At 42.7% G+C, this 566,170-nt stretch overlaps 4 protein-coding genes across 14 annotated transcripts; 1 reads left to right on the forward strand and 3 right to left on the reverse strand.

The window, feature by feature from the left end:
* Positions 1–104,779: 104,779 nt before the first annotated feature.
* On the forward strand, positions 104,780–149,834 carry STMN2 (stathmin 2). Of its 3 annotated transcripts, none has more exons than XM_081070278.1 (5): positions 104,780–105,085; positions 125,576–125,671; positions 128,080–128,252; positions 139,662–139,853; positions 148,472–149,834. In XM_081070278.1, exons 1-5 carry the CDS (start codon positions 105,067–105,069, stop codon positions 148,529–148,531), a joined length of 540 nt encoding a protein of 179 aa, XP_080926404.1. In that variant the 5' UTR covers positions 104,780–105,066; the 3' UTR covers positions 148,532–149,834. The 3 variants fall into 3 exon arrangements, with proteins under 3 accessions (XP_080926404.1, XP_080926406.1, XP_080926405.1); XM_081070280.1 differs by having other exon boundaries at positions 105,050–105,194; XM_081070279.1 differs by lacking the exon at positions 104,780–105,085 and adding an exon at positions 105,158–105,216.
* A 39,715-nt stretch (positions 149,835–189,549) lies between these two features.
* On the reverse strand, positions 189,550–193,731 carry HEY1 (hes related family bHLH transcription factor with YRPW motif 1). Its single transcript, XM_081070281.1, has 5 exons — positions 193,289–193,731; positions 192,967–193,042; positions 192,746–192,829; positions 192,386–192,467; positions 189,550–191,476 (listed from the first exon to the last, which is right to left on the reverse strand). The coding sequence occupies exons 1-5, from the start codon at positions 193,375–193,377 to the stop codon at positions 190,890–190,892; spliced, it is 918 nt and encodes a 305-aa protein (XP_080926407.1). The 5' UTR covers positions 193,378–193,731; the 3' UTR covers positions 189,550–190,889.
* Positions 193,732–194,476: 745 nt separating this feature from the next.
* MRPS28 (mitochondrial ribosomal protein S28) lies at positions 194,477–352,353 on the reverse strand. Of its 3 annotated transcripts, XM_081070282.1 has the most exons (4): positions 349,109–352,353; positions 336,164–336,345; positions 292,173–292,341; positions 273,669–274,084 (listed from the first exon to the last, which is right to left on the reverse strand). In XM_081070282.1, the coding sequence occupies exons 1-4, from the start codon at positions 349,730–349,732 to the stop codon at positions 274,037–274,039; spliced, it is 1,023 nt and encodes a 340-aa protein (XP_080926408.1). In that variant the 5' UTR covers positions 349,733–352,353; the 3' UTR covers positions 273,669–274,036. The 3 variants fall into 3 exon arrangements, with proteins under 3 accessions (XP_080926410.1, XP_080926408.1, XP_080926409.1); XM_081070284.1 differs by lacking the exons at positions 273,669–274,084; positions 292,173–292,341 and adding an exon at positions 194,477–194,633; XM_081070283.1 differs by lacking the exon at positions 292,173–292,341.
* Positions 352,353–438,629, reverse strand: TPD52 (tumor protein D52; the record flags this gene model as incomplete). Of its 7 annotated transcripts, none has more annotated exons than XM_081070289.1 (8): positions 352,353–355,024; positions 356,126–356,174; positions 357,680–357,721; positions 363,576–363,602; positions 364,709–364,810; positions 366,243–366,391; positions 376,971–377,086; positions 438,480–438,629. In XM_081070289.1, 8 exons carry the CDS (start codon positions 438,496–438,498, stop codon positions 354,905–354,907), a joined length of 624 nt encoding a protein of 207 aa, XP_080926415.1. In that variant the 3' UTR covers positions 352,353–354,904. The 7 variants fall into 7 exon arrangements, with proteins under 7 accessions (XP_080926415.1, XP_080926412.1, XP_080926411.1 ...); XM_081070286.1 differs by lacking the exon at positions 438,480–438,629 and adding an exon at positions 386,870–386,993; XM_081070285.1 differs by lacking the exon at positions 438,480–438,629 and adding an exon at positions 386,870–386,993 and having other exon boundaries at positions 356,114–356,174.
* Positions 438,630–566,170: the final 127,541 nt, after the last annotated feature.

Below are 566,170 nucleotides of genomic sequence, written 5' to 3' on the forward strand. Positions count from 1 at the left end.
CCATGAGAGACGGGGAGGGGAGAAAGCAGCTCGAGGAGAAAAGTCTATGGACTGAGGTGCTGGGAACATTCGCGAGCAGATGGAATCCAGAACACACAAGGCTGGCCTCGTCCAGCCGTGGGGACGAGGGGGAAGCGATGGGGAAGGACCAGGGGAAGAGGGGCGGGGAAGTAGGCAGCCAATAGGTGGGGTCCCGAAAGTTGAGAGTGTTCATACCAAATGGACTCTACTACTGCCTTGGAAGCATGGCATCCACTGAGTGATGGAGGAAAGAGCAGGGTTGAGGAGTTGTGGAGAGAGCTGCCAGGCTGACAAAGCAAACATGCACCCAGTATTTTACTCACCCTTCTGTGCCATAACCTTAAGTTTGTGTCCAAAAAAAGTAAATTCCTTTTTCTTCAAGGAAATCCAAACTAGTCTAAGATAACCCTTTACAATAAAGTAAACGAGAAGGAAAAAAATGTATTTAACATTAAATTTTAAAATAAGTGCAAATGTATAGAAGCATAATAATGATATTAAAATACTAAAAACTAACACAAGTATATTGCACTATGTGTCAGGCTCTGTTCTAAGACACACACACACTCATGTACTACTCATAAAACCGTGTGAGTCCTACCTCCCCAACTGACATAAATTAAGACTGAGGCATTAGAACAGTTAGGTAATTTAGCAAAATTCACACTGGTAGGGGATGAAAGGAAAGATTCAAACCCAGGCAGTCATGCTCGGTAACCACTACACCGCACTGGACAAATTGCAAGATTTGTTCAGGTAGCACCAGCTGTTCTTTGTGGCCGAAATGAGTATCAGCTTTGTAGTGAGCAGTGTCAGAAGATGAGCTGGAATGGTAGGCTGGAATCCACCTGTCAGGACACTCGGAGACAGAGACCAGCTGCTCCCTGCATTTACTTACGTGGGGCTGCAAAGATCACGGGACGCTAGTCATTTACTAGAAAGGTAATGATATAGAGAAAAGCATATTCACTAGGATTCCTCTCAGAAAAAAATTCTGAATGTGTTACCAAAGAAAACTGATTAAGTACTTGGATGGGACAAGGGCTAATACCCCAGAGACACAGGCTTAAGCAACAACAGATGGCTCACAACTACCTTTTTTACCAAAATAACATGAATATGAAATAAAGTGCACTCATCTTGTGTGTTCAGTTGGATAGATTGTGACCACTGTATATGCCTGGGAAGTCACCTCTCGACAAAACAAGATATGACTATCTCTATCTTCCAGAAAGTTCCATATGCCCCTTCTAGTTCGTTCTCTCTCCCGCACACTATGTTCTTTCACCGTAGATTAGTTCTGCCTGCATTTGGGTTTCATGTACAAGAATGTATAAAGCAAGGGATTTTCTGAGTCTATTTCCTTTCATTTAACATACCGTTTTTGAGACTCATCCATGCTACTGTGTGTAATAGTTCTTTTTTTTATTACTGAGTAGTATTCCATTGTGTGGATATAGGACAGTTTCTTTATTCACTTTCCTGTGGAAAGGCATTAGGGCTTTTTTTCCACTTTGGGGCAATTATAAATAAGAGAGTTATAAACATTTTTGTACAATTCTTTTTGTAGACGCGTGTTTTCATTTTCTTGGGCAAACACGTAGAAGTAAAATTGGTACTCATAAGGTGGAAATAGTCTAATTCAACCTTAGGAAAGCTTGGTCCAGTTATTAACATTTGGACTTCCATTTGGCAGAATAAAGTAGTGTGCGAGTTCGGGACCAGAGCCAAATTGTGTGTGATAATTGGAGGAAGACTGAGTGCTTCCTTCGCACCCTTTTCTCACAGACGCTCAGCCTCACGCGTAAGTAACTGGTAAACAAATATTGAAAGACTGTTGGTTGAGGAAATGATAAATTGGTAACTGACTAGAGGCAGCAAAATTTCTTAGTCTGGCTTAAGTATATCATAGTTATGAGTGTAGACTTTGTTTGGAAGATTTTAAGTGACATGATTAAATCCATGTGTAATGACAATAACGTTTGTACATTATGGTAGGTGGACTAGGAAATAATTTAAAAGCTATTGCAAAAGTCCAGGTGAAAAATAATAAGTCCAGCATCTTTGGGAATTGTTAGAAGGGGACCGAATTCAAGAGATATGCACACGTTGCTTATAAATGTACGTGTGTGTGCATGTGTATGAAATGTGTGTCGTAGCAGAAAATCACTTTGTAATGATAGCCTCTTTGTTTCTCATTCATTGGATTTATTGCACCCACGTGACAGATTCTGTATGACAGATCCAGCCTAATCAAAATACTCAGAGCAGCCAGTAAGCCGAGGTATCCCCTACCTGCAAGCCTCAGGCCTGGCACACACCTGGTGCAGAACTGCTATGACCCATAACTCGCTCACTACATCATGGCTTTTGAGTCTGTTTCTGTCCAGAATGTTTCTAAACCTCTTGGCCTTTCCCTCATAGCAGCTTGGTGTCAGAGCTCCAGTAACAGGTCTGAAAATTACGGAAAACAAAACATCCAACTGAAATAACATAAGAAAAGGATGTAAATATCAAACTCTGACCTAGGCCTTACGGATGTCTCTTTTACTGTGCTTCTTGGCCATTTTTAAATGAAACAGGCAAAGACTGGTTACAAACGAACTTTTTTTGGTATCTTATTCAGAGAAAGATCAGTAATCTGTATTTTTCAGCCCAAAAAGTCCTGGAAGAACTCATCCTTATCCTCTCCTTGCTGTGACAGGTTTTATCATTCTGCTAGCTGGCATGTCAAACCATGATTCCTGCCCCTGGCTAAAATGAAACTGGTTGGTCATGGTTTAGGTCACATTAATACAATGCACAGTCTCACTGTTTATTCAGTGGGATTGACCCACAACTCTAGAAGACATGAAAAGACTAAAAGAACAATTGAATTAGAACAATTTCTCATGTTTGTACTGTCTTGTGACAAGTATATTCACAGAAACTCTCCTTTTTCCAGGTTTCTCCCACAAGTAACTTCATAAATTCACTGTGAGTGGTTGGCCTATAATTCATATTGTCTCCCGACTTTTCCTTAAGGAATCCCTTATTTGAGTATTTTTCCAAATTGAAAACAGATCCTACATCAATCTTCCATTATATAAAAATCAGAGACGTTAAGCCCTGGCTAGCTCCAGCAGAACCGCAGCCCCTGACGAACTATTAAGATTACACGTTGAAGGCTACACTGATTGGTGGCTTTCATAAACAGGGTTAGATGATTTTTTTGTGTGTCATTAGCTAGTTGGTATTATTGGCTTCTGGGATATCTGGAACAAGAGGCACAGCTGTGTTTGCTGGAACGGTGACTTTATTTGGAAGGTACCAAGCCTCAAGAGTCACTAGCCATGCTTGTTCCCTCAGCCCTGTAAGGCGTCCATTGATTTTACAAATCATTTATGTAGCACCCGTGAAGGCTAAGGAGCACCCGGATGGCAAGCCCAGCCAGCTCGGACGTGCAGCTCACAGACACAGAGAAGCAATACATGAGCGTTCTAGTTTACAAAACAAAAGTCTCCCTCTGCAATACAAAACTTGATACAGAATTCTTCAGCATGGCACATCTTTCATCAAATTAAAACCCCAGGTTTGAAACAGAAAGTGCTGACGGTCTGGCTCTACTCGACAGGGAAAAGACACAAAATGATTGTAAAGTCAGAGCTGTCCATCTAATTAAGTGGGGGAAGGGATACGAGTCTTTATCGGGAAAAGAAATAAAAGCCTCCAGTGGCCTATGTTTTTTCTTGCAACTAGGTCAATTTACTTGAATTTGAGTATCCAAGAACTGAAGTGCCATCTTCAGAATAACACCTTCTTTGTGCTAAATAGGATGTTTAATAAGACCCAACGCCCACACATTACTTCAATAAGGACTGAATAAGGTCAACTTTTGTAAAACAAACTCAAATGTTGAAAGTCAATTCACAGTGATGGTAATCTGTCAGCTAATTGCTAATAGAGAGAGCGTGTTTTATAGTTCCCATTAAATTGTCTTCACAAAAAATAATGAATAATGGTTTGCTTTGAAGATATTTTATCTTTCAGACATCTAAATATAAGACATCCTATTTGTCTTTCTAACGAAAGATAACATTAGTAATCAGAGGCCAGAAAACTTGGAGGTAAGTCTTCCCATTTTAATAATTCTTTGTGATAGTGTTTCTCTGAGTCTGGGAGTTTGTCAACTCTTCTGCCATACTAGACTCTGAGTGCCCCAAATCTTCCCATCTTTCAGTTCCCTGAGACCTGCCAAAATGCCACCAAAACGGGGGGGGGGGGGGGGGGGGGGATGGCGTGGGGGGGGGTCGTCTAAGAGCTAATTTTTAAAGATGAAACCTACTCATTCTATAGAAAATACAAAAAGTTTAAAAACCCCCATGGTTTGGTTTTATCTGCACAGTTAGCATAAACTGTATATCAGTTTTCTATTCTACGTTCATAGAAATGGAGAGATGGAGCAGTGAGGTTGATGGTGTCTTTCCCCACACCCGGTATCAGTAATGAGTATTGTTAACCTCTTGTCAGACTTTGGAGTGTACTAATTTCCTTCTTAATCGCACAAAAGCATGTTATTAGTTGTAGATGACTCTCTGGTCCTTTTAAGTAGAATTCGGAGAGGACAGCAGGAATCAGTGAGTGCTCGCATTGCCATCTTATATACAATTCACCTCCATTTAAAAAATCTGTAATATTAAACCCAAATACGGAAGCACATACATTTGTTGGCTGGCAAGATAACAAAACTTTTTTTTTTTTAATCTTTTGCAAAATGTGTCTTTTGGGATTGAGGGAACACAAAGCAATATTAGACTTCAGAAGTCGTCGTTTCCATTGTAAAGAATGAATAAAGAGGGAGGCTTTGAGGCCTGTGATGGTACTGATTTCCCCAGAAAGCAATATTCACTACGTGAGACAGGTAAGATGCTTCCCGCAGATTTCCTTCCAACATTTTTCTATTCTGTTGCCTGACTTCCACAGGCCCCCACATATTGAATCAATTCAAGACACTGAAACCTTGTGTATCTGATGATGGAAGGGACAATGCCACCAGACTGCAAGGCGGTAAGCCAGATATGTGAGTCATAAAGCCCTCAAGAGAGCGGAGGGTTATATGTGCCCCCAGAGAAAAAAACACCTCCTACGCTGGGAATGAGCACCCTTTGGTAATCACGCCAATTTGACATTCCACACGTCTAAAGTCGCTTTTTATCAGCAGGCCAAACCTTCACGGGACCACCCCATTGTGTGTGGCGGGAGCAGTCAGTTATTCACAGGATGTCAGCAGCACCCCTGGTCTCTACTACTACAAGCCAGTGGAGCCCTCCAAGCAGAGACAACTGCATCATGTTTCCAGATGTTGCCACACTCCCCAGTGGAGAACCACTTCTCCAGAGCACAAGTAGAAGTGTGCCAGGCTTCAGGAGCTCTGTGCGTGGAACTGGCACCTATCACTTCTATTTCATTCTACTGGCCAAACTAGTTACGGGGAGAACGAGTCAAGGAGAAGGGCAGGCCACCTTGCTCAAGTCAGCCGTGGGATGGGGGTGAGAAGACCTGGGCTATGATAACAGCGAGGAGTTCAGGAACTTCACTCTGGTATAGACTTGCTTCCAACGCTGTAATAACGTTTTTACTGTCGTCACCTTATTAGAACAAGCTTCCAGGACTTAGACTCTAGACTATGACTACTTCCCTTTGGATCTTATTATCTGCAGTATCTCCTAGACATAACAGGTATCACATAAACAAAACAGCAGCACCTTTACGTATATACTAGGTTTTTCCAAGATAACACAATCTAAACCCAATCTAAAAATTCTTTACACTGTCAAGTTCTATAAACAATAATAGTTATTTCTCACCTAGAAAGACATATTCACACAAAACCAGATACACATGTAGACAGCGACACAGAATAGCTGCTTGATGTTAAAATAAACAAATGGGACACGTATGCACTCTGAATGACGATTTACGCATGTGGGGATCCATTAAACAACACAACTTAAGATCTAATTGTTTTCAATACAGGAAAAAGAGAAAATGGGTTGCTGGTGTTGGTCAATACTTTTTTAAAAGAGAAACAATTATGATTCAGGGGGCAAAGCACATGGAAAGTAACTGTCTTTTACATTTCAGTGACCTTGAGCAAAGCACTTAATCTGAGATGTGGTTTTTTCCAGCAAGTGGATGAGGCTGGATTACATGAAACTGCCAATATTCAACTGTCTGTTTGTTTTGTTCTTTCCACTTGAAACATAGCAATTTCATGTGATTTCAATACAACAGATAATGTCAGCCCCGCAATGGTTTTCAAAGAGTTAAAAGAGGAAGTGAGTTGATTCTGAATCAAACTAAGACATATGCGATGGTAAATATTCAGAGAAATATAGAAATCCATGATACTAATACAGAACAATCTCCAAAGCATTTTCCAGGAAGCATCTGCTCCTTTTCAGTAGCTTTGATTGAATTCCAAATTACAAACTGAGACACAAAAATTAGAGAGTTGATGAAAACAGTTCTTGAAGGTGGCAAGGAGAGAGAAAAAGAATAAAAGACAGAAAAGAAAATTTTCTTTAGAAATAGATCAAAGAATAGCACAAAAGAGATTAAAAAGAAAATAAGGATCTGATATTCTGAAATATTCTGGGGAGTGCGGGGGAGGGAATGAATTTTGTTTTTTGATTCTCTTTAGCAATCAAACCTTATATCCTGGAAATGAAACACAAAGACTAAAATGTTTTCTTTTGAAACTGGATAAAGGATGAGTCATGCTTGGAGGCAAGCTTCCTAAAAAGAGAATTTTAAAAGAATGAGGTGATAAAAGAGATAGTATGAGCACAAGTTTTTATGAAATTCCTTCTTAATTATCAGAGAAGAATGGCTCAATTGTGAGTCACTTGGCCACGGTGTGATATGTTGTTATACTCATTTTTAAAAGAGAACAAAATAAACAGTATCTTTCTTTTCAAAAGCAGTAAAAAAGTAAACACTGTAATACTTAGATTAGTGGTTCCAAAAGCCAATTAATCATCAGAATTACTTGGGATACCTTCTTAAAATGTAAAATGAAGTACAGAGTCCCCCCACCTCAGTTGACAAAAATAGAATCTCTGGGTTTGAGGTTCAAAAATTTGATTTTTTTCAGAAGATATACAATTCATTTTAATCATTTAAGTCCAAAAGAACTCAGTTAAAACTCACGTCCTATTGTTGTTTTTCATTTATTTTCACTGATCTTATTTCCGTACTCCAGAGGCCAAGTCTTTTTTCAGATTCTTTGGCCTGTTCTCGCTTTGGTGTTCAATAAGGCAAACTAGGACTCCTCTGTGCTCTGTGGCTCCATCTGACATTAGGTTAGTAACTACTGTTCTTCTCCGGCTGCCATAACAAAGGACAGTACGACACAGTGAGTAGCTGAAACAAAGGAAACGTAGCTCTCCACAGCTCTGGAGGCTGGAAGTCTGAGATGAGGGTGACCGCATAGTTGGTCCCAGTGAGGACTGTCTTCCTGGCTTGTAAACAGCCAGCTTCTCCCCATGTCCTCACATGGCCTTTTCAGTGTGTGTGTGTTTGGGGGGGGGGGGAGACAGAGAAAGGGGAGAGAGGGCGCGCTCTTGGGTGCCTCTTCTTATAAGAACACCAATCCCACTGGAGTCTCACCTTTGTGATCGCATTTAGCCTTACTTACCTCCTGAGAGGACCCATCTCAAACACAGCCATACTGAGAATTAGGATGTCAACATAGGGATTTGGGGCGGGGGGGCATGGAGGCGGACACATTCAAGCCATAACAATAACCAGTTACTTCACTCAAAAGAATCAAATTAGTTGGTTTCAAGATATGTTTAAGAGTACCACTTAGGATGGAGAAAAATACCTGAAACCCAAACGAACTGTGTTTGCACTGTTTGTCTAAGACGTACAGGTACCCAGAATATTGTACAATGCCTAAAACACAATTAGTGGTTGAGTAAGTAAATAAGTTTATTCCCTTTCGAGAACCAAGGAGAATACTTCTGATGTCCCTCCCTGAAACCCTGGCCTGGTTCTCTGCCCTTATCTGCTTCAGAACCCTAAACATCCGACATAGGCAGGAGGTGGGAGTTGCTGTGTTCTGGAGAAAGGGCATGTGGAGATGTATACACATTTGGAGAAGTCGCCATTTATGAAGACAAGTTTTTTACAATTTACAAAAACAAGTTATTGACTTTTTTTTTTTAAGGAAAGCTACAGTAACAAGGTCTGTTGTACTTAAGCCGTTCATACTACCTCCCTGATTAATCCCAGATCAGATTAGATAGGAAAGATTGGGTCTTGGATCAAAAAAAAAAAAAATCCCAATGTTAGTCACAGCAATTTCTAGGACTTTATTTGAAGAAAATAATCAGACATGAGATCAAAGATACAGGTTAAGGGTATTTGTCAAAGAATAATCTCCATTATTTTATTTCCCTTTCTCAGCAGTTCTCTGACTATTGGCTATTCTCAGAGTTCGGTTCTTGGCTTGCCCTCTCGTCTTGGCTTGTGGGCTTTAAAAACGGAAAAACAAAACGTACGCTGAAAAATCTGTGCACAATTCTCTAGCTACGTTATGCTTCCCTCAAATGTTGACTTTCAGAAACATGATAGCAAAGGCATAGTCAAAAGACATACACAAAACCATCCCCCAGGAAGCTTACGCGACACGGCACACTTTGGAAGAAAGGAATCAGGCGGAATCTAAGCCCGATGAGGAAGTCCAGGGTACATGCTCCAGCTGGCAGGACGTCCAGCAGAACCTCCAGCATCAATTACCACCCTGGAAAAGAGTTCTTTCCCAGGTCCAGCCCAGCTGAGCTTTCGGCTGAAACCTACTGCCACAGCCTTAGAACCAAGGGAGGACCACCTCAGCAGGTCTTTCCACACGTCCCAATGTCCAACATCGTGAGCAAAATCAAGACTGTTTTTAAGAAATTAAGTTTTGCAGTAATGACTTACATAATTATCGTAGCCAAGAAAGGAAAGCATCCAAGTTCTTATTAATGGGAGTCCCATAAAGAGAGGAGAGTAAACAGGAGAGAAAATTATTTTTTAACTAAGGACAATGATATGATACAATTCCCCAGTTTTAAAGGGAAACAATAGTTGAAAGGGCCCACTGAGTGCTAAGCATGTTAAGTGAAAACGGAAGGGAAATGTGTGTGTGTGTGTGTGTGCGTGTGTGCGTGTGTGTGTACACACATATATATAATATTTGGATCAATCAGCTAAGCCAGGGACCAGAGGGCAAATTCAGGCAGGCACCTCTACACCCCTCTACCAAGGATAAACCACTTAATTGTTTAAATATTCTATGACTATTATACACTAGTTAAAAGTAAGATTTAGCCCTGTAGTTCCTGACATAAGAAATGGCTACAAAATATTATTGAGAGAAAAAAGCAGATTACAGAAGAGCCTGTGAAAAAGTTGTTGGCGAGTCTGCCAAAGAAAAATCAAAATGTGCTAAAAAAGGCGATGAAATAAAGAACAAATCAGCTTACAGGTGAAAGAAGACAGTGGTGATTAGGTATGCAACAATTTCTAGACTAGAATTGACCAGATAGCACAGTGATAAGGGAATTGGACCAGATGGGTAAATCAAGCCATTCCCCTAAAACTGCTTGTTAGAAACATTAATTGGCTTAATTCTTCCTTCTATTCAGCCACACATTTAAAATCCGAAATTCATTTTTTTGTTTCATGCAAATGCAAATTATTTTCATAGCTTTTTGCTACCTTGAGTCAGACATTAAATTGCTAATGATGCAAAAAGTTTTCTATTCTCTCATTTATGCCATTGAGTCTTCCTCTTGATAGTTAAGTTTCTAGAACTCACCATAATTTAAACAAAACAAATGAAATAGAACAGAAATTAAAGGTTAAAAAAGCAATTACAGATCAGGTGTTGTAATTTAAAATGCAGTATGCTGTTTAAAGTTTATGAACTGTATCAAAGTATGAACATTGACCTCCAAAACTTATCTTCTTAATCAATTACTGACGAAGCAGACCTTGTTACAGCAGACCTAACCAGCCACCATTTAATTAATCTGTCTTATTAACAAAGCTTTCCATTTCTTACATAAAACCTAAATAGACACATGCTCACGGCCCACTAAACACTCTCCAATCCTAAACTACCCTGTTGTATGTCTGAATGCTTCCTCTTGAGTTGAACTGTATGCCTATTAACAGTTTATTATGTTCAGTTCCAAACCATTTTATGTCTCTTATATTTGTATTATGACATTATTCACGGAAATATTACATATGTAGATGAAATATGAGCACAAAAATAAGGGGGAAATCTAGAAGGATCCTTCTCTGCGAATGTGCTCACTTTTCAGAGAACTAATAACTGGATACTAGATTATGAGTTATGGAGTCGATTTATTTTAAAAAGATGGCACCGTCCTGTAAGCACTGAATCATACTCAGAAAATGCCTAACAAAACACAGGCGAATACATTTACCTTTGAATGCTTTAAGTTTAAACCAGAGGTTTAATTTGTGGGCTCATCAGTCACATGTCTAGGTTTCAAGGGAGTAGCAATCTCCAAATTTCAGTCTTTTCAAACAGAAACAATTTATCACACACTCTACAGGAGACTACTCCCTCTTGCAACACCAACAGAAGCCGTTTTAAAACTTTTGATGCAAGGCAAACTTATCTTACATAAGAAAAAGTCCCAAAGTAAAGCCTCAGTTAAATCACCATTTTTATATCAAGACTGCTCTGTTTTGACAACAGGGAGTTCACCTCTCAGGATGACTACAGTACCTCCAGCCATTGGACCCCACATAACAAAGTCCAAATGCAAAAAAAAAAAAGAAAAGAAAAGAAAAAAGACACGTGAGGTTCTAAGTATCTTTGTAGGAGTGAAGATAACCTTCTTAAGAAACTCTCCTCACCTGTCATTGATCAGAATTTCATGACATACCAAACCTAGCACGGACAAAGAAAATACATACTGGCTGCAAGTATCTATTTCACTCCGTACAATATATGGATCCCCCCAATATCTGAGTGAAATTAGAGTGCTGAGAACAAGAAAGACGAGTGTGAGCATCTTTGGGGAGAGCTGTACCATCAGTGACTGGCAGACTCAGTAAGTGGCTATGTAGTCAGGATTATTGCAGCAGCTCCTTGGTGGGGCTATACGAATTCCGCATTTGTTATAAAAGATATATGCATTTTCAAAACTCTGGGGGAACATGCTGGGATGAAACAGCTTTTGAAAATTCTATATTTATTCAAAATTATTTTTAGTGGGATATAATGATTTTAAGTAGCTTTTTTCCACACTCCAAAGATAGATCAGTGTGTATATTATTTGTATATCCTCCTGATGTCTAATATTAATTGGATTTGTGTGATGTTTTAAAATATAAACATGCATTAACCTGAAGTAGGTGAAAATGCAATCAATAAAAATTCACTTTTAGAATATTCTTTTGTGCAATGAATGCATCTATCAGGCCAAAGTTCATAGGACAAATACGAAGAAGGTCAAGAGAATCTGATGAGTATGTTTTGGAGAAAACTACAAAAGTTTCCCAAGAGAAAACCATAGAAAGTTCCCCATGAGAAAACTTGAAGAATAAGACAAGATTTGTCAGACAAATTTTTACAACACAAATAAATTCCAAAAGTGTAAGGGCTTAAAATTACTACCAACAATAATGGATGTACTATCAAATCTGGGACTATGTCCAGTTTCAACACAAGTCCTAGATTAGAAACTAGCAAACCTGTAATCTAGCCCCATCTGCAACAACAGCTAAAGGGAAGAATTACGGCTACCAAGTCTCCACGCTACAGGTGGGCAGAGCCAGGGCAGCTGGTATCTCACCAAGTGCTGGAGACAAGGGCCACTCCTTGTCTCCAGCACATCTTTTTCATTTCCGCTATGGACAAATAACTTGGGAGATCCAGAAACCATCAGGTGACAAAAGGACCTACAAAGACCAATGTCAACACCTCTTCTTGCACTGACAGGTTTGAAAATCTGAACGAGTTCTCCTGAGTCCGTCTCCCAAAGAAATAAACACTGAGGCAAGGGCTGGAGAACTGCAGGACGCAGTCCGTTTCTTGTTTTGACACCACTGACCCAAATGAGTGGTTTCTCCTCTTTTGTAGTCTTTTACTTCTTAAAATATAAACCGCTGTCTTCATCCCAAAAGCAAAGTTGTTGATTTGGAACGAATCATAGCTGGGTAGCTTCTGTGATTCCACACTTCTCTTCCCACTGCCTTGTTCATGCTGTCTGATGGACTGCCTATCTTAGCAGACCACTGTGACTGGCATGGCAGATTGGGTCGCAGGTAGAGCTGGGTGGGCAACACACAGTGACAACTTCAGGTGGCTTTCAAGAATGCAAAAGGATGCTTGTCTCAACAGCAAGTTTCTATCATTAGCAAGCATTCCACAGAGAGGACAATACCCAAATATCTCCAGTTTAACTCCAGGTCGACCTTGAACATGAGTGTGATGAGGTGTTTCATCGGTTCCTTTGCCCAAATAAACATGTGATTCCTGGGTTTGGCACAGGAGACACTGCCTTTTTAGACTTATTGCTACTTACCCCCTTCCTTTGAAAAGGAGCTTAAAAGAACCATAATATTTCCAAATTTTAAGAAGTTTGCACCCAGGTCTATTGAATTAGTACATCCTTCAAAGGTGTAAGTACTTTAATTTGCTTTGCAATCATCATACAACACTCTGAAATCCCCGTGAGGACAGAAACCAGCAGTTCTTGGCTGATTAGAGCTTGAAACCATCTGCCTTGCTGGCTCTCCCATGTGGCTATATCCTCAAGACACGTTCTAGTTTCCTGGTCAGAGGAGACCAATTTTTCTTTATACTCCAATATTCCTCCCACACAGCCCACATGTTTTCAAAATGCCTTCAGTCAAATGCAGACATTATTGAAATGACTTATCAAGTGGGGTGGGAAAGGGATGCTGGTACTCCAACTCTGGTGCCTGGCTAAGGCGGGGTGTGGATGTCAATTCCACCCCCAGCTTCAATGACAGATGTCACGATGCCCCTCCCCTCAGGCTGAACATCAGATTGTCCATGCTGAGCTCACCAATTCAGAAGAGAAGTCCACTTATCTTTCGTCCACTCATCCTCCCTCCTCTTCAAACATCTTCCCTCCCTTGTATATATGTGCTCCTGGCAATATGTGCTCAAATTATTGCTTGACTCTCATTCATTTTTAAAACGACATGCCATATAGTATACTGCATGGATACGTACTGCTACACAATAAACACTTAAATTGTAAGTTCTCTACAGGACTACATGTCAGTCCGTACAATAAAACATTTAACTCGTAACTTGTTTGGGAATTCAGTGTTGAGTTGACGTTCGTTCTCCAGAGGTCCTTATCCCCATTGGCCACAGATTATTACAAATGACCATCAATAGAACTTTCAGTGAAATACTCATCAAACCAGCTCTGCTCCCACTATTTAAAAAATGTGAATGAATGAATGCAAATCAGTGTCTCTCTTCTGAGAGATTATAGAGAATGGAGTATTTCAGTTGCACACATCTTCAGCATTAAATTTATCCCAATAAAAAGCATGATGCCAGAAATACATCCACACTCTAGCAATAAAGTTCTGACGACTCGGAAGAACTGCAACATTACAATTTTCCACATTTATTCCATGAAGAAAGCTAAAGTAGGTGGGAACCCACCATTCACTTCCGCATTTGATAATTTCTATAATGTTGTGTAAGATGTTTTTTGTTACTGTTTGTATCAAAACATAGGAAACTGCTCCTCCTCCTGAAGACAATATACACTGGAGGCCCCACTGAGAGTCCTGAACATTGTTTTGCATATATTACATATTTTGTACATATATTTTACTCACAGTAATTTTATGTAATGTTTATAAGAAGCCTGAGAGGTAGGCAGTGTGCACACTTGATGACTAGGAAGGCAAGCTTAAGGTCACAAGTGACCTCCTCAAGATCACACAACCAGGAATGGTAGAACCATGCTTTCCAACTCTAGAATCACTTGTCCAAAGCCCACGTGCTTTGAGCTCCATCATGGAAGAAGACAGGATCCCTGGTGAGCTTTCTCTAGTGAAGATCAGCCATTCCACGAGACTGCTGGCCAAAGCCAGAGCAGAGTCAGACTCTGGTGGTGATCAAGAGTGTAGCTCTCTGCTAAGTACAGCTGAGCTAGAAACAAACAAGCAAGCAGAGGAGGACAACCCCTCCAGCACAGGGAGCCAATTAGCATCTGACAGCTCTAAGACTGGGTTAACATGACTACACATCAAGCTTTACCATACATTTACAAAAAGAAGGAGTCTGAAACTCCAAATAAAGGGAGAACACTGCCATTACTAGGTGCACTTGGTATAATCCAAGATGTTGCTTTTTCCTTGCGAAAGAGAAACTAAGTAACCCCTGCACTAGCCTGGGTGTTCATCTCCAATATGTTGGGGGAAGTGGGAGTTTAACTAAATGTAAAGATCTATACATCATCTTCCCCAAAGGACAAGCAGGAAAGCCAACTTTATTTTTCTGCTGACATGGAATGACCATCAACAACAAATGTCAAGTAGTACAAAAACACTCCAAAAGTTATTGTACACCATCAGTACTACAAAAACCGTAAGAAAGGCAACCACAATCAATGCACACAGATAATGAAAGCATTCTTCTGTATCATCTTTGATGACAACAAACATAGCCCAGCCAAATTAGTAAATCACGCACTGCTGACCAACTAATGGAACCCACTGGCAGCCTCAATAAATATTCCATTTCTGAGAGCCTTTGTAGAAAGAAAGCGACTTTAGAGGAGAGGAAGGGGAGAAACGCTTAATCAATTTCCTTTAAAGACCCTTGCTGCTTATAAAATTAGAAATCAGCCTTTTATGTGTTGCTGAAGAGCCTAAGACAATGGAAGTAAATGCAAGAAAACATTTTCTCGAACATACTCTTCTATTGTTGACTTAAAACAACGGATCATTAAAGCAATCTGAACCAGTGCAATTTTCCACAAACACGTGAAAACATCACAGCTAACCAGCTGTCATATTGTCAAGCTCAATCCAACACAAACCTATTCTCACTACTTTAGTCATTTTCTTCCCCTTCTTTTATTTCAAACATTTATTTTGATGTTAAAAAAGGGATAAATTCATTTTGAAGGGTGCTGAATATAAGGGCCTTTTAACAAAAGGCCATTTGCAAAAGGAGGAAAAAGTGTGTGGCGTGATGAAGGTGAAGTAACCGACTCACAATCTCTTACCAAGTTAGAAATTTTAGAAAAATGAAAGTTTTAAAGTCACAGAAACATAATTCAGATTAGAAGAGCCGCCATCGTATTTCAAGTTCATTTGTCTTCTGAATCATCCAAGAAGATTTAAATCTAGCATAAATTCATCTTATGTATGGTCTTCTTATGGAAAAGACAAAATAAAGCATGCCAGTTAATTTTAAAAATATGAAATCTCAGTATGAAGTATAAATAAGAACTAACAGCAGGCAGTATATGGCAAAAACAAAAAGCTTCAAAGACAAAAAGTCAACAGAAGGCTGGGAATTCATCTTCTCACAGGGTCAGATATTAATCAGTTTTACTGATTTCAGTGACTTTCTGGAACTATCTAAGCTCTAGGTTGAAACAGACCTGTGTTATTCACCCATCAAATGACATGTACTTTTTCTTTTTGGCTTCCGCTGATTCTGATTTACACAGACTTGGTGAATGAAAGGTGTTGCAAAAGGATTTTTTTCTAATATATAAAGTTTTCTGAAATGCCAATATCTAGCAAGCTAAATATCTCAGAAATCTGCTTTGATATTTAGCAAACATAGAAACATATGGTCTACGAGTTTCTTCCACACATTTTGGAACAAAAGCTTTAAAAGAAGGCAGCTTAAATAAATTCTCTAAAATCATTTTCTTTAAGTGAATCAGAAATTTGTGAAAAACAACCCAAATGTAGCTGGCTTCAGATCTCCGAATTAATTTTCCATTAAAGAGTTTGATCAGACATGGAGTAATCTCTCATTAAATTCTTTTAATCCCAGTGAAAGCTGGACAAACTTACAGACGTGACACCAAAAATTTATATTCAGTTTCAAACAGGCTTCAAATACTGTTAGATTTAAAATTCATAGTAAAGCATGAATGTCACGGCCTGCGCAACCAGGAGGGCTCTGCCTGAGGGGGAAGGGTGAGAAGTTTGAGAAAAGACACAGAGACAGGAAAGCTGGGATCGGGAGGTCCACCGCCCACGATGGCAGAGCAGTGGCGCAGTCTTTATTTCACACACAGTTTTTATACAGTCTTAGAATAGTTATCTATACAAACAAGTATTAGCAGAACAAGCAGGATTCCCATAGGGATGACCTTGCAGTTGCAAGGCCCTTATCAGCTTACAGCCTGCTCCCCACATCAAAGATTGCTGAGGCGAGGCTTCCCATGGGAATGACCTTGCAGGTGCAAGGCCCTTGTCAGCTCACAGCCCGCTCCCCACACTTGAATAGTAGACGTATTCGTGTTCTGTTGCTGTGTAACGAATCACCACATATTCAGCAGCTTCTAACATCTGTTTAGGATCTCAGAGTTTCAGAAGATTGTGAATGGCTGTAATTGGGTTCTGTTCAGTCTCCCTAGATGGAAATCCAGGTGTACATGAAGCTGCAGTCTCATCTACAGCTCAGGATCCACTTGCAAACTCATTCAAGGTTTGCCAACATCAGTTCCTTGCGGCTGTAGGACTGAGGTTTCTTTTTCTTTGCTGGATAACAACTGGGGGCTATTAATTTCTGGAGGCTGCCTGCTCCCCCCTAACACACAGCCCTCTGTACAACATGGCCATTGGCTCCTTCAAGACTAGTCTACGAATCTTCCTCATTTTTAATCTCTTCACCTCTTTTAAGGGTTCACCTGGTTACATCAGATCCCAGAGGTCAGGGGTGGGAGACTGTAAGTTTCGATCCATTAATCCATTAATCACACTTGGTTCTACGGGCATCCAGCCCCCATCCTTAGGAACTTTCCAAAATATTACTCATTAACAAATGATGCCTTTACCATGCTCACCACTTAGGAAAAGCTAAGGGTTTGGGGAGCTGTGAGCCAGGAACTGCAGACTAATATATATGAAAAATATAGTTTGATCATCTGAATGACCACATATATATTTTTCCTTATAAATCACAGTATCGCAGTCCCCAAGGGTGCAAATTTGACTCTGGTTGAGACTACAGAAAGGAGCTGAAACACGAAAGTGGAAGATGAACCGCATTTATGTCAGCAGGCATTAGCCGGGAGGTCAGGGTTAAGGTTAATGGGTGGGGGGTAGATTCTGTAATCCCCTTCCATATGCACCAGCTGTACCCCAAAAGCTGGCTCCATGCAGGGGAGTTTATCCAAGTGCTTGTTATGTTGGATACTGCTCATTGTGTGTTGTTCTTTTCCACGTCTCAGTTATCTATTTGCCTGGGCTATTTCTTTTCTCCTTAATGAAGTTGCTAAATTCTAGGTGAGTGGCGCTAGGCAGGTTGGCTTGTTGCAGGCTGGGTTAGTCTGAAGCCTATCAGCTCAATGGGAAAAGGGCCTTTTTCTTATAGCACTCGGCTAGAGCCCACTAATGCTTATGGTTGGGGTAGGGATGAGGGTGCATATACATGTTCGTGGTCATCTACTCTGGAGAAAAGCCTATGGTGAGAGGTGTGAATGAACTATAATTACAGACTGTAAGTGTACAGGGAAGCTTTTCAGATGGAATCAGTACACCCAAAATTGGTGACATTGGAGGGAAGATTTTCTATCTGCCACTACAGAGGACGCAGATTTAGAGCAGGATCAAAAGGAGAGGCCAGAAACTATCACACAGACTGGAATTCAAAGAGGGCTGATGGCTAACCCAAGATACAGGGTGCATATACAAGGCCCGGGCTTTAATTTCACTTTTTCTGGTTATTTGTTCAGACAGATAGGTAGATAGATGATAGATATGTAGAGACAAAGATAAAATCTGCAAGTGCACCTGACTCACAGCAACAAAAAATGATCTGAGATTTAAGTCATTTACTCCTGAAATTCTGACGTCACGAATGTCTAGAATCATTGGAGCTGGATGACACACATCTGGGGCTTATTGTACTCTCCTGTAAACTTTCCTGTTACTTCAAAATTTTCTGTAATACCAGAATGTCATTTAAGAAATGCAATTAATACTTTCTATAAAATTAGGTACTTTATTTTGGTAGCACCTAGTATTTACACCGTTTAAGCAAAAGAAGGATGTATTGGTCGTAAACTCTGATTCCCAGTGGGACCTTTTAAAAGCAATGAGAAGTTTCTATAATGTAACTACCTAGTTACTCAAACTATATTTTTATCACAGTAGTTATAAAGTTTCTGAAGAAATTTTACTTCTCTTGCATGTAATACATTAGAGACTTGAACCCTTTCGTTTTATTAAAATGCAAAATAACTATGTCACCTTGCTCTTTTGGAAAATTCAATTACATTGAAAATCAACTACAGAATATTACCCGCCTTGAGGTAATTTGAAGCTCTGAATGTATGCAGATTTTTATGGAAGAAAATAAACACGGTAATAACGGCGGCTGCCATTTGTTCATCACTTTCGTGTTTACAGATCACTTTCATGAACATCGTAATCTTATTTTTTCCATCCAATGTTCTGTATCTGCCCCCACCCCTGACCCCCAACCTCCTAAATAAGAGGACTTCACCAGTCTATTACTAGAATCATGAAAACCTATTTAAATGTTTATTGGGAAGGCATGTTTACCATGAAAATTTAAAAAAACAGATCCAGTTCACCTTGAGAAAAGACCCTGACTAACAAGTTAACATAGTTGCTTAGAAAACATCAATTGCTTACAAAAGGGGATTGACGGTATGAAGGAACCAGACTCAAACAACGGGCTGATCTCATGTTTTCATTGTTCGGGCAGGATAAAAAATCAATGAGGGTCTGCCAATTGAATCTGCAACACCCTAGCAATGCCGCACATAATTATACAATATGTGTAACAGCTGTGGCTTCCCACTAGAGCAAGGCAACAAAGCACCAAATACATTCCAAAAAATGGACTGGCTTAAATGTACACAAAATGCATGCTAAAATCATCTGGAAAATAAGGCCCCACACCCAGTACATACACAAAATGAAGGTAAGTCTAAAGGAAACAGAAGTTTGCCTAATGAAATTCTAGAAGCTTACAGAAACCGATTTTTATTTTTCTAATTTTACCTTCCTGTATTATGTTGTGGGATATTTGAGATTCTCATTTAGGAATGTCATTTAAGGGTGTAATTTAGATGGGAAAAGAGAGGCTAATGCTTTCTTCAAGTTCTAGCTCCTTTAAAACAACAAGCAATAAAAATTCTGACTTGTAGGATCACACTGGCCCATAGACCGTCAAATACAGCTTCTCCACGCAGGCCCTTAGAGAGAAGCCCTACGTGGGAATTCTCTTGCTCACTAACCCTCTCTTCAGCAGCCCCATCTCCTCCTTCCCACAGTAACACTTCGACCTTCTCTTCCCGTGGGAGGCTTGCCTTTCCCCAGAACCCCCCTCCACCTCTACACTTCCGGGAAATTTCTGTCTCAACCCCATGAGAAGTCTATTTTATGTCTTTATCTCTTTGCATATTACAAACAGCCACCTCAAACTTCAGCAAAATGTTACTGGAAGTTTTCTTCTGCCCAGGCTACTGCTGGTTCTGAGGGGAAGCTACTGCAGCCATGAGTAGAAAAAGCCAGAGGTGGCTCTTAACCAGTAATGGCTGCAGCCATGTTCCTCTAGAATCACCTAAGGAAAGGCAGTATAATCTCATAAGAGCAAAGCACATGCTGCCTGTCACAGGGTTTCCCTCCTACTCTGTGAGCAGTAAGGCCAAGATCTGCTGCTTCCTTCCTGCCCTGATTTCATCGCAAAGCTGTCTCCCCTCACATAGGGCACAGCGCTCTGCCTGAGCCCTCAGACCAGACAGCGCAGTCACCACGTGTATTGTCCCAGATGCCACATGCTTCCCCAGTGGAGGGGACCCAGTGCTGGTTAATGCTGCGTGCACACAGATTCTCTTTTCTGGAGCCAAAGATTGTGTCTTCGGATTGCTAAAGCACATCCACAGTTATGTGAATCCACGGTTATTTTTATCAACTGGATTTTTGTCTGACCATCATGAATGAGTTACTAGTAAACCTGTTAGGCAATTTGGTCATAAAAATAATAGGACAGCAGGTGACCAAAAAAAAACACCAAATACTTATTATAGTCCCATTACTGACAATAACTGTAATGTAATCAATCACTTCACAATGTGTTTTTTGTTTTTCCAGACAGCACAAATATATTTCTCACAGTTCTAAGGCTGGAAGTCCAAGATCAAGGTGCCTACAGAGATACGCGTCCTGAGGGCTCTCGCCTTGGCTGGCCTCCCTCGCCTATGTGCTCTTTCCTCCATGAACGCTCTGTTTTCTTGGTGAGTCCAAATCTCCTCTTTTTATAAAGACACCAGTCAGATTGGATGTGGCCCCACCCTAAGAGCCTCCTTTTAACTCACTCCAAATACAGTCACATTCTGGGTTACTGGACCCCCAAATATTGATGCATTCATTGAACAGACATTAATGGACACTAATGACACTTTCAGGGAAAACTGAGTAGCAGGGGCGAAAAGCAAACAGACAGGATGAGCAGCCTGTCCAGGGCCGATGAGGCTTCTCTTCTGTCCCCACACCACCCACGCTCCCTCCTGCCTGTCTACAGTATTGCTCCCTGAGGGGAGAAACCCATGCCCGAGCCTGAGTCAGCACAGCGCAGGAAGTGCTGAGCCGGCTTCTTCACAGACACAGCTGGTGGTGCAGAGGCGGGTCACACACACCCCTCTCCTCCTTCCAGCAGCCTGCCCGCTCCACATGGTTCTAAGTGGTGCTGTGGTTTGGGTGTCCACACAAGCATTGGCCTTGGACACAAACACACTGAGGGAGATGACCCCTGTGCCCCTCAGTGGTGTGGGAGGCTGCCCCGGGTTTTCACCATGAGGATGGTTCCACCCACGACCTTGTACCCCGTTCCATTCACTGGGACGCGATGACCAGTCTCCACAGTGACCTCACAGTGACCTCACACGGGGAGAACACGGGCCGCCCCCCGAGGACTTGCCGCCACAGTGAAAGGAACAGGACCTGGGAGCAGGAAAAGGGCCATCCCTGGACGTCCGCAGTTCTCACTGTCCTCACATCTACTGGTCTGAGTACAGACAGGGGACCATTTGCTGCTGTCTGGTGACCTCTGACAAGGTGGCCAAGAGCAACGCTTCCATGCGACAGCAGCCACCTCAACAAAGGGAAAAAGCTTTCAAATGGTGATTCACTCTCAGCTCCACAGACAATTAGGCATCCTTCCAAGTGCCCGCATGTCCACACTAAAACATCTCCATGACGCATATATTTGACTCAGCACAATCATATGAAAAAGTATATTCTTCCCGGCAGGGAAATGCCTGGTAAACAAACGGGCATACATTTTCAACAAGACATCAGTGCCACACTTCCACCTACTACTCCCTTCTCTCCAGCGGAGCTCTGAAATCATTTTTCATCTTTGCCTACATTTTCTCCATCCTTTCGTCTCTATACACGATTGGCATCTGCTCACTAAGCCTTAAAGATTGTGCGTCTTTATCTGCAGAAGAACTTGGGCCTCAGAAAAACAGTGTGTTTGGGAGCTGATAGAACCTCTGACCCCTGCAGACTTCTGTGAGATACGAGTGTGATCTGAGGATGACGGGGTCTTCAGACTCATTTCCAGATGTGGTTTTGTCTGCTTTGTCTCTGATTCCACTGGCAAGCAGTGGAGAAAAGAGACATTGATTAATAAATTTAGAGAAGACGGCAGTATCCTGGAGGAACAAAAATGGTTCCATCATAGATATAACCCAACGCTGTCGGGTAGAAGAAATGAGAAGAGGGAGGACAACCCCTTCTCGCCTAAGGATGCCTCACCTTCAGTTCCACAAATATTGAGAAAAGTTACTGTGATGAGCACAAATTTTAGGCGAAAATTCAATCGTGAAGAGACGTAACTTTATGCTTCTTGAACTCCGTTTATACTTTGGGTCTTCATTCTACTGAGTGATGAAAACTAAATGTTCATCCCTTTAGGCCCCTCCCTATTCTGAGGTTATACACACACTCTGGAGGATTTACACAGTGCCACGCTGGGATGTATGGCCTGGGAGACCAGGCATCTGGCATCAGACGAGAGTCGATTCTCACCGGATTGAGGCCATCGGTCCACCAGGCAGGTGCCATGCAGGCTTCCTGAGGCAGGCACCCTTTGGTCCTTTGGTCCCCTCGTCCTCAGCTGTCTCTGCTTCTCGGAATAATACTGCACTGTACCTATTCTCCATATTTTCTTTTTCCATCCATCTGTCAATGAGCACGTGGGTTGTTTCCATGTCTTGGCTATTGTGCATAACACAGCAAGAAATGTGAGAATGCAGACAATCCTTCAAGATCCTGATTTCAATTATTTTGGATAAATACCCAGAAGTACGACTGCCGGATCATATGGCAGTTCTATTTTTAATTTGTCGAGGGAATTCCATACTATTTTCCATAGCTGCTGTACTGTTTTTCTTGGATATGACACTAAAAGTACAGGTAACAAAAGCAAAAATAAACAAGTGGGACTACATCAAACTAAAACACGTCTGCACAGAAAACAATCAACAGAATGAAAAAAAAATCAACCTAGAGAATGGGAGAAAATATTTGGAAACCATATATCGGATAAGGGATTAATTTCCAAAATATAATAAGGAACTCCAACAACTCAATAACAACAACAAAAAATAATCAGATCAAATACTCCATAATTTTTTAAAAGACTAAGATCATTACTATACTGTAAGTGAGCTCTTTTTGTCCTTTCATTTTTCATTTTTATTATTGAATGTCCTGAGTAAAGCGAAAAATCAGGGAAGAGATCACAGAAAAAACAGGAAAGGTTATATGCAAAAGAAATTCCATTACCTTTCAGATTTTTACATTTGCATTCAATATTTGGAGGGGCTGATTCTCTCACATATCTTAGATTTTCTGTTCCTTCAGAACCTACAAGTTTTCTACTCTGGAATGAAAGAAAAAATCTTGAGAGTGGATCCTTTCAAAAAGTGCCTTACTCTGCATATTTTTCCAGAGAGATATAAGATTGAGCCCAAGGGAGAAAGGTGTCTCCTGGCAAGCGCCAAAGTGACAGCCCATTCTGATTGCAAAGCTCTAACTATGTTGTGGCTTTCTTACTCCTGCCACTTCAGGGAGAACTGAGCTCATTCTAAGAGCCTCCCTAAAACTCATTACCAACTGACTCACCTTTCTTAATTCCTCCTACCATGTCTCTCCTTATTTTTTCTCCCTATATATAGAAAACTGTTTGTTTTACACATGTTAAAGACACTAAAGAACAAAATATATTCTAGAATAAATTGTTCCCAAAACAGTACACCTAGAAGTCACACTATGTCATCTTGCTCTGTACTAAAACATCTGCAAATGAAAGAGGACCGAAATAGCTCTTAGGAAGAGGCAATGAGTCACTTTTCCAGCTTCCACCGCTTCCTTCAGCATAAAGATACCTTTCTTCTGTGAGAGCTGCTACTCCCCAGTCATCTGAGCAGAGCTGTGGAAGGGAAACACATGGAGACCTTCCTGCTAAATCCACCTCATGTCACTTCACTGTCCCCACCTTTCCCTTTGGCTTAAACAATTTCAAGTCTCAGGAATCCAAGTGTGCCTCAGTTTAAACTCTGGGAAACTGTCACCTTGAAATTTTGAGATTTGAATGGTCTGAAGAGTCCAAGAGGGCCTCAGGGTCATCAGAACCTATTCAATCATAAATATTTTAATACAAAAACCATTTTAATAATCACTTATGAGAATCAAATCAAATGTTTACTTCCCACTTAATCCCTAACTTCCAGTAACAGAACCTTCTCGGTCCACTCTCAGACCCTTTTGTTTATACAAGTTAAACATCCTGGAGGTACTAGTTTCCTTTGCTTTTCAAGGAGTTTATTATTCATATCCATCCTTTTCTTCCTATCAACTCATTTATCTGTGTGAAGAATGTGTTGACGTAAAATATTTTATTACAGAAAGAAAAATCTTTCATGATTCATTATTCTCTGGCAGCTACGAAAGGTAAGTGTTCTATTGTTATATTACATTCCTCTGCTTTTTACTCATCGCCTAGGAAACCCCCAAATTATATTTCTTAATTCTGAAGTATCAGAGCCTCTGTTCCCATGAAAAATTCATAAACGCAGACTGAGTTATGGCATTAATATAAGAGACTTGAGGAAATTAATAAATTAGGGAGGCATGAGTTGCCCTAAAAAAAAAAACACTGAAAGCTGCCACTCCCTTTTCTTTTCAACTGGTTTTGGCAGCTACTTCATTCATTCCCTCTCCTCTGTACAGACTTCTTCCAACCATGGCCAGCATTCTGGACTGCTACGGGCTGAACTGCCACCTTTCCCAACAGGAGAAACCCCCATTGGCACTTGTTGTCTGTCATTGGCCCCCACGTGACCCCAAAACACTGTTCATCACTAAATAGGCTCCATCCTGCTTTCCCTATATTCTTGGCCCCTGAAGACCGTGTCTAAAAAATGCCATGTCTCACGCATCCAGAATCAGAAAACATGACTATGCGGCAGCCCTCCAAGGAAGTTTAGGTCCACCCTTCTATTCGTGACGTTAGGTCCGATTCTAGAAGGGGAGAATGTAGTACACTAATGAGCGCATGGATGGTGCACCAAGAGGGGTACAGGTTCAAATCCAGCCTGTGCCTGGTTGTGTGACCTTGTTAGCTACCTTTCTGCTCTCATTTGGGTAATGAGGGTGATTAATGAGGGAGAAACCCAGCACGTACCAGATACATAAGCCACCTTCCAGTGTTCTGATGCCTTCATGATGTACTTTAGAAGAATGTTTAAACAATATTTACTCCTTTTTTTCCTCTTTAGCCTCAACCCTCCTTTCCTCAGTTAACCATTTTCCTGAAGGCCCTCCCTTTACTGTGCAAGCCCAGGTTTAAATCCTCAGGCATCCTTTTTAGCCCAGGTTCTAAATTCAACTTCTGGCAAGGATATGCATCCAAAATACAAGAAGAAGTATAATAAAATCACTGAGACAGCGAAGCAGACATGTGTCTCATTTGTACTCTTGGGATCTTAATTTATGGATGTGACTGAGCGCCAACAGAGAGAGGCCAGTGCAATGGAAAGAATGTATTACCTACATCTCTCATGAGACGGGGGCCATGCAGGACCCCATGGGAAGACCAGGGTAAGTGTCCTGGGAGTCAGGGGAGCAGGGGCAGAAGCCAGGGGAAAGCCCAGGCCAGAGCCTTTATTGGCGGGGGGGCGTTTCCGCAGGGAAACAATTTAGGGTTGGCTAGTGTGAACATTCTGGCAGGTTCTGAGCTATGCAAGCAGTCTCTAGCTGCCTGGGACCTGACGCTGGTATGGCTCGCGATGGGGAAGTACTGGCTTGATGTGTAACTTAATAAAGGGGGTACAGAGGGTATAAATTCAGGACTGGCTGTTTGCATAGGAAAGGCAAGCTCTTCCCCCTCCCTACATCCCCAACCCTCTGCTATCTCTAAGAACTGTCCAGGCCTGGGAGGGCAGTCTCTCCCCAGCCAGCACTATTTTTAATATGTCATAAGATAATGAAAATAAAAACATGATTAATACACTAGGGGGATAAAAGAGGAAATCAGTTCCATGACGTTAAAAGGGAAACATTTCGAAAATGGGGAAGGAAGAAGCTACTTTTAATAGAGAAATACATTTCAGCCATGAGGCTCATTTTTTAGCATTGTGAAAATGCTAAGTACTTTTACTGAATCTTTCTCATTAATGGCTCCAAACAACTTTATCCATACCAAATCCTATTCTGCAAATACTTTACATAGAGGGATGAAACAAGTACCCCTCACTTTTCTTGATCACACTTAATTCAGTGAAACGACAGGGGGCAGGGGCAGAATTCAGTTTCATAAGTCAGGACTGAGTCTGGCTAAGAAGTGAACCTTCCCTTTTCTCCCACACCTACCATGTTTCCCCGAAAATGAGACCTAGCTGGACCATCAGCTCTTATGTGTCTTTTGGAGCAAAAATTAATATAAGACCTGGTCTTATTTTACTATAAGATCGGATGTAATATAACATAACATAACATAATATAACATAACATAATTAATATAATATAATATAAGACTGGGTCTTATATTAATTTTTGTTCCAAAAGACACATTAGAGCTGATGGTCCGGCTAGGTCTTATTTTCGGGGAAACGCGGTACGTGTACATCTCTTCCAAACATAAGGTCAGGACTCAAATCAGCACTCTCTGCTTCACCTAAGTCATGGTCATTCTTTGAGGGCTTAACTTCTGATAGAAACGCCACCGTGCCCCAGAGCTTTAAACATCAGTAAAATCAGGCCATCCATCTAGGACCTCAATGACACGGAAACCAATGAATACGAGACAGTGGGATAAGTAGATCGGTCAAGTTCAGTTGAGTAGACAGTATATTAGCAAAAGTAGATTAGTAGTAAGGAGATAAGTGAGTTTATCAAGTGGGTGCTGGCCAATAGAGTAGCCAGCAGCGGGCACATGACATTAGAGCATCTGAAATACTCCCAGTCCGAACTGAGATGCACTGAGCACACACACACTGCATGCCAGACTCGATAAGGGGAAAAAAAAAAAGGATGAAAATCTCTCAAGAATTGTTATGTTGATTACATGTTGAAATGATAATGGTTTTGATATTTGAGTTACAAATTATTTCAATTAAATTTACACGCTTCTTTCTTTTTTCAATTCAGCCATTAAAAATTTTTAATTCCATATACGGTTTGTATTTATGACTTTAATTATATTTCTATCGAACAGTGATGATCTAACATCCTACAAGGGCCCATTTAGACACCAAACATCAAAAAAAGAAAAGAAAAACATAAAAACAAAAAAACCACATGAGGACGCCAGTCATTCTGCAAAGTCTCCAATGCTTTCTCATCTTTCTATTTTCACAACCATTTTCCTAGAGAAAGTTTCTGTTACGTCCAGCATGAATGAGACAGCAGATCCCAAATGAGTTCCTCCTCTCTCCACATATTTCATGCCACCCACCCTCCATTGCTCCCTGAGTTCTGACCACACAAACGTAAGACCACACCCCCTGTGTAAGAACACTCGCTTGGCCACACGATGATGTCCAAAATGTCCAAATGCCCTACTTCTCGACACAAACCCTAATATAAATACCCAGTGTCCTTCTGCAGCCCCTCCAAATCCAGCCAGTTCAGATGAGTCATCACCTTTCAGAAACCTCTCTCCTACTGTTGTGCTTTTACCCTCTATTTTTCTGCTTTGGAAAGCCCTGCCCACAAAATTTACTTGTGACCATCCTATTCAGACTATAATATGTTACTCCAGTTCTACCATTTCCTCTGTGATCTCCAGGTGAGATTTAATCTCTGTCACCTCTTTGTTGTCACCTCTTTGATGGCATTTACCACAGGATGCCTTGTGGTACAGCTGACTGTGTGTATTTTCTGTCCTTTCCCAAAACTGTAAGCACTTTGAAGACAGGATTCATTTACACAGCCCTTGGGACAAAAATCTTCCACTCAGGCAATGTTTGAAAGCAGAATGTAATTTGAAATGTGAAGAGGGAGGGTCAGATCTGTGATACCCCCAGTTGGACTCACAGCAACATACAATAAGCCATGAGACTCCAGGCAACTCCCGAGGCCCAAGGCTCCTCTCCAGAGCAAGGCCAGCACCACAGACTCTGACGTCAGGTCCAGCCCAGTGGTCCCCAGCGCCTGGCGACTCCCACGGAGCCAGGATGCAGTCTTGCCACACGGACCATTTGGATTTCAGGCAAAAGTTCCACCTAACAAGTCACTGTTATGCTCACTTTCTGTGCCAAATATTTCTCCCAGAGATGTCAGGGGGGTCCCTGAGACTGGACTCATATTTTAGGCTCCCCCAGTCATCAGAGCACCATAATAGCATTGTAATCTCATCTCAATTCTAGTCTTATTTGAACAAACTGATGTTGAGTTGTTCAAAAGGACAGTTGTTAGCTGAAGCTTTTACCTGAAATTCGAGAGAGACTGGAGCTCTGGCAAACGGGGCTGGGTCCCAGGGAGCAGACACTCTTCCTAAACCATTTAGGTTTCGGGTCCGGGATGCCACTTCCTAGGTAGAATTCAAACAATTTCCTGAAATATGACTATTAAATCAGTACATCTCCTTCTTGAAAAGGAACGAGGAAAAGAATGAGCAAATTGATAGATTTCTTCACTCAAGAACCTACAGAAGTTATTTAAGATTTTATGTTAAAAGGAAAGGAAAATAATTGCTGGAGAAGAACTGAATCTGCACTATCGATGGAACCATCTTCACTTACTCTCTGTTCATCAGCAGCGACAAGGATCCATTCACCACTAAATCGAAGCCTCGGCGATCTGGTCCCTCTCCTCTCTCCTGTTCTGCCTGAGTCACTGCTTTGCTCTGCTCTCCAGTCCTATCCTGATCCATGTCCCAAGCTGACCCTTGCTGGTCCGCTTAATTGAATCAGAGCTGTTGTGCTTATTGCAAACGATTTCTGTTTCTTCCTCTCTAACTGCTCCACATGCAACCGTTAAGTTGTCGCGTCTCGGTCTTCACCGCTCTAGGGCTGTTCGTTATGGCCTGTGCAACTGAAGTGGCAGAGGCACACGTGTACCACTGCACGTCCCCCTCTGGTGACGTCTGCCACAAAATTCCACGTGTACTGCTGGAAGGGAGAGTGGGACATGGCGATGAGTCCCTAGGAGCAGGGAAAGGAAAATTACGTTGGATGCTACTTAGAAAACATTCCAACACCTTTGGAAGCAAGTCCCTCCTTTCACCTGACCCCACTGCCTAGGCAGAGGCAAGGGGAGAAAAATACCACAATAACTGGCACCCATTTTTCATTCGGGACCCTCGTACTTCTGCGCATTCCTTAGGTTGTTAAAGTGACTCTACCTTTTCTTGTTTCCACCCCAGAAAGTCTGGAGAAATATGTGGGGTACTGTAACTATGCACAGCCTCTGTTGATTTTGGCCCTGGTGGTTGGCTTCTGGGTGAGTTACCAGCAAGGATACTATTAGTGACACTGAGGGAAAATAATGAGATTCTGAATCTAACAAGGACAGAGGTCAAATGAAAGACAAAACGCACACATACAAGCCAGAGGTGAATGACAACTATGGCCTTAACTGGAGTTTCAGAAAAGATTTTGCGTGACTCCTGACTCAGACAGACAGTCAAGGAAAAAATTAACATTTCATGTCTGAGACAGAACAATCCATTCTGTAGAAATATTTGGGTCAGTAATATTCGCTGCGCATAAAGTCATAAGAACGTGAGAGGGAACATAAATAAACAAGATAAACAGAAAGATTCTAAGAACAGAACTTTGTATTCCTTTTTCTTCCAATTTATATATAAATGTCCTGTCACTATCGAACTGGCCGATGGTGTGTGGTTTACAAATTTCATCTGGATTAGAAAACAATTGGTTCTCTGCATTTTTACAATATGATGAATTTGACTTTCAAACATTTATAACTGTTAGCAGGAACCAAAACCAGGGTGTCTTAAGGAATATACGGAGAAAAGATAAAGTGGGCATATACAAGTAGGAAGAAAAAGAACAGATTGAAATATTTCATTTTTCAACAAAATGACTAAGAACATGGGTGTCGAGCAATTTTCTATTTAAACTTATCTTTAAAAAAACACTTCATAGATCTTTGGGCTCAAAAAGAATGGTTGTTCTATATACAAAGATTTAGCGATAAAAAAATTAAAAGCATACATGTGTAAATATTTAAGGCTGAAGCTGTTGCTGGCAGAGACGTCTCTGGTTACCATAAATCTTAGACTCAAATTCTTCCAAGTCACCTTCTTCTGAAAAGGATGTCACACTTCAGGTTATTGGACACTCACAGCATGGCCAACAGAGATTTTTGCCCAGGCCCAGAACTAGGCTTCATTGTCTAGGTAACGCCTCACTGCATCCGAAAGCCTCCCCTCTGCAGAAAAACGCTGGGCTGCCTTGCTCTGGCTGCTGTGGACATGCTCAGCGGTCCTCACTCCGCAGCTGGGCGGTTGCTAGGCAGCCAGCAGCGCTTCCCTGAACAGAGACCGGCTATGTTACAAGAGCTTCTTGCTCTGGGATTTCTGTTTAATGATAAAGAGATCTGACACTGGTCAAGCTTTTATTTTAAATATTCCCAATGTCCTTGACAGAGCGGCCATTTTAGTAACAACACTTTAATGATGCTAATAGCTAGCTAGCTGGGGTCGTCACATGTGTTAGATTTCCAGTGTTTCTTTAATGATCATCCAGTCCAACACCCCCAATTCACAGATAAACTGAGGCTCAGAGAACTGAAGGGAAATGTCTAATTTCTGGAAAGATAAATTTCTTATATTCCTCAGAACCCAGACTCCAAGTACTAACCCTACTGTCAGAAAAATCGTTAAGGAGAGTGAGTCACTGAGAGCAAGTGGCCACTGGATAAAGGGCCCTCTCGGGCCCTAAAAAGCCATTCCTTTTTTTACTCTGGTCTCAGTTCAAGGAATGGATGAATGTCAGGAATCCAGAAAAATGCACATAACACACATGCATTTACATTCAGAGTTCACAGGTTCATTGGAGTTCATCTATAAATACTCTAGGTTAAGAATCCCTGTTCTAAATGGTTTGGTGTCAAAATAATTTCATTATATCTTGAACTAATCATTGCTTAGTTCTTAAGGATATTCACTGAATACTTACTATGTTCCAGGTGCTATGCTAGAAGCTTTACATGTATTTGGATATTCAATCCTCTTAAAAATCCTATAGTAATTACTCATAAACATCCTTACACAGATGAGGAAAATGAAAACTAGAGATATTAAGTATCTTGACCATCCAGTGGCAAGTGTCAAGGTCAAGACTCTAATCTGGCTGGTCTGGCTCAGCAGCTGGGGCGTGCTTTTAGCCACTAGGTAACACGGGTTATCACGCATCCATAACATGCCAATCACTTTTGCTATCTGGACCACTTCTTTTGGAATACTGCTGAGTCTTTATTTCAGTGCCCTTCAAGGAACCTACTTATTCCTGTCTGCTGTCCACACAGCATTAGGTGTCAGCCCCAGGGTCAGACTCATCCTAGGAAACCTGACGTACGGTGCTCTGGTCAGACGGGGGGGGGGGGGGCCATCGCCTTCACCAGTCGCCCAGGTCCTCCACCTTCCATCCCAACTCTTGTCCACAATCAGCTTCTGCTCCTTCAGCACAACTGCCACGCCCTGTCACCACTCTCTAGACTCTGAGACTCTCCCTACCCTGGATCGATTCATCTGGTCACACTGCCACCACCCAGTGTTGCACTCCTCACTGAGTGAGTTCACGGATCACTACACCCTCTGCCCAGAACAAGTCTTGGCAACCGAAGTGGCTGTTAAACACCAATTATGAATTACAGAATAATTAACAAATCAGAACATTTATATTTCTGTATGCCCTTGATATTGTATTTTAGAGCTGACGCACATTGGTGGAGAAAGGATTTAAAGAAAAGACCACAGAAATTTAATTAAAATATCAAGAAAAACAACAATTTATCAACAGTGCAGGGCATTTTCCACTAGGCAGTACAGGCCACAACAAGAGCAACCTTCACTGATATGATATACGTGTACCTATCTAATCTTTAGAATACGATATACTCCCTCTGAGCCTCACAAAGCCCTTTGAGGTAGGAAGGCAGGTGTTTTCACAATATACATTTCATTAATGAGGAAACCAGGGTTGAGAGGGCCCACATTACTCCCCCAAATGCACATAACAGACAGGTGGCAATTGCGTGGTTTGAACACAGGACTTCTGATTCTAAAAAAGCTTGTGCTTCATGCAAACTATGATGCCAGTCTCATCTCGCCAACAATTCCCTTGGTCCCCGACATCCCACCATTATCCAATACGCATCCTATTACCTCCTATCTCAGTTGACTCCATTGCTTGTACCTAGTGTCTCCTACCCCACCATTTCTCTGCCAAGGAAACACCTCAATCTTCCCAGACCAAACCCAGGTCATTTCCTTGGTAAACCCTCACCTGATGATGCCCTAACACAGATTGGTATCCTCTCTTTCCTGCTCAAACAGCCCTTTTATGACTCATATTGTTTTATATATTTCTCTCCAGGAGATTATTTGTATTACAAATAAGCTTTTATTATATGACAGGTATATGTATGCATAGTAGAAAGCTGAAGATACAGATAAGATTAAATAACTATATTCCTACAATCCAGGGATAACCACTAATACCTTATTGTAAATTCTTCCACACATTTATGTTCACAAATATGCATTTTTACTGAAACAAGATCAAACTGTAATGTTATTTTTTCTCATAGACTGTTAACTCTTTAAGAGCAGAGACCAACTTTTACAATTCTCTATCACAGGGCTGTCTGGCTAGGGATCTGACCCACAATAAGGCCTGATAACTATTTTTACATACATGCACGCAGGACCAAATGAAAAATTAAAAAGTGAGTTTGGTTTCTTGACATTCATGGAGAAAGACTTGCATCTCGAGGGCCGTCTGTGAGGTTCATGGCCCATGGGTCCATCTTGACTAAAGAATCAATGGTTCCCATGGAGACCTGTATGAAGATAATGTGATTGAGCTCAAGGCAAAAAGAGAGATGGGTAATAGCTAAAAGAGATGGACCAGGAGTCAGAGTAGCCATAAGTGTGCACTTGAATCCCTTCCTATAGGGAAGATGGCAACACCAAGAGAGCCCACAGGCGTGGGTGCTATGGCCTAACTGACCTAGACGCCAACACAAAGACTCAGCATATGCCAGAATTCAAAATCTCTTTCGTTTCATGAAGAATATGCATTTTTCTGAATGCAAACCTTTTACCTCTTTGGTTCAATTTATTCCTAGGTATTTTATTTTTTCTGATGCAATTGTAAATGAGATTGTTTTCTTCATTTTTCTTTCTGATAATCCGTTATTGGTATATACAAATGCAACCAATTTCTGAATATTAATTTGTATCCTGCTACTTTATTGAATTCATTTATCAATTCTAATAGGTTTTTGGTGGAATCTTTCTGAAATAAGTCAAAGACAAATACCATATGATCTCATTTATATGTGGAATCTAAAGAACTAAATAAAGGAACAAATAAAACAGAAACAGACTCATAGATACAGAAAACAAACTGATGGTTGCTGGATGGGTTTTGGGGAGATGGGTGAAAAAGGTAAAGGGATTAAGAATTACAAGCTGGTAGTTACAAAACAGTCACGGGGATGTAAAGTACAGCATAGGGAATATAGTCAATAATATTGTAATAACTGTATTCATGCCAAGTGGGTACTAGACTAGTCATGGAGATAACTGCACAAATTATATAAACGTCTAACCACTATGCTGTTCACCTGAAACTAATATAAAATAATCCTGAATATCAACTGTAATTGAGAATTTAAAATAGAACACACATTTGTGTCTCTTTCCATAAATCTAAAGATCAGTAGCACGTTCTCACTTTGCTAATGCTCAGTGGTCCTCACCCTTTCTGCAGAGACATCAGTGCCTAGAAATGTCTTCACAAGAAGAATCTGTTCTCTACGGAAAGGTGAAAGTGCAGGAAAGTTTTAGATTCTACCCATTATTGATCCCAGTACCACAGAAGGAGGATTCATGTTTTGTGGCCTTAGGCAAGCCACTTAAGGACTCTTTGGCTTGGTTTCTTTAACTACTATTAATTGTAGTAACAATACCCACCCTTGGGCCATTGTAAAGTTAAGAGAGTATATTACTTAACTTCTCTATGCCTCAGTTCCCTTACCTAAAATACAGGAATAATAAAAGCACCTACCTCATAGAATTGTAGTAAAAATTACTGAGTATATAAAATACTGGAATACTTTTCATATGCAAAGATTTTTCTCCAAAGGAAATGTACAAATGGCCATCAAGCATATGCAAATGTGCTCAACATCACTAATCATCAGCGAAATGCAAATCAAAGCCATTGTACAATGAGATAGCACCTCATACCAGACAGGATGGCTTTTATCAAAAAGAAATAAACAATGTTAGTGAGAATGTGGAGAAAAGGGAACACTGTGCACTGTTGATGGGAATGTAAAATGGTGTAGCTATGGAAAATAGCATGGAGGTCCCTCAAAAAATTAAAAATACAATTACTATATGATCCATCAATCTCACTTTGGGATATAAACAAAAGAATTGAAAACAGAATCTCAAAGAGATATTTGTACACCTATAATCATTATCCACAATAGCTGTCTTTTTAGCAGCATTGTTCACAATAGGCAAGTGGTAGAAGAGGCTAAACAGTCATCCATGGATGAGTAAAGAAAATACTGCAGAGACATACAATGGGATATTATTCAGCCTTAAAAAAGAAGGAAATCCTGTCATATGCTGTAACATAAATGAACCTGGAGGACATTATGCTAAGTGAGATAAGCTAGTCACAAAAAAACAAATACTGCATGATTCTACTCATATGCGGCATCTAAGATAGTCCAGCTCATAGAAATGGTAACTAGAATGGCGACCAGGGGCTGGGAGAAGGAACAGGCCGGCAGTTGTTTGTTTGGTAGGGGCAGAGTTTCAGTCATGCAAGATGGCCCGGTGTGTGGAAGAGGTTTTCTAGGGATCTGTTGCAAAACAATGTGCATATGGTTAACAATATTGTACTGTACTCTTGGAAATTGTCAGGAGGATGAATTTTATGTTATGTGGGTTTGGTTTGGTTTGGTTTTGCTACACTAAAAAAAAAAAAAATGGGGGAGAAACCAACTCTGTGACAGATTGACACCTGATTATATCTAAATCCCCAGAGCCTAGCCTGAGATTTGGCAAAGAGCAAAGGTTTGAAAAAAGGTTTCTTGAAGGACGAAAGCCTAAATGATTGCAAGAATAAACTTGAGAGTAAAATTTTAAGTGTATTCAGCTATTCCATATTTGCTGAGGAACCTCACCTCCTTCCTCGACTTCCCTGCCCATGGTGGTGATTGCAGGATCAGTGGAAATCAGGGAATATCCTTGTGATGGTCAAAAAGATTTTAAAACTGTCCTTTTTTCAGATAAGGAGCTATGTGGGAAAGGTAGAAAGTTCCAGAGTCACTGAATCCCTGCTCCTTTAAATATTCCTACTCCAACCAACTTTGTCTAAATTGTCCTACTTTCTGAACTGTTGTCGTCAGCAGTTCTCGCTTCTTCAATTCTTCATTTTTATTACCTTTGATTTCTGAAAACTGATGTTTCCCTATACGGAGACCAGCTCCTCTCGTATTACACAGTTGGGCACAATTCTTGAATTATAAAGTGGTTCTGAATGTAGGCCATTCTCTCATGTAGCTACATACTGCAGAAGCTGGAAGGTCCTGAAGCAAAACCATCAAAGGCTGAGTCATGCAAAGCTCCCTCCTGGATGCAGGACGATCTCCCCAACAAGTCTACCCAGTGTTCCAGGGCCAATTCAGGGGGCCACTCTCTTCTAAGTCCAGTCTAAGGAGGTAGCGACCGGAAAAACATATTCATTCTTGCCAAAGAAACTAAGCACTGCCTTAGCGTCAGGCACGCAGGCACAAGGGCAGGATTCCAGCCCTGCCGCTATCTACAGTCCATCCGAGAGACAGACAGGACATCGGTGACGAATATCAGCAAGAACAGGAGTGTGGCTACGGGCTGTGGCAAAACAGAAGCGCTGCCACTGTCTTAGCTAAGTATGGCTGAGCATAGCTCAGTAAAGGCTCTCAATAAAAGACCTAATCTACAAAAGATGAGCAGGAGTTAGCCAGGCTGAAGGGGCAGGGTGTGGGTGGGGGCCAGGCAAGGAGACAAAGACATTAATGGGGGACGCTGCAGCTTGCTGGTCTCATTGGTGCCCCAGGATTGCTCTGGATGGAGAAAGGAAGCAAGGTGAAGATGCTGCAGGCCAAGGATTAAAGCAAAAATAAGGCCAAGAAAGTGTGCTTTCTGATAAATTTGAACTTGATCTTCAAGATTATTGGAAGTGGCATGCCGTGAGGCACTTGGCTCTTTAGCGACAGTGTGCAAAGTGGTTCAGCGAGGATGAGATAAAAATGGGGGAACTCGTTACATGGCTGTTGTTACTCTCCAGGAGAGACGTTACCACAGTCTGAGCTAGGGGAAAGGTGGGGAGAATGAAGAAGACAGGCGAGACTCAGAAGGCCTTCGTTAAGGAGATGGTAGAAGACAGCAGTTAGCATTGTACAGTCAGACTCCCTGGATTTACCAGCAATGTGTTTGTGGGAACATAACTTAATCACTCTTTTTGGGGATTGTATTTGATCTTGTAATTATTATCCAAAGCATCACGGGAAAAAATATCTATCTGTAATCCCACCACCTCCCCCCAAAATAAGCCATTACGAACATCTCACTGCATAGTCCATGTACTTTATATGCAGGTTTTATAAAATCAAGCTCATTCTCTCTACATTTGTTCTGCAACCTACTTACCCAAAGCTAATTATATTTCTTTTATTTTAAGAAATTTTTAAACTACAACTAACTGAATGAAAAATTTTACAAGTGACAATTTTGTTATATGGGTTCAAGTTTTATCTTTTTCCATAGCACAAAACAGATCCATTCAAAGCCCTAGTCATTCCATGATTGTAAGTATATCAAGTGGTAGAAGAGGCTAAACAGTCATCCATGGATGAGTAAAGAAAATATTGCAAAGACATACAATGGGATATTATTCAGCTTAAAAAAGAAGGAAACCCTGTCATATGCTGTAACATAAATGTTATATGGGTTCAAGTGGGTTCGCAGAGAGCGGTAGCTTCGCAGAGAGCTACCACAAATTTGGTCCACATTTCCACGTTCCATACAGCTTGAGACACGTACCTGCTCTGAGTGATATACCACAACGCTGTGAGCGCATCTCCAGTTGCACAAAAGGCGTCACTCAGTGTGCACTCTGAGTGGGCAGCAGAGCCAAATGGCTAAAGCCTGGATTCCAGAGTCAAACTGCCCGGGGTTAAAATCGCACATGTCTGATTTACTAGCGGGTGTAACCCTGGGCAAGCACATCTCCTTCTACTACTACTCACGTACATCAGAAACACGCACACAACGCAGTCCACCTGATGTGGAACACACACAAACAAAAACAGATGCATGCGAAACAGAATGGCTGCCGAGGAGAGGAGAGGAGGGGAGGGGATGAGAACAGACGTGGAGGTGCAGAGACCAGCGATGACCAAGTTCCCTCTCAGGGACCAACCGAGGAGCATAACCCTGCTCCGGGGTCCAAAGGAAGGAAGAATTCTGTAACTGCAAGAAAATTAAAGGCATCTGAAGCTCATATGAGGGAGCAACTGCCCGATGGAGACAGAGAAGCCAGCCCCGGAACATGACCTTTGATGGGGTGAGACGGGCAGGAAAAGGTGTCCAGGCCAGGCTGGGAGAGGATTAAGTGAAGCTCTGAGGGGCATTCTCATCCTGGGTTTGCGTATAAGACGACATTTCTATTTAAGGAATGCCTTCCCTAACTTTGTCCTGTTAGGAAGGAAACCTTCTTTTAAATCTAGAAATGACTGCACTGAATATTACGTCCATCCCTCTGTCCTTCAAAGATCTCTTGCCAAAATCTACAGCTATGCGTCCAGCTAAGCAGACCCTCTGGGGATGACGGCCACATGCCATGGAGAATTTCGGGCCTGTCTGTCACTTCTCTGATTTCTGTTCTAATTCACTTACTCACTCAGGAACAGGTTGAGGCTGGGATTGGGTGAAGGTTAGGAGTAGGGACAGGTACAGGGCTAGGTCACGATATTAACTTTTAAGAGAAGTGATAGGCTGCAGAGACGTGGATTCTGTTTAAGGACGGGGTAAGTTTCAGTGTTGGGAGAAACTCAGATGTGTGTCCCTGGGAGTGTCTGCCTGTGGCAATACACTGCTTGGTAAAATAGAAAGATGAAAGGTGTTTGGTTAATTTAGATCAAGCAAAAAGATGGGGCTGCCCAAATATCCTGAATATCAAATTATCATCCCAGTTAAATTGACAGATACCCCCTATGAGGCAGAAGGGGGAGGCAACACCAATACCTAAATGCTGAGTGACACAGAACAACTGGCCTTACTTAGGGAAGTATATCACATCCGGAGGAAAGAACAAAGGCACAGGAGGAGGACAGCGGATGGATTGCCAAGTCTCCGATATCCTGCAGATCTGTGTCTTGACGGTGAAGGCAGCAAGGGCTACTAGGAGGGTTTCTCCATCTTCCAACTCTAAGAGTCTGTGGCCCCTTGGAAACCAAAATGGATAATGGAGGCAGGTGACCTCAGATCCTCCAGGGAGCTGAAGAGACGTGGCATCATCACAGAGACCCTGTGGCACCCAGCCTTGTTCTCAGCCCCCCAGCTGCCAGCAGGAGCCACCTCCTGACTGACAGGAGACGGGTGCCTGCTCACGCTGCCATGTGACCTCCTGTAACACTACCCGCAGAGGCAGCTCCTTTCCAGACACTGGTACCCAGGGAATCTCCCTCCAGAAGCTTCTGCTCAAAAACTACCACAAATGCAATTCCCATATTCGTGCCATAGAGAAATTCCAAGGAGAAGACAATCACGCGAAGTCCTGTAACGGAAGCAACCTTCTTTGCGCTGCCTTTCAAGGTTTCATTTAATGGAATCGACTCTAGTTAGGCAAACATTCTAAGAGAACCGGAATCTGCCTGAATTGGGCAGTTACATGGAACGGAGTGGAAAGAACCAGGCCTGCAATAGGAATGTGAGGGCAGAGGAGAGCTGTGTCATTACCAAAGCACTACCTCCTTGGAGGGTAGAGAGGCAACGTCTTGTGGAGCAACTGCAGCTGTGTTGAGCCAAGGAGGCAGGGGGAACAAATACCTGGTAGGGGGTGTGAAGTGACATGAAGGGTGACCATCAGGTATTCTGTACACTGTCAGCTCCATTCATTCAACGAGTATTTATAGACAATATACTAAGTGCCAGGAGTTGTGCTAGATCTGGAGAAATATCAGTAAACAAAACCCCTGTTCTCACAGGTTATCTTAGCAGCAGTGGCAGGTACTTTGAGGGGTTACCTAGAGAGAGAACTAGCTCTTCACCTACTAAGATGTTCAAAGCTGGCACTTTTGCAACAAAAGAAATCACCTGAAAATTTTTCATGGATGGTGTTCTCTGTGAGCCAGTGACTGAGTGTTGTGCACCCTCCATTTCCCTGCCAGGTCCACTCCCCTCCTTCTCTACCCTGTCCTCTGTGAGAGTTTAACCTGTGTGAATTCCATCAATGGGTACCTGTACCCGCTGGCTTCCAGTTGGCTTCAGCCATTGGGACATCAGGTTGGAGAGAAGGAAGACAGTGGGGTCAGGGTATTTATTCCCCTGGCTCCTTCCTTCCAATGTTGCCTCAAGCTTGTGGTGTTCTTTAAAAAAGGATGCACTCTCTTCCTCTCAAGGAGACTTCTCTCCAGGACTCTTTCCTGTTGGCTCCCAGGAACCACCCCTCCACTTGTCCCTTCCGTCCTAAAGGTGGCAGCAGAGTCTCTGCTCCTGAGCAGTGGTTTCTGCGCTGCCCCCATGTGGTTCTCCTACTAGAGCTTGCCTATATTGTAAATAGCTCCTTTGTATAATTGGCTGAAAATGGCCAAAGATATCCCTAGAACCAGTAAATGTTACAGTGGTACCTCGGTTTTCAAACATCTCCATTGACAAACATTTCTGTTTATGAATGCCGTAAACCCGGAAGTAAATGCTTTGGTTTTCACACACAACTCAGAAGTTGAACATGTCACACAGCTTCCGCTGAGTGCAAGCTCCTGAGGCCTAGCTGTCGGCTGTCTTTGAATGTTTCAGAACCCGTGGATTATGTCCGAAAACCAAGGGACCACTGTACTTTATAAGGAAAAAGTGCCCGCAGATGTGATGAAGTTAAGGATCTTGACGATTAGTCTGAATTATCCAGGTGGGCCTTAAGTGTAATCAAAGTGTCCTTGTAACAGACAGAATAGGCAGCGTGACCATGGAGACTAGGCTGGAGTTACGTAGCCACCAGGCAAGGAATGCCAGCAGCCACCAACGCTGGAAGGTACAGATTCTCCCCTAGAGCCTCCAGAGGGAGTGCGGTCCTGCCAACGTGTTGATATCAGTCTAATGACACTCATTTGGACAACTGGCTCCTAGAGCTATGAGAATAAATTTCTCTTTTTTTGAGCCACCAAGTTTGTGGTAATTTGTTACATCAGTCACTGGAACCTAATACACTTTGTTAATAAAAATATTAACAGAATACTATCTCATCAGGATAATCAAGAAAATTTAGGAGAATGCATTAACACGTGTCCTCCTAAAACGTTCATTATCAAGTTCATGTCAGAAAAAGAGACCGGCCTCCCGTGGTCTTCAATGCCTCAGCTCAGAGCCCAGCCTGTTCATGCCTCTGCCTTGCTTTATTGAACACCACTTGTCACAAAGAGCCTGACAAACTCAACATGTCATAAACAACTAGAGCTCTTCTTATTCCAGCAGCAACAGACTCAATTATTAGTCATCTCAGAGATCAAAAATCGACTTTCTCATTCTACGGTTACAAACCTGAGTCCAGATTTCACAGACATCTTAAAGCCTGCTGTCAATCAATTTTTTTCTTATAGTCTATAAACCTACTAATAAATAAATACTAACACTCAAACATCCACTTTGCATTTGCTTTACTTATTGCACATTTAGGCACATCTTTTGGTTTTCAAGTGACCTGAATATGCTCAAACAAGTAGACATCAAGCAGGTTGCCATGGGAACTGAAAGCAGTGGCACACTGAGATTTACAGGTAGGTAATTTAAGAAACCATGTAGCAAAGGATGAGTGCTCAATGGTGTTCTGGACCACCACCCCACCCCAGGGCACAGCAAAATGAAATAAAGCACTAAGTCTTGCGTTAAGAGGTGGTCATTACACAGAGTAGCTGAAAGAATAAGGCATTTTCCCTAAGTCTCTGGTTTTCAGAATATGCATTATGATGTAAATTTGACTGATGGAAACATCAGGTCTGCATTCTGTCTGCATTTACTCGGTCAAAAAACTAATAGTTTGAAAATCATCAAGTATATGCTTTATTGACAATATTAGTTGTCCTCAAAAATGGATTAATAATGAAGATAGAGAGAGAACCTCAGACGTATAATTAAAAGAATCCATAAAAGCCACTCACCAGTTAGGGGCCAGTGACCCCTGATTCCAGGAAGAGCTCAAGGAACTTCCAGGAAGTACCATTAAGAGCCCCAGTTTGAAAGCTACTGATGTTGTCACTTCCTAAATACGTCCTAGTCAAGTCATGAAAAAGTGGTTTTCTGACCTATTTATAAACACACCCAGTGAAGCTCTCAGCCTCAAAGAATAATAGTAAGGGATTAAATATTGGGAGGTTTGGTCTTCATTTGATCTCTCTACTGCAGATCAACAAAAGTGAAGAAAAGGTGAATTGTATCTCTTTTTTACCTTCCTACCTACTTACCAGCAGGGCTATTTTCATAATATTAGGTTAAAACACCCCCATTGTCAAAATCAAAATTCTTTATAATGGCATAGCTCTTCATACTGTATAAAATGTTTCCCATAAATTATCTGATTTTTAGACAAAATACTGTTAATTTCAACCCTGATTCTATGAATAATTTAATACCTTGATGTAAGTAAATCCATAATTACATAGAATCCTGGAGAGAACACAGATTTATAACTCATCCTGAGTCTCGATTTTGCTATATACCAACTATGTGATATTGAACAAGACATTTAATTTCTCTAAATCTAAGTTTCTTTCTTTGTAAAGTGGTGATGCCAATTACGCTTCTCTCCCAGCATCGGTGGTTAGATTTCAAATGATAATGCATGTAAGAGCATTTTAAAATCATAAAATAGTAGACAATTATAACGTCCGATATCCTGACACTGAAAATTATCACTTGTTCTCACTATTTCTTCACTAACAATGGATAGTGCACATACATAACATGATAGTAACCTGGGATTCTAAAAATAAGGACCCTAATTCAGTGATGAAGGGAGGATGTACGGTTAACACAGCTCAAATAATGACTAGAATGCCTGTCAAATGCCAAGAAATCTCCATCACATCAGGTAATCCCACCAACAATACGATGAGGTAGATCTTAGCTCCATTTTAGAGGTATTAGAGCTAGGCATTTATTAAATCATCTTTATTCTTTGAATTTCAGCTCCTTTGGATTTCTCTTGCCACTGACAGTTACACCAGCAACAACGAGAACAACAACAAGTAGAGTATGCTGTGTTCATGCAGCAGCATCAAGTCCTTGAGGGAACCACTTGTCTCCATTCCATGCGCCCCAGTGAAGTGTTCCATCACAGCTTCCTGACTCCCCTGGCCGTAGCCGTGGAAAGGCGCAAAACTGGACCAATACGTCCTGTCTTTGTGGATTACTATAGAAAAGCTCCCTATCTGAGTCGCTAAGAGAAGAAGATTAGAATCTGAAGCTATTGGTGGTCATCTCGCCAACTGTGTGCCAAGAACCTCCACACAGAATGGCGTAGAGCAGAGCTGAGCAATGTGGAGTGAGATGGAAGCCCAGCAGCCTCATGTGAACCTGACCTAATCGAACCCAAGCTTTGATGGACCTGCCTCTCAGGCCCAAGTTACAAGAGCAATGCATTTCGTCTTGATTAAGCTTATTTGAATTACTAGGAAAAGGTCCAGGAAGGGAAAAGCCTTTCCTGTGACACTGTAACAGCTGCTCATGCCTGAAGTTCATGAAATAGCTGCTCATCTCTGCTATCTCATACTTTACAGGCCTTTGTGACGTGCTATCAGTCGGACTTCACGTCTGAGGTGACACCGTGCAGCTAATTGCCACAGTGGGTCAGTCTGCTGACAACACTTGATACAAGCAACACGCATCCCCTTCAATTCCTTTGGAGAGTGAAATGAAGGACTACTAAGTCGCCAAGTAATTTGGCATCTTTGGGGGGGGGGGGGGAAATGTATATGCAATAAGGGCAGAAGAAACCTTAAAAGAGGAGACTGAACATCAGATAAAAATAGTAAATGTAATTAGAGAAAGCTCAAACTAAAGCCTGTGGCTGTGAAAATGCATTTGCGTGTAAAATTACTGATGTGGAACTTAACAGTAAAAGGACGCCTACTCTGAGCTGAAAATTCCAACATAAACTGTGGGCAGCTCTAAGAGTTGGTGTCTTCAGAGAAATGAGGCTCAATTAGAGTCATTCATGTAATGTATACAGTGAATGTTTATTGAGCACTTATTCTATGCTAGGTACTCTTCCAGGCAAATCGCAGCCTTCACAAAGCTTATATTCTGTTGGGGAAGTCAGAACATAAATAACAGAAAGGTGTAGATTATATACAGAGGGTGCCAAAACAATGTATACACATTTGAAGAAAGGAAAAAACTGTATTAAAATTGTCATACTCGATATACACCGATAACAAAGGATGAATACAAGTCCTGTGCACACATTGTTCTGGCATCCCCGGTAGTATGTTAGATGTTGAAACATGCTAAGGGAAAAGTTAAAGCAGAAGAAGAGTTGGGAAAAAACGTTGTAATTTTAGAAACAATGACGGAGGAAGGCCTCACTAGGATGGTGACATTTTATTAAGTTGGTGCAAAAGTAATTGTGGTTTTTGCAGTTTTAACCTTTTAAACCACAATTACTTTTACACCAACCTAATAGAAAAGTATAGGTGGGAGTAAATCATGTGAATATTAGAGAGAAAAACACTTCAAGCAAAGGAACAGCGAGTGCAAATATTCAGAGATGGGGAAAGACCCCTTCAGACAAGCTCTAGAAATGTCTCATGACTACAAGTTAGTATATCCCCAAAATAGCAAATTTCCTCAATTACACACACACACACACACACACACACACACACACACACAATTCTATATGCAAATTATTTGGGGAGGCTAAATAGTATTCATACCGCCACATACCCATACAGGTACTCACACACATCTGGAAATTGTAGAAATGTATTCGATTTTCATCCAGTAGACAATGAAGAGCTCTCTACATATAAAATTCATAGATAAAGTGAGGACAAACGGTAGCATAAGACTTGTGCTTCCATCCTCATTGCTAGGGCACTTTGCAATCAAAGCAGTATTAACTAATATACATCTTCTGAGGCTTTGTGAGTCTTCATTCAAACCTGTACAGACATCCCTATGGGAATTCCACTTCCAGCCGTACCCCCTGGATGCACCGTGTAACCAAAGTACAGAACACCAGAACATGCTGAGCAAGATGTTTTTTAAAAATCTTTGAATCACAGTTGAGCTAGCAGTCAAAAGAACAATTTGAGTCCAGAATGAGAAAGCAATTCTACATGTATAAGCTAGCTCTGGAGACAGCATTTGCACATTATCTATACACTTTTATGTAATATATATATATATATATATATATACACACACACATATATATATGACATAGGACTATATGTATAACATTAGACATTTAAAAAAAACCATGCACATAGAACTAATGGAAACACTGTACCGAAAAGCATTAAGTGACTTTCTGAAAGCTGCAAATAAGTAAGTATATAACATCGTCTAAAATCCAAATCACTAATTTTCCTGTCTCTGCAAAAATCAGCTTCATCCTAAAAGGATTACTCTTATCACATTAGACCTACATAAAATGGGGTCATTTTCTCACAAGTTTTGCTGCCAAAATGTCAGGACCAAGAATCTAATGATTTTAAATGACTCTAAATTATTTCTCAAATTTGGGATAGGGTGTATTTCATGAATTTTCCAAGCAATTCTGACAACAGGCCAAACTTTGTCCTTAGAAAGAATAGAAATAGAAAGCCCACTGGAAAACCAGATTATGCAAACGTAGGCATCTTCAAGAATTCTAGAAAAGACTTCCTTCAAAAAGAAAAATTGGGAGATGTTTGAAGAGCATTAGAACTAAGACTAATCTGAGTGACTGAGGGCAGAGTCCATGAATAAACTTCAGAGCATAAGTAGGAATTTGGGGGCAGGCAAGAGAAGGGATGGGGGTAGAGAAGGTAATAATTATTAACATGTACGAGGATGTTCTAGTTTCAAAAATTTTTTGATCCTCAAGTCTCTGAAAAATCAGGATATTTCGCCTTATTTTACAGAAAAGAAAGTTTGTATTAAAATGTACTGAAATATTTTTAACAGTATTCAAGAAAATGTTTATCCTTCAATGTTTATCAGCACTAACATGGATAAGAATCCCTGAACTACAAAAGGCTGTGTTTCTAGCATCAAATATTTAGTATCCTATTTTTATGCACACATTTTTTGTCCTAATTTCTATGTATAGTTGAGAAATTTATCTTCATTATCTCTATTCTCCTGTCTGGTATTCTCAGCCTCATGCTACTCTGCGGTGCGAAACTGATGAGAAGAAAACTGATAAAACGTGTAGGAGCAGAGACTGAAAGCAAAATCAAGACGTTGAACTACTTTTGCAAATAAAACAATATAAATTTTTAGAGAAATTGGGTTTATTTCAGGATTTTTTAAAAATGAATTTCTGTTCAGGTTGGAAGCAAAACATGGAATCATACCAAGACAACAGTCGAAGGTGAACCGACGAGTGTTACCATTGTATGGAAGTCAATAAATGTCTTCTTTTTTATTAAATTTATTGAGGTAATATTGTTTAATAAAAATAAAATTAAATGACTAAATAAGACATCTTGCTGCCCCTTTGTGGTAAACCACGGCAGACTGTGCCTAGAACAGCCTGGAAAATGTGCTCTTTTATACAAATTCGAAACAAAATCTAAACTACCTAACCCAAAAATAAGCATCATCTTTACACCAAGTTCCTGGTTTCTCTTGGGCAGAATTTTTTCAGTTTTTGTTTAAGTCCAGACCCTAGGAAATGCTGAAACAAAGGCTAGGTTCTACCAGAGGCACACACTAAAAAGCTCGCTTAGAAGAGGACGGTTAACATGGATATATTCCGGGGTCCTCCAGAGTCCGCCTCAGTAAGTACTTCCACATATGTGCTCGGCAGGATCCATTTTCTCAAACATGAACATCTTCGCAAGTGCATTCCCCCACTTGACCTTCAGACTCTCCCACACTCCACACAGTGCCAAGCCTTAGCCTGTGTCTGCATGACTGCCTTAGTCTGTCCAGGCCACTAGAAATCCACAGACTGGGTGGCTCATGAATGACAATCTACAGCTCTGGAGGCTGGGTTTCAACACATGAATTCTGGGAGGACACAAACATTCAGCCCATTGCAATGACTGTCTCAGAAGGCAAGTATATCAAGGCACAAGAATGAGTCTTCAGACTTCTTGGCTTTGACGTCCAAAAGGAAAGAGGGAGAAATGGGACTCAGGGCAAACTTTTGAAAAAAGGTAAAGGTTAGAGAAAACGAGACTTACTTCTCAGTCCCCACAATGTTTGTCCAGGCTGGGAAGGGAACTGAAGGAATCAAAGAGAAGAGAAGTGATGGAAATGAATTGGATTGGAGGATGGAGGGATTGCTAAAGGAAAGGGCTACTCAGAAAGCGTCTTCAAGCAACCGCACAGTGATCTGTGGGGACAGCGGTGGGAAACACTATTAGATACTTCTCTTCCCAGACCTTTTCCTGGTCCCGGGTACCCTATTTTAGAGACATTCCTCCAGTTTAGGCAGTCTCCAGGAGCCCCTTGGTCCAATGAGACCATATATTACCCCGTTCATTCCACCCAGGCTTCCTTAACCGAGATTTTTGTGGGATGGGACTACTGCTTAAGAAAGTGAAATGAAAGAACGGGCAAAGTGCTTAGTATGGAATCGAGGCCCAATAAATATTCAGGGACTTTTTGACCCCATCACATAATCCCTTTGCTTTGACAAAAAAATAAATAAATAGCATAGCCATGATGCCATGGATAATATAATTTCTTATAACTTCATTGGTAAAATAAAATCGCAGAAAAAAAATTTTAAATCTCAACAAATCTGAGTCTTTCTGGAAATAATGAGCACCTGAAATCAGTATCCTGAAGGCAAACAATGAACTGTCATCAGTAGTAAAACAGTCAATTTTCACTAAAACTACCAAATGGATCAGGTCCCCTAGCTCTATGGCGTATAAGCTTAAAGAATAACACGCCCTGAGGACACGTAAAATCTAGATTAATAATGAGTCAACAGCAGAGGATAAACAGGGCTTTCTGCTGTGCTCTCACCGAAAACACACACAATAAGCTGAGAAGGGAACGTGAACCAAACCACTAAACACATGCAATGGTTACTCAGTACCAGCAGGGCTTTTAAAACGTCCAAAGAAAAGTACACTTTAATAACAACAACACACAAAAACTGTGCTGAATAATAATTGGAGCACACTGTGTACAAATATACCCCCCATGCAGAGAAAGTTGAGATTAACTTCAGGCAGTAAACTTCGGGTGACACTAGTGACCATTTCTCTACCTCTTTCAAATACGATTAGAGGTCTTGGGAGGACACCTGATGCATAATGGGGATCAAAAATTTTAACTCACAAAATTTGGGTATACAGAGAAAACGGTTTTGGTTTTGGTTTTTGGTTTCTGGTTGCTGTTTATAGTTTTCCATTTGAGCCCCCACCCTCTGGTTAGAAGGAAAATTTTTCAATGAATCTCCAACCTACTTAAACCTCGTTTGAGCTGATACTTTAAGAGTCTCTCCAGGCAATCGTCTCCCCAGGCAGGGGAAGGGAAGTTCAGTGTCTCAGATTTCCGCTGCCTCCGCCTACTGGTCTCTGAAAGAAGGCAGCTGGGTGTCCGGGTGGGGAGAAGAGTGTGAAATGGGGAGACAGTGACCCTGAGTGTGGTGGTCTGCTCTCCATGATGCTGTCTTCTCCATCTGCCTGCTTCCTGTCCTCGTGCTCATGATTGGAGTCCGGAACTGGTCTCACCGGGTCAATCTGGTCACAGCTCAGCTGACTTCTGGCCGATTTGGTCTCACTCTGGCACCTGCTGGCTCTGAAAGGCTCAGGTTCCCAAGGCCAACTCTGAGGCGCAGCATCCAATTCCTTCGGGAACGGAGGTTGGCTCGGAAAGCCAACCCTCAGGGCGTCTGACTCCCTGAGCACACGGTACAACCAAAGGGATGAAGTGCTTGGTGCAGGAAGAGTCAGAGGTCCCTCTAGCCGACCACTGCCTCCCTTCGCTTGCCTCACCACTGCATCCTGGCTCCACCTCCACGGTCCCCGAAGGGAAGTGGAGGCACATGTCTAAGAGACGTCGGATGGAGGAAGAGGAAGAGGGAAGTCCACCTTCCTCCCAGCCCTGGAGCAGGAGGATGGGAAGGGGCCAGAGATGAAGAGAAGGTGTGCACCCTCCATCCTACGTCTTCACAGACAGGCTGCCTTCCCTGCTGTGGGATCCCCCCAGGTTGGACGCCTGCTGTGCTGGCGGGGGGAAACTCGTCTTTCAGAATCCTAGTCTGCTTTCTAATGGTTTTAGTTTGCTTTATTCCCTATTCTTCATGTCAGAAGTTATATGTTATTCTGGTTTTCTCTTCATGACTTTAATAATAAATTCTCTTCCCCGTCAGGCAGATGGCTGTCTCAGGTTGGGGCAAAGGTCATGGAGTCTAAATGGTAAAGACCCAGTAATTTCCAAAATCCTACCACTCTCCCCCACATTCATGTATATACAGTCGGCTGTTCCCACACATAAACATTACATGTTTTAAGTCAATGTGGATGGGTGTGCAAAGCTATCATTTCACACAAACATCGTATCATGTAGCATTTGTTAAAACACGTTTCTGTTTGTGATTGTTTGTTTCTAACTTATGACATCTACCGGAGAGCAGCAGATGATGGCCATTATTTCTGTGGCACTGCCATAAAGCCACGTTCCTAACTTTATGGCAAATGTGATAAACCTGTGTGCTAACAAACATGCGTTCCACAGTTGATTGGAATAAATGGAAATATTTCTCCTGATAAAGGAAATGGTAGGGGTGAGAACAGTGTGTATGAGAGAACAACATAGCTGCCTTCAAATGTATAAGTGGTTTAGAAGTGAAAACCAAGCTTGTGCCACACGACTCCAGGGGGCAAAACTGACATTAAGCAAAAACCATGTGGGAAATATAGCTAGTCTGGTTTAGCTTTCTCTAATAACAATCAAAGCTAGCTAAGTATGCAGTGGGTTAATGTCTTGAGATTCCATTATTACACCATAACTGGGATTATTCAAACTGGGCTGGATGACCACGTAGCATGGAGCATCTGAGAGTGTTCACACCTGAGGACCCCAGAAGCTAAAGTACCTAATAAAAGATAAAGGGCCATGGGAGTGTGAATGGTACTGGGAGGAAAGGGGACCACGGCCATTCTTTGATGGTAATCACTGAGACACTAAATAGGAAAAAGTCCAAATTACCTCTGTATGAGAGAAGCAGAGTTTAAATTACGGCTTATGACAAAATGGTGAAAGTAAGGTACTGAAAGGAAAGCCAGAAATTTTGGCAAAGGATACTTCAAAGAATTGGGAGCAAACGAAGACCACTGATTTCCTGGTTGGGTGACACAACAGAGAAATGCATCATTAACAGAGATTCTATAACGGAAAGAAGAGACATAAGGCATAAAGCTAAAATGGTATTGTTGTTAAACTTAAATAATGCCTTTTGTTTTCTTGGGTTTTTATCTTTTTATTTTTCAATTACTTTTGACATGCTATATAAAACTATGCCATTTTTGAAGGTTTAAATTATTTTAGAGAGTCCCAAGCAACCTCAGAATTACATCTCTGATTGTATCTTTGATTCTTTCCTTTCCTTCTTTAGCATTCTGCCAAGAGCGATAACAGCAGACAGGATAGCTGGGTAACTGGTAACCGTTAACAGGTAGATAACTCAAAACAGGTAGACAGGTGCTAGAAAGAAGTGTGGACGGAGAGGACACTTTGAAGGGTGTGCACAGGAGGCTGGTCATCCTCGTCCTAATGTCATGACCACAAGCCCGTATTCATCAGGAAGAGGGCAGGGACAGGGGAGAGCTGGCCTGAAGTGGGTCTCCAGCTCCTGGAAGGTCAGCAGGATTGGCCAGTGCAGGATGAGGCAGACACGTCTCGGGCGTGGCACTCAGGAGACAGGAAGTACGTAGGCATTATGCGTGTGCTAGGTGCCAGCCACTGCAACAAGCACTTTGTGTACTGTCAACTCAATCATTCTTCACGTCTACCCTACAGGTATTCTCTTTTCATATTTGACGTAAATGAAACTGAGACTCACAGAGATTACATACCCCAGGTCACTCAGCCAGTCACCGGTTGTAGGGGTTTTAAATCCCAAAGCTTATGGTCTTTCCACGACAGCACACCAACAAAATGTGCGCAGGCACAAGCAATGTGTATAAAGCTAAGAGATAAATGATGCCAGAGAGAGGAACCCGGCGGCAAAACTGAATCAAGCAGGAACGGATAAAAACAATGAGGCCGGTGGGGGTGGGGTTTGGTGAGTCCATGGGGAGGGTTGGGGGTGTCTGAGAGTCACAGCCAGATGGTCCATTTGAACTAAGCCAGAAAACCTGGAGCCAGAAAGCTATCAAACATGGCGGTGATTTCACAAGTCCAAGAACAGGAGGACAGAGGCTTTCTAGAAACCGCTTCTAAATGAGCACAGAAAAATTTTCATCTCATGGCCACCCTCCCAGACTTCCAGACTCAACTTGAAGAGCACACAGTCTACACAAGAGGAAACCTTATTACAAAAAAAAAAAAAAAAAACCTGAAGAATCTTAAAGGAACAGCCCCCTTAAGCTGACAGGGGCCCAGCACCTTCTCGGGGGAACCCAATTTGCCCAGAATTGGGGATATTACTCAGGGACAGGAATCACAGCTTCTTCATATCCGGTAGTGTGCCAAACCTCATGGGAGCACATTCCTTCACATTCTCCATTGTCCTTTCTCTGTCTGCCTCGCAGTTTAATTCAACCAGCAGCTGTGGGGCACCTACTGTGCCCATGTCTCTGTGCTTGGCATTATGAGAACATTCCAGATCAATAAAATCTAGTCTCTGGCTTCAAAAAGTCGTTTGTCTAATAAGAGAGACAATCTGTAAAGAACCGTTCTAATCCGGTCTAGCGAGGGAGAGAGAGGTATTTTCTAACTAGTTATAGCACAACAGGAGCAGGTTAGTGGCTTGGAAAAGACGACAGACTAAACGGACACCAGCATACTGGCTCCATCACCGCTCAATCCCTGATGTGTGATTTGGGGAAAATCACTAATATCTCCCAATTGTTTGTTTTTCTCTAAAATGGGAATGATCATGCCCACTTTCCGCTTCCCAGTGTTTGAGATCAAATGAAATGTATTGACAGAGCCTGTGGAGATTGAGCCGGTCTAATGGCTAATAAGAACGAACGTTAAGTAGTGTGTGCCCAGCACTGTTGTAGGTAGTTTAAATGTTTTTGTTTTTATTCCTCATAAGAGGATGAGGGAACACACATGCCTGGGGTCACAGACTGGCCCCTAACCACGGTCACGTGGTCAATTCTCTGCCACTCACAAGCTCAGTGACTTTGGACACGTCCAAACCCCTTTTATCCTCCATTTTTTCATCAGTAAAATAAAAAAGGCCTCAATGAAATTGTCTGGTTTTTAATTGTGGTAGCACATCACGTAAGATCTACCCAGCTAACAAAGTTTTAAGTGCACAATCCAGCATGATTAACTGCAGGCTACGCTGTGTAGCAGATCTCTAAATGAAGGTATTCATCTTTCCGGATACCATACGCCCCATACCCCACCCATGGCCCTGGTAACGACCATTCTACTTCCTGTTCCTATGATTTGGGCTATTTTAAAGACCTCACAGAAGTGGAATCATGCAATATTTGTCCTTCTGGGGCTTCTTATATCACTTAGCATAATGTCCTCCAGCTTCCTCCATGTTGTCCATCTGGCAAGATTGCCTTCTTTAAGGCTGAATAATATTCCATTGTGTGTGTATATAGTATACGTTCAATGAAATTTCTTAGATGAAACAATACTAAAAGCTACAATAGAAGTACCAACTATTTCAGGAGAACAAAAGAGGTCATTAATCCCTGTAATCAGGAGTTTACTGATGTGGCATAAAATCCAATTCATTACCCAACTTTTGGTGGGTCTGCTTTGTTCGCTCATCTTTTTGTGGTTTTATTAACATTCTTAGTCCTACTGGCAACGGAGTCGCATTCACTTTTATCATCTTCCTGAGACGTTTATAAACATGTGTGGAAGTGACTGGACGGATGAGTAGACATATGGATCCTGTCCGATAACTAGGCCAATGTTGATCTTCATTATCCTCTTTTGCTGCTCACTTCTTTACCTTCCCAAACCTCTGGACCAGGTCAAGTCCCTCACTACATGTACCCGTAACTTCCTGTGCTTGCCCATGGACATCCGCCTTCCCACCAGACTTTAAGTTTACTGAGATGAATACCATCTGTCTTGTTCACCGTTCTGGCTCCAATGCCTAGCCCCCAGCACGTGCTCATTAAATATTTAAAAAACAATGAATGACTGAATGAAATGTCTAAAACCTAGGTTTTTCAATGACCTAGTTTTTGGCCATCCAAAAATAAATTTTGCTCCTGGTATCACTGCTCTATTTAAGATGAAACACTCAGTGTACTTGACTCAATATTTGAAAATATCAAGAATGCATGTGTTACCTTGTTATGATATATTTTCATAAGACAACAGACATACATATGTGCACAAGTGAGCAGGTGTGTGTGCGCGCACACACACACAGTTAATAAAATGATAGTTTCTAAAAACTGGCTCACCACTATGTCCTAAAGATGAATCATATTTAGTCCAATCATCTACAGATTCTATTTCAATACCCAGGTCCTAGATACCCTGAGAAACACTACAAGAATCTAAAGCACCAAAGAAAGTAAACAAAATTCAGTCTTGCTTATTAATGCAGGAGACGAGAAAGAGACATTTTGGAAAGATTTTTGAATATTTTAGCGTTTTCTGGTTACTCAAGTTAAGCAGAATGAATTTGAACATACTTCAGTATTGCTCAAACTCCATGCTTTTACTGGAGAAAACCAAACAGCATTAACTACTTGAATCATGTACCCAACTTCCCTTTATCTCATTCCCTGCCTACTATATAATTCAAGGTCCAACCAGGAAAACAGAAGGCAGTATAAGGTATTTCAAACACAAGGAATTTAATTCAGGCAATTGGTTGCACGGGTAATGGGGTTGGAAGAGGGAGTAGTATTGGAGTTTAGTGGCCCAGGGCATGTGATGGAAATTTGGAAGCAGGCAGGAGACTCAGCCACCACCAAAAGAGGCCACCTACGGCCAGGAGATATGACAGACATGCCCTCCTGTCATCTATCTGAGGGGCAAAAATTGTGGGAGTCAGCTTCTCTATGACACAGAAGAAGGGAGGCCAACCTACCACTCACCTGCCCCCCCAGGCAGTCTCGGGGTCACTGAAGCAAACTCTTGACTGTTTGGACTGGTGATTTCTCATTGGAAATTAATAAATTGACATTTTGATATAAAATATTTTATTGTTGCTAAGAAACCTCTTCTAACGCTGTCACTCCTAAGTTTTATTATTTTAAATTCACTTCACATTCAAATTTTCTGTTTCAATGTACAGGATAACACAAACCTGTACGTTATTATGTAAAACACATGTTATTAAAAAAAATCTATTCGGTGTTAAAGATTATTCACAACAGGTAAGAGCCGAAGAATTTGGTATTGCTTGTCATTTTGTTTCTCCCAAGTGGGAAGTGTGGGTAAAGCTAAGATCTAAGTGAGTAAAAGATAAAGGAGATACAGAATAAAATTCAAAGGGCTAGAATGCTGAAAAATTTTCTGACAATTTCTGACACCAAGTCATAATCCTTTTGGAAAACAAAAATCTTTTTTGAAGTGTGCCTGAAGTCACTGTCATCAAAATGTCCTCACAGGAATTTAAATCACTTGATTATTCAGAAGAATTATCTTGGAATACAGAACACGCACAAGACCTGCCCAGCTCACATGAAATACCCATTTGGATTGACTAGCTCAGTCACGCCACACAAAGCCCTGACATGCTCATGGCCATACGTCGTGAGTCCAGGATCCTATCGGATCCTACAAGCCAAAACACAAAACAACAACAAAAGCCTGCCAGGTGTAGCCACCACTGTTGGGATGGGGTCTTTTCTACCTGTGGTAAACCCTGGTACGGGGGATTGATTCTAAAGTGCGCAGGAAGCAACCAGATATGGTTCAAGTGCTTTATCCTCCCGCATCCCCACCCCCCACATCTGATCCTTCCCATCTCCGGAGCCATTTTCTTTTCAAAACAGCAGAGAGAGTATGTTATGAAAACCACCAGGAAGCCCGCTTAGACACGCTTAGTCCTGACTCTCTGCCTTGTGAGACGTGAAATTCCGTGTTCTAAACCAGTGCCCATTAAGGATCCTCTGGCAATTTTCCTACGATTAGGAACGGCCAGATGACCACTGGGGAAACTACATTCTTACTCCCTTCAGCCCCCTGCAGTTTTAAGTGCATTAGATCTGTTCTGCTCTTCCTGCTTTACAAAGGTGAATTAAGCAGAGCAGTTGTGCACTGCTAACCAGCTGCTGTACTGCTCCCCAGGAGGAGTGGGGTCGAGGGGAAAGAGTCTCCCCAATTCAGCACAATCCAGAGACACACCTGTCCAAACTCAACAAAACCAAGGACATTCTGAGCTGTCAGCCCAATTACATGTATCTTTTCTCCGTAGGGAAGAGGCTGCAGGCTCAACACCCAAAAGCGTCATCGTCAGTCCAACTGCTACTTACAGAAAGGATTCCCTGACAAGAGCAGTAGCAGAACTTAATGAAACAACAGTCCCTTCTGCAGAGGCAGAAGGACAGCAGCAGCCACAGCATGTCCCAGTATGGCCGCTGACCTGGAAGAGCAGCAGCTCTCGATGACCCCAGGAACACCTGAAATGGCTTCTGTGTCCTTGAGCTTGGCGTGGCTACAACCACCACCTGCAGAAGGCCAGCGAAGCCAGAACAATTCCACCAACACCCTTTTGATACAGGGTCCTCTCTCAAACGGGCCAACCTAGAATCGTGGTATCCGGCCATCACTTCACTTCGGAATGGTTTAAACAGAACTTGCAAACGTCCAAAATGTCTTCTAAGACCAATTCAAGTCAATTCCTAGACATTTTGGGGAGCGGCACAAATTTGCCACAGCTAACGCTCAAATTAATAAATTAACTATTCTAGACGAAAGCCCACAAAAGAAAACTCAGTGAAGAGGTGTCCTAAAAGTTCTCCCCTTCCTAAAATTCAGAATAACTTTTTGAAAACTGCTCTTAAAAGTGGACTCTCTCCCTTTGGAGCAGAAACGTAATGAGATTTGGCTTTTCCCCCTTATTGGTCCTTATGAAACCAAAACATCATGATAGGGAATAAACTAATTAGTTATGCAACTATTTACGTACTGGCACAAAACTACTAGATTGTTCCCCAATATCCAGAATTCTGTTATTCTAGGTCAGCAAAAATATTTTAAGTGATAAAATGTCATTTCTTAAGCAATGTCAAGATACTGTAGATATAGTCACATAGCAGTATAACTACTTGGGAAAATGCTCTGGGTTTTAGAGCATCTTCCTGCAGGACGTACCACACTCTGGGGCTTGCTTTCCTAATCAGCCTGTTTGTCTCTTCTCCGCTGCTTTCCAATGTGCTCACCTGCATTGCTGAAATACCACGTTTGAAACAGTCTGTTGGATACAGGAGCTCATTTTGAAAATTTAGCAATTTGTCCTAATTTGGGTTTAAATAAAAATGATTTAAACATTGAAATGGTTTTCTTCCTACTATTTGAGGATCCAATTATATTAGATTACAAAATGATCAATGAACAAAACGCGAAAGGAAGCACACATTTTCTACAAGGTAGAAAGACAAAGAGATTCAATTATAGGCACGCATAGGATCCAGGAAGGATGACAAGGGATGGGTGATGAATTTGAATTCTTATTCCAGCTTTGCAAACAAATAACTGTAACAGGAAAGGTTTTTGATTAGAAATGTGAGTTATATCCATCTAAGAAGACATTAAACATGATATCTGTATTATACTAAAAAATAGAAAAGAGAATATAGAAAAATATTAAATGGAAATGATCTGACAGAGTCAGAGATCAAGAAATGGTGCTTTTGCAATTCCAGAATATGTGAATTCTTCTCCTTCTTCTTGAAAATGTGTCAGTGATAACAAAGTCCATCTGAGCTCTTCACACTAAGATAATTAATGGAGTATTATATTGAGACTAAAAACTCAAATAATACCCTTTAAACAGTTTTTTTAAAAATAAAATTATGTTTTTAAAATAATAATTCTAACATCTTTAACAATTTCGGAACCAATGTATCTAAGAATTATCACTTAGTAGCTTTTTAATACAAACATGGAAGTAAACATGATTTCTAATAACAAAATGCTAAGAATCTAACTGAAAAAGCAGAGACTAGACTACGAATAAACATATAAATCTCAGAATGTCCACCTGTAAAATGTAGAAACCGGCCAAACACCTCTTTGGCAGGCTGGCCATCTTCCTAAGCAATGACCTATGCCTTCTACTTCTTGGAAAAATAATTAAACAGTAAGTCCAACCGTTTCTTCCAGCTCCTCTAAGAATTGAAAACGCCAAGAACGCGGAAGTTCATTATCAAAAAAGGTTTAGCCTGGCGCCCTCAGTAGCTGTGCTGTTCTGACCAGAAGCAGTGCAGAGATGTGGGCGTGGCCCAGGGGTCGCTCAGTGAGCCAGGGCCCCCTTCAGGTATTCTGGTTGTCACAAAGCCACCCCAGTGGGAAACCAAGCAGACAGCCACATCCAGTCTCTCAATCCCTCCTCTCCTGCAAAGGGACTCAGATGGAGGGGAGACCTGCATGGACCAGTCCTGACTTTGTGAGGCCCAATTTCCTCTATGAAAACAAAACGTGTGCAAACCACTGGAACTGAAGAAGTCAAAGGAGCAAATTCATCTGCTTTTGCTCAGATTATCGTCATCGATAAGACAAAATACACCTACAAAGTTCCAGCTCATGAGTAAGAAAAAGGGAAAGAAGAAAGGCAGGCCACCAATCTATGGAATCCAATCAGGTTTTTAATGGATAAAGTGGGTAAAGGATCCAATCTATGCTATGCACTAATATATTAGGGGGTCGCTCCATTAATACAGAATGTGAAAAAGAATTAAACCTGTTAAGAGGATCTATTCTACACTATCATTTAATTACCTGCGTGTCTCCATCTTCAATTATAGTACTATCATTTCAATGGGCACATGCAGTGAGATTTTCTAATTAAAGCCCTCAGGTAATTGACGTTTAGCAGATTTGATTAGCATTTTTATCGTCCTTTTCCTCAATGAAAGTAAAACAACACGTCTTTGTATTTATGTCAAAAACTCGCAGCCTCTTCCGAGGTCTCCTTTGGACACACTACTCACCAGTTTCCGGTGGGTGGCCTGGGGAAGGGTGGCCTGGTGGGCGGGGGGGAATCTCACCCTGCACACAGTTCTATTACAGGACGCTCTAGCTTTGTGTGGAACAGAACGCTGAGTCTCCCCACACCCATGTGGTTTAAGAATTAAGAGGCTTTGGAGTCAGATTAGCCTGCTTTCAAACTCCAGCTCCACAACCAGCTACCTCCACCTCTGGCGAATTACTTGACTCCTGCGACAGTTTTGCCCTTGTAAAATGGGGATTGTTACTAGAAACGAATGTGACACAATGTGTAAAGTGTTTAGCACAGTAAGTGGTAATTTTTATTGTGACTTTTGTCACTTTTGTTGTTACCAAGATGTGGAAAAGGGAAATATTCAGAGATTTCAGTTAAGGTAGCCGGTCCCAGCAACGTGGTGACGGAAGACCTGTATATACTGGCACCCATTTAAGATTTGGGTTTGAGCAAATGTCCTGTTCTGTTTCTCCTCTCATGGCACTGCCAATGTGCTCTCCCCTTCCTGATTCTGTTTTAGGGCCCGAGGGACTGACCTATCTAGACTCCATCACCTGAGCCCCCTATCCTCTGGCTTCTGCTTGGACCCAGGCACTGAGAGGTACCAACAGGAAATCGGAGGAAGGGAATCTATCTCGAAGAAAAGTGGCAAAATATGAAAAGATATATGCCTATGGCTATTTATTGCATGATTTAAAATGGCAAAAAATCAGAAACAACCTAAACGTCTATCAACATAACAAGAATTGACTTAACTCTGAGATATTTGCAATGGAATACTACAGAGCTGTTAAAAAAAAAGAATGAGTACTTTCTCAGACGTGATCTCCAGGGTATGTTGTTAAATGAAAACAGTCAATTATAGAAGCAATATGCATATACACACTGTATTACTATTTATTCTAAGAAAGAAAGGGTGTGTGTGTGCGTGTGCATACACACAGTGAAAGATTAAGCTTAATTAAATAAAATGACCACTTACATGTGATAAAAGGGAACATGTAGAGGAGACATACATAAAAGTCAGGATTAGGAAATTTATAAGACGAATCTGAATATTCTGCCAGTGTCAAGGAAGTTATCAAAAATTATTGGAATAGTGTCAAAAGGACTCATGAACCATCTTGAAGTAGATTCCACTGTTCAAAGATGAGTCATTTGAAGCACCAATAAGAATCACATCAGTGGATTGAAATGAATCAATCAAAGATGTTAAAAATCCAGGAATTCACAACGATCATTAACAAAAAATTTTTAAAAAATGATCGCCAGTGGAGGATGGTAAGAAACCAATTCATTATTCTCAAAACTGGTAAATAAAGGGAAAGAATCATAAAGATAACTTGTTTTTTCAGTAAAAACTAACCTTGGGGTATTCAAAAAGGTGATGCGAAAGAATTTATCTCTCTGGAAGTGTTCCAGACAGCATACAAAAATGTCATGAAATAATTAGAATATTACCAATCTGCGAATCCCTAAGTGAACTCTGGGTCTGGGAAACAATCCTCAATGGCCACTGACATCACAGCAGGCAACAAGTGGACCTTGTTTCTCCTGACGAAAGCTGAGCACACCAGTTATGACGTAGCCTTGCCAACAATATAACCTAAATATGATCAAGCCTTCTGATCTAACCACCAGTTAGAGAAATACACAGGGAATGGAGGAACATGTTTGCTTTTAAGAGAAACAGAGAGAGCAAGAGAGAGAATGCAATCAGCAATATGAAGACAGTAGAAAAAATCACAAGTCAAGTTACTCCCGTTTCTTCAACAAATCAATTTCAAGTAGAAATTAACAAATAAAATCAAAGGAAATGCAACCTATGAAAATTTTAAAAATCTATTAAGAGACCGACCAACAGAACACAATGTGTGCAGCCTGTTGCCATCCCAATTTCCACATACAATCGATAAAATCGTGTGGGAATATCCTGGGTGGATATACAATGACATGAAGTCGTTTCATGTACAAACATAGCATTGTACTAAATTCTTCAGCAGTTCTTTGCTGTTAGAGACACACACTCAAATATTTGTGGATGAAATGACAGTGAAGGAGGTGTAAATGAGTACCAGTGTGGCTGTGAGCTGCTGGACACTGCACTGAATAATGGACGCGTACAGGAACACTGCACCTCTCTGCACAACATGTGTTTAAAATGACCCATCCTATGCTGCTGTCACTCCGAGAAACGGGATGGAGGCTCCTCGAACAATTAATAATAGAATCACCGTATGGTCCAGCAATCCCACTTCTAGATGTTTATCCCAAAGAACTGAAATCAGGGCCTTGAAGAGATACCTGCAGGCCCACGTTCATGCAGCCTTCTTCACAACAGCCAAGATGTGGAAACAACGGGAGTGTCCACCGATGGATGAATGGATAAAGAAAATGTGGTACATACATACAACAGACATATATTATTCAACCTTAAAAAAAGAAGGAAATCCTGCCCTGTGTGACAACATGGATGAACCTGGAAGGCAGTATGTTAAGTGAAATAAGCCAGTCACAGAAGGACAAATACTGCTAATTCCACTACACAGAGAATCTAACACAGACCAAGTCATAGAAACACAGAGTAGAATGGTGATTACCAGGGGCAGGGCAGAGGACTGGGGAGTAACTGCTCTCAGTTACACAAATCAACGAATGCGTTATGGAGATCTATTGGGCCTCTCGTTAACGATACTGTTTTGTGCACTTCATGTGAGATTCACCTTGTTAAAATTTTAAGTGTTCAAACCACAATTTTTTTTTTACAAAAGGCAAATTATTCATAATAAAACAAATTTTAAAGTACATACAAATCCTGGATCCACCATTTGTTGTTTGTTTAATGCTAAGCAAATAAGTCACTTCCACATTTTGAGCCCCCATTTTTCATATGTAAAAGGCATCTAACAATAACAGTTTTGTAGATTAGCTTGCCATCTCTACTTTTGGACCTTGATAATGGTTAACTGAAAAGAGAAAGGTGTTTTGAAATCAGAGGAGACCCCCTTTAAAAATCTGTCATTATTTTATGACACTAGGCAAGTCCTTAACTTTTCTGAGCCTTATTTCCTTCCATGTAAAATGGGGATCATACCAGCATCACGCCGTTGTCATGACAACTGCCAAGTTGGCACTGTATAAACAGTGCTTTCTCTCCTTCGTGAAGACATTTTGATTCCCAGCTGGAAATAATTATTCACTGTCCTGACCTATTTACTTTGATTATTTTTGCACCAATAATCTTCCTCGAATTATTATTTAACATGTATTTATGACAAGTCTCTGGGCCCCTTGAAAACAGAGACCGTTCCTATCCTCCACCTCCTGGAAGGCATATTGCTCACAGAGGAAGATCAATACATCCTGATGAATTGGAAAATCCCTTAAACAGATTAGATGTTACCTCCACAAACTGTTTAATCTCCTGAAACCTCTGACACTGAATGTTGATGCCATATATTACTTACATTATTTTAAAAATGCATATAGGATTTCTGGGAAAATTTCACAGTTTCCTGGACAAATCATAAATGTGTTAGATAAAAAGCAGAGCAAGATTTGCAGTGCAGTGACTTGGGTGATTTATTGACATGCAACAAGCTGTAGGATAACTGTTAGCTCCAGGTTCGTCAGTTCCTACATGCAATACAAATATGTCCCAGATTCTTCAGGAAAAAAGTGTTTCTAGCAGAAAGTTTCAGCTTCATTCTCAAAATTATGTAGCTGTGAAGAACCATCCAGCACGTGTCCACGCTCCAATGATGAGCGATGACAGTGGAGTGATGGGGTGTTATACAGGTGCCATTCATGTTAAATCAAGGAAAAATGAATGCAGTCCCCAACAGACAATGACTCCAGAAGACCCAATTTGAGGTGACAAACCCACCTTACATGTAGTGAGATGTTCTCCTTTGAGAGTAAAACTCAATTCCAGCACTCTAACAACATGGTGACAGCATAGTTTTTACTTCTGAGAATTGTAAAGGCTTTTTCTCATAAAACCTGAAGAAAGTCAAAAGAAGTTCAATTAAAGTGTCTGAATGTGCTCATCTGGTATCACAGCTCAGTGGGACAGCCAGCTGTGGACTGTGAAGTTGAGCTGTGCACTCTTCCCAGAATATTCGCTGAACTTTCGGGGAAGCTGGGGGTTACACAGGTCTCTGCGGTAAAACTCACTCCCCAGTGGTCTTCCCTATGTCAATAAGCAAACACTAGAGTGCAGTGCAGAGTAAAGGGAGGGTTTCCCTCTCATTAAAAAAAAGCTCATGGTCTTTAATTTCAAAGTCCATCAAATAGTCTTCTAAAAATATATGCGCTATGCAGGCACTTATAGGATCTGTATCCCACCCCACCCCCCAAAAAGGAGATTAAATCAAGCTCAGTTTATACCTCCCAAAGTAAGAAACCTGAAAGGAGGTCATCGCAGTATCATTAGTTCACCATCAAGTGAGCGTTCATATTTTACAAGACCAGGACGGCACCAAAATCCTTCAACTCTCTACCCAGTTGGGTAGGTCAAAACATTTGACGCCAAAACTCACAGTTCTACTGACATTCTAGGTTTCCATCAAATATTTTATGTATTGTGCTATGGGGGTTTTAATGCACTTCCGAGAAAATTTTATGCTTAAAAGGGGATATGGAGCAATTTTAATAGAGTCCATAGAGTTTTCTTCAATTTACACAATTACATTCTGAAGTAAGTTAAAATAGGCTGAGGCTTTGCGTCACTGAAACTTCATTTCTATTATTTCCATGGCTTGAGATGGGGAGGGAAGTAGAGAATAAACCTGTGAGAGGACAAGGGATAAGTCCATTGAGGTGACAATGCGGCCATAATCAGAAAAACTGTGATGTGAGAGAGAATCTGAACACATGGAGGAAAACGTTTAAAAGAGGCTGCATGGACTACAAGTAGTTAATTTCTCCTTAAAAAAAACATCTGTTAAAAGTCAAGAGGAAGTTCTTTATCCATGAAACTGAAATCACAATTCCTACCATTCTCACCACAGAAAATTTCTGTGACATTAAAAAAACGAACTAACATATGGAGGAGGGGAGAGACTTCGTCAAAAGCGAAGGAACATGAAACTGTAAGAGACAACCATAATGGTCCCTCCATACAGCCACAGGCCAATGTGGGGATTCTTCCAGGGGCCAAGTATTTATAATCCCATCAGAATCCAGAAACGAGTGCAATCACAGCAAGCGGGCCTATGAGCTAACCGGGCGTGCTGCGTGCGAGTCATAACTGGTTGGCTGCCCCGACCCCTGACCCCAGCCACACTGGTGTTTGGAGTCACCGGCAATTCAGAAGCAGTGTTTGGTGCTGCCCAAAGGTCTGCGTATTTTTCCCTCTCACACAGTCATTCAAGCAAATTTATTCAGTCTTGAAGATAGATTCACAGTTTATACCTATGGCAATGCTGCAGGGTTCTTCCTCAAGAGAACATTCCCTACAGTCAAGAAGCTCTGGGTCTGTGAACAGGTTTAGGTCTAGAAACCTATGAAAGCACACGACCCTCCTTAAGCATTTCATTACCAGTCCTAGAGGATTTCCCGTTGTACTTCAGACATTGTTTGTATAGACTTCCCATCTACTTCATTCCTAGGGACACCACGATTGATTCCCTTGATTTTTTCAGCCACGAAATTTCTCTTGTTAAGAGAGTCGCTTTGCCACTTTTAGAAATTCATATAATTAGAATCATACAACATAACTATGATATGAGGAGAAAATATATTTGTGTTTCTGTACAGTTGAAACTTTCTGAACAAATTTTGCTGAAACTTGGTACCTGGGATAAGAGTATGTCATTTAGTAGTCAGTAATATTGTAACAACTATGTATGGTATAGCTGGGTATTACACTTATCAGGGGAATCACTTGGTGAGCTATACAAATCTAACCACTATGCTACACACTTGAAACTAATATAATATGAAATGCCAACTATAATTGAAAAAAATAAAATTTCAATTTAAACAAGTTAAGTCCTTTAGTAAGACTAAGAGTTACTCACTATAGTAATTTGTACCTGTATAGCTAGAAATATTGGCCCTACTCCTAAGCTATGTGTCTACATTTCAAAAGGGATGAAACGCAGATCTATGGAGTCTCTGGGTTCTGTTATTTTTCTTCAAAAGAATAACGGTCGGTTGGCTCATTGGTTGGTTGGTTGGTTGATCTGTTTTAGAAGACAGCTTAGCTGGACTAAAGCCCCGCAAGTCGGTCTTCCCTTTATGGGTGGAAGCTCAAATCTTAGCTGCGTCGCTTGGCGTCCACCCAGACATCCGTAGTTCAGAGGTAAGCCAGAGACTTGAGATGAGTTTATAGGCAAAATGGTAGTCCTCAGCTCCCTGGCTCTCCTTTTTCTGAGACTGAAATCCCCTTTACTTCCTGTCTGCTGTGGTCAATCCAAACCCTATCTTCTGGCTGTGCAAACCAGTAAGACTGCACATTTCTACCCGAGTTTCAGCCATCCTGCACAACGTTCACAGGCGTCTGCACTGAAACGCTCCACTAGCGACATTTCCTTCTTCAAACAGTTGTTTTACACAGTCGGACAATTAAGTTCATGAACTCATCCTAGAGAAAGCTACCTACGTCATAGCTGAATATCACTATGGTCACCTTCCAAGCACTCCCCTTGGGAAGCCATGCACCGACGCCAGCGCCCAGTCTACCCTTCAAAGCAATTTTGGAACTCTTTTTCTGGAATGGCCATCAGAGCTGTCGTCGCATTACCCTTGATGTCCTGAATGTCATCAAAATGTCTTCCTTTCAATATTTCCTTTATCTTTGGGTAAAGAAAGAAGTCATGGGGGGCAAGGTCAGGTGAGTAGGGAGGGTGCTCCAATACAGTTATTTGTTTCCTGGCTAAAAACTCCCTCACAGGCAGTGCTGTGTGAGCTCGTGCTTTGTCGTGATGCAAGAGCCATAATTGTCAGACCTTGTATACTTGTAAGTGTTTATAACTATTATTTGTAGGACGATGGGCCCAGTAGGAACTGCTCTGCTATTCCTGGATACGAAACTTTCTTCTCCAAGCTGAGTTTTTACAAGGCTCAGGAAAAAAACAGCATATGTCAAACTATTTTTCATTATCACTTATGTGGCAGATTGCATTTTCCTAAATGACTGCAACAATATCTCCCCCATCCAGCTTGTTTTTTCCAAAGTGACTTTAGTACTCCTTCCACTGAGAACTGTCATCTGTGTCCCCCATGCCCTTGAATCTGAGTGGGGGCTTGTGCCCACTCTGACCAATAGAGTCCAGTGCAAGTGATGCTATGTAACTTCAAGGCTAGGTCTTTACAAGGATACGCATCACGTGTCTTCCTCCTCTTGGGATGTTAGTTCTGTGGGAGTGAGCCAGCCAAGAACCAGCACCCATCACCAAACAAGTGAATGATGGGCCTTTGGATGATACCAGATACCAGCCTGAAGTCTGCAGCTGACCCCAGACATCACACACCAGAGACGAGCTGCTCTCATTGTGCCCTCTCCAAATTACTGACCCATAGAATTCATGGTGGATTTGACCACTAGGCTGTGAGATGACTTTTTACACAGAAATAAATGACCACAACAACCGAGATGTTAGGATTACCCAGCTAGGACACCAATGGTTCCCAGTTCTACCTGGATTGGGATGGAAGCTTAAAAGGATGCCCCCTTTCTCTCTTAAAATTCTGTCCTAAAGTTGTAAGTTAAGAAAATTAAGTTTCCCAGATAGAAGAGGACTGTTCTTGAGTGAAATGTGTGCTTTCATTAGGACGGATCTCCTAACCCTCAGAAAATTTAAGAGACTACTCAGTGATTTGAGTCTGAATTCTTTGTCTCCAAGAATCATTAATGTAACTTTTGGTGTCTTTAGGAGTTAATTATATAGCTTCCTGGAACCTCCTACATGCAAGGTCAACCTGTCTCTATACAAGCCAGCAGTACTTGAATTTTCAATAGGAAACTAATGTTCTTAACACAAATCCAATAAAGAAAGAGTTTAGCAAATCCTATCCACCTGTCAACTAATAAAGTGTGTATTAGGTAAATCACTGCAAATAATAATAATAAAGGATAATTGCATAGCTCCATCCCCAGGGGGATAAAAAAATCTAAGTTACAGTGATAAATTTGTTTTATGGAGGAAACAATTTGAGAATGGATTCAACATCAAGGGGAATTATGTAGAATCTATTATATAATGTAGCTTGATGTTTTGAAAAACTTTCATGCTACATTGTTCGTGAGTTGTCTGTATTTTGTTCAAAAATCATTGATATACATGAGCTTTTCAAAGACAAACACGGTTTAACAATCTATCATATATAATTACAAAAGAAAACGAGAGCTGTAGTAAAGATAATGGGATGTTAGCACCACTATGGTTATGGTCAAATGCATTCATCACTAATGACACCACAAATTGGGACAATCCTTTTGGAGAGCCATTTGGCAATGCCTATCAAGAGGAATAAAAGTGCTCAGATCTGATGACTCACTGATTCCACTGCTGGGAATATTTCCTACAAAACTGCATTAAAAGCATTAAAAAAGCTATAAGTATAAAGGTTTTTATTTCATAAATACTTTAGACTCACATAAAAAATGGCAACAATCTAAATGATGAACAATTAGGGAATGGATTTTAAAATCCAATGGACTTTGATACAGTTATTAAAAATAATAACTTTAAAGGCCATGTAGCGCCACGGAAAATATGCTCATTTTGTGATGTAACATTGTGAAAAAAGAATAATGCAAATAGAAAATGCTACTGTACATAGTCAACACACACACACACACACACACACACACACACACACACACAAGTACTGGAAGGGAAAACATAAAAATGTGTTGATTTTTAGGAGTTGTGAGCATCTCCAGTTAATTTTACCTTTTTAAATTTTTGATGTCCTTTAATTTGGAAATAATACTAAGTGTACAATAAGCGATAATAGACCCATACTCCTTAAAATATCATTGCTATTTATTTAGAGCTCTGTTATCTCTGAGAACACCGATAAAAATTATGCTAGCCATTCTGACAGGTGAGGGGTGGTATCTCACTGAGGTTTTGATTGGCATTTCCCTGATGGTAAGTGATGCTGAGCCCCTTTTCGTGTCCCTGTTGTATACCTATCTGTATGTCTTCTTTGGAAAAAATGTCTATTCATTTCCTCTGCCCACTTTTTTAATCAGATTGTTTGTTTTGTTAATGATTTGTATGCATTCTTTATATATTTTGGATATTAACCCTTTATTAGTTAAGGGATTTGCAAATATTTTATCCCTTTTCATAAACTGCCTGTTCATTTTGTTGATTGTTTCTTTTGCTGTGCAGAAGATTTTTAGTGTGATGTAGTACATGTTCGAATGGCTATTATCAAAAAGACAAGAGGTAAGTGTTGGCGAGGAGGTGGAGAAAAGGGAACCCTTGTGCACTGTTGGTGGGAATGTAAATTGGTACAGCCATTATGGAAATCAGTATAAGGTTCCTCAAGAAATTAAAAATAGATCTACCTAATGACCCAGCCACCCCTTCTGAATATATATCCAAAGGAAATGAAAACAGGATATTGAAAAGATACCTGCACTCCCGTGTTTTTCCACATTATTCACAATAACCAAGGTATGGAAACAACCTAAGTGTCTGTCAGTGGATGAATGGATAAAGAAGGTGTGGTACAGACATACAGTGGGATGCTATCCAGCCATGAGAAAGAAGGACAACCTGCCATTTACGACACCAATAGGATATTAGGCTGAACGAAGCAAGTCAGACAGAGAAGGACAAGTAGGGCATCAGGTCACATATATGTGGAAACTGAAGAGCCAACCTCATAAATACAGAGAGCAGAATGGTGGTGACCAGGGCCTGGGGGTGAGGGAACTGGGGAGATGGTGGCCAAAGGGTACCAACTTCCAGTTAGAAGAGGAGTAAGTTCTGGGGATCCGAGGTACAATGTAGTGATTCTAATTAACAGCATTGTACTATATACCTGGAAACTGCCAAGACAGTAGATCTTAAAGGTTCTCACCACAAGAAAGAAACGGCAATTATATGGCGTGGTGGAGGTGTTAGCTGCGGGGGCAAGCATATCGCCACATATAAGTGGATCAAATCAACACACTGTGTATCTTAAACTCACACAATGTTATGTATCAATTAGAACTCAATAAACTTCAAAAACATTAAAAATTACGCTGGAACTCACTCACAGCTGCTTAGGGAGTTAACTGTTTAGTGATCAAGACACGACCTGAAGCTCAGTGTTTTCAGGAAAGTCTCCTGAAACCTTCTATTCCCACTCAATAGATAATGCACATATGTACTCTGCCCTCAGTTAAGCCCGAGGATGTGGGCAGACTATCCTGGTGAATGGAAGATACTGTACGACAGACTTCACTCTGCGGCAGATTTCCCAAGTTTTCTACCTGTTTCAGATTCTGTGTTTTGGCTGAACACAGCACTGACTCTTGGTGTCCTTTGTTGAGAACAGATTTATAAGGAGAGGTAAACACAGATGAGGCTTGGAGTTAAGAGTATGGGACCTACTAAGTTAAGCAAACATTTAACAAGACGATGGCTAAGTTTCACCTGCTTGATAATTTTGTTTGCAATGGGCCTACTGATGGTCCCTGTAGGACACGGTGGTTAAACTGCAGTACACTGAAGAATAGCTTCAGGTCTGGGGTTTTTCAATAAACATGTACACCCAGGCCACACGCCCAAGGACAACGCTTGAATTTGTCTAGCTTATGGGCCCAGGAATCTACACTGTCACAAGGTTCCAAAGTGATTCTGATGCTGGTGGTCCCAAGACCACAGCTGGGAAATTCTGGTACAGAATTTAACTGGATGTGTCTGCTTCCTCTTCCTGATAGTCCTCATCGGACCAAGAAAGCATGATATTCCTTTCTGTTTAATTTCATACCTGTGCATCAAATGGAGGAGAACACAGAAAAACAAACCCCATTTTAAGAGAGAAGGATGTGCAATGGCACGTCATGAATTGCAAAATGTTCTATGTAACGACCTCCTTCAGCACACTCCAAAATTATCTAGAGAATACAGCGGGAATTTCCCTGGCAAACTTGTGGAGTGATTTTGCTGCTGTCCAGAACTTCTCACCGCCCTTGGTTCTCAGGATTCCCAGCTAGACTCAGCAGCATCTCCGCAGCTCTTACCTCCCTCTCAACTCCTCTGATCATGCATTTCCTTTCAAGAGTGATTGGCATGCTGATAACTCAGACTTTATGTGTATCAAAAATAGGGTTTCCAGCTGAAGAAAAACTGGGGCTAACAGTTTTGATTAAGGAAAAAAATCTGAGTTAAAGAAATCTATTTTTAAAATTCCATAATTACCAAGCAAAACGAACCAAACTAATGAGTGGAAGCCTTGCACATTTATGTCTTTCCTGCTTCCTCATCCTCCATGGGTCTTTCATGTTGGGAATTCTGAACCATCTCACTCCTATAGAAAACTTAGAAAGACTCAAAACACATGATGGATTTAGCATTTCCACATTTTGGCCTTTCTGTACCTGGAGCCATTGGAAGCTTAGCACATGCAGAGTTTCTAAAAGAGAAAACCAAGAAAAATACTCAAGAAATCTGAATGACTGGAGGCAAAAGAACTGCTGAGGACGTGATGTGTCCCAGATTAAAGAGAGAAGCCTACAGATGTGAGGTTGTGTGGGCACCAAAACCACAGGGGGAAACATCAAGAAGAGTTAAGAGGAGAACTAACGCTGGAAAGGAAAGGGGAGAGAATAAAGAACAGCAGAGATGGAAAGGGAAGGATTGGGAACAATGAGGTCTGCGGCCAATATAAAAAGCAATATGGCAAAATAAAACAGGCGTGTTTTAAAAGAGAGAAAACTACCTCCTAAACATGACAGTCTGGGAACATGCAGGGAAGAGCAAGTGGCGTGAACTCACCTCAACAGCCTGTGAGGGCTGGTCTGTTCAATGCGCAGTAAGGAACACTACGTAAGAAACCTAGCACTAGTCCCAGGCCTGGAGAACGCTGTGTTAAACGGCTATTCTAAGATTTCTGTAGAGAAAGCCCAGAAGAAACACAAAAAGGTTGGCGTCACCCCATCGAACGATGGAGATCTACATGCACCTTGAAAAAACTTAAGACAGGAAAACTTAGATCAGTAGCAAATTGATTCAAACACTTTGCATGACACTGAGCGTCATACAAGAGACATGGTGACATGTTTTACAGATTCTTAGTCAAATAGTTCATCGGCCTGGCCGTATCAAGAAGTTAAACTACCTCAGAGCATTCTTTGTTTGATCTTAGTAGAAGTTCACCAACGTGCTAAATACATGCTATTGCTGATATTTACAATGATGGTGAACTGTAGCGCACATCTGGAGTAAAACCAAACAATTCTGACATTTAAATTATAACCGTCTATTATACTTCCCTACAGTGTCACTGTGAGAATCAAAGAAATGGATCTAGGATCAGGAAGTATATAGAATTCAAGAGAAGCCCCCTTTAAAGAATAATTATTTTTGCTGACTCTCAGAAACTTATTTCCAGGGACTAATCTGTGCCTTGGATTTTGTTTTCAAAATACTTGGAAAGGTAAGAAACAGCATGAAAATGGAGTCACTGGCAAATCACTTCCCATCCATAATTCCTCGCAAATATATAGAGAGAATTCAAATATGTATAGAAAATTCGTGTGACTTTCTAACATGCCACTGGAGCAGATCATGGATTCTAGTCAAGAAAAAGACTTGAAAAGGTAAATGAACTTTTAACATCATGTTTTTATCAAGTTGCCTCATTTGTGTTTAATTGCCAGAGGCTGAGTGCCATGCAGGTGTCTGTAAGAAGCAAAATGCTAAAACATTCTAAAAGCCAACAGTGGGTTGAGTTATCGGTTATTAACTGGGTGACTTTGTACAAGTGATCTTTCAGAGCCTTCATTATGTCAAATGTAAAATGAAAATAATACAGAAATTACAGGGTCAGTTTGAAATTTTGAAGAATTTTAACACATTATACAAGGGTAAAATATTATCCAAGCAGAATCATCTTTTTTCCTCCCACTTAAAAAGTGACTTAACTTGGCAGCTCCAAAGATTTGAACAACTTGGTCTATAGTGTCCACAGATGGCTCCTTAAATTAATTAAATTAAATTAAAATTTTAGTTCTTCAGCACATGGCTAGGGGCTGCCATCTTGGATTTGAGAAGAGCTCGTTCACCGCAAAGAGCTCTATTGCACAGTGCTGGTTTAGAGCACGCCTGACACTCAGCAAATCAACCAACTGTCTAGAAGTTCGTGGGAGTTATTTGGGTTTCAGTTTAGCAAATTAACAGGGTCCTTCTAGTGAGAGTCTCAGATAACTTTTTTCCCCACTTCACTTCCTGATTATACTAAAAGATCATCCTCTCACTTAACATAGTTCAAATACATTACGTGCTAATTGAACATGACGGGTAAGCTGTTGAACATGATGGGTAAGACGTAAGACGACTGCTTACGTCTAAAATAGCTACTCACCTACACAGTGCTTCACGTCAATGTGCTATCCCTCATCCTTCATTAGGAAAAAGTGCATTGTTAAGTTCATGTCATTTTAGGTGAGCCCAGAGGATTTACACCACCGCTAGTTCTCTTAATGCTCAAAAGCATACCAACTGATGGTGGCCAGAGCAGAGGGCGTGGGGATGAAAAGATGAAGGGGAACAAGCAGGACAAACTTCCACTTACAAAATAAGTAAGCCACGGAGATCAGCACAGTGAATAGTCACTAAAATTGTAATAACTTTTCATGGTGACAGATGGTTACTAGACTTAGACTTTATCGTGACGATCATAGTGTATATATTATATGTGTGTGTGTGTGTGCATATATAGATGGTGCCAAAAAAATGTATATACATTTTAAGAAAGGAAAAAACTGTATTAAAATTACACTGATGGTAACCACTTTGAGCACCTCTTGAAATTGCAGAACTCACATGTGACTTGTATTCATCTTTTGTTATCGGTATACACCGAGTATTAGAATTTTAATAGTTTTTTTCCTTTCTTAAAATGTGTATACAATTTTTTTGGCACCCTCTGTATATATTTTTTTCCTAATGAAGAATGAGGATATATATGTATACATATATAGATATATGTATATATGTGTGTATATATGTATATATAGAGAAATATATATACATGCATATGTATACACACATATATATATCTCAAATCGCTATGCTGTACACCTAAAACTAACATATTATATGCCAACTATACTTTAATAAACAAATCTTAAGCATACCAAATATAAACCCCAAACCAACTGCAGCTGAAGGTGACTCTTACGGCCCCCCAGTTTTCCAGAGAACGATGAGCACATCCCACTATGGTAAACTTGGAATCAGAAGTAAGCACTTCTATGTCTATTGCATTTCTTCATTCATTCAGTATATTTTAAAGTTCCTAATACCACCTACTAGTCTTGTGTTGCTGGGCAGTTTGCTTTTCTCTGGGCTTCAGAGTCCTCGTCTCCTAAACTGGGGGGTAGTGTGAGAATATGGCGGCCTAATCACAAGTTTATGTCCCCTTTTCCCTCCCAGTTAAAGAAACTCGACTTAAAAAACTACTAGAAACCAGACCTTACTTGTCCTCACCACAAAAAGAAGTGGTAATTATGTGATGTGATGGAGGAGTTAGCTAACATTACAGTGGTAATCACATTGCAACATATAAATGGATCAAAACAACACATCCACCTTCAACTTAAGTGTTAGACGGCATCCCTGGCACAAAGGCTGAGTGGGCCTGTAATCAGTGCCCCGTACCCTGTCCTCAGTTGGAGTGTGCCCTCCCTGCTGGGGGACCTGCAGAAGACCCACGCTTGCCTGCGAGCCCAGGGCAGAGGAGACACCCTACAAGGCGTTCTAAAAGGTGAGAAGCAGCCTCGAGGCACTGTCTTGATAAGAGCCAGGAACAGCAAATCTGTGACCGTATTTCACATCCCAAAGCAGCCTTGCAGAGGGCACGCTTAGTATCTCCAGGGTGATAGTGGGGCCACAGCTGTCCAGGGAGAGGATGCTTCATTAAGAGGCACCAATGTTTGAGAGCAGCTTCACCCACATCAACGAGAGCTGACCAGTGTGCACAGTCAACTGGGAACAGTGACAAGTGTGGCATGCACTTGTCCCCGACCCCAACTCGAAGGTCATGCTGCTGGCCCCCCAGCTGCAAATTCGGGAAAGGGTATGTATGCCCAAGTGGCAGGGCCACCCAGGGAAAAGTGTCCAAGCCTAGGAAGACCTCAGAGCAAACCAGGCTACGTCTCAGAAGTTGGTAAAGGTATCTATTCATGACCATGAAAAACAGCTCCGCTGGATGCCGCCCATGGCTGCTCTTTTACCCTCACCTGTGGGTCCCTTCAGATGCAATAATTCTTTTACCGGAGAAAAAACAATGTATTTACCTCCTAAGACGAGCAGTGGAGGTGTACACCAGTACCCAGGCCATACCATCCGGGGATACAATGGACAAACCTGTGTTTCAGGCAGAGAGGCCCCCAGCTGTTACCTCAAAAACCGGAGAGAAGCCAATCTATTAGTTCAGGGTCCTCCAGAGTCCAAGAACTGCCCTGTGCTGAAAAACCTAAAGCTTATGGGACTACTGTGGCCCCAGTTTCTGAAAAGAAGAGACCCGGCAGGAGTGGTTCTTTACTGAAGAACCTCAGGGCGGCCAGATGGCTCCAGTGGTTAGAGCACAAGCTCTGAACAACAGGGTTGCAGGTTCGATTCCCACATGGGTCAGTGAGCTGCGCCCTCCACAACTAGATTGAAGACAACAAGCTGCTGCTGAGCTTCTGGAGGGGAGGCCGGATGGCTCAGTCGGTTAGAGCTTGGACTCTCAACAAGGTTGCCAATTCAATTCCCGCATGGCACGGCTATGCCCCCTGCAACTAAACATTGAAAATGGCGTCTAAGACCGTAGGGGACAGCAGCACCGAGGCCACAGGAGGCCAGCAGAGTGTGGCAAAGGGCGCAGATCGCTGGTACCACGATCTCTGAGACCAAGGAGACGGTAACTTTCGAAGCTCACCACAGGTAGCCAGGGCATGGGGGCCATGCTATTTTCAGCTTAGCTTCCTTCGTTTCCAGTAAGTAAAACCACACAGTCTCAGAATGAAATGTTATCCTTTCCCTTGAAATGCTACCTTCTTTTAAGTGCATATTCCATAGCACAGTGGTGACCTCACAGTGGATTCTGTGACATCAGCAGTGCTGCGGCATGACACCCAATGCCCAGTAGAGCAGAGCCCCGCCTCACACCGTGCTCCACAGAGCCAGTGGAGTGCTCCACCTGGAGGAACCAGGTGAGGGCTGGGGAGCACCACCACCTCCCCTTCCTCTTCCTCTTCTTCTCTCTGAAGGTCCCTGGTCACACATGTTAAATCCAGGCCACTGATTCAGCAGGAACAGGATTCATGACCCCTCTGGATATTCCAGGAAGGGAGGAAGGGCCCAGCAGTGAGAATAGGAAAGGCTGCCATCTAGACTCAGCAATTCCACTTTCAGGTACATACCTAAAAGTGGAGGAACTCTGACACGTATGTGGGAGGCAACTATGAGAATGTTTGTAGCAAAATAATCTCTAAGAGGAAACCACTAGAAATAGCCCCAGTTGTCCACCAACTGGAAAATGGATTAAAGTATACAACGGAATAGCATTCAACAATGGCAGCTCTACACATGAACACTAACGAATCTCACTGTTGAGTATTTAAAGCAAATCACATAAGAATATATGTGCTATAGTTCCATTTAGAAAGCAGTTCAAAGACAAAGCCAAATTATTTAGGGTACATACTTGGCAAAATGAGAGGAACATAATTATCTCTAGGATAGAAAGGCGAGAGATATCATCAGAATTGAATAGACAGAGTTTCAATAGTGTTGTGATTGTTCTGCCTCATTAACAAAGGGGTGGTACTCAAGTATTTTTGAATATTTTCACATTTTGACTTTTCGGAAATCATGAGGCTCTTAAACAATACAGTTGTCACTGTCATAGATCTTAACCAGTTTCTTCTAGTAACATATTTCACTTTTTCTATATTCACAGTGTGTCAAAAAATCAAAGTCTGAAAAATATTTTTAGTAAGTACAAAATGAAAATTCAAAGTGACAAGAAAATATGTGCCCATGGGTCATGGTCTTAGATTTCCATTTCCACTGAAATATCTACACTGATTCTACGGAACATGACACATCTCACATCAAAGGGGCCACCAAGTCCTTTGTAGCCTGGGAGACAGGCTTAAAGGTAATGTTCTAAGACATTTTTGAGTATTCTTTTGGCGTAAGTAGATAAGTATGTGAAATATTGCTCATAGTACTGTCAGACTTACTAAAAATCTACATTTACTAAAAAAATCTGAGCCTAGTGTGCAAGTTATTTATGAGAAAAATGAAAACCCAGGGACATCCCACTGAAGGTCACTTTTTCAGAGCTACACACACTGCCTGCCAGGGGTGGTTGGATATGTGCCTCTGAGAACCTCTGTTCTCTTGGCCACTATGCCCGTATTACAATAGAGTCCTACTACAAACGTGAATAAAACAACTTCATCCCACAATCGTTCTGCGCACCAGAGTCAAGGAAAAAGAAAGAGCAGGAGGTTTTGTATTTTTTTTTTTAGCTGCAAGTCAGTGTGTTGCTGAATGTAAATCAGATAAGCTAAAGTCTCTTTCATTTACTATCAATTCGAGTATAAAGACTCACTCCCCCGTGTTTTTAGGTCTTCTTTTCATTTCTGGGGAAGATCCCTGGAGTAGGAGAAAGCAATTCTTCGTACACTGTCAGGAAAGATGAAGAGGGGGTGGAATTGGTGAACAGGACACAATTGCTAAAGTACATATGGGAGAAAAGATAGCTAAAGATTTTCTTTGTTCACAGATGCATAAGAAAACAAAATGTAGCAAAAGCAAAACAGATTGCTATTTCACTAAGAAACAGTGAGGTGAACTGCTGAAATAAACTAAAGACTTATTTTTTATTTTTGTAAAAGAATTTTTGATTTTCATTCAGGACATAAACCTGGTACCTTCACTCACGTGACCCACATCCCTACCCTCCCTAGCAAGTAAAGATAAATGCGAGCTAGCTGCTAAATTTCCCAACCAATCAGTTTCAGAGTGCTAGGCCTTGTTTATAAGAAGCGGTATCGTCACCTGCAGGGAGAAGGGACATCACATGGAAATAAAGTGGACAGAAATGCCAGCCACAGGACTGGCCTCACGCCGGCCAGGAAAAGTCTGACCACCGGACTATACAGAAAGAACCAGAACCCAGTGTACGAAGTGGACAGCCCCTCAGAATTCAACAGAGCCTCAGCAATAGTGTATCGCACCTTCCCTAAGATCTTTTTTCTCGTGTCCTGCCCTTTACAACACTCAACGGCTCTCTGCACCTCTGACCCTTCTGCCCCTTCGTGTGCACACTTCTGTCCACTCCTGTCAGCTGGCTTCTACTCCCTCACAGTTTCTTTTTTTTTTTAATTAATTTTATTGGGGTGACAATTGTTAGTAAATTTACATAGATTTCAGGTGTACAATTCTGTATTACATCGTCTATAAATCCCATTGTGTGATCACCACCCAGAGTCAGTTCTCCTTCCATCACCATATATTTGATCCCCTTTACCCTCATCACCCACCCCCCACCCCCTTACCCACCCTCACAGTTTCTACTTGCACTCCTCACCTGATCTTCATACTGCCTTCTTTGCAGACATAAGTCTCCACCACAAAACTGCAATCAAATCACCATTGTCTTTTGGCATAAATATCAAGCTTCCATTGGCCAAAGATGTGCCCCAGGACATCTTCCAGGGTTTTAGCCAGGCTATCGGCAGCTCCCCTCACATCAAATGGTCTGCCTGGGTGGGTTCAGCTGTGTGGGGCAATGTTGCATGACAGAGGCCGTCAGCCCTATGTAGGAAACCTTTCAGAAGAGACTGGGTTTGACCTTTAGCAGCCCAGCTTGCTGTTGCATGAGGCCAGGACTGTGAGGTGGAGTAATACCACCTACACGGCATCCTCCATCACACCACTTCACACCCTGGTATTTCCTGGGACTCATAACACGAAAACTTCCGTTAGCTTTTAAGCCTTAATTCTAGATTCGATTTTTCTTCTTTTAATATTGAAACCCAGATCTACTGAGCTTCTATGTTAAATAAAATAGCGTACTAGGTATTGGGTATGAGGGATGGGAAATAAAACACTCTAGCATAAGATATTGCAACAACAACCAAAAAAAGAGAAGGGAAAAAAAAAAAAACTTGAAAGAAACAGACAGGGAGGAGAAAGTGCACAGTGTGGAAGGGACAGTGTAGGGTGACCGAGAAGAGATCACGTTAGTCAGGCAGACTGTGGTGGAAATTCCAGCTGTGACTTTTCCCAGCTGTGGGTTTTGGACAGGTTGCTTAATGTCTCGTAATTGCAGTATCTTTTCTAAAAATAAATATAATATTAGATCTACTGCAGGAATCCCCAGCAGCTGTTGTTTTAAAAAAGCACCTGCTTAGATGAACACACAGGCTTGACGCTTGCCATTATCCTGGACATCACATTCATCCAAAATTCTTCAATTATACTTTGTAATAAGGAAAAAATCCCATAGTTCTGGACTAAGTCCAAAGCGATAATAGGGAAATGTCTCAGCAAAACACCAAAATCCTTCTTTTCTTTGGACAATGTTCACTTTTTTGCTGTCTACAAGGTGTGATCAAACAATACGGTGAATGTTTATATTAAAAAAAACCTTATGACAGTAAAAGACACATTACCATTAATCCCCCTCAACATACTCCCCCTTGCTTCGAACACACTTATCCCATCGTTCCTGCCACTTTCTGAAGCAGTTCTGGAAGTCCTCTTTCGTGTCTTTAGTTGCCCTGTTGCACTGTTGTGGCTGCCTCGATGTCCTGAATCATTTTGACTTTGGGAAAGAGCCAGAAGTCACAGGATGCCAGATCCAGTGAATAAGGTGGAAGAGGACACACTGTAATGTTTCTATTTTACAGAAATTGCCGTATACCAGAAGCGATATGTGACATGGAGTGTTGTCATGATGGAGGATGATTTATGGCACACTTTAAAACACACCTTCTCTCAACCGTAGTCACACCTAACTGACTGCACCAACAAGTTGAAACTTGTCACACACTGTCACTAAGGTTCAATGTACTGCTTCCCGTATTGAAGATCCCTGCCTTTCCATTGAATGGCACTCGGTAGCAGCATTCACCATATTTTGTGATCACCACGGAAAGGCTCCATGTCACACATCGTTTCTGGTACAACAATTTCTGTCCAATAAAAATATTACAGGGGTGGCCGCGTGATTCAGTTGGTTAGAGCGCGAGCTCTGAACAACAGGATTGCCGGTTCAATTCCCACATGGGCCAGTGAGCTGTGCCCTCCACAACTAGACTGAAGACAGCAAGCTGCTGCTGAGCTGCCAGAGGGGCAGCCGGATGGCTCGGTTGGTTAGAGCACGAGCTCTCAACAGCAAGGTTGCCGGTTCAATTCCTGCATGGGATGGTGGGCTGCGCCCCCTGCAACTAAAGATTGAAAACGGCAACTGGACTTGGAGCTGAGCTGTGCCCTCCACAATTAGATTGAAGGACAACAACTTGGAGCTGGTGGGCCCTGGAGAAATACACTGTTCCCCAATATTCCCCCAATAAAATTTTTAAAAATTAATAAAAAATAAAAAATAATAATAATAAAAAAACATTACGGTGTGTCCTCTTCCACCTTATCCACCGGATCTGACTCCATGCGACTTCTGGCTCTTTCCCAAAGTCAAAATGATTCAGGATATCAAGGCAGCCACGACAGCACAGCTAAGGACACTCATGAAAGAGGACTTCCAGAACTGCTTCCGAAAGCGGAAAGAATGATGGGATAAGTGTGCTCAAAGCAAGGGGGAGTATTTTGAGGGGAATAATGGCAATGTGTCTTTCACTGTAATAATTTTTTTTATTTAAACATTCACCATATTGTTTGATCATACCTCATATATCCTAGGCCCACTGAGGTCCACTCAGTGAGTGTCATAGCCAGTCCCAGCCCTCTGTGCCACATGAAGTCCATCCAGGGCTGACTCCACCCAGCTCTGTTTGCTCACCAACCATTGCAGGATCATTCAGAACACACGCTTGAGAGCTAGAGTCATAAATATTCAGAAGCTATTCGGAGTGTGTGGCAGAAAAGGCAATTCTAAATATTCCATTTTCTCCTCTGCATCCTCTGGCCCTTTTATAGTTGGGTTAATACATGTTCTTGTTCTAGAGAATCAAATGTGAAGAGAAGTGACATGCATCACTTCTGGGCTGAGGTAGTAAAGAGTTCATGTGCATTCCTCTCCTGGGTGACTGGCAATAATCCAGTAGGAATAAATCTGTGTTGGGCTAAACCATAGCAACTTCAGGCTTAATTTGTGACTGAAGAATAGTGTGGCTTCTCCTGACAAATACAGAGTGGCTCTCGGTACTGTAGGAAGTTATTAAACTGATCCAAATAAAGATGCTCTTTGAATTCCAGGAGGCAGAGATTGTAAATCTTTTTGTCAGCTCACTTTGGAGCACTGGCCTCAGCTCCCGTGATAGCTGCTGCAGTTCCAAGGGCTACAGAGGCTCAACCACAGGTGACACTGCAGCCATGCCAGGAGGAGGACAGAAGACAGAGTGTCACAGCTTCCACACATCATCAAGTTTAATAACACACAGAATACTCTTTGTTACGCCAAGTTCAATTTTAGCCAAAATAACTGCCCACTACTTAGGTTACTTTTGTGTTCAGCAGTCTCCTAACAGCTAGTAAGTATAGAGTACTCACAGTTCTTCCAAGCACTTTCCATATAATAACTCATTTAAAGTTCATAATAACCCTGTCAGGTTGACATACTATTGTCCCCATTTTCAAGATCAAGAAACTGAGGCCCAGGGATCCCTCATTGTTGGGAGGACAGAAATTGTTTCCTGGTGAAATCAGAAGCTAATTATTTAGCATCTGGTCCACAAACAGTCATCCACTTCCTAACGTGGTTGAGATGATGAAATGGCATCACATATGAGTGTCGATTATTTGGTAAAGAACTTTATCCACAGTACACACCCACCCACGTTTGCTACAATCATGCTTATGTTGGTGACGGTGGGTGAGCATGAGGCCAGTCATTCTGGAGTTCCCAGAGAGAAATTTGTGTTATGTTGCCTCTTGGGCTCTACAGTCTGTGCTCAACTGAGATGAACACATAGAATTTCAAAGGCAAGAAGGAAACCTACAGTGGAGCTAAAAGAAAAGGCACCCCAGTAAGACTCAATGTGCCCATGAGTTCCGTGCTATGTGCCATTGAGGCAGTTGTTGGTTAATGCCCTTCTCATGTTCCTGTCAGTTACATAACTAATTTGTGCTGATAATTACTATAACGACATCGTCTTTATCTAAAATGACAGATAACCATATGGATCCAAGAAGTATTTTCTGTGTGCGACTGCCTGGTGTCCCGAGCAATGCAGGCTTTGACATCCATTCAAAAGTGATGACACATAAAGTTAGGTTTCAATTACCGTGTTTCCCCAAAAATAAGACCTAGCCGGACAATGAACTCTAACATGTCCGTTGGAGCAAAAATTAATATAAGACCTGGTCTTATATTATATTAAATAAGACCCGGTCTTATAGCAAAATAAGACCAGGTCTTATATTAATTTTTGCTCCAAAAGATACATTAGAGCTGATTGTCCTGCTAGGTCTTATTTTCGGGGAAACGGTATTTCCCTCAGGAACTAGAACATGTAATGTGTCGATCTTAGAGAACATAAATCCCCATCAATAAACAAAATTGAAGAGATTGCTAGGCAATACACAGGCTAATTAGTGTGATTTTAATAACTTAGATGTATGTCCCACACAGTATTAAAAACAGCATCAAATAAATCTGCAAATCCAGTTCTCAATGTGGGAATAATTTAAGGGCTCAGGGTTTGCTATTCACAGATGGTCTGTGATATGTTAGAAGTATTTCCTAGACAATGATTTCTGACAGCGTCCACTGACACAGGTGGTGTGTTTTTGGCCCCAAGTGCCAACACCAGAAACTAGTCAAAGAGCCGGGAGAGTAACCAATGAGGCTTGTGCATTGTCTGTCTGACCTTTCAGCTATAATTTCTAAAGAGTCCGACTGACTTTAATATAAGGTTTTCCCAGGCTTCGTATTATGTCTCATGCCATCTTAAGTAAAAAGGGAGATGTTTACAAGTTTTCAAACATAAAGATAGAGCCTTAGTTTTACATATCAACTGGGAAAGGGAGTAAAGGCAGGTCACTGTGGCATGTATTTTAATGCACTGTATTTTTCAATTGTGTCTTAAGCGTTCTTTCACCTTAGTTTACATCTCTTCATTTCTTCACTGTTATTATTCAAGGATCCTTAAGAACTGGTGAGTTAGACCGAGTTGACCAAATGGCCTAATTGTTCTATAAAAATGTCCACCAACAGATACATAGGTACACTAAGAATTATGCTAATAATAATTCTTAATAATTCTTAAATTCTTAAAGTGAATACACACTTTACCAAAGAAGATATAAGATGACAAATCAGCGTATGAAAGTATGCATAACGTTATTTATCATTAGGGAAATACAGATTTAACCATAATGAGATGCCGCTAAATGAGCTATTAGAAGAGCTAAAATAAATTTTAAAACGACCATATCAAGTGCTATCATTTCTACTCAAGCATAACTTCTTTATGAAAAGATAATTTAGTAGGTCGTACCTTGGGTCTTCCCATTTAATTTACATGATGGATTTTACTGGTGAGAACACAGAGCAACTGGAACTCTCACAGAGTTCTGGAGGGAATGCAGAATGGCACTGCTGCTTTGGAAAACAGTTTGGCGTTTTTTAAACATACAGGGAGGAACTGTTACAGCTTTCTCTCCTGGCTTCTGCTAGATTCTTTGCTTGTGGCCACATAACTTCAGTGCTTACATGGTGTTCTGTGTGTGTGTGTGTCTATGTTGAAACTGTCCCTGTTTCTAAGAACAGTGATATTGGATTAGGGGCCCATCCTACTCCAGTGTGACCGACCCCATCTACACTAATTCCATCTGTAGCAATCCTACTTCCAAATAAATTCACATTCTGAGGTACTGGGGGTTAGGACTTCAGGGGAAACAATTCAATCCATAACAGCACCTATTAGAATGGCCACAATTCTTTGTTGTCCTGGAGATCTGTTTATTTTTCAATTAAAGGAGTAAAAGGTCTTTTCTCACATTTTTCCTTGGGGGACTGAATTTAAAGGTATGCCATTTACGTTTGATACATTTAATTAAATGTTTGGAATGAGCTTCTAAGGAACTTCTATATATTTTAGTCAGTTCAGATTGCAGTAGATCATTAAAAAATCCATTAGAGATGATTGTTGACATAATCATTTTTAAAAAAGTGTATCTAACAGGATAAAGCCTGTTACCAAATGGTCAATCCTTCTTCGACATATTTATTTGGTGACTATTTTAACCCCATCATCTCTTAGTGGTTTCCTGATTTTATAGTTTCTGATTCAAATAATGCTATTTAATCAGTGGGTTAGACTTATAAACTCAAGCTCATTCTCACCACAACATAAGAAAACAAAACAAAACAAAAAAAGAATGGCCAAAAAGAAAAAAAAGACTGACCATACCAAGTGCTGGAGAACACGTGGCAAAACAACTAAAACTCTCAAACTCCCATTAATCACAGGTAGGAATGTAAATGGTACAACCACTTTCGAAAACCATTTGGAAGTTTCTTAAAATGTTATATATATTCCTGCTCTATGACCCAGCTATTCCACCATTAGGTATTTACTCAAAAGAAAGTACAACCTATACTCTTGTAAAGATTATACAAAAACATTCATAGTAGCTTCAGTCATCCTTTCCCAAAACTGGAAGCAACTCATGTGTTCATCCATAGGTGAGTGGATAAACAGACTGTGGAAAATGCATACTGCTGGGCAAATGGAAGACTGCTGGGCAACAGGAGAATGTACTACTGCTACAGGCCTCTGCTCTCTCCTCCTTTGCCTACTTTGCATAGCATGGTTCCGTAGAAAGAGTATGATGCCTGTTCCTGAAGAAGGTAAGAGCAAGATTTAGCAGAAATGTCAGGTGCCAGATAAAAATGAGTTAGCGATCTATGAAATGGAGCTGGGTCGCTAATAGCCAAGCCCAGGATATGAGAATGGATTAGGAGTGGAGGTCGCAGGCAGCCTGGAAGACACTGAGGAACTTGATTCAGCAGCTCATACTCAGTAGGGATACTGGAGCTGCTGATTATTTAGTGGGAGAACATGAAGAGAGTAGTGAGCAGGACCATGGCACAAGGGCACGTGAAGCAAAGACAGGAAATCACGGGAACGCAAAAGATGCTGAAATATAGACAGCAGCCTGAACCTTTCTGAGCTCACAAACATCACAAAAGATGGCAACAGTCTGCTTGTCTGTCTGTCTGTCTATCCATCCATCCATGCATGCATGCGTATCTATATATCTATAGTGTTATTTGAAGAAGCCATGTTTCCATTGAAGGAGGAAAGAAAGTCTGAAAATGTAGGCAAGTTTCCCGCAGTGAACTAAAGGAGTTACACAAGAAACCACGGGGCAGATTAGTTAAGGGGAGCCCATGAATAGAATTAATGGATAAGCTGAACTGGACTCGGTTTTGAGGTGGGGAGGAAGCAGGAAAGAGAAGGACAAACCGAAAGACAGAAATGGATGATGTCAGAGCTTGGGAAGTACAGAGGAAGAAAGCGGTATTTGTGTAGTAGTTTAATTCCAAAGTAAGTCGACCAACACAAGAGTAGAGTTAGGCAGAGACTCCCATAAAATTTCACAGAAGGTGTGTTTTCTGACCTTACTGAGCTCTCTGTGGTCATGTACTTTGTATTGTACAGCAACATCAAGGATTTTCTCCGCCTGTTTTGTTTTAAATAATATCTCGAATTAGAAGCAAGGTATGCGCTTACCAGAAACATGGGTACATCAAGCTCTAGTCCATGAATTTTTTATAGGCAGAGAAGAATTAAAGGATCAGATTAAATTCAGAGCAATAACTGAAACCCTGCTCAGAATTAATGTGCCTCATTACTTGAGTGAAGGTTTCAAGAGTAAACACTGCTCATTTCACAGTCAGAGCACTGAGCTGGTGACATGTTTCTAGCTTACTCAGGCAATCCATATTTTGATATTATGTTTCATAATTATGATAAAATATTCTAAGATGGAAATTATGTTTGGGCATTTATGCAAACTTTCATTTTGTGCACATTAATACAATTCATGACCTGGTGTGCCTTAGGGCTTAAATATTTAAATGATGTTTAATATAATCTTTCCCAGTGGATAAAACCATCCTGGAAAAAAGCAAGATTTGGCTATAGCAACATGTGATATTTGAAAACTATTTACTTAAATTTGTATTTGCTTGATGCTTAGAATAAATACTTCAGTTCATTTGATAATCTCCTCTGTTCCTCTGTGCTACTTTTTATTCATAGGATAACTGTCATCTGAAATTCTCCATGTTTTAAATAAACACGTATCAATTTTTACTACCTGTGGTAGGTTGTTTGCAAACAGGAACTAAATAATCTCACTTATTCCTATATACATGAACCCTTGCAATTGACTTTTGCTTCTCCTCCCATCAAGAGGTTAGTGAGGTTCTTTTCTCCATGCTTTCAATCTGGGCGTGGCTATTTGATTTGCACTGGCCAACAGGGTATTAGCAGGCATGAGATGAGCAAAGACTTAAAAAGTACTTGCACACTTGCTCTTTTTAGACTCCAATTGCAACCTTCAGACAGCGACTGTGAATAAGGCTGAACTAGCCTACTGGCCAGACCATTTGGGATGGAGCAGAGTGCTCCAGCTTGACAGCCTTCTAAACACCCCACTTGTGCGTGAGACCATCTTAGGCAATCCAGTCCCAGGTAAGCCACCAGAAGGTGACAGCCAAGTGAGTGGCCTAGGAAAGCCCATCAGAAGAACTGCCCAGCTGAGCTCAAGAACTGCCCAAATTGATGACTCACAGAATCACAAGCAAATAAAATTGTTGTTTTAAGCCAGTATTTTTTCTTCCCAAGTCAAGTTGTTGTCCTTTCAATCTTAGTTGTGGAGGGTGTAGCTCAGCTCCAGGTCCAGTTGCCGTTGCTAGTTGCAGGGGGCGCAGCCCACCATCCCTTGCGGGACCAGAGGAATCGAACTGGCAACCTTGTGGTTGAGAGCCCACTGGTTGAGAGCCCACTGGCCCATGTGGGAATCGAACCGGCAGCCTTTGGAGTTAGGAGCACGGAGCTCTAACCGCCTGAGCCACCGGGCCGGCCCCCACCAATATTTTTTTTTATAACTTGTTACATAGCATTAGATAACTGATACACCAATACACTATTACTCTCTGAAATAAATAGCATTCATTCATTTAAAGGGGAGTGATACAAAAGAGTAGTAAACAAAGCAATGCTTTAATTGGGGTAAACAAAGGAAATAAAAACATAGTATTATATTGTCAATCTCATCCAATTGCAATTTATAGCACCCTGACCCTGTCTAGCAAATCCTTAAGTCTCCTAAATTAGCTCAGTGTTCTAATACTGTAGAAACATGTAACTTGCAAATGCTTTCAATTCCAGCTATCCTACTGCCCTAGAAAGCCATATAGTAAATCCCGTTTCCTAACTTGTTAATAGTGGGAGGCTGGGAAGCAGCCTCGTGCTGGATGTGTTTGATGCTGCAGGCCTGAGTGATCACAAGATCTCTTCCACTGTCGCTCAATTTACATCATGGACAGGAAAGGCTGCTGGGGGACCTGCTTCCACCATGAGTCAGACTAAGGTTAAGCCAAAGTCACCACTAAGCCCTGTGCCAGAAGTAGAGGCAAAAATTACTTACTGGCCAGGGTCGGTGTTAACGCTTTTGAACCATGGATGGATATAACAATCACCAGTGGACTTTTTAAAACTACCAATGTTTACCTCGTCTAATGGGTGGGGTGGCAGCATCTGCCTTGTTCCAACATCAAAGGTAACTGCCCTGTGCACGACTAAATAAGAACAACCATTAACAGCAAAGGATTTCACACCGTGATATGATTTCAGAGTAAACAAGAGGACCTTTCAATAACACAGTCTCCCGCTGGCCTACGATAGTGCCTGAAATGACATTGTCTCCTTTGGCTGATGGTATAGAATCCATGGCCAGGGCAGTCCCTGCATTGGGGAAAGGTCTAGAATAGAAAGACCTGGGTTACCTCCTAATCGCTTACCTAACTTGGTGAAGTCATTGAACCTCTCAGTTTCTTCCTCTCCAATATATGGAAAGAAATATCTGCTTGCTAGTTTACGGTAAATGACAAATGATGCATCAAAAAGGGCTTTGCAAACTCCAAACTCCCATCTAAAATGAGGAATGAGTAGCCTGCTGTGGGGAAAAGCCATTAACTTCTCAAAACAAACTTATGTACTTGAATTGCTAGTCTATTCCCTACTAAAATGATGAGGAAATGAGAGCAGGCACAGGTAACCTTGAACTGGGAGGGAAGAAACCTCTGAAGTGGGAGCATATCTAGGGATGAGGGACCAAGTGTTCCACCTTAGTGAGGGCTCCTCCCCAAATGGCATGTGGACAGTACAGAAAAAGGGGCTCATGAAGGATGCCAGATAGTCGACCTCCCAGGTCAGCCTTGATCAGCTCAACAAATGGCCCCAAATCAAAGGAGAAAAAGAATAAGATATGCCTCAGAATAGTAGACTTGATTATAGATATATCTGATTTTTGTAGGCAGCTCTTCTTTCTCTCATTTTCCATTTGGAAATCAGGTGATTTCCATTTTTCATATTTGGAAGGATAGAGCTATAACAGCAGAGGCAGAGGAAGAATTTTTGCAGATACAGTAAAAGTGAATTGCTCTCCTAATTGCCTTGCAGACTTAGCTCATATGAATAATCATTCACAATCTTTTTTGGTTCTGTAGTATAATGGGGTTTTATTTTTCTTTTCATGGCAACGAAACAGGTTCATTTATTGAGGTTATAATCGAAATGAAAACTTGAAAATGATGGGCACATGCACTAGAGGAAAAAGAGTTTGAATATTTAAAATACTAAACAGTGAAAGTGTTTGTCACCTCAAGCTTTCAAAACTGTTATGTGAAGGCAAATCCTGTAGACTTTATTTTTTTATTTTAGCTAACATGATATATCCAAACTATTATTTCAATATGCAATCAATATAAAAAGCAGTAATCAGATATTTTACATTCTTTTCATACTAAGCCTTTGAAATCAGTGTGCACCACACTTTCAGTGTACCTCAAAATGGATAGCCCCATTTCAGGGCCCAGGAGTCACGATTCTCCTACGCTTCAGAGTGAAGGAGGGGTGGGGTATGGGAAATAAGTGGGCTCTAAGGAGACAAGGTACTACGCTGCCCAGTTGAATAGAAAAATCAATGGTAGAAGAACAGGAGGAAGAACTGAAGAAGTACTAGGGGTCTATGGGTCCTTTTCACAGGATTTAAGGAGTAACTAACGGTCTTGTTATTTTAAAATATTACATTTGTCTGGACTTCGTTCGACATTGGTGACCTGAGCGAGGAGAGAGATGGCAATGAACATGCAGAATATGAACACAAAAAAAAGGCAAGTGAACTGAAGATTAAAGTATGGGAGATGGAAATAGCAGTGTCAGGAAGAAATACAGCTGTAACGAGAAGAAATCCAGTTCAAGATAATGGGATTTTACCAAAGAAAGTTTTGCATTGGAAAGATTTGAAATAGAAAAAAGAAAGCTAATTTGTACATCAATAGAGTGAGAGATCTGTGTGAAGCAGACTTCTAAAGATTCAGAGATGAGGGGAAAAAATGACAACTGGGGGAAAGATGTCCTTTATCTGAAGACTTTTAATTTTTTTTATAAAGTGGAAATTTTCTCCAGGCCTTCATAGCTCTAAACATGATGGTTTTATTTCAAAACCAAGTTAGGTATATTTCAATATTCATTAAATAAATGGGCTTTTGATCTAACTCTATACATGACATTAAGCACTAGGTACATTTTTATTTTTCCTAAATAATAACTACTTATCAAGTACCTCCCCTATGCTAGGTACTGAGCTTCCTAAACCTTGCCTCAACTATCCTGACAGTCCTGAAAAGTAATTGCTAACATCCATATTTCAGAGGTAAGGAAACGGAGATGCTACATGGCATGGGTACCTCCCAGAACTGTGCCGCCTGGTCACGTATGGGAACTTGCCCAAGTCTACCCATCTAACTAGAAGAAGCCCTGGGGCTCTGGCCAGGAGGCCTTCCCACTCTTTGTATTGCACCAAAAAGTAAATTTCCATGGCTTCAGAATTTCCGCAAATTTTCCATTTCTGATTTGAACTGCAGTTGCATGAAGCTATTGGGTATTTATTGAGCCCTCACTATGGGCCAAGCACAGTATTTGGTGTTCCACATGTTGTTATTTCATCTTCACAGCTTTCCGATGTCAATATGATCCAATCTCCCCTTTCACATACAAGGAAACGGAGATGATGGGTAAATAAACCTGCCCGTGATACTCACGCAGGAATTGGTGGATTCCAGATCGAACCCAGGCATCCCCGACTGATTGTGTAAAGCTAATCTGAGGAATTATGGGGAAATACCGCACGCTCCTGGGGCTGGCTTCCTCACAAGAATCCATCTGAAAGTATCCTCACATTTATCTCTTTCCAATTTAAACTGTCATGCTACTTTGCAATGATTTATCATCACACACCAGATTCTATAGTCACCACCACACAAATCTGTGGTTGATTAATCAACTAAAATTGGAAGACATGTTGACGATGAAAAATGCTAAGCCTTCCTATGAATAATAATTAGTGTGCTACTCCAACTAAATTATACATCAGCACTGGAGATCAATCAGCAGACAGAAGGTCAGAGCTCAGACGACCAAAACCAGGTAAGATGGATTCATCAGGGCAACAAAGGTAACTAGAGCAGATATTCGCAGAAAAAACAACACAGCTTATTGAACACCTACTATGTGCCAGCGACCACTCAGGACCCTGGAGACACGTGCTGAACAAGACAGAAATGGCGCCTGCCCTTGTGGGTCTTCCAGTCCGAGACAGAGCAGACAGCAGAGCTGGGCTCCGAGGAAGCCCTGCAGTCGACAAGCAGACAGGTAGAAAGCAGGGCAAGGCCATGGTGGCAGTGATTTTGGAGCCTGCACGCGGTCCCTGAGAAGGCTGAGATGGGGCAAGGCCGCACTGCAGTATTAGACGAGAAGCAACACCGACGGGGCTATGCCAGGGATTCAGGTCCACCTGGTTGGGTGCTGTCTTGGATGGGAGGACCACCATGACCTACTCAGTTCTCTGACTCTCATTCTTCTGGGCCAGAGAGTCAATTCCTTCAAGAGTCCTGTTTCTTTCCCTTCTAATTTTATGACTGTCCCCTTTTATGCCGCAGAAGGCCATGGCCTCTCTTGTCTTACACTCGTTAGTTTCTCAGGTGTCATCTAAGGGGTGTTGTTATCTGCCTTCAGATGCTACCTACACCTTTGTCTGCAAGCTACAATCCCAGATGGTGAAAGACACAAATTGCATTTACCTGTATTTGATCAAAAATATGAAAACAACTCTCTTTTGCAGAAAGATGCAATATTTCTCCAAAGGATAAGATTTTAAAACAGGATGTTTTGGGTGTCATTTACCCCATTTTCTTTAAAGACATTTCTTCTCAAGAGAGTAATTGCAAACTAAATTAATTTGCAATTAAGCTTGGATCTACGCATTGTTAGAACTGTCAAATATTGTACAATAAGTATTTGTAAATATTTCCACTTAAGACATTCTTCAAAAAGTTAAGTGACTGTTCCGTGAGCATATGGCAACTAATCAAGAGTCAAACAGCCTATACAACTCCTGACAACTTAACCAGTAACTTACAAAGTTTTCTCACATATTTAAAGTTATTTTATCCTTGAAACAGAGCAGAGTTATGACGCCCTCCTGATAGTGACAGGTTCACGTTTACCACACGTGGACTCTAAGGTCCAGAACTCCAAGCCTGACTCCTTTCTGAAGTATACCATGCTCACAGGCGGTTTGCCTGTTTTCTGCTTGTTAATCAAGTTTTCAACTTGTTTCTAACTTGTTTCCTATAAGGAAACTATGTTATTTTCTGAATCTTTAAAAATCTTTTTCTATAGAACGGTGGATTTAAAAAAAAAAAAAGAGCTGACTTCTAAGTGGCAGCTCAGTTATCACTTTTAATGACATGTTTACCGCAAAGACACAGCTTAGAGTATGTTCGGGCTGCTGTAACAGATCACCACGGCTGGGTAGGTTATAAACAACAGAAATGTATTTCTCACTGTCCCAGGGGCTAGGAAGTCCAAGATCAAGGCCAGCGTGGTCATGCGCTGGTGAGAGCTCTCCTCTGCTTCACACACGGAGACTTCGCACTGTGTCCTCACGTGGTGGAGGGGGAGAGGACTCCCTCTGGAGTGTCGTTTATAAGAGCATTGATTCGTACAAAGGCCCTGAGTCCTGACACAGTCACTTCCCAAAGACCCCACCTCCTAATCCCGTCACCTCTCGGGATCAGGATTCCACATATGAATTTGGGGGGACACATTCAGTCTATAGCACAGTCCTTGCTAAGCTTCTGCACATTTTCAAATGTGGGCCTCCTTATTGAAATGGAAACAGATCACGCCAGTGAGATAAATTACTGGTATCCTTAGAGTGGCTGAGAGAGCGGAAGTTATCTCTGGACAAAACTGGTCCTGAAAATACTGGGTTCTTTTTAAAGAATGCTCAGTTGGTCACCTCTTTCCTTCAGCTGGAAATTGTCATATCAAAATAGATACCCTTAGGGTCACCTAAAGGTAGGCGGAAACTCTGGGTTGTTTTCCCTCACCCACGTAGTCTTCCTGAGGTCATTCCAATTGGGGAGACCCATGAACAAGAGCTCCTTCCTACAGAAGTCGACCAGAAGGATTCGAAGCTGTCCAGACATCCTCAGACAGAGGACGTGGTGAAGAATCAGAGGGGGGAGGGGAATGTCCTGGGAGAGACAGCCAGCCGTTTCACTCCTCCCTATTTCGTACTGTGAGGATACAGAAGGCAAGTTATCTGTTGCACGATAACCATAGCTGAGTACCTACTGAGTAATTACGACATGCCAGGTACGACTGCCCCTGTCATTCTACTCTGAATGATCCCATTTCACCCTCACAGCATCCCGTGAGGTAGGTGCTACTATCCCCGTTCTATGGAGGAGTAAACTGGACACAAAGTAATTAAGAAAGCTGCTCAAAATCATGTAGTTAGTAAGTGACGGTGCCTGGATTTGAACCAGGACAGGAGAGCTCCAGAGCCTCTCAGCCATCCTGCTCAGTGTACACACACACACACACACACACACACACACACACACTCACACACAAAATTCAGTTTGCATTTTTATTCCAATTGCCAATCTTCATACCTTGATCACTGATCAAATGCCTCTCCCACCACCTCTTCTGCTTTCATTCTATTCCCTTCTTTATTCACGTCACGCCAGCATGGGGCCTTACAACCATGAAAATCAAGTAAGTTATCAACTTTAATATGTTTCAACTGAAATATGTAAAAATTTTCTTTTTAAGAGATGCCAATATGACATACTCACCATACAAACAAAAAATAGACAATGAGAAATACTACTGTGTGAGATCTACTTCTACCGTTTCCCCGAAAATCAGACCTAGCTGGACAATCAGCTCTGATGCGTCTTTTAGAGCAAAAATTAATATAACACCTGGTCTTATTTTACTATAAGAGCGGGTATCATATCATGCCATATCATGTCATATCATATCATACAATACTGGGTCTTATATTAATATTTGCTCCAAAAGACACATTAGAGCTGATTGTCCAGCTCTGTCTTATTTTCGGAGAAACAGGGTATGTGCTGGGTGGGCCCTCTCTTATAAGAAACATGAGATCTAACCCTACATGTAACATACATATTTCTGCATTTTAACTTGAGGAAGCCACAACTCAAAGAAGTTAAAAATCCAGAAGGACTTTTATTACTGGGAGAAGGTTAGTTCTAATTTTCCACTAAGAAGGTCAATTCAAGATCAATTTTATTCTTTCCTGCTTGGTTTCTGAGCAATTGGAAGAATTCTTCATCTGTCAGATGCTGAGGAAACTAACATGGAGGATAGATTCCCAGAAAATAGGCATCTGAGCTGTTTCCTGGCCCCAGCAGCTGTTTAGGAAGAGCCGCAGGTAATGTATTTGTCCTTCAGAACAAAAGTCAGGACCACACTAGCACTGTACATTGAAATGCCGCCCTGGGGACAAGGGCCAAAGAAAGAAATGTTGAAGAGATGTCTTGGCTAATGGCCAGAGGTAACAAATAGCATACGTGGAGTTTCTCAATCAGTTTCCTTTCCAGCTCCTAGAAGGAAATGATGTACAAAGTGCGGTCATCTGACAATTCACACTTCATTCTGATCCTCATCTGCTGCTGAGGTTTGGTCAGGTGGGTTTAGAAATTTAATTTTTTTTAAAAGAGCACATTCAGCTGCTCCTTTGGACTCTGGAGTGTTCACATGACCTCCCAGGTTGAGAGAGTATTTGTGTTTGTGGAATTTCTATGTTTGCTTCCTTAAAGCCTCGGAGAGAAGAATAGTTATGGGGCAAGATAAAACCGTAAGAATTAGAGATGGAAAGGAAAAACAGGACTGTGTACTTTCACTTTCCAATATAGTCGCACCAGAAGAGGACACAGAAGTCTACTACCTCGTGAGTGCTACTGGAAAAATACTACAGAAAACAGCACATAATGAAATGGGAAAATCCCAATTTTTTCCAAAAACATCGTAAGGTTTTTCCACTGAGTATAAAATATGCTCTAAACAAACGCACTGGTGTACTTTTGTCTTTTCCAGAGATTATTAATAAATTGATTATAAATTTCCTCAGTTTAAGGGGAGCTCCTATTTTGATTGGCTTATAAAGACTAGGGAAACAGAAACTCCATGAAAGGGAAGTGAAAATGCTGTTACTATACAGCCCTTTAAGAACCTGAAAGAGCTGAAATTCATAAGGAAAGAAAGAGAGAAAAAGTTTAATTTTGAATCATATCAACGGATTTGGTTGCTAAGCTACAAGATAAAAAGCAAATGCCACTTTAGACCAGGCCAGCAAATAGCCTTTTTTTTTTTAAGTAGAACTATAGTTCTTCTAATTAAAATTTGAAGAGCTTTTAATATTAGACACATAAACAAAAAAATAATTTCATAAGTTTGGATTATATTTCTAAACGAAGTGAATCCTGATAAAGGGCTGGTGTAGGATCGTTTTCGGTTGCCGTCATGTAACTGTGAATGATTAAATGTTGCTTTTTTTTTTTTTCCCTTAAGTTGAAGCTGCTAGAAATGGTATGGTACTTGCAAAGAGCTACCGTCACGTCAAATGGTGGATGCGTTTCATCTGTGTACTAAGGAAATCGATGCAATCTTATTGGCATGGGAAATTCAGCAAGGATGTCAACGAACCTTGACATGCTGATGAGGCTAATGTTTTTACAATGTTTAACACCGAAGTCATTTTATGTGTATGCTTAAGTGCATACACATAAAGTTATTTTAATGAGTAAATACAGAAAGTTTATAAATCATAGTTCATAATAAGGTTGACCTCTACGCATGATTTTTGTGCTTTTGTTATGCTATTAAATCATTTTTTAATTTTCATTTCAATTGTGGTAAAATAGATATAATTTAAATCATTTTTAATGAAGGCACCTTCTTTCTTGCTATTGTGTTTATTTTAAATATTTTGCCTCTTCTAAACCAAGTAATAGTGTCATAACTTTAGGCATTTGGACATATGCTAACATACTAATGTAATGACCAGTTTCCCCTGACAAATCTTTTTGATAACCGTCTTTCCCAAGTATGTACAGGCCCCAGATTCAGGATAATAAAACTCTTAAGATACCCTTTTCATGCAAATAATCTTCGGTGCTTCTCAATGGACCACTGGGTTTACTTACCGATAAAGAATGGATGCTGGATAGCAGTAAAATATGATACTCTTAATGTATTAATTATCTCAACCACCATGAAAGCTAACAAAAATTAATGACCCAGAGACCCTCTCTTGGGATCTAGAATCCTAAAAGTCCTTTTCCTTTCTTAAGCAGACATTACAACTCCTGAATTCAGGCACCCCCAACTATATAAAACCCTTCTCGTTATAGAAAAAGGAAAAGGCTGTGCTTTATGGGCCTTATGTCCCAAACTGGGATCTTGTTATAAGCACGTTGCTTTCCTTGGCACTGTCCCTGCTGCTGTCTACATGAGGGAGTGGCTTCATTAGTTGGAGGCTCAACCGAAAGGTTCTGGCTTCACCTCTGGTACTAGGACTCCCTAACAGAACATGGGTCTGTTTACTGCAAAACAAGACCCCCCCATTTCTCAGCTACTTTTACTACCGCCTATAAAATTCTCCATTGTCTGATTCCCATATAATGGTCAAATGCTGCCCCACTCTAAATCTGGCTACTTTACTTCCCCTTCCTGGGAAAGATGAATTTCATGACTATTTAACAGTTGTCCAATACCATATTTCTTACTTGCAAGTTGCTGAAAGAATAGACCTTAAATATTCTCACCACAAAAAACAAATGGTGATTATGTGGCATGATAAAGGTATCAGGTAACCCTATGGTGGTAATTTTTGCAATATACGAATGTCTCAGCGCTGTATACCTTCAACTTGCACAATGTTATACGTCAATTATATCTCAATAAAGCTAGAAAAAACACATTACAATTAACAGTTGTCCATAATGCCCTACCCTGAGTTGACAAACGTTCTCCTAGAAACCCCAACAGATGATTTGGTAATGACACAGATCTTAAAAGTAATCAATGCATATTTTGTGCTGGGCATTCTCTTTACAGAAGCTGCCTTATTTCAAGTTTTCAGTTAACGTCACTGCTGATGATAGATGTGCCTTAGAAGTTGTTTATGACTGCAGCTTCACTGTTTCCCCAGAAGCGGCATCTAAGGCCGAGCCTAGTTTGTGTGGCGCATTTCTTAGGGAGTACACTGGGGTTCAATGCTCTGAAAAGGCAGGGGAAGGAAGTAGGATTGGGTAGAGGCCACGGCTGGGCTCTGACGCAGTCTCAACCAAGACCTAAGGCGACACTGTGGACGCTCTGAGGCTGGGGTGGCCTTTCGGAATTATTCTCCATTACAGCAAGAATCCTGGGCATTTGTACTCTGAATCAGTGAGTTCCTGGGTGTAGGTGGCCCCTCAGAAGAGAGCATGACCTTGGATGAAACAGCTGGAGAGGACAACTTCCAGGAAGAGCTGACAGCTGAGGGACTTTAGTCCTGAAGGGGGACCGAGGCATGATGTCACAGTTTCCGCGACAGGCAAGGTATGAAAAATAAAAAGGTTTTCTAACTTCCTGAGAACCCAACATGAAAAAGAAACAAATGAGCTTTTTGATGCTGTCTAACATACAAAGGAAACCTTAGTCCTGAATTAAAGCCCACACTTCTGAACTGAAGGGGTTACTCTATCCACACACCATCAAGCACAAAACCACCCTTTATTGATTTTTGTCATTCTTGGTGTTTAAAGAAAATTTCCCCTCTGATCACGTATCCATAGTTGAATAAGTATTTGCTCAATCTAACAATCTGTGCCCACAGAAAGGAGAAGATAGCTCGGTCCTGTCTTGTACACAGTAACGGGTTTGGCCATTCCCAAGACATTTACTCCATGCCACCAAGCCAGTGTCCGGCACTTCAGCCACATGCTACATAAAGCACCCAGGATGGCAAAGGCCGATGGGTCCCAACTCAGGACGTGTCCCCTGAGAGACTGAGGGGACTGTCATTATCATAACCCAGGAAAAACTATAAATAAGAAGCCATGGGTTCTCATCCATTCCTGCTGTATTTGTGTTGGCGGTTAGACTGTCCCAGATTTGGCCATCGAGATTCCTTCTAGCTGGCTCCTGTGTCCTTTTTACGATGTCCATTATTTTTTAGAACTTCCCTACTTTTTGGCGCAATAAGAAGTTTCAGACTGATCTTGAATTTTCTCTGTCCAGAGTCAACCACGTCTCTAAGCTATTTGGAAACTATGGCAAGGTTTAAATCTACCTAGAGTGCTCGTTCTCTACACTTACGTCAATAAATGCATGCCCCATCAATATGCACTTTAGAACCTTTTTCCCATGTAATCAGAGGTCCTCCCATGCTGACTACACAAAAACGTGACCTATACTTTGACAAGAACATCCTGCCCTAGTTCCTTTCAATGGAAAATGGTATTTCAAAATCAAACTCTGGCTGCGAGCTGTGCTCACTGTACCAGGGTATAATTGATTCTATTCAGTGGACAGAACCAAGAAATATAGACTTTTATTATAAATGTGGCATATTTTACATCATGAGTTGGGAATGGATATGTTTATTTTATGTTATACTATGAATTCTTATATCTCTAACTCTAATCTAATAGCACTATGTTCTTTCCTGCCTTCTCCCATTCCATATCTGAAACTCTCTTCTCCCACAGAGACAAGCCTGCCTCCCAACAAAAGATTAATTTACCCAGTTTCTCAATCCTATTGTATATATAAAATGGTTCCAGAATTTCCACACCCTTGCTATACCAACAAGAAACAATTACAAAGTGTTCAAGATTTTGTTTGGGGGTGGGGGGGAGTGAGGGAGGTTGCATTATTTTGTTTTTAGTTTTGTTGTCTTTAAACTGAGGGTATACAATCAAAGCACTGTGTTTGAAAGTTACATACTAATAGTATTTAAAACCAGAATAGTTAATATTTACAGAAGAACTCAATTCTCGTGATCCTAAATTTCTACTGTAGCCTTAATTATGATGCCATTTATATCATAAAACCTGAATAAACCCTCACTTTTTTGCTCATCAGCCTTACCCTTATTACATTCTGATCTTGTCAGGTGTTTTCAAAGCCTCATATCATATATGGTCATACTCAACAGGTAAAAATTTCATTTCCTAAAGAGATACCAGTGAACACACCCCGATATAATACATAATCAGTAGTCTGATTATATAGGGAAAGACACCAATGAAGGTCAGTCTTAGAACTGCACTGAAAAAGACCATTTTCAGTGTTTCTAATCACTAATGCTGATCTTAAACTCCAGAACACACAATCCATGGATTTTTACTCCCCAATGCAAATGTACTAAGGATCTTACAATCTGCACATCCATTCTCATTGAACAGCCAATCCTAGGCTCCCTAAAAGGTCTCTAGAAGCAAGAAATTTACAGAAATAAGCAAACAAATGCCACAGACAACTGCCAACATTGCCAACTGTGGAATTCCTTACCTGGCCCAGACCCTTCTAAAAAGTATTAACCCAAATACATCTAAGGCACATGCCTCAACTGAACTCTAGACCTCCCACAATTACAGTTACATTTCCAGAGTTTCAAATCATCCATGGGATACCAAGGATAGAAAAGAATAGGTAACTAATAATGCACGTTATGATTCAACCATTTTGTCATAAATCAATTCAGAACCATTACATGATTTGTTAAATCTACTGAGAATGTTTGTTCTTCTCAATTAAGGCCAATTACAGGCAGGCGGCAACTGGTACCAACTGATTATCTGTACGTCCTGTCAACAGACACCCAAGGGACAATTTTTCCTTTATAATTAGATGGGCTAATGACATCAAAATATGACCTACACTTTAGCAAGATCATACTGCCTTTCTAAGGATTTAAAACAAATACCTCTGCATCTTCTGTTTTTGGTGGAGAGCCTGACGTGGTAACTTATCAGAAAAGATCCGAGACTCCAGACATCACAAGGATTTCTTCCTCAGACTGAAATGTGTGATCCACAATTTAGAATTGACTGTAACCAAATGACAAATAAAAGAACTTAAGCTTTATAAGTCCACCCAGGCCACAAAAATTTGTTGCCTGCAATAGCCCCAGCTAATAAAATTGTCCCTGACTATTTACAGGCAACCAAGTACTGAGCCAGTACTATGACTAATGCTTGGGTAAAACTTCAGGAAAAGCGGACTCGTTATTTTGAAGAAAAAGAAAAGGCACATAGTTTTTAGGGTTGGCCCAATTGATCAATGGGTCAGGCAAACTTATATTCCCGTGGTTCTAGGCCAATTTAAAAAACAGATGCAGAGTGGGGGTTCCAAATATTTCTTTTGATATTTATGATTGTCCTCAGACATCTCGCCTTTTCCACTGAATGACATGCAGGTGCTTATAAATTCCTACAATGCCACGTGGCAGGCTGACAGATAACTCAGGCTATTGCATCAAAAAGACTGGCTCACTCAGCTGACTTTGACCTAAAGGAGAGCAAAGTCATTACAATAGAGAAATGGTGTAGTCGTAGCTTGTCGAAGGAGGTGAGTTCAGCAGCTGTCCAGCCAAGAGTTCAGCAACAGCCATACGCAGAAATAAAACACATCACTTTCGGGGACAGGATTTCTCAGAAAACTCATAAATAACTAAAGTTGCCTTCCCCGATGATGGCCAGTCCCTGATAAATGCCAGTTTCCTTCGAGAAAAATGTTCATCCTGGTAAGTTTTAACTAATAGCTTGCCCACAGACCCCCCCCCCCGCCCAAAAAAAAGAGTATTTCACTGTTCCTCCGACTGCTGTGGCTTTTGCTTTTATGAATCCTTCCTTGCCTTGGTTTCACAATTGATTTGCATCAGCTGTGCTTTTAATTAAACTGAATATATATGTGTGTTATTTTTTGAGATGATCCTGAATCTAATCAAGAAAGTTCATTTCCATGTACAGGAAACACAGAAATAAGTGACCACATGGAAGCAAACAGTCACCTCAGAATGTAAGAAAGTTCATAGGACAATTGACCTAGTTTTTGCAATAACTCAATGACAGGAATTATAAAATAAGAAGCGAGGTTTGTTCCAGGTTAAAAGAAATTTGAGGAACATAAAACTGAATACTATATATGGACCATATGTGGGTCCCATGCAAACAGAGAAACTGTAAAAAGGCATTTTTGAGACAATTATGAATATGTAATTATGGACCAGGTATTAGATGATACTAATGAATTATTAAAACTAAGTGTAATAAAAGAATTGTACTTATGTAGGAAAAGGTTTATATTTTTTAGAGATACCTACTTAAGTATATAAGAGGATTTAAATGATGTCTGAGATTTTCTTTTAAAGATTTCAGCAAAGATAGAAAAAAGAAAAACCAATAAAAAATCAATGCAAAGAAATCTCGATAATTTTTAACTTGATTGGTACAAGTTCAGTATTTGCTTTTCCTGTGTCCGTCTGAAATAGTGTATCACACAAAAATTAAGTGTAATATTCTTATATTTTGCTGTGAATATTTAATATGATATGTATACACTAGTTTTGGAATCTTCTTTGCAGAAGAGGACATTTCCTAAACATTCTAAATAAACACAAACAGCACATCTATGGGCAATTTCTTTTCTGCCACAACAGGCAGCATTTGCCACATCTGCACATTGCTCCTTTGAGGCTTAACTGAATTCTTGAAAAGGTAGGTGCAATTACTCAGCCTAGGATTCAGGAAGCAATTATTTAAAAAAAAAAAAAAAAGAATCCATCAAGATAAGAAAAAGTAGAAGGAGCGTCTATTGTCTATAGTTGAACTCAAGGCTAATGTTACGGTCAAATTGAATTTTTGATGAAATCACTCTTTTAAAATACAACCTACATCTATTAATTCATTTCCATTTGATAATAAAGCAGGATAGGTGGGGGGAAGTTCAGAGGGTCAGAGAATGAGTTAATAAATGATTAATGGGAAAAGAACCTGGGAAGGCAGTATAATAAAAATGCTTTTGTTTTTCTCCTCCCTAATTCCCCCTCCTCCTTCCAGCTGTGGTTTAAAATAAACTAAGTTCTTAGACAACTAATGGTCACTGCATGTATAGTGTGATGCTCACAGAAGGGCTTCTGTTTAAAAACTAGAATAAAACAGGGACTGTGGGATAAATAGAGTGAGTCATACTTCTAGATTTCTGTTCCACACACTTCACTATTGTCTCACTCCAGTGTTGTGAGATAAAATGCTGAGTGAAATCCCAAGGGGAATCAACTTCCCAGAGTCACTGGTGTCCAATTAATGTTCTCCTAGGACCCAAGCTGTAAATCAACTCACGGAGAGAAGGAAAGAGTTACAGTGGTTGCTGCCAAGACAGAAAACAGTTTTTCAACATTACCAATTTAATGTAAAGATGCAAAATATTAAATTGGTATCAAATCCTTCTTATGATTAGAGCAAGTTCATTTCCAGAAAAGTTCCATTATGAAACCATTAATAGGACTTGCTCATTTCAATAAGTCATTTTGCTTCCGGGTAAATCATACTAATTACGACTATGTTAAAGCCCCATTCGGAAATAAAGAAAACCCTAGCTACAAAAAAAAAAACAAAAACAGGACCTAATAATTAACTAATCATCCTTCATTTTAAATAACAGATCTAAGAGGAAAACAATAAGATATTAATATCTTCATTCACCATTACAGAAACAACTCTAACGCACTGGGAAATTCCTGAACAATACAGATTTCATCGTTAAGAGGCAACACTAACTCTCCCTCTTTGGAATGGAATGACTTTTCTTTTAAATAAACCATATGGGATGGTTCTATTAAAATACATCCAATCCTTTTTATTTTTCATTAATCTATAAGGGCTTAGACAGGCAAAATTATCAAAATGTCAGTCATTTAACTATTTTTTCAGGTGTTGTTATTTAGATGTATCTCTCAATATCCTCAGCTATAACTGCATTCCTAACCACCTAAAAAAATTCTACTTTTTTTTTTCCACAAACTTCCTTTGTCATCCACTGAGGTCAGATCAAAATAATTAATTCAACTCAAACAGCAGTTTTCATATCTCACTAACTTTTAGTAATTATTTTAGGATCTGTTTCCAGACACTTGATTCTTATTAGCAGAAAATCACATGACTCCATTAGATGACACTGACTAATCCTCCGAAGCGACTGCTCCTCTCCAATTTGGAAAGAAACCAACACCTCAGGCCTCTCGCAGAGATAATACACAATACACTGCAACCCACAGTAATTAAAATCTGTGAGCAAGTCTCTGATTCCCACAACCTCTTCTTACTGCTGTGAAAGATAGGGGAAAAAAATTAACAAGGGTCTTCTACTGACATGAGCTACACCCACCCATGTGCTTTTGTGAATGGGGCAGGATATAAAGAAAGAAACAGCCTAGTACCCACACCCAACATGAGCAAAGCAGAGAAGGGTGGATGGGGCATTGCTGGGGCAGCACTGGGTTCAATCATCTTCGTTATTTTCAACTGTGTTTTCTTAGGGTTGTTATTTCCCAAGCATTTACTGACCATCTACCATATGAATCATCAAGCCAAGCACTAAAAAGGACGTAAATATATACAGTACTCAGTCCCTACCCTACGAAGTTTAAATGGCTTAGAAGCCATGAAAGTAATACTACAATGTATTAAATATCCATGGTGATTTAGGCAGGTTATATATGATAACCCTTCAATCTACCTAAACCCCCAAGAGAGGTATCATTGCCCTTATTTTACATGGTACAGATCTAGTACCTTATCTACTTGTCCGCATGCAAATCAGTACTTCACGGAAAGCTCCCAGCTCCAGACCTCTGCGGCCCACTCCACATTTTCAGTTAAAGGAGGCAGTTTGGGTTTATTTGTTTGTTTGTTCTATTCTTTGCAACCCAAAGGGCTCTCATACACAGGATAATATTCATCCTCCAAAAGTAATAACAACATTTTCTTAAAGAGGTGGGGCTTACATTTTTGATGTTGTATTTTGTTAGACATCAAGGAGAAGTTTAGTTGACTTCTTAACATAACAGTCTGAAATTTCATTAAAAAAACCTTTGTTGGATGAATGAATTAGCTGAACAAATGGGTGAATAATGAATAAATGACTGAATGTGAGGTACTTTCTCTCTTCCTATTTTGCCCTTACTCACTCTGGCTCAGATGCATGACTGACAATGAAAAGAAGAGAAAAAACAATAACTGATCATAACTCAGCTCTCTGAGCTTGGCTTTTTCATCGCTGGTTGATTTCAGCCGGCTAGCTCTACATTCTATAGTAAGGCACACTAACCTACCACCCTGCTTGACGGTATCGGAAAATCATGCATAACTGAGTTCCGGTTGAGTTTTCCGGGCCTAGCCTCCAGAAAGTCAGTAACAGAAGAGTCACACATCTGACACTGTGTATTCACTTCCCTCTCACATTCCTATCCAGCAGTAAGTCGTGTCCACCAGAGAATGAGAGGTTAGAGAGTAGAGTGTGTGTTTCGTTTTGTTTTACTTAAGACCAAAATGGCAATAGATCTTGTTCAACTGCCAATGATAGTTGTTGAAGACATTCATGCTATGAGTTAGGGACCTTTTTCTTCAAGGAAACTAAGGAATGTGTAGAGATGACACCCAGCCTGTGGAGAAAGGGTGTGGTGGGGGGAAAGACTAGGTACCTTAAAGCTGTTACAGAGACAAGCTGAAGATTCCTCATCTCATGACTGGTAACTACTCCTCTGAGAGGGAGTCAGCTCTCACATTTAAAGTGGGGAATTACTATAGAGACGGAGAAAACGGTAATTTATTTCCAGACCCTGCGAACTTCCATACTATTCTCGTGCTGTGTCATAGTCATGCTCCTATAGAATGACAGGAAAAACAATTTCTAATCTTCCTGTTCACGAAATAATTCTATTGCTCTCCTCTTTATCCTTTATTTTTCCTATGACTCAGCAGGTCAGAATTGATTCAGTTCCAGCAGCTTTCTATCATTCAGCAAGATGTCCATGGGATTAAAACATCTTACAAATTAACAGGAGGTGAAGACATTTATTTCAGCACCAAGGAGAGAGCCCTGTTATTTTCAAACGGTTTTGTGTGGTCAAAACTGCCTATCGTTCATGAGGCTAAAAAGAACTTTTGAAATGTGACTTGATAGAAAACTGCTAAGAACTTATTTCATCCGTGAGAAAAATTCTAATCATTTCTATTAAATAAGAACTTGCCAGGGTTTCGTACATGTTCATGATGTCAAGAATAGGCTATTCTTTTAGCTCAAATGCAATGGAATTAGCGAATCTTTGCCTATGTCTTTAATGTCAAAACCACAGTTGCTAAGTAGATCTAGCCTGCAGGAAGGTTCAGTGAAGTCGCAGAAGGGTGGCACTGACAGTGATTAAAAGCTCCATGAGAACAAGCCCAGTAGCCTTTCTCACTGCTGTATCCTCAGAGCTCAGCACATGGTAAGCGCTCAGAGAACATTTATGAGTCAAGTGAGAACCAACGAATTAATGAATGACATTAATTAAGAATGAACTAACAAGAACGTCCTTCGTCATGAAAAGTCATTTTTGCGACTGGTCTCAGAGACCCTCACATGCCCCATTGCTCAGCTGGAAACTTGAACACGTCGTTCCTTGGCCTATATCAATGGAGTCTGTGGATCGCAGAAAACTCATGTCCCAGATCATGTCTCTCACGTTCACTAAGCTGTCAGTGTAAAGGGTTCTCCTTGGAGACCCGGGAAGGTCACTCGGGTTTCAGCCCATGGAATCCTGCTTTTCCAGGGCAGCATGGATTCACCCACCTGTGGCTCCTCCAATGCTCAGGGCGACCCGTCCGCCTGGCGCTGCCCTGTTAGCAGATGGACAGGACACAGGACCAGGCGGCTAACTCTCATCCTCTTCCATGAGGTCCCCACGTGGCCCAGAACTACGGGTCCCTAGTGCCAAGCAGCCCAGGCAACCCCTTCCTTCTGCGCCACGAGTTTCCTTAGAAAACATCAGGCCTGGCTCTGCTGAGGCATCAACAGGGCTGCGACATCTGAGCCCGGCCGTGCGGGGAGACAAGGAGGCAGTGCTGCTCGGAGCTGCCACCATAGATGCCATGGGGTCACCCTGGGAGACCAGACTCTACCAATGACAGGGCCAAAGGCGAAAGAGAAGAGAAGGCCAAGTAAAAACAGTGTTTAGACAGATGTGTCCAACAGTCTGCATGTTGTGAAGAGTGCGCAGGCCCCCGAGGTCCCTTTCCCGTTTCTGTGACTACCCGTGCGCAGGCCCCCGAGGTCCCTTTCCCGTTTCTGTGACTACCCGTGCGCAGGCCCCCGCGGTCCCTTTCCCGTTTCTGTGACTACCCGTGCGCAGGCCCCCGAGGTCCCTTTCCCGTTTCTGTGACTACCCGTGCGCAGGCCCCCGCGGTCCCTTTCCCGTTTCTGTGACTACCCGTGCGCAGGCCCCCGAGGTCCCTTTCCCGTTTCTGTGACTACCCGTGCGCAGGCCCCCGAGGTCCCTTTCCCGTTTCTGTGACTACCCGTGCGCAGGCCCCCGAGGTCCCTTTCCCGTTTCTGTGACTACCCGTGTGCAGGCCCCCGCGGTCCCTTTCCCGTTTCTGTGACTACCCGTGTGCAGGCCCCCGCGGTCCCTTTCCCGTTTCTGTGACTACCCGTGCGCAGGCCCCCGCGGTCCCTTTCCCGTTTCTGTGACTACCCGTGTGCAGGCCCCCGCGGTCCCTTTCCCGTTTCTGTGACTACCCGTGCGCAGGCCCCCGCGGTCCCTTTCCCGTTTCTGTGACTACCCGTGCAGGGCACCGTGTGGAGAAGCCCAGGCGCCCGGGCCCAGGCGGGCAGCGCCGGGCTCTCGGCTCCCAAGAGGCGGCGCCCGGGCTGAGCCTCCCCGCTGCCCGGACCGTACTACCCGGGCCCGGACGGGGGAGCTGCCGGGGAGGACGGAGTTCCATTTCAAACCGCATGCGGTACGCGGCCCTGCAGCCCCACCGGCCAATCAGTGTTTAACGCTCGGAGGTTCTGAGCGCGCGGGGTCCTGTCAGGGGACCCTGGGAGCCAATCTGCTCGCGCCTCGGAGCGGTAATTATTCACGGGCTCCCGCCTCCCGCTCTTCCTCGCGCACAGCCCCCTCCGCAGCCCCAGTGCCTTAGTCAGTCTCCTGTCGCCGCCGAGCCGGGCCCTTCGCACCTCCGCGCCTCTCCGCACCCGCGCGTCCCCACGATGGCTAAGACGGCAATGGGTAAGGCGGCGCGCCCCGCTGCCCCTGGGCTTCACCTGGAGCCCATGCGCACCTGCTCTTAGAGCCGGGAAGGCATCGGAGATATTTCGCAGAGAAAACGACGCTGACGGTAACGGGGATCAGGAAACACGGTGCAGCCTTAGGGGCCCGGGGGGCGCAGGGAAGGGGAGCCCTTGGAAATCTAAAGCTGAGAATTTCTTTTTAAAAGTGGAAGCAGGGAAGCTGCCTTCCCGAGGGTAGGGAATTTATGATGTTTCCGTATTTAAAATTAAGGCTCAATCGCAGAGGGAGGGGGCTACCTTTGCCGTTTGCCTTAAATGGGGTTAAGGGAAATTTTGGAAAGTGCTTTGTAATTTTTTTTTCTTCTCCAGTTTAAAAAAAAAGAACAAAAGAAAATGGAGAAGTGGGGTAGGAGAAATGGGGAGAAATGCAAAGTCAAAGCGGTCCCATCTAGGCTTGAAAGATGGGTGGAGACCAGGGGCGGGTGGGGAACAGGGCGCATTTTACGGTATTGTCTCCCGGAGACACCGCTAGTCCTGGGGCGGGGGCGGAGGGGTTAAGGGCGGGGTGGGGGCTACGCTCCTTTGTTTTACGGGCGGGGAGGGGAAGGGGGCGCGCGGAGCTCGGCTGGGCAGCTGCAGGGGCGGGGACCAGCGCCTGGGGGGACGATGGAGGGACAGCACTGGCGCCGCGCTGGGGTGGGGTTTCTTTGTGTGAGGACGCAGGTCCTGGGGGAGGCACCTGCCGCTGGGGGCTCGGTGCAGACAGCCCCACCCTGTGCGGAGCCGGCGCCCCGCCCCCCCGGGGACTGCAGCCTCTTCCAGCTGCAAGGGGGCTGGGTGGGGAGCCCCTGCACGACCCCCAGGAGCCCCGCCAGAAGGGCGGGGGAGCCCAGCGCCACGCCCGCACTTGGCACTTGGCACCTAGCACTTAGCCATCCACTCCCCGCCCCGGCTTCGGGGTGTGACCTGCCCATTGCCGCACCCCGTCCCCCCTCATTGTTCCGCTTTACTGGAGTGAGGGGGGCGGAAAAGTGAGCTAGCATTTTTCTTGTCAAAACTGTATTGCATAGGGTGATTAGACATAAGCGCGGATAAAAGCTTGCTTGAACTCATTGGATGGGTTTGAGGAAAAGCTTCTGGAACCCAGATACGTGTGTCTATAACAATACAGACCCAAAAGAGGTCAAGGTCTTAAACTGAGCCACGTGAAATATCCATTTTGTAGGTCAGACGTGGCCAAATATCGGCGGTTTTCATAGGCTCAGCCTAGAGCACAGATCTCGGCAGACGGTGCAGACGCAGCCTGAACTAGATTCCGCGCCCAGGGCCTGCGTCTCCAACCTGCCTCGTGCCACAAGTGCCCCTGCCCCGGCGCTTGGTGGCCCAGGGCTGCACAGGCAGGGAGGGGCCCGAGGTCCGGCAGGGGCTGGAAGCAGCCCTCTCCCAGCCCCGGGGAGGGTGAGGAGAAGGGAGAAAGCCCCGGTTTGCTCTGGACAGCTCCACCCTGGCCCCACCCGCCATGCGCGCGGCGCTGGGAAGATCTTGGGCCCCGAGACTTGGTGGGGACAGGGGTTGACTGCAGTCCCAGAGCCCCCTTTCCAGCCCTGCAGTCCGGAACCTCCCGGGCCCCCCTCGATGTGCGCGGCCACCCTGTGTGACTCCACATCCCAGCCAGCTCAGTGGGTGGCTCTGCAGAAAGGCTGGCAGGAGCCCCGCCTGGCCACACAAAGGCGCAGCCCCACCCCAGCCGGCTGGAGACCACAGAGGTGACCTGTGCCCGGGAGTGCGGGGAGGGTTTTGTTCTCCTCACGCCCCAACAGCCCTTGGAGCTCGAACCTACATTCCCGCAGCCCCACCCACGGCCCACCCTCAGTTCTCGGGATGGAGACCCTTTGGGCGGTCTCCCCAGGAGGCACCCTCGCTCTGCTAGCGGGATGTTGCCCAGCCCCACCCTTCCCAACCGGTCCCGACCACCACACACCGGTTGGCTGGGGGCGCACGTGGCGAGCGGGCCGTGGAGCGCCGCCAACCCTGCAGAGCCCACGCCTCGCGGGAGCTGGGCGCCCGCCCCCGCGGGTGCAGCCCAGGAGACAGGTTTCTGCGCAGTGTCCTAAGCTACCCGCCGCTTCCCACAATTCACGGTTCACCCGCAATTCCAGAAATGTTCTGAGAATGGGGGATGGGGGAGATCTGGCCCTGCGCTCTGCTCCCGCACCGGGAGGTTTCTGCTGCAGCCGGGCGGCTACAAACTCACAACCATCATCATGATCACCGTGATTGATATTTCAAATCACTATCATCATTATTATTCCATGACTACAGTGACCTTATTTGTTCAAAAGGTTTGAATGATTGCATTGGTTAAGGATTAACCCTTGTTTCCCTCTTCTTTCTCCTACTCCTTCCTCTTCCCCCCCTCCCCCCCCCCGCAAAGAATTCTGTCTCCGTTGCTCATTTTATTTTATAAAGCAAATATATTTTCGGTTTTGTCCAGATTATGCATGTTCACATGGGTTGAATATATGTGCAGGTGCCTGATAGGGCAGGGCTTGTGTGCTCAGGATTGCTGGAAAATTCTCCGCAGAGAATATGTGGGTACAATGGTTGAAAATGTACACATATAATTGAGATATGATCTTCAGCGTGTATTTCGTAAGGTTATATCCATAAATACATAAAAATAGGTTATTTACAATATTTTAACTTCCCCCCCCCCCGAAACCTGTGCTTCCAACTGGTGATTCGTGATATGGTCTCAATTCTACACAGAAACACAGCTCGTTAAATGGTAGCCACCCAAAATCCCACCCCAACTACGACAAATGCAAGGGTCCTTTCTGCCATAAATAAGGTGCATTTGCAAATCATGAAAAGAAGCACAACCTCAGCATAGCAAAGTAATGGATTTTGAAATCATTCCAGTTGCAGAGCATAATCAATTAATGACCAGGGCGGGTACTTTTTCCTGATTCATTGAACAATTACTGCATTCAGCATGGTTGCACTAGGTGCATGGAATATTTCCCATTACCTTCTCTAAGGAAGTGGGCACCTTCTAAATGGATAAACAAAAGTGAGAAGATCAGGATTTGGTCAGGATTTCAGGATAAAACTGACACAGCTGTAGCTTACCAATTAACCACATATGTATGTATTTTTTTCACGCCAAGTGAGTAAGCTGAACCTGTACTAAGCATTATGTGACCCAGTGTAGCCCCAAGTAGATGGCTAGTGTGATGGTATAAATTAATACACTGGTGGTTCTTGATGATGCGTGTTAAAATAAATAAGACTGGATGGTTTGTAATACTAAAATCTACAATTTTGTTTAGTCAGAATTCACAGTGGTTTTGTGATGTGATTTACAGATACGTAGTGGATTATTCTAGTGTAAAGGGGACAGGGATATTTTTATTGTTAGAACAAGTGCTTCGTCCCTTAAGTCAGTAACATTTTTAGCAAGGTTTTATCTGTTGCATTAAAACCAATTTCACTTAATTTGGAGTTGTTGGTTTTTTTAATTACTAATGGATAGGCTGGGAATAAGCATTTGATCATTTGGCGCAATATGTCTCCCATCAAATAGCTTGTCCTTGGTGATGAAATTGCTGCAGGAGGCTACATTTCACTCAGATTCAAGAAATGCCCATAAATTCGGGTCACACAATAAAACAGTTTTCCTCCCTAGGAGGAAAACAGTTCCTTAAATCTGTGCACATCTAGTAGTTGCTATCAATAAGAGTTTTAAGTTAAATCTGTATTAAAAATTAAATGGAAGATGAATCGATTCCATATTTAATGGATGGAATTATTTCTCATTGATGAACCCAAACCATATTTTTTAAAATTCCTGATTCATCAATCACCATTGTTTCTCACTCCAACTGAATAGGATTACTCCATCCTAGTAGCTCCTTGCCTACACAAGGCAGGACACAGCTGGGCTCTGAGCAGGTGGCTACCTGCTTTGGGCGTGGCCACCCCAGCCCCACCCCCAACCCCAAGCTGTTGATAGCTAACTGCAGCTCACACCAATTTCCTCTTTGGTCTTGGGAAAACATGTTATGCTATGGTCACGGATCTGTGACCTTATAAGAAAAATGCAAGAAATCTGCGAGATAATGGGAAAATAACAAATTAGCCGATGACCCAGATGTTTCCAGAATGGAGGCTGGTTCCCTCCCTTTCCTGGTTATCTCTGTTGGAAACCTTGGAGTCTGTATTAACTTTTTCCCCCACTAGAGGGCAATCAAATTCTCTAAAGAGGTAGATGATCAATTTAAACCCAGTTTCAAATACTATCTTTTTTAATGAATTTTTTTTAAATCTGCTTATTCAGTTGCTTATTTGATAAGTTAATGCCATGCTTTACCCTAGTGGACAAAAAGGGTTGTGCATCTAGTTAATTATATATTCTCTTACAATTTTACTTTCTAGTTGCATTACATTGTTATTGTAATATCATTTATGCAGTTGTTTTTTCTTTTTTAGTGGATGAATAGTAGAAAATAGTCTGTAGTAATAGCACAATTACTTAGGAACAGAATATTTTAATGTTTAAATAAAGGACTAAATGAAACAGAAACATTGTTTACTTATTTGTTTACAACATGTTTGATGTTGAACACACCTGAATGTCAGTGTCCACGTTCAGGGAGCTTGTGGCCGAGTAGGTAAGACAGGTAGAGACAACGTGATACTGAGTAAGGGGTACCAGAAACAGTATTAAACTAATTTTTAGGATCATCAAAAGTGGATTCTTTTCATGTTTGGATTGGTAGGGAATTCTTTTTCTCTTATATTTCATGTAACTGTGATATATCTGTAAAATATTTAATAGTTTCATATAACTGTGTTCCACAAACTTTAACGTACATATGCATTACCTGTGATTTTCATTAAAATGTAAATTCTGATAGGTAGGTCGAGTTGAGGCCAGACATTCTGCACTCCTAACAGCCTCCCGGATGATGCTGATTCCAAACACCAAACATGTCAGTCAGTTTTAGAAATATAAAATTGTGATATACATGTTCCTCCCATCACGAGCTCTGGTATTATGTGTTATCATTTTCAAATCCATGGCAAACTTTACAAAATATTTCCCTTCCACTAGCATACACTGAGGGATTCTATTCCTTTGGAGTTATGTGTTTTGTGCCATCCCTCTTTCCCAGTTGGATTTTTTAAAACAGATTCCTATTGCAGGACATAGGACACAGCAAAAGACCTTAAAGAGAAATGCTGAAAATGAGAATTTGGCTGTGTTTGCGTGCAAGCGCACGTGTGTGTCCAAGAGAAAAGGAATGTGGCTTGTGGCACAATTGAGGATTGACAAATCGTATTGCTAACTTACTGTAATTTACAAAACAATGCGCAGAACAAAGTGTTAGACTTAGAACTTTTCAGTTGTGGGATAACATGCAAGTCTGTAATCTCAGTTACCACACAGCTAATTCACTGCAAATACTCCACATACTGAAGAAATTAAAACAGAGGACTGAACAGCACTAAAGTTGCCTTTTAATATATCCCAGACTCATTACTTACCAAATTTTTGTGAGGGAATTTCCTCCTAGATACCACATGGAGAAATTAATAGTAATTTATTGAGTACAACTACATACCTGAAAACAGATTGTGTGTGTGAGTTTTCTGCTTACTTAAGCCAGTAAAGGAATTCCATTTTTTGATACTTTCTAAGGAAGTCAACTCAAAAGGAAAAAATGGGTCTTGGAGGGATATCTGCCAACATATCTTATGTTAGTCCTCCCATGCTGTGGGTGGGTGACCATGCACACATTACCACATTTCTGTAAATGCTAGCCTGCAAAAATGATGCTACATATGAAATACCTCAAATTAGAAATACACCATTTCGCAAATCAGGCACTAAAATCATACCATTTCCCCGAAAATAAGACCTAGCCAGACCATCAGCTCCAATGAGTCTTTTGGAGCAAAAATTAATATAAGACCCAGTTTTATTTTAAGACCGGGTATAATATATAAAACCGGGTCTTATATTGATTTTTGCTCCAAAAGACACATTAGAGCTGATGCTCTGGCTAGGTCTTATTTTCGGGAAACATGCTAGTCCCAGATAATACTGGCCACAGAGTTGGGAGGATATGCTGTTATTCAACATGAAGTTGGATTACGCCTCAATATCCATTCCTCGGTTGTTGCTGTTGACTTCATTTCAGGGCCTCTTAAAACTAGGAGAGGTACCATTCTGTAACTCCTGGTACCTTTTTAAAAAAGACGATGACATGCTAAGACAGCATTACAAAAGTAACATGTTTTAGACGTTTAATGCTAGCAGTCTGTTGTGGTTCTATGTGTACCTGGTTTGGAGATAACAAAAATCCAATCATGAGGACCTTGGAGACTGAGCCAAAAAAATTTCTTGACTGGTCCTTTAATCAACAATCTTCCTGTGACACTGCTTTCTTTCAAGAATACTTTTTCTGGCATAGGCGAAAATTTCAGAATGTTTGTACAAAGGGACGTTCATTGACTGACTTCAGGGCATACATTCATTACATAACATTCTAGGCACTAAGCACTTTACACACGTATTAGCTATGTTAATCATCCAATAAGCCTAAAACGTAGGTACTATTACAAATGAGGAAACTGGCACAGAGGTCAAGTGACTTGCCCAAGGTCACACAGTCAGATCCAGATTTTGAGCCCAGGCCATCGGGCTCCAGAATCTGCATCTTTAACCAGTTCCAGATACTCTTATATCTGTCCGTTACAGGTGCAGATGTTCCCACAGTGGAGATCAAACGTGTGATGCAGCCATTGTGTTTAACAGACCTAAGATGGTCTTATCCTTTCTGAGCATAGAGTCACCTTGCAGAGGAAATACCTTCAAATTGGTGACTAGTTTTAATAGCTAACCTGGGACTTATTAAAAGAATTCTCATGATTTAGGCTTTGGGGAAAGAGGGCTACAAGACCTTGGGGGTTATAATGTATGGAGCACATGGCTCTCCAAAGGCTCAGCTGAGAGAGTAGCAGGGGTTTCCAACGTGGACAAACTATGATGACCAGTTCCAGGGAAAAAGAAAAATATATATATATATACATACACACACACTCTCTCTCACACACACACACACACACAAAACCTGGGGTGCCAAAAAAAATGTATACACATTGTAAGAGATGTTAACACTTTGGTCCAAGTTGCTCAAGCAGTAGTTTGCCGTAATCAGAAGTGTCTGGACGCTGATGGTAATCACTCTGAGCACCTCTTGTAATTGCAGAAGTCAAAGGTGACTTGTAGTCATCTTTTGTTATCAGTATATAATACAGTTTTTTCCTTTGTTAAAATGCATATACATTTTTTGGCACCGTGTGTGTGTGTGTGTGTGTGTGTGTGTGTGTGTGTGTGTGTATAGACTTACTCTAATTAGTTTCATCACGGTTAACGCATTTCAGAATGGATCCTTAACTCCTTCCAAAGACCCCAGATATTTCATTTTAATATTTTGTTTCATGAAATATGTCTAGAACTAAAAGAAATACACGGCTCAGGCATCCACATTTCATATAATCGTTAGATACTACTTCAAGACTTCATCTTACTGCCTCAAAAGCAGGCAGGCAGGAGAGATCTGTGGGAAGGCTCTGACTCCCTTGTGAAACATTTTTAATTATCTTTTAATAAAGGAATCATGGCCTGTAATTTGTCAAAGAGACATTCGCAGTAGTAAAACCTGTGTTTATATAACCCATTTTTATTAGCCATGATTAAAGATAACGTTTTGTGTACATTCATTCTCACAAAACAGTTTTATGTGAATGTAAAGGTTAATTAATACATTTCAGCCATCACTCTGCTAGTCATCTGGAAATACAGCTCTCTAGGAATTGTACTTAAGAAGCCACACATTATACTCTGAAACCATAACAAAAATTTTTAGATTGCTCTCATTTATAATGTTGTTGATTGCCAGATTAAAATATTTAATTCTGTGAAAAATTACAAGATCCCCAAAATTTGTTTTTGTGGTCAGAATAATTACAGTTCTATCATAGTACGAAAAACATACATATATTTTCTGGAACTGACTTTTTTTAACCAAAATCATTGCAACAGCAATACTTGTAAGAGTGCTTATTTAGCAGTTAATCTTCTGAACAACTGCACTTTTAGATGTCAGAGTTTGTGCACTATTCATTAGTACAAGTATTTAATATAACAACAGATTATTAGTAATTGCATCTGTCAATCTTAGTGGTATGCCTTTATATCAGCATTAAAAGAAATAGATGAAATTCATCTAAACCTAGTCCCACAAATACTTACACAAGAGAGCACTTAAAAGTTTAAATTTTAGTTAGCCTTCTCCTCCCTCTTTTGGAAGATTTTTTTTCCCTATGAACTGCAGCTATAAAGTGTAATTTCCATTCAGCAAAACTGCTCACAGTAAACCTAACGACTAATCGTTCAACTTGGGCTTCCTAGTGGATAGAAACCTATAATAACTCCCATGATAAAGCTCAACTTATACTGGCTGTTGCAAAACTGAGACCAGAGAATCTCAGGACTCGGGGGGGAGGGGGGCACCAACCATCTCAGGCAGTGGAACAGAGGCTGGAGTTACTGCAGCCTCTCTTGGAACCATGCTTCAGAATATAATTGTCTTTACTATTGCATAGTGCTGTTGTTATTCCCAACACTAATATCTGTTCTTGTTATTTAAGTCTGATAGCTTTGTCTGAGAAGTGCCAGTTTGTCTCATTATCATTATTCAAACACACAAAACATTGCCAGGGTCTAGTCTTTTGATGCACAGATTACATGATCCAAGACTCCTGTCACTTTAAAAATCATCTTTACACTTTACTGCACACCTAATTTTTCTCTTATAATTAAAAAAAAAGAATAGACAAACATTCAACAGGAAAACATTCAAAAGAAAGATTAGCATGATCTATCTATATTGGACCTTGTAGTCCTTAGAAAATATTCACCTGTCCCATCCTTTCTAATCTTCATATAATCCCTGTGAGATGGGCATATATGTGTTATTCCATTTTAAAATGAAACAATGCGAAAGTCATTTGCATCTGTTAAGCACTATAAATACAAAGGGTTGCATTTTTAATTGTCCTTAGAGTGACTGAATATTTTACTCATGAAAACACCACGGCACATGCATTTACTTAGAATGAGTAACAAACCGGGATTAGAATGAGTAACAAACCGGGAGCAAGGAGCACAGTCAGAAACTGAGTTATTTGCTTTTTGAAAAATACTTCCTAAACAATAAAAACTGAAATAAAAGTTGAATAAAATTGGTCAGACAACAAACAGCGTCTGATACTTTAAAGGGCTTGTGCTTAGGTCCAACTTAAGGTTCTTCTTTCAAATTCTTTGCATGAAATGAACATTGGCTGAGAAGCAACAACTAACTCACCCAACGTTTTGTTATAGGTAGTCCCCACCACCGTTTCCCCAACCTAGCCTTTCAGGGAAGGTGGTGTGTGGTGGCCCAAGATGACAGCCACCAGGCTGAGAGAATTGCTGGGCAAAGGAGGGTGCCTCAGCCGAGAGACACAGGAAATGTGAGCAGGTAGACAAGCCAGAGGTAAAACTCAGCACAAATTTTTCTTCTGGTTCCATGGGTGCCCTGGCCAGTACCTCCTTGACATTCTCTGCCCTCTGAGCCTGCCGCCGAGCAGCTGTACTAGGCCTACCGTAGGCAAAGCAACCCAGGACCACATGGTCAAGTGTGCTGAAACCATGGTACAAAGCTGCCTCCAAATTCAACAAAAAGGAAAGCCTCTGTGTAATAAGAAAAAACAACTTGTTGTGGAGCTCGAAGAATGCAAAATCCTATGAAAATTAAAAGCAGTACTATAAGTTTCTCACAAAATGCTCAGGTTGGGAAACGTTAGTTACGGGTAAGAGAGAGCTACCCTGCTTCCGTTTACCATCTGATAATCCCTGAGCAAATTATCATTTCTATACCACAATTTTCTCAGTTATGAAAAGAGAGAAAATACCACCTAAACCACAGTTGCTAAGAGGATTAAGTAATCAACTGAATGTTAAGCACTTCATAATCAAAAATATTAATCCCCTTTCCAGACACCTTAGATGAATGATGAAAACACTAAATAAAATATCAATTTAAAGCAAACATCTGAATCATTTTTATTAAGATATAACTGACATATGTTAGTCTCAGCCATGCAACACCCTGATTTGATATTTGTATATGTTGTAATAAATTCTTATAGTTTGTGAATTTCTACATGTTAACAATAAATCTCCTAGAAATGACTTGATATTGGGAAATGATCACTACTCAGTGATTCTTTGTGGTAGAAGGAGAACTGATAATAATTTACACACAACTGCCAAGACAGTGTATCTGCAAGACAAATTCTGGGTAATGCAAGAATTAAAAGTACATTTCTCTTGCATTTATTTCCCATCTTTTGTTTCTCTGTCATATTCCATATCTCACTCTACTTAAAATACATATATAACTTCAATAAAACTAACCTTTCTTGCCTACTCAGTAAGGCTCATCAATAAGGCATGTCACATTCAGTAGAAATAAAAGTGATTCCAGAAGCATTTGAAAGTAGAGGTCTAAGATGAGGTCTCTTGAAGAGCAGGACAAGGGGAATTGTATCACATATGCTCCCCACACACACACGCACACAGCCTCTCGTTCTAATAATACAATCATTAAACCATCAGCTTCACCCAAAGCCCACACCACCTGGCTATTACACAGCCTCTCCCCCATCTCCTTCCTCCCTTCCTGACACTCGCCTGCTCACCTTCTTCCATTTTCAACACCCTTCCTTCGGCTAGATCTTTTCTTTCATGGTATAACTCCGGGTGCTCAGTTTAGCCTTCCTCCCCTCCACTCATTAGAGGATAAGCACCAGGAAAGTACTGGAGTCCGATAGTCCCAACAGAATGCTCCTTGGGTGATTGGTATATAGTGGGAAAAGGTGTGGGCACTTAGAATCTAGTATTATTGCCCCCGTCGTTCTTGAAAGTGACACCTTTTCAATCAATAGTGTCCCTGGTACCAATCAAAAATATCTATAAGATGCTAGCAGAATCTAATTGGAATAATCTTATTGGAATAAGAAAGATATACTGAGAAATCAAATAAGCATTCTTCATTCATCTGGCACCTGACTTTACAAAGACTTAAGGGAGGAGACTTGACTACCAGTATAAAAGAGTATTTTAACTCTTGCTTTGTCTCCAAAATATCAATTCATATACATGTCTGGTACATAAACTAGAAATTATACTTATGACATAACTGCAGACACGTTAATAGAAGTATGTGCTTACATTTATAAGTCGAGTCCTTTTTCAAATTAGACGTTGCTAACAACCTACATATAAAAATACTCTGGAATTTTTCACATTTATCGGCTATAAAATACAGATGATAAAATATACTACTTTCTCAAATGTGGAATAATGACAAGAGGAGCTTTATCTGAAAGCATTAATACAGTTTAAATCTTCATGAGGTCACAATGTATTTGCACTGCGTAGGAGAATTCAGCTTTAAAGAAAATGTAGACATTTCCTCAGTTAAAAAAAAGTCTAACAAGGTTCAGAAAAGCCTAGCACAAAGGCAGAGAGAAAAGAAATGCATCTCTTCTACAACCAAAAACCTGGCTAAAAAAAAAAAAAGTTTAGTAGTACAGCAAATAAAAGAAAATGAAATTCAGTCTTTAGGATGAATATTTTTTTCTCAGTTCAGGACTAACACGGAAGAAATATTGAATTAAGCAGCTTTGAAAGAACTGGGTTCTGTTTGTTGACATTTTTCTTAAAAGGAAATTTAAAAAACAATGCAGTTGCAGTCTGTATTGGTCGTGCATTGCGGCAAGCTATATTACAATCTACCAAAGAGATGAAAAACAGGAAAATGTAACTTGGAAGAGAACACTGGACTTTCGTCCTACTTGCTTGGCTGAAAAGAATAAAAGCCCCAACTAACCGGGAGGAAAGACATTGTTTTCTACAGTAACAAATAGCCAAAATTTACCAGTAAGGTAAACATACTTATATTGATGAACTTAAAGTAACTCTTTTTGAGAAACAGTGCTCACCAGTCCAAGTCAACCAGGTTTCATAAAAGTAGAATAATAATGCAATAATCAAAACAAACTAAAAATCCTTTCTATTTCCTCGAAGTATAAAATTAACATTCTCCTGATCTCTCAGATATTATTTGTATCTTATAGGTTCAGTGTATTGTGAAACCAATAGAGAACAGTTACTTTTTAAATCTTTCTGAGGTTTCTGTGGTATGTAATTACTTACTTCAAGTAAATCAAAACACTGTTTTCAATCTGTTTATCTTCTCTGTTTGCTTTATTACAAGACAAGAGGCAAAATGATATTTTGGCATGGAAAAAATAAAACTACCTTTGTCGTAGCATGAGCATGCAACACTTTCATGCTACCAAACATTACTATTTCTTAGAGCTTTGACTTCCAAATATCCAGAAGAAACAAAGTATGTGAAAGAAAGGAAATTTAGAAAACTTATCCTGGACTAAATTGTCTTTGATATTTTAATCCTGTTTGTAACAGTGATGACAGAAAATTGACTGGAATTCAGAGGCTTCAGACACATGACTCACACGCTCTGTCTACTGCTTTTCGTTCCTTGCAGAAAATTACACTAATTAAAAGATTCTAGGATCTGATCGGATGAATCCGATTTCAGAAAATGAGTCTTTACATAGCAAAGCTTGAGGAAGTAGCATTTGTGTTCCAAAACCAAAAAAGCAATTGTCACAGCATATCGAGTTAACCTGAAGGATCTCTTTCGCTCCATTTAGCTGCCTCCAAAATGGATGCTGAGGAAGATCACAGTGGAAGCTTTAACATGAGATGACACTCATGTCAAAGTCTCCGTTACTTTCAATGCTCCCAGGGGTACTCAGAAATAATAGCATTGCAATCATTTTGTTTTTTTTTTTTAATATCGAGTGGTTCTAAACCTTGACAATATGTTTATATTTTATTCTTTAAAATAGATACCTGTCCGTTCTATTCTCCCTGACCCAAAGTGGCTGTACTTCCCCTTGACTGGCCAAGTCCCCAGATTTGTTTTTATTCAAGGGAAAAAAATTTACCTGACTGTTCGGTTTTTGTTCCCCACACCAGTCACATGAGCATTTACCACACAGTTTTTGAATGGATGGCTAAAATAGAACTCTCATGAATGTGATCTGAAAATCCAACTTTCAGAGTGCTGTTGAATAAATGTTACACACTGCATTTTACAAAGTTTCATCAAATGAGACTAGAATCCGCCTTAGGTTTTTGGAAACAAGCAAAATGCTGGCTCCTACACAAGGCTTTTGTGGCCTTTGTGTGACACAGTTACCATCTATTCATTATTTACATATCATTTATTTCCCAAGAAAGCATTTGGGCAACTGCTGTAAGTCTCAATTGAGAGACCTACTCAGATAAGGATTCTATTCAATAGAATGGAATGGAACCTTAATGAGTATTATTGGGCATAAACACCAAATGAAAATACTTGTTTTATTCGTTTGATGCTAGTAACTATTATAAGTCATATGGATTTTGAAAGACACTCTCAGAACTAATATGGAGCTCTTCAAATGTATAGAAACTTTATGCCATTCCAAGAAATAGAAGTTTATATATAAACTCTTCAAGAAATATGCTTTGAACTTTTAGTAAATTTTCAGATTGGCAGAGGGATTAGGATATAACTGATAGGTCAAAACTTACCACACAAATTATTTTAGAGTTCCCTCTTAACCCCAATGTTTTTTCTCAATACTCTGTATAAATCAGCATATTCCATTATGTGAAGACAGGCAACCCCATCTCACTATGAAACACAGGATTCCCTTTGAATTCACTGCCAGTATCCTCAATGTCTAAACCACTGGTCGATTCAAGGGAAAAGTCAACAGGCCCATTAACTGAGCTAAAGTCATCTGAATCTTATGTTACAGTTCTTTCTTTTGCACTTGTAACAAATGTCTTGCATTTTCCTTCCTGAAGGCTCCTGCTTTCACTGAGAACATAATAGGTAAATTCACTATACATGTAGTCTTACACCGCCTTATCGCATACAAAGACGTGAATCAGTCAGACTTAACTGTAAAATTCATGTGAAGTAGAAGCTGGAGGTTATTTTCGCAGAAAGGTCACACATTACAATGAAGTGAACAAGGAAACCAACATCCTATCACTAATGACCAACACACTTCTGATTCTAGAAAGTGACCCCACAAATGCAATAATTAGGCTGCAGAGGAAGTATGCATTTTGCTAAATTAAGGATGGATGCAAAGTGTTTTTCTATTCTTCAGCCAAAAAATTAAAAAGTCATATGGAGAGATTTAAATCACTTGGGTCCCACATTCAGCCATTTTGAAGACACAACTCAGAGAATGTCATGACAGCCTCAAATGGCCATTACATCCAACTCAGGAGACAGCAGGGACAGAAGAGAAGGGTCTGAAAACCACTCAGCAGGGGCACAGACTCTGCTTTTTCACCCTAGCTTTGTCTCATTTAAATCCCAAGTTAGCTATCATCGTTGGCTCATTACTACTACCTGGTAGTACTGGGGACTTAAGAAGAAATGATCACTTAGTAACCAGAATTAGGCTTGGTGATAAAATCTTGAAACCTAGACGGAATAAAGTGCTTCCGTGACTCCTGCAAACCACAGTGCAGTTTGGAGTCTGTGGAGGACTACTAAGAATTTCTTTCATCGGGGGAAAGAAAAAAGGACAAGACCCTGCATGATGTAGTGGAATTCTCGTTAGACTCAGCAGGAGCTTTAACTGGAATCAAGAGTAAGCTAAGGTCCCAGGTTGGTACAATTTACTGTTCTTATTACAATTTTCATCACAAGGACTGACTGATTTCATTCGATTTATTTTCCTTGCCACACTGCTTTGCCAAGAATCAATCTCATTGAAATTTAGGAGACTCCTGTGCTTCTGTAAAACCCAATGACGTGTTGTCCCGCTCTGACCTTCTTAAAGGTCCCTCTATTTGATGTGATATCTATTCCTACAGAAAAAGTATTCATCTGATCGAATACTAATCTTTCAAAACCTGTCTGGTCATTATAGCTTAGGAGACCATAATTCTTGGTAGAGAGAGGTAAGGAGAATGAATGCAAACTGAATCTATGTTTATACTAAACTAATTAGCATGACATCAGCATAGCAGAAATATCTAGCACATTACCTCACACCAGTGGACTGCTGGGATGTTAAAACTTCTTTCAAAAGCTGAGATTTGCATCCAATGTTGAGTCCTCAATTACATATTCACCAACCAAAGCTTTTGTCAGGCCCCAATGGAAGCCGATATAGTATGCAAGTGCTTTAAATAAAATCATTTGAGTGTATTTCATCTTTCAAGAAGAAAAATCACAGTGATGAAGCTCCCAAAAATACTTCAAAACAGTATGACACGTTTGACTTTTAGAAAATAATGTAACCTCAGACTCTAGGACCCCTAAGCATCAAACTACCAAACATGCTACACACACACACACACACACACACCCCATAACACAGTATGGTCAAAATCAAGTTAAAATGAGGATCAAGAGCTTAATTTATGACATGTAAAAAGAGGCTAAGAGGTCGCTGATTCCCATCTATGTTAAGACTCAGATAATGGGAGGAAAAGAGAGGGGAGGATACAATTAGGAGATAAAATGTGGTGGTAAAACATGGGTTCAGTGTTTAATAATCGGGGTGTAAGCCTCAGGTCTTTAGAACCAATCAGCAGAGTATCCTGTTTCTCCCACTGTGCTGTTTTTTTAAGTCCTGGCACCAGCAATGAAGACCCCCAACCATGTCCATGGCTATCACCCACAATCTGCCAGGTCCTAAAGACACCTCTACCTGGAAATGACAGATCTTTTTTACTTAAGAGGTGCCTTTAGTCACGTTTATATAAATTAGTATGCTTCAAATCAAGGAAAGTTTTCAATGAAATCGTTCAGAAACCAATGCAACTCTAATTGCTGTAAAGCCAAGCGTAATGCATCAAAATGCTGCATTCTACATATCATCTGATTTTATCCTGTACTATCTGCCTAGACTTTCAAAAGAAGAAAATTAGGTTGAACCCAAATTGAGTATTGAAGCCAAGAAAACCTCCCTGCTAGGCCAATATGATCACAGGGAAAACACGACACAGGAAAGGAGAAAAGGGAACGTGCTAACAGACTCAGGGCGCTCTTTGGCGGAGCCACCAGAACCCAAGTCCACGGTCAGCTGTCCAGTCCTCTGAGTGGCCGTGGCTTTATGGTCATACATGGATGAGTAGTCCATACAGAGATTATGAAACGTTTTCTCCCAGAATAGCATACTCATGACATTTTTAGAGCATTCCTTACTGTCTTTCACATGTTAACAGGAAGTCTAATACATATTACCACTTTACACACAGCATTAGCCAAAACTGAGTCAAAGTATTTCCCAGAATGCATAAACGGAAGGTATTTTAGGATACTACTGATTCCAAATCAGGTAACAACAAAATGGTAAGTGTGAGAACTCATTTGGTCATTCTCACACAAGCCAAATGAAGTAGAAAACTGAAAACTTTTAAACCGCTTATTTTTATTTGGCCTTTAGAAAATAATGGGGTATACTCTCATGCACAATATACATTATTTTCTTGTCAAAACACAGTATGTATAAATTTAAGGCACACTTGAAAGTTTGACAAAGGGCCTAGAGTTTATGATACATATATATGCGTGTCTGTTTCATATTTTACCAAGTAAACAAAATCTCTGCTGTTTTCATCTAGCCTAAGATCTAATCTGATTATTAAATCTCTAGTACGGATTATATTGTTCTCTTTAAGCACTCTTTGTTCCTCAAAAAAAAAAAAGGAAAAATTCAGGTAATTGTCTGACAAAATATATCATTCTTAAAATATCCAAATAAAGGATACAAAGTTTCCTTTTCCTAAAATACCTAGATAATTATCTATTTATCTCACTAGCTGCAATATAAATGTGTAAGGATCTATTTACTCATAGAATAAGAACATATATACTCAGAATTCCTTTTGAGAAACTCCTTCTGAGTTTTCTAGCCATCTGCACCAAGTAAAAGCCATAAGTAAAAAAAAAAAAAGTTCCTTTCTATAAACCTCTGTATTTACCCATAGCCATGTAGTCAATAACTAACATGCACATTCATTAGCAACAAATGTCAAAGAAAAATGGAAAAAGTCTTGGACTCTATTTTAAAAATCAGTAATAATATACATTATTTTCTCGTTAGAAATAATGAGTAGACAGTGAAGGTGTGACTAACACATCTGAGCAAATTGTTGGAGGTGGTCAACTGCATTAAGAGGCACGAAGAGTCAGGTGGACCTATGTTCAAACTAAACTGCACACTTTATAACCTATTGCACGTTGGGCAAGTTACTACACTTATGTGAGTCTTGATTTCATCTGTAAATCTGGATTAATTATAGTACCTTGTTGAGGTTATTAAATGAGATAATGCATGCAAGTAGCTGAGTACCATGCCTGAGACATCGTGCTCAACGAACAGCAGCTGTTACCATTATTCATAGTTCACTGTAGGTAGCCATTGGAAGAGGGGAAAAGCTATTAGTGTTCATACACCATTAGGCTAAGTGGATATTGCTATAGAATTATTATACATCATGTGGGTTGAATTTTAAATGAATTCACTGGAGAAACACACTTGCAGATAGTCATAGTTTAATAGCAAATGCAACCAACTATGAAAAAGATTATATGGAATTACCTGTCACCTCCCACATCCTTACAAACATGCATACGACTCTGTATGGTGTTGGGGCATTGTGAAAAGATTAATATATGCTGATTTCAAAAAACAATAAAGAAAATGATTGTCAACTCAATGCATGAAATGTCAATAGTGAAATATTATTAGCATGTTTTTAATAGGTTTTGCATTTGCTTGGGATTTTTTTTTTTACTGTTAATAAAAAATTTTATCCAAATTATATATATTTCAGTACCTCAACCCATACCCTGTTTTCTGCAAGGCCAATTCATCCTATTGGACTCAGTTTTAGCCACACTTTCTCTGGAAAGCTTCCCTTGACCACCCACCCACAAGGATCTCTCTCCTTTCCCTCTGCCCTGGGCCCCACATTCAGTTGTTAATTCCTAGTAATGCTTCTTTCATAAAGTCTCTTGCATTTCACTTTCTTTTTCCTTTATACTACCATCTTCCAAAGCCGTACCACATTACCAGCTGAACTTGACTCAGCTGTCTCTTCAGTGTGTCTCCTAGTTACAGGTCTTCCTGCATAAATTGGCTAAATAAATCTAAGAACAGGCTTTTATCAAGTAACCTCGCCCACCTTTCAGAATGTTCAGTGGCTCCCTATTGCTGGGATGACTGTAATGGCCAAACTTCTGACAGCGCAAGGGAATGTTATTAATATGCTTAACCAGAACTGTGTGGACAAACGGAGACTTACAGCTAACCAGCCCACTGCCATCTTTGACCTCAAACTCTCACAGAAATAGTCCTAAGGGTTGACTCAAAACTAAACTCTCTTTTTTTTTAAGTTTACATGTTTAAAATTCATGATATTCTGACATTCTTGAATGATATATATCCATGTTTGTTTTCATATAAATATTGTAAGTCACAACTCTTGTACGTGAGCAAAATTTCCAAACATCTTACCCAAAATCGTGGAGCAGAATGGACCCCCAGGAAGACATACTCCAGGACACAACTCCGGAAAACCCCACGGTAGTATGGTCTGTGTCAGGGCCGTCCCCTGGAGCACAGACAATGCCATTCATAAAGACCAGGAAGTAAATAACAAGCCCTGGAGTTATTGATCTTTAAGTGAACTCAGTACCCTACCCAGAGAAGTCTTCCGTGTGGTCTCTTTAGAACCCATTTCCATGTCTTTGCTTTCCTCAACACTTCTCAGTCTTTACGACCCAGGTCCACTTGCTCCGGTTGCCATATAAAGTACAAGTTCAATTTAACCCAGTTAAATTGAATTTGAGGAAAGCAAAGAATGTTTTTCCTATGTCCCGTGAAATATAAAACTTCACTAGGTGTCTTGTATTTTTATGTGCTAAACTTGGCAATTAGGATTATAAAGCCATGCCTGACCACCCTCCCCACCCTTATCTAACCAGGCATGTCCAGCCCTCTGGACACAGTGACCCTCATCCTGAAAGTAGAACTAGAAGAAGGCCTGTTGGCGGCCTTGATTTGCTGCAGTTTAGCCAGAAGCCCCAGCTTTGTCACTGGCCACATACGAGTATGATTTTGCCCTTTGTGGGCCAGTTTCATTTGCAAAATTGGTGGACGTTTGGCTAAATGATCTCTTAGGACCTTCCCAATCTAACATTCTGTAGCTGTAAAGCATCTGAATATTCGATCTGTTTCTTGCCAGCCAAACAGAAGATGCACCTATCAATAACGCCCAAACTAACCTGAGAGTTTCCATCTTCCTAAGGTATTCACTTTCCCTTGGACTACGGTAATAATCAGAAGACCCTACCAATAAACAAATGTTACCTGTGTGGTTCAGTGTTATTCCATCACCATTTGTTTATACTTTATCATTGTTTTTCTTCCATTTTTCTTAATTTATAAATCTCACTAATTAAAGAATCTATAAAGTGAGAGAATCGCATCTTCTTATCTCCATTTGGTCATCACTTGTCCTGGTGACAACCAACAGTAGTAAAATGCCCTCCAAGGTCACCTAGACAGGACACCTCTTGAAGGAAAAAGGGGGAAATGAAATGGGAAGGGGATGAAGAGAGAAGGAGGTCCCTATCCGAGCTCCTGCAGGTCCTTGGCAAGGAGGGCACCCAAACTGGGTTATGCAGACAGGACAGTTATCAGATCTCAGATCCAAGTTTTTGGTGTGTGTGGAAAGAAGGTGATAGAAGAAAGTGAACTTGGGAAAGCAGCGTTATCGGTCCCTGGAGGATGTCCACTTAACTATCCTGATGAATTCTCTGCCTATCCCCAAATGAATGTGTGGCCATTCAGGCTGAACCAGCAAAGGACTCCTCCTGAATCTCACTTATATCCAACACACCTGCTGGACATGCACTAGAATGGACCTATGTCTCCTCATTTTCGCTTCTACTTCCTCCAGCTCTCCTGTCCTGCTGGATCTCAATTCCTTCTACCTTCCTTTCTTCTTCTAACTCCCTTTCTCCCACTTCTTACCTTACCTGCTCTAATGTGTGATTTATGTCCTCTGTAATAAGGAACATGTGCGTGGGAGCTGTTTCCATCTTCCATCCATTTATATTTTGAGGAAGAGTGGCGTGATATCCCTGGCCACACTCATTCTGCAGGAGGCTAGGATTCCCATTCCAATTAAAAGAAGCACTAAGAGGAAACTCAGAAAATGCAAGATTCTAATCTCGAGCCTTTGTTCCAGCCTACAAGGAAAAAATGAAGGAGCTGTCCATGCTGTCACTGATCTGCTCCTGCTTCTACCCGGAACCTCGCAACATCAACACCTACACTTACGATGGTGAGTCTGACAACAGAACGCCCCTGCCAGCTAGATCCTTTGGGAAAGCGTGGGTCCTTCAGTTTCTCTCTCCCAGCTGCGAAGATAATTAAATCAGTATTTGGTAGATCTCACTATTGACTTGCTGTGTCTACCCATTAGGTCTTATTGCTAGCCTACTGCTCCAAGCAGTGTGAGTTTGGTGCTAGTAACAGCACATTACGATCTCGTAAGAAACACGGTTGAATTATTAGTGCAGCCACGTCTAAAAAACATGTCAACATCCAGAATGTGGCCAGGTCTTTTCTTTACTACATGATACGATAAGATCTAATCAGAGCAGATCGTAATTTGCAAGAAAATGCTTTATACTGAGAAAACCCAGGAGAGAAAATCGATAGCATCACAGTTTTTGCATTAGCGTAGTCTTTATAAAGTTCCCATATTTGGTGTATGCATGTCAACAACCTAACAAGTTCCAATAATAAAACTGACTTACAACTGAGGCTCCAGATCAAGACGATTTAGAAAGAACAGCCTAGAGAACTAGCCTGGCTGTGAACTTCTTTGCATTGTAACCCTTTCGGTTTGATTTCTCCTGACTCATTCTACTTAGTTTGTTTCCTTCCTGGCTCTGCCACTATCCACATGACCCCTGGCAAGTCACTTAGATTCTCTGAGCCTTATTTAACTCTAGTGCTCTCCTCCCAGGGGTGCTGTGGGGCATAAGTGGTTTAATGCAAATCGAACACTTCCTTGTAAGCACCCCAAAATGGCAGTTATCATTATCAACAATACCGTCCTCACTTAATTCAGTCAATACAATCAAAACGGTTGACACAGTAATGTGTGGAGCAGATATAGCTGAAGCACATTTTTCTGTTTGGCTCATCATTATTTTTCTTCTTCACATGTGTAAAGAAATACATTAAAGAGAAGGTAAAGGGATCTATGGCTGTTAACGCCTTCTGTGCTTTTAAAGCCCATTCCAGGACTGAAAGGCGTTGTCCTGCCAAAATGATTCTGTCATGGCACAAGCATCATACATGCCAATTACCTTTCAAAAGGAAATGGCCTTCGTGCAAAGGGTTTCTGTTTCCAACAACAATTCTCATTAGAATGCAGGCCCAGTGCCTACTTTGTACAAATTCATTCAGCCAACAAATAAACTAGATCCTTAATGTGCTAGATGCAGCTCTGCCTAAATCCAGCTGTTTCTTCTGAGATTCCAAAATGTCACTCTGTGTTGTCACTAAGGCTCCAAAGACGGACACAGCATGTCCCCCCCCTCAAGGAACTCAGGGCCTAGAAGAGCACCCCACCATACAAGTCAGTAAGGAGGTCACAACGTGGTTACCTGTCGAGACAGAGGGTACACAGGTGCCCTGGAGGGACAGGGGACAGAGTGCCGGTTTCTGCCCGCTGAGGGACTGAGGGGGGAAGAAGAAAGTCAGAAGTTCTGTATAAGCTCATTGTTAGAAGTTGAACAGACAATTCAGCATCGCTTATGCACTGCTGAGGGTCTGATAACCTGCTTACCTTTCTCACATAAGCTGCTGGTGAGAAAAACATGGCTAACCATTTTCCACTTCTTAACCATTTCTTAGACAGACACAGTGTACAGCTTAGAGAAGTGAATGTCACCCTCCCCTCCTCTACGGTCTCTTTCCCGGCTCCTCTCTGCGTCCTAAGGAGGACGTCTAAGGAGCCGCAAAGTCGGATTAAAGATATCACAGTGGGATCTTGTCTTGCTGTCCCCATTAGACATAAGCACCCTGAAAGCAGGATCCCATCACATGTCCTCCCCAGAGTGGACACTACACACGCTTGACGACTCAGGCCAACACACACACAGAAGAGCAGACCGTAATCCGGCGGGATGCCGTGCACACCCGCACTGCCGGAGCCGAGTCTTTCCAGCCGCTCAGGGAGCTATGCTGGTTCTAACAACAGCGCCTGCGATTTCCCACCACAGGATTATACATGAGAACTGGACGACTTTGTTATTTTCCTCATCATTTGGCCTGAAAATGCCTCCAGCCATGGTGATTTCCACCAAAAAAAAAAAAAAAAAAAAAATCTAAATCTGTGCTACTTGATTTTTATGTGAAGCTCATATTTATTCAAAAGGAAAACAAAGTTTAGTTTAAATCAATTCAGGCTGTTTTTTCCTAAGTATACCTACCATTATTCCACTCCCTACAGACATTTTTGAATTGAGCAATGTTACAAATATATCCATACTAAGTTAAAATATATCCATAATTATCCTAAAGAATGAGAAATCACAGTAGAGCAAATGATCATAGGTGGCATTTTATTCCTCTTTGAACAGCAATGTTATTTTCAAGTGCCGGAATTCAGATTGTTAAAATACAACCATGCCTCATGCTCTGTATGCTTAACATTTGCAAATATTCATTTCTCAGATATGGAAGTGAAGCAAATCAACAAACGTGCCTCTGGCCAGGCTTTTGAGCTGATCTTAAAGCCACCATCTCCCATCTCAGAAGCCCCACGAACTTTAGCTTCTCCAAAGAAGAAAGACCTATCCTTGGAGGAGATCCAGAAAAAGCTGGAGGCCGCAGAGGAAAGAAGAAAGGTACATTTTCCAATGCTTGTTTCCAATTTTTAATTATAGTTGAATATATTACAAGAGTTTCAGGTGTATAGGATAGTGATTAGACATTTATATCCCTTACGATGTGATCACCACAGTAAGTCTAGTACCCATCTGTCCCCGTACATGGTTTTTAAATCTTCTCCCTCCGTCCTTTCCCTTCCCTTCTCTCTCTCTCTGTCTCTCTCTCTCTCACAAACACTCACACACACTCTCTCACACTCACAGTCTCTCACACACACTCACACTCACACACACTCTCTCACACTCATACTCACACTTTTAGCAGAGGTTCCCGAGGACAGCAACACCTAAATACGTGTGGGTCTTCCACAGACACAGGTGCCGCCTGTGAACACTGCTGAAGCCCGACAGCTCAGACAGAAAGAGCGTCAGTGCCCTGGCGCCCTCCCCTAGCTGGGATCCCTCAGTGTATAATAGTCTCTCTGCCCTAGTCCTTCATCATAAAGGAGAAAGCACAGCCTTAGGTAACTTCACTCCAGGGTGGGGGTGGGAAGGCTGCAAGATGGTGACGCTGCCCTCTCGGGGTCTGCATCCCACTCCCTGTGTGCTGCGTGGTTTTCCTCGGAACTAGAAACTTCCAGGTCCTCCCTCTGAGGTGCTTCCTGCCCAGATGCTTTGCACACCAGGGTAAGGGCCAGGAGCTTACACCTGTCCTCCTCAAGGCCTCGCTACCTGCCTTGAAGTTGCGCTTCCCAAGATCAGGACCCTTTTTGGGATCTGATCCCACTTTTTGGGATCCCACTTTTTGGGATCAGTACCCACTTCCAAGCCTCGATGGTATATTTCTCTCTGTTTTCCATTGGTCTCTGTTTGTATTAGAGAGCTTTTCTTTGGCCATATCTTTAATTTCTACAGTCAGATGATTAAGAAAAGCCAAGGGTATTAAAAATGGAGGGCGCTCAAAAATCCCAAAGATACCATATCTAGCGACAGAAGTTATGTCTGAACACATCTGTACCAACTATGTGATTATGGGAGCCCATCCCATCAAGATACTCTTGATCCACCCAAATGAAATTTAGGTAATTCACTTCTGCATTGCATTTTGCAATGACTTTATCATGATCTAGTTTCAGAATCATGTAGTCACTAATATGCTGCATGCACGATCTTATGATTTGAATGGAAACTCTGCATTTATAATAGTTTATTTTATTAAGATGTTGCTTATAAAAAGTTAGCCAACATATTAAACACTTCTACGCTGGATAGTTAGAAAGAAAATGAAGATAGTCCTTCGCCTAAAGACTGAATTATCTGACAGGGTGTACAGGACAAACCCAAATGTGTGTGTGTCTGTGTGCATGTATAATACATACATACATACATACATACATAGTATCAGATAACAAGGTTCAAAGATCACATGTCCTCAGATAAAGTCTTCTGAACCAGAATATACTTTTTGTTGTAATCGTTGTGGTTGAAAAATCGTACTGTCATGTAACATACTGGCTCACAATCTCAGTTTTCACTAGAGTGAGGTTCTCCAAGTGTCTGTGTATTTCTCTACATATATATTTATTGTATTTGATCAATCACTGTTGTTATAGATAAGAACTTTAAAAGAAGGAAAGTGAGCTATTAATCCAAGTATGTGTACAGGAAGTTGCTTTAAAAATATTTATTCACTTTTTTTGTTGTGTACAGCTTTCTTCTCGTAGTAAAGCTAAGTGAACTTTTCAGAGTCACAGTCCATCGAGACTTAGCTGCCAGCAGATACACATGACTCCCAACAATAGGACACAGCATGTCGCACTCGAGGCAGTTTAAGTCCTCACCCAAGCAGTGGCACTTGTCATGGGTTGCCAGATAAAGATGCTGTGGCTTGATAAACTCAGTGACTGAGCTAAAATTGAAACTCAGAGATAAAAATTCAACATGGTTCAGGATATTGCTGGTGTTCTAGGTAATGGATTTAATTCGTAGGAAACTGTTGAAAGACAACGAAGAACAAAACAGAGATGATCAAAATGAACTGGGTGTCCTCATAAAACTCCCTGAGTTGCCTACTTACTGATTCTGGTGAAATCCCTGCCCCGACAGCAAGAATTCTCAACTATTACACATTTACACAGTTGAACTAGAAACTGGCCACATGACTAAAAGACATCTACAAATGTAATCATCCAGCATTATGACTTCCAGGAAACGGGTTTTTTTGGACCCCTGTAAAATCACATTTCTGGCATTATTTGTTAAAATTTTCAAGGCTAAAATCGTTATATAGATGGTGTCCTGGTAGTGGGGTTTTCATTATAATAAAATGTAACTAATGAACAGAAAGTGCCAAGTTAAAAAATCATTAATTGATGTTATTGTATCGGGCTGTACTGACTTAATTAGCTCTCATTTGAAGAAATGTTAATTCTCTTAAAGAGCCTTCAGCAAGTGCGTATATCCCAGTAATTATCTTAGTGAGGACAAGCATGGTACCAAACGCCAACTCAACCAGCTAAAACAAAAGAGGGCAGAGACCCAAACCCTGGGACTGGCTGCAGATTCAAAAACAGCTGGATTCAGGAGATCAAGCAGCATCGTCAGAAAACTTTCTTTTTGTATCTGTTATCTCTTCCTGCATCTCATGGGTTTTGATACTAAGAAAATTCAGTTTTAGTCATCCCAAATTATTTTCCTCACAAATCAGCAACTCCAGCAGAAAGACAGCTTCTCTTTCCTACTAACTCTAAAAAGCCCTGGAATTGAGTCTCAATGACCGGGCCTGGGTCACATGCCCAACCCAGAGCCGATCACTGCAGCCGAGGGAAGGCAGCACTGTGATTGGCTAGCCTGGATCACATGCACACCACTGCCCTGCAGAGGACCTAAGATATCTGGGGTAAGGAGCCTAGCGGAGTAATGCCCCCAAAGAAAATTACGGTATTCTTACCTGACGAAACATCCACAGTTTTTATCTGTAAATGTTTAGTGTTACTATAACCATTAGAATAATTATTTAGCTCATACAACTATGAATTTGTAATTCTCTCCTTTATCCCTAACGACATCCTTTGAAATTCATATAAGTAGAATGAAAAAAGCCATCTATGCAGCAGTACAGACTAGGACTGTCCAATAGAAATATAATGTGAGCCGCAAATGTATTTTAAATTTCTCTAGCAGTCACATTTTTAAAAAGAAACGTGAAAATAGCCATATACGGCTACTAAACTGGATGGCACAAATACAGATAATGAAACCAGAAAACTTCTAGTGAACAATGGGGGAACTTTAGGCCTAACTTTCTCAAATTGGTACCAGATAATTATTCAGATTCAACTTTATTTTTACTTTTTTTTGCATATTCTCTAAGAATTATATTGATATAGAAATTCAGAAAGTTAAAAAGAAACTTCCATGCTATGATTTCAATCTTTACATCATCATAATGAACCCAGGTGAAAACTAGGACCTACTGTAAAGTTATAACCTGTTTCCCCAAAAATAAGACCTAGCTGGACGGTTAGCTCTAATGTGTCTTTTGAAGCAAAAATTAATATAAGAATAAGACCCGATCTTATACTAATTTTTGCTCCAAAAGACACATTAGAGCTGACTGTCCAGCTAGGTCTTTTTTTTCGGGAAACAGGGTAGGATCTTCTAAATCCCAGTTTCTTCCTTGCCTACCAAAGGTCTCCATTTACACATCAGTTTCTCAGTGTGGGGAGGGGGCTTCTCCAAGCCCAGTCTTTGTTATTCTCTCTCAAGGTACTCAGATCTATTTTTCCTCTGTAGCCCTTAGCACAACTGCTAAGCATATGTTTATTTGTGTATTTATTTAACCCTAAGTCCCCCCATTAGATTACAATCTCCACGACGGTAGGGATTGTATTTTTCTTTAATTGTGCCTGGCAACAGTTAGTATTACAAATATTTTTAAGTGACTACATAAATGATAAAGAGATAAATGTTAAAGAGACAATATGTAACTTGTTTTGACTTTTAATTTCATCCTCTCATCCTAAAATAAAATAACAGTAAATAAATTTCCCAATTTCAACATCTTCTGAAATTGCACTAAGTAAAGGCTACAATCCAAAGAATTCTTAGTCTGGGGAAAATCAATCAACAGATATTTATTGAGCACCTACTATTTGACAGGCACTGTGCTAAGCACTACAGATTCCCTCACCAACTTTACATTTCAATGGAGGAGAAACAGCTAATAAATGTGTCCGATGATACTGAATATAAGCAGGACAAAGGGAATTAGCAGTGCTATAGTGAATGGTGCTATTCAGATGGGGTGGTCACAAAAGGCCTCTTGAATATGAGAACATCTGAAAAAGAAGCATGAAGGCAAGGAGTGAGTCATGTGACTTTTCTCTGGGGTTAGAACATGTGAAGAGAACAGCAAGTGCAAAGGCCCTGCGGTAGGAGTATGCTAGGGTTGCTTGAGCATTCACAAAGAGGACAGTGTGGCGGAAGTAGTAGAAGGGGAGACTGGTAGAAATCGTGTTCAGAAGGGATTGCTTTAAGGATGTCGACTTCAAGTGAAATAGGAGGTCATTAAGGACAATAAAACCATTTCACTACTTGATGTGAAGTGTGGCATATTTTCAGAGAAACAACTGTTTCAAAAAGCTGGGTGACTGGAAAAATAAATAGTGTCAGATAAACAGAGAAGACATGGAAGTGTTCCGGCCTAAGAGAGCAGTCCCAGAACTAAGAATGCCCAGAGTGAGAATGCAGCGAGTGTGTTTCACAGTAGTGGGCAGACCAGTAGTTTGAACTAGTGGATCTGGGTGGGGAGAGGACAAGTAGTGAGATGAGACGGTAGAGCGCCTCGAACGCCAGGTTAGAGGCTCAAATTCCATTATGTGAATAACAAGGAGTCACTAAAGGCTTTCAAAAATACGCAAAAGTATAACCTAGCCCAGTGGTCAGCCACATTTTCACTGCCCTGGATCCATTTCTTTTCCCAGACAAGTTTTTAAAGGTTCTGCTTACTAAACATACTACATGTACGTAAGTATTAATAAATTCTTCATCGTTATAATCAAAGGAATCTGTAACTCAATCAGGACTTCTGATTATCATAAAATAATAGCATTTTCTCACTAGATTGGCATAATTCTAACTCAAACTAAATATAAAGATAGATGTCAACACAGAGGTGAAATATGATTTCTGATAGGGCTTTTAAAACATAAAAAAGTGTATGAAACCCCATCCCCCTTGAATGGCCTGCTCCTGGAAATGCAGAGGCCACATCTGGGAACCAATGACCTCGGCTGTGTTAGGGCCTTCTGGATTTACAGCTGGAAGGCTGCCATGGAGGCGCTTCCATGTGGACCTGAATTCACTGCTAAGTGTTCTGGCAGTTTCCTATATCCCTCGCTCCATGTGACCATCTGGTTCCCAAGTGGGATAATCCTCCTTCAGGCTCCTCTGAACCAGAATTAATGCACCACTGATTAGCTAGTGGAACTTTTTTAGTTTAAAAAATAAGACCTTTCCCTGCTTTTTCTCCCCTCTTTGATAATCTCTGGGAATCAGTGTTCATCTCCATGAGACCAGATTCTCTCATGATGTTCGCTTGAAGTTCCTATCTTGAAATCAAAGTTTCTATATTGCAACTGACCCACATGGGTGAAATGATGTGAGCACTTTAGTCATCCATGCATCCATTTATTCACTCAACGAACATTTATTTAGAGAGAGGCAGAAGTGTTAAGCTAAGCACACACCCCAGTTAGCCCAGGACAACTTCAGCTTACTCCTGCTGTTTTAATACTATTATTATTATTATTATTATTATTATTATTATTATTATTATTTCAATCTCATTAGTGTCTCAGTTTGGACGACAAATTATGTGGGCATCCTAAACTGAGTAGTGTTTAAGAGTGTTTTTTAAAACAGTGGTTAAGAACATGTGGTTAAGAGAATGTCTATTTATTAAAGTCTAATTCTAACACTTAATGCTGTGTGACCTTGAGTAAGTCACTAACCTCTCTATGCCTTATTTTACCCATCTGTAAAATGAGACTGAAAGCAGCATCGACATCATGGCGTTACTGTGAGAATTAGAACAGTTACTAACTCTACATAAAGATAATTAAGCACTATGAAAGCACTGTTAGCTGTCTCTGCATAAAAACACATCCAGCTCCTGACCTCAGAGATATGGTGAGCTAGCACACTCATAATTTTATAGAGAAGTTTCTCATTAATGCCAATACTAAAATGTTCTAATACAATGTTTCATAAATATTTTAAATATTAGGAATACTATTTATCAAAGTACAAAGAAATGTCATTTGATAGGTAACAGATAAATAAATAGGTCAACCCAACTAAAAGTGGCTTGAAAAAAATTAGTATTATGAAAAAACGATGAAAATTTACGCATTTAAATGACAGTGATAAAAATCACACTAAAACAGATTAAATTAAAAAGAATTCTACATGAAGTAGTCCCGTGAGATATAATTGGTATTGTGACAACATTGGCACAATCAACTCCAAAGTCACTGAACCTCTGAAAGATGTGTTGCTCATTTTTAATAAAATAGCATAAAACTGATCATTAGTCACCAAACGTGACAGACTTACCTTTTCCATTTGTCGGCCTCTCACACTGTAGATAGCAATTCAAGTCGAATCCCAGAAAAGAGGGGGAGTTTGTATAGCAATGGATTCTGAACTGGATTATTAAGTGCTGGATGATGCAACACTCAGGAAGCATTCTACTCCTTAGAGAATGTGACACAGGGGCCACAGACTTCTCACGTGTGTCAGCCCTGGTTCTATTTTGAGTGAATCGCAGTAAACGCAGTATAGGCTTTAGCAGAAGGGCTCATTCTAAAGGTCTCTGAAGTTTAGTCATTTTAAACTTCTCATTCTGCAACTGATCCTTCAACAAAAATCAATATTGTACCCTTTGGTTTTACACAAGTATATTCAGTTGTCATATTTTAATAAGACATTATTTGTGACTAATTGGGTTAATGTTTTTTCATTGTGAACATTAAAGCCAATAATTAGAGACATCATCTAACCTACTTCCATAAAAGCATGTAGGTGCTAGGAGATCTAGTATCTGATAAATGGTTCTGGATGGCAAGTAATATATCCAAGTGATCAGAATGGACAAGAAAATAAAGGGATAGAAAAATGTGTTTGCTTCAGAAACAAATGGAAAACCAGCACTGTCTAAAATGTAGTCTTAAATCTCATATGCGTCCCTAACGTAAAATGAGTTTTATAAACCACTTAGCTCAAATTTATCTTCCATTTCATTTGTACGGTAATTAAACTCTTAGTAATATAAGAAATGGTAATGAACCTCTTCGAAAACGTTCAAGTGCTCCTAAACGTATAATAACTCTTCTCCCCATCTCATTATTTTTCCCTTCGAGTGCCGCCCGTACTTATTTCAGTGCGAGGAGGTTTACGTCTAGAAAAGGTGTTCAGCAGTAACGTGCTTCTGTTATTACAACAGCAAGATGGAGAAGGTTCCTTCCTCTCTCAGAACATCATGATGGACGCTTGGGCTCTATAAATACTTTGCCTTGACATGTGCATTATTACATCAGCTGATCATTAGCGTGCCCTCCTTTTCTATTTCGGTTTCTCAGTGACCTTCTAGGTAGGTACATGCTATTCCGCAATGTTCCTCCATGGCCAGATCCTCTTCCCTTGAACAATTTATCTTTAACCCCTTTCAGCAAATCGCACCTCTCCAACCTCCCTGTGAGTCCATGCAATCAAGATTGCTTTCTGCTAGCCTACCCAAGTAAGGAATAAAGTAAGAGTATCTATTCGATCATGAATTGTACGACCACTAAAAGGAAGGCAAATGCTTCCCCTTTGCCACATTTCACATTTTTATTCTGCATCCTCATACTCAATTCATGTCATCTTTTTGTAGTTTTCTGGACTAAATGCTTCTTTGCTCATTGATAGAAATATTGGAACCAGAACCAGTTTTCCTCCTATGACTGCGAGCGTAAGCTAGATTCGCGAGAGAATCAATTTCTCCCAGGAATAAAGTTAGAGAAGTTATAGTCAGCGGTATCTGGACGCTAGGCTGTCAAAGAGGGAAGAAGTCTGACTGCAGCAATGGAGTGACAGTGGCCTTAGGAACCGAGGGAAGGACCTCATGACCCAGAGCTCTGCAGAAGAATTTGTGTAAGAGTTGAGCACAGATGAGGAAGGACCAAAAGAGGGAGCCATAAATACTCTCTTGGTGAGGAATACATTTCCTAATCGACTTCTCATCATCTAGTTTTTTCATGGACTTGAGCTTTAAACACGTGAAACGCAGATAGTTATTAGGCCCTACCAATGCAGGAATTATGACAATGGTGGCTGCCAACAGTCCCTTCCAAGTGTGTAAGCAAAGGCACCACAGAAGTGAGGAGCCCTGAGTGTGGCAGGTCTTGGGCATATAGTAGTGGCTTCACGCAAGAACACTCTATACTGCCTTCTGTTTCCGTTTCACCGCGTTAACTGTGCTAACAAAATACCAGTGGCTGCAAAAGCAAACACAGCTCAAGTAAATCCAACAGGCCTCTCTCCATGACTGACAGCGGGGCCTGTGGGAGTTTGTTCACACAGACAAGGCGTGTCCCATCAAGGCAAGGAGTTGGAACAGGTATGCGATGCTGTATTAGCCTTCCTTCCCTCCTCAGGCCTGTTCCCCTGCTGTCTTTGGCTCTCACATAAGAAAATTAAGCATGCAAATATAAACGTTAAGTTGCAACACAATTTAACGAAGTGCCAAAGTTAATTCAAGCATCTGAAAATTAAAAATTATGCATCTGGAAATTAAAAATTATGCAGTTGCCTCTTAATAACTATCCATGGTAATTCTCCACAAGAAATAGCCATAGAAAATCCAGGTAGCTTCTATCTAGGGCCACACTGGACGCACTGAGGAGAAAGGAAGGGAAGGCCCTGCTACCACACTGAGCAAAGTTTCACGTGTCTACCTGCCTTTAGCAGCTCTGGCTGATGGACACATACTGTACAGAGGAAACCCACCGGAAAGCACTGCTATAGAGAATTTTGAAAAGTTAAGTTTTGTTTTGCTTTATTTTGATCTGTTTGGTTCTGTTTCCTGAAGTTCCCCCACGGTTTCCTGTCCATGAAGAGAGAAACCTAGGTTCCAATCTTTAGTTCTTTGACACATGGCACCCGCATTTTGGGACAACCCAGACTTCTCTCCCTCTAAAAAGTTCTCTGGAGTGGTGGTTATGTAGATTGAATTGAATTTTCTGAGATGAAGGCTCAGTTGTTTCCTGCTCTTTCTTTGAGGTGCTCACTTCCCTGTGAAATTTCCTATCAGTACAGCCCACTCAGTGGACCAGTGTAGGTACAGGGGAGGGAGCTAAGAAAGGAAGGAAACATGAGGACCGCTGAATCCACTTACCGTTGATAATGAAAGGAGTCTGAACAAATATCCTGCACACAGGAGGTAGGCAGAATTTTACACTTGAGTTTAGCTGTACCAGCAGGCTCGATGGCCATCATGTCCCAGTCACAAGGGTTTTGAGTTTTCTTGCAATAATAATGGCTACCATTTTCTCAGTACTTACCCTTCATTAGTCACTGTGCTGAATACCTTGCAAACATTATTTCATTTCATGCTTACAAGCAATCCGACGAGATACGTAATGTTTTTACCCATGTGCCAAAAATATAACCATCATCATAATTCCACAACGACTTTTTTCAGAGAGAGACTTGAAATCCACATGCACAACTTTTCAGTCAGTCTGCCTCTCTGAAATAATTCAATAGTCCTGGTCGCAGAACATAAACAAAACTAACGTCGGACGCTTTACCAGTAATCCCACCTAGAGGGAGGAGGATCAACCAGCTGAAAAATATTTGTCCATGTTTCTTCCAGAAGGGCTCCATTTGATTCTGAACTTATTTTGTGTTAACATTTCCTCATTTTTCATATTGGTTTCATGGCTGGCTACAACAAAGCAAGAACGTGCTGGGTCCACTAAAGATGTCCGCGAAACCATGTTGGGGTTAAAATTAGAAGTGGGGCTGGTTCCCAGAATCTTCTGTCTAATCTCCAGTGAGTCACTAAACACCTTCCTTATAAACTCTGGAACTGTGTTGAACACATCAACACAGACCCTTAAGGCTGTCTGATTTTACCATTCCAGTGGAATTTTCTCTGAAGAGACTTTTCTTCCCATCAGACTGCATATTGTTTATACAGCAAGATTTCTCCAGTAAGACCCCACAACCACGACCACCAGCTGAAATGTTTTCCTATTAGTGATTTTAATGGTAATCAGTACTTCACAGGCCGTGCTTAGGTACCCATATTTGCTCCTGTGAAGGCTCATCTCAGTGGACCAGCCGGTCCCAAGGAATTACTCAGAAACAATGAAAAGAGTGGGCAGTAATTTAGTCTTAAAGCTGGATAGCTCAGGACTGGCTAAGACTTGTCTTAGCTGTGCTATTGTGGGGGAGAAAACGAACATGGAAAGAAGTTAATACTTCCTGAGTCACTAACACAGCTAAGACTTCGACACAGGCCTGCCACCAAAGCCCATGCCAATGCATTTTTCAAGACGTAGACTGGGAATTGCCTGAATTATGAGCACTAGGGAAGCTTATCAAAAGCAGAGATTCCTGGTTCCCAGCCAAGAGCCACAGAGCCAGAATCTCCGGAAGTAGATAGCAGGCCTCCACATGGCTCTCAAGTGTGCGGTGATGATGAACACTCACTAGGAAACCACACGGCCTCCTGCTGGGCAGAGACTGACAGTGCACAGAGTGTGGGGTTATGCGGGGCTCAGATGTTTCCGTCCTAACCACTGGGCAGCCACAGGGCTTCAAAGCTGACCCAGGTAACCTCAGAATAGTAAAGAAAGGCCAGAACAAGGACTTTCCAGTTGTCTGTGGTCACGTGGACATTAAGTCTCCAAAGGGAATGTGGCACATGGCAAAAGGGGAGACGGGGATGAGCATGGAATGAAACAAGAAAGTGAGTTTGGCAATAAGATTGGTGAAAGCTGAAAAGTCCATTGCAGGCTCCATATTACAGCTGATCAGAAAACACTGAGGCAGGGAAAAGACTGGAATCTGCCCCAGTCCTCACCTGTTTTCCTCAGGCTTCACTAGACGCTGCTGTCCTGTGATTCACTACAGCATAAATGCTTGACAGCAACATATTAAAAACAAACCAAAAACTCCTCAATGAGGGTTAAATGTTTCTTCTAAAACAGCCTGTCCAGAAAATGCACAGCTGAAAACCCAGCTCACCACATTCTACAGTACCGAAGAGACAGCAGGGCTCAAGGCTAGACGTACTGTTCATTTGCAAAGAACGCTTTCTGGAGTCGGGGCCATTATTCCACCAGATTATAAAACAGACGTGTTTTTCTTACCCAGTCTCAGGAGGCCCAGGTGCTGAAACAGTTGGCGGAGAAGAGGGAGCACGAGCGAGAAGTCCTGCAGAAGGCTTTGGAGGAAAACAACAACTTCAGCAAAATGGCGGAGGAAAAGCTGATCCTGAAAATGGAACAAATTAAGGAAAACCGTGAGGCGAATCTAGCTGCTATTATCGAACGTCTGCAGGAAAAGGTAAGGACAGAGCCCCGAGCAGAGGTTGCTTTCACACACAACACAGCTGGGTGGACTCCCAAATCCGGGCACCAGCGACTTAGTCCAAAACCTGTACACACCGTGGAGAGCTCACAGGTGGGCAGGGTCTCCCAGGGCCGCACTGACTGTGGGAGAGCAACAGTTAGGACCCAACATGAAGGCTGGAATTTTGTCCGACTTTCCAGGGAGGCTGCTCTGTGCTTTCCAAATGTATAAGACTGCTGATCAAACCTTCAGAACCAATCGATGGGGAACACTCAACTAGAAACATTAAATACTTTATACATATATAAGATATAATCATGTTTCAGTTCACTTTAACCTTTAATTAATACATATGAAATATATCGATATTAAGTTGGGAAAATGTATTTGTCAGGAAAGGACAGAATGTTTATGAATGGTGGGAAGCCCATTCTCTCCGTGGAGGCACTCGGCTGTAATAACAGCACATGGTACCAAAGGGAAGGGGAGCGAATAGGGGACATTCATTGCCTCACGTTCTGGTTTCCTGGTGCCCTTCTCCTCACCGCTCTGAATGTAAAGCACTGACATCAGTCAGGATGAGCAGCGCTGGAGATCCTCCAGAAAACGTTCTTTCTTGCCTTTTTGTGGGTCCGATGCTATTTATCCACCGCCATCACCACCACCCCTCAAAAATCTTTCCTTTAAAATAGGACATAGAGCTGTGAGCAGTCTAGCTCTGTCCATTTCCGGACATCAGATTAGGCACTGAGAAAGATTTTTGAAAAAGAATTATCTCCATCCTTTTCTGAGCAGTTACCCTCCTCTCCAGTACTGGCCGCTATTACGTGTTAGGCCCCAGAGATACAGGGAGTTATGGGACTGTCCCTGTTAGCAGAGCACTGAGAGTCTAAAAAGAACAGCCTCCTGTTTCTGTATATTTCTTAGGAAGCTTTATGTCACCTGTTAGAATTGGCCCATCTCATCTAAGGATCAGGCAGCCTTATCTTGATATTCTGGTGATTCTTTGTTTTGACTCCCATTCTCTAACTACAAATATCAGGCCAGAACCTAATATTTCAGAAGATCTATATGTATCTATACATTTCATTTCCTGGAGATTGTCATCCAAGGATGGGCACCTGCCCTCTTAAGGAACTTCTGAAAGCTTTAATGGGTATGGGCATGTGCTCTCTGACGTGGCAGCAGATAGAGAGGTTCTCGGAGGCGAGTGGAGAAGTACTGGTGACCTGGGCAGAACAGCCACTGAATGGCTCGGTCAAAGCTTCACAGTTGAGACTCAGTTTACTTATATAAGCTAGTGCTTCCACACTCAGAACTGTGTCACTGTGGGTCGGGCCAGCATTGGAGGAGGCACCAGAATTCAGCTCTGCAGGTTACATATGGTGGTACCACAGCAAGTGCTGGGCTGATGCAGGAGAGCACAGTTCCATTGACTGAAATGTATACCCATGACCTTGAACCAGTCTTCCTCCGTTTGCCCCAGGTGGCACTTTTCCACACAGCTGAGGAGATGCCTGCTGAGGGGTGCTGGTACCATGTACAGCAGAGAACCACTGAGCATTCTATACAGGATAATTGTGGCTTGACCTTTATCTCAGCCATAAAAAAACAAAAAAAAAAAAATCATGTGGCATTGCTAGGAATGGGGCACAGTGATATCAATGCAGGATTCTCAGACCTTTAGGGTCCAGTGTATGATCTTTATCACTGGCAATTCAGGAGCGTTAATATTTTTGAAATTACACACACACACACACACACAATTGCTTTCAATTATAAAATAGTTCGTAAAATTTGCATATTTTAACTAGTATTTCCAGTGTTAGATTTCAACAGGCCACTTATTTTTCTCTGTGTATTTATCTTCACCTACCTGCTGCCCAGCTCCGTTTTGTGCTCTTCCACAATCTCACGAAGACTTAGTCTCCACCCCCAACACATACATACAATTTGTCCTGGAAATAATCCACCTATGGCATGTTCGATATTCCTGAAATCAAGCTGCAGAGTCTCCAGGGGTGGAACCCAGGCATCCATATTTTTCTTAAACTCTCCAGATGTTCCAGTATTCAGCCAGGTTTGAGAACTAGTGGTTTATAGCTTTTTCTGACCTAAGTCCTCAGATGATAGTATTCTATCACACGCTAAACACACAGCCCAGATCATTTTAGGACCATAGTTTCCCTGGTATTCCATAGCTAAAGAGATGCCTTTCAAATCTAGTAGGATCTTTGACCAGAGTCCGCCAAGATCTATTATTTTCTTAGTAAAGGGGAGGTACTCCTCAGGGAATTCCAAATTTTCTTCCAGTTGATGTATTTTAAATACGTTGTAGATTTGGTACAATTTTTTGTTTACATATTGGTGTATGAGTGTGTACTAAGACTACTTACTTTGCTTTTCTCTAAAATAAGACAAAGTTTTTTTATTATGACCAATATCTAGCCTTTTATTTGAATGAAGTTACTGCAATGAAATTAGAAATGAAAAAGAGGATCAATAGTAATAGCATGGCTGAAAATGCATGAAACTACCAAGATAACAGAAGCTATTCTGAAATCTGCCATAGCAAAAGACGATTACTACTGAAATCACACCTATTAATGAATTAACCATTTAATGAATATTTATTCAGTCCCATAATGTACTTAGAAACACAGAAAAGGGGTGCAATATCAAAAAGTATTTGGGATGGCCGGTTAGCCCAGTTGGTTAGAGCATGGTGCTCTTAACAACAAGGTTGCCGGTTCGATCCCCACATGGGCCACTGTGAATTACCCTCCACAACTAGATTGAAGCAACTACTTGACTTGGAATTGATGGGTCCTGGAAAAACACACTCAAATGAATAAACATTTTTTTAAAATTAGCAATATTAAAAATAAAAATTATTTAACAACTGTCTCTCTCTCCATGCAGACAACATAAAATCCAGCAATAAATAACCTAGCACCAAACACCAGAGAATAAGACAGCATGTGATGTGGCCCATACACACAGCGAATGCTGTAACAATAAATCCACATCAGGCTAACACACTCTGTGCCCACCACTGGGACAGCCCTCGCAGCCCTGTCAGTCAGCCGAGAGAAGTCATAAAATTCCACGTGAGCTTCTGCAACAATCTGCCTGCCATCCAGCCCTCAGTCCATGGCCTCAACTCACAACTGAGCATTAGAGCAGAGCATATCCTCACACAGAACTCATGATGGTGTTCTCCATGTCATTCACTGATCAATTCCAGAAAGCTCTCGGACTCCTAGCCATTTTAGCTCGAAGCCTTGAGCTAAAACTGCAAGCCTAAACCAAAAGCAATCCCATTTGCACTTAATCTACTGGAGAGCTCTTTACAATGAGAGATTCTGAGTTAATTGTCTGTTGTGGGACCCAATGATCAGCATTACTTTTAAAGTTTACCAGTAGGTGCTAATAATAAGCCAGAGTTGAGAACACTGAGCTAAAGGCTTTTTAAATATGCTGTGTTATGTTGTCATAAATTACATTTAAATACTTTTTATCTTTGTTCCATGAAAGTGCTCTTTCTTCTTTCAAAGAATGTTACTCTTTTTTTTCTATTTTAATTCCTGTTTCCATAGTACCGTATCTCAATATTCCAGCTTATCATATAGAAAATAATCAAGTATGGAGAGTGCGTAGGAGAAGGCATGCCTGTGCCACAAAGACCTGCATTAGGCTGATCTAGTTTTGTCACTCACATTGAGTGTCACTCACATTGAGTGACAAGAATCGTTATACCCAGGACTCAAAATTGTAGTCTGTCAATTATGACTGATACACTGGTGAAGTTAAAAATGCTCTTATTCTCGGAATAGTACAAGAAACAGAAATAAGAGAGACGCGGTGGGAAGGATTAAAGACACTTTCTTCCTCCCCTGAAGCACCAGATAGTAAGTATCCTGCAGAAAATTCACCACCTGACCCATCAGGAACCCTGAGTAGTAGCAGCTATCTTACCAGACCCAACCAACCAGGAACTGTAATGAGTAGTTAATTTTGAAAAATCAGTTAAAGCAGGTATAATCATCTTAACAATAACACATACATTCATTACAGATAAACTTTTAACAGTAAACATTTAAGCAGACATTCAATTCCAATCTTTTGATGTAGGCCAGGACGCTTTTGAGAAGTGAATCAATAAATTGGGGTTCTGTGTCTTTTTTTTTCTTGCATGATCCACACCTCTATCACATTAGCTATGATTTACAGTTTCAATTTCTTTAAAATGGAGTGAGGACTAAAGACATCTGCAAAATAATTTGATGTAGAATTTTTACAACTTTCTCCTAACTTTTATAGTTGATCGACCTAATAGCTAATAATACTTCACTTTCTCAAGTGTTTCCAAAGCATTCTCTCTGTCCTCAGTTTTTCATACTGTAATATTGTTCAATGAAATAAGCTGAACAGGCCTGGAAATCTCATTGGCTGTGATCAAGTATATGGTTCAACCAGAGAAGGGACAAATACCAGGGGTACCAAAAAAATGTATCCAAGTGGACACTTTGGTCAACGTTGCTCAAGCAGTAGTTCGCCATAATCAGAAGTGTCTGGACGCTGATGTAACCACTTTGAGCACCTCTTGTCATTGCAGGGGTCAAACGTGACTTGTAGTCATCTTTTGTTATCAGTATATATTACTACAATTTTAATGGTCATATCCTTTCTTAAAATGTGTATACATTTTTTGGCATCCTCTGTATATGGAAACACTCGAGAACAGACTGCTAGCCTCAAGCAAGTCAACATTTAGGAGCTCAGACAGAAAGGTGGATGGAGGGAATGGGAATGTTAATTAACCTAGCAGGTCATTTAAGAGGACTTCTACTGAAGCTGGCTGAATTGTTCATTTCCTCCTGATTGAGTCACATCTTGCTTTTATAACTCTCCTGCATCACCCACTCGCCAACGCCAAGACTGCCCAGCTCATAATATTATAACAAATAGCAGAGGCACTTTCAGAGGAAGAAAAGCAGAAAACAGACGGTCTTCACAACTCCTTTACCCCTTCCGCCCACGAAGTACTGTACTTAGGAAATGAGAGAATGTTTCCGTGAAATTGATCATGTCACCTCTAACAATGTAGGAAAGGTCAGGTGAAAACCTTAGAGCCATTATTTTAAAGATAATAGTATCACATAATAGGTACCTTCAAATGATAAAAAAATATTTTTTTTTCTTAAGGGAATAAGATTCTGTGATTCTTTTCTTAAAAGATGACTTTGATGATACATAACTCTTTAGACATAGATTTCAATCATTATCAGTTTCCATCTATTGTAGCCTTTCATTTTTTTCTCATCTGACTTTTGTTTTCTTGTCATTCTGATTCACAAATGCCATTTGTGTAACTATTTACTATTGAACTTGTCTGATCAGTGAATAATGAACAGAAAAGGGCATTACACCCAGCCTGGACTGATAGCTCATTACAGGCCAGCCACTTGGCACGTACCATCGCATTTACCCAGAGAACAACCCTGAAAGGAGATGATGTCATTCTCCCCATTTCACATCTAATGAGCCTGTTTAAATGCAAGATGAGGCCAACATCGTGGATGGGCATGATACCCTAAGTCATCTATTAATAGTTCACACCCTTGCTTACATTGGATACCTAGGCTAAGGGTCAAGAAAACAAAAGACCGCCTATTTCTTGGCATCCTGTACAGAAATCTCCCTAATCACATTTTTTTTAGAGAATCAGAATTTTTCCTAAAACCACCTTTTATGCATTTGTGCATGCCAAAGGAATAGTGGCATGAATGCTAAAACAATATTTATTAGACTTCCATTCTGCTGATGGGAGGAAAAGGGTCAACTGCAGAGAGCATTGCAAATTTAGATCTGTGGGGGTCTGTCTAGTCCAGAAGGCTGACAGTGCCTGGCAAATATTAGAAACTCAATAATGAAATGAATATTATCAGAAAAGAGCCTTACCTTTTTGATGAACTTAGAGTATTGCAGCTGCTTCAGTAAATCTCTGGACTCAGGGTCTTCTGATAATTGTAGACGGTTTGCTGATAAGAAAAACAGACTATGTTGAAAATCACAAGCCTCCTGCATGTCTGCCTTCGATTCTCACATATTTTTATATAAAGTGACGTTACAATTTCATGAGTATATATTTGATGAATTGAATGTAAAGTTTTCAAATAGATTGACTAAAATACCTGAAAACAAACACTTTTCCTAGAAACTCAGAATTTATTTAAATGTCCTTTTTTTTCATGTTATCTCAAGGTCACAGATTATATTTGTTCTTTCCTATGGCAAAATCCATTTGTTCACAGCTAATTTTGAGTTTAATACGAAGAATACTCCAAGTAGCCTAATAACACTAATGATGTTTCCTATTATATTATAAAATTGAGTTTACATGAATCTTTAGACTTGAGGCTCTGGCTTTTTCTAGCATAGTGAAGGTCTGGGCTTTTTCTCAATTTTTGTCAGAGCTCAGCTCTCACTAATTTTCTTTCTGCATAAGAAGATTTTGCTACATCTTTTTCCTCATAATAGCAGAATAAAAGGAAGGGAGAGTGACCTGCATCCATGTCAACCTCCCTGTGACAGTTCCAAACAGGACGTGATCCCTATACATGCCTATTTCCCCTTCTCTTCATGGCTTTTGAATATACACAAAAAGCTCATTGAAACCAATTATGTAAAACTGCTTTTAAACTCCTTCTCTCCTCAACTTCCTGCTTACTCTAATCTGTATCTTTGAAGGAAGTTCAGTGTGGCATATGCCTTTTTCTCCCAGAACCTATATTTGAAGAGACACATTTTTTTTCACACAACGGTAAAACTGCCTCCTCACTCTAATGTTGAGGTTGTGTCATTGTGGCTCAGAGCATGGGCTGTTGAGCCAGGCTCCCTGGGTCTGAATCCCAGCTCTGCCACTTGTTAGTTAGGTGCTCCTGGGCTGATTCCTTAACTTTTCTGTGCCTCAGTTTCTTCATCTGTAAAATGGGAACAATACTAGAGCTGCTACTTAAGATTGTGAGAATCAATTACAGGTAAATATTAATTAATTAACACTTTAATACAGGTAAAGTCCATATTCATGCAGACCTGGTATACACAGTAAGTGCTTAATAAATAAATGCTCAGTGTTATAAAGAACCCTGTAAGCAGAGACACCTTGAGAGTAATAGAATTTATCAAGATTTACTTTATAGCTGATCAAGGTCATTGCCCCTGAACAAAAGGAATCTGTAGAGCCACAAAAAATTTCTGGAGCTACTGGGGGTAAAAATAACAATATGAACAATATTCTACGTAGAAAAATAAAGACTAATAATGATTAGCATTTTAAAGTTTTAATTTAACAAGCATTTATTTAGTACCTGTGATATGCAAGGCACATAATGTGCTTATAATCATCCAGTGCAAAGTGGGCTATGAAAAAATACTGGATCTTCAGAAAGTTCAGTTCCCAAACCTGCTTTAGAGCTCAGCTCCCACGTATATAAGTACCCCCTGTCACATGCCATTTGCAAAACACTCTGGGGTGCCCTCTACGTGGAACAACGAGAAAATAGTCCTGGCCCGAGGTAAGCTCAAATATAAGCATCTGCTAACCTAGCAGACAAGACAGAGCAGAAATGGCCACACTACAAATTAGAACAAAATCACTCCCACACAAAAGGAAAGAGCTCCTCAGGTGAGCAAATGGACAGTGAGATTCCTTTTAGCTTGCAATCTTATGAAAATCATCGTGGAGAAAGGGACCACTGGCACCGGGGCCTAAAGAGTGAGTCTGCAATCCTGACCAAATGGAGGCAGAAGATTAAGAATTTCAAGCATTGAAAACTACAGGAAAAGACAGTTCCACTAAACTGAAGCATCAAGTATGTATAGCAGAAGGTGAAAACTGGAAAGGTCATTTGGACTCAAGTTTTGAAAGGCTTGAATTAACAGGTGAAGAGTTTGGAAAGCATACAGTGGGTACTAGGCTTTTCAGGGGCACCACTTGGTAAGGTATATATATATAAATGTCTAACCACTGCTGTACACCTGAATCTAACATAATATTGAATGTCAACTGTAATGGAAAAACAAAATTAAAAATTACATAATTTTTAAGTAAAATATATAAAGAAAAATAAATTAAAAAAAAATTTTTTAATTAAAAAGTTTAGGAAGCATACAAAAAGTCTTCATCCTGCCTCTAATGCTCCCAGAGTGTCCACTGACAGTTATAAAACCCTTAAAATTTTAAGGGAAAGGACAACCACCATTAAAAATGAGAGAGAAAACAAGATGACTTTTTGTTGTTATCCTCTGGATTTATACAGTGGTCGTAATAATTCAAAATTCTCTTATTCATATGACCTTTTGGTCACAGTTTCAGTCAAACACAGTGTTTGTTTCTTAAAGATTTTGTAAGATGTTCTGTAATGTGACATGTACTGGGCCCCATGTTTTCCTTTCTTGGGAAATGAGAGAATTTCCTAAACGTAGGTATCAAACTGGGTTACTTCCAATCAAGCACACAGAGCGCAGAGGTGTGGGCAGGCCCTCCTGGTTCCTTGTGGACCCATCGGCAAGGATCTGACATCTCTTGGTCCCTTGGTGTTTTTCAGGAGAGGCATGCTGCGGAGGTACGCAGGAACAAGGAACTCCAGGTGGAACTGTCTGGCTAAAGTGATGACGGGTACAGCGCGCCCCACCTCTAGTAAATCCCCCTGCCTATATGATCATGGATCACGCGGTATCAGTATGGGAAATGTATGACATGGTTTAAAAAGAACTCACTATAAACACACACACACACTCACACACACACACACAAAACAGAAACAAAAATAAAAATAAAAATAAATCAATGCGGTCTCTTTGCAGAATGTTTTGCTTGATGTTTAAAAAATACCTTGGATCTTATTTTGTAAATACTTACATTTTTGTTAAAAAATACAAGTATTGCATTATGCAAGTTATTTCATAATCTTACATGTCCTGTAACAGGCTTTTGATGTTGTGTCTTTCCACTCAAATGAATTGGCTAGGTCTGCTCTTTTCGAAGCTCCCCACGTCTGATGACCTTCCCTGCCGTTTTCATTCCAACAGTAAAACGAGGTCCGTAGACAGTCTATGGTGCTAGAAATCCACCATCGCCTAATGACCTAGACAGCTGTCATCTCTGAACTTGACCAAGACCATCCCTAGATCACAGGCGTTAGGACTCCACACCAACCTCCACATTTGTTTGCTCATAATCTACTTACTACCTAGAAACGACAAAACCGGGCTAAGAAAATCCACCAATCATAGCACTGCCTTCTGCTCCCACTGGATTATGTGCCACAAATGTGCTTTGGCTTTAGAAAGGGACGAGTGACAGGACAGACCTGAGAGCAATCTGGGTAGAAGCAAAAAACCGAACGTTTTAAACAGTTCAAGCAGCCGTGAAATCACTCTTCATGAAGTGGGCTTAATTCTCTAGTTTAAGTTCTTTTGATGGAATGAATTAATGTGTCAGGTGGCTTATTTGTGGATGCCATGATTGATGATGTTCATTTTAAGCTCTTACCTATAGTACAAGTACATGATGCTACCGAATACTTTCTCACTTGGAAACTGTGAGCTGGTTGTTGCATTAAAACACACACACACACACACACACACAATCAAAAACACTGCAGACTTTCCCTCAAGCTGGTCTTTCTTCCCCAGTGTGAGGCAATCCTGCCTTTTGAAAATAAAAAAAATCACTCCATCTGTGAGGGCTGACACAGTTAAGGGGGGTAGGCAGGGCATTTGTACCAACTAAGAATCACGAGATACCCACCGTAAGTACCAATCACAGTTTTGAAGTTGTTTCTCCCCCATCTCCCAACTCCTGAAGGTTGCTGCCTGCATATTTACTCTTCATTAGTGCTAATTTCCTGTATGTCATTGTGAGCAAGCTGTGATTAATAAAGAATTGGAGTTCTGTGAACTAACAAAGGTTTGGTCTGTTCTCTCGCCCCTTCATGTGTCTGGCCCCGGAGTTCAGGTTTTGAAATGGCCAGAGGATTCCCAATCTCAGAAGCGAAGAGGCACTAGAACATTTGAGATCTTGCTTCCCAGCATATGCTGTCAGTTTGGCTCAAATAAACCCTTATTTAAAAAAAACAAAAAACACAAATTCTCATAAATACAGTTAAATTTTTTGAAAAAATAAGCAGACACAATAATTAGCCTTTGAAGGAAACCAGGTCACTGCTGATTCACTTCCCTTCTGGAACAGCAGGGAGCCTCTTCCTTTTCTCTCCCCTTCTGTCAGGCCAACACAGAAGGAGTCCTCAATCTGTTCCCCTCAAAAGCATTCAGGACTAAAGGAGATACCACAGGTTCAGACTGAGCATCCTGAGGAAGAAGAGAGCCCCTTTCACAGCACTGGGGAGGTTCTGGCCCCACCTCACACTCTCCCCTCCCCAGCCTGTTGAAATGTGCACACACACACCCCCTCCCCCGTCATCCTCCTGCATTTGGCACTGCCAGCAGAACCTGCACACATGGACACAGCAAGGTCGCACCATGACCCAGATGGGTCCTCCAGGGCCAAAGGAAGCACGTCCAGTCTTAGCAGAGACTCACAGATAACTGAAACCACACTGACTTGCGAATAAATACACTGGGCTACTGGCCAGAGGAGCTGCCAAGTCAAGCCCAGGGCTGAGGCCACCTGGTCTCTATCGTGAATACCCTTTGTTTGTGGGAATCCAACACTTGCTGTAACAGTAGATAACGCGCTTAAAAACACGAGCTCCTGATCTTTCTCTGCAAAGTCCATCAGAGCTTCTGGCACAAAGTAAGCTGTATTTTCACGCTGCTTTTTACGTGACTTAGCTTGGAAAACATTACTTGAAGAGCTCCCACGGAGCCAGACCCTGCTGGTGAAGACCTGGAAACATGACAATGAATGCTCATGAGCAGCTCACAGTCGAGTTGCTTATTTTGGCCCAGAACTAGAAAACTGGGTGTTCTGGCCAGTCCTTGCAGCCTATTGGGGGAAACCTGCCATCTCCATGCAGCTTTCTGAAATGTTAGAAATAGCTGACAACTGCTTCTCACGACATCGTGGGTCCCTACCTTGGCACTGCGGCCAGTCCGACCACCTACTGCCAAAGGCCCAGAGGGGCGTGAGTGACTTTGCTCCAGGTCACAGCACCCCCTTCTCATGATTTCTCTCCTCGTTAGCAGCTCATCAGCAGACCATCCCCAAATCTCAGCACCCTGACAGGGATGGGTTACGTCCAGTGGTCCTCAAATTTTAGCATGCTTCAGTCATCTAGAGGACTTGTTAAAAACAGACTGAGGAACACCGCCCCCCACCAGACTTTCTGATCCCTGCGGTCTCTGTGGAAGCCTGAACATGTACATTTCTTGTCTGCAGCCTCACACAACAAGCCCCACTTCCAACTGAAATCATCCAGGTGTATGGATTCCTGGTGACGGCCACACTGAGGGTCTCTGTCGCAATCAGGGCATGCTGCATTGGTGGCAGGCGTGAAAAGAAACTCATTCCATCTTATTCAAAACAGTGGGAGTAGAACACAAAGGAATCCACGAAGACAAAAATGAAGAAGTACACCTTGCAGGAAAATAAGACAGTCAAAAGAAAGCACCTAGAAAATTGCGAGCTTTCAGGTAGTTACATATTTTCAATAAATTTGAGCTCTAAATGCCAAAGAAACCAAGGAAAGCCATGATATTGGGAGGGACGCCAGATCTAACCAACTGAATTATTTATCTCAGATACTACAAGGCAAAAAGAATTTCTTCATCGACTTACTTTGATGGTAACTGTAGTCACAGGCATATTTTTTGAAGGGCAAGATAGCAAAAAACTAAACAAAAAGCTTCTCGGGCATGCTTTTGTCAACAACTTCTAGAAGTTTACATCTAAATCCAACAAGGCCATTCTACTACCCTTCAGGTTAGCATGAAGCACTCAGGTCTTGGAAGGAAAAAAAATGCTATCCTTTGTTATATTCCAATCCGATTGTCCTATTTTTTTCCCATCTATTTCAGTCAAGCTTCTAGAAGTTGCTTCTCTTCCTTCACCTCCTATGCACCCATTAACCTACCACTACCTGCTTCCTGCTCTCCCCTCTCTGGTGGAACTACTCCCACCAGCACCAACGGCCGCTTTGCTGCTAAACCAAACAGAAGCTCTTAGTCCGGTCAATACTGCTGAGGTGCTCCCTTCACCAAGAGACTCCCTGAACTCTTCCCACCCCCTGTGGCTGGTAAGCCACCTCTCACATGTGCTCTCAGAGCAGCCTGGATAAAACAGTGTAGTGGCCAAGGGCCTGGGCTCTGCTGGGTAGAGTTCTCAGCTCTCAGAACCTGGGCATGTAGCTTCTCTTCCTTAAATGTCCTCCCCTGCAAGTTGGGGGTGACATAATAGTAAACATCTAAGGTTTATTGAATCCGTGTTCTCACCTGTTCACTCTCCCCCTGCATCCTTACCCTTTGCCATGTGACTCTGCAGTACCTCCCAGGAGAGGCGGCAGAGTGTATTTCCCTGCCCCACTGAGGCTGGACCTGGCCATGCGTCATACTTGAACCAATGGAATGACAATGGACATGACATGAGTGAAGGCTTTAAATGTGCAGAGACTCGCCAGCCTTCACTCCTACACTCTGCCATGAGAACGTGTCACAAAGAAGCTGCTGTAACAAGGGAAAAATGGAGATACATGAGCTGACCTGACCCCAGTGAAAAGCCTGCAGCCGAGCCCCACTGCCTGACAGCCTGGAACAGAACAGAAGACATGCAAGAAAAGGGAACATGTGCTGTCGTGAGCCAACCGAGGCATGAAATGGTTTGCAACACAACGTTGTTATGAGATGATTAATAGAACACCTGAGAAGATTAAATGAGCTTATATAAAAGATCCTCACACAGCACCTGGTGCGTAGCAAAGATTCAATAATTATTAACATACATCACACTGTATTATCATTTCTGTCGGCTTAGCTGTTTCACTTAACCGTAAGTCCCTCTAAGGTAGCCTCTCACTTATTGTTGAATCCCCAGGATTCAGGAAGTGTTCAACACATACACACACACAAACACGTCCCAGCCAATCACACCATCTGGGCTGCTAATTCCGCTTGCAAGCCTGCCTCCCACTGTGCCACATGACTGGAGTCTAGCTGAACTACACCATCTTCAGAAAGGAGCAAGTATGGCACCAGCAGTTCTTTGGGTTGGTAACAAAGAAATTGGCATTTCCCTCCTGAACACAGTGTGTGCAATGTCCCCTTAAATTCCCTCTGTGTCTTTCCCAATGGGAACCCCTCTCTCTCCAGTGGACATTGCTTGCCCTGCAAGCTTCTCAAGGAGATGTGCTAAGTAGCTACCTTGCTCTTGTTGGTCACTTCCAAATCAGCCTACGTCTTCCCTGAAACACTCATTCTTGGGTGTCATTCAACCTCTTCTCTCCATTGTTGGTGTTCACTGCTAGCCCTGAGGTCAATGGTCACTGTTACTCTCATCAGCTCTATTTCTGCCCTAATGATTGGCCATTTTAACATCCACACAGATGACGCTTCCACATTCGTGATCTTATCGAGTCCCCTGACCTTACCTTCTCTGGTGATCTTGCTCCTCCACTTTCTCTCCATCACTCATTCTCATGGTTATTCCCCAGATGTCACCATTACCCATAATCACAACCCCTCCACTATCTCCATGCCATGCATCCCACTCGAGGACCACCAGCTCCTGTCCTTCCAGCCGAATCCCTTTCCTACCTGGACTCCTATTCTTCAACCACATTGCAACTCCAGGGAATCTCTGGACAGTGCCTTTTCACGTCCTGTCCCTCCTGAATCCTCACTTCCCCCCTTACCAGCTTATTGTCCGTGGGCAATACTACAAGTTCTCTCTTACGTATCCCTGCAACTCCCTCCTTTAATGGGTTGCTCTCAGTTGGCCAAACCAATAACCTCAGCTAAACAAACACCACATCTAGTCCATGTCTGTACCCATGCAGATGAACATAGCTGTAGAAATCACACAGCTATTCTGAGGGATCTTCCTTTAAATTCATGAATATGAACGTCAAGTGAGCCCTTACTATTTCCCGACAATCACACCTTATTTCTCTAGTTTCAGTCTCACACTCTTAAACCTCCTCAAACGTCTAACATCCCCTCCCCTATCCTCACACTCAGCTGATGACTCTCCTTCCTCCTTCACTAAGCAATGAAGGCATTAGAATCTAATATCCACAGACTCCCACCAGCACATACATCCACCTACCACACTGACGCATACGTTCTCCCTTCCTGTCTATTGCTACAGAGGAGTTATCCAAAGCTGGTCCTTCCATTTCTGCACTAGATGCCATCTTCCTCACCAACTCATATATTGCTCCAGGAATTCTCTCCTCTCCCTCCTACTTCAACATTTTTCCTACAATGTCATCATAAAAACATGCTATTATTTCTTCTATCTTAAAAACCATTCTAGCTACTGACATATTTCTCCACTCCACTTCGCAGCAAAGCTCCTAAAGCATTGTCTCCACTGACTATCATAACTCTCCTCTTCTTTCATTAACCCTCTGCAGTAAGGCTTTTACCCCCATTCTCCTGGGCCTACACGAGTCTTGCCAGGTTACCAGTGATCTCCACGGTGCCAGATCCACTGGTTAAGTCTCAGGCCTCATTTTATTTGACCCATTATTTGACATAACTGATGACTTTCCCCTCCGTGATATCTTTCTTCACTTGGCTTCTACTGCCCCAAACTTAAACATCATCCATATGCTGACAGTTCCCAAACTTTTCTCTCTAGATTTGTCACCTAAACTTCAATCTCATACAGCCAACTGACTACTCACATCTCCATTTGTATATTTGTATAATAGGCACCTCAGCTTACCATGCCCACAACAAAATTCCCAGTATTCTCTCCCAATCCTGCTCCCTATCCCCTTGTATTTTCATCCTTCAAACTGCTCAGCCAAAAACCATAGTCAACTTTAGTTCCCCTCTTTCTCTATAGACAAACATTAGAAAATGTTATTGACTCTGTTCTCAAAATCAATCTATCTACCTGCATGTATACCTTTTAATGCCCTGAAGAAACCCACATACATATGGCCAATTAATTTACAACAAAGGAACCAAGACTATACAATGGGGAAAGCATAGCGTCTTCAAAATTGTGTTGGGAAAACTGAACGGCACATGCAAAAGAATTACACCATAATACACAAAAGTAACCCCAATAAAGACTTCAACTTAAGACCTGAAACCAAAAAACTCCTAGAAGAAAACATAGGGGTAAGCTCCTTGACATCGGTCTTGGCAATGTTTATTTGAGATCTTTCTTTTTTCTTAATGTAGACCCTTCTCCCTGTAAACTCCCCTCTAATATATATTCGTGCTACATTCCATACGTTTTGTTATGTTGTTTCCACTTGCATTTGTTTCAAGATTTTTTTTTCTTGTTTTGTTTCTATGTCCTTAAGGATGACACTCACTGCTTTAGTCTCAATACAATAGCTGCTTGCTGCCTAATGCTTACCAAAACCTAGAAAGGGGAAAGGAGTCAACTGGCCTACATGCCCTGTTAGATAGAGCAAAGGGATAGATAAGATAAAGGTGTCCAAAAATTCCTGTTTCAAGTGGTAGCAAATGCCTAGCACATAGTAGGTGCTCAATAAATGTTTTCTGGACCATCAAACTGGACGAGTAAGCCCATTATGGAATTCTAACAGTGTATGTGGCAGATGTGATGGTAAAAATAACATTGTGGAGTACAAAAGACAGGAGGGAAAGAAGTTGTGTGCATGTATGGAAAAATAAAGGAAGGGGAGGGGAGAGGGGAGAAGAGTGAGATGAGGAAAAGAGAGGAGGGGAGGGAGGAGAGAGAGGAAAGAGAAAGAAGGGAAGAGGGGAGGAGGGGGAGAAAAGGAGGGGAAGAAGGAGAGGGGAGAGGAGAGCAATGGAGTGGAGAGGGGAAAGGAGAGGGGAAAGGGAAGGGGAGAAGAGAGGAGAGAGGGAAGCGGAGAGAGGGGAGAGAAAGGAGAGGTGAGGGAGGTGAGGGAGGAAAGGGAGTCAGGGGAGAGAGGGGAGCGAGGGGAGGGAGAGAGGAAAGAGAGACTGTGAGATTACTCCGAACCACCAGAGGGCAGTGTGTGGTCACATGTGAAGACTACTCTTGACCAAGGCAATCCTTCGGCCCAGGAGGCACCCGTCTGCTACAGCTGTTAAAAAACATAGAACCTGGACATCAAATGCTATTCACTCCTTTTACATTACTAATAAAATATACAATCCTTGATGATGACAAATACTGTAACTGGATTAAAATGTGTTAAAACGGTAGAAAGTGTTTCATATTCATAACTCTATAATTGTCTTTTTCTAACGGAACAAATCTTCACTTCCTAATCATTTATAATTTTCATCACTCGGCTATAGGTCACAGCAGGTACTAATATCAGGTGAGAAGGAGTCTTCCGGCTTCTACTCAGCATTTATGCTGTTCAAGCACTTCCAACCGCTGCTTCCTTCATACAGAATAGTCTTGTTTCACCTCATCATAACTCATTGAGACAGATGAGAGGCAATTATCATTTTTTGCTTGGCAGATAAGGAAACACGGAGGAGCTTTCTGTTGGTTGGGGAAGAATTGAAAATGGCCACCCAAGTTTGACAGGCTGCCCAGAATTCACTCAACTCTGCCAGCCAAATGAACAGGGCTTGGAGCACTGCCATTTCCTGGCAAAAGTCAATGACCAGGTGCTTTCACGAGTATGTTATCTGAGACACCTAGAGTTGTTATTCCTGGCAGAGCACATCAGGACCTGTATAAAGAGCTTAGAGCCTGTGCTTGGCCCAAAAGAGGTGGGTCCCAGAAGCCTCAGCAACGTCTTCACTAGGAACCATTAATGGGAGAGCACAGATACTGTTCTACGAATAAAAAGTCATAAAAGTTGGAAGGAAATAACCTAGGCTTTGCTACTTGGTTGTTCAGTCACTGGGCTTTCATTAAACGGCACTGCAGGAGTCATTGTAGGGAGAGCAGTGTATAAAATACTGTCCTTACCCTAAAGGAACTTAAATCTAATTATGAGAGCATGGCGCACATTCATAAAACATTTGTTAATAATAATATAAAACACACTCTCCTTCTGTGTGGCAGAGTTCAACAGAGAGTGTCAATAAATATTCGTCAAACACTTGCTAAGTTCTAAATATGAATGAGATGCAAGAGGGGCTGTAAAAGCCACTGCGCTTGCCCTTGTAGACTTTACACTCTAGTTGTAGAGAGTACAATTTATATTCTGTTAATTTATTCAGTGAAGATTAATGGACTACCTATAACATACCGGTGGAATATCATGCTAAACAAAAATGATACTGAATAACCCACAATCCCACTCAGGAGGAACTCAGTCTGGTAGGGGATGCAGACCTGTAAAAAAAATCACTTACGTTCAATGTATTTTGAGATTATTATATATATAATCTCAAAAAAATGTACACGCATTCTAAGAAAGGAATAAACTATATTAAAATTACACTGAAGGGAACCACTTTAAGCACCTCCTATAATTGCAGAACTCAAACATGACTTTTATTCATCTTTTGTTATTGGTATATATTGAGTATTACAATTTTAATAGTTTTTGTCTTTCTTAAAATGTGTATACACATTTTTGGCACTGTATGTGTGTGTGTATGTGTGTGTGTATTTACTTTGAAGATTAAACGATAGATACAGAGAAAGAGGGAGATAATGCTCAAGATGAGCACGAGAACTGAAATATCACCAAAAGGTGACATTTGAGGAGAGTCTTAAAGGTGTTTTCCAAGGTAGAAGGGTCTTCTAGGTAGAAGGAACTGAGTGTGCAAAAGCACAGAGTCAGGAAATGGCATGGTGGTTCATTAATGGCTAAAGCTCAAAGTAAAACTTGAGCGATGATAGGAGTTGAGAATAGCAGCAGAGCAGAGACTAGATGGCAAAGGGAAGGGGCAGCTTTACACAATAAAAAGCCTTTAAAATATCAAGAGAAGACTAAGACAATTTCATTTGTGTATTGGTAAGATTATTGTAATTGCTGTACGGAGGATGGTTTGGAGTAGAACAAGATTAGAGGCAAGTAATCAAGACAAAAGCTAATGAGAGAGATGGAATAAGGAATTATTTAGGATATAGAATCAAGACAACATGGTAGCCAACTGATATTGGAGATAGGGACGAGAAGTGTCAATGATTACGTATTTCTATTGAGTATTCTTAATTGCTATTGGGTCATGTCTTCAACTCATCCCTAGCCACAGCAATAGCAGAGGAACTACAAGAAAATGAGTGGGAGTGGAGGATAAAGAGCTCAAGTCTAAATATATTGAGTTCAAGGTACATGTGAAACATTTAATGGAGATGACCTATAAATAGTTGAAAGCCAAGGTAGCCATAGCATACTTTCTGAAAACATTTGCATTAATCTAGGTCTAGAAGAATGGAGTGGAGGTGGAGGAAAGGGAAAGAGTTGGGAATGGGGGACATTCCAAGTAAGGGAACATTCTTAATGAAGACAAAGAGAAAGGAAAGGGATAGATGAGACCAACCTGAACAAAGCAGAGGAAAGAAAAAAGATGACATTCTACAGACAGAATAAATCCAAGGTTGTGGTGAAAGTGGGCTCTGACGAAGAATATTCTGGTGATAAGATGCAATATATGGTTTAGAGACTAGAAAATCTAGATCGGAGTGGCAAATGGGAGGTTAGTAAATTTTCAAGGCATAAAAAAATAAGATGATGCCATTTATTTCCCTTAACAAAGTAAAAGGCAGAACCTCCAAAATTTAGTACTGAAAAGTAGAGTTTTCTGGCGAAAAGGAAAGGTTGATACAATATTTATTATAAGGTAGGTACTGTTTTAGGCAGTTTACATATATTAATATATTTAATTTTCCTAGCATGTTGAATGGATATCATTATTATTGGTATTTTATGGAGACACCGAGACACAGAAGTGTCCAGTAACTTGATAAAGATTATATGGCTAGTAAGTGGTGCAATAGGAAGGAGTCTCCCTATGCAGACACATCTTCAGTCCCTTCACTACCTTGCCTCCCAAGCTCCGTAGCTGCTCTGACTGGGTACCTTCCCTTTGAGCCCATCCACCACCACCAACACCACCAACACCACCACCATGCTGATTCCAGGGGAGGTCTGCTCTGTCTTCTTGCAGCACTGACACAAGCCAAAACTTGTAAAAGTCTTTACTAAGTCATAAAGGAGAATAAAGTGGAAACACAGGAAGAGTGCTCAGAAACCTAATCTGACTAATAAAACACAAGTCTCTGATATTTTTATAGTTGGCTTGCACTGTTCTTTATGACTTCCTCTGAACCCAACACTCACCCCAACAGCTGATATCCCTACACTCCTGAAACCCTCACCTTCTAGCCTGTTCCATGTGGTAAAACCATCTTTAACACAGGTGATATGGTGCAACTGCCTGCACACCTACCTTAAAGAACATTTCTGTAAGCGGACCGCCTTCCTCATTCGCACAGCTTTCCGTGAGGGCCCACCTGTTCTCCACCAGGTGATTCACATCACACGTGACTTCAATCTGCCAGTGAGATTTCCTGTTCGGGACCCGCATGCCCACAACCTTCACCTACAACCTTCACTCTGCCAAGCACGAGAACGTTCCCTAATACACTGGGCCAAATACCGGGTCCACAGAGGAGGAATCACACACCTGTAAAATGGAAGTATTTCCTCATCAAATTACAGGCGTTAGACCAGGGAGGAAGCATCGGCATAGAAAGGAAAGGACTGGACTTGACTAAAGGTGAATAAGTGCCTTGATATAAGAATTGAAGGTGAGCTTAAAATTTCAAGTCCAGGGAGGTCCAAGATGGCGGTCATGTAGGAGGACGATGAACTCATCCCCTCCCGTGAGCAAAATCAAAACTACCCGTGAGCAGGTAGCAATGACTCCTGCGAGACAACTCAGCACTGAATGAACAGCACCTGACAGGAGAAAGACGGAACAGAGAAGGCCGGGAGCCGAGGGAGTCCTCGGGGAGCCGGGGGAACTCGCCCGGCCGGAGGAGCTGGTGGAGCCATTATTGAGGCTCCTGTCCACGTTGACAGGGCGGCGGGAACGCTAATGGTGGCTTGGGCCTACCTGCGAGCTCCCCACAGCGCCTCTCAGCCACCTCGCCGGAAGCCCTCTGCCCGGGGGAGCTAACCGGAACAGGAAGCTGGAACAGGAAGCCGGAACAGGAAGCTGCCAGCACCGCCACGGGCCTCCCACTGAGAGCGGCTGCTCCCGGCAGGCAGTGCGCCAGGCGCCTTGAGCGCATGCTCAGCCCCAAGCGGCGTCCCCCAGCTGTGGGCACTTAGAGCCTGCACGGGGGTCTCTCATACACAGGGCCACGTTGGGTACAACAAACCAGAGAGAGGACAGAGGAGGCTGGGAGCTGTCCTCCGGGGACTGCGGGAGTTCTCCAGAGTCAGAGGCGCTGGTGAGCATCACTGCTTCCGTCCCCCAACACTTCCAGAGGGCCAGGGAGGGCGCTATCCAGGTGCTCTGGCCTGCCTGCAAGGTTGCTGCAGTGTGTTCCCTGACGCGTCACCCAAGCCCGTTTCCGCACAGACGGAGGGAGCAGGCAGGATCAACAGGGCGTTACTACATGCACCTGGCCTCCCCACCTGGAGCTGCTCCAGCTCACTGGGCCAGTGGCCCGGATGCCACTTGGCTCCGATTGGCCTGCCAAAACCACCTGCACACACAGCCTACACAGGGGCCACATCTACATAAGGCCACTTCTCCAAGACTGGGAGAAATAGCTGTTTTGTCTAATTCATATAAACGAACTTAGAAAGTCAAACAAAATGAAGAGACAGAAAAATAACTCAAATGAAGGAACAAGAAAAATCCTCAGAAAAAGAACCCTAAGGAAAAGGAAATAAGTAATTTGCCTGATAAAGAATTCAAAGAAACGGTCATAAGGATGCTTACACCAAACTTAAGAGTGGCATAGAGGAACTTAGGAAACTTCAACAGAGTTATGAAGTATAAGAAAGAACCAAGCAGACCTAAAGAATACAATAACTGAAACGAGAAACACATTAACAAGGAATCAACCAGATCACCTAACACAGAAGAGCGGATCACAGACCTGGGAGAGAAACTAACGGAAATCAACCCATCAGAACAGCAGAAAGAAAAAAAGAATTTAAAAAAGTAAGGATAGTTTAAGGGATCTCTGGGATAACATCAAGCACTCAAGCATTCACATTATAGGAATCTCAAAAGGAGAAAGAAGAGAGAAAGGAAGAAAGTGTATTTAAAGAAATCGCTTAAAACTTTTCTAACCTGAGAAAGGAAACAGACATCCAGGTCCAGGAAGCCCAGAAAGTTCCAAACAAGATGCACCCAAAGAGACCCATACCGAGACATATTGTAGTTAAAATGGCAAAACTTAAAAACTTAAACAGACCATCTTGAAGGAAGCAAGAGAAAGGAGTTGCATACAAAGGAAACCCTATAAGGCTAACAGTTGATTTTTCATCAGCAACTTTACAGGCCAGAGGGAGTGCAGGATATCTCTAAAGTGCTGAAAGAAAGGACCCTACAATCTAGAATAGTTTACCCAGCAAGGTGATCATTCTGAATTGAAGGAAAAATAAGCAAAAACTAAAGGACTTCATCACCATTAAACCAGCTTTATAAGAAAAATGATTAGGAGTCCTAATGGCAAAAGGAAAGAGATCCCAGTGTGTGTTTGGCAGCTGGTAAATTGTCTCCAAAACAATTGTCACCAGTGGTCTTCTCAAAGGATTCCTTGTTTTGGATGACTTGGCAGCTCTCTGCTTCCACTTCCGTTCCCTCTGTGTTAATTAATTCCTGTTAGTATCAACTCTATCTCTTTAGCCATTTAGGAATCTCATAAGTTTGTTCAATCATTTTACAGAAATTTTAGTTCAACTATCTATGAAAGTGTAGGAACAAATACCACCTTAGGTTCATTTCTCTTTATCTCCACAAGCGAATACCACAATATTTCTAACCATAAATCAATCCCCAGTTCCATCTGTGTAGATACCTCATGAGCTCATTATGAGAACTAACTTAAGCATAAATATAAAGTGACTAGAGTGGTGCCCAGTGCATTAAAAGACTTCTATCAACATTAGCTATTATTAACCATTATTATTCATGCACATTTCTCTTTTCATTCCACTCACGTGAGCCTCTTTTGAGGATGGGGTGCTGAATCTGAAGACTGGACATAGCATTCTAACTGCACTGGCACCTACCTACAAGATTCTTTTTTTTTTTTTTTTAGATTGTGTTTTTGCTTGCAGTAAATGTGACTTTATCTTATTTTACTTTTTTCTGTGTAAATTCTTTTTTATTTCTTTTTTTCTTTTTTTTTTTTTTTTGTTAGTCGTCTCTAGTGGTTAGGATTCGGTGCTCTCTCTCCCTACAAGATTCTTAGAGAAGGACGAGGCCTCCCTCCTCCATGAGGCATTCCATCCAAAGTAGCCCTGCTCTGTCCCACCGGGAGGTCACGTGGCACACATGGGCCTCACTGGCTTCCCATGATCACCATGACTACTTTGACATTCCTGTCCTTGTCATTGCTCCTAGAGTTTAACATATACTTTGAATTATTCTTCTTCAAATTTAAAACAAAAATCTTCACAGTTTTTTTTTAATTGGTTCAAGTCCTTCACTACTATTTACTATTCCTACAATTTAAAATTACCTACAAGTTGTGATGCACTGATTATGCTTATTTTCTTAAGTTAAACAGGTGCTGATTGGGAGTAAATACACAGGAAGACATATGCAGAAATATTTAGTTAAGACAGTTGATTGTACACTGAGTGCAGAGCACTGTTTTTGGAAAACATGACTGATACTTAAATATTGATTGATTCCTACCATGTGCAATTACTATGGCAGGTTTCTGTGGGGAAAAAAAGTGTCCTTTATGGGAAAAGGTGGTTTTTAACTAAAATCTAAATATGCATAAAATGTCTAAGACGGTAACAGATACCTGCTCTAAGGAGTCACCTGAGGTAGCTCACCAGGAATCACTTGCAAAGGCCAATGACCTGGCATCCCCATCCTGAGCTCACGGCAGAGATCCGTGATTGATGTGGGTCAGCCAAGATGCATCCTGGGATCCTCAACACAGCTCCTCAGGCAATGGACATCAATCTAGAATTCATCTAGTCATTCATTTATTCAACAGTATTTATTGAACACCTACTATGCGCCAGGCATTGTAATCCGTGTTGGGCGACAGCAGCACACAGTGCAGAATACAGTCCCTGCCCTCCTGCAGGGTTAATGCAATGAGAGGTTGGCACTTAGTGCAGAAGGTATTTCCATCCCTGACTTAGGCTATCCACGTGCTATTGCATCTTCTCCCTTAGAAAACATAAGATGAGAAAAGGGAAGCAGATACAAGTATTCTTACCATCTGTTAATTCAGGGTCTCCAGGACTTGAACTTCTGAGTAAACAGACTGGTAAAAGGAGAATATTCTAGATTATGCACTAGAAAAGAGGCCTATTAATCAAGATCTCTTTGGCTGTAAGTTAACAAAATCTAATATTTTAAATGGTAAAGAAGTTTACTTCCTCACTGTGTCAGAGACTGAATTGTCCCTCTATATCCCATAGTCATATAACCCCCATTATCACCTGATGGCATCTACTGTCCCAGGCTCCCTCACACAAAGTTTTAGCCAAGAACTTGTGGGATACAGGTTTTAGTGTATCCGACACCTTCTAAGATTCTTCCTCAAGAGACAGACGGCACATACACTTGGCCTTCTTCTGGTACATACACCATTCCTCCTTCTAGCTGCCTGACAAACAGATGTCATTACCTTGGACCTTCAGGATAAGGCCACATCCTAGAGAAAGTGGAATGATAATCTTGAAGAAACTTGGGTCTCTGAGGACTTCACAGAATGTGGTCACCACACCAGCCCTGACCTGCATTCTTACAGATTTTTACATGAAAAAGAATTGAGCATTTAATACTTTTAATTCCATGTAAGTCATTGTTACTTTAGGGTCTGTCATGACTCACAGCAAAAGGTGACCGTACTGATATATCCACACGACAGGAAGTCCTGCAGTAGGGTGGGCTTCAGGGGCAGTGTGACCTGGTGGCTCTGGCTACACCCCTCTGTGACACTCTTGGCTTCTGCTGTTCTCCGTGAGAGAGACTCATTTCGGACTGGTAATTATATATCTGTAGTGCTTCTGCACATTACAAAAATCTAAAGGGAGAGGGGAAAAGTCACTTCCTGAAATTTTCTCAGAATAACATACCGGCTAAAAAGAACAGTAGATAGTACAGGAAATATTGTAGATAGATAGGAAATATTGTTGATTTAAAAAAGCAAGTGATCGAGCAAAACATATCGTATGATCTTCCTTTTTGTAAAGCAAACACACAAAGATACACACAGAGCAATGTCCCATCATCCCTACATGTGAATATGTATGTAAACATGTAGGAAATGTTCTAGATGGATCCTCAATGCACTGATCATAACAGTGACCTCTAAGAATCAATTAAGCTTAGGAAGAGTGGTCAAGGGAAACTCAGACTCATCCTATCATTCCATTTTTACAAGGAGAATGTATTCAGGTATTACCATGTAATTAAAAATTAATTTTGAAATCAGATCACAGATCTGTCTTTGTAGAAAAACTAGTCCCACTTTCCAATCTTGCTCTCAAGGTGACATTGACCAAACACCCGATCTGTCTCCACTCAACCAAATCAGAGATGGAGACCAGACAGGACTAAGCCAAGGCCTTCTGCCTCCCAATAAACCAGGGTGACTGAAGCTACTAATCTGATTCAACATGTGACATGGAGGATCCTTCAGAAGTACCTTTCAGTCCACACAGGGTTGTCTTTGTAACTAACTACTCAGATTCAGCCGTTGCTGGGCAACCCGGCAGGAAGGATTTTCATTGCAGCAAAAGCTTTATGGCTTTGAGAAAAGGAGTGTGTGACCACTCCACCAAAGTAATAAAGAACAGAAAGCCCAAGTGTGCTTTTCTTTCCTCATATGTTTTAAGTTCTCACTCTAGTATCATGGAACTTGGAAGTGTATTCTGCTAGGAATTGTTCATGACGAAGTAGGTCTTCCATTGGGATTCGCACCAAGGGATATAGCAGCAAAAATAGCAAGGTAACACTTAATTTTCTGTGCACAACCACCATTAACTCATGCAATTCTTTTTACAAATGCCCGTAACCAACCCAAGAAAACTTGTTGAAGTCACACACAAGAAACTGCCTAGAAGCCAAAACTTCTTGTTAAATTGAATTAAGTGTTTTATGTGTCACTTTTTGAAAAGTAAACTGCATGACACATTTACCAGACCAGAAACTGCAGAAATACTTAAGGCTTTATCCTTCCACAATTAAGACTAGTATACGTCTTGATTCCATAGCTGTAGGTTTTCCACCAAGGGAGGAATTACAGAATGGAATACTTAAGGCAACTCTGGGTTATTATAAAATGGGTCAACTCCTGCTACCTGGGCACATTCTCTGGATAACCAAGGCAGCATGGTTATTATATCCAATAAGCTGGTTATTTTGCAAATTCAGTTCTCTGTGGTGACTCAGCATGTCATTCATTGCTCTTAGAATTGCTAGCATTGTCATTTCTTCTTCTTTCTCCTCTGCACATTACTTAGAACAGAACAGTATAAAATAAACTTTTAAACAAAAAGGCATTTTGTGTTTTCCCTTTCAAGTGCCCTTAGTCCATCATCAGTATGGGTTTTATAAATAAATATCAATCTTCCCAATACCCATGAAATACAATACAATACATGCAAACACATTTTACCAGGTGGTACATAGGAATCGTAGAAGGCAACAATGGAAATACAAATATTTAGGGTTTGGGTTCAGAGGCTCTGAAGTTCAAAACATCTGGAGAAGGTTAGTGGGAATCCCTTTTGGTTTATCAATGCCCAATCACAACACGAGATGCTACCATGATCCCTTAGATGCTGTGGCTATTTAACAAATAATATATAGAGGTAGCCAATCAGAAAAATATTTACTAGGCTTCTTCTACATCCAACACACATTGGGGAATACAGAAAAGAATGAATCCAGAACCCATTACTATCCAAGCAGAGTAAAATGGGTTGGGTAATTCTCACAGATGTTTTCAACATCTTGGCTGTTGTGGTCGCCACTTATGGTTCTGCCTCAATCTTCTTCCAACAGGTTTCTAACACATAGGTTACCATGCTTTTTACCAGGTGATCCCACTTAACCACAGCTCTGAGAATCGGTCGCCTGGTGGTAGAGCTCGGCCCAGAAGAGGCACATTTACAGAATGAGGTCTGGCCAGCCCAGTGAGTTATTCTACATTGGGAATCTTAACATGACCCACATACAAAGGGCATATGCAGACCGAAAAGGGGTAGAATTCTAGGAGGAAAAGCAAGGATGTAAAATTTGTTGACTGATGTAGAAGAAATTGTTCATACACCTTTTTCTTAAATGGGTTTTTGGATTAGACTCCATTAGATTCATTAACATGAGTGATACACAAGTTTTACTTTTGTGTCAATATTTATAAAATACTAGTAACAAAATCCTTGACAACTACTTAAAATTATGATTAAAAATATTAGACATCTAATTTTAAATCTTCAAAATTCAGTTAGGGGATATGTAAGCAAACTCTTAAAGACCGGTGCTCCAACTGTAAAATTATGATTCAAAAGCCACGAAGGGAACTTGCCGTACTATAGAGAAACTGATCAGCAGAACGTCTATCAACAGTACACCACCAATAGAAATCAAAGTGACCTTTATTCAGTGCAGGAAGGTCACATTTAGCAAAGTTTTGAGAGGTGAGGAAGGGCAGAAAGGCAACACGGAACCTTCCAATACATGACAGTTTCGGTCACTGCAGGATTTCCAGGCACCCATCAGCTTTCATCCTTCACCCATATTTCTCCATTAATGATTGTCCACACGAAAGGATTCCCTTTCGTGATTAGCCTATCACCTTAATAAGTTTTTCCCTGTGTGCTGCCACCAGGATGATGATTTACTTATTACTGTCTCAAAAAGTCAACTCATTTTTAAAAGTTTAGATTTACACTAAGGAATTATATCCCTAAAATAACAGATTTGATGTGTTCACTATATTTTTTCCTGATATGTAATAAAATAATAAAACTTTAAAAATAAAAAGTCCCCCATGTGTGCCAATTAAACACATTTTGTGTGCCCACTGGTGACACTACCAAGAAGCACCATTTTGACTGAAACTGCCAGTGGGCTAAGCCTTTGATCTTCCCAAAACTGGTGGTCATAACTATCTCATTATTACTCAGGAAGGTGTTGGGGCTATTTCATCAACCTGAAGGAGTGAAGTCTGTCTCAGGCTCAGAGAATGTGTTTGCTTAAAGGAAGTGCCCAACAGTGACCAAGATGGTCACTTTTGTCTCTCTCGACAAAGAGAGAAAACTGTACGGATCACCAGCTTCACATAATGGGCTTCATTTGCTGCTTGGCCTGGGTAAATGTTCTGTTATGAGCAGCCAGACCTCTTCTAACCCAAGTCAGCTGAACATCAATGGCACCAGCATAAAGAACGGAAATAGCTCCCAAATGTTTCTTTAGCAATATTTGAGTCAATCAATTCAAAAAATAATAATTTGCATGTAGCCAAACATCTGGCAGTCACCTCAAAAAGGGGAGCGGAAAAGTGGGGGATATGCAAGTAAAGAAATAGGAAAGAAGTAAAGAAGTAAAGAAATGGGAAAAGGGGCATACGCTAGATTGTACGACTCTGGAGAACCAATAGCAAGTATTGGGTCTAGATAGTTATTTACATAGGTATTTCCTTCCCATTTACCATTACATCCCCTAAATATCTTTCAAAAAAATCTTTAGACAGTTTAATATACATATAATATATATAGGCATATATCATATATACAAGTACAAATAAGTAAATATATCTTGGAAAAGGGGACATACGGATAGTGAAACAAAAGAAAGAAAATTTAATTCAATCCACTTCACACATCACCTCAGGCTCTGCACACTCACTAGAAATGGGCTATGAATCTGGTTTTGGCCACCCAGCAGCCAATACAAAAGAAACCTGATCCCAGCAGCCTTATCAACGCCACAAAGCACGCTGCAATTAGAGACACCTGCATTTGAATGCCAGCTGTCAACAGTTCTGTGGCCTTGAGAACAAATCACTGAATCTTTAAGCCTCAGTTTCCTCCTCTATAAAATGGGAATGATGATACCTGCCTTTTAGAGATATGACCTACACGAGCCAAGTATCTAGTAGGACACTTGGTATTCAGCAAACATCTAATAGAAGTCATCAGTTAAACAGCTCTTACGATCCATGAATAAAAAATAAAACCACTTACTCAGGACCAGCCAGCAAGTACCTAAACCTCCAATACCAGAAGGACGTCCATGGAACTCAAATAAAGAGAGGCTAAAGGTCCAACCCCATTTCTTTAGCGACATTTGAGTTTTGAATCAATCATTGTAAAAAGTAAAATACTTTAAACATGGCCAGAACTTTGGCGGTGGTTTCAGGCTTCAAGATAAATCCGCTGGGTTTGGTTGCATGTGTGTGTGTGCACGCACGTGTGTGCATGTGTGTGTGTTATGCTCTTGCTTTAATTTACTAGTCCCTTGGCTAAAAGTAATCCATCCCTTCACAGATGTGCACAGGTGGCTTCCACACTACTAACCTTCCTTTTTCTATTTCTTCGGGAATGAACTGGACTTCCTGGCTCTGCTTTCGTCTTCCGGCATCACTGGAGACTGTGAGCTTTCTGTGGCTGAGAAGGCAGGTGAGTCTGGTGGAACAGATTAACATCGTTTTAATGGACCAACCAGTGACGAGTGCCTCACTAAGTAGGTGGCAGACTGCCCCACCCAGTCTCCCGGGACGACTCCGCACCTCTTTCAGCACCAGACCTTCTGGGATTCAGTCAGCAGGTCCTTGTATCTCGTTCCACCTCTGAAATCCCCCACTGCTGAGCTGTGATGATTTTTCCACACCTCACCCATGTGTGTCAGCACACAAAGTATTTCAGATCTTTCGAGCTCACGAAAACAGCTGTGCATCTGGGATCTGCTGACTCTGCTTTCCAGCCTCTACTATCCTGGCTCCCCACACCCCGCTGTCCCCCAAAACCCACAACCCCAGTAGTTCCCATTAATGAAGATGTGCCTGGCTGTCCCTGGTTGTCTGGAAACAATAAGGTCACATGTAATTCCCACTTGTGCCTGGTTTTATCTTCAGTGGAGGAATAACCCAGGCTGCCTCCCACGTTAGTGTCCCTCTGCGGCCATAAAAGACATGACTCAAAGCCAAAGTCACACTTTCCCACAGGGGCCAAAATTGCCATATTTCTCAGAAAGCTGGATATCTTTATCCAGCACTTGAAATGCTCCAAAAAAGAGAAATTTTAAAGTATGATCAGAAAAGTAGAAATAAAAACACTCCGTGTCCTTTACTTGGTAACTTAGTACTTCTTCGGAAGGACATTTGGTGGTGAAAATATCTCTGGGCCTCAGGAAACAGCAGCATGAAAGGAATACATTTTTATTATCAGAGATTTTAGAAACAATGGGTGACAACGGGGAAATGCACCAGGACCGCCAAGCCCTGCCCCTGACTACACAGCAAAACAGCATCAAGGCTAGAGAGCCGGAGTTTGGGAATCAAGTCGATTTGGGGATCATGTTCTTAGTACGGGTTGTTAACCTGGCTCCCCGACATACTAACTGCATGACTTGGGGTGAATAACTTAATTACACCTCAGTTTCTCCCTTGCTATATGGGGCTAATTCTCTCTCTTCCAGAGGGCTGCAGTGAATTCAAAGGACAGCTTCATATTGTCTGGAGAACAGGCTACGGTGGTACACGTGTACAAGTGCCTATTATGGGAGGGGATGGACGGTTGTATAAGAAATGGGGACCCCCTCGATGTGCACGCAGCTTAGTGGAGAGAAATGCAAACATCTCATTATAATAAAACGCAGTATGCACCCTAACTGAAGTGGGATGGACTGTCTGGCAGTACAGAGCAAGGGCCATCTCGGGGTGGAGGAGGGATGCAGACGTGGGACCTGAGCCAGGGCCGCCGCTCTCCGTCATACAGCCTGCAGGCGGCGATCCTTGAGCAAGGACATGACATGATGATCAGATGGGCTCCCAACTCTGCATAGGATGTGACAAGATTCCAAATACAATTGGTCAGTCGCCGCCACCCATTGGGCCTACTGAAACCTGTGAGATCTGTGTCCTCTTCACAATTTGGAAGTCTGTCATGAAATAGATCCTTCTTCAAAGGACTTTGGTCACTTCATTTTATCTTCCTGAGGACGTTTGAGTCCACCCTACATCATCTCGTTGTTCAACAGGACAGAGTCTTCCATCAGGATCTTCCCATGAGGATGGAAATGCCCAAATCGATTTCCTGGAGAAGAAACAAAAATGGCTTTTTTTTTTCCCCCCTAAACTTGCCTCGCTAACACAATTTCTGAGAGTAGAAACAAGTCCTGAGAGCTCAGATGGAAGGCTCATTTAAAGGGTTGTTTTCATCTGCACCAGGGAAAGCCTGGAGAAGAAACTCCACTGGGCCTGGGAGGACAGATTTTATATACCGGAATTCTTCCTCATTTCTAACAGCTACAGTTCTTTTGCAAAGTGCTGGTTGTATCTCAAGTCTAGTGGGTTGGCAAGGTGCTTTACACAGAAAACTGAGCAAGCTGGCATCTCAGACAGAGGCTGTCACGACATCGGCAGACGGCTCGGCGATGGGTGAGGTATGGCTAGGTGCCAAAGCCACTTGGAGAGGTCCAGAGCCCTGTTAAGCTGTCTGGAGCTTCAATCTAAGAAGAATCCTAAAATTTGACTGGAACACATCTGAAAATACGGCTTATTGTAACTCAGATCACCACCCCCCAAGGTCTCCGTAGAGAACAGGTCGAATGTAAACTGGTTCCTTTGCCACAAAAAGAGACAAGGTTCTGTAGAGAATTAAAAACAGGTTCCCCAACCCCCACTAAAGTGTTGAACAGAAGTCAGACTGTCTGCTTGAAGGGAGGCCAAATTTCTATCCTGCCCCTGGTCCTCACCTCCACCCCAGCCAGCTGACCCCGAAAGTACAGATAACTATCCCCGAGCCGCAGGTTAGAGAGGCTGAGGGCACCATCAGTCTGATAACCAGCAGTGATCACGACAGTGGGTGGGGCCTAGGGATGGGAAACCAGGGTCCAGGGCAGCCTGAGCCTGGCAGCCGGCAGGCTGCACATGGGAGGCTGGTCAGGGCTCGAGCTTAGGGACCAGGTAAGGCTGGTCTCAGTCAGAAGGGGTGATGGCAGTGGCAGCTCCAGAATTTCCATTTAGGGAGGGCTTAGAGGCAGCAATTTGTTTGGAAGAGGACCAAAAAAGCTGAATGTGTGATGCGCCCTACATAGAACTGAGAGAATGTCAGGTATCCCTCTCAAAAACTGTAAATGCTATGGAGATTTGGGAGGGTAGCTAAAGTCTCTGCAAAACACGCTGCCAGCCCCCCACCTCAGACACTGCAGAATCAGGAAGTTTCCTGCATTCCAAATTCTCTAAGATCACTGATCTAAGGTCCCAGCAGAATGGCGGGTTTAGAAACCAGGACCCACAGAGGGGACAGGCTCAGGCTTCAAGCCAGCCACCAATGTCCTGTCCCAGCAGACAGGAGGCAGAGGACAGGGAGGGCTTGCTGCAATCCCCATACCAGGAGGCCGCCCCATGGTCAACAGAGGGACGCGCATCCTTGGTTAAAAAGGTGAGGACAGACGTCTGGACGTGAAGGTCTGACCCATGGGGAGGGAGCCCTGGGGTCTGCTTAATTGTTTCCTGCCTCAGCCCAGATTGGTCTGGAAGGAGGCAGGGCTGAGTTGCAGGTGAGAGATCTGTGTGGCCAGCTGTGACAGAGCTGAGAGGCTGAGTTCAGGGGAAATGTGATGGGAGGTGGGGTGGGGGTGGGGAGGCTTTGCCAAAACAAATTCTCCAATGTTCTAGGGAAGGAGACGGGTCACTCAACGTGGGGAAGGAACTTCCTCCCCTCTTTCTTTCTTCTCCTTCCTCTCTCTTCCCTCAGAGGCAACAGCTAAGGGCAGGATGAGCTGTCTCAAGGAAGAAGAAACAAAAACAGCTTTTAAATTACTGGAGGTCATGTCCTGTTTGAAACAACAACAAGAAAATAGAGCAGAGTGCTACCTCCCCTGCAGAGACCAAACAGCCATGACCTCTAGCCAAAGGGATTATGTAAGCACGTTACTAGAGTATGTGAGCACGTTAGTAGATGACATGAGCGTGTTCATATGGTCTTTGCAGCCTGGGGCGGAGGCGTGAACCCACAAATCTCCGTTCCTCACTCTTTTAAAGAAACTGTTAACCACTGCCATGTCAGCCTTTAGGGGGCTGACACGTTTCTTTTACTGCAGAGGTTTCCTGCCCCTGAGAGCCAAGCACAGATGCAATAATCCCGGAGGCGGTGTCTGGGGTTCTTTTGTCCTCGGCCCATGTTCCTACACGTTGGCCTGGAGCACAAAGAGGGGAACCCCATGGACAATAAAATGGAGTGAGTGATGGTATCTCAGCTCTCCTTCTCCAACCCAAATCATTTATGATTGCCTACTAACCTAAGACATAGTCACCGCTTTTTCACTTTCTGATGAGACATAGTCTTCAGAGTGTAAATCTTCTAAAGCTGGCCCTTCCATCCAGTCTTCAGTCCGGTGGCAAATATTTGTTAAACCTCCCTGGTCTCCAGAGGGAGGCAGAGCATGCTGGTGACATACTTAAATGCAGCAACAAGCCCCCCGGAGAAACTTAAACACACAGAGGTGAGATTGACTTCCAGAGACAAAAGATAAAGTCGGTACCTAGAAAATAGGCCTAGTCATCTTACAGAGTCAGAATAGCTCTCTAAACATGTCAGTCATTTCCAATGTTGGGTGGGGAAGCAGCAGGCTGGCCAACCAGCTCAGGACTGTGGCAAGGCTCGACTGGCTCCTGTGTCCCCATGGCATGTGGACCCCCATAGGGGACTCGGTGCATTGGACAGACTGGAGCCCAAGGCATGAAACACGCAGTGGCTCTAATTCACCAGGCCCCCTTGATGCTGCCCAGGATACTCCTGGAGGCCTGCGCAGGAAGAGTGCGCCAGCTGGGGGTCCAGAGTGCCGGCTAGTCCCCTAGGCAGTTCTCGTTCTTATAAACCGACTTGGCTACTTCATTCACAAATCATCTTGGTTCCTACAAGTCTGCCCCTGAAAGGCTGGGTCTGCTGACAAACGCAGTGCCTGTGGTAAACTCAGTCAACACGAACTGAGTGAACAAATGACTAACATTGGGCTTCTGCACCTGCAAGAAGGAAGGTTTGACCTGGAGCCATGGGAAATCCCTGTGGACAAGGGCTCTCGGTGAGCGGCGGGAGAGTTAGCCTGCCCGTCTTTCCCATCATCCACCCATCATCGTGGCTCCCAGGTCAAACACACAACTCACGTATTTCTAACTCAGACCGACACCAGTAAAGCCAGCTCTTCGACCAGGGGGAGACATGCGTGCTTCAGAGAATAATACAAAGCAACGAATAACTGCTCAATTGCACGGTTCATGGGCAGGACTGAAGGAATGGCTGAGAAGGGCCTCGTGGAAGAGATGAGCTTGAGCTGGCGTTGTAAAGATTGACACGGATGGAGAATCAGCCCATGGCACCTGGATAGGGACGCAAATGTGTGGGACCCAGAAGGAAGTGGGAACGCTTAGAACAGAAGGTTTCGGTTTGAAAGTGCTAGATGCAAAGTTGGGGAAGAAAGGACTAACCAGACCTTGCAGTGTCTTAAACACCAGGCTGCTGCGGGTTCATGAAGCAGAAACAGGCCTAAGAATACTGACCCAGTGACAGTGCAGAGGCCCAAAGGTGAGAGAACAATTACTATGTCAGTACAGGCGCATGCTGAGAAGGGCTGCTGAGTCTGTTTTCAGTACATTGTTCCTCCCTTCAACTCTCCTTGTTCTCTCCTGTGCGCTACTCGGTCATCTCTGCCCACTCTTTTTGACTGGCTTCTGCTCTACACATATGATCTCACTGAACTGTCCTAGCAAATGTGAGGTGCACGCTCTTGTCCCCAATTGTTAGGTGAAGAACAAAGCGGCCACGTGCGAGTTAAGTGAGTTGCCCAAGGTCATGCAGCTGATTAGAGGCTCGCCCTGAATTCAAACTCAGGCCTGACTGAGCCGAAGCTCAACAATCCTGTGCGTGTGTGTGTGTGTGTGTGTGTAAACAGTTTTCCTGTTATATGGGGAAATTAGGAAATACGGTTTCTTAGCAGAACCTTTAAAAGTCAAGTTCTATTTTTAGCACCTAGGGTTTTTTGTGTGTTTTTTTTTTTAATGCTTTTATATCAACCTCACATTTAGTCCAGGAAGAATTTACTCTCAGCCAGCATTAATTACGTGTTAGGTAAGTAAAATTCTCGAATATAGTCAATGCTCAATCATATGAACAGGGTCAGTGTTAATTAACAGAGCAAATCAAATGGGATTAGTGGCTTAAAACCATATAAAAGTCTATTGTTCCCTTGCAGGAATGCAGTCCAGGAAAAAGCAGGGTACAGTGGTGAAGGTGGCATCACAGGATCAAGACCCCACACTTCTATCTTTCACCTCCACCGTTCTAAGCACAGGAACTTCCATCTTCAAGGTCGCCTCAAGGTCCAATATGGTGCTGAAGCTCTAGCCACCAAGTCCAGGACCCACGCAGGCATCTAAGGAAGTGAGGATGGACAAGGAAAAATGCCCTGTCATGAGGTGCATTTTCCAGAGGTCCCTCCCCACAAATTCCATTTGGAACTAACTGGCCATTCTCAGCCACAAGGGGAGCTGAGGCTGCGGGTTATTCTAGGCAGCAATGAGCTATGCTAAAAATCTGTCATGTGGGAAGAAAGCGAGAAGAGATACTGAGTAGGCAACTAACAGTATATGCCACTCAGATAACCTGAATCGGCAAGGAATCCAACAATTAATTTAAATGCAGACAGTATGCTAGGATCCATTTGCATGTGAATAATGGAAATTGGAGCCTCTTACAGCACTTTTCTGCAAGCCACAGAAGGAAAAGAGTTGAAAACCTACTTGAAGGGCTTCAGGAGTTTGTTTTTAAATTCTTTCTTTTTTTAATGATCCTTTGGTATTTAAATGAAAGAATTTGCTCCTGTCCAGTAAGCTTAATTTCCTGATACCTGTCAACATTTTCTCTTATTCTATTTCCAATGTAAGTGCTTAGACTAATGAGGATGGGATATGAAGTGTGAGAAATACAGCTGGAGGGGTTGGGAAGGTTGATGCTGGGTCTAGGGTGTTAAACAGTGAAAAGACACCACTATGACTCAAACACTCCCCAACCTGAAGCTCTGCCCTGAGACCTCAGCCTAAACACAGAACTAAGTTTTATCTTGAGATTTTCAAGGTGAAAATCATATAATATTTTTAAAGCCAACCCCAAAGAGGATTATCTTGCTTCCTTAGCGCCACCAGAAATGGCCTCTTCTTGGTCAAGTGGCCTCCTCTGTACCCTTGGTTTTATTCCTCAATGGCCCACTGTGGTTTAGGATTAAGGCAGCCTAGGAAACTCTTCAAGAAGATCAGAGTTCAGCCATCCTCCAAGCAATTCTGATTTAGAGAACTCATGAGAAAAGAATAGGACCAGCTACCTCCACGATTTCCCAGACTTGGCCAATGTCAATTTAAAGTAAATACGTGAAAACAGCTTCTCAACCGTGATGCCAAATGTTCTGATTATGCCAGAAGGAAAACACTGCAGAATTTCAAAGGCCTACCATTTTTGATACTTCCATAGTAACGTAAGACCATTTTCCAACTTACACTAACTCCAGACAACCATTGTCAGGCAGTACTGAGTTTAGGTAAACAGTTCCAGCTCACTTCTAAGTAAAATAGTGGCCTATTTTTAGAGCCCAGGGGTTTCAGTGTTTCACCATTATGGGAACAAACATCATTATCATTCCTTCTATTTCAATGAGCACAGCTGTCCTGGTGGGGATGTAAACATCCCCCAGAGTGTTGTGAATCTAAATACAACAATGTCAGACTGCTGTGTGAGAACCAGGAAACCGAGCTGAGGACATATTGCCGCAGAACTGATCTAACCTCATGATCTAATCTAAATGGAGTAAAACCTACAAGGTATGCTATACGCTTGGCCTCTTAGAAATTAGCCCTGATGTCAATCCTGCTTCTCATAGAAATGCAAAACTCCTGATGGAAGTCTATCAACCTTATTTTTTATTCTCTATAATTTTATGATGTTTTGACATCTTGGGGGTAGGGGGGTTGGCTGGCCAGGGCTAGCTAACTCCTAAGATAATAACTTACTTGTGGACACACCTTTCATATTCAAACCAACCAATCCTTAGTCCATATCCCTCAACCATCTCCTTTCTCTAACTTTCACACATCAAGTCAGTATTTTCCCTGCTTAAGCCAACCCAGGGCCATGTACCAGACAAATAGGGACAGCCCCTATGCCCCAAAGCCCACAAGGATCATTCAATCCAGCCAATTCTAAGCTGTTTCCCTGTCCTGCCTTGTGTTTCCTGCAGAAAACACAATAAAGGCTCTGGCCTATGTTTTCCTGTCACTCCTTTCTTTCTCCTGACCAACACTGGTGCTTCCCCAGGTGGCCCTGCCTGGCACAGTGTGCCCCCTTATCTTAGGAAATCTAAGGAATGAAAATCTTCTTTCAATGGCATTAGCCTCCCTGAGTTGTCACTCAGTCGCCTCTATAAAAAAAAAACCTACAGGTACCATCATTGCTTCAGAAATGGTACTAAATGTAGATGGGCAAAGTCCCAGTTCTCTCTACGTCCATTGCCTAATCTTCTGGCCCCGTCTGTGTGCAGTTGAGTACATATGACATCTGCCAAGAGAAAAACATTTTCTCAGCTGTGTAAGAATGCCAGAAAAACTCATCTCACAAGGATCCAATACAGTTGTGCCCTGACTTTTCTCCTCTGCTAAGAACAGAGGGGGGAATCCTAAGCAGGATAAAGGGTGCAGACTCAGAGCTCCTTCACCTTCTGCCTGGACCACTGTGGCCTGCCAGTAACCATCTGTGGCGGGAGGGCCAAGTCTGGTCAACACATGCGTCTTATTTGGCCATCACATTATGTTTAACTACGTTTAAGCCAACATTTTAAAATCATAAAATTTCACACAAAACTCCAGATTTCCAGCTTCTTTTAAAACTTGAAAACTTCGGTGGTGCCAGCCTGTTTTCCCACCAACTAGAGCTAAGGAGGAGGGTGCTCCTTAGCTGGGCGTGTCCTCTCCAGCCTGCCACAGGTTCCCCCGTTTGGTTCAGGACACTGAGGCCAAGTGGCCTGTCGCTCAGTTGGCTGTCTTACACTAGAGGTGTTTTCTGCACACACACACACACACACACACACACACCCATGATGAAGAGCCAGGGGCTCTGGAACCAGACACATCCTGGGTCCACACCCTGGGCCTCACACTTTTGTCACAGGTTTGACCTCCAGCAGTTGTGCTCCTCAACCTGCATCTTGACAGCCTCATCATTAAAAAGAGGGATGATAATGGTACCCTACCTTGTGGGGTGGTTGTGAGGGTCAAAGATTTAAAAGCACTTAGAATCGTGTCTAAGCGGCAGAAAGTAAGAGTTCAATTAATGCTAGCTTTAAAAAGCCCCACATTTATTCTAAATTGAGTTGGAGGAGGATTGAGAGGACCACGTGTTCAACAAAGAACTGAGAAAATGTTTCTTTGTAGAAGGAAGAAAACTCACTCCCACCAGCCAGGTTCGTTCGTTCACTGCCTGTGTGGGCACCAGTGGCCGTGCCGTATAACGGAGCCCAGCTCCAGGCTTACTCGTCCCTGGTCCCACATGAGAACTCTCCCCAGAGTAATCTTCCTAGAGCAAATCTCTACTCATTTCCCTCAAAAGCTTAAACAGGGCCCGCCTCCCTAACCTGACATCAAGGTCCACTACGATATTTTTTTAAATCATAAAAAAGTAAATATAATTACTACCTTTTAAAGTTTTATAAAATACAATATACAATGACATGAGATATCATATTGCCCATTAAAATAACGGGCTAGACCTTTTAACCATCAATTATACTTATAACTAACATTTATTCAACACCATGTGCTGAATAATATGCTAAGTGATTTATCATCACCTCAATTTGTCCCCATGTCTTTCCATTTATATTTGAGAAACTGAGTCCAGCAAAATTAAGTTACTTGTTTCAAGCCCCTCAGATAAGAATTGATAGCGGTCAGGCCCATCCAGACCCCTCAGATTCCATAGCTTCAACTGGGATTAGCAGGTATGTGGTCTCCTCACCACCCTCCCGCAGAGGGCGCTCGGAGAAACCGACACATGTTGCCCATGGAAGAGTAAAGGGCACAATCTTGCTAAAAAGCAATTGTGCAATGTATATCAAGGGCTTTAAAAATGGTCACATTCTTTCCAAGGACTATCTCTACGAAGATATACTGAGGCAGTAAGTTAAGACTTATCCCAAAATTTATGAACAGGATGTTCACAGCATCATTACATTTTATAGAGAGAAGGTGGAAACAGCTACGCATCAAAGAAGGGAAATGGTTACATAAATTATAGTGTTTCGGTTTAAAACAGTTTTCAGTGACTTCTATAACACAGCAAAATATTAATTTAAAAAAGCATAATACGAAAATACGTTTCATAATTAAGTGAAAGTATATTTTACATAATTCTGTTGTGCAAATGTAAAAAAAAAATCATTGACATACAAATGCATAGAGAAAGGTCTGGGAGGAAAATCACACAGTTGTTACTTATGGTGAGATTATAAGTCTTTTAAAAAATGTTTCTGCTTTCCATATTTATTAGGATGAATATATTACTTTCATAGTCACAAAAATAAATTTTCTTACACGAGATTCATTCTTCAAGAGCCTGGTTTCTACTCAACTTTCTGGAATGCACCTACTGCCTCAAAAACACCTTTATTGAAAAGGAATATTCTCATATTTTTAGAATATATAGAATATATAAGTCCATGTTAAGCAATATTAATGTAAATAATGTAATACAGTAAATTTAACTCACATGGAGCCCCCCCAAAATTAAAATGTGATCATTATTAGAACTAAAACTGGAAATTGTTGTATTTGCAGCAAACGTCTGTTTATCTTGAGTCCAACCTACTGGAAAACTAAGATAAACATAATTATTCCGTGCTGTACAATCGAAGGGTAATTACTGCTCATAATGATGACTCTCAGGCATTGCAAGACCCTGAAATGCCTTCCAAGCCACCAAAGAAAGATTGCATTACATTCAGAATAGTTTCGTTGTTAAGACTGCTTGATTGTGCTGAATTCTGAAAATTGGCTAACCTACATTTGGCAGGTACAGTTACTTTCAGTAAGCTAAAACTGTCTATTAATCAGAATCCCTATTCCCTGATGCTTTGGGATAAACTAGAGAGCACGAAAAACTCATCGGAATTTGTTGAGAAAGTGGCAGTATGAAATGCCTCTGGGCTTTTTACTCTAATTTACCCTCTTGACGTGGGGGGCTGGGAGTTACAAAAACAGAGAATTTACGGGACTGGTAAAAAGAGCAAGAAATCCTGCAGGCGGCTGGAGAGAACCCGGGAATGGAGCTGTTTAAAGATAATGTGATGTGGGGACTGTCAAGTTCTATTAGCAAAGGCATGTGAACGGACGCTTCAGCACAACTGCTAAAAAGAGGTCAGAAGGCAGAAGAATTTTGGCAAGCGTGGAGCTGTTTCCGGCTGTGGGAACCACATGGTGCTCTGGGCAGGAGATCATGGGGGCAGGAACTATTCTTTTCAGTGTTCCCTGGGGGAAATGCCATGCGCTCCATCCTGAGAAATGACAACAGGGCCACAGGGCTTCGGGATTGGGGTCAGCTCCCTGAGCATGCTGTCCTTCTGAGAAGCTTCTCTAGGTATCCTGAAATCACATGGTTGCTGCTAAGGATCAGACGGGGAGTAAAGGACACAGAGAAGCTGCAGGTCGGTGAGCAGCGCTGGGCAGAGGTGGTTACCACGGCCGAGGGTCCATGAGCCACAGAGAGAATGGCAGGATAGCCAGCACCGCAGCTGCCTTGTGGATTTCTAGATCTACCCATGGGCACACCTGGAGTGGTTTGGGCAGTACTTGTTGCCAGAAATAATTACTGTTGTCCCAGGAAATCCCTAAATGCAATGGGTCCGTCTAGAGCTGGACTGTCCAATAGGGCAGCCACCAGCTACATGTGGCTATTTAAAGTAATTAAAATAAGGTACAATGAAGTTCAGTTCCTCGGTCACCCTAGCCACATTTCAAGTGCTCAAGAGCCACCTGTGGCCAATGGCTACTGTACCAGACTGTGCAAATAATAGAACATTTCCATCAGCGCAGAAGGTTCTGTTGGACTTATACTGAAGCCAGCACTATTACATATACATGGAGCAGAGTACACATGTCTTATAGATTTGTAAGACAAGATACAAGAACTCAAAGCATGTGTGTGCCTGCACCTGGCTGCTTTGAGCCGAGCCCCTGGACCTCCAGGCGTACCTATGAGTCCTCCTCTGGCTGGGAGCGCTTCCCCAGGAGAGTCTGAGAAGCACGGGCAGTGGTCAGCATCTAGAACATTGCATCAGGTATCCCTTACACACTGCACAGTGGTTTCATGAACCAGACGAGACGTGAGATTTGGAGGTAAGACTGTTCTCTTGGGGCCCTTCCTGCTGCCAAGCATCTCCTTGCCCATAGGTAATAATTAGCACTTCCCAGAGGTGGAAAAGTCAGTTTGACATTTTTTTTCCACCCTAGGTCTTCAAGATGAGGTTATCCCCCTCCCCCCTCAACCCCCATCATTTGGCTGAGCAAAGCCCCTGGTGGAGAATCTCAGGCAGCAGACCCAGTCCATTCTGCTTAAGGGCAGGTCAGCTCTGCTCAGAAAGGGGCAAATGTTTGTGACTCAAGATTTCTTTCCCAAGTAATTTTAGCATTTATTAGTCATTGTGCATTTTAGAATACCCAGTGTCTCTAAGGACCTCCTGTTTCCTGTGGCCATCATTCACCCCCCACCCCACCTTGGTGAGGTTCATGCAGCTAGAGAAGAATGCTCTCTAACCTAACAATTGACTATATCTGAAGCACAATAAGTCAATCTTTAAAAAAAAAAAAATGGGGCTGAAAGTCAAACCTTGTAAAATAATTCAGACGTTTTAGTGTTGTTCTGATTACATACAATTCCCACAAGAAGGGAAGTACCTTTAAAATAAGGACTATTCAATACTAGTACAGGATTTCCTCTTGTTGTTGATAATTTCCTCCTCACAGAAGACACAACGCGATCTGAACCAGATTCAAAGGAGGTGTCCAGAGACAACGCGGCATCTACGTTCTGCGGGGAGCATTGTTCAATCTAATTGATGTTTTCCTTGCAAGGCAATAGAATGAGTGGAACTATTTTTATCCAGAACAGAATAAGCTCCCCTCAACTTAGGACTCCCTTACCCCGCTACGAGTTTTATATATAGTCAGAATCACAACACGTACCTTCCCAAAGTCCACATTTCCACAGCAGAAGTTTATCAACAATAGGCAAACGTAAATGCCAAACTATGTTCTCACTCGGCAGGCAAACCTTAACCAGCCATACAGTTTTGAATTGTGGACATTCTGGTCCCACCATTACATTTTCCACGACTCTTTCTTCTTAGCAGGTGTGGTGTCTAGAAAAGGGTCCTCAACCTTCACGGAATTAAAGGTCTTCCTCTTTGCTATGACAACAACACATATCTACTAGTCACTTTAAGTTACCTGTGGAGGCTGATGCCTTCCTTCCATGACATATAGCGGAGTTTCTACGCCGACCGTAAACCTTGTGCATACAATGGCAGCAAATCAGTAAGCACATTTTGGCAGAACATTTTTCCAATTTCCTCCCTTCAGTCAGAGAGGCACAATTCAACCTTCACAATTTGGCCTGACTTTCTTCTAGAAATAAACTAAGGTTAGCCTTTTGTCCAATGACGTAAATGCACCTAATGAAGGTGGTTGCAACTTTAGATTGAATTAGATAAGAGCTACGATCACAAAAAACAACACTGCGTAGGAGAGGGGAAAAGTAATGAAATAGTGATGGGGAACCTACAAGAGCTCATCATTACATGGTTATTTTTAGAATTTTAACGTGAGAACTTCATAAAGTCAGGTTGTCCTTGGTTTTCCTCAGTTCCTTCTTCCCTTGAGTTCTTCTAGGAAGTCACCTGAGTAATTCCCACCACAGCTACCTTCCCCCAGAACAGCACAGACCTGACTGCAGCCTTGGGCAGAGCCAGCCAATGGACCCCCACCACACCCTGCAGCAGAAGTGAAGAACAATTCTTCAAGCCTTAAATTATTTGGCCAAAATATCATAAAATACTACATGATAATTACTAAACTAGCCCAGACCTTCCCAGACTGTGGAGGGTTGTAGCAAGTGGAAGATTCCATCCATCAACATCACTACACTTTTCCAGGAGATGGCGACCCAAACTCACCAGGGCTCCCCAAGTTACAGCTCTCCCATCTTCTCATTCCCCCCAACATGCTGTTGTGCAGGGTAGCTGTGTCAGGGCACCCCGCCCCCCTCCCCTCTCCCTCTGCATATGTCATCATTCGTGCACCCTGAGAGCTCCAGGGGTTTCTTTTCAGTAAGACAGGACTTCTCATGGAAAGCCCACTCAGGGAAAAACCAGGTTTTGTAGGGCCTGGAGCTTATACAATTTGGGGGCCACTTACTGTGCACAAAAATAATTTATTTTTACAGAAACACATGACCAGGTTGACACATTGCCACCGCCTTTCTAAGCTTGGGAAGGAGCTGGCACAAGTGCAGGGGGGGGGGTGCTCCTGAGCCTCCAGGCACATCCACCTGCCTTTCCCTGTGGTTCTTGCTGCCTCCTGCGTGTGTTGCAGACGCACGGCCACTGCAGTGCAAACACAAACAGAACAGCAGCCGCGTAAGGACCGCGAGAAAAGTGCCCCTTGCTGACCACGCTCACACCCAAAGGTAAATTTCTGCATCGTTTTCCCTTGATTTGGCCCAGTGTTCCTAGGTCTTTGGTAGTCTGGGGCTTTTGTGTTTGTTTGTTTGCGAGTTATGAATTCTGTTTCTCTGCTGTCCCATGTGCCGAGAAAGTCTTTTTTATCTTGTGGCACTGGACACCCCTGGCAGTCCCTTCTCCCCCACCTCAAGGGGAGGAACGGAGTATTGTTTGGCTTGGTTTGGTTCCTAAATGCTACAAATAATAGAAGAAATGATATTGTTTGTCGTGGGTGCACCTGCTTCCCTCAGCCAGGGCGAGGTGTTTTGTTTCTTTATTCCTCTCCACCCCCACTCTCCTTTTATCTTGGCTGTGCGGGCTTTGTTGTTTGGTGGGAATTTAAGTGGCTCCTGCTTTCTTAGGGAACTTCCTCTCCCAGGGAATTCAGATTCTCCCCAGGGGCCCCCAGAGACTGTATTGTTTTATTGCCCCCACCCCTCCCCACCCCCGTTCCACGTAAACCACATAAACACGCACCCAAACACACAAGATGTTTTTGAAGGAGCAAAAGAAATGCAACCCTGAGAGGGATTCCAGCAGATATGGGTACTAGTGTGTGTGTGTGTGTGTGTGTGTGTGTGTGTGTGTGTGTTACATGTACGTGTGCACGTTACAAAGAGAGAAAGTGGAAGTCTGCATGATTTTCTATGTGCATTCTCTTTAGTCTTGAATACAATAAAAGTAAATACAATAATTTTTTCTCTAGCTTCCTTTCTCTTTCTCCAACTTATAAGAAGCCCCAGGTGATCAGCAACTTGACGCCGCCCCCCCCCCCCCCGCCAACACACACACACACACACACACACACACACACAAACACACACACACTGTCCCATGCCCTTCTTTCCCCAGGGTTAGCTTCAGCCCTTGGAGTCACTGGACAGCACCCACCACAAAGCCCACCCAAGATGGCTGGGTGCACAGTGCTGGGAGGGAGGGAGCCCCATCTATTCCACTGTGCAAGCCTCTGGGTCGCCAGACACGCCAGGCTGCGTCTTTGTGCCACAGCTCCTGGCAAAGGGCGTCCCACATAGGACACGCCCAGTACATGTCTGTGGCATGAGGGTTGAATGAAGTGACCTGGGGCCAGTCATTTCACTGCTCTGCCTCTGAGTCTCTTCCTGATAAATAAGACCATGGATTCCTTGTTTTTCTAACGCCATTGTGATGCTCTTTGTCTAAAATGGATTGGATTTGCCTCAGAAAAAGCTGCACTCAGAATCCTGCCACAGACCTGTTGCTGCTTGATGGCCAGACTCAAGGTCAAGAAGGGAGCTCTCCATCCCAACCCCACATTGTCTCTGCCCTACGTCAGAATGTAGGTCTGAGAACCTGGCCTCCACTGTCAGAAGACCCTCTCTTTACATATTCAGAACAACAATTTACCTGTTAGTCACTATCAGCCTCCCACTTACCCCGGACTGTGATATCGTAGTTCCTTTAACCTTGGCACGTTTAGTCTAAACATTTTATCTGTGCTGTCCCCCTGGGAGCCCAGGGCAGGTGTAGTCTGTTCCCATAATAGAACTTCTGTTCTCTCCATCCCTACAAATGTAGATGCTGTGCTCCCCCACCCCCACCCCAAAAGACGGGACTAAATTATGACAAGATCAAAACCACTGAGACCCATTAACCAAAGAGAAGGTGAAGATGAATTAAGAATTGAATGTTGGGAGAAGATATTTGCCAATGATACATCCAATAAGGGGTTAATATCCAAAATAGGTAAGGAACAAACACAACTTAACGAATGGCCCTCATCAATAAATCAACAAATAAGGATGTAGAGAATAGTGAACCCTCAGTGCAATGTTGGTGGGAATGTAAATTAGTGCAGCCACAATGGAAAACAGTATGGAGGTGACTCAGAAATTAAAAATAGAACTTCCCTGTGATCCAGCAATTCCACTTCTGGGTGTTTATCTGAAGAAATCCAAAACACTAATATGAAAAGACATATGCACCCCTATGTTCACTGCAGCACTATTCACGGCGGCCAAGACATGGAAACAACCTGGGCATGCACATCAATAGACGAATGGATAAAAAAGATCCATATATACAATAGAATATTATTCAGCCATAAAAAATAATGAAATATTGCCATCTGCAACAACATGGATGGACCTAGAGGTTATTATGCTGAGAGAAATAAGTCAGACGGAGAAAGACAAATACCATATGATTTCACCTACATGTGGAATCTAAAAACTGAATGTCTTCAGGGAGAGGAGGGTCTTTAGTGGGGAATATAAAACAGGTGACCAGTGTCCCTCCATCCCCAACACTCACAAAAGCACTCACAAAAAAGGAAATCGACTTGAAGAATCATGTTTGAGTTAGGTTGTTCTTTTTTTTAAGCTCGATTGTATAATAGTGACGAGAAAATACTTAAGTAAAACATGAAATTAACTTCCCAGGTAGTTTCTAAAATAAAAGATTGGGGGCGGGGTAGGGGGATAGAGACAGACCAGTATGAATGTGTTTTGCTCTGCTGCTTCGCCGTGGTAACGGTTGGATTGGATTCACGAATTCATTCAAGAAGCGTTTACCGGGTGCCTCCTACCCGTCAGGCACTGTTTACATGACAGAAATATAGAAGTGAATGAACCAGGCAAAACAGACAGTAAACAGATCATCAATGAAGTATATATTCTGTCAGGTAATGCTAAGTATTACAGAGAAAAACAAAAGGGGGAAGGGAGGTCGGGAGGGGCAGGAGGCCTGTTGGGGTGGGAGTAGTTGAGTGTTTTAAATAAGGTTGTAAGGGAAGACCACAGGGGGAGCTTTAAGCAGAGCCCCAAGTAGGTCACAGATTACAGTAGATTAGCAATTAGCTGGGGGAAGAACATTCCAGGCAGGCGGGGAAACCCCATTGCAAGGCCTGACAGTGAGAACGCACTTGGCAAGCTCTGGCAACAGAGAGAGTACGTGCGGGTGATGGAGGGGCGAGTGGCAGGAAATGAGGTCGAAGAGGGTGCTTAAAGGTTCAGACATGTCATTCTTTACCTTTATGATTCAATTCCGCATTTATGGAACATTCCTATACCCCAGAAACAAAACTATGCCCCAAGGGAGATATTAAAAAAAAAAATTAGGAATAATTACAGAAAATTGTCAGTAATCAACTCTTTCAGGGGGAACAGCCAGTCTCTTTCTGCCTAATATGATGTTTTCAAGACTCTTCTGCTACATCAAGCGACAGGCCAACTGCCCAGGAATCAGTTAGGTTTTTGAATGTGGACATGGCCTTGAGTACATGTCAAAACCCAACACAAAGCACGTAATGACACCTACTAACACAAGAGTAAATACGGAGGGGAAATTGTACCCCACAACTGAAGAAGCATGGCATCACAGCCTATCAACACAAAACCTAGAGCCTGCCCATAGGCTCCAGCCCCAGCTCTCCAGACAAGACAGCGTTTACCTCCTTTCTCTGGGACTCGAGGGCCTGGGGAAACAGCTGCCAAGGCTTGTCAGGACCTACCACCCGCGCCAAGAGGAAGGCCCAGGGTCGTTTCCTTCCTTCTTTCTCCCCGCTCCCTGCCCCCACCCCACAGCAGAACACTGAGGCGGCACTGAGAAGCCAGCCCCGCAGCCTGTCCAGATCAAGGCCAGCGTTATATTTCAAGTTGAGGTTCAAACAGCTTGTTCTTGGCTGGGACTTCTTACTTCCTGAAATCAGACGGCGCCGTTTGGGACGTCAGGGTGCTGAGTCACCAGCTAGCTGCACACTTGCTCTTTCAATGAAGACCACCAGGCTGAGCCCCCAACTTCCTCCAGGGTGAAGGGCACACTAGGACCATGCCGAGAGCCCCTTCGGAGGAGGTTCCTGTGACATGTCCAGGCTTAGAACAAAAAGAATGATTTCAGTGTCTCTCTCCTTGAGGTGATTTGGCAGCTTAGAAGTAATTACAAAAAGCCCTGCCCGTTGTCTTTACAGGGTACTCTGCTCCGTACCACCTCCAGCTGCCTAATTACTGCGTTGTTTATTTTAAGTTAGATGAGTGTTTATCCATTGAGCATATTCACAGGCCATGCACGACAAGGATATTAGAAACTTCTAGCCCTCGGGGAGCCTTTGGGATTGCAGCCCTAGGAGCTGAGACATGGCTGCTGCCCAAGGCCCAGGCTTACTGGCAGTCAGGTTTTGGCAAAGTAGTTACCAACCTAAACAAATGGGACAGTCTTGCATACACATCTAAAATTGGAGATGCTCTTGAGAACTTGAAAGATCTAGCAACACTGGACCAAAATTCCTACGTAGAAACAACTGGCCTTCAGACAGACGGTGCTGGAACGCGTGCTCCCTGGGTGGGCACCCCCTGGCCCGACCCATCCCAGTGCATTCCTCCCCGTTGGTGCCTGCTCCCATGAGGATGCAGGCCCCCATGTAGTCCAACCCGCTTTCCATGAGGAAAGTGGGTCTAGAGAATTATCAATGACTCGCCCAAGGTCACTCAATTAGGTAAAAGCTGAGCAGGAACCAGAATTCGGGTCCTCTTCTCAATACAGCCCCGTTCCCCTCGGAGCTCCAGTGGTGAAAGAAATGAGGCCACATTTGAAGCAGTGTCTCAGATGACGTTGGCTCTGAAGTCCTTTTAATTATAAGTCATCACCGGCAACTAATGAAAGGCATCAAAGCTGTGATACTGGTATAGCCCAGAAGGGCTAGGGAAAAGAACTCGGAGATACATTTCCTGAGGGGTTTTAAATATAAGTCATCTATATTTAAAACGTCATGATTTTAGTGAGTAGCAGAATGGGGCAAAGCAAGCCTGAATCAAAATCGCACCCTAATTTCACTATACTGAATAAATTAGACGTGGTATTTCTTGGATTTTACTTTTAGAGGTGTTTTTAAATGCAATAATTCTGCCCATCTACCTTTAAGTCACGGTAACACATATAATGAAAATGAGTGGCTAATTATTGAGGCCTTCAGTTACTTATGACCAGTGATGCATACGGTAAATTTATAAATTTATCTTCAAAACGTTGGTAGAAGTATTACAAACATAGGTATAATTTTAAAGCATGCCAGCACTGATGACGCCGACAATTTTTTTCTTACCGGATCATCACGTCATAATAGAAATGAGAGTTTTCTTACATTTTTTTTTCCCTATATGCCACTGGCTTATCGTCATAACGCCATCCTGTTTTCCCGGGAGGTCCAACCCCACCTGCACCATCTCCACAAACCTGTCACCTCAAAAGGCGTTAAAAAGAAACCAAGTACTTCTTGGTAAAACTACTACGTAATCTTGAAAATGACCCTGCACACACCCTCCCCCCAAAAACCCCAAAAAACAAAAACGTACTGACTAGATCAGGATATAGACATCATTGATGTGACAAGTGAAACATGCCACATGCTTCACTCCTTCCTCACCACTTGAGCAGCCATCGAAACCTGGGTACCAGGCAGAGAATCTAAGAGCGTAAGACAATGCGGCTCGTAGCGCTGTAATGGCATCTAAAATCGCAGTGACTAAAATTAAACTGGCATTTGGCAGAAATTGTCATAACACTTTGCATCACAGCACTATGACAGACAGAAAGCATGTGCGTGGCATAGGATGTGCTCAGAACAGAGCTGTGCCTTACAAGAGGGACCCATATCTGAGGCCACACAGAAAACGGTTGAGTGGGAGTATCCGAAACCCACAGTCACAAAAAACGCTGCAGTCTCCGTTCCCTTCAAAGGGACCCAGAAGTCACCGCTCCAGGTCCATGCTCAAACTTCTCTTCACCTTCCTGTCTTCGTTTTCTAATCAGAGGGGAAAGGAGGAGCTCAGTGGTTGGGCAAAGAAAAGTAAGGCTCTACTTTGTTACCTGCCAGAGTGGGTTTCCTCCCTCTCTTCCCTGCCACCCTCAGGATCAAGGCAAACTCCTTCTGAGCGAGGACAGGACACTCCTTAATTGCAGGATGACTTTTAAGGCAACAGGAAGGCACGCCTCTCCCTGGGGCCCAGATGACTGCCTCTGTTCTGGCAGCGTTTTGTCCCGAAACATACCTCGGCCTCCTCACTACATAGCTCAGGAGTCAAATGCCATTAAAGGGTTAAACAAATGCCTTGGGAACAAGACAAGGCTCCTGGAGCTGTGCAGGTGGGGAATTACAGTCTGCCACTGCTCATCATGCCACAGATTCCGAGGTCTCAGAGAGAGCAACTCTTGGCTCTTCTTGTTTTGCCATTAAAAAAGAAAGACATTTTCTGTTCTCTCAGCACAGAACTGAGTACACAGAAGATACTCTCAGCAAACATTTGTCGAACGGGTCAACAGTTCTGTGAGATTTCATCAGAGTTCTTTTGCACCTTGTCACTCCAGCCTGATGTTGAGATGTTTAGGGCCAGATCATCTGACATAACAGCTAAAGGGCTATGTCCCCACAGGCCGAAGCTCTGCCCTGTGATGAAGACCCTTTATTCAATAGCACAGATTGGCACAGTTTAGAATTCCACCAATAATGAAATTGTTACACAGAAGAAAACTGATGATCGGGCAAAATGAAAATGAGAGAAAATCGATCTTTTCTTAGCCAAGAGAGGAAAAGGCCAACGTATGTAAGACGTAAGCAGAATAGTCGGTTCCTTCTTTTTTATTTAGTCACAACACATCGGTACAAGAGAGGTCAAACCCAGTTCAGCGGAGGTCGTTTAAGCTACACCTGCTAAAGGAATAAACCTGTAAAGTGATGCTTTCATAGGCCGAATCAAATGGAATAAACGAAAAAGAAGGCGGCAAAGCCCTTGGATAATATCTCAATAGTCACATTTCCACGCACCGAAAAGGGAAACGCAACACAAAAATTTCCAGTGAAAAGAAAAATATGGCAGAGGGAAGAATTAGGTTGTATTTTTAAGAGGTTCTACTGGACCAGCCAACTGACCACTCGCCCCCCCCTTATCCGTGTTAACATTTGTGAACTTGAGATCTGTGAGAGTAAAGATGCGCTGCATTGCGTGGGGCTGGTAAGTGCAGGCATTCTACAATCTCTTCAGTCTCCTCCCAGCCACCTGGGGACCTAAGGTACAAGTAAGTGCTCTCTCCTAAGTCAGCCAGAACTGGGAGTCCTGGCAGATGACAGCAGTTGGCCACAGGAACGCAGGCCCCTGACAATTTGTCCATTCACCCCACTGCTGTAGGAGGCAGACACTTAACTAGTCTTCTTTCTTGGATAAAGCTAATCGTCTGATTTGTCAACGCTTTGTTCAGGAATATAAAATTCAATAGAGCCCCCCCCCCCCAAAATATTATTTGTACAACACCTTAATTGTCAAAATATTAACAAATAGCATCATGTTAACATTGAACATAGTGTTTTGGAAAATTAATTCTAAAAACAGACTGTCACTATACAAGGAGAAAAACAGCTCCCAAATACTAAATGTTAGAATTCCCAAAACTGAAGGCAAAACTGGTATCATTCTCGGACAGATAGGTTTGTTTACACAGTAAATTAGGCACAGTACAAACCTATCACCAAATGTTGTTTTATACTATTTCAGTTTAATGTTTGGAACAAAATTTAACAACTAGTTATTAAAACCTGCTAATACATGACATTAAAAAAATTAAAAAAAAGAAAAAGTAAACCAACAAACCTTTAGTCTTTCGACAAAATGTATCTAAAATTGTACCTTTTTCCTTTTTATATTACTGACGACTTTAAGGTGATGTTGGCAACAGCCCAGCTCAGCTGGGATTTTAAGCTTTCCCCTCCCCTCATTCTACAGCATCGGTTCTTTAAAAAGCTCCAATCTCTGTCCCCCACGGTCTATAGGGCTTGCCAAGGTTTGCGGCCTGCGTGGGTGCCGAAGGGCTCAGTGCATTGGGAGAGAGTAAGTGGAAGGAGCCGAAAGAGAAGGGGAAGGCCGACAAGGAGGCCACCGAGGAGAGCAGCGGCGGCGACAGTTTGGAAGCGGAGGTGACCACGGGGAGCACCGGTCCAAGGCCGCCGCTAGGGGGCGCTCGCAGGGCGGGAGCCTCGGGATGTGCGCTGGCCAACCTGCCCTGGTGGTGCGGGTCCGTGGGCGAGGCCGCCGAGCTAGCGTTCCCGTGGGCGTTCTGGGGCAGCAGCAGCGGGTGCGCCACGTGCGGGTGATGTCCGAAGGCGCTCCCCCAGGGAATGTGTCCGAGGCCCGCGGCGTGCGCGCCGCTCGCCGCTTCCCGCTGGGAGGCGTAGTTGTTAAGATGGGACACCAGGCGAACTCGCAGGGGGTCGGAGGCGGCTAGTCCCTCAATGATGCTCAGGTAACGGGCCACTTCCGCCAGGCATTCCCGGAACCCCAGACTCCGATAGTCCATGGCCAGAGCGTGCGCGTCAAAGTAGCCTGAGGCGGAGAACAAAAGAAAAACCTCTGACCTCTGCTCACGGCCCACATGTCTTCAACCCCAAAGGCAGCCCTTCCTGGCAAATACCTGCATCCTTAAAAAACGGCATTCACGGGCTCTCCTGAGAGTCCAGCTATTTGGGGAGTTGACCAAAATCTTTGCATTAATCAACAGAAGTATGTGTTCCCTAATGCAAGTTCAAAGCCCAATTAGAAGCCGCGGAGCAGAAAGTGGAATTATACCCTCGCAACAGATGAAACTATGTTCGTTCTTTTAATGTTTTCCCTCAACAACAACAAAAAAATACATCAAGGGCAGAGAAACCACAGAGCAGTGAAATTCATTAGACACACAGATGTAAGTTATCGTCATGCAGTTTTTAGGCATTTGGTCCCGAGGACAGCATTTTCCGGCTGGAGACAGACACACAGACCTTGGCCCCCCACTTGTTGGGTTTTCTCTGCTTAACCACAACAGGTTTCTTTTCTCAAGTCATGTGGCAGCTCTTTTTTATTTTTATAATCCTGTATATGAAATTAAGACCATATACTTTAAAAAAAAAAAAGCTTTATTCTCAAAATGGCAATACACAAATGTGGTGAGAGCTACCTGATCTTAATCAGGGCTGTCACAACTCTAGGGCACCTCACACAGGGCAGGTATTTTCCAAAAGAAGGTGCATTAGCTCAGTTTGCAGAGGGTTGGGGGGATGAAGTCACCGGAGAAAAACCTCTGTGCACTTGAAAATGCACTGACAGGCCGAGGCACACACCGCCGACACAGGTCTCTCCCCACCCCCACAGCACACAGTAAAAACAAGACAGCGACTGCACCCATCCTGGCCTGCGGAGGCTCGCTGCGCCCCAACACTCAGGGCGCCACACAGGGGACCAGAGAGATGTATGTACCTTTCCCTCCCGCAGTATGCAGCATTTTCAGGTGGTCCACCGTCATCTGCAGGATCTCGGCTTTTTCTAGCTTAGCAGATCCCTGCAGAAGGGAACGGCAAAAGATTCATTTGGCACCAACTGCCTGGCCTTGGGGAACGAGTGAAACTCTAGATGCACGTTTCTACGTCGTGCATCGTAACAGTACAGACTAAAACAAAACGAGGTTTCTTCGCAAAACGTGTGGACATCTGTGTAGGAATTCATCTCCGCACAAGCGACACAGTTATTTTCCAAGACACGGATGGGGTGCAGATGAATGAGGGCAAGGATGCCGGTGTGGACAGCTACCCTGGGACTTCTACCTACTTTCTCCATTACCTGCTTCTCAAAAGCACTGGGTACCAGCCTCCTCAGCTCAGACAAACTGTTATTGATCCGGTCTCGCCGACGCTTCTCAATGATCTGCAGGAAGCAGGCAAAACAAAGGAGAAAATTTCCATGACGCCTCTAGATCCCAAAGTGAAGAAAGGTGGTTCTTTCCGTTAATTTTAAAAAAGAAAAAAAAAAAAAAAACAAAAACCTAGTATAAAAAAACTCACGCCTCTCCGTCTTTTCCTGGCCAGGATCTGGGAAGACGTAGTTGGGGACATGGAACCTAGGGCCGAACTCAAGTTTCTGAATGATGGGGGGGGAAACAAAACAAAACAGACATCGCCGTAAGGGGGGGTGGGGGGAGGTGGCATGGGGTCACCCCCACGCTCTGGCCGCACTCAGATTGTTTTGGCAACTCGGGCTTCAAAGCGCCTCGGGGGGTCCGTCACCCCGGCGCGGCCGGCCCGCAGAGGTCAGCGCGGGGCACCGGCGCCCGGGCCCCGGCCGCTGTCACCGAGGACCGCCCGCCCGCGCCCGCCGCCCACTCACCCATTCTCGTCCGCACTCTCCTTCTCCACCTCGATGGTCTCGTCCAGCTCGCTGTCCGAGGAGCTGTACTCGGGGTGGGCTCGCTTCATGCTGGCTGCGCGAGGGCTCCGGGGAGGGCGGACGCGGCGGGCAGGGAGGAGTTAAGCGCGGCGGCGGCGACGCTCCGCGCGGCTGCTCGCGTTCCGCACACACTGATCCGGCTCCCGCTCTGCCTCCGGTTAAAACTCAACCATCCCTTTCCCACGCTGCGCCCCTTCCCAGGGCCCTGGGGAGGGCGGGGGAGCGGGCGGAGGGGCGGGGCGCCGGCTCCCGGGCAACGGCCTCCCCTCGGCCAATCCGGCTGCTCGCGCCGCTGATTGGCAGCCGCTCAGGGGCGGGCGCGGGCGAGGCGGAGGGCCCAGGCGAGCCCCGCGCCTGCCCCTGCCCCTGCCCCGCGGCGGTGCGGCGGCTCCGCAGAGGCTCAGCCGGCCGCCACCGAGGGGAAGGAGGCGGCGCGGGCGGCGGCGGGCCGGCGGGGAGGCCAGGCGGGGACACCAGGCGGGGACAGCAGGCGGGGACAGCAGCGCGCCGGCGGCCGCGGCCCCGCCCCGCCCCGCGCACCCCGATTGGCCTGGCCGCGCGCCAGGGCCGCGCCTGCAGCGCCGCCGCTGAGCCGCACGCGCCGCGGGCCGTGGGAAAGTGCCGGCGCCGCGGCCGCCAGCCAATCGGGCGGCTGGCGGCGGCGACGGCGGCCGCGCTGGCGGCTGGCGGCGGCGCTGGGCGTCCGCATGAATGGAAAAGAATGGGCGGCCGCTGCCGGGCCCCCCGTGTGAACCTGTAATCGGAGCCCGGGCGCCGGGCGGCCCCGGAAGCCGCCGCCCTGCGCCGCGGTGAAGCCCGGAGGCCGGAGGCGCGCGGGCTGGCGGGGCCGGGCCCGACGTGCAGGACGCCCCCCGTGGCCGCCTGCGCTGGGGCCGGGGCGCAGCGGGGCCGGGGCGCAGCCACGGGGAATGCTCTTTTCGGTTTCCGGGGCCACGTCCCCACTGGCTGCCCGTCTGGCTTCCCAGCCTCCAGGATGGAGTGAACTGCCCCGGGCATCTGATTTCCCGGGAAGTGGAGCGCTTGCTTTCTCGGCTGACTGGGGGGGAAGAAGGCCCCAGGGGATATGCATGATGTTGTTTTGTTTGTTTTAGTTTTTCAGGCGTCGGCGGCCAGATCCTCGGCGGGCGACAGGCTGGCGGGGCCGGGCGTTGCGTGCGAGGCCTCCCTCGCTGCGGGAATGCACGCCTCTGACCCGGAGATAACACGCGTCTCCCAGCTCTGGCCTCGTGCTGCTGTGACGTGTATTGGGTGCTAGGTGACGTCCCTAAGAAGACAGGTTAAAAAGAAAAACAGTTGTCGATGTCAGCCCGAGTCCTGATCCGAGGGTTTGTAGCAGCAGCCGGAAAGGTGGTTTTAAGCTGGAAAACGCAAGCTGCTCCATCCTCACGGAGGAGCAGAGCGATTCGCGGTCCTCTGAGGGCCCCTGTTGTGGCTGCCGACCTTGCAGTCTGTCAGGGAGGGAACGCTGGATACATATTCTTGAGGATGACACGAATTTTCTCATGCAAATAGCTTCTCCGTGTCTGTCCCTCAATTGTGGATCTCAGTGCCATCTTCACACGTTTTGGAAGCTGCACACTGAGTGGCCGGCCTGAGCCCACTATGTATGTTTGATTCCGAGCCCCTCTGCACACGTCATGACAGGTCCTGGCTCCCAAAGAAGGTCTTCGCACTTCACATTCACCTCCAGCCCCTCAGCCCTCGCTCTGGCCTCCTCTGCTCCCCCGCGTCAGCTGAGTGGGGGAGTTATAATGACAAAACTAGAAGTCAGCCTCCCATGCTCCTTTCCAACACTCCTCAGTCAATACATCACTGTCACCTGCCTCTTCCCTCCCAGAACCTGATGGTCCAGGCATAGGAAACCACCACCCACTCCTCTCTACCTTCCAGAAGTGCCTCTGACAGTCAGTTTCCTCTTCCACGTGACAGGCCACCTGCCCCAGAAATCAGTATGTCCACTACCCCTCTGTGATTTGGTAAATTTTCCCAGATTCTCTACGATGAGTCAGCCTTTTCTGCTCTGGCCCATTTCTGCTTCCCTGCAGAAGCACAGACAAGCACAGATAGGTGGATAAGAGGAAGGACAAAGTAGGGCTGAGGATTCCTGGCTCCACACTGACACCTAAACAAAATGTTTCTCCCACAGTCAATACTGTTCTGTCAAAGACTAGGTCTGCATTAAACTTTTACACTTTTCAACTCTGACTCTTATCCATCCATCCAACAAGTCATTTTCAAATGTCACAGATTAAATAAGATCGACTACTAAATCATTTTACACAGTACTTGGCTATTAGAAACACTTAATATACAGCAGCTGTCATTATTAACTATTAATGTACCTGATTGACCAATGAGTGAGTAAACAGCAGTAGGCTACCGCTCGGTTTTCTTCGGATACCCTGTCACACATCCAATGAGGCTCAAAGGAGGGTTACATAATTATCTATTATCATAATTGGACATATTCACAACAGTGTCTCTAGAAAGTAATACCCCTTTAAGATGATGAAAAAGGACCGGTGCTTCTTAAAAGCACTAAATAATTCTGAGAGCTAAAACATAAGCATCTGCTATTCATTATTAATGAAGGTTGTGCTTTTTGAGTCTTTTATGTAGGAAACCCCCAGAGCAGGCTGTGCTGTAAATATGTGTCTAAATAAGTAACGTGCTTTCGGAGTTGAGAGAGGGCACTTTCATGGGAACATACCAAGTCAGTGAGGTAGAGTCGCCCAAAACTGGCACACCAGAATTCTGACTAAGTGCCAGTTTCCCTCTGGTCTTCATGCTTGCTGCTTTCCCTACATACTATCCCTGACACCAGATTGCCTCGTGGCCTGTCATGCCATGCCATGCCAAAGTGCATTTCCCCTCCATGCTCCTCACTGAGGTCAGATGTAAGACGCCTGGGTTCATCCTGAAGGGTTGTTTAATTGGAAACCCAGTGGGCGCAGTATGGTATAGCGGGAGAAGATTCCAAGTCCCCTGCTTGGGTTTGTCACCCTTTCCTAGCTGTGTCACCTGGAGCCTCGGACCTCTCTTTCCTGAGCCTCAGCTTCTTCATCTGTAAAACAAGAACCCTTCAGCATTTGTGTTGTATTTGAAAGGCAGCTGAGACGAAACATTTTGTGAAATACTGTACAAATGTTATACCTGATGCTTATGAGTTACGATGATGATGATGATGATGGCAGTAACACAGGCGGCTTCATCCTGAGCTCAGCCAGGCCACCTAAGAGGACGCTTCTGTAGGTTTTGTTGATCCTTTCATTGAATTTCTTCACGATGGACCAAAAGATACGTAAAATGCCAAAGTGCATTTCACAGAACAATAATCTCTCAAGATTCTCTCTAGACAAAAGCATCTGTTTCCAAATACACTTGGGAAATGGAGAGCTCAGGGCGCAGGAGACATGACCGGCTCTGAGAAGTAGCATGCATGCAGAGGTGGGTCTTTCTGCAGCCCCCACCCCACCCATGCATGCATACTGACCACCAAAGGTGCCCTGAGGGTACAGGGAAAGGCACCAGGGGGTGGTGGGGGGTGGGGCAAGGAGCCATCTTGAGGAGGGCCAGGCAGTGATGACCTTGGCCCAGAACGTAAGTGAGACACTGTCTAGGAGTGGCTGAGAACCTGGAGAGGGGCCATGGTCCCCCAGGCAGGAAGGGCTCAGAGTCTGTAATTTGAGTATGAATGTGACCCTGTTTGTACTTAGGCTAGGGGCGCCAGGCAGCATTCCAGGTACAAGAGGAAGAAAGAAGTGAACGGTGTTTGGATATCATTCCTGCTATGGACTGAATTGTGTTCCCTCAAAATTCATCTGTTGAAGCCCCAACCTCCAGTGTGATGGTATTTGGGGATGGGGCCTTCAGGTTTAGATAAGGGTGGGGCTCTCATGAGGAGATTGGGGCCCTTACAAGAAGAGACACCAGAAAGTAGTCTGTCTCTCTGCTGAGTGAGGCAGCCAGAAAGAGAGCTCTCACCAGAACCTGACCCTGCTGGCACCCACCTCAGACTTCGGCCTCCAGAACTGTGAGAAAATTCATGCGTGTTGTTTAAGTCACCCAGTCTGTGGTATTTTGTTATGGCAGCCTGAGCTGACTAAGACAATTCCTATTTCAAAACTTATAGAATGTTAGTAAATCTTTGTAAGAAGGCATTTCTGTTATAGATGTGTTCTATTTCATAGCTTTTAAAATACATTTTACTTGTCAGGAATTGAAAGAGCTAAACTAAAGATTTTTACAAACTTTTCCCACTTAAAAGGTGCCATTTATACAACCGCAAAGATATGTTTTTATTTTTCAATAACTTTTCTTGTTCAAATCCCTTATCAATTATACATTAATGAAACAGGGCAAGCTTCTTTCCAAATGAATGGCAAAGGGCTTGGTATTTCTGGTTAGCACGACCGTTTACCAGGAACGTGGGGTTTCAGTCTGGAGTCTTCCTTTCTGCCCCCTCTCCTTTCTGAGCTACTCATCAAATGACAATGAAATGAAGAGACGGTTGGTCTCTGCTACAGATTTTCACCGTAGAGAACTGGCACATGACACAGACAAAACCAGGATCCCTCTTTTTAGGCCTCTACTGTGTGTACCCATGACACCCAATACCCAGAATTCAGCTTTCCTCGCGCCAGCCTTGTAACTGTGAAGAACCTCCCAAGTGCCGGCAGATCGCCCATCCTCCCTGAAGGTACACTTGGGAACACAACGCCCGTGCTCAGATCTTAACAGAATGCACTTAAAAAGAGCAGTTTATTAACAAGTCTTCGGATTTAGTCATAAGATCCCCTCAAAACGCGCACGCACGCACACATACAGACTTTGCTTCACAGTTAAGCATTAAGAGTTTTCGACACAAGGCACCCTATTATGGACTATAAATATTCTTCCTTCTTGATTTGGACACTCTTAGGCCCACAGCACTGAACTGTGGGGATGCACTAAAAAGCTTAGAGAAGACTAAACAAGAGTATGTCACCATGTCACCTTTGTCCGCATTTTTTCTCTGATTTTCCTTTGTAATAAGACCAACAGATAAGGAATCCACAAGACCATCTATGCTGTTCTCTAGGAGGAATTCTCATATTGCTCCTTCCATGTGCTTATTCAGGGAACCTGGTCCCTAGGACCCACATTTTTTAAGTGTAAGCCAGAGAGTAAGAGTATGATGACAGATGGTGAGTGAAGAAAGAATTGCACCGGATCAGACACTTCAATGCATTGTGTCACAAGCAACTCGCTGCCTTTATTCGTTCTACCTGTATTTGTGGCATTCATGGAGTTGGGAGAGGGAACAGGAGAGTGTGTGGTGGGTGAGCCATGGCGGGGAGAAGAGGGCCTCGAGGATAAGGAAACGGTGGGAGAGGGATGAGCCAGTGAAAAAGGATTACGTGCCATGAGGAAAAAGCAAGTGGAACAGGGTTAGACAACCTCGTTGGCTTCAGCACAGAAGGGGAAGACTGCAACTGCTCATTACACATAGTTGAGGGGATACAAAAACAATGGACACTAGGAGAAAAGTCCTAGAGTTCGCTGGGAATCTGCTACGAATGAACGTGGATTATGGCTACAGCTTCAGGGAGGGAAAGAAAAAGGGAAAGAACACTGAGCAACGCTTGTCATGCCATTAGATGGAGAAAATACTGTCTGGCCAGGTAGTGGGTTCTCGGATTGCTTGCTCTAGAACCATGGTTCTCAGCTTTTAGCATGCCTCAGAGTAACCTCAGGACAAGGTGATGCTTCTGCTATTCCAAGGATCACACTATGAGGAGCTCTGCTCTAGAAGGCCACATGTCTTTGCCAGTAGAGAACCTTGGCTCTAACAGAGAACAGTTCAGGAGAAAACGGCGTTTGGCTTCAAGTGTGTCAGAAGACCATGAGGTTATACACAATACTCAGTTACGTACCTTTGACGTCAGCCAGAATCCTTCAATGATAAGGACTTCGCACTTTTGTAATTAATTCAGGATATATGTCAAATTCTGTAACGGAGCTATGTGAATTTGGGGATGGTTTTGTTGGTGGTGGTAATGGTTTGATGTTTGTTTTAAGAAAGTCACTGCCTGCTTGAAAAGCATGGACTCACAAAATAAGTTTCCCATGGGAAGGGCTCCACAGAGAAGAAAGGAAGCCATTGTTTCCTCCAAATGAAATGTTCAGGCCTCTGAAACCCAAATAAATTGAGCAAATAAAAGATAAAAGCATAAAGGGGACCATCCTTTCAATCTACAAAGACAAAATAATTAAAAACTAGGTGAACATTACATTGGTCATAACAGAACTTAATAATACATATTAATTACATAAGCCGAGAAACAGTTCCTCCAGGGTCTACTCCATGGTTTTGTATTGAACTAGAAGTCACCTTCTATGTATTCAAACTTCAGACCCTAGAACTATGCTGTTTAGACCAGTGGCACTCGAATTTTCACGGGCATCAGAATGACATGCAGGCTTAAGAAAACACAGGTTCTTGGGCTCCCCCGCCCCGGCCCCACCCACCCCACAGTGTCTGATCAGTGAATCTAGAGTGGGCTCAAGAATTTGCATTTCACGTAGATTCCCAGGAAATGCTGGTATCTGTTCAGGACCAAACTTTAGCAATTGCTGGTTTAGATCTATAGTTCACAACTTGACCACACATTAGAAAAATCTGAGGCGCTTTCTCTTAAAAATCCCAATTCTTAGACCACACCTCAAAACAATTACAGGCAGAATCTCTGGGAATGGAACTCAGGAATCGGGCTATTTTGGAAGTTCTCAGCGAGTCCAACGTGTAGCCAAAGTGAAGAACTTCTAGTTAGATCAGGGCTGTCAAATGTGAGCCGACATCAGGATCTCCCAGAGGACTTGTTAAAACACAGTGCTGGCCCCTCTATGGATTCAGGAAATCTGGGCTGGGCCCAAGCACATTTCAATCAAGTTTCCTGGTGACAGATGCTGCTGGCTCTGCAACCACACTTTGAGAACCATGGGCTAGACCAACCTGAACCCTGGCTGAACTTGGAATCTATTGGGGGACCAGCATAAGACACTGAAGTTAGCCTCTGCCCCCGCCCCAACTACCAACAAAAACTGGGCATTGGGATCTAAATCATTGGGGGAGGTGTGTGGTGTTAAGTATGCTTTTCGAACTCCCCAGGCGACTGTAAGTGCAGCCAGGACTGAGCAAAGGTGGGGATGCAGTGAATACATCTCAGGTTTGCTGCTCACCTGGTTGAACATGAGTTCCTCCAACTACAACATATTCCTGCTTTAATCATTATATGCAATGCATATCTTTGCTTAAGAAAAATACCACATTGAAATAAACGGAAGGTTATGGCAGTCATTTCTGAATTTGAGAAATAACTAGTTAAACCAGGAGGGGATTCTCCCCCCTTTCGTTGCTATAAATACAACTTACTGTCTGAATTTTTTTTTAATGTAACATGGTAACCCACCCCTTTGGTGATCTGCAGCTAGTCGTGTAAACAGAAACATTATAACTATTATTATAAAAGCAGTTTCCTATAAATGAGAATTTATGCTTATATCTAAATAAACTTGAAACCTGATCAAACACCCTGGCTCCAGGAAAATAACTTTGGGTTTGGACAACAGAAACCAGGGTAACGTTTTACTGCCAGTTAAAGTTTTTGAATATACAGGGTCATTTTTAATCACATAGTATGAGAATAACTTGTCTGCTACAGACAGTGGAAGCTGAGATTTGGGGATGGGGTGGGGTGGGCCTGGGGGAAAGTAGCAGACGGAGTCAGCTCTTAACTGGAGCTTTCTTGGCCAGCTGCATGATATCAGCCAGATACGTGTTTGTCGATAATTACTTTCTACCATAGTTTTCTCTGGAAACAGTGACACTATTGTGTTTTAGCAGCTAATTTTGTGAGCTTCCATTCATGACCCTTCTGGAATATAATATGCAAAGTCCAGTTCGTACACCCAGAAAGCCTTTAGAAATTTATCCCTGGAAAAGCTGAGATCCCACTTCACACTCACTACAGTGGCCATGACAAAGACAAACCATAGCAAGTATCAGCGAGGATCTGCAGAAAGGTAGACCCCCGTGCACTGCTGGTTGGGAACTTACTGCCCATTTCGAAGCGGTTTGTCAGTTTCCTTCAAAATTGAGCATAAACTGACCACACAAACGGGCGATTCTGCTCCTAGGTATTTCCCCAAGAGAAATGAAAACATGTTCACACAAAATCTTGCATGTGAATGTTGATAGCAGCATTATATATAATGCCAAAAAGTGGAAATGTCCATCAAATGTCCATCAACTGATGAAGAAACAAAATGTGTTACCAGACAATGCAATGGGATATTATTTAGCAATCAAAGGAGACTACTGATATGTTATGGATGAACCTTGAAAACATGCTCATTGAAAGACAGCAGTCACAAAAGATGACAGTATATGGTTCCACTTAGGTGAAATGTTTAGAATAAGCAAGTTTATAAGAGGAAAACGTTCTTCAATTGACTCTGGTGATGATGGCATTTATCTGCGCATACACTAAAAACTATGGAACATCCGCTTTAAATGGGGAGTTGCATGGTACGTGAATTACAGCTCAGTAAATCTATTATACATGGAATGAATGCAGCAGACTGGGAAATGTCAGAAGCACATTTCCATCCGCCTAATTCTGACATCACCTTGGACCAGACTCGGAGCGCATGCGCAGGGAGCTCCCACAGCTGGAGAGCGCGCGCGGGGCCAGGTCCTCGCCGTGTCTCCCGAGCTGTATGTGCCCGTGGCTGTCCCTGCAGCAGCCCCTTGCAGCCCCAGGCGGAAAGCTGGGCGACGACGAGTCCCGCCTAGCACACCACCGAGCGCGGTCCCGGGGCGCCCGGGCCTCACCGCAAAGGTCCCCGTGGCGGACGGGGCCTGTGCTCCCGCGGGGGCGGGTCCTTAAGCTGCCCCCTGGAGGATATCTGATGACTGTCTTTCTTCCCTCTCTTCCCCCACAAAGGGTAACCGACCTGCTTGCTGCGTGACCTGGCAAGAGCTGAGGTTCCCTGAGCACGTTTCCCCCCATTGTGTGCGGCCGCTCACACAAGGCAGAGTGTCGCCGGACTCAGGAGCAGGCCCGGGACAGGAGGCCGGGGCGCCCCGGACCGCTGGCCCCTCCCTGGCGGGCGGGCGGGGTGCGGTGGGGGAGGGGAGCTGTAACGCGCCGCGGCCCCGGTTCCCACGCTCCCGTTGTTGGCCGCTTAGTTTCCAATTCCCATCACGTGTGCTAATTAGTTAGCGATGCTGGCTGACGGGGAGGCGTGTGGCCAGCCCAGCAGCAGAAAGATCACTTCCTGGAGGGAGCCCGGCAGGCTGAATGCTCCTGGGGCTTCTTTCTTTCTCCTCCCCCAGGGCCTCCTCTGCCTCCTCGGAGGGTGGGAGTGGGAAGGGAAGGGGAAGAGATGCTGACTGTGGAGTAAATGCCACCCAATTGCAATAGCAACCAAAAAGCTGGGGTGGGGCGGGGGAAGTGGAAGGGGATGAGTCAGAGCAGGAAGAGGGGAAGACACAGGATTAAAGGAGAAATTTCCGTTAGACGTCTAATGTAAGACATGCTTTACAAAATTCCTTTCACAATTTCGTTCAGGGAGTCTTTTCCAGGAAAGGCATTATAGTGTGTTCATAAAATAAAATAAAAAAAAATGTTTTCACTCAGAATAAAACAAGCACGTGCAACAACAAGAAAGAAGTCAAATGTAGTAAGTGGTGACTTTTGAGTTAGTGACTCGTTGGGGGACGGGAGCTTCTGAGTTTTATGCACTTTGGTGCTAAGCTGTAAGGAGAGGGGTGCCGGGAGGTGTGAGACCACTGACAGAGGACAGTAGGGGGCTTGACAAGACACACAGCCCAATGGCCCAATGCAAAGCAAACGTGCTTTCTATGTTTCTTGCCTTTTCGCTGGGTTACAGACTTAGTAATGCTTCACTTCTCACAATGGAAGTCCCCACTTGGAAGATACAATATTATCCATACTCCACTATAAATAAGAAGGAAGCTGGCTTTTTGAAAGGACTTGCTGAATAACCTTGTATGCTCTAGCAACAGAGAAGTATCTGCGCTTTCCTTGATAAGTGACAGAGCAGTGGAGAAAGAAGATCCAGGGTCCCTGCCTCCAACGAGGATGTCCTGAGCCTCTCCTACGTGCCAGGCATTTGCCCAGGGCCGGCGATGGGGAGATGAGATGACCAGAACCTGTCTTTAACAGCTTACAACTCCAGTTGAGAAGACAGGTAAATGTGTAAACCAGTAATTAAGGATGACTCAATAGCGGGGCTCTGTTCTGGGGACTGAGGACCAGATGAGGGGCATCAGATCCAGGCAGAGGGATTTGGGAAGGCTTCCTGGACAAGGAATGATTGTCTGACACTTGAGTGACAAGTAACAAATGGCCAAGAGAAAAAGGGAGAAAGGACCTCTGTAAAGAGGTACCAGGCGGTGCAAGTGGCCCATGGGCCTGGACAGCATGTGGGGTGGGCACAGTTACAGCACAGGGATAGAGGGTGGGGGTCATGGAAAGTCTTGTTGAGGACTTTGGACTTTAACCTAAACACCATGAAAGATTGTAAGCAAAGGACTAAGCTCATCAGATTTGTCCTTTAGAAAGATAACTTGGGCTCTGACGGATGGAAGGGACACAAGCCAGAGGCAGGGAGAGGAGGTTGGGGACGAACCCCACGAGAGACTGAAACGAGGAGTGGGATAGAGACGATGGGCCAGGTTCAAGAGGTATTTAGCAGGTGGAACTGACAGAACGTGGGGACCCACCTTACTTTGCAACAAGCAATGAGGAGGAGTCTGGGACAATTTCGGGTTCCTGTCTTGTATACCTGGACGAATGATGTTGGGATTCACTGGGGCAGGCAACTCGGATGACAAAGAACAGGCTTGAATGGAGTGAGACGATGAGTTGAGTTTGGGCCACGTTGTATCAGAATGACAGTGGGGCATCAAAGCAGATGGATGTATGAATGTGGGACATAAATGGGACAGGATAGGTGAGACAGGGCTGGGAGAGGACGCAGAGACAGAAAGGCAGTGTGCTTTGCCTCTGACCCACAGGGGTCACTCACTCTGTGTGGCGTCCCTCTGCAAGCAGTTCCTCCTGAGTCCAAAAGGGACTCAGGAGAGAGGGCTGTACGATCCCACTTATGTGACGTATCAAAAGTAGTCACATTCATAGAAACAGAAAGTGGATGATGGTTGCCAGGGATCAAGGGGAGGGAAAAAAGGGAAGTTGTGTTCTAATGGGTACAGTTTCAGAATTGCAAGATGAATTTCTCTAGAGACCCGTTTCACAGCAATGTGAATATACTTACCACGACTGAACACTTAAAAATGGCTAAGATGGCAAATTTCATTATTATTTATTATTATTATTCATTATTATTTTTTCATTATTTTTTAAATCAAATTAATAAAAGGCTGAGGGTGCGGGGGGAACTTGGGAGGGAAGGAGATAACTCTACCAGCTTCCTCTGGCCTGAACTGGGATGAGTACTTTGCCTTCTGCTAATGCATTTTTGCCCAACCTTGGGGGGAAGGTTAAGCTGGAACTGATGGATTAGACAGCATGGATCAGGAGCCTTAAAAAATGTTTCTGCCCTTGGATCTACACATTCCACTGCCTAAAACCAATCCTAAATAAGAAACCAAAAACACTGGGGGAAAAGATGATTGAAAATATTAGATATAATTTTTACGTTGTGTTCAGTAATAGAAAAACAAATACTTAAACGTAGTCAAATACCATACAACTGTTATACATTTTTACAAAGAATTTACAGCAACATGGGAAATACTTATAAAGTTAAGCGAAACAAAATCCAGGACACAAAATTGTATTTATATTTTGACCACAACTATGTCAAACACAATCTCTACAGAGAATAAAAGCCTGGAGGAAAATACACTAAAATGTTTATAGTAGATATTTCTGGTTGGGGCCATAGGTGATTCTTTTCCCATTTACTTTTCTGTATTTTCCAAATTCCACATTAAGCATATATTATTTTATAATGGGAAAAATAACCTATACAAATTCTTTCTCCTCAATTTTTCTACAAAATTTTCCACCACTCCTTTGACTTCAGAAGAGGTGACTGGCATTCAGCTCAAAGCTGCAGCAGATTATTACATAAGAGATTTATAAGTGTGTCAAAAGCCAAAGGGAAGGAGAAGCTCTCTTTTAGTAAACGCTTAGAAAGCCTTTGAAAATTCCTCTAATATTCAAACATATCTGTTTCTCTTTGCTGCCCTTGTGTGGGAAAGATGAAGCAGGAAATCTTAGCATCAGGAAGTGATGGCGAACATTTTAGCTGATTATAAGTGCTACAAAGGCAAATTAAGACCTTCCCTTTAATTGGATGTAATCAGTTAAATGCGATAGTGGGCCACCTGTGGCCGGGAGGGAGTTGGGGAGCTCCGCCAAACCACGGCCCCACCTCCCCCACACCTACTAGCCCACACCCCCTGTCCTCTCTCCCCCCCACCCCCGCCCCCAGACCACAGCTTTGGTGTAGAGCATTCTCAGGTCAGCTGGGATGGGCTTTTTGATTCCATATCAAGTTACACAGGCTGTGTCACAAAGACATATTCAATTGAAAGCTGAGTGTATGGTTTGGTTTCCAATGTCTTGATAAAGGGAACAAAGTATAGAATTTTTAAAATAATTTCAAAATCATCAACAACTAAGCCAGTAAAGAGCACTTCCTATGTGCCAGGGCCCTTGCTAAGCATTTCACATATAATGAACTTGCTAACAGGCCTGCGAAGGAGAGTCTATTAGTATCATCATAATCATCCCCACTTTGCAGATGAGGAAACTGAGGCACAGAGTGAGACTGACTCAAGGTCGCACAGCTTCTAGTGGTAGGGCTGGGACCTGAACGCTGACAGTTTGACTCCATCTCTCGCTCAGGTTATGCTTTATCAGTTAATTGGGAATTCCAAACAATCATAGGCCAGAGCTTGCGTGGGGCAAATGTCTGTAGTACACTCCGCCCTCTGCATGGTAGCGTAACCATTGCAGAGGCCGCCTTTGGGAGGTGAAAGGCCCATCAGTGATTGAATCAGCAAACCTAAAATTACCAAGAGATGACAAACGTCACACTTCACTCACACACCATGGCCTTTGAGCATAATGCTGAGGTGATTTTATAAGGAACATGCACAAGTCCCTACTTTGGAAGCAGAAAAATGTCCTCACGTGGTCCTGCCACCATGTGGCAGGACCGTCTTTCCCACAGCTAGGAGAGCACATGGGCTAGCAGCGGAAGTGCCTCCTTAAAGAGTGGGCAGCTTCTTGGGTCCATACCCTTTGTAGCTAAGGATGTCAACAACAATTCGTACGTTTTAAATTGCGCGGGGTTCTCAGTAGCATGATGACATCTCACACCATCCCGCTCTGTCCCACCAGAAACGCATCCTCGTCCAGTGTCTTCACGCTGTAGACGCTACCCCCTGGTCATCAGTCAGTGAGTGTCCGACTTGGTTATCAGATCGACTGTCCGGGTATCCCACTGCAGGTGTTCCAGCACCCTCCTTTTACTTCATAATGCCACATTCACACGGCTTTTATTGCAGCATACTGTTATAACCGTTCTATTTTATTATTCGTCACTGCTGTCAATCTCTTACTGTGCCCATTTTATAAATTTAACTTTATCATAGGTATGTACATAGGAAAAAACGTAGTATATATGTAAGGTTTGGTACCATCTGTGGTTTCAGGCGTCCACTGGGGTCTTGGAATGTGTCCCCACAGATAAGGGGGGCTGCTATATATATATATATATCCTAGCCAATCTCCTACATATGTTGCAAACATCATGTCTTCACCAACAGAAAGAGCTAAACATGATAATAAGGTTCCGAATAGTCTTAATGTTCTAAAAGCCTAGCCAGCATTTTAGGGGAAAAAACAAAAACAAAAACAAAACTAAACTTCAGGAATGGAAATGCTATAGAGGAAATTCCACGAGTTGTTATAACCTTGAGACGATAGGTGAATGGCTGCCTAAAGACACCCATGGCTGACTGGAAGTAAAAATCAGCCAAATAACTGCACAACTGAGAGCAGATGCCTTTGGGATTTCTCCAAAGCCTCATCTTTCTCATAACCTAGATGTCACTGTACCCCTCTATCCAAGGTCACCTCTGCTCAGCCCTGTGCTGTCAGAGAGCTGAGTCTTGCTCCAGTCTGTCATCTCTGCCTATCTTTGGAGTTCTCCAGGGGACCCCACGCCAGAATCCACACCAGGGCCCGTTTCCCTGCCACCACTCCCGTCAGGCACCACGGCTGCCACATGGCATGGCAGTACATGCCCAAAGCTCGTCACCAAGGAGCTATTGCCATCTCTGAGGACAATCAGTAGAGGAGTGCAGAGTGGTCTGTCTGGCTCTTGTCAACTGCCCTTGAACCATATAAAGGAAAACCTTCAAGGCAAAGGCCGCTCAGGAAAGGGTCCACTCCAACACGTGCCTTATCATTTGTTTGTCCCTCATTGCTTTTCTAAGTACTCACAACATGCCAGGCCCCGGCTGGCACTCGATACACATCAGTGAATGAAAAGATCTCATGCCCGCCTGGGTCCCAGGGCCACAGTGAGATGGGTCTTTGCACTCAAGTTCAAGCTTCCTCATTAGCGAGGGACCCAGACCTCGTGTTTCCTCACTCTGGACCTCAGGGCATCTCTTGTGTAACAACAGTCCCCGTCACACTAGAAGTGCTCATGTGTCTTGGCACTGACTGTCTAGTGACACACTGACCACAGATTTCCCTTTAGCCGGACTCCAGTCCTGCGAGCCCCAGGCCAAGCTCTAAACAAGCGAGAAAACAGCTAACGCCTTTTGATTCCGATTATGTGTCTGACGAAAGGAGCTACGCGTATGGGGGGAGGGCTTCATTTTCCCCACGCCCCAGCTCTATTAGTGTTTTGGAGGACAACGGGAAGATACTGACGTTTTCTGGGAAGGACTTGAAAACATCACTGGACTAAATTCACATTTCTCAGGCAAACACGGGTAACAACCCGTAACTAAGTGATAACAAAGACCGTTCTGTCAGAGTCAGAATCAATGAGCTTTTGCCGCATTTCTGTTTTGAGGGTAGCGATGCCAGTGGCTCGCTGAGGGTGAGGGACTGGCAGTGGTGACTTCTCACTCAGTGTCCCGACCCCTCACTCAGCGTGGCCGGGGGCCCGGGGTTCACAGGTCAGGCTGCCTGGAGCAGCACTCAAGACACCAACACCCTCCGCAGACTCCAAGCCCTGAGGTGCCGGCATCACAGGGTGCAGCTGTGACCCCACTTTCACCTGGAACTCACTCGTCAACAGCCACCTGGGGCAGCGCTTTCAAAACTGATGGTCACAGCCCACTCACTTCCACGGGTTACGACCCACATTTTTTAAAAAGAAAGAAAAGAACAGAGTTCAGTAGAAGATAGCAGAGGACACTGGACACAGTGGGTCAGCACTGTTTTCTGAACCTTTAGTTTGGGTAGGAAGGTAAATCGGAGACGCATTGTTATTGTGGGCTGCGTCCTAGCGTCAGGACGTTTTTACCGAGGAGCTTGGTCAGTGCAGACCAAGAGAGGCCAAGGGCTGTTCTCAGTCGTTCTTAGGCCTCCCTTTCTCCACTGTGCTATTTTTCAACTCTGCTTTTCAGTGCTGACGAATAAACGGTTGCTTCAAGTCTTTCTCTTGCATTCTTATTCCCCAAAGCTACCCACACCCAGCTGGGGTCTTATCTGCCTAAAAGAGGTGATCTTAGGATATGCACTGCTTCTGAAGATGGGAGAGCCGGGGGGAACAAGGATCATTCAGAAATTTCCAAAGATGTTACAGAACTTAAACTGGTGACACACACACACACACACACACACACACACACACACACACACCACCCTTTTTGTGGTCAAGGTAGCCAAAAGTAGAATGTTTTCAGGACTGGCCTCAGACTCATCAGAGTCCCATGCACCACGGCTCCCTCCAGTTCTAAGCTTCTAAAGCCCTGCCTGTTTGCAAAGGCCCTCGGTGGCCGGCGAGCCAGACCGATCACACGATCCCGCAGCGTGTGCGGTGGCTGAAACAGACCCACTCCGGTGACTCGGCTGCGGCCCGTGGAGTAATCCTCCCTGAGCTGACGCCTGACACGGTGAGAAGCAGCACTTCCCCGCCCAGCTGCTTCAGCATTTCACGAGCCTGACAAGGAGCATTACGTCTGACCTAAACCTCACCTGTTGCAATGTGACTCCACTCATTCACTCGCTCTGTCAGACGGTCAACAGATCTTTTCCGAGCCGCTGCAATGGGCTCCGCATTGCACGAGGCTGCAGAGTCTGGGGTACAGGCACTCACAGCCCAGACACAGGGACCGCACACTCCTAAATCTCAAAGCCAGGCCACTAGAACACAACAGGCTCCAGTGCACAGGGAGGGGACAAAACGGGTGGCCTCAGGGAGGGGGCTGTGCTGGTGAGGGCTGAAGCTGTGGACGTGGAGATGGACAACGGCTGGTATCTTCCTCCTAAGAGTGTTTGGCCCTGAACTCCTCCTCTGTGAAGTCTCAGTTCAATGTTCTCCATTAGTTTTTCTCTCTATACCCAACTTGTAACCCTTTCATCAATTGAAGTCGATGCCTTCTCTCTCTCTCTCTAATGCCGTAAGCGCTAGGAAAGTAGACTTTGTTTTGGTCCCTGCTCTATCTTCAGCGTCGGGTACAGTGCCTGGCGGTAAATACTTGTTCAATAAATATATGTACCCATTTTGCCTGCGCTTCATTAGGCTGACGTGGGGGCTGGGCTCATGTGTTAAATGAGCTCCTGTTACGAACAACGAAACGGACGTCGCACTCCGGCCCACTGCAGTGCCTCCAGCCCCGCCAGGTCTCTCGTGCTGATTTCTGAGAGTTCCCGAGACGCCCTCACTGGGCTCAGGAACAAGATGCCGAGATGTGGAGGCTACACCAGAGGCCTCCCCAAGCGGAAGAGGCTCTGTGCTCTTGGCCGCCCTCTCCGCACCAGAGCTGTGGCTGGGAGCCATGCCGAAGGGAAAAGAACAGCACTTCCTCCACAGTGTAACCTCTTTCACACAGGCACTGAAGCAACATGGCCCTGTGCTTTCTATCTGGAGGATCTGCGAGGAAAATACTGCTTCCCGTATTTCCTTACAGTATCTTGTTTCCCCTGCACCCAGACGTGAGTCCGTGAGGAGCTCCTTGGGAGATACGGGCAGTATTCAGACTCTCTTCTCTCTGTGGATGATTGAGACATTGGTACTGCACTTGTTGGCCCAGCTCTCCCTTAGGGGGAGAGATGCCCATGAGGCTATTCAGTGTCCCCTGCAAAAGGGACTTCTCTGGTAGCCCATGGTCGTTACCAAGCACATCTGGATTCCAGCCGTGACCACGGTCAAGCCTGAGAGCCACCACTAAATCCCTTCTTTCCCATGGAAACTTGGGCTGGCACTGAAATTTCTCATGAGCTGAGCAGGCCTGTGTATATGTCATTCATATCTTACATAACATTCTAGAGCTTGTGGATGGCCAGGTCCAGACAGCATGGCCAGTGGGGGAACGCTGGCCATGCTAAGTGGGAGGACACTTAGCTTCTCTCTAACCCACGGACGTGCTGCTGTTTGAGTTGTGACAAAGGCAAATGGGAGAGAGAGTGTGGACCTCACAGAAGATACCATCAGTCCTGTCAATACACCTGCAGGGAACAGACCCACTATTATTCCTCAGATCAGAAGGACAGCTCACTCAGCAGTGTCTGGATGGAATGCCAGCAAGCTGCACGGGACACTCATAATTACACTGTGCTTATCTGGTGCTTTGTGAGTGTTCTGTGCGTACTGGAAACCCACTGATAACAGGGAGGCAAATTTTGCTTGCTCAACAGTCAACACATAGTTATTGAATGCCTACTATGTGCTAGGCACCCTTCTAAGCACAGTCATACACAAAAGACATCGGGTCACTGTTTTTGTGTAGCTTACCATACATAAGGATATCCCATAAGTACATCAACAGATAAACACCAAGGCTAGTTCAGATAATCATACATCCTATGAAAAAAATTAAACAAGGCAATAGGACTCGGAGATGATGGGGATTGGCTGTCCCAGATTGCTCCCTTCCTTTTGCATTTGCTAATATAAATGATGAAAAAATGAAATGTTTGTGTCCCCAACATCCCTTTCTACTAGGGGGAGCAGTAGGACACATATCCATGATCCAGGAAGAATACCCCGCCCAATACAATGCGGAGTCAAAGGACAGATGCTGATCCTTTGAACATGCCCTTTTTCTTGTTTGGGACACAGACATAACGCCCAGAGGTGCAGCGATCTTGAAGTGATAACCACAGGAAGAAAGTCCAGATGTTAAGGGTGGCAGAGCCAACGGTGAGAGTGTCTGAGTCCCCGGTGGCACCACTGACAGAGCCCTGCTCAGCCCTGACTAACTACCCTGGCTGTTGTAACATGTGACACCAATAAAGATCTATCGGTCTAGGCCTGTCTTAGGTTTATTCTTACTCTCAGCCAAATACTTTCCTAACTAATGGAGGAATATAGAATTGTGTCTGGGAAGCTCCTTTCACCAAGGTGTTCAGGGAAATCTTCTCTGAGATGACATTTTAACTGAGACCTGAGTGATAAGAAGGAGCCAGCCATGTGAAGATCTGGGAGAAATAATTCCAGGCAGAAGAAATAGCAAGTGCAAAGGCCCTGAGACAGAGAATCGGGGAGACCAGTGTGCCTGAATCACACTGTGGTGTGCTGTGGCCATACTGGAGGTCCTAGAGGCAGGCAGGGCCCAGGCCATGGGGAGCCTTGGAAGCAAGGTCAACAACACCGGATTTTATTTTAATCCCAAGGGGAGATTTGAGATAGATGAATTTGAGATACGTTTTGGAGGTAAAGCCTTCAATAGGACTTATCGATGGACTGCGTGAAAGATAAGGAAAGAGAAGGAATTAAGGACAACTCTTAGATTTTTATTCTGATCAGCTGAGGGAGCCATTCCGTGAATGGGGAAGAATGTAAAAGATCTGGGTGGAGAATGAGAAGGGCACGCAGGATCAAGAACTGTGTTTTAAGTCAAGTGAGAGATGTCTGTTAGAACTGCAAGTGGCAATGCCTGCCACACGGGAAGCTGGATCTGGGAGTCTGAAACTCCAGGGAGAAGCCAGGGCTACACACAGACATCTGGAACCATGCATACACAGAAGGCATTTCAGTCGTGGCTCTGGACAAGACTTCTGGCCCGAGGAACTAGACCAAGAAGCTTAGGCCTGAGGTAACTCCAAGATTTCGACGGAGGATGGAGGAGTGTCCAGGGAAGTGAGACAAAAACTAGGAAGCTTTGAGAAAAAGTCTTTTAAGAAGGAGAGTCATGAGCTCTGTTGAATGATGCTTAGTGGTCGCTGGATTTCGCTCACCCAGTGTGTTTACCGCGCTAAGTGCAGTTCCAGAAGAGAGGAGGGCAGCAGCCAGATTTGAGTGGGTTCCAGACAAAATGGGCGATGAGGAAACGGAGCAGAGACATCTCTTGAGCCCTGAGTAGCTCGCCTATGAAGAGAAGCAGGAAAATGGAGCAGTGGCTGTGGGGTGTTTGGGCGAACGGAGGGTTTGGGAGAGTTTTTAGTTAGAAGAGATCTTATAGCCCCTGTCTGCACAGTAACTAACGAGTGAGGCGATGGATTTGTTACTTACTGAGCTCCTACTACACATGAGGCATGTTACAAATTCCCATAAAGTACTGGTTGGTACTTAGGGTTTGAAGCCAAAAGACTCTGAGCCTTGGACTTGTTGGCTTATGTGGCTTGAAGTCTTAGTTTCCTCATCTGAAAAATGAATGAATTAAAATTCATTTTAAAGCCAATTTACTTGACTAATGTAGCTAACTAAACATGGTACGTACCTCGAATGGTGACAATGAAAATGAAGTAATACACGTGAACACGTACACAAAGCCTCACACATCGTACGTGCTCAATAAATATGTGTTCTTTCCAGAGATGAGACAAGAGAGCCCAAGAGGTTAAGGATCTCTGGTTATTGAACAAATACCGTGTTTCCCCGAAAATAAGACCTAGCCGGACAGTCAGCTCTAATGTGTCTTTTGGAGCAAAAATTAATATAAGACTTTATATTATGTTATATTATATTATATTATATTATATTATATTATATTATAGACTGGGTCTTATATTAATTTTTGCTCCAAAAGACACATTAGAGCTGACTGTCCGGCTAGGTCTTATTTTCGGGGAAACACAGTATATGGAGTTTCTACTTTTTGCTAAGCACCACGTGATGCCAGGGAGTACAGCAGTAGACAAGATCAGAAGTCTCCCTGTCCTCACAGAGCTTAGCGTTGGTTGGTGGTGATGGTGGTGGTGGTGATGATGATGGTGGTGAAACCAACCATCGCTAACATGTATTTACAACAAACCAGGCCCCGAGGCTTCACAGTAGTGAGTAACCAAAGCGGACTCTGTCTTGTTCCATTTTGTCTTTCTATTATGTCACCCTTCCCAGGGGTATCATTTTACAAGAAGAATGAAACCCAATTCCATTGAAATAATCCTGCTGTGTGAGGACATGTTATTGAAAAAAAGACAGTACAGGCGATGACTAACCTTCCTTGCTTTCTCCTTGATTTCCCAAAGATCCTATCAGAACCGGGTTTGAAGTATTGTTTTCTCCCGCATCCTGCCTTCTTTCCCCTTCCTTGGTTTCTCCCAACGTTGTGTGATTAATGAATGACACAAATGTGAGAGGCACCCTGTTAAAGATCCTGTGGAGTATCAAAGATAAGTGTCACGGGCTGAACTACGGCCCCTCAAAAGTCATGTGGAAGTCCTAACCCCCAGGACCTCAGAATGGGACTGTCTTCAGAGGTGGGAACTTGAAAGAAGTGATTACATGGAAATGAGGTCATATGGGTGGGGCTTAGTCCACTCTGACGGGTGTCCTTGTAAGAAGAGATTAGCACACAGACGCGTACAAAAGGGTGACTGTGTGAGGAGAGAGGCCTCAGAAGAAACCAGCACTGCCAGTACCTTGATCTCAGACTGCTGGTCCCCCAACTGTGAGCAAACAGAGTCCTGTTGCCTAAGTCCCCCCATCTGCGGCACTTTGTATGGCACCCGAGCTGACTAAGACAGTAAGTACAACACCCTGTGGCCTGCAGGACCTGGCAGTGTCATGAGGAACTGGACATCTCCTACCTAACGCCGAGCAAGGAAGGCCACGCCTGCACCGTGTGAGAAGCTGGGAGGAGAAAGTCCCAGCACCCAGGACAAATTAGTCATTTCCATCCTCGGAGTGAACAGTCAGGCAAAGAGCTAAGGAGCAAATACATGGTGAACTGGAATTAGGGTGACCCCCGGGGACGTACTGGGTATCAGATGGTTGACAGGGCACTCTAGTGAGATGGCCTGGCATGAATCATTTTTCTTCTACTAGGAGGTCACTCTCTTTGTCCCCTGATATATTATTCTTACCAGGCTCTGTAATCGAATGATCATTCTAGCATTACCACACTATTATGTTCATTAAGGAGCAAAGGTATTATTGTTCCCATTTCACAGGTGGGGAAGTTGAGGCACAGGAAGGTGACGTGACTTTTCCAAGGTCACACTTACTAGTAAATAGTGGAGCCAGGTGCATACCCAGCCGTCTCCTGCTTCACTAGTCATATAACTGAGACCAAGCTTGGCCAAGAGGTGGGACAGGGGTGGATGGAGACCATGTGGAGTGAAGGGTGTTCGGGGGAGTGGGAATTCCTCTCTTGAGACACATGGGTTGGAATCTGATCCTCTCTCGAGACACATGGGTTGGAATCTGAAGAAGGAGGCTAGGCAGTAGCTTGAGAAGGAAGGAGAGGTGATGGAAGTTGTTTTTATTTTTGAGGACAGGGAAGATTAGAAACTGTGGGTAACAGGGAGGAGGGAAGAAATACTGAAGAAAGGAAAGGAGGTCATTGGCAAAGAAAGTTCCAGAAGGAGAACAGAAGCCTAGCGAACGTGCATGTGCAGGTGGGGGAGTTTGGGGGTGGTGAGGACAGAAATTGGAAAGAAATCGGGGCACAGTTTCCTCTGAGGTGAACACGCAGAAGAGCTACAAAGAAGAGATTAGGAGACGGGGTGCAAGAGGATGGATGCCCGTGGCCCTGGTCTGGTCTTTTCTTTCTCTTTTCCTTCCTGCTTTCCTTTCTTCTTTCTTCTTTTTCTCTCTCTCTCCCTCTTTTCCCTCCCTCCCTTCCTTCTTCCTTCATTTTTCTTTTTCCCTTTCTTTCTTTCTATTCATTTTATTACGTATTTTAATTTTCCTGTGAAGTACAATGCAAGGGGAGAAAGTGGGGAGGAAAACCGAAGGGGAGCCATGAAATGTGGGGACAGATGCCATAGGGAATTGGAGAGACACTGAGGACAAGAAAAAGGGCAGCCAGCAGTCCCCCACTGCCGGGGCGTAACTCTGGCCAGGAGGTGCAGCGGTGAAGAAGGCGGTGGTGGGAGGGATCAGAGTGGGGTGGGTGTGGGGCAAAGTCCCGGGGATCCGAGAACTGACATAAGGAGACAAGAGCCCCTGAGGCCACACGCCATGATAGCATTACCTACATCCGAAGTGATGTAAGCGTGCTGGGTCTTATAATGTCCTCTACATCCCTTCTCACCTCTTTTGTTTGACCACTTCAAGCGAAGTGAAAGCCTCTTGAAGGCAGGAACTATGTCCTATACCCCAGTTTGCTTCCCACAGCATCTGTTCCCCGCTCCTCATGTGCTTTCAGCTTCCCACCAGCTTCCACATATGCAAGTCCAAGTTCAGCTCAAACAGCACTTTCTGTGACCTGGCCTCTTCTCTAGACAGAAGTATTCCTGTTCCTTGGGAAAATCATAACTTTATCTCTTTTTGGTTTTCCGCATCATAGTACAGTCATTTGTTCGTGTCATCTCTCTCTCATCATGGAAGATGGAGGTAATTGTCCTCAACCACTCTTTAAAAAAAAAAAAAAACCAGGAAGAAACTATTAGCATGCCTCAGGGTATGCATGCATAATTAGTTTATTTTCCCTCCATACTTATCACTCTGATTTTTGGTAATCTGACTATTTACGTAGGAAGTCACTCTCACATTTCAGAGACGCAGTATTTCTCCTGGGCATGCTGGGGGTCCCGTAAGGTCTGCGTGCCGGAGACAATTGTTTCAATTTGTGTGGTCTAATAAGTGGTCTCAGAAGATTAGACGCGAAGTAACGGGAATCTGCAGGAAATCGAGCCATAAGGAAACCAGGGCGACATGAAGTCACATGGGTGAGGAAGAAAAGAGCCTCACCCCGGGGTAAGGACCAGTAGCAGAAGGCTAATTGTTACCATGGCTGGTGTGAGCCCACTGTGTCACTGCCTGAGCTAATGGGAACCTGATGTGTCCGCTTCCTGAAACCCCAGCCTGGACTTCAAACACAGCAGCCGTCCTGCAAGGCCAGGCTGGCTGGAATGGAGGTTTATTTCCTCTCCCACAAAGCAGTACCTCCCCACCCCACTCTCACTCCATCCGCTAGGATCCTGGCAGGGCTCTGGGAGCACTCCCCCCCCACTTTTCCCCATGTAACACTTCATTCTGACCCACCCAGCCCCACTTTGAAAGTCTCTGACTTATCTCAGTGGCTCCCAAGCCCCTCTGACTCTAGACCGAAGTGAGAGAAAGCTCACAGGGCATTTATCAGCAAAACCCACCAGGCCAGCTGGGAGCGCACCCAGGTCTACACATGCATGTAGTGACATCAGGCCCTGAGAATTCGTGGTTGGTGGGTATGGGAGTGCCAGGAAGGAGAGCCGACGGTGGGGCAAACCCTTCCGGCCAGGTTCTCTTGTCCTACCTGCATCTTAACACTTCTGTTTTGCCTCCACTCCTGACAAGAGAATGACAAAGTGGCCTTGTTTGTGTGACAGGAAAAGTGCTTACAGTCCCTGGGGGTTGGGGCCAGTCCAAAGCCCAAGGCAGGCCAGCTAACCCTGCCTCCTCTCTGAGGAGGTGGGTGTTCTGGAAAGTAAAGCTTCCTGGGCTCTTTTTTCTGACTTCAATTCCCACTGGCAGCCTTAGCGTTTTTTCCTTTGCTGAGATTTCTAAAGTTTCTTTTTTTTTTTTTTTACCTCCCTATCGACATGTAAGCGCCACACGAGGGTGAAAAGGTAGGTGTTTAAGATAGACGACAACAGCTGGGATAAATGGCGTCTTAAAAGGCTGTCTTAATGAAATGCATCTCTTTATATTGGGGGCGTTTGTAAGCAGAATGGGAATGAAACTCGAGAAGATTCTGTGATAACGAGACTATATCCTGTCAAGAGAGAAGACTGTTTCTCTAATGACACAAAGATGAGCTTCTAGATAGCCCAGCAGATAACCGTCTTCCGCTCGGCGTCTCCCATCATAAATCTTCGTTCTTACTCAGGTTTTCTGTAGATTTCTGCGGATAGAGCTCATTTCCCTAGAGGGACAGGCCTAAGGAAAGATCTGGAATTCCTCCAGTTAAAAAAAGCCACCATTCCGTTTAGGGAACATGTGCTCCATGCAAATCAATATCCTGCAGAGGGTGGTCCGCATCTTCCAAAGTCTGTTTGCAGGTGGCAGAGCAAAGATAAGGCTTCTGACAAAGATTTGCTGGAAAGGAAAATATTCCTCAGACGAGCAAAAAGCCACCTAAACTCTCCTTTTCCAAGTAAGATTCCTTTGGTGAGATATTCTGCCGAGTTTTGCACTCTCGGCATTTTAGTCACCTGACCGACAACTCCTCTTTTGTCAGAGTTGTCTGTGATTTCTCACTGAAAGGGCCTCGCCATTTGCTAGGCCTCTAAGTTATTTGTCCTCTTTGAATCTTAATTTCTTTATCTTTGGTAACAGTTCCCTACCCTGCAGGTTGTAAATGAGATTGTGTGTGTGAAACTGCCCAGCCCACGGTGGACACTCCATCGTACATAAACTCCCTGCTTTATTTGATTTATTTATTTATACACAGACTGTATTGGGGGGGGGAGGGGTTCAGAATCTGAACTGGGTTCAAGTTCTGGCTACTTTGTTTTGCACGAGGGGTCTCCTCACACACACCCTAGTCTGGTGTCTTCCCTGAACTTCAGACTCTTCATCTGTACAAATGAGGAGACTGAAGTTCTCCTCTCTTCAGAAAGGACTGATGAGAACCAAATGAGCAAATAGCAATCTTGTAATGGACATTTGTAGATGTGTAAACGGTAAAGCACATACATTTGGGTTATCGTCATCAATAGTCTTTGCCATTGAATAAAATACACCAGACACTCCCAAAACCACAGAAATCAAAGAAAAATATTTCTTTCTTATGAAACAATTATTTTGCTCTCACTTTGGCTGGTTTTCTTAAGATCTGACTCTGAGGAAGGCTTTTGCAGAGACGCGGTACCAGAAGAGAGCACCAAAACCCACGCCCTGTGCTGCAAGGTAGAAACCCAGAAAATTAACGACGGTCTCTTGAAGTTCAGAACTATGGATACCCAAATGATTGATGAAACTCCACTTGCGTGGAAGATTGTTGGTGTCCCTGGCACGCCTCTCCCTGTCTGGCCTCCCTTTCTTCTTTCAAGGATACTGGCGCTCAGGGAGCCTGTGTAGGTGGAACAGCTGGAGGTCCCCAGAGCCCCCTGGTGTCACAGCTTATCAGTGTTGACAGACAGAGTACATGAGGCCTCGCCTCATGACCAAACAGAAAACACACTTCTCTCTTTCTACCTAAGGAAAGAGCAACTTTATTTATGACACTGAAATACATAGGAAGCCACTGGTGCATTGATGCCGCCGGGCAAACTCCATGCCTGGACCTCACTACAATCTCATCCATGATCGACCCAATTCCTAGGGGTTCCAAAGCCTAACACAGGCAACTTGTGTTCGTCCTCCAAAGAAATAGCATAGATGTTATGAAAATGATAGGTACCGGGGACCCTCTTTTTGATGCATTTTAACTGGAAGAGGTGTAGGAAGTTCGCACAATTTGTGAATTGAAGGACACACACATTACATAAAGCAAAGACAGCTGATGCAGTGAATACCTCCCCCAATTCCCACAATCCACTGATTCATAATTTTGGACAAAGTTAATCTCTCTACATTTTGACTTGAATATTTCAGATTTCCATATATATCATATATATATGATATATGTATGGCAAGGTCTTAGCGGAATGCACTGCTTTTATTAAGTTAATTTACACCTCAAATGAGAAAATAAACATCACCCCAAAGAAGTCCAGATTCACTTCCTCATGCTTAATAGGAATAGGTGAAAATCAACGAGTGCATTCATTATTCATTCCACAAATATTTCGTGAGTCCTTACTGTGGACCGAGTACTGCGCTTGGTACTGAGTATTGAAGACTAAAAGAGATATATGGTCCTTACTTCAGCCCTGGCATTCCGATATTAAAACCACATGTGCAGCTTCCTTTGGCATAAGGAAAGAGAAACTGATACAAGAAAACCACCTGCACACTCACGGTAGCTTCCACTATAAAACGGGGTGGCGAGTAGGAAAGAGTCCCTTGTCACCTGTCAAGGGGAACCTGGGGCCATCATCTGAGCCCAACCTAGTCACTCAGGGAACAGGCTCGGGAGTCTAACTGTCTGGGCTGAATGCTGGCTTCTCCACTCTCTAGCTGTGTGCTTTGGGTCAAGATACTCGATCTCCCTGTGAATCTGTAAAACAGGACTTATGTTAATACCCACCTCATAAGGGCTCTTGTGATGATTAACTAGGTCAACACATGTGAAGCCGTTAGCACAGTGCCTGGAAAACAGCAGGTGCTCAATAAATGCTGGCAATGGTTATTCACGTCTGGGCTCTCCCTTCGGGGCTCCCCACACAGCCTGGGGCCCGGGCAGGACTGCTCCCCTTCTCAGCATATGACAGAAACATCGGACACAGTTTCCCTTGCTGGTCCTCTCCCCCCAGCCCCTCTGTGCTCTCCTTACCACACCACGTCCCATCAGCCTGGGTGGCCTTATCATGTCCTTTGTTCCCAGCTGACTTCTCTTGCGTCCTTCAAGGCTCAGCTCCAGCTCACTCCCCTGGGAAAATCTCCTCACCCCTGAAGGCACTCTGTTCAGCTAACAGCAACACGTGACGCTAAGGCACACTGGACTCCAATAGCCTACTGTGTGTTCCGTCCCGCCAGAGGGGTGCTGCTCTGAAGCCACAGGACAGGTTCCATTCATGTTTGTTAAATGATTAGTAAGCAAACTGACAGAGGGAGGGAAGGAGGAGAGAAGGAAGGAGGGAAGAAGGAAGGGAGGGTAGGAGGGAGTCCCGGAAGCACCTAGTTGAGACGCTTCATTGTAACACCTGGACCAGGCAGTGAGATAAGCTCCTTGAGGAGCTCTGAGCCCTACCACCATTGTTACCTCTTCCGGACTCCACAGGGCTCTGCTATTGGCCTAAAGACATAAGGGCAACAGCCAAACCCCGGGAACAGCTAGCTTTATATGCACTCCCCACCCCTGAACTCTGAGCACACCGGAGACCTGCACACAGCCTCAGCACAGCACATGCGCCTGCCCTGTGTGTGTAAGCACAGGGAACCCCCATTCTCAGGAGGGGTGGCTGTCCCTGCCTTGAGTACATCAAGTCTGCAAGCGCACAGCTCTCCACGGAGCACGTTTCTGGGAGCCTCCCCACAGAAACTCTCCACCTTTCTTAGCCCATGACTGTTGTCCTCAAATTGGGTTCATTCTCTCCATCTCTGGTTCACCAACAGCACTGCATTCTGATTAAGGATGGGTGCCCCCAACCCAACAACGAAAGGTTAACTTCCCCAAACCAAAGGCCCCGGCCGGGCACACCAACATTTTTCCAAACCCTTGCTTGCTGAGAGCAGGGAGAGGGGAGATTCTGTGTCTGAATATCACAGCCCAGAGTGCTGCAGTGAAAAACAGTCACAGGAGGTGGGTCTCCTTCCCTGAGATCTCTGAAAAGGGCAGGTATTGAGTTCATCCGAGGAGACGTTCAACTACCAAGAGCTTTTCATTCCCCCAGTCTGCACAGAAACAATTCAACGTTAGCATAACAAAGTGTAGTTTTTCAAGTTTCAAAACTGAGCTCTCCATACCCCCTTATTTTCTCTCTCCCCTTTCTTAGCTTTCTGCGTATGAACTCGCTTTGGGCGCACCGCGAGTGGTACCCATATCTTGATGTCTGGTGCCCAAGGCGATCGGCTACCCTTTTCAGGAAGAAGGCTTTCTGATTGCTGTCCTCAGAACAGGTTCACTGTCGCACGTGCTCCTTCGTTGGGCAGTCATGACCTAGGGCACATACTCCACCCACCAGGCACAGGAGGTGAAGTAGTGAGCTCAGCCTGCCCATTGCCCTCTCCCTGGGAAATTTGGCCCAGTTTCTTCCTGGTGGGTGAGAAGGTGCATGTGTGTACCTAACTTGAACTGGGAAATGTATTTTTAAAATATGCCACAGGAATTGAATTTTTTAACATCAAATTTAATTTTTGACACAAGACACTCTGTCCTCTGGCATAGTATCTGGGCTACCGTAGGTGCTCAGTAAACATCCATTTCTTTTTCTCCTACCTTTGAGAATCAAGTCTTGTTTCAGATGAATTTGGGGTCTTGATTTTTCAGGCAAAGCATCAGATCCCACTGCACGAAGAAGCTATCGAGCAGGGAAGACCATGGTCCTTGGACCTAGCCTCATCTGGCTTCCAACCCTGGTTCTCCCAGCCACTCGTTGGAGCAGCAACACCAAAGGAAGTCACAGACGCTTCCAAAGCCTTAAGCTCCTCATCTGCAAAATGGGGAGAATGGGACCTGTCTCACCAAATTGTAAGATTACTTGAGATAAAGTATGTAAAGCTTTGCTCATATGAATCAGGCATCAGTAGTAGCTACTATTTAATGCAAATAATCACATTCCCAATGGATCTGTGTTGGGAGACCAGCTAATTTACAGAAATTGGATTTTCTTAAGGAAAAACAAGCCTATAATTTGCAATCAAACATCGACCCTGGAACAGAGGTCTGTGGGAGTCTGGCACATCTGTCATTTTTTAAGACGTGTTATGACAACCACCTCCTCCCCCAGAGTCCTTCTCCCCCCAGCAGGAAGGAGACCAGCACATACACTCTTTCCATAGGATGAACCCAAATCTCACTCTCCACCTGTCTAACCTCCTTATCCGAGAGCTGTAGCGAGTCTGAACCAGGCTGCCCACTCTTTAAGGTTCTCTTTTATGTTTTCTCTCTTTCTCACAAAATCCTCCCAAACACTGCCTCGGGACTACAACTTCTGGAACCGAGGTATCAGCTGCCACACACATCCCAGGAGAGCCTACTCCACCGTCAGGGTGCAGACAGCTGTGGGTGTGCTCTGCCTGCTATTGTGTTTATTGCTGCAGGAATGGAGGGGGCTTCCCTATCAGGAGGCAGTGCGCTGGACTTTGCAGAGCCTGCGGTCAAGGAAAGCCAAGATGACCTTCGGAAAATCTTTAATAGAAAACAGTAGTTCTTGAATCTGGGGGACTCTTGGACTCTAGAAAGTCTGTTGACTCCATAAGAGCTCTCTTTGTGGGACTGGGGGAAATATGCAACTTGTTTACACGGAGATTTTTAACCCAATTTCAGATGACTCACAGCCCCCCTGCCGTCTGCAACTTTTGAGTACGTGTCTAATCTGGGAGAGTCCCGAACAGCACCCCAGTTCTTGCCAGCATTGTAACTGTCTCTTTCTGTGACTGACGACGAGGAACCCAGCACAATGGTGAGCACCTAAGAATCCGAGCATTGGGCCAGAGCCTGCACAGCCGACTGGCTCCGCTCTGGGTGTCTCTGTCTGTAACAGAAGGGTGATAATTCATCCTACTGGGGACATCCTGGCCAGTTTCCTCAGGCGCAGACATTGTGCAAACTCCAGAAGCTCCTCAGTCCAAGAAAAGAAGCATTATGCAGAAAGTACACTGCATGGTAATAAACCTGGGACCTTTCAAGAGCAGTTGTTTGAGGTCATTTTCTCATCAACAGCACTGGGCTCAAAATGGATGTGCAAACCAGAAGGTTAGGGAGTGCTGGCAGCCTGGGGGGCTGTTTTCTGCCTGGTTCAGGGGAAGCTGCTGTAGGAATTTTTGCCTCCAGCCTCTTGTTGAGTGACAGGGAAAGAAAAAAAGAATCATTTGAAGCTCCCCGATTCAAACGGCTTTGGCGCGTCCAGAATGCCAGGCCCTCGCTGCCCTGGAGAAAGCCACTCTGGTGCCAGCTTAGGAACAAATGTGTTCCCACTCTCCCCTGGAAAGGCTCTCCCCACCCCTGCTGAGGGGGTGGATTTCAAAACAGCTGACTTCTTGCCCTTTTTAATAGGACTGCAAGTGTTCCTGTTTCAATTCTAAAACTCCCCCGCCCCACACACCCCATCTTGCAAGCCTCCAAAGCCTCCCCGGGAAAGGCTGGTATTCTGGGTCCCTGAAATGGCGTCAGGCTATTAAGCACAGAAAGGAGATTAGAGGAAGGGTTCGGCGCAGCACACGGCTATGGCACTGAAAGCTCATGTTGCATGTTAATGAAATGCTATAAAACATCAAACCCGAAAGGTACCACTCAAAGCCACCAAAAGCCTTTGTGCAGCCTGCCTTCTGCAGCTGCGGGTCTATGAGTCCCATGCCTTCCCCATACTTCCGTCATCATGCTCTTCCTCCTTTAAAGACACACAGACGCCCTCCCAGAGCAGGGGGTTTTCGGTGCTGACTGCCCCATCTCTCCCTGACACCGTGGAGCCTTTCAGTCTAAACCCCCGAGCCGGGGGAGTCTGGCCTGAGTGCAGAGGAGAGGCACTGCGGGTGCAGTAATTAAGTTAGCTGGGAGCTGCTGCGAGCTGACTTGGGGATTTCATCGCAGCAGCTGCCTGCCTCCGTCTCCCCAGCCGCCCTCCCACATCTTCTAGAGACCGGCTGTGTGTGTGTGTGTGAAGGAGGTGCTGTTTCCCACAGCTCTGATCTAATTCGGCTGAAATTCAATCTCCGTGTGACCAACGTCAGCCAGCGTTCCCCCACCCGCCACCAGGCTCCCCTCTCCAGGCTGTGTGCGCTGCCCATTTACACTGTGTCTCACCGCCTCCCTCCACGGGCCCCTGGGTATAGACTTACGGTGTCAGTGGGCCAGCCCTGGGGGCCTGCCTGCTGCCCGGACGCTCACCCCGCATCCCCAGTGCTCAGAAGACAGACACCCTATACCTGCCACTCAGCGGCTTGAATGGGGCTCGTGAGTTATCGCTGGAGAAAAGGCAGCTGAGCCAGATGAGGCTGTGAACTCAAAACAGATGTAAAAGACATCAGGCTGAGTTTTCAGTGGGTCTTCAATGCCCAGAAAGATTTATGACCCCTTTTAACCCTCTTTTAACGTAGGTTGAACTGGGCTTGTTTTATAACAAGGAAACAAGCCTGGCAGTCATACAGAAAATCATCAGGCGACATGGCCTGCCCCGGGGTCTGGGGACCCTGGCTTCCTTTCTTTGTCCTCTCTCCCTTAAGCTGAAGCCCTTAGCCTCTGTATTCGGTGGGAACACTCCATCACAACCTCTTTAAAACTCTGGATCCCCACATAGCCCAAAGCCACCAGTGGCTTTCACCCGAAAGCTGGCCGCGCAGCTTTATACTGAACAAGGAGATACGTATCTTTTAAAAAGGTGGAGACGGCAAGAGGCCACACCAGCCAGTGATGCAGTGAGTGGCCCTGGGTGTTTTGTGTTTTTTCCTAATTGTCACATAATCACGTTATCCGGGCTCAGGCATACTTTCTTTTGAGGGAGAACGCTTTGAACTTTGCTTTGCACTTCCTGCAAGAAGAGGATTTCTACCTCAGGGCAGGGAGGTACAGGAAAGCAGAGGTTTGCGAGCCTTTTCCAAGCCCTGGGAAGGGAAAGGGAAGGGGTTCACAAAGCCATGGTAATTAGGGATGATGTGTCCAGGCAAGCAGGTGCCTCCTGAATCTGACCCTGCTCGCCTTCTCAGGGGCTGCCTCAGGAGCTCCACAGTGGGCACCCAAGCCCTTCTCAGAGGCCAGAAAGCACGGCGACCTGTCCTTCCTTCCTTTATTTTATTGCACAGTGGAAAAGTGGAGAGCGAGGTCACACGTTTAGTTTTACTGTTATCATCTGAAGAGCAATACAGCTTGCATGAAAAGATGCCTTTTGGCTCACAACCACCTAGCTTGCTTATCTTGATACAGAGATAAGAACAGGCAGGTGGAGCTGGAAAGTGTTTCCCTCACCTTCTGCAGACTCCCTGGTCTGGGTCTTACCACAGGGAGTGGAACTGCAAATCCTGCCGGCTGGGGGGAAGAGGAACGCTTCGTTTCAATTCAGCCTCACACAGAGAGTTTAGAGATCACAATTATGACCAGACGGAAGAAGTCCTGAGCACTTTTAAAAAAATGGTTTTTAACCTACTGTGGTCACAGTAGGCTGGGTCCTGGCGGGAGGTATCGTGAAATAAGGAACACGATTTTGGGGGGAGGAGAGTTTCCTCTGGTCCTGAGAAAGTGCCCCCAATGTTAACACATCAATCTTAAGGAAACAGGCCTGGATTTTACCAACTTAATTTCATATAATTATTTCAGAGTTTGAGACTTTACAAGAAAGAGGGAGTGGAGGAAACAATGAGAAAATTGAAGAGGAGGAACAGGAAAGGAATGAAATTGTCTTTGTTTTCAGATCCACATTTCTGCCCCGTGCCTGGGGCTTCGTCTATGTTTTCATCCTTTAGGAGCAAACACACAGCACATGGAGCCACTCGGAGGGACTGGTTCCAGCTCTGGCCTACTTTCCAGGGACACTTTAATAGAGCGTTCTTTTGTGTCTTGAGTACTAGGACACTAAATGTGTAGTGAAATGAAGCTGCAAGACCTACATGCCAGTCTGGCCCCTGGCTACTGAGTCCCAGTGTCTTTTGCCCAAGTCATTAAGCCATAGGGTCCCCAATTCCATCTGTACAATGGAGGTAGGACTACCTCCCCTGCCAGCCTCAGGGGGTTAGACAAAGGAAAACATTTCAGAGGTTAAAAATGCTGCTATACAGATGAAAGGCATTACTTGTACAATAATAAAGCCTGACTATGTGAGTATTTAAAGAAACTTAACTCTTTCTTGTATTCAACTAAGAGTCAAATGCATAGACTTCGCTAAGCCAACCAAAAAACTCAGCAATCATCTAGTTGATTTAAAATGCAAATTACAGAGCCCCCTCCTCCAGAAGTTTCCATTCAGTAGGTGCAGAGTCCAGCCTAGGAATCTGTATTTGAAACAGACACCTTGGGAGAGCAGACAGATCAGCAAGCCAACTGGGAGAAGCACTGTTTTGCCAAATGAAGACATTTGTCCTTCTCCCCGTCCCTGGCCCTGCCCACGTTCCCATCGAGGCTGGATGTGAGATGAGAGGACATTACTTTCACAACCCTTCATTAATATTTCAGTATCTACAACATGAAGGATGTCAAAGAAACAAAGCAGAAGGGGGGATTATGTAGATGGGTTTGGTTTCCCTTTAATGATGAGAAAAATGCATGTCTGCTCTGAGTGGATGATAAATTGATCCAGAAAATGTTGCACAAGTGTTCTTTGCTAAGCTGCAGGGTCAGAGTCAACAATATAAAAGAAAATATACCTCCGTTCAGTTGAAAAGGACTTACGTTCGAGGCATTGCATAATGGAGCTGGTATGGGTTACACTCTGTCAAATAGCCCATTCGGTTATTCAGCTTTCCACAGAACTTTGCCAAAAAGGACAATAAGGGACAGAGAGATTTAGCTCCTGTTGTTGAGTTTGTTTTTGCACCTGTGTTTTTTTTTTGTTGTTTTTTTTCCTTTAATGACAATAGTTTGAGAACATCATGATAATGTTTTTAAAGATAGCCCGTGAAACAGTTTGGATGTGAAGTTGGGATAAGAAAATGAAGAACCTCTTATAAAAGGAATCCCTTTCCACTAACCATTGCCTAGACTTAAGTGAAAACAAAGAATGAAACTGAGGAAGGAGTTTCTAGAAAGATAAATGACTCCTAGAAACAGGGGAGTAACTTTTCACCAAAGTTAAACTCACTTGTCTTGCAACTTTCTAGTTGCTAAAACTTTCATTCGCTAACATGAGCGAAAACATTAACAAAAATGGCCTCTGGGAAATCAAAATAGAGAAGTCACAACCTACTCAACCGACTCACAGAAAACCTGAGTTTTTTACACAGTTCTAATACGTACGCGTGTGCACATGTGCTCCGCGTGTTTTAGTCTTCTATGCCCAAAGCAAAGAATGAAAATTATAAAATGAGGGTAGAAGAATTTCTGAAGATGGGTACATTGATAACCAGAGGTGACTGGTAATGGCCTGATAGAAGGCAGGGAGACGGGGAGTCTATTTACACGTTTACGAAATAAGTTCAGAATCATAGAAATCTAGGGCCCTTTCTACCCCAAAGACCCTCAGGACCCCACTGCACTGCAGCAAATACAAAACCGTTGTTCACGAGAAGGTTCCCACGACATCAAGAAAAAGTTAAATTAAGTTCTATTTTCTCTGTTCAAGAAGGGACTAAATAATATATTTGGGAAAGATTTCCATTAAAGTGTTTAAAATTAAAGAAGTTTCCATACTGAAGATGGCAAATCCTTATCTTTCCAGAACTCTCACTTATTCAAAAAGACTTTTCTTCCCAAAGTTTCTGGATAAGCAAGGTCTTAAGAGGAAGAATTGGAGGCGGGGAGGGGGGAAACAGCTGTTTTGAGTTAAACAAGAAGCATGTTAATGACAGCACAGGAGTCAGAAAGATACTCGGGCTTAGCCAGCCTGCTGGTCAGAGAAGTAATGTACTAAATAGTTGAATGCAAATAATGATTCAAGGTCTGTGATAATGGACATGAGGAGGGAGATTCAGGAGACACTGAGGAATGAGGTACCCTGGCATAAAAACCATCCTCCCCCAGGCCTTCAGCCCACAGCTGGAACAGGAAGTTGGCAGGGGGGAGGGGGAGGTGAGGGGGCACCACATGCCCCACCAGGTGAAAGGGGTGCTGAAACTGGCCTAGGCTACCTCTACCTCGCCAATGTTTGGGCTTTACAGAGAGCATTTTCTGAGCAAGGTGATAAGCTGTTCTGCAGATGGGCGTGGCAGGTGTGAGAGGGGAGAAAAGGGATGGTGTCAACTGAATATGAATGAATGATAAACACAAAGTGTCATGATTACTAGGAAAGTTACAGGCATCAGAGACACAAAGAAAAGAAGCCAGTAGGTCCCTTTATCTTCACAGTGGTTCCGACGAGGGGGTCAGCAGGTCAGGGCAGAGACTGCCAGTTAATTACTTCCGTGTGTCTCTACGACAGCAGAATGCCTCGCTCAGAGAGCTCAGCCTCTTTGCAAGGAGACCCTGAGCTTCCTGGTGTGCACTGGGAAAGGCTCGGACCAGGGTCCCCAGCTGGAACCTCCCTGAGAAGACGATGGATGGCACCAGGTCCCGGACCTGTGCTTGCCTTTCACCCCTACACTGACATCACAAGCCCCTGAAAACTCCCCCCAACCTCCTACTGACTAGGGAACTCTGTCTCTGTTGAAATGACTGAGAATGAACTGTCCCTATTTTGGAAGAGAAGAGTAGCAGGAACACAGTCAGAATCAGGATATGAACACTATGTCCGGCCCTAACCCTCTCCCAAGACACTTGACAAGACGTAGCCACACTTAGAAGACTTTTAAACACAGAAATCCTTCAGAATTTTTTTCTAGTTCTGTGTCACATCTTCTAATTTATGCTACAGATTATTGGAAACACAAATACACAATTATTACATTTTTTTTTTTTTTTAGTACGAGGTCATGGTTATCAAACTACCCCGCTGTATATAACTAACTCCGGAATCCAGCTTTCTCCTCAGCCCTGGACCCAGAGTTCCAATTGCTGGACATCTCCTCCTGGATATCCGTAACTTCTCAAGTCTTTGTACTTGAATTTGCTTTTCTCCCAATGCAGGTCTGTTGTCACCTTCTCTTCCTGGTAAGTTCTTGAGATGAAGTAAGACTGTAGGCTAGGTGATGAGAAACACACGTCCCACCACAGCACTGAGACACAGTGGCCCTGGCCGAACCTCAGGACATTCACAGGACTTAGAACTCAGGTGGCAGTGCAGACCACGGGCCCACACATCAGCACGTGAGATAAAGGGGAAGAAGATTGGTACCCAGGCAGAAAGCTGCTCACCTGGATTCCCATTCCCAAAGGGCTCCCACCCAGTCTTTCCTCATAGACTCACAGAAAGTGGAGCCTGAAAAGGACCTTGAAGACCTTCGAGTTCGGCTCCTTTGCATGCAGATGGGGTCATGGAAATTCAGAGGTGCTGCGCCCTGGGTCCCAGAAACCCTGTGGCAGGGCTGTCACTAGAGCCAAGATCATGTCTTTCTGCTTTCACAAGGACACACACACACACACACACACACACACACTGATGAGGAAAACTTCACACCCTTTGCAAGGATCTTTACACTTTAGCAGGGTTCAAAGAACCCACTAACCCAGTTCTGAGGGCAAAGCACCAGGGTTCAGCCACAAAGCAGAGCAGGGCTTTATAGGCTAGCTGTCCACAAGGCTTCAGATTCTAGAATGCATCTCATTCAACATCACAGAGGTCTAACGTGTATACAAAGCCTCACTATCCCTGCAACTCTACTCAGTATCAACGCCTTCGCAGCCAGACAGGGAAACTTCTTGACATGATTCCAGATTCTGGAGTGGCGCATGGTTCTACATAGGATTCTTGATGTGATTCTAGATTCTGGAGTGGTTTATGATTCTAGATAGGATTCTCGACACATGGAGTTTTCCTCCAATCCCAAAAAGGAACCTACAGGATTTATTTCACAAAGGATCCATCCACCAGCATGAAATTCAAGTTCTGTTTCCAATCTTTCAAAATCATGACTTTTCCAGTCAACTCTATCATATATTCATGTTTGTTTTAATATAAAATCCTCCTACAACTTCTAATACAACGGACGCTTGAAGAAGATTCACCACGTTTATTCCATGACTCTCAGTCACCCCCATAAGACCACTGCATAACCAACATGAGAAATCTAACTTGACCATCCAGGGAACAACAGGGAAAGCCATGCTCTTTCAAGGTCTGAATTACAATTTTATTTTAAGCCTTTCCCCTGCCCCCCTCCAAAGAAAACCCTCTAGAATCTGACATATGTTTTGATTGAGTAAGTTTTGGGGTGCTATCCGGTCAATGTGCCATTTTTTCTAAATTATTTTTATCCACAGCCCTGTTAAAGGAATAGACCAGCCTTCCTTGTTAATTCTATTTGCCAGCTGACTGGACCTGACCCACGTAGATCCAGTCAGACACTCGCCTGAGAATTTAAAATGGGGACCCCACAATTACCTGGTGCTGGGCCCTAGAGATGAGAGGTCACACAGAGTCAGGGCTGGGGCATTCTTTTCATGCCGTAAACAGTCTGAATTAGAGCAAGCCAGTCCAGAGAGCAAATGACTTTTAAACAAAGCCATTTAAAAAAAAGAGAGACTACAGCAATGAATACGTGAATATCTTTCTGATCCAAACAGAATTAAACTAGAACTCAGTAACAAAAAGCTATATAAAAACCACCAAATATTTAGACATTAAGCAGTGTACTTCTAGATAAATCCCAGGTCAAAGAAAACAATCTAAAAGCAACTGGGTGAAGGAAACACACCTGTTGGTGTTGATGACCCTCTGAAATACTTGTAACTATGCAGAAGGATTAGGAAGCTGATATCGGTGCTGAGATGAAAGTCTCCCTGCTCAGCTGCGAGCCTCTGCACTGAATTCAAGGTTAAAGAAATCTTGTGTGGGTTTTTATGGAAATCAAAAGTACACGCAATTCTTCTGAAGGCTTGCTGATTGCTCTCAGTGCATTGTGTTTTAATTTTCTTCTCTGGAAAATATCAGGAACAAGGAAAGCACTTCCCACCCCCACCCGCCAACCCCCGGCTCCATAGGACAAACAGCACTGAAATAATACCAACATCTTGGATCGACCTTCTTGAGAAAGAAGCTCGCCTCGCCCTCCCAACAGGCCCGAAGTCTGCACAGTTTGTGCGCCAAGAGTGGGACTTGGCAGGACTCCTTGTAAACTCCAACCGCAGGAGGCCAGCGAGTGAATTAAGATTGTTTCCTCTGGTCAGATTTTGTTGGTGGGACAGCCCCACCAGGAGGTGAATTCATCATGTTCCCCTTGGGTGGGGAGAGACGGGGCAGGGGGTAAGGACACGTGAGAGTAACCCGACACTACCCAGATAGAACCCTCAAAGATTATATTGATCTATCCTCAATATCTTTTAAACTGGGTGTAATTTAATCGACACATAAGGAAATTGGAAAAATGGAAATGGCGAGATGCAAAGGCAAACTTGGCAGTGAATTTCCCAGAAGTCATTACCCAGCGTCCTTTGAGGGCACAGGCATCCCTTGTAACCTCTGAAGAGCCAGCAGTATTCAAAGGGGTGAGGACCATGTCCTCTGGCTTCAGGGGACAAGGGAGCAGGGAAGGGACGCAGGCCTGGGCTGTGGGAAGAGTCCACCTTGACTTGGTGGGCCAATACCGCTGTTTCTTCAAAGGAAACCCTACCATCTAAGCCAGGACACTCTCTATACTTTTTGGTTGTGGCAAAAAACACATAAATTTACCATCCTAACAACTTATGTTTCAGTGTCCAGTTAAGGCGTGCTCCGTACATTCCCACTGTTGGGCAACAGATCTCCAGAACTTTCCATATGACAGCACTGAGATGCTGCACCCACACTACGCACTAATTCTTCCTTCCTCTCCGCCAGCCCTTGGCAACCACCTTTCTACTTTCTGTTGCTACGATTCTGACTACTTTCGACATGTCGTATGAGTAGAAGCATATAGTGTTTGTCCTTTTGTGACAGGTTTATTTCACTTTGCATAATGTCCTTGACGTCCATCCATGTTGCAGCACGGGATAGGATTTCCATGTTTTTTAAGGCTACACAATGTTCCATTGCATGGACACACCACCTTTTTCTTTATCCATTCACATGAGTATGTTGGTGGACATTTGGGATGTTTTCACCTCTTGCCTTGTGACTAATGCTGTGATGAACACAGGTGTGCAAATGTCTCTTTGAGATCCTGTTCTGGGTTCCTTTCGATACATACCCAGAGGTGGGATTGTTAGATCATAAGGTAATTCTATTTTTAATTTTTTGAGGAACCCCCATACTGTTTCCCATACTGGTTCCACCGTTTTATATTCCTACCAACAGTGTGTAAGAGCTCCAACTTCTCCACATCCTGACTAACACGGGCTATCTTCTGCTCTTTGGATGGTGGCCATCTTAAGGGGTATTGAGAAGATAGTTCACTGTGGTTTTGATGAGGACACTATTTTACCTGAGGAAACGGAAGCCCTCCCTGTGGGAGATGGGGGAATTTTCTTTTCGGTCCCTAGGTTGAGAACTTGAACTTCTACACTGGAAAGCGTGCCAGCCTAAGCATGCCAGCCTAAGCAGACGCTCATTGGCTCTGAGCAGCATGCCAGCGAGTCACTGAAGCCACAGGCTAAATGTGATGTTATCTTCCAGTTCACCAGTTCTAGTCAATGGTAAGTAACTTAAAGCATTGTTTTTATATTAGAAGAAACACAAACATAGTATGAAATATACTAAATACTGACATGCGTTTTTTTTTTAAGAGAAAGCACAGGGTCCGGGCACTTTCGCCCCCAGCAGTGGGAGGCCCAAAGCCCTCCCCATGACAACCCTGGGAGGTGCCCGTGCTGTCTTTTCTGCCACTAGAAAATTGGTGGCACAATTTGAAAAGCACTCCCGTGGTCTGCAGAGTACCAAGAGCATGTGTCTTCTTTCTTATTTAGTCACAGAATTTGGGGGTGGAAAAAAACATCAGAGACCATCTTAACCCCGAACGTCATTTTATAAATGAGGACTCAGAGGCCGGAGAGGCGAAGGACCGGTCTCCCACCCCAGAGCAGCGCTTCTGGTCCCCCAACCCCAGTAGCTGTGCCCATCATGGCTTAGAGGACGTAAGTTGCTGAGCGGAAGCAGTCATCACAAATGTCCTCAAGCTGCAACCCAGCTGTGCAGAGAAAAGTCGGTTATATTTGTCCTGCATGTAATTAGATTTGGCCTCGTCGGCTAGGAAGTGAGAAATGACCACTAAGTCTGTCTTAAACTTGAATCCAGTGCGAACACAAACCGTGGGTTAGGTGAGCTCAGCCTCTGCCCTTCTGCTTCCCCTCTCGGCCCCTCCTGCAGGCGGCTCCGTGTCGTGCGCGCCCACTGACCTCCTGGAGCCAGGGTGACATGGCCAGATGCACAGTGGCTCTCGGGGCGTCACTGGGGACTGGTTGGCTGGCGAGACTCCTAAGCTTCCAGCTGGTGTCTGTTGCTAGCACCCCACAGGTGACCAACTCGCAGGCTATGCTTTGTCAGCCCAGTCAGAGGACGGGGCCCCTCCCTGCAGACTTGGCCTCCCCTTGACTTTCTCTGGCAGTTGACCCCGCTGAGTGTCTGCCCATCCTCCATCTGCTCTGCTAGCCTTGCCGTCCTGGGCCTCCCTCTGTCTTGGCTGCAAGGCCACCTTACTCTCCCACAACAGGGACATGGGGACTTGCTGACTCCCAAAGCCCATGTCACCTGTGAGCCCAGGTTCACAGCAGACACTCCCTCCATCTAACGCCCGGCCCCACACACTATGCTGAACAAGAGGGCTGGGCCCCAGCCAAGTGCCATGCTCCCAAGTCCAGAGAGGAGCAGGGAAAGGGATTCCAGGCCAACATGCTCCGCAACTTTATCTAACTTACCCATCCCTCTCGGGGCCGAAACCTAGAGAGGGCAGATAGGAGCACCCCTCTTAACTCTTCTCCTTCCTCTCTCCCTCCCTCTCTCCTTGTCCTCTCCAAATCCACTGTCACAAAAGAGGCAACACTTCTCTGAATTTTACACTTTGGTCTTTTGGACAGGAGTTTATAGTTTGGGGCAAACTTTACGATCCGATGGGCCAAGCTACCTCTTGGGGGACTAAGGAGGAACCAAAGGAACTGTGATGGTTAATTTTATGTGTCAACATGGCTAGGCCGCGGGGCCCCAGGATAGTTGGTCAAACATTATTCTGGGTGTTTCTGTGAAGGAGTTTGTAGATGAGACTAACACTTAAATTGGTGGTAAAGCAGTTTGCCTCCCTAAGGTGGGTGGGCCTCATCTAATCTGTTGAAGGCCTGACTAGAACAAAGAGAGCAACACTCTCCTGAGGAGGAGAGATTTCCTGACTGGGATATCAACCTTTTTCCTGACTTTGAACTTGAACTAAAACACTGGCTTTTCCTGGGTCTTGAGCCTGCAGACCTTCAGATTGGAACAGCATCTGCTCTCCCAGTTCTCAGTCCTTCAGACTCGAACTAGAACTAAACCATTGGCTCTCCTGGGTCTCCAGGTTGCCAACTCACCCTCCAGATCCTGGGACTTGCCAAGCTCCATAATGGTGTAAGTCAGTTCCTTAGAATTAATCTCTCTATACATTATATATAAAATATTTATATATTTTGTACAATTTATATTTTACTGTATATAATATATACATTATATGCATGTATAGATAATATGTAATATATACACATGTATATATGACATGATATATGATTTGATGTGACAGGACATGATACAAGTATGTATTTATATAATATTATATAATATACATGTTATGCATGTATATAATATGTGCCTCTCTATATAATATGTATCCATACATCCTATTGGTTCTGTTTCTCTGGAGAACCCTGACTAATACAGGTACCGATAACCACCCTCCTTTCTTCTTGGTTGTAAAGCCTGTTGTTGAGGACTTGCCCTCTTCTGCCCTCCTGGCTTGGTTTTTTAGGGGTGGGGAGCAACCAGATATTGGGAAATGCAAAGAGAGGAATTAAAATGCATCAATTTAATATCTGTAAAAATATTATCCCTGTACACAGATGGATTTACGGAGTTGAATGACTAAACTGTAAATGATCTACCTACGTCTCAACAGGAACAGTTTCTGCTTCAGAATGCTTCCCAAGTATCACAATGATTCGCAATTTCTGGAGGCCAGGTCTTTCCTGCACCTCTCTGGGGAGGACCATATCATCTGAATCAAAGACTGGAGTATCTTCTCTCTCAAAGAACTGTTTGCAGTGTATGAATGAAAGTGAATTTCTCCTTCCTGTTTACTGGAAGAAGAGCCCTAGAGTTGTCACAGTGCCTGATCACAGAAGAGGAGAGTGTGGGTAGTGGAGATGTCCCCCAATATCACCCCATCATTTGAAATTTAGAAGAGAAGTCGTCCAATGAGTAGCTTGATGGACCCTGGGCCCACCTCACACAGCGCCCCCTGGAGGTGGCAGGACCTCTGACCAAGTCGAGGAACCCAGCACTGCGGTGGGCACTTTGGGGGCGGTGGTGAATGTCTGAGACTGTCACTTGGCCCCACACTAGAGGAATCACTTTCCTTTGAGAAGATGAAGGGACTTCAATAATGAACTTCTCTTCAGCAAACATGTTGAGCTGAAGACCAGAAGCCTCTCCCCATTTCTCCCAGGAACCTTGGATGATTTCAAGGGGGAGGAACTGAGAACCCTACAACAATAACTAAAACTGGAGGTACTAGATTGTTAAGGGCTAAACTTCATTTACTTTGACGTATAAAAATAAATGTGACATTTCTTGAGTCCCAGGGTTATGGAGCCATTTTGTACCCATTATATTTATAGGAAAAGTCTTACAATAGCATCAATACAAATCATAGTTATATGCTCGATGCTTGAATCACATCTGTGATGGATCTTTCTGAGCCAGCCTTAAGTTCTATGTCTAATGGCAACACAAGGGCCATGAAGACACTCAGTTTCTGTGACAACTGGTCTATACATTATTGCAACATGCCATCCTTCTTGAGCAGGTAAGTTCTACCTTTTGAGTCATTTTGTCTTCTCCCTCCATTTTCCCCTCCCTCCCCCCTTTTGTTTTTCATTTACCAAACATTGACTGATAGCCTTCTATGTACTAGATGTTGAAGATAAAAATAAAATTGGAGCTTCCCGCTCTTAAGTACCTTACAGACCAGAGGCACAGAGGACAAAGAACTTGGAACGTGGTAACTGCTCGCATAGATTTGTCCACGGCACAGAAGAGCAGCCCGTAGCCCAGCCTTATATCTCCATTTTGCAAAATGGGGGGGAATAATATTTTCCAGCCAACCAAATCATGAAGGAAATGTGAGTGTTCTAAAAGCAGAAATTAGATTAGCAAATCACATCACCACACGACAGTATCCTCCTTAATATGACACTGCTCCTTACTAGAAATATGGAAGAATAATTTGGTGGTGAATCTTAAAAAATAAATATTGATGTCATTTTACATTTCAGTTCCCAGGAACGTGAGATTTCACAGAAGTTCAGCAGGACACTGTACACAGTGACTTTGGTCACAAACCCTTCACTGTGGAACTGAGAATCCTTTAACATTGTCCCAGGGACAGTTTAAAAGGAGTCACCCTTTGGTCCTCCCACCCCAGCCCCATGCACAGGATAGGAGGGAGGGCTGCTGCTTCCTAACTCCAACTCCGCTGCCCCACCTCCAGCTTTCTCCAGACAAAGGAGGGAAAGGTAAGGCCCCATGGTTACAGGAGGAATGCGCAAGTGGAGCTCAGACTTGTATTTTTCACCCCAGTAGTTAATGTTTCCAAGAGCCTTTGGAGATCTGGTACCCGAAACTTGTCACCCAAGGGGTATGGACCTGTTGTGGTACAACATCCCATGTCATTTTCTTTCTTTCTTTTTTTTTTTCCCCATGTCATTTTCGACATTCCTGATCCACGCTTGTTTGTCCTCTCTTACTTAATTTTGAACTGAGTAGGAACTGGAATCAAAGCTGATTTCAACTATACACCTAAACTCTAAGATCTACAGAAATTTTAGAAACAAAATAGAGTAAGAGAGATAGAGAGAAAATTCAGCCTGAATGTTCGTTTTCTAAGAGAAAAAGAAAACCAATAAAGGGAAATTAAGTAAGAGGTTAAGAAAATATTTTCATGTATACACATTTCAATTTTTTATAGTGTGGCAATAGTTTTTACATCACTGTAGCTGTCTTCTTTTAATGCCTTTTATAGTTAAATGCATCTTGCAAAAACGAAAATTTTTCTGAAATGTTTATATCAGTGGCAAATGGATTTTTGGCACATTATCTAATATGAATTCTTGCTTTTGAATGATCGGTAATACTGTTAAAACAATGTTGGATTATTTGTTTGAATTAACCTGCATAATAAAAAACCACAGGCAGAAGAAATAAGATAAGGCAGTTTTCCAGCATTCAAATGCTTATTCTTGCTCAAAATTTCAGCTGGCTGAACCACAGTAGGTAATTGAGAACAAAACATCTTTATGTAGATTTTATTATTGCTAAAAAAACAAACAGCGACAAAAACACTTGGGGGCCGATTTTCGAAGTGCAATTCCCAAATGCACCCCATGTTGACCGAGGCCCAGACTGTCGTTACACTTTGGAAGTGACAATAAAATACAGGTGGCAGCAGCACAGGTCCCATCATGAATTATAAGTGGGGACCTCAACTGAGCCAAAACAGTACAAAGCACAACCCTAACAATTAAATATTTTTAAATTTAAAAAATTGCACAAATGATATGTCCAAATGTTGCCGTTAGACGGTAATAACACCGTGCCATCTTTGTCTATCTTTTCCCTCCTGAGTTGAGACCCATCAACCAATTGGACATGCATTTTCCTGCATCTGGGCTCTCACTTGGACAGCAGGGTGTTGGGAGAAAGCGGTAGTCAGTGCGGAAACAGAACTGGGAGGGAGTGAGGACCAGGGCAGGCAGCGAAGGGCCTGTCTGCCAGAGCCTGTCAATAACGTGGGGCTGTCGGCGTGATGGCTGAGCGCCGCCCCTCTGCCCTGCTGCAGGCTCCTTTCCCAGTGGACAGTCGGGCCAGCTGTCTGGGCAGCAGGAATGGTCCTCCTTTCCCAAGCCCGGGCCTGTGGGAAAATCTTCATTGGCCAGTAATTGATTCCACCCTGCCAGCTCCATTACTTCAGGCTCCAGTCAAACTGGCAGGGAGCTGGGGAAAGGGACCGCTGGAGGGGTGAGGGGGTGAGAGCAAAGGCCATCAGGGCCCCCTGCAATTAACACTAATCTGAAAATTGGCCTCTGACAGCAAAGCCCAGCACCTGACAGCTAATTACTTATGTCAGACTGATGTGCACTTCATAGAGAAAGGTTATTTATCAGAGACCAGGGTTTTCTGCCCACCCCCTTCCTCACCCCCGTTTTTTTTTTTTTTCTGTTGGTCTTAGTTGAAAACAGTGGGGAATTGTTCCTGGTTGCTTAGATCCCAGAAACCCCGAAAGTTCTCCTACCTCATTTAACTGAAAGGCTCCCAAATTTCCTTTCTAACACCTGGTGCACGTGTGCTGTGCAGCTCACCTGTACTGGAGACCAGAGAAAGAAGTGGACATCCCAGCAAGTAAGCTCACTTCCTTTTATAAATGGAGCCGAAGTGATGGAGACATGGGAAATCCAAAACAATCAATGTAGGTGTAATAAGGGATTCAGGAAGGGCAAACCACCTTCATTCACCTCCTTTTCAGAAAGCGAGTCCACACTGGGGAAGATCAGTCAATGGCTTATTTTGCAAATAAAATCAAAAGCCTTCTGTCTTAAATGATTTCAACACCTTTTCTCTAGCTTCATCTATCTGTGTAGTGAGTGTCCAGGTGACCCACACAGGTACATTGTCTTTCAGCTGGTGATGTAATCTGCCTTTCCTATAATGAAAGAGGTTATCAATGGAGAAGAGGGGTGTACAGGGGGCTTCCCTTTTCTACTTTATACTTTCTGTCAACAAATATGTTTTGAGCACTATTTTATGTTAGGCACAGTGCTGGGCATGTGAAATAGAGTCCATTCTTGCTCTTAGGAAGTTTAAGGTTTGGTGAGTGAAACAGTAAGTAAGGAAATTATACTGTGGCATGATACACATTACGAAAATGTTCGGAAGCACCTAAAACAAGAGCTAAGATAAATGTGTGGCACCTCCGAGCGGAGATCTGAATAAATAGAAGAGTTGGGCAGGTAAAGGAGGGGGCACAAAAAAGATAAAGGACATGTGACCTACACAAAATCCAATGCATGACAGAATTTAGTAGGGTTGAAGCCCAGTGTAGACATGACCCAGAGGAGGCTGGTAAGTAAGGCTCGCGGTTAATTTGTGCCAAGGTTTTCCAAGTAGAAATCATAAGGCTTCCAGGTTAGTGGACTTTTCACTATCTACCCTGGGTATCCCCTTTCATCTAACCTGACCTCAGGCAGGTAGCCATGCACTAGATGAAGCCACGCCAGGGAAATTGCAGTCCGATCGACAAGCAATAAGGCAACTGGGTGAATATTAGAGCCGGAATCAGAGCCAGGGAGAGTGGGCAACTACAAGTTTTTGCTCACCAACCACCTGTCTTTCCAGTAGGGATCCCTCTCCCCCGCATGTCATGTGAGTCTGGGCTTCCGTAAGGATTAAATTATCCAACAAATGTTGAGTGTGTCCGCTGTGCCAGGTGATGGAAGTCACCAAGGATACTGAAATGGTCCCTTGGGACCATCCCAAGACAGATGCGAAACAAACAGTTATATAAAAAATAAAATAATGACACATGTGGTAAGGGATAAAAAGTTAAGAAGTACATTATCAAAACTCATCATCTGTATGAAACTGTTTTGAAAACTGCATATAATAATGAAAATGAAAGATACTGTCCTAAAGGTATCTAATGTGAAGTCATGGAAAAATGAGTAAAGAAGAACACAACTTGAGTTCTCACCGTGTGTCCGTCTGGTACTGGGCCAGTGCTTTGTATTCCCTATGTCACTGGTTTCTCTTAACCAACCTACGAGGGAGTCCTATTTCCCAAGAAGTTCCTGAGATGCAAAAGAGTTAGGTAACTTGCTCAAGGCCATCAGCCAGTAAAAGGGGATTGGTTAGGCCTGGGCCAAGCTGGTCAGCCTCCCTGCATCCCTCCCTGCCAAGAATGCAACCCCGTCAGCACCTCAGCGGACTTCCTTCTTCAGCACCTGGGACTAGACCACACCCAGGCACATCACCACATCGGCGGCCAGAGCAAACCTAACTAGAATATTCCATGCTCCCACAGAACACCTTTCCATTTAGTAAGAGTTATCGCCTACCATCATCTTGGGAAAAATACTTATCCTTTCATAGGCATGAGACCCTTTTCATAAGACCTGGTACGTAGACATTGCGACACACATCTAATTTCTATCCCATTTTTTTCTACCGCATTGACCACCAGCCCCTCTAAGAAGTGTGATACTGAAAATAGAAAAACTCATCAAACTTACGGTTTTTGAAAGGCAGAGAAGTTACTATCAAAGCAGAAAAGTGGGACTATTCATTGTTTCTGAAAACAGGAAATCAGAGCAATAGACCAAAAAGAAAAACCTTGCAAACAGATGTACCATCATACAAATGTTAGTCTTAGCGCACGCAGTTGATTTCCAACGGGCCCTCAATGGCAGAATTAGGAAGGGACAGTCATTATGCCCGGTCATCACTTAGGGAGCATGGCGGTTTCCACAGTCACGACCACGTCTCTGGGCACCGGCACAAAATAACTCTCCTCTAAACAAGCAACGAACAGAGGAGCACCAGTGCAGCTCAGACACAAACACCTAGACAAAGCGAGCCAGTTCACAGCCGCTGTGTGCCCAGCGGCCCCGGGTTCTGAAGTTGTCTCAGGATACAAAGCCCACAGCTCCAACTGAGTGACCCCTGAGCTGGGGCTCCTGTCAAGACAATGTCAGCAGCAGCTTCTGGAAACCGCAGACACTGTGATCTCCATCCATAACAGATCGTTATGTTTGGGCTTGTTAATCGCCCGTTTGGAGGACAGAAAGAGAACAGTAACCAAAGTGACCAGGCTGTGGCCTGCACTTGGCCCCCGGCTCCCGCCTGGAAGCCACCTCCCCACACAGGCTTTTTATAGGCACCCAGTGGAAACAGACAGATAGTCTCTCAGCCCCATGCAAGGTTCCCATGTCACAGCTCCTGCTATCTGTTTGCCAGAAACCCAAGGGTGTGACAACACTCGCATCTACTTGTGTTGCCTAAATACTTCTTCAGTCAGTGTTGAAAATGCTTCAATCTTATCAAAGTCCTATTTTTCTTTCACCTGTCTATGTTTCAAAACATGGTTTTCTTTTTGAATAAAACCAAACAAAAAATAAAATACCTCTGGTATCAAGAGTGAACGTGATTGGGGGGGGGGGTTGTTTCTACGAACTGATCTTAGGCCAATTTGCTTATAAATGAATGGTGACATGGTCTGATTTCTGATTAAAGAGTATATATCATCTGTTTTATATAAAGGATTCGTGTTTTGGTCTTCTCAGAAGTACTGATTTTTCTGAAGAAATAGTACCTAACAGCTTCACTCCAAGCGTGGTGTTTCTTGCGAGCCAGCCCATGGAACAGTCAAGGACAAGAACAGCAATGTACCCACCTGGCTCGCAACACCACCAGCACCACCTCCCACGCTCTTCCGCTTACCGCTTACCACATATCACGAGACCATATGTATGCCCAGGACCCCAAATATTTCTGCATGAGGGGTTCCCCATACAGCCCTCTGGATTGCTGGAACTCAGCCATCGTTCTCAAAGCTTCCCAAGTCCCTGGCCACCATCAAGTGCCCCTCTCAGCCGAGTGACACCTGCTCTCTGCCTGTCTGGATGGGTGGAAGCCTGCTGTGAGATCACTGGCACAATGGCAGACCCCCGGAGAACTCCCTTCACCAAATGCTAGGCAGGTGGGCACCACGGCCACCACTCCGGGGCTGACTCAGAGCACATACTCAAAATCATCATCATCTAGAAAAATAAGATATTTTGGCAGCCCAAAATATAAACTCTCATCAAGTGTAATTGAGAATTATTATGGAGACAGGCTTGACTTCAATTGTCCCTTGACCATACATATTCCAATCTCTTTGGGACCTGTTTGACACCTATTGACAACGTCCATATTGTGTGATCTGGAATTACCTTTCCTAACCTGAATTAATTGCACCAAGCTAACTTACAGATCAACGTTTTCTTAAGCATGAAGATGGTTTTTTAAAAAATAATAACGATGACTTTGGCTCATCCGATTCCAACAAAGAGAAATGCACATGGCTCGCAGTCATTATCTGGCACTAACTGATATGCAAATCCACCTCCCACCGCCCGGTGCAGTGTTGTGGCACAGCTGTGAGTCACCAGACAGTAATGTGGATTTAATTTGAACTGGTGCTGGAGGTCATGGGCACAACTCAAATTAGACATGTGGTGGGCGTTTAACCACAATATTACCAATTCCCATTCTGACATCTGACAGCCCTTAATAATTAACTGCATGTAAATGGTCAAACCTTCCCTCCCGGTTGGACCAGGCTCCAGCTCTACCAGTCCCTGCATTGTAATTGTCAGTTGCACTTGAGACAAATCATAAGCAGAAGATCAGACAGCTTCAGGGGTCCTACGCTCTCTGATCTAGCTGCCTTTTAATTGGGCTGGAAGGCCTGCCCAGCAGTTCCCATATGCTGCCTCCTAGAAAGATCTAATATTCTCTCGGATAAGAGGGAAGGAAATTGATTGTGCTTTGAGGCTTAACTGGAGGCTTTGGGAGCAGGATTTGTGGCGGGATTGCAGGGTTCCCCCAGAATACGCTGAGGGGGCCCCAACCCAAACGTCACTTCTCCTCTTCCGAATCTTCGTCCTTTTCTGACTTTTCTTCCTTCTCCTTCTAAAATCTCTTATTCAGATTAAGCCCCCGAGTGATAGAGTGAATTTCTTTTGGGTCCTCCATCGAACAGAGATGGGAGCTCTCTGAAAATCTACGGGAAATGCTGCAGAGGTAATCAAACCCAGAACTGTAAACCCGTCATCTCTTGAAAAAAGTAATACCTATTCAAACTTGGAAGCCCATGAACAAAACATTCTACTGCTTCTACTGAGCTAAGCAAAGGTCCTAGAGCTACGTCTGTCTTTGTTGGACAACACGAACATTCAACTGATTGTTCAGGCAGCTCTGATCGTCCCCAAAAAGATGATTTTACCTGTCAGTAAAGGAAACCATGATTGATAATGTGTACAGCACACATATAGGGACCAATGACACAAGTACATTTATGATCAAATTATAGATAATTTGGGGGTGGCCGGATGGCTCAGTTGATTAGAGTGCAAGCTCTGAACAACAGGGTTGCTGGTTCGATTCCCACATGATCCAGTGGACTGCGCCCTCCACAACTAGATTGAAGATAACAAGCTGCCACTGAGCTTCCAGAGGGGCGGCCGGATGGCTCAGTTGGTTAGAGCGCAAGCTCTCAACAACAAGGTGGCCAGTTCAATTCCCGCATGGGATGGTGGGCTGCACCCCCTGCAACTAAAGATTGAAAATGGTGACTGGACTTGGAGCTGAGCTGCGCCCTCCACAATTAGATTGAAGGACAATAACTTGGAGCTGATGGGCCCTGGAGAAACACACTGTCTCCAATATTCCCCAATAAAAATTTTTAAAAAAGAGAAATTATGGATAATTTGGATAGAAACAGAAATTAGTTTGCTTTTGTATTATGGACGAAAAAGAATTTACTAAGCCAACGAATGATCTAAAACGGATTGCAGAATTTGTAAAACAAGTAAAAGCATGCCCTTTGCAATGTTGTGAACTTCTGTGACGCACCATTTAAGTACAACTGAAGGCTGATTACGTTTGTTCTCTTTTTAGTAAAACAGAACCCCTAAGTACCCCCCTAAATGATATTTTATGACTCTAGTTGGATTCTCACCAAAGCATTAACTTTGCCCCCCCCCCTTTTTTTAAGATTCTACAATTGAGACTGGATTTGTCCAAGTTAGGCAGTAGCAGCAAGGTTTCTAAAGGAGCTGGAGGAGCGATCACGGCAGCTATTAGAAAGTGTAGTGACAAGCCTGCTGTTATGTGCTAAGTAGTAAATAAGTCAACAGTTAAGGTGGCTCTCAGCCTCCTCTGCCCCTAAGCCCGTCTTCACCTCTCAGGTTAAGCACACTTGAAGTATCAGCTCAATTATAACCTAAACTACCACAGAAGAGGAGGAGTAAGAAACAAAAAATGCATGAGAGAGAGAGAGAAAAGTAAGAAGTGTTCTTTAAACATTATCATGTGTATTTGCACACAGAAGGCATGAAGCAAACGCTAGATGCGAGGGCCCTTGGAACTTCAGCTATGGCTGCATCCTGCTCATGTTTCTGTGTCACAGAAAAAGAATCAGCCACCTTTAAAGCCAGGTCTGAAGGAAGGGCTAAGATCAAACAGCCTCAGAATAACCAGGAGATTAAAGCTGTTCAACTTCCTGCCTTGGAACTAACTAACTAATCTACTTAGAGTTGGAAGAAGAAGAGGGGCACCATTGTACCAGAAAAGCTTTCCAGATCAGAAGCGGCAGCAGGGCACGCTGGCAGGAGCCTGGGAGCAGGAGTAAGAAAACTTGTGCTGTGCCCACCCAGGTCTGCTCCCATGACTTCAGACAAGTCCATACATGCCCCTTCTCTGGGGGTGAACCCACTGATCATCTCCCAATGTGGCTCCCCTGCTCAGACACTTTAGAAGTATGGGAAAGACTTCCCGGCAGGGGAAGAAATCAGCTCCTGTCATCCCATGCTGTTCTCCTGACCCTTGCATGGCCAGGGCACCTCTCAGCCTTCACTGTGCCTCAGGGTCCGTCTTTCACTGCTGGTTTCTCAGCACTCCCAGGTCCTGCCAACTCCCGGGTCTGGCTCTCCTTTGTTCCATTCCCAGCCTCGCCTTGGCAGTCCTGGGTCCTGGCCTCAGATATCTGCCATAATTCAGGGGCCTGGCATGTATTTAACTAGAAACCTAAAAGTATTTTGGAAAATGACTGTGAACTGATATGAAAGGGTAGAGCTACTTCCACAAACCAGTAATGCTGACCAACTTCCACAAACAGCAACGCTGACGGACAGACAGGCATACTGTTTTGTGATGAAACTTAGGAGAAACTTTGCAGAAAGTTTTAGTATGTCTCCTACCTCCCTTTCTCCCAAAATGTCACGTATGTTTCTCCATCAGGCTTACACTCATGTACACAGTTGACCAGCTTATGAAACTGAGAATATTAATATTTAAACTAAAAAAATGAAGTATCTGTATATACCTTACAGTATCCTCAAATACTCACCATATCACAAAAAAGAAATTATTATAATGTACTAAAAGCTACCCCAAAGGCACTGTAACAATCTTCCTAATGAAAAAAAAAAAAATTGATGCATTACAAACGTAAATATAGTATCCAAAACTATGGGAGCGTATTCTAAGGTAACTTAATGTTGAAATAGAACCCTAAGAATAATTATATTTTGCTTTCTAGATATATTAAACAGTTAAAACATCCGGACTGATCAGCCTTTCCTCCATCATCCAACTTCTTCCATTCAACGAGATAATGTTATTTGTACGTGTGGTCTCTCTAAGAATAGAAAAAAACAACTTGGACAATAATACAGAGATTACAAACATTCATCAGGCAGCATTTATTTGAGCTCAGGCCTGTTCATTAAATGCCTGTTGAATTATGAATGGAAGAATGAATGAATGAATGAATGAATGCATGCATGCATGAAAAGCCAAATGTTCAGACTGCTGCTGAAAAAATTCTAAGCCAGTATCTAATCTATTGTTTTTTTCAAATCTGGGAGCTCAGAGGACTTTCCTCAGTCTACAGTGGCATTCAAGCGACAGTCCAGAAATATTTTCACAGTAAAAAGAAACATGATTTGGGTACCTTTCAAAAGTCCAACCAGTTTGACCAGGCTGGTTTTTCTCCTTCTGCGCACTTGGCCCCCGCCTCCTTGGCTGTGGGAACTGATGACGGGGTGTGAGCGAGTCCATCCAAACTGCTGTTTTTTTCACTGCGACGAACCCCTTGATAGTGACTCCAAGTAGAGATGATTATGACCCCCACCTCAATAGAGTCATTTAGGAACCCACAAAGGTCGGGGGGAGCGGGGTGCCCTGACTCAGGCTCCTGAACCCCGGAAGCACAGATGGCAAGCCTGGCGGAGTGGGCTGAGCAGGACACGCACAGAAAGCATTCCAACGACCCACCACCACCAGCTGAGTGACAAATGCGGACGGTCCCCACGTCCTCAGTCCTCATGGGCCGCTCAGTTCAGTCCTTGCTACGGAATGAACAATTAGATTGCACATCGAATAGTGTTGCCCACTAAACAAAATGTCCTACCAATGTCCAGATGGGCCCAACAGCAGTAAATGCAGGTTTTTACCTAAAACAATACACTTTCTAAAGTGCCTACGAGGAGCACAATTCAGCAAAACGTAGATTACAATACCACACTGTATCCCTACTAGAGGGCGATGACAGAAACTCTTAAGACCCTCAGAGCTGGTGTGGAATCCAGCTCCAGGACTTACCAGCTGTGATATTAGGTAGTTAGACTGCCCTGTGCCTCAGTTTCTTTATCAAAAAATGGAGGTAATATCTATATGTAATGATTCATAAGGATGAAATGAAAAAATGTATAGGAGGAACGGAGAGCAATACTAGCACCTAACAGGTATTTAGTACCTATTAACACTGCTATTACTACTAAGTACTATTTATACTCAACCTAAAGGCTTTGGAAAGTATCAAGGCTTAGACAAATGTAAGACAGTGCTAAGGACCACATGCTTGGGTTTGGGGGTAGGCAGGGTGAGGGGTTCTGAATTTAAAATCAAACACACAAGTAATAGCATAGGGATAGGAAAAGAGATTAATGAAACAGAATAGAGAGTCTAGAAATAATCCACATACATATGGCCAACTGACTTCCAAATTAAGGTGCTAAATTAATCCAATGGGGAAAGGAAAGTGTACTTAATAAATGTTGTTGGAACAGCTGAATATCCATGTGAAAACAAAACAAAACAACAAAAAACCCTTTGATCGCAATTTCATTCCATACACAAAAATTAATTTGAGATGGATCACAGACCTAAACATAAAACCCAGGACCACGAAGCATCTAAAAGAAAACATAGAATATCTTTACAACATTGAGGAAGGCAAAGATTTCTTAGACTGCATATAAAAAGCATTAACCATAAAAGAAACGATATATCAGACCACATTGATATTAAAATTTTCTGCACCATTAAGACAATTAACAGACAAGCCACAGAATAGCAAAAGTAATTGCATACATACATCTGATAAAAGACCTATCTAGAGCATATACCGTGTTTCCCCGAAAAATAAGACCTAACTGGAAAATAGGCCCTAGCGTGATTTTTCAAGTGACATCCCCTGAACATAAGCCCTAATGTGTCTTTTGGAGCAAAAATTAATATAAGACCCAGTCTGATTTTCAGGGAAACATGGTAATGAACTCCTACAAATTATCGATTAGAGGGCTTTAAACTACTTTAAAAAGGGGCAAAAGAGTTGAAAGACACTTTGCAAAGTCAGAAGTATAATTGTCCAATAAGCATATGTAAAAAAGATAAAATGCACGACTGAGATAGTCATCAGGGAAACCCGCGAGTGTGCTAACACAAAAAAGACTAGTAATAATACGTGCTGAGGATGTAGGATACTTGAAACTCTCATGCACTGCTCAAGTGGGGATGTTAAAATGTCACAAACACCTTGGAGAACTGTTTGGGAGTTTCTTAGGAGGTTAAACTTACGTCTACGCTAGGAACTAGTAATTTCACTCTTAGGTTTTACCCAAGAGAAATGAAAACATATGTCCACAAAAAGAACCTCATTCATAATAGGTGTGTCAATCAACCCAAATGTCCATCAAGAGGAGAATGGATAAATGGTGATGTACTCATACAATGGAATACTACTCACAAAAGAACTGCTAATTCATACTCACTGTGCATGACTCTCAAAAACGTCATGTCAGGGGAAAGAAGCCAGACACAAAAGGCTACATACCATCTGACTCCATTTCCATGAAATCCAAGAAGAGACAAAACTAATCTATGGTGACAGAAGTCAGAAAGTGGTTGCTTTATTGGGGAGGGGGGACTCTGGGAAAAGGCTGAAAAGGGGCACAAGGGAACTTTCTGGAAAAATGCAAATGTTATAGATCTTGTTTTGGGTGGTGGTCACAAGAGCGTACACAACTGGCAAAGCTCAACAAAATGAGCCCTGAAGATCTGTATGTTAATATATGGTAATTATACCTCAATTAAACATATGCACACAAGGCCAGGTGACCCAGGTCCTGCCTTCGCCAAGTTTGCAGCCCGGGTGAGGACAAAGGGATGGCCCCATTTAGATTATTAGAGAAATTACCGTACATTTATAAAGCATTTGTGGAGCCGAGTTCATTCCAGCAGCATGCTGCATGGCACACAAAATGTCCCCCATGAAGCCCGTAACCTGTGTGAGCTGGACAAAGCCTTGAAGGCATAAAGAAGCTCTTTGGCCCCTGCCCCACTGGCTAGTGATTGACTTAAAAGGAGTTGGCAGGTGGCTATGAAGGGGCCATTCTCCTTTGGCAGAAGAGCCCTAGGTTATTAAATTCTTCCTGTCTGGCCTGTTCACCTCCACTGTGTATTGTTTTGTCTTGTTTATGTGCGTCTGGCAGCCCGAGGCAGGCCCTGTCCTCCGTGTTCTCCCCACAGGGAGCAGGCCTCACTGAACACGCAGTCCTGTTTTCATTGCTGATCCTCGTGGTCACGACAGGACTGATAACACAGCAACCCTCTCCCCGCCTCACACTCGTCATCCTGGGACCTGAAAGTCCAACTGCAAACCATTTGGCCCCTCTCCCTGTTCTTAGGTTGGCTTTCTGTATTTGTGTCCTAGGGCAATCCTGCTTTTGAATTTGTGATGTTCTAATTGATAGTGCCTTTGGCCGAAACCTCAAAACCACTCGACAGAAGCCATTCCTGGTTCCCTGGGTCAGTGGATGAAGGGAAGTGTCCTGACACAGTTCAGAAAGAGTCTGTGAGGTGCAGGGGGGGAGAAGCCAAGAGCAAGTCCTTTATTTGGGGTATTGTTGCTGTTTCTAAACCATTCTATCTGTGTCCCCTTTTCGTTCACAAATGGAATATTGTTCCCTTTCTCTCCGCGAACAGGCACAAAGGGGAGAGGGGAGGGACAGCTTAAGAAATGGAGCAGGAAAAGGGTATACAAAATGGTTCACTTTATGAGTAAGACACATAGACGAGAGAAAGGGGGGAAGGCCTGTGAGGGGCCATTGTCCCTCTCTCATTTAGGGCAGATTAAATCGCACAGAGCAGATGGAGACAGTCTGCAAGGGAAGAGCTCACACTTAGCGTTCCCCCTCGAACCTTCTGCTGTGTGCTCCCCATTCAGTAAAAACACTTCATACATGTGATTAAAGGTAGAAAACAACCTCACTGATAATCCCCTGGAAATGCCACCTGTGCAGGTGCTGTGGCCATGCCGCCCCTAACTCCTTAAAACCAATGGGGTCTCCCACTCAGAAGTGCAATTCTCTTCTTGCCTTCCACAGCCCAGTCTTTTAGAGATGGAATCCTTTAGAGCTCCTCAGCCATCTGACTTCCAGAATGTCCGCATCGGATCCATGTTTCAGGATTCCAGAGCAAGTATTCCTTGACCCCCCCCTCTTGGACCTTCCCTTGTTTTCCTCTACTGTTCTATCTGTGCTCTACTCTCTTAGGGCACTTAGAATTTTCAGCTGTAGCCATCCCCCTTTCTTCCTGCAACTCTCAGCTGAGGGACTGACTTCCTATCATCTCTGGGAAGACTGCCCTGCGACTTCATCACACTTGTGGCTACTTCCATGAAGTTCATTAACTCCCGTCTCTGGGCTCCAGGAGAGCAGGAATGATGTCTCGCCTTATCGTATATCCGATATGATCCCTCATGCATAGTACACCATACATGTCGCGTGTGTTTCATGTTCATGAAGTGTTCCTTGAATTTATCTATTCGAAGGTCACGATGGGCCTTCTGTTTTGTTTTTTCACCCCAGAAGAGAAGTCAGAAACAATACTGCAGTGAGGACAAGCGAAGCAGGTCTAGAGAAAGTGGCAATGGTAAGTGTACACAACTCTTTCGAGGAATTTGATTATAAAAAAGGAAAGAGAGATAGAAGAGGAAATGGAGGTAGAAAAGGAATTGTGATAAAAGTAAAGGCTTGAGGGGTTTCTGAGAGCTGAGCATGTGTGTGGGCAGTGACGGGGGACCACTGGAGAGAGAGAAACTGAAGATAAAGAGAGAAATCACGACAACAAGATCAAAAGCTCAAGAATGACAGGAAGAGTAGGTTTGAAAGTACAGAGGGAGAAGAATAAAATGCCAGTTATTCTGAAATAATAGGATGAAGAAGATGAAACGAAGAGGAAGAAAGAAGAGAACATTAATGAACACAACCAACTGGAAATAAGAGTCTCATGTGGATAAACCTTCTGAGTGGGCAGTTCCTGCTGGAAGTGAGTCTGGGAAGTCCTAGAGGGCTGGGCGTGGGGGAGTGGGGGGAGGTTGGAAGAGCCGCTGGGGAGGAAGAGAGTCCGGCAGCAGCTCAGTTAACTGTGAACTTCTTCCTGTGCCCCCTTCTCAGCTCCACCCACCTGAAATGCTCCCCAATCCGCAGGAACCATGCAAACACAAATAGAGAGCAAAACAGACACATTTAAGAACTGGAACCAATAGGTTCAGGTTGAACCAGTACTAAGAAAAAGTTGCTAGGGGTTTCACTTATGAAGTTGGATTTCCTAAAATACCAGAGGTGCCAAAACAATGTATACAAGTGGACACTTTGGTCAACGTTGCTCAAGCAGTAGTTCGCCATCATCAGAAGTGTCTGGACGCTGATGGGAACCACTTTGAGTACTTCTTGCAGAAGTCAAATGTGACTTGTATTCATCTTTGTTATCAGTATATATTGAGTAGGACAATTTTAATACCGTTTGCCTTTCTTAAAATGTGTACACACTTCTTTTGGCACTCTCCGTATAAGCGGCTCTTGAGCAGACATCGTTAGAAGTTGTACTTCCAAATCAGTCACCTGATGACTTCAAATCCACCGAGGAAAATGTATCCAGCCTCTCAGCTTTATTAGGTCGTGTACAAGGCCTGGGATAGAAGGGGTCTTCTGACTTCAAGAAGCACGTAGACTAGTGGTAGCACAGTGCAAGACGCTCATTCCACAAGGTTGGCATGCTGCTATGTGCCAAGCGTGTCACACTGGAAGACTGATGCCCTCACCATCAGTACGTACGGTCTCTTAGAATTCTGACACACGTGTTACATAAATAGCAATCAATTATTTAACTACAAACTTCATAAATGGTACAGAAATGCTTCATAACTGCACGAATAAAAAGAGAGCATATAACACACCTGCCCAGGGGGTTGGAGAAATTATTCCTCAGGAATTAAAGGACATAAAGGAATAATTTAAATCAGGAGGAGGGAGGAACCATCCAGGTGGAGAGACGTACAGGCTGAAGGCTTGGAGGCAGTAAAGAATGGGGCATCTGAGCAAGTGAGACGTTGCCAGGGTAGCTGGCATACCTACCACAAGGGGATGATAGCAGGATGAGGGATGAGGATGGAGAGGAAGGTAGGATTGCCCCAAGGGAGAGCTCTGTAAGTCACGTTACTGAGATTGGACTTACACTAAGAGCAGTGAAAGGCCACTGGCATTTTCGAAGGTAACTCTGCCTGCAGAGTCGAGAATAGATCAAAGAGGGTGTCCAGATTGGATGACGGGAGACCTGTTGGATGACACCATAGACGTTCAGCGTGAGAGAATGTCTACCAGGCTTGGACCAGGATTGGCACTGGAGGTGGAGGGAAGCAGGGAGAACTGAAGGACCAAATAGTGGACAGGATCCGGGAGAGGAGAGCACAGTGGGGTCACCGATGGGTAAGTGAGTTGACAAGATGCCACTGAGACAGAGAAATGGGAGGAGGACTCCTTCTGCAGCCATGAAGTGGATAAGCATGAACCTGAACAATCTCACAGGCGTTCCCGCACCAGGTGTCCTCCCAGCACGATGAGGACACTGCTCTCTCAGGTCCGGCCCGACAGCAGCTTGGTGGCGGTGATGACAAGACAAGCAGTCCCGGCTCACGCACGTGCACCCTTGTGCTATTTGACAGGGTGGCAGTCTTTCCTTCCTTCCTTCTTTCCCTGGCTGAGGCCTCAGTCTGACACCGGGAACAAACAGAAGTCTGTGATACGATTTTTTTGTTGTTGTTGTTTTAAATTTCCAATAGCCCTTTTACGTAACTTTCCACAATAACCGGTCTTTGAGGGCCTGGCACAGGCTGTTCTCTGCGCTGGGAGACACTTATCTTCCACACTCAGATGAAAAGATAAGCGTTGAGTCTATAGATAGAGCAGGAGGCAGCTAATGAGGCGTTAGGCAACGTGTTTCCTTGCTGCTGGGCCATTCAGCCACTAAAAGCGCCTCCGGATTTGCCTGGGCTGTCTCAATCCCTCGTCGCCTCGTAGCTCTTTCCTACCGGTGACGGATTTGACACCTGACACAGCATGGGACAGGCACAGAGCGGGCTTCTGGTCTCTTTTCTTTAAAAGGAAAAGGCAGGGATTCAAAATTCAGAAGCAGAAGGAGCTCAGATTCTGATCCTAAGTGGGGAGTCCCCAGAGCCATGGAAACACTGAGTCAGGGAAGGGGATAGGGGTTCGCAGAGGGGTGGGACTTTACATTAGGGTGGTCACAGGACACTTTGAGAAGTAACCTTTGAGGAGGGGAAGTTGGTGGTGGTAGGAGGGGTTCGGGAATCATTCCAAGCAGAGGGACCGCCAGTGCAAAGGCCCTGAGGGCAGTGGTCTTGGTAAGTTTAAGGAACCACAAGGCCAGTGTGGCTGGAATGAAGGGGCTGACACAGAAAATGGGAGTGAGGGTGGGAGCTGAGGGAGGAGCTGCTGCACAGGGCACAGTGGGCTGGGCCTCGGAGGCCATTCTAGGGACTTGAGTGAATAACATGGTGCATTTTCAGTAGAGGAATGACACGATTTGACTGGTTCTTGAACGATCATTCTGGCTCCTATGGTGAGAAACGTCCATAAGGGAGTAAAGGTAGAGGCAGGAAGACCACTTAGGAATCTACTGCAGTAATTCAGGGAAGGAACGAAGGTGGGTTAGACAGAAGTAGGGGCGAGAAGAAGGGGTTGGGTTCTGGATATGTTTTGAAGGTAGAGGCAAAGGGTTTATTATGAAATCAGAAATGAGATTAAATGGAAGAGAAGGGTCAAGGGTGAGTCCAAGACCTTTGACCTGAGCAGGTGGCCAAGTGAAGTGAAGACAGAGACTGGGGGAGGTTGGAAGTGAGGGGGATCAGAAGTTCGTTTTAGGAGATGTTAAGTTTTGTGACACCAACCAAACATCACAATGGAGTAGATGTTGAGTAAACAAGTTATGTGTATAAGCCTGGTATTCTAGGAGGGTTCAGGCTAAAATTCCAAATTTGGGATTGAGGCCATGAGACCGAATGAAGTCACCTGGGGCATGAGTGTAGATTGAAAGACAGCAGGGGTGAGGACTGAATCCCAGGCATTCCAACATTAAGACGTCGGGGAAAGGAGAAGTGCAAGCATGCTTGCACGTTCTGAATGTGTTCCTAAATTATATTCTCCAACTCCCTCACATTCTGAGCTTCCACTAGAGTAAACCGGATTAGATAGAGCCTTCTGCACCAAGGCCAGCAACTTCTGAGGTTGGCAGCGCCTTGGCTACGATTTTCTAGAAAGTCCCCTCAGAACTGGCCACCAAAAGTTGTCTGTTGAGAGTGTGGGCCCAATATTCTAATCCCACCTTGTCTCTTTTGCATTTGAGGAGACAAGTGGGAGGAATGAGAGGGGCCTTTTCGATCCCTTCAGTAATATTTCCCAGGGAGAGCCAGTCTGGAATGGTCAACTACGAAATGTATATTTGAACATCAAGATGTGAAAGCCAGCTCATCCTGCGAATAAAGATGCTGTCATTTACAAAGAGAGAAAGACAACCAACGCCCTTGGCCGGAGTCTTTACAGAATACTTGGAGGCCAGGAGCCCTGAACCCAACCAAACCAGAAATTCTCTCATTTCAAAGGATGCCTTTTACAATTTATTTTTCCATGTGTGTTTTATGCCTGACTCTTGAGGTTTGAACATTGTGAAATTTTTTAAAATATGAAAATTACATTAAATAAAACGTTTAAGCTGTTTTCTGATTGCTCTCTCTTCTCCAGCACAAACCGGGAAGAGAGAATGGGGGTCCTATTTATTTTTGAAATATGAATAGTTAAAATGTTAGCTCATCGAGGAGCAAACATGAGGATCTGGAAAGAAATCATAGGGACTGTAGTTTTCTTTTAAAGAAAAAAAATAAAAAGGAAATTAGATACCCTTAGTTAAGTCCTTCCTAATTTTCTTTTTCACAAACCTAAACTTTATGTTTTTACCTTATTGTACCTCTGAGAATTTCTTAAATGTCTAAACAAAGGAGTAGAAAGGACATGGCTACAAAACGCTCCAAATCCTTTCTCTGTGTCAGAATACGACGCCAACCCCTAGTCCCGTTAACTGGAGCTGCAGAGAGCACAGTCCTGCCTCTTAACTTACCCCTATGTTCATTGGGCAATGCTAACTGCATTTTAAGTAACTTGCCTAAATAATAAATGAGATGCAGACACCTGACTCAATTTCTAGATTGATATTTACTTTGAAAAGTTTAAATCTTTCTTGTAAAAGGAGGAGGGGGGGAGGAGAAAAGAGAATGCCACATTTCTGACACTCCTCTGATATTCAGAGTCTCAAAACATACTCCCTCCATTTATAGATGCCTAAAGACGTGTGTGCGTCCAGACCTCAGATGAATAAGTGGGTACGAGCAACTGAGGCCTTGTTTCCTGACGGCAGATGTGGAGGGGCGGGCTTTAGAAAAACACAGACCCGGTTTTAGCTCCATTGCTTTTACTACTCAGGTCGATAAGGGCAAGTTACCTTCCCTCTTTAAGCCTTAGCTTCCTCGTCTAAAAAAAGAAGATAATAAATACCTTTCCTATGGGATTATTGTGAGTACTAAGCAAGATAACTTAGGTAAGCATTCGTCACACAGCTGGCGCTCAGCAAATGCGATGCCCACACCCCCCCATTAGCAATGCAGAGAAATCGACTCAAGTACAGTTACTGGAGAAAGAAGGTGGTTTGAGTGTGTTTTGAAATAGACTTCATCTACTAAAGAGAAAGCACAAAATTCTTTTCAAATGTTTACATGTTGTAATTTGCATCATCTTTTCTTAAAGCAAGGAAAACCTGGGCTTTACCAAATCTGTAATGTAGCTTTGTGATTACTGCTCCAGGGCACGCATGAGCTTTCCCTGCTTTTTAAATTGATATCAGATGAAGTTTTTTCCAAATTCAAATATTAGGATACATTTATTTTGGAAACCTCCATCAGTCATCCTTGCAATTGAGCTAAGCCAAATGAAATCCTAATCTCAGAATTTCGTTTCTGAGGCTGTATTTCCATTCACGTAAATTCTTTTCCTCTTTGTATAGCTCAGGAAGAAGCGAGTTCCTCTGATCCGGTTTCCTTATTTTTTGTGTTCTCTAGAGAAACTGAGATAGTCTCTTTTCCTATTTGTTGGACCATAACCATGACCAGTAGTGGTCTGATGTGCTCCGGGCACCTCTAGTGTAACTTTCCATGCAATTCTTGCGGTCAGTTCTTAATTTGCATTTCCCAGATATTTTCTGTAATTTTATCAAATTGCATCCCAACCCTTAATGACTTACGCAGACAACCTGGTGACCCAAATCTAACATGCCTAGAACTCATGGTCTGGATCTGGACCGCATAAACTAAGCAAAACCAGGCCTTGACTCTTCTTGGATGGAAAACCAGAGGAAAAGAGGATGGGAGCTGTATTATTTAGCAGATGATAACCTTTCCTGGGATCAGCACTGAACCAACCATCCATCGTAGTCTGAAGTTTAACTGGAGGGCATCCATTGGAATAATATGTGAAACTAAGGTGCCGTTAGTTTTTCCTATCACAGTGCTTCATTTGTCTAGCCTTCTTGAGGGATGAGGAATTCTACTTACATATTTCACAACCAACTGAAGCGTATTCCCTTAAGTGAAAAAACTTTCCATTTTAAATCGAAATCTTTATGAACATTTCTATCTACTTCCCTGCCTCTATTTTAAGCAGAGTACAGTAAGCCTCATTTCACCTTGTCTTAATGATTCAAGTTCACAGTTCTTGCCATGTGGACTGATATAGATGTCAGTGACCTCCAGGTCTTTCGTGCCGAAAGGAAAATTTCGCTCACTCACACGCCCAGAGGCTCCAGGTGACTGTTTGCTTTTTCAATTATTGTCACTTCTTTTTTGGGTCTTAAATTTTCTTTCAGGTTTCAGTGACAATCAGCATCCTGTCTTCTAATGGTTCATGATGGGATGGGGAATAAAAAGCCAATGCTGTTAGAATCATGCCTCAAGAAGAAGCAAATAGGCTCTGAGTGGAAGCCTGCAGGAATCACCTAATAATAAGACATTTAGCCTTTAGTGTATGGCTTCCTTGGGCTTTTTTTTTTTTCCCCAATGCTCTCTAATTTGCTAGTTACATGTCTGAGAATTAAGGCTGGAGTCCTGATGTGAATGAGGCGCGACTGCCGCAGGGTATTTCCTTATAAAAGAACAAAAAGCATTTAGTCCTCGTCACCTCCAGGCACTTTTATTTATTATTATTTTTTTGACAAATCCTGCTTTCTTGCATTTATTAACGGGAACAGAGCAGCGAAGTGACTTACACAATAGGAGGGGCTGGTCCAGAGACAGAAATGGCATCATTTAACTTTTCTGATCAATTCAGTAAACTCATAATTTACAGGACTCACAGTTACCTGAAATCTCAGTGGAGTATTTTTTTTGGTGGGGGCGGGGGTAGATAAATGCTATGGACAGAGTGGTACCTGTTCATAACAATACCGTATTTAGTGATTTTGTTAAATGATGAATTTTCATAAATGGGAGTGCTGAGGAAGACCTTACGGAAAGAGAGAGCAGAGCTTTACCAGTCACGTTTAAGGGACTGTTTGCCTCACGGTACCTGTTTCTGCCACTTGGGCCTCCGGGATCTGAACCCGATTTAGACTTTCAAGATGAGAGTTACTGCCAATCATGTGGCCCCTCGAGAACATGTAATAAAGAGAAGATACGTGTTCCTTGTCAGGTGTCTGTAATTCCACCTGCTACATAGAAGGCATTAAGTCGATTTATTTGATTTTTAGGAAGGTAAAATCCTACACACAATTCAACAACCCTTTAACCTCAATCTTTAGAAGACGAAGTTTTTGTTAGAAGTAAAGCAGTACTTAAGATTAACAGATTTATCGGGATGTATTAAAAGAAATAAGCAAAAAGGATGTAAGCAGCAGCCATACAGGCCACAGCAGGAAAACAGACTAAATGCATTATGAGCCCAGAAGTTCCCACCTTACCCCTGGCCATTCTGAGGTGGGAGCACGGGGATGGGGGGGACCCCAGGTTACAGGAGTGCCGGGTGCTGAAAGCAAGGTACCTGCTGACCGCCCTGCCAGAGACTCCCAGGCCGAGAGGAACACTGTCTGGAAAAGAGGGTCTCGCCGCCCACATCCCACCCTAAACTGGTAGCAGTGGCCCCGAGAACTGGTGGACGCCTGGTCCACCAGGAACAAGGCAGTGTCCAGTGACCCGCCAGCTTCACTCAGTGCAATTATTCATCTTTTACATTCAATTCTGCTCAAGTCTCTTAAAACTGATTTTTCAAACACAGACCTATCTACTTGGATTTGAGCAAGAAAGCAGAAAGAAAAGTTCAATTTTATTTTGGTGCCGGGGATCATTCAGTCACGTCCTCTGAAAAGGAATGTGGCACAGAAGGGGAGGAAACCTGGTGAACCAGGGGTATGAGGCCGCTTAGTTGGAATTAAGACACGACTCGCATCCATCAAGCGTCAGGAGTTCCCCAGCCTGGAATTTCCTTGGCTTTAATAGTGTTTAAGGGGTTGACTTTTACTCTGAACCCAGTGCCACCCCCACGCCCACCCCCACCCCCACACATGCAGGCAGACACAGGCACACACACAGCAGCTTGTGTAAGGACACCAGTACAGGCCAGGAATCCCGCGTGGCGCTCTGTGCTCTGGCCCCGCGCGGCGGGGTTCCACGGGTGGTGAGGCTAGAAACCCGACGCCCGGCTCCTGACGCACAGGCCATTGTCCTCGGCACAAAACCGGCCACCTTCCTGTCAGGTATCTGGTAAACAGGTCAACTGCTCTGCCATCAGGGTGCCTCCTGCCTAGTGCCAAGTGACTTTCCCTCTTCCTAGGAAATGCTGGAGCACAAATCGATGAAGCAGGGGGTTCAAATATCATCTGTCCCTGGAGAAAACGGACTCTGAGCGCCTGCACAGGGGGCGGCCTGAGCGGGATGCTGATGGCCCTGGGGACGCCGAGTGACAAGTCCTGGGACCCAGGGGCCGGCGAAGCAACAACAAGCCACACTGGTTCATTTTGTTTGTACTCTGAAATGCCACTGGCACATTCCTGTCTCTGGGGGCCTCGGGTCCAATCCCGGGCGCCCCCGGGCTCCTGCAGCCTCCTGCCCTGGTGCAACTTGCTGGAAACCCAGAGGCCAAGCTGAAACCTGGAGAGAGAATCGTGGGGAAGAAACCCGACCTCATCTAGGTCAGACCTGGAAAGATAACTAAATTCATCCTACTTAATTATTAGATTCTCCCTTTGAGGTAACGTGTATCCCAAAGGAGAATTTTCACCCAATTCGATCAGGTACCAACCCCTTCCTCTAAAGTCATTTCACCTGAAACTGGGCGTGAGCACATGGGTCAGCCCCAGCCCGGCCTGGCCTGGCCTGCACTTCGCCCACTTCAGGGATTCCTGAACTGCCCAACACCCCAGTGGCTCCCCTCAGCAGCGAGATGGCTTCGTTCACCATGGCCTCTATTCTGTTCTGGGGAGAGGCAGCTTGAGCTCTTGGGAAACACACGAGGTGCTTGCCCCTCTCGGCGTCCCTCACTCCTCGGAGCCAAAGGGGTCACCACTAAGTGCTGTGTGATATCTGGACTTACTAACCTGTGTGATGACCTCCGCGACAGGGCACAGCTGGGGGCCTGTGTGAATGGACGCTCCCCACCCAAGTAGAGGCCCCAGACTCTGCACGCCTCACACCCCTGCTTGGTACCGCCACGAGCATTTATTCTTATTTACTCCATACAACAACCTGTTTCACGGATGGTAAAACAAGCTTCTGGAGGCACAGGAAGTTGCCCAAGCTGCACAGTTCGGTGTCAGGTGTGTCAGCCTCCATGCTCATAATATAACATAATACGTGTTCCACAGTCTTGGACTCACAGAGGAGGAAGGGTACTGTGTGTGGTAAAGCAGAGAAAGCATGGACGGGCAGGCAGGAAGGGAGAGGCATTCACTTTTTGTCAGACACTAGTGTAGAGACCCAGCTTGCAGATGCAATGTTCACCTTCTCACTGGAGGCGCCCTGCATTAGCGTTTCCCTCTCATTTTCCTCTAAGGGATTTCCTCAGAGGCTTGAGATTCTGACCAGCACCAGCGGGGTCTGTTTCTCAAATGCTCAGCAGGGGGGATCCCAACATCACTGTGTTTCTCTCCTATTTACTCCTACCCCATTTCCATCAATATCAGTGCATTAACCAATATCTAATCGAATAGTGATTAAAATAGGCACTTAGCTTGGTGGAGCCAACATTTCCAAAAAGCTTTCCATTACATTGTCTTGCAAAGTTATTTTACCAGAAAGAGGAGTTTGGGATAGGAATCACGCGTCAGTTGGCATTACTGCATCAATGTCTGGCTTTACAGAGGGTCCTTGTCTATCCCAATGGAAACTTTTCAAAAATAACACCAACTAACAGTCTCATTATTTTTCTCCAAAAGAAAGTCTTATTTCTTGCGGGGCTGAGCTCCTTGAGGATGAGGTCTGCGCCTTCATGTTCCCACATGTAGCACCTGGTGACACTGTGGTGACACTCTGTCCATGTTGAATGAATGACCTATACAGCCCTTCACTACGTTTTCAGTTCCTGGAATTCCTCTGTCCACTATCCTGTCCTCTGGTTCCCATTTCTATCTCATTCCCACTTGATTTTGTCTCATCTTGTGGTCCTCATGTTGAAACCCAAATTTATAGGAACCTTTTGCCCGTGGCCAGAATTGCTCGTAGTTTCATCACAGCGCTTTCAACTTGTGAAGTGGCTGAGGGCTCTGAAACGTAAACGGATGCTATGGAAGCCTGGGTCTCAGCCCACTGGAAATCGACCTGTGCTGACCCTCTTCCCTCATCTTGCAGATCATCGCTCAGGCATCTGGAACTTGGAAAAGATGGTGTCGTAGCCCAAGGAACCCAACCATCACAACTCCCTTAATTTTTGAAGTCAAATGGCCTTAAGGGTCCACATTTCAGATGGTTAATACAATTAGGTTTATCCAAGAGAACTCTTTTAGTTAAGAAAAAGGAATCCTAGTGCATGATGACAATTCTTTTCATCAAAAAAGAGACCAATGGACGAACGCACCTATTGAAAGACTGACCTTCGTCTCCCGTCTTGGAACTCGGTGACACAGAAAGAACTCATCTATTGTCGGTTACCCTAAAGCATGCCATATGCAAAATGACTGGATATGGACAGAGACCAAGGAAGAGACCCCCACATGGTAAAAGAAGTTTAAACTCCTTATCCTTAGGAAAATACTTTTCCAATGATTTCCCAACTCTTTCTACGGACCTCCTTGCAGGCTGGCGGGGGGGAAGTGGGGGTCCCCTTTGTGAACGCCAAAGCCCTGAGGAACTTAACTGTGCCTAAACTTGGCAATCATGATCATGCCTATTGAGAATGAGCTTTCTCTTTTGAGGACCAAGGAATGCAATATGCACAATTTCTCTTTTTTTCCTCGGGAGCGATTTTATTCCTCATTAATGCCAAGATAAAGGGCTTATAAGGGCCCTTGACATGTAAACGTCTAATTAGGAAACTTTCAAAGCTGACATCTAAAATGCTCACTTTTTTTAAAAGAGAAGAAAAAAGAAAAAAAGAATTTATCATTATACTGTGAAAGAAGTCCTCCAATAAAACGAGCTTCTTATCTGTACATTCCACTCCAGCTAGGCTAAGCCTGTTGCTCTCAGTCCTTTGAGTCACATGTTCACAGTCTCATGTGGAACAGTCCTGGAGGCACGTCTTAGCGTGAGTTTCCCTGAAGGATGAGCCTGACACCAGGCTTATGTGCAGACAGGTCACATGGGCGGTGATCCTAGAAAGCAGGAGAGAGAGAGAGAGAGAGAGAGAGAGAGAGAGAGAGAGAGGAGAGAAGCACCTACTGTGGGAAGCAGGGGTGTGACTCTTCTCAGGGACCACCTGAGAAGCCCACTTAATGCTTTCCAGAATTTTCCTTGTGAAAGACAGGAAGCAGGTCCGTCTACCTATCAGCTCCCATCCAGTTGGTCAGAGGTCATCCTCAGAGTGTTAACTTCCTGATCTAGGCATGGGCTTGGGCTAAGCCAACAGGCTTCAGTATCACGATGCCCCAGGGTAGAAAACAAAAACATGTGATATATTACCTACTGCTGTATAACAGATAACCCCCAAACTCAGTGGCTTAAAACCACCAAGAATCATTATTTCTCAGTTTCTGTGAGTTAGGAATACAAAAGCAGCTGGGTAATTCTAGCTCAGCGTCATTCAGGGGGTTGCAGTCAAGATGGCGACCGGGTTTCTGTCATCTGAAGGCTTAACTGGGGCTGGAGGACCTGCTTCCAAGATGGCCCACTCACATGGCTGATGACAGATCTCAGCTCCTCACTAGCTGTTTGCAGGTGGCTTTATTTACTCATCACATGCGCCTCTCCAGAGGGTTCCCTGAGTGTCCTTACAACATGGCAGCTAGCGTCTCCCAGAACGAGTGATCAGAGAGAGAGGAGGGCAGGAGCCACAATATCCTTTATGACTTTGTCTATAGTATCCATGCTGTGGTCACTGCTACCAGGTGGGAAGGGACTACACAGCATGGCCACAGCCGACGGTGAGGACAACGGCGGCCATCATAAGGCTGGCTACCACATGTGGGCATGGGCGTGAGGGGCACTGTCAGTACATCATGGGCCGACACGACACGGAACTGTCCACCCCGGCCAAGGCTGAAACAACACGCGAGACCAAGGATATAAAGGGTGCTTTCCAGATGCCAGTTTGAGCTTTGCCTCCATCATGCCTTCCAACAGTTGGATGCAATCAAGCCCTTGGCTCCTTGAGGAGAATGTCCAATTAAACAAAGATCTCAGAAAACGCTGATGGGCAAAGCGCATCTCGAGTCCTCAAATACCAGTACAAGAGGTGGTCAGACAGGGCAGACATCCTGGACTGACGGAATCAGTTAGAGAGTTTATTTCTTGGTTTTCTTTCACCCCCAGACTACAGGAGACAAGCTACAGAAGCCAGCACATAACTGCCTTTCAACAGGGAAACAGAACACATCAGATGTTACGGTTTTATGGAAAAGGACAAGATGCAACCCCACAGGAAACGAACCTGTGTTCAACACAAATGTTAATCGAATGATTCATCACACGATTTATTTTGGTTTAGTCCGGTTAATATTGGAACAGAGCCCTTGTCCCAAAGTCATGATTTATTGAAAACATGTATCAAAATGACCTGAATGCGTGTAGAAAAAAGCATCTCTACCCATAGTGGGCTAAAAAAAAAAAAAAAAAAAATCCAGTTCACAAAGACTAATTGCCCATTCAACATCCATCCTCCCCTTTTTCCTTATTAACAGAACTCATGTTTGAGGCCCAGCTTAAAAATACTCCCCATCTAATCTGGCATCTTGCCGTAAGCACATGACACTGTTCTGCCCAATAAAATTTACGTGAAGTCTGATGCTGAGTTCTGAGGTTTTGCTTTCCTGATACACACGTTACCCCTGATACACACATTACTCCTGACACACGCGTTACTCCTGACACACACGTTACTCCTGACACACACATTACTCCTGGTGCACACATCATTCCCTGTCTGGAAAGTCGAGATAGTGACTACAGCTGGAGCCCTGGCGGCCACCTTGTAGTCACGAGGGAAGGGCCAAGAGAATCACAAAGGCCTGGAGCCACCCAACCACCAGCCACTGGCTAGCTCTGTCCCTGTGTGAGAATAAGAAACCTCTCTAGGCTAATGGCTTTAGCCACTGTTGACTTTTCTCTTTCATACAGTCCAATGCAATGGCTAATGAATGTAGCTCACACGCATATTTTTAGATCAGGCCTAACCAAGTGATCGTTTCCATACGCCGTCCATTTTAAAATTTGCAATTCTCTTCAAAGTTGGCAGGTTTATAATACCATCATTGTTGATTTTCTTCTGAAAAAAAATATCCGTCCATGGAGAGCCTGACACTCCTGCACAGCGGTGTTTTTCAGTCTCTGCTCACCTTCGGCTCTACACTTACGGCAGTGTTTCTATCCAGGTCCCCATTCCCCTCCTGACCCACTCCTAATCGCCCCCACATTTCCTCACAGAGGCTTTCCCTGACTCCTCCAATCTCAATCCAGTTACCCAGCTACATTCCCATGCAAGCTGAACCTGTGCATTCTGGAACTTAACCAAATTTATATTTATATAAACACACACACCCCTGAGAATATGTGTAACATCGTTTCTACACTGAAGTGTAAGGTCGGCGAGGCCAGGGTTACACTGGCTGTGTTCACCCCTATACTCCTGGTCCCCAGAAACGTGCTGGCCAGGGTGTTATGTCCACACTGTCTTGCAAGGAGCCCCTGGCAAGTCCGGGAGGAACACTCTTGTTCCAAGGACTCTGAGAATTTAAACACTGTCAGAGAGGGTCCCCACACTGCATTCTACTCATTGACATGTTTAAGCTTTTCTATTTGTTTCTCATTGTTGATTATTCCTCATTGAAAGCCTGGAGGGAGCAGAAAGGCGCCTGCCCGGGACAGCCACCTCCCCATGCAGTCCAGCCAAGCTTCCCCACTTGTCAGCATTTCCAGGGTGACAGGCCAGGTACTAATCCCTCTTAGTCGCCCTAAACAGGGGGGGAAATACTAATTGTCCACAGTTAAGAGGCGAGAACCTCTTAATGCTTTCTCGGGTTTCTTTCTTTCTTTCGTTTTTTTAAGGGCTGCATTTTGAAGAGGTAAATATAGACTGGAGAATATCTGTTTACACTCTGGTTGCAGAGCAGGCATCTGGGGAGCATTTAACTATGGTGATATGCTGCTCCCAAGTAAAGGTTCTGTTTGTGACAATATGACACAAAGTTATTTGGCTTTTCAGAAAGGCGCCATTCTCCTTCTGGCTTCTGTACAGAAGGAAGGCAAGATTTCAAGATAAGCTATTTTGAGAATATTAAAACATGTGCAAACCCAAATGAAAAGACCAGGAAAAACTGAAAAGGAATCCAAGGCATAAGAAAAACTGAAAATATAATACCTGCTTGGAAAACATATTGCCATTGGCTGTTTCTTCTCTGTATTTCCTTCAAGTACCTACTACAATGGAAATGCCTGTATGCGTGTCCTGACTACCTGGAAGCATGGGTTAAGCCAGACTGTCTGGATTTGAGCTCCATGGAGGCAGGAAGTGGGAGAAGTGGGGAGGTAGAGGCAGGCCGGAAGCTGCATTTCCGGCGTAGGCTACACGCTGTGGGGCATAGTAACAGCTGGAGACGAAGGTTCTGGAAGATTTGGGTGCTATAATATCCTGATCACTTAGGTTCCAAAGGAGCCAGAGAAAAGAATAAATAAACCTCGGACTCAGTGATTTCATTCACGGTAATAATTGCATAACTTGCTTCATTTTCTACTGGAATTAGAATATAAATTCTAAAAAATTAAACATTTTAAGTTACTAAATAAAATTAATTTCAAAGTAGACTCTATGAGGAGAGATATAAATCAACTTCCCAATCCTTCAGTCATTATTTGGGGGGTACCCACTTGAAGAGGGGAAATGTGTGTGTGTGTGTGTGTGTGTGTATGTGTGTACACATATGTACATATATACACATTATATATTATATAAATATATACTTAAATGTAAATATATACTTATAGATATTCATGGTTTTAATGTAACCTCAACACACTAAAAGCACTGTGAGAAAAGAACATTTTTTAAACTGGTAACACTTTTCAGTGCCTTTTAGACAGGAGGTTTTGAAAGGTTACTGGTAAGTTACCTACCGCAGACCCATCACAAAGAATTGACCAAAAAATGTCAGAAACACGGAATAACTCTAAGGCAGAGAATTGTATCCTTTTGTACTTTTTGTGTCCCTGTAACAAGGGTAATGCGGTAGATCCCATCCAGGAGATGGCTGCTTTTGTAAGAGAAAGAAATATTGTCTCTGAATGTTATTCCACCGGAAAAAAAAAAAATTTTTTTTTTTAAACCTGACAGGGCCAGAATATCCATCAAGAAGTTATGACCGCATAAAGTCACTTTCAAGTACACAAAAACAAGGGGTGCTGGCGTCCTCTCGCTTTCCTCCCTGGGAATCAGACTTGTAAATCGGAACTTGAGGTCGGAAAAATAAGTTGCTTCCAGCATACAGCTGATATTGGTGCCGGTAAAGTGTACACAATCGCTGAAAAATGGTTTCTACTGTTGCTGTTTTGTTCACAACTTGGAAGGGACACAGCCACGAGCAGGTCTACTTGTATGTTCTGAAGACCTAACAGGGAAACAAATGAAGAAAATCCCTAGAACGTGCCCGTGAAAGGACACGTAAGAAGTGTCCTTAGCAGTGCCAGCAGTGTGGGTCTAGCTGGGCCTCCTTCAAAGCTTCCGTGATGTGTTTTGATCTTTAGGTGAAGAGTAGAAATGTTTTTCCATGTATGTCACAGTTTAATCGGTGGGGCTTGGGCTGGAAGACACATAAATGGAACTGATGGAATTCTACTGTGGGTGGGACAATGTGATTATTCTGAGTGAAAAGTGAACCCGCCATCATTTACTATGAGAATGGGGGCATCTGAGAGGTTCTCAAACCAAACAGCAGATGTGCTCTCTTTGTGAGGACAAATCTGATTAAGAGGCACCCTTGTTTCCTTTCCCTAGTATTGAGTGAGATGCCAAATGCGTAGCTTCAATGGAACCGTTTGCCAGCATCCATGAGGAAAACACTCCCTGTCAACACTTGGGGAAGCAATCCGTATGAGTGACGGAGGGAAGCAGAGGCCATCGCGAGTCCACGAGACCTGCTTGCAGTTCATGAAAGAGCCAGAATGATCCAAAGGAGACCGCAATCCCGGGCCTTCTCTCTTCAGTCTCCTCCAACGCCCCACAACCTTTACACGTGAGAAGTTCATCCCTGACTGTAATGACTACAACGAAAACGCAAATGTTTGTGCCCCCAGAGAAGGGCAGTTAACAGAAAGTATCACCCTTCAAAGCACACAGTCACCTCTGTGTCTGCCCTGTAGGCCAGGAAAACGCCAAACAGGGAGCCATGGCCCAGTAACCAGCTTTTGGCTAGAAAATTACCAGGAGCTATGAACCAGACTCAGAGGGAGAGCGGAAACCTGTGTGTCCATGAAATGTGTCAGTGTGGCACGACCTGTAAATTCCTATTCAAAGCCTCTAAGGCCAAGTGATGCAACATCCTTTACGCAGAAAGCACGGGGTGATGGTGGAGTGCGGATGAAGGCTGTGGAAGAGACGGGGAGAGAAACGAAGGTAATCCAGGGACTGTCTACCAATCTCACTGCCCAAATGTCTGCTCCCGGCCTTGCAGAGCAGAGTTTGCTGGACGTCTAATCTTTCTCTGTTGGTAGAGACTCTTGACAATGGCGGCCACCGAACCAGCTAAATTACATTCACCAAACTGAGATGACTATTTTCTACGGGTATGATACTGTGTTGAGAATAGAAGATACAAAGATGAGTAAAATGCAATCCCTTTCCTGGAGATATTTACCACTTATTAAGAAAACATAAATAATTCTCTAAGAGATAAATCTACGAAGTACTAATTGGCTTCAAAGCAGAAATAATTAATCCAACCATCCTTCCATCCACTCATTTACTTAGACACTTCAGGCCTAGAAAATTGCCCCAGCACACTCTTAAAACTGATGTGAAAAATAGTCAATTATTTTCTTATCTGTTTTCTCTTTTTCTAAAACTTTTCATTTCCGTGATAGACTGATCACAACTTTTAAAATCTAAAACAAAGATGTTATGGAGAAACAATGGATTCAACGCTTTGAAATAGAAATCGCAAAATTTATGCACAGTTTTGCAATTCTACAAAATTTCTCTCAACCCTCTTCCAGATTACTGTTAAAACAAGCTTATAAATTAGAAAAGCACACTGACACCAATAAAAGTCACAGCTGACAGCAGAGAAAGGAGGTGGCAAAAATGTTTAAAGCAAACAGAACTAAAGGAAGCCTGTCACTGAGTCAGTTAGTACATCACCAAAACACTCCCACGATTAAAGCAGCGTGGGGGTCACCAGAAGACGCAGGTACAATGGCATAAGTGAAAGGTGTCAGCTGATAACACGGGCAGCGACAGGTAACAAGTTAAAAAACTTCGAAGAACGCAGTGGTCCTGGGCCACTCATTCAGCAGCAGCGGGCAGCTCTACCCACCTTAATCCCTGGGAAATCACATCATTCTGAAATTGTTTTCCATAATGGTGGCCCTGAGTCACCAGGGAAGACTTTAAATCCTGTTCAGTATTCTCTGATTTTAAAAAGCAGGAAATGTGTTGGGGCCCGGCGACTGAGTAATTCATTTTAGAGTTTTACATGCAAGGTTTGGTTGTGTAGATATTTACCCACTCCCTAGCAACTGAAATCTGATTAATCAAGAGTTGACAATGATTTGATCAATAAAATTTCAAAAGCATTTTCTCCACCAACTGTCAGCCAGGGGCACATATCATTAGAAATGTTAGTCAGAAAGAAAACACACAGGTATTTTCCATATATCCCTAAAATTATTTTAAACCTGAAACCTGGCCTGTGTCAGGGAAAGCATTTTGGGTAGAATTGATACAGAGGGATAGACAATAGGGGGAAAGTAGATAGCAGTAGAAACGGCATGGGGGTCCCTTGGCATGTTTGCTCTCGCTCCTATGACCTGACTGCAAAGGCGGAAGGTGGAAGGTAAGGCGGGGTGGGGTGGGGGGCTGGAAAACATGAGCTAGTGACCCCACGCCTCTACGCAATAGACGTGACAATTACAGTGTTTTGTCCCAATATGCAAATCCTAGGGAAGGGCCACACTTCTGTGGACAGTCCCTTCTTTCATTTGGAGGAAAAGATCACTGGAATAGGAAATAAACCTGACAAACAGGCCCTTACGGAGAGGAGAGGGAACCCCTCACACGCGCTGGGCCTTACTCTCCGGGCCTCCACATGGAGCTGTCATCCTTTCAGGGTGATATTTCAGGGGGCCTCTGGTGAAAGCAGAAGCTGGTTTCTGTCTTGAGGCAGGAGGGCAGGAAAAAAGCCAAAACACACCCTAGGGTCCTGGAAGGATGAGCAAGCCTTATCTAAGGAGCTAGAAGTTCTTGGTTATAGGTGAGTTCTGTGTCTGTTTCCCTTCGGACCCATGGGAGCTTTGCAGAATCTTCCTTGCTGGTGATGGCCTTTCTTAAGTGGCCAGCCAGCCCATACTGTAAACATCCATGAGGGATCACTCCTACGGCCCCAGGCAGGCTGAGGGAATTATTTAGATGACAGCTATTACAAAGTTAACTCACCTCACATGAGCCAGACTTTCATTTCTGGTTTACCAGAGGATCCAACTTTATAATCACGCTCTTTCTTGTTCTTTGTGGAATAATGTTTTTTCTGGTTTTTCTAGTTCTTGCTCCACACCCATCAAGTACCATTTAAGTTAGATTATGTGGAGGCTGATGATAATATCCACTTGGTAGATTTCCCAGGACTTTTTCAGGTCCATTTGTCATTTCAAACTTTGTTAACACCTGCACCGGAGGGACAGCAGAAGGGATGGTGCTATCAAAGGCAGAAATGACTAATGGACCAGAATATTTTTAAAAAACAAAATTACAGGCATAGGGTTACCTTAAATTGGTATCCATTTTGTGGTTCTATTTTGGAAATTTACTAGTATATCGGGCATCACTAAATATGTCTAAAAGATAGTTATGCAGCAACATAACTGAGACATACCATTATTTCTGACCAACAAGTTTGCAGAATTTACCCACAATCCTTGTCTCCGTTGCCTGCCCGAGTGGGATTCCCACTCCGTTTAGTATTGGTTTGGGAGTTGGGACATCATCTTTATCTACTGGCTTCTGCGGTCTTGACTGCCTCGAAAATGAAAGATGCTGCATTTAAATGTTGCCTGGAAAAAACACAGTATCTTGCTTTCTTTTATTCACTCATTTGAAGTAATTATTGCTTATCACAGTGTCATGTGCATTTTTTCCCAAACCATAATGATTTGAGACTTATAGAGTATGGTACAAGAGTTGGTTGGGATTGTTTTTTCAAGCAGGCAATTTTGTGAAGCAAATGGCAGTAATCTAAGCCATTTTCTGCTTTCTAAAGTTTTCATGGGTCCACGGCATGATCTCAGGGGCCATCCAATTTCTTACCTGGAGGCTAACATCCTACGTTCAAAATCCTGTTTTCCATTCCCCACACATAGAACGCAAGTGTGAGACCATAAAATAAGACACATTTGTTCACAGGGTTTCCTACATACTTTTGGCTGAGAACATCTCTGGGCTCTTTGTAATTAGTTTAAAAGAAACATAGGGAAAAGGTTATCGTCTCTTCAAATAAACTACACGTTTCCCTTAGGAGTTTATACTAAAATGTGTATTTATTTTTAAAAACCAAATGATATGAATATAAGTAATGCAATACTGGGTCAGCCCAATGGTCTAACCAGCCTGTGGTTGCAGAGTCTCATAGTATCCCACTCATGCTGGCCTCAGAAGTTGTGGGATTTGTTTCCAATTCCCTGCTTGCCTTTAATACTCAAATCTGGACTTATCATTCATGGATTCACCTAACTCTTTCCTGACCTGACTTACATCTTTAGCTTCCAGCAATTACAGAAACGAGTCCCTGAATGGCAAAGGCTCTACCCCTACCCGTCATCAGGAGAGTGTAGCCAGGGTTCTACACCAGGTGAGTGAAGGACGAGATGAATAACTGAAACTGTCACAGTTGTCCTCTGGTTACAACTATTCACATCTCTCCCACACGCAAAACTCACGGACTCACAGTCTATGACCCCCACTAGCCCCCCAGCCACATAATCATGGCATCTGCCAAGAGTCCAAGATCTTGTGGTCTGCATGAGGTCCAAATCCTGCTACTCCTGCTCCAGAGCCCTATAAACTGACCAGAAAATGGTCTGCGTTCCACACAGCCCGGCCGGCAGCTTCTGAGAGCGCTCCGACAGTCCTCCCCTCTTGGATCTGGGGCCTTGAGATGTCCTCTCCCCTTGATGAACTTGCTTCTACCCAACAGAATATGGCACTGTTGAGGGGATGTCACTTTTGTGATTAGGTCACATACCATAGCGACTTCCATCTTGCCAGCAGTCTCTCTCTCTCAAAAAAAAACCACCAAACTTGCTTACAAAGGGGGGCTGCCCGGAGGACACTTTGGGCGGTGACGGAAGTCTACGACGTTGATGGTGGTGACGGCTTCATGGCTGTACCTTTGTGTTCACACTCCTTCAGTTGTACACATCATGTACAGTTCTTTCCATGTCAAACAGTTCTCAATACCATGGTTTAAAAGAAGACAGTCTGACGTGAGGTGGCACGCAGACAGCCTCCACCTCCAGAACACACCATGGGCATGCTGAGGTGACACTCCCTGGGCATGTCCAGTGACTGAGCTTGGCGGCACAAACAGCAACGGGCCACCGCAGACACCCGGGCACTCCTCTAATGGGCCATCTGCTCTGGGGGGCCGGACCGACGTAGTGTGTGATGTGACAAAATGTTTGTGATTTGCAAGGTTCTATCTTTTGCCTGGACCCCTCCCATGAAGTCCAGACCGTATGTCATGACCAGCTGCCATCAGAACATCTCCACTTCGATGGCTCAGGGCATCTCCAATGTAACATGTCCAAAACTGCGCTCTGCACAGGCCCTCACTCACACCAGCTCGTCCCGAGCCCGGTGAAGGGCAACTCAACTCTTCTAGCTGCACAGGGCAAAAACCCTGCTGTCGTCCCTCACTCCTCTCTGAGCACATACTCCATATCCAATGTCAGGAAATACCTTTGCTTCTAACTTCAAAATATATCCGGGTAGCATCATGCCTCACCACCCCCACTGCTACTGTACTGGTCGAAGCTGCCATCTGTCGCACGGATCACCGCAAGTCTACTCCTACGGTCTCGTGGCTGCCGCCCTAGTTCATCTTCAGTCTGTACTTCAAGGGATCCTAAGACGTCAGTCAGATTTCATGCGGCCTCTGATCAGACCCTCCAATGACGCTCCATCCCAATCAGAGCAAATGAACGCCCAAGTCCACAGTAGGACCTCCGCGCTCTCCCCTTACGCTCATCTGCACCGGCTTCCTCCCTCCTTCCATTGGACAGGCCCAGTCCTGCCTCAGGGCCTTTGCACTAGCTGTTCCCTCTGTTCGAATCCTCGTTCCCAGAGACTCCCGGGGCTGGCTCCCTCATTTCCTTCAGGTATTACTCAAAAATGAATTCCTGGTGACTGTGTATGGTGAATGCTAACCAGGCTGATTGTGATCACTTCACAATACATACAAATAGCAAATCAGAATGGTGTACACCTGAAACTAATATAATGTGATATGTCAATTGTACCTCAATAATAATAAAAAGAAAGTTCTTAGAAGGGCTTTCTCTAAATACTGTATCAGTGGAAAAATAAACAAAATATTTTACATAAAAAAGTGAAGTCACCTGTGAAGCCTCCATTGACACCACCCCTAAATTTCAATCTGTCACTCTGATAACCTAATAACCCCATTCTCTGCTTTATCTTATTTTATTTTGAGATATACCTAACACATAACATTACATTAGCTTCAGGTATAGGAAAATAATGATTCGATATTTGCATATATTGCAAAATGATCATATTAGGTCTAGTTAACACCCATCACCATACATAGTCACAAAGATTATTTTCTTGTAATGAGAACTTTTAAGATCTACTTTCTTAGCAACTTGCAAATATGCAATACAGTGTTATTAACTATGGTCACCATACTGTACATGACTTCCCCAGGACTCATTTTAGGGCTGAAAATTTTTACTTTTTAACCCTCTTCACCCTTTTTGCCCTCCTTACTTTTCCCCATCAACCTGTTATACGTATCCATGAGCTCGTTTTTTTTCTTTTTGTTAGATTTCACATTTAAATGAGATCATATGGTATATGTTTCTCTGACTTACTTCACTTAGCATAAGGTCCGTCCTTGTTGTCAGAAATGGCGATTGTCTTCTTTTCATGGCCAATATTCCTGTGTGTGTGTGTGCGTGCGTGTGTGTGCGCACACACACACGCACACACACATCACATCTTCTTTATCCATTCATCCATCAAATTAGATTGTTTCCCTGTCTTGGCTATTGTAAATGCTGCTGCAACGAACACGAGGGTGCAGATATCTTTTCAAATTAGTGTTTTCTTTTTCTTTGGATAAACACCCGTAAGTGGAATTGCTGAATTATATCGTAGTTCTCTTTGATGACAGCCATGCTGACAGGAGGGAGGTGGTACCTCACTGTGGTTTGATTTGCATTTCCCTGATGGCGAGCACCTCTCCATGTACCTGTGGCCATCTATACGTCCTCTTTGGAAAATGTCTATTCAGACCCTCTGCCCTCCCTACTTCATTTTGTCCTCAGCACATATCACGATATAACATACTACATTTTACTTACTTACTATTTCCCCCAGTTGAAGGTAAGCTCCATGACGCAAGCAATTTTGTCTAATCTGTTTAGTGCTGTTTCTTTCACGTTTAGAATAGTGTTGTGCACACAGGACACTCAAAACATATTTATTGCATGCAAGGGTTTCTCAGTACAGTTTACACATTCCAATGAAAGGGAAAAATGGGTATAAAAGCGTGTAGGGAAAATACAGCTAAGGAAAATTCTAACAATAAAAGCTATAATTACAGACTTCATTTATTACGTCTTCTTTCAATCATGTATTCACAATTTTCAAGTTGTATTCTTGGTGAGTATCTGGGTTCAGCAAAGGAGTGGATGCACTAAGCGAAGTCCATTTATTTTTCAGGAGGGTCCTCTCTGGATCTGGAGTCTTTACCCTCCTGGAGCCCTAAGAGAACGGCATCGGCTTCTAGTATTGTTGTATCTGTCGTGGCACCCAGGAACCTAGACGTAAGTTCAAGATCTAAAAGCCGCAGCCGGACTCTGGTTCCTACCAGGTATTTCCTAAAGAGGAAAAACAGAATTTCATTAATGCTGCATATGTCATAACATGAACCACTAATTTAAAGTAAAATCCAAATTCTAATTTTAATTTGTGTTGGCTTAAGTTCATGAGATTTACACTAGTAGCTGAGAAATAGTTGTTTTTGACAGAGAAGTAATTTAGTTGTATCAGAAATTTCATCTTAAAAGATTTTTATAACCAAAATAAAAATGTATTCCAAACCGAAATTCAAACCAGTTGGTTCCTGAAACTGACATCCATTTTAATATGTCATTCCATTCATTTTTAAAGTCAGAGAGTATCAAGGGGACAAAAAGGTTTTCAGATACATTTTTTTCTTCTAAAATTAAAATCTTCTTTTAAAGGAAATTTGATAAAAGCAAAATGGAAAAACAATCTAAGTGCCAGGTGCATACTAATGGGGGTTGATTGCATTGTAACTCAAGAGTAATGCTGGCTGTAACATGCAGGATAGCTCCATTTGGTCAATAAGATATTCAAGTTATTTTATAGTACCAAACAAAAACATACTCGTCTACCTTTATCCCTTGATCAACTATTTTAAGAGTTTACACATGAACATGATAGAAAGGCACAGGGGAGTGAAAATACTGCTACCAATTGAAAAGTAGAAATCGTTAAAATCAAAATATGTATTTCAAATACTCGAAGTTAATCTTAAATTTAAAATTCTATGTAAGCAAGAAATGCAGAAATCAATGCTTTCCCAAAAAGTCACTGTAAAATGATTTTGTACACCATTTAATGAACAGTATCCATACAATGCCTGGTTAGGTATTCCGAAGGAATTTATAAATGGTCCATTTGGCTTTTTAACAAGTCATTTGTCTTTCTAACCTTGGGAGTAAACATCCTTTTGTAAAATTTGGAAAATAATGAAGTCAGTTGCATTTTCTAGTCCTTTTCTATGTGTATTTACATACATGTATATGTGTGTGTACTTGACAGCATAGATCATATTTTCTGTTTGTTTAAAGAAATGAAACAAATATCCAAGATTATTGAGGCACAGCTTTATATTCTTAGAAAACAGCAATCATAGGACATATTGCATACGAATTAACCATTGGGAAAATAAGGTTAGTTCACAGACAAGGTAAAGCTGAACTATTTTGTACATTACCTGTGTTCTAATGGATTCTTTCACTGTCTTCGGAGCACGACCCACAGTGATTCATGATGCCCCTTCCTTCCCTCCTCCCCTGCAATATCCAGTTAGTTATCACGTTTTGTTCATTTTTTGGCACGGTACTTCTTGAACTTAGCCCTTCAAGTCTTTCATCTCTGGTTAGAGCTTGAAGTACGACTGGATCTTCCCGGGGGCCACCTTTCTAGTCACTTCTCACGATGGGCTCCACATGTGGCATGCTCCAGTGGAAGTGGCCGAATGTCCTCATACTTCTCTTCCTCTGTCCCTTGGCTTCTATTGCCTGCACTGCTTGAACTTGCTATCTAAATCCTGTTAGTGCCTCAGTATTCAGGTAAAACGCATCAAATGCACTGACCACATAAATGGAGAAATGCACCCAAGAAGAGTCCCTTTAAAAAGGCCACCGACAGAATGCAGACTGGTGCAGCCGCTATGGAAGGCAGCGTGGAGGTTCCTCAAAAAATTACAAATAGAATTACCATATGACCCAGCAATCCTTCTCCTGGGTATCTACCCAAAGAATTTGAAATCATTTATACATAAAGACACGTGTGCTCCAATGTTCGTTGCAGCTTTGTTTACGGTGGCCAAGACATGGAAACAACCAAAATGTCCTTCGATAGATGAATGGATAAAGAGAAGTTGTGGTATATATACACAATGGAATACTGTTCGGCGTTAAGGAAAGATGATATAGGAACATTTGTGACAACATGGATGGATCTCGAGAGAATAATGCTAAGCGAAATAAGTCAGACAGAAAAAGCAGAGAACCCTATGATTTCACTGATATGTGGTATATAAACCAAAAACAAGACAAACAAATGAGAAACAAAAACTCATAGACACAGACAATAGTTTAGTGGTTACCAGAGGGTAAGGGGGTGGGGGGAGGGAGATGAGGGTAAGGGGGATCAAATATATGGTGATGGAAGGAGAACTGACTCTGGGTGGTGAACACATAATGGGATTTATAGATGATGTAATACAGAATTGTACACCTGAAATTATGTAATTTCATTAACAATTGTCACCCCAATAAATAAATTTTAAAAAAAAAAAAAGGCCACTGACAGCCTGGAGGGGGGCCGACTCTCCCGTACAGACTGTCCGTTCTGGGAAATCCAGGACACGAAAGGTCAGCATATTTCTCCCTCAAAGGAACATCCATACAACTAATGTGGAGGTTATCTGCGCTTTAACTTTGAAACACTTTATTAAAGGGAAAGAAAGAATGAATGTATTTCTGAGAACTCCATTTCTGCCAATGTAATCTGAGGTGAACTTCAGCATTGTAGCCTCTGATAATCACTTATACTAATTAGTCTTCCCATTTGGGTTTCCATTGTTGCATATAACGAGATTTAAAATGAGTATGCCAGTCAAGTTTTTCCCCGGATTGTTTGTGCAGCCTTTAAATGGTCACATTATTCAAAGATTTTGGCCTCGGTATAAAAAGCCTCAAGAGGCAATGTAGTGATTAAGAGTGAGGGCTCTGGGGCCTGATGACTAGGTATGGCCCAGCTCAATCACTTATAAATACGCGACTTTGAGCTAGTTACTTTCTCTCTCTGCTGCAGGGTCCTCGTCGGCAAAATGAGGACAATAATTCTGCCTAGCTCCCAGGTTCCTGTGAGCACGAAATGAGTTACCACATGCCAACCCTTTATAAATGCTCAGAAATGTTAGCTACCATCATCCCCATCACTGCCTCCACCACCACCACCACAACCATCACCACCACCATCAAGACAAGCCCAGGGACACCTGGCACTCCAGTGGAGCACACGAGAGCACTCCCAGCTCATTCTAAGTTATAATTAAATCAGTAACGAATTTCAGTAGAAGAGAAATGTGGAGGTGGGTTTTCTTCCAGTATTTGCTTTGATTCAAGTCCTACTAATTTTAATGGCATAAGCATTCCTCTGTTAAAATATAACATAAATGTTCTAAAAAAATGAAAACCGTTTCTTTGGAAATGAATGTTGAATTTCCTTTGAGGACGTGAGGCAAAATAGCACTGAACAGAAGTAAAATTCAGAGAACTCCACATTTAACAGTCCGCATTTCTCAGCATTTCTCACAATACAACTAGAAACCAGAAAGCAGCATAAACCGTCAGTCACAGGAGGGTTGCAGTGATTTATTTCATCTACTATTCTTTCCCACAGTGGCTCAAGGAAGACTGCAGGGCAGGTAGAGCTAACTTTACCTGTCTCCTGTCACTTGCTTTAATTCTTGATAGAGTTAAGCCTTCTATGAATCTACTATATTTTCAGCACATACCATTTCTTGGAAGCGGAAGATTAATTTCTCTATGTTCATTATTTGTTCTTCCAGGAAGCATGCTTTTAGCTTCTTTTTAAATTTACCATTTCGATAATAAACTTCTAACCTAATCAACCACCCCCCTTCTTGACTTGATAGACCTGAATCTATCTCTGTATCTTCTTTCAATAGTGGGGTTTTAGCATTCTTAGATTTAACTGGGTTTTCTTATCCCATTAATGGACTCTTCTAAAAAATAGACAAATACCTACGAACATAATTTTGCTACCATTTCAAAGGATTACCTGAAGGTCATCTATGGACCACTGAGATTAACACCTCTAGAGTTTTAGTCTATTTATCTTCTTGAGGTCAAAGAAAACGGTCCTTATTTCACCTACACAACATCAAGGACTGTAATAATTATTTCTGTTGCTTTAATTCCAATGTGCTTCTTAAGGTGGGAAAACCCAGGAATTCACTGAACAAGCTCATTTGGCCAATGCTCAGAGCCACACAGCTAGTAAGGGGCAGAGCCAACCTCTACCACAGCCTTACTTTCTAATGGATGTAAGACAGAAGCCATGTGTGTGTGTGTGTGTGTGTGTGTGTGTGTGTGTGCGCGTGTGTATGAATACATTTTCCTTTCATTATTCCAATGTCACTTAATTAAGTCTAACCTAGCAGGAATGAATAAGGACAGGTGCTAAAGAATTGGGCCCACAGCAGCATTACATTTTCAACTAAAAAATATGGAACAAAAAGATAAATCAAGAAAACATACCCAACAAAGGAATAGGCTTACGATCATTATCTTAAGAAGGCAGATGGGTGCACCATGTTGAATATTTACACCAGAATGTGTTGGAAATGTTTAGAAGTGCTTTTTGGTTGTCACAATATCAGCTTGACATTTAGAAAGGGTGGCTGGGATGTAGACATTCTGTAAAGCTCAGAACTCTTTGGTACCACAGAGTTGTCCAGCTCTGAACTAGACGTGGATGTGGGGGAAAAGCCTGCTTATGATTATCTACGCCTGGAACTATGCCTGCCAAAGATGGAAAACTAAGTTATTTGTTTTTAATAAAAGTTTAAATATACAATAAATATCCAAGGATGCAATTACTGTGTACATTGATAGAAGACTGACTTTGTTCAGAATCTTAGTAAGCGCTGTTCACTATTTCAGAAAATCACACTACTCAAGCAACACCACCATTTCACTTTTGTGTTTTGCTATATATGTTCAATGTACCTTTTTTACAGGTTAAACTTTAGCTAAATCTTTGCATTGGTATATCAGTCTCCTCTATACCTGCCATCTAAAAATACATGACTGATGGTCTTATCTTTCAATGAAATGCATTGAAACTTAATTAAAATGTCAATGATACCAAAACTCTGCTGTTCAACACAACTTTCTATGATAATGGAAACACTCGCTATAATGTGGCTAATGAGCCTTTGAAATATGGCTAGTGTAACTGAATTGAATTCTTAAATTATATTTCATTTTAATTAACAGTGCAAATCTCCACAATTTCAAATTGACAATAAAAATAGTAAGCATACTTGTCCCACAATATACTAATATACATTGTTGCAGAAGGACTAGCTTCATAGGAAAAATGGAACTTAGAAATAATTTGTTATAATAAATAACTGCTATTATTAATAGTTAGAACCAGCAATAATAAACAATCAGACCCACATTTGTTGCTGTTGCTAACCCCTCAAACATTTCTTTCCTGGTTTTGTATTCTTTCTCAAATCTGTGATACTGTACTAGACACACAGCAACTGAATTGTCTTATTAGGAATTTAGAGGTTAAATTAAATTCTCAATAAAGACCGCCCCCCATGTTACAGACATAAAATTAAAATACAGGAAGTAAAGTCACTTGCCTATACTACAAAGTAGTATAAGAGGATTCACACTTTTTTTTTTCCCTCTTCCTTTTCTTAAGTTCTCAATTACCTGTGACTTCTTGCAAGAACTGTAAACTTAATCCTTTTAGGCGAGGTAAGAATTTACCACTTCATAGTCTTATAATGTCTTCCCTTTGAAATAAAAGGTAAGCCATGTTGCTGCCATCCAACTCATTATTTTAATCTTTCCCCATTAGAAAAATGACTGTTCGATGGTAACAAATAATGAATTAAATGATCAGGAAAAAAAATCTTCATGACTTCATGCCCTGTTGTCTATTTTTTTTTTACATCTTTTAATTAGGAGAAAACCCAGATATTAATCTTTCAGAAATCTATTTCATATTAAAATCACTAAATACTGCAGTCTTGAAGGGCAATGAAGACGTGTCTGATGAGCACATTCAAATGCGGACAGCCTAGTTTTCCCTACTCGCTGTGTTTCTTTTAACTCGTAGTGTGTGCCGCGGACTGAAGTCTGAACTCCAGCCCAAACGGTCCATCCCGGCCTTCACCATGACCACGCTCCTCCACTGTGCACTTTTCAGACCATATGCTGCAGTAAATGAGCCGCACATCTGAGCTGTTTAGGAAAAGGGCAATTAAATCTGGTTTTGCATTTCTGTATTAAGGACATAGTTTAAAGACTTTCCTTTGGAGAGGTTTTTGACATTCTTTCCAGACATTCTTTAACATCTGTCAGTGCATGCTTGTGATGGTTCTCAGACTTAAAATAGAGAGACTCTCTGACTAGATCTTTGATACAAATATATTAAATAATACAAAGCTGACAATTACAAGGCTTGGATCAAACCTCAGTATCCAAAGAATAATACTATGAGGAATTTTGACTTTGCAAGTCAATTGAACTGTCTTGCTGTAATCATAATTCTTTGACATTTTAAAAATAGTTCTTTTGAAGTCATTAACCATCTATGTTTTCATCCCAGTCAGTTAAAATACTTCAGAACTTTTTCTGATTTTCTTACAATTCCTTATTTAAAGCTTTAAGACTTTACAAGTAAAATTTTCTTTTTTGAAGAGAAACAATGAAAATATTTCTAATGGTTTAATTAACACCAATCTATTTTTTCTAATTTGTATGAGTGTTTACAGTAATGTTGATCTATATGTAAGTGTGTGTGTGTGTGTGTGCGTGCGTGTGTGTGTATGTGTGTGTGTGAGAGAGAGAGAGAGAGAGAGAGAGAGAGAGAATATGTGTTTTGTGTGTACTTTGTTCTTTAAATGAACTGTGTGCATTCTTCATCATTAAAAGGCACAGTGCTACAATAGATCTAAGGTCTTTTGCAGTTCTATGTTTTATTATATTTTTACACAATTTTAAGTGTTTGAAAACTAATATAGAGTAGGGTAACATTAAATGCAAAATTGATTAAATATATATACAAAATGCAAAAATCTAAGATTTTTTATTAGCTGTATGAAAAACTTTATAGCCTTATAATTCAATTAACAAGTGAGCCTTTATACGCAAACTACTTGATATATTTTAGATTTGTCTCACTTTTTCAAAGTACCATCCGCCATGTCTCCTTGACACATCCAGCCTGTTGCTTCCTTCTGTTCAGCCTGTAAGTAAGACGCCTATCAAGATCCTCTCACCACCAAACTCTCTGCACTGTATACCAAGCACAGCTGCCATGGTTAACAAAATAAAGGGAGAGCGTGTACATCAGCTCCATAGCTCTCCAACATGTCTCTTCATTAAAATTTAAAATACAGCACAAATCTTACATCCTAATTTATTATCCCAGTTATCAGAAGACGTACATGGAAACAAAAATTATTATAATCCTAACTTCTGCTACATGAATTATTATCAAAAGCCCTTTCAAAAAACGAATGACTATTCCTTAAAAAATACTATACAAGGAGTGACTATCAACTAGGCGAAAATACACAATGCATATCAACTGGCAATGGAAACCTGCATGCCCTTAGGTATAAGCAAAGGAGATTGTTCATAACACCAAACTACAGTTCCTCTATTGCAATCATCCTGGATTTTAATCTTTTTCTGCAATTCTAATATAAGTACTTACATGATTTTGTTTTTCCCTTAAGCCAGCCAAGTTCTTTTAACCTTGTCCTCTTAATTAGTATTTTTTGCCACCATAAACAAAAGTTTTGTCTCTTATTCAAACACTGATTTATTTTACGAAATGTGAAAAACGAAACATTTAAATGTCCAATAAATAACTTCACTTTTTAAAAATGTAGAATATGCATAGAATATGTTATATATGGCATCAATAATGACATTATAATCTTAGAGTTACAAAATAAGATGTGTTAAGAAATTTGGGAAAGGAAAATCCTATCACCTAACAACCATATTAAGTCTTTTTATAAAAAATAATTGTTGCTGGTCTGAATATGAATATATGTATTCATACTGGAAAACAACTTTGCTCGTCTCATATTTGATATTTAAAACATGCAATTTTAACTTTGATGTCCGTAATGTCTATACTGCATACAATTGTTAGGAATCAAAGACACACACACTCCCAAAAAGTCCAAAGGAAACAGAATGAGTAAATACTCTCAGGCACCTGAGATACACTGATGACTAAAATTGGGGTCACAGTTGGAGCTAATATTACGGCATCTAAGCAAAAATTGTATGTTTTATGATACATAATTTTTATTTTATGAGAGAAGAAAAAGTATACATTTATTGCCACAAACAAGTTTTGTCAGTGTAGCAGAAAGGAGTGTGGGCTTTAAAGAATTAGAGAAAGATCTAGTTTTGATTGTGATTGAGTTTTCTCTTTATTTTAATCTGGTTTCCATCTCTCTGAATTAGTTATACCGAGTTCCCCCAAAAATAAGACCTAGCTCTAATGCATCTTTTGGAGCAAAAATTAATATGAGACCCGGTCTTATTTTAATATAAAACCAGGTATAATGTAATATAATATAATAATATAATGCCGGGTCTTCTATTAATTTTTGCTCCAAAAGACACATTAGAAGTGATGGTCCAGCTAGGTCTTATTTTTAGGGAAACATGGTAAGTATTGTTGTTTGCCACAAATACCTACTTAACATCTGTAGGGGTGAGGATTTACCAACAAAGAATAGAGACACTACCCCGTCCCTTCCCAGCCCACAGAGGCAAGATGAAGCGAGAGGCCATCTTCCACCAATTCCTACTTTAGCAGGTAGGTCCTGATTTCTGTGCCCTTTCATCACGAGACGAGACGAGACTTTCTCAGATGCCTTTTAGAAAGCCAAACACTTAACAGACTGTTACCACACTAGCTTGTGTTGGCTGGCAAGGGTCAGAGGGGAAAATCTTTCATAAAAGGCTCAGACCCAGGCTGCAGATTTCATGCCATCCCGAGTTCTGAACAGCCTCCTCTGCAAGAAGAGACCCAAGTTGATGAGGGGAGTGGGGGTGGGGTAGAATGCAAAGACTCCTTCGCATACTCACAAGGCTGAAGGTGGGTTGGTTTTAGAAAGACCCTTGGATTTGGAATAGATCTTGGAACTTGACACTTACAGGCCCTGGTTGATATCTGCCCTTTGTACCCCTAAATCTGCCTAAATCTGGGCACATTTATTAAACATTCCAGTTCATGCCCTTTATTAAAAAGAAAAAAGACAACCAACTACACAAGTACAGAAAGTGAGTAGTTTAAAGGTGCTTAATGTAATATCACATGGTTTTAAATAAATGCAAGCTGGTAACAGTCAAAATGTGGTTTTGCTCCCCAAAAAAGTTAATTCAGTTTTAGGCTGACTTAGTATAAGTATATATTCCACATAATACTGTCAATCTCCCTTCACTTTTCTGACCACATGCAGAGTATCGTGATCCGTTCTGGCAACACAATTGCAGGTCATTGATCATTGGGCTCTACCCAGAAGAAGACGGTGACAGAATCTTACATTATGCTGAATGAAGACCTTAAGGAAAGGAGGGTACTCAGCAGATTGAAAAAAAAGTACAAAGAAGACCTTAAAACTGTCTGAGGAATTTAAAAGGCTTTCATATTAAAGAGGTCGCAATATTTATTGTGTATGTCTAGCTTATATGCCTACAAAAAGCAAAAATAAGAAAAATGGGTAGAAGGTAGAGGTTGGCAGATCGAGCAGATTTCAGTTTAATATAGGGAAGAACTTCTAACATGGCTGGCTGGAAAGGAAATCGATTATTTTGTGTATTAATGGAGGAAATCACAGGAAATTTTCAAGATGGAGGACACTGTGGCAATGATGGAGCTTCAATTTCGTAAGGGCTGAATTAGATGACCTCCGAGACGCCTTCCATTTCTAAAATTCTATGGTTTTTTGACTCTGGATGCCAATTACGTCCTCCAGCATCAGGAAGCACAAAAGCTAGAAAGCAGGTTAAAAGCAGCCAAATTAGTCAGAAGGTAGGTCAGATGTGCGGTAAAAAATGTAGAATCAGGTCACTTTCATCACTTAATAACTCTTCCAGACCAGGAGGCACGGCACTCTCATTAATGACCTACCACCCCACAGGCGCCCTGCTTTATTTCCAGACAGCACTATCTGTTATGCACGACCCGCTTATTCACCTGGCTCCAATCTGAAGCTAAAGATGATTTGTGACATGACTGCTGGATGGCCGGCTAAACAAATGCACACTTAACTTGACTAGGAAAAAGAGTTATTTTACCCCTCCTATGTAGGGAGGCGATTTCTACATCACCTTCTAGTACAAATGAGAAGAGACTTAAAAGGTCAAATACCGCCATCTTTTTTTATGAGCTGCACTACTCTCTGTAATAAACATGTGTGAATGTGGACTTACGCTCTTCTACTTTGGCATTCGACAGATTGTTGGAGAAAATGAGTATTAACAAATCTATATTCTCAGATGCTACCAAAACTTGTGCAGCTGGTTCTGTACGCTGTGGTCTGCCCTGGACAACTCTCCCTCGCACCAGCGATCAGTCGGTCATACGTGTTCCTTCACCTGGCTTCTTAAACCCTGGGTTATCTTAAACCCTGAGTGGCAGCTTAGGTGCTGACAATGTGTCACTCAGATGCCTCAAGGCCTCCCTGCTCTCTGGGTCATTCCTATCAAAACAGGAGTGTGACGACACAGTGACCAGGGGCTTATGCTCAGCAGCTTGATGGCTTGTGCTGCATATCTGAGAAAAGAAAAGGTTTCTGAGCAGACTGGCATCTCTAGGGTGACTTTGTCTTAAATACTAATAGATACTGTCAAGAGTCAAATATCTTTGGAATAAAATTCTGCAAAAAAGAAATATTACACACTCCAAAGTCTCTGAATCAAAATCAAAGCATTTATGATGTAAAAGTTTATTTATGATGTAAAAATGTATATAAAAGCATTTTTTGTTTGCTTTTGGTTTTATTTAGTAGGAGGTTGTGCCTATTTCCTTGGGATTAGGTAATGAAATTATTTTGAAGCTTTCACTACCCAGAAAACAACGTTCAAAAAATACTAAAATTCCAAAGAACAGTGTTAGGTTAGCCTTTTGGCTAATGTAAGTGTCTCTGAATAAATTCTTATGCTTTTAAAATAAAACAATACAGGGTAGGAAAGTGATGTAATTCTTTTCTTCACTACTCAGAGGGGGTGAGCAGCCCCCGGTAAGAAACTTTACTTTGAGGAGCGTCCATTCCCCTCGCAAATTCCACTCTTCAGAGGTTACCTGTATTTAGCCTTCTTTGCTCATGCAAACGGACTTTCGAAATCAGTGCCTGCAAAATGGAGGGAAATCTCAAGATCCAGGAGCTTTTTAACATCCCAAGAAAAGGTGAATGAACAGACTTCTGTTCAGAGAGCATATATCACGTTATAATAATAGCTAAAGAGAGCCAGCCACAGTCTATTGGTTTACTGGGTGGAGAGAACTGAAACCTTGGATAACAAACCAGCTGACAGAATATCAGAACAATACTGTTTCCTGATCCACTCCTGCTATGTGAACGGCTCCATGATCATTTACGTCACCTTGGGCAAGGTTATCTTTATTGGGAAATGGAATCCCCGTAGTACCGACCTGCTAGAATTGCTAGAAGACTGTACGAGAATGCACACAGAATGGAGTAAATGCTCCAGAAAAGTCTCCCAGGACAGGCCCTGATTTAACAAAGAATAGTTCGGGCAAATAGAAGCATTCCAGGTACACACAGAGAGATTGCTAAAATGTAAAATGTGTGTCCTGTACCTTCTGTTCGGTAAGAACACCTCACCCTAAATGAACAAGTGGGTTAAGAAGAAACAACCCAAGTAAAAAGATATTTTCTTTGACAACAATTCTGAAACAGACTAGTAATTATGAGGGGGGAAAAAGTTCTATTTGAAAAGTGGTTACAGTTCTAACTTTACAGCCACGGACACTCTTGTTGGATGACACTGAATAAAAACTAGTCCTTGCAAAGTCATTCTAATGCCCGAGGATGGGACAGGCTCCACGGCCACAAAACGCTGCCAGTTCTACCTTTTAAATAGAGTTTGCCAAGATGAGTGTGTTATTAGCCAGGCTTGGCTGAAACAATCCCCTGCCCACAAAGCTACTTTAATGTACTGTCTCTATTGAAAATCACAGTAATCCAACAATACATGACGATCCTTTCCCATCACTGCAGCAATTCCCACCACAGGCAGCACTTTGTCCCCAACAAAGAAGCCTCACATTCTCCGTCTGCAGAAGCCCCAGTCCTGCCTGAGTCTGTAAGGCAGCCAAGAGGGACATCTGTGTGCTCCACAGCACACAGCACTGGCTCTCTCCTTCGTTCTTTCTTTCCTTCCCTTTCTGCTTTCTTCTTTATTTCCTAGACAATAAACTGGGCGATGGCTTGGTAAGGAAATGGCTTTTCAGTCCCTTCCTCTTCCCTTTTATTTATTTGTTTGTTTAACATCACAGTCAGACAACTACATCTGCCATCTACGATTAAGTGCAAATCCTGAAAACACAGTCAAGTTGATTTTCCGATATCGTCTGAGCTAACTTGTGGTCATCCGAAGACGCTTACTTTAAAGACGAAGATCCCTAACAGTATCTTAATAAAAAGGAGCTATCCAATGCTGAAAATATTCTAGAACTTCATTTTTATTTACAGAGTGATAAAGCCAAATAAAATACTTTAAAAAAATGGTCATATACTCTTAAGAATTAAAAAAAAAACGTATAAACTACATGTTCCCTGTAGAAAAGTTACAATATAAGCAACTACTTCCACAAGAATATTACATTTTGGTATTTTATACCCAGAATGACTTCTGTTATGTCGACTTTCACCTCAAATCAATATTTAGCCTTAAAGAAGTAAAAGAAATTAAGGCAAACAAGGGACAAATGGACAAAGACTGTAAGTAGGACTTCACCAGAGAAAAAGGAGGTATGAGAGGTCCACAACTTTTATCTGCTCCCCAAACACAGGAGAATGCTCAATGTGATTAATGATCAAATAGATGCAAATTAAATCTAGATATTTTCATTATCAATATGCTTAATATTTAAAAATAGAATACCCATGCTTGCACAGGAATAGACTAGTTGGGATTTAAAATCAGGTCTGCCTTTCTGGAGGGCAATTTGGGGATCTGGGTGCTGATACCATTTGGCACCGCAATTTTACTTTTAGGATTTTATCCAAGAAGAGACGGGCATTAAGAATGTTTACTGTAACTTCATTTAAAATAGAAACAACTTAGAGATAGCCAAATACCCAACTACAGAGGATTTATTAAATAAATTATGATACATCTCTACAAGGAGTACTAGACGACCAAAGAAAAGGTTTAAGAGAATATGTAGTAAAAAGAAAATGTTCACCGTAATGTTCACCATTTAGTTAATAAATGAAAATAGCTGGTTGTGAACTAGGTATACATGATCGCAACCACCTTTAGAAAATGTATGCTTGCTTAGAAAAAATAAAAATGTTAGTGATGGTATTACTTTATGGTGGTATGGTAAGAAAGTTCTCTATTTTATAATAAATATGCCATTAGTTTTAGAACCAGAAAAAAGTCCCTGAATGAACTGCCTCTTAGAATTGATGGCGTAATTTATTATCATTAAAGAAATAAAGGGTAATTCATTCCTTCTCAAACATACATTAACATTTTCCTGGGTTTCAAAACAGTTCCATTGAAAAAAGGTAAAATTTCACATGAAGGGTGCAGCGAGGGATAGATAGGAAGAGGGAATCAGCACAATAATTTAAGAGATCGGGACTGGAAAAGTCTCTTAGATTTATCATTTTATGTAGTAGGGGGCAATCACAAAATCATAACTCAACAAGTTTAATGCAGATTCAACAGATTGACACTGATTTTCATTCCCGAAAGACCAGACCGTGTGCAATGTAGCTCTAATTATCAGTAGATGGAAAGAACATAAACACCAAATAACTACAATTTGTGCAACAGTGTGTGTGTAATTATTGGTAGAAACGGAACAGATGGAAAATAATGAAGTTTTTAATTCTTTAAGTCACAGACAACATGGAGTGCACTTTTACCTTGCATAGCTTCACATTATGTTACATGACAAAACTGGATTACCAAGCAAATCATTTTCCAATTGACTTTTAAAAGGACGAAAGTATTCTCTAAGACCTTACATCTGTTTAATCTCCTGACATGTTGCAGAGGAGTCAGGAAGCTACAGGCAGAATATCTGTGAGTTCTGAAAGCATGTAAAGCGTGGACCTGCTCTCTCGAGGTATATCACTGTTTCCAGTGCACATTCTGTAAACTGGTTTTAAATCACATTGTTTGTGATTCTGCTACAGTAACCTGTCTGTGTATTTCTTTTGAATGAATGAATGAATGAATGAATAAATGAATGAATGAATGAATACATAAATACACTTATCTGCTTAAAATGGCTAAAAAAAGTGTTTGCAAAGCAGCCGTTACACAAATGAGCGAGGCAGAGCTGTACTCTATTGACCCCAGTTTATGACATGGTATTTAAAAACCATCTCCGGAAAAGCGATAAAATCTCCTGGTTTGTGATCTGGATTTCTCCTCACTGTACATAGCAGGGTTAATGTTATATTTTTAAATTATTATAATTATTATAATTCTAGAAGCTAATGAATTCACCTGTTTTTTGTGTTCCCTAGAATACGACCAAATCATGCTAATAAATAAAATTAAAGGCAGAATAGCAAACGAGGTGTGTGAAGCCCTGCCAACACGTGACACAACTTTTTAAGGATGTACCGATTCCTTCTGATTTAATGACAGAATAAGAGTGCTGCGGGGACACGTTGCCTGTCACGTCGAACGTGAGTGCCACGTACCCAGACGCAGGTGTGGTAAACACACATGCCTCCACTGAGCGCTGGGCTTGTTTTTTAGTGCAGTTTCCTTAACTCCTGCTATTTGCTACACATGTGCTTCGGAACTTTACGTGTTATTCCATCAATTCCCACAGCTTCAGAAGGAGATGTTACTATCACTATTTTCCGAGAGAAAAAACGTTCCCCAAGTCACAAGCTAGTAAATCGTAAGACTGGGATTCAAACCCTGATCTCTGACTCCAATTTGTGCCCTTTTCACTATGTTAGTGGGTCAGGACAAGTAAACTGACTGAAAGCTAAAATTAAGGGGACACCTTATGGCTGAAGTTTCAGCACCTGAAAGCCACCAGATCAAAAACATCTTGCTTTTTGCCAGTGTTTCCTTGTCCTCAAAGACACTGACAAAGCCCAACTGTTTACTCCAGTTAGACCCAAACCAGGTGTGTGACGTCAGAAAATTCACAGATAAGTGGACCATTTTGTTTGCAAATCTGTCAAAAAGGTACATTAGACTGTCAAGTTACGACCTCACTGATTTCTGGAGAAGTTGAACTGTAAGTTCAGTGATACAAATGGGTTTTCTGTCAGGGAACCCTGATTTGATCTCATAAATAAGTGAAAAAACATCTTTAGATGCATTTACAAACATTTCTGCAGTGAAATGAAGCATTGAATGTCACACCTTGTAAGAGTGGGGGAGGCTTGCATGTGCTGAACGGCCTTGCGGGGGGGTTGTGGGTGGGTTGTGGGGCTGTGGCGACTGCTGCTTCCACTTCTGGTTTCCACCCACAGCACGCAACCAGAGACGCTTACTGAAAGACGAGGGCAGGGCTTCTCCACAAATTCCTCAGACTGGATTTGGTTACCTCTCCCAGCTTTCACCTTCCCTTCAAAATGATTTCACTTACACTGCAAAAGCAGCTTTTGGGGCTGGCCACCTTCTCACACATTTGGGAGCAGGACACCAGCCCTCTGAGAAAGTCATTGCCTGCGCAGGGACACAGTGATTCCTTAAGTCCCATCGTGATGCCGTCACGCAAGCCAACATTTTCTGGGCCATCAATTAGCCCGTTGTTTTTTAATACTTTGCCTGCATGGCGGTTTGAAAGCAGAGAGTATTCTTAGCCAGAGGTACCTAGAATACACAGACTTCCTTGCCCTTTTGAGGTCATTGCACTATATTTAAAAGTCTACGGTACGAGCAATAAATTATTATTTTTGTAATAAAACCCAGCCAGGTCTGTCATTTTGAAAAATCTGTTATTAAATATTCCACTGTAGAAGGTCCTTGGAAGGAGCGTACCTTTCGGTGTTTGGTCCTTTCGGTCCACATCTCATTATTCCTTCTGTCGCCTGGTATTTGCCTCAACTTCCTACGTTATATTGTTTTTAGAAGTACACCGTGCCAGTCTCTTCTCAGATGGGAAACCCAGTCATCCTATTCAGAAATGCACGTTCATGAGGGTTGACGAAGCTCTTTCTGAGGCTGGAAGCACTGTTTCTTCAGTTTCAGTCAGCACCTGGAGTAGTTGGGGGATGTGCTGAAGGCTGGTTTGGGGCCTCATCCCCAGACATTCTGATCCTTCACATTCGGGGGAGGTCACGGGTTACACATGGAGCAGAAATGTCTGGTAAGAAGACACCAGGTGTTCAGGGGGATTGCGGCCACTGCTCGTAGAACGCCCCGTTACTGCAGCTTGTCTGCTCTGTTCTGAGGGGCTCTCATTATAGGAATTGTATTCTAGACAAACGATTTTTAAAGTTTCTCTTATTCAAATTTTTCTTTATACATTTTGTTTTTCACAGCAGCTTTGCAGGATGGCGTATACGTGTATACTACCCACTTGGGAAGAATATCAGACAGGGATTAAGAAGCCCTGCCTTTATTTCACAGCGAAAGAAACTGGACAGCGGAGTCTCTCTTTCTTCACTGTCTCCAAAGGTGGCGCGCGTAGCTTTCCCAGAGTATCGGGTTGCTGGGCTAGGTCCACACACCACCTAGGTGATAATTCACTTAGATTTAAACTGCTTTTTTCAAAGCCAACTTTCCCAAACAATGCATCATCTACATTTTAAATGCTAGGTGAAATTCTACCACCACTCTCAAAAAAAGGACAAGGAGGCGTATTGTACTGGACAAAAGAAATGCAGAAAAGTATTGACAGTACAAGCAATCTATAGTACCCCTGGGGTAGAAAGGATTGTTGAAAGAGTTTTCTCACACATGAAAAAACAACAAAGAGCATAACATTGATTATATTTCATTATTTTTTGAACCTAGGTACGGAAATACCTGAAAAAAAGCCATCACTTGTAAATATGAATTATCCCTTTGCCTCACAAACAGACAAGGCAGTGATATACATCTATGCTTAAAAATTAAAATTTTAAATCACATTAGTGGAACGCTAGCCCCAATCCTAGAAAAATGTGTCTTTAAGAAAAAGTGAGACATAGAATCTTTGGGACTTATAATTTTATAAATGACATCACTTGGAGAAACAGGAAAACCCTCTGCTCTTCCAGCCTTTCCTCATTCCCAAATGTGGCAATGTAACTTCCTGATCCATTGCTGCCTCTGTTTTTCCAGGTCTCAAGAGAAGAACGATGTTCCAAAGAGCACAAACATGTAACTACTATTCTCCATACCCTGTTATTCTCTGTGCATAACATTTTGTGTGTGTGCAATCTTAAAGCCAGAGCTTTTGCAATGCTCATTTTCCCACACTAAGCAAATATTGACTAAGAAAAGACATCTGTGGGACAAATAAGTAGAGTATTAGGTGGGTGCAAAAGTAATTGTGGTTTTTGCCATTTTTAACCCTTTGAACCGCGATTACTTTTGCATCAACCTAATATAAAAATTACACCCGCCAGACTCGCTGAGAAGTGACCTATTCAAACCTCCTGCTCTTCGTCTTTGTAAATCAACATGCTGCTTCTAACAAAATACAGCTCTTCTACGATCTTAGACTCATTTTTTTTTTCAGTTAAATTAGCTGGCATGAACTCATGAGATAGAAATAAATTTGAGAAGTTTAGTTTTAAATGTTGAAAAGTTAAGTTCATTGCCAAGGATAAGTCCCTTGCAATGAAAGAGAAAATAGTTTTGACAATTTATTCAGATCTAAGGAAAAGGTAGCTATGTATACCTTGCACGGCATTATGCAGCGTGAGTGTGTATGACTTAACTACTGTTAAGTTAGGGAGAAAGGGATTAAGATGAAAAACGTTTTTCATGTGCCTGCTAATGGCTGCCCAGCCGCTATGGAAGGAAGTGAAGCTTGGTTTATGCGTCTAACTTATTTTAATGTGATCAGGAGGTAAGGAAATTTGTTGAAAAGGTTCAATAAATAAGCTAGGTCAGATAGAGCACCTGGAGACCCGAGACTCAATTTAGAGCCCTAACGCACACAATGTTTGGCACTGACCTGGCAAGATAGCGGAGCACAGAGAACTGAAAACTGCGGGGGGACACGAGAACATTCCTGATTTGCTTGAGGAGGATCCGGGCTGCATCTAATCCCGCAGGAAAGGGGGTAAATTGGTGGCAACACACTGCACTGACTCCTGGCCCATCCTGGTCTCAGGAAGTCATGCCTTTGGAAGAAGGGTGAAAATAAAGGTCACAATTCCCAAAGCTTCACAAATTGTCATTGGCATGGACAATGCTTTATAACTACCTCAGGACGGCTCAGTTTCAATAACAGACTGCTGAAAGTAAAGGTATGAAACCTCTGCGATTTTGAAGAGTCTCAAAATCCCAGAATTATCCCCAAATTTCTGGCTAAATGACCGATTCCAGGCAATGTCTGTATCCATCTGGTTCTGCGACACTAGTTTCTTTCATGAAACTTGCGTAAACAAAGCTGAGACAGCAGAACCAGAAGGCTGCAGCCAGAGCTGTTCTGGGATCATTGTGAAGGTACCCCCAGTCCTCAAGCCTGCTCTCTGGGCGATGCTAGAACAGTATTTGTGCACTTTCACCATTTCAAGTTAATGAAACTGCTGTTGAGATTGCTTTTAAAATGCTACTAAAATAATACTTTTAAATTTTTTCTAACAAGCCATTATAACTACTGTGTTTCCACAAAAATAAGACCCTACTGGACCATCATCTCTAATGCGTCTTTTGGAGCAAAAATTAATGTAAGACCAGTATTATATTATACTGTGTTATATTATACCCTGTCTTATACTAAAATAAGACCCGGTATTATATTATACCCGGTCTTATATTAAAATAAGACCTGGTATTATATTATATTATATTATATTATATTATATTATATTATATTATATTATATTATATCTTACTATATTAAAATAAGACCCGGTATTATATTGTATAAGACCCGGTCTTATATAATATTAAAATAAGATGGAGTCTTATATTAATTTTCGCTCCAAAAGATGCATTATTGCTGATGGTCTGGCTAGGTCTTGTGTTTGGGGAAACACAGTATGGCTAACATAAGAAAAAATCTCATGTGCCATCTACAGATAAAAGGAATTTTGAGTATGTGGCCCATTTTTGAACAAAACAAACAAAAAACCCACAGTTGTATGTCCCTGTCCTAAATCACTCAGGAAGGAGAGATTCTGGGGGAACAAAGGGTGGGGGGTAGGTAGAGGGGGCCTAGCAGGAAACTTATTTAAAATTACTTCAATATCCTTCTATTATTTATATTTTTAGGAGGCATCGATAGCCCTATTTCATTCGAACTGGGCAAGATCTTAGATTAAAAGATTCCCCAGACCAACTGTCTTGTTCATACTTCTGTTAAATTTTTTTTTTTTTATTAAATTTATTGGGGTGACAATTGTTAGTAAATTTACATAGATTTCAGGTGTACAATTCTGTATTACATCGTCTATAAATCCCATTGTGTGTTCACCACCCAGAGTCAGTTACTTCTGTTAAATTTTGTTGTTAATACCAAGTGCTACTTCCCCAGCTGTGAAGTCAGGCTAGCAGCTGCCTCAGCAAACCAGCCCGTGCTACACCAATACATGAAGACAGCTGCCTTGCTCGTCTTTACAGATGAAAGAAGGATGCTAAAGGCCTAGGAAACTCGGGTACTTGGGTACTGGCAGTGGCTGTGAAGGCAGCTGCTTGCCTGTCACACCGCTGGAGAGTATGCCAGGTGACAACAGCCGCAGGAGACGAAGGAAAGAATGAATGCAACTAATTCCTACCGATGACACACTACATTTCCAAATCGTTTTCTTTACGGAATGTTACATTGTTTTTGATAATTTAAATTTTAGATTCCTCACCATTCTATGCACAGAAGCAAACCCTCACTATTATATAAACATTCCTGATTTCTACTTTAATTTGAATATACTATGCAATAAGCAATCTTAAAGATTTGTATCCTCAAGTGTAAGAGTTACAAACAATTGATTTTTCTAACATTAGCATTGTTATAAAACTTCCAAATAATCTGAGAATCATGCCAGGATAAACCTGAATTGGAGGCTGAAAACAATTTGATAGGAACTAACATTTGCAAGAAAGTGTTTCATTACAGTGGCCTTCTGTATACATTCAATGTGGATTAAAAGTCCAGAGTTTATAAGCAGAACTGATAATCATATTTCTCTTTTAGGAAATATTTTTACTTTACTAAAAATAGTGACTATACTTAACCATGTCTGCAATTTCCTTTGAAATACTGAAAACATACTTATATATATTTCAGGGGATGGTCAACAGTAATCATAATAAAATCCGTATTTTAGAAGGGGTTACTATAAGTGCCTCTATTAACTGTATTTCAGTGGACAACTGACCTTTTGCTAATCACCGTATCAAATGTCAAAAATGTTTCATTAGTGAAAATAATGGGCTATAATTAGAATGATGAATATTAAAACCAGAGTCCCATTTGTGAAATAAAAAGCATTTAAGGAATAGGGGCTGACTGCCTAGTATTTGAACGCCTGCCCCATGCTTTCAAGAACAGAGCCGAGGAACCCACGGGGGCATGGATGCTTTTCCCTCTGGAAGATGCCGCCTTTCAGTGAAACGTACCTCCATCCCGCCTGAAATGTAGAAGACGCTGTTTGCCTGTCGCAGGCAATGAAGGGGGCAGAACTCTCCCTAAGTGCCCCCCTTTCTCAAGGGTGTTGGTCAGAGCCTCTGAGGACTGAGATGGGGTTTCCCTGAGTTCCAAGAACTGCCTGTGCCTGGTTGTGACTATCTAGCTGCAAATCTGTGTGTGTGTCTTTATGTGCAACAGCACGGGCTCTCAGATCTCCTTTCACTCTAACTTGATAATGAGGTTGTAAGTAGTAGCTAGTCCTCACCTACTTGGAATTTCTTTGCAGGCTATCATTATCTATCAAAAGCAACCTACAATGGGTTATGACCACACTGGCTCAGGTCTGTGTGGAATGGTGGTAAGGTATGTGTACTTAAGAGTAATCTCATTGAAAGCCACAATCTTGTCAAACACAAAATTTCAAATCAACATATGACTGCTCCTATCAAGTGGCATTTATTAATATAGTTATGCCGATCTGCCTAAGAACATAGGACTTCACAACAAAATACATAAAACACAGTAAGTCTCAACATGGCCAGAATTTTGGAAAATCCTAGCACCCTGTTCACATGGGAGGACATTCAGAAACCTGTTACAGTTTATTAGAGAACAATACACACACACATACAGAGAACAACTGCACAAATGTTGGCAAGAAGCCTAACCACGAGGCAGCATATTTATAAATATAAATATACTTTAGTAAACTCCCTGGGCAAGAGAACTGAGAAGAACAAACAGCCCTCAAACAATCCTAAGTATATATAGTGAACTTGGTATATGATAGAGAAAGCATTTTACATTTGTGGGAGAAAATGATGAGTTATTCAACAAATCACATTGGGAAAACTGATTTTACATCTAGAAAAAAAAGTAGATCTCCATATCAAATCACACATTGAAATAAGCCATAAAATGGGTACAGGGTTTCCTTCTGGGCAGACTGAAATGGTATAGAACTAGATGGAAGTAATGGTTGCATAACATTGTGAATGTACTAAATGCCACTGAATTGTATACTTTAAAATGGTTAAAGTGGTAAGTTTTGTTATACCGGGGGTGCCAAAAATATGTACAGACATTTTAAGAGATGGTAACACTTTGGCCAACGTTGCTCAAGCAGTAGCTCACCATCACCAGAACCGTCTGGACGCTGAAGAGAACCACTCTGAGCACCTCTTGTAATTGCAGATGTCAAACGTGACTTGTATTCAGCTTTTGTTATCGGTATATATTAACACAGTTTTTTCCATTCTTAAAACGTATATGCATTTTTTGGCATCGTCTGTGTGTATTTTATCACAATTACTATAAAAAAATAATTTGTGGATACATTACAGAAACTAAGTGTGAAAACTCAAGATTTGAATTTGTGTATTATACAAAAACAGGGGAAGTACCGTGTTTCCCCAAAAATAAGACCTAACTGGAAAATAAGCCCTAACATGACTTTTCAGGATGACATCCCCTGAAGATAAGCTCTAATGCGTCGTTTGGAGCAAAAATTAATATAAGACCCGGTCTAATTTTCGGGGAAACACGGTATCTTTTTGACCTCAGGGTAGGAAAGGCTTTTCCAGAATAGACACACAGAGCCATATTATTCCATCTATGTAACAGAATTATCCCAAAACTCAGTGGCTTCAAACAGCAGAAATCATTTTGCTCCAGAATGTGAAATCTGGGCAGGGCTCAGCCGGGACAGCTCATCTCTGCCCGCACCGTGTCACTGGGCTGACATGCGGGAGGGACCATTTCCAAGATGGCAACTGAGCACTGGCTGAGAGCTGCTGCCCACATGTCCCTTTCCGCAGGGCTTGAGCTTCCTCACAGGATGGTGGTTGCATTCCAAAAACATCCCAAGAGACAGGAAATGGAAACTGCCAGTTTCTTAGAGCCTGGGCGCAAATCTGGCACAATGTCACCTCGGCTGTATTTTATTGTTCAAGGAATCATGCAGCCCCGATTCAAGGGGAGATACAGACGCCCTTGATGGGAAGAAGGTCAAAGGCTCTGGGGGCCGTGTTTTAAGACTACGATAGCCATTCACAAAGGAAAAGATGGGTACAGTTGACGCTACCAGAATTTAAAACCTCTACAAAAGTCAGCATGAAAAAGATAAAACATGAGATAGTTGGAAAAGAGGTAATTTGTAACACATGTAAAAAAGAACTAATATCTGGAATACATAAAGAAGCAAATCAAAACATCTCATCTATTACACTGTCAAAATCAAGTCGACAAAAAACCCCCAACGTTTGGTGAATATGTGAGAAAATGGGAACTGCCATAAACTTGGAGAGTAAAATGAAATAATAACATTACTGTAAAATGAAATAATAACATTAGGGAGCAATTTGGAAGTAACTAATAAAATAGAAAACGTATACATAGTCTCAACCCATCAATTAAGCTTCCAGATAATACAGGGAAAGAAATGCATTTATCCCTGGAGACATCTACGAGATGCTAATGGTCACAATGTTCGTAATAAACAAAACCAGAAGCCACCTGAAGGTTCACCAAGAGGGAAAAGTATAAATAATAACTGGCATGTAGTCAAGGAGTGAAATCTACGTAGGAGTTAAAGTGAATGAACTAGATCTCAATGTAGATTATTGGACAGATGGAAAAACGCAATGTTGAGTCAAAATATTACAAAATGATAACAAGTGAAACATTTAAACATAACGTTTTAAATTTTAAAAACATACGCACAAAGCAATATCATATATTCTCTATGGCTATGTACACATATAGTAAAAATGTAAAAACTTGAAGTATATGGAACATATTCTAGGTGGTAGTTGCCTCTGGAGAGACGTGAATGACACAGGGGAGTTGAACAAAGTGAATACACCAGAGAAACTTTGTTTGCCAAAGATCTGTTCGCCTCTTGACAGTTGTTGCTGGGTGGTCAAGGATTTTATTTCCCAGCACCCTTACACCAAGGTGGGGTCACTTGACTTCTTTTCACCAATGGCTATGAAGACCAAGGACCATAAGAAGCAGTGGGAATGCCTTGCCCAGTCTCTCTCCTTTCCCATCACTGGATACCCATGAGCACTGCGACTCATCTTCATCACGTGATGATGGAGCCCCAAGAGGGGAGAGGTCTGGGTCTTTATACCACCAACTAGCAACACTCACACACACACAACAGTGCTACATGAGTGAGAACTAGCGGTAAGCCATTAGAATTTGGGGATTTGTTTCAGTTAGCTTCACCCAACTATACAAAAGGGGGCTTCAATTTTTTTTTTAACCTATTGATTTCTGTTTCTTTGATTAAAAAGAAGTCTTCAGTAAAACCAGAACCACCACCACCAAAATGTGTTTGTTAATTCAAGGTGGTGAACATTCAGGTAGCTGTTACACTGTAGTTTTTCAGTTAAAAAGAGGTTTTATTGTGAAAGATTTAACAAAGTTGCCCATTCTTCTAATATTTTACAAGGCCGCTATATTTTTGCTGCAGTAAACATTTCCACTGTGGACGCTCCTAAAAGTTATGCTGTCCTCTAATGAGGCTACGCCTGTTTTCTCCAGATTGTAAATAATGCTTTTATGTCAAGGATTCAGCTCAGTGCACAAGTGTAGCCTTCCTCCCTTAACTCCATGCGTATCTGAATAAATGTAAAACCTCCTTCACTGTTAAAATAGGTGACTTCAAAATGTTCAAAATTATACAGGAAGAAATTGTGTGGTCTGAAAAGGTGTGAAAGAATAAAGGGAAAAGCAAGTCCGTAAGTAATCCTCTGCAAATGAGGAGAGAAATAGCTCACAGTTACTGAGTACTTGTGTGCCAAGTACTATCATAAATTAATATGCTTAATATTAACTCATTAAGTCCTTAAAACAACCCTATAAATATGTGCGTAATGTAAAGTCCCATCTTACAATGGGAATGAAAGAGACTGGGGAGAAACAGTCCTAAAACTACTAAATCTAATTTGCGCAGGGAGCAATCCACAAAGGTCTGACACAATTTCTAGATCAAGGTTCTTAAGATAGAAATCTGTTATAAAAACTCTCCTTGATCCCAATGCTCCATTTTAAACACCAGTTCCATTGCTTACTATTTTCCCAATGTTTCACGAACCCATTTCTCTGCTTTACAGTCCAGTGCCATGGCCCAAAGTTAAACCATCAAAATGTCTCACGGTAACTATGGCAATAATTTGTTACCTCTCTTCTGGGCTCTTCTCACCCCTCCCTCTACCTGAAAATTATTATATCACCTATATGTGCTACTAGAATAATCTGTATAAAATGCTTACCCCATGGAATCTGACCATATTACATTCCCTTACTTCTCAGGCTTGTTTTGAGTATTAAATCTACTTCAAGTATGTAGCAGCGTGGTTGGCACATTGTAGAAACTTAAGAAACATTAGTAATGCTTTGAAAAGCCAGATTTATCAACCCCATTTAACAGAGCTAAGCAGTCTCAGAGAAGTTAAATAATTTAACTGAAGTAACGTGGGAAGTGGCTGAACCCAGATTTGTCTGGCTCCAAACATACTTATTTCCATTATAGCCACATTGCTTCCTAACACTGTCCCAAAGAAAAATTTTGAAACTAAATTTCACTGTAAGTTGAGGAAGTAATGAAAATCACGCTGTTCTTAGTTCTTTTCAAATTTATCAATATAATCTTTTTAATAACACCTACAAGGTAAACTTTAAAACACACACCTACAAATCTCTGATATACAGACCTACAAACTAAAAAATGTTTTCCAGTATGAATTAACAGCTTTACTATATATTGCACAGCAGCTGAATACTCAAACAAAACAAGGATGCCAGGTCGTAGGTGGAAAACCCCAATAACACTTAGAAAATCCCATTAGAGAGAGGTTTTAATATACCACTGCAGCATTATTGGAGTACTATCTTAGTATGTGCATGTTTGAAGTAAAGAAATAGATGTTGAAATGTAAGTTTTTTCTTACTAATTTAAGTACAAATAATCCTGACACCCAAAAAAGTCTTCTTATTGAACTGAAATCCAATTTAACATTCTCTCCAAGGTTCAAAATCTTACAGAAAGAGAACCAATTTGCCAAAATTAGAGCTAGCTATTAAAAACATCACCACCACATATTAAACTGTATCTTCTCTATTTAAGACATCCTACTTGGAAAATAAATCCCCAGACTATAACGTACCATTATATCTCCCATGGTCATCTATGAGTGATAAGATTAATTTTGTATTTTTCTTTTTAATCTTATATAATTTTTAAATTTTCTAGTTACTTTTACAGTAAAGGAAAAAATTATCAGCAAGTTACTAATTATTAATCTACAAAATGACTGCTTTCAAATTAAAACATGTATCTTTTAAGAGGCATTATCTGCATTTCAAATTTCAGAATGTCCCCTAAGTATTAACAAAATCAGCTTAGGTAAAACAGACAAAAAAAGAAAAACGATAACTTGACAGTCTTGCTCTTTAATAACAGAAAGTACCACTGAGTTAATGTATTTAGAAAACAAAGAAATGAAAAGCATAAAAATTAGAAGGGGCGGGGTACGTTTTTCATTGTTCACAGATGATGGTTGTGTCCTTGGAAAACCCCAAATAAACGAAGTAATAAATATTACAAATTATAAATTTAGTAAGGTGACTGGATACAAAATTGACACACAAAAAAATCAAGCAGTCTTCACATAGGCAAACAAAAATTAGCATGAGGAGCTAGTAGATGAAAAGACACCACTGAAAACAGCAACAAAAGATAAAGTACCTGGGAATAAACATGAAATTATGTGGAAGATATCTGTGAAAACCAACCCACAAACCCACTAAAATTCTCATCTATATATCTCTCCTTTCGCCAATGTCAGACTGTGATTTCTATAACTTTATAATAAATACTGATTATCAGATAAGAAGACACATTGCTTTGGCTGTTTTCAGTCTTTTGCCTTTTCATATAAATTTGAACATCAACTTGTCAGTTTCTTCAAAAATGTCTGCAGGATTTTAAGAGATTGTACTAAATCAACAGATCAATTTGGAGAGAACTGACATCTTAACAATATTGACTCCTCCCTTTATTTAGCTTTTCTTTAATTTCCTGTTGTGATGTTTTGTAGTTTTCAGTGTAGAGGTTCTGCACGTCTTGTTAAATTTATTCCTAGCATTTTTATGCTACTGTAAATAGATCTTTTAAAATTTCATTTTCTGATTGTGCATTCTTACTATACAGAAGATAAAGACGTTTGTACACTGATCTTGTATCCTGCAAGTTCGCTGAGTTTAAGTTTAGTACTAGTAGTTTTTTGCAGATACCTCTGGTTTCTCAACATACGGTTTTACTTCTTCCTTTCCAACCTCTATGTCTTTCTTTCTTTTTTCTTGTCTTACTACTCTGGTTAGAACCTCCAGTATAATACTGATTAAAAATGATAAAAGTAGACATTCATGTCTTACTTCTAATTTCAGAAAATAGTGAACCTTTCATCCTTAAGTTTGACGTTAGTTGTAAGCTTTTTTATAGATGCCTTAATTAGGTTGAAGAAATTCCCTGCTATTCCTACTTTGCTAAAATGTTTACTATGAATATGTGATGGACTTTGTCAAATGCTTTGTCCATGCCTGGTTATATGGGTTTTTCTCCTTTACTTTATTAATATGAAAAATCACATTGATTGACATTTTGTTAAGGATTTTTACACCCCAGTTTGTGAGAGATATTAGTCTGTAGTTCTCTTTTCTTATGACACTTTTGTCTGGTTTTGTTACCCAATATTTATTTTCTTATGAGTTGGTAGAAAGTGAGAAATCAAGCAGGATAAAATAACAGGGCCCTACCTGATGGGTATATTCCTGTCACCATGATTATGTTTCATTAAATACTACCTTGAATTCTACCTTCCCAGGTATCTCTTATGTTCAGATATTATATAGTATAATTAATATGTATAGTAGAGTTCTGGTATACTATACCTACATGAGGGGTAGTTCATAATAATGGCTGCTCTCCTCACATGACAGAGAAATCACTTTTTGAGACTTCACTTTGTTGATGGGAAAATGATTTGTCAATAAACACCAAGGGTCTGGGATGGGATGGAGGCTGGCTTAGGGGAATCACTAGCTAAAAACAGAATACTGGATGTGATCATAAAAATTGGACTATCTTCTATATATCTCATTCATCCACCTGAACGTTACAACTGAAAAGTACATACGATGTCTGTGCATTATTAACAAAACATTTGCTTACCCAATTTTTTTCTTAGTGACCTTTATTTTTAAGTAGTTTGGACTAAACAGTAGCAAAGCCCTGTACTCTCTAGCACAGCTTTCTCAGCGGAGGCTCAGCCAGAGAAGTAAGTCCTACCGAGAATGACACCAATGACTATTTCCTCAATTCTCCCAAGGATGATAAGAAGGTAATTCATTACACAGCGTTCCTTAGAACATTCTTTCAAAAATGACATATGTAGGTAATACAGTGGCAAGATTTATCTGTAAACGGCAACATAAATGACACAATTATGAAATGTCTCAGATACATAACTGGAGGTAAAATGCTTCCCCAAAAATCTAAAAGCATCTTTCCCAATATAGTTATCTTTGTGAATAAGTCCGTTTTGCCATCTGAAGTCAAATTTTGAGTTCAGGGGCTTTTCTTTACATCAGACCAGCTGACCCCTCAGACGTTACTCAGGATAAGTGTGAAGCGATGTTCAATGAAGAAATCTCTGCTATGCTAGCTAACCAGCATCCTGGAGTTTCCCGTGTGAGCTCAGAGGACACGTCCTTGTGAGTCTCACTTTGGACTCAAATTCTAAACGACGTGTTTTCTACGGTCGCAGGAGACACTTCTGATTCCCAACCTCACGCCCACGCTTGCCTGCCACCTCCATTTCCTCCTTCCTGACAGCTCCGTTCTGGGACCTTTTGCAGGGAAGGCTGGCTGCGGTCCCAATCGCAGGAGCTGGCAGGGCCAGGGTCACGGGTGTGTGATCAGTGCAGTCACTTGGGCTGGCGCTGGGTGTGATGCTCTGTGGTCGCTGACCTGACGTTCTTAGGAAACCTCCCTGTGCACTTGCCTTGTGTCAGTGAAGTGGGATGAGACAATGGTGCATGCACTCAGGGCGTGGAGACTCGGTCCACCTGTGGTCCTGCGTCCTTATCCCACAATCAGTGGGTCACCTCTGCTCACAGTGGGGACCCCGGCACAGGCGTAGGTCGGGCAAGCACCCTGAGGAACCTCAGTGCAAGGGAAGAGGAGGCCCCTCCTGCCCCAGCTGGCAGTGCCATGGCACGTTCTGTGGGCGAATGGGTGGCAGCCTCTCATCTGTCCACAGTCCAGCTCCCTCTGTGCACCCTGGCAATCCCGGCACAGGCAGCGATCCCTCCGGGCGGCCCTCCACTTTGGGTGGGGGGTCCGGGGGGAGGGCAGGTGAACTCCCCTGGCCCTGGCTCGGGCACTTTCATTTCACACGGAACCCAGCCCCTGCCCTACAGCTCAGCCCAGGACGTACTTCTGGCCATGACACACAGAAGAGCATGTGCAGGGGCACTCAGGGAAAGGCTTCTCCCCCTTAGAAGAGACACAAGAAAGGGATGCCCCGAAATTGCCGGTTCGGGACGTGACCCTGGCATTGTGGCTGTTACGTGGCAACCATAAAGGGACCAAGTCTGAGTACAGACCTGTATGGAGAGCAGAGCCAGGCTAGAGGGGAATCACCAAGAGGAGGACCCAGTTCTTATCACAACTGAGTCGCAAGTGCCCTGCCCCTGGATTCCTTGTTGTGCTCATTATTTACCCCCAATTGCCTTACTGTAAAGGAGGGTAAGGCTGGGTTTTCTGTTAATTGCTGCTGAAAGCATGCTGAATGCTGACAGCATCTCGATCCTTAGGATACTGCACTTTGGACAGTCATACAGATCTCATAGAACCTATTTTATCAACTTTGGAAATTAACTGCCCATTCACTCCTTTGAGATGCTCCCATGTCTCCTTCCCCCAAGGGAATTTTACACATCACCAAGCCCAGATTTTAAATCAAACCACTCAAAAATGCCCTCTTCCCAAACTTGTCAGAACATTTTCAGTGATTTCTATGGTTACAGGTAGATGGATAGATGCAATTTGATTCATATAGTTTGAGGCGTACTATCATGATGGACTTAAGATGGGATATTAGAAAGAAAACTAAGTTTCTAGCAAGCCTACTTTCTTCCTCTGCCTACCCCAGCCTTCCAAAATCAAGCTCGTCAGCAAGGAGCCGCATATCATATAAACAGAGAATAGGAACAAACATATTTCCACCGGGACAGAAATTTCGCCATACTCTATTTGGCAAGAGAATGACCCGAGCTAGTTTTCACGTTGAGGCTGAGATGTCCTTCCTACGGAGCGTTCTGGTCTCGAGACCCAAATGGGCTGGCACCCCATCTCCACGTGGAAATCCCCACAGACAGTACCGCAGAGGATGCACTCTCCTCTCCCCGGGTGAGCTCGTCCTCCTCCCCGCACCAGCGGAGGGTCCTACACCCTCGAGAGTCCCTTACTTCTCAGGAGTTTCTCCACTACAGAGAACCAGCTGTTCAATACAACGATTGGGCCTCTCTTGAGAGCTGCCTAGTTCTGCAAAGCAAATCATCTGTTCCTGGATAATTACAGAGAGGACTGGACTGGAACCTTTACCATCGGACATATTTGATAAATTTGGGTTAGGTAAAGCATCCGAGCACAGGCCAGGCAGGGACAAACATTTCATCTGATTCGGGGGGCAATCGTAATCGCTTACAAAAAACAAAACCAGCTAAAACACATGATTGCAGCTTTCTTAAGAGATAACTCTGGGCAGTGAGGAAATTAATGAAACATTCTTCGGAAGCCATGGAGCTGAAGTCAGCGCAGGAACAGAGCAGCTGCCAGTGCGAGCGGGTTCCTGTCCTAATCCTGTGCTGACGTCAGCCCCGAGCCTGAGAACCTGTCAGAAAGGTGCTCTCACAGTGGGAGACGTCGGGCAGCAGCTGCTGGCGCACGCGTGCTCTGCAGGCTGCAGCCATTTCCTCTCGCTTTTAAAAACTCCAGGGCCCCTTGGGCTGCGTACTTCATGACACACGGGGGTGCACAGCTCTCCTGGCTGCCGCAGAGGACAGTGACGTTTCAGGTCCGTTAGCACAGGGATGTCAAGGGCAGGGGTCTACCAGAAGCTCTCCCGGATCGGGAGCAGCTTCTGCACGGAGGATGCACAGAGTTAGGGAATACAGTGAGGAATGTAACCATCCTTCTTCAGGGAAGTTACATATTAGTAGTCACTGATCTCATTTACACACCCTGACACAAAAAGGACTTTTACAATTTTAGGACAACTGAGGACAGAAATAAATGCAATACAAAGAAAAGTTGAGGGAGAGAAGGCAAAAGCACAGGCAGAGGGAGCTGGGCAGATGGGCAGAGACGAAGACGGTGGCCTGAGAGAAGCAGCACAACGGAGAAGCTGCTAAGACTCTGTCCTGATGTGTGACGCTCATGTGTGTAACAGTCCTCTCCTGAGTCCCATCTCCCCAGCGGCAACATCTCCAATAGCTTCTCTCTGATTCTTCGCATGTGTAATTGGGGGACAGAGACGGGAAGGTCATGGCGAAGAACAATGGAATTCCTGGGCTCGGGAACAAGGATACAACCCCCCCGGCAATGCCTGGCCTGGAATGGCTAGTGCATGGACCCCTGCCTGGGGGTGCTGCTGTCTCCCCACAAGTGGTCTTTGCTTATCTCTAGGCAGCACGGCCATTGCCAACAACTGCCAGTGGCTTTGCTTCTTGTACACTGACGGCTGTTATTTAATCAAACACGAAGCATTGCGTCGATTGGGTGAGTGCCTACACTCCGTAACCACCCTCGATAAGGTGAGGGGGCCTCACCCAATCAGCGACACCCGTGACGGCAGTGCTGGAGGTTTCCTGGAGAAGACATTGTGCCGGGAGACTGCCGCGTTGGCTCCTGCCTGCGTCTGCAGCCTAGGTGCTCGGCCTACCTCAGCCTCGCCAGGCCTCGCCGCTGTGTGGGCCGATCCCTTCAAGTCAGTCAGTCACCTCTGTTCTCTGTGTATGCATTTCCCACCGGTCTGCATATCTGGAGAACCCTGACTGATACAGATGGGAACAACACTTCTGCTCTGGGAGTGGAGACACCAAATCTTCCAGTGCCTGCTGGGTGTCCTTCAGGGCCGGGACACTGATTCCAGGTACCGTAATCGGCTCCTGAGCACGGACTCCCCAGTTTCCAGGGGACGCAGCTCACGACCCCAACCTTTGATGGAGGTGAGAATCGTTCCCGTCCGGTTGGCAGCGTTCCTCACTGTCCCACCTCAGCTGTAGTCTTCCCGGATGGGGGTCTGCGGAGAAGGACCTTCCCCTTTTGCTCCGTCTCCTTCGCGACATTTGATTCTAACATGTAATGTATTAAAAAAACATGTATTTTTTTAGGCCTATATATGTATTTCTAACTGTAGATATTAAATATATAGTTATATATAAAATATAATTATATATAAATGAATATACAATTTATATATAATTATATAACTTATATTATACATTGATAGTATCACTATGTTATAAATTTTAACTTATGAATAAATACAAGTACAAGTTATAAATAAGTTACAAATAAATAAAAATTTACAACTATAATTTATAATTATTATAATTTATAAACATATTAAAGATATAAATAGTATAAATATATTTAATTGCATACAGTTATAAACATATTTATACTTTAATTTTATATATATACATATATAGGGTGTGTGTGTGTTTGTACTTTTCTTTCTTAGAAAATACAATAGGAAGACACATATAGAAAGCCTTGATTATATCAAAACCTTGGAGAATGGGACCCTCTGGTTAACTGAATTTCTTGGGTTGCTCGAAATTTGTCTCTTTTGTTGGTTGAACATATTTAAAAATAGAAAAGGGGGTAAGCAACTAGTAAGGTGTTCATTTAAACAGAAAAATATCAGTACTTACATGAAATGTAAAAGATCTAAATATTCCATTTAAAAGTCAAGGACGGGCAGACTGGATAAGATAAACACAGACCAACTAAACGCTGCTTACAGGAGTCATACTTTCAATAAATATCACACATAGAAGGTGGCAAATAGAAGTATGGGAAAAGATATACCATATAAACACTTAACTACAATAAACCTGGTGTGACCATATTTATAAGAGACAAAGCAGGCATCAAGGTATGACGCATGAGCAGAGATAGAAAGAAACATTTCGGAGTGGCAAATGTCTTTCTAAATGTTTAGGAAGCTAATCATACAGCCTGAAAACACGCACAACGCTGCCTTCAGCGTAGACACGGCGCTATAGGCTAGTTTGGGAGAGTTGAAGAACTACTGCATGCTTGTCCATCAGTGAGCACCAGAATAAAGCTGTGGTGTAGACAACAGCAGCTGGAGCTACCTCAGTTTCCACGTGTGAGCTTGTCAAACACTGACATGCACAGGAATATGTTACTTTAACTGCAGCAAAGGTGACTGCACTGACCATATTCTGTTGTTATTCTACCTGTAGCTGTAGGTCAGCTGCGAGCTGGAGATCTCCGTTACACAGAGGACACAAAACATGGGGAAAAATACAACTGTTATTCCCAGGGTGGTATTCTACCTATTTTTAAGAGTTATAGCAAAATTGTCTTTTCTAAATAAAAAGACACAATGAAGCCATTTCTAAGAACTACAAGATTTTAAGTTACATTTTTGTTGTATATACATAGTTTTTTAAAGTGGAATTTCATCCTGAAAGAGCAAATAGTACAACTCTAAATAAATGAAACAAAAGGTTTCCTTCTATCCAAAATGGAAATACTTTCCGCTATCTGAAGTACTTCTACCCAGAAAAATTTTTCAGCCAATAGAAATTCAAGCACATTTATAATGTGGGTATTTCTGGTATAAAAGAAAGATTACTACAGAAGCTTTTGTCCTAAAAATTTGAGTTATGAACCATCTGAATAGCAAATTGAGTCATTTTAGTTAATAAGACAAATAGAAAATACTGAATTACCATCCTTGATCTTTTAGATTTGTACACTTCACAAAACTAGTGTGTTAAAAATAGTAATACATTCATAATATTTTATTTGAAAGGCTAATCGTATGATCCATATTAATTTTAATCAATAACAACAACACTGGAGTACTTTCCTTTCTTGAAAAAGCGCTGAGGCTAAACACTGGCTGACTGAGACTTCTCAGCACTGCCAATCTCCCCATGGATCCTTCCGGAACATCAAATCCTGACAACATCCTGTTTCCCTGGGACTGTGCTTCCCACATGGTGTGGGCACAGAGGACAGGGCTTCCCTCAGTGGCCTTAGGCCGCTCCCTGAAAGGAGCAGAGCAGTGAATCCCTACGCAAGCCGTGCCTGCTTTTATGGAGACAAGTCCAATAGGAAAGCTGGGTGGGAAAGTCCTGGCTGCTCGTCTCTGGTCTGCACAGCTCCTCTTTCCCACAACAGGTAGGCACAGCAGACTGCCGCTCAGCGCTCCCACCCTGGCCAAGATGCTGAAACCACTGGTTTCTGCGGCTATTCCATTGTCTATAGCTCTGGCTCTTTGCCAGAGCCTAATTAAGCCACTGAAAATGCCGGATGGTTAAGCCCCTCTGCACTGTACCCACCCACAACTCCCTGCAAAGCACTGTGACATGCTTTCACTTTTCCCCAAGATAATGTGCCAGACTGTGAGTGTAGGCGGGTGTGTGCAGGTACCCACGGTCCAATACTCGTGAACGGCACTTCCTGTAAAGAACAGAGTTCAGGGAACCACTCCAAAACAGATGTGGAGTTTGGTTTTATTTGTTAGAGTTTGGAGAAAAGTATGAGAGAATTCTATACTTTAATCATGTTTAATCTCAGGGAAATAACTTTCCATTAAGAAAAAGAAAACAAGTATTTGGATCACAATGTCTGTTGTGAATCCTTTTTACCAAATGAACAAAACATTACAGAGCTTTTGAAATTCCCAGAGCCACTGCTATTCATTAAAAAAAGAAAGCACCCTTTTAAGATGTAGGTGCTTTATCTTTTACAAAATGGAAAGATCAAACATAAAACCTATTTGTAAGCAAAGCAATAGTGTCTCTGCGTCTCTCCCTAAGATCAACAGCCATGAGGATGAATGAGGGGAAGCAGTGACAATGGTGAAATGGGTGAAAGGAAGCTCTCTGCCGAGGCCAGCCTTCCCTGATTGCAATCTGTAGACCCAAGGCCCATAACTCTGTTTAACTACTACATCCTGAATAAAAGTTCATTCTGCTCTAATGAGAAGTGAAGTGGCGCGGTGAGAGGAACACTGAGTAGCCTAATTGAGCCCATACAATCTGATAGGGGAGAAGATCTCAATCTGAAGATAATTTACGAATATCTAAATTGGAGTGGAGAGAAATGCAGGAAATTGATTAGTCAGGCTAATTATTTTCTCTTTTTGACCACAGGGTATCTCACTCTACACATCACGGAATTAAGTCATCGTTTCTCCTTCCACATTCTCTAGCAACACACATCTGCTGCAGATGTTCTTCTGAACAAGGAAGCAATTTTGAAGAGACCCAAGTGACAGGAGTCGAGGCGCAGCTATCCAGTGTCAAGTGCAAATTCCCGTTTCCTCCCAATAGCTTCTCCCCATTCTTCTTGGGCTTCAGTTACTTTTATTTACAACACCTATGACTCTGTAGGAAAATCTCTCCCAAGTTGACTAATAACTGTGGTAGACAGACAGCAGTGTTCCGACTTGGTGAAGACAGAATATTTCACACCTACACGACCCCACAATGTGGCCAAAACAAAAGAGTGACTTAATTAATTGCTGGCCAGGAGCCAGATTCTTTCCAAACCAAGGCTTTTCTACAAGACGGCATATGGTTTGTGATTTCTTACAAATATGAAAAGCCTTTTGAAGTGATTCCACTTGATTCTGTCAAAATAATTCTGTATGTGAAACAGGAGTACTAAAAAGTTGGGGGGGGGAGTATTATTTGTAAAAACAATTTTATCATAAGAACTTGAAAATTGTTTTCATTTCTGAGGGTTAAGATAGCGAGTTGCATGCATTTTAGTAAATATTTTATTTCCACATACGTAGTGCCCCTCGTAGAAGAGGCCAACTTTACTTGGGAACAATAATGAGAAATACTATTTTTGAAGTGGAAGGAATATTTCTTCGTTATTTGCCCACCTTTCACCGGCAGAACATATTTAGTCTTTGATTTTTTTTGTATTATGTATTCTACTTCAATTCAATCACTATGCCTTTTTTTTCCTCAAAATTGTGCTTGTGGTGAGGTTAAAAAAAAAAGGCATTTATTTCACTCCGAGTTCCCTGAGGGTAAGAGTCTCATATTATTTGTCATTATATGTTCAGAACATAGGGTGCAGGAGGTAACAATGGATTGCCAGCCTTTGAAAACCACCATGAGCCCAGTGCAACCAGCCCGGCGCTGAGATGGGCACAGCAGGAGCAGGCGCTGAGCCCTGCCTATAGGAAGGACTCTGGCTCAAAAGGTGGCATCACCCAGGGGCGTGGGTGTCCTGAGTGCTTTCTCATCACGGTGCCAGTGGGACCCACTTAGAGATAGCAAGTGGTCCCCGCATCGACACATTGAGCAGGAAGCGTCAGAACCTTAGGAAACAAGCTTAGACAAACCCTGAGTTACAGTCTTAAAACTCGGTTCCTCTCTCCTGCACCAGCTCCACTCCTGACCTACCTCAGAACGCTACTAGTGACAGTGGGGAATTAGAGACACCGAGGCAACAGATCTCTATTTGTAAATTGTAGCCCAATGTCTAGCAGGGGCCATTACCTACACGGCTTTTAACAAACATTGTTCAAAGAGTGACTCTAGGAGGTGAATAGAAACAGGCACAGAACACTCTAGAGCTAACTGGATTTTCATGGTTGGTGGGAACACATTTCTAAACACCTTGTCTCCTAATATAAAAGTAGCTCTTCTGCAGGACGGCTGTATTCATCACTTTTGCTCTTTAGAATACTGAAAGAAACTAGAAAGGATAGGCTTTGTTAACATAATTAATAGCCATCAGCCTCAATTCACTCCAGCGTACTTGTCATGATGGGGAACGTGGACCTCTTGCAAATAGCATCGCCCACTGGGGGAGCCGGCAATGAGACCGTGGGTAAAATACCGGCAACAAGCGAAATGAAGATGTGACAGGCAGACCTTTCTAAGTGACTTAGTGGCCTGATGGGGTACGTCCAGGAAAGAAGCATAACAATTCTCTTACCTTACACGCCTTAAAAATGAAAACTGAACCCAGACTACTAGTTCTGAGTCAGGGGAAAGCCTGTGCGGGCAGAGGGAAATGGACGCTGACAGCTGTGGCCAGAAGCGATGGGAAAGCATCCACCTTGGTGATCTTTCAGTCCTCCCGACCCGTGATCTATTCTCGGTTAAAAAGCATGAATGTCCAGCATATGAGAATCTAGACACAGGACGAAAACCACGTATTTTTTTTCCTGTGGGGCAGTAACCAGATGTCAATAGCTGCAGCTGTGACTACATAATTACCTGTTTGCATTAACGCGGACCACAGTTTAGATTTAATAGGTCAGATGACAATGCAGCAAAATGCATCGAGCCTATGATTAGCCCTTTTCAAACATTCTGTCCCTCGCCACTTCGACCCTGGGAACAGAGCAGGCACAGACTTAGGTCAATAAGAAACACTGGTCCGCACAATAGGCCTGGCCTCCAACGGCACTGTTGACAGACACCAGCACAAAGGCCGTGAATAGAGGCCCCCTCAGTTCTCACACAGAGCGAAGAATGACTCAGTGTGCTGCTGCTTTGGGGCTCTGTTTGTACAGTGGATACAGCTTTTGTCCTCGGCCACTGTTCACAGCTCAATGGGGCTCAAGGGCCGAGGAAGTGAAGGCGGAAGAATGCTGCCCACTCTTCCCTGTGGCGGCCCGTTGTGTCCACATGTGCACAGGACGGGGTCAGGGAGAACGGGCACGTCACTAGAGGAAACGCCTCCCACCCCAGCTCACGCGAGCACCGTGGTGTTTGAGTTCACACACGGAGAAGGCAGGACGCAGCGCGCCTTGGGAACCCACCAGTGCTTGGATATTAACACCGTCATTGACGGACTCGTTGTTCATTTGGTTTTTCCTTTCTGTCATTTTTTTCTCCCCAAAGGCTTGTGTTAGGTGCAAAGAGAAATCAGGACTGGCTCAAAGGAGGAACGAAAGCAACGTAGGCCAGGACTCAGCAGAAGCCAGTGGGAATGGGGCCAGGAAGCAGGTTAGGAGGCCAGATCCTGGCTGGGCATGGGCCAGGCTGGCAGTGGCATTTCATTCCTTGTTTATTAATGGACTGTGTTGTCTCAAATCTATACACCCTCTCTTTATGCCTACATCCCAAGGTAATGGGGCTATAACAGGAAAGAACCCAGCCCATCCACCCCAGGGATTAAACAGAATTCTAGACAATTCAATGGGGCCTACACAGACAGATTCCGTAGGCTGAAGACGAGGTCACACTGGCCAAGAACACGTAGCAAGGCCAAGGGACAAACTCCAGCGCTGAAAGAAACGTCACTGCCCTAAGCCAAAACCATCTGGGCAGAATTGGATCTGCATTTAAGTGTACATATGTCCTGGAAGGAGACTACGTGTTCAAACTCCTGTTCTGCCAATGACTAGCCAGGTAACGCAGTATATAACCCCTGTGTATCTTAATTGCTGCATCTGTAAAATGGGATGTCCATCCGATTCTTGATTCAAAAAATAACCATTGAGATAATATTAGTATCCACTTCCCTGGTTGCTCTGAAGATAACACAAATCAATACACATAAGGTACCTAGAAGAAGACCTGGCACCAGGTAAGCATTTAATAAATACCACCTGTAAGAGTGCTGGCCCCTAATGCTGCAGGACCACCACTATAATCCACCAGCTACGACTAATATCACCTCTCCTCCAGTGAGGGAACCCCTATATTCATGACTCCACAGGAAAATTCCTACCAGGGAATCGACACCGATCCTCGAGTCCATGAGGATATCTCATTTACCCAGAGGCTGTTTCTAGTAAATACATAAACTCAAGCTTTATGGAGGCCCAAAATGTGACATAGCTATATATGTATGACACACAAGCCTATTAATATGAAAACTTTAAAGAACGTATATGCTTTGAATTTTTCCCTAAACCTACATCAATGTACAGCCTAATAATTATTCCCAGGGGGAAAACAATAGCAAACATTAATTAAGTGCTTGCTATGTTAGGGGCCAGATATGCTTCTAAGTGACTTATCTAAGGTACTATTGTTTCTAAAGGAAAGAAACTGAAAAACAGAGCCCTAAGTAACTCGCTGACGATTACGTTGTTAAATAAGCAAACCCAGGCAATCTGACTTCTGATCAGTCTTGTGCTCATAAACACTGCACTATATTTCTCATTACTAATCCCATGGAAGCATCCAGAACAACAGTACTATCCTTATTCTTAACGCTCAGCAAAGGAAAGAAGTCACTTTCTCAGAAGGTTCTGGCATGGAATAAAACCATATATCCACAGTGGCCTCATAAATGATAATACACTATGAAATAAAATAAGCTTAAGGTATATCCTTTTATCCTTTTTGAAGAACAGGCAGTTGCTGACCACATCTAGTCTAGCAGGAGTCATAAAGTAAAATGTTTTGTTTAATTGCTTTCATAAATCCTCATCACCACACAACCTTAGTTTCATGCTTATGAATGTCACCTTACATGCTAATTGTATGTGCAATGATTCTGAGAATGCAAATAAGTTAATGAAAAACATTCCTTGAGAATAGATGCTTTAACCATAAGTGACTACTTAAGAGGAAAAAAGTCCTCTATTTCAATAACTTTCATAATGCGCCCCCCCCACCCACATTTAAATCTCTACTGGTATCTATTGGTCAGTGAAACATCAATACCAAGCAAGAACCATGTCAGAAGTTTAAGTAGAAGTTTGCACTTATTTAAAAGTTCATCCCATGTGGCTCTGATCTAAATATTTTCTTCAAAATCTAAATATAAAAATATTCATGAACGATCTTGATTAAATTTAAAAATAAAGACAACAGACTTCCATATCTAGCACTATGTTAGAACAAATAAACTGACTAAAGCTTCTGCTACAAAGGAATAAACACAGTGGTTAAAATACCGAAAACAGTTTCTTTAATGGAATCATTGAGTTGGCAACTTAATACTGATTACAGAAAGGCAAAAAAGGAAAAGAAAGCTGGAACCCAAAGAATAAACAGCATTGAAGCTAGATTTTGCAAAACTTGAGCTTCTTTTAACATTTCTATGACACAAAGGGTCACTAAGTAATAGAAAAACGAGAGAATTACTTAGAAGATAAGAAGATCCTAAACTTGTATGAAAGTAGCAACACGTTCGGGTTATATACGGTAAGAATTGAAAGGACTGCTAGCAGGAAAGACAAATCCATCATCAAAACTGTTTTACAAACGAGACATTTACAAAAACTGACCAAATACTGGGCTGAAGAAAATGTCTTAACAAGTTTCAAAAATTGGTGTCACTTCCCCTGATCACGGTACAATTATGCTAGAAACTAATAATAAAAAATTTCTCACTTGTTTGGAAATTTAAAACACAGTTCTATATAACTCATGAGTCAAAGAAGAAATAATGGAATTCAGAAAACAGCATAAAAAGTACATCAAAATGTATACAACAATTAGCAAAGTTGTTCAAGCATACTATATAACAACATAATATATACCAGCAAAACACTTCATTACTTTTCTTGTAAAGCAACTCATTTAATAGCCTGCAGTTTTTCTGGCTTTAGTTCTTTTATCTTTCAGAAAAAGAATACTTAATGAGCCCAGTATAATTATGTGTGTTATGTATAAAAATGTGACCGAAATGTTTTCATCATAATAAATGGTTCTACTGTACTTTGTATTTATCGGGACCCTTCTTTGCCTAGGCTGTCCCAAGGTATAATTTGTTTCAGTTAGTTTGGTATCTTAACATTTTTCATCTTGGAAGGAATCTATTTTGACTCTTTGACTCCAATGTGCGTATCTTTTAAAAACTGCTGAGCCATTGCACGCGTGCTTTTAAAAGCAATCTTGATTCCTGAGTGCTACAGATCCAAGGTTTGGGTTCCCACACCCACAGAATTCACAGGTGAAATCTTAATCCCCAAGGTGATGGTATTTGGAGGTGAGGCCTTCGGGAGGTGACCAGATCGTAAGGGTGGAGCCCTGGTGAACGAGACTGATGACCTTATGAATAAAAGGACCCAAGAGCTCCCAGTCCCTTCCACCCTGTGAGAACATGGTGTGAAGACGCCTATCTATGAGTCAGGAAGTGGATCCTCCCCAGACACGGACTCTGCCAGAGCCCAGATTGTGGGACTTGCCAGCTCCACAACTGTGGGAAATACATGTCTGTTGTTTAAGCCACATGGTATTTTTGTTACAACAGCCCAAATGGACTAAGACACTAAGTCCCATTTTCTCTATATTCATAAACTGGCTAGAAAACTGGGCAAGAATCAAAGAATCATTGAAAAAAGGAAAAGAACAGTAAAAACCAGAACCGTAAATTAAGTGTTTAGAGATATACTGGATATGTACTTGGATTTAAAAACCGGTGTTGGAACGCATACCATTGTATTTCCCACTCGAGGTGCTAATTCTGGGGATGTTCAACCCAAATGCCTAAGCTGGAATAAAAATACGGAGGCCCGACTTCTATTTCAAATCATTAAATCCAGGTCCGTTGTCTGAAGGCCAAACACTGTTCAAAAGGGGTAGTCCTGGTATGTGTGACAGCACGTCCTGGTGGCACCGCTTTCGACAAGTGCCAAGGCAGAGAATGAGAAAGGAAGGGCTGGTGTGTGGGTACTGGTCCCTGGCTCCCAGAAATAGCAATGAACTTAAAGTAGCTTAAGGAGAGAAACAGAGGGAGAGGGAGAGGGAGAGGCAGAGGCAGAGAAAGAGAGAAAGAGAATATGAATGACTTTTATTATAAGGATGCATTCATGGGTGCCTTAAGAAAGCCTAGAGTAGATTCAAGAAGGGCTAGCTCCCGAAACAGAAGGCATGAGACTCGGGCAGTGCTCTCTCCCTCTCTCCTCTCTTCACTCCACATGTCCACAGAACCCTCGCCCTTCCTCTGAGCCAGCTTTCTCTGCGCTCCAGTCTGCACGGCATTGATGGCTGTGCAAAGCCCATGAATTGACAAGTTAAAGCCCCAGACATGTGAAGAGTCTGCTTCTCTTTCGTTCCCCAAACCAAAACCCAAGGGCGGGCCCTTGGCTGGCTTCCAGCTTGGTTCAGGTTCCTCCTCTGGTCCAGTCAGGTGGGAGAGGACGCGTGACTTCAACAGGGCTGCACACAGATCACTCCTTGGGCGGGGGAGCTGAAGGGGCTACGGTGCTGGAAACTGCAAAAGGCACTCAGCAGAAACAAGAAACAAGTGCCTTCCAGCAGGTGTCAAGTTGGATAACCAAGGCTGAGGGCATTGCCTGAGGCCGTGAGGAGGGCTGGGCAAAGAGGTGGGGGCCGGCTTCCTCAAGTATGAGAGCTGTGTGGCCTGCACTGCCCCGAGAAGTTGACAGGAGACAGCTGACGGGCTCTACTTTCTGTCCATGTGGCTAGGACAGAAAGACTCCTCTGACAGAACCACCCCCCTGAGTTTCTGCTTTCTACACTAAATCTTCTGCCCAGTCTCAATTCACATGTGATACATACTATTTATACTATCTTGACTGCACGGATTTAAGTAAATAATTTAGTTGTGGAGGGCGCAGCTCACACTGGCTTATGCGGGGATTGAACTGGCAACCGCGGTGTTGGATTTAAGTAAATAAAAGTTCGCATAGCAAAATGATTTTGCTCATCACTCAGGTAAAGCATGATTACTAGCCATTTGCTCAGCCTATAAATCCTCCATGAATAACCTTTATCTCTTCTCCATCTCCTTCCTGCTTATTTTCCTGTTGATACTTACTCTAAAATACCTTTTTAGTCAATCCCCTCCATTCCAGCAACAATGCTATAGCCTTAATTCAAGTTCTTATTATGTTTTTTGAATTTTTAGAATATCCGTCTGATTGATCCTGCTGCCTCCAAATCGCCAACATATTTTGTACTACCTTCAATAATTCCCACTTTAAAGCAGAACACTTGTCAAGCCCCTGCTTATAAATACTACTAGTTCCTCACAGCAGAGGTGCCAAGCATGCGAGTATCTCTGTCAGAACCACCTGGATCACCGGCCCTCATCCTTTCTGAATCAGAATCTCCTCGAGTGGGGCTTAGCAGTTTGCCTTTCTAAGGAAGCCCCCACTTGATCTGGAGGTAACCAGTCCAGCACCAGTCTTTGGATTTGCGTCACGGGAATGCTCTGTAATAAAAAGTCCAGACTCCCCGACTTGAACGCATTCTGACTCCATCCTCTCTCCTTCCAGGGTCCTGCCAGCCGACCTCCCCTCCCAGCCTTTTTCACCACACACAGCCAGCCCTTGCCTACTGCTGGGCATCCAGCCATCTGCCTTCTGCCCTTCTCCATGTAGGGAACGTCTACGTTAGGAATCAGCTCCAACGTCACCTCCTCTGTGAAGCCTTCCTTCACGGCCTCTCGCATTTACTCATGACAGAGTGTAGGAAACAGTCTAGTGGTTAACAGCCCTGGCTCTGCAACCCGACTGGGAATGCGTGAATCCAGGCTCGGCCAATTACTAACGAGTGAGTAACACACGGCCTTGAACAAGTTACTTAGCCTGTCTGTGGCCTTAGGTGTCTTCACTGTAAAACAGAAATAGTAATCGTGTGAGCCCAACACAACAGTTGTGAGGGCCAGTGAGACAGTGCATGGAAAGCATTTGCCTGGATCGTAGCAATTATTCATTAAACAACAGCATCCGATTGATTTAAGAATTCCCTTTCTTCGTTGTGGAACAAAACTAAGAAAAAAGTTATTTAATAACATAACTTCTTCTCATTTGCTTCTCAAAAGGTGACTGAGGATGATGGACTAAACCCATTTAAGAACAAAAAAAGTTATTTATATGGAAAGGACGTAGATTACCTTCTGAAGTCATTCACTAGACAGGCAGAAATAATTTGGAAATCTTAGCAGTATATTTGATTTTCAAAGAAGAAAGGAAATATTGGGCCTAGCTTTGGATCACATTTTTTAAATATATAGAGAAATAACTGAGAAATCTGGAATGAAATCTCATAGAGCAAAATTTCCATTACCTATAACATCAAAATTTTAGCCAAAAATATATTTCAAGAAATCCCATAGGTTTTCCGAAACAGTATAAACACTTTTATGAATCCTGATCTTTGTCTAATTACTAAAGTAATACCTGAAATGGAAAAGGCAGAGTGATTAAAAAAAACCACAAAAACAACCTTGGTCATCTGTAACAAAAGGAGAACAAATTATGGTTATGCCAGGTGAGAAGTACACAGGGAAACTGAATTTGGGCTCAGATATAAAGTGAACATCTGTGATGTTACTAGATGCATTCTTATTTTTCCCTTATTTTGCTTCTCAAAAATCAGCTAATAGGAAACAGTAGACACAGATACAGTGAGGTCTGGAAACAAGAGTCAGCTCTTAAAGAGAACTCCTCGGACCCCTCATTCATTCAGTAAATATTTACCGAGCACCTATGGCGTATATGCTTGGGTACAGCGGGGAACAAAAGAGCCAGGCACGTGTGATGCATGACGCATTCCCACGGCGCTTACCATGGGGACAGCCTCTATATCCCAAGCTCGGGACACCTTATACACTGTCATAAGGACCACACGCTCCATCTCCACATTTTCACCAGAAGACCCCACAAGACAAAACCCATCTGGCTCCCACGCCTAAGTCCAGGGGTCCCTCAAGGTTAATGGGTCTGTTAGGGGAATCCGGGAACACCCTAAGATCACACGCAAATGCGTGCATGTCCATACATGTGTAAATGTGCTTAGACAGACAAGGTGCTTTCTCTGTATTCTCAAGTGGGCCCATGACCCCCAAAAGTCTAAATATTCACTGCTCTAGGGGTAGGAAAATGCCTACAATTCCATGCTATGGAAAAGACCGCTGCCAGATGCCAACACGAAAAGCACTTGGCAAATCCCTCATCTGACATTTTATAGCACAATGTTCAACAATTTTACGATCGACCAGTTATGTTCTGATCACCTAAATCCTGTCCTCTAACGTTCTGAGTACCAAACATCTAGTCAGTGTATTAGACAAAGGCTTCTTCCAAAACACTGTTTATAGAACCTGGGCTCCAGCAACTCTTGCAATATAATCCTTGTGTATAACTGAACCACAGAAAAATAACTCCTTAATTTGTGGTTAGAATAACGACTGCACAACAACCTACAGTGGGTGGCATGAAACTATCACAATTATAAAGTAACCGAGCAAATAACACACTATGTCTATAACAGAGAGAACGTTATAAACCCAAAACATACATTGCTATAAATAAAGTCTGTGGTTATTTGCTGAGACCCTCTGACTAACACTGCAGTGACAGGGCTACTCTTAGCGTGTTTTCTGAGGGAGTCACTAAAGCTATTTGACAGTAGACTCCGCGGCACCACATGCATTGTTTGGGCTAAGAAATGAGGTGAACTGCACTGTATAAGTAACTTTGGGAAAATGCTGCCTTTAATATAAACAAACAATGAACTTTCCTTTAGAAGCCACGATAAGGGAGAAGAGGGCAGCGGGATTATTCCCACTAAATCAGCCTGCCAGCGTTTTGGGAAACCATTGACTAAGAGCAATCAGTGTGTGTAAATGCACATTTGTTGGCAGCTGTAATCAGCTCATGGCCCCCAACATGAAAATCATGGGTTTTAGAGCTGGGAAGGCTCTAAAACAACAAGACAACAGGACTGGAGACCAAAAGGGATGTGTGACTTGCCCAGTTGACAAAAACAGAACAGAAAAAAACTGAGTCTCTTGACTCCCATACGTCGCCACTCTTACACAGAAAAATTCTTTTTAAAACCAACTAATATAAAATCCATGTACCATACAGTTCACTCATTTAAAGGTTCATCATCACAATCAATTTAATATTCTCATTACTCTACACCCCTCAGCCATCACCCCTCTCCTCTCTCCTCCCATCCCCAGGCAACCACTAAGCTACTTCCTACCTCTAAACGTCTGCCTATTCTGGACGTTTCATACACATGAAATCATACAATATGTCGCCCTTTGTCACTGCATTCCTTCTCTTGGCATCATGTTTTCAAGGTTCAGTCATGTTGTACCAGGTACCAGCACTTCACTACTTTTTATGGCTGCGTAATATTCCACATGTAAAACACACACACACACACACACACACACACACACACACACACACACACGCTTTGCTTATCAGGTCATCAGTTGGCGAACACTTGGGTTGTTTCCACCTTTTCACTAATACTATGAATATTTGTGTTCATAGCTTTTGAGTGGACATATATTTGTGTTCATAGTTTCGAGTGGACAAGTTTTTGAGTGGACATCTATTTTCCTTTCTTTTGGGTATAGATACCTAGGAGTGGAATTGCTGGGTCAGATGGTAACTCTGTTTAAATACTGAAGGAACTACCAAACATTTTCCAAAGTGGCTGCACCATTTTACATTCCCATCCATCAGAAAGTTCTTGCTTTTAAAATCATAACCACTAATGAGATGATGAATACAAACTCCTTATTTTCTGCTAACAGGTAACTGAAGAAAAGAAAACGAGTATCGGTAACTATTTTTATATAGTTATAAAAGTATATAGGTATACTTTTTATAAACCACACGTTAGTCCATGAAATTCAGAACACAGAAAGTTAGCTTTAAATTGTTATTTTTAAAAGGGTTACCGTGTAGTAAATATTCCCCCTTTATTACTTAAACCATATGAAAGTATTATACATGGGCTACAGATATATGTCACACATTCCTAAAATATTGGAAAAATCTTAAACATGAAGAGAAAGGGACAAATTAAATTTTTCTCAAAAACCAAATTAGAATTTATCTAGTCAGGTGGTACCTATATACTTCCAGTCATTAGAAGGAGGCAAAAAAACCATCTTTAAGATAGAAAACTGATGGGCATTCAACGGGGCAAAGTAAATGCAGAATGCTGATTTGGAAAAGAAATGAAAGCTGGCATCTACAACCATATAGTGAATTTAGATAATAAAGAGTTACTGCCCAGTGGGTTTGTGGTAAGCTATCTGGTACCGGTACCTCACTACTTTTTATGGCTGCGTAATGTTCCACACGTAAATCACGCACACTTTACAAACAATGCATATACTACCAGGGGCTTTGCTTCTGTCTACTGGACATGCTACCTAAGGGAGGGCTGGAGCGAGCTGGTATCAACGACTAAGTGTGAGGCAAAGACTGAAGGAAGTCATGGCTGAGAACCACTAGCTGCCGTGTGTGCTTCTGCCAAAGAGAGCCCAGAACCCTGGGCACAACAGCAGGCAGCGAGTGGGCGAGGGAGCACTGAGTGTGACCAGGAGCACAGAGAGGGTGGGCATCCCCAGAAGATCCAGGCAGGCGATATCCAGAAACCTGAGCTTTCATCACATTCCAGCACCAGCCGCTCTGTCCTTTCCGATCAGCAGGGCTTACGGTCTTCCATAACTGCCTCTAGCCTCACCATCACCATTCCTGCCTAACGGTGGCTGACAGTCAGAAACTGTTCACATCATAACCAGCACCGTCATATTGAGATCTGCTTCTGTACACACATATACACACACTGAAATAAGTTTCCCCAAAGCAATAATTAGTCTTCCTATGTGCAATGCATTCCAATATCTCCTATTCTATTTTACTACAAAAAAAAAAGCTGAGAATGACCCAATACATTGTGACTTACAGTTTATCGAGGACCTATCTCAAAAATAATAAGAATAATAATAATATGAATAGACTAACTTTGCATATGGGCAGGCAATGACACTATGTCACAGTGTACCCTAGACATTAGTGATTTCAAGGAGGTAAAAGAGGATAAAATGCAAAGAAATGTTTGTCTTACGAACAACAGAAGAAGGTAAATAAGAGCTCAATGCATATTAGCAACAATCGTTATGGGAGCAGGAGTTCTGACTTATTCCAACATAAATTATAAATAGCTTAAAATAACTTAAATTGACCAAATATAAAATTATAAAATACTAGAAGGAAAGATATATGCCAATATTTCCGTGGAGGCAATGGTCTTTCTAAGCATGACAACCAAAGTAGAAACTATGAAAGAAAAACATAGATAAATCAATTATATAACAGAAAACTTTTACATGGCAAAAGTAACTGAGAGTAAATAGTTTTAACAGTTATGGCAAAGGATATAAATTAACAAGAAAGGTCCAAAAGCCGATCTCAATATGACAGTGCTGGTTATGATGTGAACAAGATTAGGTCCAAAAGACTAACGAGCAACTGAGACAAGCCAATGAAACTGGAATATACAATTAATTTAGAAGTAAATAAATGGCAAGATGTTCACCATTGCTAGTCATCAACAACACAAATTAAATCCATGATATAATTTTGATATAATTACTTTGTGGCAAATAGAAAATATGCATAAATTTTTAAAGAATGTATATCCTTTCCAGTTCTCTCACTACAGAGAATTTATTCCAAAGAAATAATCAATCACACCAAGAGTTATGCATAGAATTGTCACCGAAGTGTTGCTTACGAAAATAATGAAAAATGGAAAAAACATCAGTATATATCAATAAGGCACTAGCTAAATAAATTACATTAGGTTGGTGCAAAAGTAATTGCGGTTTTTGCAATGATTTTTAACCTTTTAAACCGCAATTACTTTTGCACCAACCTAATAGTAATGGAATGCTATGTAGTCTAATAATTTTGTTTACAAAATATTTGGGTATCTATTTGGAAGGAAAACTAGTTGTAAAATGGTATTCAAAAATATGATTTTTTGTTAACTTTTTTACACATATATTAAAATGTGTAATATTTTAACTAGGTGCTCTTTGTTTTTTCCATTAATTTATTTGAATTTGTATCATGAAATAAGCTTGAATTACTTTTGAAATAAAATGGAATTGTTAAAAATAAAAAGATGAACAATCTTAGTTATATCAAGAGCTCCTATGTAGATTAGGAAGATGCTATAATCCCAAAAGTAAGCTAAGAAACTGACAATTTACAAAAAAAAAATACTATTAATAAACAAACATGTGAAATGTTCAACCTGTTTGCATAAGTCTGCAAAACATCAGTAACCTGTAGTTATTCCACTTACTCTTTCCTCAGGAAATAATCTTAGAAGTCTTATGAAGATGTTCATAGCTGTGCCACTTATAAGAGTTAAAAGAGCAGAAACAACCTAAATGTCTAATAAACACAAATGCTTAAAGAAATCGTGTTACATTCAGCGATATATAAAGTGTACAAAATTAAGAAACTCATGATATAATATTATGTAGAATGATTAAAACCATATACAAACAAAACAAAAATCTGTGTCTAGATGAAAAGTCTGGAAGGCAATGACCGATGGACCTTAGAATTTTAGCAGTATTTTTTAAATTGAGATATAACTGACATAGGACATTAGTTTCAGGTGTACAACACAATGACTTGAGATGTATGCATAATGTGAAACGATCACAGGAAGTCTCACTGACATCTATTACCACACACAGTTATAAAACTGGACCTATGAAGTTTTTTAATTTTCCTACTTAGGGAATTTCCTATAGCTTTTTTAATGAGAATGCATTACTTTTACAAGTTGAAACAAAAAAATTAATAACAGAAATACCAACATAATTTTAGTAGTTTGACTTGATCACTCAATAACATTAGCTTTGACACTGCAATAATCAACATATAGAATATGTGAATTAAAGTTTTAAACGAAAATGAAAAAAACAGAATTAATTGGGTTTGGTTTGGTCAGTAGTATATTTTTATAATAAACAAAAGAATATGTAAAAATGAGAAAGAATACTTGCCTAAATTCAAGTGTATGCATTTTCGGTAAGCCATAAAATTTCAATGTAAAAGAGCACAATGATATGTACAATGACAGATGTATAAATACTTCTTTTTCTACTTTCCTTTTTCGTATAAAAATGCAACTAGAAATATTTTGCTTGGTTAATTATGTAAAACTATGAACCTGAAAATAGACCTATATAGCAATATAGACAGAGCACACCGCAAGGTCGTTCGTTAGAAAGACCAACTTTAAGACTGAAAAGGTCAACACAGGAATAGTCCATCCCTTTATTAATCAATGGCAGTTTATGGCAGACCACGGTATGGCTGAATTTAGCTTCACTTAGATTACACTGCTTGATAATATCTCTGGTAAAGTGAGCTGATAAAACAGGAATCAAAAAGTGTGGCCTAAGATAAGCTATGGTTTATACTTAATAATGCTTCTGAATTATTTTACAAAAGAGCATTGCAACCAAAGTTGTTGAAATGTAAAAAGTGATACTGAGAGGTACATTTTGATAAACATGTCATTTAAATACTTTTAAAAAGACAGAAAGCTGTGTCCTCAGTGGACAGAACGTCCAGGATACTCCCAGTGCATTGCGGGAGAGTCAGACCCAACCCAGAGCCTACGGTACACCATGTTCCCAATCGGCAGAGTTTTCTGCACTTCTCCAGGCCTCTGTCTCCTCGCCTACAAAAGTGAACGTTATCTAGCTCAAAATGTTACTGTATCTTACCCTCTTTTTCTCTACAAAATTCAATGCGACTTACCTCAAATATAAAAAAGACAGAATAAAATAGTAAGTTAGGGTGATATATTTGAGGAATGAATAGAAAATTTGGATTATGACCTAATTTCACCCACTCTTCATCCCATCCCCACCTCCGATAAATAAATAAATAAATAAATAAATAAATAAATAAATAAATAAATAAGCAGTTTCCAAGAATTGTGACATAATTTTATTTTCAGAAAATGAAATCAGTGAATAACCACCCTTTAGGAAATGAGCAAAGAACAAACTCATTCACCATAAGTTAAAGCATAATAATTAGAACGGAAAGAGGCAAAAACTCATTATCTTAATTATGTATTATGTTTTCTTTACTATAGAAAGTTGAAAAATGTTATCAGAAATTCCCTTGAACAAACATATCTTAGTAATCATTTCTAATATAAAAAGCATTCAGTCACTAATTTTTGTTTTGTTTTATGATAGGGAGGGACACATAACCGTTACCTTCAAAATGCAGCCACTCTACAAAGGTAAATAATTTTTATTCTGAAAAATACAAAATTTCAAGAAGAAAAACAGCACTTTGTAGATGTTGGATAATGTTTGCTCAGAATATTGGCAGGGCCTCCCGTGCAGCTAGGGAGCAGCCATCTTACACAGGTCTAACAAGGAAAGGTAGGCTGAAGTCTAGAAGAGGTTTCTCAAAGAGCTTTTGTTTGCAAGATAAAAGAGACAGAGCATGACTGTCCCTCTCCATTCCCTTCCTCTCTGAGACACAGAGTTTGCTCGGGACAACCGCATCATTACTGCCCCATGACACAAGGAGCAGAAGCCAGTGCTGCGGCTGTCAAGCTGCTGAAGAGACTCTAGAAGCCACCACCACCACCATCACCAACACATATAGAACGTATCTCACAAATCAGCACATGCTGAGCTTTATACTTTTGAAACGTGTTCCTTCAAACGTCAAATGTCTCCTTCACTAAAATAAATGAAACAAAAAAACTTAAAGAATTCAGGCTGAAGGCACAGTATTTGAAAAACAAGCTAACTTCAGAATTCAAGTTTATAAATAAAATTAATTACATTCAGGAAACAGGCATACTAAAATATTTGCAATTGCAATTAGAAAAAGATACTTCGTTTCTGGAATAGATTTTGAGATTTAAAGAGTTTATGTTTAGTTGTTAATGTTCAAACATAGTTTGGCATATATTTTTCTAGCAAATACGAAATGGATGTAACGTAAAGGCCAAAACAAAATGGGTGGTGAGTAAAACAGAACTTTTGAGGTATGTTGAACTCAAGTAAATATCCTGAGTGTCAAAATACGGATATTCACAAGAATATATTTTGGAAGCCAAATGATTTCAAATCATAACATACTCCACAGTGAAAGAAGCATAGCTGTCTCCATCATATATCATAGCAAATAGGTGATAAATCCATTTTCAAAAAAGTACTGTACGTAAAAGAAAATGCTTTCAAGGAAAATACATCAAGGAAAGACTCATTTGCTCAATAAATTAAAAAAAAATGACACCGGCAATAGCATAATATCCACATGAACATTATAATATGCTTCGTCAGTACTAATTAAGGATTTAAATATACCTACTTAATAGCTAATTTGCATTTTAAAAAGGAACGCAAAGTATTCTATTTTAGGTCCAAATCAAGGTGCTGAATTAAAACTTTAAAGAAACCTCACTATAGTATGTTTATGAAAAATTCATTTCTTAAAAACTAAAGCTAAAAACAGAGTATCATATTTTCAAGTATCAGACTATTTTGAGCCTGAATGATTCCTAACTTACCAAACAAAAAAGGGATACCTGTACACAGACACCTTTATGTGTCCTTTATAGGCATACCAAGCATTTTTCAATTATTCTAATGCTGTGGTTTTTAAACCACAGGCAGGCACCCCAAAGCACTGCGTTTTGAGCTGGGGTTTTGGCTCTTGGGTAAATGAACGGCTCCTGTTCTTACTGACGGATATCGCCCCGGAAGCAGGCGTCTCGCTCTCCACCCATGTTCTGCCTGACCTGCCCCGCTCCACTGCCCTGCAGGTGCCACGTCCTCCCTACTCCCTTGCCCTCTAAAACACTGTAAAGCCCTGTTAGAGGAAGGTGAAAAAGGAACAGGGAAGTAGGAGAACAAGAACATGACGGTGTATGACAACTTCAGAAAAGGGAAGAAGGACCCACAAACAGTGCCGACTACCATAGAAAGCTTGAGCAAAGCTGTTGGGAAGGGGACCAGAAGGTCACTGACGAATTTAAGAGGTGCTTCCCATAATGGCAAGGGCAGAGCCGGCTGGACTAGACAGAGGAAGGCATGGAAATGCAGAAACAAGGGCAATTTGGGGGACAGGGAGTTTGAAGGAGAAACAGTAATTTGAAGCAGAAACAAGGTAAAATGTTTTGAAATTTTATCAAACTCTTTAGAAAAAAATGATACACAGAAAATGTAAGGGAGAGAACAGGAAATCCAGAGAGTTTTAGGTTAAATCATATGAAATTTCAGATATTCAACTATTTTTTACTTTAAAAACCCCAGCAATTTCATATGGATTAGACTAACGAATGAACTTGATTTCAATTAAGGAGATAAGATTATCTGCTAAGGAGGTGGAAGAAAGGAACAAGAGGCCTAGTTGCAAAAAACAACAAAAAAAAAGGAAATAAAGTAATAAGAAATCTACTAGAAATGAATGAATTTCGAGAACTCTGGTTGAAGCTGGATAATAACATGTACGGAATCCACCTGGCAAGGTGACACTACTTCTGCCAAAGGGTCTCATCTGCTCTTTGTACATTTGCATTTCACTTGCAGAAATAAAGCTGCTCAGCTCTAACAGGGCACCCAAACCCTGCAAGATCTCCTCAAATCAGTTACTCGCACTTACTGTGGCACAAACACAACTCTGCACTAATGTCGTTGCCTTTGGTTTTGGCATTTTGGTTTGGTTTGGTTTTTTTGCTAAGATTCAGAAACTTAAGAGCTCAGTGAAGTTGCTAATTCCAGGTCTAGTTGTTACTCGACAGCCTGATTTCTCATAAATCCAACCCCACACAGCCAAATAGCCACAGAATAACCACGACGTGTCTGAAATTGAACTCTTGTCCTGCCCGATGAATACTTAACTCTTCCCAACCTCCCTACTGCCGTGATCTCTATTTTTTCTTGTCACCTTGGCTGGAAACCCCAAGCACCAGTCACCAAATCCCAACAGTCTCCCCTCGCTTTCCTTTCCCGTCTCTTCTCACCCTCGTCCAGCCCCTGATCAGCCCCCGCCTAGGATAGTTTCAGAACCGGCCTCGTGCTGCCCATTCCATCCCACACACCACAAGTAGTGTCCTCGTCCCAAAATACCCATCCCCAAATACTGCTCCTCTGTCTCTCCACTGTCATACCTTTCCTGGCTGAAATTCAGAGTTTTCTGTAAGGATTCTTGCCTGGATAGCAAAGCAAACATTTCATTCCTCCGTCAAAGTTTAGCCAAGGCCATGGGTTCTTGACCACTGTAGTGGTTTTAAAATGTGTACACACATTTTGTACACACCTCCCTCCGAAAGGTGGAGAGCGATTCCCCTCCCCTTGGGCACAATGCCTTGCTTCTAATGAACAGAATATGGCAGAAGTGACAATATGTGACTAGGTCACAAAAGATATCACAACCGCCCGAAGCTGTCAGCGGATTCAGTCTGGGGGAAGCTACCTGCTGTGCCGTGAGGACCCTCAAGCAGCCCCATGCAGACAGGCCCACGTGAGGCCTCCTGCACTGACCCACCCACATGCAGGGAGCCCTGGGAACAAACCCTCCAGCCCAGGCAAGGCTTCAGACGCCTGCCGCCCTGGCTGATATCTTCACTGAACCTCCTGAGAAACCCTGAGCCAGAACCGTCCAGCTAAGACACTCCTGGATTCCCGACCCACGGCATTTGTGTGGGATAATGTTTATTGTTTTAAGCCCCTCGCTTTTGGAGTGGTATGTTCCACAGATGTAGATAACTAATGGAATCCTGCCGAGATCACTCTCCAATCTGTGCTCACGCCGTCCTGCCATTATCCCTGTCACTACCCATCTCCCAACACCCCTTCCCCATCCTTCAGAATCTAGCTCAAGTTCCACCTCTTTGAGGAGGCCCCCTTTTTCTGTTGGTTTATAAAACCGTTTCCACTTGCACTTCTCTGGCTTGTCCTTTGCACACCTCCACGCCTGACCACATAGTTCCTTCAGGCATTCCTTCGTCTATTCCTCTGTGTTCCTGCACTCTGTGTATCTTTCCTCCTAGAGATGGAATGCAGTCCTTCCAGACTGCATTCAGCACACTGTAATTAAGAGACTCGATAAATATTTGCTGAGAAAATGATCACACACACACACACCCTGGAAGTGTACTTGTTGGGCATAAAGCAGTGGTGAACAATATGGACTTACAGCTTCACTGTCTGGGGTCTGCTTGCTTACTAGCTGCTGTCCTTGGGTAAGTTTCTTAAAATCTCTGCAAGCCATGCTTTCCTTAGTGGTTTTTGAAAATAAGGAATTTAACAGTCTGTACCTTAGAGCAATAAACAGATTAAAGAAAACAATACATGCAAATCTCTCAGCCAAGTGCCCAGCACAGAGAGTGCTCACCAAATGGTAGCTGTTATTGTTCTTATTAATCACAAATTACAAAATACACGCTGACATTCTTGGTCCCTGAAAGTCTCTAGATGTTATCAAGTGGCAATCAAAATGAATGCAAAATTCTAACAAACTAAAATAGAACTCACGCTTTCTATTAAGATAGCTTTTATTTTTTTTTTAAACCTACTCTTAAGTCAATAGAACTACAGCCTGAACCAATTGTAGGAATGCAGCCTTGACTTTTTCTCCTCTTTGTCCTATTAAGATATTAACTTCAAAGCTTTTGTGGGAACACTTAATTGCTTGCATTCCTTAACAAGCAGCCACCATAGTAGTTTCCAGATTCACTTTTAACCTTTACAGTCCTGGGAAGGCACATACAGCAAACTTATTAGACATACAAATTTACATAATGTCTGGGCTAATATAGCAACTGTACATTCGTGACTATGCGACACGAAGCAAATCAATGAAAACAGAATCCAACAGAGCAAATCAATCCAATAAAACATTGCCATGCCATACATCCTGAGGAGACCTCTAACACTATTCATTAAAAAAAGATTTTATTAATGGATAATTGACCGATAACATTGTATTAGTTTCATATGTACAAAGTAATGATCTCGTATTCATACAAATTGCAAAATGATCACCAGGGTACTCTAATTAACATCTGTCGCTGTATGTAGTTATACAAGAAATTTTTTTCTCATGATGAGAACGTTTAAGACCTACTCTGTTAGCAATTCTAAACTATGAAATACAGTGTTATTAGCTACAGTCACCATGCTGTACATGACATTGCCAGGACTTTTTATCACTGGAAGTTTGTACCTTTTGACCTCCCCACCCGTGGCCCTGCTTCTGGCAACCACCAGTCTGTTCTCTGTATCTGTGAGCTCAGGCTTTTTTGTTTGTCTTTTTAGTCTAATGTTATTCTAAGTCTGTGCTTACATGTGCTTCACGAACTCAGAATATTTCTGAGATCATATTTTATAATTTATACATATTCTCAAGGTTTCTTACTAACAGGTTAAATACAACAGATGCTCTTTTATCCTAAAAAATAATAAGAGATCTGTTAAGGAAAATCTAATAGAATGATTTTCAATCACCATCTATTGAGAAGCATGCACTTTTTATTTGTGGACCACATTTGCTGGAATAAAAAGGACTGCTTAATTCAAATTCTTATTCTTCTCTTTCCCCCCACCAATCCATCTTGAAAACTTTAGTTTTTGAAACACTCAATATCTATCCCACTCTTTATTTGACCCTAGATATCACACAACCTGAAATAGAAACAAAGACTGGGAAATTAGCTTGTTTATTCCACCTTAAAGCCAAACAAAGTACAAATAACATTCAGTGCATGTGCTAGTTACATTAGAACTGCCAATCATGCTTGTTTTGAAACTCTTCGATTTTTCAGAGCTGTCCATCATGTGTGCTGTGAAAGAAATGCCAGTGTAGGAATAATGCTTTAAAATGTATCATCTTCATTACCACATTAATTAATAAATGGACTTTACTTATAAAACTGGACTTTAGGATATTACAGAAATGTATATCATTCTTGAAAAATTAAAATATAACTTAATGAAATGAAAAGACAGAGAATTTGGTTCTAAAACCAAAAAGATAGGCATGGTTTGCTTAACCACATGGATTTTATATTTCAGGAAAAAGAGGAATGTTCCTTAACTGATACTAATCAGTTAAGTATTATGTCCATGAGTGGGAAGGAGAGAATCAAACTCATCTAAACCTGGGCATTTTTATTTTCATTTTTGAAGCAGGCAAAAATATCAATACATTCCCCTTCTCCACCTGCGCCATACAACCCAACTTCCTGTTCACATAGTCATTTATGTCTGAAATCAAACATCATTCGAAACTTTTCCCTCTACTTTACAACCCACAATTACTCAGTCACCGAGACCTGTTTCTTCTGTGTCCTAAATTGCTAATGAAAGTCTCCTTTCCTGGTGCTCAGACTTATTTCACGCTCTCATCATTTCTTTCCTGGCCTCCCTAACTCCAGTTTCATTCTTCCAGTATATGCTCCACACCACTGCCAAAATGATCTCATTGAAACACAGATCTCGTCCATGTTACCTGTTACAATACTTTGATGGCTCTTTACCACTGTTGGCACAAAGCCCCCATTTTTCAGAAAAGCATGCAAATCCCCTGGAGACCTGGCTCGTGCCCCCTGGCCACTCTGCCTCACTTCCTCCAAAGCGACTTGAGTTCCCAGGAGAGCAGGCTGCCCCTCACTTAAAACTTCCAGGTGTGGCTCCCTCCCATTTTCCACACTTTGTACTTATGTCCTGCCCATCCGTGACAACTCAGCTCCATTGTTAGTTCCTCTGGGAAAGCTTCTGACACAGCTGACAGATTCATCGGTCCCCTCTTCTCCAGGGCTACAGAACGCAGGAACTATACCCCATTTGGAGTTACGTACGTTTACTTCTCTATCCCCCAACTCAACCATCAGCTCCCTGAGAGCAGGGATTGTCTTTCATCTGTACATCGCTAGCTTTAAACACAGAAGAGGCACATAACAGCTCCCCCTTAAATATTTGCTGGCTCAGGGAAAAAGTGCATCATGACCCAGTTTATCGAAAAATGAAATTCATAAAATCAGCAGCTTAATTCTTGAGACTGGTAAAAGGTATCATAGGTATATGCCAAGCCAACCAAACTAATCAATGCCATAAAGCAATATTACGGGCTTATCAAAGTTCTTAAGAAATTTACTGATTTATGTACAATTTCACTGTAAGAATTGGCACCATCTCAAATAGTACTTGAGACCCACTAATCCCGTGTTCTTTCCACAACTGTTCTGACTGGAGGTGTGAAGGTCTCAACCACAGTAACTGCTCATGTCCAGGACACTCAGCACCTCGACGGGCTCCGCAGACACGATTCTGATATGTGAGCAGCCCTGCCGAGGGCATCAGTGAGCAGTCAGTCAACACGAGCGAGACCCTCACACAGCGACACTTCACTTATCAGGAGGTTGGTCATCTGGTGACATCGAGTCTCCTCAGAACCCAATGAGAATTAAGCAGAGGAGTTTCGAAGCTGTCAAAATACATGTTGAAGTCCATGTACTGAAGTACACACACTTCCTTACAGAAGAGGCTGCCAGGTCCTTACTCAAACTAGTAAGTGATTCTCTTTCTTAAGTACAATAAATGTAGTGACCAATTTCCCAGGCATCAGGATATTAGAAGAAATAATGAGGTCTAAGAAAGCTAAAAATGCAGGCATAGGCACAACAGCAGAAAAAGAAAGATGACACCTAAAGAAAGAGGAAATACGAAAACTATACATAACTAGGGGATTATGTGGTTGAAGAGGAGTAATTCTACATGCCTGAACTGATACAATACAGAAATTAATGTTTACAATTATGATCTTGGTCATCAAAAACAGAGACAAAAAAAATAACCTGGGTAAACTATTTTAGGTCTAACAAGATTTAAAAAAAAAAGTAGACGACATACCTTATTTTTTAAAAAAATCAAAGAATTAAAAATTAAGTATTACATGTAAGGAGTCAACTTTCTACTATTCGCAGAATAAACTTTTTTTTGAAATATATCATGCCCAAATAACAGCATGGATGCTGACTCCATGCTACTAATCATCGTTAGACATTAACCAGTTCCTGTGACGAGAGGTATCACTATAATTACGACACACATCCATTCCGAATCAAAGCCTGGGCCCGCCGGTCGTTAGCTCACTGGTGGTGACACTGTCCAATCACACTATAGACACCACCCCAAGGACCACAGTGTACTATAACCATGGACACCTCACCAAGGATTGGTAACAGGCGACCTATCATCCTTTAAGACCCCCAGAGCTTTACTACCACACTGCCTTCAGGGTCCCTGGCATGAAACTGGTGCACGTGAGACTACTTTAGGAGGTTCTGATGACACATTAGTAACTATATGCTGTAGGATTGAGAGACCAGCACAGGAGAGTGAAAAGAACGTTTATGGGTGTTGGGTGCACAGAGCTTAGGTGTCAGTCCTGCCTTGGTAACGATCAGCTGTATGACTGTAGCACTCTATTTACACCTGGAAACTCATTTTCTCCATTTGGAAAATGGGGATCATATCCTCTACTTCCTAAGTCTCTTATGAGGAATAAATTGGACAATATACATAAAATGCCAATGTAGGTTTTCAAAAACTAGCTGTTAGGATTATCAGATGGGGATATGGAAAGGGGTCTTGATCCACACTAGGGCAAATTTGGGGAAATTGTGTGCTGTATCAATAAGAAAAGAAAAAATGTCTAAAGAAAAGGGCAGGCAGGTTCACACGATGGGCCAAGTGATTTATATTTTTAAGTCATGGCAGAAGCCTTCTGACTCAGGTTGGTTCATGAAAAAGTAGTTCAAAGTGAGAACTCATAAGTAAAGTATACACATACACTGTAAAGACATTAACTTAATTAGCATTAACGCAAATCCTCTGACACAGGGCTGGACCTTCTCGCTGAACAGAGGCCCACTCCCTGGAGCTGGGTACTGCCTTCCTTATGTAAACAACACCCCTGCTGCAGTGTCTGTGATCGCCAGGGTCAATCGCTTTCAAATCAAACAGGAACAGAAGGATATTTGGAGCAATTCCTTCCAGATTGTTATGCTTTCCCCCCAGTCTTTATGATTTACTTGCTCAAACTAATTCAAGAGCAATTTGGTTTTAAAAAAGATCATCTCTCCTTTATGGAGTCTTTCCAAAAATTATCTTTCATAAGAACAAAAACCCTTTCTGTACTCATGTTTTATTAATTTATGCCATAATCAAATAGATTACTTAACAAGAATATAAATAAGTTTTGAAACAAACATAACAGGTTTTTCCTAAACCATACCTCAACTGCAAGAAGCAAGAGTGCCCAGGTCTAGCAGAGGACAACTAATTTCTAATTTTCTATGTAGTGTTGGTATCAGTCAGTGGATTTTAGAGAAGAGAACAGAGTGTTGATTAATTTAGCAAGTCAGTTAATTCAAAGATAATTGCCAAAGAAGTTTTGGAAATTTGTTTTGTTTCAGTCTGATTTCTGATTTCAAGTCATAGCTGATATGAAAAAAAAAATTTTATAAAGGTTAAAACTTTTGAGGCGGGTACTGTAAGCATTAGGTCTCTTCCAAACCTCCAAAGTGAATTCTCCAAATTCACTTATATTTCTATTTTGCACTTCACTCTAAGTAGGTCACAGTATATCTATCATGTTTAAATACATGGTTATATTCTGAATGTTACTATTAACGTATTGTCTTTCTAGAACTAATTTCTCTTCCAAAAGTTTTTCAAACTTTTCATTTGTTTGCAGTAAAAATACTCACCACCACTCCCCACACACACTTTAAACAAAATGTTCCCAGAACTGTAATATTTAAAATAATGAATGTAGAGCTATTCAGAGAATAGGGCCTAACTTCCCCTGTACCCCCCACTCTGAGCAATCATTGAAGCCTTTCTGTACAACTCAAGAGCTTCTTGAGACAAAGACAAAACTGTTTCTTTAAACTGTAATCAAAAACTAATATTAAACAAGAAAAGTTATAGAACTTATTAAAAGGGTGCTACTTAGCTAACTGGGATATTCAGTTAACCAAAATGATTTCTGATTCTTATCGGTTACTCTAAGTTTGAAATGCCACCAAACTTATTAAAAGCAGTAATGAAAAAAATCAAAACATGTGCTAAACTGGGTATTTTTTAAATTTCAGTTATTTTTCATTGCATTTAATCTTTAAATTGTTCTAACGTAGAATCCATTAAATCACACGTAAGTCTAAATGAAGAGAAAAAATAGTTCTCAAGAGGAATTTTAAAAAAGGAGATTAGGCTGATGAATGATAAACGAATTATGTAAATACCTACATCTTACAGTAGGTATTACAGTGACTTACAGTCACTTAAATAAATGTATCAAAGCAGGAAGATTGGCCATTCCTGAGACTTCACCTCCCAGAATCCACCCTGTCAGAGGCCTGACATCACGAAGGCAGACAGCAAATGTGTGTTCAGCCCAATAGCTATTCTATGTGGTGGTACGAGCTAAACTTACAGGTGGGAAGTGGGGAAGACCAGAGACCCACCCGGGTCCCTTACGTTCCCATTTGGTGTTATCATCCTTCCACTAATGATAAAGACAACAGGTAAGATTTGATTAAAATATTTCCTATCCACAAATTTGGTTTTGGATGCAGGTAGGAAGGCAAAGTAACCAGTACAGTAATTATGCTGACCTGGTACTTTTCTACAATACTTTCAAAGCATAAATGACAGGTAGCTAAAAGAGACCTGGAGAATGGTTTTGGGGAGAACATAAGCATTTCTACGTGTAGAAACCAAGACATTTAATAGATATGCTGAGAAGAGTATAAACCTTCTTTTCATGACAAATTAAAAACTGGACAACAAGGAATTGCTAAGTTAGAAAATTTCTCCCCCAAAACAATGTATGCACATAAGAGGTGTAGTTGTATCTTCATAGCCATTGGGGCTTGTGTACATACAGGCAGGTAAGAAAAGACGTTAACCACACTCTTCAGGTTAAATCTTGGCGGAAGTGAACTACTCCCGTTAGCATGCTGTTAGAAATAAGACTCCCAGCCTAAAGAACCAGAGGAAGAGAGCATAAGCCGATTCTTGTTTATCATTTGGGGGAAAAAAAAAAGGTGAACATTCAAATCTTCCCCAAAACTATTCTCACTGCTTTGCAATGACATGAATCTGGCCTAACTTGACTAACTAGCATTATGAAAGGAAATAAGCATAATTTCTGTTTTTTCAAAAATTCAACAAAGTCCAAGACTTTTGAGGTATCCCAACTTTAACAAACATGCTTAAAGCATTTGGAAATGATTCTACTTACTCTCCATCCACTTCTGGTCTTTTACATACACAGTGAAACTTGCCGCCAAAATCTATATAAAGATCATTCTCCACAATGTGAAAGATTCGTCCAATGACTAGTTTATCCTTGGCGGGGCCCATCTGTGTGAGAGGAGAATGTCTCAGCATAGACGCGAAGGATTGCTCACTTTTTGGAGAGCCCTAAACATGAAAAGAGATACTTAGATGCATACAATACAGTATAAAGGTATGATAGTATAATAAGATCTTACAGGGATACATTTTAAAAGTCATCTGCTGTATATTTACATTTTGTAGCAATAATACGATATATTTACATGGAATTTTGCTTTAAAAAGCCAGGTAGACGCCCTTTCCTTCATGAAGAGGAGCCAGAGGAAAGGGGGCTTCTGCACGTGGCGGGGGATGGAATGGGTGTGGTGGCCCAGAGTGGAATCTGGAATGTCCCCACATGGGGCAGGTCTGAGTACCTGAGAGGACATCCAAGAGGGCGATGGGCTTTATTCCTAGTACTGACCATCTGCAAAAAAAAAATGCCTTCGAATTCCGGTTGCCTGAGATTATTCTTGTAATACAAATTTAAACAACACATTAAGGTAAAAATGATGAAGGGTCCCTTCAATTAGTAGGCCGAACATGAGTTCTCATTGCGCAATATTTTTAAATGGCTTGACTTTGTTTTAATTGTCTTCTCTTTTTAATAGTGAATTTAACTTGAGGTATGACTGAATACATAATGCAGGCTGCTTACTTTTTTTAACTGACAGCATATTTTCCAAACATTCTTTTTTTTTTTTAATTAATTTTATTGGGGTGACAATTGTTAGTAAATTTACATAGATTTCAGGTGTACAATTCTGTATTACATCGTCTATAAATCCCATTGCGTGTTCACCACCCAGAGTCAGTTCTCCTTCCATCACCATATATTTGATCCCCTTTACCCTCATCACCCACCCCCCACCCGCTTACCCTCAAACATTCTGTTTCAGATATCCATGCAAACAGATTTGTGCCTTCAACTCATCTTTGTGTGTGGTGTGATATGTGAGCACTTTGGCTCAAACTAAAGGAAATCCTAAGTCGCTATTTGTGAGAGCTAATTACAGACGAATATTCATTTGATCCAACTACATACATCCTGTATTTGGAAAGAGTTGTACATTTGTTATTCAAGCGAGAATTATTAAGAGTTTGATGGTGTACGAACTTAAAAACTATAAAACCATGCTACTGCATGCTACTGCATGTAGCACTCCAAGAATCACAAACACGAGTGCCAGGCTGGGTGGCGGCTCGGTAACAAGAAGACGTGCCAGCCTAAGGCACAGTTACTACTTGTAGGTCCAGCTGCTGCAATTCAAGCCCAGTGTTGCCATAACTTTCGATTTTCCAAGAAAAGCCAGAAATCCAAGTAGCGATGCAAAGTTTGCACTATTTGAATGTTTACATGTAGAAAAGAAGTTTTTCATCTTATAAATCTGGCAAAACACACATGCTGGCCCATGGTCCAAAAGTTTATGGCCTTTGCCTCAAGAAAGTCAGAATGCATTTGGCTGATGCCCAGTCGCTTAGGTGCTGCAGGAGGTGGTGATAAGTTAGTCCCAGCGGGCTGACACACACTGGGAAGAAATCCCTAGCACATAAGGGTCGCTCTAAGCCAAAGACAGCCATAGACCTAGATGCCAAATAGAGCTGAAAGGTAGCCAGGAATATGAGCCATAACATGAGTTGTATAATTCCACACAGGATAATATTAAAGGTCCTTCAACACGTGTCTTGAAAAAACAGTTCTTTCTCGCAGACAGCCAAGGATGAAACACACACACCCGATAGGCTCGACACAGACAGAGCTACGAGCTGTCCTCTATAGATGACGCGAAGTAAGTCAACAGTGACAAGAGCAGCTACTGAGGTCCTCTGCTGGGAGCCATTTCGTCACCCTCAGCAGCTGCCACCAGGGCAGCTGAGAAGAGCACTGCTCAGAGAAGAGCAGGCAGAGCAGCAGCTTAAGGGTCCTGCTCACTCGCTCACAACCAGGGTGGCTCCTTCCCGATTTCCCCAATGACTCGCTTTCCCTTGTCCCACTCCTGGGGCTGACGGGCCCTTTCTCTTCCTCCCACTGCCCCTTCTTCTTTTCTTTGGAAGACTTTTCCATTGAAGCCAAGGTCTAATTAAAACAGCCTTAGATAACAGGAAGATCCCGGAGTAAATACACTAGTTACACATTTATTGAAGATAATGCAGCCATCACGAGGGCCTGTCCCTAAAACAACATAATCTCCCTTATAACCGTGAAGAGCTGTGTGGGCTACGGCTCATACGACACTACATGGTGATGAAGGACCATCACTGAAGCAGTGGCCGCAGCAGTGCGGAGGGGACACAGCAGGGTCGTGCTCCCACCTGGCTGCAGACAGTAAGAGCAAAGGGGAGCAGTGCCACAGAAGTAAAAGAACGAATCCGTTTTGTATAATACGTACTGGGTTGTGAAACCCATACATTTCAGGGAACACTGACCCTCCGGTAGATGTAGTTACAAACAGCAGTGTGCATATTTATATACATACATATATTATGTATACATGTATATACATGTGTACATACATGTATATACATGTATACACATTTACACATGTCTACAGTGATATTATACAGATATAAATTCCTCAAAACTACCAAATGCTAATAATTTCTATATAGAAGTATTTTTCTTTGTATTACAGAAACTCTGGAACGCAAAGAATATATATTACTTTTAAAATGCAATATACATAGCAAGCATCGAGCATAGATCTATTATCACTCTCACGCACGTGAGGGCATTTACTATACGGCTGGGACCAGAGGTGATTATTGCTAAAGGAAACACGAGCTATCAAATGGTCCAGCTACCTCACTGAACACGTGAGCACCGTACCTAATAGTCAAAGCGACATGATATCCTGAGCAGTGATTCTTGAATACAAGTTGCCTCAGAAGAAAAATAGAAACATCATTTGAAAACTTCAAAGGAAAGCAACTATACAGCAGAATAACAGAAATACTTAGGAAACTTAAGTTCTGTGGCCAACTCAGCCATAAACAGCAAAAAAGTCTTGAATAAGTCATTTAACCTCTCTCTGGATCTGTCTTCCCATTTGCAAATAAAAGGACTGGATACCTATAAACTATAGTACTAAGAATTCTTAAATATTCTAAAATATAAAAAGGATTTTATAAAATAACAAACATTAAAAATGGAAGACAAATCCTACCCAGCTTCCTCTCCTAATGCAAACAATAACAATAAAAATAATGAAACAGCGCATGTGTTTTACTTCATATTAATTAGCAAGAAGAAAAAAATTTCAATATGCATCTTCTCTGACAAGTAATTTTAAAAGGACTGCCTTCCATTAACTGTGCTGCAACAACTTTTGTTTCCTCAACCCTAACCAATACATGTCATGCTCATAACAATGTTTTTTAATTAAAATAAATGATCTCGTGGTTCAAGGTGGCAGAGTGAGTGCTTACATTTCTCTCTCTCCCTCCTGAAATCCCATTAAATGATGGTAAAAGAATGAACGAAAAAATTACAAACCCTCAGTACCGAAGAGGACAGAATGGAGACAAAAGCCTACAAGAGATTTCAACAAGGTTCTAGGGGACAGAGAGCACGTGGAAGAGTGGTAATTAACGAAGCAGATGGAAGGAAACTGCAGCTAAAAATACATGTGAAAGGACGAAGCTGTGAAAATAAGTCAATCTATTGTGAAGAATCCTGTGAAGGTGTGGGACTCAGCGCTGCCAGGAATCCCAGAAGCTGGAATGAGAAGAGAGGTGGAACACGACAGGAATAATGAAAAGATTACAGGCAGGGCAGTCCATTTTCTGTCAAGCACAAAATACCTGGCAGTAAGGCCAAATGCAGGCACCTAGTATGAGACCTGGCAAAATTAATACAGTATTTTTTTTGTGTGTCTTCTCTAAAAAAATAATTGAATACATTAGCTAGAGAAGAATTAAGTTTGGCATGACTGGTCATGGAGCGACAGGTAACATATCCCAGCAGTAAAGAAAAGAATCAAAACGACAGCTGTTTGGCAAGGTGTGAACAATTAGTCAGGACGGGAGCAGGAGGGCTCCACAGGCAGGCTCTGCCGTGTGACATGTAGTTCCCATCCGGGCTCTGCCACTTACCAGCTCTGAGGCGGGGGCAGCACACACCAGCTCACTGTGCTGCTGTTTACTCATCTGTAAAATGGGTAAATAGTCATACAAATTTACAGGGTTGCTGTGAGGATTAAATCAATACACAGCCATCAAACAGTGCCTATAAAAAAGGTAGGTTTGAAAAACAGTAATCAATTTCTTATAGGCCCAGTCACACCAAGTTTTATTGACAAACCAGTAGTTTTCAAGCGGGACATTTCTGCCTCTCCCCACCACCCCCAACATTTGACAACGTCTGAATGTGTGGGTACACGTTTGATTGTCATGACTGGGGGTGCTACTGGACTCTAACGCATAGAGGCCAGGGGTGCTGCTGAACATCCTACAATGCACAGAACTGCCCCCACAGCAAAGAATTCTCCAGTCCAAAACGTCGCTCGCGGCGAGGTTAAACAACGCTCGACTAAGCGGAGACAGCAGCACACAGCAGACCAGTTATCAGAGCAATGTGTGTCACTGAAGGAGACCCAGGATGGCGGGCCAGGCAACAGATGAAGAGAGTACAATTCCAGAAGGTCAGAATGGCTGCCGGCGGTCCCAGACTGAGCAGGACGGGAGCAGGGCCCAGAAAAAGAGTGGCAGATAAAGGTGTGGTGAGGGGCCTGGAGACCATGACCAGGGTAAATGGCAATCCGGGAAGGGCTCCGGGGTTTGAGAACCTGAAGGTAAGACCGTTCCAAGTGATAATGATGCAGATATTATTAGATCTGCAAGTGAAGGAAACGCACAATGAAGTCTTTTTAGGTTGGAGCAAAAGTACTGCGGGCTTTGCATTTATTTTTAACCTTTTAAATTGTAGTTAGTTTTGCACCAACCTAACAGAATGCGATCCTGAAAAACTGCTGTTAATGTGCTGGTAAAGTCATCACCAATGCTGAGGTCAGAGAACCTGCAGGTGTGAAGAGAAAAGAGAAAAGCTGGGAGCCAAACAGGGAGAAAGAAACTGAAAGAACGAGGTCTCTAGCAGGGCGTCTTTTCTTACATACTTTCCCCTGGTCTATGGAGTCAGGGCTCAAGGTAGAGAAAGCCAGGCGGAAGATACTAGAACTTGCCCTACCTACCAAATACGTCAGATACACTGCATTCCTGGAGGGACTGCAGCAATTAGTGCCACTTTTAGGGACACGAAGGATGCGGGGTGGTGACCCCCACAGCCCTGTTCAACTCGCCTCTGTGGCCCAGCGGAAAACAGATGTTCTTAGAGAATGACAGTTGATGATCGTGAACTTAATCAAGTGGTAACTCCAATTGCAGCTGTTGTTCCAGATGTGATTTCATGGCCAGAGCAAGTCAAATATCCCCCAGCACCTGGTATGCGACAACCGAGCTAACAAATGCTTCCTTTCTCTAGCCATGCTAGTAGACGACATATACAGCTAAAGGCCACATTAATTCTGGTCCGTTACACATGCTGACTGCACTTGGAAACAGAAAGTTCCACCTACTGCAGACATGGTAAGACATGTATGCCAGAGGGTGGGAGGTAACTCCCACAAAAATGCGGGGCCCTGGGCAAGTTCCTGGGGCCAGTGGTCTGGGCTCCGGCAAGATACCGTTTCTTACCACCGAGAAAGCAGCTCAATGCCCAGTGGGTCTCTTTGAATTGTGGAGGCAAAATACCCTGTTTGGACATGCTTCTCCAACTTTTTTTACCAACTAATCCAGAAAGCTGCCAGTGCTGAGCGGGGCCCAGAACAAGATAAGGCTGAGCACCAGGTCTGGGCTGGTGGGCAAGCTATTCTACTACTTGGCCCTCACGGCCCGCAGACGTGTGCCACACCCTGACGCAGAACGGGGATGATGACAGACATGTCCAGGTGACTCCCAGGGCAGAGCGGCAGTGGCCCTGAAGGCCAGCCTTCCAGTGGGCAGAGCTCTGAGCGGTGTCCCAATGATGGCTTTACCTGGACAGAGACGCAGCCTAAGGTACGGGTTTATACCGATTTGTGGGAAATGATGTATGATTTTGCTGGACACTCAGGGATTTAGAAGGAACATGATTGGAACACAGATGATGAGAAGGTCTGAGAAAAAGATATGCAGATAGGCCCCTCTGAATGGACACAGAGTGAGAAAATAAACGAGTCACATGTGAATGATTTGTTCTCGGGAGAAGGATCTTAACAACCAGGGGATAAGATAACCAACCCTGTGGACACCGGTCGGCTCTTTCCCCAGCCCCTCCTGCCCCTCGCAAATGGGTTCAGGAACAAAGTGGCCATGGCAACGGGGATGTGCTTCTGTCGTAGAGGTAGGAGGGGTTTCTCAGCATGTCCCAGACCACTGGCCAACTACAAAGTTCACCAAGGCAGCAGGAGCCTGAATTTTTGTGGGACGGACGTTATGTATGGATTCAGGAACAATGACTTCTACTCAGCCATGTTGATCTCGCTACAAACACCGCTAAATGACCAACTGCCGACAGCAGAGACCAATACCAAGCCTCCAATCTGCATCGTTCCCTGGGAGGATCAGCTGTATACTCAGTTGATGACACAGGACCACTCTAAATGGGTGTGTTATCACTGGAATAGGCACATCTGAATATGGATGTGCCTTCCCGGCCCACAAAGTGTCTACCAAAACAACCATCCAAAAACGTACAGAATCTCATTTTCATTGTCATGGTATTCCACACAGCATGCTTCTAACCAAAGAAATCATTTCACAGGAAATGATGTGGGATAATGGGCTCATGTTCATGGAATTCACTGGTCTTACCAGTGCTGGGCCTAACTGACTAGGGACACGATTTTAAACTTTGTTATTCTGAGACCACTGTAAATACACATGCAATTGTAAGATATAATACATGGAGAGAAACCCTGTCCTTGACCCAGTTCCCCCAATGGTACCACCTTATAAGACCGTAGTACAGTATCACACCCTGGAAACTGACACTCAGATTCCCCAAGTTGTATACGTGATCTTTGTGTGTGCGTTTAGGTCTGTACAATTTTGTCCTATGTGAAGGTTCATGTATTCGCCGCCACCGTCAAGTTACAGGACAGTTCCACAACCACAGGGACCCCTCGTGCTGTCTTTTTATAACTCTCTGTCTCCCTTCGGCCCGCCCCCATCCCTAACTCTCAGCGACCACTGATCTGTTCTCCATCTCTGTAGTATTGTCATTTCAAGAACGTCACTTAAATGGAATCACAGTATATAAACGTTTGGGACCTGCTTTTTGCACTCGGGATAATTCCCTTGAGAGAGAGGCATTCCAGGTGACGCGTGCAAAAATCGCCTGTCCCTTTTTATCACTATGTAGGATTTCACGGTAGAGATGGACCAGTTTAACCACTGACCCGCTAGGCTGTTTCCAGTTTGGGTTATTACAAGTCAAGCTGCTGAGGACATTTGTGGACAGGTTTTTATAGGAATAGAAGTATTCATTTCTCCGGGATACATACTCTCTGCCCCGGTGTGCACTTGTTTCCTTTGTGGAAGTCTCCACTAGGCCAGGGACTTCTTGAGTCACCTACTCCAGACTGGGCATCGACCACTCATTGTCTGCCAGTTGCCAACAGCAGGCTGCCCAAAGCTTTAAAGAGGCAAAATCCAAACTGAATCAACACTGTTGAATTTTATTCCCAAATCCCTAAAACCAAGCTCTACTCAAATGCGAGTTTCCTCATTTTCCTGCTATTTAATGCCAATAGATAAAAACAAACCTAAGGGTCACACTCGTGTTTCAAAATTCAATGTAATTAAAGGAGAAAAATTTAATATAACCTTTAAAAGAGAAAACAAAGTAAATCCAAACCCAAACACATTAAAATCAGGGAACAAAACTGAGTTAAGAAAGATATACAGATAGTGAAAACTAATGCTGACAAGAAACCGAAAAGTCTAACTGCACATGATCAAATCATATGACCACCCATGAAACAAATACACACGGAATATGTTCACTTTCTTTCAGGAAATGTATGGTATTATATAAGCATATTATTGGTGTTGATAAAAACCTACTTTCCCTAGAGATTTATATCTACTTCAACACACTCTTTCATTGTTTTTATATTAACTGGTCATTTCCTCTAAACATGCTTTGAAAATGTTAGGCTCCACTGTGAAACTAAACATTTCAGAAGATTTTTATTACTAACTCAGAGATAAGTCTCCTAGAATTCTAATAATGTAAAAACCAGGGGACACCATGGTTAAAACCAGAAATATTTTTCAACATTCCTTTACATATTAGTTTATAAAACATTGGTATAGTTTTTAAAATTGTCAATATAAAACCAGTGAAAAAACAAGTGGTTAAATAAAACTATATAATATTGCTACTATATGTATTTAGCAGACTTAAAACTTGTACTAAAAATACGAGAATTTTTTCCCATATGTTGAAACAAATACTTTACATAAGCTATATTTCGGATTTTCCCAATATTCTGAAAAGACAAAATATCTGATTTAAATACTGTCTCCTGGAATAGTCCAGCATTTTAAAATAAAAAAATAGCAATAAGAATATTCACTTATATTCAAGAGAGAAATAACATTTAAAAAATATTGCATAAAATCTAATATATCTCTAAAACGAAACTATAAACTGTGTAACATTAGTATTCTACATAAATACGCTAACATAGTAAAATGTTATTCGCCATCTTAAAACAATACTGCATGGCATTAAATTCTTACAAACCTTATCTTTTCAAAGTGCTAAATATGCCACCCTCTACCGTTAGGAAACAGTAATATTCATAAAGCAGAAAACCAATTCTTGGCTCAACTGTCGCCATCTGGTGGCTATAAGTTAGGGGATCAGGTTGCAACACAGTTTCCAATGAGCTTAACAGCGTCAACAAATCTCTACTGACATAAGAGGGTTGAAGGTGGAAGGAAGGGAAGAAAAGGTATCTGACTTAAAAAATATATTTCACCAGGTGCTCTATACATAAATGATGTATTACGTTGGTTACAAAAATGAAAAGGGCTTGGTCCCTACCATCACAAACACACACTAGTTAAAGAGGCAGCTGCATAAACCAATATTAAAAGTAATGAACCAAAGGAAAAGAGGTGGCTAGGTGAGTGGAGCGAGGGCACCCACAAACCTGCATACAGAATAATGGCATTTCAGGTCACTGAAACTTAAGATCGCTGTAAGTAGTAACCTCATTGAAATTTTAGGATAAGGAATTCATGATGAACTGCCCTTGATTAAATTCCCACTACCAGGGGAAAGTTCCTTTTAAGGAAAACTCGCTTGGCTCTTACTGGATATCGCTTACCTCTCAGATGCATGTATAGACACACCAGTCTGCACTTTCAGGATAAGAATTAAATTAATGGGTACGATTTCAACTTGCATCATTATACACATTTTTATTTATTTTTATTTTTTTCGTCATTATGCAACTTTTACTTTCTAATTTTTTAGTAATGTATGTATTTTTTCCAACCTCACTGAAAAAAATGCTTAGTATTCTATGGTGTGGATATAGTGTAATTTATTTAACCAGGAATTAATGAGCTTCTGGGTTCTTTCTGTTTTTCTTTTTTCCCCCTTTAATACAGACTGTGCTACAGTGAGCATTTGTATTTTGTTGAATATTTATGGAATATATACTGGGACAAAGTGTGCACACAATTTGTATTTTGGTAGATGTGGCCTGTTTGTACCCCATTCCCATTTACAATGCATGACAGTGCCCGTTTCCTCGCCCCGTTACCCATGTGGGATATTATTGTAAGTGGGTTTTCTTGATATTGGGCAGTGAAAACAAAATACAGAAATTGGAGACGACTGAGGTTGTTACCCCTCATTCCTGATATCAATTTGTGATTTTTATCAAAATAACTGAATGTTCATTTCACATTTTTGACCTAATAATAAGTAAATGCTATCAGTTTTAACTCATAAAATACACTATGCCAACAAAGTAATACATTTATGTTATATATATGTTATATATATGTTGGGGTTCTATGTAAAATTTCATTTGAAACATGGTTTCTTATTAAAAAATTTTTTGGAACATAAACAGTTTGCTGTTCCCTAAATAAATCCCTATTTCGTTACTTTGTTCTTTGTCCTGGACTTAGCGTCCCTGCCTGCAAGTTCAGTTGTAAAAGCGACCTCTTCTATTAGGCCCTTGTCATGTCACCAAACCACATGAAACTCCTTTGGACGTCTGGGGGCGCTTTGTTTTGTACTACCTTTATGGTACACACACTCTATATTAAACTGAATTTGTTTTCTTGTGAATTTGCTTCATTCTGTTTTTTGGATTGTAGTTCCTGGAGGTCAGGGGTCATGTTTTCATTTACTCCTTTCATTCCTTGCATCATGCCTTACACAGAGGGAGGGACTGAGTACATATTAATATTTGTTGATTTGAATTGGAATTAAATTTATACAGTTCTATGATTAAATAATTATACATGAGAAATAACATCTCAGGTGGCCCATTGTTGGATTTAAAAATGTGCATAATGCACTCACCTTAAACACCCAGCTAGATACAGGCACTAGGTTTGTGTAAAATATGTTGATACACACGAACAAAGTTTATTTTGGCTATAATGTGTGAACTGATGGTTGACTTTCAACATTTGCATTTTATCTCACAAAGGTGTATATTCAAGTAATTTTTTTGTTTTGTTTTGTTTCAATTCATGTAGCTGTTTAAATTGGGGTACCCTGGACTAAAGAATCTGTATCCCAATTCTCTAGAAAGCCTCCTTAGTTTTTTTTCCCCCCTTCTAATTTACAAGAAAGAGGAAAAGCTCTTTTAACTGAACTTTGGTACGCGGTTGAGCTTTGTAACTATTTGTTCTCCATGAAAACAAATTATTTATATTTGCCATATTTTTTCTAGTGTATTAAGTTATTTTAAACAAAAGAAAATGCTGTTATTTCATGACGTGTTGGTACAAAATGTTTCGGTTTCACCTCTGTTAAACCTTTTAAATAAGTGCCAAGTTATTAATTGAAGACACTTTGCGATCAATTGAATGAAAATAGTACTGTTTCATTTGATGGGGTTCGCGTCATCTTTGTTCCTGTTACTATTAAACTATCTGGGAGAGTCAAAAAAAAAAAAATGTGCATAATGAATGATAAACGTCTAAGTATTACTTTGTCTTGTGCACCTGAAACTAATAAAAAAAAAAAACTGAAAAAAGATTTCAGGGATCTGATTAGAAGTAATACAAGTAAATACAGAAATTGAGTGTTTTTAAATAACTTAATATTGCCAGACATCCAATTTCATGTCTGTTGACTCGAATGATTAAAAAAATCTGGCTTTCATTTACGTCTATTTCTTCCACCTCATTTGTCTAGTAATTCTATCATATTTGACCAATGTATTGCCTGAAACAGATGGGAATTTTTTTAAAGTCGTGTGGGGACAGAGCCAGGAGTGCAGTTTCCAGGCTCTCGGCCTCACCTGGAAAGGTGCTGGCTCAGGTAGTGAATGGCCATCAACTGTGATTGGATGGCCATCAGCTGTGGCTAGTTGGCCGCCAGCTGTAACCAGTGAGCCACTGGCCACTAATGTAACTGCGGTGACTACGCTAGCAGGAAATGGGGGCTAGGAAGACGGTGGTGGCTGAGCTGGCAAGCACAGATTGCAGAGGCAGAAGCGGCCAGCGAGAATATAGTGGTGTGACTCCCCTACCTATGGCTCCGTGGGTGCTCCTTTTTGGCCTCACCATGTCCTGCGTTCTTATGTGGGGAGCGGGCCCAGAGACCCCACAGGCCCCCGGACAGCCGCCCTGCGCGACAGTCGCTTACAGGAAAGTGAAACGCTGACAGGTTCAACTGCAGACAGTAATTCTCCCCACCTATCCACTGAATCAACACATATTTATGAAGAACCTTGCACGCCAGGCAGCAAGCTCCACGCAGGAGCTACAGCCTAGACAAGAACAGCGAGAGCCCAGCCTCTCCCGAGTGAGTCCAATTCACCTCCGAGTCCAGGACTCGCCCTGGACTGGCAGCGCCCGCTTCAGGAAGACACGCGCCAAGGAGTGTGGACACCGCCGGCGCAGCATGTAAATGCCGCACAGAAACACAACAAATGAAAGAAAAACAGCAACCACGCGCCCTCTGCTCCAAGTGGCCCACCAGTGGGTAGGCAAGACGCATCCTTCGGCCTGCTCCACCCCCTATGCCAGGCCCCGCCCAGCCACCCGGTCCCACCCCCTACGCCAGGCCCCGCCCCAGTCCCCCGGTCCCACCCCCTACTCTAGGCCCCGCCCCAGCCCCCCTGTCCCACCCCCTACGCCAGGCCCCGCCCCAGCCCCCCGGTCCCACCCCCACGCCAGGCCCCGCCCAGCCCCCCGGTCCCACCCCCTACGCCAGGCCCCGCCCCAGTCCCCCGGTCCCACCCCCTACTCTAGGCCCCGCCCCAGCCCCCCTGTCCCACCCCCTACGCCAGGCCCCGCCCCAGCCCCCCAGTCCCACCCCCACGCCAGGCCCCGCCCAGCCCCCCGGTCCCACCCCCTACGCCAGGCCCCGCCCCAGCCCCCCAGTCCCACCCCCTACGCCAGGCCCCGCCCCAGCCCCCTGGTCCCACCCCCACACCAGGCCCCGCCCCGCCCCCCGGATCCAGCCCCTGCCACGGGCTCCGCGCAGACTGCCGGCTCCACCGCCAAGGCCGGCGTCCGACCCCGACTCTCGGCCGCGCCCCCAACGCCGGGCTCCGTCCCGACTCCCGGCCCCGCCTACCGCGTCACTGGCACAGCTCCCGCGACTCACCCTCATCCGTCCGAGCTCCGCCTTCCGCTGCAGGTCGGAGTGACGCTCCAGAGCGCTCGCGAAACCGCCAGGGCGCGTTCCAGACTCGGTGGACTCGGCACTGTCGCTCCCGTTGCCACTTGCAGTGCCTGCGCCTCTACAGGGCCGAGAGACGAGGAACACTCGCAGGAAATGACTTTCGGCAGCCATGGCACGGGTCCGACAGAGCGCTGCCATGATGGCTCCAGAACCTCTGACCTTTAACCTCTCCGCAAGCGCGCAGGTCACGGGTGGAGCAACAGAAGGTCCGCCCTTATACCGCAAAGCACTGATGCGTGGTGGGCGTGGCCTGGTCGGCGCACGCGCAGAATGGTGTGGGAGAGGCTGAAAGTGACGTCGGTGGGTTAAGTGATGGGCTCGAGGTCTTCCACTGGCCGCCCTCCGCTTCGTTTTGCGTGGAGAGCGTTTTTCCCTTCGGGAATTGCGCCCTCCCTGGTATCCCTTGGGCCTGTCCTGGCTGTAAATTCTGACAATGCGACACGTGCTGGCCCCGCCGCCCCCGCGTCTGCCCCACGTGGCTGCAGGGCTCGTTCCCCCGTCGCTCTGCACGTCTTTGCGCAGATCGCAGGTTCTCCTTGATTTCATTGTTCGGAATTGGAGCCGCAAATGCACGCCCTCGGGCTCCCCCGGTTCTCTCTCTCCGCTTGACCGCTTCTTCACGTGCCATTGTACTTGACAGTTTTGTTTGGCGCCTGCTCTCCCGCCTCTGTAACGGGCATGTCGCTGTGGGGTCCCCGACACCGGGCACGTCGTGTACTGGGGGCTCCAACAGCGCCGAGCCCTCCGATGCAAGCTGGTCCTCGCCTCTTCCGTGGTCAGCCCGCCCACGGGACAGAACGTCTTTCCGAACCGCTGTCGCCATTCCGGACAGAACTACGGCATGTGCCTAAGTAGGCGCCCCCGGAGGCCCCCGCGGCTGTCTGCCTTTGCCAACAACCTTCCTTCCCAGAGTGGCCCCCACTCTGCAAAACCGAGCCCGACCCGCCCAATGAAGCTGTCCGTCCCTCTTCGATCCAGTAATTTTGTATTGATTAGTTACGCAATTGTTTATATGTAATCAGTCATTTCGGGGGCCGGTGGAACACACCCCAATTCATTTGCAAGTAGTTTGAAAGAAGGAATTTTTATATATGACCACAGCCCGTTTCAATGAGCCCTTTGACCGCGGATTTTAAATTTTAAGACAAAATACGGAACACTAGAAGTACAGTAACTTGGGAATGGTGTGTAACTGCGTGAATCACGTACACACACAGATTGACTACTAGCCAACTGTAAGGCGAGCCTTACAAATTCAGTAAGGGGCTCCACATAAATTCTACTCCGGGTAAGTGCTCCGGTCTTGGCACTTACACCATTTACTTCCCTTGGCCATGAATGAGGTCTTGCCTAAGACATGTTTGCCTTTTCCTGTGTGGCTGTTGCTGCTTCTACTTCCGTTCAAGGAAAAGTGGGAGCGTTGGCCGGTGACCTTAAGAACCCGTAGTTCTAGTCCTGACTCGAATCCTGACCTCAGGCAAACCAACTTACTGTTAATTTGGCTTCCTCACTTGTAAAAACAAATTACTAGGCCCTGTGTTAAATTAACACAGTGCTGTGTAAACTTATCTATATCTGGCTACAGGATACACAGGATTACTAACGTCCCAGCTCTTAGAATTCACTATATGTACGATGTTCATGTCTTACCTTAGCCAGCTGGTAGAGTCCTTGAAAATTGTGACAACGGGTATTTTGGGACAAATCCTCACATTTTTAACAAGTGTGTTTCAACCGACTTCAAGGTATGCTTAGTTTTCTGCCTTTGGTAGAGCACCAAATGAGAGAGACGTAAAGGACTCGGCAAATTGACAAAGAGATGTCTGCACACTTTGTTCTTGCCTACGCAAGCCCCAATTGTGACATCAAATCGGAAGGCAGCGTTTTAACATCTTCAGGGCACCACAGGGATTCTGATCCTGTTCTACTCCTTGGACCATCCCTTCCTTCTTTATTATACGTCCTTTTGTCTCCTCTATAGCTTCAAATTGTTACTACGCTTTGTAAAAATATTAGTAATGGCGGCTGGCAAGGAAAGTAACAGATTGTTCAAGTCTTGGCTCCATGTCTGCTGGCTGTGATCTGTAAAAGAGTGACCCTGCCATGTCTTTGAGTAAAATACTAAGGGACATGGGTATACAGTGTCCAACACGTACTGAAAGCTCAATAAACAGCAGCTATATGGAGGTGACCAGGAGGTAATGAGACATTCATGCCCCTTAAGCATGCATGAAAACCTGGAAAAAAGGACACGGCTAGCAATACATTGGGGAGATATTCGTATTACTCTAAAGACAGTCTTTCCAGCCATACGATGAATAAGGTCATTAAGATCATGTAGAAGATGAGTGGGGCTAAGCAATAACATTTAAGGAGATGGAAGAAGGGAACACTACAAAACAGTCGACCTGGAAAAGAAGAGAATTAATCCTAGGAACCAAGGGGGAACTTTGAAGTCCATTGAAATAGAGGGTGTTAAAGTGAAAGATATTACCCACTTAAAAATATCCCAACAACAAAATTGTGTTTGGTTTTCACTAGGTGCTAGGAAAACTGCCACATTGAAATAATCACACTGCCAGCCAAACTGAGCAACATCAAAATTACATATGAGAGTTGGCAAGAATTTTAGTTGCCAAATAGCATTTAAGTATGAAACCCTGGCAGGTGACAGGCACATGCAGGCCCTGCCCTCTGGTGGCTTATAAACTATGATTGAGTTATTTTGGCTTTTTTTTTTGTTGTTGTTCAGAACAATACAAAACGTGAAATATAAGGTTTGCAGTTTTACTTAAAAGTGACGCTTTATATTAACTGTAATCCAACATGGTCTCTATAAGTAGTCCAATTACAATGGGACAGTCACTAATGAATGGCAAAATGTCTCCTCACTAAGGGCAAAAATTTAATTTTTCATCTGGGTCGCAAGAGCTATGATGAAAACACGTGATCCTGACATATGGCCTGTAGCATTTCCTCTGGCACATAGACAACAAATAGTCACTAACAAATGCCCTGAGGTAGTCAGCACGCAGCCCTCTGTTTTGTTGATACACTGAATCCACATAGCTGCTTGTGGTTTTTTCCACATCCAGGATGCGAAGGGTCAGGAGAGGAGTTATCACATCTTTCCTCAACAGACAGGTAATACAAAAGGTCCCACACCCAAATTTCAGAATTTTTATTGTTTTCAAATACTATACAAAAGAAATATAGACAGAGTGCATTTCTTGATTAACAAATCCAGAAATAGTGATTCCAAATTAAACATGCCTTTTCTTTTTTTCAGTAGTTTCTTTGAGTTTCTAAGTGATAATCCAGTGAGTTCCACTCTCTTCCATTGATTACTTTGGTCTCATAAGCATAAGAATTTTTGCTTTATTTCCCACAAACTCCATAACAATGGGCCATGTCTTTGTAAGAAGGGGACAATTTCAGGGGTTATTCTCTGACATTTCTTGAATCCTTGAATATCTGAGAGTTCACCCTCAAGTTGCTGTTTTTTTATAGCATCAAACAGAAAACATAATAAAGTGTAACTGAGTTCAAAACATTGAATCTTCCACAAAGACCATTTTGAATAATATTTCTAAATCCATGTTTATTTTTCTAAATTCATCTCCCTCTACTGTTGACTACTTTTAAGAGGCAGAGTACTTTACGATAGATTAAATCATTTTTAGATTACATGATTTCTCTGATTTCTTCTTTCACAGCCATCACCAGTACCCACAAACACCCATCCCATTTTCCACCCCTATTTCTATTATTTCTCCCCACAAACTAGAGATTTCAGGATATTTCACTCAACTGAAAAAATTGCCATCTTACTCCATTTTGCCTTGTGAAGATAGTAAAAAGGGCCGGATGCTCAAGAAACAATGTGATAAAGAGATACAGTGATAAAAAACTGAAAGACTACATAGTTGGTAGAAAAATATAACTTAACAGTTATGCTGAATAACCACAATATTTCTATTTTAAAAAAATTTATAGCTTCACTCCTTCGGGCCAATGCTTCAACTACCTTTGCCTTAAATCCTTTCTAAGGAAATAATTTATAATATATTAGTCTGATACCATGAAGCAGTGTTGAAAGTAGACGGTAAAAAAGTGCCGTATTTTAAAGCATAGGACACCAGTTGATTATTCAATACAACAAGCTGTTTCCACTGGTCTCATAATAAATACTGAGACCTATACTACGGATATACAGAATTTATTAAGCTTCTCATATGTAATAGAGCAGAGTGTCAAATGCACCTGAAATGCTCACATAAGCTCTCAGAATCAAGAATGGCAGCATGTTATTTTATAACAACCAACACTTGTGGCTTTTCAAATTTAGTTTTCCTAAGATAACGTACGGAGTACATCTAGTCATGCTTTTTAAAAATGCTTTAGGTCACTCCAAGCTTGGCAGTGAACATTTGGCATAAACAATAATAAGACAATCACAACTTGAAACTTGATAACTAGCAAAGACAGTGTTGAGGCCATGACCATACACAGCATAAGGGGAAGGTGATGAGTAAGTAGCCACTAGAATTTGACAGAGTACATGGCCTCTGTGCCGTTACTGCAGGAGGCTTTGGTGAGTTCAGCCCTGACACTCAGTTTTCGAAGTTGGGGGTGATGTCTACAGAATCATTTAATCATTTCTCACACACTGGAAACATACAAGTAGAAAATGACGAGTTGATTTTCATGAATGCGTTAAATCCTCTGGAGTTATCACCAACCCCTTGTTATAAAATTTTTTCAAGTTGTATCAGTCATATAACGGTGTGCTTCCTATTTAAAATGGTGCTAAATGAATTAAATGGAAACAGCAGTGTTTTCCCTAGAGGTGATTGTGATTTCAGCATTTTTGACAGCTACCTAGATGTAAAAAATTTTCAGACTTTTGAATTGAGCATTGGATGAGAGTATTCCTATTTCAACCTACTAATAATACAATATGCTTGGTTCAGAATGTTCCTTTGCAGTTTACTCTGGTGAACTCTAATCTGGCGAAAATCAGTTGACATAAATAACTGGCGTAAGAACGAATACACGATGATTACTGTCACAAGCAAGGATAAAAGGGTCCCACTCTCCAGTCACCTAGGAATTGGCTACTGTACATATCATCACTCACTAAACGATAACAAATGGGATGTAGTGCTCATTTATTTAGTCTGGTGTCTTCAGACAACCAAGATATAAGATAGCTTACACCAAAACAATGTTCAAAAATATATCTTGTACCTGGTAGTCCTTCCCTTGGAGGTAAACAAAAGTATGTCCAAACATTCAATAACCAGGATTCAGAAAATTGTAAAGAACAACTTTAGTTAGGAATCAAATATACAGACGATCAAAGACGGAAAAAAATCATATAGAAAAGATCAAACTGGCATCCCCAATCCAGAGCCACTTTGTAAAGGAAGAAAGCCATTATGACAACCTGCAGCTTCTCAGATCATTCTAGTGAGGGTCCCCAGGTACTACCCGTGCTTCCTAAATAAAGGGCCTTAAATGCATATGAACGGGTGCCCAGGAACAGAGGTGAAGATACATTTATTTTGTTCAACCCACAGACTATTTGGTCAAAGGAATATGTAAAGCTAAAGAAAAGCACATGGGGTGGAAATTCACAGCAATGAATGTTGACAAGATGTGCCTGGATCCCGCTCGCAGCATCTGGCAGTGGGTAGCAGAACCAAGGTAGGAATCTCACGCACTCTCCTTTGTATGTTCTGGAAGAGGCTCTGTGGCGGTGGTGCTAGCATTTGCAGTCGAATTCAAGACTTCTCCAAAATCACCGCCGGCAGGCTTGGTCCCCCCTACTTTAGACTTTAAAACAAGTTCAAAAAGGAAAAGGCACCATAAACTTCAAGACGTCATGAAACATAAACTTAGCTGACTCTGCATAAAGTAAGTCCAATTTGACTTTGAAGAGCAAATAGGAACGCAATGGCTCAGTGATTATTATATATGTAGAGAATTCAGTGCACTTATATAGAAAAACATGCAGTCTTCCCTGCTGAAATGTTCAGATTGATAAATTCTGCCCCTTTTCTTTTCCCCTATCTGCTCATTGTTCTGCACAGGGAAATTTGTCTGAAGAATTCTTTAAGGCCTATTATTCTAAAATATCTATTGAAAAAAATAAAAAATAATAAAATATCTATTGAATTCTCTTAATATTTGGATAACTTTGTAGTCCATCAGATTGCACATTCAGCTACATTCATGCATGAAACATGATTGAGTACAACAATGGAAAGCAACAAAGGAAAGCAACATGTGTTCTGCTACAGTGTCAGCTTTCTAACCCATTGTTATTCATACTTAGAATTCGCTGCAGAGACCTACAGACTCCACCTCACCTGGGAGCTTGTTAGAAATGCAGAATCAGAGACCTGCCTCCCTACCTCAGTCTACAGACCTGAAATCTACACTTCAATAAGCTCTCCAGGTGCTTCCTACACACCAACTTATCTGGCCTGAAATTGTCAATAAACACGTGTCTGAATGAATAGATCTGCCTTACATTTGTACAATATTTTATGCTTTCAAAATCCTTACACATGTCTCTTCATACGTAACAACACTGATGTATCTATGCTCTCTCTTCCCGGAGGACAGGTAACTAACCTGAAATGAATCACGCAAGAGCAGCACACACTTCTAAGAGCTACTGTATTTTAAATTACACATTTCTTTTCAGCACTTAAAATGCCATCATGCATTCTAACATACTCAGAAAAACTGAATGAGAATACACAGCACCTTAAATATCCTTAAATATCCATTAATAATATACAGAATAAAGTTGTTAAAGTTCTTTAAATATTTTTAGCATGAAACAGTAATTTGAATGATTTACCCACAACCAAAGAAGGTTAAGACACCAAGGAAGATAAACAAACAGCTGTTCACCTCTCTACTTGCCTTTAAGTTTTCAACCTTTTCTTCGAATGACTTGAAAGTTGGGGAGTTTCTATTGAGAGAGAGAGAGGAAAAAAAGTAGTAAAATCACAAACACTGAAAAACAAAAATCCATCAGTTTTGAAAACATCGTTAGTTGACTAATTCCTCTTGGCCAATATTCTCAATCAGCAAAAGCACAGATGTATTTATCTGTACCACAGGTGCAGACACACACACATATGTACCATTCTGTACAACGATCCACTTCTGTTCTAAGGTTTCTACAATGATGCTTGTGATTCCACGAATCACAAGAGGCCAGTCTTAGACATAGAGATACAGAGACAGTCAAGTACCGTGTGAAGAGGAAACAAGGTAAAGCACCAGTTCTGTCACTTCCCAAACCAACTTGTTGCAGTACAAGGAAATACCACCGTTGGGTCAGTTTAATTTGGGTGAAGGCACTATGCTCTAGAACTTGTGTTTAAATTTATTTTGCCTGTGGGTTCAAGATTCCTACTTCAACCCACATTGACAAGCAGACTATAGGTGGGTCCGTACCAGGGGTCCTGGTTACCAGAGGGCAGCAGGACAGATGGGAAAGGAGTGACCAAAAGGAGGGGAGGAGTGCAGACACATGGCTGGCCTCTTCACCAAGCTGCCCAGACTGCCAGAAGCACTCTGAGCCCATGGAAAGCCCCTCCCACATTCATCCATATTAATGAGGGAGATCACAGCACCTATGTCGCTCACATCTGGGTTTCTGAAGTTTTATACTATCCACCGCCGTGAATATCCTTCCTACTACTGCCACGATGGAAAAGGTGAAGACGGGAGCAGGGGCTTCCCACAGTGGTGCTGGGCAGCCATTCCCAAAGTGTGGTCCCCAGACTGCTGCCTCAGTAGCTCTAGGGAAGCTGTTAGCAATTCAGATTCTCAGGTCCCACCCTGAGACAAAATCAGAAACACTTGGGGGGGGTGGGAGGAGGAGGCAGGCAGGAAGCAGGGGGCTTTAAACAAACCCTCCAGGTAGTTCTGATGTACACTGAAGTTTAAGCCAAACACAGGTTGTTAGAGACCCTCGGCCTCTCTAGAGAAGTAGAGGAGCTAACAACATGTACCAACTGCTTCTGATGAAAGAGGACAGAAGAATTAAGTTGCAGTTGGCTCCAAATGTCATAATGGGATGCGGGAAGCGGAAATGGGGAAGATGGAGAAAAGAGAAGTATAAGGAAATTGAAGTAGACAGAGGTGGTGGGGCACCTATACCCATGAAAAGGTTTATTAGACGAGTCATGTCCACTGTCTCGAACAGATTTCAGATACGAAACAACAGGGTTAGAAAATAAAATAGAAATCATTCTTTTTTAAACCACAAACACTTAATGGCTCTCTGGCTCGCTCATATCCACCCCTCCTAACATTACAGGAAGAGCAACTAAAAACTGACACAGTGTTAAACATGCAGCTTGTTTAGAGTAGAATTCTAGTTCACAGCAGCTCAAGGTACACATCTCAGTCAAGAATAAGAAAGCACAAGACCAACGTTTTTTATTTTGTAAAAATATACTTTACCTCATAGCAGGCATGCTAATTGAATGTTGAATGGAGCGTATACTAAGAGGCAGCATTAAAAAGAGACAGAAATGAAGTTAGTACAGTGGTGATTAGACATAAAGAGCAAGCGAAACTTCACTTTCTAGGAGCTTGTTCTTTGGGCACCAGGGAGAATTACCTACTTTTTGAGGTGGAGGGGAGTCACGGTTATTCCCACATAATTTACTCCTATTCCTGAGCCAATGTAACCCTCGTAGTTAATTGAGCTAATGATTCAACCTTGCATGTTTATAGCACTTTGCAAACTACAAGGCATCGAGCACCAAGGCTCAGAAGTTCAATGATTTACCCAGGATCACAGCAGAGTCAAGAACGTGGGCTCTGGACTCCTAATTCAGTGTTCACCGCCTCCCCTCAAAAAAAACCAAAAACAAAAAAACGAGGCACACAAATACAAGTACACACACGCACAAACCAAGCCAAGGAAGGTCTCCTCAGCCGTCTTTCTAACACTTATTTGGTACCAGAACAGGAAGGTTTCAAAACACCTATTTTAAGGGATTTGCATATCCCTCCTTAGCAGCAGCAGAATCCATTTTCTACTAAGAGACGTTTGTATTTCATCTCCATTAAACTAAACATTCTTACTGGCCATTCAAATAACACCTGTCCCCTGTTTTACTAGGACCAACTTCTTACTCAGGGGCAATGCAGTTGCCCGTTTAGGTTCAAGGTTACCTTCTCTCAGCCGGCTCCCATAGAGGCCACCTCACAAGACAAAAAAAAGTACCTCAATTCTTGGGCTCACAAAGTCACTGTGTCCTGTTGTTACTGCCACGGCACTTACAATACTTTGATCCCGGACACGGCATTTTTGGTGAATAATCTTTTCTTTGGGTAAACTGGACAGTCCAAGGTATGTGTTCTCAATTCTACTTAAATATCGTGTGTGTTTATGGTTTGGTTTTCTCAGACTCAGTTGTTACAGACGACAACGTGTTTCAAGTGTAGTTCCCCACATCTCATTTTGCATTATGTAATAATATGGAGTATGAGCTTGCTATAAATCAAAATATGCTGGCAGTTGGTGCAGTGAAGAGAATCCGTAAACTATTTGGACATCCTCATACTTAAGGTCGTACATCACACAGGAAAAGATCCCCAGAGCTCAGCATTCTCTCTGGCCTATCACAGGGGTAAACTATCCCGGGAGGAATTTGCTAATTCCTTTTCTGTCTGATCTGTTGCAGTGTGCTGGACCCATATTTGAAGGGTAGAGATTAATAAAGATCATCCTTCTTAGTTTACAATGCCAGAACTCCAAGCATTCCCTGCCCTTCCTTAGAACCCTTTAAAGAAGCTGCCCACTAGCCATGCTGCCACAGCTGTCCCCACCATTATCAATTTGACACATGGCCCAGTACAGCTCCACCCAGTACAGCTAACCTGGGGGTGGTCTGCACATTGTGCGGACTGAATGCAGAAAAATAAAAAGTCAAAACAGTTAAGATTCTTAGACCGAGTGTAATTAGGACTCAGCCACTGGTCAGTCGGGATAAGAACTTGAGGAAGATATTTTGGGGGACCAGGTGCCAGCTGCAAAAATGCAGAGAATGCCAGTTCCCAAAGAAAGGACCGAATATAAGCAGAGAGAGGCAGAGGAAAGGAGGGAGAGATGGCCCTGCAGGGAAGAGGGCTGGGAGGGAGAGGAACAGTGGTTTCCTGGGTTTCTAGAAGCTACCTTGGTTTTAATGGCTTTCCAATCAGCGGGGCTAGTCAGAGCGGGGCCACAACTTGCTTCCTTCCTTTCCTCTCCTTGGACTCTAAAAACTTCCTTTCTCTGCTACACATTCTCCCTTTTTTAAGTGAGCTATTTTGCATAATTTTCTGTTCCTTGTAACTGAAAGACTTTTGACAAGAACATTTATTTTGGCAGAAATTACCAAATTCTGGCAAATGAAGGTGAGGAATGGCCAAACGTGTGATAGATTGCTCATCCATGGGACTCACACATTGAATTCAAGAGTATCAACAAAATGAGAAAATAGGTGGATAAAGTAAGTGCGCATTTCAGAAATTCACAGCTGATTCTAGTGACTGTCCCTAAGCACCCCCATAAAAGGCCGTTCGGTGGGTCCTGTGCCCCTTAGACCAGCATACAGGCCGGTTAAGGGGGCATAGGTCAAAGGCCAAGTGGAAGGAATAATCACAAAATGAATCCTAAATGCATCACGTTGACTGTAAAATCAACACCCAGGGTACACATTGATTCAGGATTATCCTGCATAACAAATAAGTCCTGAGGAATAAAGGTTGAAAAACCAGAGGGGACCCTGATTCTCACTAAGGGTGTCTTCATCTTCTATTTACTCTGACTCGGGAAAAGTGATTCGTTTAAAAAGCCAAATTGATTTTTTTAAATCGTCTTTGTTTCTTACATAGTTATTTGATCTTTCCATCCCTAATAATAATTAATGGGGAGGAGGAGAGCGAGGGAGGAGGGAGAAAGAAGGAAGCAGTAAGTCGTATACACAGAAAAGGAAGAGTTAATACTTAACATGTTTGAATGCTGACTGTGTACCAGACAGGCTTTTAAGAGCTATCTATGTATTATTATTCCATTTTGCCCTCACGGTCATCTCTTGATTGTAAGTGATGAACCAAAGTAACTGCTGGAAGTGCCTGGGGGACGGAAGGGGGCACAGTCTTTACTGTCACTGCTCTGAGAAGGTCTCCTTCACAAGTACTCTATATAGTCTTGCCTGGTACATAACTGTTCACCATTTTGGTTATCACAGATGACTTCACTGAAACACATACATTTATTTCACTTGAGATTATATTCTTTAAAGCTTTCAAATTTCACCCAGCTTGTTATTTGGCTTGGTAACTCCAACCCTATGTCTAGAACACTTCCTGGTACATAGTTAGCATTCAGTAAATACTTCTGAATGAAAGAATGAATGAATAAAAATGAACTGTTGTAACTGAAATTAGGAAATATAGGCACGAAAGGTGGAAAATTTCATTAAGGCTTCTGAGATTCTAGTCCACAGGCACTCTCTAACAAGAGGAGAAAAAAAAAAAGATCATTTCTTTCCCCATTAAGTGGTGGCAATTTTCAGAAAAACAGAATTGTCTAGAATAACTTTCATGAGCCCCACACAAATAAAAATATCTAGAGGTTTATATGAAGACACACACATGTAAAAAGGAGAAATGGCTTTTGGAAATAAAGGCAAAGTTAATTAGCACTTCCTCTTAAATAACCAAAAAATACTTGACTCATGAGGCTGCTGAATTATTACAGTATGCTTTACTAACATGAAAACCAATGCTTAACACTGGCACTAAGTGAAATAAGAAGTTTCTTTTAAAGTTTCTCTCAAAAAATTAAGGCATAAAGTCAATGCTTACCCTATTATGTGTAGGAAATAAGCAAATAGGAGAGGGGTGGATAGGAACACACCACATGCGGGGAAAGCTGGTTGTCCCCAGAGGTTCTCCCAGAGTGAAAGCACCGTGTCCCACGTCTGTCTCCCAACCTTGCTGTGGCAAACAACTAATTCTCAGGGCATCAAAACCAGGTCTCTCTCTCTCTCTCTCTCTCTCTCTCTCTCTCTCTCTCTCTCTCTCTCTCTCTCTCTCTCTCTGTCTCTCTCTCTCCTTTCTTCTTCTTCTCCGTAACACACCCACCCACGGCTTAGGACAGATCATCTAAATACCAAGGGCTAATTTATTAATTGGCTACATAAAATAAAAATTGTTGACTAGTCTAACAATTCAGGTAAGCAAAATATGCACAATTCGGTCAGAGAATGAAATCATTGCCACAGTCTGCTTGGTAAGCAGGACCCAGAACAAAGGAGAATTAACAGGATTAACCAAAAATGGCCTCCTGCATTCGGCTCTACTTCCCTAGGAGAAAAGGCCTTGCTGGGAGTAAAACACTCAGATGCTACTGTTAGAGTTCCCTCTTCTTGGACAGTTCTTGGGGGCAGGTGGCCAGTATTTGCCTCTGTGACTCACTGATCCACAAGATGTGGTTTTCTTTATATGTTTTCTATGATACATGTTTTGATATACTTTCTATTTTATGTAAACACATTAAATCAGATTACCACCAGAACTTCTTGGCCTAGAAATTAGTTTTTTTAAAGGACTTGACCCAATTTTTCATTGGTAAGAACTAATTATGAAATTTAGCTTTCAAAAGATAATCTTATGTCCTTCATTTCCAAGTTTGCATCAAAGACCTTACGTTAACTTCCACATATTGGTAGGCAGCATGTTGAAAAACAAGGCTGGAGGTGGTAGAGAGTATCGTCTCAATTATATTTTTGAAATGAAATGAAATGAAAAAAGTGGCCAGAGAAGAGCAACATAACCCCATGTTTTTCTGGTGAATCAGTAAGACAGCATGTACTGTGCCATCGTGTGTCATTCGCTTCATCTTCTTAATAATGGTAGAGAGAAAGAATGGTGCTGCGTACCGATGACACACGTCATTCCTCAACGGCACTTACCTGTCTTTCTATTTGTGTTTCTATCACATCTAACATTGCTTCATAACCAGGGATTAACAGGGCTCTTCCATTCCTAACTCGTCCCGAGGCCCCACTGCCTTCCCCTACTCCATCCACTCAAGCATTTTAAGGTCTCTGTGGACAAGAACCTTTCTGGTTGATGGTTACAGCCTCTGAACCTGCTCACAATAGACAATCTAATGGTGGCAGAAAGGGTGATGTGACTGAATACGTATTCGCACAATTCCAATAACTTTAGATAAAATTGTCGTAGTTGCCTGGAGCACGGAGGCTATTTTTAATAGAACACCAGATACAGAATCACCTCCTATAATTGATTTCTTGATTTTCTTTTAAAGCACAGTTTTAGCTTTAAAGGGTTCAACATTTACAGTTGATTAATCCCCATGACTTACTCTGACATCCAGGGACATCCTAAGTGTCCCTAGAATAGAAGGGCGTTTTCTGTTAAGTACCCATTTACTGACGTAAGAAGATTAAATAGCTAGACCTCAGCTAGTGACTGTTTGAGAAGACAATTAGCATGCATAGAACAAAGATGGCTGCTACTATATTATCCTTCCTGCTTACATTCTAAAGACCTTCCTCCACCTTCCTTTTCTCCAAATACTAACTGCATAAATGGTCTCTATGGAAAAGAGGGGAAAGGTTTGCTCCACATCACAAAGGTTCCTTCTGTAAGGCATGGTTTGGGCTGACATCCTTTTCATGTGCTTTCTCTTTTAGCCTAACCGACTTTATTTTTCCTTTTGCAACAATGAAATTTCTTTGTACACATAGTTAAAGAATATAGCTAGTGCAAAGAAATAATAAATAGTACACTCTGTAAGCTAGTAAAACAGGTACTCAAAGGTGCAAAGCAGTAGCATATTTTATCTTATGTCTGCTTTAGCACACACACACACACACACACAAATTCATAGTAACCTGCATTAGACGGAAGACTACCAGTACATATGCAGTCTATTACAATTGCATAATGGGGACCCAGGTGAATGACCCATCCTTTCAAGAGCACCAAAGAAATGAAGGCATCAATACCAAACAAACAAAGTCAGACATTAAAAGGGAGGAATTCTGCGTGCCATGGTAGAGTGGCTTCTTTTAAAAAAAAAAAAAGGCAAAGTGCTTTCCGTATCCCTTGATCCACAGTGTCAATTTCTTCTTCTTCTTTTAATTTATCCATTACCCATGGTATACAAGAAATCCTCCCTTAAAAAACAGGAATAGCATGAGAGCAAACTATTCTAAAGGCAAGAAAATTACGTAGTAGACAAAGACAACCATCCGATGTGGCATCACAAGCTAGGAAACACACTTGTCTGAGACGACCGCTGAGTGGCAGTGACGGCTTAAACCCTCCTTACCTAAAGGAATGTGAAAAAGCTTGCAATCTGCAAGAAGCCAGAGTAAGCATTAAAAAAGAAAGGAAGTTCCGGTAAATCTAAAACAATTAAATCACCTATTTTTATCAAGTTGTGTAAGGTTTTAACTGAGCTCAGAAGTGCTACATAATCGAGTCAGCTTAAAAGGAAATGAGAACACCTGAGGGGTGTGTGTGGGTGTGTGTGTGTGTGTGTGTGTGTGTGTGTGTGTGTGTCGTCAAAGGGTTCAAGAAAGCTGTGTTTATTACGTTATGCTCAGAATGTCGACAGTCCAAACATAATGAGCAAGTCATTTGCTGTTTTGGGTACAAAGTATAATACACTGATAGCCAAAGTTGTTCAACCAACAAAATTCTGGTTGGAAAATCCACTTTCCCCACAAATGAAAAACACAAAGTCATGCAAGCTGAGGGCTTTTGTTTTTAAAACACAAGTCTTTCGTGCCAACAGAAGCACAGCAAATTTAAACCCCATCTGTCATTTTCAGCACCATTCTAATTCATGCGTGGGGCAGGGCAAGACACACAAAAGCACTGTGACGCAGTTTTATCAAACTGGCCAGGAAAATTCTGCAGACTCATTGAAAAATATCAATGCAAAATAAAAAGCAACAGCTCAAAATCAAGATTTGGGCCTAAGCACGAATATCGACATGGCTTGCAGATCAGTGCACAAGTGGGTGTGTTGTAGTTACCTCGTGGTGTAAGAACGTACCACACACAAGGGAAAGGAAGGCTCCAGCCGGCATATGCTCCTGGATACGTCCTCAGTGAGACGCCAGGCTCAGCCCACAACCACACTCTTGCAACCACGAGAGACATACTTACCCCGTACAGTCAGGAAGCACTCAAAGGAGAAAAGTTCACAACCAGAATTTTCCAGCAACTTTAAATGTATTCAGGAGACGACCCTTTAGAACACTAATGCCTAACCGTGAGATGGCTGTGCCTGGAAGAACGGAGGCCACGTTTCAGGGCCTGCTTTGAAGGCGTGCCCGCCCTCACGGAACACGTTCCAGCCCCGTCCAGAACCAGTCAGGAGACAAAGGCTACTGCGGTATAGTGTATAATAATTTGCCTCAGCTACTTAACGAGCAAGGAAAATGGAGGACGTACTTTACGTCTTCCAGCTTCTTGGTGATGACTGATCCCACAGATGCGAAAGCAGCTGAAGCCTTCTGTCCAGCTTGAGACAAGGTTTCCGATGTCTTTTTGTATCTGTGTTAAATGATAAAAACAGAGCAAAGAAAAGTAAGCCGACCTGTTTTTTCCTAGAACGTCTAACATCCTTCACAACCACCAGCTCGGCATCACCATGTCGTCTTATCCTTAATCACCACTTCACAATCTTTGTGGTGCCCTGAGAAGCTGGCAAGACAGACGCCTGTAAAGGCAAGGCCAGGAACTCCGGGTAAAGGCTAAAAACAGTCATGGAGCAAAGATGAAAGTGAGCCAGAGGCTGAAAGAAATTATACCTCTTAGTCTTGCCTTCTCCACTTAAGCCTAACAAAACAAAAATGAAATCAAATTCCTCACATGCCTTTTACAAGTTTATCTCCTAAAAAGGGGCCAGAAGCAAGGTCGGGGCCATGTACACTTTATTATCTAAATGAACTGTATGAGCATAAAGGATTTTTTTTAATTTTGCGTGTCTGTAGAACTACCAAATAAGGACTTGTGGCCTCTCAATAGAGGACGGAAAAGGTACAATACTTCACATGACGGTGATACTTGCTGTGACACAAAGACACAAAGGTATGATTCACCACCTCCCCCTTCTCATCTCCCCAGGGATTAGCAAAGGGGAAACAAAAACAAAGAAAAGGATATGGTACCTCCTGCAAAGACGTTCAGAGCCCCACATTATAGAAAGGAATGCTCAGGCATTTTTACTCATCCTTTCAAGATCGATATTAAACACAAATACAGTTTCTGGTGCCACAAAGAATAGTTTCCTGCATGTTTGCCCACTGCCTATTTCTATAGGTAGAAAGTGGGCCAAGGGGGTGGGCACGCTAGCACTGGCATGTCAGGATGCAGTCGGCCCTCCCAGCTTAGCAGGTGAGACTGAACACAGAAGACAGACAACGGCGTTCAGAATCTATTACTAGAAGCATGCTCCTTCTGGCGCCAGGAAACAACACGGCACCATGACGATGCCATATGCAAAGTCATGTGAGCGAAAGACAAAAAGATAAGGGGCCAGCCTCTACCACCAGTGACGTATAAGGCAGGGTCAAAAAAGACTGGTCAAATCCTGCCTCCCCATTTTGAGAAGCTGGGGACCTCAAAACTTATCTGATCCCGTTTCTTTATCTGGGATTCTCTCACCACTCACTCCACTGGGTCTGTCTGAGATCTAAGTGGCACGTGCATCTATCTCGCGAATGAATCTACAACATCTTGGGAACTTAGATTTTCTTTCTTCGACTCACAGGAGGCTGTTTTTCTTTCCATTCCCTAGAACTGTGTGGAGGCCCAAAGTTAGAGCACCATCAGGTACATTGAGAATTGGGGTGAAAGTGCCCTGTGTAGTACAAAGAGAGGTTAAAGAAGCATCCTCGCTGCCTTTCTACTCCCCTCCCCAGACAAAAGGGCAGAAGTGTCCTTTACATTCTCTAGAAAGACATATATGATCAAGGGGACCTACGCAGGTGTTGCTGTTACGTCTTGCCACCCTTTGGCAATGTTCTGTTTTAGTTCCTGTAGTGAATTGATCCCAAGCTTCCGTTTGATCTCAGCTAGATGCTTCTCTTTTGCTGCTAATACCTGAGACAGAGTCTGGATTTCTTCTTCTACCTGCGAGGAAGAGGGTGGGGTAAGAGTACAGCAAGGTCATTCCGTAAGTTCAGATTATTAACGCAAAACTATATGCACCATTCTAGCTATTTCAAAACATTTTTTTTGATTCATGTATCTGTCTCTTTAAAAATAATGTATCATATGTTGTTAAGTAAATTGGTCACATGCTAATCATAACGCGTCCTGTAGAGTTTCTCTTTTCTCTCGTATGTATTTCCGTCTCGAGTTGTCCTCAGCCTTCTCGCGTCTCCCTATATTTCCTTACTCAGCTACCTCCTGGAGACGTAGGGCTCGAAACTCTGTATTCATTTTATTCTACCATCCCCTCCCCTGACCCTGGATGCTGGCTAACCAGCCTTCGCTAGGTGGTTAGAAGTGGGCCCCTGCTCCACATGCTGTAGCCAACAACCAGTGACATGCCTGATGTGAAAAGAGATGCTTGACTGAGCAGACTCTTTTTCATTCAAGAATCTAGCTTGAGAAACTGAGAAAACATTGGGAGGAGAAGCTGGAAAGACTTGGACGAAGAAGCCCTGAGGTACAGGTAGGGCACAGTGAGATTATGAGATGTTGTGGAAAGCTGAAATATACCCGAGGAAGCCAAAACTCTAAGCAGAAGCTCCGAAGAAAAGAAAAAGACTCACAAGTAGAGGAAAAGGTTACACCAGGAAAACAGAGGGAAAGGCCAAATCCACAATGTGTGGAAGAGACTTTTTGTCCCAGGAAGTTGAAAAAACTACGTCCCTAAAGTATATTTGTTCATATTCAAGACCCTGAAAAGAATGCTTCTCTTGGCTGCTTGAGGAGCCATATTCGCAGCCTGGACGTACCCAGTACTTCTATGATTTCAATAACAACATGGCCTTAAAACAACATATACGGTCGAGTAAACTGTTTTCACTCCTAATTAAATCTTTAGAGAGCAAGAAGTGAAGAAAAATAGTACTCAAGCTAAGGAGAGAAGGATAGGGCCGGCCCAGTGGCTTAGGCAGTTGGAACTCCGTGCTCCTAACTCCAAAGGCTGCCTGTTCGATTCCCACATGGGCCAGTGGGCTCTCAACCACAAGGTTGCCAGTTCGATTCCTTGACTCCCGCAAGGGATGGTGGGCAGCGCCCCCTGCAACTAAGATTGAACATGGTACCTTGAGCTGAGCTGCTGCTGAGCTCCCGGATGGCTCAGTGGGTTGGAGCGCATCCTCTCAACCACAAGGTTGCCAGTTCGACTCTCGCAAGGGATGGTGGGCTGCGCCCCCTGCAACTAGCAACAGCAACTGGACCTGGAGCTGAGCTGCGCCCTCCACAACTAAGACTGAAAAGACAACAACTGGAAGCTGAACAGCACCCTCCACAACTAAGATTGAAAGGACAACAACTTGACTTGGAAAAAAGTCCTGGAAGTACACACTGTTCCCCAATAAAGTCCTGTTCCCCTTCCCCAATAAAATCTTAAAAAAAAAAAAAAGGAGAGAAGGATAAATCAAATGTAATCTGGCTGCCAAAATAAGGAAAAAAAGTAGTAGTAGAACGTAGTTCTTGGATGGTATGAACAAGAATGCAGGTCCAGAACAAAGATAATTCTCTCTGTTTGCCAGAGAGTGCTTCACATGATTGTACCAGCTTTGGAAGTCACGTTTTAAGATGTACATTGACAGAGTGGAATATGAGAAGAAAAAGGCAATAATGGATGAATGATAAATGAAATTAAACATAAAGTAAGTTAAATGAGTTGCCCTAAATCATCAAACTTGTAATATAGGAACCAGAATTTAAACCAAGGTTTTCTGACTCCACGTGTCAGTTTACTGACAAATTTCTCATTGCTCACTTTTAGCTTTCCAAAACCTCTCTTTACCCCAAACTCCAAATCTTCAGACACATCAAAGAATAGACTTAAATGGTACGTTTTTGACCCCTTGCCATTCTCTGAAGTACTCAATTCCCCTTATGAAAGTGGGGGAAAAAGACCACTGTAAATATTTCTGAACAATACATGACCAGCGTATTCCCACCTTTGTTGGTTAGATTGTGCAGCTAATATACCTAACTTAGCACACCATACATACAATACTACGATTCCTTGATTCAATATACCGGGGTGCCAAACCAATGTCACATTTTAAAAGATGTTATCTATGTACTACTTTTTGAAGTTGAATTGAATTACGGTAACTAAGAATAATGTTTTGCTCAAAGGATGGTGTTAATCAAATGAATGCTAGCGTCATTCATTGTATTACAATTTTAATACAGCTTTTTCCTTTCTTAAAATGTGTATACATTTTTGGGGGCACCATCTGTGTGTGTGTCTGTGTGTACTTCAATATATTACATATTCTGTATGTTCAATATATCGAATACATATTGTATAATAAATATATATGTGTGTGTATACATTTATATACCTTATGTGTGTGTGTATCTTAAAAGAATAAAGGAGAGCATGATTATGAATCTCTGATATAAATAAAAAATAACGAGTGGGAAAGGTACTACAAAACTATGGTAATCAAGATTGTGTAGTACCTGGCATAAGAGTAAACATATGGATCAATGGAATAGAACTGAGAGTCCAGAAATAAACCCATACATTTATGGTCACTTGGTTTTTGACAAAGCTACAAAGACAATTCAGTGGGAAAGAACAGTGTTTTCTACAAAGGTGCTGGGACAATTGGATTTCCATGCACAAGAATAAACTGGAACCCTAAGTCAGACTATATATAAAAATTAACTCAAAATGGATTGGAAGTCTAAATGTAAGAGCTAAACTATAAAACTCTTAGTGGAAAACACAGGAGTAAATCTTCATAGCCCTGGATTAAGCAACACTCCTTAGATATGACACCTAAAGCACAAGCAAACAAAGAAAAACTAGATAAACTGACTTGAGCAAAATTGGAAATGGCTGTGCTTCAAAGTACACACCACGAAGTAAAAAAACAACTGACAGAACGAGGGAAATACTTGCAAATTATATATCTAAGAAAGGCCTAGTATCCAGAACAGATAATGAACACTTACAACTCAGTAGTAAGAAGACAACTAATCCAATTAAAGAATGGTCAAACAATTTCAACACAGTAGCCCCCTCATCCATGGTTTGGCTTTCCTTGGTTTCAGTTACCGGCGGCCAACCACAGCCTGACAATATTAAACGGAAAATTCCAAATCAACAATTCCTAAGTTTTAAATTGCGTTCTGAGCAGTGTGATGAAACCCTGCACTGTCCCACTCTGTCCCACCCAGGGTGTGACTCATCCCTTCGTCTGGCATCTCCAGTCTGTAGGCACTGCCACCCGTCAGTCACTGGGTAGCCGTCTGGGTTATCAGATCGACTATCACAGGGCTTATGATCAAATCACCCTTACTTTACTTTACTTCATTGGGGCCCCAAAGCACAAGAGTGGTGATGCCGGCAATTCGTATATGCCAAAAAAGAAACTATAAAGTGCTTCTTTGAAGTGAAAAGGTGAGAACAGTACAATTAGATACATGAGAGAGAGAAGAGAGACCACATTCACATAACATTCATTATCGTATACTGTTATAATTGTTCTATTTTGTTATTAGTTATTGTTGTTACCCTCTCACGGTGTCTAATTTATAAATTAAACTTTATCATAGGTATGTATGTATGGAAAAATATATAGTACATATTAGGTTTGGTACTATCCGTGGTTTCAGGCATCTACTGGGGGTCTTGGAACATATCCCCCTGAGGAAAAGGGGGACTGCTGTAAATACTTCACCAGAGAAGTTATACAAATGACCAACGATGGTATGAAAAGATGCTCAATACCATTCATTGGTAATTAGAATAATACAAATGAGTTATCACTTCACCCTCACTAGAATGGCTATAATCAAAAAGACGGACAAAGAGTTCGTAAGGATGTAGGGAAATCAGAGCCCTCATGTATCACTGGTGGGAATGTAAACTGGTGCAGTTTGCAGCAAAAACAGTTTGGCAGTTCCTTAAAAAGTTAGACATAGAGTTACCATATGACCCAGAAATAACCTAAATGTCCATCACCTGATGGTTGGGCAAACAAAACGTAATATATAGCTATACAATGGAGTATTATTCTGCCCTAAACAGGAATGAAGTACTGATGTGTACTACAGCATGGATGAACCTTAAAAACAGTACACTAAGTGAAAGAAATAAGTCACGCAGGACCACGTGTTGTTTGATTCCCTTCATGTGCAGTGCCCAGAATAAGCAAATCCGTGAATACAGAAAGCAGACAAGTGGTTGCCAGGGTTTGGGGAGAGGAAAAATTGGGAGTGACTCTAATGGGGTCTGGGATTATTTTTAGGGTGATGAAATGTTTTGGAGTTAGATAAGGGTATCGTTGTACAACTTTGTGAATATACATACACCACTGAATTATAAACTTTAAAAGGATGAGTTTGACGGTATGTAAATTATATCTGAAAAAGGAGTAAAAAAGAATAATGAGTGTTTGGGGAGGAGTTGTTTTTCTCTTCCTTCAAGTTTCTAAAATTATTTCAAGCACTGACTATGATGTAAAACCTTTCCAAACTAAAAACTATTATTTGTTTTGCATTTGAATGATTTTATTACATCTAACTATTATTAGTATATGCTATTATTCTTATATCATAACCATGAGGAAAAGTAGCATTATGTCTGCGATAAGTCATGGAATTTTTTTTTTTTAAATTTGGATAAACTTCTGATAAAGCATGGATACTATAGAAATAAAAGGGCAGGTAAGCCCACAAATGTCGGAGTTCAAAAAGATATGATACAAGACTCTGCTGCAGTGCATTTGCTTGTGACCTTAACCTTCATAATCGTGGGTTAGGGAACGGTTTCTTACATACGACATCGAAAGCACAAGTCAACAAAGGAAAAAAATAGATAAATTTGACATCGTCAAAATGTTACAGTTCTGTTCTTCAAAGGGTACTATCAAGAGAGTGAAAAAGGAAGACCCATGGAATGGGAGAAAATATTTACAAACCATAGATTGGATAACTTCATTTGTTAAATAAAAATGATATAATCTATTCAGAGATTTAGACCTATGTTTTCTCCTCCAACAATCATGGTAGTAATGGCATTTGCCTCCTAACTGTTGTGATGATTAACGAGATAATTCTTGCAAAGAGCTCAGCCTGGCGTACACCACCAAGCAAGGAGCCTGGAGATACTAGGTGCTATCACTGTTTTTAAAATATTATGGCTAATGCAGTAATAATACTGGGAACTAATGCGATTCGGAGAAAACCGCTCTCTCATGTTCTGAGAGAGAACTTTTGGCCTTGCTGGTGTCCAAAGGAATATCTGTGTGCCCTTAAAAACCGTTAGACATGGATTCTTCTTCTAGAAGTTTGACCTAAAGAACTAATTAAAGGAGTACGTAAAGGAGCATATGCAAGTATTTCCATCAAAATATTGTTCATGATAGCAAAAAATGGAAGCGATCTAAGTGTTTATAAAGGACTTGTCCATTAATTTAAAATGAGTTCATAGCAATTAAAAAGGGACTATGCAACAATTGAAAATGAGGTTGTAGAAGATTATTTATTGGCAGGAAAAATGTTTTTGAAATTCAGTATTAAGTGGGGGAAAATTATAGATGTATATTCTAATGCCTTCTTAAAATATAGAAATATTTATAGCAACACAGACGTTGAAAAAGTCTGTAAATTTATACAATGTTTTTAACCAATGATACTCCCCAAAAATGTAATACTTGTATAGAAAACAAAGGTAAGGTATATTTGGGAAAAATAAAAACATTGTATTAAAAAAAGAGAAAAGAAACAGTCTAGGATCAGATAATCTAAAATTTTGACACTTAGGTATTTTTAACTTCCTTCAGTATTTGTTATGTTTCTGCAATAAACACATATAACTTGTAGAAAAAATATTTTTGTTTTTTCTTTTAGGTATGCACTACTCAGTATTTTTAATTCTTAGTGTCCTTGTAGGGTTTGTCACCAATCTGCCTTATCCATCCCATTCCCACCTTGTTTATAAAACCTTATGTAAAGAAGTGGAGAAAACAAATACAGTAAAAGTAAATGAGGAAATGGAGGACTGGAACAACACTATACACTAACTAGGTCTCACAGACAGATGGAACATTCTCCAGAATAGAGCATATATCGGGCAAAAAAAATCAGGTTTCAATAAATTTAAAATTATATAAAATACTTTCTCCAACTGTAATGGAATAAAACTCAGAATCAAAAACAAAAGGAAAACTGGAAAATTCAAAATATATTAGAATTAAACAACACACTCTTAAACCACCAATGGTAAAGGAAAAAACCACAAAGGAAATTGGAAAATACTTTGAGACAAATGAAAATAAAAACACAGCATATTAAGACTTATGGGTCGGAGTGAAAGTCATGCTCAGAAGGAAATTTACAGCTATAAATGCCTACATTTAAAAAAAAAAACTCCAATCATTATATCTTAAGGAACTAGAAAAAGAAAACAAACTAAACCCAAACCTAACAAAATGAAGGGAATAATAAGATTAGAGTGAAGATAAACAAGGTAGAGAATAGAAAAACAATAAAGAAAATCAACAAAACCAAAACTTTAAAAAATATTAATAGAATTGACAAATCTTTATTTTAGCCAGAAAAAATAAGAGAGAAGACGTAAATAAGTAAAATCAGAAACGAAAATGGCGACCTCACAGACATAAAAACAATTATAAGAGAATGCTATAAACAACTATATGCCAACAATCTAGATAACCTAGATGAAATGGACAAATTCCTAAAAACATACAAATGATCAAAACTGACCCAAGAAGGAATAGAAAATCTGAACAGACCTACGCCATGTGAAGAGATTTAATCAGTAATCAAAAACATCAAGTAAGAAAACCCCAAGACCCTATGGCTTCACTGGTGAATTTTATTGAACATTCAAAGAAATATTAATGTCAATTTTTCTCTAACTCTTCCACAAAATAGAAGACGATGAAACACTTCCTAGTTCATATTAAAAAGCCAGTATTACTCTGATTCAAAAATTAGACCAAGAAAAGAAAACTGCAGGCCAATTTCTCTCATGAATATGGATGCAAAAATACTCAATAAAACACTAGCAAACCAAATCCAGCAGATATTAAGGGGATTATACAGGCATACGTCGGAGATATTGCAGGATCAGTTCCAGACCACTGCAACAAAGCGAGTATCACAATAAAGCAAGTTCCAATCTTTTTGCCAGTGGAGGGGCATGCTTCAATTTGTAAAAAAAAAAAAAAAAAAAATCAATCCCTGGCCGGCCCGGTGGCTCAGGCGGTTAGAGCTCCATGCTCCTAACTCCGAAGGCTGCCAGTTCGATTCCCACATGGGCCAGTGGGCTCTCAACCACAAGGTTGCCAGTTCAATTCCTCGAGTCCCGCAAGGGATGGTGGGCAGCGCCCCGTGCAACTAAGACTGAACACAGCACCTTGAGCTGAGCTGCCGCTGAGCTCCGGGATGGCTCAGTTGGTTGGAGTGCGTTCTCTCAACCACAAGGTTGCCGGTACGACTCCCGCAAGGGATGGTGGGCTGCGCCCCCTGCAACTAGCTACGGCAACTGGACCTGGAGCTGAGCTGCACCGTCCACAACTAAGACTGAAAGGACAACAACTTGACTTGGAAAAAGTCCTGGAAGTACACACTGTTCCCCAATAAAGTCCTGTTCCCCTTAAAAAGAAAATCGCACTATCTGTGAAGCATAATAAAGAAGTACAATCAAATGAGGTGTGCTTGTATCCCATGACCAAGTGGGATTTGTCTTAGAATGCAAGGATGCTTCAATGAAAAGCAATCGATGTATTACATACCATGTTAATTGAACAAAGAGGAGAAAAATACATGGATCATTTTAATAGTGCAGAAAAGGAGTTGACAAAATCCAACATTCTTTCGTGATAAAAACACTGCACAAATGAGAAATAGAAGGAAATTTCTTAAATGTGAATAAGTGTATTTATAAAAAGCTGAAAGTTAACATCAGGCTCAGTGGTGAAAGACTGAGAGTTATCCCCCGAAGATTCAGAGCAAGACAGGGATGGCCAGTTTCACTGGTGCTACTCAACATCATACGGGAGGTTGTAGCCAGAGCAATAGGCAAGGAAAATAAATAAAAGACATTTAAAATGAAAAAGAAGTGTAAATTACCCTGAATTGCAGACAACATGATTTTATATAGAGAAAATTCTAAATAATCCACAATCTGTTTCTGAGCTAATAAACTCAGTAAAGCTTACAGGATACAACATTAACACGCAAAATGCAGCTGTATTTTTCTATAATGCCAATGCAAACTCTGACAAGGATGTTTTAAAAAGTCCATTGATAATCACATCAGAAAGAATAAAATACTTGGAAATAAATGTACCTAAGGAGGTATAAGATTGATACACTAAAAACTCAAAACGTTGCTAAAAGAAATTAAAGAAGACCTCCATAAATGGAAAGACATTCCATGTTCATGGATTGGAAGCCTTGATATTGTTAAGAAGGCAATATTCTCCAAATCAACCTCCAGATCCAATAAAAGCCCTATCAAACTCCCAGTGGCATTTTTTTGTGTATGTGGGTGTGGGTGGAAAAGACTCTAAAATTCACACAGAATTTCAGGGATCCTAAATAACAATTTTGAAAAATAAGAAAAAGGTGAAGAACTCATACTTCCCAATTTCAAAAACTTCTACAAAGCTATAGTGATTAAAACAGTTTTAGTACTCTCAGAAGGACAGACATGTAGATGAAGGTAACAGAATCAAAGGTCCAGAAATAAACCCTTACATTTATGGTCAATTGGATTTTGACAAGGATGTCAAGAGCATTCATTAAGGATAGTCTCTTCAACAAATGGTACTGGGAAAACTAAACATTCACATGCAAAAGAATGAAGTTGGACCCCTACCACAAGCATCTAAAAAATTAACTCAAAATGGATCAGAGGCTGAAATATAAGAGTTAAAAGTCTTAGAAGAAAGCATAGGGGTGCGTTTTCATGATCTGAGTTTTGGAAATGGGTTCTTAGATATGACATTAAAAGCACAAGCCACCAAAGAAAAAATAAATTGGACTTTATAAAAATGTGAAATTTTTGTGTATTAAGATATATGAAGAAAGTGAAAAGGCAACATACGGAATGGGGGGAAAATCTGCAAATCATACATTTGCAAATCACATAGAGAGATCTTCAATCTCGACAACAAAAAGACAAAAAGAAAACCCAATTAAAAAAAAAATTGGGCAAAGGATTTGAATAGTTCTCCAAAGAAGGTATACAAATGGCTAATAAGCACATGAAAAGATGCTCAATATCATTAGTCATTAGGAAAATGCAAATCAAATCTTTATCAGGTATCACTTCACACTCACGAGGCCGGTTATAATAAAAAAGACAGAAAAAAACAAATGTTGGTAAAGGTGTACAGAAATTGCTGATGGGCATGTGAAATGGTATGCCTGCTGTGGAAAACAGTTGGACCGTTCCCCCAGAAAGTTAAACATGGAATTGCCATATGATACAGCAATTCCACTTCTATGTAGAGAGCCCAAGGAACTGAGACCAGGTACTGAAGCAAGTACTTTTACAACAGTCAAAAGGTGGAAACCACCCAAATGTCCGTCAATGGACGGGGGGCTAAACAAAATATGGCTGCTACAGGTGATGGAATACTACTTAGCCGTAAAAAGCAGTGGAGTACCATATATCCTAGAATGAGGACAAACCTCAAAGAATTATGCGAAATGAAAGAAACCAGATACAAAAGGTCAGGTGTTGTACAACTCCATTTATATGAGATATCCAGACTAGGAGAATCCATAGAGACAGAAAGCAGATCAGTTGTTGCAAGCTAGGGGCCGAAGGAGAGAAGACCAAGGGATGTCAGCTTAAGGAATACGGGTCTCCTCTGGGCTGGCTGAAAATGTTTTGGAACTAGATAGGGATGACTGTTGCACAACATCATGAATGTGCTAAATGCCACTGAGGTGTACACTTTAAAATGGTTAATTTTGAGGGGCAGCTGGATGGCTCAGTTGGTTAGAATGCAAGGTCTGAACAACAGGGCTGTCAGTTCTATTCCCACATAGACCAGTGAGCTGCGCCCTCCGCAACTAGATTGAAGGACAACGACTTGGCGTTGATGGGCCCTGGAAAAACACACTGTCCCCCAATATGCCCCAATAACATTTATAAAAAAATAAAATAAAATGGTTAATTTTGAGAGAGAGAAAGAGAGAGAGGGTAGAACAGCTGAAAATCCAAGTGTATTAGACATAGGGAGGTCCCTACAGAGACATTCACTAGCCCTCCTCTTACCATTTCCTACTTCTCACCCTACTTCTCAGATCCACTGTACCCATGTACACCTTTACTCATGTGAAAACAAACTGATATCTCTTCTCTACCTCCTCTCCCCCACTCAAGACCTCTAGGACAAGTAAACACAGCTCGCTTTTGTTCCCCTGGAACTGCCTTTTTGAGATATTACCAGGTGCTTTAGAAACACAGTGACAATACCTTCTAAGTACAAACCAGAAAGTTCCAGAAGGAACGCTCCTTTACCTTTGCAAGTTCTCTCCTTAGCTCCTCTTGCTCTTCCTCTGACAGGGTCTCCGTGGCACCAATCGTGGCAGCCACATCTTCTCCTGCCTCAGGGACTGGCTCAGTTCTCAGAAGACCTTCATGGGGATTTAAAAAAAAAAAAAAGTCTGTAAGATACGAAAGCTAAATGAAATTCTCCTTGAAGCTCCTCCACTGCCCAGGCCAGACTCAAGCTACTGAGATTAGATCCACACATCATCTTTCTGCACCTTCAAATGACCTGGCTCCCCCAGAAAGGACCACAGGAGTCTGAGCCAGCCATTAAAAACCACCAACTTCGGCTCTGTCAAAATCGGAATTTAGAAAATACAGCATTGTCTCAGCTTCTTTCACATCCTCAGTCACAGGATAGTCACTGCAAAGCAGAAGACTTAAGAGGCTAAGAATGGGTCTCAGCAAGGCTTTCAATGCACAACTAGTCAACCAGCATGACTAGTAATTCACACTAAGCCCGGGTGAAGTGTGAACTGCCCACCCAACTATGCACAGGGCTAGGGGGAGGCCAGTGAGACCCCCACACCTTGGGTGCAAAATTTAAGGGGGCACTCTAAAAGTTCAGTATGAATAATTTTACGATTTTAATGTAATATTTGTAAAAAAAAAAAAAGTTCAATAAAAAAACCCATGATGAACAAAATGCCAACATTTTAAACAGACAGGCTCACTATTGCTAATCTGTCCTTTTGCCACGACTCCAACCTGGCTTTCACGGCACTGTTCCTGATCTTGTCTTTATTTAAAATTCTAATATTTTGTCCATCATGGCTTCCTTTACATTATTTTTAATGTTTGAAATTGCCACATTAGCATGTTTTTATCTTGATCACGGAGCTTCTGGGTGTCCCCCTTAAACTGTACACCTGAGGCAAGGACTCGTCACCAGTTCCCGGTCCTCCCCATCCATTCCCATGTCACGGGTTTGTGTTCTCGCAGGCTCCTACAGTAACAGACTTTTTCACGTAGGGGACCAGGGAAAGGTCTCTCCCTCTTCCTGCCAGTGAGTATTACAGCTACCACCACGGTTGTTCCCCACCCCATCCCACCACCACGCCCATATCTGAGAAATGCTGGGTCAGCCATAGCAGCTGTGTGGCACCCGCCCAAAGCCAGCTGCTGGGCAGCAAATGACAGACGTGACAACCAGGCAGAGAGAAAGAAGGAAGAAGAACCACGCTGTCCAACAAGCAGCCAGCGCTGTGGCCGCCCTAAGAGGAATCGACACGGCAATGACAGAACAAGTATGTACCCTGCATGAAAGATACAGAGACAACTGCGACCCAGCCTACTGTCTATTAACTGCATAATGGTAGTTAATATTTATAGGAACAATAACCACTGGCATACGCGTACCGAAACACATCCCACCTGAAAGGTGTTTCCAGAATTGTTAAAGTGATACCCACAGGCTGGAGTGGCAAACAGAACAGGATTAAGTCCTCTGTACAGAGACAACCCAATCAGACAACACAATCATAGCCAGCTCAAGGAATAATTGCTTCTATAGGTTCCCTCTGAAATAGCTTCCAACAGACTGCCCGAGTGAAGATTCTAGGACAGAAAGCTGAGCATGCCATTCTGCAGCTTAAAATCCTTTCGTGGCTCCTTGCTGTTTTCAGGACAAAATTCAACCCTGTAGTTGAGCACACAGGCCTTACTGGGCCCATCATCTGCTACCTGGCACTGGCATTCTGGACTCCAACTCCAGCTGTGGACAAGGTGCTGTACTGGGTACTGTTAGATATCCCTGAGGAGGGTCCGTGTGTGCTTGCAAATTCGTTCCCGACACCAGGTTATGTGACAGAGTATGAGACTGAGGATGGAAGACGAGCATACAGGTAACAGTTACACACGCAACATAGAAAGAACCATAATGCCTTAGAAACATTGTTTATTTTTATGTTTTGCTGAGACCTCTCAAGTGCTCCAACTAGAACAGGACAACCTCCCCCCAAAAGAAAAAAGAAAAATTCAGGGGCTACACCATGCCTTAAATAACGAAGACGCTTTCATGCTTTTTAATAAACATTATTTTGCAAAGCTATTTAAGAAGAAGAGTGAAATATCTGATGCCTAATAGTACTTTATGCATAGCTATCCAATTCCAAAAAGAACCTAAGGGGATTCTAACACTATTCAGATATTTAGTTAGATTATCAGGGAAAATAAATGTCTCGGGAAATGGGGTAGAGGGGTTGCCCATACTTGGCGTCAGACCCTCCAAGGTGACCTTGAGAATTCAGAATCTCAGCAAGTCCCTAACTACATGTTCTGCTTTTTTCCGTATTAGCCTGCAGGTGGCAGCAAATGGTCGGCATTTTAATTTAAAGGTGAGGTTTCTTAAGATAATCAACTGGGGGGCGGGGGAATGGAAAATAAAGGACATGAAAGAAAACAGAATGGTAGATATTGGAATCACCAGCAGAACATGTCCTGACTTAGGGAAATTACTAATAACCACAGCCATCACCTCAGAATGCGTTCCATTCAGACCCATATCCGAGCTGAGTGCTACATATACGCGACATCATTCACATGCAACACATGTGTGAGGTGGGGATCACCACTACCATTTACAGGGGAGGACATGAAGCTTAAGCAACTCGCTCAGGGGAACGCATGGTGGAGCCTGGCGTTTGAATCTAGATGGTTTCATTTGAGAGTATGTGCTTCAAAATCATTGATTTCCAAAGTACAAAGAGTAGAGACTGAAGGTCAGATTTGGGAAGATATCTAGAAGCAACAATAAATACGAGTGTACAAAATAAAAGAACCTGGTAGATTAGATCAAAAACAATTGCTTCATCATGTCCAACTGGGCAGTTTCCCTAAACCTAGAATTCAAATTGTGCCTTACAGGTTTTTCTAGACATGCACCCATTCCCCTATGTTCAGTAAGAGTGCAGTATTCATTGTAGAGGTGGAGTCTGGCTTTGGGGAAAAAAAGATGTTAAGGTCTCATTCATAACATGAAACCTGGGAAACAGGAACAATTTAATGTGTATGTTACTTAAAACTATAAGTAATCCAAAACATTCTGATTTGTCTCTTAATTTTAATGTGCCTCCTCAGAATCTGATGGAAAGCTGTTTTTAAAAGAGAGAAGGGGGACAAAATATGACTACCATTTAATGAGGTCTAATGTACTAGCCAGCCACGGAGAGTCACAAGTTATCTCATAAAAAATGAAAAACGAAAGCCTTACCACCAACTTGGGATGAGAGGAGCGGAATTTATTTTCAGTAGGACAGGGAGGCCCTCCGAGGTTAATTTGTGTTAGTCACAGACGTGAGATTCAAACACAGGCCTTTCTGACTCTAAACTCTTTCTCCTTCACATACACTTTTTCTCAGAGAAGCGCCAATGAACAGGGAGGAAAAAGGGCAAATCACCGAAGTGAAGCTGGAGGCAGAGGACAGAGGTGTTTTATAATACTTCACGGAGGGTCTGAGAATATACGGGACTCCCACAACGGAGCCTAAGAGCCTTTCTGTTATTAACATGTTAGCCATTTCCTTAATTCTTCTAGCTGTGCCAACAGATTCTCCACCTGTCTTCAATTCCATGCATGAGACCCCGGAGAGTTTTGGGGGGCAGGGGAGAACCTGCAGCCCACAGCCAGATCGCTGGGTGGGGTGCCCACGTGAGAGCCCCACTGCCCAGGGGGCGATGGGGAAGATGGCAGAGACCAGGAAAGTCATCTCCATCAATCCTAAAACACAATGTTTTTCTTTTACATTTTACATCTTGAATTTGAGACGTGCTGTACATTCAGCCAGGTAAGTAGTCTTTGACGGCATAGTTGTTTATTACTTGTAACTGTGCTTCAATATTTGCAAAATGGGCAAGAGTGGCTTAGACAATCGCAGATCTCTTGTTTTTAAGACAGGCTGCAGCACAGACATTTTGTGGTTTATTAAATAAACAAACAAACAAACAACAGAAAACCAGACATGGGTTATTCCTAGTTGAAAAGCAATTCGGGTAACTTACACAATGCACGTGAAGGTGTTTCAGAAAAACTTTTAACTTATTTTTCTATAAAAAGTATGCACAGGAGCATTGTGGTCAACATATATGTCTGAATAAATCTAAAAGAATGTTAATGGGCATAAAATTAAAATTTTAAGTGAAAATAAAGCATTTGCTTTTTTAGTTTAACTTGAAGCCATTTTTCCCCCCTTAATGAAACATAAAATAATGGTACATCTTAAAATCCGTGACATCTTAGATGTGATGAAATATGACCCTTCAGACTTCAGGGAACTTGTTAGTAAATTTGAGGAAAATTAAGTTCTTAGGTTTCAGGCTTCGGTGGCAATGTGTGTGACGGGCCAGTCATGTGGGGAACGATGAGGAAGAATGGGGAAAAGATTTCAGTCTTGAACGTGTCTACCCCATAAAATCCCAATGTCATACCCTTATCTTTTCATTTCAGTACTCACCGTCCCTGGAACAGTGTTTTATTTGAACTGATTTATTGGATTTATTGAAACTAAGTGTCTCTTTATGTTCCCATGCATAGCCACCTGCTTGCCACATACTCCCAAAAATGTCAACCAGGGAAAGAAACAAGCACTGAGTTCGGATCGTGTATCTTTCACCCAGTAGGACAGATTCTCAGAAACACTCTGTGAATAAATGAATTACATGAAGGTACACAGTTGAGTTAAAGGAAAGAACTGTCTCCCTTGATTATCTACCTTACAGTTTGAGCTTTTTATTTTATATATTTCATTCTCACTTCACTGCTTTCACCTACAAAGGTTTTCTATTTAGAATATACAAAATGTCACTTTTCTAAAGAAATACAACTCTGCCTTACAATCCATCCAAAGGTGATTACATTTGGAGGTCACCTGCCTTCACGTTACAGAGAAAGCGCCTACACCACAGGTGGTACAGGTGGGGCACAAATGATATCATAGAAAGAAGAATATAATAGCAGCTAACCCCAAGAAAATTCAGTTAGGAAAGAAGACTCTAATTTGTTAGAGTTATAATCAAGCCCCAGATGCTTCTCTGGAAAATAACACTGCATCCATTTCTCTTACCGTCTTCAAAGAGGCAACAGTGGTTTTAAGACCAGAGTGGGAATAAGAAACTTCAGTCTCTAGGGGTTGTTTCATTTAAATACAAACAAGTGGAAATAGACACCCCCTTTTTTAAACCCAGAGACACACACAGACAAAGATACGACATATAGTTGAAAAGACCTTTAGTGGTAGTATCCAAAAAGATCAGAAGATAAAGATATTTCCCCCCCTTCCAAGTCTGTGTTCAGGTCTCCCACTCTCATGCCTGTTCTTCGTTTCTATAAGTCACAAAATCCCAGCAGAGGCAGGAGTGACACCGGCAAGAGTGGAGGTCCCCACACCAAAGTGGTTCCCGTGAAGAGATCCTAAAAACAAAGGACCCACTTAAGACAGGGCTTCTCAACTACAGTGTGATGCCCAGTTTAAGCCAGGTAATTCTCTGTGGTGGGGCTTTCCCATGCGTCCTCCCATATGGCTTCTACCCACTCGTGCCAGTAGCGGTCCCTCCCCACATGCAGTGTGACAACCAAAGTCACGGAAACATCAGCTCCCGAAATGGCCAAATGCCCAAGGCGGGGCCAAATTGCCCAGGTTGAAAACATGGACTTCAGGCAAGGGGGCATCTGATACCTCCTGTTCGACACTGATTATCTCCAGAAGAAAGACATTCAGTAGCATGAGCCATGAAAACTGTCTGTTTTTTAAGGCTGTCACGTTCCCATATTTGCCTATGGTGAGAACAATAAAACTGCAGGACAGAAAAAAAATGAGTCAAGTAATTGTAGTTGAAGCAGCAAGGAACGAGAAAGCTGAGGAAACTTGACCCGTTCCATTTGGGAAGAGCCAGGAACCCGGATGATTAACTGGTCAGTGGCAGGGCTGGGGCGGGGGCAGCCCTGAGGCACAAAGAAAATGAGCTTGTGACCCAGATCGTCTGCCGAAAGGCCAGAGACTCAACTCTCAAAGCAGGGCCCTGAACAGCGGTCAACTGCCTACCCAAGAAAAAGGGTCCATCCATCCATCGATCCACCTTCCCAAAACGTCACCTCCCACAGAGAGTTCAGGAGGATGCAATGATAGCAAAGGCAGAACTTATTAGTATTTTCAAATGCTTGACTTGCCTCTTCCAGATAGCCTTAAATGGACCCTTCAATCCCTTTCATCTTAAAAAAAAAAAAAAGAAAAGAAAAAAGAAAACAAGAGGGAAAATCTTCAATTACTTCAGATCCATCAGTCCCCACAACCCCAATCAAGTGTAAAACTAGCAACTGGAGCACCCCACAAAAGAGAAACAAAAGGTCAGCCATGGAGAGATTGGGGGATCCCCGATAGGAAGTCACTTCCACCCTTAAATTTCCTCTCTAGGAAGAAGGAGGGTCTACATTTCTTTAATTCTGCTCTGATTTTTTCTTAGAAAACAAACCATAGATGTGTCTGCTACTTAAGACCTTCATAATCATGAAAAACTTTCATGAAGTGATCACCACTTCCCTAAAAAGAAGTGAGAATGACAGAGAGTAGAAATCAAACAGGGTAATAAACAGTGAGAAGAAAGGCTCAGCTAAGGAATTTCAGTTTCTTTTTTTTATTTCAGTGTTTTTAGAGTTTCAATATGACAGCATAAAACTAAAGTGTCAGATTTTTAAGTGGCTTCTACTATTTCCTGACATCACTAGAAATAACCCAAGGTTTTTTTATAAACCAGGACTGCATCCTTCTGCACACCAGAAACTTCTTAAGAAGAGTGATTCTATATAAATAGAATCACTCATTTGGAAAACTATCATTAGTTTCCAAACTAACATTTGGAAAACTATCCCTGTAGGGAGTCACAGAATGGAACAGAAAATGTCACAAAGGACACCAGGTACTATCCTTTGAAATGCCAGCGCTGACCAGCAACTGCAGACATGGGATGGGATGTTCAGGTCCATGGAGCAGAGAAAGAATCAACAAGCTACCCCCGCAGTAAAACCCGTGACCAAAGGAAAGGTTATGCCTTGAATGAGTAAGTTGTTCTATAATATTCATTACCAAAGAGGCCAAAATAGTGGGATGTAAAAAAATTTTAAAAACCAAGAAAAACCCACACAAACAAAAAGCCAACCACTGGCTTGAGAACTGAGAGATAAGCACAAGTCCCAACTTAGGTTACCTGAGCTTGGTGACTTGGGGACTTCATAGCATGTCTCTCGGCCTCAGTATTCACATCTGTAAAATGGACTGAAATATGAACTAGCTAGTCCTTGCCACTTTCGTTTCATCCATCCATCCATCCATCCATCCAACAAATATAGGGCCACAGATGTCAAGCGCAGTTCCAGGTGCTGGGGAAAAGCAGTGAATGAAAACACTGACATTCCTAATGGAGCTTATATTCCTGATTCTGAAACTTACTAGAAATCAGTGTTTTTCAAAGTGTCAGCTGTGAAACCCGCTTAATAGCACCAAATGAACATTTTAGAAAGAACAAATCGAACAGCATGAAATATCAGAGTATGTCACACATCGGAAGGATAAATTCTGCTTCAGTGGTTGATATTTGTATTGGCGAGAGCTGCAGGTCCAGAAGTCTAAGACATTTCAGAAGGTAGGTTGATTCCACGGAAAGAGTTGAAAAGTCCCTGACAAAGATCTCTTTCTGTTTCGGCCACTGGCCCTCATCCCGCCCTTCACTCAGATTGCTTCTTTGGGACATTCTGCCCATAGATTAAATCTCATTATTTTCTCATTGGCCCCACGATGGTATTTTGGATAAATAAATATGGAAGAAAGTGTTTGAGATCAGCATTCCCAACCTTTCTGAGGAGGGTTCCTTTTAACTTCAGTTCTTTGCACACTACTTGTCTGCTGATTAAGGAAATGCACAGGAGCTTTTAAATGGATTAGTAGTGTTATCGGTCCTGAGAGCTCGACATGGAAACACAAAGAGAATAAATACAAAGAAGACTCAGTATTCATTCCATGTACGCCCCACGTTTGATGTTAAAACAGGCTGGCAGGCTTCTTGTGCCCTGAGGGGACCCGGAACTGAGACTGGGGATCACTGTTCTAGATGCCCTGCTTTCATTGGCTTAGTCGAGACTCACCGTGTTCCTTACTAGATGACTGCTTATGATGGTTTCTGTTTGCTTTACTGCTCTTTCCCCCTCCTTTTTTTTTAATTAAAGCAAACTACAAAATGTGAGCGCTCGTGGGTACCTGAGTTTAGTTTTTGTTGTTCCTTTGCTTTTTTATAATTCTGTTTTTAATCCTATGAGCCCAGACTCTTACAGATTGCTACTAGCAATTGGGAAGATAATCTCTGGAAATCTGCCTAGAGAGGTACCCAACCCTACCAACTGCTTTTGTTTTACCAGAAAGCATCTAAAGGCAGCAATTATAGCAACCGGCAAGTGAAAGGAGGTGAAACAGAGATACAGAAAGAGTGCCCGGGAGCTAAAACAAGCCGTGTAAATCCTCCCAAAATCTCAAACCCTTGCACGCGGATCAGCAGGCTCTACCTGAAGTCAGTTAACTTTTGGCCCAGCCCCCATGGCCCCATCACTCGGGTTTCACTCTGTCATGGAACTCTAACTCCCCCTACTGTGTGTGCTGCTCTTAAAGCATTTCCTACACACAGGACTCAGAAGTCAGGACGGATGACGCCATCCTTTTAGGGCCAGGGAGAGGACAGGATCCACTTTGTGACAGAGTCCGAGGGGGCCAGAGAGATAGTGGAAAGGCAGCAAAGGAGAGGGCTTCCTGGCACGCTGGCTCCCCCAGAAGACACCCAGCTGCTGCCCACCAACCCCCAACCTCTAGAGACCAGCTCTGACCCTCTATTTTCAATGCTCTCTCTTCCTGGAAATCCAAACTACACCCAAAAGGTGACTCTAAGAGCAGCCAACCACCAGAGGACTGTTGTTTTCAGCACACACCTCACCGTCAGCAAAGCCACAACCCAAATACTGATAATAGGTTTCATGCCGTATCCGTCACCATTTTTTTTCTACCTTAACTTTTTAAGCTTACAAAGAGCACAATGTGACCTATTCTTCATTAATAAGGAAAAATGTAACCTGTAGGGAAATCTGCTTACTTCTCTGGCTCGTCACAGAGGTCATTTAACCATCTCCGAGCTTCGCTGTAAAACGAGGGAACTGGCCTGGACAATTCGTGCTCCCAAATGCAGACCTTCCCAATGGGAACTCATGGCCTTAGAATACCCTCGAACCAGCATGTATTAAGGAATGACCAAAGGAACCGCACTTGGAGTTTCTCTATTTAAAAACAAATTTCTTGCCTGGGTATTTCTATATGTTGCTCTTAGTATTCTGGAACAAAATCCAAGGCAACCTCCATAAGGACGACCTTAAATGTCACCAGTGGTGGAGATGCTTAAGCCTCATAAGCCTTAGCAAAGACAAAATCGGGGGTGGAGGGGGCGTTCTTCATAAATTACATAGGTGACTGAAAAACAAGAGCCTTCAGGTGCCCCCTTTTTTGTTATTTATGCGCTCAATGAATTCCAAGTGATCAGAAGAACTCGAATGCTCATATAAATATCATTGTCTTTAAAATCTAAAATCCCATTATACATGCATACATACATTATATGTATACACATACGCGCGTGCACGCACACACACACACACACACACACACTACATATTTCATGAGCCATCTATCTCTCTGCTTGAAATCTGTAGCAGCGTTGTTAACCAGTTTCAACACAGCAGCACCCTGGTCCGTCTTTACACTTTGATAGTTTTAAAGCCAGGCAAAACCCCAAGGCATGCCCAGGTTTTGTTACAGCAAACTTCATTTCAGAAAGTTTGTAGTTACCAAATTTCGGAAGAGTAGGTGATCCGGGTGGCGATGAATTTCCATTAGGAGACAAGTAGAGATAGCTTTTGTTCACGCCCGCATCAAAATCAAATGGGGACTGGTAGTCCTCATAAAACTCCATCTCTCTAGAGTCCACTGCAGACAGATGCAGGACGCATGGTATGACAGTCACCTGGAGCTCTTCAGTTGAGGTCCCGTCGCACCCAGCTGCCCTCCACCCCTGCCCCGTGCACCCTCGCTGAAAACATCAACCTGGGGTGCAGGGACCCGGCCTCCGGGCCCAGGTGCTTTCTGCTCAGAGCCTTCCCACCCTCAGGACAGCAGGCTTGTTTAACAAGTGACTTCTCGTGAGGACCCAGGAAGTCTCTATTCACCACCTGCTGCTCCTTTTGGTCAACAAGGAACAACCTGGCTGGGAGCGGTGCTTTCTTCGGTCAACAAAGGAGGGCCAGGACCTGCACAGCCAACCGGCTGCCCAGAGGTACAAACAGTGCAAACACACGCCAGACGCTGGCAGAATGACAGGAAACTACCATTTAGCTTTTTGTTGTTTTTTTTTTAAACCAGTCAGCTGACCAAAATTACACCAGGGGGACTTAATCCTCTAGGGCAAGGAAGGATTACCAGTCAGTAACCTCCTGCAAATGCCATCTGGGTGGTACTTTTTTTTCACCTGGATTACAGCAGGGTTCTGAAAACCAAGCTGCCTGGGTTTGTGATCAGCTTTCTAAGTACAAGTTGGTATAGAATTAAAGCTATATTGCCACTATTACTTTATCTAAAGTAATGTCTGACTTAGTGTGACAAAAATTTCAGTTTGACCTTCCACCCTTCCTTCTTTCCTTCCTCCCTCCCTCCCTCATTTTCTCCCTCCCTCTCTTTCTCTCTCCCTCCTCCCTTCCTTTCTTTCTTCTTCCTTTTCTTCCCTCCCTCCCTCCTTTCTCTCTCTCTCTTCCCCTTCCCTCCCCTCCCTTCTCCTCTCTTCTCCCTTCCTTTTCTGGAAAGTCTGTTTTAGTTACACGTACTTTAAAGAGAAGAACCAACTGTGAAGGTAGAGCTTCCAGGTATTACCACACCTTCTTTTTTCAACCAAGGCCACGCCTCTTCAGGTGCAAGAAACCTGGGTGCACACATGCAGGTAAAACGCCTGCAATGCAGAGGCCTGGGCCCCAGTTAGTCTGTCAAAGAGAATTCGAAGTCACCACATTCATTTCCTTTGCACCAGTCTCTGAGCAGACCCATTCTAACTAACTCTGGCCTTTGCTGAAGGAACTTGGCAGTTCCTGCCACTTTTGCCCGCATGATTCATCTGCTACTAAGGAGGTAAAAATAAAGGGCACTTTCCCTTAGGTGGACATGGTCTGTCACTGCATGACAATAATAAGATAAGCCGTTCTATCTTTTCAACTCTACCTGATAAAAAGGAAACTCGATATACTCTCCCTGGATTGGAAGCAACATGAAAACCTAAAATATTTTAAGCATTAAAACAAAATCTAGGCCAGCCCTCTGGCTCAGGTGGTTAGGGCTCCATGCTCCTAACTCCGAAGGCTGCCAGTTCGATTCCCACATGGGCCAGTGAGCTCTCAACCACAAGGTTGCCAGTTCGATACCTTGAGTCCCGCAAGGGATGGTGGGCAGCGCCCCTTGCTACTAAGATTGAACACAGCACCTTGAGCTGAGCTGCTGCTGAGCTCCTGCATGGCTCAGTTGGTTGGAGCGCATCCTCTCAACCACCAGGTTGCTGGTTCGACTTCTGCAAGGGGTGGTGGGCTGCGCCCCCTGCAACTAGCAAGGGCAACTGGACCTGGAGCTGAGCTGCACCCTCCACAACTAAGATTGAAAGGACAACAACTTGACTTGGAAAAAAGGCCTGGAAGTACACACTGTTCCCCCAATAAAGTCCTGTTCCCCTTCCCCAATAAAAAAAATCTAAAAAGAAAGTTTTTAAAAATCTGCATGTCTAGTGTATAAAATATAAGTGTACCAAGACAGTTTATATTCATCTCAATTTATAATTCATTTTCTATTTTTCTCTGTTAATCTCCTGTTGTACTCAATTTTTGGCAAGTCTTTATCTTAAGTTTTTAAAAAGTTTATTTGTAACAACAACAAAAAATCAATGTGTATTTTTCTCCAAAAAGACATCAAAACTTGGGCAAATCTAAATACTGTTCACTCTCTATTGAGAAACAGAATAAATTCCTTTCTATCATTATTTGAAAAAATGAATTATCTGGTTTCTTGACCCCCCACAGTATCTCTTCCTGAGATGGGACAGTGCCGTAGTTATGTCCTTGGGCCAGAGTGTGGTCGGAAGGGTCCCTGCCCGCTCAGTACTCTCTGTGGCCATCGGTCACTCACTCACTGGTAGAAGAAGCATTTCTCCACACCCATTCTGCCTCCTAGGGCCACAAGCATTAGAAGGTATCACGGAGTGAATGTTTGTGTCCCTCAAAATGTATAGGTTGAATCCGTACCCCCCAAGGTGATGGTATTTGGATGAGGGTGAGGTCCCCCTGATGGGACTAGTGCCCTTGTAAAAAGAAGAGAGCCAGCTGAAGCTCTCCCTCCACCACGGGAAGACACAACAACACAATAGCCATCTTCCAACCAGGAAAAGGGTTCTCCCCAGGAACCAAATCAACCAGCACCCTGATCTTGAACTTCCCATCCTCCAGAACTGTGAGAAATAAATGCCTGCTGTTCTAAGCCCCCTGGTCTATGGTAACTTATTATAGCAGCCGGAACTCAGAGAGAAGACATCAGCACTGACGCATATTCAATGCCAAGTCTTTATCTGCCTGAAACACTGCCTTTTTTCTGCTTGCTAAAGTCCTTCATCTTTCCACACTTAGGCAGAAATGCCATCTCTTCTCAGAACCCCTCTCTCCTCCCAGCTCTGGCTTCCTGTAGCAGCACACAGAATGTGACACGTGCTTTACGTCCTCTCCTCCACATAGGCACCAATTCTCGAAGTTTGGGCTCTGATCAGTGTGGAAAAAAAAAAGCAAACAACAGCTCGGGCAGATATGACATGCCTTATACATAAATACGAGGATTTAGAATTTAAGTGATGGCTGAAGTTTTTATTCTACCTGCTTAGGTAGAATCTTCTAACTGTTCTATAACAGCGTGTCTCTCTGAACCAGATGTAGTTCTCCATTCAGACCCTTGTCAAGAATTCCGGCATGCAAGGAACATGAGAGTGGAAGACCAGAGGTGGGCAAGGCATGGGATATGTTAAGAAATACTGAGAATGGCAAAGACTCAGTTCACTCAAGAGTCAGGTACCAAGGAAAAGAAAGTTGTAAGATATAAAAATGGAAATGCAGCTTGGGGACAGACCATTTAAGACCTTAAGTGACAAACTTTTACACTTAATATATACGTGTGCCAAAAAGCCTCTGAAAGTGTTTGGGCCAGGTGAAGACAGGATAAAAAGTTTTATGACGATGACTCTGGAAACGGTGTATAGGATGCCCTGTAGGTAGAAAGAGGCTAAAAGAAAGGGGACTCGGAGCCAGTCTACTGCTACAGTCCAGGCAAGAGGGAGAGAAGCCTCTGTAACTGTGGCAGCTGTTTCTAGTTCCTGCCGTGGACGATTGGCCCAAAGGAGGAAAAACCAGGTGAGATTTGGCCCTGTCCTGCTGGACATTGCCACACAGGTGTTCCAAAAGGACTTCAAAATCAACATGCACAAGACTGAATTCACCAGTTTCCCTCACGACACTCCTAAGTCCAAGTTCACCATCCTGAGCCGACTCGGCCTGACCTCAGACGAATGGTTCCCAAGTATCCCTGCTCTGTAGGGAGGTACCACCAAGAGCTGCTCATTCACCTTGTACAGCATGCCTTCTCGTCCTTCCCACTGTTTGTCACTGTCCACACCCTACTGCAGCAGACCTCCCTGGAGTGTTCTGGTAGGGACCCGCCCAGCGACAGGGTGGCAGATGCCTGCTGTTTGTCTACCTAGCGCCCTCTTTTCTTTGACAAATCCCTCTTCACCTGCCCCACAGGTGAGAGTTGACCACAGTTCCCACCTACGCCTGGCTCCAGGCGTGGGCTCGTGCTTCAGAACCAGTCTGTGCAGACACCCCATTCCCTGTTCACAGGGACTGGCCTGAGGGTAGACTTCTGATGCAAACAGCGCCAACTACAGGCCTTCTTTGACGTTCACTCGATGAGTAAGGAGAGAGAGTGACTCTCCCCGTAGCATGAGCTGGTGGACACCAGTATGCAGGGTCCAGGGGGCTCTCTCTCTCCCCAGGCCAACAGGCAACAGAATCAGTGCTGACACAGGGAAGGCATGAAATGGAGACAGGTAAAGGATGGAGGAGCCATGTCGGAGCCCCCCGACCCAGCTACCCTGGGCTTCCCAGTAATTAAATAAACACATTTCCATTCTGCTTCACTTATCGTTGATGTTGGGTTCTATCATTTCAGTGGGAAAAGTCCTACAATACCTACTTTCCAATCATTTCCCACTATTACTCCTCCCGCCCCATATTTCAACCATACTTGATTTTCCTGTTTCTGGAACACATCCTAAACTTGGACTAGACAATGTTCTCAAACTAGAGTCTCTTTTCCCTGTATTTTCACCCGTCAAATTCCTACCCACTCACCAAGCTCAACTTAATGAGTCACATATGAATGGTTATGTCCAAGGATGTTCATGTTAGTGCTATCAAAAATGGAAAAAAATCAATAGCTCAAGTGCCTACTAAAAAGTGGATTACGTATTTAAATGCTACATAGAACATCCTGATAAAAGTGAACTGGCATCTTAAGATGCTTAAGCATAGAGCTGGGAGGACTAAGGGGGTAGCTGGGCCCCGTGTTAACTCTCTCGTCCTGACTTCCTGGGGAGCAATGCTAAGAAATAGAATAGCCACCTTGGAATTGGGGCTTTTCGCACGCGTGCGGCCTGTTGGAGTGTCGGTAGGAATGTGCATTCGCACACTACTGGGGTGACCTCCTTTCCTTTTCTTTTCCCAAATAAACTGCTTTTTTGGTGGATTTTTTGGACAGTTATTTTGGCCAGTCGACAATCCATATAATAGAAAATCAGGCCAACATTAATACAATGATGTAGGCATGTATATATTTCACAGGGAAAGATGTTCTTGAGACATTCAGTAAAAAAAAAAAAAGCAATGTTCCAAAACTGTTTGTATTGTATGATTCATAAATGTGTAATAATGAGAGAGAGGGGGGAGGAGGGGGAGGGGGAAAGGGAGGGGAGGGGAGGGGGAGGAGGAGGGGAGGGAGAGAGACACCAACCAGCCAAAAGAGAAACAAAATGGTCAGGAGAAATGCATCCTACAACCCCAGGAAAGTGCTATGCACGGCAGTGTCAGCAGAGGGAGCCCCTGGGCAGCTCAGCCCTTAACAGCCAGCTAAGTGCATACTACAGAGCAGTGACCCATTAGGTGACTCATGCTATTGCAAACGGAAGTGGAGGAAGTACAAACGCCCATAAAGAATATTAAGCTTCTGCCTGCCTATTAACACATCACTCAAATAGGTCTGGGTAGGTTCTCCCTAATTTTGAAAGATATTTAAGGGATAGTCTGATGTAAAAGCTATATGACACATACAAAAATGCACTGGGGGGGCTTCAGAGGGCACACAGACAGACGACGTGATTACCCAATAGGAGAGGAAGGCCACTGAAAGGCCAGGAGGACGTTCCGGGACGGAGGCTGGGGGTTAATGAACACCACACCGCTTTCACTCCCCGCCTCCCCACCTCATGCCGCAACACGCAAACCTTCACTCTAAAGCACACAAGAAAGAGTACCATGAACCAAGCACACAGAAAAGCACTCAGTTTTAAATATGGAATTGAATTTTTAAAATAAGCCTCAAAACCACTGTGAAGTAAGCAGTACGACTGTCCATGTTTCAGATGGGAAACAAAGCAAAGGCAGTTCCTGTAAATACCCAGACCCACCTAAAGCTAGCAGTGAAGGAGCTGGGATCTGACACCAGGGGGTCTGCCTCCAAAGCCTGTGTCGTTTCTGGAACAGGAGAAAGTGGACTAAAGTTAAGAACCAGGCGAGGAGCCAGGATGTCACATGCAAATCACCTGAGGATCTTATTACAATGCAGTCGGCATCGCTGACAAGCTCCCGGTGACAGGAAGGTGCTGGTGGTGACCACACTGGAGCAACCAAATGATGGAGGCCCTGGAATGGCAGGCTGGGGAGTATGAACGTGATTTTTACAACATTTGTTAGCATTTATTTGATCCTCACAGTAGCACAGGGATAGTGACATGATCTCCAATTTTCAGATGAGTAAATGTAAGGAACTGAGCAATGAAGGACAGAGTCCTAAAGTCTCATAGCAGTAATCATCCTCACTCCACACCTAAGTCCCCTTATTAGTAACGGGCGGGAAATGCACAGAGCTGCGCCTTAGAAAGACTGTTCTTGCCTTTGTATGAAGACGGATTACAGAGGGGAGATGGGAAACCAGGGAAACTATCAACAGCACCAAGGGCTGAATTATGTCTCCTCCAGAAATGCGTATGTTGAAGTCGTAATCTCCAATGTGACTGTATTTTAGATATAGGGTCTTGAAGGAGGTAATTAAGGTGAAAGGAGGTCTGAGGATGGGATCTTAAAGGTGACAGGGTGGGACCCGAATCCAAGAGGATTGGTGTCCCTATAAGAGGCCGAGACGCCAGGGACACACACACGCAGAAGAACAGTCTTGTGCACACAGCAAGAAGAAGGTGGCCGTCTGCAAGCCCAGTAGAGAGTCCTCACCAGAAACCAACCCTGCTGGCACCCGGATCTTGGACTTCCAGCCTCCACAGCTCAGAGAGAATAAACTTCTGTGGTTTAAGCTGCCGCAGTCTGCGGCATTCTGTCATGGCAGCCTGAGTGGACTAATACCAACAGTGTGCTCCAGGGAACAACAGTGGGACAAGAAAAGCAGACATATTGTGAGACACCACCGAGGGATCGCCGGCAGATCTTGGAGCCCAACTAGGGTGTGGGGGGCAGAGAAGACCACTATAACTGTGGTTCCCCAGCAGGAGTTGTGAAGATGGGACAGTACTAATTAAGATGGCAGCAAAAGAACGTGATGGAAGGAGGGAGAAGGGAAACTTTAGATGACCAGAGAATGGATTCCATTTGGGCAGGTTTGGTTTATAATGCTCAGGAGACTTTTGAATGCCAATGGTCTGCCAGCAGTTAGAAGTTAACCTCTGGGGCTCCAAAAAAGGTGACAGCCAAGAATGTCAATGTGGGAAATGAGAGACTGTTAAGGAAGAGCCCAAAGAGAAGAGAGATCCTATGAAAGAAAGAAGAAAGGAATGGAGGGAGAGAGGGAGGGAAGGAAAAAGGGAGAGAGGGTAGGAGGAAGGGAGAGGGAGGAAGGAGGAAGAAAGGAAGGAAGGAAGAAGGAAAGAAGGGAAACAAGATAGTGAGTGCCTACAAGTAGAAAGCAGGTCGTAGAGCCTGAAAAGGGGTAGGAAATGCCCTTTGATGGTGATCATGACAACAATAGTATGATCTATCCTTAAGGAGCCCTTACAATGTGCCAGACATTCTTCTGTGCACTTCACACTGACCTTACGGGGTAGGTTTTTCTCTAGCCCCATTTTACAGATGATAAAACTGAGGCACACAGAAATTAAGTAACTTGTCCTAGGTACACAGCTACGAAGTGGTGAAGCTAGGGCTTGAACTTGGGTAGTCTGGCTCAAGTACTCTTAAAAAGCAAAAAAAAGAACATGGAAGATGATAACCCTGAGGGACCAACATCACGGGAATAATGGGAGGAGAAAAAGTGGACACCACTAAAAGCGAAAGAAACTTCAAAACAAGTCTAGGTGGAGTGTATTTCTGCCCTCTCAAAAAAACTGGAATTGAGTCCAGGTCCAGCAGATAGGTCAGAGGCCTTCTGTTCCATTAAGAAATGTTTTTTGAAATATTAAAGATCAAGAGTTATAGTGAGAATGAGGCTTCATTCCTTTCCTCAACCTATCTTCAAACATATGTCCCGGTGACCTTCAGCTGGGAAAGCCAGAACCTGTTGAGAAACCTCAAAAATGCCTGCCTTGTCTGTCACAAGCCAGAGACTGGATTCCAAAGCGTCCAAGATCTCACTATGTCAGGGAGGTCCCTCCTCTCTGATGCCTTCGGGCCATGTTCCTGGCACGACTGCCCTCACACTGGAGGTGTCATGAGAACACTGGAAAATAATACAAGGCTAGAGCGATATTCATTATGTACCCAGATAATTAACTACCATATACAAATTTCTCATTTTATAAATAGAGTGGGAGTTGAAATTTTACGGTCCCTCCTGGTGGTTTCCATGACTACAGGTTCAGGGAAAAGTTCTCCAACCAGTGCTTCTCAGACTTTAATATGTTCACAGAGCATCTGGGGACGGTGTTGAACAGTCGGCCTTTGGATGGGGCTCCGGGCAATTGCTGGTGCTTGCATTAGATACCAGAGGATACAACTGCCTTAGGACGAAAGCTTGAGAAACTCTAAATACTCACCACTCTCTGTGACCGTAGCACTTTCAAAAATAGGCATCTCCTTTTGAAAACAGGAGGCAGATTTTACAGCGAAACAACTTTTTGCGCGCGCGCGTGTGTGTGTGTATGTGTGTGTGTGTGTGTCTGTGTGTGTGTTTCTGTTTTCCTGCTATCCTAACGGTCCCCAAAGCAGGCAGGTTGAGATAGGGGACGGAACTGGCTATGTGACGACAGGGCGTACACCTGCCTGGCCTTTTCAATGTGGAATTTCTTAGAGTCTGGAATTATAACAACATAAACAGAGTTGAAACAATGGCTCAGGAAGACGGGAATGAAAGCAGGCCATTCCGTCTCCAAGAGTCTCAACAGTGTATTTAAGAGCACAGGGGTCTCTATGGTGAGATTATTGGACAATAAAAGAGCTTTCCACCAGGCTAAATGTTTCCAATTTGCTGACTGAGTATAAACAGACCTCTGCAGAGGTACATAAACATGCCCCACTGTCAGAACCTACGTAAAAGGAAAAAACGCACTGGCGGACCAGATTTCAATTTGGAAAAACATCCACCCTGCTTACACAGCTATTCTTAGCAACTAGAGGCTCCTGTGAAACACTTTCCCTTAAGGGAATGGGAGGTACACAAGAACAGTAGGCACTTATTTAAAATTAATATTTGGCCATGAACTTCCATCATCAGCAAGCTGAGGCATAACAAACATACTCAAAATACTCTATCACCAAGTCAGACATTCAGGCAGCTGAGCTTCCTTTTCAACTGTAATAAATTAATTAGGTGTATCCATTGGGTCAACGATTAAAAAAATACGCAGCATGAATACTGCCCATTTTATCTCAAATTTTATGAAGAAATAGAATTTCATGCCCAAATGTCTAGCGTTTCTGTCTGAACCTGCTACTCTGGTTAAGAAATGCCATTTACAATGATAGATTTCACATATGTTCCCTTTTAAAGACAGATTTCACATACTTCCTTTTTTAAGGTAGAACACCAATGCTTACAAGTCAACTCAGGAGAGCTCGTTGGCTTCAAACCAAATCAATGACTGGAAGGCTGAAACAGCCTTTCTTTCTTCCAACACAAAACTGAGGACCTGAAAATTGTAAACATCTGAGTATAGTACAACCTGTATTTACTATTGTTAAGACTCCTTACTGACTTTTCTCAGTTTTATAAAACATCATGACTAAACAGATATTTCTCAAAACAGCATACAGTGCTATTTATTCCAGTAAGCTCGCTTAGTGGTAAAGGGACAATTTGAGATGCAATAGGAAGGGAGCATGGAGTGGGAAAATTCTCTCCTGAAATGTATACAGAACTATCAAATTATGCAATCACTGTCACATTATCCCTGAAACGTCAAGATCAAGAACTGGGTGTATGATTTAATAATTTTACTTAACATGACTAACACTACTAAATAACCACTGACCACATTTCCTCTTATTCCTGTGCACACAGCTAGACTACATTTCCCAGCCTACCTCACAGTTACATGTGGCCATGTGACTAAGCTCTAGCCAAATGAAAATTATATATATAATGTCTATATCTAGCTGTATCTATCTATCTATCTATCTATATGTATATATATATATATATATATATATATATATATATATAGAGAGAGAGAGAGAGAGAGAGAGAGAGAGAGAGAGAGAGAGAGAGAGAGAGAGGGAGATTGTTGATAGCCACTGAAATTTTGGGGGTCTTTACTATAGAAGAATTTAGAGGAAGCTGAATGATAGAAATATTCCGCCAAATAGAGCTCCAGATGGATTTTTTTAAATTACTCTTTTAAAATGATCATATCCCTAGATGAAAAAGTTCTGGAAACAGATAGTGGTGATGGTCACATAGTGATGTAAATGTAATTAAGGGCTATCCCAGAGAGCCCTTCAAAATAACTAAAATTACAAAGTTTGTGTTAAATAGATATTTTACCACAATTAAAAAAGATCACGTAATTATGAGAGTTGAGATAGTCATTCACACTTTAAAGTAAATTACTTGAAATTAAATTTTCCTTTAAATGACCAGACAGATTAAAATAAGAAGTTTGAGATGGAGCCATAGTGGAGGGATGGAAATACACCAACCATGACTGGACTGCTTGCTCTTAAACATTTTAAATACTCTTTCCTGAGGGCGCAATCAAGACCTTTGTGTCCAGATTGGTTTGGAAAATGTTTCCAGTGAAGAACAGGAAGCCCCTGGCAGAGGCAGCGGGGTCGGGTTGTCACAGAAGGGAGGCCATTGTCAGAACGGTCCCTGGGGAGACAGGGCAGATCACCAGGCCAATAACCTATTTCAGATCCTGCAATCACGCTTTTACGTGTTCCCCCAAATGAGCTGAAAACATATACCCCCACAAAAAACCTGCACACAGATGTGTACAGCAGCTGTATTCCTAACTGCTCTAACTGCAAGCAACCAAGATGCCCATCAATAGGTGGGTGGACAAACTGTTACCTCTAGACAATGGAGTATTATTCAGCAATAAAAAGAAGTGAGCTACTAAGCCATGAAAAGACATGAAGGAAACTTAAATGCCATTACTTAGTGAAAGAATCTCTACTGTATGATTCCAATGGTATCACACTGGAAAAGCGAAAATTAGGGAGGCAATGAAAAAACCAGTGGGTGTCAGGGGTTCAGGGGGAGGGAGGGATAAATGGGCCAAGCACAGAGGGTTTTTAGGGCAGTGAAACTCTTCTGTATGATTCTGTAACGGTGGACACGTGACGTTATGCATTTGTCAAAACCCATTGAATTGTACAAAACAAAGAGTGAACCCTAACGTAAACGATGGACTTTAGTTAATGATAACATATATCAACATTGGTTAATCAATAATAACATACAAGTGCAAGATGTTAATAACAGAGAAATTGGGGGGAGGGTTGGACGTGGGAGCTCTCAATACGATCTGCCCAATTCTGTAAACCTGCATCTGCTGTAAAAAGTAATCTAATAAAAAAACAAACAAAAAAACAGTTCATTTACTCTGCCACTCTGCCTGGGGGAAAACACCCAGGGCACTGCCACTCATCTGCTGGGACTGTTATCGGACCTCACGAGTATCTGAAGGGCTACCCCAGAGAGCACCTTTATGTGTAGTTTCCAGGGCAGATCTGAATTCATGATAAAAGGAATGATAACTTAAGTACCAAGTTCCATTATTAATGGAAAGTAGACAATCACCTGGACAGCTCTGGTTAAATTCCTCCCGTGCGGTTAAGAAGAAAAAAAATCATCGTGGTTTGAATGTCAGCTTTCTAGCTAAAGATGTGGTGAATTTATGGAAGAATATTATCATGGTCAAAGAATGTTCCACTGCAGGTGAGGGTGGTACCCCAATCTGGCTAGGGGCCTAACATCTTCCTAACACTAAACAGATACAGACATCACTTCAGAAGTAGGACACCAAGTTCAAGGCCTACATTTGATCCTTACAAGGCTTTTTTTCTTGGCAAAATTCAGTGCAAACAGCTTAGCAAGATGGCACGCCCGTCCCTGCCCAATGATACAATTACTAGTGGTGACTCTCGGTATTGCCGTGGATTTCTAAGAAGACAGACACGCCCCAGCATCTCTACTGAACAGTGTTCTAAACCTTGATCAAATCAGAGAACGTTGCCAAATTTAGATTTTCCATGAGAGGATTTGATTTAGAAAGATCGTCCGCTGGTCACATCTGGCCTCCCAATTTTGAGAACTGGAAATCAAAAGGCGAGAACAGCAGCACAGCAGACTGACACAGGAACAAGGTCTCAAAGGCTAGGAACCAGGATGGTCCTCGACTGGATAGGAAGATGAGCGCTTTAAGCCAGCTGATCTGGGGCCTGACGAGTTTTCTCTGCCGCATTTCTTTTCTTTTTTTTTACTTTTAAACAGAAACAAAACGGAAACACTACGCAAAGAGTTCCCCTTACAGCATTTGCTCTAAAATAGTGGATGCCTTCCGCACTTCCATCTAAAACCAAGAGTTTTTAGCACAGAAGCCAGAACCTGCCTGAATCAAGGCTCACCCTGGCTGCTAGGCAAGGCCGTTCACCGCGTGGAGTCTCCGAAATGAGTAAGAGTCAGCTCCTTCTCGTCACCCAGCCAGCTCGGGTTTATTGAGTGCTGAACTGAGTGTCACAATGATAGACTCTCTCAAGCCTGTGTTCTTAACCACTATCCTGTTCACCTCCCAGATGGTCTAGGGCGGGGCGCAGGCAACCATATTTTTAACTCAAACCCCAAGTGATTCTGATATGGGTGGTCCACGGATACACTGGACTCCCAGGAGGAAAGAATAATAGTAGAAGTCGTATCTCTCCATGACTGAAAAAGCTCATCAGGCTAGGTAACTGTTAGACTTCTTTGCTAAGGTACAAAAAATATACAACCACATGGGAAAGAAATTTCACTTCCAAATGGAAGCATCCAACCAATTCACACAAGTGCTCTTCCCGCCGGCACACTCTCCATTCCCACCCCCCTCCCCATGTTCAATGCCATAGCACTAGCTTCGCAGACTGCTCTCCCTACGTCATCTGCCACCTGCTCACTTACTGCCCCTACCTTGCCCACCCATTTAAAATCACAACTGTGCTCTCTCCTAAACCACCCACACATAACCAGTCCCCATTACCTTACTTTCCAATAACATATTACCTAACATCCTATATAACATACTTATTACACATTTCAGTAGTGACTGTCTTCCCACTGGTACGTAAACTACACAGGAGCAGGATTTTGTTTTTATTTTTGTTTTTTGGTTTATTTTGTGCACTGATCTATGCCTAAGTGCCTAGAACAGTGCCTGACACGAATAAACATTTGTTGAATGAATGTCACTGCCCAGTGCTAAACCTTTCAATAGCTTCCCACTGGTTACCGAATCAAGTTCAAACATCCCCTAGGGCTTCCGGGACTCACTGACTTTTCTCATTCTTAACCCCCCCTCCCGTCAATCAGACTCAGAAACCAGAGAATCACTATTTCCTCAGTTGCCGGCTTTCTTCCCCCTGCGCCTTGGTTTGCATATCCCCTCTTCCAGGAATACCTTGTCGGATACCACAACCCCTCCACCTATTGGCATCACACCTGTTTCAGAGATGCCATTTTCCAAGGCCTCTGAAATGGTGTACTTTTTCAAGTACTCCTCCGATTTCAGAGGCATAACAGGCTCCGCTCCGAAGGCTTATCTTCTGCCCAATGCCCGACTTCCCCGTGTTGTCACTAATTGTGTCTGCGTCCTATCTCCTCCGCTGCTGGGAGCTAACGGAGGGTACCGATGGCATTTAGGCTTTGGGGTACATTGTTTCCTACAGAAGAGCTGCCCAGTGCACATTTTGCAAGTCAGGCCAAGCAAGGCGCCTATCACTTCTGCACCCTTTGGTTTTTCACAATTCCTGTCACGTGCACCTTTTTAAGCTTTTTCACTCTTTTAAGCACAGAGGCTGCCCTTCTCCCACTTGACCCCACAGCTGCCATTTTACCATGATGCCAAAACCAAAACTATCACAAGAAAACTACAAACCTATATTTCTAATGAACAAAGACACAAAAATCCTCAACAAAATACTAGTAACCTATATCCAGCAACATACAAAAAAGGTGGTACATAACATGAAGAAGTGGGAATGCAAGATTTAGTTTAAGATCCCAAAGCAATCAATGGTTCATCACACCAATAGTAGAAATGGCTAAACACATGTGATCAAAGTAAAGGAAACAAGAGATGCAGAAAAGGCGTTTGACATGATTCATCACCCCTTTATAATAAAAACACTGAACAAACTAGGAACATAAGGGAACTTCCTAAACCTGGCAACAAGTATCTATGAAACCCATTAAGTAAGTTAACATCGAACATGATGGTGAAAGATGGAATGGTTTCCCCCAAGATCAGAGACAAGACAGGGTGTCTGATATCACCACTTCTATTCAACATTGTACTGGAAGTTCTAGCCAGTACACTGAGGCAAGAAAATAAAACAGAAGACATCCATTTGGAAGTGAATAAAACAATCTCTGTTTGCAGATGTTATGATCTTGTATGTAAGACAACTACAGAATTGACTATAAAACTATTAAAACTCACAAATGAGTTCATTAAGTTTGCAGGATCCAAGGTCAACATACAAAAATTATCACATAGCTATATAAATGCAAAGAATAAACTAAAAAGTGAAATTAAGAAAAAAGTTCGATTTACAACTGCAACAAAAAAATTAACAAAAGTAAAAACTGTATAATGTGAAAATTACAAAATACTGTTGAGAGAAATTAAATACAGTCTAAATAGGCGTGAAGACATCCTACTGTCATGAATCAAAAGATTTGATATTGTTAAAATGGCACTAGTCCCCAAATCTACATACAGATTTAACGTAATCCCAATCAAAACCCCACCTCACTTCTTTGCATAAATTTACAAGCTGATCCTAAAATTCATATGGAAATTCAAGGGACACATAAGAGCCAAAACAATCTTGAAAAAGAAGAATAAGTTAGAGGATTCACATTTTCCAATTTTAAAACTTACTACAAAGTTGCAATAATCAAGATGGCGCAGTATAGACGTAAAGACAGTGTATTAATTTGCTAGAGCCACGTGACACAAGAGATAAATATTTGTCTCTGCCCTCAGGTGCTGACACAAAGCTCCTAAAATCCGCGGAATTTCCTGGATGATAGGGGTGATAGAAGCATCTTACGCAGAGCTCCAAAATTCCTTGGAATGTCCTATATAATCGGATCTTTTGTTCTAATGAGGCAATTCTTGGATTCCTTAAGGATAGAGGCTGGTCATCAGCCAGACCAAGCCATGATTAGAATCTTGGAACTTTTCACCCCTGATACCCCAGGGCGGGCAGAGAGACTGGAGAAGGAGTTAATAATCAATCATGCCTCCGTGATGACTCCTCCATCAAAATCCATAAACCATGGCATCTGAGGAGCTTCCAGGTTGGTGGACACACAGAGGCACTGGGAGGGTGGTATGGCCACCAGAGACAGCACGGAAGCTCCACACCCTGTCCCCACACCTCATACTCTGTACCTCTTTATTTGACTGTTCATCTGTATCCTTTATTATACCCTTTCTAATAAACCAGTAAGTAGGTAAGCATCTCCCTGGGTTCCGTGAGCCATTCTAGCAAATGGGGAGACTGAGGAGGGGGTTGTGGGAAACCTGGATTTACAACTGGTTGATCAGAAAACCCGAACTTGCAATTGGTGTCTGAAGTGGTCGTGGGGGTGGGGGGAGGGGCGCGGTCTTGTGGGATTGAGCCTTTAACCTGTGGGGTCTCCAGTAACTCTGGGTAGCAGCTGTCATAATGAAAGTATAAAATACCCAACTGGTATCTGGAGAATTGGAGAAGGGCTATGAATAGAGAAAAAAGGTGGGGTTATTTTTGTTTGTTTGTTATTTCTTTTTTCTTTTAGGCTGCCGTAACAAAATACTACAGACTGCATGACTTAAACAACAGAAATTTCTTTTCTCACAGTTCTGGAGGCTAGAAGTCCAAGACCAAGGTGCCATCAGGCTTGATTTCAGATGAAGCCTCTCTTCCTGGTTTGCGGATGGCTACCTTCTAGATGTGTCCTCACATGGCCTTTCCTCTGAGCATGTACGGAAAGAGAGAGACCTCTGCTGTCTCTGCTTATAAAAACACCAGTCCTATCATATTAGGGACCCCTCCCATGACCTCATTTAACCTTAATTATTTTCATAAGGCCCTATCTCTAAATATAGTCACACTATGTTGAAGGTTAGAGCTTCAACATAGGAATTTTGAGGAGATATAGTCAGTCCATAGTATTTAGATATCCAGATCAATGGAATAGAATTGAGAGTCCATAAAGGAATACTCACAGTTTAAGGTCAATTAATATTTTATAAAGTGCCGAGACAATTCAGTGGAGGAAAAAGTCTTTTCATCAAACAGTACTAGGAAAACCAAATGTCTACATGCAAAAGAAAGAAGATGGATACCTACCTCAAACCATACACTTAGCATTACTATCTAAGTGTAAGGTCATAAACTATAAAACTCTTACAAGGAAACATAGACCTGAATCTATATGACCTTGGATTAGGTAATAGTTTCTTAGACATGACATGAAAAGCACAAGCTACAAAAGAAATTGTAAATAAATTGCATAGTCAAAATTAAAAACTTTTATGCTTCAAGAACACCATCAAGAAATTGAAAAGCAACCCATCGAATGGGAAGAGATACTTTAAAGCCATGTATCTGATACAGGATTTATACCTATAATATATAAAAAAACTCTTACAATTCAATAATGAGAAGACAACCAAATTAAAAATGGAAAAGGATCTGAATAAACAGTTCTCCAAAGAAGATATACAAATGGCCAGTAAGTACATAAAAAGATGGTTAACATCATTAGCCATCAGCAAAATGCAAATCAAAACCACAATGAGACACCACTTCATACCTATTAGGATGGCTATAAACAAAAAAATATTTATAACAAGTTTTGGTGAGGACATAGAGAAACTAGAACCTTCATACATTGGTAGTAGGAATAAGAAATAACATAGTCGCTTCAGAAGATGGTCTAGTAGTTCCTCAAAAGGTTGAACTTAGAGTTACCAGGTGACTCAGCAATTGCTACCCTAGGTATATATCCAAATGAAATGAAAACATACATTCAGACACAAAAGAACTGCACACAAATGTACATGAGTATGCAAAATAGCCAAAAGAGTGGGGATAGCCTAAATGCTCATTAACCGATGAATGGATAAACAAAATGCGGTCTCTCAATACAATATTATGTGACAATAAAGAAATTAAGTACTGATACATGCTATATCAAGGATGAATCTTGAAAATATCATGCTAAGTGAAAGAAGTCTGTCACGAAAGACCAAGCATGTATGAATCCATTTATATGACATGTCCTGAATAGGCAAATCAACAGAGACAGAAGGTAGACTGGTGTTTGCCAGGGCCTTGGGAGTTGTGGGGTGGGGCAGTAAAGGATGACCGTTACTGGGTAAGGGGCATCTTTTGGGTTGATGTTCTAAAATTGATTGTGGTAAAGACTGCACAAATATATGAATATGCTAAATATCACTAACCTGTATACGAAATGGGTGAGTTGTATGGTATGAGACTTACGCCAATCAGGCTGTTATCTTATTTACAAGCAAGGTAAAGGATAATGCCGTATATAGTATGTATAATATAATCCCATTGGTATACATTTTTACCATGGGTAAGTATGTATGCTGGAACATCAATAAACATTTTCTGGAAAATCAAGAAATTTAACATTAACATTGGGAAGGGAGAGACCATGGTGCATGGGTTAAAAAAAAAAAAAAAGGAATTTCAATTTTCATTTTATCCCTTGGTGTTCCCTTAAAATTTGTATTACACCGTCTAAAAGGAAATGTAAACTTTGCTTTTAAATTAAAAGAATAAGAGATGTGAGTGGTAATTAAAACCACACAGTACTGGCATAAAAAGAGATAAATAGATCAATGAGACAAATTGAAGTCCAGAAACAGATACCTGTACACAAAGGAATTTGTAAGTGACGATAGTTAATATCAACAGAGAAAAGATAAACCCTTCCTTAAGTCAGGTCCGAAATTCCAGATGGAATAAAAAGTTCTAGATAAACATTAGTAAATACACCCAATGAAAAGGTTAGAAAAACTACAGGAGATAACTTTCATAATTTAAGTGATGACTTCTCTAAGATACAAAACCCAAAAGTTACTAGAAGACTGACAAATTTGGTTACATACAAATTTAAACTCTGTTATGATACAGGATAATTTAAGTTAAAAGACAAGTGTTAGCCTGCAAGAAAATACTTACCACGGATGGAAGATTACATACTTTTTGTACCATACACATAATAAGAATTTAATAGATGGTATCTTAAAATAACAAAATCAAAATAATGTCTTTGAACAAAATAACGAATTACAGGTTGATTCTGTATAAGTTATTAATGGCAACTAAAATACAACACATATATAGAAGTTAAATGCAGCCTTATTCTAGAGAATGGCTTGTTTATCAGCACTATCAATTGACCTTTTTCAGCGAGGAGTATAAAACAATGTTTATTATAATTATTTCAGCTAAAAAAAACTAAGACAAATATTTCTCAGTAAGCAGGTTTTCTTTAATTACCACATGTCTTACAATATAGAGGTAGCATTCATGTGGTATTTAATACAAAAAAAAAAACAACCCTGCACTCATGTAAACATTCAAATTTATTTACGTTGGTTTTCTCTTCCTCTACCCACATAAATTTGTGAATATATCCAGCAAGGTACAAGATCATTACTGAGACAACTAAAATCAACACGCTACCATTTCCCGCTAAGAACAAATAAACAATTTAAAACGAAGGGTTATTTAAGGTGAACCCGGCAAAACTGCCACCCTTTGAGGCCCCAGAAAAGGCAAGCTGTGACAGCAGCCCCAAATGCACACTAAGTGACAGCACCCTTCTCCTCTCCGTGCAGGATAAGAGGACACGTTATTCAATTCAAAGATTGTGGTCCCACAGACCGGGGAGTTTTGACTGAATGTTTTTATAACGAGCTCTAAGAGAGTCTTAGGATTACTCCCACTTAATGCAGCCATTAATCCTCATGAATACCATATTGCAAAACTAACAAAAACATGGTATAAAAGTAGGCAACCCCAAACAGACCAGCCAAACTAATAATCCTCTGAAGCCTCAGGGGCCATGTGGAAAATGTAATGTAATGATCTCCCCTCAACTCTGTACATCTGTACAAGGCCTTCCTACTGGGATTACATTCTCAGTACGAATGCCTGAAATTAATTCCAAAACAAAGCTGGCCCAGACCTAGCCAGGTGCCTTGAAGACACAAACCTGCATCGCTTGATCACGTTTTGTTGCATTGCACACAGACAGCCTGGTATACAGACAGGCCTCCAGCCTGAATTTATTCTGTTCTTTATTCATTTGGAATATTTCCACTGATTTCTGGCTGAATATCTAGAGCCACAGGTAATAAGACAGAGTGAAAGTTTTGGGGTTCTTTTTCTCCTAATCATTCGTAATTATATAATTAAGACTAACAAATTATATTTCTCATGATTATTTCTACTTTACATATTCCCCTTGTGCTTTCAATATTATTGCATTTAATCCTTCAGGAAAAAAAAAAATCCCTGGACAGTGATCGTTTATCATTACCATTTTATAGATGAGAACACTGAAAATCAGGTAAATTACTTAATTTGCCTAAAATCTCACGAGCGTTCTCTCGTGAGAACTAGGAATCCGGCCTTACAGGGTGACCAGGGCTTTCCCTCTTGCAACCCACGGCATCTCCAAACAAAACAGAACATAAGGTGAAACCAAGCTGAGTGCACAGAGGGTTAAGGCGTTGAATGAGAAGTCTCCCTGGGGCAGAACGAATGGCGATAAACAAGGACACGAAGTGAATGACCTAGATTAGACAGTAAGGTCTGGGGACCTCTCACCTCCAAGCTGAGAATTCTGACTCCTGCTGACAGGCCAGTGAGGAGCAGGCCAGGAGCAGAGCGCCAAGATTGGCAGGAAAAAGCAGGGTGATCAGAAGCAGCCTGAAGGTCCTCAAGAAATATTCGAGCAGTGGGGATTGGGGGTGGGGGCGGGAGAGGAGGAGATAAGTGTTGGTGATGGAAAGACACTGAGGTGACAGTGCAGACCTGCATCTTAGATGACCCCCTCTGGTGACTGTGGAGGGCTCCTTTGGGAGGGACAAACCCAGAGGCAGAGAGACCAGTTCGTGAGGAGACCCTGTGAGGATGAGGTCCTGAGGTAGGGAGGCCCTGGTGGCTTGTGACAGAGAAAAAGATAAAATACTGAGAACTATTTAGGATATAAAATGTACAGTCCTTGTGAGAGGGCTGTTTACAGAAGGAGAAAAAGAGAACGACTTTCAGATTTCTACCATAGAAGACGGGGTGGATGGTGGTGCCCCCAGCTTGGAAAGAGAACACGGGAGGTTCAACAGGTCTAGAGAAAAAGAAATTCCATTTTGGTCAAGTTCATGGATAGCCAAGTAGATTTGTTGTACGTTGGAAATAAGATTCTGAGGCTGATGGGAATAGCTAAGGAAATAGGCATGTAAATCAGTAGCACAGCATGGCCGCTGAACACTTGACAATGCATAAGCTCTCTGAGGGAGAAGATGCAGGGTGGCAGGAGCACAAGTTATCCTTAAGAGTCAGACAGAGAAGCTAGAGTCATTTAAGTAGTGGTCACACAGCCATGAGGAGCAGTGGGAAAGTTCAACGCCTGGAAAGAATGGGAAATACTTTCAAGCAACAGAGCAGGATAAGTCAGCAACGTTACAAAATAATGATGGTGATGATGCCATAGCAAACTAAATTAAAACTAAAACACATGCGTTAAATAACAACATTTTAAAAGATGGAAGCTATCCCACTATCCATGAACAGATGAGTGGATAAATAAAACTATATATACACCATGGAATGTTATTCAGCCTTAAAAAGGAAGGAAATTCTGACACATGCCCCGACAGAGATGAACCTTGAAGACGTGATGCTAAGTGACATAAACTAGTTACAAAAGGACAAATAGTATATGATTCCAGTTACATCAGGTACTAGTGTAGTAAAAGTCATAGAAACAGAAGGTAAGAAATAGAGGGCAAGAGGGAGAGAAGGAAGAAGGGAGGAAGGAAGGAGGGAGGGAGAAAATGGCCAATTGTGTCCAATGCAATGGAAATATCTCGTGAAACAAGGAAAGAAAAATCGATGGCAGACAGGTGTTGCCCGGTGACGTTGGCAACAGCACTTCAGGAAGAGTGAACTGAACATGACCAAAAGGTGAGCAAGTGAACACGATGGTAACAGCTCTCTCTGGAGAACTGTGCAGGAGCAGGGGAAGCAGGGTTAAAGAGGGGCCTCTGGGCAAGGCAGGGGTCCAGGCTTGTTTCGTAGACTAAGGCAGCAGTTCTCAGCCTGGGCGGACAGCAGTCATTTCTAAAGTTCCCCGAGTTAAGAACCACTGAACTCAGAGGTAACAGTTTACCAGGAATTGAGAGAGACAGAGAGAGAAGAAGAGGGGAGGTGGAAGGGAGGGGAGAGAGAGAGAGAGAGAGAGAGAGAGAGAGAGAGAGAGAGAGAGAGAGAGAGAGAGAGAGAGAAAGAGAGAGGAAAAAAATAGAAGCGGGGAGGGAAGGAGGGACAGAGGCACAGAGGCTGATCTGAGCGATAGCAAGACTCGGGAGGGAGCAGGGCAGAGCTTCTTGGGCAGATAAGATGTAAACCCGGTATAGCTGGAAGGGAGATAGGATGCAGGTACTCTTTCCAAGCGGCGATTCACAAGCATACCAAGAGTTCTGAGAAATTGTGACTTTTTATAAAAAGATTACTGCCTTTCATCTCATCTCAGATGCCTGGCATACTGACTATGGTTTGTTATCCCAGTTTTGTTTGAGTTTTTTTCTTACCCTGCGACATAATGCACATGTTTATCCAGTTCCAAGTTTTGTTCTTGCTACTACTGTCTAACATCAGAGAAACCCGTGTATTTAAACCCTTATCATCGAGCTAAATATGTTACAGCTCTTTGCTTTATAGTATATCTATCTTGAATGCTACGAATCTTCTCTCCCAACTTGGCAATGTTTTCAAATGTAAACGCACACTGAAAGGAAATCAGTGAAATGGGGGTGGAGGGTGGCATTCAAAACCTCGTGTCATAGACTGTCCAAGCTGTACTCAAGCACCCTAAATGTGTAGCACGCCAATAACTACTATACTGAATATCACTGCTACAAATACATCGACTCCCCCATTTTTCAAGGTTAAAGATACTTTAAAATTTAGCATTAGTCAATGAGTCATGTCATGAGCTAGAAAAGTCACTGAGATACTTTCATCAGTAACAAAATTCCTGTCCCTCTTTTCAATTTGAGTAGATATAAGGAACAGCCTGTCAAAGCGCAGCCATTTTCAGTTTTTCTATTTTTCCTTTTTCATGAATCAGGACCATACAAAGTTCTATTTTACTGATCTTTGCACAAAAAAAAAAAAAAAAGACAGGTTTTGGATTAAACTATCTTTCTGAACTTTTTTGTTATGCATTTTTTTTTTCATAAATTTATTTATTTATTAGTTTCAGGTGTACAAAACAAGGTAATACTTAGACGTTCATCATCCATATCCCTCACACTGTGAACCCCCCTCCCCCCTTGTTATGCATTTTTTATTTCATGAAATGCAGTTTTGATCTTCATTCATTCTCTCTTCCTAGTTTCTTTGGTTTGTTTTTTCCTTTCCAAATTCCTTAGGATGACTTCCTGTTTTAATTTTTCCTTTATTTGTAGTATTTAGTCCTTAATAACAAAGCAATTTAAGCTACAAGATGTTCTTCTGAGTCCACCTGTGCCCCGTCAACACTAGTATGAAGTTTTCTCCTTATGGGATTCTAGACAGTTTGTAATTTCCCTTTTTATTCTGATCCAAAGGTTTACAACAGTGTGTTTCTTAGTATTCAAGTAGTAAGATGTTTTCAACAATCTCTTAACAGACTCTGTGACCTGACCATCATTTTATAAACGCATGAATACAACTATAAAATAAAATGAACTGAACAACAAAAAACTGACAGAACGTTCACGTCATCACAAAATCTAATTCCTTACAAACTGAAAAGGTTATGCGTGACAGCGTGAGTATCGAGCCCTTGGGTCCTGCCCTGGTGAGCTCTGATGTTCTCTCTTACATCCCCACAGGTGCGAGTAAAGCTATCAGATGGAAGAAGCCTGGGTCCCTGAGGCTCTGCTTACTACAAAGTTGCCAAGAAGTGCCACCCAGCCAAGGACACCACATCCGGGACCGATATGCGAGAATTAAAATGGTATTAGGTGAAACCACCGAAATTTGCAGGTTGTTACAGAAGTTGTCCTGAAACCTGTAGCCAGACAAATACAGGTCCCATTTGTGATTTCTCAACACACAGACACATATGTTGATACAGCAATGAAAAATATACAGGTAACTAGTAAGCCATTCACAGCTGTTATCTCTCAGAAATGGGACTGGATTCAGGAAAGCAGATAAAGTTGCTTTTGCTTTTGCCTTTATGCTCCTCTATGCTGTTCAATATTTTTTTTTCTTTTTATATTTACTAAAGAGGAGCTTATGAAAAATCAGATAGCTGCTGAAACTATCAAAGTTTACTTAAACAAATTGCCAGCTGTCCATAGGACTACACATTACTGAATCAACAGAAGTAATGATTATCTCATTTATGAGGTCCTACATTTCAGCCTTTCTTATTTCACTTGAAATTTGTTCATTTCATACATATTACCTTAAAAATTCATAAAATAAACTTTTTTTAGCGTTTATTCTGATGTATACTTACCTTGATGCACAGAAGGAAAGATATCATGTCTTATAATGGCAAAGGCTATTTTCAAGAAGTACAATATTTGACTGAAATTATGGTACGTGCCATTTCTATTTATCTTACACGTATAGGTAGTAATTTATCAATGAAAGTTTTAACATTTCCATCAAAATTTGCAATAATTTTTTCTAAATTCACTTTTTTTTCATGTTTTCTAAATTTCTCCAGATCATTTTTTCCATCTGTGTTTTTGGGGGGCTAAGGGAGGACAGACTACTACCAGAATGACTTCATCCTTTGTAACGTTATACTCCAATCATAAAAATATATAAATTATAGGATCATTTAAAACTTTATACCTGTGAGGTTTGCCTGAACGTGTTCTAACTTGTAGGTAAATTTAGTTGTGATGTTCCTTCATTTACGCACATTTTCAAGAATTTAAATCTTTGAGCAAGATCCCAGCTTGACGTTTCCTCATTCTCACCTCCTTATTTATATTAAACATACACGGGTTTATGAATAATGAAAAGATCTTGCTTATTCCTACTACTCACATCTGCTTGTCTCCGAACAAGAACTCTTTAAAAAACCTAATTCTTGAATCATTGCTATTATTTTTAAAATCACAGCCAGACACAAAATATTGAACAAATATTTCATTATAAAGTAGTATATTCACATGAGCATATCATTTATATTAAAATCACATTTTAGTAGACATTATTATATTACAAATCACATATCCACTAAATTTATATGGAGGAGGGCCAAGAAGAAAGCCTAGTGTTGAGATGATGAGAAAGCAGCAGCACAGGAGCTTCGCTGAGAGATCCAGAAGGCTCCCCTACTAGAGAACAGGGTGACAAACAGCCCAGAGTCCATTCTGTTTGTCTGTTGTGTTTCTCTTTGGTATTAAAATCTGCTTTATTAATATTAATATTAATATTGTATGCATATTTCACAGCAGAATATGGAGCACAAAGTATGTGCCAAATACTGGTGGGTGCACTAAGGAATACAGAGTCCCCTTAAGCGCTGATCTGTTATTATTCAATCTCCAGGTGGAATCCTCTTCCTCTGCCTAAAAGATGAGTATGTCTCTCAACCCCTCACTCCAACTCCTCCTGGGCCGGACTCCATCTGGTGGCTGTTATGTCAGGGGTCAGGGGGCCCTGCTGAGCAGTTCATCTCCTCCCACCCCCCAATAGTGTTGTGATTTGGCCACATCCTGTCTTCCATGGGGCTGGGTACCTGCAGTTAAGTCTTCTTACAGGCCCAGAGACGGGTGCCCCTTGGGTTGACGATACACCATGATAAGGGTACGTGAGGTGCCAGGAATGAAGAGGAGTTCATGAAGCGTGAAGTTGGTTAAGGACAGGATCCGAAAGCAGACTTCCTTTGGCTATTCTCTGCCACTCCCTTTTGATTCAGAAAAACAAACAAACACAGGTGTCCTGCCTAAATGACTTGGGGAACAGTGCCCTTACGGAGATACAGCACAAACGAGGAAGTCCTTCAGCAATGGGAGAAAAGAAGGGGCAAAAGAGGACCTCTCCATGGGTTACCCTTACTAACTAATTTGTTACCATGAGCCCCGTGCTCCTTTTGAGTTCTTAGTTCATAGTTTTCAGATTCTAGCAGTTCAACCAGCCATCCTGCCCTTTGATCCTGATGGAAAAAGAAGACCTATTCATTCACAAAGATAAGTTCCAATCATGGCTCCAGCACTACTAGCCATGTGACTTTAGCCAGGCCATCTATCTCTCCGGTGTTTTTTTCCTGTATTTGTAAAACTGAGGTAACCACACTTACCTTGTCAGGTGTGACTAGGAATACATGTGACCTTCAAAAGCACAAGGCCCCGATGTTCAATAAGTTTGTTCCCTTTATTTCCTTTCCGTAAATGATAGGCCCTTCTTTCTGAACCACTTCAGATATTATCACAGGGTACAGCACACCCAGGCAAACAGGGACTGGACACCCTCTGCCTGACCGTGAGCGGTTCCAAGGATGGCAACCAGAAGTGCTGTGGCCCACCATGGGTCGTCCACACAGAACTGCCCGGGGATACCAACCCCGCTCCAATTCAAAACGGAAACTGAATTTGACTTCTTCCCTTCTAAACCATATCTTCTTTCTTCTATTTGTTTCCTCCTTATTTCTTATGAACAGCACCACCACGTTCTCCACTCAGCCAGGCTTAAATCCTCCATAATTTTTACTTCTGTGACCCACCCACCAAGTCCGCCAGAGTGCTAGCAATCCTTCCTCCAGTGTCCTTCCATCTGTTTCCTCTTTCCATCCCGCCTACCACACCTTAGCCCTACGCCACATCACCTCCTCGATTCTCCATGAATTACCTGTAGAAACTGTCTCAACTTTCCAACCTGGACTCCAGGAATGTGACCATACCACGGACACTTGTGAAAAGCAAAGGACCCATAATTGTTGGTACGTTTACGGGAAGCTGGGCACTGAGGGGGAAGGGCAGCAACAACACAGTGCGGAAAAAGAGTAAGTAGGGTCCCTTTTATTCTTGAGGACCTAGGTTGTATCATGTCAGCACATGAAGATGAAGACACGGGTCCAGAAGTCATTGTTAGAATTTAGATCGGAGAAGTCATCGAAGTACAGAAAATAACAAATAATGAAAGCTGGTTCCCCATACACAGTATTTCCTGCAGTTAATGACACAGTAAACACATGTGGCCCTTAATCCATGGTCACATCTATTTCAGGAATAGTAATGGTAGCTGTTAATTGTAGCTGTTGTATCTTCCATGTGCCAGACGTGTGCTACGTAACCTACGTGGGCTCTTTCCCTCCGTTCTTACCGCAACCCAATGAGGGGTGTTGCAATCGCTGAAATACTGGAGATGGGGGAGAGACACAACCTTGAACTACGAGGGAAATGCTTTGCCTCCGATAGGGAAATAGCTTGGCGTCCCCAAAACCTTTAGTGTCCATCACCTCATTTGATTCCCACAATAATCCTACAAGATAGACATGACAGAAACTATTACCCGAGACCTGCAATTGAGAAAAGCTCCCTCAGAATCAGTGCAGTCCACTGTCTTCTTGACTTGAAACATCTCTGCACAGTTTCTATCTAGAGCTGGTACAAAAGGGCAGTGTCTGTGCCCACTTGTGAGGAGAGCGAAGGGTATGTCTGATGTCCAAAGTCTCCTGTACCCTTTCCTCTGTGGAGGCCTGGACCCCTTCCCCCAGGAATAAAGCGAGCCAATGCAGCTAGTACAGTGGTGTGACAAAATGTAGCATGTATTTAACTCTCCGGGCCAGAGAAATGCAGAGAATTCTAGATGGGAGCAGACAGCACTCTGGTGGAAGATAGGAGGGACACAGAAAAGTTTTTTTTTATCACCCCAGGAGATCTGAGCTAGTGGGGGATCTACAGCAGTTCTTGTCCAACTTTAGAAGTCATCAGAATCACCTGGAACACTTTGAAAACATGGACTGCTGAGCCCCACCAGAAATTCTGATTCAGTGAGGTGAAGCCTGAGAACATGCATTTCTAACAAGTTCCCAGGTGGTGCTCACGCTGCAGGTGTGTGCTGAATAAACTTTGAGAAGCATCGCTCTTCAAGATGATGGCTGCTTTGTCTTCTAATGAGGGTCAGCATGCCCAGTTACCCTCTTGCTTACCGAATCACAGAGCGACCCTTTTCTACCACATCTTAATAAGTAGAAAACCGAGGGCAGGACTCACCTTTCTGCCATATGCATCAAAATCTTAAGAGCTTCTCTTTCAGGAAGAAGGAAGCTATTTTATGGTGCAATGATTCAGTCTCCTTTTAGGATTACACCTCACCTTTTTCTTCCTTCTCACAGGTGATTTCATACCTGACGCTGGCATCACATTTCTAACCAAGGTACTTTAGGGAGACCATTTCCATTTAGGGGGGCAGCTATGTCAACAAGCTGTCACTTGTTCTGAATTGTATTAAACCCAACATACCCAAACCCAACTCATCATCTTCAGTTAAGCTAAACTGTGCTCTTCCACCTAAATCCCCTCGAAGTTTTAACTACCAGCCATTCATCAGTGAAGGTGGCCAGCCTCCAAGATGGCCCAAGTAATGCCTGCCTCTAGGTATTCGCAGCCTTGTTTGGACCCTCTCCCATTGTATCAGAGTTGGTCTATGTGACCAATAAAATATGGAACTGAGAGATGATATGTGACTTCCGAGACTAGATCATAAAAGACACTCTGCCTTCTGCCTGGAAAGGCAGATCCAAGAGAGGGAGTGGGTTATGAAGACACTCACGCCGCTCCATGCTGAGGTCCACACAGCCAGGAACTGAAGCCCCTGGCAACAGTGAGGTGAGGGAGCCATCTTGGAAGTAGGTCTTCAGTCTACTCAGCTTTCAAATGACTACAGCCCCAATTGTCAACTTGATGGCAATCTCATGAGAGACCCTAGGCCAGACCCTGCTCCAAGATTTCTGACTCATTCCTGACATAACACATGTTTGTTGTTTTAAGCCTCTAAGTTTTGGGGAAACTGTTCTGCAGCAATAGGAAATAATACAGCTATCCAATCCAGAAACTGCAGATATATGAAGCCTGAGAGTCCTCAACACAAAGGAGATGAAGAAGAACTGGGGTGCCTGGAGAGTTAGTGAGTTCCCCTTTAGTGGATAAGTGTGGGATGCAGAACTACCAAACACAGGTGTTGGGGATGGGGTGCATGCCGGGTGACTTTAGGGTACCCCAACCACACGATCCAACGAATTCAAATGTTCTGAAGTTCTCCCTAGTCTAGCTATATACGCAGTTGTTGTCACAAAAGCCACAACTGAATAATTGATAAACTGGCTAAAATCCATCCAAAGCTTCCTCTTTAGAGCTTTGGAAATATCTCATTATTTTGACAGAGAAAAGTGGTCACACAGGAATTTTCCCTGAACATTTTCATTTCCAACTCCCGCTCTCCCAGACAAGTTGGCTGACTTTTCCCAGCCAATATCCAACTAATCTATATCTTAGTGAACTATCCTGTCCTGGTTTTCTCACTCTACCTGCCACTAGGAAGTGCTCTGGCACAGCTCGGACGAAGAGGAAGCCTGAATGTAATCTGTTCTCTTGAGAACAGAACAGAAATTGAGAAACTAACTCCTCAGGCATTGACTTTTCAACATTTCTGATGTTTGTGTCACACACACACAATTTAGATTTAAATTTAGAAAACGAAGCTCAGCATTACAATGTGAAAGGTGACATCAGTGAAGCCATTTTAAAATGGAGCCAGTGCCGCCACCCACGAGGAACTGCCTGTGTGCTTTGCTCTTGACCCTCAGGGCTGTCTGCTATGGGCCAAACCAACATTGTCGTCCCAGTCGTCCCAACACTTTTTTTGCAAAGCCAGCAGGAAAGCAGACATCCTGGCCACAAGGCCTGATAGTGATGGACTCTTTATTTGAAGATAGAATAGTAACCAGCCATGTATAGCTAGAGAGTAACTCAGCTTATTAGCACCGATAGGAATTTCTTTACTCTTTTCATGTAATTATTTCCTTTCCTTTTCCCATAAAAACCCTTTGTCCTCACCCTGTAATTGGTTCATTCTTAGGGTTTCTGCCTGAATCTGTGCTTCCTAACTTGAAATTCTTTGATCCCAAATAAATGCTATTGCCTTTCATTTGGGCTTTTAAATTTTAGGTTAAGGACAAAATGCAAGACGTTTAATATTATTCTGTTCTACTTTTTTTTTGTTTTTTTTTTAAACAATAACAACAACAAATAGCTAGTCTGAGACCCAGTTATGAGTCCCAATACGCAGCTTGAAAAAGATATAAATCTTAAGACATATTCAGCAGCTCCTAGTTAGAGACTGAAGTGAAACAGGAAAAGTCAAAATAATAAATGCCCCTCAGTGCCAATCATGTGTAAATGCTTAGTTCCACTTTCCCACAGCCATGAAATATGCATTAATTCTTGGTCTTCCACCTCATGGAGGAGGACCTCAGGCAGTTTCTATTCAAATGTAGGTAATTACCCAGGCCCTACCATTTTTCCAGTCTTACAGCTAGTGATTGGAAAACCCACGAACAGCCCACACTAAAATTCCCTTATCACTCTTACCAAGTCTGGCTCAAAGACAAATTTTCAATCTTGTCAGACATTTTTTTTTAAAGGAAGTAGGAAGACAGCAAAGTAAAACACTAAATTTGCTTGAAGAGAGACCAGTTACATTTTTGTATTTCCACAAAATGAGCCACTGGTTGGAGTTAAAAAGAGTAAAATCAATCTATAGAGACAGAAAGTAGATTAGTGGTTGCCTGCTGGTGGAATGTGGCATGACTGCAAAAGGGCACCTGGCTAATGGAAACATTCTAAAATAGGAATGTGGTGACAGTTGGATGGCTCTGTAAGTTTACTAAAAAAATAAAAAATCACTGAATTGTACACTGAAAACAAATGAATTTTAAGGTAAATTACATGGTAATTATTTATTGCAAATTATACCTCAATAAAGTTGTTTTTAAAAAAAAGATCTACCATGTGTGTTAGATAAGGGAAAACATCCCAGAATATACGTGTTGGTTAAAACAATCAAAGTGCAGAATAATGTGTATGATATGTTCCCATGCAGATTTTTAAGAAGTTACACACATTACCTGCATGGACATTTCTGGAAGGACATCTAGGAGCTTGATCGGGGCAGCTGTCTCTGGGAAATGGGTCGAGGGTGGAAGAGTTAGATTTTAACTGAATACCCCTTATACTGCTTGATTCTTTTGCCTTAACGTGTATTATTTTTCATAAGCATAAAAGTAATTTGGCAGAAGCAGGACTCTCAAAGGAATCCCACACTTGTCCTTTGAAGGAGGGGAAAGTCCGAACCTTCAGAATTTATGTATTTCTCAGTAGAAACCTATGTTAAAAAGATGACAGACTGTCTTTGACAGTAAGGTACCAAAAGGGACAGAATCCTCAGTCTGAAACCTTATTGCATAAAACCCAACAGGAAGAGAATTTGAATGCCCTCTGAGAAGGAAAATGTGGTTTCATAAGATTTAGTTGTCTGCTTCTGCAGGTGCAGGAATGAAACTCAGAGTGGTTTATGCGTTGCAATTGTAAATCTGGAAAGGCATTCAGTTTGTTCTGTACAAGTACAGGACTGTATGCATCTAGAGAATTAAAAATACACTCCTCAGCAACATTTACCAAAAAGAAAAAGAATACGCAAATGAAAACACTGAAAATAATCCCCACAAGATAATCCCGCTCCAGAGTTTGTAACCCCACTTTAAGTCGTTGCCCAGATCTTGCCTCACCTCATTTGCTAGCCTTTGTGAGTCTGCGTACCTGGCTACTCAAGCACGCAGACACCCTCAGAATCAAGAGTGTGACTCACTGCAGCCCTCGCCCCCAGCCCCCCAACTCCCCAAAATGCAGCCATCTTCTGCCCTTCAGCCCATTCTGTCATCACATGGCTTCCTGATTCAGAAGACCAAGGTAACCAGAATTTGGACCATAAAATACTATCATTCCCAACTTTCAAACACGAGAGTCACGTCTGACCTGCATTCGGAATCATTTGCGGCTCTTCACACCCAGATCCCACCTGCTTGTGGCAGGTCTCCCTCCTCTCCAGTCACCCATGACAACGTCCACCATGAGGGCCACCTCTTGCCACAAGACAACCCCCCCCAACCAAGCCCACCCGCTCCACCCCAGCGCCTCTGGAGGAGCCCGCACTGCCACTGCACTGCCCCCTGGAGTTTTACCCCTGCCGCCACCCTCACCTATCGTGCAATGTGGACTATTTCAACTACAAGGTCTGATAATTGGCTCACGAACTTGTTGCAACGATATTGCTACCCTTTTGTGATATCAAGGGAATTATTCATTATGAATTTGTACCAACTGGACACACAGTTAACCAAGTTTACTATTTGGAAGTGCTGAAATGGCTGCGTGAAAAAGTTAGACGACCTGAACTTTTCACCAACGATTCATGGCTCTTGCATCACGACAATGCACCAGCTCACACGACACTGTCTGTGAGGGAGTTTTTAGCCAGGAAACAAATAACTGCATTGGAACACCCTCCCTACTCACTTGATCTGGCCCCCACTGACTTCTTTCTTTACCCGAAGATAAAGGAAATATTGAAAGGAAGACATTTTGATGACACTCAGGACAGCAAAGGTAATATGACAGCTCTGCTGGCCATTCCAGAAAAAGAGTTCTAAAATTGCTCTGAAGGGTGGACTAGGTGCTTCATCAGTGCATAGCTTCCCAAGGGGAGGACTTCGAAGGTGACCGTAGTGATATTCAGCAATGAGGTATGTAGCACTTTTTCTAGGATGAATTTGCGAACTTCATTGTCATACCTCATACATTACTCCACATTCAATCACGGGTTTGTACTAAACACTTGCCATGTCCAACACACCGGAGGGGAGGAGAAAATAATGGTACTTTTACAGATGATATATAGAAGAGTTTTGTTTTGTTTTTTAATCCAGTAGCAGCTCTATTGAGCCATAATTCATATACCATAAAATCCACCCTTTTAAAGGGTACAATTCAGTAGTTTTTAGTATATCTCACAGAGTTGTGAAACCTTCACCAAGATCTAATTTTAGAACATCTCATTATCACAAAAAGAAATCCCACACCCACCAGCATCTAGGATAGTGTTTTTATGGGGGAAAAATATTTTTTTCAGAGTTCCAGACTTGCAAAGTTTTAGAACATTTCAAATTCTAAAACACTCATGTCCTCCCAAAGACTGTACAGTATGTGATCTAGATTAATACAGTTAATAATTACCCTCTGCTGGGCAAATGCGAGTGAAAAGGCAGAGCTGAAGCTTTCCCTCAGGGAAAATTCAGCACAATGGTTAAAATAACAAGCAATAGTAAAGAGTGTGGATTTGGACAGCACCTCGGGGCTGATAAAATGGCTCCAACAAAATGGCTTTCTTCTGTCCTCCAAAGCATCTGGATAGGTACATGGGGCATTTACAAATGGGGAACCTGACCTTCAGGGCACGTGCCTGACCCACAGTCACCGGGCCTGGTCCCCCAGCCCAGCTCTCCTATCTCTTGGTCTTTTTCCTGGACCCACACTTTCGACCAGCTCCACGAGCAGACTCTGTGCTGGCATTAAACAATTCCAATTTCCTATCTCACTGGAAAACAAGAAAAGAAAAGAAGCCTATTTATGCTCTCAACACAATAAAACATGCCTTTGTTTTATGCCTTTGTTTTATGCTAAGGCCCTGGAGATTTTTTTCAGTACGGGGCCAGCTGTGACACACAGACATTGGTTCAACCCACGAGGCAAATGCTTTTTCTTTGTTTCGTGGAGAGACTGTGAGCCCTCTCTCCATAGCCCAAGGCCTAGGTTCTCCTGAGGTCATCAGCAAGCAGCTGAGGAAACTGACATGGAGAACTACCTGTGCCCAGCCCCACACAAGGTTGGGAAGACAGGTGAGAGTTAGAAAGTTTTAATTAAAATGAGGTCAAATTCTAATTACTTTACAATTGTCTCCAGAATAACATCATTTCTTACTCATCTTGTGCTTAATATAACCTGAACCACAGGGGACACCCACTCCACCTTGTTAACTAGAGGAAACAGCTTGCTTTTTCCAGGAACCTGAGCTCTTTTTTCAGACATAAGGTAGTATTTAGTGTGTGTGCTCATTAGTGCTCAGCCCTTAACGGCCTGAAAGAGATGAACAATTTCTGCAAAGTAATCCATTGTGAGTAACAATGGATAAGACTTCCCTATGGCTACTGAAAACACCCACACTGTAGGACACCTAAACGCTGACAGCCACTGGGTACACACATACACACACACACACACACACACACACACACACACACACACCACAACTCCAGCACGTACTCTATTCTCATATAAATTGGTTACACGTAACTTATCTTTTATGAAAATGCGTTGGACTCTCCCTCACCAGAATTATTTACTCCTTTCTCTGAAGTCCAGTTGCATGGCCACTCTTTAACAGAGGTTATTCTGTCTTATATTGCTCTGAAGACTCACGGGCCTGTATCCCACACGAGCCACAGGCCTAGGTCAGGTCTCTGTCTTCTCACTGAGAGCCAATGAGCAGTCACATCAGGGCTTCTCACTCATCCCACACCTGTGTACAGAAACGACTAGGAAGGGAAAGCACGGGACATTAGTGAGAGTTGGGCTGGTCCCCAGTCAGAAGACTTGGTTAACACTGGAGAAGCCCGCTCTTTAGTCAGGAACCACTTTTGGAAAATGGGGAGAGTCGGAGAACATGTGTGCAAAAAAGCACAAGCAGATTGGCTGTGGGCAAGACTGAGCTTTCCTTCCCTTCCCTACCTCTGCACTTCCCCTGGAAACCCCATCAGAAGAGAGTGGTAAAGAGTGCAAATTGATAGAAACATCATGTTTGCTCATTCACAGGGGAAATGGCATAAAGCAGGCAGCTCAGGAGTCAACAGAACAACAGCCACCAGGAGCTGCAATGGCTTCCAGCAGCTGATGGCAGTGGCACCAGAGCACGAACTTGGGAATCAGACCGTCTTGGTTACGCTTGATTCCACACTTAGGAACCATACGCCCTAGGAAGGAAGGAAGTGTCCACTTCTCGGAACTTCAGATCTCCCACCTGTCAATGACTAAGGCAGCTGTTGAAAAGACTAAATGAGAGATGGGTTTACAGGCTTCTGTGAAACACCCAGAAGGGTGATTGTCATCTCCTGCCCTTCTTTCCCCTTCACTGGAGCTGGCCTTAGCAGAAGTTGTGCCCCAAACATGAGTTGTGCCCCAAACTCAATTAAGTCATCTCTATTTGCCTTTGTTGCTACAAATCCCCCCCCCCAAAAAAAGGGCCTCCAGAGTTGGGAAGACAACGCTCAAATTCACTTATAATGATTTATAAACACACAGCCCTAATTAAGAGTTTGGTTCTTTGGAAAGTACATTTTCTCGTCAACTAAAACATATTCAAACTTAGCAAGAGGATACCCATAAGCATGTTCCAGGCTAATTAAATGCAGTATCACCCCACAGAACTTACTATAGCTAATTCATCTGCCAGCATCCCCCACCTAGGTACACCTTCGTTAGGTGCCAACGCCATGGATTCATTTCTTGTTTTGTGTTCTTGCACTTCATATAGTTAGCACCACTCTAAAAGCAACCAATTTATCAATCAACTAGAAATCACCATTTCTAGAACTTACCCCTACTCTGGGGACCAAGAATGTATACACATTACAAAACCTAGTAAGGATCGGACAGATCCATTTTCAACAGGAAGCACGTTTGTTAAATGTTTATTAAGATTCTAGTACATGCCACTGTATTAGGCACCAAAGCAAACAAAAAGAAGCAAAACACTTCTCAAAAAATGTTATTTATGCTCTCGTAACATGAATGACTGTTTGAGATTAATTTTTAAACATTTGCAAAAGCCACATTAGTTCATTCGTTGGTTAACCTGTAAGGTGTAATCCATATAAGAGATTCCAAAATTTAAATTATATATGACAAATTCTGTAATCAGCTTTAAAAAACAAACAGAAAAAAAACGTTCGAGATATAGTCAGAACTAACCATGGCAATCATGTTTCTTCGACTGAAAAGTAATCCTTGTCAGGCAAACGGGTATGGTAGTATTTTGTTCTTTTATGTACAATGAAGAATCTCATGATAATATTATAAACAATTAGTAAATAAATTACATCTTAATTTTATCAAAACACAACACTAGAATTTTGCAACAGGAAGCCATTTCTGACTAAAATAATACTGTATTTTAATAATACGGAACAGTTGAAAGCAGTAGACATATTACAATGTGGGAGGCCATGGGGGAACGGATCAATAGCCATCAAAACCAGCAGGGCTTTTCAAGCTGACTGAGGTTAAATGGCCTTTCACTCCTGCTCCCCTTTCTGAAGGGCTAGTCACACAACTGGGACCAGCCCCTCCTTCTCCATAGCAACTGCAGCAAGCATTTCAGGCCTAGGAAAGCACCGCATGCCTCCCCTCCCATTAAATATGTATTAGGTTTCAGAACAGTGGTCGTCTTGGGGAAGTTCACGAGACACACACATGACTCAGAACCCACTGTCCTTCCTTCAGAAACATCCTTTTTATCAGATTCACTGGAACAAACCCAGAAAGGGGCTGCCCACAGCTGGTTCCTTGGGGCGGGCAGGTGTTAGGCTCGCCCTTTTACACGGCACTGTGTCATTTCTTTACATGGTATTCAGAGCCCAAACCCAAGGGTTTTCAAATTTTTTAGGTTATCTCAATCCCCTCAGCACCGCATCCAGTAAATTATAACAGAAAAACAAAAATCAAATAAAGCACGATATCTGTATCAAACCTAATAAGCCCCTTAGATCTTGCTTGTTTAGAAAGAATTCACACATTGTCGTGAGTTACTCTGTGGGTTATTTTTTAATCTGTTTCTACACAGCACATGAGGTTCAAAATGCATAGCTGTCTTAGGCTGAAGTACTCCTGAAGGGAGTCCCCTCTGGATCTGGGAGGCTCTGGTGATAAAATTAGCATAAATTTTATTATCATTTATTAAAGATATTTTCACATCCCAAAGCAGAAGTGCAAAAGTAAGTAATAAATATTCAGGTTTCCTGATGATAAAAATAATGTCTTCACTTTAAATGCAGATTCTCCCATGGAGCTCAAAGACACAATAGTGACCTTGTCTAAGCTAGGCTTGCTGCCAGAAGTAAGGGACATATGTACAGATTTTGATGGTGAGTGATTTTTCAGCAGTTGTCACCATGAAAGTCTGGATGCATTTTCACAGGAAAGCAGTTTCTGTGCTAGAAGAAGCCACATTATCAGGGAGTGGCTGAAATATAAGAACCCTTTCTGCTTCTTTTCATCCAAGACCTGGTTCAGTGACTGGCACACAGTAGGTGCTCAAGGAGTGGGAATGAGAGACTGTAAGACTCCTCGGAGTTTTCCTCCTTCAGGTGGGGGGCACATTACAGGGCCACCCCACCCCCAGCAATAACTATTAGGAGCAGCACAAAAAGCACGCCAAACTGGGAAAGACTAATACAGACGTCAAACCTTTTAGTCAAGAAGTAACAGGTTCCTCTGCATAGTAGGCCAACTCCAGACTAAATCAACACTTTCACTTTGAGGCAAAAGGAGAAAAAAATATTTTTTCCTTAAAAGCAATCAATGCCCTTTATTCTAAGGTAATATTCTTCCTGATTTTGAGAGGGTAGAGGAGTATTTAAAAAATCTCGCATTTATTTTAAAAACACCATTTTGTTGGTTGTTTTATGACTTGGCAAAACAAGGAAATGACAAACCCAGTGTGAGCTTTCCCCATCCCCCGTAATTTTAATTTTAGCAATCTTTGTAATATAAAATATTAGGAATGGTGGTGCTAGGATGTCACACCCACTTACCCTGTACAACTTACCTACGATGGCAGCCTTACCTAAGACCTGCCCAATTCAACTCATGTCCCAGCCCATATCACTGCCGGGACACGAGCAGAAAAAGAGGAATAACTGGTTTAAAAGGTGGAGGTTGCATTTGGTTATAAGCATGTAGAGTCTGACACTATGTACTCATATGGTGACACTATCTACTGAGGGAAGAAAATCCAGATTGGAGAAGTCTAATGATGACTTCACATAAAAAAAGATACATTTGGAACCATATCTTCTGGAAACGTTAGCAAGTGAGCCATCGGTACTGAGGGCAATTCTTAACAATCAAGTGTACTGAGAGGGCGGAAAAAACAGTTGAATATCGCTGGTTTAGGAAGTCTACGGAAAATGAAAAAAAAAAAAGATTGGCCAGCAGCCCAAAGCCCATGTCGGGTGGAATTTGTGAAGGGCCAGCACATTTTTACAATTTTCCTAGCAACTCTGCTTTAGCCCCAGATTAGGAGACTCAAGCAAGTTCCGCAGGGCTGGGCACTGAGGTGGTCAACATAGCAAAGAGTCGGAGTGACATTACCCAGCAGAACAAAACTGAGGTGAAAAACACACACAGCAGTTTCAACTCTGTATTACTCTCGACCAACGTGCTCGCATAAAGAAGGATTAAACAAAGGCATTCAGGGCAGCACTTGTGTACAATAGTTTCAAAAACTACTGTGAAGAACCCAAACGCACATTAACAGGACTTAAACCGAGGCACATCTACACCTTGGAACACTCTGCAGCAGTTAGAATGAAACGATCAGCACATAAGAGCGCAGAACACTGATGGAAAATACAGAAGCATACATAGGATGATAGCATTTGCTTTTTAAATTTATTTTTTACTTTTTTAATAAGCAAGCAGGGTTTATTAGTGATGCATTCTCAGGGAAGAGAATGGGGCTAGCTGAGGTGGGGAAGAGGGAGAAAGGGGGGGAGGAGAAGGAGAGGGAGGGAGGGAGGGAGAGAGATCAAGGGCCAGAGAGCTGAGTGCGGGCCAGAGAGAGGAGCATTGCTTTTTTAAAAAGACACACACACAGACACACACACACACACACACAGACACACACACGCTCACAGTATCAATTCTACGAGAATCCCCAAAGTGTGGACCCTCAGGCAGCACCTCAGTATCACCTGGGAACTTGCTAGCAATGCAGATGCTCATGGCTCCCTGTGGACCCACTGACTCAGAGATGTGGGTCCAGCCTCCAAGTCAAGAACAGCTGGACCTACAGGTGTACGTGGGTCTCTACACAGATGCCTGAGAAAAAGTCCAACAGGATGCACACCAACCTCAGAGGTCTCCAAACAACTATCTTTCTCTATATTCTTTTGCCCCTTTTCTTTAACAAGGAGAGTGCTTGCATGCATTTCTCCCATAACTGCTTTAGATATTACAGGTGCTGGGAGGGGACCGGGCAATGATTAACTCCGTAGTCGCAGTGGAGGAAAAGCTGACAGGATGGAGAATGGAGGTTCCCCAAGGGCTGCTGAAATATTGGGGGCCACAAAAGTCATAAGAAACCAGCCCAGAAGGAATTGGGCCACACAACTGGCAGCAGAGCTCAGTGGGTCTTCCCGTGGAGAGAGCATGACAGTCAGCTCCCAGCTCCCAGGAAGGACAGGACAACTAGCTACCAAGGGATCAAAAAGACCTTGTTGTAGGAAAGCTAAGCCTTTATAAAGTCTTTCGTTATCCTGTTTTGTTGATTCTGGAGCACTACACACAGCGGTGGCAAACGCCGCTGTCAGCCCTCACTGTCCTCCTTACATGTGGCTGGACAGTCTCACAGGTGACAAGAAAGGAAGCTTTGAAATCTAAGTCACAAATCCTAGTGAGGACATCTAGCCACCAGCCCTCTAAGGCTTGACCATCTTCCTTCAAGGGAATAGGGCCTGGAAACAAATACACACACACACACACACACACACACACACCCTGTGCTTTACTTCCCAATAACTTCATAGTCAGAAGTAAAGTCAACCATTACTGCCAACTTTTATAAAGATAAAAGAAATACACAAGTGTAGTCAGGAATCCACTTGAATATCAGGCTTATGAAAACCTATAAATCTAGTAAGAGGATTAGCCATACTTAATTTTCAGTTGAGAGATGACAATAATCTCCACACTGCTGCTACAAGTCGTGTTCCAAACCAGGGACAAAACAAAGTGGAATTTCATAAAGAATTATTAATTTTCCGCTTCTAAGCACCTTTTTAAAAAAAAAATGAGAGCTTAGCTGATTTGATGTCAAAAGTTCACAGTAACACATACCACACAAAAATTTTAAAAGCCAACATCTAAGACAACCTAGATATTCTCACCTTACCTCTACAGTAAACGACCAAGTAAAAGTTTCGCTCTCTATAAAAAGTACTCCTCAAATTTCACTGAAGAGAAAGGGCCGAAGAAAAGGACACTCTGGGTCCCAGGTTTGGGGACATCAGCTACTCCGGTTTCAGGCTTTATTCTCTTGGACACTGAGAGGTCATCGCAGCCCATTTGGTCTCTGATAGGAGTGAAACCCCGTGCTGGAAGTGACTGTAGAACTACAAAGAAGCAGCTGTGTGCCACCCAATTTTCTGGGCCATGTTTCTCCATAATACAGACAAAAATCACTGCTTTTTTAAACCTGAAAGCCAGTACAGTTCTTCTAATCTCCCACCATTCCATCCACTTTAACACTGTTCAGTCCACTTTTAAACAAGACCAACTTTTTAGCTGTATCCATTTAGGAAGCTTGGATTCTCTCCCCAGCGAAGATGAAGTGAAAAGTGTTATTATAGCCTCACAGAATAGAAACATATCCAATTAAAAAAAAATTTGCCATGACATCAAGAGCAGTAAAGAAAAATATCCTTTACCTCCAAAGAGAATTACAACGTGAGCAGGAGAGCATGAGTGTAAGGTGTTAAGACAAATTACAAGATCATTGCGAAATATGTCTACGGTACTGTATTGATTCCTAAATGAGTTAGGACGCAAGTTAAGTGAAAAGCAAGACACGGGACAGAAGTGCTGTTAGGTCGGTGCTTGTCAGAGAAGGCACAAGCATTTACGGATAAGCAGCTTTCAGTACAAACATGGCTTAGTATTGGAGTGCACAGCTCGGGCAGTGGCCTTCTGCGGGGTTGGCCTTAGCGGCACCTTCCAGAACTGACATTTTTGAATACCCAGTGACAGCTGGAGAAAGGAAGCAGACTGCACAGACACTCTCCACCTCCCCGCCAGCTCCCCACCTCAGGGGCGGGTCAATGCTTTTCCTCCCCGCATTCTGACCGCCCACCCCCCACCCCAGGTACAGCGCTGATCTGGAGAGGATGGCCACTGTGTCCTTGGGCCCGGCCAGCCTCCCACAGTCAGTGACACAATCACTGACACGCAGTGAAAAACAAGGCCCTGACACCAAGGCCACTGTGGCACCCAGATCAGGTCTGAAATGCCGCTGTGAAAATACCCTTTCTCCTCCACACACACCCCTGCCAAACACTCCCGTATACATTAATATGTACAACGTGACTGGCAAACCCAGCTTTACAGAGGATCTGTTATGTGCAAGAAGTCAGGCACAAGCCGGGCTTGGGGTCCCTTTGAACAGAAGAAACCTGATACCCGAAGGCCTGCCAGAGCCCGCAGCCTGCATTGCAAGTAAATAGTGTGATGAAGAACCTGAATATTGACTTGATAGGGTGTGCCCAGGGGAGGGGGAGGGAGGCGGGTGGACAGATATTAGCGAACAAAGAAAACAAGCCGGCACCTCTGTTTTCACTTTCCCTAGGATGTGCTTACGTTTCCACTAGTAGACGGATCCCTTAATCAACATGCATATTTGAAGGACTGGTGCTCGGACACCAATGAATAAACCTGGGAGAAGAGTGCTTAAGATTACCGCGGTCACTAGGTTTTTGAGGAACCAGAAATGTTGATAGATCTTTTTCCGCTATGATTATGTTTAACTGACGCACAAAGAAATGATAATTATTGCAAAGCATAGACAAATCCTAAATACGTTAAGCACAGCTGCCCGGCAAATGAAGAAAGTTATTGACGGCCATAGTTGCTTCCAAAAAAGAAAAACAGAAAAACAAAGTGGGGGTGTTGCACAGGGATCAAGTAAAGCATTCACTGCCCGTAGCGGCCTGGCTGGGGCCACGACCGAGAAAGCACCCATGAAGGTGATCTCATCGACAAATTCCTTCTTTTCCACACGGCACAGGTTGAAAAGAACTAAGAATTTCTAATTCGTCCCAAGCTGAAAGGCCAACACCACCCCCATCACGCCCTGTGCCTCCTTTCCTTCACCTTTTTCAACATCTAAAGAAACATGAGCTGAACTGCCACACTGGGAAGGACACAATGACATTTTCCTTTTGTTTGGCGCAGAAAATATGGATGTGAGGTAGTGGTATTATTGGGAAAATGAACCTATAAAAAAATCCCCCAGAATTGCACGTTTATTGTCAAAAGCACTAGGGTAGCAGGGTGGCTGTGCGGACAGGCGTCGTGGTCAGGAGAGCAGGGGACTCAGGGTCTGGGGGTTTCTGCTGTTCCCTGTGGGCAAGTGCCCTGAGAGCTCACCCCTGGGGGGTCCAGATGGAAGGGATGCCCACCCCACAGCCTCTCCCTCAGCTCAGGGAGCTCCAGCACTTACTGGGGACAGGGTGTCAGAGTCCCACGTGGCACTGACACTATGACAGAGGTCCTGGGATGGCACCAGAAGAGAACTGCTATTGACTAACCACTTCCCTCAATTCCTTTAATTGAGAAAAAAAAATAAAGTTTCCTCTTCATCTTCTAACAAGTTTTAAAAATTATGTGGCTCCACGTGTTTCTACTTTGCCCAGAATTCATACAAAGATCCAAACACTTAACGTATGATTTTTGAAGATTCCCAATTAATAACTAGAAATCTTTTTCTAAGCTTTCAATCATTACACACATACCAGAGAGAGAGAGAGAGAGAAAAGAGAGACAGGGATCTAAATTAGTTTTGCAATAGTAATGCAATTAATTAATAATAAATGAACAAACTAGGAAATTCATTTTCAGGGTGTTATTTTTTTAATTCTTACTGGAAAAAAAATTAATACTAATAAGAAACACAAAATATACTCGTATTCAATGAGCCCATGAAATCCCTTGAGTAAAAGCAAAACAAAAAGAACAAGAACAACAAAGCTCTTGAGTTCCATTTTGTGGCCCAAGTAGGGAAAGATTTTTTAAAAAGTGCAAATCACATGGAGAAAAAAGGAAGAGCGAGAGGGGGCAGGAGAAAGGAAAAGTGAAGAGGAGTAACAGAAACACTGCAAGAAACGCAGAGAAAACCAATGGGAGTGGAAGGCCTGATGTGTGACTGCAGGTTTACACTTCACTCTGAATTTTAGGAAATTGTCAAAGTCATCTAATGCTCTCTGAAAAGTTGGTTGTTTCATCAGCGTTCACTGCTTTTCAAACTTAGCATCTACAACCGTCATGATGAACAGCACAATCAGACAAGGAAGTGTCATCAGACCTTCTTCCTCTGCAGGAACCATAGGCCCCACCTGAGGCAGACAGCCGGGCAGTGGGGCTCCCAGGCCTGCAGTCTCTTCCAGGGGCTGCAAAGAGGAAGTAAGCTGGGGAAGAGACTGTGAAGCTGGGAAAAACGAGGCCCTGAAACCAAGAGAAATCTGTCACGTAATCATCACTGTTCGTCACAACCTTCAGCAACCCATTTCATTTCACAACCTGAAGCAATTCATTTCATTTCACAACCTGAAGCAACCCATTTCATTTCAAAACCAGCAGAAGAGGCAGCTGGAAGGTCTGTTTCTCTTTCAACAAGGACCTCAGGAAACAGCTGACTGGACTTTCGGGGGCCTGGAGTGTCGGGGGACCGCCACTCTGGAATGAAAATTCTCAAGAGAACCTGAGGGAGAATATAGGACAAATCCAGACACTGCACAAGTCGATTCCACAGCCAAGATGACCCACGACCAAAGCAATCCTTCACAACAACTCACGTTTGCCCTGAGAAATCACCGCTTGCGGGGGAAAACCATAGCGTTACTGTGATTGGCTCGAATGTGTTCACCTCTGGGCTCCAATGCTTCTCACAGCACCCAGGGAAGGCTTCGTACTTCCACGCCACTAACACTTAACGGGTACTTATTATCTGCAAGGCTCTTGCACACTGAAGTGAATTATCGCTTGTAGACTTGAGTTCCTTGAAGGTCAAGCTCTAGCAACGCCTATTAAAATACATTTTGCACTGAAAGCATCTTCACTAAAACCGGTGACATACACTACGGGAATATTAAATCCCATTACTCTCCCCTGCCTCTGCTTTCTTCTCTCATTTTACGAACACACACAGATGTCAAACACAGGCAAGCAAATTGTCATTTAAACCAATGTCCCTTCGAAACACCACTTGGCTTCTGGAAAGAGCAGTCTGGCCTCTTGCATTGCCTCCCTTTACCATTCCCACAGGCCCCGAACCGCGAACACACAGGATCTTCCCTCCACCCGTTGGCACCCCCGCCCCAATCCACGGAGCTTTTTACCCGCAATTGGTCCTCATCACCTAAGCCAATACGTGCTTTTCCCTCTCAATTGGCTTGGCCTCTCCACAGCCTCTGAGAGTCAAGCCCCCATGTCTGAACTTGTACCTTCCCCTCCCTGCCCTGAAACGTCCACATTCCATGCTCAATTCTCTACTTTTTTTCCTAGGCTATCTCAGCAAGTTAACAGCTGCAAATACCACACAGGCTATTCCAAACTGAGATCTCCCAAACTGAGCTATCCTGCCCAGCCCCTCCCTGAGACGTGTGCTTCACTCCATCCACTTGGACGGCCCACAGGGACCTGGTGGCAGGTTTAAACCACGTGAACATACTCGTCGACACTCTTCCCACCAAAAGTGGGGTCTAATTCCCCTCTCCTTGAATGTGGGCTGGCCTGTGTGACACATTTCTAACTAACAGAATGAGGACGAAGTGACGAGGCCAGGTGACTTGAAGGCCACATCATTAAAAGCCACACAGCTCTCTCTGCCACCCCACCCCTCTACCCATTGGGTCTCACACCTGGGGAGCCCTGGGCTAACATCCTAAGGCAGCATGCTGTTGGGTCAGCAGCATGGCCTCCAGCAAAACACAATACTCAAGGCAGGCAAGCAAAGAGCCAACATCAAACAGAGACAGGCTGTTTTGGCTGGGGACCACGCAGTAGGACCAACCGGTACCTGAAGCTCCACCTGTTTGCACCTTCCAGGTATACCGACTTCTAGCTCGATGCTTCAAGTCGCCCCAGTTGATTTCTGAATGGAGCAGAAACCAGCCATCCCCATGGAGCCCTGCCCACATTACAGATCTGTGACCAGAATACATGCTCTTGTTGTTAAACCACTAGGTTTTGGGGTGTTTTGTTATGCAGCCCTGGATAAACCAGTCATGCCCCAAACTAAGCTCAGTGTCTCCCTCCCTCTCTGCGCTTCTTTTCATCACTCCTATCCCAGTTCCTTTTCCATGCAATCTGAAAGCCTTTCTCTAAGCTTCTTTATCATCAGAACCCCCAGCCAAAATCGGACCCCCCAATTCCCTTCCTCACCCTTCTTTCTCTTACCACTTTTAAACATTCCTACTTAGCCTTCACGTCAAAGTTCAAAGGTCATCCACATTGCAAACGCTTTACTGATGACTCAGCCAGAACAGCTCACTTCCTCCTCCTTCACGGTTCATCGTGGCCTGTTTGGATGCATACTTGTTTCTCCAGCCCCGCCTGTGAGCTTGAGGGCAGGCATCATATCCTTCTTATCTCCGAGGGAAATGTTTCATTTGAACTGGGAGCCCCTGAGTTAACATTTTACGGGAATATCTAACCCTCAGTTTCACAGTCAGCATCTACGGAACACCAGTGCTAGTCACAGATTATTCCTTCATTTCCACACATAGTTGAGGTATTACCAGCCTCAAAGAGGTTAGGTTGACCGCCTTTTCCAATGTCTCAGAACCAGAAAATGATGCAGCTGAACTCTGAACCCAGATGCGATTTCACGTCTAACATTCTTTGCCCTAAACATTTGTAAGTATTTGTGACACATAACGACAGACACTCGGCCATTTTCAGGCGTAGACACACTTCTTACTGCTCCCTCCCAAAAGCTGCTGCCATAGCCTGCTGCTCTTTTGAACAATAGTTTTGAAAGGAAAAGGGAGACTGGATATAACTCTTCCAGACATTTTTACATATTATGAAGCTACAGTCATTTAAAGAGTTTAGTTGATGGGAATGAACAGATAGATCAATGGGAAAGAAAAGAACACAAGAAGTCAGTATGTGACAACAATAGTATTTCTAATCAGTAGAGGAAATATCTAGTAGTCAATGTATGGTGTTGAGAAATTGACTGAGTAGCCAACTGAGGGGAAAGTGGTTAAAATTCATACCTCACACTTTTTATCAAAAGAAACTCTAGCCGGATGAAAGATTTGCATGTAAAAAATAAAACCATAGAAACATACACTCAAAAATGAGGATGTCATTTCTAGGAATGATTCAAAAGCTAGGAGCTAAAAATAAAATCCCATCAATTAGAAGTTCTGCTTGGGAAAAAAATGACTATAAAGTCAAAAAAAGGCACAACAACCTAGCAATTCCTATCGTGGATGGAAAGCCACGTTCTACAGATCAAGGAGAAATTGACAACACAGGGGTGAAATTGGCAAAGTACATGAACAGGCCATCACAGAAAATGAAATGCAGATCTTCAACATATCAAAAGAAGCACAACCACCTTCAGATTAAGCAAAATGTATACCAAAACACACACCGGGAAGCCCTTGTTCCCCTAGGACCTAAGCAAAGATGAAAAAGTGTGACAACACCCTGCCACAGGACACGGGAGGCAGAAGCTCACACCTGCCGGTGGGGTATAATTGGTGCCATTTCCGGGGGATAGGACGCAGCACTGTCGGAACATAACAGTCGCATGCTTCTAAGAACTCCTCCTGCAGACAGACTGGCACATTTGTCAAATGGCTTGGATACAGATTTATTTGCTGCAGCTTTGTTTTAATGGCAAAATTTTTACGGGAAACCTAAATGTCCATCAACAAGGAACAAGTTAAATATCACCCATTATGGGACATAATCGGGGGGGCACTAAAAAAATTTTTTTTTCCTCCCACCTTCTAAGTTCTTCTGGCTGGGCTACTAATCAAATTAACAGGAGGCAGATTGACAGGAGACCATGTCCACAGCTCATTACGGTGTCCATGCAGGGGTGCCCTAACACCGAGACCCAAAGATGCATTGGACAGTTGAGCCTTATGTGTACCATTCTGGACCAAGGAGAAGGGGGCAGGGGTCTGGGATTTCAAAGGTAAAGTAGGCAATTCATGGGTAGACATGAAAGAGCAAGCATGTGCGAAACAAATTCTTGCTGGGCCACCCAGAAACAGTGGGATCCAGAAGGAAGGTCAACAAACAGGCTTTGCTAGATTTCTTCCTGTCTGACACATTTTATATTATGAAGCTAAGCCGATGCTCTCTTCCTTTAAGCAGGTTTTTTCATCTGATTTCCTTTAGGCAGGTAACCGGGGAAGGTCAAAGTTTCTTTCTGAGTCTTTTGATTCTTAATAACCAGCTTAAAATCAATATCCTAAAAGGTATATGTTGGGGTAGCAAAACTTTGATCCCTCCTAGCAACATTGTACACCTACAAACAGACGGCTACAAACAGCCATTGAAAATGAAGCAACTGTATTATATAAACATGTTGAATTACCTCTGAAGTATACACTGTATTTAAGTGCAGGAAGTCAGGTGCTAAACAATTTGTGCCAATTTGTAAACTATATCCTCGCAAATATATAAATAAATACATAATGCAAGATCGGACAATTGAGTTCACCAACTTCCACCGTGCAAGTTTACAAACTTAATTATCCAACTTTGTATATATTTAAATATAAGTGTTGGTAGAGCTACATACATAGATGCTCTCTGGATGGAGAGATACAACCCTGGGAACAATGGTGGCACTACTACCGGTGAGGTAGAGCCCAGGAGACAGGAATGGCAGAGAGATTTACATTTTGCAACCTTTTAGTCATTCTGAATTGCATCATGAGCATTAATTACCTGGTCACACTAGTCAAAACAATGTTAGAGAAGTGTGTTTTTAAAACATACTGTATTTTCTTTTAAGGCAAGTTATAAAATGAAATATTCAATAAGAGATTATTTTGTGATTTGTTGAAAAGTTTAGACATAAGGATGGGTATAAACCGATATGCTAATAGAGATTTTTTTTTTTTTAGAGTGGGATTATAAATGATTTTATTTTCTTTTTCTCCATCTATATTTCCTGGTTTCTCTAAAAACAAACAACCACTCTCAGCTACCAGAAAGTACTTTTAACTCAAACATTTTTTCAGCTTCCTTGATTGACATTTTCTAATAAAAATACACTGCTAAGATTATGGATTGACATTTTCTAATAAAAATACACTGCTAAGATTATGGATTCTGTACAGCTGGTGCTCAGCCGGTTTAAATAAAATTTGGGAGAGTCTCAGGAGACAGATTTTACAAGAGTTAACAATTCAAACAGAAATAATTAACCCCCAAAGGAAAATAAAACCATCTTAGCCTGCAACAAAAGGAAGAGTAGCACTGAAGTTCAGGGGATTTGAGTGTTCTTTCTTTTCTTTCTTTTTTCTTTTCTTTTCATTTTTTTGTTTTGTTTTGCTTTTGTTAGTGACCTAATTGCATGCAATTGTGTGTTCTTTTTTGTTTTGAACTGTGAGTGTATTTGTTTAGCTATGTGCATGGATTATTCTGTTCTGGGATCTCGCTAAACACAACCCCTCCTACCACTCAGCTTTCCCCTGGGACTAGGGGGAAAAGCTGCCGCATAAAAATAAATGCAGGAAGTGAATGTAAGCTAACAGAGACATCACACCGGCACCATATGGAAAGTGAGACTCTGACCAAAGACACAGAAAACCTGGCTGGGTCACACACAGAGATTTGTGAGCAGACCCTTAAAATTGTTCTCCAGTCATCTCTCCATTAGTTTTACTTTTAAATAAATGACACTTCACATTTTTGTTATTTCTACAGCATGGTTACAATGCTGAAATCACAGTGATAGATCATTATGTCACTGTTCCTTACAGCTTTTCCCTCTCCCCAGGGTTTTGGCCCCAGCAGCATTCCCTCTTCTCCTTAAAATAAAGTTTTAGTGTTTGTTGTTGTCTTTTTTTTGAATTCAAACACAGATAAAATGCTTAGTAGCTAGCTGACTGTCACTTCAATAAAATGGTGCTAAACTACAAGTTACTACTAACATAGGAAAATACTCAAGTATCAATATTTATTCAGCCCCATCAAAGGTACTCAGGAGGTTTTTCACACAGTGTATCCTCCAGTTAGCATGGCAGACACAGCACTGTCAGAGGAGTAATACCACACACTCTAAACGTGCTGTGCGGGGCTTAACACACTGCAATTTCGGAGAGACACCAGCAGCTTAAAGTATATTTTAAATCACGTGACGCTGACTGAGCTCTCGATATAAGCAGAGTATTGTGTACAAAGTGTGGGTACAGGAGAAGTTGGGGAAGAGAGCAGAATCTGAGTCTCATACTGAAGAGTATTATAGCATGTCATTGAAATCACAAGGAAAACTGTTCCTTTCCAACTTTATAGCTCTGTTAAATAAATAAGTTTTGACAACTTCCTATAAGGAGGAAGGTGCAAGGAGACATTTTCAAAGAGAGAAATGCATTTAAGACAAGAGGTAGGGCATATAGTTTTGCACCTAGAGTCTTGTTTAAGGGACAGACAAATGCAAGCACCTCCATTTATATTAAATAAAAAGTAAATTAAACAAATCCTAAAATGTCCTGATTTGGCTTTAAAAACTGTGCAGAAATCACAATTCAAGAGAGAAGCACAGCATTTTACAAACCTTTTTGCAGCCAACATTGTTTGCTAGTGACCATGCTGTGCAGAGTCCCAGATTCCTTCTTCACTTTAAGCCCCGGCGTCTCATGGATTCCCTGGAAACTGAGCCATCCATTCCACTCGTTCAAAAACCTTACACGAAACTTACACTCTAAGCCCAGCAAAGCCTGGTCAGCAACTTTCTCCCCCTCACGCCAGAGTTCTGCTTCTTTAAAAGGCAGGGGGAAAGAAGAGCAGGAGGAAGTGGGAAGCAGGAGGGCAGCTTGGAGGGTCATCAGCGGTTCCTACAGCTGGAAGTTACTCCTGGGCACTTTTCCCTTCCATGGTAGGCCGTCCACAAACATTTCTGAGCACCTACTATGCGCCATGGGAACATAAAGATGAAACGGCAAAAAAGACAGGCCGATGGACCCAGACATGTAAGGCAAGGCCACGTGTCTGTCACCCATCACAGCTGTACAGGGAGCCCACTGACCTGCCCGTGGCAGGTCATTCATCTTTCATTCTGAAGCCAGGCTCCAGACTCTCCGCTTGAAGAGGACAGATTTCCCTTGCCCTCGAGGAATAGCCATTAAGAACAAGGACTACCATGACTAACTAATACCTTGACCAGAGAAAAAATATATAAATTAGACAGAGAAAAAGAATCCTCTTGTAAGCCAAAGAATTAACAAACTATGTCTTAGACATGCATACACAAAAACGAGGCCTACACAGACCACACACAGTGTATCAGCCAACTGGAATACTGCAGACGTACTAGTCACTGATCCTACCAGCCAAGTTGAATACAAAATCTAATAAAGTGACTCACTCCACTCACCCAAGCTAACCACAGCGACTGACTCCATGTTTATAAGTACCAAACACAGTTGCTGTTCTAAAACCATCACTCTGTTAAATGTGACAATGGAAGACAGGTACAAATGTGCATATTCACATGTTTGACACCCCCATTGTCCCCATTAAAAACCAAACAGAGTAATGCTGGCTTACGTGGGCCTTTTCCTAACGACACGTATAAGACCTGTGCTGAGCTTTCTCACTCAAACATTTGAATGCCTACTGTGTGCAAATCACCATGGTGCCCAACCATGGGCAAAGATGAAGTACATGGTTTCTAACCTGAAGAAATTTAAAATGTAGACAATATGTGTGTGTGTATACATATATATACATATATAATGTATTATATATGCATATATGTAAAATATATATTACATATTGTATATATGCGCTCACGTTACACGTCAGATTAATTTGATGGGTGGGGAGAAAGGAAGGGTTGGAAGGCTCCAAAGATTCTATCTTACGACTTCACAAAAGTAAAATACAAAATTCTACATATGGAATATGGTTTTATTTACATAGGCAGTCATATGCATGAAGGTAAATCCTGGAGGGCGATAAGCAAAAGAGAAAAACTATTGTGTTAGGACTGAAAACAGCGCAATTCCTATCCCCACTTTCTAAAATGTACCTTCTTGTTATCTTTGGTATGTGTGTTTAGCCTTTCTGTCTCTTTTGTACAGCGTGCCGCGCGTCTGTTACAGCGACGGCGTTATTAGGGGCAAAGGCCTCTAGGATGGGGAAAACATTGAAATCTGAAAACGCTGCCCTCCCAGTGCCACATCTCCCTTCAACAAGGATTCCATGGGGGGCACTGTGTTCAGAAACACGTGCCTCCAAAGTTGTGGTAAATAGACTCAGCGCTGTGGGGGGTGGGGTTTCACCTTGATGGCCACAAGAAGGCCCTTACTGTGAAAAGCTGCCTTCTCCCCACATGGACCCACGGACACCACTCCACAATCTGGGGATACGTCTGTCTCAAGGTGAATGTCTGCGTCCCAAACCACCGCCCTGGGCTCCAACGCCACCGAAAGCCTACGCGCGTTGATCCGAGAGGGCAGAAAGTCTCACGGCGTGGAAGGGGGTCGGGGTCACGGTCCCAGCTTGAGGGACCAAACGACCCCCTCCCGTGCCCAGCGCCTCAGTTTCCACCAGGTAAGAGCCAGCGAGCGGCGCTCCCGCGGCGCTGAGCCCGAGGCGTCATCCCCCCACCCGCAGTCGCGGCCGTGGCCGCCACCCGCTCCGGCCCCCGGCCCCCTCCAGCCTGGCCGCACCAGGAAGCGCCATCGCCCCTGGGGGGAGCTGTCACCCGCGCGCGGCCGCCGCAGGGGACCCCGCGCACCTGCTGGACCCGCGCCCGCCCACGCCCACGCGGGGCCAGCAGCCCCGCGCCCTCACCTGGCTCGCCGCGATCCATGTCGCCCGCCCGCCGTCTCGCGTGCTCTGCGCCGCGCCGCCGCCCGCAGCCCGTCCCCACTCCGCCCGCGCCGCGGGCTCCTCCTCGGCTTTTCTGGCCACTCCCGCCCAGTCTCCGCCCCGAGGCGTGGGGCGCCACCCACCCGACCACCTGACCGCCCGCCCGCCGGGGCGCCCTGCCACGTAGCGGGCGGGAGGGGCCGAGCGCGGCCGGAGGGAGGCCCCGTGGGGGGGGCTCGGCCAGGACCCGGAGCGCAGGCGGCCGGGGAGCGGGTGGCGTGGGCGGTCCACCCGCAAGCTGCTTCTTGCACCCAGAGCCCTCGGAGGCCTCCACGACCCCTTTCTCTGCCTCCAGCAGCACCTGACCTTGGGTGCTCCCGACCAGAACACGCAGCACGCTTATATAGAAAAGCCTGCCCCCCCACCCCCGTCCTTGGCATTCTTCAGATTCTCCTCCTACCGAAATAATACCGTGGGACAGCTTCAGGAAGTGGGTCCCCCACGAGGGGAGGCCAGAATCACGCAGGATCTCCTGCGTAAAATAGGTACTCCTCTCTTTTCACGCCGAGGGTGGAGTTTCCGGGGAGAACTTGGGAAGCTTTTCCTCGAAGAGCTGTGGCTGAGTGCAGGATGCAACAGAGCCCTCTGAAATGGATTAAGTGAAATGAATTAAATTCAGCAGCGTCCAGCACGACCCACGGGCATCTGTGGGAAAGGCACTGGGACGCGCTCCCACCCACAGCGTGGAGATCCCGTAGCACGACCTGTGATTGTTAGCACAGCGCCCGGCCTTCCGCGAAGTCACTGGGATTGTACCGTTCTGGGGTGACGCCTCCATCGCAGAAGCCCCCCGAGTCTGAGTGACGCACCGTCCTTCTGTGGTACATGGAGACCGCGCCTCCAATTGCAGCAGCAGCAGCGTCACAGAGGACTTCCCGTGCGCTGGGCTTCAGGGGACCTGGTGTTCAGTTATCAGGGGGTCAGCTGAAGCCACTCCATGCCACCTACGCGATGCAAAGTGCAGCTTCCTCCCGCCTGCGTCTCCCACCAGATGAGACTTTTCCTCTCTGATCCCTGGTACCCACCCCTGCACTGGCCTCCTCTCCTGTCACTGACCCCTGGCACTCAGGTCTCAGGCCAGCGGGCTACGGCTATGGCTCCTACTAAGTTATAGCCTCCTACCTTGTAAGCTCCAGGAGGTCGAGGATTATTCTGGTCACCTTTTCCTCCCTTTTATGACCCCACGCATTTTAAAAATATTCTAAGTTCAGCTTTCAAGTTTGCGTTTTAAAACGATGCGTATCATACCTGCCAACAAGCCCGTGTTGGGAACAAAGATGCGTCAATAATGCGCTGTTTAAAACGTCTTAAAAGGAACAGTAAGGTAAATTTTGGCGTTGGCAGGAAATTCTGTAATGTAAAGAGTTTTTGACAAGTTGCTGCGCAGATCTATTGTATAGAGATGATTTCCGGAGAGACGATCTCTCAGCCTATGAACTAACTTGTGGACAAATAAATCGCACTTGAAAATAAATGGTGTGTAGAAATATTATTTATTCTATTTGTATCTATTTAACATGCTAGGTAGTGAGGAATTTCACTGTTACGTTTGCTGGAAGTGAAAAAACGCCCTGTGTTGTAAAAAATTGTATATGCTTGTTCACATCTGTAGCAGAGAAGGCTACCAGCCTACCAGATACCACGCTTTCCTGTTGCCCCTTCCTAGAAGAGCCCAGACATAGGAAGAGCAACCTGTCCAGCTGAAACACTGGCCATTTCAGCCTCCCTTGCAGCTGGGAGTGGCTCTCTGACATATTAACGACCAATAAGATATGAGCAGAGTTTGCTCGCTGGAACCTCCAAGAAATCATTAAAAAGAAGACAGACTCGGCAATATTATTTTGACCTTCCCCGTCCCCTTCCTGCTTAGAAGGACAGCAGCCATCTTGTAAGCATGAGGAACAAGCCCAGCCAAGGATGGAGAAAGGCAGAAAGAACCTGGGCCTTCAGGGGCATCACAGAGCTGCTTCTTACAGGAGGAAATAAACGCCTGATGTTTTTCAAGCCACTCTAGTTGGCTTCCTGTTACATGGCGTCAAGTGCAATCCTAACCGATACAACCTGCCATTAAAAAACCCCCTTTCTGGCAGCTTTCGACACAGGCGAGTTCGTGCAGCCCTGAGCTTTAGACAAATATTAACATAATTTTTTCTGTGAGGTTTTAAATAAGCACTGTTCACACCATAAACAATCTAATACGTGATATTTCCACAAAAGCCTGCTTTTCTCTTGTGTCTTCCCTCTACTTAATTATTTTTTCCTGACAAACAGAAATTGCACGTGCAACGGACTCTGTTACTTCTAAAATGAACAGAGCTGATGTTTTTGCACTTGCGTGACTCTCTGGAGGATGGTTAGCACTTACACACTGCACCTGGGTGCACTTAGCTGAACCGTCCCTTAAAAAGCTCAGTACACGAGAGAGACACTAGGTTTACTCGGTACTGTTCTTGTTAATGGTGACGTGGATTTTCTCTTAAGTTTCTTTTTTCAGATACCCATCTGTTGGTAAAACGTCTACAAGGAAATTTCCCCAAAAGCAGACGAACCGAAGCAAATGAAAATATTAAAGGGGATAGACAGAAATAGAAGCTATACAGTAGAAATGGAAACTTCCACACTCTGCCCTCATTGTACCCACCCCCTCATCTGATAGCCAGCAGAAAACACACAAAATGTGCAGATGGTGGATTCTCTCTGCAGGCCCAGCCCTCACACAAGGGTTCACATGGAGGCCCTGGCTTTCCGGGCTGGCTCTGTCTTTTCACCTCGGGCTCTGTCCCACATCCATCCATAGGGCCCGGTATGCACCTGTGTGTGGACACCTGTGCCACATACCCCACCTCCATCTGCGCTTTCCCATCAGCCACCCCTTGGCCGCACCTCAGCCTAGGATTGCACTGTCCTGGGGAAAAGTCCAAAGGTCCCGAAAACAAATCCTGGGCAGTTAGATGGGAGATTTGGGACTAACAGGTAGCCAGTGCCCAGTCTATAAGGAGGGTGCAGGACTGGGTGGGCACGTCCATATGGCCTCAAGGACTCCTCACCCAGAGTAGAGGTGTGAGTGGGTAGTCTCTAGAGCCCAGCACAGGGTCCCCCAGAAGCCTGGGTCTCTGGTTGCCAGATAAGATATAGGACACCCAATTCAATTTGAATTTCAGATAAACAACAAATAATTAGTTTAAGTATATCCCCAGCAATATTTTGCAACATACTTCTGCTAAACAAGTATCTATTTTTCATCTGAAATTCTTAACGGATTCCTGTATTTTTATTTGTGAGCTCTGTCAACATTACTTGTTTTTATAGGCATTTCTGGCTCTCTGATTAGTCAAACAATGAAGGCAGATGATGCCACAATTTTGAAAAAGTTATCATAATCCAAGGTGAGGAGGTCCAAAAAAATCAAGAGCAAGGTTTGGAGAAATATTCATTTAAGGTCACGTAACTAACACTTAATTGCTTAAGAAAATATCACATTCCCTGATATAGCTGCATTCCCTCAGCTGTATAAAAGACTGACAGTGAATGTGAAATAAACCACTTTGAAAATGTATCAAAATGGGTATTGGCAGGAAACAGTACTTCATACTAATGGATGTTAGACATGTAAATCCCTAAACATTAACAGGAAGCGATCTCACATCATTGATCTTGGCTATGTTAAGAAAAGCCATAGACCACTTAATCTTCCTTGTATTCCTTGTATTTTTTTAAGCCACTTTGAATTCTGTGTGTTTATCAGATTATACCACGGGAGCTGGGCCGGGAGGAGAGTACAGGCAGAGCCATGGTCTCTTTTCTTCTGGTTCCTCCACCATCTGTTCTCAAATATTTTCGCCTTGTTATCTCTCCATAAGATTACTACAAGGTAACTGCGGGACATGTCACTCCTGCAAGGATGGTGAGATTTCCAGAGTACCAGTGTCCTTCTTGCAGAAATGGTGTAGGCCCGTATGGCAAGTGCCCAGACTCAGGGCTGGGGACCCAAAGTCTGTGCCACTGTCACCAAAATTCAATTCTGCAGGGCCAATACAACTAAGCCATCACAACCTGGTTTCTTCCTTCAGCTTCTCTGGCTCACTGCCTCCTCTCTAAAATCAGGAGATAAATTATGGGATAAAGGTGGCATAGCACAACTTTCATCCTTTTTAAAATTTATTTTATTGAGGTGTAGTTCACATAACATAAAATTCACCCGTTTAAAGTATACAATTTAAATACAATTTACTACATGCACAACATTCGTTAATTCTTACCAACACTTCTAAAATTACAGAAAAGGGGTAAGCCCACCAGGACAAAGAGAATGCGAGAGACGACCTAATGACATTGACCTTGCAGATCTGAGAAAGCTGGCTGCTAAGCTAGCAGTGGGGGAAGCCCTTAGATGACAGCCATCAAGAAAATGCAGACGGTCCTGCAGTCATATGAAACTGAATTCTGCCAACAACCTGAATAAGCAAAGAAAGGTTCTTCCCAAGGGCCTCCAGAAACGAACACGGCCCTCCAGAAACCTTGACTTTGGACTGATGAGACTCACGTTAGATTTCCGATCCTCAGAACTCTGAGATGATACAACTGTGCTATTTTAAATCACTCCATGGACGGTTTGGAATATAAAATCAAGTAAATTTCCTAGAAAGTAGAATAAACAACAAGAGCTAGGAAACAGAGAAACCATGAGAAAGTTAGAGGAGAAAGTTAGAAAACCGATCCCAGTGGTCCAACATCCAAAAAAGAGGTCAAGAAAGAGATGGAGGAAATGAAAGAAACCGTTAGTGAAGTAATTCAAGGAATTTTCCCAAATGGAAGGACATGATTTCCAGATTGAAAGGGCCCACTGAGGCCCCAGAGCACCATACATATTTAGGGAATTCAGAACACTAAAGACAAAGACCCTACAAGTTCCAGAGATGAAAAAAAGGGATTCCATTCAAAGCAAAAGGAATAAGAATTTTTGACTTTTGAACAAGGCCAGAGGACAATGGAGCCTTACCGCTAACTGACTGAAGAAAATTGATTCTCACCTTACTTCCTCCTTGTATTGAAGGAACAGAATGGGAGTGGGTAGAAGGAAATTATGAATGGGTGATGGCAAAGGGTGAGTCGAGGGGTAAATCCTCATTCATAATGGAAGTTGGTAGATAATGCCTAAAACTGAAGAAGTACCAATACGTGCATGTTATTTAAAGATAAGTAAAAAGTAAGGAAGAAAAAAGAAAGGGAGGGAGGGAGGAATAGAGGGGAAAAAAAAGAAGACAAAATGATTTTAATGCAGTTGCCTTCTGAGAAGCAAATACAAGGGCAAGAGGGATGGACCTCTGGAGTTTTTTGTAATAAGCCTTGTTTTCATCTTTAAAATATGTGCATGTGTAGCTTGAATAAAAAGAAAAAACCTGGAAAGTAAAAATGAACCAAAAAAAATCAATTACTAAAATGTAAGTTTAAGTAAATAAATGAAATAGCATAAACACATTGGGTAGACCAGACATTTATTAGGGAGATGTGATTTTGCATTTCCCTTAAATTGCATTGACCTTGAAGTAGCTTGTGGAATGTCTGTACTTGTTCTGGGTAAAATGCTGTCAAGCCTGTCACATTTCCAGTGAGATATAAAGGCCCTAATGATCTTATTTCCAATTTCCCTTTTAGCTCTAAAGATTTTGGTGCTTAGAAGATGGACAAAACATATTTTGGGATGAAAAAGCAAGGCAGATTGCAATCACATTGTTGAAAAAGTGTATTTGAGGATTTGATTGCATGCATAGAAAAATATCTGGGAAGACATTGACCAAATGTTAGTGATAGTTACTTCTTGATGGCAGACCAAATTATTTGTATTATCCTCTTTGGTATGTTATTGGCATTTTTCTTAACACCAAGCTTGTGAGAAACAATAACAAAGCTATTTTGGTTAAGGAAAAACATCTAAGGAATCAATGACCAAAATGTTTCTGTTAACTTTCTCTATCCTACAAGAGTTTTAAAACTTCCGGTCTTAGAAATACAAATTTCCAATGTTCAACATCACTAATCATCAGAGAAATGCAAATCAAAACCACAATGAGATATCACCTCACCCCAGTCAGAATGGCTATCATCAACAAGACAAATAGTAACAAGTGTTGGAGAGGCTGTGGAGAAAAAGGAGCCCTCATACACTGTTGGTGGGAATGCAGACTGGTGCAGCCGTTATGGAAGGCAAGTGTGGAGGTTCCTCAAAAAATTACAAATAGAATTACCATATGACCCAGCAATCCCTTTCCTGGGTATCTACCCCAAAAAATCTAAAAACATTTATCTGTAAAGATATGTATGTGCTCCAATGTTCACTGCAACTTTATTTGCTGTGGCCAAGACATGGAAACAACCAAAGTGTCCTTCGATAGATGAATGGATAAAGAAGTTGTGGTATATATACACAATGGAATACTATTCGGTGGTAAGAAAAGATGATATAGGAACATTTGTGACAACATGGATGGATCTTGAGAGTATAATGCTAAGCAAAATAAGTCAGACAGAAATAGAGAACCATATGATTTCACTGATATGTGGTATATAAAACTGCAAACAACAAAAGAACAAGACAAACAAATGAAGAAATGAAAACTTACAGACACAGACAATAGTTTAGTGGTTACCAGAGGGTAAGGGGGGAGGAGGGTGGTATAAAGAGAAAAGGGGATCACATATATGGTGATGGAAGGAGAACTGACTCTGGGTGGTGAGCACACAATGTGATATATAGATGATGTATTACAGAATTGTACACCTGAAATCTATGTAACTTTGCTAACAATTGTCACCCCAATAAACTTTAATTTAAAAAAAAGAAATACTAATTTTCAATCAGCCAGCTTCCCAGTACTTTTTCATTCACTTTTTTTTTACGTTTACTGATTGCATTTTTCACAACACCAAGTTCTTCAGAATCACCTGAGATTTCTGCATGCTCTCCTTTTCCCAAACTCCACTTATTAAAATGGAGAGGAACACAAACTAAATTATCACATCAAAAGTTATCCGTATTGTTTAATGGGTACAGTTTCAGTGGGGGAGGATGAAAAAGTTCTGGAGATGATGGTGGTCATGGTTGGAGAAGAATGCAAATGAATGCCACCGAACCATACACTTAAAATGGTTAAAATGGTTAAAATGGTAAATTGGTAAATGGTAAATGATAAATTTTATGTTATCACAGTTTTAAAAAGGAATTATTCAACACTTGTCCTTTATATTCACTTCTAATTAATCATTACAAGTAATAGTTGACGATTTGGGAGGGACTGAAAAAACACTGAATAGTTTCAGGATGATGCTAAATGCTGTGGAATCTCTCCACAAGCCATGTGTTCTGAAGGCAGCCCTTGATGCGACATAACTTTAAAGTTTCTATCATAAAATAAATATTTTGTTGTTCTTCCATTAGGGACATGAATTCAAAAGATGTTGAATTCTGAAGAGAGGCACCAGAAAGTAATACGGGTCCCCTGTGCAAACTGTTTTGGTCATTATTACAGCTGGAGTCCCTGGGAAATAAACTGTGAGGTGGAAATTTGTGCCCACGAGGTTTACTGGGGAGTGCTCTGGGGATCAAACCTGTGGGGCCAGAAGTAAAATAAGCTGAGAAGACCTTTGATGCAATCACCACAAAGACCCTGGTCCCATTCTTCTGGGAGCTCTGGAGCTGGGACGTCCCTTCAGAGTTGTCCCAATTTGAGGGATGGGACTCTGCCTTCATACCCCTATGTGGACCTGTCCTAGAAAGTAGGCGCCATCAGGACATAACCATTAGCAAGGGGCTTTCTCCACTGAGGGCAATTCTCCAAGAGGAACATGGTAGAGATCCAATCAACTGGTAACACTCCCAGGCCTGAAGGAAGGACCTGGGTACCACTTAGCATACTCTCAATCATAGTCTATAAACTTCTCAGGCTTTTCTACCTATGTTACAAATTATTAATATGAATCAGAATAGAATGAAGAAGTCTCAAGCAATGAAATAAAAACTAAAGCTACTTTCCAATGAAACTGAAGTTTAAGAAAAATGTTCCACTGCCCAAATGATAGGCCCTTGACCCAGAACCTTTCCCAAAGGGACAAAAATCTACTCCTAATGGTGTAATAATAATATACCATAACATCACTAAAATCTTTTTAAAGTAGCTCCAAAGAAAACGTCACTGATGATGTATTTTAAGCCTAGTTTTCCTTTTCAAGCGAGGGGGTGGAGAAAAAGAGAGAAGAAGAAGAAGAAGAAGAAGAAGAAGGAGAAGGAGAAGGAGGGAGAGGGAGAGGGAGAGGGAGAGGGAGAAGGAGAGGGAGAGGGAGAGGGAGAGGGAGAGGGAGAGGGAGAGGGAGAGGGAGAGGGAGAGGGAGAGGGAGAGGGAGAGGGAGAGGGAGAGGGAGAGGAAGGAAAGGAAGAAGAAAAAGAAGCAAAGAAAAAGGAGGGAGGGAGGGAGGGAAGGGGGGAAGGAAGGAAGGGAGCCATTTCATGGATCCTATCCAGCCTAAGATACACAAAAGCCTAAGTGCCCTTCCTCCACAAATGTACCAAAATTAAAATGATGGATCATTGAAGAGAATCTCCCCTTCCTCACTTATCTTCGCTCAGTTTCCTCCCCTGGGAAAATGGCAAAGAAGCAGAGGCTTCTAAAGTAAACCATTGGCTGCCGATATGAAATCACCTACCATAGAGCTACTTCTTCTGACACAGGAAAGAAAAATGTTCTCTTCAGTCTCCACTAATAAACCATCTGAGGGTTCCCCATTAGTCAAGGGTCTCATGGGGTCCTACTTGCTGGTCTGTGGGTGAATTGTCTGAAAAATATTTCCTATGGTTCTCAACCTTTTCTTTTAAGCTTTTAATTCCTCACTGAAAAACAAATCAAGCTGTTTTTTCCAATTCATACTTCATTATATTCAATATTGGAATTTGAATGAAGACAAAATGTGAGGGTACATTAATAAATACTCTGACTTCCCCCAAACCTTGGGGCCACAGAATGATGCCCTGCAAATGAGGACATTAAGACACAAACATGTTAAGCAACATACTCAAAATCCCATACCCCTCCAATGTCAGAGCTGTAACTCACCAGAGATCTCCCTTTCAGGTTAGAGATCTTTCCACTACACCATGACAGCCAAACAGTTCTGTGAATGCATGAATGCACTGACGCAGCTTCATTCAAGAAAGAAAAAAAACAGCCCACAAGTAAACATTTCCCAGCTAACCCACCACCAGCCTGGTGCCCTCCCAATGGACAGGCCTAGGACCAGAAAACTGTGGGAAGGATGCCCGATCCTCTTTGCCTCACGGTAGCACAGTAGGACGTCACCCACTTTAGGAATAGTGTTCCAAGACTTGTCTGGAGCAGAGACCCTAATTCTATAAATCACCAAGGCTGGCAATTCTAACTCAGTCTCCAGCTCCGAAACGTGATTATCTAGGCTCTCGACCACAGGGAACGACTGACTCACTGCTTAGGGGAGCAATGTTTCCAGCGATGGAAATCGTACAAACGAGAAAGACTGTAAGAAACATTTCACTAACTCTGGTAGACGTAATTAACACCTCTGCCTCTACTCTGGATGCAGCACCGACCGTCACAGCTCTTTGGCCCAAGTGGGAACTGACAATAACATCCTTCTAGATTCCCTGTTGTTAGTTACGTTACACTTCCTGTTGTACTTGGATCAAGGAAGCAGGCTCTATAAACAGACTATGCATGGCCTGAAGGAGTTAAGCTACTTGGCTTTCTAAGATGGATCCTTGAAGCCTGTGGGATTTATTTTCTTGTCCTGGTTTGAGCAATTGGAGTTCCTGGTTTGGGAGCCCCTTACAGGTAATATGAATTGTTCTTGTTTCTGTCATAGTGGCCATTGATATTGGGTCACTGCATTCTCTCCAGAGTCTGAAATGCATCTGCTCAGTCACATTCTTACCAGATGATCACGGTGACGATACAACCAAAAGTCAAGGAGATCTCTCAATATACTTGGCTATGGAAACAGCTGGACAATCCCCAAGATGTAAAGTTCTGCATTTCAAGCGTTCTCTGGGTTGGTCAACTTACCAAAAGTAAGAAAACGACCAAAAGAGGTCCTGGGAGACTGAATATAGAAATGGATGATGGTCAGACCAGGTATGACAACAGAATTGGAACCAGAACCGGTTCAAACAGCCAAACCACAGCCTCCACAGCGAAAAGCCCAGAACAGTCAGGACGTGGCCAACGACTGCCAGCTTCCCTATTTGTCATCCCTGCTTCCAAGTCAGGACCAACTAGAGAGTCAAACATGCTGACCGTATCACTCTTGAGATTAAAATCTTTCACTTGTGACTACATACGACTTTCAAGGTTTAAACTATACTTTGTAGCACATACTGGAGTTTGACTGCAAGCGATAGAAACCCAACTCGGACCAGTTTAAGAAAAAAAGAGGGTGACCGGTTCACATAACTAGACATAACAAGAGTGAAGTAGGATTCAGGCACAGTTGGGTCAAGATGAAGCTAATGGAGTTTGGGTGTGGTTCAAGGTCAGGAAAGAAGCTAACAGGATCTTCTGACTGAGGCCCTTTGGGCTATTCCAGGTACTGTTGCTACACTGCTTCCCACTCACGATGAATAACTGGTAGCAACGTTTCAGGTGCTGGTATACACCTTCCCAATTCTCCATTCAGTGTCTTCATGTTGGTACCTTGCAGTGAGCCATCCTGAGAGCATTTACACCACGGAAACTGGCAAACACTACAGATCAAAGCTGTTCCCCCACCAGCCCCACAAGACTCAGTGGTGATCAGCATGCCACAGGCTGTGGTGTAGCTGATAAGCCATGGAGGCAGGTTCCTTCATGATTTCCTTTGCCTGTGAAATGTGGAGAATAATTGTGCCTATATCATGGGAATGCTTAGAGAATTACATGAAAGAATCTGTCCAACATGTAGAATACTCTTAGCACTCATTGTATTGCTACCAAATTGACAATGCAGCATTATTTTACATCATACGGCCAAGAAAGAAAAAACACCGTGAATTAAATTATGCTTTCTAACCATGTTGATTGAAGACCTATCTCAATGCCAGTAATGGAAAAATGTGAAAAAAATGTCCATCTTAGTATGAAGTACAGTGGCTTGCTTATAAAATGCTTCACTAATAGGTAGTATCACCGTGACTTGCCAAAATGTGTGTACATATGTAGTAAACAATCATTTGTCTCATTCTGCCATTTTAAGTATCAATCTACTAAAACTTTCTGGCAATAAAAATGCTCAGAAATTAGATCCCTTCTACTAATGAATGCGCAGTATATAAGTACAAGAGGAGAAGATTAGAAATATGACTATTTTTTCAAAATAACACCCAACACAAAATTCAATGAGTTTTGAATTTCAAAATAGTAGGCTGTTTTTTGTTTTGTTTTGTTTTGTTTTTAAAAACAAAACCATGAAGATTTAAACATACAGGAAACATCGGGGGAGGCCAGACAATAACACTTACCACCATAAACAAGTAAATACAAAATTAGGAGTGCTCTGAAAATTCATCCCATTTTAGAAAAACACAAACTTACATGGAAAGTGAAGGGAGTACTAAGTGTACTTATTTGACTAATTATGCATGGCCTTGGGAAAGGATAGGGAACAGTAAATTATTACAAAGGAAGGGATCTGGCTCCCGTGTAATTATCTTCAGGCTGCGGGAATGAATTTATATTGTATAAAGAAAAATTCCTGGAAACAAATGAACGCGAGCTACCAAACTTGGAAAGAGAAGAGAAATGCCTGTGTTTGTACAAAAGGACTTCAAAGAGAAATATGGTTTATTTTCTTTCTTACACCATTGTAACTAAAAATAAAATATCAGAGCCTGCCATAATGATGTGAGTTTAGTTATCAACCAGAATAGAGCTTTAAGCAGGTAATAAACGATAGTGACGTTCAGTAAATCTTTACTCCAACTCCTTTGGAAGTCTGGCTAAGCCCTCAGTGGAAAGCCCCCATGCAGCTTAACAAGATCTGGCTTTTGACCTCAAAATATCTCTCCAGCTCAGCACACAGTTTCCGGACTCCTTTGCCTAAATGTATATTGTCAGCTAACCACAGCTGAGGCCCTGCGCAGGAAAAAGTTTGCAAATCACTTTTCAGGCCATGCGGGGAAGGACAGTCCCAAAGACCAATGTAATGGACATGGTGTGAAATTCTGAACCGGTGGCATCTTTAGGCTTTGTCATTTAGACACACACCATGGGCAATGTGGCCTGTGGTCCTTGGAGTTCTTATCAGCAGAAAGGAATAGTAAACAAGATATATATTTTTAAAAGTGCTTTGTTAGCAGTAAAAGTGCTTTACAAATACAATCAATGGATTATTGTTACTACTACTCTTATTGGTCCTGTCAAAGTGGCAGTCACCATATCACTGTGTTGTGAACTTGGGACAGAATTCCACACAACACAATTATTTGATAATGAAGATATATTCGGATGTCTTTTTAAACCTAACAAGTGTTTCAAGATAGACATTTCGCTTCATTTTCTCTCATAAAGTCTAAAGGAATGCTAGAAAACCTACAAGCTTTTAATTCAGACAGACAGGATTTGAATCTGGATGTAATACCTTACCAGCTGGGTGATGGTGAGCAGGTTACTTAACTTCTCTGAGTTTAGGAAGCCCACCTCCCACACCTGGGGTAGGCATTCCATTATGTAAACTATGCAGCTCAATAAATTCTAGCTTCTTCCCTCTGCTCTTAAATCCTTATCTTTTTCCTTATGTGTTGTCGGGAGCTTTGAAAGAGCTCCCCGGGGTTATGGGTGGTGCTTCACAGACTGATAAGAGCACTTACCCCACTCTGTCTTCATAGTATCTGGGACTACATTAAGTCTTTACGTAACTTTATTTAATCCTTACACAACCCTGCAAGGAAGGTTTAATGTACTGTGTTAGCTTCCTATGGCTACTGTAACAACCACAAGTTTCTGTTGTGTACAGCAACAGAAATTTATTCTTACAGTTCTGGAGACCAGAGTCTGAAGTGGGTCAGCAGGGCTGCACTCCTTCTGGGCCCTCCAGGGGAGGTCCATTTCCTTGTCTTTTCCAGCTTCTAGCGAGCGCTGACCTGCCTTGGCTCGTGGCCCCTGCATCACTGCAGCCTCTGCTTCTGTTGTCACATTTCCTCTCACCTTCCTGCCTCCCTTCTTCCTGTAGAAGGACCTTAGTGATTACACTGGACACACCTGGATAAGCCAGGATAGTCTCTGCACTTCAAAATCCTTAGTCACAGGTGCAAAGTCCAGGCAAGGTAACATATTCACGGACTAAGGGGTTAGGACGTGGACATCTCCGAGGAGACATTGCTCTGTCCACCACACGTGTCTGTTTAACAAATGAGGGGGTCAAGCTTCTCAGGTCATGAATCAGAACCCCAGTTCTGAGTCCCCACGGCGATCTCCACCCTTAGCTGTGCACCTCGAAGCAACACCGCCACTCGGTAAGAACAGATGTGTTCCATTTAGGGTGTGGTTATTACACTGATTGTGGTGACAGCATTTGATGAATAAGGATCAGGCGTGCATTTACTTGGTTTGAGACCAAGCAGCATTCCTCCTATCCAACTGATCAGCTTCGAGAAAAATTTGGTACCCGGTTGGCATTGGACCAGTCATTACAGAGAATTAAACAAAGACCTAATTCATTGTCCCTGAGGGACTTTCCAAGACAAGAACTATAAAAGTACAAAAGTATACATGTAAGACTGAAAACCAGTGGGGACTGTTAGACCCACTGGAAAGAACAGTTAGCACCTTCATTAATTTGGAATTCTTTTGTGGGTCTTTTGTAATGCAGTTGGTAACCTACTCCAGTTACTGTACCTTATTTATTATCACTTCATGAAAATATTGAGGTTGAACCCTTGCCTTAAATTTTTAAAGTCTGGAGGTGACGCGTATTTGTAGGAATTCGAGCAGTAATAGCTGCTACAGATTTGACTTCTGCTCAAGCAAAGAGCTCCAAGGTTTCCTCACAGAAAGTGGTGAGAGCACTTCACTACATTTGGAGTTTAGAGGGACGCAGGAGCCAGCCGCCCCCACCCCCACCCCAGTCATGAGTTTGCTAGGTCCTTTCAACATTCCCTCTTTTCAGCACTTGCGTTTGCCAGATTTTAAAGCAGCTTTCTTGCTGGTAAAGATGTTGATGCTATTGGGGGCCCTGGATGGCTCAATTGGTTAGAGCACGAGTCCTTAACAACAGTTGCCAGTTCAATTCCCACATGGGAATTTAGTTGCGCCCCCTGCAACTAAAGATTGAAAATGGCGACGGGCCTTGAGCTGAGCTGTGCCCTCTACAACTAGATTGAAAGACAACGACTTGACTTGGAGCTAATGGGCCCTGGAAAAACACACTGTTCCCCAATAAAAAACAATTTTTTTCTAAATGTTGATGCTATTTATTTACATCCTGGGGGGGAGGAAACCTGGAGGGAAAAGGAAGAATACACAGGGATTTGTGGTCTCAGCAACTGTGGGATCTCAGAAAAAGAAAATAATCGGAGAAGAGAAAGGAAAAGGAGAGAGAAAAGGAAGAAGGAAATGAGAAGGGACCTATGGGTGGAAGGGAGTAGGACATCAAACCTGCCAGTTTCTATAAGTGAGAACAAAGGAATCACAATTTCCATCCTTTTTCGAGCATTCTCTTTTTTTTTAAGGAGCTAGAATGAGATCCTTTTAGGTAATTAGGTCCTAGGGCTGTTGTCCCAGACACAGGACACCTATGTCACTGCTGAGGCAAGATGACTGGCTTCTCTCATGATGGACTCCGGCTCTTAAAGTCAGGATGAGAATATTTTCAGAGGGAGGGAGGGAAGGGCAAAAAGAAGGGAGAGAGAGGAAGAGGAAGAGAGGACAAGCGGAAATAAAGGGCCTGCTGGTCAGGTGCTGAGCTGGCTGAGTGGCCTTTGACCTTTGGAGAACAACTCAAGTCAGAGCTTCTGTGCCATTTTCTGGAATGTTCAGGTTGCACACAAAATACTAAAGTGCATGGACTGCATGCATATGTGGATGAAAATGGGCCTTTGACCTGCAGCTCTGGAAACATGCATCACTCAAGGAAACAGGAAGCTGAATCTCTCAAACCAGGGACAGAAACTGAGCCCTGGGAGCCCCATGGGCTCCTGTCGAAGTCAGTGGGCAGCCCCCATTTTTGCTGGCAGTACCATTTTGGGGGGATTTGGGAAAACATCACATCTCAGAGGTGAGAGGGGTCAGGGAAAGCCATGCGTGGAAAAGAGAACATACTCGTCCCGTGTGCCGTACAAATCATGAGGCCATTATTTGCTTATCCAGCCCAATATAAAGCTTCACTCTCTTTCTGTCTCCATAGCTTTCCTTCTTCAGTTTGTCCGTGTTTATGGCTTTGAAAATAATGAATGTCCTAATTCTAGTGCCAACATGAGGCTCCTGTTTCTGTACGCCCCACACTGCAGTTCTAGATTCATAATTCCGTGAAGGTATTTATGTCTGGCAAAATTTTTGCTTAGCTTTCCATCTAATTCAATAATAATATATTATCTACTGAAAAGCAGAGACGTGATATAACAAACAGCTTTAGTCTGGAGGATTACCTCATGTATCGTGCCAGATCTTAAAGGTCTGTCTTTCCATCTTTCAGTCCTCCCTCCATATGACGAAGATAAACGGTTCCACAGGCATTAGCTAATGGTCCACTGGTTTCAACGAATTTCCTCTGAGAAGATTTATCTCTCTTTGCGTCTATGGCAGCACACTTATGGGTTTGTGAAGCACTCTCCCTTCACTCACCATAAACACAATGAGTGAAGAACAAAATGCTATCTTTCACACATGCGTCACTGCCAATACATGAAATATTTGTTAAGTATTCCATGAAGATTTCATAAGCTATGGAAATTTAATGGTCACCACAAATCTTGCAGGAGAAATTGTCTTCAAAAACATTTTTTCTGGGCGGCTGGCAGCTGGGTGGCTCCGGTGGTTGGAACCATGTGCTCACAACACCAAGGTCGCCAGTTTGATCCCCACATGGGCCAGTGAGCTGCACCCTCCACAACTAGACTGAGAACAACGGCTTGACTCAGAGTTGGGGGGTCAGGGGAGGGGAACAATAAATAAATAAATAAAAACATTTTTTCTACTCTGTTTGACTTTCGGTCGGGAGTGCCATCTTTTAAATCTGAGTATTGCCCTAGTCCTCTGAGCTGATGAAGGAATGAGCAGACTGGCAGAAGAATCCACCATGGGCCGATGGGGCCATTTGGGATTTGCCTCCTTTGTGACAGAGAAAGAACCTTTGGTGTCAGTCCTGCATACATTGTGCCTCCTCAGGGGGGTTTCTAGAAGTTAACTTGTAAGTTAACCACCCCTTTGAGGCCTACAATGAGCCAGACCCAATTGTCCCTAAGTTCATTGATGGACTCCTCATAGCAATTCCCTAAGCTGAATCATATCTCAATTTTCCTTTTAATTGATGCATTCGGGTCTCACTAGTCTTTGATGATGAATAACGTCATAATTGTAAACGCTCAAGCTGTGACACTCTGCACACCCTCTGACTAGGAACAAGACATGCCATTGCATTGTCCCCAGTATGTGATGAGCGTGTTGGCCCTGGGGCAGCCCCGGCTCTTCCACCCCAGCTTCCCTGTGAAGTCCCAAACCAGGCTTCTGAGGCTGCCACCTGTGAGCCTGGGCCTGGGAGGAGCCTGAGTGGGAGGAGACGGGAAGAGGAATGGAGAGAGATGAAGAAAAGGCATGTGCAGGGGACATGCTGTGTGCTTTCCTCACATCACCCGTTTGTCCCCACAACACCACCACAGGTCCTTTAATTACCCCCATTTTACGGGGTGAAGGAAGAAAGGGGGCCTCTGAGAGGCTGAGGAGCAGGATCAGCTGGCAACCGGCAAGCATCAGTCACACGTGTAGGGGTGTTGCCCACCCCCCCATGCACTGTAACTGCTGGGCTAGCATTAGCATTACCACACTGCTGCTAGGTTACAGTTGTAGACTTACTTCCAAATACCTGCTCTTAAAGATGGGTGTTTTGTTTAATTCTGCCACGGAACAGTGAAAGTCCACACCAACCCCTTCAACATGATTGCCTTAATCTGCTAAGAGGTCACAACGGAATATCACAGATGAGTGGTTTAAAGGACAGACACTTATTTCTCATAGTTATGGGGTCTGGGAGTCTAGGTCATGGTGCTGCCCCATTGGATTCCTTGCGAGGATCCACTTCCTGGTTCACGGATGGCCATCTTCTCACTGTGTCCTCCGATGGCACAGAGCAAGAGAGAGATCTGTGTCTCTTCTTGTAAGGACACTAATTCTATCATGAGGGTTTCACCCTCGTGACCTACTTGTTCCCCAAAACTGCCACTTCCAAACATCGTCACACTGCAAGCTAGGGCTTCAACATATGAATTTTGAGAGGACACATACCGTCCAGGATGATGATGACTATAGAAAACAATTTAACAAGAGAAGTGTGGGTCTTCTTGCACATCAGAACTATTTTGTCCTATATAGTCTTATATAGGGGTATGTTTTCAAAGACCTTAACTATTACAAAAGTGAATTTGTTGCAAGGCGATCCCATGCTCTGTTTCCTCAGTACTGCCTGTTATCCTTGGTGAAAATTAATAACACCCCCTTTTACTCTCAAAATTGTCCTCGTCTGGATAACAAATTATATGAATGTCCTTCTGCTGATCACCTGTATTTCCAAAGTACATTGGTAGATTGGATAGTTTTGATAACTTTGAAGCCAGGTGATTGGCATATGGGGATTTATTTAATTTACATAATAAAAATAATAAATATACATCTTTATAGTATTGTTTTTTTATATGGTTTCAACAAATTTACTTTGAAGTTCAAGCATATGTCTCTCTTTCAAATATAAAAATATCATTAATGGGCAGAAACTTAACAGTTCTTTTTTTCATGTACAAAATTGTGTTCTTGAGGAGTTACTGTAACTGAAAAAGCATGCAGGTTGAACTATTATCATTGAAAGGTTTTTGAATGCATTAGGAGGATTTGCCACATTAAAAGACTTGAGAGAATCCTGTCACCCAGTAAAGAATCTCTTTGTAAAAGAATCATTAATATCCTCATTTTCCTTCTGTGCAAACGTATATATTTTATATTGCCCAGGAGGGAACATAGTTTACACATTTTCTCATCTGTAAAACAAGAAAAAATACTACCTGCCTAGAAAGTCATTGTGAGCATGGATTTTAAGTGTCATGTAAAGAATATGGTTCAATGGTGTGGCCGGTTAGCTCAGTTGGTTACAGCACGGTGCTAATAACACCAAGGTTGCTGGTTTGATCCTTGCATGGGCCACTGTGACCACTGTGAGCTGGAGAGCTGCGCACTCCTTACAAAAAAAAAAAAAAAAAAAAAAATTACATGGCTCATTGCCTGGCATACAATAAAAACTCAATGTGACTATTTATATCAGCTACCGCCAAAATTTGTATTTATGGTGAGGCGAGGTAGTATATCGTGGAAAGTGTTAAACCATAGCAGCAACACAACACTCTGGAAGCTAATTTCTTTCAACTGCTCTATTTATTTTTTGTGATTGAAAGCAGAGAACCCAAATAACTCACATGCCCGCCTGGGCAGTGATAGAGTAAGGCTTATATCAAAAAGATACTTAAACTAATGTTACAGTCTCCCATTAGTTCATCCATCCATCCAGTCAGTCGGGAATTATTTACTGGATACCCACACTGTACAACTAGACTGGGGACTGGGCCCAGTGTGCAATCTGAACGTAGGAGACTAATATGGGAAACCAATATGTCTGCGATACTACAGTCTAGGTTTACTTTGGCAGGATGAAGAAACCCCGGTTACAATATAAATCTTTTCATTAATCAGTAATATTCCTTTCCGCCCTGGCCTAGAGTTATTTTCCACATGTTTTAGCAAGGAACTGAGATGATCTGATGTGCTCTCCACTGACTCACTTCCATGCCTGGAGGCCCAACAGTCTATGGAAAAACCTTTCTGTTCTTCTTTTCATTCTCTCTCAACCCTTCAAGCCTTAGAACCTTCGAAATAAATCAGTATTAAATTCATTAATTTAGGCATTCCAACAGAACAAAGGGGAATTCAGAGACTGGACAAAGCATTAAAAATGTTTAATACTTTTTCCCCCAGAGTGCCCCTGTTTTTTTATTGGAAAGCGACAGTTAATAGTATTCTTACAGCAGAGCTGCCACTGTTTTACTTGCAAACAAACTAAGAGCTTTGTCAATCATCCTCTCTCTAAATTAATTTTAGAAATAACAAAGTTAGCATTTTATAATTTAAATAATAGCCGCTGATTAAAAAAAGAGAATATAGTAACAAAATACACAATTTCTTGTAACCTGCTTTTATTCCATGTTATGAAGTTTTCAATAAAACATATATATACTCAAGTATGTTACAAGTTAAATAATATCTGTGTAATTAAAAATATTTAATAAGTTTTTCTGAATATGTAAAACACTTTCACCTATTTGTAAAAAGCTTGCAACATTTCAGAAAGCAAAATCAGTAGGAAAAAAGCATACACCTGTGGTATTATGCATTCACTAACTTCGGGTTGCTAAAAATTCTCATTGGCTTCTCATTCACTAAGTAGCAGGAAGCTCTGGCTATCTATTAGCATGTTTTCAGTTACAAACAGAAAGCCTAAGTAAACTGGTCAACAATGACTAGAACTGGTTAACAATAACAAGAACTAGTTTAAAGTAGGGCAGACTTCGGAGTGCCTTGATTTAGCAGCTCCAGAATATAGAAAGAATCCAGGTAGGGTGACAACTGAAATGTCACACTTTTCCTCTACACACTCTTTTCTTTCCTAGAGTCTTCTGGCCTTCATCCATCCAATCCTACAGTGATATATCCTGTCTAGAATTGGGCCTGCCAATCAACGGTATGATTTCCAACAAACCCTCAAACCCTGTTAGCCCCCAAAATCTCACTAACCTATCATTCTCCAGAATAACATTGCCTTCACAATACCTTGTTTCAAGAAATTCAGCGTAGTGGGAGAAAAGAACTTGGTATCTGAGGATTACCACTGCTGCCCAACTATGATTTGGGGACTTAAGGAAACATCCAAAATGTTTGTCAATAGATGAATGGATAAAGAAATTGTGGTGTGTATGCGGAGGGTGCCAAAAAGAGTATACATATTTTAAGAAAGGAGAAAACTGTATTAATATATACCAATAACAAAAGATGAATACAAGTCATGTTTGACTTCTGTAATTGCAAGAGGTGCTCAAAGTAATTTTAATAGTCTTTTCCTTTCTTAAAATGTGTGTTCATTTTTTTTGGCACCCTCTGTATATGACTATTATTCAGCCAAGAGAAAGAAGGAAATCCTGCCATTTGCGACAATATGGATGGAATTTGAAGGCATTGTGCTAAGTGAGGTGAGTCAGACAGAGAAAGACAAATACTGCAAGATATCACTTATGTGAGGAATCTAAAACAGCTGAAGTGTAGAAATAGAGAGCAGAATGGTGGTTACCAGGGATTCGGGGTAGAGGAATTCGGGAGATGGTGGTCAAAGGATACAAACTCGGTCTAAAGATGTGAAGCTTAAATATTATTAGATATTGGAAAATTGCCTTCTAAAATATTTCATTTTTTTATTCTTAAAGTTGAATTTGGAAATATTAGCTCTAACCATCTAACCTACTGACTTTTTAGTCTCTTATAGGTCCCGTTTTAGATACTGTTGGTTTTATCTCATTTCTTTGTCCTCTTCTATATTCCTTCATTCCCCCTTTGCTTTTCCATTTTGATGACTTCTCTTTATACTATGTGTGTAGAATGGGGCCTGGAGCAGTGTGAACCATGGAAGGTTTACAGTGTAAACAAGAAATCTTTTTCCTCCCAGCTGCTCAGGCACCTGCTCCCTGGGCCTCCTGTGAAAACAGATTCCAGGCACAGTCAACAAGTCTCTCAAAAGAATTTCTTCTGAGGAGACTTTGCAAACTCAAGAGTTAAGTCTCTCCAGGACCATAAATTCCTTAGAGAGGATAGCATATTTGATTTGCTTCAAAAGTGTTACTTATTGACATGTCACATTCTTTGGCATTTATATAAAATGGCTTGTCATAAAACCCATGGGCTGCAATTGAAGTTTAGGCAAACTGCCCATATGAAGCCATGAGCCAGAAGGTGGCGATGGCATGGGGGGAGGGGACTTGTTCAGGTGATAGCCTGGATTTGGTCGCTGATCAGGATGAACCTTCTCAGAGACTCTGAAAGGAAGTGAGATTTAGCAGCCACGTCATTGGCACCACCTCTAATCCAACTGCTTCCAGCCTTTTATTATCATAATGATTCCCCTCCTTCATTTGCAGAATCTCAGGAGTCTCTTAAATGGTAGTTGCTTCCAGCTCTCTTCTTATCTTGGGGACCAAAGAGAAGCCAGCTGGAGAGGAGGTTACCTCTCCAGGATATTTAATGGATCCATTGTGCTTATGGTGGTTCTTTTCATCTGGTAGATTCTGTGTCTGGCTATTTAGAATGGTCTAGAGGGCAAGTTTTAAGGAGGAGAGACACCGCCCCCCCCCCCTTATATTATAATCATTAGCCCTGGTTCCACTCTGGAAACTTCGTGAGACAGAGAGACACAGCTGATTCTGGGCTGCTGAAATGTCTTGCCCATCCTTTAAGGAAATAGGATGATCTCCATGATAAATCGAGTTTATGAAGACAGGTTTAAACAACATTTAAGATCTAGGCCTCACTGAATTCCCTGATTTTTTATAGCTGTCTCCCCACAAATAATTTACTGGGTTCATTAAGCCCTCAATGGGTTAACCTCAATATTGAATTCTTCAGCCCCCAGGGTAATCAAGCAGCAGAGTTTCAGCCAGCCTGAGCTGCTGAGACGGCTGTCTCTGGCAATGAGCGGCATCTTCAGTTTATCTGAACGTGTTACTTAATGTGCGCCAAGATGTGGAAAACATTTAGGACGTCCTGTCTTGAAGAGCTCAGCTTTTCAGCAGGTTCTTGCTCCATGGTGCATAAGGAAACACCCAGCAAATTCATTCTAACTTGTTCCACAAGTGTCCCGGAAGCATCTTGCCTTCTCCGGGGAGCTGAGTGCCCTTGAACTGGACTGCATAACATGGGCTGCCCCAACAGTTTACCGCTCTTGAGTCACTGTGCGTATGATTGCTGCCATTTGAGCCAGAGGCTTGACGCATCTGCCTGGCTGAATCCCAGACGGCCTCAAGGATGCAGCTCAGACTCTGTCCTGCTCTGGTCGCTGCTCATACCACTTATGTTCGTTCCTTTGCAGACCAGACAGGTCCCTTTCCTCCATGTCAACCTCTCTTAAGGATTCTCCACACTCAAATCACCTTTCAGATGCACTTGAACAACCTTTTCCACAGGATTCAAGCTTGCCACCAGTTTGTTCCAAACCAAGTGTGTTCCAAGTGTCGTCCCTCTCAGACCCAGAACCAACAATAACCTTTTTTCCCCTCCAGACCAAAGTCCAGAAACCAGTCCTGTGTTGTCCTATCCTGATGGTGAGTGATCCTTCCAGGGTCTTACCCTTTCCAGCTCTCTGTCTAGCCCAGTCCACCAGACTTGTTTTCAAATTGTGTGTGTGTGTGTGTGTGTGTGTGTGTGTGTGTGTGTGTGTACTTCCTCAGACATGGGTCTTCTGTCTCAGGCACTGTTAAACCATTTATCATCACTTGGAGAATAGATATGATTGGATTATTTGAGGTTTGAATTTTCCTGGGCTTTTGACGTGGGGTTTGGAAATAGGCGAAAAGACATGTGTTCCAGCCAGGGAGTCATTAGCTGATGCTTATCAAGAACTGGACCTGCACTGCTGTGGGATTTGGGGCTAACGACGAGCGCTTCCTGAGGAGGCTCTAAGACTTTCCAGTGAGGTATACAAGAAATGTGTTTTCTCCCTCCTTCTCTTTCTCCTACTTCCTTATTTTTAAAGCCAGTTATATATTGACTGATAAGAGTTTTAGATGAACTGGACACGTGCTTGTCGTGTAAAGAGACCAGAAAGACCAGGGTGCTTTCATCACCACAGACATTATCCTGAAACAGGAGTAGGCCAGATAGATACCTGGCCCGCTGGGTAATTATTACCAGAAAGAAGCATTGGAGTTCAGTTACTCTTGCTTTCATTTTTCTCAGTTATTCTTGCTTTTTCACTTTTAACTAGTTTATACATAACAATTGCATGTAACAGGTTTCCTCGTAGATCTATCCTGGAGTCCATTTTGCAGGGAGTTTATGGTGAAAGAAATGTCAGGAAGTAGCATTACTCAGTGCCGGATACTATATAAATGTTTGCGGAAAGCAATTTGTTATTGCTGTTCACAAGGAGGTTTGTATACAGTTGCTTTAAAAATTGTCCAGGCTAAAAATATGAAGTCGAACTCTGGGGACTGGCTGCTCATTCTCGCGTGCAGTGGAGGTGAGTTGGCCTTCTAATAAGACCTGATTTCCCTATTCATCTCCTCAGCCTTCACAATACTCTATCTTCACGCTGATTGTCTCTTGGCAGAATCAGGCACTGCAGAGAAGACACTTCCTGGTAGCTATACAGCAGGTACCAGCTTATTATCAGCTAGCGGTTGAGAAAATCAATATCCTTATAGGGCTGCTTCAAGGAAACACAGTCCGTTCACTCTTTACAAAAGTCTAAAATGTATCCCCCGCCCAAGCCAGACCACAGGAGAGCTGAGCCCCATCTGGCTGATTGACATGGGGAATATAAGGCTGCTTACACAAGAGGAGATCCCTCACCCAGATGTGAAACATCGGGGAGGCTTTCCAGAGAAGCACTGAGAGAAGCAGGTACAATCGCAGGCAAAGAAAGATGGTGGAAAAGAGAGCCAAGAGGTGGTGGTGGGCAGACAGAATGCTGAAGGAACTGAAGACAATTCAGTGGCTGGAGCCTGTGGAGGAAGTGGCCAGAGGTCAAATTGTGCAGGAACATGAAAACTAGGTTAAAGGTCTGAATTTTGTCCTAATGGCCACAGGAAGCCACTGAACAGTTTTATGCAAAGGAAGTGATGAGCTGAGATGTACCTTTTTGAAAAACCATTCCAGTTGGACTGCAGTGATAGTGGTAAGGAAAAGACTGGAAGCTGGAAGACCACATGGGAAGCTCTCCTGGCAATCTAGGTAGGAGAGGATAGTCGACGGAAAGTAGTTCTGCCTATTGTAAGGCATGCTATCTGAGGTGCCATAGAACCCCAATAAAATCTTAAGAAAAAAAAGAACTCCTGCAGTCACAGCCTCTCACTTGGCTTTCATATTTCCTGGTTGCACATGCCTTATTATTATTATTATTATTATTATTTTAAAAATAAGGGTCACTCAAAGTGGTCTTAGAAAACAAACAAACAGCAAAACAACAATACTGAGAGACCACACAAGTTACAGGCAACTTCATTTTGTTTGTTGGGAGATTTTTGAGACATATATACCATTCCACTTTCCCATTTTATTTTTTTAATTAGAGCTCACCGTTATTCACCATCTACAGCACACTCAGAATATATACAAGTTCCATATCATGACAAGTTAGGCGCCGTCTTTGACTTCTGTCTCTCCTGGTCCCTCACATCTAAGGAATCATAAGCCCTGTAGACTCTGCCTAGTAAGTACCTCACAGTCTTTTCACTTCTGTTTTCACCACCACCATTGTAGTCTGGGTCACATCTCCTTCCACTTCCAAAGCCCCCTAACTGATTTTCTTTTCTTGGGTGTTGCTCCCCTCCTATCCATTTTTCACTCTATAGTCACAGTGGTACTTCTCGTGTGAAATGATCACACCCCCACGCCTCCATCATTCTTTCGATGCCCACAGTGGCTCTTCTTTTTCCTTGAGACAAAAAGCAGCCCCTCCTCCCCTCCTTCTGTAAACTCGACCTTTACCACTCTCCGCTTGCATTCTCTACTAAAGCTTTCCTGAAATTTGTTCTCTTTACAGCCATACCTCGACCCTGGGATTCATAAAAGCTGTCCCTTGGAACAGCTTGGAATGTGGTAAATTCTCTTTTCTTCTGCTTCTCTCCTATTCCTTCCCCAGCTCTCCGTCAGTCTCCCTTAATTCCCAGATTTGCTTAAATCTCCTCATTCTGTTTTTATAAGTATCTATAAAGCTCCTATTGTAATCTCCACCATCATTGTTAATTTTTCTTTCAGTGCCATCTCTCTCCTGGTTGACCAATCCTATTTTGTTCCCTTCACATGTCACCTCGCATATAGAAGATAAAAAACATGTGTTTCAAATAAAAATGAATTATGAAAAAATCTTGAAAAAAAAAGAACAAAGCTGGAGGACCCACACTTCCCAATTTCAAAACTTACTGAAAAATAATAGCAATCAAGAGGTGTGGTACTGGCATAGAGACAGACATATAGTCCAGAAGAATACAATTGAGAGCCCAGAAATTAACCTATGAATCTGTTGTTAACTGATTTTTTTTGACCAGGGTGTTAAGACTAGTCAATGAGCAAAAGATAGTTTTTTCAATAAATGGGGTTAAGACAAGAAGATGTCCACAAGCAGAAGAGTAAAGTTAAACTTCTACCTCATACCATATACAAAAATTAACCAAAAGTGGATCAAATATCTAAATATAGGAGCTAAAACTATAACACTCTTAAAAGAAAATATAAGAGTAAATCTTTATAACCTTGGATTTGACAATGGTATCTTTGTTACGACACCAAAATCACCAGCAATGAAAGAAAAAAAAAGATAAATAGGACTTCTTCAAAATTAAAAACGTTCGTGCTTCAAAGGACACTACCAAGAAAGCGAAAAGACAACCCACAAAATAGGAGAAGGGCTTTGCAAATTACATATCTGAGAAGGGACTAGTATCTAGAATACATCTTCTAAAAAGTTTCTTATAACTCAATAATAAAAAGACAACCCAATTGAAAAATGGGCAAAGTATCTGAATAGACATTTCTCCAAAGAAGATATAAAAATGGCTAATAAGCACATGAAAAGACGCTCAATGTTACAAGTCATCAGGGAAATGCAAGTCAAAACCATGGTAAAATACCAGTTCATAGCCCCTGGCATGGCTATGATCAAATATACGGAGAATAAGAAGTGTTGGTGAGATGTGGAGAAAGCAAAACCATCACACACTGCTGGTGGAGATGCAAAGTAGTGGAGACAGTTCGGAAAACAGTCTGGCAGTTCCTCAAAAAGCTTCACATAGAATTACCATGTAACCAGGCAATGCCACTCTGAGAGAAATGAAAACATACGTCCACACAAAAACTTGTACACAGGTGTTTATAGTGACATTATTCATAATAGCCAAAAAAAAGTGAAACAACCCAAAGATCCGTTAACTGATAAATGAACAAATGCGCTTTATCCATAGAAAGGAATATTATTTGGCCATAAAAGAAAGGATGCTCTGCTCTGTACATATTACAGGTTGAATGAGCCTTGACTACCTCATGCCAAGTGCTAAGTAAAAGAAGCCAGTCACAAAAGACTGCATAGCGTATGCTTCCATTTATAAGAAATGTCCATAATAAGCTCATTTGTAGAGACAGAAAATAGATTAGTGTTTGCTTAGTCTGGGAGAAATGAGAGGATGGGGAGTGGTAGCTAAAGGGCAAAAGGTATGTTTTGGAGATGATGAAAATATTCTAAATTTAACTGTGGTATTGGTTGCACAGCTTTATAAATATAGCAAAAAACAGTGGATTTTTTTTTTGCTTTAAATAGGCACGTGAATCACATCTTAATAAAGCTGATACAAAAAATGAGTGGGGAAGAGAAAATAACATAGGAAGGAAGTGGAAAGGAGAAAGGGAAAAAGACAGAAAAAAAACGAGAAAGTGGAAGAAAAACGTAAGAAATGAAAAGTCGGGAGTAGAAGAGAAAAACACCATAGAGGCATATCTGGAAAAGACAGGGCAAGAAAGGAGCAGGAAGAAAACAGTTTAGCAAAAGGGAGAGAAATTAATTTAGCATTTAAAGGCCTGTTCAGAAGTAAAATGACCTTATCCCATCGTGCTATTCAATTGACTACTTATTGCCACTGTCCCTTTAAACTTATCAGCTGTTCATAACCACCCTTCATGGGTTGGTGGCCTTACTCTGAGTGAGGAATAGTCCCCAGCAGCCCACAGTGGAAATTTTTGTCTGCGCTTCAGCTCTTCAAAGGGTTTTTGCAAAGGGCTGGCAATGCCTTCACTGGCTGTGCCCAGACACCCTTCCCAGATGTGCTTATTTACGAAACGCTTATACAGTTGGCAAGACCTCAGCTAGGCTCTTGGCCACTTTCCCGCCTACTCGAGACATCACGAAGAGCAGATTTTTCTCTTCCAAGCACAAAGATTTCAGAGAAGAGGGCTCTACCCTGACAAGACTGTCGGGGCCCCATTCTCCCCCCTACCACTATTCCTAACTCCTCCCGTGTCATGGATGCTGTGATATACCACCCAGATACCCCTTCCGGATTGAAGGGCTTAATTCTCAGTTGTCAGGTGTTATGCTGACTGACATCTTGCAGCTGTCAGCCCCTCTAAGAACTGCCCTTGCTGAAGAATGTCCTTTCCCCATGGTCACACCCATTCCCAGTGGTGGTCTTCATTCAAAGACTGGTTAATACAGGTATACAAAGGCCTGACCCCTCAGCCCAACTCCCGAAAGTCCAAAGGGCTACCCTAGCTTCAGAGCTGCCTGTGTCATTGGCTGAGGTCTCCGGTGTGACCACGTCACAGCCCAGCTTCTCCCTCAGCCCAAGGCAGCTTCCTTCATGGCCCTCCTAGGTGTAAATTCCAAGTCTACCCTCTAAGGAACATTTCGTGCCAATTTCCATCTCAGTCTCTGCTTTCTGGAACCCAGCCTGCAACAGTTGGTTCTAGAGGTGGGATGGCCTGAGGAAACAGACTACATGTGGTAGGATTCCATTTATCTGAAGTGTCCAGAATAGGCAAATCTATAGATAGAAAGCAGATGAATGGTTGCCTAGGGCTAGAGGAAATGGCAGAAATGAGGGTCACGGTAAGAGGTGCAGGGTTCTTGGGGGGAGGGCAATAAAAATGCTCTAAAATTGATTGTGATTATGTATGCACGACTCCATGAACATATTAGGTTGGTGCAAAAGTAATTGCGGCTTTTGCAATTATGTTTAATCTTTTAAACGGCAATTATTTTTGCACTAACCTAATACTAAAAACCACTGAATGTTCCCTTTAAGTGGGTGAATGGTATGGCATGTAAATTATATCTCAATAAACCTGTTTAAAAACAAAGAAATTGACATGAGTACATTTACAGGTAAACCCAAACTGAGAGTTCATGGCCAGCAGACTTGCAGTACAAAAAATGCTAAAAAGAAGGTCTTTCAGCGAAAGGCAATTGACATGATACGTAAACTCCACTTGCAGGAAGGGAAGCATGAAGAGTACGGGAAAGTGTGTGGCGGTGGGTAAATGCACTCACCTGTTTACTCTGTCCTGCCCACTGACCCCATTTCCTCTCCCCTTATCCCGCCCGCCCCCCCCAACACACAGAGTCTTCTCTTCATTTCTTTACAAAGCATGAATGGATATTCTACAGTATTTTCACAATTTACCAATTGATGAACGTTTTGATTAAAGTTTGGAACTATTATGAACAAATCAACGGACATTCATATACAAGTCTTGGCAGAGACTTTTTTTTTTCATTTCTCCTGGGTAAATACATAACAGTAAGGTGGCTGGGTTGTGTGATCAGTGCATGTTTAACTTTATTAGAAACTACCAAAGTGTTTTCCACGGTGTCTGCTCTATTTGCAACATCAGGTTGATTAATTCTTTGTTGTATGTGTGGGGGTGGGAGCTCTCCTTTGCACTGTGAGATGTTTAGCAGCATACAGCTTCTCTACCCACTCCATCCTCAACCAAACTTGTATTATCAATCTTTGGAGCCATCCTGGAGCATGAGTAGTGGTAGTTCTTTATGGTTTTAATTTGTTGTTTCCAGGCAACTAACTATGCTAAACACGTTTTCATGTATTTATTGACTTACTTGTTACCCATATAGTTATTGTCTTTGGTAGTGTGTCTTCAAACAGGTAGAAACTGTTTATTGTTTGTTTGTTTGTTTTCATTGAGCTGTAAGAGTTCCTTGTATTCTGCATTCACATTCTTTATTGTATATATTTTTTGCAACGCTTTTTCTCCCAACCGTGGCTTGCTTTTTTACTTTTCAACAGTGACTTTTCAAGAGCAACAAGTTTTGTTTTGTTTATGAAATCCGAATTATCAACTTTTTTTTTTTTTTTTTTTTTTAAGAAACTATTGGCTTTTTTATTTATTTTTTTATTTATTTTTTTGTTGAGAGCCCACTGGCCCATGTGGGAATCGAACCCGCAGCCTTCGGAGTTAGGAGCACGGAGCTCTAACCGCCTGCGCCACCGGGCCGGCCCCGAATTATCAACTTTTTCTTTTTACTTCATTCTTTTCTTGTTTAAGAAATTCTTGTCTTACCCAACGTTGTCGAGATTTTGTTCTATCCTCTTTCCTAGAAGTTTTAGAATTTTTGCTCTTACATTGAGGTCTATGACCCATTTACAGTTAGTTTTTACTATACTGTGTGAAGTAAGGATTGAGGTTCATTTTTTTTTCTCATACAATTACTCCAACACCATTTATTGAAAAGACTTATTTTCCCTCATTGAATCGCCTTCCTCCTTTGGCACCTCTGTTAACAATTAACTCACTATATATACATGTGAGTCTATTTCTGAACTCTCTATTCATTTTTGCTAAACATCTCCATTCTTATGCCCATGCTACCACAGTCGTGATTACTGTAGCTTTCGAGCAGAATTTTTCAACAGCAGCACTATTGACGTTTCAGGTCGATTAATTCTTTGTTGTATGTGTGCGGGGTGGGGGTTCTCCTTTGCACTGTGAGATGTTTAGCAGCATCCAGCTTCTACCCACTGCATGCTGGTAGCACCCCCTCTCTGTAGTCAAGAAAATTTAAAAATGTCTCCAGCCATCACCAAACGTCCTCTAGGGGGCAATATCATCCTGGAGTGAGAACCGCTGTGTTAAAGAAAGTCTTCAAAGCAATTGTTTAAGTCCTCCAACTTTGCTCTTTACTTTTTGTGGTGGAAGTCATTTTGGCTCTTCTGGGATTTTTGCATTTTCACATTAATTTTAGAATTAGCTGGATGGTTTCTACAAAAGTGCCTCCTGAATTTTGAATATGACTGCATTAAGGCTATAGATTATTTGGGGGATAATTGACATCTTAAAAATATTGGGTCTTCTGATTCATAAATATGTTTAATAAGCTCACTTTAAAAAATGTAATGGGAAGAGAGCATCTGCCCCTCTTTGTCTTCCACTTGCTCCTCCCCAGATGATAACAGAGGGACTTTGTGAATTGTGGAGAAGATCTGACCTAGCATGGATTGGTTTTTACTTTTTCAAGATGGTGGTAGAATGGTTATGCTTTGGTCCACTCTTCTCCCACTTCATCTGGTAAACATTGCAGACTTCAGGCTTAGCTTGCTTTTTAGAAGGTCCATTCCTCTTTCCCCACTACAAAGCACATCAGCGCGCTCAAAGGAGTGATTCTGAGTAAGTGCGTTTTCAGAATCTAGCCCCCAGGTAAGTCATCCCGCGATCTAGGCTTGGAACATCCTGGATTGTGACCAAAGATTCAAGCTATTATCCTCAATTCACTTTTACCAATCATAGGATGGACAATTTATCTCTACCCGCTAGACTTTGATGTCTCTCTCTTTATTGGTTTGAAACTCATGAGGTAGGAAACAAGAGTATTTTATAGAGCATCCTGCAAACCCGAACAAAACCAAAAATTCAAATCAGACGATTTAGTAAGGAGTGAGACGTGATGTCTTTGACCCTTACACGTGACTAAAATTTAAGATTCATTTTAAAACATGATAATAATGATGTGTCTGTTTCTGAACCGATGGAGTTGAAATTTTACACATGGACGAGTTCATTGATTTCACTCGCTTCATTGCTCATGAAGATGGTTTTCCTGGCAACTGCTACATCAAATAATAGTTTTTAAAACTTCGACATACTGAAAAAAATTAATTAAAAAAAATCTTTGACATACAGAGACCCTTCTTAAAGTAACTTAATAGCATTAAGTAAAAAGTGATAGCTTTGCAAGCTACTAAAATTTTTACACATCGAATAAAAATTGCCTATCAAGTATGAAATTCTCAAAATTTGAAAATATGAGATGCACAATATACAACTATCCTTTCTTACAGCTGAGTGGACTTCTCTTGTAAATTGTGTTATAAGAGATTTTTGACCTGATCTTTTCTAAACAGAAAAAAAAAAGGACACTAGTGACATAAAAGTGCAGTTTAAACTTCTATAACTATGCTCTCAAGAAAACGACTCTATTTATATAGGCATTTATTTAATCCCTGGCACTGCTAGGGTTTTGAGATGTAAAACTGAGTAAAACATGGCCCTACATCTTGAGAAGTTTACAATCAGGTAGGAACCATTCACTTGTTCATTCATTCATTCAACAAATATTATAAAGCACTTGTAGCTGGTAATTTTCTAAGAGCTGGGGGGGGGGGACGGGTGCAGCAAGAACAAAAAAAACAAACAAAAATCCTTATCTTTATGGGAATTTACTTTCTAACAAAAAAAAAAGAAACAATAAGCAAATAAGGAAATAACATACATTTATCAGGTTGTAAAAAGTGCTACTGAGGAAAATAAAGCAGAGACGAGGAATAAGGTAGGGGTGGGTGGTGGGGGAGGTCACACTTGTCATTCTTTTTCTTGGATTGCAGAAATCCTTACTATGTTAAAACTGACGAGCTGGACTCCACTTAGATGAACTAAGTTTCGTTGGCAGCATTTAAAGCATCACGGTAAGTCTCCGATGTAAGGTACGCTTTCTTCTCTCCTCAGGATATTCACAGCAGGGTTAGCAGAGCTTCTTCACAGCTTGCTAGATGGGCCCTTGACAACCACACCGAGCACTGGGTTTTGTTTTTCTCCACTCTTCTTGACCCACTCGGAAATCGAGGAAGGACCGAAGGATGGCACAGTGGCCAAGCTTCATCCTCCGGCGATCAGACTTCCTGTTCTGAAGGTACATGGCCTTCCTTCGGGGTTGCAGTGTCCTGGGCCACCAGAAGGTGGAAGAAATTGTATGGATCTTTTCCTTCTTCTAGCTGTCGATTTCTTTCTGTGTGGCCTTCTTGGCTTTTAAAGCCTTCTCTTTTGCTTTAGATTTGGCAAAGGATCCTTCTTTCCTTTCTGAATTATTTTCTTAGAAAAGCACAGTAGTCATTTGAAGTTGGGTACTCAAAGAAAGCTTCTAGAGAATGTGCTATTGAAACAAAGATTTGAAGGAAGTGAGAGAGCTAGGCATGAAGACATGTGAGGCAAGTGCAAACGCTCTGGGCTAGGAGTATGCCTGGTGTGAGGCAAACAGAAAAACACACTTGTAGCAAAGAAAATATTCCCAAGAAAGGGACACTTAAACTCTACTTTGTATAAGTAACCGCTAAAAACTCCTTTTTGTTTAAAGATCTCAACTACATTTATAAACAGTAACTAGTTAACCATTCCGATAGTAATAGACATGCTTGTTGTAGTATCTGTTTTATGCATCTGAAAATGGGGAGAAGATAAAGAAGAGGAAAACTTAGGCAACATGAATAAGAGCGTGGGCACAGAAGCTATTTTGCCTGAGTCAAAAATCCCAACTTTGCTCTGGGCAAGTTATTTAACTTCTCTTTCCCCCTTTTAAATGGAGATAATAGCACCTCTGCTGCAGGATGGTTATAGGGGTTAAATACGATCATACAGAGTAGAGAAGTGCCTCTGAAACTTTAATGTGCATCCAAATGTCTCTAAAAGGCAGATTCGGAGTCTGTGGGTCTGGGGTGGCCCCTGAGATTCTGTATCTCCAAGAAGTTGCCAGTGATGCTATTATATCAAGGTTGGAAAGCATTTAGAACAGTGCCTGGCACACAGTATGCACTGAATAAATTCAGCTATTCTTATGCTTTCACACCCTGGAGTTGGCAGAAAAGCTACATTAAAAAGCCAACAATTTTCCCTCCTTCTCTATCAGATGTTTCCTGACAATACTGCATCCTGGAATAGAATTCTACTGCATTTCGAGTTCAAGTGATGAAAGTGCATATGGATAATATGGTTTTCATTTTTAAAATCTATCAACAGTAGCACGCTCTTTGGATTGATGGTTTTGAGCTGTACCAGAGCACTCAATACCGGTGCATAGCAGGCATTCAATAAATACTTACTGGATGAAATGTCCAGACTGTCCAAATAAATCATCCTTCTAGGAATTCACAGTGCTGTTGGAGTTTGGTTTTATTTTAATGCAGTGGCTCGTGTGCCATAGCATTATTTCAAGTTGTGACAATTATGTTCTCAACTCCAAAGTCTGTTCTTCCAGTCTGATTGTGTTAGATTGCAAGGCAATGCCCACTAACCCAGCCTCTTCCTTCTTCCTGGGTCCTCAGCCAGGCTTTACATGCTTACAGCGCCCTCTGCTGTGCACAAGCAAGTCTGTGAGTCCCAAATCCAGTCTGGAGAACTGCCAATCAAATTCAGACACTGGATTCACTTAGCACACTGGGGAGTTGGCATCTGCCTTTAAAGGAGGGAGGGTGGCAATCTAGGGACTGTCCACGTGGGGAGGGGCGGGTCTCTAGGTCGGCGTGAAGCTGGCCAGGATCCCCCAGGAGGAGACAAAAGCTGCTTGTGGGTTGTTGCCAAACCCCGTCCCTTTCCCCACAAGCACAAACTTACCCTATTAACCGCCTTCTTTCTACTCTAACCTGATCTCGACCCTCTAAGCTTCGTTGCATTGTCAGCCCTTCCCCATCTGCCCCCTTTATTCCACCTGCCAAACACTGATTCTTCTTTGGAGAAATCCAGGAAAACAAGCAAGTCCTGAGGTTAAACACGCCAGGCCCACTAAGCACGCGCAGCCCGTCCTCCACTGGGATTAGGTCCTGTTTGTAACAGCGCCTTAACTTTCTCAGTGTTTTCAGTATATTCACAGAGTTCTGCAACGTCACCAGAATCCAATAATTTTAGAACATTTTCACCATCTCAAAAAGAAATTGCTTCCCCATCAGCATTCTCTCCCCATTTCCCCCACCCGCCCATCAGCATTCTCTCCCCATTTCCCCCACCCGCTCGGCCCTAGGCAACCATTCATCTACTACCTGTCTATAAATCTGACTATTCCAGATATTTCCTAGAAATGGAATCATACACCACGTGGCCTCCTATGAATGAATGAATGACTTGTTTTGCTAACGTGTTTTCGAGTTGTAACATATGTCACTGCTTCCTTCTTTTTTATTGCTGAAGAATATTCCACTGAATGGACATGCCATCATTCACTTGTTCGTTTGCCAGTTCGTGGACAGTGGGGCTGTTTCCACTTTTTGGCTATTGCACAATTATGCTGCTATGACTATTCATATACAAGTTTTTGTGCCGATGTATGGTTTCATCTCACTTAGGCAGAGATCTGGGAACGGAATTACTGGGTTGGTAACTTTATGCTTAACATTTTCAGGGTCCACGAGCCTGTTCACATCCCCTAACCTTTAAGTGGGACTTCATAACTCACCGCCACCCAAGAATAGAGGGAGACTAATAAGGGGGAAATACTGTTATCCTGATGATGGCTACATAGAATGTTACTGGAATAACGATCAGGAGATTTCTAGCATACAAATGAGTCAGGCTGGATTCCTCAAGAGCAAAAGCCCAGGCAGGTCTTGACCCGGAAAATTGTTCCTGTACATTATTCAACTCTTGAGAATCCGATCTTTCCTTTCTTGGCAGTTCTATACATGACGACCAGCATAAATGTCCCTTCCTTTGAAACTGTTTTCTGACTCACTACTTTTAGCTTCGCTCATCTCTGAATTTCCACCCAAAATGTTGATCATTATGAGATACTCTCATTAAAGAAAAGTAATGTATGTGATATAAATTATTTTCACTGAATGTTTTCTCTTTTTTTTTCTTTTGCTGGGCTCCTTACTCCTAATATCCAGAAACTATGAGGCTCAGCCTACTTTTTATTCCATTTAAAAGCCATTCGATTCTCTCCCTGGCTCTCTTGAGTCATACTGATCTGACTTCAATTCCTGTCCATGTCACCTCATAATTTGATGATCAGAAAGAAAAAGGACCCCTAGAAGTGTCCCCATTCCTAACAGCCTGGAAACCATTGGCCTGAGCTGAAATGAACGTCAATTCAGTAGAAAAACCACAGTGCAATGCAAAAGGGAAGGCGAGATTTTAAAAATATGCCTTCCCTATAAAAATTCAGACACTAAGGTAGCGACAGATGGAAAGTCATGGGCATGAATTAAAGGGGAGTCATTCCAGACCACGGCCGTGCAAGGGGCTGGCATGGAAATGCAGCTTTTCACGTTGGGGGTTGGAACAATGAACAATGTTTATAGACTATTGTATTTGATTTCTCTAATTCATAGCTAATTAAATGTCTACTCCATTGCATATCTGAGTTTCCAAATTTCTCAGAATTTCCCCAAATCCATATAGCTGCTTAGACAGAAGAAGCCTAAATATCAACTCAGATATATACATATAGATTCCTATGCCTTATATATTTCACTATTTAGGATGGAAAGATGATTTTGAAAAGGAGCTTGTAAGCCAAAGTGTTGCACCAAAAATGTATGTGGTTTATAAACACGTGGCTATATGGGAGCTGTAGAAGAGGCCCCAAATATACTAAAAACCTTCCCCTGTGCCATAACCACATTCCTCGTGAGGACAAAGCATACTATTTTTAAATAAAAAGTAAAGGTTAAAGCGTAAAACTAATACTAATAAGAGGGCAGGAGGAAACTTTTGGAGGTGATAAAACATTTATGGCATAAATTGTGGTGACAGCTTCACAGGTGTATACTTGTCTCCAAGCTCATCAAGTTGTATTCATTAATTATACACAACTTTTTGTATGTCAAAAAATTAAAAGTAACAACTTTTTAATTAAAAAAATTATTTCACCCCTCCCAGAAAATCAAAGAGGTGTGTGTGTGTGTGTGTGTGTGTGTGTGTGTGTGTGTGTGTGTGTAAATTTCCAGGTAAATGAAGCAGTCTAACAGGGGTTTTGGTTGGTGCTCAAAAGGACGGGGCATTCTGTTATCTTAGTGACGTACTACAGCAAAGAACCTATGTCCCAGGTCCCCTCACCTCACTTCTTACCTTCCCCCAGGTGTGCCTCCCACCCCTGGCTCGCCAAATCACTGTGCTTGCATTTCTCCAAACTCTACACACCTCCAAGACTTCCTCAAACGGTTCTTTTCCCAGTCTTGTTCACCTGGCCTGCTTACCACAGGGTTTTGAACCTGTACTGGCTTAGTGCCACTGCCAGTTCTCCACGAAACGCTGACCGAAGAAACAAAAAGTCTCAAAGGAAACATATTGTTGTTGTCACGATCCATACATTTCTGTAGCTCAAGACATTGAGATACCAAGGGGCCAAGTTACTGAGAGAATTACGTGAAAGGATCCATGATCAAATGACAGAAACAATAAAAGCTGTAGGCGTGTGGAGCCTGTCGGAGTGTGGGGACCGTTGGAGGATCTTACGGGCAGGGGGAAAGTGCCCTTTCATGTTGGTTCCATTCTTGGGCATTCGAAACTGCTTCCTATGCCTAATGCAAAACCCAGTGATAAAGAAACAACTATAAAAACAGGAGGGACCTCTCAGTCCTGGGGTTGAGGATTCATATGGTGAGAGAAGGGGAAATTGTGAAAAGCACAACCCACCGAACTCTGCCCAGAAAAGATCTTACCAGGGGAGCCCCATGTAACTCCGTTCTGCCTTAGTAACATTTTATGGACATTTCCTCAAGGATAACAGCAGGGCACAGATAACCCTGAAGGATCCAGGGAGGGCTCACAGAGAGAAGTGTTGGCATTATCAGCCCTGTCGTAATTTTTAAAAAGCACTTTAGCGTCTGCTCTGGTTATTTTATATTTCCTCATGGATTATTGCTTAAAAATGCTCACAGCCATTTTCCAATTCAATAAAAGCACATTAGAGAGCATCTTGCTTTTTTGTTAGGAAAGTGGCCCACAGAGGTGGCAAGTGGAAGGCCGGACGACAGGGATGGTGGCCGGGCCTGCACTGGTCAGTCCACTGCCCATGGCGACACCCAGGGCCTGTGCTTTAACGATGCATTTCTGACCTTGTTATCTGTGAGTCTGGGAAGTGTCTGCTTTGGAAGCTGGGCTTGTCACACTGAGTCATCCCTTTCTGATTAAGCCCAGTTGTAGGACACACAATCATCTCTGGAGGTTGGAAAACACCATAAATTCCTCAAGACTTCATTTGAATCAGAGTGGTTGCTGCTCCCTAGGAGCCGTGACCCTGTCGCTGCCCCTGAAACAGGAGAGGAAACACATGTCCTTTCCGGCTTCCGAGGGGTGTGACAGCAACAGGCTGTCCAAGAGGGGATGTGACAATGTGACAACCCTGCCACGGACATCCAGAGGACATGGCAATATCCTTCCCCCCTCAAACACAAAAGCAGCCTCTTCCTCTGGGGACCTACCCCAACATCCCCCATCCTACTGGTGACTGGCCAGGGCCACACCGTGGGACTCTCTCAGTGCTTCTCCTCCCATCTTCTTGGAAATGACAGTCTGCCATCAAAGTACACAGAAGTCCTCGTATCCTCCAACACGGTGAGATTCGGGTAATAAGAAAATGCCACAAATTTCTTGAATGTACAAGATCCGTAGAAGCCTCGTTGCCAAATCCATAGCCAAGAACTAAAAACTAAGCGGTCTGGCTTGGTGTTTTTTCCTCCCTCTGAAGGGTTTACTTACATATCAAGGACCATCAGATTCTGAGGATCCATTAAATACCCACAGAGTGGAATCTTTTTACCTCTGTGCCCCATTAGAGACACAACCCCTACAACGAAACAGAAATGACAACTGGCATAAGGTGCCAACTGGGACCTCCCTCACTGACTGTCCATCTTGCCGCTTCTCCTGGGCAGCCTCCTGCAGTGGTGAGAGCCGGCCTGTGGCTTCAGAGAGGCAGAGAGTGCACTCCCAGCTAGCTTGCTCACTCACTCACAATTGCGTTCAACTGACGTCAGGCTAAATACTTTACCTGTCGAATCTGAACAATATGAATAAAATGATCTCATGAGAGCACCTGTCGTTTTAAATGATGTGACCACTCTCACCCCACTTTCTGCTTTTATTTTCTTGACAGCATTTGTCACAGTCTGAAATTACCGGACTACTTGTTTATTTTCTGTCCATCGCACCTCCTCTGCCATGTAAGCGCCTGGACGGCGGCCCTTGTTTGGCGCTGTTTTTCCATCATCTGGGGCAGTGCCTGGTACATAGTAACTGCTCAATAAATATTCACTGAATGAATGCAAGTGAAGTTAATGCATCGGTAAAGGACAGGGAAAAGTGGCAGGGAGCTGGACTGGACGCAGCACTGCCCACGTCAGCCACAGAGGTCAGCAAAGTTCTCAGTGCTCAGGCCGCGCTGGTCTTTACTAGATTCTTGAACCTCTCATGAAGGCTTTCCGAGCTATGACCTTCTGCATGGCCTGGAGAAGAATTTAGCTTCCGGTTCAAGGTCATTTGCTGGTAACTTGGCCTTCTTGTCTTAGGCTCATTTCTGAAGCTGACTGGTACACTCTCCTCTGGTGTTGGATATCCTGGGAGAAATTCTCTGGCTGTGGGGATGGTCATTCAATAGGTGGCACTCTCTCCCACAACACCGTCCTTCCTCAATGCCTAGGGAATAACTGATTAATCACTGGCCTACAGTTTGCTGAAGAGCAAGGTAACAACTTCACGATAGTCATGCTAATTAGCTTGCTACTTTTCTTTTCCTCCCATACACCACACCCCACTCTCAGCTCCTGCGGTCTCAGCTCCTTTAGAATTTAACCCATGTTTGACGACCTTGAATTTATGGAAGGCACGCAGGTCCTCCTGGAGGGAGACATTCAAGTTCTATGCTTGAAGTCCAGTTTTCATTATTTTTTTTCATTCATTCACTCACTCCTTTGTTTATTCATCAAACCTTCTCTGTGGGCCAACACATATTTTGATGGTGAGAAGAACAGACTCTGGGGGTGGCGACAAAGGTTAGAAGGCTGGATCTGCTACTTATTGACTTTGGGAAAATTTACTAACCTTTCCTGATCTGTAAAATGGGATAACAATAGTACTTATAGGGTTGTTTCAAGGATTAAGGGAATTGTTATTTACACAGTAGTAAGAACTGTGCCTGGCACACAGTAACACTAAATAAAGGTATATTAAACAAATGCTAGCTGTCTAATACTTTGTTAATGACTTGCTTAACTTTCAAATGGACATGGTGGTGCTTTTTTAATACTGACTATGTTGCATATTTCCCCCCATTTTAACAACTCTGAAATCAGGATGGGAGGTCATAATTTGGCAACTTTTTTTCCTTCTGAGTGATATACAAAATAGTTATTTGTCTTAAAATTGATAGTATACTGTATGTGATAAAATATGGCAACTATATATAACATCTCTCCCATTTTGCTGGTCCCTTCCTCTCAGGTAGCATGTGTGCTCAGACTTTCCCAATTATGAGGGAGGGAGGCAGAGAGAGAGAGAGAGAGACAGAGAGACAGAGAGAGAGACAGAGAGAGAGAGAGCTGCCCCTGCCTGCCTCTCTTCCCTTAGGATCACTTGCGTCTGTGTAGAAAGCAGCCTGGAATGGATTAAGGGCAGAAGGACCCCTAGAGGGTTGAAGTAGGGCTTGGAATCTCATCCTGGGGTCTCATCCTGTCTTCGTTCCCATCTAAGCAGGAGGACACACACCCCCACGGGGGTGAGGGAAGGAGAGGGTCCTTCTAAAATGAAGCACAGCCCCAACCCGTGGTTGATTATGCTCTAGAATAGGCTGGGTTTGGACGGAGAGCTGGATGGGTTTTCAGGACAGTGTTTCCTTAAGGCCTGGGCTGAGTTACAGTCAGAGGGACTGGGCCTGGTAGCCCCAGAACTGGCCCAAGCTACTACTTGGCTACAGCCTCTGAGCAAAATATGGAACTTGTATTCTTGGGTTCCATGTGCACCGGGGGCCTATGGGCACTGAGTACAATCCTGCCTTTTAGTCATTTCTGTGCTTTTTCGGGCCTTCTACTTAGATTCTTTCTTCCAGGTAATTTATCCACCTTGTACCAACCCGCCTCCTCCCCTAAAATCCACTGAAACTCTCCTCCACTTGGAGACTCTGCTTGGAGACAAGGGATTCTTCAAGATGCCCAGGTGGCCCCTCATCTCTGGCCTCCAGTCCTCCTAAGACGCCCCACGTGTGTGACCCTTCTACCACCCTCCGTCCATGCACGTAAGCACCATCCCCTGGTCTCCTCCATGTATCCTGAAATACTCTCCCAGCCCTCTGCCCACAGAATCCGCTAACCCCCCTTCACGCTCCTTTGGCCACTCCTTCCCTGAGTGCTTGTTAGGTGCTGGTACAACGTGGGCACACACAGATGGATCTCACCATCTCTACTGCGGGACGTTCAGAGATGGCCTCCTCTAGTTCACAAAAGACTTCACACACATTGCCTGATCACAGCCTCTAAACCGCCGCTGAGATGGGCGTCTACAAGTCATATTTCACAGACAAGAAACTGAGGAGAGGAGGAATTCAATGACGTCCTCCAGGGCAAGGGCAAAGCCAGGACTGTCCCTGATGGAGAAGTGGAGAACCAGACGTGGAGAATTAGACGTGGAAAACTACCGGCCACCTCCTTCTCACCCTGCCCTTATTCTCCCAAGTTTCGATCTACATGGAGTTACGGGTCCTGGTCTACCCCAAACTGTAGCAGCCTTTGTCAGACTTTAAAATCCGCACCAGAGAGGACCTTAGCCCTCCGCAGCAGATTCAGAGCTTGTTTCATCTCCCTTCCCTGCCTTTTCGCCTTAGGTGTGTGCAGTTGGGGGTTGGGAGGGGCGACGGCCAGTCAATAAATACTTGCTGAGCAGCAAACACCCTGCTAGGCTCCAGTTATTCACCTTGAATTCACCTTGTGGTAGAGTAGGGAGGATGTTAACACCAAAAATTTTTTGAGTAAGAAATTAAAATAGAGACCCTATATAATGTGCTTGTGTTTTGAAAAGCGAAGTGGTAGGGTGTATATTTGTTTTTCTATTTTTAATTGTTACATTTTTATAGCGAGGATTCTATCCAAGCCTGAGGTCTGGGCGGAAGCCCCTTTGGAGAGAGAAAAAAGGCACAAGGCCACACAGCGGCGGCCTCTGTCCACTGCTCTAGGGAAGAAGGGACTTGGGACTTTAAACAATCCCCCTGGCCACACTGTGGTGCTCTCCATACCCCCAGGTGTTTGCTGAGTCACGGCCCACCCCCCACTGGGGGTGGGGTGGGGAAGGCCGCTCTTCAAAGTAACAATGGCAAAAATGCTGCTTCTAAACACCCCAGAGGAGGTTTGTTCCCTACAGAATTGGTTGTAAACAGAATAAGGGGGGTGGCGAGTAGGGGGAGTGCTGCTCGTGATCAGAAAATCTGTTATCCTCACTTAGCTATCAAATCTTTAGTAGGATACATGGGCCCTCCCTGTGTCATGCATTTGGGGTGGCCCTTCCCACTGGCCTCCCTTCCCCAAAAGGAGTGGGTTCCGCCCTCTTTATAATATTTGTGTCCTGATGTTTACGCCTCGTAATTACCAGCCTCATCCTCCTGGGTAAGCGGTTTAACTCTCCATGGCTCTGCTTTCTTCATCCATCAGATGTGGAGACAAACACAGAGACAACTCAACGGGCTGTGCCCAGGGTGGAATGAATTGACACACCTCTGTGAACTGCAAGATTCTAAAGAAAGGTTAATTGTTTTGAGGCTACTGTTTTATTCTTTTATGGGGTAGTTAGGAGGCATCTGCTTCAAAACTCTCTCCAAATATTGTGTTACTTATCATTAGCTGCAGTGAAGGACCACTGGACTAATAGAGACAAGGAAAGGCCCTCCTTCCCAGGAGGGAGGAATAAGAACGGGGAGGAGTCCCCCTTTTGCTTGCTTTTCCTGCCCCACCCACTTCATCCCCTGGTGTCCCCCCATTCTCAGCCTCCCTCAGACTCTTCCCCTCCCAGCCCTGACTCCGGCTCCCAGATCACAAACCTTCAACTTTCAAGATAACGACACACTGTAAAGCACGCTGAGATGAAAATGGTCGATACCAGATTCAACCCAGTGTGACACACCCATTGTGCAGAGAGGCACCCGGGGGTCACGCATTCCCTGTATCGGTATTTTGGACAAGACTATGGAGTTTGGAATTTGGTCTTCTAGGCAGGAGACAGCAGGCGGGGTGTGGGGTGGGGTGCCCCCACTGCTCCCCACGGGGCTGAGGTCTTACCCACCCAGAGGGGGCTGCCAAGGCGCTATGGAAATGGAAACCGTATTTATGGGCTTTTGCCACAGTCCTCCTATCCCACTTAAAAACATAAGGAAGTGCTCTCAACTTTAAACAATAAGATAATTCAGAGAAAAGAGAGCCAGTCTTCACCCACCGCCCCCCCACAAGAAAAACAACGGCACAATGTCTAAGACTTGGCTCATGTGTGATTCCCCTTGGGAGCCTGTGCTCCATTTGGGGTTGCTGTGCTGGCCTGACTGACAACTGTCACGGCTGCCGAACCTGCTTCCACACGTACCTGTCTGTCTCCCCTTCTGGGCTAAGGCCTCTTTGAAGATAGGCCAGGGCTTCTTGGTACCCCCCCGCCTCACTGTTCATGGCTGGCACGTCCTGGATGCTGAATGCTATTGAATGAGCGAAGGCGTGTGGTGGAGTAAAGCCCTTTAGAAACTGAAATACGCCACATGCATGTTTCCTCACCCTCATTTGAAAGAAAAACACCACCTCTACCTACTAGAAGCAAACATCTTCTCATAGATGCAGCTCATCCACTCAGACATTATTTCAGGGCCGCCAAGTTGCAAACCAACTCAGCTGAGAGTGCCCCAAGTGCAAAGACCAGCCAAATGCCAAGAATCCATCCCCTGCTGTGACTTGGTTCTGGTGAGGTCAGGTGGAGAAGGATTTGGGTGGCATGGAAAAGGCCCCTGCTCAAGACTAAATTCCACATGAACACATGAACGGTTGGTGAGTAGGTCATCCTGTAGTCACTGAGCAAATATGTATCTGATACTCCCCAGACAAGCTCTCCTCGCTCAAACACAAATGGTGTCTGTCCTCAAGCTGATGGGGAAGTAGCTGAAAGTTCTGACACAAATCCCAGGCACCCAATGCAAACAGAGGCTTTTAGAATGGCGCGGAGAGCCCAGTGGTGGAGCACGGGTTGTTGCCTTTCCTGTCCTGCCTTCCAAATCCAGCAATGACCCAGCACGAGCTCCTGAGCCTGTTAGGACCTGTTTTCTCTGCCAGTAACAGCGATGATGGTACCCACAAGTCACCCCTCGTGAGAGCTGTGCAAAACACTCCCCAGTATGCTGTGACTCCCTGGGGAGAAGTACCCAGCGCTCCTAGCAAGAAGCAGAGACAGGATCACGAGGGTGCAAAAGCAGGGACATTGCTTCTGCCCAGGGGCTTTGAGGAAGGTTTTCACAGGGAAGGGGGCATCTGATACGGGTCCTGAAGGACAAGTCGGAATTGGCCAGGCAGAAAAGACAGGCAGTAGATACCAGGCCAGGGGGACGTGTATGTGACCTACTGAAGCAAGACCTCGCTTAATGTCTTCTTAGAATTTGAGAGGTTCAGGCTTGGAGGGCAGGGCATGGTGCAGGGCTGGGGGCGGGGGGCCATCCACTTGCTGTTCCTTTTACCCGACACAGCCGCATGGCTCACCCTTCACCTTCTTAAAGTCGCTCCAATGACACCCTGACCTTCCTGTGTCAAAGGGCAGTGGCCCCTCCCCCTGCACCTCTGGTCCCCTTTCCTGCTCTGTATTTTTCCAAAGCATTTCTTGTCAACAACAGTACACGTGCACTTTTATACTTGCAGTCCTTCCCAGCACCCTCGTCCCCTCCCCACCCCCCCTGCACCACCTGCATGGAAGCTCCCTGAGGAGAGGAATTTGGGTGTTGTCTACACAAGTGTATCCCCCTTGTCTCCCACCGTGCCAGGCACAGAACAAGACAGACAGGAGGCCATGTAATTCACTCAACACTACGTGTTTGCTGCCTACAACGCATGAGCGCCAGCCTGTCGAACAGGGGTCTGTCCACTCCAGGAGCGGTGGGGGTATGCAAGGGCTGGCATGTGAGCTCTCGGGGGTCGCTCCCCGGGATCTGAGAGACCCTGCTGAGGAGCGCTGACTGTTCCACTTGTCTTCCTTTGCCCTCTCCCTACAGACTTTTAAAATGGAAATGCTCTGGGGTTGAGTCCACTCTTCGTAAGCCATGTGTGTGACGGAGGTTGTGTGTCTGGTGCTGGGAGAGGTGACTTTGGGAATCCAAGGAGAATGCCAGGTGCCTGGGGGAGGAGGAGATGTTGAAAGGCCAGGGTGGGGGTTCAGGAATGGAGGCGCCCAGAGACACGTAGCCTCTTTCACAATCTGGCCTGGGGCTGTCCCTGTGATTGGGTGTCTCAGCCAAGAATGTCCCCAGAATTCCAAGTCCTTTCGAGAGGCAGTCTTCTTATCCTGTGCTCAATAGCCCTCAATAAAGTAAGTTTAAGATCTGGAGAAGAAAGGGGTCTGTGTAGATAGCTCAAGGTGAGGGCAATGAGGGTTCAACTTTTCTTTGGTGTTTGTTTTTTGGTATGAAATATCACAAAATACAGAAAAGAATAATTCTAACTCATAGCCTAACAAGCACTCTACTTACCAATTTAATATCCATGTAACTAGTTTTGTTTTTTTGTTTGTTTGTTTTTTTTGTAAGAAAAGCTAACATTGGGCTGTATTTTCCCCCTTTTAACTTTTGAAGCCATAATTATACAACTAAATAACACCAAGAAAAAATTTAAAAGACAATCCACAAACTGTAAAGAAGTGTTTGCATGCTTACAACTACTCACAATATGCAAACAGCTCTACAAATCAATAAGAAAAAGAGACTCCATTCTTCTTGTTTTGTGACAACTGCAAATCTGGGGCCACCTCCCTTTGTCCCCTTCTGGCTTCCTGTCCCCTCTGCACCCCTCACCTGCTCAGGGAAGAGCAGCTTGAAGAGAAAGGACCCCATTTCCTTTCTCCCGGCCCTGCACCCCTTGTTCCAGGAAGCAGGACTGAAACAAGATGAGACAAGTTGCCATGTTGGGATCTTAAATGCCTTTTCTTTGGCCTCTTCTACTTTTTTTTTTTTTTAACAGGGAAAAAGAATGCTGGTTTGTCCCTTATGTGACCAAGTGAAAGAGAAGTGGCCTTAATATGTATTGCAAGAATCTTTTTCAACTTCTCGACAACTTGGGAAGGTAGGCATCAGTATGTCCATTATACCAGTGTGTGTGTGGGGTGGGGGACCAAGCCTAGAAGCATCAACTCCCTTCCAAATGTCACACAGGGAGCAAACACCAAAATAGCGTCTGAAGCAAGGATGGTACGATTGCAAAGGTCAAGCTTTTCCCCCTAAATGATGGCACTTCTAAGCACATCATCATGATACCTGAACTTGAAGAGGTGTGTCTGACAAATCCGCATCACTATTCACAGGCGCGACACTGTGACAAGGTGCTGTGCCAGGTGGTAGGAGTGAGGACAAAACTGCAGTGGAGAGGGGAGCCCCACCTGTCCTTCCAGTGGGTCTGCCATGGGTAACCAAGGAAAGGGGGCTGCTAAAGGGAACCAAGGTACTGGGCGCTGAGAGTTCCCAGTTCTCATGGGAGCACAGAGAACCCTGCTCCCAACTGGTCTCCCCCACATCACCCTCCCCAGTGGTGTGACCCTGGAAGAGCTGAGGTCGCAGATTGGATTCCAATCCTTTCTCTGCTCACCCACCTCAGGCAGTGCACTTCTCCTGTCTAGGCCTCCCATTTCCTCTTATTTGCAAAGTGGGACTAATAGCTCAGTCACAGGGGTTGTTGAAACCCTAAATGACAAGCAGGTAATGAGCTGAGCCTAGGGCCAGGCAGGGAGCCATCCCTCAGTGAAGAGCAGCGAGGTGTGTCTGTTTGACCCTTAAGATCACGCAGACAGGGATTGTGAGAGGCAGGAATTCATTCATTCATTCAGAAATGTATTCATTCATTCCACAAGTACTTATTGGACACCAGCTGCATCACAGGAACCCTTTTAGGCAGACTGAGATCCTGCTCCCCACAGTGGGGAGACAGATAATAAGCAAAGTCAATGAGTAAATTATACGATATACTGAAACGTGGCCTGCGGCCTGAGAAAAATATAAATAGAGGCTCAGGGGGTGGCCAGTTAGCTCCGTTGGTTAGTACGTGGTGCTAATAACACCAGGGTTGATCCCCACATGAGCTACTGTGAACTGTGCCCTCCTTAAAAAAAATAAAGATATTAGAGGTCAGGTGACTACCCAAGTCACGCATTCAGTGTGGACACTCGTCCAATCTGATCATCATCGATGAATGCTGACATTGGCCGAGGATTTGGTTGCAAACTAATGCTGGTCCTTTTTTTTTTTTTTTTAATCATAGTACATTGTGCTTTTTCTAATCATCTCAGTGTCCCCAATCAAGCAAACCTCTTCACCTACTGATAGTGGGAGCTCCATTGAAAATTCTAGATGCTGCTCCCAGATGTATGGTTTTCCGTTGTTGTTTTGTTTGCAACAAGAGTAGCATTCAGTGGCCACGTGGTTAACTACATTATTAAAAAGCAAAAACAAAAACCCCAAAGCTACAGGTTTGAGGGGACAAGTATCTCCTAACTTGAAAAATCTTCTAAAAAAAGAATCAACCGGAGAAACTCCAGGTTGGAGGGAACTTGAAGGTTATACTCAAGTTGCAAAGAGTGATGGTCTGACTTGAACTGTGGTGAACTGAAGCTCCATGTCCTGGGAATCCTAAGTTGACAGATGTCGATAGAAAGAGGAAGAGGTGCTTATCAATAGATTTTCTTGAGAACTCTTAGTAAGAGGGAAAGGAGGTTTTCCTTCCCCAAAATGCTACGAAGAAGACTCCTGGTGAGATAGGTTTTAATTTTTTTCTGTTAAATATTTCAGGGCAGGCAGAGCTGGGAGTAGGGTTTCCAGATGGGAATTCCCACCCGTTCTCAGGAATTTTGTTCACTTTCCCGTTCCCGAATCCCGAAATATAAACTGTTTTTCACAATGAATCGTTTCCACAAAGTGATGGCCGATACTACCAACCATCTGGATTCAAGGAGCCGATTTTCCCTATTTCCCGACCAACTTTTCTTGGGATTCGGGAATGGGAAAGTGAAAAAGATTCCTGAAAATGGGCAGGAATTCCCACCTGGAAACCCTAGCTGGGAGAAATGCTACGGGAATCAGGACTGGCCAGGCCTGCAGTCGTCAGTCTCACTCTAATTGTGGTTGACTATGAACACTGGCAAACACACAGAGAAGTACAAACAGTACTGTTAAAAAATATCCACCCCAACCCAAACGTAAACTGCAACAATTTTCCTTACTTGCTTCAGATCTCTATTTAATACGGACAGAGAGTAAATAGATCCAGATATAACTGATGTCCCTTTCCTACTATCCCTCGGCCCTATTCCTCTCTCTCCCCTGAAGCTAGTACTTATATTTCCTGTTCATGTGTCTATATGTTTATTAATATAAATGTTAAGTTCTGCAATCAAAACATAGCATTGTCCGTATGCTTTTAAAATTTGCATGCATGGTATTATATGGCATGTGTTTTATCCTGGCTTTCAAGATCTTTTTGGGATCTGCTGGCATTATGAGTTACAGATCTGGGATTCTTCCTAAAGAGTAACCAGTGGGATTTCTGACTCCTGGGACACATTTGGAAGGGCCGCAATACATATTATTTCAGACCGTGTCTGTCTGACAGCGTCTTCAGCTCATTCATCAAACTGTCAACTTCCTGAGACCAAAATGCCAGGACAGGAGGTAAAATCTGCTGAGGCAAGGAGCGAAAGCTACTTGAAGAAATGAGCTGAACAGCAAGCCAAGCCATTTAAGTGTCGGGTAGAATACGGGAGCGGGGAGCAGGGAGCTTCTTTATAGGATTGTCGACCTCAGTCTCCTGGAATTTTTTTTCTCCTACCTATCCCTACAGAAGCAACCAATATTTCAAATATTTCCACCACAGGCTAAATCTGCCTGTCCTAGAATGTCACGAACACAGAACCGTAATCACCTGGTGTGTACTCTTTTGTGTCACGTGTCTCTCACCAAACATCCTGCTTCAGAGGCCACCACGTTGTTGCGTGGTCATCGTTCATTCCTTTTTGATTGGCTGCGTAATGTTTTGTTTTATGAATATACCACATGTCCTGTAGGGTAGTGCCTACTTTTGGCTATTATTAATAATGCTGTAGCTCACGTCCATGTTTTTGTGTGGACATGTTTTTGTGGGGGTGTAAAACTTAATTTTCTTCCCACTTTCTGAAGTTCTTCTAGCTGAGCTAATGATGAAATGAACAGGGACACATGCACAGAAGGAAAGGTCCAAGATTGATTATTACAGACGCACATGGCAGGGGCAGGGCATAATAATGGGACCCAAAACACACAGGGCAGCAGAGGCTTGCAGGTCATTATGCACAAAGGAGAAGAGGCAGAGGTCTGGGATTTTGAAGGGGAAAATAGGCGATTCACAGGTAGCTGAAAAACAGCAGAACACACATGCCAAACAAATTCCTGCCAGACGACAACACAGAAACAATGGGGCACAGGGATCTAGCTAACGGGCCCCTGCTTGGGTCCTTCCCATCTACCATACTTAATTAAAATAGGCTAAGTTGAAAATCCTCATGTGAATGTGATAAGACCCCCTTCCTGAAGCCGGCCTTTCGTTCTGAATTACCTTAGGCAGAAAAGGAGGAGGGTCAAAGGTTTTTTTCTGAGTTTTTTTGTTTCTTAATAACCAGCTTCAAATCAGTATCCCAAAAGGCCCAGTTTGGGATGGCAAAACTTTGGTCCCCTTCACTTTCATTTCACTTGGGTAATTCCCTAGGAGTCGGATGGCTGGGTCATGTGCTAAATGTATGTTTCACTTTATAAAGCACTGTCATACTAGTTTCCAAAGTGGCTGTACCATTCTGAGTTTCCACTAGCAGTGTGTGAGTTCTCAGGGATTCATATCCTTGACAACATTTGCTACTGTCAATATTTTTAATTTTTAGCCATTCTTGTGGATGTGGACGTATTTCTTTTTTTTACTAAAAATGTTTATTAGTTAAAACTAGTTTTAAAAACAAAGAAGATTATATATATAGCATATATATTCTAAATATATTTCTATATATTTACAGGACAGATATTAAAAAATCTAATAAATATCATTCTAAGGATATGTTCACAACATTGTATACAACAAACCAAATTTAAAGAATGGTGTCATTATATATAACAATTCTAAACTTTTATGTATCTAATAACATAGCTTCAAAAGATCTCACTGTGGTTTTAATTTGCTTTTCTCTGATGCCTAATGATGTTGAACATCTTTCCATGGTTGATTTGCTATTCCTATGTCTTCTTTTATGAAGTATTTGTTCAAATCTTTTGCACCCTCTTTTTAGTCTTTTGCCTATGTTTTTTATTGGATTGTTCATACTGAGTTATAAATTGAGTCAGATATACGTTTTTTATAAATTGAGTCAGATAGACTGACTCAATGTTTTGCAAAAATACATCTAGTCTTGTGACTTACCTTTAAGAGCAATAATTTTCAATCTTGAAAAAATCAACTTGTCATTTTTTTATTTTATAGGTTAGGCTTTTGTATCCTGCTTAAGTAGTCTTTTCCTAATCTAATACAACAAGGATTTACTTTTAAAAGTTTAATTAGTTTTAGCTCTTACACTTAGGTCTGTGAATCCATTTTGAGTTCATCGTGTGGTGTGAAGAGAGGATCCAGGTTAATTTCCATGGAGACTATCCAGTGGTTCTAGTACCTATTGTTGAAAAGACTACCTTTTCTCCATTGAATTATCTAACCAGGTACCTTTGCCGAAAATTAATTGCCCATATAAGTGTGGGTCTATTTTAGGAAACTGTACTCTGTTCCAAATAAAACTCATTTTCTTTTTCCTCTTCTTGCCTGCATTTTGCAATGACACTATTTAAAAGGTTATTTGTTCACAGTTTTTCTTGCGTGGCTCATAAATATCTCCTCACCCGGGTCACCACCTGCAACACTGAGAAGACCTGCACTTCCTCCCTTTCTTCTGCTCTCTACCAACATTTCAGCATCTACCTCAGCTTCCAGGGCTTTAAACTAATTAAAAATGGACTGACTTGAGGCTCGCACTCTTGTGTTTTTCTAAGCCATGGATAATGAAATCTTCACAGACACCGGTGCTAGTAACAATAGCTAACACTTCCATCATAGGTGTTGTCACTGATCTAAGCACTTCAAACGTTATTTCACTGTCCCAACAACCTGATGAAGTAGGAATGATTGTCCCGATTTACAGAAGAGGAATGAATCTGAGGCTCAGAGGGACGGTGTTTTGTCCAGGATCATACACACACCGGAAGTAGCTGAGCCGGACACACATCCCATCTGTCTCCAGAGCCTTAGACTTCACCAAAATGCTCAACCTCCCAATAACCCACCAAATGACTCTTAAAAAGTATTTTTCAGATGAGGAACCTGAAATTCAAAGAGAGCTAGGCTGGAAGCAGAGCTGGGCCCCAGCCTCCAAGACCCAAGGGCTTTCCCTCCGCCATGGTGTCTTCCTGAACTCAGGCCCTTCCTTGGTTTGGACTCCAACACCCTTTGGCATTTCTAGATTGAGGGGTTCCCAGGCTGTAGCAGTCTGTGCTTCCAGAGGATTGAACCCCATTCTTAACCTGTCTGCACCATTCACCAGATCATACTTCTTCTGATAAGGCCTCCTCTCCACTATCTGTCATGGCGGGACAGTCACCTAGTGAATTCATCTAATGGTCTCCTCCAGGTATACTCCAGTGGACTTACATTGGGCTCTACTCTGGAAAGCACTGTGTAAACTATGAGAACATACATATAAGATATAATAGCATGTCCTCCCAGCGTTTCTTAATACTATGATCAACTAATACATATCAAATCTCTAAAAAGTTTCTGCACAGAACAAATATTAGACACATAACGGACCCCAATATCCACTGTGCCCTTCTTTCTACTGACCTTTATGAAGGAAAACTTCATGTAGTTAATAAATGCATTGGCTGGTTTCTTCATCCAACATGGTTATGCTACGGTTTAGAGAAACGAGCATTGATTTGAGGTTAGTGATCTTGATTTCTAGGGTCCTCTCTGTCACTTAGCAGCTGAGTGACCTTCAGCAAATTATTTCACCTCTCTGAGCCTCTTTCCTAATCTGTAAAGGGGGATGATAAAATATCCACTTTCACTGGGTTTTGTGGGACTCAACTGAGATAACAAATGCTTTGAAAATTCTAATCTTTTTGAGAGCTATAGAAGAAAGAACTTGGGCGTCAGATTCAAAAGAGGTGGGTCCCCAGCTTCGCCCAACACATGAAAGGCTGTATGATAACACAGCGTCCCTGAAGAGCTGGGTGGTTGGGAAAGCCAACCCATGAGCAAAGGGCCTGGATGCTGACCACGGCCGGGCCTGCACCTCATTCGCGTTCTTTCTTCAGCAAAATCACAAGTTTGTACAAGTCATGGCCCTTCTTGAATAATCAAACAAAAATGGTCCCTGATCAGATTTCAGAGATTTAATTAGAGGAGGCTCTGATTGACAGGAAGAGCATTCTTACAGATTGATATAATAATTCGGTTGTCTCATTCATTCATCCCTCAACCAACTTTCACTGACTGTCTAAAGTGTTCGCTGCTAGGCAGTATTTTAGATGCCAGACATATAAAAGTGAAGAAGGTCAATGGCGCTTCTGAAAGTTCTTGGAGGGGTTGGGGGTGGGGTGGGGCTCTGGTTGGCACAGCCTGAAGGAGGGAGTAGAGGAAACTTGTGTTGGGGAGGGCTGACCGAGAGCTGGCTCAAATACCCGCTAAGCCTCCCTGCTGCAAGACTCAGTTCTAGTTTTTAAAGAGTTTACTATCTAGTGGGGGAGACAGAACTAGAAATCAAGGATGACAATGAAACGTGGTAGTTGTGTGAAAGAATACAGTGATATGAAACCACACGCACAAAACATCAATTCAACTTGAGAGGAGAACCAGGCTGGGAAGAGCATTGCAGCCCAAGGGAAGACACAGGAGGTATATGATTCGTTAGCCTTTCTCTCTCTCTCTCCCTCTCTCTCTCTCTCTCTCTCTCTCTCTCTCTCTCTCTCTCTCTCTCTCTCTCTCTCCTTCTCCCTCTCCCTCTCCCTCTCCCTCTTTCTCTCTCCTTAAACACCTTACTCTGCAAGACACTTTACAGTTAAAAAGCACTTTCATATTCTAGGATAAAGAAGTTGTAGCACATACATACAATGAGATATAATTCAACAATAAAATAGAATGAAATTTTGCCATTTGCAACAACAGGGATGGACCTAGAGGGCATTATGCTGAGTGAAATAAATCAGACAGAAAGACAAATACCATATGATTTCACTTCTTTGTGGAATCTAAAAGAACAAAACAAATGATTAAACAAAAGAAAACAGAAACAGGTGCACAGATGTAGAGAACAAGCTGATTGGCAGCCAAAGCAGGGGGTGGGAAGATGGGGAAAATGAAGAGATGCTCAATGAAATACTGCTGTTCTTAGGAGGAATTTTTTTTTAAAAGTACTTTTACATTCGGGGTTGCATTTGATTTCATGAAAATGGGAATGGAAAATGGAATCATTCCCATTTTTCAGATGAGGAAATAGACACAGGGGTTATCAAAGTCACATGTCCTGTAAATAACAGAGTAGGAATTACAATGTAGTTGTTCTGACTCTTAGTTAAAAGTGCTTTTCCAGTATGAATAAGTAACTTTGTTATCAATCTGATAAGAACATTATCTGACTGTTTTGAACCTTCATCTATCTCATTTCACTCTTTCTTTCCTGTTGTGTATTTTTTTATTCTAGAACATAGTAAGGGTTTAGAGCCCTGTGCCACTGTGATTTGAACAAGCAAGAACATGAATTATATTCTGGGACCCAAAGGCTTCATACTTTCAAAGTCGCTGTAATTACAGTCCAGCTACATTCTACCCTTAGGAAAGAATCTTGCAACTATCAAATGAAGGGCTTAGGCTACAGTCAGTCGGTGCTGACATTCTATGATTTGTTTTTATAACCATCAATATGATGTTAAAGTACAGGTATCCCACAGGTGACCTAAGGTAATTCCTTCTTTGCTTTATGCCATTTTTTTCTCATGAACCATTTCATAAGAAGTTTCATATAGTGGGGGAAACCTGTATTCATTAAGACAACACACACACACACACACACACACACACAAACACACACACAAAAGATATGGACAAATACAAACCAAAATGTTAGTAATCGTTATCTTTGAATAGTTGGGTCATACTTGATTTTTTTTCTTCTTTTTGCTTAAATATACACCTTTTTTATTCAGTATGCACGGATAGCTTATGTAATTTAGTAATAAATACCAGGGGTGCCAAAAAACATGTATACAAGTGGACCCTTGGGTCAACGTTGCTCAAGCAGTAGTTCACCATCATCAGAAGTGTCTGGACGCTGTTGGTAACCACTTTGAGCACCTCTTGTAATTGCAGGGATCAAATGACTTGTATTCATCTTTTGTTATCAGTATACATTAAGTATTACAATTTTAATGCAGTTTTCCTTTCTTAAAATGTGTATATATATTTTTTGGCACCCTCTGTATATAATTCCACTTAGTACTGAAACTGTGCCAAAAATGTTGTCAGCCGTTGGCGAAATGTAGCACAATTACAGAACAATGAAATCTTCTCAACAAGTACACGTCGGAGATTTCAAACTCATTGAGGAGATTTTTGACAAATGTATGTTAATTCAATAACTTTTGATATACAGCCAAACAGAACTACTTAAAAGAGTGTCGGCTGGTGATCACACAAGATACACTAATTTCTAAGTTATTCCCTGTCTGTATGATATATGAGCACACCAAGGTGTAAAAGACTCCAATTTTGCCCAAAGTGCTTATAATTTAGTGGAGTTTAATTTTACGGGAGTGGTGCTGGTGATTAGGATTTGAAGGTAAAAATTGTGCCAAGTCAGAAGAACGGCCTAAAAATACTTAAATCACTTTCCAAATATGGTATACATGGACATATCATACAAATGCATTTCTAATAGAGTGAGATTCTGCTAACTCTTTATCTGCTTCCTGGAGCCCTCAACTAATTCTTCGGTTTCCTGAAGATACCACCACTGCCCATTTTCCTGTCTTTCTGAACCTTGAGACCATTTGTCACCATTCAGATCAACCTGGTGGTGACTTGCTTCATTGTTTGGGAGCGGTGCTGTTCATCACCTGGTTATTTTTCTTTCATTCTTTCTCTCCTTAGTTAATCCTTAGAATCCACACAAATTCACATTGTGCATACACGGTGCTATTTGAGAGGGTAATATTTATTCACAAATAACCCTTGAATGGAGACCAACTGAGTTGTGTTAAAAGAGACCAGCAGCTGAGGCAGACTGGGGGAAAAAGGGGAAAGATTGGGAGAAGGTGTTATGTCAACTGGATCTGTGTAGTCTCTGAAATGCACTTTTTAATTGCTCATTGTGCATTATGTCCTGTGCTGGAGGCTGGGGACACAGCATGGCCCACAAGGGACACTGCCGCTGCATTCATGGAAGTGTGGGAGACCGCCATGCAGCTGACAATTACACAGATAAACACAAAATGGTAAGCAAAGAAGCAACAGGCAGAAGATGTGGGGCTGAAATGCTGAGCACAGCTATGGACTTCAGCAAATGGGTCAAGCCAGGGGGCCAGGGGGTGCTCTGGAAGTTTAGAAATAAGTATTCCAGTCTGGGGGCAAGAGGTGTTCATTGGGCAGAAACAGAAATCACATTTCCTGAGAGCTCGCCCCACTGGGAGAGGGTCTTCTTATATCACATGCAATCCTTAAAACACTGGAGAGGGTGGTATTATGAGCCAGAGTTTTTAAACAGATGATGGAGGCTCAGAGAGGTTATGTGATTTGCACCAACCTGGAAAAGTAGGAGGGGCCAGGAAGAAGACCCTGGGTGCCAGGCTGCAGAATTTGAGTTTATTTGGTTGACAGAGGGCTCCTGAGCAAGGCATGGCTCGATGGAAAGTATGCTATGGGAGTGTTTATTGAGGTGGGAAAGGAGAGCTCGGGCTAGATCAGTGAAGAAGCTATTGGGCGGCTGACAACCAGGGGTGATGGTACCGCAACCGCACCAGAGAGAAAGCTGCGGAGCGGGAAGCAGGGGGGGAGGATGTGACAATAATCCCCATTTTACTTCTTAAAAACTCCCGGTGCACACAATAGTGGACAAAGGAACGTATATGCTCCCTGAGGCCTCATTTGTGCTGCTCAACTTTGTACCGATAAAATTAAAATGTCTGATATTTTACTATCGAAGACAGAATTCAAGTCAAATACGGATAAAAGCATAGGCGGATCGACAGGGTAAGACAGGGGACCATGGTCATTTCCACTTGTTGTCAGACATAGTTAATCCAGTTGATTATTTTGAGGCATAATTAATTCCTGTCTTGTAAACGACAGTCTTTATTTTCAATTCAGTCTTTAGTTTATATTCAGCTTCAGGCTGGCTCCCTGGCTGATGCCCCTAAACTGTGTCATTCCTACACCAGTTGTCAGGGATGATTTTGACAGATTTTTGGATGGTAGTTCTGCCTGCCAGCTAGCTGCTCCTCCTGGGGAAGGAGCTAGGTCTCAGGTATGTGGGGAGAGGAGGGGTGAGGTTGACTCCCTTAAAGCCGCCCCATCCCCTACCACCCATACCATGTGCTGCAGGAGTGGGCGAGGGCATCTCTCCCCACGAGGGGACTCATAGAGCCCCCAGTCGCTACCTGTGTGGGCTCTGCAGGCTGCACTGGAAGGAATTTGAGAAGCCTTTGCCCAGCCCTGCTCCGGGCCCGAGGGTTTCAGAGTCTGAGTAGACCTCCAGGCACGGGTCAGCTAGGATCTTATCCAGTCGCCCGGCGCGTGCAGTGTGTGGTGAAACTGTTTCACGTTTGTCCAAACCCCCAGCTGAAAAGCACAGAAGGGGGGCTCTCTGGACTTTGGCACACATGCCCCTAACTTGTGCCCTGAGAAACTGCCCTGCCGGGTGACAAGGTTTGGGTTGGTTGTTCCTTGGGTCGCCCGGTGGCCCCTTAGAGCCAGTGAGAAAGATAGACCTCCGGGCCCCAAGCCAGACCTTCGGAGTCAGAATCTGCGTTTTCAACAAGACCCCAGGTGACTGGTTCACGCGTGAAGGTGGCCCCGGTTCTGAGAGCCCTGGAGGCAGGAGTGGTGCGGAGAACCATGAATACTAATCAGCTGCCACAGGGCTCATCAGAATTTTAAAGGAGAGAGCTCCCCAGTCACCAAGTTGTGTTTCTAAAGAGCCCCGAGTGGGACAAAGAAGGGTTTATCGTCTTAAGAGCATTTAATTGACAGTGCTTAAAACAAAACAAAACACTGCTCAAGGAGCACGTGCCCTGCTACCAGCAAGTGGGCCTCCAAACTTCTCTGCCCCTGGGCTAGAGCCTATTGTGAAGGATTTTTAAGAGTTTGCCCGACTTTGGGACAAAACAGTGCTTTCTGAGAATTTCCAAAAAGAGGGGGAGTTTTTTCCTTCTAATATTAAAGACAGCCTTGAATGTCTGGTTCGTCAGCCTACATCTGAGGCCTGGAAGGCTCCGGGGCCAGCATGCCACTTTTCAACCCGTGACACTGAGCTGAGTCACGGCGCCAAACTACTGACGCAGGTCAGGCCCATTTCTCCCAACAGTGAATAGTAACAGTCCCTCCCTCCCAGGGTTCTTAGGGTGACAGGCGTGGACAGCAACAGAGTAGTTAGACCCGGGCCTGGTGCACCGTGAGCTTTCTGTTTTGTTTACAAAACAATGAACTGAAAGTCCAGCTTTGCTCGCTCCCTGCAAACTTGTCCCCACCACGCTGTGTGACCTGCCTTCTCCCATCTGCCACCTCATCCCTTCCCATGCCTTCTGCCTTGCAAGCCTGCCAAACTCATGCCCACCCGCTGGCCTTGCCCCAGTCGCTTTTCAGCTTGGTCTCTGCACAGGGGACGTCCTGTCATTCAGGTCTCAGCCCCACACCCTCCTTACAGAGGTCCCCCCATCCTGAGGAAATAGTCCACCATTCCTTCCAGGTGCTTGAGAATCTGCCGTTTGCGTTTTCTGCTCAGCCCTCATCACCCTCTGAGCTGACTGTTTGTTGGCTCATTAACATATTTACTTTCTGATTCCCCCGTGTTAACAGTATTAACCCCAAGCCAGCACATTCTTGTCCCTACCATGTCCCCCCAGTACCTAGAATAGGCCCTTGACACAGGTGGTGCTCAGAGAACATTTGTTGCATGAAAGACTGAGTGAATGAATGAATCCATGCAATCAGCAGTGTCCTAGTAGGAAACACTTGAAGCCTCAGGGAGATTCAGGGTGTCCTGCCTTTGTCTTAGGTGAGGGCAAAGGGGAGAAGGGAGAAGGGGGAGAACCTGGGAAGGCGCCTTCCTGGGCTCCCCCCACCCCTGGCCCCTAACACACACCGGCGGTTCTCCTGTGGGAACCTGTCTCCTCCTCCAGGGGCCTTCCTGCTCCTTGAGAAAAAAGCCCAATTGTACAAGACTTTCATCAATGCCTAACACCACATCAAGCAGGCACAAAACAGATGCTCAATAAAAACATCAGGTGAATGAATGAATGTCAACAAACACAAATATGGGATCGCCTTCTAAATTAATGCTAATGAAGTTCCAGAAGTGGTTCATTGGAAAATACTGCGGATTTTTAAAGAAACTTTGTTTCAACTTTATATTTTAGAGTCTCTTTCAAGTAGGGCACAGCGATGGAATGTAAGGTATACTTGGTATTTAGTGGTCCAGAGGAGAAAGCATTTAGGGGGAAGGAAGGAACGATGGGCTGGGGAGGGGGGGCAGGACCCCAGGGAGCAAAGTCCAAGGCTGGAGAAGGTTTTGCCGCAGCTGATTTCCAGAGGGCTGGAGAGAGAGGAGGGACAACTGGGAGGGACACCTGGGACGTCCCGGAAGGCGGCAGTGCTGTGCCCTGCCCCCCAGGAGTGTTGGGTAACAGGCCCAGCGGGGACTGGGTGCTGAGGGTGGGGGTGGGAGGGGTGGTGACTGCAGGAGGCCTGGGCTATCTTCTTCGGGGAGTCGGCAAGTAGTCTCTGAAGTACGACCTTCATGTAGATAAATGAGGGTGGGGAGAGAGGGAGCAAGAGAGAAACCCCCCCAGGGAAGATGGAGGGACGTTCTGGAAAAAAAACACAGCACTCAGGTGACCCCTAAGAATTCAGAAGTATCTCATTAAGCCCCACCTGAAGGCCAATTGTTCCGCAATCTACAGGGTGGTTTTGGCTCTAGGCTTATCTAAATCCAGTCTTGGGGATGCGGGGGGTGGGTAGGGAAGGGTTTCTTTTAATGTGGGAGGACAAAGAAACAACTCACATAACAAAAGCTTTTTTTTTTTTATGGCTGGAATTTAAATGCTTCAAACATAAACTACCTGCTCAAGTAAGAGAGAAGTGTGCCTTTGCTTTGAAAAACCTACCTTTTCCCTACCCCCACCCATGGAAGGGACACCGATGGGGGCCCTTTTAAAACCCTGTGTGTTGCATACGACAGAATTACGCTCTTCCGCTCCTGACTTCTGGAGGTGGTCATGTGAATGACAAGCTGCCTGGAACCTTTTTTCCAAACAAGCACACTGATGCCAGAGAGATAGAGAGATTGGATGGTTTAATGGGATTAGGGAGTTTCGGGTTATAGCTAGATTAGGGCAAAAAGGAACATATGCCCCACATTGAAGAGTGTCTCAGGACAAGGCAGGAAGCCCTCTACCCCAGTGTCCGCATTTGGAAAATGGAGATAGTCAGAGACTAAGTGAGACAATGTGGGAACAGCATTTGGGAGAGGACCTGGCCCATTGTTGACGCACATTAGAACCATGAGAGCTGTATTATTAAAAAAGCACTCAAGTTCTTTTCCATTCCACAGACGCCGTATAGGGTTTCGGGATATAAGGAGGAAGAAAAGGTCCCCGCCTTTAGGGAATCTGGTCTGCAAGTGAAGACAGATAACAACAATCCTGTTTTGTGCAGTGAACACCGTGTATGGGGCCCCAGGTGTGGGACCTGGTCAGGAACCTCAGCGGGGTCTCCCTGTGGTCGGGTCTGGCTGTGGCAGAGGAAAGGGGGCTACCTTGTAAGGGAGTTTACTTGTTCCAGCACCTACCACAGTGTCTACCATGGAGAAGGAGCTGGAAAAAAGACGTGTTGAATGAATGGAACTAATTAGATCTTCTCTCTGTCAGTTTCAAAAACAAAACCAAAAAACAAACACCTCCCCCCCACCCCCCACCCCCCTCCCCCTGCACACTGTAACTGTGGAATAACATTGGACAAACCACATAGAGAGGGGAAACCCAAGGTGGATTACAAAGAGCAGGCCCATCCCAGGGGTCAACGTACAACAGTGTTTGGGTGGTGCCATCTTGTCCTGCACACTGGGCGAGGCCGTGGGCCAAAGAGAGGAAAGGTGTCTCAGAGTCCTGGGGGGAAGAGAAGGGGTGGCCACACCACACCACACCACACCACACCACACCACACCACACCACACCACGGACGCAGGCAGAGGGCAAGGAGCCAGACATGGGCCCACAAGACTGAAGGGCTCCCTGGCAGGCTGAGAAGGAGAGGATGCAAAAAGTGGGGGGCAGGGGCATATTAAGGAGCTGACTTAGAACGCATGGGACTCTCCATGGGGAAGAGGGGGGACGGCAGCCGCTGTCGCAGCAGAATCACCCCAAAGCTGTTTATTCAGTTTATTTCATTTCATTTCCTCCCAAATCTCCTTGGGCCTGCTTTTCTAGCCTCTCCCCAGCTTACAGGGGTGGTGAAATCAGGGGGCCCATCCCAGTGTCCTTTGATGAGTTCCTGAACCTTCTCATGCCTCAGTTTCCCTGGCTGTGACATGGATGATTATTGTGAAAACTAAGTTAACTCATGGAAAGGACTGAGAGCAGAGCCCGGCGCATGGTTAGTACTGGTTACACTCTCGCTGTTAACCTGTCACTGGGACGGCGCCTCATTGCCCCAGAAGTGAGCGTGCCTGGGCCGTAACCACACTCGTGGGCTACAGGAGGGTCTGGTGCGTTTAAAGCAGAGGACTGATGTGGTCGTGTTCGTGTTTTAGAGAGAGCAGATTGACAGGAGGGGGACAAGCTTGAGGACGCCAGGAGCCAGAGAAAGAGGCTGAGGCAGAGCCCACGTGAGCAACAGTACGTCCTGATCTCAAGAGCGGAGAGTGAGCAGCAGAAAGAGCTGGGTTTCGCCACACAGTGTAGTGAGGGGTTAGGACTGGGCAGTAAAGGTGAACGCCCCGGTTCCATCGTCGGGCCTGGGGGTATGGTGGTACCAGAGTGGCCGTAAAGAATGTGGAACGAGAGGTGGGCTTGGGCGGGCCCTAACAATGACTTCCGTGTTTCATGTAGGGACATCCCACTCATACCAACTTTCTGCTCAAAACTTGTCAGTGAACCACTTGGCTGTAGGATAAACAGGACCCTAGTCGTGCTTATCTCCTGGGGTTAATGTAAAAATTAGTTGATGCAAATCAAACTCTTGAAACCTAGTAAGAGCACATAGTAAGCAGCATGGGTTTGCTATCATAATTAATTATGATTCTGTAAATAATACAACATTCAAAGCCCTCTGTCGTCTGTCCGAGTCCAGGCTCACCTATCCCTGTTCCTCCTGTTTACATGACGGCTCCTCCAGTTCACAGAAAACATTGCCTGCCTTTTACTGCCACACTGGAGAGCTCTCCACCCTCCCCCTTTTCTCTGCTTACCTTTGGTTCCTCTTTCACGTCTCAGCTAAGAAGTCACTCCCTCCAGGAAGTTTTCCATAACTCCCCAGGCCTGTGCATTCTCATGGCCTTTATGACACTATGTCTATAAGCCTCTGTGTTGGGAACTCAGGGGCAATTCCGTGGTTATCCTGCGGAACCTGGTCTTTCAAACACAGTGTCTGGCCCAGCGAAGGTCATTCTATATGTTTGGTTAGGTGAATGAATGAATGAATGAATGAATGAATGAATGAGTTGGACTCTGGAAGACAGATCTGGATGGGAGGTATAGAATAGGGCTCATCAGCATGTGGATGATGTTTCTATCATGAGAGAGATGAGATTACTCACAAAGAGTCTGCTTCATTCTTGATCTCTCACCTTTGACCCCTGATATTTTTCTGGAAACTGTCCTCCAGGGCTCTAAAGACACCATCCAGTTCTCCTGCTTCTGCTGCTTTGGCGACAGATTGCCAAGGATGTCTTTCATTGCTTTCTTTCACCCCAGCCACCCCTCGAACATGTATTTTCCCCCCATTTTTATCTCCACATCCAGCTCAACTTCGCTCCTGAACTCCTGACCTGTGTTTCCAACTGCTCATAAACACCCCAGCTGCACCTTTCACAGCTGGCCAAGTGGAACAAGTCATTATTTCCGCCCTCATTCCCACGCCTCAGACCAAGCTCTCCTCCCCTACAACCAAACCAGGCTGCGTTCATCGGATCCCCACGCACACGGTCACAAAACCCAGTCTCAGGAATCTCACTTCCTCCTCCCTCTCTCCCCCTGCCTCTTTCCTCTCATAGATCTTGTCACTTCTGATTCTGGAACTCTGGAATTTGACTTCTCATTTCATTGTCACTGTCATACGCCTAGCTCCAGCATTCATTATCAGTTGCCTAGGCTATTATAATAGCTTCTTCATGGGCCTATCTGTCTCCAAGTCTGATCAGGCCACTTTTCCACTCAAACACCTTCCAAGGCTGCAGAGAGCTACAGAGTGAAGTCCAAACACGAGTGAACTCCCGACCACGGCATTCAATGTCTTCACAGTCTGGACCCAACATCTTTCTCCAGCCTCATCTCTCCCCAGCCCATGCTCCAAAAGCAGTCCACGTCTGTCTCTACATGGTATCACAATCAGTCGTTCAACTATCTCTCTCAACTTCCTCTCCATGTGTTAGGACCAGCTCTTATTAATCTCTGTATCTGAAGAACCCACAGAGTGGCTAAGAAATGAGTGTCTTCTGAATAATTGGCTCTCATCACCACTTCTGGAGGGCACATCTCACCGAACCCGCCTACCTAATCTGATGTCCAGCTCAGTGTCTGACACACAGATTGTACTCAGTAAAGATTTGGGGGAACTGCTGACTTATTATGGAATGTAAAGTCCATGAGAACAGGACCTTTACTTATTTTTAATCGAAATACATTTGTCACATAACATGGTATAAATTTAAGATGTTAATCTGGTATGTTCACATCACCGCCATCGTGGTGATAATTAGCAGCAGGGGGGCTTTATTTGATTCACTTCAGTATCTCTTGTCTAACGGTATCTGATATAATAGGTATTGAATAAATATCTCTTGAACAAAGGCATGAATGAATGAATGAATGAAACCATCACCCTGATCCTCCTTTCCTACGGCATTTAACATCTTGGGCTTTGTTTCTGGTAGTGTGATTATAGTTGATATGATAACATGCATCACATCGGTATTCTTGTTTGCTAAACTTCTGAACCTTGTACACAAAGAAAATTACCCCTGGGGCAGCAAAACTCATTTTGGACTGAAGCAGCCATGTTTTGGATTGTGTAGGTGTAATGGCAACAGGTAAGCTAAAGTTATCCTGACGTTGACTTGAATTGAATTAACCTAAATTTCTTCTAGTGGTAGCTCAGTCTTTGGACAATAAAAGGCCATTTCTTGTCTCCCAGGTGATAAGGTCAATATTAGAAAATATAAAAGAGAAACTGGATGTCTAATGAACTTATAGTAACCATTTTGTTTGGGGGAGGTTTTACTTATTTCTAAAACAAGAGGTACCAGTCCTTCTCAGAGGGAATCACATCCAATTCAAATACATTGTGAGTCCTGTGGATTTCTGAGCCCCACCTCAACTAACTGAATCTGGTTTTCTGGGGGTGGGGCCTGGTGATCTGCATTTTCCACACAATTGACTCCCTAATCCGGAACTTCCCCAAGGATTCAAGCTCATCGCTCTGTTTTATTTCTTCTAGAGCTGGGGTTATAGATCCTTTCAATTCTCTATCTTTTATTGGCGGCGTTTTCTTAATTTCTTCAGAGATTTCTCCCCCATGATTTCAACTATCACGTCTAACTGTTCTAAGGACTCTCCAAACTCAAGTATTTGTGATGTTCACCGCTGGGTCGGCTGCATTACCAGCAAAGGCCCCAGGTAAGTCTAGTGGGTACGCAGAAGTTCAAGAACAGCTTAATGAACACTTTGTTTGGTTCCGCTTATCCGCTGCTTTCCCTCCAAATCCTGACTGATTCAAAAGGAAAACTGTGTGAGTGTAGAGCAGGGGGCACACACATCAATGTATGTATCCTCTGTCGCCATCAATTAAGTGGCAGGCTACTTCAGTGGCTGCGAGACAATGGCATGAAGTCTGCTCATTAAAAGACCACTCATAAATATTAAACACATTGCTTATCCACGGATAGGCGTCCTCTGTGTTTTGGATAAATGTTTCCTATTGACGGCCTTCCAGCGTAGGTAGGGCCTGGGTAGAGCCTTGAGGAGGGTTAGGCTGTAGTGAGGGCAATAGGTAAAAAAAGAACTAAAGTGAAACCGAAACCAAACCAAGCAGATCTTGTCAAGTCATGGAGCTGAAACCTTGGCCAGTGAGGCTCCACTTTATACAGCACAACTATTGGGGGAGCTTTTCACGGGTCTCGCCCCAGACCACGTGAATCAGAAACTCCGAGAGAGGCTGATAACCACTAAGGTCCTTTGGAATGTGGGCCCACAGGAACACAGGGGCAGACGTTTAGATGGCGAGCCCACAGCCTATGTGAGCAGGATGGAGCTCTTAAAGCAGGGGTGTCCAAACTGTTTTCAACATTTTTCACCAAGGGTCATATGCGGTAAAATACACAAACAGCCGGGCCACTCACTCGAGGTGAAGTACGTATTGCCTCACCTGGTTTGTTTAAGTAAACTAAATATATTTTTGGAATTTGCTGCGGGCCAATTAAAAATGGATTGCCAATTAAAATTAAAATGGATTGCCAATTAAAAATGGGCCGCAGTTGGCCTGTGGGCCGCAGTTTGGACACCCTTGTCTTAAAGCTATGAATCCTGGGCAGACGTGTCTTTATTACAGTTGACCACTTACTATGTCCAAGGCATGATACAGACACTAATGTATAAAGAGAAGAAAAGTAGTCAAACAAACAAATGCTCTTTGAAGAACATATCGTATGCTGTTCAAGGTGCTTTAATCATTTAATTCTCACTAAGGGCTAATGCTACTATTACTTAGCCATCCCCATTTACAGAGGAGAAAACCATCTCATAACGGTTAAATGACTTCCTCAAGGTAACTCGGCTAGGAAGTACTGTTTCCCCGAAAATAAGACCTAACTGGACCATCAGCTCTAATGCTCTTTTGGAGCAAAAATTAATGTAAGAACCGGTTTTATTTTAATATAATGTAATACTGGGTCTTACATAATATAATTATAATATAATGTAATATAATATAATACAATGTAATACTGGGTCTTATATTAATTTTTACTCCAAAAGATGCATTAGAGCTGATGGTCCGGCTAGGTCTTATTTTCGAGGAAACATGGTAGCATAGTCCAGATTCAGACTCACACCAGCTGGCTCTAAAACCCATATTCTTTCGACTATATTTTGCTGTCTGTTACATTAAAAAAGAGGAAGAAGAAAAACCATTTGCCTGCTCTCTTGGAGTTTTCGGTCTGTTTAGGGAGGAAAAGTATGGCCATAAAGATGAAGGCTCAATCTAAGGGTCAAAGAGACGTTTAAGCACATTGCTAAAAGAAAGAACGGGACGTTGGAAATCATTTTCTGTTGAAGGCAGGCTCTTCTAGGAAGCTTCCTGGGGGAAGGGCATTCAAAGCAGGTAGAAGCCCGCAAATAGAAACGCTTGCCAGAGCGCAGTGCCCAGAAGGGAAGGCAAACACAGGCTGTGGGAACTTTTCAGGAGATGTCCATGTGGGAGAAGAAAGTACTGAGTGGATTCACGCCAGGTAACCCTGGAACAGCACAATGTGGCCGGAGCTGGAAGTCCTTGGGTGCTAGGTACAGGAGGCTAAGCTGTTCTCTGGACAAGGGTTTCATGGAGATTGGAAGCCAGCAGTGATGGTGGGTGAGCTTGTGAGAGAGCGCTCTGGTCTCAGACGGTCCAGTGGACGGAAGTGAGGCGAGAATGGAGGCCAGATGACTAGTTAGGGAGCAACTGTAGTTAGTGACGAGCCACACAGAGGGTGGTGACAAAGGGATGAAACGAAGACAAGGACGAATGAGAGGCATTTCAAAGGTGAGACACCCCTCCCACCCCCAACCCCCGTAGAGTGGGGGCATGGAGGAGCGGAAGGGTGTGATTACAAAGATTGTATCAAATTTGGGAAGGATCCCAAACAGGGGATGGGCTTAAGTACCGAGGGCAGGAGGAGCAGAGGAGCTGAGGTTTGGGTGTGTGCAGCTCAAGGTGATGGGAGGAGGTGGACAGGCTCCTGGACCGATGACGACTCAGAAGTCGCCAAGAGCGACCCTTGGAACTGACGCCAGTTCAGATTTAGCAGCCATCTGCCTGGGCTGGTGGCTAGAGCTGCTGGCTCCCGTGGAGCGTTCTGCGTGAGTGGATTCCTATTAAATGTTAACTGCACGAACACCACTGATTTAAAAAAAAAAAAAGTGGTATCAGAAAACACTGGGTAAAAAGAGTTTCGGAGTCATATCTGGTTAAATAAAGAACAAAGATTGCTAGATGGTTTAAATTACTAAAAAGTTACTTACAAGTTAACGAAATCAATTGTGAAATACTGATTTTTCCTATAGGCGACAGGGATCGTGATTAAATTCAATTGCAGTCATGCTAGATTTCCTTCCTGATGTTTATTTTTCTTCTGGTTATATTTCAGACAATTAATAGTGTCTAATGGCTCAGGGCTTTGTGTAATTACCACACATGATTAGAATCGCTCTCTTATGGAATGTTCTTTTCACACTGGCCCGCTGGAAGTGAAGGAAATTTATGATTATTCATGAAAGTCCCTCTATAGGCTGTAAAAAAATTATCAGACTTTAAAGTAAATTTATTATTCCTTTATATCTCTATTTGTAGCTAGAAAAAAATGATAAAAATACCTTAGTACCCTTTAAAATGTTCCCATAGTTCCCTCTCTCACAAAGAGCCTTTCTTTCCTCCAATTTTAGAATGTTTGAGAGAAATGAAAATTCAAATGGGAGATGGTCTTTTGTTTTGTTTTGTTTTAATTCCTTGAAATGCTTGGTTTATAGGCCTCCTTTCCTCCCCCAGGTGTGAAAGTATGTTAGTGAAAGTTTCATCGCAACTTTGTCAATAATTAATCCTTCATTTCTTCGAAAAGTCTGACAATGTGAGAGTAACAATAACAGACCTTCAAACACTCCCCCTAATTGTGCAAGGACTCAGCCGGGTGCCCTGGAATGTGCTGAAGTCACATTCCAGCACTTTCCACCAGCCAGGAGAACCACACAGGACTCTGAAGGCCATGGATGAGAACTTTTATCCCTATTTCTGCTGTTGGAAAGGAGGACTAGGAGAGGCAGGAAGGCACAGAACAGATGACGAAGCTGGAAGATGAAGGGCAAATTAACTAGAGGGGGAGAGTCGGTCTACCTGTAGAAAGATGGGACACACAAAACAGAAAATCAAACCAAGGGTGAGAGGATTAAAATAAGTTAGGGAGGGTGATCGCAAAGCAGAGTAGATGTCAATCAGTAAGGCCAAAGGTTGGGAATCAAAGGAAGAGGAACCCCTTCAGAAAGGAAATATTTCATTCACGAGTCCCTCTGCGCTCCCCCTCCACCAAGACAATACAGTTGGAAATCCAAATGGGAGAGTTGTCTTCATTTATCTGGCTAGTGGATGACTGAATGGAAACTGAAAAACTAAATCCTGAAATTCTTCCTGGGATCTACTTAGTAAACTCTTTAAAATTAAAACAGGGTTCTCTACCGTGAATTAAATTTGTTTTCTCTAATAACTTTTTGCTTTGACTGTTGTATGTTTTAATTTGCTCTTGAGTGATGGGGTTGGTTTTGAGGGGGTGAAGTCACTGTGCTATCTTGCCCCAAAGCCTTCAAATCTTTCTTCTTAATACCTTCACTGAGGTACAATAACATACCACAACATTCACCAGTTTTAAGCATACAATTCAGGTAGCTTTTATTCATTTCTCCAGTTGTACATCCATCATCATAATCCGGTTTTAGAATTCTGCCCTCACCTCAGGTGGATCTTACCTGCCCATTTCCAGTTAACTTCTGTCCCTACCTCAAGCCCCAGGCAACCACTGAACTAGTTCCTGTTTCTACAAATTCGACTATTCTGGACATTTCATATAAATGGAGTTATACAAGCATACGGTCTTTTGTGACTGGCTTCTTTCACTTTGCTTCTGGAGGTCCATCCATGTTGCAACAAGAATCAGTGTTTCATTCTTTTACTGCGGAATAGTGTTTCGTTATATGGCTGTAACATATTGTGTTCACCTCATCACCAGCGGATGGACACTGGAACTGGTTCCACTTTTGGGTTACTATGAAAAAGGCTGCTAAGAACATTCCATGTGCAAGTCTATGCTTTCATTTCTCTGGGTTGGACACCTAGGAATAGAATTGCTGGATCATACAGTAATGTTTAACATTTTAACAACTGCCATGATTTTCAAAGTGGATGTACCATGTTTGGTTCTCACCAACAAGATCCAAAGGCACAACAATGGATGGGCCTGTCTTTATACCCTTGCCAACCTATGTTATTGTCTGTCTTTATGTAATTATATATATATATATATATGTATGTATATATATAAATATATATAAGTATATATATAAATATATATAAGTATATATATATAAATATATATAAGTATATATATATATATACACACATATAAAGTCACATTTTCTTTTTCCATTCTTCTGTTGACAAACACAGGTTATTTCCACATCTTGGCTATCGTGAATAATGCTGCAGTGAACATAGGAGTGCAGGTGTCTGTTTGATATCTTGTTTTCATTTCCTTTGGATATATACTCAGAAGTGGGATTGTTGTATCATACGAGGAACCTCCATATTGATTTCCATAGTGGGTGTACCAATTTACATTCCCAACAGTGCACAAGGGTTCCCTTTTTCCACATCCGCACCAACACTTGTTTGTTGATTTATTGATAAAAGCCATGCTGACACGTGTAAGATGATATCTCATTCTGATTTGCATTTCACTGATGATTAGTGATGCAAAGCATCTTTTCATATGTCTATTGGTCATTGCCATGTCTTCTAAGGAAACATGTTTATTCAGTTCCTCTGCTCATTTTTAAAACAAACTTTTTTGTTATTTTATATTCAGTTGTATAATTTCTTTACATATTTTGGATATTAACCCCTCATCAGATATGATTTGAAATATTTTCTTCCATTCTGTGGGTTGCCTTTTCATTTTATCAATGGTTTCCTTTGCTCTGTAGATACTTTTTTGTTTAATGTAGTTTCACTTGTTTTTGCTTTTGCTGCCTCTGCTCTTTGTGTCAAATCCAAAACATCACTTCCAAGACTGATGTCAAGGAGCTTACTGCCTGTGTTTTCTTCCAGAAGTTTCATGATTACATGTCTTACATTCAAGTCTTTAATCCATTTTGAGTTAATATTTTTTAATGGTATAAGATAGTGGTCCAGTTGCATTCTTTTGCATGTACCTGTCCAGTTTTCCCAGCACGATGTATTGAAAGGACTGTCCTTTTTCCACTGTGTATTCTTGGCTCCCTTGTTGTAAATAAATTGGCCAAGCCAAGACATGGAAACAACCAATGTGTCCTTTGATAGATAATTGGATAAGGAAGATGTGGTACATATACACGATGGAATACTAGTCTGCCATAAGATGAAAGAGTGCCATTTGTGACAACATGGATGGATCTTGTGATTATTATGCTAAGAGAAATAAGTCAGACAGTGAAAGTCAAGAACGATATGTCTTCACTGATATATGGGATATAAAACTAAAAGCAACAGAGGAACAAGACAAACAAATAAACAGAAACTCATAGACACAGACAATAGTTCTGTGGTTACCAGAGAGTAAAGGAGGAGAAGGATGGTAGATGAGGGTAAAAGGGATCAAATATATGATGATGGAAGGAGAATTGACTCCGGGTGGTGAAGACACAATGTGATATATAGATGACGTACTATAGAATTGTACACTTGAAACCTATGTAATTTTACTAACCATTGTCACCCCAATGAATTTTAATTAGAAAAAAATTAATTGGCCAAGCATGCATGGGTTAATTTCTGGGCTTTCTATTCTGTTCCACTGATCTGTTTTTATGCCAGTACCAGGCTGCTTTAATTACTAGAGTTTTGTAAAATAGTTTAAAATCAGGGAGTGTTATGCTTCCACCTTTGTTCTTTTTTCTCAAGATTTCTTTGGCTATTCAGGGTATGAATAACTGTTTTTTAAAACAGATTTTAAAATCAAGTAGAAATAGGATGCCATTGCTTTTGCTCCATTATTTTTGCTTCCACTTTGTTACATTTTACAACAGAAGTCAATGTGTTTTCAGTGACTGAAATGACTTTACTACAAGCGTACAACCTCTGGATTAACACCCAAATTAGCCTTTACATTGTATGCTCACTATGCTCTTTGGAAACTATATCCAATAATCAGAGAAAGCCCTCCTTCAAAAATCAGAGTGGGGATCATTTCTGAATTCCTCACTGATTTGACCAATGAGTTCTAAAAGTAATAAATGCAGCTAACCACTGTGGTCAGAAAAGATGCTTGATGTGATTTTAATCTTCTTAAATTTATTAAGGCCTGTTTTGTGGCCAACATATGATCTATCCTGGAGAACGTTCCACGTGCACTTGAGAAGAATGTGCATTCTGCTGCTGTTGGATGGAATGTTCTGTATGTGTCTGTTTAGTCCATCTTGTCTAACATGTACTTTCAGTACAATGTTTCCTTATTAATTTTCTGTCTGGATGATTTATTCACAGTTGCAAGTAGGGTATTAACGTCCCCTACTATTATTGTGTTGTGGTCTATTTCTCTCTTCAGGTCTGTTAATATTTGCTTTATATATTTAGGTGCTCCTATGTTGGGTGCATAAATATTTACAAATGTTATATCATATATCCTCTTGTTGGATTGACCCCTTTATCATTATATGACCTTCTTTGTCTCTTATTATAGTCTTTGGCTTAAAGTCCATTTTGTCTGATATAAGTATAGCTACTCCAACTTTCTTTTGGTTTACATTTCTATGTAATATCTTTTTCTAGCCCTTCAATTTCAGTCTGTGTGTGTCCTTGAAGCTGAAGTGAGTCTCTTGTCGATAGCACATAGCTGGGTCTTTTTTTTTTTTTAATCCATTCAGCCACTGTACAGAGGGTGCCAAAAACATGTATACACATTTTAAGAAAGGAAAAAAAAACTGGATTAAAATTGTAATACTCAATATATACTGATAACAGAAGATGAATATAAGTCATGTGTATACATTGTTTGGCTCCCCCCGGTATATCTTTTGATTGGAGAATTTAGTCCATTTATGCTTAAAGTAATAATTGATAGGTATGGACTTACTACTGTGTTTCCCTGAAAATAAGACCTAGCCAGACAATCAGTTCTAATGCATCTTTTAGAGCAAAATTTAATATAAGACCTAGTCTTATTTTACTATAATATAAGACTGGGTCTTATATAACATAATATAAGACCGGTACTGCCATTTTGTTCATTGTTTCTGGCTGTTTTGTAATTTATTTCTGTCTTCCTCTCTTGCTGTCTTCCTTGTTTTTGATGTCCCAATTTATCTCTTTGTACCTTGTGTATTCATTAACAAATTACTGTAATTATAGTTATTTTTATAGTTAAATTTATACTAAATTTATAAGCAATTTACCCACCACCATTATATTAGAGTGTTCTGAATTTAACTATATGTTTACTTTTATCAGTGAGATTTATAATTTCATAAGCTTTTTTGTTACTAGTTAGCATCTTTTTGTTTCAACTTGGAGAAGTTCCTTTAACATTTCTTTTAAGGCCAATCTAGTGGTGCTAAATTCCTTCAGCTTTTGCTTGTCTGGAAAACACTTATCTCTCCTTCAATTATGGGTATTAGAGTATTCTTGGTTGGCAGTTTCTTGTTCCTTTCAGCACTTTGAATATATTATGCCACTCCTTTTTGACCTGCAAAGTTCCTGCTGAAAAATCTGCTTATAGTCTTATGGGGGTTCTTTTGTATGTATCATGTTATTTTTCTCTTGCTGCTTTTAAGATTCTCTCCTTGCCTTTAACTTTGACAATTTAATTATAATGTGTCTCAGTGTGGGTATCTGTCTTTTAAGTTATAGCTTTCCTAGTGGGTGTGAAGTGGTATTTCATGTGGTTTTAATTTGCATTTCTCTACTGATTAATGATGTTAAGCATCTTTTCATGAACTTATTAGCTATTCATATATCTTCTTTAGTGAAACATATGTTCACATCTTTAGCCCAATTTAAAATTGGATTGTTTTTTTTCTTACTATTGAACTGTAAGAGTTTTTTTATGTATTGTAGACAAGTTTTTTTTTTTAATCGGACATATTGTTTGCAAATATTTTCTTACAGTCTGTAACTTATCTCTTTATTTTCTCAATGGTGTCTTTTAAAAATTTTAAATTTAAAAATTTTGAAGGAGTCCAATTTATCAATTTTTTCTTTAAAATATTGTGCTTTTTGTGTTGTATCTAAGAAATGTTTGTCTAAGCCAAGTTTACAAAGATATTTTTCCCTATGTTGTCCTCTAAAAGTTTTATAGTTTCCACCTTTACATTTAGGTTTCTGATCCATTTTGTGTTAATTTTTTGGTTATGGTGTGAGGTAAGGGTCTAAATTCATCTTTTTGTATCTACTAACTTAAAAAAGGGAATTTAGAAAAATAAATATTAGATTTTTTCCCCCATAATAATACTTGCATTTATGACACCATGTATTTTCTTTAAAGTACTTAAACTACCTGATATTTTCTCACTTATTAATTTTTTTTATTCTACTTTTGTCTGTCTCTTCCTTTAGGACAAATAATAGAGTGACTTTATCTGAGTTTTCCACTGAAGCTATAGCTTCAATGTCTTGCAGGTGGTAAGTACTCAGTAAATATTTGATGAGTGAATGAATGAATGAATGAATGAAATGATACGGTAGTAAATCAGTCAGGAAAAACAAAAATGTTTCCCTCTAGTAGTTGAGGGAGGAGTACAGAGGGAAGGTTCTAGAGCTGAAACTGGCATGCAGTGAGTATAGCACTAGGAGGTGAGGGCTGACCTTAGGCTTGGGGGCTCCTTCCCTGCCACTCTGATCCAGGATCTGAGCTAGTATCTGTAAATGCACTGACAAGGTACCCTTTGCCCACTCCAAGTGTAGCTTCTGGGAGGAATTTCATGTAGTCAATAAGGGCATAAGCTTTATATTAGATATTATTCATTTATTCAGTAAATACAGAGGGTGCCAGAAACATGTATACACATTTTAAGACAGGAAAAAACTGTCTTAAAATTGTCATACTCAATATATACCAATAACAAAAGATGAATACAAGTCATGCGTATACATTTTTTGGCACCCCCAGTATATTTATGTCCCTTGCCAGGTACCAGGCACTTTGGTAAAATTTGAGGGTTCAGTGGTAGACAAGGCAGCTGTTTAATCTACCTTTGTGAAGTAGTTGGCTCCCTAACACTTACTATTTACTGTGTGACCCTGTGAATATCATGTAACCTCTCTGAGCCTGTTCCCTCGTTTATAAACTGAGGGTTATAAAAATAGCTATCTCATTTGACTCTGATAAGTATTAAATAATTACATGAAGCAGAGAATTGCTATGGCATATAGTAAGTGTTCATGATGGTATTAGAATAAGTTGCCCAACCTATTAGGGGAGACAGAATTATTCGGTATTTTTCAGTCTCGATTCCCACTTGGTATCTTATGAATGGTTCTCCGAGAATCATCAAGGGATGGAAAATAAATCCTTTCAAAAAAATTTTTAACTTGCTTTTTATAAAGGCGATACATGCACTAGAGTAAAAAAAAACCCAAAAAAACGAATTCAAACAGTACAGAAGCATGTACAATAAAAAGTCGGATGTCCTCCCCACACAACCCTTTCCTCAGAGGTAATCACGATAAACAATTCAGAAAAACCGCATGCGTATAAAAGTATATGTATGCACATCCTTAGAAAACAAACAGGAAATGGAATCAGAGACTACTCATTGGGTATCACCAGCATTTTCACTTACTAATATATTCTGGAGAGTTTTCCAAGAGCAGCATATACTATTTTTATTTAGAATGAATATTTCGTAATACTCTCAGCACCATTTTTGTTGTAGTTGTTGTTAAAAAGCTCTCAAGATTTTCGAGAAAGTCTGTGGGCTACACCCTCCTTCCCTCCCCACCCCTGAAAGTCCCCCGTCTCAGCCCCCAGAGCTTCAAGCAGTGGCTGGCACCTGCCCACCCACGTCTTCTTGGCCTGCGGCGGCTGTGGTCAGACCAGCAGCAGAGAGTAAGGGTGTGGGTGGGGGTGGCAAAGAAGGAAGAGAAATTTTCCACGACTAGCTGAGAAAAGAGCAGCAGGAGAAACATCAAACTGATATAAGGCACTAACACCCAAATGTGTCTGATTACATGTATTTAAATAAAAGGTATCAGGGAGAATGTGCTACAAGGGTTTAAAAGGCAGTGGGTATAAGAACACCAGGCTCTTAAAGTGGTAGCAGCAGCTGCATATGAAAGAAAGCGTGATCTGTGGATGTGGGCGGTGAGACAGGGTAAGAGTGTGTGTGTGTGTGTGTGTGTGTGGTGGGGGGGGAGAGCCCCTCAGAGAAGTGCCCCTCAGAGAAGTGAAATAGGAAGCCAGCCAGATTTGGCTCCATGCCACATGAAGGGCTGGGAAGACTCCACCCTTCCTCGCTGAAAACCAGCCTTCACTTCCTCCATTTTCCACCTGCTGTGTCTTCTCCCACCTCACTGCTCTTGGCCCAGTAGCTTTACTTCCCGTCTGTGAGGGGCTTTGCTGGAGCTCAGCCCCAGCCAACGCCAGATGACTGATTTCTCCCCACCCCCCCACGCCCACCACAAACACTTCTGAGTGGTTGATGCCCAAGCAAGGAAAGTCTGAAACAGAGCTTCTGATACTCTCGGGGAATGGAGAAACACGTCTTTGGTCTTTGCCTTTTTCTTTTTGTTGACTCATTTGAGCTCCCTCCTCTAGATTGTTTCTACCTCCACCTGGGCCAGAAAATCAGATTCTAGAATGCCTTAGAGCGTCTGACTTAGGCTGTTGGAAGGGCCAGTGCCTCAGCCCACAGGCCTGGCTCAGAGCCCACACCACAGAAAGCAAAATCTCTTTATGGGTGGGGCTTTCCTAGACATAAAGCTTTTACCATGCCTCTAAAGCAGGGTAAGCTTGAGCCAAGATTATATTGGGCAGGTAATAAAATTAAGGGCAATAAACCAGATAAACCACCTCATTAGCAGCAGTTTACTGGTAAAGCCATTTCAACAGGAGATATAACATGGACGATTGCTCAAAGCTTGGACTGGCAAGTTCTTTCAAATGTCTGAAATGTTCTTTTCAGGAGTCTGGGCTCGGCGGAGAGGGACGTGCATTGATCCAACATTTGTGAGAGTAAGTACCGCTCAGAGGGGAGTCTCTGGAATTCGGACCCCTCGCTCTATTGCTATGAAAGATCGCCACCAAGATGCTTTACTCTCTGAATCTTTTTATTATTGTTAAATTTATTGGGGTGACAATTGTTATTTTTTTTTCTGAATCTTTTTATCAGCCATGAAATCAAGAGAGTGGAGGTCTAGTCCCAGTCTGTCTAGACTCAACTAATAGTCCAGCATTGATTTACACATTAAAAACCCCACTTATTTCGTAAAATCATTTTCTGAACCATACACAGCATGGTGATAGTATGTTGCTCTTAAGGGATTAATGAAGAAGGGAAAACATGAAAGATCCGTCACATTCTCCAAACAGCCTGACATGCACACCTTCATGAACACACACCTACACAGATGTACAGGTAAAATAACTAAATTAAGACACATCTCTAAATTGCCTTTTTTTAAGCACTAGTAAATGTTTCCTATAAATCAATACTTGCCTTTTCAATTTTATTTCTACATAGTATTTCTATGTTCTTGAAATATCACTTGGTGATGGGGTGTTTCAATATTAAATGAAACGTCTGCCTAATGCTTGTAAACTGTATTTTCTAGCTAAGAAGGGGCACACAAAATTCCGCGACTGCATTATTATTTGTGGGAATGCGGGCACCCAGCCCTTTAGGACACGGCAGGCTGGTGAACCACTGATTAGCAAACACTGCCTTCCTCCAGACCCCAGCGGGAGTTCAGCCAGCACCAGGGAACCACCCAGGAAGGACAAGTCAGATGTACAAATGTCTGCCTTTGTCAGAACCCTAGGTATCTGGAAATTAACCTTTCCCCTTTCCCTCCCTTCTATGTCCAGTCAATTACCAGTATCTATAACTGGTTCTACCTCCTAAATGCCTCTCCAACCTGTCCACTCCCCTTCAATTCTACCATTTCTTCTCCAAGCTCGAGTACAGGCTAGAATATTAAAAAGTCTCGCGCTGTGGGCTCCACCCATCCACTTGGGTCCCTCTCTGACCAAGTCCCCCCACTATGGACAGGGGGACTAAAAAAGCACGCACATACCCGAGTGGTCCTCCGTCTCTTTACCAGATGCCCATAGGCTCTGGTTTGCTCCTGGACTGAAGATCAGAGCCCACACCACGGCCTAGGGGCCATGGACAAGCTGGCCCCTGCTCATCCCTCACGTGACTATTTCCCCATTCTCTGTACTCTTCTAACCTCCTTGGGCCCCTCCCAGCTCAGGAGATTTGGGGACAGTGAAGATCCAGATACCTGCATTTTCCCCAAAGCATCTTAGGTAACTCTAAACCACTGCTACGGTTGAAAGCAACTAGACTGATGGAGCCAATTTGAAACTTGCCCCCGAGGCTTTCCATAAGTTTGTACCTGGTAGTATCAAAGCTTGACTCAGATTTATAAAGCAGGCCAGGAAAATTCCCAAAGTGGCAAGTCACTGGGTAAATCTTCTAGAAGCACAGGTTGCTGCTGCTACGTCCACCCCCAAAAGAGCTTAAAGAGGGAATGACAAACCATCCGCTGGGTGGACGCTTCTGTACTTTCCAGAAATGTTAAGCCGAGCTAGAACATGCAGTTAGGAGGCTGCGAGCACTCACAAAAGCTCTCAAACATTATCTTTGATGAAGCAGGTGGGGCCCACATACCCAAAAACTCAGCTGGGAATGGGTTTCTCTGGAGGAACAGGACGTTGTGTTTGTCGATTCTGGTTGCTTCTGCTATCACAGAGCTTGTTAAGCAGATCTGGATGTGCTGTGGGATCCATCATGTTCTAGAAACTACACCAGTAGGACAGGCAAATCTGATGACCCGGTAGGTATTCATTGCCCCGCCTCTTCCAGTTCCATGATGGAAGGATCCCAGTGTGTTGTCAAGTTCACTTTTCTGCAGCTATCTCATGAATTGCATTTTGAAAGCAGGATTGATTCTATTTATAGCACTCACTGAGTCCTCAGCCAGCTGTGGGAGGATATGGCTACGTTTAGATTCCCATCTGAGTTGTGTGTGACGGGATCTGGCACCTTTTCAACAATTGCAGTCATTACTTGGAGAGTAACCACAGAGGGGAAACAAATCAACTTTTAATGTCAGGATATCACACCCTCTCTAACATTTTTGTCTATGAATGAGGCAGTAACTGTATAATTAACCTTGATCTTACTGCTCTAAAGTCCCATGACTTACTTTACCAAAAGGTACTACCCTGTTTCCCTGAAAATAAGCCCTAGCCGGACCATCAGCTCTAATGTGTCTTTTGGAGCAAAAATTAATATAAGACTCGGTATTATATGATATTATATTACAAAGACCCAGTCTTATGTTATGGTAAAATAAGACCGGGTCTTATATTAATTTTTGTTCCGAAACACACATTAGAGCTGATGGTCCGGCTAGGTCTTATTTTCAGGGAAATACGGTATTTATTACACAAAAAAATTATTCAACCCAAAAGAAAGCTTTCCAGACTAGACAAGAATATCTTCTTTTAAAAACTGATGAATTTACATAAGCAATACTCATATATGCAAAAATTCTTAAAGTCAAAATGTTCAAAAGAACATACCACAACAAACTGATCCAACTCCTAAGCCTGTACTCAGCCATCTGATTCCCCTCCCTGCAGGCAAACACAGTAACCAGGTTTCTATTTATCTGTCCAGAGAGATTTTATGAATTTACACACACACACACACACACACACACACACACCATTGTACCCCATTTCCCCCCCCCCTATTTTTAACAGTATGCTGATTGGTCTGCATTAGTATATGGAGATAGCCCTGATTTAATTGTTAATGGCTATACTCCTGACTGCCAGGGCACCCTTCTCTCCCATCAGGCCCTTTTATGTCCTCTCAGTGCTTGGGTATGACACAGAGAAGCCCCCACGACCACGTCCCCATCGGCAACTATTCCTTAAGCCAAGCTCCCCACTCCAACCAAGCTGCTTGTGTGGCCTCTGAAGGGAGTTCCGGTCCTTCTGCTCCAGTGAACTAGCTGCAGACTGGGGACCTCACCCTTCCGGGCTTGGGCTTCTCCTTGACCAGTTAGGGGTGGTCTGGGAGGGGAGGGAGTGGAACCATGTCCAAGGCCCTTTGCAGCTCACATTCTGTGAATCTGTGACTAGAGCAGGTCAAAGGGCCTTTCCAAGGCTACACTTTGATCCGCAATTTAGATTTTCATGGGTTTGGTCATGTTTCCTCAATTGTCTGTAAACTCATTAAGGACGAGACGCTCGGTCGTTCCCAGCATGTTCTGCTAGAAGAGTTTCTCCAGAAGTGTTTGTGGGTTTCCTGGGTTATCGCTTCAAGGGTTGTGCAATCATGATTGTTCCAGCTCTCCTGCTTGCGATAGGCCAGCTAACCCTGCGTCTTTCTCCTGGGACAAGTCTTAGGAGTCACAGTGCGGGTGCTGTGTCAGAACGACTGGGAACGATCTCTGATTTCAGCACTGGGTCCTCAACGATACGTCTAACTTCCGCAGTCCAGGGGTTCCTGACATGACACAAACAACTACTAGGTTGGTGCCAAAGTGGTTGTGCTTTAAAGAGTTAAAACCAATTGCAAACACCGCAAATACTTTGGCACCAACCTAATATTAGCAGTTTGAAGAGTAAAAGTGTAGATTATTAGAAATAAAGGGGATACTGGTGATGACAAAATTCGAACATTTTATTGCATAGATGGGAAAAACCAAGGCCTAGACCTGAAGAACTTTGTCTAACTATGGTGACTCAGCAGGTGATAGACAGGACCGGGGTTGGGACCTGGGTCTCCCAACTCTTCTTCTAGAGAAAGAAAAGGGGAGACGGAGCTTTTACAGATTGTGCACTGTATGCTGTCGGCAGCTGGAACTTGCTGCCCCATGAAACTGTGTGCACTGAGTTTAATAGGATAATAGGCTCAGACCTTACTATCCTTCCTCAGCTGAAAGCTTAGATTAATAAATGTACTTACCTTACAAAGTGGTGGGAGGATGTTATGAGATAACACCTATAAGAGCCCAGAGCAAAGCACCCGGAACATAAATGTGACCTGTAACTACTATTTAAAGATCTTAATATAATTTCCCCTTCAGTGGATTTTTTTTTTTAAATGGGAGGGAGTGGATTTAAATACCAGGTTTTGTTAAAGGAAGGCCCACCTCTGTATTACCCTTACTAACGTCACAGCAACTTTATTAAAAGAGGAGAATTACCCCTGGTTTTTGCCTGTCTTTCAGCGGTTATGAAAATTTCACTCATGCACACATATCTACATGAATTTTACCAAATCTGCATACCATCTTTATTATTATTTACGTACTGTTTTTATTTAAATTGACTAAATTTAAATAATTTATGTGAAATTATATTAAAAATACCAAACTCTCTAAATATAAAAAATGTTTGCTCACATACCACTTAAGAAACACTGGTATAGTGAAATGCATTAGAGTTGAAGGATCAGAAGACATGGGTTCTAATCTTCGCTTTGCTCTTTGCTAGTCACGTAATTTTGAGCAAGTTATATCCTAGTTTCTTTACAGAATTATAATCATAATTTATAATTCATAGTGTTATGGTGATAAGTAGGGTAATATATATGACAGCACTTTGAACAATTTAAGACTGCGTGGCATTGTAAGTTATGGTTGTTAAATAAAGGGAAAATTAGTGTTTTGGGAGAAGGAAGTGGTATTGTTTTAGTGGTGAAGTTTATTCAGCAGGGTGGGAGGGTGAAGAAAACATCTATATTTTAAAGAATGGATGTACAACGATGCACTATTAGATGGGTTAGAAAATGGCAGAAAAGTTGGTAAAATACTGCAAAAGGACGGGGCAAAATCCACTTAAATTCACTTTGATGAAAAGAATATTCTTAGTACAGGCCCAACATAAACTTGTGGCAAGTCGATGAGAAGGTTTCAAAACAAAGAAGTTTTAAGCATACTTTTCTCCTAAGATTGATAGAAGTTTCTTAACTGATCTCTAGAGTATCTGGAAGCCCTGTCAAGGATCCGAACAGTTACTCCTTAATTGCAAAGGGTAGTCAAGACTACAAGCTCCTCAGACTCGAACCATGCTTCCTTTATTAAAAAGCTCTTCGAATGGTATTCCACCCTTCTCCACTCTCTTCCCCTCCATGACTACCTGCTCGTAGAGAAGCCAGAGTGGTCCAACTGGACCACTGTTAAGTTCCTGTCCCCAAGCCTCCACAGTGACACTGCGCCCATCCTCTCTCCGGGTCTGAAGCACCCTGCTCTTTATTGAACTCTCTACTCTCCCTGTGACTCTCAGCTTGCCCTCTCTACAGCTTCTTTTGCATCGGCATTCAATGCTTTCACACCTTCCCCTGACCACAGGTTCCCAGGTAGAAGTGTTTTGACTCTGTGTCCCAACTCTATTCCTAACGCCCTATTTTGTCCTCTGCATTCCTCACCTCCCAACATAGCCTCCATGTTTCCTTTAACTTTTAGAGTATTTTTTCCCCAAAGCGTAATCCACAGGAAGTTTTATATACCATTACACAAGTAGTATGATAAAAAAAAAATACAGAAATAATTTGCCTGTAGTGCCACTACATAAATTTTCCTCACGCTCTCGTTTTTCCTTACATGACTCTTTTCCATGGGAGTAGGCCATCTCTCGTAGCCATAGCGCCCACTCTAGAAATAAAGCACATGGCCTGTTCTGGGATGGAGAAGCCTTCCACTTTCCACCTGAGAGATGGTTGCCTCTGTTCATCCAGTATATTCTTATTAAGACCGACAGAGACTTCTGTGCTGCCGAATCGAATAGACTCTTAAATCCAGACTGAAATCACAACTTCAGTGCCTGACACAACTGATCAGCCCTCCATGACACCTCTTCTTGCCCTGGCTTTGTCATGTTACACCTCCCGGGCAACCTGTGTACGTTGGCTGTTTCTTCTTAGTTCCTGACGGTCCTTTGTCCTCCACTGCTCATTCCATACAGGGCTTCCTAAGGGCTCCATCCTGATTCCTCTGCTCTTGTCACTACAAGCTGTCCTCTGGTGATCGCACTCACTCCCGTTACTGCCTTCATGCCAGTGGTTCTCAGATTCACTTCTCCAGCAAAGACCTTTCCCATCACTTCCTATCTGTCTACCGAGTGGTCAATCGGTTATGTGCACAGGATGTTTCTGCATAGCCATGCAAGCTTCAATATTTTCTAAAATGGAACTCCCCATCTTCCTACTCCCAGATTTGTACCTTCTCAGGTGTTCCCTGAGTAAAGGCTACGCCATCTATCCGCTCAGTTGCTTCAGCCAGAAACTGAGGAGTCTCTGATGATTTATCCTCTACTTACCTTTTTCACCACGTGCCTCTCCCCATTAATGAATCACTGAGTCTTTTTCATCCTATTTCCTAAATACTTCAATGCATTTACCTCCTACATCGCCACTGTCACCACACCATGTCCAAGCTACCACCATTTCTCAGCTGGATTCTGTGACCACCTCGCACCCTCCCACTGAAGCACGTGATTGTGTCACTTCTGTCCTCATACTCGTCAATGGTTTCCCACTGCCTTTAGGATGAAGGCCTGATCCGTAAGACCTACAAGGCTCTGTGTGATCTCCCTTCTGCCTAGCTACAGAGGCTCATCGTGTGTCAGTCCATCCCTCACCCTTTTTCATTCCAGAAAGTGTCCTCTCAGTTCTTTGCAATGAGAAGCTACATCTCTTTTTACCTTGAGACTTTGCCAGGAATCCATCAGTTTAGTTTTCAGGCCCAATACTGCTCCCCTTCCTCTGTCTCCAGAGCTCCCCTACAATTCTCCAGACCTCGCCCCACCCCAGTTTTAACACGGTTACCTCATTCTGTAGGTCTATATATACACATTCCATTCTCAAAAAAGGCTCTGTGAATCCTCCAGACCCTGACATAGCAGTCTGTACTCTTCTCAGCATTATCGTAATTATATTTGTCTAAATTTTCAACCTCTTTCCAGTAGCTAATCTGTGTGCTCCATGAGGACAGAGAATTTGCACTATGCCTGACACACAGTAGGTGTAGAATAAATATAAGATGAAGGGATCATTTATTTTTCAGAAAACCTTTACATCTGGCTACTAACTTATTTAAGATTTATTTATAGTAATGCTTTTTAACAACTCACTAGACTGCAATAATTGGAAGGGTTTTTTTTTTTTTAAGTTTTGAAAAAATAAAGTGTAAATTGAAGGTTTCAGAGAAAAAAATTCATTTTTCTCCCCAAGACTTTTTCGTCTTTATGTGGATAGGGTTTCACCTGTGAAGAAGAAAACAGATTTCCAAAAGGAAAAAAACTTCTTCTTTGGGCATCGTAATCAAATTGATCTGTGGATTGATTCATTCATTAATACCAAGAGCTGTCATTTATTAGGAATCCGTTATTTTCCAGGGAGAGTCCTCAGTGCAAAGAGAGTATTAATTAATTTAAAGCAGCTTTATGAGGCGGTTACTATTTTTACCCTCACGTTGCATGATTTGTTCTCCTGTGTTACTGCTCTGGGGGAAGCACGAAGTAGCATCTCAAGCTGTAGCCGACCCAGCTCTTCACTAGGTCATATCTGACAGCCACACTGGATTCTGATAATGGCAGGAGTTTCTCCTGGCTCACATAGGTCTCAGGCTGTGCTGCCAGACGACTGTCTCCTGTCATGTGCTACCTCTTGCATCACAGATTCTTCTCTGGGGAGTTGGCTCCATATTACTTCATTACTGCCAGAGGAATTTCTCTAGTCATGCATTGCCCTTCAGGACATGGTAGCTAGTCCTTGTGATTTTTCTGAACACTGCGGTTCCTAAACAGTGTTGAGAAAAGAGAATTTTGCAGGGGGCCCACACTTGGCTCCTGCCCAAACAGTCCTCTGGAGGCATAAGAATGAGAAGCTGTGAGGGTATAAGGGAGAGCTGGAGTGTAACAGCATGCTCCACTCATCCATCCATTCATCCATCCATCCATCCATCCATCCATCCATCCACCCACCCACCCACCCATCCATCCACCCACCCACCCATCCACCCACCCACCCACCCATCCACCCACCCACCCATCCATCCACCCATCCACCCACCCACACATCCATCCATCCACCCACATATCCACCCAACCATCCGTCCACCCACCCACCCACCCATCCATCCATCCACCCAACCATCCATCTACCTACCACACTCATCCACCCATGCACCCACCCACACATCTATCCATCCACCCACACATCCACCCAACCATCCATCCACCTACCCACTCATCCATCCACCCACCCACCCATTAACCCACCCACCCACCCATCCACCCACCCACTCATCCACCCACCCACACATCCATCCATCCACCCACACATCCACCCAACCATCCATCCACCTACCCACTCATCCATCCACCCATCCACCCACCCACCTACACATCCATCCATCCACCCACACATCCACCCAACCGTCCATCCACCTACCCACTCATCCATCTGTCTACCCACCCACACATACATCCTCCCCCCGTCCATCCACCCACTTATTAAATTTATCCCACAAAGACCTGTTGAGTATCTACCATGTGCCAAGGAGCATGTTAGGTGCTGGGGACATAACAGTGAATGAGAAGTTCCTGTCCTCAAGGCCTTTCTAGTCTAGTTGCTGAAGTGAACACAGTGCCTGCTGTGAGGCAGCAAAGGGGAGTGCTGTAACAGTACTCTTACGGCTACATGAGCCATAAAAGCAGTTCAAACGCTGATTCGGCAAATGTGTTACTGTTTCCTGGCTTAAGGGAAGGACGTGGGAATAATAAAACTGAGAAGGATGGCTACAAGAAGAACTCAGTACCAAGCAGAACCAGGCCCTTGAATGTCCCCAGGAACCCTGAACCTCTGTCCCCTGCAGGCTCCCTTTCTGCAGAGCTCCCCACAGCTCAAGAAGCAAAGCCATCAGCTCTGAGCCTCACCCTCAACCCATGGTCTGACTCAGGGAGGGCAGGATCCTTTTCTTCAATTATAATCTAACAAAAACCCCAGTGTGGGTCGTATGCCCATCTCTAGCCCAGTGATTCTCAACTGTAGGTGGTTTTGGCCCTCAAGGGATATTCTGCGATGTCTAGAGATGTTTTCTATTGTCATGACGGCTGGGGGTGGTGGGCTATTGGTATCTCGTAGGTGGAGGCCAGAAATGTTGCTAAACATCCTACAGAACATGGGACAGTACCTACAGCAAAGGACCATCCACTAGAGTGTCGGTAGTGCTGAGGCTGAGAGACTCGGATTTAGACCAATCAACTGTGGTCTGGAGGAGGGTGAAGAGGGCCTTAAAGGTTTCCTAAAAGATGTGAAACATTGGCTGACGCTTAATGGATGACAGGAGTTAGCCAGGCACAGAGGGCCAGGGCAGGCTGATCCGCAGGGGGCGGTACGTGAGGAAAGAGAACCGACCAAGTAGAAAGATGTAAGATGCTTAGTGTCAGATATGTATGAATTATCTGCTAATTAATTTAAGGGTTTAGCACAACTTCAATCAAAGTCCCAAGCGCTCATGGGATCACTTGACAAAGCGATTCTAAATAACATTAAAGATAGAAGGCTGGATCCTGCCGAGACAGGTGGTCAGCAAGACTTAATTCTTCTTGTTGGGGTAATCAAGAGATTGCAGGAAAGAAATAATAATGTTCAGTTTTAAATTTCATACGTTCAATATAAACCCCTCCATTTCCCCAGACATTCAGTAAAATCTGCTAACAATAGAAATGTCTTGTGTGGCAATTTCATGGGAGAAATTCAAACTTTTAGACTGGTGGGGACCAGAGAAAAAGAACAGCTTGAGAGGGTGAATTCATGCTTAAATTCAGTGGAATCAGAACCGGAGCCCGAAATGACTGAGACGATAAACTCCTTGGAACTGGAAGCCGTCCTAGAGAACGAATTTGCAACTCCAGTGAGATACAGGAGGGGCCGTGAGCGGACCTACTCTGTGTCTCCAAGTTCAAGGTCATCTTAGTTGCCATCTCAGTTACAGATGTGAAATTTTAACCTTTTTACAAATTCCTAGGGAAAGGATAAACTATTATGGGTGCTTATCTCTATAGTATTGAATTACAAATGATTTTTACTTTTGTGAATTTTCTATAATGAGCACAAGTTATTATTAGAAGAAAAGTTTGTCAGTGGGAAAAAAAAGAATTGGGAAGAATGCTTGGGTGGAAGGCAGGGTCAAGCAAAGCTTTTCAAGGTCACTTGCTTTCTAGAAAGGTCACAGCAAATAATTCTGTTCGTGTCTCAGCTTCAGTCAGTTACTGATCATGGTTCTCGCTTTGCATGTTTTGCCACCATTTTAAAGAACCAAGCGCCAAGGGTGAGCAACCACCATTGAGACATCCCCTCCTCTGACTTCCTACACAGACTACACCAACGATATACTTTGAATTGTCGTCTAGTTGTCTCATGTCCTTAAATATTATCTTCCATACTAGATTATAAGCTTGTCATGTCTTATATTTGTATTGATGCTCCAGTTGGTACCCAGAGGGACCGAGAATAACTCTTTAAGACCAAATTCACATAGACGATGCAGCGATATCATATAGGTTTTTAATTTTTCATAGGATTTTCCAACGTGGGAAGATGCCTACTCCCGTTAAGTTATATTTGATGAAATGATGATAGGTTGATATTAATTTCTTATTGCTATAGAGTGATAGAACTGCATTTTATATTTATACCTATATTTAGGTATAGCTTTGTTTTTATCAAATTTAGGTAGAGCTTTGTTTTTATCAAATTAGTGACTTTTCCATGTAAGTTCTTTACGGGCACTCACATTTATATTCTGCAAACATTGTAACACTTGTCACCTCGCAAGAACTCCATACATGTTTGGAGCCAGTGACCTCCTTGGGTTTCCCAATGACTCAGTGAGAGAGTCAAATAAAGAAAATAATGATAAAAATAAAATAACAGGAATTATTCATGTTTCTTGAGCACATCCTGTGTGCTAGGCATTATGATAAGCCATTTCCCGCAAAGTAGTTCATTTATTCCTTAGAATAACCCCAAGCGGTAGGTGCTGTGAATATTTTAGTTTATCAGTATGGACGGAGCCTTAGAAAGGTTAAATGCTTTGGCCGGTGTCTACCTAAGAATTTGCACAGCTGAGAGAGGTCTTCGGATGATAAATTCAAGGCGTTCCATTCCAATTTGGCCTTTCATAAAACCAAATTTCGTCTCAATATTTGGAATCCTCTCTTTGCCCAACTGGAAACAAAAATCTGAGCTCTTTTAGTACCAACGTCAGCAACACCACAACACAAAGATTTTAGGCCAAAAGAATATTAGTTTGATGAGGAAACTGACAATCTAGACCATTACACTTAGGGGAAAAGGGTTTGATCCCAGTTTGAACTGGTTCATGGTAGAGACTATTTGGCCTATTCACCCCAGCACCCCATCTTTACAAAATGTTGTCCAATTTATCTCTACATTTACAGTGATGAAGGCTACACTTGTTAAGTTTTGTTAGATAGGAAGGCACATTGGGGCAACTCCAAAGCACATCGAGTGAATTAAGCCTTTGTTCTCTAGACTTTCTGAACTGGTTCTTTAAATCACTTTTATTACTCTCTGAGCAGAAATCCGGGGTGAGGTGGAAACAACTGTGCATCTTTGTTTAAAAACCTTCCAGGTATTGCACCCCTCCCTCGGCCCCCACTTCTCCCCGGTCCTGTGTCCTTACAGTTCTCAAAGGTGGGCATGGAGCAAGGGCAGGTTCTCTAGACAATCCACCAGGTGCAGCTCAGCGGGCAGCTGTGTGCACTGGGGACCTGGGCCAGGGCACACTTGGCCGGGGCAACAGGGGAAGACAGACTCCTTCTACTCTCACACCCCTGGCATCTGCATGAAGCAAGTTAGGGATCAGAATTACTGTGGTCTAAAGACCGCCAGGTGAGAGGCAGTGGGCTTGAGTGGGCAGACAGAGGGGCGAGCCCTGGAGGTGGATTTGTCAATGCTCAGCTTAACTTTTGGAAGCCCTGGGGTGGCCGGGGACAGCCTGACTGGGCCCCCTTTATACACAATCCTGAGACCTCCCATCCTGGGACCTGGGTACCTGTGCAGATTCTTACCTATTCAGAACCTTTCAGCTCCTGAAAGCAGCAGCAACAGTGGGAACAAGAAGTAAGGAACTTTATAATGTAGTGTATTCCTCTGGGACCCAAAGCCCACATATACCATGTGTAGTCATTTCCTATTGCTAGTGTAACAAATTATCACACATGTAACGGCGTAAACATAACAAATATAGTAGCTTACAGTTCTGAAGGTCAGAAGTCTAACACGGCTCTGCGGGGCTGAATTCCTTCTGGAGGCGGGCGGGGAGACTGTTTCCTTGACTTTTGCAGCTTCCAGAGAGAGGCTCCTTCCTTCCTCCATCTTCAGAGCCGGCAGAGCAGCTTAGCATCTCCTCTCCTCCGATGTCTGTCTCCTTTTCATTGGAGCCTTGTGATTGCATTGGGCCCACCTGAGAGATCCAGGATCCTCTCCCCAACCCCCGATCCTGAATCATAGCCGCAACACTCCTTGCGCCAGGTGAGGTAACATGTTTGCAGGTGCTGGGGATAGGTATGTGGACGTCTTTGTAGGCCATTGTTCGGCCTATCGCAACATGGGCATCTGATTTTCCATTTTCACACATCTGACCTTCAAACACTTTCACGGAAGTGTATATAATGGGAGAGGGCTACCTGCAGTGAGGTAGGGAGGTGTTTCATTAGGAAATAAAATGGGACTTGCTTCCATTATATTCCATTAACCCAAGAGACACTACTTGGGTTTTTGTTTGTTTGTTTGTTTTTAATGTCTCCTACTGTGGGGACAGAGCCCCAGAGAGCAGTTTCCAGGCTCTCGGCCTCACGGGGAAAGGTGCTGGCTCAAGTAGTAAATGGCCATCAGCTGTGATTGGATGGCCATCAGCTGTGGCTAGTTGGCCGTCAGCTGTAACTAGTGAGCCATTGGCCACTAATATAACTGCCGTGGCTACGCTAGCAGCAAATGGGGGCTAGTAAGAGGATGGGGGCTGAGCTGGCAAGCGCCGGTTGCAGTTAGGATGGCGGGTTGCGGACAGTGTGGGTCCAGCCTCCAGTGAGACTATAGGAGTACGACTCCCCTACCTATGGCTCAGTGGATGTTCTTTTTTGGCCTCACCATGTCCTGCGTTCTTATGTGGGGAGCGGGACCAGAGACCCCGCATGACACCCTCCCTGACACATGGCGCAGCGAGCAGGGTCTCCTGCATGACACCCGCAGGAGACCCCGCGTGACACCTACTCTTTTTAAATACAATGAAGAAATCAAAGAGCTAAGGAGACATTGGGAAAGAGAAAACTACTACCAGCCGGTCTAAGAGAGAGTCCTCAGCAAGGCTACTTCTTGTCTCTTGATTAAGTGTGAACTGATGGCTTGTTGCCTATAAGAATGGTACTTAAAGGCAACAGATTTATAACTCACTCACCTCTGAAGTTTATGCATATTTTTGGAAGGCTTTTTATTTCTTTGTGACATTGAAGAGGTCTGTACTCAGGATAAAATTTTAATCTTTGACCTTAAAATAAAATGGTACAATCTGATTACTAAATATTTCCTTGTTCTCACTTATGGAAGCTGAGGTAGGACTATTTTCTGGGCTGTATAGTATTCCTGGATATTTATCAAAATAAAGTGGCTGGCCGTTTAATATCTAAAGGTCACGATTTTTTATGAGCAGAAAGCAGCACTCTCTTTAAGCCTGGAGACAAGACCAATGTTAAATGAAACTGGATTTTATTATAGTTAAGAAATTGAGAATGGGGCGCTTCTACATTTATTTAAATACGTGGCTTTACCAATATTACTTACTATTTATACCGAGTTGCTTTGCTGGATAGTGACATCATTTATTGGGGAAAAGAAAGGAACTCTGAGAGGGAAAGGGAACTAACGTGCCTGTCAGTTCCTGCTATGGCATTACTGCTTCTAGGAGGCACCCTCGGGCCCTGTAACAAATGTAGCTGCTTCCAGGGAAAATTCATAGGGATAGAGAGAAGTCCCCGCAAAGCTGAACGGATAAGGCAATCGTACCAGTCAGGTTTCGTCCTGCAGATAGGAATGCAAAGGAATTCTCAATCCCTTTTTGAGTTAGGTTAAACTTACTGAATCCCCAAGACGGTATATCTACTTTAGTAGGGAAAAATCTTGAAAGCGAACTATGGTCATATAGGTGTGACAATTAAGTTCTCAAACTTGTAGCAACCATGTTGCTAACCTTTTTTGATATCAGAGGGATTATTCATTATGAGTTTGTACAAACTGGAAAACAGTTAACCAAGTTTACCACTTGGAAGTGCTGAAAAGGCTGCGTGAAAAAGTTAGACGACCTGAACTTTTCGCCAACAATTCACGGCTCTTGCATCACGACAATGCACCAGCTCACACGGCACTGTCTGTGAGGGATTTTTTAGCCAGTAAACAAATAACTGTATTAAAACACCCTCCCTACTCACCTGATCTGGACCCCAATGACTTTTTTCTTTACCTGAAGATAAAGGAAATACTGAAAGGAAGACATTTGGATGACATTCAGAACATCAAGGGTAATACGATGACAGCTCTGACGGCCATTCCAGAAAAAGAGTTCCAAAATTGCTTTGAAGGGTGGACTAGGCACTGGCGTCAGTGCATAGCTTCCCGAGGGGAGGACTTCGAAGGTGACCGTAGTGATATTCAGCAATGAGGTATGTAGCACTTTTTCTAGGATGAGTTCGCGATCTTGTCAGACCTCATCTATAAATCCTAGTTCTTTCTGCCTTCACCATCTCTTACCCACACCCTAGTCCATTAATCTAAATAATAATACTATTTATATTTGTGCAGCTTTTCTTCTGTGTCAGACACTGCTCCGAGCACCCACCATCCACTATTTCATTTGATCTTCACAATTACCCTGCAAAATAAATACTATCGTTATCCTCATTTTATAGACAAGGAATACACCTTTGAGTCATTTCCCCAAGGTCACACAGCAAGCGACAGAACCAGCTCGAGTATGAATGTCTGACTCTAAATTCCACACTAGTGACCACTGCACTTCCTTTTTGGGTCTTTTGCCGGGACGCAGTTTCTCAGTTCTAGGGGGACTTTTTGCATCCTCGATATTGACAAGGACTATAAAAGTCACGAAATTACGGGCTGAGCTGTCTTTGTCTCCCACTCCCTGGTCCCCAGACAGGAGGACCTGGATCTGGAACATGCTCCTTCCTCTCTATCACCCGTGAACTGGGCCTTCCCGGCCATCGCTCACTCTGTGGTTTCCCTTCACTCCTGATAACCCACAGAGGTCCGTTTCACACTCGGTGAATTCCTTACGTATCAGCCAGCTTGGAAGCAGTGTAACTCACTAGAGGAACGAGGTAATTTTACACTCTCTTTTGCAAGCGCACAAACCTGGACAGCACTGGGAACCGCAGCAGTAAGACAAGGGCAGGTGGCCCCAACGTCATGAACAGGCCGTGCTGCTTTTGGATGGTCATAGGGACATTCCACACTAACTTTCTGGTGCCCTGGTCACTGAAACAGCCCTCTCCTACCCAACCGGATGGAAGTCCCCTGTGATTTGATATGTTAGATGTGAGCTGCCCGGGACTCCTGGATGGCACGCGTGACCCAGGACTGCCCCCCGGGTTGGGCTGTGGGGTGATCCATACAGGAGATCTCAGTAGGCCTACACTCCCCTCTCCCCCCAGGTTTCTGTATAAATGAAATCAGGTTGACCTGAACCTGTGGGCCTCGGGTGGTGGCACGTGGAGGGAAGAACAGGACCAACTGTGGCTCCCGAGCCGAGCCCAGTGAAAGATATTAAAGGTTTATTGTATTGATTCAGGGTCGGGTTTTATCTGGCACTGGCTAAACCAGCCCTGCTGCCCCTGCCCCGCCACCCCCAGACACTGCCCAGATACCTGGTTTCAAAGTTTGGGGTCTGGGAAAATTTCCAGAATTCCACACAGATGACAGTGTGCAGACCCAGATCTGAAAGCATGAGAAAAGGAGAGGGAAACCCTCGGCCCAGAGGGTCTCCCATTCTCCCGCAGGACCATCAGGTCATCTTCGTTTTCCTCTCCCCGCCCCTCTCCTTTTTTTTTTTTTTTTTAACTGTCTGTTGAAGAACAGAACAGTGACTTAATGGGTGAAAGAGAAAAAGCACAGCGTTAGACACCAGCCGCTCTGGGAGCTATGATTAGTATTTGCTGCGGCTTGTCACAACACATCAGAAGAACAGCAACCCATCTGTTCCAGATTGATAGAGCAAAGGCGCAGCGAGAAGTGTTTATCCAGATTCCGTGGGGAAGTGTCTGCATTTTACGGCATATTGACATGTGTGCCCGCGCAGCTCCAAGATGTCAGATGCCAGCTCTCTACCTTGCTGTGTGTATCATGTCACATCTGTCACCACAGCCGCTTGAGTTTTGACAAGTGGGCTGTTTTTGCATGAAAATGCCCAAGTGGGAGGAAGAATACCCTCTGCTGAAAGTGAAATGCCTCTTCAGATCCACACAGCGAGAGGAGGGCACGCTGAGAACACAGAGGAAATGGAATCACACCACCTCTCCAGCTCACAAACAAATTGCTGTAACACTTGGTGTTGGCGGCTCCCAGGCACCTCTCCCAGGGGGTAATTAGCAGCATATAAATGCTAATGACTAATTAATGACCTTGGCCTGTGTAGACATCAGGAGAATCAAAGTAAACTATTGTCCAGAATCAACTTAAGAGATATAAACAGTAAAACTCCCCGTTTTAATAACTTTCCTCCTTGGGTTGGGGGAGGAGAGGGGCGGGGAGCACCGGGAGGGTGGGAGGAGGGAAGGCATGTGAATAAATTAATCTTCTTTACATTTCAGGAGGTGGAATGGAGCAGATTCTCAGCGCCTGTATGCTAATGTCTCAGAAAATAAATTTAATTCACAGAGGCATATGAAGTCTTTGTACAGATTTATTTGAAGGTCTGTTTTTCCTCTGGACTCTTGTCAGAGGGTGTGATACCTAAAACTTACTGCCGGAACATCTGGTCTCCTTAATAAAACATGTCAGGGAGATGCGGGCTTCTGGGCAGCATATGTGGCTGTAAGAAGAAATAAATAATTCACTTTTCTGGAAAAAAAAAATCAAGGTCAAAGAGATGACTTTTTATAACAAGGTGTAAATGAGGTGTCACAAGAACCCAGGGCGCTGACTGCTAACCCCCCTCACTGTGTCCTCCAGAGAGAGGCAGTGAAGACCTCAGAATTTCTGGGAAGGAGGGTGCAAGGCCAGCCATGGCGTTAGCCAAAGGGACTAGAGAAACTGTTTTGTTTTGAAGCTGTGTTGGCCAAACAAGCACAGTTTGACATGTCGCTTTGTTTGGTTTTGGTAAATGGCTTTGGGGAAGAGGAGGTTAGGGAGAAGTAAAGTCCATCTCCCCCTCCGCCCCACAAGCCAACCCCTGGAAAGGCCATTGGTGAGAAGGAAACAGATTCTTTGAACTTTTGTATTCCCCACTGGCTTTTTTCACTTACCTGACATAATGGATTTTTCTCCATGAAACCAGGAAGAGGGCACCCATTTCTACCAGTTAATCTTCACTCCATTTGAATGCTCATATTCAAACCCTGTTGATTTGTTTTATATAACTGAAAGGCACATCTTCTCTGTGGAAAAATTAAAGTGTAGCTTTGTTTTTATAGTCTTTTCAGTCCTTTGAAGGAGTTAAAGTGGTTCTTTGGGGGATGAAATCTCGTACGTATGACCTTTCTCAAATCCATCCAAGTACCACACAACTGAATAGCACAATTTTACGAATTCAGACTCCTCTTATTTTATTTTGACTACGTTGCAAGGAGGGGATCCAAGATCGTAAACCTAAAATACTACATTCTAATTCCAACACCTCAACACCAAACTCATCATAAAATATACACATTTTATAGTAAAACAGCACCAAAATCAGTGCGGGTTTTGTTCTTTTTTTGTTTGAAAGCTATTATGTTTATATTTTCCATAAGATGTTGTACTATAACATGTAAACACTACAGCACTAAGAGATTCAGAATCATTTCAGAGTTCTGGTTATTTAAAATGCAACTCCATTCTGACATGTCAACCAAACAACTTGTCACTTCCGAGAACCTGGTTACAATAAAACCAAGGAGATAAGTTAATATTCTTAGGCTCCTAAAAGTCAGAGATTACTTCAAAACCCCAACATAGTTTAGAAAAATGACCTTGAACATCACTACAGAGGAATTTCTTCACACACACGACACACAGCAGGGCCGACCTGAGACAGGATAAGTGGAACACCCTTCCAAAGGACACTTGGTAAATATCTGCGCACCACTTCTTTTGAGGAAGTGCAGGGTAAGGAACATAGAAAAAGAAGCTCACATTTACTGTTTCAAGCAGCCCCGCTATGCTCCAAGCTTGCGTACCCCACCAGACCACACTACCCTGAGTTCAAAGAGCCCCATTTTACTGAAAAGGCTGGGTGTCCCTACCTCAAGTTGCTCAGTGGAGTAGTTCTTTTGGGTAAGAGAAATTGTGGCAAATACTATCTTCTACGTCCATGTACACTTTCAGTGATGTTTTAAAACTCAGTAACATTTTTGCACCCCTTAAAGTCTGACCTCTAAACAGCTGTCAGCCACCCACCACTTAATCTCGCTTCTGTCCATACAACACAGCCCCCGCCCCTCACCTCCGTGTTTATGGTCTTATTCAACAAAGTAGTTTGCCTGCTGGGAACGCACAGCATGTTAAAATATCTTAGTTCTAGACCTTTCTAACTCCCACTTCTTTTCCAAATGTGAGGCATCTCAGTGTCTTAGGAAACAATGCCCGGGAAAGAAAGGCTGTCTTGCCCCCATTTTTCTTACTTCAGTCATTAAAGTGTTGATAAGCTTCATGTGTGTCTTGAATCACGTCAGTTAAAGCTTTTCCAGTTTTCCTCCCCCTGGTGTTAGGCACTGTTTGTGAGAAGACTCTGATCAGGAAGAAACTTTATAAAATTATACAGTAAGAAGCAATTTTTAGAAATTGCTGCATGAAAATGTCACCTGATTTGTCCAGACAACAAATGTAAGTTTCCATCTGTATTAGTGTCCTGTTGCTGCTGTAACAAATCACCACAAGTTTAGTGGCTTAAAACAACAACACACTTACTGTCTTATAGTTTTGGGGGTGGTCACAATTCTGAAATGGGCCTCAGTGGGGCAAAATCAAAATTTTGGCAGGGCTATGTTGCTTCTGGAGGTTCCAGGGAAGTATATGTTTCCTTTTCCAGCTGTTAGAGGCTGCCCTCTTTTTCGTGACACAGGGTCCCTTCCCCCATCGTCCAAGTCAGCAATGGTAGGGCTAGTGTTTCTCACAGGGCTCAGGTGCTGCCTCTCCCGCCTCCCTCTGTCACATTTAAGGACCCTTCCAATTGCACGGGGCCCACCTGGGTAATCCAGGCAAATCTCCCGCCAAAAGATCAGCTGATTCGCAACCTCAATTCCATCTGCTTACCTCATCCCCCCTGCCATGTAATGTCACATGTTCACAGGTCCTGGAAATTAGCCGGGGATGTCATTCGGAGGCTCCTATTCTGTCTACCATACCATCTTAAAACACTCATCTAATATTATAAAGCATGGGATCTTTATTCTCTTTCTCAGTGTTTATTCCTGATTGACTGCCTACTCACTAGAACTCTTGTTTTCCAAAGAATTCCACAACGCGGGCCACTTCTTCCAGGGGAATGGCTGTACACCAAAAGGAAATGGCCAGGGATGACCTAGTTCTCCTGAGTTCCTGGAAACCCTCCCGGGAGAGGGCTGGCAACGACAGATCAGAAGGCTGAACGCAAACATCCTTGTCCACTGGGACTCATTCCATTGCTAGATATAAACTGGGCAAGCTATTAAATTTAATCCATTTCAACTTGATTCAACCAAAAAGGAAAAAAAGAGGAGAGAATACTGGGGAATGTAGAGCTCAGAGGCCCTCATGAGACTTCCTATCAGGTAGGGGTATGTGAGACACATTGCCAATAGACACTGACTGTCACAATGGATACACCACAGTGCAGCAGGGACACAGGAGGGAAGGCATGTGTCTGAGGAGGCAGCATTTGAGAGGGAGCTGGATGGCTGAGGAGGTGCCATTAGGATGAGGGCCTGTGGGAGCAAAGATACGGTCATAAGAGGTCTTGAAGACGCCTGCGCTATTTCCCAACTGCAACAAACCTAAATCACGATTTTATAACCTCGTCATGATTTTTCCTTTTATGTTTTGGGCCAGATAATTATTTGTTGAGGGAGGCTGTTCTGTCCAGTGCACAACGCTTAATAGCATCTCTTGCTTCTGCCTGCTAGATGCTGGCAGCACTCTGCGCCCCTCTCTGATGTGACACTCGCAGTATCTCCAAATATTACCAGCTGTCCCTTGAGGGGCAAAATTGCACCCTCCCTCCTGTTGAGAGCCATTGATCTACAGTCAATTAAAATTTTTATCTCAAAATCTGATTTGGGACCAATATCATGGTAAAAGCTAATCAGGCACAGCTGTGGGTTGACAGTGTTTAAGGAGCCTTGTTTCTCTAGATACTGTCCAGACTACCCAAGATTTAATGAGCAGAAGTTCTGAAAATATGTAATTATCTGTGGCAACTCAGCCAGCCCAGAGCACCCCTATTCTGGAGATATGGGCATTACTGATACAATAAAAGGCATAACGTTCCCAAGGCAGAGCCTACCCAGCAGTCCTTCCCATGGGACATGTCTGAGGAGCCCCCAAGGTGAAGAGCTTTCACTGAATTTTTAGTTTTTATAACTTCAAATGATAGTATATACCAAGTCCAAAATATCCCAGGTTTACTCTTCAGGGATAAGTCTTTGGAAATATCATCAGATCCTTTACAATCCTTTAGAAAGATTTCTAACGCTTTAAAATGGCAAATAATTAAAAATAAAGTCTTTTAATGTCACATGTCTATACCTAACATTTGGGTGGAAAGAGTGACCCAGGAAATTAACATTTGCTTCCAGTTGTGCATACGTAAGAGACAGGAAAATGACTAATAGAAAATATGTGATCCCAGACAAGAAAAAGCTAAAGGAGTTCATCATCACCAAACCAATATTACAAGAAATGTTAAAGGGACTTCTTCAAGAAGGAAAACACGTTTTAAAAAAGATGAATAATAAAATAGCAATAGCTACATATCTATCAACAATTACTTTAAATGTAAATGGATTAAATGCTCCAATCAAAAGATACAAGGTGACTGAATGGGTAAGAAAACAAGGCCCCTACATATGCTGCCTACAAGAGACTCACTTCAGGTCAAAAGACACACACAGACTGAAAGTAAAGGGATTAGAAAAAAGATACTTCATGAAAGTGGAAACAACAAACAAACAAAGCTGGAATAGCAATACTTATAGCAGACAAAATAGACTTTAAAACAAAGGCTATATCAAGAAACAAAGAAGACCCAGCAATTCCACTTTTGGGTTTTTATCAGAAGACACCCAGAACACTAATTCAAAAAGATATGTGCATCTATATGTTCATTGCAGCATTATTTACAATAGCCAAGATATGGAGGCAACCTGGCTGTCCATCAATGAGGTGAATGGATAAAGAAGTGGTGATATACACATACAGTGGAATATTACTCAGCCATAAAAAAGAACGAAATCTTGCCATCTGCAACAACATGGATGGACCTAGAGGGAATTGTGCCGAGTGGAGTAAGTTGGACGGAGAAAGACAAATACCATATAATTTCACTTATATATGAAATCTAAAAGACAAAATGAGCAAACAAAAAAGAAACAAACTCCTAGATATAGAGAACATTTTGATGGTTGCCAGACAGGAGGGGGATTGCGAGACTGGGTGAAAAAGGGGGAAAGGATTAAGAGGTACAAATTGGTGGTTGCAAAAGAATCATGAGGGTGTGCACTGTAAGGAATATAGTCAATAATATTGTAGTAAGTACAGTGTCGGATGGATACTGGACTTAATTGGGGTGATCACTTCGTAGGTTTTATAAATGTCTAATCACTATGTTGTACACCTGAAACTAACGTAACATTGTATGTCAACTGTAATTGAATGATTAAAAAATTTTTTAAAAAAGTATGAGAAGTAAAATCAGCCTCCACTTCTGCTAGGACACAGTGGGCATGATAAATGATCTTGGATCCTGCCAAATCCTGGCTCCCCCAAATACCACCAAAAGAGCCTATCTGTAAAGAACTTTTTTCAAAATAATTCCAACTACAACAGAGGGACTTTATTGCTTATGGCAGTGAAAGGGACTATCCACCTCACAGAATCTGACCAGTGTCTGGGGTGGGGGGCAAACAACGGCAGCAGCTTGTGATGTACTGGGGGTCCTGAGATGGGTGGGTCTTTCCCTGTGGGGGCCTGGTTGGGATTAGGCAAACTCCATGATGTAAGAGTGTAAGACTGGAGGACACAGCAAGGAGGGTGTTCCAAAGAGAATCCTGAAGAACAGTCACTGGTGAAATAGCTATTGCCCAAGAGATTACTTGAATAAGGGTTAAATGACCAGTCTATGGTTCAAATAGATAGCTTTGGGGGAAGTTTCTGTAGGAATAACGCTATTTGCAACCTCGTTTTCACATGCAAGAGTCAAGCTCTAGGAATGCCATCAAGTCAGGTTAATGTGGATGGCAAAGTCTGAGCGAGAAGATGGTGTGGGTCTCGGTCCGAAAACACCAAAATGCGTAAGAATAAGGTACTCAGAGATCATCATCCTCTCCCCACCCCTAACGCATTCCTTTCCGTATATTTTTCTGTCTCGTTTAATGATATTTCCATCCACCTCGACACTCAGGCTGGAAACCAGAGTTATCTTCCTTGACTCCTCACCATCATCGATTCGGTGCTGCCTCTTTTCCTCAGAAATACTGCTGTTGGAGATGTTTGACTCCGTTTTTAAAGAAGCGTTGCTTTTCATTAGCAGTTAATGTGGGCTCTGGTTATCCTCACGTCATCCCTGGTTATCACCTTGTCCGTTATCCTTTAGTCAGCCCAAGGAAGGCAACGGTGTCATCACTCATTTAGAAGTGAAATGGCAATCAGGGATGGGATGAGATTTAAGAACGGGGCATGGGTGAGAGTTATCTATTGAACATACTACTCATTTTTTTCAAAAAATAGTGAAAAGAAAAGCCCCGCTTTATTTCGATCTGGCCCCCCGTGGGTGCTGCTGGAGCTCTGCTCAGACTGCTTTCTCCCTGACTCTGCGGGCATCTCCCAGCTCCTGCGTGCTTTGCTGGAACGCATAAGTGAAAGAGGATGGTCCTTCGGCAATGGACTTGCCTGGCTCATGGGGGGAAACAGGAACTGCCCACAGCGTCCATTTCCCCCAGGTGGTCAGCAGATGACAGCTGCCTGGGGTGCGAGTCTGAACCCAGCCGCTTGCCTTAAGGTGGGACAAACCCCGAGGTGTAAGCGACACTCAGAGCTCCACACAGGATCAGCCTTGAAACCGCTCCTTGCTTGGCATTTCTTACCTTTCCTTTTCCTGTTTCTCCCACTTCCTCACTAGTTTCTTCTGGGATCATTTTCATTAAAAAAAATGACTTGCTCAAATCCTTGATTCAGGATCTGCTTCTGGGAGACCCCAACTTACACTTGCCCCTAACACTCCTTCACCAGTAATCTCCCTAAAATGAGGCTCTGGCCATGTCACTCCATTGCTAGAGCCTTCCGCAGCTGCCCATCACCTGCTCGGTGCCTTCCTGTGGCGTCCACGGCTGGCCGCTATCGGCCTCTGCCCACCTTTCCAACTTCAAGCCTCACCCAGCCCAGTTTCCTACTCTGCAGTGCATTCTGTTGAGCAGCTCTGGTCCCCATATGTCCGCTTGTCATCTGCTTGGTTCCTGGTGTTCCCATCATCCACAAAACTTGTAGCAGCCTCTCCTCCACAGATACTCCAGAAGGGTTAAGGTTCCTCTTTTGTATTCTTCTGATAACCTATGCAGTCACGTCCATTGTATTGACCGCGTGATAGTACATTTCTCTTCTTGTTTGTCTCCACAACTACAAAGTGAGACCCTGAAAAGCAGGGCGCATGCCTTCACCATTTAAAAATCCCCACTGGCTGGGGCGGCTGGATGGCTTAGTTGGTTAGATTGTGAGCTCTGAACAACAGGGTTGCTGGTTCGATTCCCACATGGGCCAGTGAGCTGTGCCCTCCACAACTAGACTGAAGGACAGTGACTAGGAGCTGACGGGCCCTGGAGAAACACACTGTTCCCCAATATCCCCCTCCAAAAAATTTTTTTTAAATGTTGGTGTTTTAAAAGAATAAAAAATAAAATAATAAATAAATAAATAAATATCCCCACTAGCTAGCACAGTGCCCCCCACACAGAAGGCCATATGTCATTACGGGTTTTGAATGAATTCATAGCCATTTTTTTGTCATCTAGAGTAACTGGAGTTACGAAGGTAGTTATGGATAGTAGTATGTGCTTCCATTCTATCACACGGACCTAGAAAGGCACTCTTAGAAGAATAAAAATGGCAAAGACAGTCAAAATATATATGCTTTTGGTAGCCAAGGCATAAGCACCGTGATTAAGGTGCATAGGCTGAGGGATTAGGGCTTCATCCTACCACACTACATACCTTGGGCTTTTGGGTTCCAAATTCTTTTATTCCATCTCGGATGATACAACGGGCTGGTTAGAGCTTTTATGTAACCCTTGTTTTCTTGGTGGCTTTGTTTACAAAACATTTTTTTTTAACTCTGTGGTTTTTGTGGACGGCACAGGGCTGCTCCCTGACCTGCCTCCTGGAATAGGGACATGGCCTCCCAGCTGCACAGCAGCCAGTCACCACCATGCCTCATTCCTCAGCTGGGTTGGCGTAAGTGAAAATGCCACAGGAAAAACAACAGGGAGGGCTAAAATAAGCTCACTTGGTTTCATCCCGCCAGCAAGTATTTGTGAGAAGAATTCACCAAATGTGAAAATGTCAAAATTAGGAGAAGAAGAAATGCGCTTGCTACTTTTAAGGAGAAGTCACATCCCATAAGTTGGGAGAGAGTGTTTGCAACGTTCAGAAACTCGCAAGTAGGGTTTGGGGCAGGAGGCTCAGGGTCACAGTGAGGTGAGAGGTCAGAGCAAACATGGTCCACAAATGCTCAGCTGTGTGAGGGGAGGCTTTTCCTTATCTGCACACAGCCCACATCTGGAAGGTGTGGAGCCAGGGCCACACTGGGGGGCACCTAGAGTTACGACACGTGTCCTTCCTGCCCTGTGTGGTCTGCCCGCTCCTCACTGTGCTCCCCTCGCCTCCTCAGGGGCTGCCCCAGCAGTTATCCTTCTCTCCCTGCATCACCAACTGCTCCTCTCTACTGGATCACTCCCACCGGCATCAAACTCGTTTTTCCTTCTTTCTCTCTCCAGTCCCTTCCTCATCCCTTTTCCCTATGGCTCTATGCCATGTCACGTCTCCCATTCTAACAAAAATCCTTCAAAGTTTTCTGTATTGCTGTCTCCAGATACTTTTCTCATACTTTCAGTTTGACCCGCACTCATGAGGCTTTGCCAAACTGCTCCGTCAAGGTTACCACTGACCATCATTTTGCTAAACCCACAGTCAGCGCTTGGCCCTCAGTTTCCTTGATCAATCAGCAGCATTTAGCACAGTTGTTCACACCCTCTTTAAAAATACTCCCCCAACCCATGGCCTCCAGGCAAACGAAGACTCCTGGTTTTCCTTCTAGCTCACAGGTCAGTCTCTGTGCTTATTCCTCTTTATTCCCTGGGCTTCTTGACCCTGAAAGGCTACAGACTCTTCTCTTTTTGCTAGAACTCTTCTCTTTTTGCTTCTACCCTTTTGGTGAGCTCATCCAGTCTTTAATATCCATTTATATCCCAATGGCGTCTAAACTTACATTTCCAGTCTAGAATTCTACCCTGAACTCTAGATTCATTTCTGCTTCCTCAATCGCTCTACTTGGTTGTGTACAATACAGCTCAAGCTTCAACCATGTCCGCAGATGAATTCAAGGTCTTTCCCTGAAAACCAATCTCCATCAAGATTTTCCCCATCTCAATGCTATCTTTACAGCTGCTCAGCCTAGCATTCTGGACTCCCCTCTTTTACTCACCCCAAATACAATTGACAAGCAAATCCTGTTGGCTCTGCCTTCAAGCTCTGACCACTCCTCACCATTTCCACTGCTGTCGTTGTGGTCTAACTAAACCATCAGCATCTCCTTCATTATTGCAATAACCTACTAACTGGTCTCCCTGCCTCTACCTGGTGAAAAAGTGACAGCAAAACCACATTCCCATGCACCCACATCCTTCTTCCTTGCCTTGTATTTCTCTATACCTTTTAACTTTATATATACAATTATACACAATTATACACAATTATATACAATTTATACCCTATTCAAAACACCCATGCTAAGAGTGCATGTCAGTGGCTTTGACAAATTTATACACAGGAACTAGTAACTACTAAATGAAGACACACTTTCTATCATGTCAGAAAATTCCCTTTCCCCCCTTTCTTTGCAGTAAATGTATCTCCTCAAGCCGGGCTCAAGGCAACAACTGATGTGCTTTTTAAAGATGAGGGTGGGAATAAGAGAAAGAACGACGTGTTTCATACTAATAGGGAAGATCCAGTAGAGAAGAAAGATAGGTGACATAGATCACTATAGATTGTATTTACCTTTTCTAGCATTTCCTATAAATGGAATCATTAGAGTATATACTCTTTGCGTCTGCTGTCTTTTCTGCAGCATGATTTTTTTTTTTTAGATTCTTCCATGTTATTGCCTGTACCAGTAGCTCATGCCCTTTTATTTCTCAGTTGTCCATTTTAAGGACTAGCCACAACTTGTTTATTAATTCACCAGCTGGTAGCCATTTGGGTTGTTTCCAAGTTGGGACTCTTATGTGTAAAGTTGAGTAAACACTAATAAAACATTGCAGGACAAAAATTTGCATGGATATGTGTTCATTGCTCTTGGGTCAATACCTAGACTTGCTGGGTCATATGGTAAGTGTGTATTTAACTTTGTAAGAAACCACCAAACTGTTTCCCAAAGTGATTGCACCATTTTCCATTCCTACCAGCAATGTGTGAGACTTCTAGTCCTTCTACATCTTTGGTAAAACTTGCTATTTTCAGTCTTTTTAATTTTAACTATTCTGGTAGGTGCGCAGTGGTACCTTTTGTGGTTTTAAGCCATCCGTATCTCTTCTTTGGCAGTTCAAATCACTTGCCCAAGTTTTTAATTGGGATATTGATTTTCACTGAGTTGTAAGAGTTCTCCATATATTCTGGACACAAGTCCTGTGTCACATATATGCACTACATGTATTTTTTTCCCAGTATACAGATTGCTTTTTATTTTCTTAATGGTGTCTTCTGAAGAGAAGACATTTAAAACTTTTGATGAAGTCCAACATACCAACGTTTTCTTTTATTATTTGAGCTTTTTGTGTCTTAAGGAATCTTTCTTGCCTTGAAGTTATGAAGATTTTTGTCTTATAATATATGAAGGTCTGACAATTAAGTTCGTGAACTTGTTGCAACGATGTTGTTAACCTTTTTTTGATATCAGAGGTATTATTCATTATGAATTTTTACCAACTGGACAAACAGTTAACCAAGTTTACTATTTGGAAGTGCTGAAAAGGTTGTGTGAAAAAGTTAGACGACCTGAACTTTTGGCCAACAATTCATGGCTCTTGCATCACGAGAATGCACCAGCTCACACGGCACTGTCTGTGAGGGAGTTTCTTTCTTTCTTTTTTTTTTAAAGATTCTATTGGGGGAATGGAAATAGGACTTTATTGGGGAACAGTGTTTACTTCCAGGACTTTTTTCCAAGTCAAGTTGTCCTTTCAATCTTAGTTGTGGAGAGTGCCGTTCAGCTTCAAGTTGTTGTCCTTTCAGTCTTAGTTGTGGAGGGCGCAGCTCAGCTCCAGGTCCAGTTACTGTTGTTAGTTGCAGGGGGCGCAGCCCACCATCCCTTGCAGGACTCGAGGAATTGAACTGGCAACCTTGTGGTCGAGAGCCCACTGGCCCATGTGGGAATCGAACCTGCAGCCTTTGGAGTTAGGAGCACAGAGCTCCAACTGCCTGAGCCACCAGGCCGGCCCCATGAGGGAGATTTTAGCCAGTAAACAAATAACTGTATTGGAACATCCTCCCTACTCACCTGATCTGGACCCCAATGACTTCTTTCTTTATCCAAAGAGAAAGGAAATATTGAAAGGAAGACATTTTGATGACACTCAGGACATCAAGGGTAATATGGCGACAGCTCTGATGGCCATTCCAGACAAAGAGTTCCAAAATTGCTTTGAAGGGTGGACTAGGTGCTGGCTTCAGTGCATAGCTTCCCAAGGGGAGTACCTCAAAGGTGACCATAGTGATATTCAGTAATGAGGTCTAGAGCACTTTTTCTAGGATGAGTTCGCGAACTTAATTGTCTGACCTCGTATATTTTGATTATTTGTCTACAATACAGTACAGTACAGTACAATACAATACAACTAAGTGGTACAAAGTGCTAGAGAAATAGTTGAATATAATTTAACTGGATGTGTCTACACTTTCCATTACAGCTTAACTAGACAGTATTGTCTTAGTTTTCTAATGAGTGTTTACAGGGAGACAAGATAGCATAGTGGTTAAGAACAACGACAAGCAAAATAGACAAAATCTGGAACTGAAACCTGAAGCCCACGTAGAGTGGCTTTGATTGGGCAAGTCATTTCTCAGAGCTATTTCCTCATAGGCAAAATGGAAACCATGATGATTTTATCAGATAAGACACGCAAAGCCCCAGCCCCAACAGTCAGCACGTGGACATGGTTTCGTGAATTTTAGAGATCACCACCACTATTATTATTATTATTATTATTATTATTATTAAGGCAAATTTGATGGATTTAGTGCAAACTCAGCCCACAGGATATGGTAAATAGGGTATGTAAAAGAGTCAGAAGTTAAAAGTACTGTTAGGAGTATTATTAAATTATTATGGGAGCATTTCCCAATAGTAATGAGCCACACATTTCAATGTTGGCAGCATGCTTTCCTAACAAAAATTTGGGGGTGTTTGTAATTTGTTAGAACCATATGTGTCAACAGATTCCTTCCAAACTTCTAAGAATAGAATAACCTCAAATTATTTTTACCACAAAAGGACCATCTAAAAAAAGCTGGTGCTGCTTCTGTTTCATAAAGTCAGGTCTAGAAGAGTTTTTGTAAGTTCAATGTATTTTTGTAATGTAATTGCTTGTTTGTTCTCATCTCATCTTTGACCATGGCCACCATTCATCAGTCACATGCCAGCTCTTGGGACAGAATATTGATTTATATTTATATAGGTTAGATTTCTTTTCCACTCCCCTTCTCTGATAACGCATCACTAATAGAAATTTGGTTCAGAGCGCATTTGGACAACTTAGCAACCTAGCTACGTCTCCCACCTTATTTATATGTTAGTTATAATTAAGTTAGCCTGTCTCCTTTAGGATCCTGGGCTAAATATTTAATAAGCAATCAGGGCTCAAACACTGGTTGCATTTAATAAATAAATATTTTAAACCGGCCACTCAGAAAGGATAACTTTTTGGTTCTCTCTGATAATTACTAAGCCATGTGCACAAGTCTCATGATGTGTTCTCTGGTGACTTCCCCGGAGGACGTAAACACAGTAAAACTGATTTGATGTCAACAGGCTGTGATGACCGATGGGGCTTCTCTGTTAGGACTGTGTTAAACCTGCGCCGTGCGGTGCAGGTGCAGGAAGTGACTCAGCTGTGACACTCTCACTGATCTACGCTTCAATTCAAACCACACAAGACACACAGCTTGGTTTTGACTTCTTCTCCTATAGTTAAGCAGGAGTTAGCTAAATGTCTATTTGCTTCCTTACTACTGAATTATGTTCTATCTCCCTATGCTTGCTCAGGAAATACATTTTCCTTTTCAGGGTGAGGAAAGCTGGTTCTCGGCATCACAGAATTATCCTGCTTTCCCATCACGTGTCAAGTCGCACGGATGGTGTCTGGGTGTCAGTGTGTGCTTTTCTTCTGTTTCCCTGCCTCTTTCGGGTTTTGCAGGAGGCTGCTCCTAAAGGGACCCCACTGAGACACAGCTGCATCAAGTGGCGCCCCTGGAATTATGACCAGCAGGGCAAAGGAAGAGGTGTCTTCTGGCCAGATGCTGTATTTCCAAAGCATGGGCCTGGTGGAGGAGGTGGCACTGGGGCCCCCCAAGGTCTCATGTCCTGGGTGAACCCCAGCTTAATCCCTTGGCTTTACTCTACAGCCCCCATGAATAATCATACACTAATGCCTCTGAGAGGGCGATCCTGTTAGGTAATCAATGTTATATACTTTTATGTCAATGGGTTCCTGATCATTTGCTGTGAACCCATGTCTATAGGAGACGAGATGCAGGAGGGAGGCAGAACCAAACAGAACAGAAGAGGAGGGCTACTAGAAGATAGGGAAGAAAAAGGGTGCCAATCCCCAAATCTTCATCCTCCCCCATTTTCCCGCGTGACTGTGGGAGTGGGGTGCAGAGGCCTTTGTGGTGACCAGCCTAAAGCTGGTTCTCAGCCCTGAATGTATGTTGCATCACCCTGGAAGTTTCAAAACCTGCCTGAGTCCAGTCCCCACCACTCATCTCCAGCCAGGCTGACTTCACTGGCGGGGCTGGAGTCCAGCAACGAGCACTGGACAAACTCTCCCAGGGTTTCTCAAACGCGGCCTGGGTCAAGAACCCCAGCCTAGGGGAACATTCAGGAGTCCCCAACACTGGGGATCCCCACTTCGGTACCTCCTCTTTAGGAGCCTGGGGAAGTCCTCAGGGCTGTTCAGCAATGGGAGAAATCCCCACTTCTGTCTCATGGGAAGAGGGGAAGGAGATGGTCTGTCATCACCCCTGGAAATTCCCTGGGGCCTTGCGACTCTCCACAGGGACACTGGCCACGGAAAGCCTTCCCAAAGGGGCGTGGCCTGCGGCTCATGCCCATTGCTGCACATTCTTTTGGGACCAAATTCCTTTGGAAATATTTACAATTAACCTTTTCTCAAGTTAGATTTCAGACAAGCTGATACGGTTGTAACACGATTTTCCAGTTTGGCCTGGATTGAGACCTACTTCCCCAGCAGCAAGAAAACCTATGGGGCTTTATGGCACATTTCTTAAGCACATCATCATGCAGCCATAGTGGTGGACAAAACATGTAGTAATAATCCAGTTTCAAATCAGATTAGCAATCCCAAGGGTCTAGAGAAGAACTGAAAGTTAAAATGAAAAAAAGAACCACACGGACCTCTTTTGAGATCTTGGTAAGCATGATACGCAGGGAACAATTAGGAAACGATTCTGGCATAGTGAAAAACCATACCTGGTCTCGGTTTTGACATCTGAAAAATGGAATTGCAAATACCTGTCTTTCCTGTCAAAGATTTGTTTATGAAGATTAAATTAGATAATTTAGGTGAATACACTTTAGAAACTGTAAATTACTCTTCAGAGGTGAAATCCTGTTATAGTGCAGTAGACATATAGTTTTCAACTCAGAATTAATTGCACTGAAAAAAAAATCACCTTATTTAGCCACTTTCCAATATCAGGAAGTCACGAGAGGAAAATGCCTATATTAGCTCACACATATGTCAATCCAGATTTGCTACAAAGATCTTGTATTGGTAAAGATTTTAAGGTTTGTTTTTTTTTAACTTTTCAGAGGTTTCAGTCATTTTATCTAATTTTATCCTTATAGCCACTCCATAGAAAATAAACCCTGAACTTAAGAAATTTTCGACACATGAAGTGATTCATTTTTTTTCTTGACCCAAACTATCCTACCTTCTCTAGCTCTCCAGGTTATTTTGAAACAATTCCAAAACCTTTTTTTCTTTCTTTTTGTTTAAACCATTGCATTTATAAGTATTCCAATATTTAAAACTCTTTTCGAGATAAATAGCGGTGGTTCTAACAACAGTAAATGAGGCAGTTGGGCACGTTGGTAACTTGCCCAAGGTTGACAGCTTATTAGTAGAACTAGGACTTGAAATAAGCTCTTTAGATTATATTAGAGATCATACGCGTGCGTGCGTGTGTGTATACATATATACTCGTTAAAACATGTCTCGTGTCTCATGGGTAAATATGTTTTTTAAAAAACAATACCAAATACACATTGTTTGGGGTTCATTCTCATAGATTAGGGTATAAATAAGGTGTAGAAATGAATCATAAGAAAGCTATAAGAAGTGAATCATAAAGTCAGAGACCTAGAGGAGACTTGATTATTTTCTCCAACACGCTCATTTTAAATATGAGGAAATTGAGGTCCACAGAGTTTAAGATACATATTTTTGATATAGAAAAGCCTGTATTCACTATCTGGAATTTTATAAAGAGAATTAATTTGTTGGTGTTTTGCCGAGATGAGACCAAAGACTTCAATGGGTAAAAGAATTTTAGAATTTGCTTTAAAAGGGTCGAGAATTTAAATGAGTTCTACAAAGATTTTTTTATTTTATATTTTCTCACTATCGTGTCACACTATTGAGTATCACAGTATCACTAATGTTGGTGATTTTAAAGGTGAGAACGTGATGACAACGGCTAAGTATGCAGATAAGTGAGATACATTTTGGAGCCAGTAAAGTAGAACAAAGATCTCCGTGGAGCAATGGTTCTTGGCTGAACAAACATGACAAAATATAATTATATACAGAACACATCAGATCCCGAAGATTAGGTTGTAGAAAGGAAAAGTTTGTGTCTGGGGGAAAAAAACCAAACCCAATAGCGCTTAATTCCATAGTTCCGCACGCAACCTATAAGCTATAGCTGCAGAATCACAGGCTCAGGGTCACGTAGGCTAGTAGGATAAAGGCAACAACAGCAAGAGTTGTGGTAGCATGGCCAACAAGTCTGCTGGGGTACAAGGAGTCATCCATATCACTGCTAATGGGGTGCCATGCACCCGGGGAAGACGTAAGGGTCTGTGGGGAAAGGGGTAACGTGCTAGCCATGTCCTCTCATTTAGTTGACTCCCCTCAGGTGGGTGGTCAGAGTTTAACTGTGAAGTTTAACTGTATGTCATCAGAGTTCTCATTGTTAGAGACCTGGACATCCTCTGAAACTAGAGGAGAAAAATATTTTCAGGTCAGTAATGCACAGAAGACTTCTCAGGTCAGATGTCTGTTCTGTGTCTGGCCTACATGGAACCATCAGGCATTCAGTCAGATCAGGTCACAGCAGTTCTGTATGGCCTGAGAAGAACGGAGTGTTATATGTCAGCAGGTTACTGACCCTAACCAGCCTCTCTCCTCAGGGCACACAGCCTCATGCTATGGCTCCTTGTGGCTGGGCTTAAGCAGAAAACGCTATATCCACTTTAGAAAGAAAACAGAATGCAGATCATTTCCCAGAACTTGTAAGAAAGAAGTAATGTCCTTACCCTTTAGCAGGAAATGAGTTTCTTTTTTATTTCCTAAGACGTGTTTCTTATTAGAACGACATCAATTTGGGTACCGACGGTACCAACTCGTATAAGACAATTATTTTTCCCCTTTATACATGGGTTTAAATATTGTTCTTTTCCTAATTTAATTTCTGCATTTAAAAAGTACTACAACAAAGTGCATCATCAACAAAGCTCCCACAATTCAAAAAAGCAAAATGAAAGAACAAGAAAGGGTAATCTTACTCTTCAGAGAATCACACGTACCATTTTGGCTTACGTGTTTGTTTTTTAATTTCTTGGGAGGGGCAACTAACAAGAACAAGGCAGGACCCAATCCTAATAGAGAACGGGAGAAGTTAGCAGATGTGCAGAAGGGAAATGAACAAGGGATCAAGTCAAAAGCTCAGTTACAGGAAGAGCCAGTAATCAAACATGGACATCATGACACTGTACCACTAAGTGTTGGTCTGGAGGCTAAGAAGTGTTGCATTTCTCAGATTAGGATAGGTTCTGGAAACTAGGGTCAGGTGAGGATTTAAGTGGTCCCATCTTTGGGGAAGGGGACAGCGACAGAGTTTAGGAAACAAGCTGGGTCAAACGAGTCTCTTCTCTACCACTACACCATGGGCATTTCTTCCCTTGAACTTCTCTTAAGACCATCCTGCTCTCCACTCACCTCAAGCAAATGCAGCCTGGTTGTCTGTGACTGAGAATCCGCCCTCCTCCAGAGGAACTTCCATTCTGCTGGCCGGTGGGTCTCCTTAAACTGCTATTCTACATTGTTGGTCTCCTCCTTGGAAATTAAAAATGGCTCCAATTGTCTAATTGGGTCACTTCCAGACGTCTCTCCCCAGAGTCCACAGTTCTCTGCTAACGTAGCACGAGCCGATTTATTCAGCTTTGGTTTTCACCCTCTCTCACTCCAGTCAGGCTGCTGTACTAATTGTCCTAAAAGGGCGCCATTCTCATTACTGTTGTCACTACACTCATCCCCAACATCACCCTCTTGCCTGGAACGTCCTATCTTCTCTTTATTTACTACTGGCGATGCTTCAAGACCTGGAGCTAGCCATGGCTCCTTTCCAGTCCATGTCCCCAGATGACCCAAATCCACACCGATTTATGTTTTCTTAGTCCAACCACACCAGTCATAATTTACCATTCCTTCCTTACTACCTAGTATCAGTCATCACTTTACTTTTGTCTGTTTCTTCTCAACATGACTGCAAGCTCACGGAAAATGAAATCTACAGTATACGTTATGGGCTGAATTATGTCCCCACGTCCCCTGCTCCAATTCATGTTGAAATCCTAACCCTAATACCTCAGGATGTGACTGTATTTGGAGATAGTCTTTAAAGAGATGATTATGTTAAAATAAGGGAGGCCCTAACGCAATGTGACTGGTCTTTAGAAGAGAGGGAGGTTAGCACACAGGTGACACACACACCAAGGGAGGCTTGTGTACACAGACACAGAGAGAGGTGGCGGCCATTTGCACCACCAAGGTGAGGAGAGAGGCCCCAGAACAAACCAAACCTGCCGACACTTTGATCTTGGACTTCTAGCCTCCAGAACTGTGAGAAATACATTTGTGTTGTTTAAGGCTCCCAGTTGGTGGTATTTTGTGATGGCAGTCCTGGCAAAGTGACACGGTATATAAACAGGAAAGTTATATTTTCCTTAAATTCTAACCCTCAGAATAAAAGAAAATAAAAGTTTAGTATATTCTTTTAGTGCTTCCTAATATAAATGGGTTCATTATGTATGTGTGTGTGTGTGTGTGTGTGTGTGTGTGTGTAATGTAATATTCACCTTGGACATTTCCCCATGAAATCCACGCAAATATACAACACCCTTTTTTTTTATAGGCTCATAATCTTCCGTCAGCTCTACCCAATCCCTATTAGTTTGATCACAATGTTCCCTTGTCTTTAACCCTTCTTAACCACTTGTTTGCTTCGTGTTTGAGCTAGTATCAACACTGCACAAAGAACATATTTATTCTTGTACCTACATCTACGTGTTCTTGACAGATTCAGAAACATGACTTAAAATGTTTTCTTCTGGTTAGGTAGTCACTGAAAACAATCACAGAAATAAACAAAATCTCCCATAGGCTCAACATTCAGAGGTACCCCCGTCATGATATAGGGTTCTCTATCCTCCCAAATTCTCTGTGTATCTGTATGATTTGAAAGGATAACAGTATATTCATGTGTTTCTCAGTAGGACCAAATGGCCAAGAATCCTTTGTCCCATTGCATTGGATGAGGTGACTATGATCTCTCATTAAAACCAAAACAAAAACCACAACGTTTTTTTGCCTTGCAACATATATGTGGGACTGAATTATTTAGAGAAGGCACATACAACTGTGAACGTCGCTTTACCTATTCCTTTAAAACCCTTGGAATTCAACTATTTTTCAGTAATGAAAACTTCTATGGTGCTCGAGACCAATGCCCACAAGGCATCGGTGCAAGAGCAGAGGCAGCTCAGAGATGCCTGGGCCACTCGCAGCCCCTATGGAGAGAAGCCGGCTTTCCACTCACTTCCTCTGGGGAGGTGAGAGTGGGACCCTTCTGTCCTCTGGAGGAGGGAAAGGGCAATCCCGCAATTTCTAATCCTAAATTTCTCCTTTTTCCTTCCCTCGGAAAGATGGTTTGGAATGGGCTCCAACTTCCATCTACAGTACACACGGCACTTTGAAAGGGAGTAAAGGATAAATTGTAATTTGGGATAGGCAGCCCAATCTTCACCTATGAGCTATGCAGGAAATTTCTACTTTATCGATACATTTCATCCTCTGGAAAGTGAGGAATGTGGGCCCGGTGAGTTATAAAGTTCTTCCCAGCTGCAAGCTACAAATTCTAGGTCTCCAGGGGAATCCTTACCAACGTAACAACTGTATCACCCAGTGCCCTAGCACAAAGCAGGCTCTCGATAAACGTTTGTGGAGTTAAATTAAACGGGGACAAGAAAGACTTCAGCTAACTAGATTAATTACTTTGTAAAAAATTAAATTGAGACTCTGTGTAGATGACTGAAAAAAGCCAATTCCGCTGTGGCAGGATGTCTGGTAATTATTTTGCTCTTAGTCTTCAGTTGATGATTGCCAAAATGTGGACTGGTCATAGAAATAGAGCCTCAACTATACTGTAACCAAATTGAGAAAATAAATAGTAAAGTGTGAGTTCATTTTAACTGGATACCGAGTTCAAGTGTGGCAAATCAGGGAAAAATCCATGGCAGATATTCAAGAAAGATGGAAGGCACCTTGTGGATGAAAAGGAACTCACCTCACCTTTCTTCATCATCAAATCAGTGAGTAGGAATTCTCTTCCTCCTTCCCACATACTTACATCGGTTCTGCATGCGGACATCGATGGCTTGTAGTTCTAGAAGACCGTTCACTTAAACAGGCTCTCCCTTTCTAAATACACTGGAGGTGGTCCTCGGGTGACCCAGATACACCATGGAATTTGTCCCAGGTCACCATCACCTTAGCCGAAATGCAAGAGAGCTGAAGGCCTTGGTGCTGATATCATGAGTGAACCTGCTGGAAGCTTAGCCACATGGATACCCAGGCTGGTTAAAATTTCAGAATGATACTGTGGGACAGAGCCCCAGAGAGCAGTTTCCAGGCTCTCGGCCTCACGTGGAAAGGTGGTGGCTCAGGTAGTGAATGGCCATCAACTGTGATTGGATGGCTATCAGCTGTGGCTAGTTGGCCGTCGGCTGTAACCAGTGAGCCACTGGCCACTAATCTAACTGCTGTGGCTACGCTAGCAGAAGATGGTGGCTGAGCTAGCAAGCAGCAGAGTATGGCGGAGTGTGGATTGCCAGGATCCTATGGCCCCTGCTTCCTATGTCTCCAACCCAGCCGCCAGTGAGACTACAGTCGTATGACTCCCCTATCTATGGCTCCGTGGGTGTTCTTTTTTGGCCTCACCATGTCCTGTGTTCTTATGCGGGGAGCGGGACCAGAGGCCCCGCATGCCACCCCGCATGCCACCCCACATGACTCCCTGCATGGCAGATACATTTCATACTCTCATGTTGTATCTTTAAAGAGAAAAATGTATCGAGAGGAAAAATTGAGAAGTCGTGGGATCTGAAAAACTGATGTCTCCAAAACCTTGAACTCAATTATTTGAATTTTTTGTTTTTAATTTAAGTAAAATTGGAGAACGGTCTCAATGCTTCACGTTCCACCACCTGCCTGGTTTCGCCCTACCTAACATGGTATCTCTAACACCCATGGGACATGTGGCTTTAAGAACATGAACGCTAACCACTGTTAGTTAGCGGGTCAACTCTGAGCTTGGGACACGTTTCATCTTACCAAGCGATTACGGGTGTGAGGTAGCCCCAGGTGTGCTTAATCCTTGAAAACGTGTGGTTATCTGTAGGTGGTATACGTGTGTGAGTATTTATACAAATGAATATAGGAGATTTGTATCTTCAGATAGTGTGCATTGTGCGTCTTTGGTGTCAAGCGTGACACAACAAACTAGTACACTTATTACAAGGATGCCCATGAAATTAGCCTCACTGGCAAAAAACCAACCACACTATACCTGCCACCATGGAGTATTCTGTCTTTCTATAAGAGTGTTTGAAAAACAGAATTGAAATTATACTCAAGTAGACCTCACCTACCAATGTAACATTGTCAGTCTAATTAGTACAGTGTGTACCTTCCTGCATTACGTGGTCTGACGTCGGCCACTAAGACGATTCCTATGAACTATATTTACTCCGACTCATAGGGAATTCCATTTACTCGCTTCTCATTATAGTCCTTTAGGATTTCCAGATTACGCCAAGTGGGTCATCTAAGGCCCTGGGCACCATGTAGAGTCTTTGAGGTGCCTTCACACTGGGGCCTGTCTGCCCGTGGGGAGCCTTTTTGGAAAGCATATTGTGTTCACGCTCAAGGAGGTCCTTTGCCAACAAGTCATACCCTCACCAGATTGTCAGCTATGTGAGTTCAGGGACTCTAGCCTCAGCCTTCACATGTATCCACTCGATAAATGTTAGTTGAATACACAATGATGTCCATAAGCAAGAATAATTAGCAAATTTGTCAAAGTCCACTTATTCTTTTCCTCTCTAGGTTGAATTAGTATATTCTGCTGCTAATAGGCGCATTAGTGCTAGAGATGAAGGCTGTTTTTCCTAACGATAAATGAATAAATATTCTCTCTCCTTTGGGCTATTGTTTAGGATAGCCCAAGGTAGGATGAGTCAGGTAGGATACTACCTGACTCATCTTGGGTTCAGTAAATTTTTAGACTTATCCAGTCTCTGTATTACAAAGATCCATTCAGATGATATTAATTTTATCCTGCTGAGGACTCTCAGACTGAAATTGTATAAGAAAATAATTTTTAAGGGATATCTAAAGTGCCTAGAAAAATGCCTGGCATTTTTAAAGTACTCAATACCTATTAATTCTTTCCGTCACACATAAGAGAATAATGAGAACCCTGACTCTAAAGCTTGGTAAAAAATATAAAATTAATTTCAGGGGAGGACAAATGGCAAGAAGAAAAGGTCAGGATTATCTTTTGACCTAGCAAAGAGGTTTAACTATCTCATCAGAATTTTAAAATGTTACCCTGCCCTTCTCATATTTCTTGGCATCAGAGTGAAAATGCATCTAAATTAAGGCTGCCAGATAAAATACGTAACATCTAGTTAAATTTGAATTTCAGATAAACAACACATCACTTTTTAGTATATCCCCTGTAATATTTGGGGACACCTTGCATTTTTATTTACTAAATCTGTCAACCCTAATCTACTGGTAATGAGTTCTAGCAATCTGAAAAACAGTAGTAACTTTGGTGCGGCCTTTTTTTTAAAAGAATGTTTGCTTGGCAGCCAACCAATTTCTTGCAAGTGTGTAAGCTTATTTTTTCTTCATCCTAAACCTGTGGTTAATTTGCATAATGGCACTGTGATTTCCACCTTCCTTTAAAAAATGCTCTAGAATCAAAATGTCTATTTTGACTCTCCATGGTCACTAGAATATGGCTTGCAAAAAGGGAACAGTTGTTAGTCCTGGCTAAAAGCCAGACATTTGGTGTAAGAATGATCAGTTGCTGATTCTACTAGAAGTTTCAGTGGAAGCTTGTCAAGCAGGTTTTCCTTATTGGTTTGGCTCAAGTAACCAGGAGACCGTTTACATCGCTGCTTATTTTCATTTGATAGCAAAGAGCCCCAAGAATTCACAGCGAAGAAGGCAAGCACCAGGCTGGATAGGCAGTGTGACCAGGGGACAGGGACCAGTTGTGACCTCACCAGGGAGCTCGGGGTCACAGAGCAGAGGAGCGGTAAGCCACGTTGGGATGCAGGTCTCTGCAGGGCACCGCCAGCAAAGGAAGGAAAAGCAGAAGTTTATCTAAACGGTCTTTTTGTGGACATTTTATTTCTTTATTCTTCACCGCTCTCATGCAAACCCTATAAATCATCTTGTGCCTGAAATCTAAAATTCCAGAGAATTGGAAGGTGAGCAGCTGTGGGAAGCCAAGGCCTCTTGCCAAGATAAAACCCTAGGACATTCCGGGTCTTCAGCCAGCTCCCCAAAGCCCTTTCCTTTCTTCTCTGAGCCCTAGGGATCGGCCAGCCTGTTTCCTTCCCACTGCGACCACCTGTTCTTTCCAACTGCGTTTATCTCCTCTTGGTACAGTGAGGGGCAGAAGACAGCTCCACAACTTCTGGCCTACCTTGTTCACGCCAGCTGACGGGTACTGACGGCTCACCGTGTGTCAGGCCCTCTGCTACGCACTTATATCCTAACATGGTTTGACTTTTACTACCTTCTTGTTGCCTCCCATCTAGGAACTGAAGTTCTTCGAGGTCAAAATACCTACCAAGACCGTTGGTCGTCAAGATGTGTTTTGAACACATTCAGTTACATTATCTCAGTTCAGTTCCTGAGACAAGCAACCTCCCTTGTCTAAGTGACATCAGACACGGGCTTTCCCTGAGGCTGCTCCAAGGCTTCTTATAGGAAAATACAGAGACCTCAGTGGTGATAATGGTGGATCTTTGAGGCTGAATGAGGCTTTCTGAGGTGAGATGAAGAGACAGATAAGAGCTCCGGTGAAGAAGTGGTTTTCAAACTTTGATGTGTGCAAGAATCATCCAGGGGACTTGTTAAAACACAAAAGAAAAGATTTAAGTGTGTGTGTGTGTGTGTGTGTGAGAGAGAGAGAGAGAACAAACCATAAAACTACTAAACATGGGTGAACCGCTATTCTTATATGGCCTTAATTTGACTTACACACACAAGGTACATTTAAAACAATGGGATGGTAGTAATTTTATCCTATTGAATTCTTTCCAGCTGCAATCATCTAGCAAAACACTTTTTAAATAATATAATATGTGAAAGTGCCTAGAAAAATGCCTGACATTTTGCTAAATATAACTCAAACTCCAGAAGGCATAAAAGGGAAAATGGATCATTTTGACTTCATAAAATAATTTTTAAAGTCTGCATGACATAAAAACAACAAAAAAGACAAAGAATAAATTTTGGTACAAATAAGTACAGTAAAAGCCATATATATTATGGTATGTCCATTCAGTGAAAAAATACACATTTGTGAAAAAGAACGGAGAAACTCCCTTGTACTAATACGAAAAGTTTCCAAGAAATATTAATAAATGAAATAAATGAATAGTGGGCAATGTGTATGGCATGCTTCTGGGATTCCTTTGTGTAAAATGAATGGGGAGGATAAGAATGGATAGATAGATAGATAGATAGATAGATAGATAGATAGATGAGAGAGGGAGAGAGAGAGAGACTGAAAAGATAAATAAACTAGTGGCAATAGTCATTTGTAATGAGGAATTGGGGAACTAGAAAGAGAAGGAATGGGTAGAAGAATTTTCACCATGTATCTTTGTAAATTTTTTGAGTTTGAACAACATAAATATATTATTTATTCAAAAAATAAAATAATGAACATACTATACAAACAACCTGCCACCCTAAAACACTTTCACAGATGCCAGAGCCCCAACTTTGGAGATTCTGATTCAACGAGCATAGTTCAGAGACTTTTTTTATAAGTACCCCCGGTGAGCCTGCTGTAGGTGGTCTGATGAGGACCACACTTTGAGAAGCATAGGTATGAAGGTTACAGACCTACTGGGAAGAGAAATTAGAGTCCAGAGGGGTCAAAGAAGAGGACAGAGGTGTCCCAAGAAGTTATTCTTGCAACTTCCCTTTTCTTCAGCTCTTCCTTGGGGACTTTTATCTGCCTATCTAGACACCAGGACATAGTAAGTGACTTTAACCAGTTGCAGGAAGCCCCAGGTCACAGGAAGGGGAGCAAGAAGAAATTCCACGCTAAGTGAGAATGGAGGAAATAATTTCTGTGGTCACGCAGCCATCCAGATATCATTGTAGTTGACCATATTGATGGATATTGAGGTTTACTGGCACTTTGATGCTTTTAAAATAGTGTTTCACCACATTTGTAACCTTTCTTTTTCTATCATTTCAATCTAATCCTCCTACTCTTGATCATCATTGCTTTGTTTATAAAACCAGAGAACATACACACACACACAACCCTCTATGTAGACCAGTGCCTTCTCTTACAATACAATTTAACATTCATCATCAACTGTCACAGTTAAACTTTGATGTTTCCTTTCCTTAGTCAGAACTTGGCAATACTCATTGTGTGGAACTTGGGTGTGTGTGTGGTGGCAGCTGTGATGGCAAGAGTGCCACGGAAGTCAGAGGGCTTGTCCATCAGCGTGAAAGATTTCATTTCGCTGTTTTTCCCTATTGTTTTTATCCAATCCACCTAGTCCTTTATGTCTTTCTTCCAAAAATATTAGATCTATGCTAGTTGCAGAGTACACAAAGATATTTAGAAGACATGGTTCCAGTTATTAAACAGTTAAGTGGCGGAGTCACAAGTCAAACCCAGCTGTGGCTTCCTGCAGTACCAGGAGGCAGGAATGCAAAACGAGAACTGGAAGGGAGGGTAGTCAGGGTTTGGAAGGCAGTTTGCCCAGGCTACATGTGTGATAATGATGGAGGCACAGAGGCCAAAGTCAGTGTCATCTGGATGAGGTGAGATCAGAAAGGCTTCAGAAGGGAAGTATTGCTTGACCTTATTTAACCTATTACTTTAGCTAGAACTCAATCTAGTCTCCTTTCTTGAAGATGTGCAGAATCTTGCTTCCTTCCATGGAATCTCTGAGATCCTTTCTGCTCTCACTGGCATACAAGCCATCTCAGTCCTCCTGACTTCCTGCTTCTTCCCTGTATACTATGAGAGGCATAAGATCTGCTGACCGTCCAAGAACTGGCTTCTTCCAACACAACAAAAGCTTTCACAATCATTCTCACACCTCTACAAGTAGCTTATGTTTTACAACCTGCCACAAGCCTGTGAAAAAACTGTTTTATAACATAAATAGGTTCTTAAAGAAAATGTTCTTTTAAAAATATATATTTTTAAACATTCTAATATAGCTAAATAATTTTGAAAATTAGACGTTATTCCCAGAAATAGGAATGGGATCACAGAGGAATCTAACTACTAGATAATAAGGATGATACTGGCATTAAGAAAACCTGTCGATTTAGCGTACAGCGTCTGAACTTAGTGTGGGGTAGCACATATACCTTTTCACCAGTTAGCTCTTAAAAATCAAACATCTTTAGAGGAGGAAAGAGAGAATAAACTCAGTTTCATTACCAACTTTCTCTATGCTTAGAGTGTTCATTCTTTATCTTATTTAATCCTCATAACAATCTTTTGGTGTAAATGATCTTTTTCTGCACTTTCTCTCTGACCCTGCAAACCACATACTCCCTCTCAGGACAATTTCTAGTTCATTATTTTAAAACAAAATGAGATGAAACAGCAGGTTGTTTTGATATGATTTAGGGAACGGTGAAGTGGCCGATTCTCACTCTTTCATATGTTCTTTCTGGACTTAGCTACATACTAGCAAAATCACAGAAAAAGTATGGCTGTTGAGCCGTATAAAAAAATCTAGTAGGTGAGAATTCATCAGTGTCTTGGAATATGACATCAGGAAGACATAGGCGGAGCGTTCTGGTGAGGGGGCCTTTTGGTATGCACAAGCGAATGAAGGTCTGAAAGAACAGAGAAAAAGAAAAAGGAAGACTACAAATGATTCAGGACTGCTCTGGAGTGGCCTTGGCAAACTGACCCACAGGCTATTTATGTCTAATCACTCAGTTTTATATGGCCCATAAGCTAAAAATGGGTGTTACAACACTTATAAGTATTTAAAAAACAATCAAAACAAGAATATTTAGTGTCCATAAATAAAGTCTTATTGGAACACAGAACCACCGGTTCTTTACATATTATACCTGGCTGCTTTCATGCTATAACTGCAGAGTTGAGTATTTGAAACAGAGGATGGATGAAGCGTCCTCACTGTTTCTCAGGGAGCAAGTTGTTTTGCACACTTCCCATGTTGTAAAAAGTGAGAACAAGAAGAGAGATCTCCACTTCTAAGGATAGATTTTTCCAAGCTCTGACTATAGTACCAGCAGTGTTTTCTAGCATCTCAATGCACGACCCAAAGGAGATTTCCATGTTTCAAAATCAATTTAACTGCGCAGCTAAGAAATGTCCACCTAATTTTCAATTAAAAGTGAGTAATCTGTGATGTAATGACATGCCGAAAGGCAAATATTTAGAGAAGACTCTAATAGAACTCTGTAAGTGCCTTCTAAGCAATGAGTATGTTTAATTAAAATCATATGCTAACAGACCAATAACAGTATTTGGCAGCGCCTTTCTCTGTAAATAGACATTTCAAAGATAAACTCCATAAAATCTCATTACAGTTTAACATCAGAAAAAAAACTGCCATCAATTTTGGTAGTAGAAAACACTAATGTTATTGTAACTAATATTATAATGTATAATATACATTAATATGTATTACTCTATTATATAAATATAATTATATAATATAAAATATATAATATGTAGAATATAGAATACAATATGGAATATAACTGATATTATAATTAATATTAATATTAACACTAATAGAGAACACTAATACTGAGACTATTTTTGCAAACTTGAGTAGGCAGATTTCTGCAAAAGCACAAAAAGTATTAAACATAAAAGAAAATTGAATAACTTTATCAAAAATTTACATTTCGAAAGTTTGCTCATCGAAAAATGAAAAGTCAGCCAAGTAAAGACTAGCAAAAGTCTTGTATCCGGAATATATAAAGAACGGCAAAATCAATAATAAAAAGACAACCCAATAAGTAAATGGGCACAACATGAACAGGCACTTTCGAAAAGCAGATTACGAATGGCCAGTGAGCACACGACAAGGTGTTCACCGCTATTAGTCATCCGAGAAACGCAAACTAAAACCACAATGAGATTTCAGTTCACACTATCAGAGTCACTAAAATTTAAAACACTGACCTCACCGAGTGCTGGCGAACACGTGGACTAACTGGAACTCTCCTACGTTGCTGATGGGCGTGTAAAATGGTACAAATGCTCTGAAAATCTATTTGGCAATTCCTTACAAAAGAAACCCCGAATTCCACTCCTAGGTGTTTGTTTATCCAAGGGAAATAAAAACAAATATCCACCAAAAGACTTGCGCAAGAATACCCATAATAGCCAAAACATGGAAACAACTCAAATGTCCCTCAAAAAAAGAATAAATACACAAATGGTGATATATTTATACCACATGATACTCCTCAGTAATTAAAACACAGGAAGAAAGATTGATCCACAGGAGAATGTGGACGCCAGGCCCAAAGGAGTACACGCTGTATGATTCCGCAGATAGGAAGTTCAGGAACAGGTCAAACTCAGCTATGGAGAGTGAAATTAGGGCCTGTGGGTGGGCATCAACTCGGAGCAGGCACAAAGGAAACTTGGGGGGTGATGGAAAGTTCTAGATCTTGACAGGGAGATGGGTTACACAGGTATATATACATTTTTCAAAACTCATTGAAGTGTACGCTTCAGTTTTGTGCATTTCATTATATGTAACTATTAGCGCAATTCGATAACTGCAAAAGAAAAATAAGAGTAGCAAAGATGAGACTGGAAAGAGGGGGCTTGTGCATGAAGAGCCTCATACACCAGGCTAAGAAAGTCGGATTGGGCTCTGGAAGCAACGGGGAGCTCTCGCCGGGCAACTACTGACCAGCAACAAGTAGAATAGTGCCATGAGGCTTGCCTCTTCGAAAAGGTTACTGAGATGCCAACTAGGAAGAGAGAAGTTATCTTCCCTAGTATTCCCATTTACGTCAATGTCGTCAATGGACATGGTAGGTCCATTCGCTGTTAAGCTTAGCACAGCACACTAATGAGGACCACGCTTTTCCTCTCTCCACCACTCTACCCCAAGGGATCCCTCACATGTCTCGTCATTTGCTTTGTAGAAAATGAAAACATACCATCCCTAGGTCAGAATCGTTTCCATAAATGTATTGTATAGGCTGATGTGGGAATCTGACAAGAGACCCCTGAATTTCATTTATTTACAGAACAGATTCTAGACTTCAGAACGCAGAGGCTCTGGCTTCAGAGATGTAGTTTGAGGGGAATAAAAATGAGCCAACCTGAAGAATGTGAAGACTTTACAGACGCGTGCAGATTGGTGGTAAGCTCTGGCCTGAGCTTCCCATTCTGTGGCTGCTGGGTTCTCGCTGGCCTTGAGCTCTGGGCCGTTAACAATGCTGCCAGTCTCGGGGTTCCCAGAGACTCTGGGAGGGTACGCCATTTTTGCTAGTGCTGGCTCTTTCATTGACAGCTGCAGAGAATCTAAATGACGATTAAGATACGAGGGAGGCCAGAGGCCCAACACGACTCACAGGGCTCGTTTTGCTTAGGACTCCCTTCCATAAACATGAAATCAAACTGTGCTTCTGGACTCACTGGTGTGCTTCTTCCAGAATTTCCTGGAACCCTCTCCCCATTAGCTGGTCATCTTCTCCTCTGACAATTCTGCACGCCAAGCCCAGGAGGCCACTGGTCCTCCATGAAATAGCTGTTACTATGAAGTTAAGCAAAATTTCTGGTTAAAATGAAACTCTTACGTCTGCTCGCTCAGCTGTGTCACTTCAAAGAGAAAAACAAATAAAACCCAGCTTCCTGTCATCTCGCAGCATTAAAGGGTGACAGACTACAGTTGCTTTCCATTTTGACTAGAAGCAAAACTACAGCTGAATAACGTAGATCAAGAAGCCAAACAAAGTGAAGTAACCTCTTCATCAGCAAAAGTCAACTAGTTAAAAACAGAGTGAAAACCGCCCACACTGACACCCATTCCCCTTCGAGGAGGGTAAGAACAAAAACGAAAAGGAAGAGAAAGTCTTTTCTGAACAATCCAATTATAACCCAACACTGTACCTAGACTACTGAAACCTGCAACTACTTTCCAGCTACTTACAAAGAATCAAAAAGAAAGTACCAAAATAATGGAATTGTCCTCACTTACCATGGGAGTGTTTCCCTTTCTAAAGATGAATCTATTCTCCCCCCCCCTCCGGACTGAGGCCCTGATTGTTACAGGCCAGGGTGGCAATTCTGGGGTGCCCTGAGACAATCACCCCACTGTCTGAACCTTTTCCATCCTGGCTTTGGGCAGGACTCGTTTGGCGGCCTTACTCCTTCATTTATTCACCATGTAACATTCATTCATGATCTACTTTCTGTCCACAAACACTGTTAGAGGACCCCATAAAAACATTCCATGTAATTTGATGAGTGTTGCTTGTTGATAATGCCAGCGTATGATTAATTTACTTCGTGAAGCAATGGTGTGTGCATTCTTTCCCACGTTTCCAACCCTACCTCCCCCTCTTAGGGCAAGGGTTGCAGCTTTTCACAAGACGGCAACGACATTTTGGTCCCTGCTCTTGTAGATTAAAAAGTAGAGGAATGTCAAAAATAGTTTTGGAATACCTTGATGACAATTGTATTAATTTGATCACCAAAGGTCATGGGTGAGTCACACCTTCGATCCTCAGCATATCCTTACCTACAGAAGGAAGAGTCTGGAATAACTAAGGATTTTGCAAAGTGTGGTCTGTGGGCTCAGAATCACTTGGAGTGCTTTTAAAAAAATGTACGTTCATAGGCTCTACCCCAGAGCAACTGAATCAGAATGTCTGGGACCCTAAATCCAAGGACACTCTTACATGCTGTGAAGGTGACGGTCATTGAACTAACGATCTCCACGATCCCTTCTGGTTCTAAGGTCATGACCAGTGGTCTGCGTGGAACTGAGAGTGTCACTGAGAGGATGAGAATTTTGACTGAGGTTGAGAGGATGTTGGGGAAGGGAGATAATTCTGGAAAACAGAGAACTTTAGAAATTATACAACTGAGTATACAGAGAAAAATTATATAGAAACGTGTGATATTTACCCCTCAAACGAGCAAAAAACTGTATTATTCTGAGATGAAATACTTCTAGTATGTTTTGTAATGGAGAAGCCTACTAGGAATAACCATCTTAAAAATGTGCGGTTGATAAATTAAGCTATAATTAGAAAGAGTAAGAGAATAAATTCCAGATGCCTCTATTTCATGTAGCAGCAGTTACACTTAAGCAAGGGCTGTTCAACTTAAGTTGGAGATGACAAGTGTTTGCCACAGAATGGAATAAATATTTTTGGTAGAATGCTTTTAATCATCATTCTGGTGGTGGCTTATACTTCATTGGTGATAGAAAGAAAACAAACTGAAGAATCCTAGCATAACTGAGGAAACATAACATTTTGATTTATAGTTCACGGTGATCGTTTGGGAACTCTCATTTACTCAGCTGTTTTGAGAGAGCCGCTGAAATAAGAAGCATATTTCTGGGTCAGAAAAATCACAAAAAGGAAAACATTGAAAAGTCCACTAAATCCTCTCACTACGTGAACCAACCTCTCTAGGCTGGAGGTAGTCATACACACTCACTGGTTCTTACATTCTCTCCCAGAAATCCAGTTAATTATTGAAGGAGCCACTAAATGGGTTAGCTCAAAGCAGACACTATGAATTCTTGCCATATTGACACTTTAGGCCAGGCCCCCCGTCTCTTTTCCTCTGACCTAAAAATTAATTTTGACAATACATGTGCCCTTACAGGTTTCTGTGTGGTGCCTCTCTGGAGGGGTCTAACCTTATTAAACTTGCAAACTTGTGAGTCTCCTAGAGCTCTAAGTGCATTCTGACAAATGGTAAAGTTGGTGTAATTATTGTCTACTGACAGTTCAGTGAACACTGCGTCCTCTCCAGCGGTGTAACAACGATTAACTTGCAGAATGTGTTGCATGGTACTTCTGTAAAGAATGCTATGCAGCCCGACTCATGTTGTTGTCCAGAAAAAACATGTGCATGCCAGATGTCAACTACTTTGTCCCATTGTCTGCTAAGAACACTGTCTGCTTGTAGCACCATTAAAAAAAAGAATATAGGTCTAATTTTTTAAACGTATCTTTAGACAACTCCCTGTCCACCTCCCCTCTGTGTGGGTCCTCCCACGTTTCTGTATGCTCTTCAATCCCCACCCTCTTTAGTCAACAGCTATCTTCAACCACTTCCCTAGGACAAAAAAAAAAAGCGAGACCCTTAAGTATGAACTTTAAAAACATTTTTTTGTCTACCTTTCCTCTTCTTGCCTACATACGAATGTACAGCCCAGTTCTCAGAATAATAGGCATTCCTCCCTCTCACCGGTTAAGAGCGTTGGAAATGACGTCTTTAAATTTTTCCCCAAAATAATGCCATGCTCCTTGTAGAAAAATAAGAAAATCAGACAGCATACGTACTCAAGAAAGGACTTCCATCTTCTCACTCTACTCTGACGCTACTCAATCCTACCTCCCTGTCCCCTTATTACTGGTCACTTACTGCTGCTGACTCCCAAATGCTCACCTTCAGCCCAGAACCCCCTTCTGAGTCCCAGTCCGACACTTCCATCTCCTGCCTGCAGACTGTCCACACGTGATGTCCCACGGGCACCTCATTCACCATTTTCTTAACTGCAGTGTCTACCTTGTCTCCAAAGTCTGTTCTTCCTGTCATAGCTCTCTCTTCATTGCGGTGGCGGTCGGAGTCGTTCCTGATCCCTCCTGCTGGTCATCTCTTCATCTAATCGATTGTCTGGATCTGCTAACTTTACATAAATCATCTTGAACAGACTGCTCCCAGCCCCCATTTCCCCATCTCCTGCCCCCACCTTTATATCCTACCTGGATGATGGTACTAGCAGCGCCTTGTTCTTCTCGCATCCAGCCTGGCCCGCCCTGCAATCTATCCTCGTTCCTCTCCCAGACACACCAGCCCGTTCACATCCGTCGCTCTCCTTCAGGTTCTCTGGATCCCCATCCTAGTTTACAGCACTATGTCCTAATTGCAACAAAGCCCCTCCTGATCTGACCCCCTGCCGTCTTCTCCCATCACTGTTCCCACCATCCATCCCTTCACTCACATTGTAACACTGAGCCCCAGGCCCAGGCTGCCGATTGCCTCCTCACCTTGGGGCACAACACCCCTTTCCTCCCTCAGACCCTCCGTCACCTCTTCTGTTCTGCAGGTGAGCACACACTCAGCCTTCGGCTCTAACTTCCTCACTCCTGGTCATCCTGCCCTGACATCCAGGGGCACAGGTGAGAGCAACTTCTTTTGTGTTCCCATAATACCTGTATCCAACCCCCTTTTCACATGCTCTGTGCAGCCATGTCGGACTTTTGTCAGTTCCTCAGCCACACACTATTTCGTCTACCCGGAACTTTCCTCCCTCAGCCCTCTTTCTCTGCCTGGCTAAGAGCTACCTGCCCTTCAACTGTCCACCTAAACACCACTTCCTTTAGGCAGCCTTCTTGATGATCAGACACCAGCTCAAGCCCCCTTTCTCTAAGATCACTCACAGGTCTCCATCCTTCCCCTATCACAACCCTTTATTGTCACTACGTGAGTCATTGCTTGTCTTCCCCAATAGGCTATAAATTTAATTGGGTCAAGGACTGGATCTCCTTTCTTTCCTATTGTATCCAAGGCCCTGGGAGTCCACCTGGCATCTAACAGGAACTCAGTATATGCTCATGAAATAAATACATGCATTATTCTACTTCTCACATTGCTGTAATAATTTGTCTGATACATCACTCTGGACAAGCCCTGTTCTGTTCATAGTTGGTGACTAGCACCTAGTACAATGTCTGCTCAGAGTGGGCCGTTAAGAACGTATACGCTGAAAGAATGAGCTGCAGTCAGCCCATGAGAACAGCGAGATCTTTTTACCGAGCTGGCATGGGCATCGCTGATTCATTACTTTGCAGCCCTCAGTTTACCTGCCTAGGACTGAGACCCATGGGCCATAGAGATATGTTACTGTCGATATCAACATATTTCTCTCACCGGAAATAACCTGTATCGCTTCAAGTTTGGTGTCCTTCCTCTTATCCTTCAAGCATCATGAGTGATAGTAAGTTACAGGTTAGTCTCTGTCTAAAAAGGAGTGGGCAGCGATTATGCTATAAAAAAAACACCAAAAACATACCCAACAACATTTCAATGAGAAGCAAGGAAAGGGGAATTACTAAGATCTATAATACAAACACAGGAACATACATAACTCCACCACAATAACTCCTGAGGCTGTGTGACTGTGCTTAGTTCACAGATCAGAACAATACGCTGGACGGGGACGGAGCAATGTGGTGAAGCAGGCTGGCCGCTGAATGCCACACCCTTCCCTTGTACCACCAGGGCGGCGCCAGAGCGGCCTTGTGTGGTACTGCTGCCGTCCTTCTTCCATTTGTAATTATTATTTATGAGCTAACACTTTTCATTATTATCATCAACTAGCTAACATTTATTCAGAGCCCACTAGGACTCGGGCAGCAAAGCTGGGTGCTTTAGATATATTTGCATGAGCTTACCGTGTTTCCCTGAAAATAAGACCTAGCCGGACCATCGGCTCTAATGTGTCTTTTGGAGCAAAAACTAATATAAGACCCGGTCTTATTTTAACATAAGACCGAGTCTTATGTAATATAAGATCTGGTCTTATTTAAATATAAGACCAGGTATACTATACTATAATAAATATAATATAATATAATATAATATAATATAATATAATATAATATATAATAACGGGTCTCATTTTAATATCAGACTGGGTCTTACATAATATAATACTGGGTCTTACATTAATTTTTGCTCCAAAAGACGCATTAGAGCTGACGGTCTTGCTAGGTTTTATTTTCGGGGAAACACGGTAGTATTGTCCCCATAGTGCAGAGTCAAAACTGAGTCTCAGAGTGACTTGGAATATAGTTTGCAAGCAGGAAGCAAGAGAACAGGAATTCAAACCCTGGTTTGTGTGAGTATAAACCCCTGGTCTTTCCACGCTTCCATGATGAGTATTTTTGTAGGGCTACAAATAAGGATGAAAGTTCAGATAATATACCCAAAATGTCTCTGGACCTTGCCTGAGCCTTGGAAGGGCAGGAAAGGTTGTGGTAGGGGGACAACATTCTAGGCCATCAGCTGACACCTCTGACCTCTTCAGTGTACAAACCATGTCACAGTAATAAGACCTCAGCCCTTAGGGCAGGGAAAGGGTGAACGGAGAAATTTTGTGCAAGTCCGTTTACACAGATTCAGTAGGAAAGCGAGCTAAGGTGGCAGGTGCCAGACAAATGCGGATGCGATTACTAATGATATTATATTATTGTTGGACAGTGAAAAACACAATGGATGGTCCTCAAACAACATTACTTGCAAAACATCTAACATTACCTGTCTGCACAGAATGTACCTAACAAGCTCTGAATTCTTTAGTAAGTTTACTGTAAATCAGG

This window comes from Rhinolophus hipposideros (genome assembly GCF_964194185.1).
Source record: "Rhinolophus hipposideros genome assembly, chromosome: 13".
NCBI classification, from domain to species: Eukaryota; Metazoa; Chordata; class Mammalia; order Chiroptera; family Rhinolophidae; genus Rhinolophus; species Rhinolophus hipposideros.

Bases quoted from the DNA above. Each gene is read 5' to 3' on its own strand.
- MRPS28 (XM_081070282.1), bottom strand. From the start codon at position 349,732: ATGAAATCAAGGAGAACCTGCGATCTGCGCAAAGACGTGCAGAGCGAC. The intron at 292,342-336,163 runs GTAAGTAGAATC...CTTCTTCCAAAG, and splicing joins AGACCAGAAGTGGATGGAGA to GCATGACTTCCTGAGACCAG. The intron at 274,085-292,172 runs GTCAGTGCCAAA...TTTCCTCTTTAG, and splicing joins GTGCTCCGCTATCTTGCCAG to GAAATACCTGGTAGGAACCA.
- STMN2 (XM_081070278.1), top strand. The intron at 128,253-139,661 runs GTACATTTTCCA...TTTCTTACCCAG, and splicing joins CCGCAGAGGAAAGAAGAAAG to TCTCAGGAGGCCCAGGTGCT. The intron at 139,854-148,471 runs GTAAGGACAGAG...GGTGTTTTTCAG, and splicing joins TCGAACGTCTGCAGGAAAAG to GAGAGGCATGCTGCGGAGGT.
- HEY1 (XM_081070281.1), bottom strand. From the start codon at position 193,377: ATGAAGCGAGCCCACCCCGAGTACAGCTCCTCGGACAGCGAGCTGGAC. The intron at 192,468-192,745 runs GTAATGGAGAAA...TCCCTTCTGCAG, and splicing joins CCAGTGCTTTTGAGAAGCAG to GGATCTGCTAAGCTAGAAAA. The intron at 191,477-192,385 runs GTACATACATCT...TCTCCGCCTCAG, and splicing joins GCATACTGCGGGAGGGAAAG to GCTACTTTGACGCGCACGCT.